At 48.3% G+C, this 563,412-nt stretch overlaps 4 protein-coding genes and 1 long non-coding RNA gene across 8 annotated transcripts; 2 read left to right on the plus strand and 3 right to left on the minus strand.

Annotated features, from left to right (window-relative positions):
- Positions 1-1,035: 1,035 nt before the first annotated feature.
- LOC142303742 (uncharacterized) lies at positions 1,036-74,097 on the minus strand. The gene is made up of 3 exons (XR_012753048.1): positions 73,622-74,097; positions 2,023-2,149; positions 1,036-1,575 (listed from the first exon to the last, which is right to left on the minus strand). It is a non-coding gene; the product is annotated as an uncharacterized LOC142303742 (long non-coding RNA).
- MIOX (myo-inositol oxygenase) lies at positions 57,384-130,147 on the plus strand. 2 transcript variants are annotated; one of them, XM_075342629.1, is made up of 10 exons: positions 57,384-57,482; positions 64,487-64,543; positions 73,780-73,860; positions 103,134-103,296; positions 107,703-107,770; positions 110,479-110,588; positions 110,811-110,878; positions 111,336-111,385; positions 113,850-113,962; positions 129,807-130,144. In XM_075342629.1, exons 1-10 carry the CDS (start codon positions 57,417-57,419, stop codon positions 129,913-129,915), a joined length of 885 nt encoding a protein of 294 aa, XP_075198744.1. In that variant the 5' UTR covers positions 57,384-57,416; the 3' UTR covers positions 129,916-130,144. The 2 variants fall into 2 exon arrangements, with proteins under 2 accessions (XP_075198744.1, XP_075198745.1); XM_075342630.1 differs by lacking the exons at positions 57,384-57,482; positions 64,487-64,543; positions 73,780-73,860 and adding exons at positions 74,285-74,409; positions 126,115-126,266 and having other exon boundaries at positions 129,807-130,147.
- A 26,460-nt stretch (positions 130,148-156,607) lies between these two features.
- LMF2 (lipase maturation factor 2) lies at positions 156,608-230,275 on the minus strand. The gene is made up of 14 exons (XM_075345424.1): positions 230,100-230,275; positions 225,878-226,131; positions 224,071-224,099; positions 212,108-212,304; positions 207,195-207,373; positions 202,873-202,996; positions 199,475-199,606; positions 198,093-198,198; positions 189,516-189,612; positions 180,687-180,869; positions 168,546-168,714; positions 161,097-161,208; positions 160,150-160,258; positions 156,608-158,520 (listed from the first exon to the last, which is right to left on the minus strand). The coding sequence occupies exons 1-14, from the start codon at positions 230,191-230,193 to the stop codon at positions 158,218-158,220; spliced, it is 2,088 nt and encodes a 695-aa protein (XP_075201539.1). The 5' UTR covers positions 230,194-230,275; the 3' UTR covers positions 156,608-158,217.
- Positions 230,276-232,714: 2,439 nt separating this feature from the next.
- On the plus strand, positions 232,715-461,479 carry NCAPH2 (non-SMC condensin II complex subunit H2). Its single transcript, XM_075345425.1, has 21 exons — positions 232,715-232,843; positions 233,074-233,196; positions 262,564-262,665; positions 269,914-269,969; positions 272,319-272,400; positions 283,781-283,852; positions 324,736-324,815; positions 325,063-325,217; positions 325,579-325,668; positions 327,236-327,324; positions 327,763-327,834; positions 390,383-390,452; positions 390,534-390,644; positions 438,423-438,476; positions 439,966-440,036; positions 442,997-443,099; positions 443,480-443,554; positions 450,327-450,382; positions 459,230-459,331; positions 460,054-460,203; positions 461,004-461,479. Exons 2-21 carry the CDS (start codon positions 233,089-233,091, stop codon positions 461,142-461,144), a joined length of 1,839 nt encoding a protein of 612 aa, XP_075201540.1. The 5' UTR covers positions 232,715-232,843; positions 233,074-233,088; the 3' UTR covers positions 461,145-461,479.
- A 54,835-nt stretch (positions 461,480-516,314) lies between these two features.
- Positions 516,315-520,414, minus strand: SCO2 (synthesis of cytochrome C oxidase 2). 3 transcript variants are annotated; one of them, XM_075342631.1, is made up of 2 exons: positions 520,246-520,414; positions 516,315-517,339 (listed from the first exon to the last, which is right to left on the minus strand). In XM_075342631.1, the coding sequence occupies exons 1-2, from the start codon at positions 520,359-520,361 to the stop codon at positions 516,538-516,540; spliced, it is 918 nt and encodes a 305-aa protein (XP_075198746.1). In that variant the 5' UTR covers positions 520,362-520,414; the 3' UTR covers positions 516,315-516,537. The 3 variants fall into 3 exon arrangements, with proteins under 3 accessions (XP_075198746.1, XP_075198747.1, XP_075198748.1); XM_075342632.1 differs by having other exon boundaries at positions 520,276-520,413; XM_075342633.1 differs by lacking the exon at positions 520,246-520,414 and adding an exon at positions 517,917-518,128.
- Positions 520,415-563,412: the final 42,998 nt, after the last annotated feature.

Genomic DNA, 563,412 nt, shown 5'->3' on the forward strand with positions numbered 1-563,412 from the left:
CCAATAACAGTGTCAGCAGCAGATCCCTCCAATAACAACGTTACATTTTTAAAAATATTTTCTTCCTCTAAAACTTAGGTGGGCCTTTTGGTCTGTTTTGTCTTATAGTCTAATAAATTTATTTACTTAAAAAATTGGTGAGGTGTTCAATACTTAATTCACCCACTGTAGGATACATTATTTGTCAGCACACTGCAAACAATGAATACATGAACTCTGCTATTGCTGTAAAGGATACAAATATAAGGCACTTAGCATTTTTGATCAGCCATCCAACCACGCAGAGGTGAATCTAGGCTTTCTGCCAACCCCCCTATGCGGGTTGAAAATGTGTCATGTGACCTTTCATTTATATGTGATTTGTACACTTACAGTCATGCCGACAAGCTGTCCTTCTAAATTTTCTCTATGTGCAGTGGAAAACTACTGCTGCTGCTTCATATAGAGAAGCAAGAAGAACAGCTAGATGTCATGTGGCCATAAGTATGAAAATTGCATATGAGTGGAGTGACCATGTGATGACTGCTGGAACCAGCATGCAGAGCTGAATCTTTACAGTGAGTCTATTAGACGCTGTTAGCATGGGCATGCTACTGTGCTTAATTTTAGAATTAAAGGGCTCTTCCAGGTTTGTGATAAAAGTCTGCAGCCACTCTAGATGACTTCAAACATTTGAATTCTCACAGCACTCGCACTGCACACTTTTCAGATTCTATTATACTTGCAGCAAAAGTGAACGGTCATGTAAGTAGAAGAATGCAATTTACATACTTCCGGCCAAATTCCGACTAGACATATCCAGCCTCACTCAATTCACTGCTATTGCTTGAGACCAGGCATGCCTAGTTGGCACATAAATGCATGTATATAAGTCATATAGGTGAGATTTTTATACCTCCCACTCTCACTGCCAGCACCAGAGAAACCTGACAGTGTGCAGTGCATGCGCTGTGAGAATTCAGAAGTTTGCAGTCTCATAGAGTGACTGCAGACATTCATCAAAAATGCAGAAACCCCTTTTAATGATCCTAATAGAAATAAAAATATAGTAACCCTTAACTTGTCAGACGGCACAATACTTTATTAACAAAGCCACGTATAACGTAATATTACAAGTTATGGATTGTTACATGTGTACAGGATCAGAACTAATAACAGCACAAGAATACACTACCATAAACACAGAATCACAACGCTCATTATAACAGAGATACATCACCAGAACCATCAGCAGTACATGTTACATATATTCTAATCAGGTCAGACCCATATACATTTGTATCCCATAAAGCCACAACTCTCAGTATGTTCTTAACAATGATAAGGAGAAACTGGGAGTTATCAGTTTTTATCCACGGCAGACCATACAGGAACCACTGTACTGATGAGACTTTGTCTGTATCACAAATAAACAGTTACATTCAGTAACCTTATAGATGACATTGTCTCTGATTGGAGTTTTCTCTTTCTTTTCTTCATCTTTTCCAGAGGCCATTATGACTTTTCACATTCATTGCTCAACTCTGCAGACTTCTACCTTCTCTGGTTTTCTGCAGCACATCCCAACACGGTGTCCTTAAAAATAGGAGCATGAATACAATGTTCTTAATGTTTATAAAAATATCTGCCATACATTGTGCCCCTTACCACACTCCCCCTCCTCGGCATATTATCTCCTCCTCGCTGTACCCTTACACTGTCCCTCCATGCTATTCCCTCTCTATACTAACCCCCACACACACACGCACACACACACACTATCCAGCTTCTGTTCTATGCTCCCTCATACCTTCTCCCCCCATGCTGTCTCCTCACACTATTTCCCTTAAAAGGTTCCTCACACATTTCCCCTCATACTGTCTCCTCTCACATTCCCCCACTCCACAAATTGCATCTGCAGCCATCCTTCCCTTGCTCGCTTTTCACCGTGTTCTCAAATTTCTCCCTTCCCACTCACTGCCCATACTGAACCTGCACTTATCCCTCCCTCGCTCTTCAACTTGTGTCCACTGGAGCACTTACCACCAACGCAATGTACACCTCTGTGGCGCCGCTGCTTTGACGTCATAGCACCAGGTGACCTGATTGTACTGCTGACGACACCCGGACCCAGAAGTGTTAGCAGTCAGGGCTTCAATTGTACTTCCATCTGAAAGACAACAATTAATCACTGAAAGATACAATTAATCACTGGGAGATGGTACGCTGCACCTTCACTGAGCTGGCTGTCAGCTTGACAGCCAGCTCAGAGATCAGCCAACTCCCACTACGGGGTGCGGCAAAATGCAGCCGTTGGGGAGACACCTCGGACTGCTGCATCAGGCAACCCGATGGCACCCCCCATGCCAGCTAGATTCCAGGGCAAATGCTCCTCCTGCCCCCCCTGGATGCACTACTGCAACCATGTCAAGGTGTACCTAAATATGGATGGTTCCCATCACTAATGTTCTATCTCTCCATGTGCCAAATCGGATCTCATCTAAATTAGTAAGTGAAAGTAAACCAGGTGTAGCTAAATACTAAAGGTGTGCGTGTCCTTTTTTTTGTAGTACATATTTGGGGGTGTGGCCCCCTCCAGGGCTCAGCACACTCATCTATACATCCTTGCTAGACAAGAGTAAAAATTGCGAGCTAAGCCTGCTTTTCTTTCACTTCCCCCTTTTCAGATGAAGCCTGGTTTAGCACATGGAGAGGTAGGACATTAAGCCATTGTTATGACTAAATTTCAATATTTTATTAAATCCATAGAAGTGTATACCACTGTGAAAGACATTAAGCACGAGTGAAGGGGAAACTTGAGATAGTATGGGGAAATAATATTACTTGTATTAAATAGCTTACATATGATATGCTTATATAAAATTAAAGTTAAACACTATATGTTAGTGACTGACTAGATATGTCATGGATTACTGCAATACGCCAAACAGAATTAATGATCACGCAGCTGTGATCCACTTAATGTTCCTACATGCAGTGGTCAGAAAATTAATTATTATGTCTGCACAAATGGGATAGTAGCCAAAGTACCTTAAATATGTATGTCTAACAAACAGGTCACTCATAAAGTACAATACAAGAATCTTAAATAAAACACACATAGGTGGACTCAATTTACTCATTAGGTGACTTCTGGAGGCAAGTAGTAACTCAGAATTGTATTAAGGGGTATCAGACGAAAGGGGGATGAATACAAAAGCATGCCACAACTTTCACATTTATATTTCTTAAGTATTTAGAAAACTTGCATACATTTAAGTATGTGTGTGTAATGTGAAAAAATGTGGAAATGTTTATGAGGTATACCGTAAATACTTTTTCAAGGCACAGTAGGTCTGAGTCTGATCAAAGAAAATACCAATGCTTATTTAGTATATTTTGCATTACTTTTCAGTTTTCCTGATAATACGTAATAAATCTTGTATAATTATCACATAATCTATTGTTCTTCTTTGGGATCAAAAGTTCTTCTCGATTATACCTAACGACAATATTATAGGCTTTTTTTAATCATTCTTTTGGAGCAGTTTCTCTACAATAGTCTTTCTGTTAATTCCAGGGTTTGTACTTTAATAGTCCCAAAAATGAAGCAGTTACAACATAGGCAGAGAAACCACCCTTCGGGATTGCTGTGGTGCTAATTACACTCTCATGTCTAGAATGCTAGTTGTTGCTGTTTATTTCCCTTTATAAGTCTGTCTGAATCTTATTATAAGAATCTCTTTAGACCATTATATCTAGGAAGGGAATAGAATCTTTGTGGAACAATAGTATTATCTTTAGATACAGGTAATTGTCGTTTAAGGTGCTCACAAATTCCCTAAATTCTTCTTCTGTATTGCCTCAGATGATCAGTATGTCATCAATGTAAGATTTCCACATCATGATTTTTCCAACAAATCTAGACATCTGTTCAGCGAACACTATTGCTTCCTTCCACCATGCCAACTAGATATGTGTTAAAATTGGCGTAACGTCCTCCCCCATCGCGGTACCATGATCTGCAGATAGAAGTGGTCATCAAATAGAAAATAATTGTATTTTAGTATGAATTTGATGAGTCAGTACAAATTCTTTATATGCTGGATTGTATTAATATACTTATTTCCTAATCTAGCCATCAATTGGCTTTCTCTGTCAGGTTTCTTCTACCTGAAGCAACTAGTTTCTCAGATGGGCTCTCCATAATTTTATGTCCCATCGGGAGCATGTAAAATGTGGCCACCCACAGATCCTTTACCAACAGGTACTTATTTTTTATTTATTGATCCCATCGCCCACACACGAGTAGAATGATTTCCTTATACTGCTCCAGAAATTGGTTAGTTGGGTTTATAACATTATTTATATTTTAGCCAATCAATTATATTGCCACTTTTATCCAATTGTTTAAAGACAAAATTGTCCCATTCGCTAATTTTCTTAATCTGCCTTTCATCCATATTAATACCCAATATCTTATTTTTGTCCAGTACAGTAAAAATATCCTGCGTTACCATTTCCAAAAATACTTTAACTGCTGGAAAGGTCTGGAATGATGACATTATATTAGACTTTGGTTCAATGGTTTTCTTTATCCATTGCAGTGATTTGGTATCATTTTATTCTGTCTAGCAATCTAAATTGATATAATTAGATTGTAGTCCTTCCATGATTTCTAATGTCATTTTTTCTTGGTTGGACAGTGTGGGCGATGCCCCTTTGATTTGTGGTGTCAAATTTTCTCGGCTTTGTTGAGCAAAAAAAAAAAAAATTATAGACAAGCTTACTGCCAAAAAGATGGTCTTTTTTTATACTGAATTTATTAAGATAGGTTGGGGGATAAAAGATAAGGTCTATTTATAAGTACTATCATTGAGCTTCAGTTATTGTATATGTAATAAATTAATTATCCTGAAAGAATCTAAATTGTAACTGTTTTTCAATAGTTTTGCATTCAGTATTGCCTTCTGTTTTGTTTTTTGGTTGAGTCTTTAAACCCCCACTTTCCCTGGTGCTGTAAAAAAAAGACAAGTGGTTGTCAGTAGTTGTCCGATATGTTCTCTAAAGGCCGCTTTACACGCTGCAACATCGCTCAAGCGATCTTGTTGGGGTCACGGAATTTGTGACGCACATCCGGTCGCTTTAGCGATGCCGTTGCATGTGACACCTTTGAGCGATTTTGCATCGTTGCAAAAACGTGCAAAATCGCTCATCGGTGACATGGGGGTCCATTCTCAAATATCGTTGCTGCAGCAGTAACGAAGTTGTTCCTCGTTCCTGTGGCAGCACACATCGGTAAGTGTGACACCGCAGGAACAAGGAACCTCTCCTTACCTGCCTCCCGCCCGCAATGCGGAAGGAAGAAGGTGGGCGGGATGTTCGTCCCGCTCATATCCTCCCCTCCGCTTCTATTGGGTGGCGGACGAACCGCCCCCTTAGAAAGGAGGCGTTTCGCCAATCACAGCGACGTTGCAGGGCAGGTAAGTAGTGTGACGGGTCTGGGCGATGTTGTGTGCCACGGGCAGCGATTTGCCCATGTCGCACAACCGATGGGGGCGGGTACCCATGCTAGCGATATCGGTCATGATATCGTAGCGTGTAAAGTGGCCTTTAGAATTCTATGTGAGGGTTGCACAGAGATACCTGTTGTTTCTGCTAAAATATCCGAGAACACCTATTTTTTATTCAGTGTTTTTATTATTATTATTATTATTATTATTATTATTATTATTAATATTATTATGACATTTCTTCAACTGTTGCAACTTATTTTTTCCTCAGACAGTTGTGCTCAAAAGTTTACATACCCCGGCAGATTTTTTGCTTTCTTGGCCTTTTTTCAGAGAATATGAATGATAACACAAAATCTTTTTTTCCAATCATGGTTAGTGGTTGGGTTAAGCCATTTATTGTCAAACTAATCTGTTTTCTCTTTTCAAATCATAATGACAACCAAAAACATCCAAATGACTCTGATCAAAAGCTCACATACCCTGGTGATTTTGGCCTGATAACATGCACAGACGTTGACACAAATGGGTTTGAATGGCTAATAAAGGTAACATCCTCAACTGTGACCTGTTTGTTGTAATCAGTATGTGTGCATAAAAGCTGAGTGACTTTCTGGGATCCAGATGGACTCTTGCATCTTTTATCCAGCCACTGACGTTTCTGGATTGTTAGTCATGGGGAAAGCAAAAGAATTGTCAATGGATCTACAGGAAAAGATAGTTGAACTGTATGAAACAATAAAGGGATACACAAATATATCCAATGAATTGAAATTGCCAGTCAGCAGTGTTCATACTGTGATTAACAAATGGAAAATCAGGGGCTCTGTAAAAACCAAACCACGATCAGGTAGACTAACAAAAATTTCAGCCACAACTGCCAGGAAAATTGTTCAGAATGCAAAGAAAAACACACAGACAACAGCTGAAATTCAGGACTCAATGAAAACAAGTGGTGTGGCTGTTTCAGATGCACAATAAGGAGGCACTTGAAAAAAAATGGGCTGCATGGTCGAGTTACCAGAAGAAAGCCATTACTGCGCAAATGCCACAAAGTATCTTGTCTACAATACACCAAACAGCATAGAGACACGCCTCCAAACTTCTGGAACAAAGGTAATTTGAAGTAATGAGACCAAAATCGAACTTTTTGTCCACAACCATAAATGTTACATTTGGAGAGGTGTCAACAAGGCCTATGATGAAAGGAACACCATTCCTACTGTAAAGCATGGAGGTGGATCGCTGATGATGTGGGGATGTCTCAGCTACAAAGGCACAGGAACTTGGTCAAAGTTAAAGGAAAGATGAATGCAGTACGTTATCAGCAAATATTTGAGGCAAATTTGCACTCATCAGCCCGGAAGCTGCGCATGGGATGTACTTGGACATTCCAATATGACAATAATCTAAAACACAAGGCCAAGTCAACCTGTCATTGGCTATAGCAGAACAATGTAAAGGTTCTAGAGTGGCCATCTCAGTCTCCTGACCTTAATATCATTGAGCCACTTTGGGGAGAACTCAAGCGTGCAGGTCATGAAAGAAAGTCCAGATAGTTACAGAAACTGGAGGTTTTTTGCCAAGAAGAATGGGCAGCTTTACCATCTGAGAAAATAAAGAGCCTCATCCACAACTACCATATAAGACTTCAAGCTGTCATTGATGTTAGCGGGGGCAATACACGGCATTAAGAACTGGGGTATGTGAACTTTTGATCAGGGTCATTTGGATGTTTTTTGTTGTCATTATGATTTAAAAAGAGAAAACACAGTAGTTTGACAATAAATGGCTTCACCCAACCACTAACCATGAGTGGAAAAAAAAGATTTTCTGTTCTCATTCATATTCTCTGAAAAAAAGGCCAAGAAAGCAAAAAATCTGTCGGGGTATGTAAACTTCGGAGCACAACTGTATTTGACCCCTGGAATAGTCTACTTTGCCTCTCAGATTTTTTCTCTTTTTTTGTTTTTACTTTAATTTTTACTTTGTCAATATGTTCTAAAATATTCTTCAAATCTGGTTCTCCCTCTAATTTCTCCATTTTTAGAGTAATTCGTAGTTCTTTCTCTAATTTCTGTATGATAAATGCTTCATAAGCTATTAAAATATTCATTAAATTACAACATTCTGAAAATGCAGTCTCCCATTTCTCCTTCAAATTGGGTTTGGTAAGATCATATGAAGGAAAGATGGAAATACGCAAGCCCCTGTAGATACGTCATTGTTCAAGATATTGCTCCAAGGTAGACTTAGTCCATATGGCCTGCATATGTTTTATTTCAGTATCCCTAAATTTCTTTGAGAGATCTCGCATTCCCCAGTCACCAAACAAGGTTCATTCACAAGTCTCAATAGAAAAAAGTTTCATGTCAGCTCACCGGTTATGTTATTACTTGAATAGTACAAATTGTGATCCATGCCCAGAAAGGTAGATGTCACCACCGATATAGTAAGGATAAAAAAAGTATTCCAGCAAAGAATCCACGTGGGGGAGTATATATAAAAAATAACTTTTATTACAATTTGATTAAAAGTTCCATATTCATAACTGGCAATGCATCTAGTGTAGTCCTATACAGATAACGCGTTTCGGCAGATACGCCTTCTTAATGCATATGGCAGTCCGCTGAAAGAAGACAGAGTTCACAAAGATGGCGGCGGAGATAGAACTATGTGCAGGCGTCAACTCTGATGCCATCTTAGTGAAGACTTTTATGTAATACTTCCAAATTTTAATTCCGGCGCCTTTGCACTAACGACTATGACGGTGACAAAGGGAAGAAGGCCAGTCAGACAGACGGGGGCAGGAATAGATAGCAAGACCCAACCCACATATTCCTGCCCCTCTTGCGCCTGTCAATCAAATAGCAGTGCATTGCTATAACTTTACTTGCACATATTTCTGAAATTAAACATCTAAATTCAGAATAAAAAGATATGCTTAGATTCAGCATCCCAGCACCAGTATAGCAGTTGGTTCTCTTTAACCCCTTCACTCCCCAGCCTGAAAACACCTTAAGACCAGGACATTTTTTGCATTTCTGGCTCGTGTTCCTTGGACAGGTTATAACTTTGGAAAGCTTTAACGGATCCCAGTGATTCTGACATTTGTTTTTTCATGGCATATTGTACTCCATGATAGTTGTAAATTTAGACTGATATTTCTTGCGTTTATTTGTGAAAAAATCAGACACACAATTTTTACAATTTTCAAACTTTGAAATTGTATGCCCATAAATCCAAAAGTTATGTCACAAAATAGTTACTAAATAACATTTCCCACATGTCTACGCTACATCAGCGCAATTTTGAAACATAATATTCTGTTGTTAGGAAGATAGAAGAATTCAAAGTTCATCAGCAATTTCTCATTTTCCCAACAAAATTCACAAAACCATTTTTTTAGGGACCACGTCACATTTCAAGTGTCTTTAAGAAGCTTAGGTGACAGAAAAAGCACAAAAGTGACACCATTTTGAAAACTGCACACCTCACACTGCTCGAAACCACATCCAAGAAGTTTATTAACTCTTTAGGTGCTTCACATGCACCAAAGCAATGTGGAAGGAAAAATGAAAATTTTACTTTTTTCCAAAAAATATTATTTTAGCCATAAAATTTAGCATGTTCACAAGGATAATAGGAGAAAATGCACTTTACAATTTTGTTGTTCAATTTCTCCTGAGTTCACAAATACCTTACATGTGTTGGAAAACAATTGTTTAGGCGCACAGCAGGGCTCAGAAGGTAAGGAGAGCCATTTGAATTTCTGAAAGCAAAATTAGCTGGAATCATTAGCAGACGCCATGTTGTGTTTGGAGACCCTTTGAGGTGCCTAAATAGTGGAGCTCCCCCACAAGTGATGCCATTTTGGAAACTAAACCCCTCAAGGAATTTATCTAGATGTTTGGTGAGCACTTTGAACCCCCGGGATCTTCAGAGAAGTTTATAACGTTGAGCCATGAGAATAAAAACAATACATTTTTACCACAAAATTGCTACTTCAACCAGGTAGCTTTTTTTTAACAAGGGCATCAGGATAAAATGCAGCATAAAATATATTGTGAAATTTCTCCTGAGTACACTGATACCTCTTATGTGGTGGAAATCAACTGTTTGGGCTCATGGTAGGGCTCGAAAGGGAATTTTTTAAATCAAAATTAGTTGGAATCATTAGCGGATGCCATGTCGCATTTGAAGACCCCTGAGGTGCCTAAACAGTGGAGCTCACCCACAAGTGACCCCATTTTGTAAACTAGACCTCTCATGGAAATACATTTTTAAACTCAGAAATGTTGTGTTAACTCCACAGATTTGTCAAGTTCACTAGGGTAACAGGAGATAATGAACCATACAATTTGTTGAGCAATTTCTCCTGAGTACACCAGAACCCCATATGTAGTTCGAAAACTAGTTTTGAGGCACAGAACAAAGTGAAAAAGGGAAGAAGTGCCATATTGGAGTGCAGATTTAGTTGGAATAGTTTGCGGGTACCATGTCACATTGACAGAGCCCCTGAGATGATATAACTGCAGAAGCCCCCTGCAAGTGACACCATTTTACAAACTGTTCCCCTCAATTAATTCATCTATGGGTGTAGTGGGCATATTGACACTACAGGTGTGTCACAAAATGTTATACTTTCAGGCGGTGAACAAAAAATAATTACATTTTTACAACTAGTGTTTTTTTAACCCCAGATTTCCAATTTGAACAATAGAAATAGGTAAAATAAAAACCCCATAATGTGTTACACAATTTCTACTGAACATGGCAATACCCCACATATGACTGTACAGTACTGTTTAAATGCACCAGAGGGTTTGGGAGGGAAGGAGCGCCATTTGACTTTTCGAGCACAGATTTTCATAGAACAGTTGGCGGACTCCATTTGCAGAACCCCTAAGTGCCAGACCAGAAGAAATTCCTCTCAAGTGACCAAATTACTCTCCTCTGGGAATTCATCTATGGGTGTAGTGACGATTTAGTCTCTGGAAAACACCCATGATGTCAAACGCAGTGAATGTTGCAGAATTAAAAATTTAAAATAAGTAATTATTGTATCCAGTACATTGTAGTGCCCATACATTGTGCCCAGCTCGTGTTCTGGAAAGCTGCACCCCGTACATTTAGGCGGGCTCTGCTCACTACAATAATGCCAAACATGTGGATGCTAAAGGTCCAGTCACACTAAGCAACTTACCAGCGATCCCAACAACGATAGGGATCGCTGGTAAGTTGCTAGGAGGTTGCTGGTGAGCTGTCACACTGCGACGCTCCAGCGATCCCACCAGCAACCTGACCTGGCAGGGATCGCTGGAGCGTGGCTACACGAGTTGCTGGTGAGCTCACCAGCAACCAGTGACCAGCCCCCAGTCTCCTAGTTACAGCACACATCAGGTTAATTAACCCGATGTGTGCTGCAGCTAAATGTGCAGAGAGCAGGGAGCAGCGCACAATGCTTAGCGCTGGCTCCTTGCTCTCCTAGTTACAGCACACATCGGGTTAATTACCTGATGTGTGCTGCAGCTAAATGTGCACAGAGCAGGAGCCGGCACTGACAGTGAGAGCGGCGGAGGCTGGTAACAAAGGTAAATATCGGGTAACCAAGGACAGGGCTTCTTGGTTACCCGATGTTTACATTGGTTACCAGCCTCCGCAGAAGCCGGCTCCTGCTCACTGCACATTAGTTGTTGCTGTCTCGCTGTCACACACAGCGATCTGTGCTTCACAGCGGGACAGCAACAACTAAAAAATGGCCCAGGACATTCAGCAACAACCAACGACCTCACAGCAGGGGCCAGGTTGTTGCTGGATGTCACACACAGCAACATCGCTAGCAACGTCACAAAAGTTGTTCGTTAGCAGCGATGTTGCTAGCGATGTTGCTTAGTGTGACGGGGCCTTAACTGTGGTTTAGGCTCATTGTGGGGCTCAGAAGAGGGGGGGGGGCATTTGGATTTGTGAGCACAGATTTTGCTGGATTTCTTTTTTGAGGTGGGGAGCCATAGCATTTTTCCAGAGCCTTTGTGCTACCAGTAATGAGGAAGCCCCCTATATTTCTGTTAATTAATGACGGATCTGAGTGGGGACTTACGTGTTTGTGGGTTCACTTGAATGCTCTTTGGTGGTGATTTTGGTCCAGAACATTTTGGATCAGTTCACATTTATCTTGTGCTCTATGCTCAGCGCTTACATCGGGGTTTCCATCTACATCTCCGAAATACGAGATTCAGGTGAAACCTGCGATGGATCCATTCACTAATGAGGTAGCAGAGTTACTCCAGACTCTGTTTGGCTTCTGTTCAGCGTTGCCCGTCTTTTCATAGCTGAACAAAACTGTTGACTTTTATGCACGCCTAAAATGAGGCATAAACAATGGACACCGCCGGACCACAGGCCAGACGTGAGGTCAAAGTGACTCTCTCACTACAGTGAATTTACCATTAGGAATTTTCTCTGAATCACGTTTTTCAGAGATTTAGGGTATGTGTCCACGATCCGAAGATGCTGTGTCCTGGACACAGAGTGTCTTACCCTGTGGAGACACAAGTGTTCTCCACAGGAGAACGCAATTGCCCGCACAGGGTTTGAGGCGCTCTGGACTTTCGATCTGTTTTTCCAGCTGAGCACACTCGCGTCTTCGCAGCATAAACTGACAGGATGAGAAGCTGCGCCGCATGTCAGTTTACGCTGCGGAGAAAGGAAGCACAACGGGCATGGGATTTCGATAAATCCATCCACTGTACTTCCACTGCACAACACAGCAGTGTGGATGCAGCAAAAACACACTGTGTCCAAAATGCTGCTGTTCCTGATTGTGGGCACGCACCCTTATCCCAGTGCAAGTGCTCAGTTTGAAGCACAGGCTAAATAGGAGCCACGCTGTACCGTGATCTTTTAGAGGCAAAATGACAATCAATAGTAATTGAAGAATTGGCTTAATTTATTTATTTTTTATTCTGTTCACTTTGCAGTATAAGTAATTAAGTGGCTTTATTCCTCGGATCAGTATGATTGCAGAGATATCAAGTTTATATCTTTTTTTAGGTTTGGCAACTATTACACTAAAAATGCTTTTTTACAAAATAAAGGTTTTTTGCATCACTGAATTTTGAAGGCTATAATTTTTTTATTTTTCTGCCGACAGAGTCATGTGAGGCCTTGTTTTTTGCAGGATGAATTGGAGTTTTTATTGGTACCATTTTGGGCTACATAATATTTTTTGATTGCTTTCTATTCCACTTTTGTGAGGCAGAATCATGAAGAAACAGAAATTGAGAAATAGGTTTTTGGGGGTATTTTTTGGGTTTTTTTTTAACGTTGTTTACCATGCTGTAAAAGTGACAAGACAGCTTTATTCTTCTGGTCACTAACAAAACAGAGATACCAAATTTATTTTTGCTTATACTTTGCCAATTTTACACCATAAAAACAATTTTATAAAAAAAGTTTTTGCATTGCATATTCTAAGAGCTATAACTTTTTTTTATTTTTCCTCTGATAGAGCTGGGTGGCAGCTTGTTTTTATTGACAAGATGACTTTTTCAGTAGTACCATTTTTATCTGTACATGACTTTTTGATCGTGTTTTAATCCACTTTTTTATCAGCTATGTGATGAAAACAGATAGGTTTTGCAACATTTTTATTTTTTTTTTTTTACTGTGTTCACTGAAGAGGTTAACCAGTGTGACAGTTTTGGAGATTGGGTTGTTATGGATGCGGCAATACCAAATAATTTTACTTTTTTAGTTTGAGGTTTATTTTTTACATACAATAACATATTTATTGGAATTTTTTTTGTTCTTTTTGATTTTTTAAAATATTTTTACTAATTTTTAATACTTTTTTTTAAACTTTTTTACTTAGTCCCTTTATTGGACACTTTCACTGATCTGATCACTGATATAATCCTTTGCAGTGCTCAATCACTGCAGAGGATTATAAGTGTCAGCGCTGCTCTCACAGCACTGACACTTCGCCTCATGCAGCATACATCCAGCATGGTCTGTGAGGCTCTCCGTAGCTGGAGGACCCAGGATTGTTATGGTGAGGATGCGGGGTTGCCATGGCAGTGATGGGGTCCCCGTAATTGCACTACAGGGACCCGATTGCCAGGGAGAGGTAAGACATTCCTCTCCCTGCCTCCTAAATGCTGCGATTTCACTGATTGCAGCATTTAGAGGGTTAATCTGCTGGGAGCGGCGTGGGAACCACTCCTGGCAGTGAGCTCCAGGTCCCAGCTGAAAGACCAGCCACTGACCCAGCAGCCATCGCGAGGGTACAGCGCAGGATCTCACGCAGTCGCTATGAAATAACTGTACGTCGTCGGTTGGGAACGCACCGATTTCCATGATGTACAATTATGTCAAGGGTTGTGAAGGGGTTAAAGAAGTTTTTCCTTCTCAAACATTTAGGGCCTGTGCGTATGTGACGCCCTGGTAAAACCAGGTAGTCACAGATAGGCCCCCGCATAACACCCTCCCCTCACTTAGGAAACACACAGCCGACCTGAAACACTAGTCACCCCCCCTTAGGGAAAGATAGACACACCAGTGGGCGGGACCAGGCAGTTGGACACGCCCACCCAGGGGTTTAGACAGCCCGGTGCGGGAAAACAAGCAGATGAAGTTTGTAGTTCAAGTTGAGAGGAGTGTCGGCTGGAGCTAGGTGGAGTGCCAAGGTAGGAGCCCTGGTGCCTTTGGATAGGTGGCAGACGGTGGTCTCCATCAGCAGGAGATGGGAAGACGGCTCGGCAGAACCAAGGTGGACCGGGACAGGGTTGTAGCCTGCCGGTACCAACACAGGGAACCGACCCGGAAACCGCAGCACAAAAAGGGCGTACTCGGACCCTGAACCCAGGACCGGAAACCAGCGGCTTGGTTAATTAACCAATTAAGGCCAGGATTATAGGTCTTGTCCCACCCAAAGTCCCTCATAGATGACAACAGCCCACCAACAGGGATAGGAGGCCACTGCCAAGGCCCATAGATCCCACGGGCCAGCGTCTGCGGACACGGCTCCTTAGGCCACATCCAGCTGGGAGCGGACTCCTGAGTTCCAGACCAGGCAGTCCACCATACACAAAGTCAGTGCAGAGGAAATGGACAGAGATCATCGGCCTGGGTGGGGACCTGAATGCAACCGGCCGCGGTGGCCGGCCACCAGCACCTTGGATTACCAAAGACTTGTGTGGTTCATTTACTGTGAGTAACCAAAACATTCCCCTGCTGTCGCCACACCCTGCACAAAGATACTGGGTCCCGGGGCAACCATCCCTACCCACGGAGGGGTTAACATCCAGCTGCCACTACATCTCCCCCGGGTGCCCCACAACAGCAGCGGTGGTGTCCCACCTCACCACACACCGTGGGTGGCGTCACAAACTTAATACGGCCTAGCCCGTACATCTAAATACCCTCTTTTATTCGGTGTGTCCGCGAGACCCCCGTGTCCTGAGATCCTCGAGCCACCCCCCTTAGGAGGTCCGAATCCGAGCAGCGGCGGCTGCTGGCATGGGGGCAGCACACGTATGGTACAGTTTGTGATGCATTTTTTGGTGCAGTTTGAGACCCAGATTGCATGTCTATCTTTATGCCAGTGTGACGCCCTGGGCAAGCCAGGGGTCACAGGTCACAACACCACCACACCCCACACCCCAGGTAGGCACATCACAGCTAAACTACAAATCCTTGTTGCCTTCCTCCAGAGGCTGATGATTCACACCAGGGGGTGGGCCAGGCGGTTGGCTCCGCCCACCAAGGAGGTCACAGCTCTGGAGGCGGGAAGAAACCAGGCAGATTAGCCCAGGCAGGGCTTGAGTTCAGTTCAAGATATAGCTCAGGGACGAGCTTGAGTAAACAGCTAAGTGAAAGTAGTGAAAGTAGAAGAAGTGGTAAAGGAGGAAAGCAAGTGAAGTGACAGTAAAGAAAGAAAGCCTGAAGGGTCCAGCTTTGTGGAGGGCCAGATCAGCAAGGTCAGCGACGGCGGTGACTGTCTGGAGGGGGACCGTTTGGAAGTTCCTGGAAGGACCCCATTGGCTGTGTGCCCGGTGGTCTGGAGCAGTGTTCCGAAGGACAGTCAGCACCAGCGCAGGGGCCTCTCGGACCCTGGCAAGGCTAGGAGTCGCCAAATTTGCCGAATCCGTCAGTGAAGGGGACGTAGATCCCCCAACAACCAAGTCCCGATTGAAGGCAACAGCCCAACCCGAATCGGAGAGACACCGCCACCGCCACGGCACCAGTTTCTCAGGGCCAGCGCCTGCGGGCAAAGTGTAGGGCTCCTCTGGCCCAGATTGAAGCCGGGGAGCGGGTAACCGGAGGGAATCCACCGCTACCACAAGTCAACCATAGGTGCAAGGAAGAGGGACATCACCGTCACCTACCGAGAGTGCAGGTGCAGCCGTCTGTGGGACCGTCCTACCAGCCGTTTGGTTTACCGTAAAACTGTGTCCACGTCTCAGGCTGAGTGAGTACCACAGTGCCGCAAGGCACAACGCTGCCCCCGCGTCCGTGCGCCCACCAGGCCCCGCACCTCACAAACCTTCACCGGGCCCCGGGATCACCAACCCCTGCCCACGGAGGGGCAACACAACACCTGGCTGCTCCGCATCACCATCCCCGGGATCCCCGTATTGAGCAGCGGTGGTGAAATCACCACAACCGTGGGTGGCGTCACGGACAATAATCATCCCCACACCCAACAACTCCCTTTCACTCACGGGCGAGGAGTGCCGCTCGAGAAACCCCCGGGATCCGGCCTACAGCTCGAGCCACCACTGAGCAGCGGCCGGACCCGAGCAGAAGGGGGTGAGCGTAGTGTGCCGACACCCTCCTCCCCGCCCGCGACAACTTGGCGTCACGAACAGGATCTTACCGCTCTGCCGTCTGGTAGAGGTGCGCCTGTTACCGCCGGAGGTATCCGGCAGGAAAATTTCAGAAGCCGCCATCTTTGGCGCGAAAAGTTCCCGCTCGAGCGTCTTCTCGAGCAGTAGAGGCGCGAAGGCCAAAACCCCGCCCCAAGAGAGGAGGGGCCGAAAAGAGCTAAGGGGGACGCGATGGCGGCTGGCTGCATGTAGCTGCAGCTATAGAAGCAGGGACGCCAGGACCCTGCAGCCATTTATTGGTTCCTGGAAGAGGCCGCTGCTAAAGATGCTGAGTCCGACCAACAACACCGTGGTCCCCGCGCCCGGCATGGCGGCGTGGGTGGAAGTCCGGACCGCCCAGCAAGCAGCCGTCTGCAGGTCCGCATGCAGCTCCTCCTGGAGGAGTGGGAGGCCGACATGGTGGAAGCGGTGGCTGCTATGCGGAGATGCGAGGTGGAGGAAGATTTGGAGGAACGGGTAAGAGACCCACGTCCCTGTATTCCCGAGGGATCGGCCGCTGCGGCTGAGGGGCCCGGCCTACACCCGTTCACCCTGCTGCCTCTCCCGCTACCCGCGTTAGCTGCTGCTGCCCCGCCACTAGGCCCACTACCACCACCATCGGTAGCGGTACCCTGCCAATCCGCCCCGGCGGACAGATCTGCAGCAGAAGATCGTGACCACCCTGATCCGCTTCAATGGAAGGAGCCGGAGGCTGAGGCCGTCAGCAAAGATGCACCGGAGGCACGGCGGGGATGCAGCTGCCAGGAGGCAGAGCAGGCCATGTCACAGCGGGGTCCCTTATTACTGAAGGTGCCGGTCGTAGCCGACATGGAGGGACTCTGGCTGGGCCCGTCCCCCGCACACGCTGAACCGGAGCAAACAGAAAGTGCTCCCGGCTGGGAGAGACGGCAACAGCAGCTGCGCAGGGAGATCGATGCCCGAGAGGGGTGTAGAGCGGATGTGCATGCCCGCATGAATATGGAGGAAGATGACCCGCAGCTAGCTACCATCGGGGTCCACGGCGGTGCACCATGTGAAGGTGGCACTAGAGCCCCGCGATTGAGGATGGACTGCTAAGCCGGCGGTCCTCCACCTAAAAGTTGTCCCCGTTGGGACCAGAAGTCAGTGTGGTTGTTTAAAAGTTGAAAATGAAAAATGATTGATCCAAGAAGAAGTTACCTGATTGTCTGTAGTGATTGGACCGGCCGGAGCCGGCACCGTTGTCCCCGAGGGGACCGTTTAAAAGTTGCATAAGGGACTCCTTATGGACAAGCCCGTGAACTTGCAGGGCACCACAAACGTTAAGTGGCTTGTAAATATGTTGTTTACCGTTACCATTTTCCGCAGTGCCGCCTCCGGAGAGGCAGGTTGGAGGGAGGGCCCTGAGCAGAGCAGGCTAGGGCCCAGCCACCAAAGGAACCGGTGGCCACCCTCTGGAGGGGAAGGACAGATCCCGCTCGGGTAACTTGTGCTGGACTGTGGGTCAAGGGGTGCTGCCTGGGCTTTAGGGGCAGCATCAGGGCCAGGTTGCTTGGGTGGGAGAGAGCGGAAACCGTAACCGTAAACCGTTTGCAACGTTAAAAGAAATGTGCCTCCCGTCTTGGGAAAAGTTATTAAAAATGTAAAAATGTTATCTTTATGTTATCTTTTTCAGAAAAAAATAAAACCGGTGTAGGACGGCAGCCCGCGGACGGTCTGCATTTTGCTAAGGGGGAATGTGACGCCCTGGGCAAGCCAGGGGTCACAGGTCACAACACCACCACACCCCACACCCCAGGTAGGCACATCACAGCTAAACTACAAATCCTTGTTGCCTTCCTCCAGAGGCTGATGATTCACACCAGGGGGTGGGCCAGGCGGTTGGCTCCGCCCACCAAGGAGGTCACAGCTCTGGAGGCGGGAAGAAACCAGGCAGATTAGCCCAGGCAGGGCTTGAGTTCAGTTCAAGATATAGCTCAGGGACGAGCTTGAGTAAACAGCTAAGTGAAAGTAGTGAAAGTAGAAGAAGTGGTAAAGGAGGAAAGCAAGTGAAGTGACAGTAAAGAAAGAAAGCCTGAAGGGTCCAGCTTTGTGGAGGGCCAGATCAGCAAGGTCAGCGACGGCGGTGACTGTCTGGAGGGGGACCGTTTGGAAGTTCCTCGAAGGACCCCGTTGGCTGTGTGCCCGGTGGTCTGGAGCAGTGTTCCGAAGGACAGTCAGCACCAGGGCAGGGGCCTCTCGGACCCTGGCAAGGCTAGGAGTCGCCAAATTTGCCGAATCCGTCAGTGAAGGGGACGTAGATCCCCCAACAACCAAGTCCCGATTGAAGGCAACAGCCCAACCCGAATCGGAGAGACACCGCCACCGCCACGGCACCAGTTTCTCAGGGCCAGCGCCTGTGGGCAAAGTGTAGGGCTCCTCCGGCCCAGATTGAAGCCGGGGAGCGGGTAACCGGAGGGAATCCACCGCTACCACAAGTCAACCATAGGTGCAAGGAAGAGGGACATCACCGTCACCTACCGGGAGTGCAGGTGCAGCCGTCTGTGGGACCGTCCTACCAGCCGTTTGGTTTACCGTAAAACTGTGTCCACGTCTCAGGCTGAGTGAGTACCACAGTGCCGCAAGGCACAACGCTGCCCCCGCGTCCCTGCGCCCACCAGGCCCCGCACCTCACAAACCTTCACCGGGCCCCGGGATCACCAACCCCTGCCCACGGAGGGGCAACACAACACCTGGCTGCTCCGCATCACCATCCCCGGGATCCCCGTATTGAGCAGCGGTGGTGAAATCACCACAACCGTGGGTGGCGTCACGGACAATAATCATCCCCACACCCAACAACTCCCTTTCACTCACGGGCGAGGAGTGCCGCTCGAGAAACCCCCGGGATCCGGCCTACAGCTCGAGCCACCACTGAGCAGCGGCCGCCGGACCCGAGCAGAAGGGGGTGAGCGTAGTGTGCCGACACCCTCCTCCCCGCCCGCGACACCAGCAAAGTCAATGATGATTCTGAAGTGCTGTGCGCACGTTGATTATTTTTACCTTGCAGTTTTGGGTGCAGAACAATCTGCAGCATGTTAATTCTTGGTGCGCTTTTTCCTGCATTTCTTTAGCCCTTCCAGCCATTGATTTTACAAACTGCATAACACAAAAATGCACCAAAAACACATGCATTCTTTTATGCGTTTTTCTGCCACAAGGTGCATTTTTTGGTGCTCAATATAGCGTTTCACATACAAACATGCTTTACTAGGACAATCTATCAGTTTGGTTTAATGATTGGATACATTGGCACAACACATATACAGGACATAGTAATATTTAACTAACAATCACTGTTAGAAATATTTTCAAAAAATCCTTTTCACAAATCTAGTGTCAGAACTAACTGAATATAATCCCAATTGTCTGTATGAAATATGCAAAAAAAGCATACTACGGATATAAACAATACTTACACATGGAAACAATATAAAATCACAAATTTGTATTTAGTATACACAAAAATATGTTAAAAAAGCAAGGAACCCAACCCAATGTGTGCGACAATAGTACAGGCCAAAAAAGGGGTTACAATAGCAATGATATCCATGTAGAAATCATAAATAGGTACATAGGCAGTAAACCACAATGCATAATAAGGTGCCAAGTGCAAAATAGAAAAACCATAAAATGCTAAGAATAGTGTCTAGTGACGTAACTCTTTAATATGTATGGAGTGCTACAATACACTTCTGCTAGTAAAAAGCAATACAAAGATAGGAAGTAAAAATAGATAGTAAAAATAACCCTAATATGCTTTAGTTATGGTAAACTAAATGTAAACTGCTGCTCATATTCTGTGAACAAACGTCAAAGGTAAAGTTCATTGTAAATATCTAATATACTTTAAAGCAAGAAGGCCTGCCCAGACACCATCACATGTTTCTCAATGCTGGCAGGAAACTAGCCAGGTCTTTCACCGGGAAGGAACAACCACGGGAAGGGCAGTCTCCAGTCAAGGAGACCACCTATGCCAAACATGGTATCCATCCACAGACAGCCGTTTCGGGGTATTTGCCCCTCATTAGTGTGGAGTAGGAATCTGGCTAGTGGGACACTGCCTAGTAAAAGACTATGTGAGCAAGGATGGTTGACCTTAGGGAGATCAACATCCACCACTGCGGAGACACCATCACGTGTTTCTCAACGCAGTGATTCTAGAGCAATGCCCCCTGGGAAATATTCAAAGCAAGAAGGCCTGCGGAGACACCATCACATGTTTCTCAACGCTGGCAGGAAACTAGCCAGGTCTTTCACCGGGAAGGAACAACCACGGGAAGGGCAGTCTCCAGTCAAGGAGACCACCTATGCCAAACATGGCATCCATCCACAGACAGCCGTTTCGGGGTATTTGCCCCTCATCAGTGTGGAGTAGGAATCTGGCTAGTGGGACACTGCCTAGTAAAAGACTATGTGAGCAAGGATGGTTGACCTTAGGGAGATCAACATCCACCACTGCGGAGACACCATCACGTGTTTCTCAACGCAGTGATTCTAGAGCAATGCCCCCTGGGAAATATTCAAAGCAAGAAGGCCTGCGGAGACACCATCACATGTTTCTCAACGCTGGCAGGAAACTAGCCAGGTCTTTCACCGGGAAGGAACAACCACGGGAAGGGCAGTCTCCAGTCAAGGAGACCACCTATGCCAAACATGGTATCCATCCACAGACAGCCGTTTCGGGGTATTTGCCCCTCATCAGTGTGGAGTAGGAATCTGGCTAGTGGGACACTGCCTAGTAAAAGACTATGTGAGCAAGGATGGTTGACCTTAGGGAGATCAACATCCACCACTGCGGAGACACCATCACGTGTTTCTCAACGCAGTGATTCTAGAGCAATGCCCCCTGGGAAATATTCAAAGCAAAAAGGCCTGCGGAGACACCATCACATGTTTCTCAACGCTGGCAGGAAACTAGCCAGGTCTTTCACCGGGAAGGAACAACCACGGGAAGGGCAGTCTCCAGTCAAGGAGACCACCTATGCCAAACATGGTATCCATCCACAGACAGCCGTTTCGGGGTATTTGCCCCTCATCAGTGTGGAGTAGGAATCTGGCTAGTGGGACACTGCCTAGTAAAAGACTATGTGAGCAAGGATGGTTGACCTTAGGGAGATCAACATCCACCACTGCGGAGACACCATCACGTGTTTCTCAACGCAGTGATTCTAGAGCAATGCCCCCTGGGAAATATTCAAAGCAAGAAGGCCTGCGGAGACACCATCACATGTTTCTCAACGCTGGCAGGAAACTAGCCAGGTCTTTCACCGGGAAGGAACAACCACGGGAAGGGCAGTCTCCAGTCAAGGAGACCACCTATGCCAAACATGGTATCCATCCACAGACAGCCGTTTCGGGGTATTTGCCCTTCATCAGTGTGGAGTAGAAATCTGGCTAGTGGGACACTGCCTAGTAAAAGACTATGTGAGCAAGGATGGTTGACCTTAGGGAGATCAACATCCACCACTGCGGAGACACCATCACGTGTTTCTCAACGCAGTGATTCTAGAGCAATGCCCCCTGGGAAATATTCAAAGCAAGAAGGACTGCGGAGACACCATCACATGTTTCTCAACGCTGGCAGGAAACTAGCCAGGTCTTTCAGTTTATACTTTAGTCATGATAAACTAAATGTAATCTGTTGCTCATATTCTGTGAACAAACGTCAGAGGTAAAGTTCAATGTAAATATATAATATAATTTAGTCATGGTAAACTAAATGTAAACTGCCATTCATATTCTGTGAGCAAAAATCACAATGGTAATGTTCAATGTAAATACCTGTATAGTAGCTAATCTGAGCCTATGCACATGTCCTGCCACCACCCGACGCGCGTTTCATCTCCTCCCTCAGGTAGCGTGTCAGAATTTGAATGGCATTTTACATTTAGTTTACCATGACAAAAGCATATTAGGGTTATTTTTACTTTCTATTTTTATTACCTATCTTTGTATTGCTTTTTACTAGCAAAGGTGTATTGTAGCACTCCATATATAGTAAAGAGTTGCGTCACTAGACACTATTCTTAGTAGTTTATGGTTTTTCTTTTTTGAACTTGGAACCTTATTATGCATTGTATTTTACTGCCTATGTACCTATTTATGATATTCTACATAGATATCACTGTTATTGTAACCCTTTCTTTTGGCCTGTGTTATTGTCCCACACATTGGGTTGGATTCCTTGCTTTTTTTAATATTTTGTTTATACTAAATAAAAAATTACTTATACAACTTTCACAGCTTATTGATTAACAGAAGCAACATGTAATTTCTCACAAACTTTAAAGCTTCCAATTCTAAAACAATTCTTCTTTATTACAAAAAGTGACATACAATACACAAACATTATATCATTAAAGAAAAGAACAAGTAGTTATACACTTACTGATATAGCCAAAACCACATATACACATCAAGGTACCCCTCTACAATTTCCCTAGTCCCTATTCAGACCTAGGCTTTATTGCACATAATTGTCTGTAATATAAGAAACCTAGAATTAATCAAAATACCTATCAGTCCATAGTCAGCAGTCACAGGTCCAGGTCTTAGCAATATAAGAAAACTGTCCCTGTGTATCAGATTTCAGTGAGGGTACCATAATTCTGATTATAAAGTACACCATATGTTAGGGTGGCAACTAGCACACCTATATCCCCACTCGACCCCTAACATATGGTGTACTTTATAATCAGAATTATGGTACCCTCACTGAAATCTGATACACAGGGACAGTTTTCTTATATTGCTAAGACCTGGACCTGTGACTGCTGACTATGGACTGATAGGTATTTTGATTAATTCTAGGTTTCTTATATTACAGACAATTATGTGCAATAAAGCCTAGGTCTGAATAGGGACTAGGGAAATTGTAGAGGGGTACGGTACCTTGATGAGTATATGTGGTTTTGGCTATATCAGTAAGGGGCACTTTGCACACTACGACATCGCAAGCCAATGCTGCGATGCTGTGCGCGATAGTCCCCGCCCCCGTTGCAGCTGCGATAGCATGGTGATAGCTGCCGTAGCGAACATTTTCGCTACAGCAGCTTCACATGCACTCACCTGCTCTGCGACGTCGCTCTGGCCGGCAAACCGCCTCCCTATTAAGGGGGCAGGTCGTGCGGCGTTATAGCGACGTCACACGGCAGGCGGCCAATAGAAGCGGAGGGGCGGAGATGAGCGGGACGTAAACATCTCGCCCACCTCCTTCCTTCGCATAGCCGGCATGAGCCGCAGGACGCAGGTAGAAGATGTTCCTCGCTCCTGCGGCTTCTCACACAGCGATGTGCTGCCACAGGAACGAGGAACAGCATTGTAACATCGGAAATGACCGACGCTACACCAATGATACGATTACAACACTTTTGCGCTCGTTCATAAAGGATTTACACACTATGATGTCGAGAGCAACGCCGGATGTGCGTCACTTTCGATTTGACCCCACCGACATCGCACCTGCGATGTCGTAGTGTGCAAAGTGCCCCTAAGTGTATAACTACTTGTTCTTTTCTTTAATGATATAGTGTTTGTGTATTGTATGTCACTTTTTGTAATAAAGAAGAATTGTTTTATAATTGGAAGCTTTAAAGTTTGTGAGTAAATAAAAAAAATGAAATTTTATATTGTTTCCATGTGCCAGTATTGTCTATATCCCTAGCATGCTTTTGGGATATTTAATACAAACAATTGAGATTGTGTTATAAATATTTGCAGAATGTGAACAGAGGATACTGACATTTTCAGTAACACTTACTTGTGAGACATAATAAATTGTCCTTGTATAACATCCTGCTGTTGGCTGCTAAATGTCATAGTTGGCCAGGCAGTAAATTTAATGTTTTGTGCGTCACCTTAATCTTTCTTACCTGTAAGTAGTCGAATAAATGCTGATGCTGGTGATTTTGGAAGGGTTAGGAAATAAACACAAGAGCACTCCAATAATAAGTACTGGAAAATGGCGTACCAAGTTGTGCTAAATGAACTTGAAAGTGTACAGTCCAGCAGCTGGGAGAAAAAGGAGCTGGGCACAACCAGTGAAAATGCAAAAATATAAAAGCTTTGCTTCTTTTTTTATTAGAAGTCTATTAAACGGATATAAAAAATAATCGTCATCGTTTACTGACTTACGCGTTTCTGGTGTACCCAGTGCAACGTAGTCATAGTTTAACACATTGAACCATGGGAATCTATCAGCTGTCAGGTGCAATATGCACCAAAGAACCTCGAACAGTTGTGGGTGCATATTGCTAATCCCTGCCTAACTGTCCCTGTATCTAGTAGCATAGATAAAGAGATATTTAGAAAAAGTATTTCTAAAGATCTTTTATCATATGCTAATAAGCGCAGGGACTAGTCGCAAGGGCATTCGTTCCCTTCACTAGTAGCCCCTATTAGCATGTAAGCACGCCCTATGGGCATGCGAACATGCTAATGAATGCGCAGCATCAGAGACATGGTCGATCTCATTGCTTTCTGCTGCCACCGCCCCCGACACATGATTTTGGCTCTGAGCGCATGATCAGAAGTCCCGAACTTCCAGTCATGCATACTATGAAACTAAGTGTACACATCCCGCCTTCAATCTGGTGTAGTGCGCATGACCGGAAGTCTGGGAACCTTGTGATCATGCGCACTGAGCCGACAACCAGCGATGGCAGCAGAGGTGAGCGCGACCATGTCTCTGATGCTGCATATCAGGGGTGTGCTAACATGCTAAGAGGACGGACTAGACTGGGGGTATAACACCCTTGGGACTAGTCCCCGTGCTCATTAGCATAAGATAAAAGATATTTAGAAATACTTTTTCTAAACATTCCTTTATCTATGCTAGTGTATACAGGGATCATTATATCATATAGGTATCATATAGGTATAACACTGCACACTCTTTACAAGCATAAGATTGCAAGGAGACAAGTCTTTTTCTTACAGGGATCATTAGGCAGGGATTAGCAATATGCAGCCAGAACTGCTCGTGGTTCTTGGTGCATATTGCACCTGACAGGTTCTCTTTAACTTCTTATGGTGGTGTCACACACAGCGACGACGACAACAACGTCGCTGCTAAGTCACCATTTTCTGTGACGTAGCAGCGGCGTCCCATCGCTGTCGCTGTGTGTGACATCCAGCAACGACCTGGCCCCTGCTGTGAGGTCGCTGGTCGTTGCTGAATGTCCTGCTTCATTTTTTGGACGTTGCTCTCCTGCTGTGAAGCACACATCGCTGTGTGTGACAGCGAGAGAGCGACGAACTGAAGCGAGCAGGGAGCCGGCGTCTGGCAGCCTGCGGTAAGCTGTAACCACGGTAAACATCAGGTAAACAAGAAGCCCTTTCCTTGGTTACCCGATATTTACCTTAGTTACTAGCGTCCGCCGCTCTCACGCTGCCAGTGCCGGCTCCCTGCTCCCTGCATACGTAGCTGGACTACACATCGGGTAATTAACCCAATGTGTACTCTGGCTAGGAGTGCAGGGAGCCAGCACTAAGCGGTGTGCTCTCACGCTGCCAGTGCCGGCTCCCTGCTCCCTGCACACGTAGCTGGAGTACACATCGGGTAATTAACCTGATGTGTACTCTGGTTAGGAGTGCAGGGAACAGGGAGCCGGCACTGGCAGCGTGAGAGCGGCGGATGCTAGTAACTAAGGTAAATATCGGGTAACCAAGAGAAGTGCTTTCCTTGCTTACCCGATATTTACCTTAGTTACGCTTCCAAGTGTCGCTGCTGGCTGGGGGCTGGTCACTGGTCGCTGGTGACATCTGCCTGTTTGACAGCTCACCAACGACCATGTAACGACGCAGCAGCGATCCTAATAAGGTCAGATCGCTGGTTGTGATCGCTGCTGCGTCGCTATGTGTGACACCACCTTTAGTGTCTGTTGTTGTGCCGAATCCACCTTCCTTCACAGAACAGCAAAAACATTATGATACATCAAATTAGAAAAATATTTCTGTTTAATGCCTCACTGTCTGACAACTACATACAATACTGCTATACATTATAATAAGAGCTGGTCGAACTCACAAAAAAACTGGGACCGGTAGGTCCCTGCTAAATTTTTTTAAAAAAACCCGGATCCAGTCCTGAATCTGGGACCCATATAGATCTATGGGAATCCGGAGATTAAAAATGTTGGTAGAAGGGAGAGGGGTGCACATAGTGTACTCATCAAAGTCATGCTTTCCCTTTCAGAGCTGACAATTAACCCTACTTGAATATTCACTGCTTTCCCCGCCAACCAGCGTGTGTAATTGGTTGCAGTTAGACACACCCCCACCCTGAGTGGCAGCGTAACAGCTTACTGCAACCAATCACAGGCGCAAGGAGCCACCGTGCCGCTCTGAGTTGCGAGTTAGGACAAGCCCCCCATGGGAGGGGTCAGCTGACAGGGAAAGTGACGGTTCATTCTAGAAAGAGTCTAGTAAGCGAACATGAGAGACGTACAGTTGGTCAGTCATGAAGGTCGCATGAAGTGGGTGGTTTGTGGCAATGGAGAAAAGTAGACAAAAGGCAAGATAGTGTCAGCCTCGAAAGTGGCTGGAGATACAGGGTGTGAACAGCATTGTAACTAGAGACTGATCCTCGAATGGTGTGGCCCCAGACGATATAAGCCATAAGACGGAACCATAGCAACCAGGTCCCTTAACCATCAAGATACCCGATAAATGTCAACTGGCACATGAACGTAGTCAACTGACCAAGCAGATTCCTGCTAGACGTCCAGATGTGTAAAGCTTTACTGCGATCATGTAGATGCAAATTGGTGCTGAAGTGTCTGCACCAGATTTCTGCACCAAATTTGCATCTCCTGGCAGAAAAACACACCAAAACAGAGTCAAAACTATTTTTGTGTGTTTTTTTGCCAAGAGATGCAGATTTGGTGCTGAAATTTATACACCAAAGTCCTGCACCAAATCTGCATCTCCAGGAGATGCCGTATTGGTGCAGGAATTTGGTGTATAAATTACAACACCAAATCTGCATCTCTTTACAAAAAAGGCAGTTTTCTGCCAGGAGATGCAGGTCTGATTGAACTCACCTGAGGTGAGGTGACTGAGTTCAATCAGTTCACCTGAGGTCAGTTTACCTGCAGTCACAGGTGGGATACTGTGGTGTTATGGACAAGATTATCATTATTATGAGTATATAGGAGTTACATGGAGATATCCATAAAGAACAAGATTTAAGATGTTGTTTGAACTGCAGAGGGGGGAGACAGGGACCTGAAACACACACTCCATTTTTGGTAATATATGCAGTTTTTTCTCCATTGTGTTCCCACTCATGAACCTTAGCAGAGGTTATTGCTGATAGTCCTGTGTAAACCTTTTCCCTTCACTTTTGCATGTTTTGTTTTTGCTGTATCTAGTATACAGTCTAGACCATATAGACTGCTCACTATTAGTCCTGGTGGACAGTGAATATTTTTCTGCCTATGGCAGTTGCTGCTTAGCCTGGTTTTGAGTTATTTTCACTTGTATGTTATCCTGCCTGGTGTCTTGCACAAGAGTTCCCTGATAGAGAGGGTGGAGGTTCGTGTGGTCCCAAGAGGACATTGATCTTCAGGAGTTGGTATATATTAGAGTTTTCGTTGACAGCACCCAGTAATCCTTTGTGTCTTAGTTTGCAGGGTCTGACAGGAGAGAGGGATACGCTGGATTAGATGAAAATTTAGTTAAAGGGTTTATTTCTCTATCCTCATCACCATCAGGTGCTTTCTTTTGTCAAAAAGAAAAATGGCTCCTTGAGACCCTGTGATAATTACTGTAAAGAATCGTTACCCTCTGCCATTGATCCCTGAGTTCCTGGACAGAGTTTGTCATGTAGAGATGTTAACGAAACTTGATCTTCGCAAGGCATAAAACTTGGTTCCTATTAGACTAGGTAAGAATGGAAGACCGCATTTGGATCATGTTATCAGGGCTGTATTTTGCCTTCGTGCTGCCCTAGGCACTTTAAGTGGTCGCGCCCCTTAGTGACAACGTAAAACTGAGTTTTCGCACACGACATCTGTTCAAGGCAGATCTACTCTGTAAAACACTTTAAAAAGTATCAATGAGAAACGAAGGGCACTAACGGCCCCTATGGGGATCACCACAGGCACATCAAAACATAGCATGAGTATAAAATATTCCCACCACACCGTCCCCACTTATATACTCTGACTGTCACACTGCCCCTAATAAACTACACACTGCCCTCCCTTATAAATTATATCCACCACACCTTCCTCAATTATGAAATATGATCTGCACATTGTCCTCACATCATGCTGCCCCCTCCTCAGTGTCCCATGCATGCTTCCCCCTCCTCACAATGTCCCATGCATGCTGCCCCCTCCTCAGAGTGTCCCATGCATGCTGCCCCCTCCTCACAATGTCCCATGCATGCTGCCCCCTCCTCACAGTTTCCCATGCATGCTGCCCCCTCCTCACAATGTCCCATGCATGCTGCCCCCTCCTCACAATGTCCCATGCATGCTGCCCCCTCCTCACAATGTCCCATGCATGCTGCCCCCTCCTCACAATGTCCCATGCATGCTGCCCCCTCCTCACAATGTCCCATGCATGCTGCCCCCTCCTCACAGTTTCCCATGCATGCTGCCCCCTCCTCACAATGTCCCATGCATGCTGCCCCCTCCTCACAATGTCCCATGCATGCTGCCCCCTCCTCACAATGTCCCATGCATGCTGCCCCCTCCTCACAATGTCCCATGCATGCTGCCCCCTCCTCACAATGTCCCATGCATGCTGCCCCCTCCTCACAATGTCCCATGCATGCTGCCCCCTCCTCACAGTGTCCCATGCATGCTGCCCCCTCCTCACAGTGTCCCATGCATGCTGCCCCCTCCTCACAGTGTCCCATGCATGCTGCCCCCTCCTCACAGTGTCCCATGCATGCTGCCCCCTCCTCACAGTGTCCCATGCATGCTGCCCCCTCCTCACAGTGTCCCATGCATGCTGCCCCCTCCTCACAGTGTCCCATGCATGCTGCCCCCTCCTCACAGTGTCCCATGCATGCTGCCCTCTCCTCACAGTGTCCCATGCATGCTGCCCCCTCCTCACAGTGTGCCATGCATGCTGCCCCCTCTTGACAGTGTCCCATGCATGCTGCCCCCTCCTGACAGTGTCCCATGCATGCTGCCCCCTCCTGACAGTGTCCCATGCATGCTGCCCCCTCCTGACAGTGTCCCATGCATGCTGCCCCCTCCTCACAATGTCCCATGCATGCTGCCCCCTCCTCACAATGTCCCATGCATGCTGCCCCCTCCTCACAATGTCCCATGCATGCTGCCCCCTCCTCACAATGTCCCATGCATGCTGCCCCCTCCTCACAGTGTCCCATGCATGCTGCCCCCTCCTCACAGTGTCCCATGCATGCTTCCCCCTCCTCACAGTGTCCCATGCATGCTGCCCCCTCCTCACAGTGTCCCATGCATGCTGCCCCCTCCTCACAGTGTCCCATGCATGCTGCCACCTCCTCACAGTGTCCTATGCATGCTGCCCTCTCCTCACAGTGTCCCATGCATGCTGCCCCCTCCTCACAGTGTCCCATGCATGCTGCCCCCTCCTCACAGTGTCCCATGCATGCTGCCCCCTCCTCAGTGTCCCATGCATGCTGCCCCCTCCTCACAGTGTCCCATGCATGCTGCCCCCTCCTCACAGTGTCCCATGCATGCTGCCCCCTCCTCACAGTGTCCCATGCATGCTGCCCCCTCCTCACAGTGTCCCATGCATGCTGCCCCCTCCTCACAGTGTCCCATGCATGCTGTCCCCTCCTCAGTGTCCCATGCATGCTGCCCCCTCCTGACAGTGTCCCATGCATGCTGCCCCCTCCTCACAATGTCCCATGCATGCTGCCCCCTCCTCACAATGTCCCATGCATGCTGCCCCCTCCTCACAGTGTCCCATGCATGCTGCCCCCTCCTCACAGTGTCCCATGCATGCTGCCCCCTCCTGACAGTGTCCCATGCATGCTGTCCCCTCCTCAGTGTCCCATGCATGCTGCCCCCTCCTGACAGTGTCCCATGCATGCTGCCCCCTCCTGACAGTGTCCCATGCATGCTGCCCCCTCCTCACAATGTCCCATGCATGCTGCCCCCTCCTCACAATGTCCCATGCATGCTGCCCCCTCCTCACAATGTCCCATGCATGCTGCCCCCTCCTCACAATGTCCCATGCATGCTGCCCCCTCCTCACAATGTCCCATGCATGCTGCCCCCTCCTCACAATGTCCCATGCATGCTGCCCCCTCCTCACAATGTCCCATGCATGCTGCCCCCTCCTCACAATGTCCCATGCATGCTGCCCCCTCCTCACAATGTCCCATGCATGCTGCCCCCTCCTCACAATGTCCCATGCATGCTGCCCCCTCCTCACAATGTCCCATGCATGCTGCCCCCTCCTCACAATGTCCCATGCATGCTGCCCCCTCCTCACAATGTCCCATGCATGCTGCCCCCTCCTCACAATGTCCCATGCATGCTGCCCCCTCCTCACAATGTCCCATGCATGCTGCCCCCTCCTCACAGTGTCCCATGCATGCTGCCCCCTCCTCACAGTGTCCCATGCATGCTGCCCCCTCCTCACAGTGTCCCATGCATGCTGCCCCCTCCTGACAGTGTCCCATGCATGCTGTCCCCTCCTCAGTGTCCCATGCATGCTGCCCCCTCCTGACAGTGTCCCATGCATGCTGCCCCCTCCTGACAGTGTCCCATGCATGGTGCCCCCTCCTGACAGTGTCCCATGCATGCTGCCCCCTCCTCACAATGTCCCATGCATGCTGCCTCCTCACAATGTCCCATGCATGCTGCCCCCTCCTCACAATGTCCCATGCATGCTGCCTCCTCACAATGTCCCATGCATGCTGCCCCCTCCTCACAATGTCCCATGCATGCTGCCCCTCTCCATGAGCTCCTAATGCTGCCTTCCTCTTTTCCATAATGACATCTCCATGCTGCCCCACTCATCATACTAAGACCACCACACTAGCGCTTATGCTGAGACACACCCCCCCCCCCACACACACACACTACCACACTCTTGGTATTGACTCCCCTACATTGTTCCACTCCATACTGAGCCCACACATGCTGCCCCTTCTCCATAATGAGCTCCCAATGCTGCCCCCCTCCTATTCTGAGTCCTTACACTCCCCCCCATCGATATTGTCATTGCTCTATCCCTCAACCCTTGTCCTCTGTCTCTAGCATTGGCCCCTCTCTTCCATTCCCCCAGCAGCAGCCTCTCTCCCCCCGCCTCCAGCAGCAGCCTCTCCCCCAGCATCAGCCTCTCTCCCCCCAGCATCAGCCTCTCTCCCCCCAGCCTCCCTCAGCATCAGCCTCCCTGCTCCCAACTTACCCCAGCATCAGCCTCTCTCCTCCCATCCTCCCCCAGCATGAGACTCCTCCAGCATCAGCCTCTCTCCTCCCAGCCTCCCCCCGCATGAGCCTCCTCCAGCATCAGCCTCTCTCCTCCCAGCCTCCCCCAGCATCAGCCTCCCTGCTCCCAGCTTCCCTCCAGCATCAGCCTCCCTCCTCCCAGCCTCCTCCAGCATCAGCCTCCCTCCTCCCAGCCTCCTCCAGCATCAGCCTCCCTCCTCCCAGCCTCCCCCTGCATCAGCCTCCCTCCTCCCAGCCTCCCCCAGCATCAGCCTCCCTCCTCCCAGCCTCCCCCAACATCAGCCTCCATCCTACCAGCCTCCCCCAGCATCAGCCTCCCTCCTCCCAGCCTCCCCCAACATCAGTCTCCCTCCTACCAGCCTCCCCCAGCATCAGCCTCCCTCCTCCCAGCCCCCCTCCTCCAAGTCTCCCCCAGCATCAGCCTCCCAGAGCATCAGCCTCCCTCCTCCCCCTCCCAGCCTCCCCCAGCATCAGCCTCTCTCCTCCCAGCCTCCCCCAGCATCAGCCTCCCTGCTCCCAGCTTCCCCGAGTATCAGCCTCCCTCCTCCCAGCTTCCCCCAGTATCAGCCTCCCTCCTCCCAGCCTCCCCCAGCATCAGCCTCCCTCCTCCCAGCCTCAGCCTCCCTGCTCCCAGCCTCCCTCCTCCCAGGCTCCCCCAGCATCAGCCTCCCCCCTCCCAGGCTCCCCCAGCATCAGCCTCCCTCCTCCCAGCCTCCCCCAGCATCAGCCTCCCTCAGCATCAGCCTCCCTCCTCCAAGCCTCACCCTCCCAGCTTCCCCCAGCTTCCCCCTCCCACCCCTCCCAGCATCAGCCTCTCTCTTCCCAGCCTCCCTCAGCATCAGCCTCCCCCAGCCTCAGCCTCCCTACTCCCAGCCTCCCCCAGCCTCCGCCTCCCTCCTCCCAGCCTCCCCCAGCATCAGCCTCCCTCAGCATCAGCCTCCCTCAGCATCAGCCTCCCCCAGCATCAGCCTCCCTCCTCCCAGCATCAGCCTCCCTCCTCCTAGCCTCCCCCAGCATCAGTCTCCCTCCTCCCAGCATCAGCATCCCTCCTCCCTCAGCCTCCCTCCTCCAAGTCTCCCTCAGCATCAGCTTCCCTCCTCCAAGCCTCCCCCTCCCCCTCCCAGCCTCAGCCTCCCTCAGCATCAGCCTCCCTCAGCATCAGCCTCCCCCAGCATCAGCCTCCCCCAGCATCAGCCTCCCTCAGCATCAGCCTCCCTCCTCCCAGCCTCCCCAGCATCAGCCTCCCTCCTCCCAGCATCAGCCTCCCTCCTCCTAGCCTCCCCCAGCATCAGCCTCCCTCCTCCCAGCATCAGCCTCCCTCCTCCCAGCATCAGCATCCCTCCTCCCTCAGCCTCCCTCCACCAAGTCTCCCTCAGCATCAGCTTCCCTCCTCCAAGCCTCATCCTCCCCCTCCCAGCCTCCCCCGGCATCAGCCTCCCTCAGGATCAGCCTCCCTCCTCCCAGGCTCCCCCAGCATCAGCCTCCTTCCTCCCAGCCTCCCCCAGCATCAGCCTCCTTCCTCCCAGCCTCCCCCAGCATCAGCCTCCTTCCTCCCAGCCTCCCCCAGCATCAGCCTCCTTCCTCCCAGCCTCCCCCAGCATCAGCCTCCTTCCTCCCAGCCTCCCCCAGCATCAGCCTCCTTCCTCCCAGCCTCCCCCAGCATCAGCCTCCCTCAGCATCAGCCTCCCTCCTCCAAGCCTCACCCTCCCAGCTTCCCCCAGCATCAGCCTCCCTCCTCCCAGCCTCCCTCAGCATCAGCCTCCCTCCTCCAAGCCTCACCTTCCCCCTCCCAGCCTCCCCCAGCATCAGCCTCTCTCCTCCCAGCCTCCCCCAGCATCAGCCTCCCCCAGCCTCCCTCCTCCCAGCCTCCCCCAGCCTCAGCCTCCCCCAGCATCAGCCTCTCTCTCCTCCCAGCCTCTCTCCCCCCAGCCTCCCCCCCCAGCCTCAGCCTCTCTCCCCCCAGCCTCACTCTCCCCCCAGCCTCAGCGTCTTTCCCCCCAGCCTCCCTCTCCCCCAGCCTCAGCCTCTCTCCCCCCAGCCTCAGACTCTCTTCACAGCCTCCCCCCAGCCTAAGCCTCTCTCTCTTCCCAGCCTCCGCCTCTTTCTCTTCCCAGCCTCAGCCTCTCTTCCCCTAGCCTCCCCTTGCATGATTATAGTGGACAAAAAGAGGCATCGCCACGATCATCAACTAACCTGTAAGGAGCCCATACATTCTAGGCTCTGCCTCTGCCTTACCTGCTCCTGTGCCCGCCGCCCTGCTCTGGTGATTATCCTCTTCTGCCGGCTGGCTCCAGCTTCAGACGCGTCCTCCTCCGCGGCGTGTGTCGTCTGCAGCATTGGACGCTGCAGCACGGGGCAGTCAGCTGATTGTCGCGCCCGCGCGCCTCTGACCCCGGAAGTTAAGACGATGGAACTTCCGGGGTTAATCAGCTCACTATGCCTGGCGCCTCTCCTCCCTCTCAACCCCCCCCCCCCCCCGAACACAGCCGAGTGTAACGGAGGGAGGGACGGGGGGCGGGGATTGTAAAAAAAAAAAAAAAAAAAAATTTATATATTTATTTATTTTTTTTTTTTTTTTTGCTACCAGAAAGTGCCGCCCCCGCAACGTGCCGCCCTAGGCACGGGACCACGGGTGCCTAGTGGCAAATACGGCCCTGCATGTTATGGACATTATGAATATTTAGTGATGTTGTATGTACTGTGCAATGCTCCTGCAACGTTTCAACATTTTGTGAATTACAATTTCACAGACTTGTTTGATCAATTTTGGGTCACTTATCTGGACAATATACTAATCTTTTCTAATTCTGCAGAAGAACATCAGCACCGTGTGAAAACTGTGTTGGAGCTTTTAAGAAACCACCATTTATCTCTATATGAAGCTGGAAGATCCACTTCTTTGGCTATATAATCTCTACTCAAGGATCTCAAATGGACTCTAGCAAGACACATGCTACTATTGACTGGCCAACCCAAAAGAATATGAAGAAAGTTCAACGATTTGTGGGCATTGCCAAATTTACAGACATTTCATTATTCATTTTTTCAAGTATAATTGCACCCATCACTCAATTAACAAAGAAAGGCATACCATTTGTTTGATCTCATCAAGCACAAGATATTTTTTCTTGCCTGAAGACGAAGTTCACTAAAGCTTGTATACTGATTCATCCCAATTCTGAACATGCCTTTATTTTAGAAGTCGATGCTTCAGATGGTGTAGTTGGGGCTGCTTTATCACAAAACATGGGAGTAAAAGATTTATATTACATCCTTGTGCTTATTTTTCCCAAAGTTTGACCATCTTTGAAAAGAACTATGATGTAGGAACAAGGAGCACCTACCTATCATTGCTGCTTTCAAGTCATACAGACATCATTTAGAAGGAACAACTCAACAAATTGTTGTTCTATCTGACTATCGTAACCTTGAATATGTCAGATCTGCCAAGTGTTTGTCCTGTAGCCAAGCAGATGGAGTCTTTTACATAATGAATTTAACTTTGGTATCTCTTACAGACCTGGTTCCCATAATGGTAAGGCTGATGCTCTACCTAAAGGCCCCGTTACACGCAACAACATCGCTAACGAGTTGTCATTGGCGTCACGGAATTCGTGACGCACATCCGGCCTCGTTAGCGACGTCGTTGCGTGTGACACGTATGAGCGACCGCTAACGATGCAAAATACTCACCGAATCGTTGATTGTTGACACGTCGTCCATTTCCCAAATGTCGTTCCTTGTTCTGGATGCAGGTTGTTTGTCGTTCTTGAGGCAGCACACATCGCTACATGTGAAACCCCAGGAATGACGAACAACACCGTACCTGCATACTCCGGCAACGAGGTGGGCGTGTGTTCCATGCGGCTGCTCTCCGCCCCTTCGCTTCTATTGGACGCCTGCTATGTGACGTCGCTGTGACGCCGTACGAATCGCCCCCTTAGAAAAGAGGCTGTTCGCCGGCCGGCGAACAGCCTCTTTTCTAAGGGGGTGGTCTAGGAAGGCAGCGATTTGCCCATGACGCACAAACGATGGGGGCTGATGCTTTCACGAGCGGCATTGCTAGCGATTTCGCTGCGTGTAAAGCCCCCTTTAGATGTTCTCCAAAGATTCTTCTTCAACTGTACCGCCAACAATTATTCTATCTAAGCCCAACTTCCTAGGGGTGAACCATCACAAAAACTTGCTTGAAAATATATGGGAAGCATAGGAGACAGACCCAATTCTTCTGCACCCACCAGATGAAATATTTCTTACCTTTCAAAATAAAATATGGACTCATAATCATCAAGAAAGTATTAGACTTAGGCGGGCTTTGCACACTACGACATCGCAGGTGCGATGTCGGTGGGGTCAAATTGAAAATGACGCACTTCCGGCATCGCATGCGACATCGTAGTGTGTAAAGGCTTGATGATACGATTAACGAGCGAAAAAGCGTTGTAATCGTATCATCGGTGCAGCGTCGGCGTAATCCATGATTACGCTGACGTGACAGTCCGATGTTGTTCCTCGCTCCTGCGGCAGCACACATCGCTGTGTGTGAAGCCGCAGGAGCGAGGAACATCTCCTACTGGCGTCACTGCGGCTTCCGTAGGATATGCGGAAGAAAGGAGATGGGCGGGATGTTTACATCCCACTCATCTCCGCCCCTCCGCTCCGATTGGCCGCCTGGCGTGTGACGTCGCTATGACGCCGCACGACCCGCCCCCTTAACAAGGAGACGGGTCGCCGGCCAGAGCGACGGTCACAGGACAGGTGAGTCCATGTGAAGCTGCCGTAGCGATAATGTTCGCTACGGCAGCTATCACAAGGAAATCGCTGCTGCGACGGGGGCGGGTACTATCGCGCTCGGCATCGCAGCATCGGCCTGCGATTTCGCAGCGTGCAAAGTACCTCTAAGGGGTACGTTACATGTTGCGACGTCGCTAGCATCAGCTAGCGAGGCCAAGCGCGATAGTACCCGCCCGCGTCACACATGCAATATGTGGTGATTGCTGCCGTAGCGAACATTATTGCTACGGCAGCTTCGCACGCACATACACGACGAACTATCCCTCCTTCAAGGGGGAGGTGCGTTTGGCGTCACAGCTACGTCAGCGCGACGTCACTAATTGGCCGGCCAATAGCGGAGGGGCAGAGATGAGCAGGACATAACATCCCGCCCACCTTCTCCCTTCCGCATTGCCGTCGGGACGCAGGTAAGGAGATGTTTGTCGCTCCTGCGGGTTTACACAGAGCGATGTGTGCTGCCGCAGGAACGACAAACAACATCGTACCTGCGGTCGACCTGACATTATGAAAATGAACGACGCTACACAGATCACCGATTTTCGACGCTTTTGCAATCATTTATCGGCGCATCTAGGATTTCCACATTGTGATGTCGTTACCGGAGCCGGATGTGCGTCACTAACGACGTCACACCGACGATATTACGGAAGCGATGTCGCAACGTGTAAAGCCCCCCTAAGGGTTTTAAAACTGATCTATGATTCAAAGTTATCAGGGGAGAAAAGAGAATTCAGGAAATACAAACATTTCTGTTGATGGACCAATTACCAAAAAACTGTTAAAGGCCTAAAACACACTTTCGCAAAAAAAACGTCCGTGTGACACGGTCCGTTTTTCGGGTCCGTGTTCCGTTTTTTTGGGGCGTTTTTCCAGTACGTATGGCATCCGTGTGATGGCGTATGCAAGCCGTGTGTACGTGTAAAATGTCCGTGTTTGTGTGTAAAATGCCCGTGTATGTGTATGTGGAATGTCCGTGTGGAATGTCCATTTGTGTGTTGCACAATGTCATTGATACATGTCAGCTGACAGCAGACAGAGTTGCGCGATGAGAATGAACTCGGGTGAACTTCACCCGACTTCATTGTCATGCCGCGGCTCTGTCTGTGTGCCACGTACTGATTAGCGGTCACCTGTGAAGGATTCACCAGTGACCGCTAATCCCCCGAGTGACTGAAGTGAGCAGCCCTCTCTCATACTTACCGCTCCCCGATCACCAGCGCGGCGAGGAACAGCTGTGCAGAGAATACGCGGCAACAATTATTTTGAATATGCCGGCCGCTCATTAATCAATCTCGTATTCCCTGCTTTCCCAACCCACAGACGCCTGTGATTGGTTGCAGTCAGACACGCCCCCCACGCTGAGTGACAGGTGTCTCACTGCACCCAATCACAGCAGCCGGTGGGCGTGTCTATACTGTGCAGTAAAATAAATAAATAAATAATTTAAAAAAACCGGCGTGCAGTCCCCCCAATTTTAATACCAGCCAGATAAAGCCATACGGCTGAAGGCTGGTATTCTCAGGATGGGGAGCCCCACATTATGGGGAGCCCCCCAGCCTAACAATATCAGTCAGCAGCCGCCCAGAATTGCCGCATACATTATATGCGACAGTTCTGGGACTGTACCCGGCTCTTCAAGATTTGCTGTGGTGCGTTGGCAAATCGGGGTAATAAGGAGTTTTTGGCAGCCCATAGCTGCCAATAAGTCCTAGATTAATCATGTCAGGCGTCTCCCCGAGATACCTTCCATGATTAATCTGTAAATTACAGTAAATAAACACACACACCCGAACAATCCTTTATTAGAAAAAAAAACACTAACAAATTGCCTTGTCCACCAATTTAACAAGCCCGAAAAAGCCCTCCATGTCCGGCATAATCCACGGACCTCCAGCGTCGATTACGCCGGACATGGAGGGCTTTTTGGGGCTTATTAAATTGGTGATGAGGGAATTTGTTTGTGTTTTTTATTTCTAATAAATGATTTTTTCATGTGTGTGTGTTTATTTACTGTAATTTACAGATTAATCATGGAAGGTATCTCGGGGAGACACCTGACATGATTAATCTAGGATTTAGTGGCAGCTATGGGCTGCCATTAACTCCTTATTACCCCAATTTGCCAACGCACCAGGGTAAATAGGGAAGAGCCGGGTACAGTCCCAGAACTGTCGCATCTAATGTATGCGGCAATTCTGGGCGGCTGCTGACTGATATTGTTAGGCTGGGGGGCTCCCCATGACGTGGAGCTCCCCATCCTGAGAATACCAGCCTTCAGCCGTGTGGCTTTATCTGGTTGGTATTAAAATTGGGGGGGACCGCACGCCATATTTTTTAATTATTTATTTATTTATTTCACTGCACAGTATAGACCCGCCCACCGGCTGCTGTGATTGGTTGTAGTGAGACACCTGTCACTCAGCGTGGAGGCGTGTCTCACTGCAACCAATCATAGGCGCCTGTGGGCGGGGAAAGCAGGGAATATGAGATTGTTTAATGAGCGGCCGGCTTTTTCAAAATAGTAAAAGCCGCCGCAGCAGTGTGAACGCCGTGCAGCGCCGCGCCGGGGATCGGGGATCGGTGAGTATGAGAGAGGGCTGCTAACTTCAGTCACTCAGGAGATTAGTGGTCACCGGTGAGTCCTTCACGGGTGACCGCTAATCAGGACGCGGCACAGACAGTGCCGCAGCATGACAATGAAGTCGGGTGAAGTTCACCCGAGTTCATTCTGATTGTGCGGCTCTGTCTGTGTCTGCTGTCATCTGCCATTCAGCTCTGCTACATGGCTGTCTGTGTCTGCTGTCAGCGGCCATGTAGCAGCGCTGAATGGCAGATGACATAGTAAAAAATACGCATTACACACGCATTACACACGCATTACACACGCTAGTAAAATCATTAATTTATTCAGAAAAAGCATCGCACTTGCGTTGCACTCGGACCTAACGTGAACTAAAATCAGCCGAGTTTTTTTCAACCCAGTCGGACCGATTTTACTCACATAGATGTGTTTCCACCCTTAATGAAACAAAAGTCACTTATTGAAGTCTATGCAAGAAAAAAAATCGGATGCCACAAAGACCATCCTAGTAGCATCCGCTTTTTACAGATACATTATAATTTTGTAGCATAGAACACTGTAAATGGTCCTGTAAATTATTGTTATTGAATAATAGCTGCTGAAAAAAAACCAAAACGGATTGCTTACAGACAGCACATGGATGACAAGTGAGCAAAAAAATCGTGAGCGTACCCTTAAATTAAAAAAAAATCCAGTCCCTGCTCTTCAGTCATTTAACTTTTTTCAGCTATGACAAAGGCAAATTAAATGTTATTTGGTATGTTTCAGTCTAAACTGGAAAATCTGCTTTGCTTAAGGTATGTGAACATATTGCATTTTTTGTTATTTTGTTTTCTGTACATTAAGAAAAATTTATGTGTTTGAACAAAAAAGCATGGGATATGCCACAGACAACCTTTTTAATGACTGTTGTGGATTAGTAAAATGCAGAAAGTGCATACATTTGGAACCTTTTTGACAATACACATTCTTTTTTTTCGAATGTATCTGAAATTTCTGATCAAACATGATGAGAATCTAGCTTAACTTGGTTATTCAATGTTCTAGAATAAACTGGCCTGCACAAACACAAAAAGGCACTCCCAAACCTCCCATTGTCAGAAGCATGTGCACTTTTAAATATTTTCTGACATGTCATTGATATATGTCATACAATGTTATCTGTAGAGGTCCTTAACCGAGATCCCACCAGTTGCTAGTACAAAGACTGTTTCCCCTTGCGTGCAGCCACATTGTTGTATATCTGTAAAGGCCCCTTTACACACTGAGACTTTCTAGCGATCCCACCAGCGATCCCAACCTGGCCGGGATCGCTACAAAGTCTCTGGTGAGTCGCTGGGGAGCTGTCAAACATACCTGGAAAATGACGCAACAGCGATACGGACCTGCAGAACGACCTAGCTAGTCATTGGGGACGCTGTAAAGCAGCTTTTTGAAAGGGAAGTCGCTGTAAAGGCCCCTTTACACACTGAGACTTTCTAGCGATCATGCTGCACAGCGGGAAACAAAGGACCAAAGAATGGTCCTGAGAGATGTGTAGTGATCAGCAACCTCACAGCAGGGGCAAGGTCGCTGATGTGTTTCACACACTGCAATGTCACTGGGGAGGTCGCTATTACGTCACAAAACCGGTGACGTTACAGCGATGTCGTTTGCGATGTTGCAGTGTGTAAAGGGGCCTTAAGGGTTCTTTTTCATAGTAACCAGCTGATAACACCATCTGACATATCCCCATCATATGTCAGAAGGTATTAGGCTGAATGTTTGTTCCATATATTTGAAAAAGATCTGTCACCCACATAGGCCTGCTCGCCTTTTAGCACAAAAGTATTGTGTTGAGTTCTCTTATTAGTGAATCAGAGAATAGACTTGGCACAGTTTATGAATCCAGTGTATTCATGAGGAAAGAACTCACTTTGCCTCCCCATGATAGTTGGGATAGACTTGAAAGCAATCTCATCAATACACTGGACTCATATACTATGTCCCTGATTCACCAAGACTCTAACATTCAAATAGCGCTCCTTCCCCTCCAAGCCTTGCCGTGCGCCCAAACAGTAGTTTTCCACCACATATGGGGTATCAGTGAACTAAGGACAAATTGCACAACAAATTGTATGGTACATTTCCTCATGTTACCCTTGTGAAGATTAAAAATATGACACTAAAGAAATATTTTTGTGGGAAAAAGTTACATTTTCATTTTTTCCTTCCAAATTACTTTAGTTCTTATGAAACACCTAAAAGGTTAATCAACTTATTGAAAGTGGTTTTAAATAGTTTTAGAGGTGCAGTTTTTAAAATGGTGCCACTTTTGTAAATTTTCTGTCACATAGACCACTCATAGTTACTTCAAATGTGATGTGGTCCTTCTAAAAATAGTTTTTGTAAATTTAGTTGGAAAAATGAGAAATTGCTGATAAACTTTTAACCCTTATAACTTCCTAATAAAAATATTATGTTTAAAAAATGGTGCTTATGTAAAATACACATGTAGCAAATGTTATTATTAAAAATTTTGTGACATAACTATCTGATTTAAGGGAGTTAAGCCTGCTTTACACGATGCAATTCGCATACAATATCGCATGCAATTTGTAACGCCCCCATCGTATGTGCGGCACGTTCAATTTGTTGAATGTGCTGCACAAACGATTAACCCCCGTCACATGTACTTACTCGTCCATACGACCTTGCTGTGGGTGGCGAACGTCCACTTCCTGGAGTGGGAGGGACGTTCGGTGTCACAGCGACGTCATGCGGCAGTCGGCCAATAGAAGCGGAGGGGCGGAGCTGAGCGGGACGTAAACATCCCGCCCACCTCCTTCCTTCCGTATTGTGGGCCGGGAGCCGCAGGACGCTGGTAAGATCTGTTCATCGTTCCCGGGGTGTCACACACTGCAATGTGTGCTACCCCGGGTACGATGAAAAACCTGACGTGCAATTCTAGAGACAGGTACGATGTGTATGCGATGAACGTTTTAACGTTCAATCGCACGTACCTGTCACACACTGCAATGTACCTTACGATGCCGGATGTGCGTCACTTACGACGTGACCCCGCCGACACATTGTAAGATACATTGCAGCGTCTAAAGCGGGCATAAAAAGGAAAACAAGCTCGGGGGGTGAAGGGGTTAAAGGCTAAACAATTATGCAACATACTCTGTCAATCTGCAGATATAAATGATCAAATTTACTAGATTATTATTGTCTACTGACAGCATAAATTAAAGTGCAGGTGCCTAGCTAGGTAGGGCTAGGGAGCATGACATGATTTGTGCACCAGATTCTCGGGGGCTGCCAATAACTTTAGATATACAGCTTGGGCAGCAATCTCATTCTTTGCTCAGGGGAGGGAAATGCAATACAGATGGGAACTATTAAGCTATGTGCCCACGCTGCAGAAAATTTGCGGAATTTGCCGCAATATTTTCGAGGAAATTCTGCGGATTTTTCCAAAATCCACAGTATAGCGAGTCCTCAGACATTTCTATGGCATTTTGGAACTGTTGTGCCCATGCTCCATTTTTTTCCGCAGCGGAAATAATTCGGATTTCCCTGCGGAAAAATCTGCAACATGTCAATTATTCCTGCGGATTTTTTCGCACGATCCCATACTTACCTGCCTTGATAGAAGACACCGGAGTCACTTCCTCCAGTGCAGAGGAGCGCAGTGGAGCCAGGAGCATGAAGCAGGAGGTGGGCGGGGCCTGCACAAGCTCCAGTCATGTGACAGCCAGAGCTAGTTCAGGCCCACCCACCTTCTCTTGCAATGTGCAGACAGACACAGCCAGAGAGTGAAGTGCTGCGTGACGGAGGTAAGTATGAACTCACCGATCACTGCAGCACTTGTTCTGCATTGATGATGCGGTGCCAAAGCCATGGTACTGTATCCTCAATGCAGAATGACCGCAGCATATCCGCAGGACATTCTGCAATACAACCGCAGCATTGAAACAGACAAAGTTGTGCTGCGGTTTTCTGGGAGCTCCTGCGGAATGTCCTGCGGATATATCCACAGGACAATTTCCCCGTGGGCACATAGCCTTACTGTGGACACAGGCACCATTAGAATCATATGGACTACGGGGCAAATTTTAGACTTGGGCCCCCTCAACCATCAGTTGCCCAGATATTTCTGTCCCAGTGGCCTTGATAACGTCTGTAAATGTATATGTTTGCTCCTCAAAAATACAAATATAATTTATGAATCTCACAGAAAACAAAGCCCTGCAATAATAACATTAGCATTCTGCTAATGAATAGAATAAATTATACTAATGCCAGACTTGTGACAGGTTCAATTAGGAAAATCTGACCACTTGTGTGGGGATGAACTATTCTTAATTATGCCAGACTTAAGGCCCAGTCACACACAACGACTTACCAGCGATCCCGAAAACGATGCGACCTGATAGGGATCGCAGGTAAGTCGCTGGGAGGTCGCAGGTGAGATGTCACACAGACAGATCTTACCAGCGATGCAGGAACAATACAGGTCTCAGTAGCGACCTGTATAACGATCTCAGCAGTCACTGTGACCCTGTCACACAGTGTCAAACACAGTGATGTGTCCTGCCCAGCAGGACATCGCCTTTGAAGAAAATGACCTGGACCATTCAGCAACGACTAGCGATTTCACAGCAGGGGCCTGATCGCTGGTAAGTGTCACACATAACGAGATCGCTAACGGGATTGCTACTGTGTCACCAAACGGTGACTCAGCTGCGATCTCGCTAGCGATCTCGTTATGTGTGACAGTACCTTTACTTTTTCAGACAAGGGACATGAGCTATTGTTTCATTTGTGATTGTTCCTGTGCTCTTTTGTATGCTAATTTGTGGAATGCCTGCTGATTATGGATTGCTTCAGCCCCCTGCGATGTACTAGTTTGCATTATTTGGAGAACAATTATGCACTCTAATTGAACTAGCAAACAATGAGGGAACAGCCATATTTAGCTTCCTCTTATCCTGTGGGACACAATACCTCAAAATGGGAGCTGAGGGATATAAAAAGGAGCCTGCTCCTATCACCAGGGACCAGGGTGATTTTACAGGACTTCAGTTTAGGGACTAGTGGATTACAAAACTGCTCCAATACCCAACACTGAGTCCACAAATTTGTTTGGAAAACCATGGTTGGGACTATCCAATCATCTGGCCACATACCTCACTGTACTCAGTCAGCTTCCTAAGCTTGCCACTATCTCCTCTCAGTGGGTGACTGCCAAAAGCGGGGTGCTGCTGGCTGGGGTAGTGGCCCTGGATACGCTGAAGTTGCAGAGATTCTAATACCTGGCGAGCCAGCGGAAAAGTGGGAATCTTGCTCCATCTTGTGTTCTTCCTGGGAATGTATGATATGCTGTTTTCTGTTGGGAACCCAATAAAGTCTTCCAGTAGTGTGGTAACCAGGTGTGTTGTCAGAGTAGTGTTCTGCCCATGGGGAAGAAGTACAGGAGTCTGTGTGGTCTTTCTAAAGACTGCCAGGCCAGCGACACGCCTGACTAAAGTGTTTCCACAAGAATTACTAATAACACAAATATACCATAGGCAATTAATTCCACCACACCATGAAAACATATTAGTTTCATATACATTAGTAACTGAATAATACCAGCATGCTGATCAATAATAAATGCCACTCTACTAAGACTAATATTACCACTAGAAATGAGCGATGTTCGAATCAAACCGTTCGCCAATTTCAAATTCGACTGGTTTTGGGCGGTGTTCGAGTCATTCGCCGAACTCGAACGATTTGCTTCATGTTCGACCGTTCGAGTTACCGTTCGATAACGTTTCGATCACCAAAAGCGTGGCTTTTCACAGTAAGGCTATGTGCGCATGTTGTGTATTTGCATGCGTACTGTATCCCCAGCACAATCCCTCTCTCTTTCCTACTCACCGATCAGCTGCACGGCTGTCACAAAGCTCCAGCGGCTTTTCCTCTTTTGAAAATGGCTGCCGCTTATTATTCAATCTGGTATTCCCTGCTTTCCCCACCCACCGGTGCCCAAGATTAGTTGCAGTTAGACACACCCCCATGCTGAGTGACAGCTGTCTTACTGCATGCAATCACAGCCGCTGGCGGGCGGGTCTATATCGTGCCGTAAAATAAATAAATAATTTTAAAAAAACCTGTGGTTCCCCCCAATTTTGATACCAGCCAAGATAAAGCCACATGGCTGGAGGCTGGTATTATCAGGATGGGGAGCGCCACGTTATGGGGAGCCCACCACCATAACAATATCAGCCAGCAGCCGCCCGGATGCGACAGTCCCGTCACTCTACCTGGCTCATGCCGAATTGCCCCTGTGCAGTGGCAATCGGGGTAATAAGGTTAGGTTAATCATAACAGGCGTCTTCTCGAGATACCTTCCATGATTAACCTGTAAGTGAAAATAAATAAACACACACAACGAAAAATCCTTTATTTGGAAAAAAAGACAAAAAAACCCCTCTTTTACCACTTTATTAATCCCCAAACAGACATCCAGGTCCGAAGTAATCCACATGACGCTTTCAGCTCTGCTACATGAAGCTGACAGGGAGCGCCGTAGAACACGAGCGCTCTGTGTCAGCTCCACGTAGCAACTGAAGTGAGCTGTGCTGTCACCGGAGATTTCACTCAGGTAGTGCCTGCGTGTCTCTCTCTCTCTCTTCTCTCTCCTCTCTCTCTTCTCTCTCTCTCTTCTCTCTCCTCTCTCTCTCTTCTCTCTATCTTCTCTCTCTCTTCTCTCTCTCTTCTCTCTCTCTCTCCTCTCTCTCTGCTCTCTCTCTTCTCTCTCTCTCATCTCTCCTCACTTCTCCCTCTCTCCTCTCAAAATTCAAATTCAAATATGCTTTATTGGCAGGACCAAAATACAATTAGTATTGCCAAATCAAGAGAAATACAGTAAGTGTGGGTGGGAGGGGATCAGGGTTATAGGGAGTTAGGGGCACAATTTGGGCTCTGAAAGTCCTTTTAGGGGCCTTATGTTCCCCTCAGCTTATGACAACTGGTGACATATTGGGTGGCGATCTCCACCGTTGATTCTTCTTCCCCCAGTAGGAAGCGGAGTTTCATCTCTTCGTCCATGGATGGAAAGTCCGGGGTATGAGTGGTAAGTATCTGGAAGTGGGAGGCTCTAACTGCTATTTGTTACAGTGCAGCAGGAAATGCACCTCATCCTCCAGAGCCCCCTGCTGGCAGTGCTGGCACAGTCTGTTCTCCCGCCCTGTTTCCACCTCTAGGCTGTGGGCACTCAGTCTGTACAGGCTCAGGGTCTGCCTGTCTTTGGGGTGGTGTAACCTTTCCAGATACAGGGCCAGAGTGTAGTCCCTCCGCAGTGACCGGTAGATGGTGAGTTTCTGGAAGTTCTCTAATTCATTCTTCCAATCCTCGATGTATTGCATCTTGCAGCTCTCTGAGATCTCTTTTATTTGGGCTTTTGTCAGGCTGTGTTGCTGACTTTGGCTGTACTGGTTGCCGGGGTTCCTGGCTTGCTCTGGACTCTGGCTCAGCAGGGCTTTATGATGGTAGGAGCTGGGGTTGGTGTTCTGTATGTGTGCCTGGTGTGATAGCGCCCTCTTGTGTATACTGAGACATAAAGGGAATCGGCCCAGCTCTGCCCGACAGGCTATGTTTGAGGTGCTGCGATGGACTTGGAGGAGACATTTACGGAACTCCATGTGGAAGACTTCGGTTGGGCTGGAATCCCACTTTGTGTGGTCTGGGTAGGTTGCTGGGCCCCCATACCTCGCTGCCATACAGCAGTATAGGGGTGATGACGCTGTCTCCTCTCTCTCTCTCTTCTCTCTCTCTTCTCTCTCTTCTCAAATTCAAATTCAAATTCAAATATGCTTTATTGGCAGGACCAAAATACAATTAGTGTTGCCAAAGCAAGAGAAATACAGTAAGTGTGGTGGGAGGGGATCAGGGTTATGGGGAGTTGGGGGGCACAATTTGGGCTCTGACAGTCCATTTAGGGGTCTTAGGTTCCCCTCAGCTTATGACATGTGGTGACATATTGGGCGGCGATCTCCACCATTGATTCCTCTTCCCCCAGTAGGAAGCGGAGTTTCATGTCCTCATCCATGGATGGAAAGCCCGGGCTATGGGTGGTAAATTTCTGGAAGTGGGAGCCCCTCACTGCTGAGTATTTGTCACAGTGCAGTAGGAAATGCGTCTCGTCCTCCAGAGCCCCCTGCTGGCAGTGCTGGCACAGTCTGTTCTCTCGCGGCTTGTATGTCTGTCGGTGCCGCCCTGTTTCCACCTCTAGGCTGTGGGCACTCAGTCTGTACAGGCTCAGGGTCTGCCTGTCTTTGGGGTGGCGTAGCCTTTCCAGATATGGGGCCAGAGTGTAGTCCCTCCGCAGTGACCGGTAGATGGTGAGTTTCTGGGAGTTCTCTAATTCACTCTTCCAGTCCTCTATGTATTGCATCTTGCAGCTCTCTGAGATCTCTTTTATTTGGGCTTTTGTCAGGGGGTGTTGCTGACTTTGGCTGGACTGGCTGCCGGGGTTCCTGGCTTGCTCTGGGCTCCGGCTCAGCAGGGCTTTATGATGGTAGGAGCTGGGGTTGCTGTTCTGTGTGTGTGCCTGGTGTGATAGCGCCCTCTTGTGTATAGTGAACCATAAGGGGAATCGGCCCAGCTCTGCCCTACAGGCTATGTTTGAGGTGCTGCGATGGACTTGGAGGAGATATTTACAGAACTCCATGTGGAAGACTTCGGTAGGGCTGGAATCCCACTTTGTGTGGTCTGGGTAGGTCACTGGGCCCCATACCTCGCTGCCATATAGCAGTATAGGGGTGATGACGCTGTCAAATATCTTGAGCCAGACTCTCACAGGTGGTTTGAGGTGGTACAGTTGTCTTCTGATGGCATAGAAGGTTCTGCATGCTTTTCCTTTCAGGGCTTCTGCTGCTTGCTTGAGGCTCCCGTTATTGCTTAGCTCCAGACCGAGGTAGGTGTAGCTGCTGGTGTTCTCCAGCGTGGAGCCATTTAATGTGAAGGAGGGAGTGTTTATTTTGTTCTGGTTCCTCTTCTGAAACACCATGACTTTGGTCTTCTTTTGGTTGATGGGAAGCGCCCATGTGGTGCTGAATGTTTCCAGTACTGCCAGGCTATCTTGGAGGCCTCTTTCAGTTGGGGAGAGTAGCAGGAGGTCATCTGTGTACAGCAGGAACTTCACCTCTCGGTCATGCAGACTGAGGCCTGGAGTGGGGGAGGACTCTAGAGCTGTTGCTAGTCCATTTATATAGATGTTGAATAGAGTTGGACTCAGGCTGCAGCCCTGTCTGACCCCACGGCCCTGTCGGAAGAAAGCCGTCCTCTTTCCGTTCACCTTCACGCTGCACCGGTTCTCAGTGTATGAGCTCTTGATTACGTCGTAGGTCCTGCCACCTATTCCGCTCTCCAGGAGTTTCAGGAACAGGCCTGGATGCCACACTGAGTCAAAGGCCTTTTTGAAGTCCACGAAACATGCAAATATTTTCCCCTGTTTTTTGTCGTGGACGTGGGTCTTGATGAGGCTTTGCAGGGTGTAAATGTGGTCCGTGGTGCGGTGGTTTGGCATGAACCCAGCTTGGCTTCTGCTGAGGACGTCACCCTGGGTGAGGAAGGCGATAATCCTTTTATTAATGATGCTGTTAAACAGTTTTCCCAGAATGCTGTTGACACAGATCCCTCTGTAGTTTGCTGGGTCATATCGGTCTCCATCCTTGTAGATGGGCGTTATGAGACCTTGATTCCAGCTTTGAGGGAAGTAGCCGGCACTCAGGACGTGGGTGAATAGTTTAGCCAGTGCTGCATGAATATCTGGGGAACTGTATTTGATCATCTCTGGCAGGATGCCGTCACTGCCCGCGGCCTTCTTAGATTTTAGCAGTTTGATTCTGTCTTTTATTTCCAGCACACTGATTGGTATGTCCAGAGGATTTTGAAAGTCCTTGATTGTCTCCTCCATGTCCCTCAGTTTAGTCATTATATGCTCTTGTTCTGGGGTTAGGTCGTCTTCTGGGATATTCTTGTAGAGGCCCTTGAAGTAGCTGTGCCAGATGTTGCCATTTTGAATGTGGAGGGTACTTTGCTTGGGACTTGTACCGATATGGCTCCATGTCTCCCAGAATGAGTTATCCTGGAGGGAGTCTTCGAGCTGCTGCAGTTTGTGGGAGATGTGCTTTTGTTTTTTCTCCTTGAGGGTTCGCTTGTATTGCCTCTGTAGGGTGTCATGGACCACTCTTAGCTCCTTGTTGTCCGGGTCTCTGTGTTTTTGATTTGAGGCTATCCTTAGGGAGTTGCGCAGTGTCTTGCATTCTTTATCAAACCATTTTTGGCCTTGTTTATTTGTAGGTCTCTTGGAGTTGGTCCTTCTGAGGCCTGCTAGCTCTGCCATGGTATATAGGATGTTATTAAAGTCGTTTACTGCCAGGTTGACCCCTTGCTGGTTTGATGTATAGGATTTTGTGTGAAAGTTTACAAGCAGCTCTTTAATCTCTGTTCTGTTGGTCGTGTTGGTGTATTCAATGGCTAACTGTTTGGACCACTTGAAGGATGGTGGCAAATTGTGGAGACCGCTCAAGTGGGGCTTTTGTGTGGGTGACTTGTCCGTGGATCTCAGGTACAGCAGTGTCTGGTTGTGGTCTGACATGTGGGTGTCGGGGGTGACTATGAAGGCATTCATGTTTGCTGGGTCCATGTCTGTTATGGCATAATCCACTACACTACTGCCCGTGTGGGAGTTTAGTGTAAATCTCCCTAATGAGTCCCCCCTGGTGCGCCCGTTCAGTATATGCAGCCCCAAGCTCCGGCACAGGTTCAGCAGTTTTCTGCCGCTTTTATTCACCACTCTGTCATAGCTGTTTCTTGTTGTCTGTACTGAGTCTCTGTAGAAGGGCTCATCTCCCAGGACGTATGTGTTTCCGTCAGGTGACAGGTAGTCCTTCTCTGTACCTGTCCTGGCGTTCAGGTCTCCACAGATGAGCACCTTACCTTTGGACTGGAATTGGGCAGCCTCCCTCTGAAGTTCCTCGTAGATGTCCGGCTTATAGTATGGGGATTCTGATGGAGGGATGTAGGCTGCGCAGAGGTAGATGTCCTGCTGAGAGGTGAGGATGGAGCTGCTTATCTGCATCCAGATATGGCTTTCTCCTCTTTTTATTGCCTTGATATGTTCTTGGATCTCCTCCTTGTACCATATTAGTATGCCCCCTGAGCAGCGGCCATGTTTGGTGTTCTTGTTTTTCTGGGCGGAGACAGAAAATTCCTTGTACCCCATGGGTGCGAGAGATTCCTCCTCTGCCCGGGCCCATGTCTCCAGGAGGATCTGGATGTCAATGTTCTTTAGCCTTTGTTTGAAGTCTGGGTCATTTGTCTTGGACCCAAAAGCTGAGGCATTCAATCCTTGAATGTTCCAGCTGCTGATAACTAAGGATGTCATATTTAGTTGATATACCTTATAATGAGGAAGGATAGATTTTCATAGGACATAACCGGATTTAGTGGTGGGTTTGGGTGGCATATTTTAGTAGTGTCCTAAGAGTTTGCTGCACAATGTGTTGAGCAATGTCCTTATTTCTGCCATGTTGCTGCCCTCTGTTGCTTTGTATTGCCATTTTGGGGCATGTGGTCTTGAGTATTTCTGCCATCTCTGTGGACTCTCTCCAGGGGTCTCTGTGGGCTGCCATCTGTTTGGTGGGTGTCTTGCTTGTGGTCTTGGAGGTCTGTTTAGAACCATGTCCTTTAGCTCTCTTGCTAGATGGCTGACTCCTTGTTTATTGAGGTGTTTGTCGTCATAGAGGTGATAGAGCGTTATTTCGGGGTGTCTTGCCAGCTGTATGTTTGGTGCTGAGGTAATACTGGCGGCCAGCTCTGAGTTGATTTGCTGGGTTATTTGTTGGTGTACATCTTTCCTTGGAAGCAGGGCAGACAGGATTATTTTGGTTCTGGGGAATTTTTGCTGGGCTGCTAGTGCGAGTTTTGATAGGTCCTTTGTGACTGTCTTTTGGTGGATATCGTTTGTGCCGGTGTGTAGTATGAGGTGTGTGGGCTCGGTGAAATATGGGTTACTGATCACCTCCTCTGCTTGTGGGATCGTTGAGCAGTGAATTTTTGTAACCCGAGCCGTCGGAAACAGTCTCTGAGTGTCCAGGTATTTCCCATTTGAGTCGATTATTAGGACTATATCAGGATCCAGTGTTTTATTTGGGCCATTTGGTTTCTGTGTGTTGGGTCTCTGAGTGTTGGTTGCCTTTGTTTGTTGTGATGATGCATTTTCATTGCTGGGGTTGATGGTAGGGGTTTCCTTCGTGTTGTTGGGTCCAGGGGTGTTGGACACCCTGATATGCTGTGCTTGTGGGGCTGTATTGATATTGCTGGAGTTATGTGTAGAGTCCGTCTGGCTGAGGTTGTCGCAGGTCTGTGATATATCTGGCACCAGGGTAGTTGGTGCAGGCATTTGTTTTGGGGGAGTGCTTATACTTCTCTCCTCTCTCTCTTCTCTCTCTTCTCTCTCTCTATCCTCTCTCCTCTCTCTCTTCTCTCTCTCTTCTCTTTCTCTCCTCTCTCTGTCCTCTCTCTCTTCTCTCTCTCTTCTCTCCTCTCTCTCTCCTCTCTCTCCTCTCTCCTCTCTCTTCTCTCTCTCCTCTCTCTCCTCTCTATTTCTTTCTCTCTCTTCTCTCCTCTCTTCTCTCTCTTCTCTCTCTCCTCTTTCTCTTCTCGCTCTCTTCTCTCTCTTCTCTCTCTCTTCTCTCTCTTCTCTCTCTTCTCACTCTCTCCTCTCTCTCCTCTCTCTCTTCTCTCTCTTCTCTCTCCTCTCGCCTCTCTTCTCTTTCTCCTCTCTCTCCTCTCTCTTCTCTTTCTCTTCTCTCCCTTTCTTTTCTCTCTCTTCTCTCTCCTCTCTCTCCTCTCTCTCTCTTCTCTCTCTCTTCTCTCTCTCCTCTCTCTCTCCTCTCTCTCCTCTCTCCTCTCTCTTCTCTCTCTCCTCTCTATTTCTTTCTCTCTCTTCTCTCTTCTCTCTCTTCTCTCTCTCCTCTTTCTCTTCTCGCTCTCTTCTCTCTCTTCTCTCTCTCCTCTTTCTCTTCTCGCTCTCTTCTCTCTCTTCTCGCTCTCCTCTCTCTCTTCTCTCTCTTCTCACTCTCTCCTCTCTCTCCTCTCTCTCTTCTCTCTCTTCTCTCTCCTCTCGCCTCTCTTCTCTTTCTCTCCTCTCTTCTCTCTCTCTTCTCTCCCTTTCTTTTCTCTCTCTTCTCTCTCCTCTCTCTCTCCTCTCTCTTCTCTCTCTCTCCTCCCTCTCTCTTCTCTCTCTTCTCTCTCTCTTCCCTCTCTCTTTTTTCTCTTTTTCTCTCTCTCCCTCTCCTCTCTCTTCTCTCATCTCTTCTCTCTCTTCTCTCTCCTCTCTCTCACTCATCTCACTCTCTCACTCATCTCTCTCTCTCTTTGTCTCATCTCTCTCTCATCTTTGTAGCTGAATAATCTACTTCTGGCTTCTATACTGCAATACAGAGGTCAAGATTACCAAATCTTCCTATGTGTTTCATTACAGGCAGTGGCTCAATGGGTAGAGCTGCTGCCTAAGGAGAATTAGTTCACGAGTTCGAGTCCCGGCCATCCCGGTAAAGAATTTAATTTATGTATAATTATTATTTATTTATAATTATAATTTAATTTAATTATGCACTGAGGGGAGGAGCCGGACATCAGCTGTGAGCCGCAGGACACACCTCTAAAATCGGAGCAAGTTCAGGGAATGAGGCTGCATTGCTCTCTCCTCTCTCTCCTCTCTCTCTCCTCTCTCTCCTCTCTCTCTTCTCTCTCTCTCTCAGACCTGGCAATGATCAGCTGATGCGGTCACCTGACGGCATCAGCTGACACTATAAGTTGAGCGGTGAGGCCGGCTTTTTACCGCTCGGCCTCACCGGCTTTTTACCGCTCTGTCTGTACAGAAGTGTGTAGTTTTTTTTTTTCTTTTTTTTTAACTGATGCATCAGCTGATTGTATAAAAGCCGTTTATACAATCAGCTGCTGTGTCATGTGATTCAGGTCCTTTAACCTGACACATCTTCTGATCGCTTTGCCTTCCAGCAAACCGATCAGATAATATTGGATCCGGATTGGACGGCGCGGGACCCTTGACCCAGGATTACTGCGGAGGGGGGTTCTTTATTTCAATAAAGATGGAGTCACTAATTGTGTTGTGTTTTATTTCTAAAACAAATATTTTTCTGTGTGTTGTGTTTTTTTTTATCTGTACTAGAAATTCATGGTGGCCATGTCTAATATTGACGTGACACCATGCAATTTGGGCTTAGGGCCAGTTGATAATATACAGCTAGCCCTAACCCCATTATTACCCAGCGAGCCACCTGTCACCAGGGCAGCTGGAACAGTTGGATACAGCGCCAGAAGATAGCGCTTCTATGAAAGCGCCATTTTCTGGGGCGGCTGCGGACTGCAATTTGCAGCAGGGGTGCCCAGAAAGCTTGGCACCCTGCACTGTGGATTTCAATCCCCAGCTGCCTAGTTGTACCTGACTGGACACAAAAATAGGGCGAAGCCCACGTCATTTTTTTTTTTAATTATTTCATGAAATTCGTGAAATAATTAAAAAAAAAAGGGTTTCCCTATATTTTTTGTTCCCAGCCGGGTACAAATAGGCAGCTGGGGGTTGGGGGCAGCCCGTAGCTGTCTGCTGTACCTGGCTAGCATACAAAAATATGGCGAAGCCCACGTAATTTTTGGGTGGGGCAAAAAACTCCTGCATACAGTCCTGGATAGAGTATGCTGAGCCTTGTAGTTCTGCAGCTGCTGTCTGCCTGTATGGAGAAGAGCAGACAGCAGCTGCAGAACTACAAGGCTCAGCATCCTCCATTCAGGACTGTATGCTGGAGGGAGAAACAGGGGGAGCAGAACTGCAAGGCTCAGCATGCTCCATTCACTAGTGTATGCAGGAGAGCAGACAGCAGCTGCAGAACTACAAGGCTCAGCATGCTGCAGGTAGGTACAGCAGGCAGGTACGGCTGCCCCCAACCCCCAGCTGCCTATTTGTACCCGGCTGGGAACTAAAAATATAGGGAAGCCGTTTTTTAATTATTTCATGAATTTCATGAAATAATTAAAAAAAAAACGACATAGGCTTCGCTCCATTTTTGTGTCCAGCCAGGTACAACTAGGCAGCTGGGGATTGGTATCCGCAGCACAGGTTGGCCCGAGCTTTCTGGGCCCCTCTGCTGTGAAATGCAGTCCGCAGCCCCCCCAGAAAATGGCGCTTTAATAGAAGCGCCATCATCTGACGCTGTATCCAACTCCTCCAGCAGCCCTGATGCCGGGTGGCTTGCTGGGTAATAAAGGGTTAATACTAGCTTTGTTTTACTAGCTAGTATTAAGCCAGAGATTCTTAATGTCAGGCAAGTTTGACCCAGCCATTTACAATCTCCAATAAAGGGTTAAAAAAAAGACACCACACAGAAAAAAAATACTTTAATAGAAATAAATACACAGACACACTTAGAGACTCCATGTTTATTACTCCCTGTCACCCCTCCACGATCCTGGTCTTCTTTCTCCTTCAATCCATGCAGCTCTGCTACATCAGACAGCGCTGCATGGGAGGAAGATGATGCTGCTCCCGTGCAGTCTAATCACTCAGTGAGTGAGCAGAGGCTGCGGGTTATAAGCGGTGATGTCACCGCTGCCACCAGTGCAATAGTAATCTGACAGGCGGGTTACTATAGAAACGGTGATCTCCGATCACCTGATTCCCGGTGCCGCTATTCACCGGCTGTGGCATCCAGTCCCTGCATGTGGGCTGACTCTGTAAAGAGCGCCGACATGCAGGAACGGTGAGCCAAGCATGTGCCCAAGCATCTCGCCGGTACACGGAGATGCTCAAACGAGCACCGCGAACCAGAGAGATGCACTGACAGGACCTAGCATGACATCTAGCCATGTGACCAGTCTGTAGCCAATGAGATAATAGACACGTGACTGGTCACATGCTATGACGACGTCACGGAAGGTCCTATCATCAGTGCTGGTTACCGGGAGGGCGCAGCAAGGATCGGAAGGAAAAGCGGCGGGAGACAGAGTCTGCAGGACGCATCGCAGGGACCTGTAAGTATAATGGCAATGTTTATTAACTGTATGTGTACATGTATAATGTGTTTGTACGTGTTTGTGTTTGCCTGCCATTGTTTTCAACGGGGTTCGAAGGTGTTTGTCGACCGTTCGTCGAACGTTCGTCGAACACACCCGCCGTTCGACGAACCGAACTCGAACACTAGGGGGCTGGCTCATCTCTAATTACCACAGGTAATCTGATGATGTTAAATGCCAATTTTAAACCACGCCTCTTTAGACATTTATGTGTATACAGTACAGATACATAATGCCCCTACACAGTCTTCTTCACACAATTAGTGCTAATGCCTCCATGCCCTTAAAATAATTAAAAACCAAAACCTTAAAGGGGTGTTACCAGGATAAAATTTTAACATAGAGGGGATAACTCTCTGTTCACTCCAACCGAATGAAGGGGAAGTACGCATAATTGACCTCCACTTCATTCATTGTCTATTAGACTGCTGGAAAAAGGAGAAAATAGTGATTGGATATTTATGCCAGTCTCAAAAGAATAAGGCATAACTTTAAATTCTGGTAATACTCTTTTAATTTCATCTTTCACTCCATCCTGCATTGTTGCAGTAATGCAATTACGCCAGTGTTGCACCCCTGAGGTTTCAGTCGCCACAGAGGTACTGAACCTCACCCAGAGGTGTGGTATTCCATCCTGGGTAAGGAGGAGAGAAAGAGGAGCAGTGGAGGAGCTAAGACCAGCGGCCTGGAGCAGGTACAGGGCACAGACAGAATGGGTCCTAGAGACCACGGGAGCTAACCTCTAGTGGCCTTGTTCCAAATATAATTTACTGGTGGAAGGACTTGGCTGCAACACAGGGACTGGCCCCTAGGCTAGGGGAGTATAACCTACGGGCTTCACTAGCAAAACCAGCAGCTGAGGTGTCTGCACGCATTGAAGCTACCACCTCACTCGAACTAACTGGAAGGTGACCCTCAAAGACCAAAGGGATAGAGCTTCAAGCCAACCCACGGGGTTCACGGGCACTGATACAGGGTTCAGTGAGCGAAGGTGCAACGCAGGAGGGAGAAGCAAGCACAGGAGTCAGCCAGGAAAGGGTACACTTTAGAAAGGTGCACCGGATTCAACCTCCGAACTACCCAGGATCAGCTGAAGCCCATCCCTGCACTCCAAAAGTGGTCCCTGGCGTGTGTGTAACTGGCTACAGTGAGTGAAAAACTTGAGACTGCACCCCTGTGTCGCTCCGTTATTTGCCTGCGCCCGCGATCATATACTGCTACTACCACCATCTGCCCTGGGGCCCAGCTCTACCTGTGTCGCCGGGGTCACGAAACCGGGCCACGCCAACATGGTGCCCCAGAGCCAGAACCACCGCTTGGTAACGAGTCACCCCACGGCCCCAGTGTGGGCGTGTCACCAGCATGCCAACTGCGAGGGGTCCTTTGCTCCTCCAGGCCTATACAGACATGTGGCTTTCACTACAATGCTTGCCTCATTACATCTACCTTTTCCATTTTCTTTCTTGCAATCTGTCCAGAAGATCAAACCAAAATGTTATAAAATTTGTTTTGGATTGCTAAAATTTAAGTATACTACATCCATCACCTGTGGCTCTCAGCTCCACTATTCATTTCATGTGGCTCTGAATCTTAAAACTGGAAAGTGGAAAATAATGCTGACAATTGGGGAGCACCCATCACCTTTAAGGCATGGTATGTCACTGTGATCGCCATGCCGCTCTCTGTAGAGACCTACATGTATGGCTTGAAATCTTTGCTAAGATTAATGTATATTTAGCATAGCAATACCCTCACCCTTCACCCTTTAAATTTTTCATATGGTAGATATGGAGATACTCCTGTGAATAAAAAAAATGAGCTAGATAGAAAAAACAGATATAGAGGATTTCTAATTATTTGGAGGGAAATTGTCAAATTGCAAATCCCAATATTTTTTCAGGAAATGTTATAAAATGATGACTCACGATATTGGCTCACTCTTAATGACCTGAAAGGGTTATACTACAGATCACTGATCCAGGCCGGCCTGGAAGACTCAGCAGAAACACCTCTTCCTCTGCCCTTCTCTCTAGTTAAAGGGTCACTTATTGCTTGGTCATTGCCACTCTTACATAATCATATAAATAAATTAGGGGAATTCTGTCATGTTCTTTCTCTCTGGATGCGTGTTTTCTCCAGGACTTCATTCCCCTTACAATTAACCCAAAGGATGAGGGTACTACAGCTGGTGAGTAAGGCTAAAAATTAGGACTATGCAATAGATTTGGTAATACATGTATAAAAATAAATAAAATAATATGCATGCATGGTCAAACATTGGGGTTATTTTACTGAAGCAATGGAGATAGTGGGGTAAAGTCGTTTTCTTTCACCACTGACTGTTGATTAGTTGTAGTCAATTCTGATCCTTTTTAGTTTTGACTATTTCTTTTTAAGAATGCTAGATATGTTTTCGACACTTTATTACTTTATCACTTTAATAATATTACTTTATTAGTGATGAGTGAGTTCTACCACGCTCAGATGCTTGGTACTCATAATGAGCAATTTGACGCTCGGACGGGCTCAACTTGTGTACCGAGTATAATGGAAGTAAATGGAGAACTTAAGCATTTTTCCAGAAGATTTTCGAGTTCCCCATTGACTGCCATTATACATGAGTCACACCCATCCAACCATCCTACTACTGGTTACAAGTACTGAGCACCCGAGCATGGTAGTGCTCGCTCATCACTACCTCTTATGCATTTAATGTTAATGCACAGGTGACATATATGTTGAAGGCTGTGACCTGCCCTGCAGGCTGCACTATTTTATCCAGTTGCCACAACAGAAACCCAACAGACCCTATTGAAATCAAAGGGGTCCGTTGAGGTCCACTTATGTCCAGAATGTATGCATTGCTAATAATGTAATTGGGATGTGTATAGAGCCTTGTATATTTATATGCCTGTGAATTTATTCTATGTGAAGACTACTGGAATTTAATACTGCTACATTTATTGGGAAAAAAATCCCAAAAATCCCAGCCACTCCACATACTTGATAACATATAAAATAGAAGAATTAATGGGAACATATCGGTTCTGAAATTCTGAATATGTATGAAGCATGTTATAAAGCAGGAGAAGATTGATACAAAGGTTCAAGGGAAATTATTTTGTATATATTGTATTTTTTCACTAAAATTCCTGCTCACTTTGGGCTTATCAGTAAAGTGTATGGTCCTATTCAGTAACTCACAGATATCTCTGTATAAGTGTGCATATACAGTTAGGTCCAGAAATATTTGGACAGTGACACAATTTTCGCGAGTTGGGCTCTGCATGCCACCACATTGGATTTGAAATGAAACCTCTACAACAGAATTCAAGTGCAGATTGTAACGTTTAATTTGAAGGTTTGAACAAAAATATCTGATAGAAATTGTAGGAATTGTACACATTTCTTTACAAACACTCCACATTTTAGGAGGTCAAAAGTAATTGGACAAATAAACCAAACCCAAACAAAATATTTTTATTTTCAATATTTTGTTGCGAATCCTTTGGAGGCAATCACTGCTTTAAGTCTGGAACCCATGGACATCACCAAACGCTGGGTTTCCTCCTTCTTAATGCTTTGCCAGGCCTTTACAGCCGCAGCCTTCAGGTCTTGCTTGTTTGTGGGTCTTTCCGTCTTAAGTCTGGATTTGAGCAAGTGAAATGCATGCTCAATTGGGTTAAGATCTGGTGATTGACTTGGCCATTGCAGAATGTTCCACTTTTTTGCACTCATGAACTCCTGGGTAGCTTTGGCTGTATGCTTGGGGTCATTGTCCATCTGTACTATGAAGCCCCGTCCGATCAACTTTGCGGCATTTGGCTGAATCTGGGCTGAAAGTATATCCCGGTACACTTCAGAATTCATCCGGCTACTCTTGTCTGCTGTTATGTCATCAATAAACACAAGTGACCCAGTGCCATTGAAAGCCATGCATGCCCATGCCATCACGTTACCTCCACCATGTTTTACAGAGGATGGGGTGTGCCTTGGATCATGTGCCATTCCCTTTCTTCTCCAAACTTTTTTGTTCCCATAATTCTGGTACAGGTTGATCTTTGTCTCATCTGTCCATAGAATACTTTTCCAGAACTGAGCTGGCTTCATGAGGTGTTTTTCAGCAAATTTAACTCTGGCCTGTCTATTTTTGGAATTGATGAATGGTTTGCATCTAGATGTGAACCCTTTGTATTTACTTTCATGGAGTCTTCTCTTTACTGTTGACTTAGAGACAGATACACCTACTTCACTGAGAGTGTTCTGGACTTCAGTTGATGTTCTTCTTCACCAAAGAAAGTATGCGGCGATCATCCACCACTGTTGTCATCAGTGGACGCCCAGGCCTTTTTGAGTTCCCAAGCTCACCAGTCAATTCCTTTTTTCTCAGAATGTACCTGACTGTTGATTTTGCTACTCCAAGCATGTCTGCTATCTCTCTGATGGATTTTTTCTTTTTTTTCAGCCTCAGGATGTTCTGCTTCACCTCAATTGAGAGTTCCTTAGACCGCATGTTGTCTGGTCACAGCAACAGCTTCCAAATGCAAAACCACACACCTGTAATCAACCCCAGACCTTTTAACTACTTCATTGATTACAGGTTAACGAGGGAGACGCCTTCAGAGTTAATTGCAGCCCTTAGAGTCCCTTGTCCAATTACTTTTGGTCCCTTGAAAAAGAGGAGGCTATGCATTACAGAGCTATGATTCCTAAACCCTTTCTCCGATTTGGATGTGAAAACTCTCATATTGCAGCTGGGAGTGTGCACTTTCAGCCCATATTATATATATAATTGTATTTCTGAACATGTTTTTGTAAACAGCTAAAATAACAAAACTTGTGTCACTGTCCAAATATTTCTGGCCCTGACTGTACCTGTCAATCACTGATCAGACCACCCTCTTGAGTATCCAGGAGGAACATGGATTACAATAAATTAATTTCCATACATACACCGTATGAAAGGTTCCCTTTACGGACAGGTTAGGGTTTCCAACTTTTCAGCTGTTATCAGAAGAACCTTGCATAATAGAACTGCTTTTATCAATTCTATGTGGACTGAAGAATAATTGTAAACAAACACAAAGTACATGTTTAAAAAAATATAAAAAACAATTTTTCCTTCACTATTTTACTGTTTGTTGCTTTGACTAATTAGTTTGAATTGTAATTTTTTTCGGTCGACGGACGGCTTGGTTTTAGCGAGACCAGCTAAAGTTTTAATTGCTGTCATTTGGGGTACATACGACTTTCTGATCTGCAATTTTTTTTTCTTCTTTATAGTGTTTAGCATATGAGATAAATATTACAATAACTTATTATTTCAAACTGTTTTGGACACCGAGATACCAAATCCATTCATTTTTTCAGATTTTTTTTCATGTTTCTGGAAAAGAGGTTATTTGAACTTTAATATTTTTGTTATACTTTTTAAAATATTTACTTTTATTTATTTTTTATTAGTCTCAATAGTGGACTTGAACCTGTGATCACTTGATCGCTTCTACAATACACTGCAATACTGTAGTGTTGCAGTGTACTAAAATTGCCTATAATCCATGAAGCTCACCCACAGATATACCGTTGGTGACTTCAGCAGGTGGCCAGCCACCATGAAACACCATCAGCGTCCTGATGATGGAAGGGAACTTACAGTATCCAATAACTTGTACTAAACAGCTGGAATCCACAGTAGTGTGATTAGCAGGATTTTGCCAAGGGATTATCTATAGATGAAGCTGGTATTATACGTCATCACAAATCTCAATAGCAGTGCAAATTTTAATAATATATTTTATCAAATACATAGACTCATGTCATGTAATAAACCTTTACACATTCTTTATATTATGTAATTAATCCTCATTAGTAGTGATGGGTGAACCCGAACTGTAGAGTGTCGTGTTTGTACCAGACATCTAGTATCCGTGCACGAAACCCCGAACACGGACTTCTCAGTAAGTGTTACTGTTCGGGTTTGGCCACCCGAAGAAAAATTCAGCTATGCGTAACACAGCTGTTTGCTTTACCTCTGTTGTGTACAAAAGAGAGTGGGAGGGGAATTAGTGAATATTCATGAGATTTAATGAGTGGACTTGGAAGCAGTGTGACAAACGAACATGAAAATTCGGTAAGTATAATAGTTCTCGTTTAATCCCCATATTGGTTCTTTTTGCAGACCCTAATCCTTACTAATACCATTTTATGGCACTTAAGATCTCTTAGGGGTGCTTCACACACAGCGAGCTCGCTGCCGAGATCGCTGCTGAGTCACGCTTTTTGTGACGCAGCAGTGACCTCATTAGCGATCTCGCTGTGTGTGACACTGAGCAGCGATCTGGCCCCTGCTGCGAGATCGCTGCTCGTTACACACAGCCCTGGTTCGTTTTCTTCAAAGCCGCTCTCCTGCTGTGACACACAGATCGCTGTGTGTGACAGCAAGAGAGCGACAAATGAAGCGAGCAGGGAGCAGGAGCCGGCGTCTGACAGCTGAGGTAAGCTTGTAACCAAGATAAACATCGGGTAACCAAGGTGGTTACCCGATATTTACCTTAGTTACCAGCCTCTGCAGCTCTCACGCTGCCTGTGCTGCCGGCTCCGGCTCTCTGCACATGTAGCTGCTGTACACATCGGGTTAATTAACCCGATGTGTACAGCAGCTAGGAGAGCAAGGAGCCAGCGCTAAGCAGTGTGCGCGGCTCCCTGCTCTCTGCACATGTAGCTGCATTACACATCGGGTTAATTAACCCGATGTGTACTGTAGCTATGGTAGGAGAGCAAGGAGCCAGCGCTCAGTGTGCGCGGCTCCCTGCACACACAGCTGTGCGCTGGTAACTAATGTAAACATCGGGTAACCATACCCGATGTTTACCTTAGTTACCAGTCTCCGCAGCTTCCAGACGGCAGCTCCGTGCAAGCGCAGCGTCGCTTGCACGTCGCTGCTGGCTGGGGGCTGTTCACTGGTCGCTGGTGAGATCTGCCTGTTTGACAGCTCACCAGCGACCATGTAGCGATGCAGCAGCGATCCTGACCAGGTCAGATCGCTGGTCGGATCGCTGCTGCATCGCTAAGTGTGAAGGTACCCTTAGACATATGGGTTTTGGCGTACTGGGTCAATTCCAGGGTCAAGTATAGTCTCGAGCCGGACTTTTTTCTTTTTTAAGTCTGCCTGAACCCACTGAATACGAACACCTAATCCTTAGCTTATTTTCTGTATTGTGATGATATTCTTATGGAATTTAAAAATATTTTAGCTGGTGAGCAACAAAGGAAAATGCTTCCTAAATCTAATCTAGAGAATATTATATTAGCACCCCAACCAACATTTCTCACTATGATTTCACAACAACATCTACAACATCATCTATAATTTATTTTATAGAAATAACTATAGTGGTGGAGAAAATCCCCCTATGTCATTCTGATAAATATGTGCCCATGTGAAGGCTACATGTCATATTACAAGTTGAAAAAGACAAAGATTTAATATGTAATGATGAGCGAATATACTCGGCACTATTCATTACTCGCACGAATATTACGGTATTTGCGATATCTGATACTCGTTGAGTATTTTGGTCTTCGCCGCGTGAGTTTTGAGACCCCTTCCAGCGTGTTTGGTGCCTGATTTCCAAACATTAAACATTCTGGGATTGCTAGCCAATCAAAATAATGCTGTAGCCATCTTTGGTACAGCAAAAAAAAAAAAACATGACTTCCGGTCATTAAAGCAGGAAAATTTACTTACAGAGTTTACCTGTCATACTACTTCCTGGTCCGCTAATTAACCCTTATGAACTTGCACTGTTCCCCCTTCCACCCTCTGTGCTAGCGTCTTTGATTGGTTGAAGTCCTACTTCCCCTGCCCACCATCTTTGCTGGTGCCTGTGATTTGTGGAGTGTAAAAATAAATAAATAATTGGAAAAAAAACCCCGTATATTTATACCCAACACAGATAAAGCTGAAGACTGCAGGCTGCAGCCCCGAGCTGTGCATGTTATCTTGGCTGTGTATTAAAATACAAAGGACCCCATGAGTTGTTTTACAAATTATTTAAATAAATAATTTTTTTAAAACTGGCATGCTGTCCCCCCAATTTTGATACCCAGCCAAGATAAAGCTGACAGCTGAAGTCTGGTATTTTCAGGCTGGGGAAGACCATGGTTATTGGGCCCTCCCCAGCCTAAAAATAGCAGCCAGCAACAGCCCCGAAACTGTCACATCCATTAAATGTGACAGTTCCTGCGCTTTGCATGTCTGATACCAATTGACCTGGAGCAGTAATATAAGGGGTTACTGACAGCTGATTTGTCAAAAAATCAGAGCTATCATCAAGCCCAAGGTTAGTAATGGGTAGGGTTCTATGAGCCGCCCCGCAGTGCCAACACTGTAAGTAAAAAAATAAGCACAAAAAACAGAAAAATGCTTATTTTTAAACAAAAAAACAACAACACATCCCCTTTCACCAATTTATTAACCCTAAAAAAACCCCTGCAGGTCCGACATAATCCACACAAGGTCCCACAATGATTCTGGCTCTACTACATCCAGAAGCTACAGTGATGTAAACCGTGAACACTCACTGTAGTGCCTGGGACACACTGAGGGAAGTGAGGGACCTAACTGAGAGAAGCGGTGACATCAATCAGATCACAGGAGTTCACAGCTGTCTTTCCACGGTACCAAGTGTGACCGCCAGGAAACCCACTGCCGGACACGGTGATGCAGCAATTGGACAATTCGGCTGTCAAGTCACTGGAGTTCCCACTCTGGGCTCCGCACTACCCTCAGTGAAAGTGGAACCCACTGCTGGATTGCTGTGCAGCCGTGTTCTGCAATCCGATAGTCCGGCAATCTGGCAGCAGTTTCCACTTTCACTGAGGGCAGCTGGGAGCCCCCAGTGTGACCTTCGATGATCTGCATGCCAAACTGCATGACTGCGGTCCATGGGAGCAGTCCGGAAGTCAGGTCACCAAAGTTCACACACTGCTCTCAGTGAAAATTCAACCCATTGACTTGTATTGGGTTCATAATTCAGGACGAATACACAAATATTAGAAATTATTTGGCTCGAATAATCTGAACCCAAATATTTCACTATTTGCCCATCTGTAATAATTAGCTAATATTTTGTTATAAATTCTGGCATAATTTTGTGCACAATATAACACAAGAAAATATTATTTCTATAGGATCCATCTTTGACTTACCGACCAGAGCCTGAAAACTATCAGTACAGGAATTACAAAGTGAGTACAAAACAACACAATAATATCTGCACATTTTAGATTTTCATGTTTTAGATTAACCTAGACATCACTGAACAGGTCCGATGCGTCTGTATTATTACATGCTAGTGTCAGTATTGAATATCTTGTGAAAAGCCTCATCCTGTGGATGGAGCATGAACATGGAATAATTGCTCTTTTGAACCAAGAGGCTGTAGATATTTAATGTGCGGGAGTATGGTGCCTTCCTTAAAAGTATTGAATTATGGCATCCAATAAAGCATGTCTCATTTGTTTTGTTCAACAATTTAAAAAAAAAAACAAAAAAAACAAAACAAAAAACAAACCTATAAAAAAATTGTTCCTATATAGAATAGAAATTATCCAGGACCCCAGATTTTAAAGGGAACCTGTCACCAGTTTTTTCACTATGAAACCAAAAGTGTCACCTTCTGCAGCTCCTGGGCTGCATTCTATGAAGGTGTACCTTGTGCCCTGACTCCCCTTGCAGACCCCGAATATAACTTTATAAAACCTGACCGTTAGGTATGCTAATGAACTGTGGGGCTCAGATGGGTGTGCTCATTTTCGTATCCTGTTCCTCCTTGTGGCCTTCTTCGCCATCCTCCTTTCTTGATTGACATGATGATGCCACCGTCATCATGCACGCTGGTTGGCCAAATCTCGCATCTCTGCAGTTATTCCGCTGGCTCGCGCAGGTGCAGTTTGCCCTCGTGCGTGCCGGGGACGCAGGGGACGTCATGCACATTTGTTAGGGCCAGGTGGACGGGCAGACCCAGGAGGTGGATCCACTGGGCTGAACACCTTAATGAAGGCAAGGGGTCCGGTAGCCGGAGCACTACGGGTAGCAGGACAGTCCATGCAAAAGAGTGGAATGGAGAAGTCCCTGGGACCACGGAGTCACTGATGGTAGTCCGGGTGACGGAGCTCAGGTTCGGAGGCCGAGATGTTGTCAGGCAGAGTCCGGAACCAATGGAGCGAGAGGACGGGTCACCACAGGGATCAGAGATGGTACGGACTGACGGGATGGCAGATAGTCAGCATTCGAGGTTCGGGAATCGGCAGGACCGGATGGCGAGGCAGGAGCGGCTCTAGGAGAGAGATAGGTAAGTATATCACAGAGACACAAGGAGACCTGACTCCTAGCTTAGGAAACACGAAGAACAGGCCCTGCCCACTTGGACATTAAACCCCTTTATACCCTGTACCTGTGTGTTCAATATCCTGTCTGTGGACGCTGGCCCTTTAAGAAAGGGTCAATGACCGCGCGCGCGCCCTAATGCGCATGCGCGAGGCCCGGGTGCCAGAAGCCAGGGCAGGGAGCGGCGAACAGGAGGCAGGGGAGCCGGGCTGGAGCGAAGCTGCCAGCGGACGCTGGGAGCGGGGACTGGGACGCCTGGGGATCATAGGTGAGGAGGCCTGGAGGCTGTGGAGCGGGGGACGCCGGACAGAGGAGCCGGGGAGTGAGCCAGGGAAGCCGGGGAGCGTGGCAGGGGAGCCGGGGAGCTGGACAGGGGACCCGGGGAGCGTGACAGTACCCCCTCCCCCACGCCCCCCTCCCCGCAACCGGGACAGGAAGGCACGAATCAGAGGAGTACCCACATTCTCCCGGGGTTCCCAGGACCTATCCTCAGGACCATACCCCGCCCAGTCCACCAAGAAGAACTGCCGGCCCCGTACGGTTTTCATGGCCACGATATCCCTTACCGCATAGATGTCATCATCAGCAATAGGAGGAGGAGCCGAACTGGCAGCAGCGGAGAAGGGACCAAGGACAACCGGCTTGAGCAGGGAGACGTGGAAGGAGTTGGGTATCCTCATCGTGGCCGGGAGCTGCAGCTTGTAGGAGACCTCATTTATTCTGCAGAGGACTTTAAACGGCCCGATGTAGCGAGGACCCAGCTTGTATGATGGTAGCTTCAATCGGACGTACTTGGAAGCAAGCCAGACGAGATCTCCTGGAGAGAAACACGGAGGATCCAAACGCCTCTTGTCTGCGTGTCTCTTCATCCGCAGGGAAGCACGTCCAAGGGACGCCTTGACAGAGTCCCAAATTGTTGCAAAGTCACGGGCTACAGCATCAGCAGCAGGGACATCCGAGGAAGAGGATACAGGCAATGGGACGGAAGGCTGAAGTCCGTAAACGACATGGAAGGGAGAGCTGGAGGAGGACTCACTGACGTGGTGGTTATGGGAGAATTCAGCCCAAGGAAGAAGCGTGGACCAGTCGTCATGATGGGCGTTGACGTAGTGACGTAAGAAGGAGGTCAAGATCTGATTGACTCGTTCCACTTGGCCATTCGACTGAGGATGGTAGGCTGAAGAAAAGTCCAGAGTCACTCCCAGATGTTTGCAGAGAGCCCTCCAGAAGCGGGAGGTGAACTGAGTTCCTCTGTCGGACACAATGTGTGATGGAAAGCCATGCAACCGGAAGATGTGCTGTATGTAGGCGTCAGCGTGTTCCTGGGCTGAGGGCAGTCCAGCCATAGGGACGAAATGAGCCATTTTGGAGAACCGATCCACCACGACCCATATGACTGTGTGTCCGGAGGACAGGGGCAAGTCCGTAATGAAGTCCATTGCAATGTGTTGCCACGGAACTGAGGGTATAGGCAGAGGCAGAAGACGGCCATATGGCAGATGTTTGGGCGTCTTGTTCCTGGCACAAGAGGAGCAGGCTGAGACAAAAGAAGCGACGTCCGTACGAAGGGATGGCCACCAGTAATGACGTACAATCGTACTCCATGTTCTTTTCTGACCAGCATGGCCGGCTGTTTTCGAGGCATGGCCCCAGTGCAACACTTTTTGCCTGTCAGTCTCAGAGACATAGGTCTTCCCGGGCGGTATCTGGGCCAGGGTGACAGGGGCCACCGGAATGATTTTACTAGGGCAGATGATGGGCTGGGATGTCTCCTCCTCCTGCTCCATGGGCATGAATGACCTGGACAAGGCATCTGCGCGTACATTCTTGTCTGCAGGTCGTAAATGGAGCTGGAAATCGAACCTTGCAAAGAACAAGGACCACCTGGCTTGCCGTGGATTCAGTCGCTGAGCGGACCGCAGGTATTCCAGGTTCTTGTGGTCCGTGTAAATGATCACGGGGTACACTGCTCCCTCCAGAAGGTAGCGCCATTCCTCCAGAGCCAGTTTGACTGCCAATAGCTCTCGGTCACCGATGGTGTAGTTGCATTCAGGCGCTGAGAAGCTCTTGGAGAAGAAACCGCAAGTCACCATCTTCCCGGAGGAGGACTTCTGCATGAGCACTGCTCCGGCTCCCGAGGAGGAGGCATCCACCTCCAAGGTGAACTGTCGGTTTAACTCCGGACGGTGGAGCACAGGGGAGGAAGCAAATGCCTGTTTCAGGGAGCCAAACGCGGCGTCGGCCGCAGGTGACCAGTCCTTTGGATTAGCCCCCTTCTTGGTCAAGGCGGAGAGAGGTGCAGTCAGAGCTGAGAAGTGAGGGATGAACTGACGATAATAGTTTGCGAATCCCAGAAAGCGTTGGATTGCCTTCAGTCCAGAAGGAGGGGGCCAGTTGAGAATGGAAGAGACCTTCTCCGGATCCATCTGCAGTCCGGTATCGGAGATTACGTAACCCAGGAAGGGAAGAGAAGACTGCTCGAAGACACACTTCTCGTACTTGGCGTACAGACGATTTTCCCTCTGTCCTTGTAGTACCAGCTGCACGTTCTCTCTGTCGGTCTGGAGGTCCGGAGAAAAGACCAGGATGTCATCAAGATACACCACCACACAGATGTAGAGAAGGTCCCGGAACACGTCGTTCACCAATTCCTGAAAGACTGCTGGTGCGTTACACAGGCCGAAGGGCATCACACAGTATTCATAGTGCCCATCGCGAGTATTGAACGCGGTCTTCCATTCGTCCCCAGAGCGGATGCGGACCAGGTTGTAGGCACCCCGAAGATCCAACTTGGTAAACACACGAGCTCCTCTAAGCCGATCAAACAATTCGGGGATGAGCGGCAGGAGGTATTTATTTTTCACGGTGATTTGGTTCAATCCCCGGTAGTCAATGCATGGGCGTAGGTCGCCCTCTTTCTTCTTAACGAAGAAGAAGCCTGCTCCAGCAGGAGAGGAGGATCTCCGAATGAATCCCCTTGCCAGGTTCTCTGTGATGTAGGTAGACATGGCCCTTGTTTCGGCAGGAGACAGCGGATATATCCGTCCTCGAGGTGGTGTAGTTCCCGGGAGCAGGTCGATGGCACAATCGTAAGGACGATGTGGCGGCAGTACCTCTGACTCCTTTTTATCAAAGACGTCCGCGAAGGACCAATAGGCCGAGGGCAGTCCCGGTAGGGACTCTGGAACCGGATGTCGTCGGATTGGTTGAATAGTCTTCAGACAGTTCTCGTGGCAAGAGGAGCCCCATCGGGTGATTTCACCAGTACCCCAGCTGACTGAGGGTTCGTGTGTCCGTAACCAGGGGAGTCCCAGCAGGATTTGATGGGACATGTGTGGGAGGACATAGAGAGCGATGTTCTCGGTGTGCAGGGCACCGATACGCAGTTCCACCGGCTTGGTGATCCACGAGATGGTGTCAGAGAGGGGTCTCCCATCCACAGAGGCAATCACTAGGGGTTTGTCGAGTGGAGTAACAGGCACCTGGTACTTGTCCACCGTGGCCTGCTGGATGAAATTGCCTGCTGCCCCGGAATCGAGGTACGCCTCGGCCGTGAACCGCGTCTCTCCCGTTGTCACTTGAACAGTCCACGTAACCAGGTCTGAGAGAGTCCCAGCACCTAGGGTGGCCTCTCCTACCAACCCTAGGCTTTGGAGTTTCCCGGCCTCTCTGGACAGGAGCGTAGAAGGTGTGTGCCCTCTCCGCAGTAGAAGCAGAGGCCCTTGGCGAGCCGTTCTGCTCGGCGTTGTTCAGACTGCCGCAAACGGTCGATCTGCATGGGCTCGTGGACGGAGACACCAGATGATGTTGACTGAAGTACGGCGGGCTTCTGCGGAGGAGAGGAATGCCGTATCGGACGTCTCTCACGGGACACCTCTTTGGATCGTTCCTGAAAACGAAGATCCACTCGAGTCGCTAGGGCAATCAGGGCATCCAGGGTGGACGGCACGTCACGACCAGCCAGCTCATCTTTGATACGACCCGAGAGGCCTTCCCAGAAGGCGGCGGTTAGAGCCTCATTGTTCCACCCGAGTTCCGAAGCCAAGGTACGAAAACGGATGGCATATTGACCCACCGTCAGAGTCCCCTGACGTAGCCGGAGGAGAGATGAGGCAGACGCGGAGGCGCGTCCGGGCTCGTCAAAGGTGCCACGAAATGCCTGCAGGAACTCCTGGATGTTGGTGGTCACCGGATCCTCCTTCTCCCACAAGGGGTTCATCCAGGCCAGCGCCTCACCCTCTAGATGGGACATCATGAACGCGACCTTGGCTTGGTCGGAGGCAAACAAGTGCGGCAGCTGCTTGAAATGGAGAGAGCATTGATTGATGAAACCCCTGCAGGTCTTGGGATCTCCGGCGTACCGGGGTGGTGAGGCCAAACGAAGTCTGGAAGCATCCGAGGAGGCTGCCACGGGAGCTGTGGCCGTGGATGGTACAGTGGAAGCTCGAGATGCCGAAGATGTGACCGACGCTTGCAGCGTGTTCAGGCGGGCGTCCACAGAAGACATGAAGTTCAGCATGCGGGTCTGGGTCTCACGCTGGCGTGTGAGTTCCTCCTGCAAGGCCGCTAGTGCTTGGGCGGGATCCATGGCCTGTTCTTACTGTTAGGGCCAGGTGGACGGGCAGACCCAGGAGGTGGATCCACTGGGCTGAACACCTTAATGAAGGCAAGGGGTCCGGTAGCCGGAGCACTACGGGTAGCAGGACAGTCCGTGCAAAAGAGTGGAATGGAGAAGTCCCTGGGACCACGGAGTCACTGATGGTAGTCCGGGTGACGGAGCTCAGGTTCGGAGGCCGAGATGTTGTCAGGCAGAGTCCGGAACCGATGGAGCAAGAGGACGGGTCACCACAGGGATCAGAGATGGTACGGACTGACGGGATGGCAGATAGTCAGCATTCGAGGTTCGGGAATCGGCAGGACCGGATGGCGAGGCAGGAGCGGCTCTAGGAGAGAGATAGGTAAGTATATCACAGAGACACAAGGAGACCTGACTCCTACCTTAGGAAACACGAAGAACAGGCCCCGCCCACTTGGACATTAAACCCCTTTATACCCTGTACCTGTGTGTTCAATATCCTGTCTGTGGACGCTGGCCCTTTAAGAAAGGGTCAATGACCGCGCGCGCGCCCTAATGCGCATGCGCGAGGCCCGGGTGCCAGAAGCCAGGGAAGGGAGCGGCGAACAGGAGGCAGGGGAGCCGGGCTGGAGCGAAGCTGCCAGCGGACGCTGGGAGTGGGGACCGGGATGCCTGGGGATCATAGGTGAGGAGGCTTGGAGGCTGTGGAGCGGGGGACGCCGGACAGAGGAGCCGGGGAGCGAGCCAGGGAAGCCGGGGAGCGTGGCAGGGGAGCCGGGGAGCTGGACAGGGGACCCGGGGAGCGTGACAACATTGACGACCATAATCCCTTTAAAACTGATAGGGAAGGCTTTTGTCAAATACTTTGTTAAGCCAACTATACCTCTGGGCAGCACTATTGCGATCCACTCATCCCCATGAAGTGACCCCCCCACCACCAGGCTCCGTGACCTGCTGAGATCCAGTGATGTCAGGTCAACTTCCAGTTGATCTGACATCACCAAGCTCAGCCACAGTCTCCGTGAGTGACTGGGCTGTGGGCGAAGTTTCACCGCTCGTCACAGCCCAAATTCACAGCCCTTCATTTGCATGCTCTCTCCTTTGCTGCTTAGCGCCACAAGCGGGAGTGAAACAAATATTTGCTATATTTGTTATATCCTTAACCTCTTCACGATCATTGACGTACTTATACATCATGGGAAGGAAGTAGTTCCTTACCAATGACATATAGGTACGTCATGGCGATCGCAAGGGCACAGATGCTGCAACTGCCACGATCGCCGCTGGGGACTTGACTTTCCCAACAGTTGAGCCCTGTGTCTCCCAGCCAAGGATGGTCCCTGCACCATTCTTGGCTGTTTAACCCCCTAAATGTCGCAATTGATATTGATTGCGGCACCTAGGAGATTGGGAGAGGGAGTGTGACGCCCTGGACTAGCCAGATAGTCACAGGTAGGCCCTTGCACAAACACCCTTCCCCTAATAAGGTGACAGCAGCCAACCTAAAACCCTTTTGCACCAGGGGGCGGAGCCAGGCGGTTGGCCATGCCCACTGAGGAGTTTGGATAGCCTGAGGTGGGAAAAACACAACAGTTTAGTTTTGGAGGTGAAGGAGAGCAGTAGCCAAGTGTCAACGTCTGTCAGGGGTCTGGGTCGTAGCCAAGATACCCTGTGACCAGGAGGCAGACAGTGGTTGCCGCCTGCAGGAGCCGGGAAGACGGCTGGTGGAACCATAAGGGACCGGGACAGAGTAGTGGCCCGCCGGTACTGAACCGGGGAACCAACTGGAAACCGGAGCACCAGGAGGGGTACTCAGACCCAGCACGAGGTCCAGAAGCCACTGGATCACGTCAAATTTACTGATTGAGGTCTGGACTTTAGGTCCTATCCCGTCCCAAGACCCAAAAGACGTCACAGCCCACCGAGGGGGATAGAAAGCCACCGCACAGGCAGAGAGATCCCACGGGCCAGCGCCTGCGGGCAAACGGGTTCCCCGACACACATAAAGCGGGGAGCGGACTACCGTTGGTGAAGCATAGGCAGTCAAGTTCTACAAAAAGAGGTGCAGGACAAAGGCGGGGACCATCAACCTGGTGGGGGACCAGACGCAGCCGGGTGCGGGCACCGACCACCATCCTTTTTTGTTTACCAGAGACTCCGGTGTATCTGTCAAAGTGAGTACAACAGTGCCCTCGGGCTGCGCACCGCACTAACACGCCCGCACCTCGCAACCACCGGGACCATCAACCCCTACCCACGGAGGAGTCAACACCAGGCTCCACCACACCATCCCCGGGAGCCTAGTTAACGGCAGTGGTGGTGTCCACACTCACCACAACCCGTGGGTGGCGTCACGAACTTACATCCCTGAACACCACGGCCTCGGATGTGAACCTCCCCACTGAAATCCCCTCACGTAGCGCCAGCCTCCCTTCAGAGCAACATGACCCCCGGGTCCGGAGGCGCTCGAACCACCCACCAAACAAGCCCAGATCCGAGCGGCTTGGCGGTACAGGAGCTTGCTCCTTCTCCTCTCCCATTAGTGCCCCGCGATGTAATCGCGAGGGCCCGATCATCGCCATGACGACCTCTGGGTCACCAGACTATGGAAAGCCTGAGTGATCATGCTACAGCATGGTCACTGAAGCTTTCCATAGTGCAACTCTGACAACTTCAATGTACTGCAATGATCGAGTTAATAAACTTCTTCGGTGTGATTTTGAGTACTTTGAGGGGTGCAGTTTTTAGAATAGGGTCACTTTTGGGTATTTTCTGTCACCTCGGGCCTCTCAAAGTCACTTCAAATGTGATGTGGTCCCTAAAAACATGGTTTGTAAATTTTGTTGTTAAAAGGAGACATTGCTGATAAACATTGAACTCTTCTAACTTCCTAACAAAAAAATGATGTTTAAAAATTGCGCTGATGTAAAGTAGACATGTGGGAAATGTTATTTATAAACCATTTTGTGTGGTGTAACTCTGGTTTAAAAGCACAAAAATTCAAATGCGCGATTTTTGGCAGTTTTCTATATTTTCACAAATAAAAACAAAAACCATTGTTCTAAATTTACCTCTATCATCAACTGCAATATGTCACGAAAAAACAATTTCAGAATCACCGGGATCAATTCCAGAGTTATAACTTAAAGCGACGCTAGTGAAAATTGAAAAAAAAATGGCCTGGTCATGAAGGGGAAAACAGGCTCCGGGGTGAAGAGGTTAACCACTTCTTTTACTCGTACATACGTTGCCATCTAGGGCCCTACATCTGAAGATTCAGTAAGGCTGTTGTGTAGTACGGTAATAAATTAAATCTTAATGTTACATCAACTGTATGACCAAAATACAGAATTGCACCTACCTTCTCATAGAAGTCAAGCATCTTGGTTAGGTATTACAATTAATGCTGAATATCAATCATTAGTTAAGATTAGAGACCTTGAGAAGTGCAGGGGAACTAATTGTAAATCTATGCTTGGGAGCAATGAGATAAAAGCTATTTCTCTCTTCTTGTTTTAGGATGGCCCTCTGGTGGACAGAGTGAAAATGACATATACTCTAATGCACACACACCAAACTGTGGACTTTGTGAAGAAAAAGGTGCGTTTCATAACATAAAAATATACAGGCATGATTATATTTATAAAGGAGGGGGCTGGCCCTGGGCTGCATGGGCACCGCATTCCTTTGCCAAGGAGACAGCATGAGTGGATGTGACTTTGGGTGGGGTGCACGCCACTTACTGGTTTCTTCAGGCTATCACCCTGCTAGCAGTCAGGGGCGTAACGACCGCGGTCGCAGAGGTCGCCACTGCGACCGGGCCCGCGGGGTTAAAGGGGCCCGGCAGCCGCTCTGCAGAGCCGGCTGCCGGGCCCCTATGTGTAGTGCCGCTGTGTAGTGGCCGACTGCGCGACTGTTAGGGGGCCGGCCTGTGAGTCAGGGGAGCCCGGTGTCAGCAGGGGGCATAGGGGCCCCTGACCTGGAGAGGCCACCAGGCGTTCCTGACCTGCAGCAGAGCAGGACTGCTCCTGCACGGCAGACGGAATCCATCCTGCAGGACCTGCGATGATGTCATGCCCATGTGACTGTGGGAGGAGACACAGGATTGCCGGGGAGAAAGCAGGAGACGATACTTTGGACACATGACTGGTAATGAGAAAAGAGGGGACATGAGGGGGAGGGGGGCTGCAGGGTGAGTGCAGACTGCGACAGAAGCATGTGAAGGGGTGCAGAGTGTTTGAGAGGGGTAATTTGGGGTACAGGCAGGGTGAGTTATGTGGGGCAGGGTGTGTGACATATGGGGGTGTAGTGTGTGTGTGAGTGATATGGAGGGATGCAGGCTGTATGGGGAGCAGGGTGTGTGACATATGGGGGCAGGGGCGTAACTACCGCGGTCGCAGGGGTCGGAAGGAGAAGAGAGGTATTGTACTTCTTTTTGTTATTTTGCTGGCTCCATGACACGTAGAGGCCCCGGGGGAAGCTGGCTGCATGACACATAGAGGCCCTTGGGGGGGGGGCGGCTGGCTGCGTGACACCTGGTGGGACTGGCTGCATGACACATGGAGGCCTGGGGGGCTGGTTGCATGACACATGGAGGCCTGGGGGGCTGGCTGCATGACACCTGGTGGGGCTGGCTGCATGACACATAGAGGCCTGGGGGTCTGGCTGCATGACACCTGGTGGGGCTGGCTGCATGACACATAGAGGCCCTGGGGGGTCTGGCTGCATGACACCTGGTGGGGCTGGCTGCATGACACATAGAGGCCCTGGGGGGGCTGGCTGCATGACACCTGGTGGGGCTGGCTGCATGACACATAGAGGCCCTGGGGGGGCTGGCTGCATGACACCTGGTGGGGCTGGCTGCATGACACATGGAGGCCTGGGGGGCTGGCTGCATGACACCTGGTGGGGCTGGCTGCATGACACATAGAGGCCTGTGGGGCTGGCTGCATGACACATGGAGGCCTGGGGGGCTGGCTGCATGACACATGGAGGCCTGGGGGGCTGGCTGCATGACACCTGGTGGGGCTGGCTGCATGACACATAGAGGCCTGTGGGGCTGGCTGCATGACACATGGAGGCCTGGGGGGCTGGCTGCATGACACATGGAGGCCTGGGGGGCTGGCTGCATGACACCTGGTGGGGCTGGCTGCATGACACCTGGTGGGGCTGGGGGGCTGGCAGCATGACACGTAGAGGCCCCGGGGCAAGCTGGCTGCATGACACATAGAGGCCCTGGGGGGGCTGGCTGCATGACACCTGGTGGGACTGGCTGCATGACACATAGAGGCCTGGGGGGCTGGCTGCATGACACCTGGTGGGGCTGGCTGCATGACACATAGAGGCCTGGGGGTCTGGCTGCATGACACCTGGTGGGGCTGGCTGCATGACACATAGAGGCCTGTGGGGCTGGCTGCATGACACATGGAGGCCTGGGGGGCTGGCTGCATGACACCTGGTGGGGCTGGCTGCATGACACATGGAGGCCTGGTGGGGCTGGCTGCATGACACATAGAGGCCCTGGGGGGGCTGGCTGCATGACACCTGGTGGGGCTGGCTGCATGACACATGGAGGCCTGGGGGGCTGGCTGCATGACACATGGAGGCCTGTGGGGCTGGCTGCATGACACCTGGTGGGGCTGGGGGGCTGGGCTAGCAGCATGACACGTAGAGGCCCCGGGGCAAGCTGGCTGCATGACACATGGAGGCCTGGGGGGCTGGCTGCATGACACATGGAGGCCTGTGGGGCTGGCTGCATGACACCTGGTGGGGCTGGGGGGCTGGGCTAGCAGCATGACACGTAGAGGCCCCGGGGCAAGCTGGCTGCATGACACGTGGAGGCCTGGGGGGCTGGCTGCATGATACATGGAGGCCTGGGGGTGCTGGCTGCATGATACATGGAGGTCTATGGGACTGCATAATAAACATGAAGGACACCTTATACATGGACTATAGGGGTGCATTATACATGGAGGAGTATGGGGCTGCATAATACAATATGATTCATGGGGCTGCATTATAATACATATAGGACTATGGGGGCTACATTATAATATATGGAGGACTATGGAGGCTAGTTTATACATGGTCTGTGGGGGTGCATTATAAAACAGGGAGGACTATGTTGTGCAGTATAAAATATGGAGAACTATGGAAAATGTATTATAATACATGGAGGACTATGGAAGTGCATTCTAATATATGAACGGTTATGTGGGACCCTTTATACTATATGGAAGGCTATGTGGGGGCCATTATAGTATTTGGAGAACTATGTACGAGGGGGGACAAAGATACAAGTATGGGATGGGAATGTTTTGTGCTGAGGTGTGAAGGCTCTTTCCCTCAGCACCCAGCTTTCCCATGCTCTGATATGGGAAAGCTGGGTGCTGAGGGAAAGATGTGTGACAGAGCATGGGAAAGCTGGGTGCTGAGGATAAGATGGATATCAGATCATGGGAAAGCAGAGTGCTGTGGGTAAAAGCCAAGTGTCAGCATCATTATCCCGTACCCTAAGTGTCGGTGTACATGGAGGGGGGCCCTGGTCCAAATTTTGCACCAGGGCCCATCAAACTCTAGTTACGCCACTGCTGGCAGTCATTATAGACAACAGTTAGGCCGGGGCAACACGGGAACTACTGCGATCCTTGCATGACACTCGGCTCACGCTGGCAGCACAGCAGGAGCCGAGTGACATGCAAGTGTCATTGCGACTGAGATTCGATCGTGCGATCGGACCACAGCTGCGGGGGGCGGGCCGGCACTGAGGAGGGGCGGGCCGGCGCTGAGAAGGGGAGGGCCGGCGCTGAGGAGGGGAGGGAGGGATTTATCTCCTCTCCTCCGTTGCTATTGCCATTCTCACCCTGCACTCGCAGTACACTGGTGTACTGCGAGTTCAGTGCAATTTTTTCCTCGCCCCATAGACTTGTATTGGTGCGAGGAAAACAAGGATCGCATTACACCCGCAGCATGCTACGACTGTTTTCTCGGTCCGATTAGGGCTGAGAAAATAATCGCTCATGGGTGCTGGCACATAGGCTAATTTTGGTCCGAGTGGAATGTGATGTTTTATCGCATTCCACTAGCTCCGATTTTCATGCCGTGTTCCTTAGGTTTTAGTAAGACACACAACACTGGAGTTCACTTAGCCAACCAGAATCATTCACTTTTATTCTTCACACTGTTATGACAGACATGACCCTATTTTTCTTTCTTTCTCGTAGTGTAGCGTACTGCTCCTTCATTTGTCCTTCACTATTTTGGACTCAAGTTCTGGGGTTTGTGCCTCCTTTCCCCCTATTCCTCGCACCTTTGTCTGATGCTGGGCCCCGTCGACTCTTCAGCCAGACGACTTTTTAAACCCGCCGGGGTGAGCCGTAGGTTTCAGATCTCTTGAGATTATCTCAGGGTTCCCTGACTGACCCTAGAACTGAGGCCACATCTTCTCTCACTTGAATCCTATTATCTTCTCGATCCTGCTTGAGCCTTCTCTCCTGTTCTCTTTCCCACATCTGTCACTCCACCCTTAACCCTATTCTTTCCTACTCTGCTGCTATTTCAACCCAACTGGTGGGTGGTGCCCACTGGTAACAGTCCCTGCTGCATCGGGAACCTCCACCTAGCTTGCAGCACTCACATATTAACATATACAATACAATTGGTATAACACATATAATACATAGCATAAAGAGTACAGGGGCAAGTCCATCTCCTACAGTTACATAGATGATGATTATTATTATTATTATTATTATTATTACTAGAAGGTGGCCCGATTCTAACGTATCGGGTAGTTTAGAATGTGTATGTAGGTTAGCAGATTGAATAATAATATAATCAGTAAGTCTTGAATAATGATGGTTCATTATTTGCTCGTTGGTCTCCTGCTGTGCAGCACGCATCGGTATGTTTGACAGTGGGAGACCAACGATCTGAATGGGCAGGGAGCCGGGGTAAGCTAGTAACCATGGTACACATCGGGTAACTATGCAAAGCGGTTTCTATAGTTACCCAATGTGTACCATGGTTACCAGCCTACGCCGGCTCCGGCACACGTGTGCCGGGAACCGGGGTAAGCTAGTGGTTTTACACATCCGGCTTTTCTCCACTTTGTCGGATCCGGCGCGCTGCCGTAGGCTGGTTTCAAACGTCCGTGTTTTAGGTACGTATGACATCCGTTTTTAACACGGATGTCACACGCACCCATGTTATTCTATGATGTGCCTCACACGTCCATGTTTGCATACGGACCGTGTTACTTTTCATGACCCCGCACACACACACGCAGGCATCTCCGGCAGCACGGATGTCACACGGATCACACACTGATGTGATCCGTCTGACATCAGTGTAAAACATACCGGAGAAAATATGGGTCTTTTTAATAAAAATATTTTCTATATTTACTTCTCTCCAGCGGTGCTGTCTCTGGCTCTGCTGCCTCCCGCTCCTTATTGCCGCTCATTATACTCACTGAATATTCAGTGCCCCGTGGAGCTGGAAGCAGGAACAGCGCTGGGGACTTCAGTGCTGGGGACTGCATCGCTGGGTGAGTATACAGCAGAGTGTGTGTGTGTGTGTGTGTGTGTGTGTACATGCATGTGCGCTATGTGTGTATGCACTCGGTGTACCCATGTGTGTCTGCTATGTGTGTATATGTGCTCAGTGTGTGTGTGTGTGTGTGTGTGTGTGTGTATACATGCATGTGCGCTATGTGTGTATGCACTCGGTGTATCCATGTGTGTCTGCTATGTGTGTATATGTGCTCAGTGTGTGTGTGTGTATACATGCATGTGCGCTATGTGTGTATGCGCTCGGTGTATCCATGTGTGTCTGCTATGTGTGCGTGTGTCTGTCTGCTATGTGTGTGTGCTCAGTGTGTGTGTGTGCGCGTGCTCAGTGTCTGTGTGCTCAGTGTGTATATGTGCTTAGCGTGTGTGTGTGTGTACATGCATGTGCGCTATGTGTGTATATGCACGGTATATCCATGTGTGTCTGCTATGTGTGTATATGTGCTCAGTGTGTGTGTGTGTGTATACATGCATGTGCGCTATGTGTGTATGCGTTTGGTGTATCCATGTGTGTCTGCTATGTGTGTGTGTGTGTGTCTGTCTGCTATGTGTGTGTGCTCAGTGTGTGTGTGTGTGTGTGTGTTTGCACATGCTCAGTGTCTATGTGCTCAGTATGTGTGTGTGTGTGTACATGCATGTGCGCTATGTGTGTATGCGCTCGGTGTATCCATGTCTGTCTGCTATGTGTGTGTGCTCAGTGTGTGTGTGTGTGTGTGTGTTTGCACATGCTCAGTGTCTATGTGCTCAGTATGTGTGTGTGTGTGTACATGCATGTGCGCTATGTGTGTATGCGCTCGGTGTATCCATGTGTGTCTGCTATGTGTGTGTGTCAGTCTGCTATGTGTGTGTGTGTGTGTGTGCTCAGTGTGTGTGTGCTCAGTGTGTGTGTGTGTGTGTGTGTACATGCATGTGCGCTATGTGTGTATACATGCATGTGCGTAATGTGTGTATGCGCTCGGTGTATCCATGTGTGTCTGCTATGTGTGTATATGTGCTCAGTGTGTGTGTGTGTGTGTGTGTGTGTGTGTGTTGATAGGCGGTCAGGAGCGGGAGGCAGCAGAGCCGGAGAAAGCAGGTAAATATGAAAAATATTTTTATTTCACAGACCCGTGTTTTCTCCGGTACCTGTCACACACATGCAAACACGGATGTCACACGTATGACCATAACCATGCGTGTGACTGGTATCTAATTAAACACGGACGTCTGAAAGCAGCCATACACTGTGTACAGTACAGTGGCCGCGCCGCAACTTCTTGGTCACATGCTCCGGTCACATGACAACACGTGATCGGAGCTTGTCGCGCAGCCACTGTAGTGTACACAGTGCACGGGTGCGCCGGATCCGACAAAGTGGAGAAAAGGTAAGTAACTATTCAAAGCGACAGTGCTGACGTGTGCCGGGAGCCGGGGTAAGCTAGCAACCATGTTACACATCGGGTAACTAAGGAAAGCGGTTTCTATAGTTATTCGATGTGTACTATGATTACCAGCCTATGCCGGCTCCGGCACACGTGTGCCGTGTGCCGGGGTAAGCTAGTGGTTTCACACATCCGGCTTTTCTCCACTTTGTCTTGCCGGTGTGGGCTTACGGGGGTGCAGCAGTCACCTTGGAGTCGGGGCTCCGTGTGGGTTCGGGGAATGCGTGCGAGGGGCGGGGCCAGGGTGAGCGTCCAATCCGTGCAGGGGGCGGAGCCGAGGCAAGGCGAGCGGCCAATGCGACGGTTGTCACTGTAAAGACATAATTTTAGAGCAAGACAGACAGACAGACAGAATAAGGCAATTATATATATATAGATTATTATTATTATTATTATTATTATGAATAATAATAATAATAATTATTATAGCGCCATTTATTCCATGCCGCTTTACATATGAAAGGGGTACACATAATAGGGACAAGTACAATAATTCTAAACAATACAAGGCACAGACAGGTACAGGAGGAAAGAGGACCCTGCCCGCGAGGGCTCACAGTCTACAAGGGATGGGTGAGGATAGGGATACAATACAGAGGATAAAATAGGTAGATGATGAATTTATCATGTCCTTTTTATACAAACACCACATGTATTTTGGAAGGGGTTAAACCTTTGAAGGTCAACCGGCTTTCTTGGTATCATCCAAAGAGTTGAATAGTAATTTATTAACTTGAAGTATATTAAAGTTAACAGATATATCAGTAATAGCTCAATAAAAGAATAATTAGCAATTAACCCCAATCAATAACACAACTATATAGCTTATTTTTTCAATGACAAAGAAATAAATGTTATTATTATAATTATTGATTAAATATTGTGATTATTCAATTAGCCCTTATGGAGGTGAGCATCGGACACAAAATATTTTGCTAATGATGTTTAGCAAATCTGCATTGCACTATGGCATTTTGGAACAATGGCACCTGTGAAGAGGTGGGATATACTTGGCATGTGAATAGTCAGTTAAATAGTCAGTTAAAAAAAAACAAAGATCTGAGTGACTTTGCATCTGCAAAAGAGCAGGACTTGTGGGGCTTCTTCACTAATCGCTATCATTGACAGACCTACGGACACCCAAGGCTCTTTGCTGCGCGCAGGTAGGTAAGGCTAGCCCATCTTGTCTAATGTAGCACAAATTGCTGAAAAAGTTATGCTATGAAAGAAAAGTGTCAGAACACACAATACATCACAGTTTGTTGCCTGTTGATGAGCATCATAACTGGACAATGAAGCAAAGGAGAAAGGTGGTGTGGTCCGATGAATCTCGATTTCTTTTTATATTTTGTGGCTGATTAGGTGCAAGTGCTTTACTTATCTGGGTAGAAGATAGTACCATGATGCACTATAGAAAGATTGGAAGCCATCGGAGGCTGTGTGATGCTCTGTGCAATGTTCTGATTGAGTCTTGGCCTTTATGTGGATGTTACTTTGACTACCTAATCATTGTCTATATAAGTACAGTTTGGAATGTTTAGTGCTGAAGTGCACATTTAGTGCTGGCTTTTTGTTTTTTCTTCATTGAATTGGTCGGTGGCTGACCCCCACCATGCTATGCACCCCAATTTGGGATGTATTCCAGCTGTCTAGATTTTGGCGGTTGGTGACTGTTCACATTAAGTCATCAGGCCTTGTCCACAGGCTATTTACTTCATGCAGCATTTGTTTGGACCTGTCCCGCCCACAGCCATGACTCAGTCATGGGTACGGGATTGAAATAGACCAGGTGAGTGCTGCTAAGAGCAGTTCTACTATTCATATGTGAGGCCGTATGGCACATTTTATAAAAATATTTTAGTGTAGGACTGCCTCAAATGAGATTTGCCGTGACGTGGCGAGGCAGCTCAAGAAATTGCAATTTTTTGCCAAAAATCTCAAACATTTTTTATAATAAGTACAGTTTGGAATGTTTAGTGCTGAAGTGCACATTTAGTGCTGGCTTTTTGTTTTTTCTTCATTGTCTAATATGTCTACCAAGTACATGACAACAGTTTTGCCTGACAGCAGTGGCTTACAGAGCAACCATATGCCTTGCCACCCTGCAAAAATTGTTCTACAATGGTTTCAAGTAAATGCCAAAAATGGCCACCAAACTTGCTCCACAGCTCAATCCATTTGAGAACTTGTAGGATGTGCTGGAAAAACAAGTGTGAACCACAATGGTCCACTTGACAATTTACAGCAAGTACTCCCAACAAAAATGTTATCCTCTAAACGTTTGTAAATATGTATGATATAAGGCAAGAGCAATAAAATACTTACCGATGGCCATCTTCTCCAGTTTCCGATAGCACTCTGGTCCTTTTCTGACTCACGTAACTTCAGTTCCAACTCGCCATTTCACAGTGCAGTTTAAGTGTGGACCGGAAGTCTCTTTTATAAATGGAGCCAGTTTCTGACATTCCATAGGATTACATTGTAAAAGCCACTTAGGTTCACACATAAGCCACAGTGTAAGTTGGAAAATTGGAATTGAAGTTATGTTAGTCAGAGATGACTGGAGCCGCACTGGAAACGCGGAGGCCTAAGCCACTCACAAGATGCGCTGAATACATTAATTGGAGTATGTCTATTAATAAGTATATTTCATTGTACAACCCCTGGCAAAAATTATGCAATCACCTGGCTCTGAGGATGTTCATTCAGTTGTTTACTAATGTTTAAAAAAAGCAGATCATAGACATGGCACAAAACTAAAGTCATTTCAAATGACAACTTTCTGGCTTTAAGAAATACTAAACAAAAACATGAAAACATAATGTGCTAGCCAGCAACAGTTACTTTTGAAGACTAGACAGGGGGAAACAACTATGGAATCACTCAATTTTGAGGAAATAATTTTGGAATAACCCTGTAAATTTTCATTCCCAAAACTAACATCTGCATCAAATAAGATCTGGTGCTTAGTCTGCATCTAAAAAGGAGTGATCACACTTTGGAGAGCTATTGCACCACTGGGCTGACATCAATCATGGCTCCAACACGAGAGATGTCAATTGAAACAAAGGAGAGTATTATCAAACTCTTAAAAGAAGGTAAATCATCACGCAATGTTGCAAAAGATGTTGGTTATTCAGTCAGCTGTGTCTAAAATCTGGACCAAATACAAACAACATGGAAAGGTTGTTAAAGGCAAACATACTGGTAGACCAAGGAAGACATCAAAGCGTCAAGACAGGAAACTTAAAGCAATATGTCTCCAAAACAGGAAATGCACAACAAAACAAATGAGGAACGAATGGGAGGAAACTGGAGTCAATGTCTGGGACCGAACTGTAAGCTGTAAACTGTAACGCCTAAAGGAAATGGGATTTACATACAGAAAAGCAAAACAATAAAAGGATGACTGCCTGAAGAGAACATGTAAATTTCCACAGTCATTGATGATATGGGGGCTGCATGTCAGGTAAAGGCACTGGGGAGATGGTTGCACTGAAATTTTGGACACTTTTCTTATCCCATCAATTGAAAGGATTTGTGGGGATGATGAAATAATTTATCAAGATGATAATGCATCCTGCCATAGAGCAAAAACTGTGAAAACATTCCTTGAAAGAAGGCACATAAGGTCAATGACATGGCCTGTAAGTCCAGATCTCAATCCAATTGAAAATCTTTGGTGAAGGTTGAAGAAAATAGTCCATGACAAGGCTCCAACCTACAAAGCTGATCTAGCAACAGCAATCAGAGGAAGTTGGAGCCAGATTGATGAAGAGTACGGTACAACAAAATACTAGTGATGTATTGGAGTGTTCTTTTGTTTGTTTTTCATGATTCCATAATGTTTCCCCCTGTTTGGCCTTGAAAAGTAACCGTTACTGGCTAGCACATTGTTTTCATGATTTTTTTTAATGTTTCTTAAAGCCAGAAAGTTGCCATTTAAAATGACTGTAGTTTTGTGCCATGTCTGTGATCTGCTTTTTTTAAACAAAAGTAAACAACTGAATGAACATCGTCAGAGCCAGGTGAGTCCATCATTTTTGCCAGGGGTTGTACTCCAGCTAGCCCTTCATTAAGACTGGCGCGTGCTACTACAGTCTTAAGGGGAATCGGTCAGGTCCGCTATGCCATCCAAGCCAGCAGCATTCACATATGTACTTAAAAATTCCCTTCCTAATCAGCCCTGTATAACATCATTCTCTAAATCCATGTGTAAAAAAAAAAGCATTTATTACCTCTGTTTTTCATATGCTAATTAGGGCCTTGACTAGTCTCAAGGGCGTTGTTTCCCCAGTCTAGTCAGCCTTCTTTCCATGTTATTATGCCCCTGTGGGCATGATGACATGATTTCCATGAGCCAACATCATAGCCAGCTCCTGTAAATTTGGCACAGGCACATCCACTCTGAAGATGAGACGCATACACCCAGCTTGAGAGACACACTGACACTGCTGAAATGAGCCACACGCATGTGCAAGATTTTCAGCAGCTGCAATAATGCTGGGTCATGGAAATCATGTAATTACTCCCACAGGGGCATGATAACATGGAGAAAATTCTGATTAGTCTGGGAAAATAATGCCCCTTCAATCATTTAAGACCCTAATTAGCATACAAAAAATTGAGGTAATAAATACATTTTTAGACATGGATTTTAGAGAATGAGGTTATACAGGACTGGTTAGGAAGAGAATTTTGATGAGCAAATGTGAATGCTGCTGGCTTGGGTGGCATAAGGGACCTAAAAGGTTCCCTTTAATGAATCAAGCCCAATGTATTTGTATTCTATCCTTGGTAGATATGCACGAGGGTTTGTTTTTTGGGGGGAAAAGTTGTATTTGTCAGTAGCAGCATTTTGGGCTAATATGAGTATGACGCCCTGGCAAAACCAGGTTGTCACAGGAGACTGTATCCATCCTACAGATGCAGGACTCTCTCCTCCTTGCCTACTAACATAACCCCACACACAGGTACAAACACCAGCCACAAAGCCTAGTCACCCCCCCAATACAATAGGGACACATCAGTGCGCGGGGCCAGGAAGATGGTGACGCCCAACTAGGGGTCCTGAGGTGTCAGGGGAGATAACACGTCAGTAGAGTGGAGGAATGAGAGCTGAGACACAGTCTAGTCTGGACAGAGGAAGTGAGAGGAGTGGAGTGGTAGTCGGCGGTTGTAGCTCCCGGACTACCGGACTACCTGAGCTGACTAGGTGGCAGATGGCAGAGCAGGGCCACAGGCGACGGAGATCCAGTCACAGGAGACCTTAAGGGTTGTAGCTCGCCAGTGCCGACAGCAGGAATCAGGTCCGGAGGCCGTGCACAGTCGGGGTGCCTGGACCCTAGGGCGAGGACAGCTTCAAGCCCCTTGTTAATTAGCCAGCAGTGGACAAGATTCCATGTCTTGTCCCACCAGGGAGCCCAGATAGAGCAAGACGGACGCCCAACACGGGGAATAGGGCGTCTGCAAGTGCCTGCAAAAATCCCAAGGGTCAGATCTCGCAGGCAACAGCTCCCACAGCAAAGACACCAGGAGCGGACTTTTCCCGTTTTATGCGGACTAGTCAACACACAAGACAAAACACTGAAGTGCAGGAGGAAGGGCCCCTGTCCTGTTAACCGGTGTGCGGGACCCGAGCACACCCCTCCGGAGGCTACCGGTATCCAGCACTTGGTTTACTACTTGGACTTTGTGTGGTTTATTCAACAACTGTGAGTACACCGGTGTCATCCGGTCCAGCCTGCAGATGGCGCCCCAGCACTGCACATCACCTACACCTGGGCCCCGGGACAACACCTCCCCTACCCATGGAGGGGATATCATCCTGCTGCCCCGGCGGTGTAACCAAACTATCACCACAACCCACAGGTAGCGTCACTGACAAACTCTCCCCTGTCAATACCCCCTTTATTAAGTTGTGGGCAACGGGCTGCTGCACGAGCCCTGGTCCGGCTGCCACTCGAGCCACATCCACGATCCCGGATCCGAGCGCCTCAGGTAGCTCCCCATTGGCCGTGGCCTGTGTCCCCACCCGTGACATGAGTTATCAGTAACTTTTATTAATATCTATTAGGGAGAAGTAGAAACAAAACTGAATTTCTGGTGGCTTTTGATGTTATACATTTTCCACTATTCCCGTCGTGCTGCACAACCTTTATTCTGTCGGTCAGAGCGATTATGCTGATACCAACTTTTTTTTATGTTTTATTACTTTTGTACAATAAATTCACTATGAAAAAAGAAAGTTGTTTGTTTTTCTGTTGCCATATCCTTAGAGATATACATTTTACAATATTTGTTAATTGAGCTGTGCGACAGCTTATTTTTTTTGCTCAACAAGATGTTTTCTGGTGACATTTACGGTCGCAAGTGACTATTTGATTACTTTTTATTCCACTTTATTGAAGGTGGAATGTTCAAAAGAAATTGCCATTTTAGATCCAGTATTAGGTTTAATCAACACATTATCTGGATTATGTCTGTGAATACTGTAATGACAATACAATAATGTTTTGTTATGTTTTACTATTTTACTTCTATCATAGACAATATATATATATATATATATAGTACAGACCAAAAGTTTGGACACACCTTCTCATTCAAAGAGTTTTCTTTATTTTCATGACTCTACAAATTGTGAATTCACATTGAAGGCATCAAAACTATGAATTAAAACATGTGGAATGAAATACTTAAAAAAGTGAAACAACTGAAAATATGTCTTATATTCTAGGTTCTTCAAAGTAGCCACCTTTTGCTTAGAATACTACTTTGCACACTCTTGCCATTCTCTTGATGAGCTTCAAGAGGTAGTCACCGGAAATGATTTTCCAACAGTCTTGAAGGAGTTCCCAGAGATGCTTAGCACTTGTTGGCCCTTTTGCCTTCACTCTGCGGTCCAGCTCACCCCAAACCATCTCGATTGGGTTCAGGTCTGGTGACTGTGGAGACCAGGACATCTGGCGTAGCACCCCATCAGTCTCCTTCTTAGTCAAATAGCCTTTACACAGCCTGGAGGTGTGTTTGGGGTCATTGTCCTGTTGAAAAATAAATGATGGTCCAACTAAACGCAAACCGGATGGAATAGCATGCCGCTGCAAGATGCTGTGGTAGGCATTCTGGTTCTGTATGCCTTCAATTTTGAATAAACTGGCTAACATGGTACCAAAATCTTTTTCTTTTAACTTCAATTTTTAATAAATCCCCAACAGTGTCACCAGCAAAGCACCCCCACACCATCACACCTCCTCTTCCATGCTTCAAAGTGGGAACCAGGCATGTAGAGTCCATCCGTTCACCTTTTCTACAAAGACACGGTGGTTGGATCCAAAGATCTCAAATTTGGACTCATCAGACCAAAGCACAGATTTCCACTGGTCTAATGTCCATTCCTTGTGTTCTTTAAGCGGGCTTTACACGCTCCGATTTTGCTACAGCGATCTCGTTGGGGTCAAGGAATTTGTGACGCACATCTGGCCGCTGTAGCGATCTCGTAGAGTGTGACTCCAAGGAGCGATATTGGATCGTTGCAAAAATGTCCAAAATCGCTCCTCGTTGACATGGGGGTCCGCTCCCAATTATCGATACTATCGCTTTGCCGTTGTTGTTCCTCGTTCCTGCGGCAGTGCACATCGCTGTGTGTGACCCCCGTATGAACGAGGAACATCTCTTTACCTGCCGCCGGCCACAATGCGGAAGGAAGGAGATGGGCAGGATGTTCATCCTGCTCATCTCCGCCCCTCTGCTTTCATTGGGCGGCCACTTAGTTACGTCGCTGTGATGCCGAACAGACCGCCCCCTTAGAAAGGAGGCGGTACGCCGGTCACATCGACGTCGCTATGCAGGTAAGTATGTGTGACGCGGGTGCGCGATTTTGTGCGTGACAAAAGATGGGAGCGGGTCGCATGCTAGCGATATCGGTACTGATATCGTAGCATGTAAAGCCACCCTTAACCCAAACAAGTCTCTTCTGCTTGTTGCCTGTCCTTAGCAGTGGTTTCCTAGCAGCTATTTTACCATGAAGGCCTGCTGCACAAAGTCTCCTCTTAATAGTTGTTCTAGAGATGAGAAGGTGTGTCCAAACATTTGGTCTGTACTGTGTATGTATATATATATATATATATATATATATATATACATATGAGAAGCCGGTGCCATTTTTGACTATATACGATTTTTTGATCACTTTTTATTTTAGTTTTTTTGTGAATCTGGATAAGCAAAAAAGATCAACTCTAGTATTGTTTTTCACAGTTTTTTCTTACTGCATTCACCGTACGAGATAGATAATAATATCGTTTTATAATACAGTTCAATATGTCAATACTGATATCCAAGTGATAGAATTTATATACATTTTTCTACATTTGCAGAGCTGTATGACAGTTTTCTTTTGTGTATTACATGCTGTAGCTGTATTAGTAGCATTTTGGGAGATGTACAACTTTTTGATCAAGTTTTATTTAAATATTTGTGAGTTGTGCTGAACAAGAACAGTATTTTTGGCATTTTTTCAAAACCTTTGGGCAGCATTTACTGTTCAGGATAAATAATTATATAGTGTTATAGTACTTCTTCTTCTTCTTCTTCTTCTTATTATTATTATTATTATGGATGTGACAATAGCAAATATGTGATATTTTTTAAGGTAGATTTATTTAACAACATTAAACCTTTTATTGGGAAAACAGATTTTTTTTTTAAATATTTAAAAAAAATGTTTTTACATTAGTTCTTTTGACAAATTGACGTCAGAATCTGAGGGGTTATAATGCCAGTGAATGTGAGAACACTGATTGCAGCAGCTACAGCAGGAGCTTAATGTGTATATCTGTCATAGAGCACAAACTCACATATGATCATAACAACTATATACGTCATGTAGCACCAAGCAAGGTCCCCTATAGTGAACTATCCTTATTTTGATGCAAATATCAGATCTGATAGACACACTAAAGGATTTGCAGATAATGTGTTGGTTCCAAATACCAATAAACTCCTTATAAATTGCATAACTGTAATAAAATGGTCTCCGTCACATATTTTAAATAGCCGCTTGTTCTGATCACGTGTCAGCACAGGTTGTAGTATGATGAAACACAGCTCCCAAGACCTGTGTCTCAAGTGACAGGGGAGCTGTATCATAAGCAAATCTATCAGTGAGCTGACAGAGAAGGAATGTGACATTAGAAGAAATAAATCTCATTGCCTACCTTGGATTATGTTTAAAGAAACCCAGGATTTTTCGAGGTTATTGGCTCAGTAAAGGGGAGTTCAAGGGCGCCGGCGTGTCACATCTACCCTTAACCCCATCACCTCTCCCCTCCCCCTCTCTCAATCCCCTCCCCCTAATCCTCCCCTATTCTCATAGTTCCCCCCCAAATCTTACACTCCTTCCCCCCCCCTTTTTTTTCTCTTCTCTCTCCTCTCTCTTTTATTCCCTAGTTCTCTTTCTCGTTCTCTCTCTTCCCTTCCTTTTCTCTTCTAGTTCTCTCCCCTGTTACACTAGAGCATCTTATTCCTCCCTTTTTCGCTTCATACACATTCTCTGTAATCCAATCCACTCTGGGACTTCATTATTCTGCACCTTGGGCGCAAAGCTCACTCCCTACTCTTACATATACCACTTTTAGGTCCGCACTCTTATCCTAATCAGGTGCAAGCCATATTGTTAACGAGGGGACTACGCTCAAGATCCTCCCCAGACCGAAAAATTGGAAAATAGCATGGTTACGGCTGTGCGTAAGACAGTAAATGGAGATAATTTTACATAAGTCAATTCATCTGAAGCGCATCCGAAATTGAAGGGATTCGGGAATAGAAGTATTTTGGAATTGGCCATATAGGGAGTAATGTTACTGTAGAGTAAATGATAAGACTTTGATTTGCATTATAGTCATTATATGTAATGGAGTATATATGATCGTTGGACACGGAGAGGGACCACACTTGAGAACTTTCTATCTAATCTTTTCTTATTCTTTACTACTGCCTTCTTACTTTCTTCTATAATGTTGTTTATGTTTATTTTGTGAAAATTTAATAAAAACAGATTAATCATAAATCTCCTTGCCTGACTGAGCACAAAGGACATTTTTATCCAGCCTCAGTCCTATATGCTTGGTCAGCCAAGGAAAAAATGTATTTCTTCTCGTGTCATATTCTTTTCAGGCAGCTCCGGTATGAATGCTTACAATACAGCTTCTCTGGCAAATAGAACATAGATCTCCGGAGCAGTGTTTCTTCAGTCTGTGCTAACACATGACTAGTCCGGGCTGTCATTTGAATTATGTGATGGGGGCTATTTTATTACATTTTTGAAGAACCCCATTGTTAGGATTTGTGGATTTGTCCCTTGATTTGTTTGATAGGACAAATGAGACCTAAACAACACAAGTTATTTTCATGCTATGGTCGATTAGTGTATGTTTATCTTACTTAACAGAAGGTATTTGAAAAAATATGCACTGGAAGCCAAAGTATAATTAGGGCCGGTTTTAGATAAATTGTGACCCTTGGGCAAAATTCATGCTAGAGACCCAGATCCTGAAATACTCCACCAACAACACTGTCAAAGTCCATTCTGTACAATAATACAAATATTATCATGTAAAAAAGAGGACACATAATTGGTATTACCACATCTGTGAAGACCAGAGCTAAATAACATGTACATTATATAACCCGCATGAAAACAACAGCAGAATTGTTGCTTTGTTCCTCCTTCTTCAGAAAAAATAGAATAAAAAGTGATCAAAAAGTCATAAGTACCCCAAGATATTACTAGTCAAAAGGTCAACTCATGCCACAAAAACCCCACTAATCTAGAATAAGCACTACAAAAGTAAACAAAAAAATTATTTTGTATTATCTACTGACAATATACCATAAATGTATTATATACATCACTCTGCTAGCACAGATAATTTTGTATTATTTTTATATATCTACATGAAATAAAAATGTAATTCATATATCACTTAGCTGGTGACGGAGATATTCTGCCCTCTTATCCCCAATCCTCCATTAAAGAAACATGGCAACCTCTGGCCTCTACATGGGTATAACTGTCATGCGCTCACTGTTAGTAGTCACCTGGTAGATTCATCATGGCTGCCACAAACATAATTAGTGCAAGCTACTCTGTTTCGAAAACAAAGGGGTTGCCCTGGCCTTCATCCTTTAACTAGTGATGGACAGACTCGCAGATTCCCGAGATCGGCGATTCAAACCGGGTTTAAAAAAGAAACCTGGTTCAGGCCCGGAATTGATCCTGGATATCTAGCTGAACGCCAGTCCTTATAAAAGTCTATGGAGACCAGAATACGGCTATTTAAAATGGTAGTAGAAGGGATAAGGCAATTGGAGCAAGCGCGTTCTACTTACCGAGTCTTCCGCATGGCTCTAACGCTACTTCCAGGCCAATCACTATCCTTCATGCATATGCACTGCTTTCCCTGCCCACTGGCAGTCCCCGTGTCTTTGAACGGTTGTAGTAAGTCGCGTCCCCACCCTGTGTGACAGCATGCCTGACTGCTTTCATTCAGAGGCGCTGTGTGTGCATCTCAATTGCTGTAAAAAAAAAAAAGGGAAAAACCTGACGTAGGGTCCCCCCATATTATGATACCCAGCACAGCTAAAGCATAAGGCTACAGTATGCAGATCCCAGCCAGGTGCTTATCTTGGTTATGTATCAAAATAAGAGGAACTGCATGCAGCTTTTTTAAAATTATTTAAATAAATTATTTTTAAAAACAGCTTGCGGTCCCCCCCAATTTTGATACCCAACCATGATAAAGCCGACAGCTGGGAGCTGGTATTCTCAGGCTGGGGAGACCCATGTTTATTGGGCCACCACAGCCTAAAAATAGCAGCTTGCAGCCACCCAGGATTGTGACAATCCCGGAACTTTACTCGGCTCATCCCGATTCCACTGGTGCAATGGCAATCAGTATAATAAGGGGTTAATAACAGCTCACATCTGCCACTAAGCCCTAGATTACTAATAGAAGGCATCAGTGGGACCCCCATTACTTATTTGTGAGTGAAAAGAAATTATCACAAACACCGAAAAAATCCTTTATCTGAAATAAAATAGAAAAAACACCCACTTTCACCCCTTTTGTTTTACTTCGGGTCTGCATGTTTTGGGTGTAAATAAAGGGGTGAAAGAGGGTGTGCTTTTGTATTTTAATTCAAATAAAGAATTTTTTCAATGTTTGTGTTTATTTCTTTTCACTTACAGATTAGTAATGGGGGGTCTCATAGAGTAAATTAGAGTCAGGAGTCCATTGAGAGTAAAATCACAGTGACAGGCAGCTGCCATCCATTAACTTCCCCAAAATAGAAGAAAAATCGGGCAATGGAGAGGAGCTGTCCCAAGTAAGATAATAAGATTTTTATGAACAAGCAATGCGTTTCAAGAGCGTTTTGCTCTCTTCATCAGGCAAATGTCAGAAATGAAAATGCTGCAAATATATTCATCCAGGCAGGAAAGATTTTTATCCATTGTCACAGGTGATAGTTTTTGAATCAAGAGTTTTTTTAAATTGTCAATGTTCTTGTATCATTTCATGCGCTTCAGCGTAGTTGCAGTTTACAATATGTAGGGTGCACCTCCCTCCCCATACATATCAAGATGAACAAGCACAGATATAATATCCAAAAGGGCATTCTAAACCACAGCCTTTCTAAGCATTTTTCAAAGGATCCGAAATATCAGAGCTCACTATAATTGAACAAATACTTGATAGCTGTGAAAATAGATTCCAGCGATTACGGTAGTTAACAGGAAATCCTTTTGGATTTTTAAATGAACAACCCTGCTACCCAATGGGATAAACAAATGCATATATCATACTTGCTAAGTGTGGACTATACAAATGATAGTTAATAACATACAATTTGTTTTAGATATATGAACAGAATCTTTTTGATTGCAATTATTGGGTTCTACAAACAACATTTTAAATAAATCAATATTTTATATTCTGCTAAGAGTGTAATTTTCATGTTTTTTGGGGCAAGGTTAGTTCAGCCTGCAATGGGTTAACCCTTATTGACAATGCCACATGTTTAAATCTGTTATATTAATTCTGTTCAGTTTGTTTTTTGTCATGTCTGATGAAGACAGCGGATCGCGATTGAAACGCGTTGCTTCTTAATAAAGTCTTATTATTCTACTTGGGGCAGCGCCTCTCCATTACCTGATTTTTCTTTTGTTTTGGTGGTCTCATCATCTCTTCTGGGGGACTGGCAATGTGTGCTGCAGTCTCTTTCCAACTATCACTAGTGTTGTGCCTCAAACCGCACAACCTACTCAGGTAAACCTGTCCATGATTCAATCCCCCTCCTTCACACCCGACTGTTTCACACAAATGAGCACCTCACCATTTTCTATTGTTACATCTATTCACTTCTCGAACAGACAGCAGAATCAGATCTTTAATTAGAGAGCACCTTTAAGCAGTCTGCGGCTGCCCTTTTTATGTAATCAAAATGGCAGCTCCAGATAATGTTATTGTTGAAAGTGCTCAAAAGTAATCCTAATACTCCCCAAAAGGGAAGACTTTCTAGTTAAAGTCAGACCCAAACTTCTGAGTTGTGGGATCCCCGCATGCAGATCAGGATCCGACAGCTCTCCATGGCCCCTCCCATAGTGAAAGAGTGAGATCTAGCTCTTTGCACTAACCCAATGATTCAGCATACTTTTCTCTATCAGCTCTAAACATGATGCCATTCATTAACAGCTTAGTAAAGTAAAAGGCAGCTCTGGGTTTGAGTAGAATATAGGTGATGACTAAGGGTGGCTTTACACGCTACGATATCGCTAAAGTGATCTCGTTGGGGTCATGGAATTTGTGACCCACATCAGGCTGCTTTAGCGATGTCGTGTGTGACACCTATGAGCGATTTTGAATCGTTGCAAAAACGTTCAAAATCGCTCATCGGTGACATCACCCCCTCATCCCAATTATCGTAGAAGGTTGAGTTTCATATGGCCAAACATAGTTCCAAAGAGATGACAAGTACACCCACGTAAATAACAATTATTTATTACAGATAATTCACATATAAATAGGGGTACTGTTATTAGAAAAAGCTGGATTCATAAAATACAAAACAGTGAAGGATTAAAGAACAAACAGAGAAACCCTTCCAGGGACCCAGACAGCATTAGTAAATATTCTATATAGGCAGACATACTGCACAACCCATGGGGTAAAGTCTCATTCATGAGGCCCACCAAAGGGTATAACACACAGAGAAGCCCATAGGTTGTGCATAATTTAGAGCAACTGCTTACCCATATTAAATGTCTATATAGTAGCCGTGTCCAAGGTCCGGTAAGGAGAGGGAGGGCGTTTCTGTTTTGTATTTTATGAATCCAGCTTTTTCTAATACCAGTACCCCTATTTATATGTGAATTATCTGTAATAAATAATTGTTATTTACGTGGGTGTACTTGTCATCTCTTTGGAACTATGTTTGGCCATATGAAACTCAACCTTCTACATTTCCTCATTGCTATTTTGAGTGGCCCTTTATTTTGCATTGAATATCCATCTGTTACCCTATCTATTTGCTCATCCCAATTATCGTTGCTGCTGCTTGTACAATGTAGTTCGTCGTTCCTGCGGCAGCACACATCGCTACGTGTGACACCGCAGGAATGAGGAACCTCACCTTACCTGCGGCCGCCCGCGATGAGGAAGGAAGGAGGTGGGCGGGATGTTCGTCCAGCTCATCTCCGCCCCTCCGCTTCTATTGGGTGGCCGCTTAGTGACGTCGCTGTGACGCCGAACGAACCGCTCCCTTAGAAAGGAGGCGGTTCGCTGGTCACAGCGACGTCGTTAGGCAGGTAAGTAGTGTGATGGGTCCGCGCGATTTTGTGCACCACGGGCAGCAATTTGCCTGTGTCGCACAAACGATGGGGGCGGGTACACTCGCTAGCGATATCGGTAACGATATCGCAGCATGTAAAGCGGGCCTTAGCCAAAGCTAAGAGCAGAGCCTAAAATCCTTGGAGTTTATCCATACTGCACAGCTGTGTACAGGCTGCACAGTGACACAGGATACTTGCATTTCTGTATTAGAGACCCATGTACACTTTATGTGCCATATGGTCCCTCCACCTTATTTTCCATTAGAAGTAAATTTTCTAGAGGCAAATACCTTTGTAATATGTCAAGATTTTTGTGGTTACTCTATGCCTCCATATGAAGCATGATAGAAGTACAGTTTGGGCCCATCCATAGTAACATAGTGCATAAGTTGCAAAGAATACTTTAATATAACGTCTTTTCTCGAAAATCAGCCGTACTCTGAAAATACCTTGCAGTAATTTTCAGCCTTTTCAGCCTAAGGCTTAAATATAAGCCCTACCCAGAAAATAAGCCGTAGTCGCAGTTCAATAATGAAGTGTCCATGCAGCTAAAAAAGTTAAAGAATACTGCAGGACACTTCATTATAGAAAGCAGACACCCCCAAAGGAGGACCAGCAGTGGAATGCATCAAGGACCTGGAACGCACACTCACAAACATCAGATCACATGCACAATCACATATAAGATCGCACAAACAGTCACACATCAGATCGCACACACACACTCACCACATCCGGTGATATGTATTAATTCCGGCTGGCATGGAACCTGGAATGCAGTGCAGTGGAGCGCGAGGACCTGCGCTGGAACGCATCGAGGACCTGCAGTGGAAGGTCCTCAATGCGTTCCACTGCAGGTCCTCATGCTCCACTGCACTGCGTCTCAGGTTCCCCTACCAGCCAGAAAAAATAGATATCACCGGATGTGGTGTGTGTGTGTGTGTGAGAGTGCCGGCCGGAAGCATGGCAGGACTGCATGGAGCATATCTGCTCGGAGTGCCATCTGAAGATCGAAGGAGGACCTGGGAGCAACACAGACATCTGGGGACTGGTAAGTATGATTCTCCTGGAAAGTTGGTTGTGGTTTTTGGGGCGTAAACTTACCCCCAACCCGTGTTTCCCCTTGAATATGCCCTACCCCGAAAATAAGCCATAGCACAGTATTCGACACCAAAAATAATATGACAGTGTCTTATTTTTGGGGAATCAAAGTATGTATTTCACTGCAGTCATTATGTGCTTTGAAGCCTCCATAGTATGCCTCACTTGTAAATATCTATCAACATAAGAATATAGAAGTGACATAATCTATCTCATACAGGAATGCATATACATGTAGTATGTATACATAATGTATACTAAGCAATCTGAATTTATTTAATCTCATATCATAGGCTCAAAGGTGCTGTATGATTGATAACCAATAGTTACATTATAAACAGTAACTGATAGCAATATTGATTGTGTGAAAATATTTTTTCATGAAAATAACAAATCGCTGATAGCAGTATTGATTGTATGACAATATTTTTTCATTTTCATGATGAGATGTGCACAATGTCCTTTCTCACATTGCCTAAATCATATCACATTATAGGTCAATGTTCACTGTTGAATACTGCAAATGTCTCTATACGTATTCTATCATGATACAAGGAGAAACCACACGACCAAAGTCCAATATGCAAAAGTGATGGTCTTTATTGACACAGGGGTAGGTGCGGGGCGGCACGAAACAAGTGAGGGCACGGGCCATCAATCACTGACAAAATCGTATAAACAAGTATCAAGAAGTATCAAAAGCTGACAAACTGGTATCATATCCATAGATAAATAACAATTACAAAACAGTAAAAATGTGTATATATGGACTCAGAGTGTCAGCGATTCCCCAGGCAAAAATGAGTCACTATGTGACAGGGGGCAGAGCCACAATCTTGTGTAAATGTGTCCTTGAATCACAGCTAAATTACATGCTGGAATATCAGCACAGTGCCATATACATAACAATAACAATTACTGTGCTGCATTGAAATTCAAAGGACCCTACTCCCAACCATTATGTGGGATAAATAACTAGTGGCACATGTTACCTGGAGGAATGTAGTGGTCAGCGAGAGGTCCAGTATCCTTCCCAACGGCCGTTTCGGCTATAGAGCTTTCGTCACGGGCCAGCGAGAGCACAGCGGCGGCGGCCTCCTCCCCGCCCGCGACATAACTTGGCATCACAAACAGGATCTTACCGTTCTGCCTTTTGACAGAAGTGCGCCTTGTGTCCCGCCGGTGGTGTCCGGCCGAAAAATTTCAGAAGCCGCCATCTTGGGCACGAAGATTTTCCCTCTTGAGCAGTGGAGGCGCGAAAGCCGAAGCTCCGCCCCTGAAGAGGAGGTGCTGAGAAAAGACCAAGGGGGGACGCGGATGGAGAGATGGCGGCGTCCTCGAATTGTAGCGCCGGAGCGCCCGCCACCGGAGCGTCTAAGCTCTGGGGGAACCGAGGTGGAGTAGCCTTTGAGGATTGCAGCCCGGGTGAGCTCCCCGCCGGGACCGCTGCTTGGCTGGAGCGGAAGCTGGGCCGGTTCTGCTTGAAGTTGAGGGCGCAGAGCTTGCAGCAGCTGCTGGATTGGAAGGCGGAGATGCGTAGAATGGTTGCCGTGGTGTGGGCCCGCGAGCAAGGGGCCGCTGCAGCCGTGACGCGTCACGATCAGGCCACCCAAGCTCCTGAACCAGCCTTGATTGCGTGGGAGCCGGGGGCCAGCACAGCAGCAGGAGGTCCAGAGAGAGTGCAGCTGATGGAAGAAGAGGTTCCGAGCACGCTGCTCCCACCACCGTTTCCAACGGCGATCAGTGGTTCCGGGCTGCACTGCTTATGGAAGGAGAACCCGATGTACCGTCCGGTCCCTGAGTGGGCCGACCCCCTGCGGAGGTAGCCGCCCCAAAGTCAGCGGTCCCTCCGTTGCACCGTTGTCCCCGTTGGGACCACCAGTACTGTTGTTAAGTAATTGAATGAAAGTAATCAACCGAGATGTTAACTTGATTGTCAACAGTGATTGAACCGGCCGTTGCCGGCAAGTTTGTCCCCGTAGGGACCCCTTGCACCGTGCGTAAGGAACTACTTACGGACACGCCCGAGAACTTGCAGGGCAACCACAAACTAGTGGAAATGTAAATATTTGGCATAAAATCCGTAGCCGCCTCCGGAGAGACAGATTGGAGTTAGGGCCCGCAGCAGAGTAGGCTGGGGCCCGGCCACCACCTGGACCGGTGGCCATCCTCCGAGGGTCAGGGGTTCCCCATGGATGTGGGTCCCCTGAAAAGACCGTAGGGTGCGAAACACCATGCCCGTACCCGCTCGGGCAGCCTGGAGATGGACTGGGGTCAAGGGGTGCTTCCCACTTCTTAGGGGCAGCATCAGGGCCAGGTTGTTTGGGCGGGAGAGAGCGGAAGCTGTATGTTTTAATAAAAGTGACTACCGTTAGTAACGTTAAAGTACCGTGCCTCCCGTTAAGAGAAGATACCTAAAAATGCTTTGTTTAAATGTTTTCTACCTTTTTCTACAGTTTTTACAAAAATAAAACCGGTGATGGACGGGCAGCCCGCAGACGGTCTGCATTTAACCAAGGGGGAATGTGGCACCCTGGACTAGCCAGGTCGTCACAGGTACTGACACAACACACCCCACACCCCGAGATAGGCACACCAGTCACACACAAATCCTTGTTGCCTCCCTCCAGGAGCTGATGTCCACACCAGGTGGGGTGGAGCCAGGCGGTTGGCCCCACCCACTGAGGAGTTCACAGTCCTGGAGGCGGGAAAGGAAGACAGTTGGAGTTAGGGAGAGTGAAAGAGAAGGAGTAAGAAGGAGTAGTAGAGGAGCAGACTGACCGTGTCCGGGTACGTGGCCCGGGCACCGAGAGCAAGGTTGGCAGACGGTGGTGGCCGTCTGCAGGAGAGGCTGATTGACGCGGAACCGCAGGACCGGCGACGGGCGGTGGCCCGCCGGTACCGAACCGGGGAGTGAAGAGAAGCCAGCACCAACCGGCAGGGCCTGCCGACCCCGACCAGGCTTGGAGTTGCCGTTAAACTGGTCAGATCCGTTAGCGACCAGAACCTCCGGGGTTTCCTAGCAGCAAAGACCAGACTAAAGGCAACCGTCCAAACCGAGAAAGGGAAATACAACTACCGCCACAGTTAGAATTCCCAGGGCCAGAGCCTGCGGGCAAAAGGGGCTCCTTCGGCCCATATCCAAGCAGGGGAGCGGGTTACCGGTGGGAAGCCATCGGGACCGAAGATACACAACAGGTGCAAGGAAAGGCAGCCACCACCAACCTTCCAGGGCAACCACAGCAGCCGGCTGCGGGACCCGTCCATCCAGCCGTTTGTTTTACCGGAGACTCTGTATCCATCATTGAGTCAGTACCACCGTGCCGTCTGGCACCGCGCTGCCCCCGCGACCCTGCACCTCGCCAACCCTGCCTCCCCTGTCACCTCACCGGGCCCCAGGACCACCAAATCCTCCTACCCACGGAGGGGAAAGAAACATCTCGGCTGCTCCCTGTCATCGCTCTCGGGATCCCCGTCCAGAGCAGCGGTGGTGCCCCAACCTCACCACAAACCGTGGGTGGCGTCACAGACCAACTCCCCAAACCCCAAAATCACCCCTATTACTGCACGGGCGAGGAGCGCCGCTCGAATCCCCGGATCCGGCCCACCATTCGAGCCACCGAGCATCAGCAGCAGCAGCGCCGGACCGGAGCGCCAGAGAAAGCGCAGCGGCGGCGGCCTCCTCCCCACCCGCGACATTAGTACCTCCACAGGGAAGTACTAACATGCTAATGGGGGTGACTGCCAACTGGCAAGGGAAGCAACGCCCAGGGGGCTGCTGCCCTCACTCATTAGCATACGGTAAAAGATCTTCAGAAATACTCTTTCTAAAAATCTATCTATGTTAGTGTATACAGGGACAGTTAGGCAGGGATTAGCAACATGCACCCAGAACTGCTTGTGGACCTGACAGGTTCCCTTTAAGGCTGTCAGGACTGCACTGAATAATGAGACAACCTTAGCGCTGACCACCATTACACTATGTTGTGCATGAAGGATGCCTTGTGAATGATTGGAGGTGTCTGGTGTGCACTGCACAAAGATTACTATGGTGGCCTACTGCAGTGAGTGATAATGGATGCCGTGTGCTAATGCAGCCTACGATGATGGATGTTGTTAACGTGTGCCGGGTGTATTTATGGCACTCTGGTAGCGTGATGAAGTAGCAGTTCCTTGTCCTTGCAATTGTAGAGTTGCCAGCCATCCAGAAACTCCTGCACAGTTTGTAAAAAATGGCACTTTGTAATAAAAAAAATTCATGTATACATGTAGGAAAATGGCATCAGAAGGAAGCAGACCAGTGCAGGTGTTTCCTGGGTGAGTTACGGGCATGAAAACAAGCCAGGGGCAGAAGTGGCCTAAATGACCAATGGGGAAAAGTTCCATGTTTTGGTTGAGCTCCCCGACGTATGCTGTTATCAATGACAATAAAGATCGGGCACTTCTCACAATAGTAATGTGTTTATTGTGGGATATTGTAGTTGGGTAAAGGAATGGGCATTGCAGCTTCACTCCTTAGGTAGTACAGAGTTGTACCTCGAGGGGATTGTAACAAATATATGAGCCTCTTGTGGAACCTCTTTATCCTCCAAATGTCACCGTCTGTTTGTAGTGGTTATACTCATATCAGATCCTAAATATGGAGCAAGAGCATACATGGGCAACTCTAATATTGAAACTACTCAATATATGATCACTGGGGGTCTCACAGCTAAGACCCCCACCACTGTGCTCCCTTGTTTTTATCAGCTCTATTTGGCTGCATGCATGCTCAACTACCATATTCAAATGCACATGGCTGTTGAAGAAAAACAAGGTAAACAGGACCCCTAATATAGTGAGTACTGGAATCCCATAGTAGGGACCCAAGTGATCATACTTTTATCCCCTATTCAAGGTCAAGTGAAAAGAGAAGTGTTCTTTAGAGGAGCTTTTCTATTACCCAAAGAAATATTGATATCTGTGGATCCACTAAACTATTGATGAGAATATTAATGGACTGATTTTATTTAAAAGACATATTTTATGTCGTTTACATTCATATGAGAACTGTGTTTTGCATTGAAATCCAAAAAGCTGTGCATGTTGTTGCTGGAATGCCACTCTACCACAATTCCTCAGCCCTATTATTACGATGTGACTGATGGATAGTGAGGGACAAGGGGACCCTACACTATCCCTTTCCCCTTTCCTCCGGATTACCCCTCATGGTGGAGATGACAGAGTCCATTGCCTCACTATACTATACTCCTGAGTAAAGCTAATCTGTTCTTCCCTCCGCTGAGGGAAGGAAGGGGCAGGAGTGTGATGGAAACACAGATGAGATAGACAGGGATAACAGAAACTCAGTCACACTGCACACTCTAAAGAATAAACAGTAAGAAACTAATTAGAAAAGCAAGTGAAGTAAGGAGCAACAAAAGGACAACAAGGGCTAGAACCATAACTGCACACAAGAAAAATATAATAATCACCAGTAAGCCTGGAAAAATCCATCTCTCCAGTCCAGTATAAACAAGCTATAGCTGGCACTAATGCAAGTCGCCAGCCTTCAAATATATGAGGATAGTGAAGATGACTGGCTCTCTCATAACAAGTGACTAAAGGAGATTTACAAGCAGACCAGCTGTGATTAACTCTTGCTAGCCTGCCTAGGAACTACAGGTCTATGAGTCGACACCCAAGTTACCCTGCGCTGATCACAGACATCGGAGAGGCAGGCAGAGTGCAATAATCTGAAGCTCCCAGATCAGCGATGCTTGCAAAATCCTCCTAGTGATGCCTATCCACTTTACAGCTAAACACTGCTGTCGTGCTTTATCCACAAGTCCACTTAGTTTGATCTGCTGAGTATATGTAATGTAATTACTGTGTATTGCACATGTCCACAGGCTTAAGCAAGGCGATGGTTGCACAATAGAATGAACCAGTTTAAAACTTTACTGTAAATACATTGACCACCAAATTGTGCTTAGTAGGTGAATATTTTCTTTGGCAACCACATTTTAAACAATTTAGACATAAGGAGTACAACCTTGTGGATAATGTTAAAAGAATGCAATAACAACCATTTTTTATTTTTTCATTAAGAAACAATTAAACTCTTATTAGCATAATGGAAAACCCCATTTTCATGGATACTAATAACTGACTTTTTAGACACAATATTTATTGAAAGGTTTACTTTTTGTAAATAGCATAGTCAGTCAACACAAGAGTCTAAAACTCATGAATGGTGTCTGTTTACAGCCTGCTGCAAAATGAACATTTTATCCAGCAGATAATCGTAATATAATAGTAGGTCAGGAATTATAATGACAGGTTGTTTTTTATAGGTCTAGGTTAGGAAGTCCTACACAGACAGCGCTAATGCATAAAGCAGAAAAGTAATGAATGAAATCAGCAAAGTATATGTCGGAACATTAGGAAGAAAAAAATTGCGTGGCATGTCAACTGTAGGTGAAGAGATTTTAAGCTCGACTCCATCAGAAATGGCACTGGTCTGTGGTCACTACATAGGAGGCGTAGCGCATGTTACCTGCATGTGGTCGCAGGCCTCTTTTTTTGATTTGCTTGCTTGGGGTGACATCACATATGCCTCACGCCATAAGGATGATGTCATTCCAGGCCAGCTAATCAAAAGAATGACGGGCATCGGCAAGTAGGAGGCTGTATTCCCGCTCTCAAGGAGCAATAGTTCTATGAGAACTAGAAAGCACCACATGAACAAAGATTTTCACTACCACCACTGCAGAAGAAATAGAGCATTATAGGGGAACACAATTCAGATGATGCATGTACTAATACTATATTATATTGAATAGTAGTGCTTAAAGACTTGTGATTTGTGTCCTGTATAATTTTAAAATCTTATATACATTTTCTAACCAGCATGCACTCTGGAGTTCTTGTACACATAAAAAGATGAGTGTGATGGAGGCTTTAAGTTTGCTGGATAATCTAGTGGATGAATCCGATCCGGATGTGGACTTCCCAAATTCCTTCCATGCTTATCAAACAGCAGAGGGTATCCGGAGGGCTCACCCAGACAAAGGTACATACAAGTGCTACAAAATACATCTCCTAAGAAACACTGTATTCAAAAAGATACCATGAAACTGGGTTGATTTGGTTATTCATTCATGTCCTGTATAGGGTGAAAACTTTTTGTGTAGCAGCTGTTTAACTATATTGTAAGGGGTAAGCCGAAACTTCAAAACTAACAATTATTTTCATCATAAATGTCTGTCTATTTAAATATTAATCTAATCTTTTCTAATATACATTAACTATAAAGTCACTATCATTCCCTCACTACACTATGTTTGAGGAGATTTTGTTTGAGAACCTCCAGTGCATGCTGGTATATTCAACGAAACGCCATCGGAGGGCAGAGGCTGCAGTCAGTGCTGCAGCCTCTGTCATCCCCTGAAATGAAGCGTCATTCAGAGGATGGGTTAGTACATGGGTTAAAAGGCATGTGTGAGTTGGCAATTCTGACATATGCTCAGTAAAGCTCCCTTGTCATTGTGTGATATTACTTTTGATGCACAGTGACAGTGCGCTTCCTCACCAGATAGGAGTTGATAAACAACGCATGCTCAGTAGAGCAGAGACTATTCCAACGTCTTGTTTTAGTATCCTAGTGTTCACTGGGGGATCTCAAATTAAATGTCATCAAACAGGAGGTAAACAAAAACAACAACAAAGCAGTTACAAAGTGTAGTGAGGGAAGAAAAGAGACTTTTTAATTAATGCACAGTACAGACCAAAAGTTTGGACACATCTTCTCATCTCTAGAACAACTGTTAAGAGGAGACTTTGTGCAGCAGGCCTTCATGGTAAAATAGCTGCTAGGAAACCACTGCTAAGGACAGGCAACAAGCAGAAGAGACTTGTTTGGGCTAAAGAACACAAGGAATGGACATTAGACCAGTAGAAATCTGTGCTTTGGTCTGATGAGTCCAAATTTGAGATCTTTGGATCCAACCACCGTGTCTTTGTAGAAAAGGTGAATGTATGGACTCTACATGGCTGGTTCCCACCGTGAAGCATGGAGGAGGAGGTATGATGGTGTGGGGGTGCTTTGTTGGTGACACTGTTGGGGATTTATTCAAAATTGAAGGCATACTGAACCAGCATGGCTGCCACAGCATCTTGCAGCGGCATGCTATTCCATCCGGTTTGCATTTAGTTGGACCATCATTTATTTTTCAACAGGTCAATGACCCCAAACACACCTCCAGGCTGTGTAAGGGATATTTGACTAAGGAGAGTGATGGGGTACTATGCCAGATTACCTGGTCTCCACAGTCACCAGACCTGAACCCAATCGAGATGGTTTGGGGTGAGCTGGACTGCAGAGTGAAGACAAAAGGGTCAACAAGTGCTAAGCATCTCTGGGAACTCCTTCAAGACTGTTGGAAAACCATTTCCGGTGACTACCTCTTGAAGCTCATCAAGAGAATGCCAAGAGTGTGCAAAGTAGTAATGAAAGCAAAAGGTGGCTACTTTGAAGAACTTAGAATATACGACATATTTTCAGTTGTTTTACACTTTTTTAAGTATTTAATTCCACATGTTTTAATTCATAGTTTTGATGCCTTCAATGTGAATCTACAATTTTTAGAGTCATGAAAATAAAGAAAACTCTTTGAATGAGGAGGTGGGTCCAAACTTTTGGTCTGTACTGTATATAAGAAAAGAGATTAGATTATTACATTAAATGTACAGACATTTAGGATTAAGCTAAATGTCATTTTCCCACTATCCTTTAAAACTACTCTTTTCTCATAAACATTTTTCTGAACAGTGATAGCATGTACATAAGTCTGTTATACGTGCACTTTTCTGACAATTTTGAACTGCTCCAATGCATCTAAAACTAAGAACCGACAATGTATAAAATGCCAATGCATAGCAATGTTATTCCTATTTGGGGTATAATACTAGTCATGTATACTGTACAAAAAGTGGAGACAGAGGCAGAGGCAGAGTAGAGTAAGGCATAACCCCAGAGTCAGACTACACACAGGATATTTATATTCAAAAACAAAAAAAAGTTTTTTTTCTAAAAAAAAATATTTTACATTGTCTTTGTGAATGTCTCTTCTAAACAAATGGGTATATAGTACTGTGCTTTAGACAGATGTGAAGAACATGCTGCAAATTAAGAACGCTTTCAAAAATAGAAATATTAATAGTTTATTTTTTATTAGTTAAGTTCAAAGTGAATGAACAAAAGAGAAATCTTAATCAAATCAATACTCCCTGTGACATTTTCCTTAAAAACATTATCAAAGCATCAATTCTTCTAAATACACTTACACACAATTATTAAAGGAATTCAACAAGGAGGTTCTTCCAAACACCTTGGAGAAATAACCACTTATCTTCTATTGCTGTGGGCTTTCACAAATCCTTTAGGGGTGCTTCACACACAGCGAGATCGCTGCTGAGATCGCTGCTGAGTCACGGTTTTTGTGACGCAGCAGTGACCTCATTAGCGATCTCGCTGTGTGTGACACTGAGCAGCGATCTGGCCCCTGCTGTGAGATCGCTGCTCGTTACACACAGCCCTGGTTCGTTTTTTTTATTGTTGCTCTCCCGCTGTGAAGCACACATCGCTGTGTGTGACAGCGAGAGAGTGACGAAATGAAGAGAGCAGGAGCCGGCATCTGGCAGCCTGTGGTAAGCTGTAACCAGGGTAAACATCGGGTAACCAAGGTGGTTACCCGATATTTACCTTCGTTACCACCCTCCGCCGCTCACGCTGCCAGTGCCGGCTCCCTGCTCTCTGCACATGTAGCGACGTTATGATCACTGCTGCGTCGCTGTGTTTGACAGCTAAGCAGCGATCATAACAGCGACTTACTAGGTCGCTGTTACGTCACAGAAAATGGTGACGTAACAGCGACGTCGTTATCGCTGTCGCTATGTGTGAACCCAGCCTTAAGGCCCCGTCACACTAAGCAACATCGCTAGCAACATCGCTGCTAACGAACAACTTTTGTGACGTAGCAGCGATGTTGCTAGTGATGTCGCTGTGTGTGACATCCAGCAACAACCTGGCCCCTGCTGTGAGGTCGTTGGTTGTTGCTGAATGTCCTGGGCCATTTTTTAGTTGTTGCTGTCCCGCTGTGAAGCACAGATCGCTGTGTGTGACAGCGAGAAAGCAACAACTAAATGTGCAGGCAGCAGGAGCCCGCTTCTGCGGAGGCTGGTAACCACAGTAAACATCGGGTAACCAAGAAGCCCTGTCCTTGGTTACCCGATATTTACCTTTGTTACCAGCCTCCACCGCTATCACTGTCAGTGCCGGCTCCTGCTCTGTGCACATGTAGCTGCAGGACACATCGGGTTAATTTAGTCTTCTGTAATTTCAGATATACTCAATCAATTGAGATAAGGGTTATTAGGGGGCCATATAATCACTTTCAGGACTTCTTGTTCTTCTTTACACTCAAGATCACTTAAGTGACATTGGCTGTATATTTGGAGTCATTGTCCTAAAGCAGAATACATTTGGAGCCAATCAGATGCCTCGCTAATTGTATTGCATATTTGCGTGTATTTTTCAGCACTGAGGACCAAATCACCAACTCCATTTGCTGAAATTTAGACAACGGAACTCCACCTTGCTTAATTGTTGCCTGCAGACACTCATTATTGTACCACTCCCCAGCCCTTTGGCAGACCAACTGCCTTTTTTTATAGCCAAATATTCCCAATTTTGACTCATCAGTCCAGAGCATTGTTCTGTACCATCTGTGTTTTTGTGAATAGCTGAGAAGGTTAGCCTAATTTCTATGAAGAAGATATGGCTTTTTGGCCTCAGTTTGTCCATGAATTTGCAGCACTAAGTTTCTAAGTTTTCTTGGCTAACCACTGCATCTACGGTCCTCAACATTCTACATTTCCTGGCACTTCTTCAGAGTTGAATGGAAAATCTTGAAACCCCAGTCTGCTTTGAAATCTTTGCTGAGGTTCGTTGCTAACACAGTATAGCTACCTTGTGTCTTGTTTTGCTAAATTTTGAAAGAAGAGCAAAGAGTTCTGTAAGTGTTTATATGGCACTCACAGACCTCTGATTGCATCTGTCAGGGATTACTTGAAAAACATTAAAAATTTGTGGTTGGTTCTCCAAGGTGTATGGAACCACCTCCTTGCCAAATTCTTTCAAAATCAGTGTGCAAGTATTCCAAGATGAGCTGATGCAGTTTTGAATGCAAAGGGTGGTGACACCAAATATTGATTTGATTTCTCTTTTGTTCATTTACTTTGATGAATACTGGTATTTTTTAATTTATTTTTTTAATTCTTACTTTGCAGCATTTTTTCCTCACCTGCCTAAACGTTTGCCCAGAACTGTAGTTTTTATCTCTTTACTAGTTGTAAAAATAGAGCCTATTCTTGTTATCTCCTATATGCAACATGGGATTGACATATTTTCTTCTTCAGACTGGTTCCAATTGGTTGGTTTGTTGCACGATATTGGGAAAATTCTGGCATTGGAGAATGAGCCTCAGGTATTCCATATAATCAGCAAAATGTCATCAATTATATATACTGAATATTACAGTAGTAGCTGTTTTGCATATAAAGCAATACTTAACTTTGGTTACTATTAATTAGTATTACAAAGAAACAAAAAACTGACCATAACTCCTAACAAAATACAGCAAGTATGAACAGACCTAATGTCACTGTAATATATTTGACTTTTCATTGGTTTCTTTGACCTTTCTTGGAATCCTTGGTTTGTTTAAGTTAATACTAATGTCATTTTAATAGTATTCAAAATTCTATATTTGGTCTAACTATTGGGTCACAGAAGAAGGCTTTTACATTTCCAATTGTGATATCCAAGCTTTTTAATTTTCCATATAAAAGAAAAAGGTCCAAATTCCAATCATGTCTGTAACTCCAGCTTCTGAAAAGCATTGGGCTTCTGAGGACAGGCATATGTCTCCTAGTTAGTACTTGTAGCCATGGCTTGCTGTGTTACCACAGATTTTGACTGTTTTGCCATCCTATGGACACCCATACAGTTGAGAGTGGCACAAATCTCAACAGACATCCACAAGCTACACATCAGAGTCTCACAAAAAAATAAAGGAGGAACCCTAATCCGTGCTCTGCTATCAATTATGCATCAGTACAGCATCACATAGACATCAAGAGCTAGTACTATCTCTGTCTGCTATGTGGATAATGGGACTTTCCAACCCACTATAGTCTTCTAATAGATAATAAGTATACAGTGTTCACATTCGGAGTTTGGGTGCTTTACGTATGAACACTACTCAAGTAAGCAATGCCGTGCTCAGGTACGCTCGGTGCTCAGCCCATTGCGCGCCACCTGCAGTGTTTGTACAGCTCACACTGGGGGTAACAGTAATGTGATCAAATGTAGTGTGCACAAAAAAAATGTAAAAACTCCATTTATGGCTGGTTGCATAAGGGCGGAGACCTGAACTGCCCAATTAATGACTTCCAGTGGGTTTTAGGTCAAGTCGGGCTCCCAAACCGAACATTATCTAAAGTGTGGCTGCACCCCCTGAACCAAACGTCCACGGGTTTGCTCATCTCTAATGTGTGCAAGCTGTGCATGTGTATGTGTATAGATACATGGATCAGACACTGGCTGCGTCGTGATTTCAGTCATATATGTTTAACAGTGAAACAATGCAGCATTTCAGAGGAAAACAGAGTTTAAAAGCCACCGGGACTGAGCTTCATGGGAGACTAGTCAGACAGGCAGGTCATAAGTGGCTTCTCCCTACCCGCTCACCCACTGCCCTAAAGTGAAAGGTCTCTCCCTACACAAACATGCAGGGAAAGACTTGCCACTACAGGGCAGCAAGCAGCGAGAAGCCATTGAAGAGCAGCTTGCCAGACTAGTCGCTCATGTGCCTCTGTCCTTGGCGTATTTTAAATAGTTTTTCTCTGAAATACCGCATTTCATACTTAAACATAAATTAGTGAAATCATGCTGTACGTGGATCAAGCAGCATGTATCAATTGTCAAGTTTTCTTTAAACAAAAATCACTGGACTCGTACTTCAATAAAATTTCTATGTATAGCTTACGTTTTGGAACATGGTGTTGTCTTTAAGGCCATGCCCTTTTTGCAAAGCCACTACTAACCCTTGACACAGTGCACAAAGTGTCCAAAACATATAATAAATGCAGCGTGAGCTCAGTGATGGGGACTCATGGGTGCTGTAAGGCACCAAGTCACCCACCCTGCTTGTGCTCTGTCGTGGAGGTGGTTAGTGCATGGAACCACACCTTGAAGCCTGGAGACCCATTCAGAGGCTCACCATGACATGGTAGTGAACTTCATACAGTTTGATCAGAATGTTAAACTAGAATCTCATGTTCAGTTTTGTAAATTATTGTCTTGTGCCATTAGATCAAAGTTTGATTTTTGGATGTTTGGTCCATGTCTCTTTTTTTCTACAGTTCTAACATAATTAGGGAAATACATGTAGGGAAATACATGTAAGGCCTCTTTCAAACGTCCCTGAAAAACACGCACATTTTTCAAGGACGTGTCAGAGGTGCGTTTTGCCCTCGGTGTGCTGTGTGCATGGCCTATGTGTGTTCTCCGTGTGTTATCCGTGATAACACACGGAGAACGGGAACTTTCTGCTCACCTGTCCCTGGCATCGCTGTCCGTGTTGCTGATCTTCGGTCTCCGGTCCTGCAGACTCCCCGCTACTGCTGCTTCTGGCCGCAGCGAAGTGAATATTCAATGAGCATAATGAGCGGCGGTCGGCAGCAAGTGACAGCAGCGGCAGAGACTGCAGTGCCGGAGAAGGTGAGTAATGTTTTTTTTTTTTTTCTTTCAGACACATGTCTTTTCTCCGGTGCGTGTCACGCGGAACACATCCGTGTGGTCCGTGTGTGTTATGTGTGACACGTTTGCGTTCCGTGTGACACTCATGATGCCGGAGAAAAACGGACATGTCGGCGTGAGAAACACACGGACACATGTAAGTACGGTATGGACACACGTTCCGTTCGAAAATACTTACGTGTGTCCAAAATATTAGTAATACATAGGGCCACGTGTGTACGTGTCTCCAGTACGTGAGAAAACTGCCAAACACGTATCGGAGGCTTGTACGTGTGACAGAGGCCTAAGACAGTTTTTGGAGCAAACTCAGCTAAAACGTTTGTGCATTTACCTTGGTAAATCTCCCTCAGAAACTGATCCTTTTCTTTCCAGTGGGCTGTTGTTGGCGACACCTTTCCAGTTGGTTGTAAATTCCAGAAATCCATTGTATTCAGTGATACAACATTTGAAAAGAATATTGATGCAAAGCACCCAGTATATAGGTGAGTAAATGTGGCTTTATTATTTGCATTTTATAGACAGAATTTAGCATCTCTCTACGCCATTTTTCCAGTATCCACATACATTTTGGCACCATGGATATTTGAGCAAATTATTAATTTAAAAGCAGTGGCTAGACATGCTGAATTTGTACAATGTAGTAAGTAATTCAGAATTATATTGGAAACAACACAAAATATATTAGAATATTTTTTTCTGTTCAGCACTGAATCCGGCATCTACGCACCTAATTGTGGTCTAGAAAACGTACTCATGTCTTGGGGTCATGATGGTAACGTAACCCTACATTCCGGTCACTTTTTCTGTTTCTAAAGGCATCATTTAATTGTAAAGCTAGAATGTTTTGTATTGCCTAGTGTCTAGAATGAATTATACAGAGAGATAAAAATAGGATAATTTAGGAAAATGTAGCAAGTAATATTATTAGTCTAAAATAAGGTGTAAAATACGGTAGTTTTTAATAGCCCAACTTTACGCACAAGTTCAAAATATGCACAGGTCTTCTGCATGAGTCTTTGAAGAATTTTGTCAAAGGAAGTTTGTCAAATATTTTTGGATGGTGTAGTATCAGAATTTCCACTCAGTCTACCTGTATTATAAATACTAGTGCAGACTAGTCCTAATTATTGGTGCATTTTTTCCGTTACAATTTATGATGACTATAAGCAAATGGTTCTAGTAGTTCTTATATTCATTTTAGTTTGTTTTTATTTTTAACTTTCCTGCAGAATACCTATACCAAGTGCTGAAGTTTAACGAGTGTTCAATACCAGATGAGGTAAGTCCACCTACCATCAACTACTGATCAGCCTTTGTAGGGTAAGAAACTTCGTATAATGGGTGCTTAAGGTATATCAGTTCTATCTTCAAAATCCTTCGCAGGTCAGTGTTAAAGCCATTGATGATTGCAACGGATATATCAATGCTCAACAGTTTTTCACAGGAGGTAGGAACTTTGGAAATGGTGTAGCACAGCCAACTTTACAGTATCCGTAACATCCATTCACCTCTATGGAAGTTGCAGCATAGGGCAGTCTGCTCAACTGTCTCCTTAGTTCCCACGTCCTTTGGCCAGCCCTCAGACACTGATATTGTCATCTTAGAAAGGAACAGCTAAACAACCCTAAACTGTTAAAAATTTTAAGTCCAAAATAATTTTCTGACTAAATGGGTTATAAATAAAAAAACAAAACAAAACAATATCAGAGTTACTTTTTTTTGTTTTTTTGCAATTTCCACAAACTTTGAATTGTTTTTCCACTTTCCAGTACATCACATGATAAAATGGATGGGGTCATTCAAAAGTACAATTTGTCCTTCAAAAAAACAGGCCTTCACATTGCTATATTTATTGAAGAATAAAAAAAAATATGAAAGTGCAAAAACAAAAAAAATTACCCAGTCTTTAAAGGTTTAAAGATGGCTTTTGGCCAATGTGGCACCTTTTTTAATTACAAACAGGAGAGGGGAATAGAACAGAGCTGTATGTCATTACAAACTCCTCATGCAGCTCTTCTCTCACAGCACTGTCGGCTCTTCTCTACTCCACCACTTGGCACACTAACTGCTGTAAAATTGGAGTTGCAAGAACTGTTTGTAGTCGTAGAGAGGAAAGGTGGTATGAATGCCTAGCTGCTGTAAGAGAGAAAACGTCTGTACATCAATATGATTTATTTCTATGCGTTTCGGAGAGATATCCCTCTCTTTCAGCGGCCTCTTCTTCCATCTGGGGCCTCAGCAGCCATCACATACCAGCGCACTACAGTTAGTTGTGACTCACAAAACTAAATAAAGTGAGCTTTCCAAGTGGGTTGCCCTCCTGGTGCCATCTGATAAAACCTTATTGTTTCCACTTTTTGTCTTCCAGATTTTCCCTACCAAGAACTGTTTGTAATGATACACAGCTCTGCTCTATTTCCCTCCTCTGGAATCACAGTAGATGCTGATAGTGAGATCAGTACAAAAAAAGCAGGGTTGTGTATTATTACATGTTTCTCAAAGAGAAAACCAGGTCTGATATTTTCTGGTGGGTGGGTCCTTTTTTTCCCTCTGCATGACGACTCTTGATTATCATTGGTCAAAATCATTGAGAGAAAAAGTGAACGCCACCAAAGGCGAATCTCTGCTTGTGCCTCCTTTGTCTTAGGCTGGGTTCACACATAGCGACAGCGACAACGACGCCGCTGTTACGTCACCATTTTCTGTGACGTAGCAGCGACCTTGTAAGTCGCTGTTATGATCGCTGCTTAGCTGTCAAACACAGCAGAAGCAGCAGCGATCATAAGGTCGCTACATGTGCAGAGAGCAGGGAGCCGCGCACACTGCTTAGCGCTGGCTTCCTGCTCTCCTAGCTACAGTACACATCGGGTTAATTAACACGATGTGTACTGCAGCTACATGTGCAGAGAGCAGCACACACTGCTTAGCGCTGGCTCCCTGCTCTCCTAGCTACAGTACACATCGGGTTAATTACCTGACGTGTACTGCAGCTACATGTGCAGAGAGCAGGATCCGGCACTGGCAGCGTGAGAGCGGCGGAGGCTGGTAACGAAGGTAAATATCGGGTAACCACCTTGGTTACCCGATGTTTACCCTGGTTACAGCTTACCGCAGCTGCCAGATGCCGGCTCCTGCTCCCTGCTCGCTTCATTTCATCGCTCTCTCGCTGTCACACACAGCGATCTGTGCGTCACAGTGGGAGAGCAACAATAAAAAAAACGAACCAGGGCTGTGTGTAACGAGCAGCGATCTCGCAGCAGGGGCCAGATCGCTGCTCAGTGTCACACACAGCGAGATCGCTAATGAGGTCACTGCTGCGTCACAAAAACCGTGACGTAGTAGCGATTTCGGAAGTGATCTCGCTATGTGTGAAGCACCCCTTAGAGAAAATTGGAATCTAATCCCCTTTTCAAAGGAGATGATAAATTAAACATACAACTGTTTTATTCTGCTTTGCAATTACTTTTCCATGGTGTAGTCAGTTTAACTGGTGAAAGTTAAACTTTAAGTATAATCAATGTCCAGCCACACAAGCTCACTGACAGCTGCAGGTTATACTGATCAGTGTGAGATCTCAGCAGTAGCAGGGACACAGAGGAGCTGTCAATTAATCTATGTGTGTGGACAGCACGTTAAAGTTTTTCAGTGGAAAAATGATTGACTGTTTAGGCTGGAATAGTCCTTTTATTTATAATGATCTGATCTGAAAATAATTATTTATAAAAACTATGCCTTTATTTTAGGGTATGTACATGATCAGATTCCATTCATTTTACCCGTGGCACACGGGAGGCGATTATAGACACCTTTGCAATGAGAAGGACCTTAGGATGCTTCCCTGGGTGCAAGAATTCAAGTAAGCACAATATTTGGGGTGTGATCTGGAAGCAATTAGCTTAAAAATATAAGTATATATACAGTATAACTAACAAATCTCGGCACTCTGAAAGAGAAATTTGCAGGTGATTTTAATATGTGACAATCCGAAATTGACAATATATATGATGTTTCGGTCTTTTGACCTTCATCAGATGTCTGTATCTAAATTATAATAAATAAAAACAAAAAGGAAATATATCAAAATCATTAATGTATACATATGACAGATACAATGCAAATTAAGGATTAAACGTGACAAACAACAGAACAATAATATGTCTACTATAATGACCGAGTGGGTGAGTGAGGAGGTGAAGAGGCGAACGAGGAAAGTCGAAAAAAGATATAGTGATGAACGACATCTATAAAAGAGTATAGGTATGGTCATAATGGAGTATTCAAGGATGATGAGCCTAAAACATGGATCACATGTGGAGCATGAAAAGAAATACAGGTAAAATAAAACAATAAATAAAAAACTAATTTGGAAGTTTGCATACAAAAAAAAAAGACTGACGCAAAGCAACCTAAACAGTGTGTAACGGTAGAGGTTGAGAAAAGAACAGAAGACCACAAGAAAGAAGAAAGGGAATGGATTGAGATTAAAAGAATAAATGGAGTCGAGAGATTAGGTAAATCTAAAGAAATGAGTGTGGAAGCCATTTTGTGATTAAGTGGACTCGATGGGGCAGAACGCAGATGAACTGACTGACCTGAGGATTATAAGCTTATATACATGTGCTCATTGAGAGCTAGTGGACGTGTCACTGTATGAAAAGAGAGATGTGACTAAGATATAACAAACTGGAAATAGCATGTGTAGGACAGTGCAACGTGTTGATTGAAGGCTTACTGGATTGTGGAGACTTTGATAAGGGGGTCTGCAGTGAGGAAATGTGGCCATATCACTGTGGTAAGGCAGACAGAAGACCCACTTGTGTAGCCCCTTTAATCCTGTTTTGGCGTTATGTATAAGCTCACATGGGTGTGACCTCATGAGGAAGAGTTTATGGGTAAGTGGAGCAGTGGGGATTGGTTACGGTAGTGCCGCGTTTTGAAATTTGTAATCCTTAATTTGCATTATATCTATCATATGTATACATTAATGCTTTTGATGTATTTACCTTTTTGTTTTTCTTACAATTTACATGCACACATGTATCTCATGAAGGTCAAACGTCACATATATTGTCAATTTCGGATTGTCACACTGATTAAAATCCCCTATAAATTTCTGTTTCTGAGAGTCAAGTTTCATTACTAATATGAATACAGATTGAAACCCTACTTGGGCACCACAGCTCACACACTGGAGTGCCGTGTATGACTTTCCTACTAAGTATATACAGTATAGTTATGGTCAACAGCTTTCGCACTGCTGAATACAAGGTATACCATGTAAAATATGTTTTGAATATAGTATTTAGTGAGTCTGTATGTATATGTATATATATATTGTTAGGGCCAGGTGGACGGGCAGACCCAGGAGGTGGATCCACTGGGCTGAACACCTCACCGAGGGCAAGGTGCCCGGTAGCCGGAGCACTACAGGTAGCAGGACAGTCCATTCAGAGGAGTGTAGAAGTCCCTGGGACCACGGAGTCACTGAAGGTAGTCCGGGTGCCGGAGCTCAGGTTCGGAGGCCGAGATGACGTCAGGCAGAGTCCGGAACCGACGGAGCGAGAAGACGGGTCACCACAGGGATCGGAGATGGTATGAACTTGACGGGATGGCAGACTGTCACCATTCGGGGTTCGGGTATCGTCAGAACCGGTTGGCGAGGCAGGAGCGGCTCTAAGAGAGAGATAGGTAAGTATCCCACAAGACACAGGGAGACCTGACTCCTAGCTTAGCAAAACACGAAGAACAGGCCCCGCCCACTTGGAAAAGATCCCCCTATATACCCTGTACCTGATTCTACAATATCCTGTTTGGAGGACACTGGCCCTTTAAGAGAGGGTCAATGACCGCGCACGCGCCCTAATGCGCATGCGCGAGGCCCGGGTGCCAGAAGCCAGAGCAGGGAGCGGTGAACAGGAGGCAGGAGAGCCGGGCTGAAGCAGAGCTGCCGACGGGCGCCGGGAGCGGGGACCGGGCCGCCTGGGGACCGCAGGTGATGGGGCATGGAGGCTGTGGAGCGGGGGACGCCTGGCAGAGGAGCCGGGGAGCGAGGCAGGGGAGCCGGGGAGCGTGGCAGGGGAGCCGGGGAGCGTGGCAGGGGAGCCGGAGAGCGTGACAGGGGACCCGGGGAGCGTGACAGGGGACCCGGGGAGCGTGACAGTACCCCCTCCCCCACGCCCCCCTCCCCGCAACCGGGACAGGAAGGCACGTATCAGGGGAGTACCCACATTCTCCCGGGGTTCCCAGGACCTATCCTCAGTCCAGAGTCACTCCCAGATGTTTGCAGAGAGCCCTCCAGAAGCGGGAGGTGAACTGAGTTCCTCTGTCGGGCACAATGTGTGATGGAAAGCCATGCAAGCGGAAGATGTGCTGTATGTAGGCATCAGTGAGTTCCTGGGCAGAGGGCAGTCCAGCCATAGGGACAAAATGAGCCATTTTGGAGAACCGATCCACCACGACCCATATGACTGTGTGTCCGGAGGACAAGGGCAAGTCTGTAATAAAGTCCATAGCAATGTGTTGCCACGGAACGGAGGGTATAGGCAGAGGCAGAAGACGACCATATGGCAGGTGTTTGGGCGTCTTGTTCCTGGCACAAGAGGAGCAGGCTGAGACAAAAGCAGCGACGTCCGTGCGAAGGGATGGCCACCAATAGTGACGTACAATTGTACTCCATGTTTTCTTCTGACCAGCATGGCCGGCTATTTTCGAGGCATGGCCCCAGTGCAACACTTTTTGCCTGTCAGTCTCAGAGATATAGGTCTTCCCGGGCGGTATCTGGGCCAGGGTGACAGGGGCCACCGGAATGATTTTACTTGGGCAGATGATGGGCTGGGATGTCTCCTCCTCCTGTTCTATGGGCATGAATGACCTGGACAAGGCATCTGCTCGCACATTCTTGTCCGCGTGTCGAAAATGGAGCTGAAAATCGAACCTGGCAAAGAACAAGGACCACCTGGCTTGCCGTGGGTTCAGTCGCTGAGCGGACCGCAGGTATTCCAGGTTCTTGTGGTCCGTGTAAATGATCACGGGGTACACTGCTCCCTCCAGAAGGTAGCGCCATTCCTCCAGAGCCAGTTTGACTGCCAATAGCTCTCGGTCACCGATGGTGTAGTTGCGTTCAGGCGCTGAGAAGCTCTTGGAGTAGAAACCGCAAGTAACCATCTTCCCGGAGGAGGACTTCTGCATGAGCACTGCTCCGGCTCCCGAGGAGGAGGCATCCACCTCCAAGGTGAACTGTCGGTTTAACTCAGGACGGTGGAGCACAGGGGAAGAAGCAAATTCCTGTTTCAGGGAGCCAAACGCGGCGTCGGCCGCAGGTGACCAGTCCTTTGGATTAGCCCCCTTCTTGGTCAAGGCGGAGAGAGGTGCAGTCAGAGCAGAGAAGTGAGGGATGAACTGACGGTAATAGTTTGCGAATCCCAGAAAGCGTTGGATTGCCTTCAGTCCGGAAGGAGGGGGCCAGTTGAGAATGGAAGAAACCTTCTCCGGGTCCATCTGCAGACCGGTATCGGAGATTACGTAACCCAGGAAGGGAAGAGAAGACTGCTCGAAGACACACTTCTCGTACTTGGCGTACAGACGATTCTCTCTCAGTCTTTGTAGTACCAGCTGCACGTTCTCTCTGTGGGTCTGGAGGTCCGGAGAGAAGACCAGGATATCATCAAGATACACCACCACACAGACGTAGAGAAGGTCCCGGAACACGTCGTTCACCAATTCCTGAAAGACTGCTGGTGCGTTACACAGGCCGAAGGGCATCACACAGTATTCATAGTGCCCATCGCGAGTATTGAATGCGGTCTTCCATTCGTCCTCAGAGCGGATGCGGACCAGGTTGTAGGCACGCCGAAGATCCAACTTGGTAAACACACGAGCTCCTCTAAGCCGATCAAACAATTCGGGGATGAGCGGCAGGGGGTATTTATTTTTCACGGTGATTTGGTTCAATCCCCGGTAGTCAATGCATGGGCGTAGGTCGCCCTCTTTCTTCTTAACGAAGAAGAAGCCTGCTCCCGCAGGAGAGGAGGATCTCTGAATGAATCCCCTTGCCAGGTTCTCCGTGATGTAGGCAGACATGGCCCTTGTTTCAGCAGGAGACAGCGGATATATCCGTCCTCGAGGTGGTGTAGTTCCCGGGAGTAGGTCGATGGCACAGCCATAAGGATGATGTGGCGGAAGTACCTCTGACTCCTTTTTATCAAAGACGTCTGCGAAGGACCAATAGGCCGAGGGCAGTCCCGGTAGGGACTCCGTGACCCGGAGGTCGTCGGATGGGCTGTATAGTCTTCAGACAGTTCTCGTGGCAAGAGGAGCCCCATCGGGTGATTTCACCAGTACCCCAGCTGACTGACGGTTCGTGTGTCCGTAACCAGGGGAGTCCCAGCAGGATTTGATGAGACATGTGTGGGAGGACGTAGAGAGCGATGTTCTCGGTGTGCAGGGCACCGATACGCAGTTCCACCGGCTTGGTGATCCACGAGATGGTGTCAGAGAGGGGTCTCCCATCTACAGAGGCAATCACGAGAGGTTTGTCGAGTGGAGTAACAGGCACCTGGTACTTGTCCACCGTGGCCTGCTGGATGAAATTGCCTGCTGCCCCGGAATCGAGGTACGCCTCGGCCGTGAACCGCGTCTCTCCCGTTGTCACTTGAACAGTCCACGTAACTGGGTCTGAGAGAGTCCCAGCACCTAGGGTGGCCTCTCCTACCAACCCTAGGCTTTGGAGTTTCCCAGCCTCTCTGGACAGGAGCGTAGAAGGTGTGTGCCCTCTCCGCAGTAGAAGCAGAGGCCCTTGGCGAGCCGTTCTGCTAGGCGTTGTTCGGACTGCCGCAAACGGTCAATCTGCATGGGCTCGTGGACAGAGACACCAGACGACGCTGACTGAAGTACGGCGGGCTTCTGCAGAGGAGAGGAATGCCGTATCGGACGTCTCTCACGGGACACCTCTTTGGATCGTTCCTGGAATCTGAGGTCCACGCGGGTGGCTAGTGCGATCAGGGCATCCAGGGTGGAAGGAACATCGCGGCCTGCCAGCTCGTCCTTAATACGGCTGGAGAGTCCTTCCCAGAAGGCGGCGGTGAGGGCTTCATTGTTCCACCCCAATTCTGAGGCCAAAGTGCGGAAGCGGATGGCTTCCCATGACGTAGCCTGAGGAGTGATGAGGCGGATGCGGCGGCACGTCCGGGTACGTCAAAGGTGTTTCTAAATGCCTGCAGGAAGTCCTGGATGTTAGTGGTCACAGGGTCCTCCTTCTCCCACAAGGGGTTCATCCAGGCCAGTGCCTCACCCTCTAGATGGGACATCACAAACGCCACCTTGGCTTGGTCGGAGGCAAACAAGTGCGGAAGCAGCTTGAAATGGAGGGAGCACTGGTTTAGGAATCCTCTGCAGGTCTTGGGATCTCCGGCATATCGGGGTGGAGAGGCCAGGCGGAGTTTAGAAGCTTCCGAGGTAGCCGCCACGGGAACCGTGGCCGTGGACTGTGCAGTAGTAACCTGAGATGCCAGGGACGTGGCAGATGCTTGCAGCGTGTGCAGGCGGGTATCCACCGAGGACATGAAGGCCAGCATGCAGGACTGGGTCTCGCGCTGTCGTACGAGTTCCTGCTGCAGGGTGCCCAGCTGGGCCGCTAGTGCGGGATCCATGGCCTGTTCTTACTGTTAGGGCCAGGTAGACGGGCAGACCCAGGAGGTGGATCCACTGGGCTGAACACCTCACCGAGGGCAAGGTGCCCGGTAGCCGGAGCACTACAGGTAGCAGGACAGTCCGTTCAGAGGAGTGTAGAAGTCCCTGGGACCACGGAGTCACTGAAGGTAGTCCGGGTGACGGAGCTCAGGTTCGGAGGCCGAGATGACGTCAGGCAGAGTCCGGAACCGACGGAGCGAGAAGACGGGTCACCACAGGGATCGGAGATGGTATGAACTTGACGGGATGGCAGACCGTCACCGTTCGGGGTTCGGGTATCGTCAGAACCGGTTGGTGAGGCAGGAGCGGCTCTAGGAGAGAGATAGGTAAGTATCCCACAAGACACAGGGAGACCTGACTCCTAGCTTAGCAAAACACGAAGAACAGGCCCCGCCCACTTGGAAAAGATCCCCCTATATACCCTGTACCTGATTCTACAATATCCTGTTTGGAGGACACTGGCCCTTTAAGAGAGGGTCAATGACCGCGCGCGCGCCCTAATGCGCATGCGCGAGACCCGGGTGCCAGAAGCCAGATCAGGGAGCGGTGAACAGGAGGCAGGAGAGCCGGGCTGAAGCAGAGCTGCCGACGGGCGCCGGGAGCGGGGACCGGGCCGCCTGGGGACCGCAGGTGATGGGGCATGGAGGCTGTGGAGCGGGGGACGCCTGGCAGAGGAGCCGGGGAGCGAGGCAGGGGAGCCGGGGAGCGTGGCAGGGGAGCCGGGGAGCGTGGCAGGGGAGCCGGAGAGCGTGACAGGGGACCCGGGAGCGTGACAGGGGACCCGGGGAGCGTGACATATATATATATATATATATATATATATATATATATATATATATTTTCAGACCCCTTTACATTTTTCACTCTTTGTTTTGATATTCAGACCCTTTGCTCAGACATTCATATTTAAGTCACATGCTGTCCATTTCATTGGGATCCTCCTTGAGATGGTTCTACTCCTTCTTTGGAGTACAGCTTTGTTTGATAGGACTTGGTTTGGAAAGGCACAAACCTGTCTATATAAGACCTCACAGCTCACAGTGCATGTCAGACCAAATGAGAATCATGAGGTCAAAGGAACTGCCCAAGGGGCTCAGAGACAGAATTGTGGCAAGGCACAGCTCTAGCCAATGTTACTTAAGAATTTCTGCAGTACTCAAGGTTCCTAAGAGCAGAGTGACCTCCATAATCCTTAAATGGAAGAAGTTTGGGACCACCAGAATTCTTCCTAGACCTAGCTGTCCACCCAAAATTAACAATCGTGGGAGAAGAACCTTGGTGAGAGAGGTAAAGAAGAACCCAAAGATCACCGTGGCTGAGCTGCAGAGATGCAATAGGGAGATGGAAGAAAGTTACACAAAGTAAACTATCACTGCAGCTCTCCAGCAGTCAGGCCTTTATGGCAGAGTGGCCCAACAGAAGCCTCTTCTCAGTGCAAGACATATGAAAGCCAGTATTGAGTTTTTAAAAAAAACACATGAAGGACTCTCAGACTATGAGAAAAAAGATTCTCTGGTCTGATGAGATGAAGATAGAACTTTTTGGTGATAATTCTAAGTGGTATGTGTGGAAAAAAACAGGTACTGCTCATCACCTGCCCAATACAATCCCAACAGTGAAACATGGTGGTGGCAGCATCATGCTATGGGGGTGTTTTTCAGCTGCAGGGACAGGATGACTGGTTGAAATTGAAGGAAAGATGAATGCGGCCAAGTGCAGAGATATCAAGGAAGAAAACCTCTTCTAGAGTGCTCTGGACCTTAGACTTGGCCGAAGGTTCTCCTTCCAACAAGACAATGACCCTAAGAACACAGCTAAAATTACAAAGGAGTGGCTTCAAAATAACTCTGAGACCATTCTTGACTGGCCCAGCCAGCGCCCTGACCTAAACCCAATTGAGCATCTCTGGAGAGACCTGAAAATGGCTGTCCACCAACGTTCACCATTCAATCTGATGGAACTGGAGTAAACCTGCAAGGAAGAATGGCAGGGAATCCCCAAATCCAGGTTTGAAAAACTTGTTGCATCATTCCCGAGAAGACTCATGGCTGTACTAGCTCAAAAGGGTGTTTCTATTCAATACTGAACAAAGGGTCTGAACCATCTCAAGGAGGATCACAAGGAAATGAACATGTGACTTAAATATGAGTGTCTGAGCAAAGGGTCTGAATACTTATGACCATGTGATATTTCAGTTTTTCTTGTTTAATAAATTTGCAAAAATTTCTACATTCCTGGGTTTTTCTTTTCTGTCAAGATTGGGTGCAGAGTGTACATTAATGAGAAAAAGAATGAAATTGTTTAGATTTACCAAACGCTGCAATGAAACAAAGAGTGAAAAATTTAAAGGGGTTTGAATACTTTCCGTACCCACTGTATATATGCATATATGTGTGTATATATATATATATATACAGTTAGGTCCAGAAATATTTGAACAGTGACACAATTTTCGCGTGTTGGGCTCTGCATGCCACCACATTGGATTTGAAATGAAATCTCGACAACAGAATTCAAGTGCAGATTGTAACGTTTAATTTGAAGGTTTGAACAAAAGTATCTGATAGAAATTGTAGGAATTGTACACATTTCTTTACAAACACTCCACATTTTAGGAGGTTAAAAGTAATTGGACAAATAAACCAAACCCAAACAAAATATTTTTATTTTCAATATTTTGTTGCGAATCCTTTGGAGGCAATCACTGCCTTAAGTCTGGAACCCATGGACATCACCAAACGCTGGGTTTCCTCCTTCTTAATGCTTTGCCAGGCCTTTACAGCCGCAGCCTTCAGGTCTTGCTTGTTTGTGGGTCTTTCCGTCTTAAGTCTGGATTTGAGCAAGTGAAATGCATGTTCAATTGGGTTAAGATCTGGTGATTGACTTGGCCATTGCAGAATGTTCCACTTTTTTGCACTCATGAACTCCTGGGTAGCTTTGGCTGTATGCTTGGGGTCATTGTCCATCTGTACTATGAAGCGCCGTCCGATCAACTTTGCGGCATTTGGCTGAATCTGGGCTGAAAGTATATCCCGGTACACTTCAGAATTCATCCGGCTACTCTTGTCTGCTGTTATGTCATCAATAAACACAAGTGACCCAGTGCCATTGAAAGCCATGCATGCCCATGCCATCACGTTGCCTCCACCATGTTTTACAGAGGATGTGGTGTGCCTTGGATCATGTGCTGTTCCCTTTCTTCTCCAAACTTTTTTCTTCCCATCATTCTGGTACAGGTTGATCTTTGTCTCATCTGTCCATAGAATACTTTTCCAGAACTGAGCTGGCTTCATGAGGTGTTTTTCAGCAAATTTAACTCTGGCCTGTCTATTTTTGGAATTGATGAATAGTTTGCATCTAGATTTGAACCCTTTGTATTTACTTTCATGGAGTCTTCTCTTTACTGTTGACTTAGAGACAGATACACCTACTTCACTGAGAGTGTTCTGGACTTCAGTTGATGTTGTGAACGGGTTCTTCTTCACCAAAGAAAGTATGCGGCGATCATCCACCACTGTTGTCATCCGTGGACGCCCAGGCCTTTTTGAGTTCCCAAGCTCACCAGTCAATTCCTTTTTTCTCAGAATGTACCCGACTGTTGATTTTGCTACTCCAAGCATGTCTGCTATCTCTCTGATGGATTTTTTCTTTTTTTTCAGCCTCAGGATGTTTTGCTTCACCTCAATTGAGAGTTCCTTAGACCGCATGTTGTCTGGTCACAGCAACAGCTTCCAAATGCAAAATCACACACCTGTAATCAACCCCAGACCTTTTAACTACTTCATTGATTACAGGTTAACGAGGGAGACGCCTTCAGAGTTAATTGCAGCCCTTAGAGTCCATTGTCCAATTACTTTTGGTCCCTTGAAAAAGAGGAGGCTATGCATTACAGAGCTATGATTCCTAAACCTTTTCTCCGATTTGGATGTGAAAACTCTCATATTGCAGCTGGGAGTGTGCACTTTCAGCCCATATTATATATATAATTGTATTTCTGAACATGTTTTTGTAAACAGCTAAAATAACAAAACTTGTGTCAATGTCCAAATATTTCTGGACCTAACTGTATATATATATATATGATAGTTGTTGGCGTCCTTGAAATTATTCCAGAAAATGATGTAATTGTTCCAGAAAATTATTGAAATGATTGAAATTACAAATTTTGTTAAATACATGTTTATATCCTTTGTGTGTTTTCGAGCAACGCAAAAAAAAAAAAAGAGTAGAAAAAGGCAAATTGGACTTAATTTCACACAAAAATGGGCAGGACAACACTGTTGGCATATTAATATTTGGTTACATACCCTTTGGCATAAATTACTTCAATCAATCAATCAATCAATCAATCAATCACTCCTTATACCCATCAACAAGCTTCTTACACCACTAAACTGGAATTTTGGTCCAGTCATCTTTTGTAAACTGCTCCTGGTCTCTCATATTTGAAGAATGCCTTCTCCCAAGAGCAATTTTAATATCTCTCCAAAGGTGTTCAGTGGATTTAGATCCAGACTCATTACTGGCCACTTTAGAACTTTCCAGTGCTTTGTTTCCATCAATTTCTGAGTGCTTCTTGAAGTATGTTTAGGGTCATTGTCCTGCTGGAAGACCCATGACCTAGGACACAGACCCAGCTTTCTGACACTGGGCACTACATTGCAACCCAAAAGACACTTTCCCAGAAGGATTTTGGCTTACTCATGTACATTGTGACAAACTGCAGTCTAGCTTTTCTATGTTTCTGTGTCAGCTGTAACTCCTGTGATAGCATTCAAATGTCGACGAATAGTTTGTGCTGATACTGATACACCCTGAGCCTGCAGGGCAGCTTGAATTTCTTTGAAACTTAAAATCCATCATCCAGACTATCCTGCGTTGCAACGTTTCATCAATTTTTCTCTGAAATACACATACAAGGAGATTAGCTATCTACAGTGCTATGGATTGTAAACTTCTTGAATATGTTCTGCACCGTAGACAAAGGAACATCAAGATCTCCAGAGATTGTTGATATTTTTCAACAATTTTGGTTCACAAGGCCTTAGATAGTTCTTTTCTCCTCTTTCTGTTCTCCATGCTTAGTGTGGCACACACAGACACTACAAATGAGTAGTTTGGGTTCACTGGTTTCGGCCACTCTTTAGTTAAAAGTTTGGTTTGAGACCCAGACTTTCACCCAAACCCATATACAGTAAGTCAATGGGGACAAAAACGTCTGTGCTGTAAAATGGCTGCAAAATGGTCATAGGAAGAGCTAGGGGGCTGCAAAAGGAAGCAGAATGGAATACGAGCAGGAAAATTGTCTTGAAAACATATGGATAGGGAGTAATTAAAAAAATTACATGGGTACCCTCTATTTTTAGTAACCAGCGCAGGTAAAGCAGACAGCTCTTGGCTGGAACTGCCTATCTGCTTTGCCCTGTTTGGTTATCAAGAATAGAGGGGATCCCACAATATTTTTATTTTTAAATTATTTAAATAACTAATTTTAAAAAACAGCATGAGGTCCCACCTATTTTTGATAACCAGCCAAGATAAAGCAGATATTTGGGGGCTGGTATCAGGCTGGGGAGGCCCATGGTTATTTGGCTCTCCCAGCCTAAAAATAGCAGCCCGCAGCCACCCAAGAAGTGGCGCAGCTCTTGCCGATTACCGTTTGTGTTTGCATTCAGGGTTGATGTCAGCTGTGAATTGACAGCTGGCATCAAGTCCATAGGTTAGTAATAGGGACACATCTATCAGACATCTCTCTCTCTCTCCCTCAGCATAAATGAGTATGCCTCACCAGATTTGTCAGAAAAACGTTAGTTTCCTTTCAGGATCGACATTTTCTATTCGAAACTATAATATAAAATACTTCCACAAATGTGAAAAATAAAATTTGAGATTTGTTACTTTTCACTCCCAAAAAAGTACCGTATTTTTCGCTTTATAAGACGCACTTTTGTTCCCCCAAATTTTGGGGGAAAGTAGGGGGTGCGTCTTATAATCCGAATATACGGGGGGGGGTGTATATATATATATATACACACACTACAGGGTCCAGGGGAGGTGCGGGCAGCTCTGGAGCTCTGCTGGGGGACTTGTGAAAGCTGGGAGCAGCAGACTTTAATCTCCTGCACCCGCTCATATAATATGCACAGCTGCTGTCCACCACCATGGTGCTGAAAGTGCACCGCGGCGATAGGCTGGGGCAGCAGTGTATATTATATCTGCCTGCCCCTTCTTTGATTGCACATGCCCCCTCCCCCGTGTTAGCTATGTCCCCTATGCTGCTGCAAACAGTAAAATAATAAACTTTTTACTCACCTCCTCCAGCGTGTCTGCCAGGCCTCCCTCCTGCTGCTGTGATAAGGCACAAGAGATTTCACTCTGCCGTGCCGATCACATGACCGGCCGAGAACCAGGAAATGCAGGAGGCTGGAGATCAACCCCGAGGAGGGGACACAGACAGGACAATGCTGGAGAAGGTAAGGAAAGTTTATTTTCCTAAAAGCAGCAGCATGGGGCGATATATAACACAGGGAGCTGTGTGCCAGCAATAGTGGGCCATGTGCCGCTACATGGGGCCGTGTGCCGCCACATGGGGCCATGTGCCAGCAATAGTGGGCCGTGTGCCGCCACATGGGGCCATGTGCCAGCAATAGTGGGCTGTGTGCAGCCACATGGGGCCGGGTGCCGCCACATGGGGCCGGGTGCCGCCACATGGGGCCGGGTGCCGCCACATGGGGCTATGTGCCAGCAATAGTGGGCTGTGTGCAGCCACATGGGGCCGTGTGCCGCCACATGGGGCCATGTGCCAGCAATAGTGGGCCGTGTGCAGCCACATGGGGCCGTGTGCAGCCACATGGGGCCGTGTGCAGCCACATGGGGCCATGTGCCAGCAATAGTGGGCCGTGTGCAGCCACATGAGGCCATGTGCCAGCAATAGTGGGCCATGTGCCGCCACATGGGGCCGTGTGCCGCCACATGGGGCCGTATGCCGCCACATGGGGCCATGTGCCAGCAATAGTGTGCCGTGTGCAGCCACATGGGGCCGTGTGCAGCCACATGGGGCCGTGTGCAGCCACATGGGGCCGTGTGCAGCCACATGGGGCCGTGTGCAGCCACATGGGGCCGTGTGCCGCCACATGGGGCCGTGTGCCGCCACAGTGGGCCGTGTGCCGCCACAGTGGGCCGTGTGCCGCCACAGTGGGCCGTGTGCCGCCACAGTGGGCCGTGTGCCAGCCACAGTGGGCCGTGTGCCAGCCACAGTGGGCCGTGTGCCAGCCACAGTGGGCCGTGTGCCAGCCACAGTGGGCTGTGTGCCAGCCATAGAGGATGTGTGCCAGGCATAGGGGACATGTGGCATCACTGGGCCATATCCAGATTCAGAGGGCTAATTTTAGGATGGGGGGGGCTATGAGGGACATATACCCTATATGATTTGTCAGACGGACACTGGCATTATAAGACGGACCCCATTTATTAAAAAATTCTCTATTCCTTCACCAAATTTGGGGGTGCGTCTTATAATCAGGTGCGTCTTATAAAGCGAAAAATAATTTTCCTAACAAATTCAGTCAAGACCATGTTTGAAAGAATGTAGACCCCAATGAAAGTTTTGGAAGTAAAGACAACGTTTAGACTACAAAATGCTAATTACCAAAAAAAAAATGCAACCACACGTAAGTAAAATTATTTATTAACCAGGTTTTTGGCAGACAGTACTATAAAGGAGCTTTACTTAACGCTTACCCATCGTTTTAATTTTTTATTCCTTAAATCAATACTACACATCAAAATAAGCAACTTTGTAATATATCTTATCAGACTTATTATCAAAATTCTCAATTCTGAGGTAAAATCTGTATTCAGTGAACAATTTCCCATGACTGAGATAGGAGATGGCAGATGTTACTGATGAGATTCTATGTAGATAGAGGGGTGAGGAAGGGGTGGAGCTCTGCCTCTAGCTTCTCCCTCTTCCTCACCCTCTCGTTGTTATAGAATCTCACCAGTAACAACCACAATCTCCTATCTCAGTAATGGGAAAGACTTCACTGAATACAGATTTTACCTTAAAACTGAGAATTTTGATAATGACTGATCAATTCTGGGAGAGAAAAAAGGAAATTTGTCTGATAAAATATATTACAAAGTTACTTACTTTTATTTGTACTATTGAATTATGAAATAAAAATTAAATTAACGGTTACACTTTAACAAAGGAAATCCCTTCCTATTTAAAGGCAACCTGTCACCAAATTTGGGCCTTCTAACCTAAAACTAGGACCTTAAGCAGCGCCTATGCTGCATACCATGAAGGTGCACGTTATCCCTTGACCCACGCTGTAGTCTCCATAAATACCTTTATAAAATAAATTATCCGGTCCAGTCCGATGGGCATCCTAATCTGCGTCTCCTGTTCCTCCTTTCGCCTTGGACACATCCATGTAGGGGGGCAAAATCTCCATATTCCCAGCTCGCACAGGCGCACTTCGCTCTGCGCTTTAGCAGGCAGAGCTGAAAACAGAGATTCCTGCGTGAACCAGCAAGTTCTCTGCCTAGGCGTGAGATTTTTCCCGATGATGTAAATGAAGCAAGTGACGTCATCCACACCGCCGGGCAAAATCTCACGCCTGCACAGAGAACTCGCCGGTTCACGCAGATATCTATGTTTTCAGCTCTGCTCGCAAAAGGACAGAGCAAAGTACGTCTGCGCAAGATGGGAAAATGTTTGCACAAGCAAAAGAGTTTTTGCCAGCCTACATGGATGGCGTCTGAGGCGTGATCCACATCAATCAGCACAGAAGCAGGAACAAAAGGAGGGACAGGATGCACAGATTAGGATGCCCATTGGACCATATCGGATAATTTACATACCGGGCGGGAGATTTTATAAAGGTATTTTTGGGGACTACCGGGGGGGTCAAGGGGTAACGTGCACCTTCATGGAATGCAGCACAGATGCTGCTTAGGGTGCTAGCTTTTGTTTAGAAGGCCAAAATCTGGTGACAGGTTCCCTTTAATGCTGTCACCAATGGCACCAAATCGAACAAAATATCCCAAGGACCGAGAAAGAGAAAATAATTTCGTTACACAAAAAAGGTGAAGGCTACAAGAAGATCAGCAAAGCTTTACTTATTAGTAAGAATACTGTAAGTGATACAAAATTGTAACAGATATAACCGCAGCCATCTCACAGATACGTCCAAGGCGACAACGAAACCTAATACTTAAACAGGAGCTTCTTCTGATGAGAGGGTTGAAGAAAATTGACTGCGTTACTGCAGTTAGATAACGAGGAAAAAAGCCAAACTTGCATGAGAATTGCCTGTGCCATAATACAGAGTACACTGCAGAGGAATGCCATGCATGGGTGTCACTACGAAGGAAGCCTCTCATAAAGGTTTCTGCATGTACAATAAATGCTATTAAATTTTCTAACAATATAAAGTTGCTACATTTACACTGAATTCTGAAGATATTGACCTTTTTTAATTATAAAGAATCAGGATTGCCAATAATATTGACCACAGCTAGATTTATTTGAAATAATAATAATACTAATAATATTATAAGTGAAGAAGAACTAAGATATACACCTAAGGAGAGGAGGAGAATACATCCACCGAAAGGTCACTAAATACAAAATAATAAAAATTGATTTCAGCATGAGCTGTAAGTAGAAAATCTCCATGCCGTGAGCTCCATCTAGCGGCCACTGCAGCTAAATTTTACATTGAATGGTTTTGTGATCACAAACAGTAGATTTGAAGCCCAGTATGAGATTAGCGCATGCATATACAAGATTAATATATACATATTTTCTTTATTGGTTACTGCCTGCGTCTCACTAATGTTGCCTTATGGACATTTTTAAAGAGAGAACATCAGTGGTATTGCTCGGGTACACGCCAAGCACACAGAATATCACATACATAGCATAAACCAGCCTAAAGATTTTAATATCAAATTTGTCTTCCATTGTTTCTAAGTATATTTCTTTTCTCCATATTCTTCCATAGTAAGTTTGATCTCTACACCAAAACTGAAGATTTGCCTGACGTGGAGAATCTCCGACCATATTACCAGGGTCTAATAGACAAGTATTGTCCTAGGGTGTTATGTTGGTGACTTTATGCTTCCCTATGCATTTCTTAATCCTGTAATTCTTGTACCACTTTGTTGTTTGTGTTTTTTTGCTATTTTTGTCAGATATTATATTTGTGTGTATGGAAAATGTATCTAAAGTAAAGTGTTTGATGCAGCATTTTCATGTGTAGTAGAGAACATGTTTTACAAAACCATCTTTTCATTTAGAAATAAAGCTTATACCACTGCACTAACCTAGTAATGGAGTGAAAAAAACTTGTGCAATATTTGTATACATATATGAAGATACAGTATTGTAATTCATTTCTGTTGTTTCTCCAATGGATCTAAAGTTAAAAATGAAGGAATTTTGCAAAGTGGTAATTAACAGAAATTGTACCACTTTGTGATCTGGTACCAATCATGTGTACCAGAAGTGTGACATGATTCTGCTCCAATTAAAAGGCTTATGGAACAACTGGTAAAGGGAGACAACCCCTTTAAATATATTTTTTTACAAAAGCCACCTATATTGAAAAATGTAACAAGGTTGTTGCATTGAATGATTTTAGTGTTAAAACACACTCAGGCCCCAATTCACAATTGTATTTGTGCCCATTTTTTGTGTTTTGTGCCATGTTTTTCCTTTCACTCTAAATTCATTTTATGTGCTCTTTATTGTCCTGTTTGTTTGTTTTCTGCTTTGTGGTAAAAGTCTAGGAATTCCAGACATTTTAGCCTGGATTATCAATTGTGACTTTTTAAAAAGTAGCGTAATTTCTGTCCAGTGCTATCCTTGTATATTTTTGAGTACGCCAGCATTTTGGCATAACTTTTGCAACTTTTTGCACCAAGAAGCGACTTTCAGTTAGAAAATTCACAAAAACAGTTCTAGACAAGTAAAAAGCCCATTTTTTTTACTTGGTTCCAAATTCATGAACCACATGCGCTACTGTTATGAATTTGGCACTAAAAAACAGTAACTAATACCTCAAATCAATATCATAACTCCACTCACTGGTTCAAACCAATGATCAGGATTGTTGGTCGGATTCCCTCTTGTTTGGACCACAGCCTGTTTTGTGTTGTTCCAACTACTGAACGATTTCTTGTTTTTCTTTCTAATGCCCTATTTCACTTCTATTCTGCTGTGTGCTCTTTTTCGTTTGGTTTGCCCAATCACATTTTGGGAGGTTCTATTTATACTTATTCTACACACATCTCAATTCTAGTTATATTTCTGAATGTATAGTTGTCTGGAATCCTAGTTCCTCCATTAGGCTGGAAACACATCTATACAAGTAAAATCGGTCCGACTGGGCTAAAAAAAACTCGGCTGATTTTAGTTCACGTTAGGTCCGAGTGCAACGCAAGTGCGATGCTTTTTCTAAATAAATTAATGATTTTACTAGCGTGTGTAATGCGTGTGTAATGCGTATTTTTTACTATGTCATCTGCCATTCAGCTCTGCTACATGGCCGCTGACAGCAGACACAGACAGCCATGTAGCAGAGCTGAATGGCAGATGACAGCAGACACCGACAGAGCCGCACGATCAGAATGAACTTGGGTTAACTTCACCCGACTTCATTGTCATGCCGCGGCTCTGTCTGTGCCACGTCCTGATTAGCGGTCACCCGTGAAGGACTCACCGGTGACCGCTAATCCCCTGAGTGACTGAAGTTAGCAGCCCTCTCTCATACTCACCGATCCCCGGCACGGCGCTCCACGGCATTCACACTGCTCCGGCGGCTTTTACTATTTTGAAAAAGCCGGCCGCTCATTAAACAATCTCGTATTCCCTTCTTTCCCCGCCCACAGGTGCCTATGATTGGTTGCAGTGAGACACGCCCCCACGCTGAGTGACAGGTGTCTCACTGCACCCAATCACAGCAGCCGGTGGGCGTGTCTATACTGTGCAATGAAATAAATAATTAAATAATTAAAAAAACGGCGTGCGGTCCCCCCCCCCAATTTTAAAACCAGCCAGATAAAGCCATATGGCTGAAGGCTGGTATTCTCAGGATGGGGAGCGCCACGTTATGGTGAGCCCCCCAGCCTAACAATATCAGTCAGCAGCCGCCCAGAATTGTCGCATACATTAGATGCGACAGTTCTGGGACTGTACCCGGCTCTTCCCTATTTGCCCTGGTGCGTTGGCAAATCGGGGTAATAAGGAGTTAATGGCAGCCCATAGCTGCCACTAAATCCTAGATTAATCATGTCAGGCATCTCCACGAGATACCTTCCATGATTAATCTGTAAGTTACAGTAAATAAACACACACACCTGAAAAAAATCCTTTATTAGAAATAAAAAACACTAACAAATTCCCTGGTTCACCAATTTAATAAGCCCCAAAAAGCCCTCCATGTCCGGCGTAATCCAGGATGGTCCAGCGTCGCTTCCAGCTCTGCTGCATGAAGGTGACCGGAGCTGCAGAAGACACCGCCGCTCCTGTCAGCTCCATGCAGCAACTGAAGACAGCCGCGCGATCAGCTGAGCTGTAACTGAGGTTACACGCTGTCACTGGATACAGCGGTGGCCGTGGGTAACCTCAGTGACAGCTCAGCTGATCGCGCTACTAACCTCAGTTGCTGCGTGGAGCTGACAGGAGCGGCGGTGTCTGCTGCAGCTCCGGTCACCTTCATGCAGCAGAGCTGGAAGCGACGCTGGACCATCCTGGATTACGCCGGACATGGAGGGCTTTTTAGGGCTTATTAAATTGGTGAACCAGGGAATTTGTTAGTGTTTTTTATTTCTAATAAAGGTGATGCACCTCCGGCTGCATTAGCGATGCCGTTGCGTGTGACACCTATGAGCGATTTTGCATCATCGCAAAAACGTGCAAAATCGCTCATCGGTGACATGGGGGTCCATTCTCAAAAATCGTTACTGCAGCAGTAACGACGTTGTTCCTCGTTCCTGCAGCAGCACACATCGCTCCGTGTGACACTGCAGGAACGAGGAACCTCTCTTTACCTGCCTCCCGGCCGCTATGCGGAAGGAAGGAGGTGGGCGGGATGTTACGTCCCGCTCATCTCCGCCCCTCTGCTTCTATTGGGCGGCGGTTCAGTGACGCACCTGTGACGTCGCTGTGACGCTGAACGAATCGCCCCCGTCGCCGGGCAGGTAAGTAGTGTGACGGGTCTGGGCGATGTTGTGCGGCATGGGCAGCGATTTGCCGGTGTCGCACAACAGATGGGGGCGGGTGACGCTAGCGATATCGGTACCAATATCGCAGCGTGTAAAGCGGCCTTTAGTCTTAAAAACAATATTGATGGGAACCTGTCACGTCTAGAAGCACTATTTATTATGGGGAGATAAGGTATGCACACCAGTGACTATGTAAGGGGAATACATGAAATAGCAGAAACTGCTGTGTGAATACTGACTTGAAAAATCCAATAGCTATATGCAAGAGTGAAAATGTGAAAAATGGAATCTGCATTACTGCCATGAACATATGAATCAGGAGAAATTTAGCTACTGAATTGATCAATGAAATAGAGCCCCAACACTACGCCAAAGTATTTCTCTACGTTGGGGTCCCTAGCTTGTGTGTGTCCTCTCATGCAGTTAAAAAACTTACCGTGTGTGGGAAGCTGAGACCCAGGCTATTTATGCGTATGATATGGATTGGCAATAGGTGTGGTTGGGGAGGGTTCACAAACGAAAAACAACTAACAAATAAGGAATAACGTTTGGAACACCATTCTAAGTCTGAACTGGGTGCAAAAACCTAAAAAAAACTGTGACGTCGTTGTGACGCTGAACGAACCGCCTCCTTAGAAAGGAGGCGGTTTGCCGGTCACAGCGACGTCGCCGAGCAGGTAAGTAGTGTGACGGGTCTGGGCGATGTTGTGCGGCACGGGCAGCGATTTGCCGGTGTCGCACAACAGATGGGGGCGGGTGACGCTAGTGATATCGGTACCAATATCGCAGCGTGTAAAGCGGCCTTTAGTCTTAAAAACAATATTGATGGGAACCTGTCACGTCTAGAAGCACTATTTAACTGCAATAAGAATAATAATCTGCAGGTAAATTGCCTTTATATTGTGCCTCGAGGCTTACTGGAGCAGTGGCTACAGGGAGAAAATTAAATTATATTTTCACTGCAGCCAATCGCTTCTAATCATCGGGGAGGTGCAGGGAGCTGTTTACAGTTACCTCTCACTCCTTGTCAATCACTCCTTTGCACTTTCATTGATAGTCTGCTTGTGCACACACAGCAGACTGTCAATCAAAGTGCTGTGGTGAGATTACAGCATGCTCTCTATGTAGTGAGGGGCGATTGTAAGCTCCTTGCACTGCAAGTGAGCGGCTTCAGGAAGAAAATAACTTTCTTTTTTCCCTGTAGCTGTTGTTCCATAAGGCCTGTAAGACAGGTATAAAGGTCGATTTACCTGCAAATAACCACTATATCGACAGGTAAATAGTATTTTTTGGAGGTGACTAGTTTCTTTTAAAGTTAATATTATACCAAAATTAATGCTATAATTAATAACATTAATTGTGTTTATAAATAATAACATTTAACAAAAAATCCCATTCTGTTCTAAATATCAGGCCCAGCCTAGCTGATAAGACATGCTCATGAGTATGTATGAAGGTAGTTTTCATCCAGCAAGATAAACAGAGTGGTGTTTGAGTTTACATTTCCTACACAAACTGGAAAAGATTAGTTTAGTTACATTGTAAGTGAACTTTTCATTCTTCAATTTAACTCTAACAAGGCATATCATCACTAAATGGAGCAAGTTTATTTTTTCAGGATAGATTCATTCAATGTAGTGCTTGATGCACCTGCTTTGGGCTGCGTTCATACCAGTGTTATGAATTGTGAATTTTTTTGTTTTGTATTAGAGAAAAATAGTGTTTATACCAGGGCCTCATCTGTCACGTGATGGACATCAAACACCAGATGACATGATCTATTCCCGGAATTTTTATTTTTTACTTTTTTATGCGTATTCATTGATTTTTCTTGAATGTTGTACCTTGCAAGATCATTCTAACAATTTAACACAATGGTGTGAACCGCATTTAAGTTTGCCAAAGCAGCTTTGATAAACCTACAGTTAGGTCCAGAAATATTTGGACAGTGACACAAGTTTTGTTATTTTAGCTGTTTACAAAAACATGTTCAGAAATACAATTATATATATATAATATGGGCTGAAAGTGCACACTCCCAGCTGCAATATTAGAGTTTTCACATCCAAATCGGAGAAAGGGTTTAGGAATCATAGCTCTGTAATGCATAGCCTCCTCTTTTTCGTTTAATATTTCTTTATTGTTTTCAAGAAAAATTATATAACAAAGCATGAATATAGATAATTTTGTAGTGCCCGGTTTTACAGAATATGGAAAAGTTGCAGTTTGGTCTGGGCATTTAAATCTTATACAGCATATACTACAGTGAACTTTATCGTAGGTCTTACAAGAAAAATTCTTCATAACATCCTTAATGACATCTTATCCCAAGTATATATCAATCATTTATCTTTTGTTCTATTTAATATGTAGATGCCAATATCATTCTGTATAATCTTGCCATATATTTCAACAAGTAAACCTATGTACACTAATTAGATAAGCAAGAGAAGGAAAAGAGGGGAAAGAAAGAAAAGCAAGGGATGAAAGGAGAAGAAGAGGGAGAAAGAGAAGAGAAAGAAGGAAAACACGAGAAAGAGAGAAGGGGAGATTCTGTAGGGTTCTGTGACGTCGCACCACACCACCCTCCCATCAGGAGGGCCACTTTGCCCCGCCAAACATCAGTGTGGCAGCGTGCCCGTGTGTAACCAGGATTGGAATTGTTGTGTTTCTCTGAATTGAAGCCACGGATACCAGGTGGAAAAGCATAGTGAGTCTCTCCCTTCATCAAATGCTCTTATCTCTTCCAAACGTCTCAGGGCATCCATAGCCCCCACCCAGTCTGCTCTTCTCAATGTATAGGTGGACCTCCAATGTTTCGGTATGATCTGTCTCATTGAGATCATGAAGTATGAGAGCAGACCTCTCTTCGCCTTAGAGATTGCCCCCCCGTACATTGAGAAGAGTGCCACTTCCGGCGAGGGTGTCACTCCCACTTGATGTAAATGATTATAGAGAGCAAAGACATCTTCCCATAATCCCTGGATCCCTGGACAAGACCACCAAACATGCAGCATTGTGCCCACCGAGGTCTGACACCTCCAGCAAGTGTCTGAGACCTCTGGAAACATTGTGTGGAGCCTGGCGGGTGTCCTGTACCACCGTGCGAGGATTTTATAGTTGAGTTCCTGCATTCTACATGAGATGGTGGATTTGTGTGTTAGGTTAAATGACTTATACCACTGTTCTTTGGAAAAAGTCTTTCTCAGCCTCCTCTTTTTCAAGGGACCAAAAGTAATTGGACAAGGGACTCTAAGGGCTGCAATTAACTCTGAAGGCGTCTCCCTCGTTAACCTGTAATCAATGAAGTAGTTAAAAGGTCTGGGGTTGATTACAGGTGTGTGGCTTTGCATTTGGAAGCTGATGCTGTGACCAGACAACATGCGGTCTAAGGAACTCTCAATTGAGGTGAAGCAGAACATCCTGAGACTGAAAAAAAAAAAAAAATCCATCAGAGAGATAGCAGACATGCTTGGAGTAGCAAAATCAACAGTCGGGTACATTCTGAGAAAAAAGGAATTGACTGGTGAGCTTGGGAACTCAAAAAGGCCTGGGCGTCCACGGATGACAACAGTGGTGGATGATCGCCGCATACTTTCTTTGGTGAAGAAGAACCCGTTCACAACATCAACTGAAGTCCAAAACACTCTCAGTGAAGTAGGTGTATCTGTCTCTAAGTCAACAGTAAAGAGAAGACTCCATGAAAGTAAATACAAAGGGTTCACATCTAGATGCAAACCATTCATCAATTCCAAAAATAGACAGGCCAGAGTTAAATTTGCTGAAAAACACCTCATGAAGCCAGCTCAGTTCTGGAAAAGTATTCTATGGACAGATGAGACCAAGATCAACCTGTACCAGAATGATGGGAAGAAAAAAGTTTGGAGAAGAAAGGGAATGGCACATGATCCAAGGCACACCACATCCTCTGTAAAACATGGTGGAGGCAACGTGATGGCATGGGCATGCATGGCTTTCAATAGCACTGGGTCACTTGTGTTTATTGATGACATAACAGCAGACAAGAGTAGCCGGATGAATTCTGAAGTGTACCGGGATATACTTTCAGCCCAGATTCAGCCAAATGCCGCAAAGTTGATCGGACGGCGCTTCATAGTACAGATGGACAATGACCCCAAGCATACAGCCAAAGCTACCCAGGAGTTCATGAGTGCAAAAAAGTGGAACATTCTGCAATGGCCAAGTCAATCACCAGATCTTAACCCAATTGAGCATGCATTTCACTTGCTCAAATCCAGACTTAAGACAGAAAGACCCACAAACAAGCAAGACCTGAAGGCTGTGGCTGTAAAGGCTTGGCAAAGCATTAAGAAGGAGGAAACCCAGCGTTTGGTGATGTCCATGGGTTCCAGACTTAAGGCAGTGATTGCCTCCAAAGGATTCGCAACAAAATATTGAAAATAAAAAATTTTTTTTTGGGTTTGGTTTATTTGTCCAATTACTTTTGACCTCCTAAAATGTGGAGTGTTTGTAAAGAAATGTGTACAATTCCTACAATTTCTATCAGATATTTTTATTCAAACCTTCAAATTAAACGTTACAATCTGCACTTGAATTCTGTGGTAGAGGTTTCATTTCAAATCCAATGTGGTGGCATGCAGAGCCAAACTCGCGAAAATTGTGTCACTGTCCAAATATTTCTGGACCTAACTGTATTTCTAACTTCATCATGCCAGGCTATGATTTTAATCATATAAAATGTAATCTGTATTTTTTTGCAACCATAGACAGGTCTTAAATTTGTTTGTTGTTTTCTGTGCTGAGGGCCAGACTGTCCATCGGGTAATGTAATTTTGCTAATGGACATAAACGGATTTTTGTGTACTCACCGTAAAATCATTTTCTCTTAGCCATCATTGGGGGACACAGAACCATGGGTGTTATGCTGCCTATCCATAGGAGGACACTAAGTAGATGCAAAAGCATAGCTCCTCCTCTGCAGTATACACCCCATGGCCGGGCCAGGCAACCTCAGTTTTAGTACACAAGCAGTAGGAGAAAAAGCCAGTAAAAACTTATCTCAACAGAGGAACATGAGAAAAGAAGAGTCATAACCAATTAAGGTACTGAGAGATCCAAGGCCCAACAGGGCAACAGGGTGGGTGCTGTGTCCCTTAATGATGGCTAAGAGAAAACGATTTTACGTTGAGTACACAAAAATCCGTTTTTCTCTGACGCCTCATTGGGGGACACAGGACCATGGGACGTCCTAAAGCAGTCCATGGGTGGGAAAAATAAAAACAAGACAACGCAACCCAAGGACTAGGAACCAGTCCCAGACAGCCTGGAGCACCTAATGAGAGAAGGTGCTCTACTGCCGTTTGCAGAATTGTCCTACCCAGATTTGCCTCAGCTGAAACCTGGGTATGGACTCTGTAATGCTTTGAAAATGTATGTAGGCTAGACCAGATCGCAGCCTTACACACCTGTTCCACTGAAGCCTGATGCCGAATGGCCCACGAAGCGCCAACTGCTCGCGTGGAATGAGCCTGCAGCCCACTAGGAATAGGCTTGAGTTGCAAGCGGTAGACTTCCTGGATCGCAGAGCGAATCCAGCGAGCCAGAGTCGCCTTTGAAGCTGCCTGTCCCTTCTTAGGCCCCTCAGGAATGACGAACAAAGAGTCAGTTTTCCTAAAGGGGGGCTGTCCTGGATATGTAATATCTGAGAGCTCTGACGAGGTCTAACGAATGCAGAGACCATTCCACCCTATGAACTGGGTGTGGACAAAAAGAAAGCAGAACAATGTCCTCGTTCAAATGAAACGGGGTAGGAACCTTTGGAAGAAAAATCCGGAAGGGGGCGCAGAACCACCTTGTCCTGGTGAAAGATCAGAAAAGGCTTGCGGCAAGAAAGTGCTGCTAGCTCCGAAACCCATCTGATGGACGTAATTGCCACCAGGAACGTTACCTTCCAGGACAGAAGAGCAAGGGAGGATTCCTTAAGAGGTTCAAAGGGGGACCTCTGGAGACCGTCCAGAACGAGATTGAGGTCCCATGGGTCCAGCGGCCGTTTGTATGGGGGAACTAGATGGGAAACGCCCTGGAGGAAGGTTTTGACCTGCGGTTTTTGAGCCAGGCGGCATTGGTAGAAGATTGAGACCGCTGAGACCTGCCCTTTACGGGAACTGAGAGCCAACCTGCACAAAAATCGAGAATTCTGGGGATGGGCAGAGGCAGAGGCTGGACGTTAGTTTCCCTGCACCATGAAAGGAAGACTTTCCACGTACGGTGGTAAATGCAGGATGAAGCAGGCTTTCGGGCGCTGATCATGGTGGAGATAACCGCGGGGGAGAATCCTGCTCTTCTTAATACCCAGGTCTCAATGGCCATGCCGTCAGCTTCAGGGCTCTGGAGTTCTGATGGGAAATGGGCCCTTGGGTCAGCAAGTCTGGGATGTCTGGAAGGTGCCACGGTACGTCTACGAGCATTTGTACTAATTCAGCGTACCAGGCGTGCCTGGGCCAGTCCGGTGCTATCAGTATCACCGGGACTCCCTCTGCCTTGGTTTTCCTGATTACCCGCGGCAGCAGATGTAGAGGTGGAAATATGTAAGGCAGGCGAAAGTGGTGCTAGGAGCAGACTAGAGCATCCGCGCCGATGGACTACGGATCGCGTGACCTGGCTATGAACGCGGGTACCTTTGCGTTCAACCTTGAGGCCATTAGATCCACGTCTGGTGTACCCCAGCAAGTGTAGATGTGTAGGAACACTTCTGGGTGGAGAGACCACTCTCCGGCGGCCAGGCCTTGGCGACTTAGAAGTCTGCTGCCCAGTCCTCTACTCCCGGTATGTGTACCGCTGATATCACTGACCCTGTCGATTCGGCCCATCTGAGGATCCTGTGGGCCTCGAGATAAGCTGCCTTGCTGCAGGTGTCCCCCTGCCGATTGATGTAGGCTACAGCTGTCGCATTGTCCGATTGGACTCGAATCTGATGACCCGCTAGCAGAGGGCAGAATGCTCTGAGTGCGAGGAAGATCTCGCAGCTTTCCAGGATGTTTATGGGTAGGGAAGACTCCTGGGAAGTCCAACGTCCTTGAGCAGTGTGGTGCCGGTACACTGCTCCCCAGGCTAGGAGGCTGGCGTCCGTGGTCAGGACCAGCCAGTTCACTGGGAGAAAAGATCTCCCCTTCGATAGGGATGAGGACCGAAGCCATCAGCGGAGTGCGTACCTGACTGAAGGCGTCAGGTGAAGATGTCTTTCCGGGGAGAAGGGGCTCTTGTCCCAGGCCGCTAGAAGGGCTAGCTGCAGTGGGCGGAGTTGCAGTTGAGCAAAGGGTACTGCTTCCATAGCCGCCACCATCCTGCCGAGCACCTTCATGCTGAATCGAATGGAGCGAGACAGAGGACATAGAAGGCAGCGTACCGCTCGTTGAAGAGCGATCGCCTTGTCCAGGGGCAGATAGATCAAGCCCCAACGGGTGTCCAGGGACATGCCCAGGAAGGTGATGGATCGTGATAGGATCGGGGATGATTTGTCTAGATTTACTAGCCACCCTAAGCGGGATAGGGTGTCCACAGTGATCTGTACGCTGGTTGATCAGTCGCGGAAGGAGGGGGCCTTGATGAGGAGGTCGTCCAAGTAAGGGAGAACGACTACTCCCCTGGCGTGAAGGACGCTCATGGCGGCCGCCATGACTATGGTGAAGACCCTTGGTGCGGTGGCAAGGCCGAAGGGTAGAGCTACGAATTGAAAGTGAGAGTCCTGAAGTGCGAAGCGGAGGAACTTTTGGTGATCTGGGGTGATGGGTATGTGCAGGTACGCGTCCTTGATGTCTATGGAGGCGAGGAATTCCCCTTCAACCATGGATGCAATAATGGACCTTAGGGACTCCATTCTGAATCTCCGTACGTGCACATGTTTGTTCAGGTGTTTGAGGTCCAGGATGGGTCGAACTGACCCATCCTCTTTGGGGACCACAAAGAGGTTGGAATACAAACTGCTGAACTTCTCATCGTCCGGGACAGATATTATCACTCCTGCTGGAGCGAGTGGATTGCTGAGAAAAAAGCTTTGCGCCGTTTTCGAGTTTTTGGGGGGTTTGAGAGAAAGAACTGACTCGGGGGTCGGGTCCGAAATTCTATGTGGTAACCGGAAGACACAAGGTCTCGCACCCATTTGTCATCTGAGGCGGCAGCCCAGATGTGTTGAAAGAGCCGCAGTCGACCTCCTACAATGAGTGCGTCTTCCGGGGGGCCGAAGGAGTCATGAGGGGGGAAAACATTGTGGACGAGTCTCCCTAGTCCTGGACTGTTTCGGTCTAGGCTGCCATGACGAAGTGGGTTTCGGGGAGAGCTGAGAAGGTCGGTCCCTGCGTAGTGCGTGGCTGGTGGCGGGGACAGCACGGGATGTCGACCAACCAAATGAGTTCCGAAAGGAGTGGAACGAGGACTGTGGACGTCTGGTGAAGGTCGTCCTGGACTTCAGCTGGGGGAGGGAGGTACTCTTTCCTCCCGTGGCGTCAGAAATTAGCTTGTCCAGACGTTCACCAATCGGTCTGGAGAAAAGGGAAGGCCCGTGATAGACTTCTTGGAGGCAGAGTCCGCTCGCCATTGTCGGAGCCAGAGAGCTCTACGGATGGCTATGGTATTTGAGGCGGCAAACGCTGCGCAGGTAGCAGCGTCCATGGAGGCCTGCATGAGGTACTCCGCCGCAGCGGCAATTTGAGCTGTTACCTCTGTGAAGGTATAGTGAACTGGGATTCCTCAAGCGAAGTGTTAAGGGATTCTGCCCAGACCGAGATCGCCTTTGCGACCCACACAGCGGCAAAGGAGGGCGAGAGGGAGGAACCTGCAGCCTCAAAAAGCAGAGCGGGCGAGGTGCTCCACCTGTCTGTTTGTCGGGTCCTTGATGGAAGAACCATCGGGTAAAAGACAGGAGCGTCTTTGTGGTAAGGCGGGAGACCGGGGGGTCGACCGAGGGCGGATCGGCCCAGCCCTTAGGGGCAGGTGAGGCAAAAGGGTACCGGGACTCCAAGAGTTTTCGGTTACCGAAGCGCCTGTCAGGCTTCTCCCTTTGCTTTGTGAGGATTTTCTGAAACTCTGGGTGATCAGCGAAAACCTTTTGGGGTTTCCTTGCCATCTTAAAGGAGACCACATGGTCAGTGGTAGTGGATGGGGGATCCTCCACATGCAGAGTTTGGTTGATTGCTGCTATAAGGGAGTTTATTGCAGTTTGATCATCTGGGGGTGATGAAACCAAGGAATCCTCTTGGTACAAACAGCATTCTCCCTCCTCCAGTTCTTCAGAAGCTGTGGAGCGTGTGGGAGAGCCTTTCCTGTGTGCTCCCGAGGGAGAGCCCTGGGGGCCATGAGAGAGTGCTGGAGACACCCGGCCGTGTGCTCTTTTCCTGATCCCTGTGACCGGTGAAGCATGTGCCCGTATTACCTCAGAAGGATCCTCCATAGGGGTATCCTCAGGCTGCGGTCCGTCCAGGGGCCCAGAAGGGTGTGAAGGACGCCATTGCATAGCCAGAACCAGGTTCTGTGAGTTTTTCCATGGATTGGGACAGAAACTGTGCCCATTCCGGTGGCTCTGGGCTGACGGTTGCGGCGGTGGTGGTGCGGGGGTCTTGGGGGTCTATAGCGGCACAGGACTCACAGAGAGAAGACGTATGTTTACGTGGTAGCTCAGCGTGGCAGGCAGTGCAGGCTGAGTAATAGACTATGTGAGCCTTAGTGCTCTTAGTGCCCTTAGAATTCTGCAATCCTAATAGGAGTATGCCAGGAGGGGGAGGAATGGTCAGCAGAGCTACAAGTGAAGCAAGTACCTCACCAGAATCAGCCAATGGCCCTGCGTCCTCAGGAAGGAGTAAGTTCTGTGGAGATCTTCACACGCTTTCCTGGAGGGGGCTTATCGCAACCCGCGAGGGGCGGGGCTTAGCGCTAAAATAGTGCCAAGAAGTCAGTGTGCCCCCCTGCTGTTGGTATCAAAAAACAGCGGGAAGGGAGCTTCTGTGAGTTTTTCTCCCCCTCCCTCCAGTCAGCGCACAGCTTGTCACCGTGGATTATATCTGCCGGCTTTACTGCAATCAGAGCATGCAGCTAGAGCAAATAAACAAAGCAAATAAACAGAGTGAGTTCCTGAGCTCTGGGTCCTCCCCCCACCTCCAGTAAATTATCTGTGCAGGAATTTCTGCAAACAGCGAGGGACTTCCCCCCCTCCTCCAGCCAGCAAGCAAGAGAAAAATTAACACTGTATGTTCAGGATCCCTGGGACTCTCCTCCTTGCAATCAGCAAGGGACTTTCTCATAATAAAATACTGTGAATTCAGTAGTCCTGGGAGCCTTCCCCGTGTTTTCTCCCTTTGTCTGGGAAACCAGTCAGGGGGGACCTCACCTTAACACTGCTTCAGTCCAGGCAGTGGAAATAGCAGAGTCAGCTTGCTGTGACAGCTTTTCTCCCTGTGTCCGGCCACACAGGTGCAATGTTCATCTCAGAGCCTGCAAAGAGGGGCTGAGGAATTGTGCCTCTGCCCTGGGCTCTGGAAAATCGGTGTCTGTGGGACCCGTCATCCAGTAAAAGGCAGCCCAGGATCCAGCGTCGCAGGAGTGTGTACGTGGAGGCAGCACTCCGCGTTCCCACCAGTTTATGGTATTGGGAGATCAGTCCCAAAAGGAAACCATCGCCTCAAAAAATAACAAAACCTTGAAAGATGTGCCTCCTACAGACACTAAGCTAAAACTGAGGTTGCCTGGCCCGGCCAGGGGGTGTATACTGCAGAGGAGGAGCTATGCTTTTGCATCTACTTAGTGTCCTCCTATGGATAGGCAGCATAACACCCATGGTCCTGTGTCCCCAAATGAGGCGTCAAAGAAAACACTTTATTGGGTGCAATGGTGGGGTTTCATACTGTGGAATAGAATGCGAATCATTAAATCATGAAGTAGAAAGGATTACAATGCTACCACATCACAGGTAATGAAAATACAATTATCAGACCATTTGGTACTATCCAAAGATGAAATCCAATGTTTAGCATTGTTAATAAAACCCGGTAGAATAAATAGAAAAAGGTGCAGGTATAAATCATTCCAGTAGCTTGGTCTCTCATCCATACTGCCAATACCAATTGATCGAAATGGGGGTGAGAAAAGCTCCTTGAGGATATTTGGTAAAGAGTGAAATATAAGTACAATAGGATGTCTAATAAATAAGTCCCCAGATATTCTCATATCAATGGCTCCTAAAGCTATGCCCCGATACTAGTCTTCTCATTTTATCTTGAAAAATGGTGGTCTTGATTTAGTTTCATATAGATGTTAGTATTGTCCAGCATAAGTGTGTTCTGCTTTTCATATAGTCCTGCGTTTAATAGAACGGCTTCCCCCTTGTCTGCCCTCCTAATAATGATATCAGAGTTCTGTTTAAGGTCTTTTAAGGGCTGATCTTTCACATTTGTTTAAATTGGATTTAACAAATTGTTGACTTGTGGTTTGTTTTAATTTGATAAGATCTTCTTCAATGACCTCTTGAAAGAAATCCAAAAAGCCTGGACGTGAACTTACTGGGTAGTAATAAAGTTTGTTACATATGAAATGTTGATGGAGATCCGTGTCAAACTCTGTTGATTCACTTGTTAGTAGCCTCAAACCAAGAAGAGATTGTTGCTCAGTGAAGGGGCTATTTTCTCTTCTTGACAGTGAGCTTTCAAGTCCGTAGCAGATTCTGGTTCAGAATTCTCTGAGGAAACTACAACTAAGAGTTAAGTTACGGACAAATCGGTTGAACATTAGTAATGCCTTATAGATGTCAAATTCATTAGTGGGGGAAAATGTAAGACCTCTAGCTAGAACAAGACAGAACATTGACCTGTGTTTTAGAGATTATGTAGCTAGATAAATTAATAACACATTTTCCTCGTCTTCCGTTACCTTAGTATCTTCTGTTGCCTATCTTTTTATGCTTACTACTTCCATTTTTTTCTACGCTTCCGTTTTTTTGGCAAGGTGAAAGAGTCGTCTTCATGATGCATGTAGAAAGTCACATTATGTGGATGATTGCCTTGTGAAACATTATACTTTCATTTGTCATAAGAGGAATGTGAGAAATTATATCGGATATCACTTCATCAGAATTATCGAAGGACATGTTAGTGTCAAAGCAGCTTACTTTTTTCCGGCTACATGAAAAAGTACATCACGGTCTCCTTTCCTAAGCATTGAATTTGATGTGGCATGAGATTTCCAGTGCGGATTGTGCCAGGTATAAACTTTGTTGCATATATAGTCATTCCAGTCTGTCAAATTTACTTTTTTAATCGGAATAATTTGTTCCTCTAATTTGGTTATGTTAACTTTGATGGATTTAGACCTATACTCATATTGCTTAGAAGTAGTGTATGTTTGCAAGGAAATTTTGACTTGTATATCTTGCTTGATGGGAAGCAGTAATTTTTGCTCTGGCTTAAAAATAAGCATCATAAGTTAAAATGAGAATTTGTCTAGTATATCATACTATAATTTCTTAAAATCTTCTGAATATATAAATGTAGCTTTTTTCTTTATGCAAAGTCCTCTCGGAATCATTTGCTTGCTTATATAGGAGATCAGTGTGGTAAGAACCCACTATGTTTACATATACCTCCAAAAGACTTGTGTTATGTATAAAACTGGTGTACATAAATATACTATACATCATTCCTCAAAAGGATACACAAATAATATACCTTGCTAAAAGAAACATAGTATAGTTATATATCAATAAAACCATATCTGCAATGAGGAAACCATGAACACATATAAAGTGTGTCCACCCCTATCCTGTCCACCGCCATGAACTTGAGAACGGCGGCAGCTATAGGCATAAAAGTGGTGTCTAGTTTTAGTAAAGTAGCCATGCGCTACGCAACTAAACCACCTATAGCGCCATCTGGTGGAAAACAACGGAGTTAGCATTTTTATCTCGAAAACGGAACGAGATAGAGAAAAATAAGTGAATTACAAACTTGTAGGGCATCATCAACTCAATACGAATCAACACCTTGCATGCAGAAATGCTATGATTAGAATGTGTAAAACTCACAAGGCTGCGGACGTGAAGCGATACCTCATGGAGACCTTCCTACAAGTCATTGGGTATGGTGGCTGCGTGGAGTGGCCTCCACGCTCACCTGACCTGACCCATTGGACTTCTTTCTGTGAGGTCACATCAAACAGCAGGTGTATGCGACCCTTCCACCAACATTGCAGGACCTATGACGAAGTATCACAGATGCTTGTGCAAACGTGTCACCTACCATATTGCACAATGTGCAGCAAGATACAGTATGCTGTCAAGATGTGCATTGCAGCTGACGGTGGCCACTTTGAGCATCAAAATTAAATGAGCGCCATATGCATGACCAGCATTCAATGTTTTGGGAGGTCATAGGTTTCATATCATAGCATTTCTGTATGCAAGGTGTCGATTCGTATTGAATTGATGATGCCCTACAACTTTGCAGTTCACTTTTTTTCTCTCTCTTGTTCCATTTTCGAGATAAAAATGCTAACTCCGTTGTTCTGCACTAAGTGGTGCTATAGGTGGTTTAATTGCGTAGCGCATGGCTACTTTACTATACCTAGACACCACTTCTATGCCTATAGCTGCCGCCGTTTTCAAGTTAATGGTGGTGGACAGACTGTATATATGTATATAATCAATTCAAAGAACAAGTTTAGTAGTTAAATGTTATTACACCAACAATAAAAGAAATTAAAGAACTTTTGCTGCTGTCTATAAAGTTCTCATCTACAGATCCTTAACTGATAATGTATATATTACCTCAATAGTGAAAAACCATAGACTCCGATGCGTTCCAAAAGTCTTATAACTTCAGAGGGCAACCTCTGTTATGATATACTGCTTTCTGATATGTAATTGTGTTTACTGACTCATCTCAAGACTTTAATGTTGGAGAATTCCCCATCCATTTACAGGGTAAAGGTGCAGAAGTCCTTCTCACTCACTGCAGTAAATATTGGAGGTGTGGGAGGATGGAGTAAAGCATTATAATGCATGTTGAATTTCAGCATACCTGATCCTTGGTCTCAAAGAAGAGTTGGTGTCTGGCAGCTGTTTACACCATTTGTGAAACAATGGGGCTCCACAAAAAGCTGCAGGTTAACATGAACTTTCAGTGACAGGTACTGAACATGTATGGGTACCTGAAATCACACTTTCTGGAACACTTATGAATAATTCTTTTTGGCAAAATTTGGGCACAGTCAGACGACCATGTCACACGGACAACGATCGTATTGCAATGCTCGGCGGTTCTCCTGACCCTAGTGTGACAACATGTATTTCTATGCAACTGTCGCTCTCGGGTCAGGAGAGTCGCCAGCCAGTCCGTGCATTGCAATGCGATCGTCATCCATATTATACAGCCATCTGACTGTGCCCTTATTCGGGTCTTTTAACATTGATCAATGTGCTAACTGGTGTTGGCTGGAGCTTTTTGAATACACCAATTAATTACAAAGGATCGTAAAGGAATAGAATAGAAATGCAAATGCAAATACAGATTTATTACAGAATTCAAATCATCGTGAAATTGTGCATAAGATCCGATAAGACGATCTTCCTGAACAAAGAATGACTACACAATACAAAAGCAGATTTATTTTTCAACAACCTGGACATTGATTTACAGAGCTTGTTCCACATAAGGATCTAAATATCTAAACAATAAGATTCTACTTATAAATTTTCTTGCACACTCGGAATTTAGATCTTGAACATTTTACTATTTAAAGCAAATATGTCAGCTGAACTTTCTGCTCAATTTACTACTTGCCAAAACAGGATAAAAAATAACTAAGTTTGGCTAATAGGATCACTTAGAGAGCCTGTCATCACCCCAAACTAATGGCATGTATGTAAACGTGCTTTCATGATGATTAAATCCTTACCTGTATTGTAGAAAACCACTTTCCAGTTTTTAAAAAAATCCACTGTTTAACTTTTGTGTTAAAAATGCTGTCCCACAAATTAAGCACATCTTCAGATAGATTTTAAAATAATATTTTCCACAATTGGATGTGTAAAAAAAAAAAATGTTCCTATGCTGAGAATCTTATATACTGTATGTGTCCTGCTATGTACTGTGTAATGGCCGTGTCTGACTGTACAGGAGCATGGTGTACTCAAGGACAGATTTTTCTGCGGCAGCGCCTGATATAGTGATCTTAATAATAGCTTCTTGGATTTCAAGTTATGATTTTGGTGTATTTATGAGGAAAATGCTTCTATTTCCCAATGCAACCATTCAGATCGGTGACTGACAAGACTGTGTAATGCAGGCACAGCAGCCTGACACTATAGCAATGGGTGGGAAAGGAAAAATGAAGGGAATTTTGTTTACTTACCGTAAATTCCTTTTCTTCTAGCTCCTATTGGGAGACCCAGACAATTGGGTGTATAGCTTCTGCCTCCGGAGGCCACACAAAGTATTACACTTTAAAAAGTGTAACCCCTCCCCTCTGCCTATACACCCCCCCGTGCATCACGGGCTCCTCAGTTTTGGTGCAAAAGCAGGAAGGAGGATACTTATAAATTGGTCTAAGGTAAATTCAATCCGAAGGATGTTCGGAGAACTGAAAACCATGAACCAAAAGAACAATTCAACATGAACAACATGTGTACAGAAAAGAACAACAGCCCGAAGGGAACAGGGGCGGGTGCTGGGTCTCCCAATAGGAGCTAGAAGAAAAGGAATTTACGGTAAGTAAACAAAATTCCCTTCTTTGTCGCTCCATTGGGAGACCCAGACAATTGGGACGTCCAAAAGCAGTCCCTGGGTGGGTAAAAGAATACCCTGAGAAAAAGAGCCAACAACGGCCCTCCTCTTACAGGTGGGCAACCGCCGCCTGAAGGACTCGCCTACCTAGACTGGCATCCGCCGAAGCATAGGTATGCACCTGATAGTGTTTCGTGAAAGTGTGCAGACTAGACCAGGTAGCTGCCTGACACACCTGCTGAGCCGTCGCCCGGTGCCGCAATGCCCAGGACGCACCCACGGCTCTGGTAGAATGGGATTTCAGCCCTGAAGGAATCGGAAGCCCAGAAGAACGGTAGGCTTCAAAAATCGGTTCCTTGATCCACCGAGCCAAGGTTGACTTGGAAGCCTGCGACCCCTTACGCTGGCCAGCGACAAGGACAAAGAGCGCATCAGAACGGCGCAGTGGCGTCGTGCGAGACACGTAGATCCGGAGTGCTCTCACTAGATCTAACAAATGCAAATCCTTTTCACATTGGTGAATTGGATGAGGGCAAAATGAAGGTAAGGAAATATCCTGATTGAGATGAAAAGGGGACACCACTTTGGGGAGAAAGTCCGGGACCGGACGCAGAACCACCTTATCCTGGTGAAATACCAGGAAGGGGGCTTTGCATGACAGCGCTGCAAGCTCTGACACTCTTCGGAGTGATGTGACTGCCACTAGAAATGCCACCTTCTGCGAAAGACGTGATAGAGAAACATCCTTCAGCGGCTCGAAAGGTGGTTTCTGAAGAGCCCGTAGAACCCTGTTGAGATCCCAGGGTTCCAGTGGACGCTTGTAAGGTGGAACTATGTGACAAGCTCCCTGCAGGAACGTGCGGACCTGCGGAAGCCTGGCTAGACGCTTTTGAAAAAACACGGAAAGCGCAGAGACTTGTCCCTTGAGAGAGCCGAGAGACAAACCCTTGTCCATTCCAGATTGAAGGAAGGAAAGAAACGTGGGTAAGGCAAACGGCCAGGGGGTAAACCCCTTATCAGAGCACCAGGCTAAGAAGATCCTCCAAGCCCTGTGATAGATCTTGGCTGACGTTGGTTTCCTGGCCTGTCTCATAGTGGCAATGACCTCTTGAGATAACCCTGAGGACGCTAGGAGCCAGGACTCAATGGCCACACAGTCAGGTTGAGGGCCGCAGAATTCAGATGGAAAAATGGCCCTTGAGACAGCAAGTCTGGTCGGTCTGGGAGCGCCCACGGTTGACCCACCGTGAGGTGCCACAAGTCCGGGTACCACGACCTCCTCGGCCAGTCTGGAGCGACGAGGATGGCGCGGCGGCAGTCGGACCTGATCTTGCGCAACACTCTGGGCAGCATTGCCAGAGGAGGGAATACATAAGGCAGTCGAAACTGCGACCAATCCTGAACTAAGGCGTCCGCCGCCAGAGCTCTGTGATCCTGAGACCGTGCCATGAATGCCGGGACTTTGTTGTTGTGCCGAGACGCCATTAGATCGATGTCCGGCGTTCCCCAGCGGCAACAGATCTCTTGAAACACGTCCGGGTGAAGAGACCATTCCCCTGCGTCCATGCCCTGGCGACTGAGAAAGTCTGCTTCCCAGTTTTCTACGCCTGGGATGTGAACCGCGGAGATGGTGGAGGCTGTGGCCTCCGCCCACAGCAGAATTCGCCGAACTTCTTGGAAGGCTTGACGACTGCGAGTGCCGCCCTGGTGGTTGATGTACGCGACCGCCGTGGCGTTGTCCGACTGTATGCAGATCTGCCTGCCCTCCAGCCACCGATGGAACGCTTTTAGGGCTAGATACACTGCCCTTATCTCCAGAACATTGATCTGAAGGGAGGACTCTGTCGGAGACCAGGTTCCCTGAGCCTTGTGGTGGAGAAAAACCGCTCCCCACCCTGACAGACTCGCGTCCGTCGTGACCACAGCCCAGGATGGGGGCAGGAAAGATTTTCCCTTCGACAGGGAAGTGGGAAGAAGCCACCACTGAAGAGAGGTCTTGGCTGCCAGAGAAAGAGAGACGTTCCTGTCTAAGGATGTCGACCTCTTGTCCCATTTGCTGAGAATGTCCCATTGGAGTGGACGCAGATGAAACTGCGCAAAGGGAACTGCCTCCATTGCTGCCACCATCTTCCCCAGGAAGTGCATGAGGCGCCTGAAGGGGTGTGACTGGGCCCGAAGGAGAGATTGCACCCCTGTTTGCAGCGAACGCTGTTTGTCCAGCGGTAGCTTGACTATCGCTGAGAGAGTATGAAACTCCATCCCGAGGTAAGTCAGTGATTGGGTCGGAGTCAATTTTGACTTTGGGAAATTGATGATCCACCCGAACCTCTGGAGCGTCTCCAGAGCCACGGTCAGACTGTGTTGACATGCCACCCGGGAGGGTGCCTTGACTAGGAGATCGTCTAAGTAAGGGATCACTGAGTGGCCCTGAGAATGTAGGACCGCCACCACGGATGCCATGACCTTGGTGAAGACCCGTGGGGCTGTCGCCAGGCCGAAAGGCAGTGCCACAAACTGAAGGTGTTCGTCCCCAATGGCGAAACGCAGGAAGCGTTGATGCTCTGGAGCGATCGGCACGTGGAGATAGGCATCCCTGATGTCGATTGATGCAAGGAAGTCTCCTTGGGACATCGAAGCGATGACAGAGCGGAGGGATTCCATGCGAAACCGCCTGATTCTCACATGTCTGTTGAGCAATTTGAGGTCCAAAACGGGACGGAATGAACCGTCCTTTTTTGGTACCACGAACAGGTTCGAGTAAAAGCCTCGACCACGTTCCTGAAGGGGAACGGGGATCACAACTCCTTCTGTCTTCAGAGTGTCCACCGCCTGAAAAAGTGCAACGGTTCGCTCGGGGGGCGGAGATGTTCTGAAAAAACGAGTCGGAGGACGAGAGCTGAACTCTATCCTGTAACCGTGAGACAGAATGTCTCTCACCCATCGGTCTTGGACATGTGGCCACCAGGCGTTGCAAAAGCGGGAGAGCCTGCCACCGACCGAGGATGCGGTTTGGGGAGGCCGAAAGTCATGAGGAGGCCGCCTTGGAGACTGTGCCTCCGGCGGTCTTTGGAGGACGTGACTTAGACCGCCATGCAGAAGAGTTTCTCTGGCTCTTCTGTGGCCTGTTGGACGATGAGGATTGGAACCTGGCTGAGGGCCGAAAGGACCGAAACCTCGCTTGAATTTTTCGTTGCTGAGGTCTCTTTGGTTTGGGCTGGGGTAAGGACGAGTCCTTTCCCTTGGATTGCTTAATAATTTCATCCAATTGTTCGCCAAACAATCGGTCGCCAGAAAAGGGCAAACTGGTCAAGAACTTCTTGGAAGCAGAGTCTGCCTTCCATTCGCGTAGCCACATGGCCCTGCGGACTGCCACCGAATTGGCGGATGCTACCGCTGTACGGCTAGCCGAGTCCAGGACAGCATTCATGGCGTAGGATGAAAATACCGACGCCTGAGACGTTAAAGATGCTACTTGCGGAGCAGAGGTACGGGTGACCGCATTAATCTCAGACAGACAAGCTGAGATAGCCTGGAGTGCCCACACTGCTGCAAAGGCTGGGGCGAAGGACGCGCCTATGGCTTCATAGATGGATTTCATTAGGAGCTCTATCTGCCTGTCCGTGGCATCCTTGAGCGTTGAACCGTCAGCCACTGCTACTACGGATCTAGCCGCCAGTCTAGAGACTGGAGGATCCACCTTGGGACATTGAGCCCAACCCTTAACTACGTCAGAGGGGAAGGGGTAACGTGTGTCATTAAGGCGTTTAGTAAAGCGCTTGTCCGGGAAAGCCCTGTGCTTCTGGACAGCATCTTTGAAGTTCGAGTGATCGAAGAAAAAACTCCGAGTACGTTTGGGAAACCTAAATTGGTGTTTCTCCTGCTGTGCTGCCGACTCCTCTATAGGTAGAGCTGGGGGAGAAAGATCTAGCACCTGGTTGATGGACGCTATAAGGTCATTTACTATGGCGTCCCCTTCAGGTGTATCAAGATTGAGAGCAACGTCAGGGTCAGAGTCCTGGGCTGCGACCTCCGCCTCATCCTCTAGAGAGTCCTCAAGCTGAGACCCCGAACAGCGTGATGAAGTCGGGGTAGATTCTAAGCGAGCCCGCTTAGCCGGTCTGGGACTGCGGTCCGTGCCGGAGTCCTCCACGTAATAACTAGAGGCCACCCCAGGAGCACGCTTCGTCGCAGACCGAGAGGGGCCTGGGGGCGATCCCGCAGTGCCCGGGGACTGTGTAAGGGCCGGTCTGGGCTGCAAAGCTTCTAGTATCTTAGCAGACCATTTGTCCATAGACTGAGCCATGGATTGTGAAAGTGACTCAGAGAGTTTCTCAGCAAAAGCTGCAAACTCTGTCCCTGCCGCCTGGACAGGGGAAGCCGGCGGTTCTACCTGGGCCGAGGGTCCCACCAGTGCCCCAGGCTCCGGCTGAGCGAGTGCCACATGGCCCGAGCATTGCTCACAGTGAGGGTAGGTGGAACCTGCAGGTAGCATAGCCGCACAAGAGGTACAGGTTGCAAAATAACCCTGTGTCTTGGCACCCTTGCTCCTTGTGAACGACATGCTGTAGTCTCACAGGAGAGTGATCACTGAGGGATATATAGCCACAAGCTAACAGTACAGCCGAACCGAGAAAATGTATACAATATAATATATATATATATATATACAGTTCAGCACTCTAGGGGGCCCAGCACCGGTGGGAAGAAGCCACCTGGCTTATTGACCGCTCAAGCAGTGTGTGGCCACCAGATTCCCTGCCTCGGGTCTCCCAGAGGTGCTGCCAGAAGTCCTCCACCGGCAGAATGTGCTTAAAACATGGCCGTCGGCGTTCACAGGGGAGGAGGGAGCCGTGGGCGTAACCACAAAAGTGCGGGAATCTGGCCCCAGAGTGAATAGTGAGGGGGGCGGAGGACAGCCAAGTGTGCTCCAGCCCTCACTGTCGGCGTCAGACCGACCGTCCCGCCCTTCCCCCTGACTGGCAGGCCCGGGGGCGGGAGTTTAAGGCACTAGGCCGCAAAAGCCGGGGACTAAAGTTAAAAACCGCGGCCGGCAAGCAGGCGCGGTAGTCCCGGTCTCATACCAACACCGCAGTCGCTGCAGCGTCTGAGGCCAAGGTGCTCCATGCACCGTCCCCAAGGGGACACAGAGTACCTGTAGATGCAGGGCCCTGTCCCTGATGATACTCAGTCTCCTGTCCGACAGAATCCCACAGGGGCTGCGGAGGGAGCCCGGTCCCAGTGCCTGGATGACCGGATAGGATCCCACTTCTCCCAGAGCCCCTAAGGGATGGGGAAGGAAAACGGCATGTGGCTCCGGCCTGTGTACCCGCAATGGGTACCTCAACCTTAACAACACCGCCGACTTAGTGGGGTGAGAAGGGAGCATGCCGGGAGCCCTGTTAGGGCCCTTTTTTCTTCCATCCGATATAATCAGCAGCTGCTGCTGACTAAAAATGGGAGCATGAGTGCATGTGTGCCTCCAACACAAAGCAAAAAACTGAGGAGCCCGTGATGCACGGGGGGGGTGTATAGGCAGAGGGGAGGGGTTACACTTTTTAAAGTGTAATACTTTGTGTGGCCTCCGGAGGCAGAAACTATACACCCAATTGTCTGGGTCTCCCAATGGAGCGACAAAGAAATTGACAGTGCTACGCGTTTCGGCTACATATTGTAGCCTTTGTCAAGTCAACTTGTCAAAGGCTACAATATGTAGCCGAAACTCATAGCACTGTCATTTTTTCTACTTGCTGGAAGTTTTTTGTATGAAGATTTTGTACATGCTTCACTTTTTAATGAACAGCAATAAACAAGTTGGAAATTTATCCTGAGTGGTGGCTGATACACTCCGTAGTGCCGGAATTTCCTTTCCTTCCTATGATTGCTACAGGTGACAGTACCTGCCTTTCCGAGCAGCAGGAGGACTCAGCATGTATTCAAAAGGGGTGAGCTGAACTTTGATTGTTCTTTTATAGCAATGGGTGGGGACAGATATACCACTGGTGCAACTCGTGCAGCGTCACAGGGGCCCAAAAGGTGAGGGCTCACTACCACCTCCAAAGCAGCTTCTGTCAGGCACATAAAAGCTGATGATTGGACTGCAGGATCCATATAATGTTCTAGCACGTGCCTTCTTTTGTGTGTCCTCCCCTGGAAGGGGTGAATGCTCCTACATGCCAAATGACACTTTTGTGTCGTTTTGGACTGGTAGCTGTATTATGCCAACTTTATATTTTACATTCTCTTCTAAAGTGAATCTGTCAGCTGAAGCTAATCTGTCATCAGGTTTTTGCTACTTCATTTGAAAGCAGCATAATGTGGGAATAGAGACCCTAATTCTAACAGTCTATCACTTTGTTTACTGGGAGATGTAGTTGTGACACAGAGTTCTTAGATGTAGCAAAGCTCAGAAAGCTAACCCTGCCCAAATGACAGCTTTATGCGTACATTGTCTATTCACAGTGAGCTGCTTATCAGAGGGGGCATGGTCAGACAAAGTCTCCTTGTCATAAAACATTCATTGTGTGGAAACAACAACACAGCCTAATAAGTGAGACATCCCTGAATGCAGTGTTTTCAAGGGAACCAGTCAGGTGCAATATGCAACCAGAAACACGAGCAGTTGTGGGTGCATACTTCTAATCCCTGCCTAACCGTCCCTGTATACATTAGCATAAAGGGATCATTAGAAAAAATATTTCTAAAGATCTTTTCTCTTATGCTAATGAGCACGGGGACTAGTGCCAAGGGCGTTATATCCCCGACTAGTCCACCCTCTTAGCATGCTAGTATGCCCACAGGGGTGTACTAACATGCTATTTAATTCAGCATCACCAGTGGTGACGCGCGTACCTGTGTTCGCGCTTCTGAACGCCGGGCACTTCCGGTCAAGCTGGGTATTCAGAAATCTTTAGAAATACTTTTTCTAAAGATCTCTTTATCCATGCTACTAGATACAGGGACGGTTAGGCAGAGATTAGCAATATGCACCCAGAACTGCTCGTGGTTCTGGGTGCATATTACACCTGACCGGTTCCCTTTAACCCCTACATCATGCTATCCTCAATTACATAACAAAATTCTGCTGACAGATTCCCTTTAAGTAGTACAGAATATAATCGTAATTGCTAGTAAAAACTGCAGACTCCATTGAAAATTTGCCATCTTTACAAAGTAATTTTAGGAAAAACAAAAAAAAAATACACTCATTTCAAAACAAGATTTTAATAAGAAATTACAGTAAAGTCATGATTGTTGGGCAAGTAAGGGTTTCATAGATGGTTACTACCTCCTTTAAAGGACCTAATGATAAAAAAACCTGTGAAACATCTCTTAGAAGTATCTAAAGTACAATTTTTATTTCACTGATGATGATGAAGATGGATGAGCGGATCTCTTCGTGCGACTTCGGCCCATGGTCCAGGTCAGTAGTCTCTGGCCATGGCCAGGAGTTGCGCAAATTTACTCACTGGCACACCACACAGAGGACGTCTGCCAATCTGAATAATAATAAGCCGAGCTTGAGATCCCTGAGGGTAAGGAATTTAGCGGCGCTCCTGCCATGGCCAGAGTTGGATCTGCCTGTTGACTAGGACTACTGTTGTATGCAGCGATCCCTTCATCTCTAATTTTTATCTAACCTGAATGGGAACCAGTCACCAGTACAGATATGAAGACTACAGCACCTTACAGATATTTCATCTGCATAAATCGTGGAAGCACACACTATTTCCCAGAGTCACCCGAGAGTCACCAAATAGGCCCACGCTTAATAGCTATTATGGTTTGCTTGTTCTTTTTAACCTCTTATCTAGTAACAAACAATTCTGTGTCAACCGTTTTCTTTAAACACAAAATGATTTATAAAAGAGACAAAAGCACAAAGTATCCATATATGTGAACAGTAGCATGGCACACCTATATAAAGTAAGACAGAATTTACTGTTTAGATTTTACCCGCAAACTTGTGACAAAGCCATATGTAACAAAGGCACTTAAGGTTGACAGATTCACACTTGTAATCATTAAGGCACTTAAAAAAAAAAGGAGCATGGCTACTTGAAAGACAAGCTTATACATACAGTAAAGATGTCCTGACAATATGATGAGCATGCAGATTTAATGGGGAAAGGGGGGGGGGGGGTCTTTGGTTTTTGTTTTTTTTCCTTAAGCTTGTGTGTACTTGGGGCTAGAAATAATTTTTGTAACTCGGTTTCATTAAAGTGTTGCACGTATTGGCTTTTACAGGTTATTTTTTTCCCTGTACATTCAACTTCAATATGGTCATAAAGCAGCGGAGAAGAGCTTAGAAAAAGACAGATAAAACCGTTACAAAATCTTCATCAGGCCATAATAGCAGGCTGACGTGACGTATTCTCAGTTAAAGGGAACCTGTCACCGGATGTTTATAATAGTCACCTAACGGTCAGTTCGGAGCAGACTTGTCAGATCCGCGCCTCCTTTCGGCCATCTTGGTCCTCCTTCTGAAGCTAGTGTGGATGACGCGGTGTCACGGCAGATCAAAGTGCGCCTGCACAGGACCTCAATGTCGGCTTGTGTGTATGACGTAGAACGCGTCATCCACACTAGTTTCAGAAGAAAGAGGATAAATATGGCCGAAAGAGGAGGCGCGGACGCGGAGAACAGAGATGCCCATCCAACCAGTCTGCTCCACACCGACCGTTAGATGAGTATTATCAACATCCGGTGACAGGTTCCCTATAACTACTTCTGCAGCCAGCAATAGACTGATATTTTTTTATGAAACTCAATTTCAAAAATGATTTTTAAACCAAAATACATGAATTTAAGAAAAAAATATATATAAAAAGGCGGACAAGCCCCTTGTAATTGTATTTTTGGAAATATTCTGCATATGCACTTTCCAATAAATTGGAGAGTTTCTGGCCGACGTTTAATGTCGAAGCGTCAAATTTTCACATATTTAGCCTGAATTGCAGTAAACGAAACATGATCTTTGCATTCACCACAACTGCGAGAATTTTTGAAGCATAATTAATATCTGATGCAAAAGGGGCAGACAATAGATGTAACAAGCATCACTATATTTAGAATTCTGCATCAATTTTGGTCATGCTAATTCAAGACCACCATATAATTCTTGGGATGATGGAGGAGGGGGGAGGAAGAGAAGTAAATACTAGCTTATGCAAATTGTTGAAATGCTAAACATCTAATAAAATCGGGTTTAAAAACCGAAGAGAGGTGGCGCATTCTAAATTCATAAAGCAGTGGTCATGGATCCACCATCTCTCTGAGGAAGACTAACTGTAATTACCATCAATTGCTGCAATGATTACCACGGAGAATGTTGAATAGAATGAAGTTCCACCAGTGTAATGAAGTAGTGGCATGTTCTCAGCCACATACTCTGTTTACGGACGGTTGTGCCAGGTGGAATGACAGTCTCAGGCCCCTTATGCAGTCATTAACTCTTCTCACGTCTCTTGTTATTGTGACCAGATTCCCGCCCAGAGCCCCCAGACTCTCCTTGTCTACTGGACTCTTTCTGCTTCTTCTTGTCACTCGGCGGTTTTGTGTGACTCCGCTGCTTTGGGACTCCAGGCCGAGTACCTCTGCCAAATAAAGCTTGCAAAGAAAAGATGACAGCTAATGTAATAAGAATGGAATACAGTAGTAATGGTGCAGGATATGGCCGTAAAATGTCTCGTATAAACCTGAGGGTTGATGGAAGGGGAGCATCCACCGACCGTCGAGGAGTAGGCTTATCCTGAAGAAGTGAAGGGGAAAAAATATAAAATAAATATAGATAAAAAGATACATCAAAAGATATGACATTAGATTATGTGATCAGAAGTTGTCCGCTAAAAATGTATTGATGGCCTCTCCTTAGGATAGGTTATTAGTCGAACACCTAGCACTTCCACAGATCAGCTGTTAGAAGCACCGGCAGAGGTAACTGAATTAAAAATAAAAAAAGGATAAATAATGAAGACGCTGATTAACGAAGTTAGGCAGAACAGAACACCTAAGGAGCGGTCATCAGTATATACTGACCAGAAAACCCCTTTAAAATTTGTGTATTTAATCACTTGGTAATACGTCATCACTAAATATGTCCCTACAATACTAATGGACCATAAAGAAGTAAACTTTCCAAGGCAAAAACAAATACTGCTGAGTCAGAGTGGCCACCGGAACCTTGACACTGGCAAACAAACATGAGCATAATCCTAGCACAATGGAATCTAGTTTCAGGTCTGGTTGCTGCACTTGGTGTTATTATGTATAAATAAAAACTGAATATTTTTACTGAATCCATCTATATTTTATACTCTGTATAGACATACACACTGACCAAGCTGAGGAAAAAGATTACGCATCTGGCTTCTGTTGGGTAAATGACGGCTCATGGGTGCTTGTTGCATAAATCCCTAAGCTTTCTCATCGCAAGTCCAACATAACTTAAAAGGAACCAACCAGCAGGTTTCTGCTCTATAAACTAGAGGCAGTGCCATAATAACGCTAAGGTGCTGATTAAAATGATAGCTTTAGATAAGAAAACCGAGGCTTTATTGCAGAGCAATCTATGTGCAAACTTTCCAAAATGACTTAATTTGTGCACAGGCATGAGTACCGGGAGAGACTTTGTGGGTCGGGTCCTCTTTTATCATTCCTCCTCTTGCCTTGCCTCCTTTTCTTTATTTAAATTTGCAGATTCTGGAGCCATTTTATTGTAGACAATGTCCCAATAGCAATGCGCAGTCAACAGTGGCAATGGTGACGGCGTGAAATTTAAATAAAGAAAAGGAGGCAGTAAGACGGAATGATAACCGAGGACTCGAACCAGAAAGTACTGCCTTGATATTCAAGTCTGTGCACAAATTACATAATTTTGGAAAGTTTGGACAAAGATTGCTCTGCAATAAAGCCTCAGATTTCTCAACTAATGGTATCATTGTAATCAGCATCTTAGCGCCATTATGGCAAAGCCTTTAGTTTATAGTGCAAAAACCTGCTGGTTGGTTCCCTTTAAGTGTGTATGTACCCTACTCCTCACTATTTAGGTAAGGAAGTCTAAATTTAATGTAATAATATCAGCATATCCACCCCCAGTTATCAATATTATCTCCTTAAAAAAAAAAAAAAAAGACAACTCTAGATTGTAATTAACATTTTCCTATGATGCAAGGTCCACTGAGCCTTCAAGTAGGTCTAACCTAAATACAGTAAAACATGTTTTAGGTGACAACTAAATAGTGCATTGAACAGTGTTCTTCTCAAAGCAGATGGCTATTATGCTTAACAGAAGGTGGAACTGCAATAGTGTCCCAGGCAATATGGTTTGTATGTGGGGTGGTCTTCTCCAAGAGAGAGGCTTCACTGTATAATTACTAACCTTTAAGCCATATTGGTTTAGAAGAGATTCTAGAGTGTGGTCTCCTAGGAATACCACTGGATAAAATTCTTCTACGTGACGTCGACGCCACCAGTTACTAGGAGAGTGCCTGGAAAAAGAAAAGAATAAGACGTTACCAATTGGGTATAATCTGAGTAAAAACTTGCAGACTTCAGTAACTGTAGAAAGTGAAGGCTTGACAAAACAAATCCAGCAAAAGAACATATAAGGAGGCACTCTCAAAATCTTCGGAGTTGCACTTGAATATCTGAGGTGACCAAAATTTTAAGATAACCCTGAAGCTTAGGTATTTAAAGAGAACCTGTCAGCACAATTGTGTAATGTAAGTTATTAAAGACATGGTATTAGTGGCGCTGTTATACTGATTAAATTGACAGCTTTGGTGAAAAATTCTGCTTTGTGGTTCTTCTTTAATCAACTTTTGATGTTTTCTTTCTGCCAATTAGATTTTGGGGCACAGGGGCGGGACTGTGCACTGGATCTTCTCCTCCCTGTCTGTGATTCCTCACCTTGTCTGCCTGCCTCCTCTGTTTGAATTCTCAGCAGTGACATGTTATTCACAGTCCAGGGGCAGGTGAAGGGGCTGGGGAATCAGACAGAGAGGAGAAGACCTAGTTCACAGTCCAGCCCCTGTGCACTGAAATCTAATTATTCGAAAACTTCATATGCTGATCAAAGAAGAACAACCAAGCGGATTTCTTCACCAAATGCATCAATTTAATCTGCATTACAGCGCCATTACAACCATGGCCTTATTTTACAAAATCGTGCTCACAGGTTCTTTTTAAACAAAGGGATATAATTTTGACACAGTTATAGTAAAGAGGCAAAATATGATACAATTTGGAAACAAGTAGGGTTTCTACTGATGCCTTATTTTAAAAAGTAATAAAGTAATGAACTGCTATTCTACAAATAATACTCACCCTGTCTGATCAACCTCTGTGTACCAGTACTTGTATAATTGGGCTCGTATATAAAGAGGAGGATTAGAGTTGAAAGGATATAGGGACTCATCATTCTGCACCAGCCGTATCACTGATAAAATAAAACATACTGTGTTAGGCTCAGATCACACAATGGTTTTTTTGGTTAAAGGGAACCAATCATCAGGATTTTCGTATATAAGATAAAGCCAGTGCTATACTGGCACTATCAGGCTGCTTATCTACATACCTGTAGTGGTCAGCTCGGATGTTTAGGCTTTCAACTCCAAGAAAGTAAAGTTTATAAAATCATCAGCTTCTTGAGTGACAATTGCAACGCAGCAGATAATCTCTGGGTGGGTATTCATATGGATTCCTGCACCCCTGCCCGTTGTTCCACCCTCTCTGTTCTCTATGCTAATGTTACTATTCATCTTTTTCGTCCCTAAGATGGCGTTGGAGTTGGCCGCATAGCGCTTATCTCCGGCGCCATCTTTGTGAAGACCCTGTTATTCTAGTCTTGCGGCTCAGAGGGCGGCGCATGCGCCCTCGCTTCTTCAACTCTCTCGGGAGCGCGCACGGTCACAACAGGAGTGGAGAACAGCTAATAGTAGCGATCAGCTGCAGACGAGGACACTCTGGGTATGTATCTGCATCCGGCAACTTTTTTTGTTTTAAATTAAGGGTAAGGGTGAAGGGGGGGGGAAGCAGGCGCATTATACTTACCAGTCTCACATATGGTCACAGCACCCCCACCCTGAGTGACAGCGTGTATGACTGCTTGTAATCGCACACGCTGTCTGTGTATGAATATTGTTTTTTTTAAAAAAAAAAAAAAAATGGCATAGGTTCTACCCAGCGCAGATAAAGCATACAGCTACAGGCTGTGCATCACAATAAGAAGGACCACATGCAGCTTTTTTTTTTTTTTTAAAAAAAAAAAACAAAAACAAAAAACAAAAACAAAAAACAAACAAAAACCGTGCGGTCTCCCCCAATTTTGATACCCAGCCATGATAAACGCGACAGTTAGGGGCTGGTGTTCTCAGGCTGGGGAGACCAATGTTTTTTGGGCACCCTCACCTAAAAATAAGAGCCTGCAGCCGCACAGGATTGTTGCATTCATTAAATGCATCAATCCCGGAACTTTACCAGGCTCATTCTGATTGCCCTGGTAATCAGGGTAATAAGGAGTTACTGACATCTCACAGCTGCCACTAAGTCCTTGATTAGTAATGAAAGGGGTTTATGAGACCCACACTCCAGTATTAATCTGTAAGTCAATAGAAATAAAACAGAAAAAAATCCAGCACCGGACGCGATGGCAACGGACTGATATCATCCTCTGACGCTGTGCATTCATTAGCATGTTAGCACGCCCACAGAGGCGTACTAATATGCTAATGAAGCCGACTAGCCAGGGGAACTAACACACAGGGGACTTCTCCCCTCACTCATTAGCATACGATAAAAGAACTTTAGAAATACTTTTTCTAGAGGTCTCCATCTATGCTAGTGTATACAGGGATGGTTAGGCAGGGATTATCAATACGCATCCAGAACTGCTCGTAGTTCTGGGTGCATATTGCACAAGACAGGTTCTCTTTTTTCTTTGTTTTATAAACTGTTTATTGACAAGTTCTCTTTAACCCCCCAAACGCCTAGTTCCGATGTAATCCACACAATCTTCCACGACAATCCTGGCTGTGCTATCTTACTGAAGTCACAACGCGCACAGAAGTTGACCACACAGTGTGTGCTTCAGCAGAGAATGACTGAGCCACAGCGATGAGCAGTGAGCTCACTGAGTTTATTTGCGGTCACAGCAGGAGGTTCCCACGATCCTCCACCTGTGACCACAGGTAATCTGACCTCACGTGACCTCATTAAACTCAGTGACCTCAAATCAGGTGAGGTCATTGAGTTCACAGACCTGCATCTCCTCCGCACTTTTTTGCCAAGAGATGCAGATTTGGTGCTGAAATTAATACACTACATTTCTGAACCAAATATGCATCTTGTAGCAAAAAAAAAACAACAAAAAACCCGAATCCAAACAAGGTGCGGTTTTGATGCAATAGTGATGAGATTATTAGCCAGTAGATGCAGATTTTGTGCAGGAGTATGGTGTAAAAATTTCAACTACAAATCTGCATCTCTTGGCCAAATGTACACAAAAATGGTTTTGACGCCGTTTCAGTGTGATTTTCTGCCAGGAGATGCAAATTTGCTGCTGAAATGTATGCACCAGATTTCAGCACCAAATGTGCACCTCCTGGCAGAAAATCACACCAAAACAGCATCAAAACTATTTTTGTGCTAGACAAAACGCATGCGGTTTTGATGCAATTTTTTTGCCACGAGATGCAGATTTGGTGCAGGAATATGGTGTAGACGTTTCAGCACCAAATCTGCATCTCTTTGCTAAAAAAATACCCACAGTTTTCTGCCACAAGATGCAGGTCTGTGAACGCTGTGACCACACTTTTAGTGAGGGCACTGAGTTAAAGGAGGTCACCTGAGGTCTGATTACCTGCAGTCACAGGTAGAGTACCATGGGAACCTCCTGCTGTGACCCCAAATTAACTGAGTGACATCACCGCTTATCGCTGTGGCTCAGTCATTCTTTGCCTGAAGCCACAGCGTGCGGACATGTTCTTCAGTAATGTAGCAGAGCTAAAATCATCTTGGGACCTTGTGTGGATTATGTCGGAACTGGGTGTTTTCGTGATTAATAAATTGGAGAAAGAGGTTTTTTTTTTTAATTTTATTTCAGACAGATTTTTTCTGTGTCTTATTTTCACTTATAAATGAGTAATATGGGAGGGGTCATAGACACCTCACATTACTAATCTAAGGCTAAGTAGCAGCAGTGAGCTGTCATTAACCCCTTATTACCCAGACTGCCACTGAACCAGAGCAATCGAGATGAGCTGAGTAAAGTTCCGGTATTGTTGCACCAAATGGATGTGACAATTCTGGGCAGCCACAGGCTGCTATTTATAAGCTTGAGTGGCCCAATAACCATAAGTCTCCCCAGCTTGAGAATACCAGCCCCCAGCTGTCATCTCCATCATGGTCTGGTATCAAAACTGGGGCTGGATGGGGAGACTGAACGCCATTTTTAACTCCTTAAGTGATTAAAAAAAAATCTGCATGCGGTCCCTCTTATTTTGATACACAACCAAGGTAAGCTCACGGCTGGGGGCTGCAGCCTGTAGCCGTATGCTTTATCTGTGCTGGGTATCACAATATGGGGGGACCGTATGCCAATTTTTTTCATTTATTTTTACACCAACATACATACACACACAGCGTGTGCATTTGCAAGCATTCAGACACTATGTTAATCAGGGTGGGAGCGCTGTATGACTGTAACTAATCAAAGATGTCGGGACTGCCTGTGGGTGGGGGAGGCAGTGCATATGCATGAAAAAGAGAATTTTGTTTGCTTACCGTAAATTCTTTTTCTTATAGTTCCGACATGGGAGACCCAAACCATGGGTGTATAGCTTCTGCCTCCGGAGGACACACAAAGTACTACACTCAAACGTGTAGCTCCTCCCTCCGGGCTATATACACCCCCTGGATGACAATCTAACCAGTTCAGTGCAAAAGCTGAAGGAGGACATTCACCCATAAGTAGAGATAGAGTAAAACTCGGAAAAACCGGAACTCTGTCTACTAACAACAGCCGGTGAAAACACACGGAACAAAAAACTGCCAACAGGCAACAGGGAGGGTGCTGGGTCTCCCATGTCGGAACTATAAGAAAAAGAATTTACGGTAAGCAAACAAAATTCTCTTTTTCTTCATCGTTCCTTATGGGAGACCCAAACCATGGGACGTTCCAAAGCAGTCCCTGGGTGGGAAATAAACCAAACTGAGAAGTAGACAAAACCTAACTTCACGAATGGGCGACAGCCGCCTGAAGAATGCGTCTGCCCAAGCTCGCATCTGCCGAAGCATGAGCATGCACTTGGTAGTGCTTCGAAAAAGTGTGCAGACTGGACCAAGTGGCAGCCTGACAAACCTGCTGAGCCGTAGCCTGGTGCCTGAAAGCCCAGGAGGCACCGACAGCTCTGGTCGAGTGCGCCTTAATCCCTGGCGGAGGGGGCACCTGAGAACACTGGTAGGCATCGGTGATAGCCGACCTAATCCAACGAGCTAGGGTCGGTTTAGAAGCAGCGAGACCCTTGCGCTGACCAGTGGTTAGCACAAAAAGTGAGGTGCACCGCCTAAAAACGGCGGTGCGTGACGCATAGATTCGGAGCGCCCGCACCAAATCTAAGGAATGCAACGCCTTCTCAAAGCGATGCACAGGGGCCGGACAAAGAGAAGGTAATGAAATGTCCTGGTTAAGGTGGAAAGAAGACACCACCTTAGGGAGAAAGTCCGGAGTCGGACGAAGAACCACCTTGTCTTGGTGAAACACCAAAAAGGGGGACTCCGAAGAGAACGCAGCCAAATCAGAAACTCTCCTGAGAGAAGTTATGGCTACTAGAAAAAACAACTTTCTGTGAAAGTCTAAACAAAGGAACCTCCCTGAGAGGCTCAAAGGGGGGTTTCTGTAAGGCCGTGAGGACCAGATTAAGGTCCCAGGGATCCAAGGGCCGCCGGTAAGGAGGAATGATGTGAGATGCGCCCTGCATGAAGGTGCGCACCTGAGCCAGTCGGGCGATACGCCGCTGGAACAATACCGACAGAGCCGACACCTGTCCCTTGAGGGAATTGAGGGACAGTCCTAGCTGTAGACCGGACTGTAGAAAAGACAGGATGGTCGGCAAGGAGAATGGCCAAGGAGCATGGTCGGAAGAGCGACACCAGGACAGGAAAATCCTCCAAGTCCTGTGGTAAATCTTGGCCGAAGAAGACTTCCGAGCCTGAGTCATAGTGGAGATGACCTCAGAGGGAATGCCTGAAGCCGTCAGGATCCAGGACTCAAGAGCCACGCCGTCAATCTGAGAGCCGCAGAATTCTGGCGGAAAAACAGACCTTGAGAGAGAAGGTCTGGGCGGTCCGGGAGATACCACGGCACCTCTACGGACAGACAGAGCAGGTCTGGGTACCAAGCGCGCCTGGGCCAGTCCGGAGCAATGATTATGACCCGACGGCCCTCTATTCTGATCTTGCGCAGAACCCTGGGCAAGAGAGCTAGAGGGGGAAACACATAGGCCAGACGGAACTGGGACCAATTCTGAACCAGCGCGTCCGCTGCGAAGGCTTGAGGATCGTGGGAGCGAGCCACGTAAACCAGAACCTTGTTGTTGTGTCGGGAGCCATTAGATGCACTTCCGGAGTGCCCCACTTGCGGCAGATAGATCTGAACACTGCCGGATGCAGGGCCCACTCGCCGCTGTCCACGGTTTGATGGCTGAGATAATCGGCCTCCCAGTTTTCTACGCCTGGGATGTGGACTGCTGATATGGTGGACTTGGAGTCCTCCGTCCACTGGAGGATTCGTAGAACCTCCAACATCGCCAGACGGCTGCGAGTCCCGCCCTGGTGATTGATGTAGGCAACCGCTGTCGCGTTGTCCGACTGAACTCGAATGTGCCTGCTCGCCAACAGGTGGTGAAAGGCTAGGAGAGCTAGAAACACAGCTCTGATCTCCAGCACATTGATCGAGAGGGCTGATTCGGACGGAGTCCAAGTGCCCTGTGCTTGGTGATGGAGAAATACTGCTCCCCAACTGGAGAGGCTGGCATCCGTGGTGAGGATCACCCAGGACGGAGTCAGGAAGGAGCGTCCCTGTGACAGAGAGAGGGGCCGAAGCCACCACTGAAGGGAGCTCCTGGTCTGTGGCGACAGAGCCACCAGCCTGTGCAAGGAAGAGATCCGCTTGTCCCAACAGCGGAGAATGTCCAGCTGCAGGGGACGCAGATGGAACTGGGCAAAGGGAACCGCTTCCATTGACGCCACCATCTGACCCAGCACCTGTATGAGGTGCCTGATGGAATGACGGCGGTGCCTCAGCAGAGAGCGCACCGCCAGACGAAGGGACTGCTGTTTGACTAAGGGCAACTTGACAAGTGCCGGCAGAGTCTCGAATTGCATCCCTAGGTACATAAGTACCTGGGTCGGGGTCAGAGTGGACTTGGGCAGGTTGACAAGCCACCCGAACTGAACGAGCGTGGCGAGAGTGAGCGAGACACTCCGCTGGCAGTCTGCACTGGATGAGGCCTTGACTAGAAGGTCGTCCAGGTAAGGAATCACTGCCAACCCCTGGAGGTGCAGAAGCGCAACCACTGCTGCCATGACCCTCCTGAACACAAAGCATTGAACTGGTTAGATTGTCATCCAGGGGGTGTATATAGCCCGGAGGGAGGAGCTACACGTTTGAGTGTAGTACTTTGTGTGTCCTCCGGAGGCAGAAGCTATACACCCATGGTTTGGGTCTCCCAAAAGGAACGATGAAGAAAGATAATGTGTGACCCCGGAAGAAGCGTTACAGCCGCAAGGGAGACTGATAGGTATAATGCTCCTGCTCTTATCCTTCTACCACTATTTTAAAGTACCAGATTTTAGTACCCATAGAGTTATATGGGGACTGGAGTACATGCAGATATCTGGGATCAATTCTGGGCTGGAACCGGGGTTTATTTTTTTCACTCGATTGGACCTGCCGATTATGGGTACCTATGGGTCCGCCCATCACTAGTTATCACACATCTTTAACACATTCAGTGTATAAATTGTCCAATTTTTTATTCTATATAGGAATACTCCAAGAACTGCTGTGTCCCTAGTGTAAGGAACAGCAGGCAGACACCTGTATGCGTGACCTGCAATCTCTGGCACAGTTTTATTAAAGACACTGCAGTGAAGACTATGAGCGGCAGAGGCATGTGCGCAGATGTTAAAAAAAAATCTGCGCAAGTGCCAATGCTTCTCATAGTCTTCACCACAGGGTCTTAAATAAAATGGCGTCAGCGATCGTGGTTAGCCCATGCCATTTTAATGAAGACAGAATTAACGTGTCAATGGGTACGCGCTGCCACAATTGCTGCTGTAATGGTGGCGCGATATTCAAATAAAGAAAAGGAGGACACATCATAGAGGAAGCTGGAGGAGGACTTTACACCGAGGCCCGCCCACATTACATTCGTCAAAGTGCAGTGCATTTCTGCAACTTTGATTAACGATACTTCTGCAACCAAGCAGCCAATCTTTCTACAACACGTATGCCTGGAATCAGCATCCTAGTGCAAGTATGGCACTGTCTTTAGTGAATATGCAAAATCCTGGTGGCTGGTCCTCTTTAAACCTCATACCAGAATTATTTTGTATAAGTTACTCTGGAATCTATAGTTCTAAACCTAACCCAGAAAAAAAACCAAAAACCAACAAAAAAAACAAAACCAAAAAAACATTAGGTGTTACTAATTACTCTGATACCAAATCTTACTTGATGTCAACAAATGTAACACATCTTTCTCTATATCTTACCATCTTTGTTTCCCTGGAGAAGACGATAAACAAAGCTGGTAAACCATGGGCTTTGCGTGTGATGGCCGAGGGCAGCAAACCACATCTGCCAGTCTAGCCGAGGTTGATGAGGTGTGATTATTGGAGGAGGCGCACTAACATTCCCAGGCTTGTACATAAACTGGATTTCCTAATGACAAAAATAGAAAACTACATCTGAAAAAAAAAAACAACAAGCAGAATCAAAGCAGCATTGTACATGCAAATAAGTTAGGTGCTAAATTCTAAATATTCTGTCAGCATTTGTTACAGCTCCTCTACTACAGCAATGACAAAAATAATGGTTAGGGTAAGAAAAAAGGTACAAAAAGAAGGGAATTTTGTTTACTTACCGTAAATTCCTTTTCTTCTAGCTCCTATTGGGAGACCCAGACAATTGGGTGTATAGCTTCTGCCTCCGGAGGCCACACAAAGTATTACACTTTAAAAAGTGTAACCCCTCCCCTCTGCCTATACACCCTCCCGTGCATCACGGGCTCCTCAGTTTTGGTGCAAAAGCAGGAAGGAGGAAACTTCTAAATTGGTCTAAGGTAAATTCAATCCGAAGGATGTTCGGAGAACTGAAAACCATGAACCAAAGGAACAATTCAACATGAACAACATGTGTACACAAAAGAACAAACAGCCCGAAGGAAACAGGGGCGGGTGCTGGGTCTCCCAATAGGAGCTAGAAGAAAAGGAATTTACGGTAAGTAAACAAAATTCCCTTCTTCTTTGTCGCTCCATTGGGAGACCCAGACAATTGGGACGTCCAAAAGCAGTCCCTGGGTGGGTAAAAGAATACCTCAATAACAGAGAGCCGAAAAACGACCCCTTCCTACAGGTGGGCAACCGCCGCCTGAAGGACTCGCCTACCTAGACTGGCATCTGCCGAAGCATAGGTATGCACCTGACCGTGTTTTGTGAAGGTGTGCAGACTAGACCAGGTAGCTGCCTGACACACCTGCTGAGCCGTAGCCCGGTGTCGCAATGCCCAGGACGCACCCACGGCTCTGGTAGAATGGGCTTTCAGCCCCGAAGGAAGAGGAAGCCCCGAAGAACGGTAGGCTTCAAGAATCGGTTCCTTGATCCACCGAGCCAAAGTTGACTTGGAAGCCTGCGAACCCTTACGCTGGCCAGCGACCAGGACAAAGAGCGCATCTGAACGGCGCAGGGGCGCCGTGCGAGACACGTAGAGCCGGAGTGCTCTCACTAGATCTAATGAATGCAAATCCTTTTCACACTGGTGAACTGGATGAGGGCAAAATAACGGTAAGGAGATATCCTGATTGAGATGAAAAGGAGATACCACCTTAGGGAGAAACTCCGGGATAGGACGCAGAACCACCTTATCCTGGTGAAAAACCAGGAAAGGGGATTTGCATGACAGCGCTGCAAGCTCCGACACTCTTCGGAGTGAGGTAATTGCCACAAGAAAAGCCACCTTCTGCGAAAGACGTGATAAAGAAACATCCCTCAGCGGCTCGAAAGGTGGTTTTTGAAGAGCCATTAACACCCTGTTAAGGTCCAAGGGTTCCAGCGGACGCTTGTAGGGTGGAACTATGTGGCAAACTCCCTGCAGGAACGTGCGGACCTGCGGAAGCCTTGCCAGGCGCTTTTGAAAAAATACTGAGAGCGCCGATACTTGTCCCTTGAGAGAGCCGAGTGACAAACCCTTGTCCATTCCGGATTGAAGGAATGAAAGAAAAATGGGTAAGGCAAAAGGCCAGGGAGTAAAACCCTTATCAGAGCACCAGGACAAGAAGATCCGCCACGACCTGTAATAGATCTTGGCGGACGTTGGTTTCCTGGCCTGTCTCATAGTGGCAATGACATCCTGCGATAAACCCGACGACGCTAGGAGCCAGGACTCAATGGCCACACAGTCAGGTTGAGGGCCGCAGAATTCAGATGGAAAAACGGGCCCTGTGACAGCAGGTCTGTGCGGTCTGGAAGCGCCCACGGCTGACCCACCGTGAGATGCCACAGATCCGGGTACCACGACCGCCTCGGCCAATCTGGAGCGACGAGAATGGCGCGACGACAGTCGGATCTGATCTTGCGTAACACTCTGGGCAACATCGCCAGAGGAGGAAACACATAAGGGAGTCGAAACTGCGACCAATCCTGAACTAACGCGTCCGCCGCCAAAGCTCTGTGATCTTGAGACCGTGCCATAAAGGCCGGGAACTTGTTGTTGTGCCGTGACGCCATGAGATCGACGTCCGGCGTTCCCCAGCGGCGACAGATCTCTCGAAACACGTCTGGGTGAAGAGACCATTCCCCCGCATCCATGCCCTGACGACTGAGAAAGTCTGCTTCCCAGTTTTCTACGCCCGGGATGTGAACTGCGGAGATGGTGGAGGCTGTGGCCTCCGCCCACAGCAGAATGCGCCGGACTTCCTGGAAGGCTTGACGGCTGCGCGTGCCGCCCTGGTGGTTGATGTACGCGACCGCCGTGGCGTTGTCCGACTGTATGCGGATCTGCCTGCCCTCCAGCCACCGATGGAACGCCTTTAGGGCTAGATACACTGCCCTTATCTCCAGAACATTTATCTGAAGGGAAGACTATCGGAGTCCAGGTTCCCTGAGCCCTGTGGTGGAGAAAAACCGCTCCCCACCCTGACAGGCTCGCGTCCGTCGTGACCACAGCCCAGGATGGGGGCAGGAAGGATTTTCCCTGCGATAGAGAAGTGGGAAGAAGCCACCACTGAAGAGAGGTTTTGGCTGCAAGGGAAAGAGAGACGTTCCCGTCGAGGGACGTCGACCTCCTGTCCCATTTGCGGAGAATGTCCCATTGGAGTGGGCGCAGATGAAACTGCGCGAAGGGCACTGCCTCCATTGCTGCCACCATCTTCCCCAGGAAGTGCATGAGGCGCCTCAAGGGGTGTGACTGGCCCCGAAGAAGAGATTGCACCCCTGTCTGCAGCGAAAGCTGTTTGTCCAGCGGTAGCTTGACTACCGCTGAGTGAGTATGAAACTCCATCCCGAGGTAAGTCAGTGATTGGGTCGGTGTCAACTTGGACTTTGGGAAGTTGATGATCCACCCGAACCACTGGAGAGTCTCCAGAGCGACGGTCAGGCTGTGTTGACACGCCACCCGGGAGGGTGCCCTGACTAGGAGATCGTCTAAGTAAGGGATCACCGAGTGGCCCTGAGAGTGTAGGACCGCCACAACGGATGCCATGACCTTGGTGAAGACCCGTGGGGCTGTCGCCAGGCCGAAAGGCAGTGCCACGAACTGAAGGTGTTCGTCCCCGATGGCGAAACGCAGGAAGCGTTGATGCTCGGGTGCGATCGGCACATGGAGATAAGCATCCTTGATGTCGATTGATGCTAGGAAGTCTCCTTGTGACATCGAAGCGATGACCGAGTGGAGAGATTCCATCCGAAACCTTCTGGTGCTCACATGCCTGTTGAGCAGTTTGAGGTCCAGTTGCTGAGGTCTCTTCGGTTTGGACTGGGGTAAGGACGAGTCCTTTCCCTTGGATTCCTGAATAATTTCATCCAATCGTTCGCCAAACAATCGGTCGCCAGAAAACGGCAAACCGGTTAAGAACTTCTTGGAAGCAGAGTCTGCCTTCCATTCGCGTAGCCACATGGCCCTGCGGACTGCCACCGAATTAGCGGATGCTACCGCTGTACGGCTAGCAGAGTCCAGGACGGCGTTCATGGCGTAGGACGAAAAAGCCGACACCTGAGAAGTCAAAGACGCAACTTGCGGAGCAGAGGTACGTGTGACCGCATTAATCTCAGACAGACAAGCTGAGATAGCTTGGAGTGCCCACACGGCTGCAAAGGCCGGGGCAAAAGACGCGCCTGTGGCTTCATAGATGGATTTCACCAGGAGCTCTATCTCCCTGTCAGTGGCATCCTTGAGCGATGAGCCATCTGCAACTGATACTACAGATCTAGCCGCCAGTCTAGAGACTGGAGGATCCACCTTGGGACATTGAGCCCAACCCTTAACTACGTCAGAGGGGAAGGGGTAACGTGTGTCATTAAGGCGCTTAGTAAAGCGCTTGTCCGGAAATGCTCTGTGCTTCTGGACAGCATCTCTGAAGTTAGAGTGATCGAAAAACGCACTCCGTGTACGTTTGGGAAACCTAAACTGGTGTTTCTCCTGCTGCGAAGCCGACTCCTCTATAGGTGGAGGTGGGGGAGAAAGATCTAGCACCTGGTTGATGGACGCTATAAGGTCATTTACTATGGCGTCCCCTTCAGGTGTATCAAGATTGAGAGCAACGTCAGGGTCAGAGCCCTGAGCTGCGACGTCCGCCTCATCCTCCAGAGAGTCCTCAAGCTGAGACCCCGAGCAGCGTGAGGAAGTCGGGGAAGATTCCCAGCGAGCCCGCTTAGCCGGTCTGGGACTGTGGTCCGTGCCGGAGTCCTCCACGTGAGACCTAGGGGCCACCCCGGGAGCACGCTGCGGCGCAGACCGAGAGGGGCCTGGAGGCGATGATTCAACAGTGCCCGGGGCCTGTGTAAGGACCGGTCTGGACTGCAAGGCTTCTAGTAGCTTGGCAGACCATTTGTCCATAGACTGAGCCATGGATTGTGAAAGCGACTCAGAGAGTTTCTCAGCAAAAACTGCAAACTCTGTCCCTGCCGCCTGGACAGGGGAAGCAGGAGGGTCTGCCTGAGCCGAGGGGCCCACTAGTGCCCGAGGCTCCGGCTGAGCAAGTGCAACAGGGGTCGAGCATTGCTCACAGTGAGGGTAGGTGGAACCTGCAGGTAACATAGCCACACAAGAGGTACAGGTTGCAAAGAAGGGAATTTTGTTTACTTACCGTAAATTCCTTTTCTTCTAGCTCCAATTGGGAGACCCAGACAATTGGGTGTATAGCTTCTGCCTCCGGAGGCCACACAAAGTATTACACTTTAAAAAGTGTAAACCCCTCCCCTCTGCCTATACACCCCCCCGTGCATCACGGGCTCCTCAGTTTTGGTGCAAAAGCAGGAAGGAGGAAACTTATAAATTGGTCTAAGGTAAATTCAATCCGAAGGATGTTCGGAGAACTGAAACCATGAACCAAAAGAACAATTCAACATGAACAACATGTGTACACAAAGAACAACAGCCCGAAGGGAACAGGGGCGGGTGCTGGGTCTCCCAATTGGAGCTAGAAGAAAAGGAATTTACGGTAAGTAAACAAAATTCCCTTCTTCTTTGTCGCTCCATTGGGAGACCCAGACAATTGGGACGTCCAAAAGCAGTCCCTGGGTGGGTAAAAGAATACCTCGTTAAAAGAGCCGTAAAACGGCCCCATTCCTACAGGTGGGCAACCGCCGCCTGAAGGACTCGCCTACCTAGGCTGGCATCTGCCGAAGCGTAGGTATGCACCTGATAGTGTTTCGTGAAAGTGTGCAGACTCGACCAGGTAGCCGCCTGACACACCTGCTGAGCCGTAGCCTGGTGCCGCAAAGCCCAGGACGCACCCACGGCTCTGGTAGAATGGGCTTTCAGCCCTGAAGGAACCTGAAGCCCAGAAGAGCGATAGGCTTCAAGAATTGGTTCCTTGATCCATCGGGCCAAGGTTGACTTGGAAGCCTGCGACCATTTACGCTGGCCAGCGACAAGGAGAAAGAGCGCATCCGAGCGGCGCCGTGCGGGAAATGTAGAGCCGGAGTGCTCTCACTAGATCTAACAAGTGCAAATCCTTTTCGCATTGGTGAACTGGATGAGGGCAAAAAGAAGGTAAGGAGATATCCTGATTGAGATGAAAAGGGGATACCACCTTAGGGAAAAACTCCGGAACCGGACGCAGAACCACCTTGTCCTGGTGAAACACCAGGAAGGGGGCTTTGCATGACAGAGCAGCTAGCTCAGACACTCTCCGAAGTGATGTGACTGCCACTAGGAAGACCACCTTCTGCGAAAGGCGTGAAAGAGAAATATCTCTCATTGGCTCGAAAGGTGGTTTCTGAAGAGCCGTTAGCACCCTGTTCAGATCCCAGGGTTCTAGCGGACGCTTGTAAGGAGGGACTATGTGGCAAACCCCCTGCAGGAACGTGCGTACCTGCGGAAGCCTGGCTAGACGCTTTTGAAAAAACACAGAGAGCGCCGAGACTTGTCCCTTAAGAGAGCCGAGCGACAAACCCTTTTCCATTCCGGATTGAAGGAAGGACAGAAAAGTGGGTAAGGCAAATGGCCAGGGAGTAAAACCCTGATCAGAGCACCAGGATAAGAAGATCCTCCACGTCCTGTGGTAGATCTTGGCGGACGTTGGTTTCCTGGCCTGTCTCATAGTGGCAATGACCTCTTGAGATAACCCTGAAGACGCTAGGATCCAGGACTCAATGGCCACACAGTCAGGTTGAGGGCCGCAGAATTCAGATGGAAAAATGGCCCTTGAGACAGCAAGTCTGGTCGGTCTGGTAGTGCCCACGGTTGACCCACCGTGAGATGCCACAGATCCGGGTACCACGACCTCCTCGGCCAGTCTGGGGCGATGAGGATGGCGCGGCGGCAGTCGGACCTGATCTTGCGTAACACTCTGGGCAGCAGTGCCAGAGGAGGAAATACATAAGGCAGTCGAAACTGCGACCAATCCTGAACTAAGGCGTCTGCCGCCAGAGCTCTGTGATCTTGAGACCGTGCCATGAATGCCGGGACCTTGTTGTTGTGCCGGGACGCCATTAGGTCGACGTCCGGCGTTCCCCAGCGGCAACAGATCTCTTGAAACACGTCCGGGTGAAGAGACCATTCCCCTGCGTCCATGCCCTGGCGACTGAGAAAGTCTGCTTCCCAGTTTTCTACGCCCGGGATGTGAACTGCGGAGATGGTGGAGGCTGTGGCTTCCACCCACAGCAGAATCCGCCGAACTTCTTGGAAGGCTTGACGACTGCGTGTGCCGCCTTGGTGGTTGATGTATGCCACCGCCGTGGCGTTGTCCGACTGAATTCGGATCTGCCTGCCTTCCAGCCACGTCTGGAACGCCTTTAGGGCTAGATACACTGCCCTTATCTCCAGAACATTGATCTGAAGGGAGGACTCTGGCTGAGTCCAGGTACCCTGAGCCCTGTGGTGGAGGAAGACCGCTCCCCACCCTGACAGACTCGCGTCCGTCGTGACCACAGCCCAGGATGGGGGCAGGAATGATTTCCCCTTCGACAAGGAAGTGGGAAGAAGCCACCACTGAAGGGATGCCTTGGTCGCCCGAGAAAGGGAGACGTTCCTGTCGAGGGACGTCGACTTCCTGTCCCACTTGCGGAGAATGTCCCATTGGAGTGGACGCAGATGAAACTGCGCAAATGGAACTGCCTCCATTGCTGCCACCATCTTCCCTAGGAAGTGCATGAGGCGCCTCAAGGGGTGCGACTGGTCTCGAAGGAGAGATTGCACCCCTGTCCGTAGTGAACGCTGTTTGTCCAGCGGAGGCTTCACTATCGCTGAGAGAGTATGAAACTCCATCCCGAGATATGTCAGCGATTGAGTCGGTGTCAATGTTGACTTTGGGAAATTGATGATCCAACCGAATCTCTGGAGAGTTTCCAGAGCAATGTTCAGGCTGTGTTGGCATGCCATTCGAGAGGGGGCCTTGACAAGAAGATCATCTAAGTAAGGGATCACCGAGTGTCCCTGAGAGTGTAGGACTGCTACCACTGTTGCCATGACCTTGGTGAATACCCGTGGGGCTGTCGCCAGGCCGAAAGGCAGTGCCACGAACTGAAGATGTTCGTCCCCAATGGCGAAACGCAGGAAGCGCTGATGCTCTGGTGCAATCGGCACGTGGAGATAAGCATCCCTGATGTCGATTGATGCTAGGAAGTCTCCTTGGGACATCGAGGCGATGACGGAGCGGAGGGATTCCCTGATTCGCCTGGTTTTCACGTGTCTGTTGAGCAGTTTGAGGTCCAGAACGGGACGGAAAGATCCGTCCTTTTTTGGTACCACAAACAAGTTGGAGTAAAAACCGTGACCCCGTTGCTGAAGGGGAACAGGGATCACCACTCCTTCTGCCTTCAGAGTGCTCACCGCCTGAAGAAGAGCATCGGCTCGCTCGGGGGGCGGAGATGTTCTGAAGAAACGAGTCGGAGGACGAGAGCTGAACTCTATCCTGTAACCGTGAGACAGAATGTCTCTCACCCATCGGTCTTGGACATGTGGCAACCAGGCGTCGCAAAAGCGGGAGAGCCTGCCACCGACCGAGGATGCGGTTTGGGGATGCCGAAAGTCATGAGGAGGCCGCTTTGGGAGCGGTTCCTCCGGCGGTCTTTTTAGGACGTGACTTAGACCGCCATGAATCAGAGTTCCTCTGACCTTTCTGTGGCCTGTTGGACGAGGAGAATTGAGACCTGGCTGAGGGCCGAAAGGACCGAAACCTCGATTGTACCTTCCGTTGTTGAGGTATGTTTGGTTTGGACTGGGGTAAGGACGAGTCCTTTCCCTTGGATTGTTTAATGATTTCATCCAATCGCTCGCCAAACAGGCGGTCGCCAGAAAATGGCAAACCGGTTAAGAACTTTTTGGAAGCAGAGTCTGCCTTCCATTCACGTAGCCACATGGCCCTGCGGACTGCCACTGAATTGGCGGATGCTACCGCCGTACGGCTCGCAGAGTCCAGGACAGCATTCATGGCGTAGGACGCAAACGCCGACGCCTGAGAGGTTAAGGACACAACCTGCGGAGTAGAGGCACGTGTGACTGCATTAATCTCAGACTGACAAGCTGAGATAGCTTGGAGTGCCCAGACGGCTGCGAATGCCGGAGCAAAGGACGCGCCTATAGCTTCATAGATGGATTTCATCAGGAGCTCTATCTGCCTGTCAGTGGCATCCTTGAGAGATGCACCATCTTCCACTGCAACTATGGATCTAGCCGCCAGTCTAGAGACTGGAGGATCCACCTTGGGACACTGAGCCCAACCCTTGACTACGTCAGGGGGGGAAGGGGTAACGTGTGTCATTAAGGCGCTTAGTAAAGCGCTTATCCGGAAAAGCTCGGTGTTTCTCGACTGTATCCCTGAAGTCGGAGTGATCAAGAAACGCACTCAGTGTACGTTTGGGAAACCTAAAGCGGAATTTCTCCTGCTGGGAAACTGGCTCCTCAATCGGAAGAGCTGGAGGAGAAAGTTCTAACACCTGATTGATGGACGCTATAAGGTCATTTACTATGGCGTCCCCCTCAGGTGTATCAAGGTTGAGAGCCGTGTCAGGATCAGAGTCCTGATCTGCCACATCCGCTTCATCCTCTAGAGAGTCCTCATGCTGAGACCCTGAACAGTGAGATGAAGTCGAGGGAAGCTCCCAGCGAGCCCGCTTAGCCGGTCTGGGACTGCGGTCCGTGTCGGAGTCCTCATCGTGGGACCTATGAGTCGCCCCAGGAGCAGTTTGCTGCTCCAACCGAGGGGGGCCTGGGGGCAATGATTGAACAGTGCCCGGGGCCTGTGTTACCGGTCTGGACTGCAAAGCTTCTAGTATCTTAGCAGACCATCTATCCATAGACTCAGAAAGTTTGTCAGCAAATACTGCAAACTCTGTCCCTGTTACCTGGACAGTAGCAGCAGGTGGTTCCAACTGGGCCGAGGGTCCCACCAGTGGCTGAGGCTCCTGCTGAGTGAGTGTCACCGGGGCCGAGCATTGCACACAATGAGGGTAGGTGGAACCTGCAGGTAGCATAGCCGCACATGAGGTACAGGTTGCAAAGTAAGCCTGTGCCTTGGCACCCTTGCTTTTTGCGGACGACATGCTATTGTCTCCTCAGAGCAATCAGTGAGGGTATATAGCCAAGAGCAATAGTGCGGCCGTACAGAGTAAATGTATACAATATAAGCATATAAATATACACTTCGGCACCCAGGGGGGCCAGCACCTTAACAGGTGCGGCTTACCGACCGCCTTAAGCGGTTGTGTGACCACCAGATTCCCTGCCTGGGTCTCCCAGAGCTGTTGGAGCTCGTCTCTGAAGTTCTCCAGCGTCAGAAATGCTGATAGGAATGGCTGCCAGCGTTCTGAGAGGAGGAGGGAGCCGTGGGCGTGCCTCAGAAAGTGCGGGAATCTGGTGCCCCACGGTGCTCAGTGAGGGGGGAGGTAGATACTAAGTATGCTCCAGCCCTCAGCGCTGACGTCCAGTGCAGCGTCCCGCCCTTACCCCTGACTGACAGGCTTGGGGGGCGGGAGTATGCGGTACTAGGCCGCAAAAGCCGGGGACTAAAGTTATCAGCGCGGCCGGCAAACAAGCGCGGTCAGCGCGGTAGTCCCGGCGCACCAACACACCCAGCAGCTGCTGCAGCGTCCATTACACAGGCGCTCTATGCGCCGTCCCCAAGGGGACACAGAGTACCTCAGAGTAGCAGGGCCCTGTCCCTGATGATACCCGGCTCCTGTCCAGCAGATTCCCCCAGGGGCTGCGGAGGGAGCACGGTCCCAGTGCCTGGTGACCGGTTAGGATCCCACTTCACCCAGAGCCCCTAAGGGATGGGGAAGGAAAACAGCATGTGGGCTCCAGCCTCTGTACCCGCAATGGGTACCTCAACCTTAACAGCACCGCCGACCAGAGTGGGGTGAGAAGGGAGCATGCCGGGGGCCCTGTTAGGGGCCCTCTTTTCTTCCATCCGATAAAGTCAGCAGCTGCTGCTAAATTGTGGAGCTTGCGCCTCCTTCGCACAAAGCATAAAAACTGAGGAGCCCGTGATGCACGGGGGGGTGTATAGGCAGAGGGGAGGGGTTTACACTTTTTAAAGTGTAATACTTTGTGTGGCCTCCGGAGGCAGAAGCTATACACCCAATTGTCTGGGTCTCCCAATGGAGTGACAAAGAAAAAACCCTTTGCCTTAGCGCCCTTGCTCCTTGTGGACGACATGCTGTTGTCTCCTAGGAGAGTGATCACTGAGGGTATATAGCCAAAAGCAAAACAACCTGGCCGAACAGAGAAAATATATGCTATATATATATATATATATATATATATATATATATATATATATATATATATATATATATATATATATATATATATATATATATATATATATATATATATATATATATATATATATATATATATATATATATATATATATATATATATATATATATATATATATATATATATATATATATATATATATATATATATATATATATATATACACTCCGGCACCCTAGGGGGACCAGCACCGGGTGACCGGTGTGGCTTACCGACCGCCCAAAGCGGTGTGTGTCCACCAGATTCCCTGCCTTAGGTCTCCCAGAGCTGCAGAGCTCGTTCCTGAAATCCTCCACCGGCAGAATGTGTGTAAAAATGGCTGCCGGAGCTCTCAGGGGAGGAGGGAGCCATGGGCGGCGACTAGTAAAGTGCGGGAATCTGGTGCCCCACAGTGATCAGTGAGGGGGGGCAGGAAACCCAAAGTATGCTCCAGCCCTCACTGCCGACGTCAGGTCGACCGTCCCGCCCTTACCCCTGACTGGCAGGCCCGGGGGCGGGAGTTATGGTACTAGGCCGCAATGAAGCCGGGGACTAAATTTAATACCGCGGCCGACAAACAGGCGCGGTCGTCGCGGAAGTCCCGGTCGTCACAAAACCAGCAGCTGCTGCAGCGTCTGTGAAACAAGCGCTCCATGCACCGTCCCCATGGGGACACAGAGTACCTTTAGATGCAGGGCCCTGTCCCTGAGGATACAAAGTCTCCTGTCCGGCAGATTCCCACAGGGGCTGCGGAGGGAGCCCGGTCCCAGTGAATGGATGACCGGTTAGGATCCCACTTCTCCCAGAGCCTCTAAGGGATGGTGAAAAAAAACGGCATGTGGCTCCAGCCTCTGTACCCGCAATGGGTACCTCAACCTTAACAGCACCGCCGACTTAGTGGGGTGAGAAGGGAGCATGCCGGGGGCCCTCTTTTCTTCCAACCGATAAAATCAGCAGCTGCTGCTGACTAAAATGGGAGCATGAGTGGATGTGTGCCTCCTTCCACACAAAGCATAAAACTGAGGAGCCCGTGATGCACAGGAGGGTGTATAGGCAGAGGGGAGGGGTTACACTTTTTAAAGTGTAATACTTTGTGTGGCCTCCGGAGGCAGAAGCTATACACCCAATTGTCTGGGTCTCCCAATGGAGCGACAAAGAAATAAAGAAAATAAAAATGAAAAAACACCACCACTTTCCCCATAAAAAATATTTACCGTCCACGTCTGTTTATCGTAACTTCCTTCGACCACCACCTCTGGGCGGCCTCCCACACCGGTCATGCGTCTGAACAAACCATAGGAATTGACCAGCTGGTATTCATCCACCGCTTTAAAAATCCGATGCACAGATGGCCAAAGATGACCATTCGATTCAACTTCAATGTATGTATAAGGTACCTACACACACAAAAAGAAAATCATCAATTAATAAAAAGAAAGGTAAAAAAAAAGAACTAAATAATAAAATGTAACATGAAAGCAAAGAACACTATACAAAACAACTGCCCATAAGTTGCTATTTGGTGTCAGGTTTAAAACACTTAAGAAAAATTGAAAAATGGTCAGAGCCAAAATTAACAGGATCCGCTGGATCTTGCCTCCCAAGATTTGTAAACTCGCAGAGGCAGAATTATTTTTCACATGCAATTTTGAAGTGTTTTACTATCAGTTATGACAAAACTACAAAGGATATATCAAAAAGCCTGACCTGCGCATCCAACAGATGCGAACAGGTGCTAGCTGAAAACACAATAAAACTACAAAACAAACAGCTGCACTCTAAAATGATAATGAATAAGGGAACTCTGGTATTGCATTACTTCTATAGGAATATTAGACACAAATAGATATTTAGCTTCTGTATTGGCCAATGTATGTGAGCTCAGTAACCAGCGACAATATAATCTAATATAACGGGACCCTAACTTAAATGCCACTATCTGAGTTAAAAACCTACATGTCTCGACAGCTAGGATCCAGCTATAAAGGGGAATGAACACAGCCTGGTTACAGGGCAGAGTGCTCAATCAGAAAGAAATGCACTACAAATATATCAAAAAGACTGACCCCGCCACGCAGGTTTAAACCCCAGATAGAGGCATTAGAGTTAGGGTCCCGGTATATTGAGATATACCTTGTCATGGTTACCGGGCTCACATTCATTGGCTAATACATAAGCTAAATATCTCTTTTTTCTAATATTTCTATAGCAGTAATGCGATATCAGAGTTCCCTTATTCATTGTTAGTATTTTAAAGTGCAGCTGTATGTGTTTTGTAGTTACATCTACAAAGGATATATAAACTTTTAAAAGTCTTAGGCCCCAATTCATCAAAATGTTTACACCAGAATTTGTGTAAAAATCTCTGAAAAAAAGAGAATTTTGTTTACTTACCGTAAATTCTTTTTCTTATAGTTCCGTATTGGGAGACCCAGACAATGGGTGTATAGCTTCTGCCTCCGGAGGACACACAAAGTACTACACTCAAAAGTGTAGCTCCTCCCTCTGAGCTTATACACCCCCTGGAGAACCAGATCTAGCCAGTTTAGTGCAAAAGCTGAAGGAGAATAGCCACCCACAAGTAAAAACAGAGCAAGAACCGGAACAACCGGAGACTCTGTCCACGACAACAGCCGGTGATAACACGCGGAACAAGAAATTGCCAACAGGCAACAGGGAGGGTGCTGAGTCTCCCAATACGGAACTATAAGAAAAAGAATTTACGGTAAGTAAACAAAATTCTCTTTTTCTTTATCGTTCCTATGGGAGACCCAGACAATGGGACGTCTCAAAGCAGTCCATGGGTGGGAATAAACAGAAAAACTAAGAAGTAGGCGGAGCCTAACTTCACAAATGGGCGACAGCCGCCTGAAGGATGCGTCTGCCCAAGCTCGCATCTGCCGAAGCATGAGCATGCACTTGGTAGTGCTTTGAAAAGGTATGCAAGCTAGTCCAAGTGGCAGCCTGACACACTTGCTGAGCCGTAGCCTGGTGCCTGAAAGCCGAAGAGGCACCGACAGCTCTTGTCGAGTGTGCCTTGATCCCCGGCGGGGGAGGCACCTGAGAACACTGGTAGGCATCCGAAATGGTCGACCTAATCCAACGGGCTAAGGTCGGCTTAGAAGCAGAGAGGCCCTTACGCCGACCTGTGGTTAGCACAAAAAGAGAGGTGCACCGCCTAAGAGCAGCGGAGTGAGACACATAGATCCGGAGAGCACGCACCAGATCCAGAGTATGCAACGCTTTTTCAAAGCGATGAACAGGAGCCGGACAAAAGGAAGGTAGGGTAATGTCCTGGTTAAGGTGGAAAGGAGAGACCACCTTTGGAAGAAAGTCCGGAGTCGGACGGAGAACCACCTTGTCTTGATGAAAAACCAAACAAGGTGACTCCAAAGAGAGCGCAGCCAAATCAGAGACTCTCCTGAGGGAAGTTATGGCCACTAGAAAGACCACTTTCTGTGAAAGACGAAACAAAGAAACCTCCCTAAGAGGCTCAAAGGGGGGTTTCTGCAAAACCGTGAGAACCAAATTGAGGTCCCAGGGATCCAAGGGCCGCCGGTAAGGCGGAATGATGTGAGACGCGCCCTGCAAGAAGGTGCGGACCTGAGCCAGCCGGGCGATAAGCCGCTGGAACAGCACTGAAAGAGCAGAGACTTGTCCCTTGAGAGAGTTGAGGGACAGTCCCAGCTGCAGACCGGACTGTAGAAAGGACAGAAGGGTCGGCAATGAAAAAGGCCAAGGAGGATGGCCGGAAGAGCGACACCAGGAGAGGAAAATTTTCCAAGTCCTGTGATAGATCTTGGCAAAGGAAGACTTACGGGCCCGAGTCATAGTGGAGATTACCTCAGGGGGGATACCAGAAGCCGTCAGGATCCAGGACTCAAGAGCCACGCCGTCAATCTGAGAGCCGCAGAATTCTGGCGGAAAAACGGACCTTGTGAGAGAAGGTCTGGACGGTACGGAAGATGCCACGGCACCTCTACGGACAGATGGAGCAGGTCTGGGTACCAAGCTCGCCTGGGCCAGTCTGGAGCAATGAGGATGACTCGACGGCCCTCCATTCTGATCTTGCGCAGAACTCTGGGCAAGAGAGCTAGAGGGGAAAACACGTAGGACAGAGGAAACTGGGACCAGTCTTGAACCAGAGCGTCCGCGGCGAAGGCCTGAGGATCGTGGGAGCGAGCCACGTAAACCGGAACCTTGTTGTTGTGACGGGATGCCATTAGGTCCACGTCCGGAGTGCCCCACTTGCGGCAGATTGACTGAAACACTGCCGGATGCAGGGACCACTCGCCACTGTCCACGGTTTGACGGCTGAGATAATCTGCCTCCCAGTTTTCCACGCCTGGGATGTGGACTGCGGATATGGTGGACTTGGAGTCCTCCGTCCATTGAAGGATGCGTTGTACCTCCAACATTGCCAGGCGGCTGCGTGTCCCGCCTTGGTGATTGATGTAGGCAACCGCTGTCGCGTTGTCTGACTGGACTCGGATGTGCTTGCCCGCCAATAGGTGGTGAAAAGCTAGGAGAGCCAGAAGCACGGCTCTGGTTTCCAGCACATTGATCGAGAGGGCTGACTCGGACGGAGTGGTGGAGACATACCGCTCCCCAGCCGGATAGACTGGCATCCGTGGTGAGGATCACCCAGGACGGGGACAGGAAGGAGCGTCCCTGAGACAGAGAGAGGGGCCGAAGCCACCACTGAAGAGAGCTCCTGGTCTGTGGCGACAGAGCCATTAACCTGTGCAAGGAGGAAGGCCGCTTGTCCCAACAGCGGAGAATGTCCAGCTGCAGTGGGCGCAGATGGAACTGGGCAAAGGGAACAGCCTCCATTGACGCCACCATCTGACCCAGCACCTGCATCAGGAGCCTGATGGAATAACGGCGGGGCCTCAGCAGAGAGCGCACCGCCAGTTGGAGGGACTGCTGTTTGATTAAGGGCAACTTCACAAGTGCCGGCAAAGTCTCGAACTGCATCCCTAGGTACGTGAACCTCTGGGTCGGAGTCAGAGTGGATTTGGGCAGATTGACAAGCCACCCGAATTGGGCTAGAGTGGCGAGAGTGAGCGAGACACTCCGCTAACAGTCTGCGCTGAATGAAGCCTTGACTAGAAGGTCATCCAGGTAAGGAATCACTGCCAACCCCTGGAGGTGCAGAACCGCAACCACAGCTGCCATGACCTTGGTGAATACCCGAGGGGCCGTGGCTAACCCGAAGGGGAGAGCCACGAATTGGAAATGTTCCTCTCCGATCGCAAAACGTAGCCAACGCTGGTGTGGAACTGCAATTGGCACATGCAGATAGGCATCTCTGATATCGATGGATGCCAGGAAATCCCCCTGGGTCATTGAGGCAATGACTGACCGCAGAGACTCCATGCGAAAATGCCACACCTGAACATGCTTGTTGAGAAGCTTGAGATCCAGGATGGGCCGGAAGGAACCGTCCTTTTTGGGGACTAGGAAGAGATTTGAGTAGAAACCTCTGAACCGTTCCCGGGCGGGAACCGGTACAATTACTCCGTTGGCCTGCAAGGATGCCACGGCCTGAGAGAAGGCGGCGGCCTTGGAGCAGGGGGGAGTTGACAGAAAAAATCTGTTTGGCGGGCTGGAAGAGAATTCTATCCTGTAGCCGTTGGAGATGATATCCCGCACCCACTGATCGGAGACGTGTTGAAACCACACGTCGCCAAAGTGGGAGAGCCTGCCACCGACTAAGGACGTTGCTGGCGCGGACAGATAGTCAAGAGGAGGCTGCCTTAGTGGCAGCAGCTCCTGCGGTCTTCTGTGGACGCGCTTTTGTGCGCCAGTTGGATTTTTGGTCCTTGGCTGAGTTAGTGGACGAGGCCGAGGACTTAGAGGACGACCAGTTGGAGGAACGAAAGAAACGAAACCTCAACTGATTCCTACCCTGGACAGGTTTCCTGGTTTTGGTTTGTGGCATGGAAGTACTCTTCCCGCCAGTAGCTTCCTTAATAATTTCATCCAGCTGTTCACCGAACAGCCAGGACCCAGCAAAAGGGAGCCCAGCAAGGTACTTCTTTGAAGAAGCATCTGCCTTCCACTCTCGAAGCCACAAGATCCTGCGGATAGCGAGGGAATTAGCCGAAGCCACCGCAGTGCGGTGAGAAGCCTCCAACATGGCAGACATGGCATAGGATGAAAAAGCTGAAGCTTGGGAAGTTAAGGTCACCATTTCGGGCATAAATTCCCTGGCGAGGAAATGCATCCCCTCCAGAGAAGCAGAGATGGCTTTGAGAGCCCACACTGCTGCACAAGTCGGGGAGAACGAGGCCCCTGCCGCCTCATATACAGATTTGGCCAGAAGGTCAACCTGGCGGTCAGTGGAATCCTTAAGAGAGGTGCCATCAGCCACTGATACAACGGTCCGGGCTGAGAGTCTAGACACCGGGGGGTCCACCTTTGTTGAATGAGCCCACTCCTTGACCACCTCAGGTGGAAAGGGAAAACGGTCATCAGAACCACGCTTTGGGAAGCGTTTGTCAGGACAGGCCCTAGGCTTGGTCACAGCGGCCTGAAAACTGGAGTGGTTAAAGAACACACTCTTTGTCCTCTTAGGCGAGGTAAACTGGTGCTTTTCTGCCAGAGAGGGTTGTTCCTCTGATACTGGCGGATTGAGATCCAGTACAGAATTAATGGACGCAATCAAATCACTAACATCTGAGTCACTTTCGGACAGATCAATGGGGCACATGGAGTTAGCCTCCAAGACCCCTGTAAAGGCATCCTCCTCGTCCTGCGAGTTAGCTTCTGAAACAGAGCCGCGGGACGAGGAAGGAGAGGAAGCCCTGCGTCTCCTCTTAGAAGGACGGGGTCTGAGACCAGATGATGAATCCTCTTTGAGCTCCGGTCCTGAGAGAGCCCTAGCAGCAGAGGCACCGTGTGAAGGGGGCTGATGCATGTTCAGCAAAGTCCTGGACAGAAGTCCCATGGAGTCGGCAAAAGACTGGGAGATAAACCTAGAAAAGGATTCTACCCAAGCCGGGGGTCCAGCCACAGGAGCCAGAGCAGCCTGAGAGACCACTGGGGGTGCGATTCCAGGCTGAGGCATCGTCAGGTTAGAGCAGGCATCACAATGTGGATAGGTGCTCGGTTCAGGCAGTAGGAGCTTACATGCAGCGCATACTGAATACAGCTTTGGAGCCTTGCTCCTCTTGTGAGACATGCTGCTGGAGTGGGGGCTCTGCCAGAATGACCCCCAGACAGTATATACAGAGGTCCACAACCAGAGGTTGTGGCTTACCAGACCGCTGGAGCGGTGTTGTGTGCCCTCCAGATCCCGAAGCCTGGACCCCCAAGCACCTCAGCAGGGATGCTGCAGACCGGTGCTGATCGCAGGGTAAACGCTGAGAAAATGGCCGCCGGAGCGAAGAGAGGGGGCGGGACTTACTCTGGGAGCGGGATCTGGAGGGCCATAGAGACTTACAGGGGAGGAGACATGTACTCAGTGAGGAGTGTCCCTCCCCTGTGCAGAACGGCTGCTGGGCGGAGCCGCGCTGTCCCTCTGCATGAATGACATGCGAGGGCAGTGAAACCGAAACTAGGCCTCCGGCGAAGCCGGGGCCTAAATTTGAGCGGTGCGGCCGGCGCGCAGGCACCATCGGCGCGGTTCTCAGGCGACAGCCAGAGAACCCACCGGAAATGTCATAAAACACAATCAGCACACTCTCCCACAACAATAAAGTATAGGGACCCCCAATATATAAACATCTCAGGTACTTAGCTTGCTGAGACGCAGGGTTCCAAGTCCCTGGGGATGAGTGCTCCGGTCCAGCAGGATCCTGAAGGGCTGCGGATGGAGACCGGTCTCCTGCCAAGCATGGAGAACCGTGCTGGCTCCCACTTCAAGCCAGAGCCCAGGAGGGATGGTGAAGGAGCACGGCATGTAAGGCTCCAGCCTTGGAATCAACCTTAACAGCACCGCCGACACAGTGGGGTGAGAAGGGACATGCCGGGGGTCCAGACTTGGACCCGCTTTTCTTCAAACTCTTTCCAAAAATCAAAAATCAGATGAGAATGCATGTGTGGATGTATGCCTCCTGAACACAAAGCGATAAACTGGCTAGATCTGGTTCTCCAGGGGGTGTATAAGCTCAGAGGGAGGAGCTACACTTTTGAGTGTAGTACTTTGTGTGTCCTCCGGAGGCAGAAGCTATACACCCATTGTCTGGGTCTCCCATAGGAACGATAAAGAAAAATGCAAAACTGAGGCGCAACAGAGGCTGCGCTGATATTTTGTGACTCTTATCAGCCTCATGTCATTTTTCTCTATCCATTTTAACAGAGTTGGGGTGGGGCAGGACTAGTCTAATCCATGACAAGCTGTGGCATTACTTACATCACAAATCTTTCTCCAGTCCCCAACTGGGGTAAGATTAGTGGTGGAGTGCATACGGAGGCACATGACAATTTTTAAACACCACAATGGATTCCTTTAGAGGCATGCACCTTTTAATGGATCAGGAGTTTCTGACTCCAGCACACCTCTGCATCAATACCGGAGGGAAAAACACCAACCTTGATGAGTTGGGGCCTGAAATTGTTTATTTAAAGAAAAATAACCCATTGGAAACAATGCTTATACCTAGTGGCCACAGATAACGGTTTTTATGAGAGATGAGCAAATCTTTTGAAACGTGAATTCATCAGCTTCACAGCATTTCTCTAGAACATTGAGAACATTTGATTTTTCAAGGCAATTTTGCCCTGAAAAGTAGTGTTCTCCTAGCACTGTATCCTACTCATTTCAAGCTCACAAAACACAAAATGGTTGCTGCATTCCCTGCTTTGGCTTTTACACGTGGATTGGTGGACATAGACAGAAGAAGGCCTCTTGTGCAAAAACAAAATATGGGCTCCATGTAGCTCAAACGTTTTTCACAATGCACAATTACACCTGCTTTGGAGGCTGAAATGGTACACCCTTGCCTCTTGGGCCCCTGTGCACCAATGATATGTCCGCCCATGCGTATGATGTGAAAGCTGCAAGGCATTATGGGGAAGCCTTCTCTGGCGTTGGCAATCTTCTTTAATGTGTAAAATAATAGTGGCCATTTTAGGCAATTTGCGCAAACTTGTCAGGTCCTAATTCCTAAAAACATTATTTTGCATCAAATCGATTCGTTTCTCTCTATTTTTTTAATGCTTTAAAGGGTTTATGGGAAGAGAGAGACTGGAGACATTACATAAAGCATAGAGAATGTGCATTGCAAGGAGGTTTTTAAACAACTTCACATTTAAAATTTTTCCCTTATAACCTGCAGCCACCAACAGTGAGCCCTTATATACAATATTCTGAAATGCTGTCTATAAGAGCCCAGGCAGCGCTGTATATAACATAAAAATCACCTTTATAATACTCACTTAGGGGGCCGTCTGGTCCGATGGGTGCCGCTGTTCTCGGTCCAGCGCCTCCTCTCTTCTTGCAATCGCAGTCCTGCTGCCCAGCCCCGTGTGCATGACACTTCCTGCGTCATTCACACAGAGGCCTCCATCGCTCTCCTGCACATGTGCACTTTGATCTGCCGGCTGAGAGCAGATCAAAGCACTGGAATGCGCAGGTGCAAGAACACCCGCCCATGTGCACTATAGTACTTTCATCTGCCCTCAGCCAGGCAGAACAAACTGCGCATGTGCAGGAGTGCAATGGAGACCTCTCTGTGAATGACGCGTCATGCACACCGTGCTTGGCAGGAGGACGGAGATCACACAAGATGGAGAAGGCGCCAGACCGAGACAAGCGACACCCATCGGACCACCACCTAGGTGACTATTATAAAGGTGTTTAAACCTGGTGACAGGTTCACTTTAACATTGGGAGCTTTCTACTGAGGCTTGTGGCCAATTTCAGACATGGTTTCTAATTTTTATGTTATTTGCATGGAACCAGTGCAAAGGAAAGACTTACAATATTATATATATATATATATATATATATATATATATATATATTATATTATATATATATATATATATATATTATATATTTGCAAGAAATAGGTATGATTGAGGATAAAACTCACCAGGCTGACTGCAAACATTCCTACTGCGGCAAACGAGAAAACAACCCACTGTATAGTAGCCAGAAGCTTCCAGAACAATCCGCGCACAGATGCGCTTCTGAGGAGACAGTAATATATTTCATTTATACCATCTCAGGTAATGCATTTATTTCCTGATGCCTCCTATTTGGCTCCTAGTAGATGGACAGTAGTACACTGCCTTTTGGGGTTCACACTAGCAAACTAGCAGTTTTCTGAAGCTTCAAGGATGAAAACAGAGGTTTCCTCAAAAGCGTTCGTTCAAGAAGCAGGCAGAATAGTAATACCAGCAAAATAATACCAAATATTGGACAAAAATCTACATCATTGTGCCTGCCAACCAGAACTACCCAATGAGGTCTGTCCGCTACTCCCCCAATAACACATTTTGTTATACACATTTAGAATATGTATAAAGGAAATGAAATAACAAAAAAAAAAAACAAAATTGGACATAATTTTACACAAAACCCTAAAAAGGGCTGGACAAAATTGTTGTCACCCTCAACTTAATATTTGTTTGCACACCCTTTCGAATAAATAACTGCAATCAACCACTGCCAATAACCATCAACTGGATTTTGAACCACTCTTTTTTTGCAAACAGCTCCAGGTCTCTCATATTTGAAGGTGCCTTCTCCTAACAGCAATTTGAAGATCTCTCCACAGGTCTTCAATGGGATTTAGATTTTGATTTGCTGTCACTTCAGGACTCTCCAGTGCTTTGTTTCCATCCATTTTGGGGGCTTCTTAACACTAGAAGTCCCAGAGAGGGGTCATTTAACATTTCTACCATTGAAACCCTATGGAGCTCGAAATTCCTGGGACTTCTAGTGTTAAAGTATGATTGGTGTCATTGTCTTGCTGGAAACCCATGACCTAGGACACAAACCCAGCTTTCTGATACTGAGCACTACTACATTGTGACCCAAAATCCTTTCGTAATCTTCAGATTTCATGGTGCTTTGCACACAGTCAAGGCATCCAGTGCCAGAGGCAGCAAAACAACCCCAAAACATCTTTGAACCTCGACCATATTTGACTGTCGATACGGTGTTCTTTTCCTTGTAGGTATAATTCAAATTTCAGTAAACAGTAGAATAATGTGCTTTACTAAAAAGCTCTATCTTGGTCTCCTCTATCCACAAGACGCATTCCCAGAAGGATTTTGGCTTACTCATGTACATTTTGGCAAACTTCAGTTCAGCTTTTTTATGTCTCTGTGTCAGCAGTGGGGTACTCCTTAGTCTCCTTCCATAGTGTTTCATTTATTAGCAAATGTTGACAGATAGTTTGCGCTGACACTGATGCACCATGAGACAGCAGGACAGCTTGAATTCCTTTGGGGCTACTTATCCACCATCTGGACTTTCCTACATTGCAAATAAGCAACAATTTTTCTTTGCCGTCCACGTTCAAGAATATTAGCTACAGTGCCATGGGTTGTAAACTTTTTGATTATGTTACACACTGTAGACAAAGGAACATCAAGATCTCTGGAGATGGAGTTGCAACCTTGAGTTTGTTGATAGTTTTAAACAATTTTGGATCTTAAGGCCTCATACAGTTCTCGTCTCTTTGTATTTAAAGAAGGGAATTTTGTTACTTACCGTAAATTCCTTTTCTTCTAGCTCTTATTGGGAGACCCAGACGATTGGGTGTATAGCACTGCCTCCGGAGGCCACACAAAGCAATTACACTAAAAAGTGTAAGGCCCCTCCCCTTCTGGCTATACACCCCCAGTGGGATCACTGGCTCACCAGTTTTAGTGCAAAAGCAAGAAGGAGGAAAGCCAATAACTGGTTTAAACAAATCCTCTCCGAGTAACCTCGGAGAACTGAAAACCGTTCAACATGAACAACATGTGTACCCGCAAACAAACCAAAAATCCCGAAGGACAACAGGGCGGGTGCTGGGTCTCCCAATAAGAGCTAGAAGAAAAGGAATTTACGGTAAGTAACAAAATTCCCTTCTTCAGCGCTCTATTGGGAGACCCAGACGATTGGGACGTCCAAAAGCTGTCCCTGGGTGGGTAAAGAAATACCTCATGTTAGAGCTGCAAGACAGCCCTCCCCTATGGGGAGGTAACTGCCGCCTGCAGGACTCTTCTACCTAGGCTGGCGTCCGCCGAAGCATAGGTATGCACCTGATAATGTTTGGTGAAAGTGTGCAAACTCGACCAGGTAGCTGCCTGGCACACCTGTTGAGCCGTAGCCTGGTGTCGTAATGCCCAGGATGCACCCACGGCTCTGGTAGAATGGGCCTTCAGCCCTGATGGAACCGGAAGCCCAGCAGAACGGTAGGCTTCAAGAATTGGTTCTTTGATCCATCGAGCCAGGGTGGCCTTAGAAGCCTGCGACCCTTTGCGCTGACCAGCGACAAGGACAAAGAGTGCATCCGAACGGCGCAAGGGCGCCGTGCGGGAGATGTAGATTCTGAGTGCTCTCACCAGATCTAACAAATGTAAATCTTTCTCATACCGATGAACTGCATGAGGACAAAACGAAGGCAAAGAGATATCCTGATTAAGATGAAAAGAGGATACCACCTTCGGGAGAAACTCCTGAATGGGGCGCAGCACAACCTTGTCCTGGTGGAAGACCAGGAAGGGAGCCTTGGATGATAGTGCTGCCAGCTCAGACACTCTCCGAAGAGATGTGATCGCTACCAGAAAAGCCACTTTCTGTGATAGTCTAGAAAGTGAAACCTCCCTCAGAGGCTCGAAGGGCGGCTTCTGGAGGGCAACTAGTACCCTGTTCAGATCCCATGGATCTAACGGCCGCTTGTACGGGGGTACGATATGGCAAACCCCCTGTAGGAACGTGCGCACCTTAGGAAGGCGTGCCAAACGCCTCTGAAAAAAGACGGATAGCGCCGAGACCTGACCTTTAAGGGAGCTGAGCGACAAACCTTTTTCTAACCCAGATTGCAGGAAAGAAAGAAAGGTAGGCAATGCAAATGGCCAGGGAGACACTCCCTGAGCAGAGGACCAGGATAAGAATATCCTCCACGTTCTGTGGTAGATCTTAGCGGACGTGGGCTTCCTAGCCTGTCTCATGGTGGCAACGACCCCTTGGGACAATCCTGAAGACGCTAGGATCCAGGACTCAATGGCCACACAGTCAGGTTCAGGGCCGCAGAATTCCGATGGAAAAACGGCCCTTGGGACAGTAAGTCTGGTCGGTCTGGGAGTGCCCACGGTTGGCCGACCGTGAGCTGCCACAGATCCGGATACCACGCCCTCCTCGGCCAGTCTGGGGCGACAAGTATGACGCGGCTGCAATCGGATCTGATCTTGCGTAGCACTCTGGGCAAGAGTGCCAGAGGTGGAAACACATAAGGGAGCCGGAACTGCGACCAATCTTGCACTAGGGCGTCTGCCGCCAGTGCTCTTTGATCGCGAGACCGTGCCATGAAGGTTGGGACCTTGTTGTTGTGCCGTGACGCCATTAGGTCGACGTCCGGCACCCCCCAGCGGCGACAGATTTCCTGAAACACGTCTGGGTGAAGGGACCATTCCCCTGCGTCCATGCCCTGGCGACTGAGGAAGTCTGCTTCCCAGTTTTCTACGCCGGGGATGTGAACTGCGGATATGGTGGAGGCTGTGGCTTCCACCCACATCAGAATCCGCCGGACTTCCTGGAAGGCTTGCCGACTGCGTGTCCCTCCTTGGTGGTTGATGTATGCCACCGCTGTGGAGTTGTCCGACTGAATTCGGATCTGCCTTCCTTCCAGCCACTGCTGGAAGGCTAGTAGGGCAAGATACACTGCTCTGATTTCCAGAACATTGATCTGAAGGGTGGACTCCTGCTGAGTCCACGTACCCTGAGCCCTGTGGTGGAGAAACACTGCTCCCCACCCTGACAGACTCGCGTCTGTCGTGACCACTGCCCAGGATGGGGGCAGGAATGATCTTCCCTGTGATAATGAGGTGGGAAGAAGCCACCACTGCAGGGAGTCTTTGGCCGTCTGGGAAAGGGAGACTTTCCTGTCCAGGGATGTTGACTTCCCGTCCCATTGGCGGAGAATGTCCCATTGAAGTGGACGCAGATGAAACTGCGCAAACGGAACCGCCTCTATTGCCGCCACCATCTTCCCGAGGAAGTGCATGAGGCGTCTTAAGGAGTGCGACTGACTTTGAAGGAGAGCCTGCACCCCAGTCTGCAGAGACCGCTGCTTGGCCAGCGGAAGCTTCACTATCGCTGAGAGAGTATGAAACTCCATGCCAAGATACGTTAGTGATTGGGTCGGTGACAGATTTGACTTTGGGAAGTTGATGATCCACCCGAACGCCTGGAGAGTCTCCAGTGCAACATTCAGGCTGAGTTGGCATGCCTCTTGAGAGGGTGCCTTGACCAGTAGATCGTCCAAGTAAGGGATCACAGAGTGTCCGTGAGAGTGCAAGACTGCTACCACTGCCGCCATGACCTTGGTGAACACCCGAGGGGCTGTCGCCAGACCAAATGGCAGAGCTACGAACTGAAGATGGTCGTCTCCTATCACGAAGCGTAGAAAGCGTTGGTGCTCTGTAGCAATCGGCACGTGGAGATAAGCATCTTTGATGTCTATTGATGCTATGAAATCTCCTTGAGACATCGAGGCAATGACTGAGCGGAGGGATTCCATCCGGAACCGCCTGGCGTTCACATGCTTGTTGAGCAGTTTTAGGTCCAGAACAGGACGGAAGGAGCCGTCCTTTTTTGGAACCACAAAGAGATTGGAGTAAAATCCTCGCCCCCGTTCCTGAGGGGGGACAGGGATCACGACTCCTTCTGCTCTTAGAGAGTCCACCGCCTGCAGCAGGGCATCTGCTCGGTTGGGGTGTGGGGAGGTTCTGAAGAACCGAAGTGGAGGTCGAGAACTGAACTCGATTCTGTACCCGCGAGACAAAATGTCTGTTACCCACCGGTCCTTGACCTGTGACAGCCAAATGTCGCAAAAGCGGGAGAGCCTGCCACCGACCGAGGATGCGGAGGGAGGAGGCCGAAAGTCATGAGGTAGCCGCTTTGGAAGCGGTTCCTCCATTTGCTTTCCTGGGGCGTGAGTGAGCCCGCCAGGAATCTGAGCTCCCTTGTTCTTTCTGAGTCCTTTTGGACGAGGAGAATTGGGCCTTGCCCGAGCCTCGAAAGGACCGAAACCTCGACTGCCACCTTTTCTGTTGAGGTTTACTTGCTCTGGGTTGTGGTAAGGAAGAGTCCTTACCCTTGGACTGTTTTATGATTTCAGCCAATGGCTCACCAAACAGTCTGTCTCTAGATAATGGCAAGCTGGTTAAGCATTTTTTGGAACCAGCATCTGCTTTCCAGTCCTTTAACCACAAGGCTCTGCGCAAAACCACAGAATTGGCGGACGCCATAGCGGTACGGCTCGTAGATTCTAAGACAGCATTGATAGCATAGGTCGCAAACGCAGACATTTGCGAAGTTAGGGACGCCACCTGCGGCACTGCTGGATGTATGAAAGCATCCACCTGTGCTAAACCAGCTGAAATAGCTTGGAGTGCCCACACGGCCGCGAATGCTGGAGCAAACGACGCGCCGATAGCTTCATAGACAGATTTCAACCAAAGGTCCATCTGTCTGTCGTTGGCATCCTTAAGTGAAGCGCCATCCTCTACTGCGACTATGGATCTAGCCGCAAGCTTGGAAATTGGGGGATCCACCTTTGGACACTGGGTCCAGCGTTTGGCCACCTCAGAGGGAAAAGGATAACGGGTATCCTTAGAACGTTTAGAGAAACGCTTGTCTGGATGAGAGTCGTGTTTCTGGATCGATTCTCTGAAGTCAGAGTGGTCCAAAAAAGCACTTAATTTACGCTTGGGATACAGGAAATGGAACTTCTCCTGCTGTGCAGCTGCCTCCTCTGCAGAAGGGGCTGGGGGAGAAATATCCAACAGTCTATTAATTGCCGATATAAGGTCATTAACCATGGCGTCACCATCAGGGGCATCCAGATTGAAAGGAGCCTCAGGATTAGAATCCTGATCACCGTCCTCAGTCTCATCACAGAGAGACTCTTCTCGCTGAGACCCTGAGCAGTGTGATGACGTGGAGGGTCTTTCCCAGCGAGCTCGCTTAGGCTGCCTGGGACTGTCATCTGAGTCAGAGACTTCAGCCTGTGATGCTCGAGACCCCCTTGAAGTACGGATTAGTTCCAACTGAGGGGGACCGGAGAGCAGAGACACAGCAGTGTCCATGGTCTGAGTAACTGGCCTGGCCTGCAAGGTCTCCAGGATTTTTGACATAGTCACAGACATTTTATCAGCAAAAACTGCAAAGTCTGTCCCCGTCACCGGGGCAGGGTTCACAGGCGTCTCTGCCTGGGCTACCACCACATTAGGCTCTGGCTGACGAAGTGCCACTGGGACTGAACATTGCATACAATGTGAGTCTTTGGAGCCTGCCGGTAGATCAGCCCCACATGCAGTACAAACAGTGTACACAGCCTGTGCCTTGGCACCCTTGCGTTTTGCGGATGACATGTTGCTGCCTCCTCAGAGCAGTACAGGGTGTCCAGCCAAGAAGCGACCTTACAGTGCAACTATATATATATATGGTACTAAGAAAAAAGTACACTAATATAACACTGAGGCACTAGTGGGGCCAGCACTAAAGTGCAGCTTACCGCCCGCTTAGGAGCGGGTGTGTGGTCGCCGAATTCCCTTTAGTCTGGGTCTCCCAGAGCCTGCTGCCTCTCCCCAGCCAGACCGCATGTGTAATGGCTGCCGGCGTCCTTGTGGAGAGGGGGGGCGGGCCCTGGGCGTATACAGACGAAGAGCGGGAAGCCTGCTTCCCACTGTGCCTAGTGAGAGGGCTGGAGCATGTAAATAAGCTCCAGCCCTCGGCGCTGCCAATTGAGCAGCGTCTCTCCCCTACCCTGATTGACAGGGTGGGGGCGGGAACGAAGCGGCGCTAGGCCGCAGAAGCCGGGGGCTAAAGTTAGAAGCGCCGCCGCCGTAAAAGCGCGGTCGGCGCAAAGTCCCCGGCGCACCACAAGTCGCAGCTGCGCCGCCGCTCCAGTAGCGGTCGGCGCAGTAGTTCCCAACATATAACGTCACTCAGCAAAGCTGCAGTGACCTAACCCCAGCGCACAGCGCTACTGTCCCCGGCGCACTATAACGCTCAGCAAGCCTTGAGAGTGTCCGTGCCTGCCGGGGACACAGAGTACCTGAAAGTTGCAGGGCCTTGTCCCTGAACGGCACTCCCGCTCCAAATCCAGCAGGTTCTCTGGGTCTGTGGATGGAGCCCGGCCTCAGGGCTTGGAGGCCGGTAAGATCCCACTTCCACAGAGCCCTCCAGGGGATGTGGAAGGAAAACAGCATGTGGGCTCCAGCCTCCGTACCAGCAATAGGTACCTCAACCTTACAAGCACCACCACGGGTGAGAAGGGAGCATGCTGGGGGCCCCATATGGGCCCTCTTTTCTTCCATCCGATATAGCCAGCAGCTACTGCTGACTACAAACAGTGGAGCTATGCGTGGATGTCTGACCTCCTTCGCACAAAGCAGAAAACTGGTGAGCCAGTGATCCCACTGGGGGTGTATAGCCAGAAGGGGAGGGGCCTTACACTTTTTAGTGTAATTGCTTTGTGTGGCCTCCGGAGGCAGTGCTATACACCCAATCGTCTGGGTCTCCCAATAGAGCGCTGAAGAAAATACTTAGTGTGGCACAGACACAAAATGCAAAGATTGAGCCAACTTGTCCACTTTTTATCTGGTTTCAGGTGTGATTTTCATATTGCCCACATCTGTTACTCACCACAGGTGAGTTTGAACGAGCATCACATGCTTGAAACAAAGTGGTTTACCCACAATTTTGTCCAGCCCTATTTTTTTGTGCTGTTCCAATACACACAAAGTATATAAATGGGTATAACAAAACATGTGTAATTGCAATAATTTTCTCTGAGAAAGACTTCATTCTGGGACAATTTCAAGGTTGTTAACGCTTTTGAGCATAACTGTATATGCCTCCCGTTATGCCACTCATAAAAAAGCAACAAAAAAACCCAAACAAACAAACAAAAAAAAAAAAAAAACCACGATTCTGCTCACTTTCCATTTCCTCCCCAGGTGAGCGGCGTCCTCTTGTGATGCCGGTAACTGACTTCGGCATGTAAGCAACAGGCAGCACAGGCATCACTGCCATGCACCCCCAGTCCCACCCAGACCTCAGCTTTCGGGTAATCCAAAGCAAATATGCACTGCTCCCCATGCCTGGGATAATGGGCATGGGAAACTGTGACTTATTTTTTTTTAATAGTGGACACACGTGAACACCCCAGTTGCTCCAGTAAGCCGGCAGCTGGGGCAATCAGTGTGTCCGCAATTAAAGAAAATAAATAATCACTGGTCCCCTTGCCCATAATCCCACCCACCACTCAGCACCAGCTAATAGGCGTGGGGAGCAGTGAATATTCATTTTCTTTAATAGCAGACACACACGTTTCCCCCAACCACTGGATTCCTGCAGCGATGACCCTGCTCCCACCTCCTACGACCTGCTACACTGCTCTGGAATCTGTCGGAACAGATCCAGACAGAACATACACCATGCTTACCTGTACATGCCTTTGAGGATCTCCCAGCCAAGAGATGCAGCTGCTAGCCAAATAGAGGGAAAAGTGAGCGTGCGGAGCCACTGCAGGAAATCATGGTATGTAAATGCTGCAGAAAAAGGAAATCATAGTTTCATAATCATAACGCACAAAATATACAGTTTTATATTTTTTTGTATAGTAGTTATATTGATATTGTCAAGGTTTTTAGTAGAACTAAAAATTACTTTATAGCATACCACAACATACATTCGCTATAAATTTCAGCCAGTATTGGTAATATTGGTAAGCAGTGTCTTTGAAGGAGGGATTAACAAAGACATAACACTTCCGAGAGGGCCTTAATCCCATAAAGGGGTATTCCCATCTCCAAAATCCTATCCCAATATGTAGTAGGTGTAAAAATAAAAACAACAACAATAACAACAATAATAATAATAGCAAACACATCCTGTCCTGTGTCAACCACATAGCCAGACAAAATCTCATGCTTACGCAGGGAGATTGTGGTTGGCGCAGGCACACTTTGCCCTGCTGCAGACAGACCCTGAAACCTAACTGCCCATGCTTTGGCAGCAGTGGAGAGCAAAGTGTGCCTGCGCAAAATACGATCTCCCTGCGCAGGCGTGACATTATGTTCGGCTATGTGGATGAAGCAGGACGCGTCATACACAGTGTTGACAATGGGAAGACAGCGATTACTAGCAAAGAGGAAGGACAGGAGCAGCTGCAATGATGCCCATTGGACCGGACCGGTCACATCTGCCAACAGCGCGGGAGCTATTCAAAAGTTTTTTTGGAGATATTTAGGGGGGTGTAAGGACAAAATATACCACTGTTTAGAATGAAGCATAGGTTGGTAAGGAAGGTGGTAGGATTAGATAATTCGCTTAAAAAAAACCCAAAACAAAACAAAAAAAACAAAAACAAAAAACCTAGTGGAAGGTTTCCTTTATGTAGCATAATTTTACATGAATTTAATGGATGAGTATAGCTACACCCCCATCCCCTGACGTAGGTGGCTGAGAGGCATATAAAGGTCAAAAATATTACTACTTTAGTCCTTTTTCCGATTGAATATTACCACTCATTAAGCTGTTTTACACTAGAAGAATTATTGTATCAGGCCCTTAAGATTTTCATTTTAAAGCTACATATGTTCATCAGGATAAATATTTAGGTACGCCCTCCTACCAGCCTTTCATAGTACACATCTAAGGGCTACACTTATTAGAATTCTTGAATTACCAGAAATGAAACCAGAGAATACTGGGAAGTTTTAAATCAAATCACTGCAAAAAAATGTATTTTCGGTTCACGACCATTTAAGCGTCTTATAACACAATATACACCCAGTCCTGGAAAGCACTGAGAAAAGCACTTACCAGTTTTAGATTCCACATGATACTTTTCCCAGTTGATTTGTAGATCAAAGTATTTTACAGTCCAGAAACCAAGCAATCCAAAGACCAGGAGATCAAAAAGCACAGCAATAGACTGCAGAGAGAACTTGCGGCCTGTAAGCAAAATACATATCCAAAATACAAATTATTTAAAGCAAAAAAACAAACAACAAACATCTAAAACCATACTTAAAAACATTTCTTCTGTGCTCTATACCTAGCACTGTGTAATCATGCACCAGGTTAGACTAGATGATCAGGGCAGCATCATTACATCTCACTTACTGAGAAACCTGCTCAAAGCTGTGGTGGGGGCGTGTCCTGCTTTCTCCAGTGTATTGCTGCTTGCTGATAATTGGTCAGCATCATAGTGGGAGAAGAAGTGCATGCCCACAGTAAAAAGTGACAACACCCATTTGGACTTTAGAAACGTTTACTCATTAGGTGTCAAATTGATTACTAATATTTCTGCAATGGAGCGGGAAATATATAAAAATTTAAATAAAATATTCCACTCTGCAACCACTATTACATCGTGTGTCCAGTTCAACATGAAAAATTTGGTGACAAATCCCATTACTCAAGCAATTCAGTTCCAATAAATTAAAAATTATAGAGGATTTATCACCAACATTTTTATTAATGAGGATATGTCAAAAATTTTAGCATATCAGAACTGGCCACATCATGGGGTAGTTGCTGCAAAGCTGAATAAAACAGCTCTTATTTTTTTTTTTCCCTCTTCTCCATTCCAGAGATATTGGCTTGTAAAGTTTAGATTCTAAATTTGAACTATAATGAGGGTGGTTAGCAGAGATTCTTCTCTGGGGGCGCTAACTTTCTCCCTTCTATGATGTTGACCAATCATAAGCAGGAGTCTTGCAGGAGCTAAAAGATATGCCCAAATGACAGGTCAGAAGTAGAGATGAGCTGTTGCCACCCCCAGTGCGAGCCATTCAAACACTGCAAATGGCTCGTACTGGGCTGAGCACCGAGCGCACCCATGCACAGCGATGCTCGCTCGAGTGGTCAGCATACATAAAGCACCCGAACCTTGTGTTTGGTACGAGCACCGAACCTCAGGTTCACTCATCTCTAGCCAGAAGGTTTTTTGTGTAATATGGTAAAGCATGTAATGACACTGTTTTGCTCTTTTCCCGAGTTCACACAGATCTCAATGTCAGCATTTACTCCAATAAAAAAACAGGAGACTGATTTATAATGACAAACATCTCTCTGCATCTGGGTATTAATGTCCTGCTACAGCTCTCATCTCACGGCACTGTCAGCTCTCCTCCCCTCCACTCCATTCTGTCAGTGCTGTGAAATAAGAGCTGCATTAAGTCACTTGCTCGCTCTGGAATTGTACCAGCTATCAGAGCACTATTATCCGATGCCTGGAACAGATGCAGACGAGTGTTTGTGATGACATCCAGTTTTAATCTTGTCCCCCTCCGCTGTTTGACTCACAAAGGAAGCCCAACCTCATTAATTCAATGTACAGCATCCATTATTATTATATATTAAAAACCACATTCAAGAAGACCTTACTTTGCAGTTTATATAGTAATCAATAGCAGCTTTGCAGCAGACACATCCTGCTGGCTATGGATGACAAGGAATTTGTGGACGATTGGAGCTTTATAATGAGTCCTAGGAGTGTGCAGCACGAAGCTCAGGAATAACAAGGACTTTACTACTTTACTTACATTGAAAATTTAAATCAAGTAATGCAATATATATATATAAATTTATAACTGGAAATATACTTGACTATTATGAACATTTTTCATTAAGATCTATCATGACACTGCCACGTCATTGGCTCACGTCTGTAGTTTAAAAAAAAGCATCTGTCAGTACATTTTTAAAGTGCACCAACCACCAGGATTTTCCTATATAACCTAAAGCCAGTGCTATACTGGCACTATCAGGCTGATTCTATACATACCTTTAGTTTACAGCTAGGGTGTATAGGTTTTGAAACACAAGCAAGTTAAGTTTGTAAAATGAGATTTTTGAATGGCAGCAGCTGCCGATCAGCTGATAGCTGGGTGGATATTCATAGTAATTTCCACCCCCCTGCTTATCCATCATCCCCCTGTTATTTTTGCTAATTCTATTATAGAACCGCTTTAATAGATGGCTAGAAGGACCTATGCTGATGTCATACCCATGTGACCAGAAGGGGTGGGGCCTCAGCCAACATAGGTGATACGAGGAAGCAACATTTTTCTTCTTATACTTATCTTCTGGTGGCTTAATCCTTTTTCAGCACTACTCTAAAGCTGGGTTTACACACTGCAACATCTCAAACGACATCGCTGTAACGTCACCGGTTTTGTGACGCAATAGCGATGTTGTTTGCGATGTTGCAGTGTGTGAAACCTATCAGCGACCCGGCCCCTGCTGTGAAGTTGTAATCGTTACAAATCGTTCAGGACCATTCCTAGGTCCCTTGTTTCCCGCTGTGCAGCATGAAGTTTCAGTGTGTGAAGACTTTGCAGCGACTTTGTTAGCAACTTCCCTTTCAAAAGGCTGTTTATCAACGTCCCCAACAACCAGCTAGGTCGCTCTGCAGGTCCGGATCGCTGTTGCATTGTTGGCCAGGTTTGCCTGTTTGAACGCTCACCAGAGACTTAGCAGAAACATAGGGAGGTCGCTATTGCGTCACCAAACCGGTGACGTTACAGCGATGTCCTTTGCGATGTTGCAGTGTGTAAACCCAGCTTAATCCCTTGCGCCATCTTGTACCCATAATTGCTGACTGTCCGGAAGCCAGATGTGACAACACAAGTGCTCAATACAACGCTATGGTAGCCAGAAGGAGGCCAGAACAAGACTCCATGAAACACTCAAGCTGCCGGCATATCACAAATCGTCGGAGAGCAACGAGAGGGACGCTGGAAAAAAGATGAAGATGCCAGAGGGCAAGTATAAGACAGTGGGCAGGGTGCTTACATTTAAAGCACCCCTCCACCGGGAAAACCTTAAAAAAATATAATAAATCACTGGAGTGGTGCTTTAACAAAGCCCAATAATTTAAGCAAAACGTAAGCGTTATTGTCCATTTCCAAGTAAATTTCAGACTTGGGAAATCAGTAATATTGGTGCATTATAGCACAATTGATTCAGTTAGTTGGTCAAAAATGGGACTAATCTTATAACAGGTTATGAATATCAAACAAACATATTCAAATCAATGCTAATTATTTGTAAATCAGAATTTCCAACATCTTTATCGATATTGACTCAACACATTCTGTAAAACGAGGATAAATATCTGATCAGGCGAATACTGCAACGTATGTATGCAGGAGCGAGAAGGAATAGGACATGACGCTAGCGCAATCACACATTAGGACAAGCTCTGTGCTGACCTTTTTTGCCTTTTGGGCCAGATCTCACATGCTGGTCATCTAGCAGGGAAAAGCAAAGAACCAGGGTCAGCAGGTTGAAGAAGTTGTAATTCCCAGTAAGTATGATCAAAACCTGCAGCAGAACCTAAAAAATGAAGAAGAACCTACAGTTAATTTACACATACATTAACCATTAAAAGAAAACGTATCTTGGCTAATCAATAAGCAAATAAACCAAGAAAGTATTCAGCTTGGCTTTTTGTATGGCCCATCCTTTAGATTACAGAAAGAATGGTCTGCGGCTGTACATGGGAATGGAGCTAAGCACATTTAGGGTGACAGGTTTTGTATCTAAGTCGATCATATTGGATCCCCACAAACCTTGCATTAATTATTTAACTATAGGCTTTCAATTGAAAATCCGGGAAAGACCTTTTTAATATGGACATTGCTTGTGGCTTATACCCCAGGTATGTACAGAATCGGGGCATGGACTTTCCGTTTTGCAGACCTGCTATGATCTGCCACACACCCAGATTTTCAATCACCTATGCTTCAAAACATACTATTAGGGCACACGATCATGAAACTTGTCTATCTTTACTATGATGGAGCTGGTGCTTAACCCCTTCATCCCTCGCCTCGTTTTCACCTTCCTGCCGAGGTCAAATTTTCCAATTCTGACCAGTGTCACTTTATGCGGTAATAACTTTGGAACGCTTCATTGGATTTCGGGGATTGAGACTGTCCTTTCGTGACATATTGCACATTATGATAGTGGTAAATTTAGGACGATATTTTTTGGTGTTTGCCAAAATTTCAGAAATTTGGTGAAAATTGTGTCACACAAAATAATTGATCAACATTTACCACGTCACATTAGCATCCTCTTTTAAACAATTTTTTTTCGGTTAAGAAGTTAGAAGCTAAACGTTTATCAGCAATTTCTCCTTTTTCTACCCAAATTTACTAAAAAAAATATGTTTTAAAAGAGCATCATCACATTTGAAGTGACTGAGGGATTTGCGACAGAAAATATGCAAAAGTGACACCATTTTAAAAACGGCACCCCTCAAACTGCTCAAAAAACATTCAATAAGCTTAACTCTTTAGGTGCTTCACAGGAATTGAAGCAATATGGAAAGGAAAAAAAAACAAACAAATTTTACTGTTTCCCCACAAAAATAATACTTTAGCCCCAAATTTTGCATTTTTCCAAGGTTAACAGGAGAAAATGGACAGTACAATTTGTTATGCATTTTCTCCTGAGTATAGAGATACTCCATATTTGGTGGAAAACTACTGTTTGAGCACACTGCTGAGTTCTAAAGTGAAGGAGAGATGTTTTGGAGCGCAGACTTTGATAAAATTGTTTGTAAGTGACATGTAGCTCATGATGTGCCTAAACATTGGAAAATCACCACAAGTGACCCCATTTTGGAAACTATAGCCCTCAAGGAATTTATCTACCACCAGTTTCTTCAGAGATTTTTAAACATGTTGAGCAGTGAAAATAAAAAAAAACAAATTACATCTTCACCACAAAAAAAAAAAAAAAAAAAAGTTGCTTTAGCCCCAAATGTTTTCTTTATACAAGGGTAACAGAAGAAAATAGACCCCGAAATCTGTTAAGAAATTACCTCATACTACACTGATACCATATGTGGTGGAAAACTACTATTTGGGTACACTGGCAAGGTCCAAAAGGAAGGAGTGACGTTTTGTAGCGCAGACTTTGATTAAATTGTTTGCAGGCACCATATCACATTTGCAGAGCCCTTGAGCTGCCAAAACAGTATAAACTCCCCTCAAGTGACCCTATATTGGAATTGATCTAGGGTTTTCCTGGTATGTGATTTATAATGCGGTGGCATATATAAGTTGTGTAGACAACATCATGTTGGCATATGTAAGTTTTGTAGAATACATCAGGTTGACATATGAGTTGTGTAATGTACATGAGGTTAGCATATGTGAGTTATATAGAATACATCATGGTGGCATTTGTAAGTTGTGTAGAGTACATCAGGTTGACATATGAGTTGTGTAGTGTACATGAGGTTAGCATATGTGAGTTGTATAGAATACATCAGGGTGGTATTTGTGAGTTGTGTAGTGTACATGAGGTTAGCATATGTGAGTTGTATAGAATACATCAGGGTGGCATTTGTAAGTTGTGTAGAGTACATGAAGTTGGCATATTTGAGTTGTGTAGAGTACATTGTCGTGTAATAAATTTGAGTAAATCAAAAATAAATTTAGTGATCTATAGAAAAGTGGTAGACTTTGGAACAGTCTTTTGGGCAGGCCAGGTGTCCTTTCCTTATATTCCTTCTGTAACACACTTTGTACTTTTTTTGTGACCTTACGCTCTTTACAATTTGAGGTACACCACCTGGGAAATGTTGCACTGGTACGATATGGGCACCCTCAGTTCCAGAAGTACTGGAGCCCACTCCTCCCTGAATTCCAACTAGTGCCATGATCACTACCCCCTGAACAGAACAACGGAAGGAATGTGCTGGTCTGGAGTATATTTGTGGTAGCACATAAGGGTTGTATAGTGCTCCCTGTACAAGGTGCACAACCAGCTTTTTTACCACACCTTAGCTTTCCACATGGCACCGTAGGGCTGGAGGACTTGTTTAGAGAGATCAACTACTCTCATGTTCTTACTGTACCCTAGGGCACAGTCCAGTTTGGAGAACTGTGTAGTGGTGCCTCGTACAGCGTTGGTGGGGGTGCTGCCGTTACCAAGTATTGTGGTCAAGAAAAGGAAATCCCTCTCATCCTTAAGCCACATTGGGCTCTGCTCCCACCCTCTGAGCAGCTTCCCAATTAGCGACCTAGGGAGGGGGGGTCTCTGTTTTTTTGCGCATAGTATCTGGCAGAGAGGGACTTGAAGCGTGGGACGCTGATGTAGAAGTTATCTACGTAGAGGTGATAACCCTGATCCAGCAGTGGGAGATAAAATTCCCAGACAGACAATATTACCATAACTCCAAGGAAAAGGGGGTCATTCAGCGGGTTAAATCCAGGTACTCTGAGGCACTCTCGCACAGTTTGTTCAATTTTATTCTTTCCCTTGCCCTCTTACTAGGCAGGTATTGTTGCAGGTGGTGCACAATGGAAAAACTGCCAAAAATCAAGCAAATCAAATACTGATCAGCGCTTGGCAGGAAAAGGGGAGTTGGGGAAGGAGAGATGGATCGGATTGAATTAGAAAAAAAAGCGTGAGACAGGAACGTCATCTTTTCTTCAATTCTTTGATAACATTTTTTCACAATATATTTACAATGTATATTGCAGCTATTACCACTGCACATATCTATGTGAGTGTCACTAACAATACATATAGTTTTGACCCTTGACACCACCGATGGGCAGCACTATATGTATTTACTTTTCAAACACCACACATTAAGGATTTTTGTTATCACACGATTGCTATATATACACTATACCTGTGAATACTTGAGTCTAATTTTTTATGATCTTCATTTTTTCATAGCAAAATAATTTAACAGCTATAGTATGTGTAATTACTATGCAGTGATACCTGTTCCTGACTTTTTAATATTTATACATGTGATGCCCCTGTTCTAGTTACTCTGCCAGTCGGCATTCATTTTTAATCACTAATAAAATTTGTAATTTTTTGACCAAATCGGTTTCTCTTAGAATTTTTTGTTCTAATAATTCGGTGCCTTGTTACTATCTCCGTAGGTCGGCTACATCCATGTGATCCACAGACTATTTGAATTTATATATCTGTTATTTCACATTATAAAATTTATAGTGTTGTGCATGGTCGTTATTTCTCTGATCAATTTCCTGATCTAAAATTAGGCGGAGCAGAGAGGTCATTGAGAGATTAGACTGCCCTTCTGCTTAATGATGACGTCCATTCACACCACTTCGTGCTAGGACTGCTGACGCCGCTATCTCCTAACCTCAGCCTAAGATTGGTGCTGATAGAGCGATCATAACTGGACAACTATGTTTCAGGCAAGTTTATTTATTCAACCATTGAAATCACTGTGATTGGCTGTTCACTTCTGAGTGCTGCACGAGTACCCGCGCACCCCGATGCTCAATGGAGTAACAGGCATGCTGGCTCATCACTATTTAACAAACACACCATGGACATTGCCCAGATAGGATCTAATGGATTGAGGAGCCATCACTCATTTACAGCTAATTTGACAAAAGTGACTATCATGCGTGTGCACTGCAGCTTCACTCAAGATCTATGGGAGCGATGACGATAGACTAGCACAGCAATAATGGATACAGATTGTGGACACAGTCACAGCATTACATACCTAAAATACTAACAATACCTGAGTGTAAAATGAGAAGAGACGAAGCCGTCGTGAGGGCAGGAAGAAAAGCCATGGCACCCCAATTTCTATCACATAGGTAGCAACCACCGACAGCTTCTGCAACCATACAGGAAGCTGATGGGCATACCAGGCAGCCGGGGTGGGGATACATTGCGTCTCGTAGTGATAGGTCAGAGCTGGAAAAGAAGAAACTGTCAATTCTCTTACTGAACCCCCTCACCCCCAAAGTAACAACAAGTTCACCACATTCACACAGGCAAATTGTCACATTGTATAACTAAGGGGCTAAGCCAATTAATGTGTCTTTCCATTCAGGTAGCGTTAATATACAATAATACGCTTCCTTTCTTTCTACAGTGTCCTTGATCAGTCTGGGTAAGGCAGAGGTTAAGCCAGACAAGCTTTCTTTTATGCTCGGTCTTGTGACAGGGAAAGCAGATTTCATTAATTCTATCAAATTCATTGCATGAGAGGAATACATAACACACACAGGAGAAGTTAGCGTTGTATGCTGACAAACAAAGCCAGAAGGGGCCAAATCTGTTTAAAGGGAACCTGACACGTGAAAAGAATTCTATTAATCTGCAGATAGGGGGTTAGGTAGATGGGCAGCACGGTGGCTCAGTGGTTAGCACTGCAGTCTTGTAGCGCTGGGGTCCTGGGTTCAAATCCCACCAAGGACACCACCTGCAAGGAGTTTGTATGTTCTCCCCGTGTTTACATGGGTTTCCTCCCAAACTCCAAAAACATACTCATAGGGAACCTAGATTGTGAGCCCCAATGGGGACAGTGATGCCAATGTATGTAAAGTGCTGTGGAATTAACAGCGCTATATAAATGAATAAATAATAATAATAATAATTATATTATTATTATTATTATTATTAAAATGCAGGTTAATGGAGTTCTGAATCTGCCCAGGGCTTGAACCCCGCTGCCAGGAGGACGTGAACTTTATTTCCCCTGGCGGCTTTCAGTCATCAGGGCGGTGCAGAAGACTGTCGTTGTGCAGGGCGCGGTTACAGACATCGCACTCCATACACAAAGCAGATACTGAACCAGTACCGCCGCAACCCTAATGACTGAAAGCCGAATAAAGGGATAAAGTTAATTTCCTCCTGGCGGCGGGGTTCAAAGTTCGAGCGCTGGGCAGGTCTGGAACATTATTAACCTGCAGACTAGCCCCATATCTGCAGGTATATAGCATCTTTTATCAAGTGACAGGTTCCCTTTAATGTCATCTTGGCTACATAGGTAAAGTAATTTGGTACTAAACATGAGGGAAAATATATATATTATATATACATCCATGTGTATAATATACTGTATATATCACTTGATACAATGTAAAGTAGTCAGTGTACAGCTTGTATAAGTATAAATTTGGTGTGCCCTCTAAATAACTCACACAGCCATTAAGGTCTAATCCAATGGCACCAAAAGTGAGTACACCCCTAAGTGAAAATGGTCACATTGTGACTAAAATGTCAATGGTTTTGTGTGCCACCATTATTTTCAACCACTGCCTTAACTCTGTTAGGCACAAAGCTCACTAGAGCCACTGGAATCCTCTTCCATCCTCCATGACGACCTCACGGGGCTGGTGGATGTTAGAGACCTTGCGCTCCTCCACCTTCTGTTTGAGGATGCCCCACAGATGCTCAATAGGTCTGGAGACTTGTTTGGCCAGTCCAGCACCTTTACCCTCAGTTTCTTTAGCAAGTCATCTTGGAGGTGTGTTTGGGGTCGTTATGTTGGAATTCTGCCCTGCGGCCCAGTTCTTCAGTATGTCACAGTACATGATAGCATTCATGGTTCCCTCAATGATCTATAGCTCCCCACAGTCGGCAGCAATAATGCAGCCCCAAAGCATGACACTCCCACCACCATGCTTTACTGTAAGCAGAACATTTGTCTTTGTACTCCTCATCTTGTTGCCACCACACACGCTTGACACCATCTAAACCAAATAATTTATCTTGGTCTCATCAGACCACAGGACAGGGTTACAGTAATCCATGCACTTACTCTGCTTGTCTTCAGAAAACTGTTTGTGGGCTTTCCTGTACATCATATTTAGAAGAGGCTTCCTTCTGGGATGAAAGCCATGCAGACAAATGTCATGCAGCATGTGGCATATGGTCTGAGCACTAACAGGCTGTCCCTCCACCCCTTTAACCTCTGCAGCAATGCTGGTAAAACTCATACGTCTATTTTGAAAAAAAAAAAAGACAACCTCTGGATAGGACGCTGAGCAATTTTTTCTGATGCGCAAAAATGACTAGGTTTTCAAATAAAGAGTGTTTTAGGAAACACCAGTGATTTGGACAACTTTTTTTTCCATTTTCCACATCTTTTCGGGCATCTCCTAAAAGGATTAGTAAGACATTTATTTTGTTGATCTTTCCTTCAAGGGAATCTGTCACCAAGTTTTTGCTATCCCACCTGAGAGCAGCATAACATAGGAGCAGAGACCCTGATTCTAGCAATGTGTCACTTACTGGGTTGTGTGCTGCAGTTTTGAGTAATAAATAAATAAATAAATAAATCACTTATCTGCTTCAGATCCAGCAATTCTTTGGTGAGCTCTGTACAACCCTGCCCACACAACAGATATGGTTGACTACCCAGAAGCAAGTTTACTAGTCCTATAGCGATATTTTCCTGTTAATAAAACAGTGAATTTAATCACAACTACACTAGGCGGAGCAGTAAGTGACATTGTTGGAATTGGGGTCTTTGTCTCTAATTTATGCTGCTTTTGAATGAGGTAGCAAAAACCTGGCGATAAATTCCCTTTAAAAAGGAATCTGTCGCCAGTTTTTGCCACCTAATCTGAGAGCAGAAAAATGTAGGGGCAGAGATCCTGATTCCAGTGGTGTGTCACTTACTGGGCTGCTTAGTGTAGTTTTGATAAAATGACTGCTTAATCAGCAGGAGATTATCATTACAGGACTACTTGGCGTGCTGCCAGGTAGTCCAGCATATTCATGAGCTCTGTTTAACTGCTAGATCTGCAGCACAGAAAACATTGATTTTATCATAAGTGACACATCGCTGGAATCAGGGGGTATTTCCCTACTTTAATAAGGTGGCAAAAATCTGGTGACAGATTTTCTTTAAACATTTTTGGGGCTTTTTTTTTTTTTTTTTTAGAATTTATTGAACTATTAGAGGGCATTTTTTTGAAGTCTATTAAGCAAAAAGTAATTTTGAGTATTTTCATTATTTAGAGACAAATGATCATAAAACGCTCCATGAGGCCCAGGTGTCTTCCAGGAAAGTAACTTTTTGGCATTCCCATTTATTATAAAGCGTCAAGTGTCTTTCAAGTTGAAAAAGCCTGAAGAATGGTCAGAAAACATTTAACCAGTTGTCGTTTTTAGAAGCCTAAAGCTGTTAAAATATGCTCAAAAACCTAAACATAAAAACAGCTAGTCATTTTACATAGAAATGAACAGAAAGACATAGTAGAGCAGTTTCGGAGCGCTTCTCACGTGGTTCTTGGAACAGACCCTCCAAACCCACCTGAGAAAAGTTCCAAAAATGTAACAGCATTAAATAGTTTATTGATTTATACTAATGGTTTGATGTGATATTAAATATAAACATCAGTAAGATCCCCAGTCACTAAATACAAGTTTTCAGTCTCCAGAATCACTTGTTAAATATTTTCTGCTCTATAAGGATTTTTTTTGTTGGTTTTATACTGTAACGTAAACAGTGGAACCTTGGTTAACGAGGACAATCCGTTCTGGGAGTGTGCTTGTTAACCAAGTTACTCGTTCAGCAAAGCAAGATTTCCCATAGGAAATCATTGCAATGCAGACAATTCGTTCCACAACTTGTTAAATGTCCCATCCTGGTCCCCTATTGTGCCATTCCACACACACACACATATTATGCCCACCTTACCTTCCGTTCCATCGCCGGCCAGCTGGAACTTGCTGTTCGCCCGTACAGGATGTGTATCGGGTAACCATCACGACGAGGGAGGAACTTCCGCTGCCAAAGCGCTGACGTCAAAGGCAGGAGCCGTTTGCTGCTTGGCCAGCGCGCTGCCTTTCAGTAGCGGCTGACGGGAAGTTCCTGCCTCGTCGCTATGGATGCCGATACACAGCCAATACCGGCTAACTACAAGACCCAGGAGGCCGGCGATGGAACGGAAGGTACACATATTATGCTCCCCTTACCTTCCGTTCCATCGCCGGCATCCTGGATCTTGCAGGTCGCCGCGAGGATTCCTCCCTCGTTGTAATGTACTGGCGAACTACAAGAACCATGAGGCCGGCGATGGAATGGAAGGTAAGGTGAGCATAATACTGTATGTGTCTGCGTGCGTGTGTCTGTGATTATGCGTGCTTGTGTGGACTGCAAGAACGGGTCAGAGCGCGGTGGATGTACGGAACCGGAAGTGTGTGCGGTGAGTATTTTGCTTGTACAGTAAAGCTTGCTTGTAAGCGGAGTTACAAATTTACAGCAAGCTTTGCTTGTTAAGGGAAATTCTCGCTAACTGGGTTACTCGTTAAGCGAGGTTCCACTGTACTTGCATCTGCCCTAAACGCATCTAAGTAACTAAATTACATGGTGATAAATATTTATGAGGGGCTCTGCCCCAGTTACACCCTTTAAGAACACAGAATTTAGCAAATGGTTGATGTTACCTCGCATACTCGGAGGCCGGAGAGCTCACTGTAGCTCTGCACACTGTAAACATTTTATATCAAAATGTGAAAATTACAGAAAAGTGGCCCAAAGACAATAAAAAAGGAAATCAAGTAAAAGAAATGTCTGATTAAAGCACAAATATATGTGACAGTCCAAGATCCAGAAATCCAGACCGCTCACATTATTAGGTCTTGATGTAGATTTAAAAAAAAAAAAACAAAACAACCCTCTAATTTTCTCACCTGTAAGCCCCCACCATGTTGGACAACGACTTGTTAGCTTTACAACTCCAGATGCAAACATAAGCCTAAATAGAAGCCATCGAGTGAGCCAGAACGTGATGCCATCGTGGGCACTCCAGACGTTCATCTTGGAGCGGAAAGCGCGCATTGGAGCTACCAGCACTGCCAGGAATCCTGTCTCAAGTAAAAGGCTGTCCCTGAAAAAAAAATACATATAGATAAAGCCATTGTAGAAGAAAATGGGAAAAACTGGTCTGACATCCTATGGTGACATCTGGATAAAGGACTAAAAAAAAAAAAAAATACTGATATTTTATTGCAGGTTGTACTGTTATGTTAGCAGGATCCTGGGCGTAGGTGGTTCTCGACTGAAGAAGAGAATTTAATTTTTAACACTTAAAGAGGTTGTCCACTACTTTTACATTGTTTGATTACTGTACATCTGCCTTCCATTCAAATCAATAGGAGGCGGATGTGCAGTACCTGGCCGCCAGCGTCATCAGAAGATGGAGCAGCTCTGGAACTGAGCATTTTTGGCTGCCTGCTGCCACTGAGAACAGTTGCTCGGTGAGGGTGCCGGACCCCAGCTGCCGATCAGATACTGATGACAGATGCGAATAGGCCATCAAATGTTAAAGGTATGGTCTCGCGGTTTTTTATTTTTGTATTAATTTTTTTAATTAATAATAATAATTTACACTCAGTAGGATTATCATTGGTCAAGGAGATTTAACACCATTAAATCCACAGTTAATAATTTTTTTAATATAATTGATTATGAAATCAAGTATTTTTAATACAAAATTAAATTCACTGTTTATTTAGTTTTTATTTAATTCTAGTTTTACTGAAGCACTGGGGGCTGCCATCTTGGATTTGGTGTTTGTAACAACAGTTACTCACTTCCTTTTTGGCAGCCCCCTGGGCATAGAAGACCGTTGTCGGGCTCCGACCCTATACTGTAACATAGAGAAGGCGTCTGCTGTGAAATGGAAGAAGGCATCTGCTGTGAAATGGGCGCGCCCTCTGGGCTGTCCAGATCACAGCGGAGGGAGGAGATCAGCGCAATCTTTGTGCAGCTCACAGCGTATGCTGTGTGCTGCACTTTCCCGGTCAGGATGTATGGGGTGACTACCAACGCTGGGCACCGGTGATTGCACCGTAACTGATCCTGGCGTGCTGCTCCCCACTCTGTTGTTCACCCTCCCGCACTCTGCCGCGGACCCCCGCGCGTGCTCACCTTGGGCCTCCGCTGCTCGTACTGTGATGGCTGATAGGACAGGCTGCCGAGGACGCAGGTCTGAGGTGAGTGCATGCGGCATTGGGATACAGTCAGCGAGGCATTCGGAAAGTCAGTAGGCACTGTGGGGACATTGGGATACTGTGTGGCGCGGGATACAGTGGAGCACTATGCAGCTGGCCATAGTGACATTTTAGACATATTAGGATCACTTTGCAGCCACCAACAACAAACAAAATGTATCAGCACTGTGATCCTAAACTTCATTCTCTCTCATTCTTTTGGAAACACCCAGAACAGGAGGGGGAGGTGACATCACACACAGAAAAGCAGATTCTGTCCACTTTTACTGCAGTTGTAATGTGAGCTAGTTCTACATTAGCTCTACAGCAGGACTTCAGCAGCTGCTCCCCCTAGTGTTTAACAGTGGAATAGATCAAACTTTACATTTTTTTTTATATTTTTCTCAATTAAAAACAACATTTTATTTAAACAAAACATTAAAAACACATTATATTTTTTCAGTTATTGAAAAAAAAATTTTTTTTGACGACACCTTTCCTTTAAAGTAGTGGACAACCTCTTTAAACTTTATTGGCACAGGCTTCAAAACATGAGCACATGGACATTGGACTCTCTTAAAATGGGGGGATTTACAAGAAGATTAACTATTAAATATTCATTATATGAGCCCCCTTATTAACACACTGTCCAGTCACACACCTGAAATTTCCTTACAGGACTGGGGGAGATGTAAAAAGATAATTTGAAGAATTGAGAGGTGTTCACATTGTGGGGTTTGGCCAAGTCTGAATGTGTTCTCCTACTCTCAAGGAAACAAATTATCTATAGACTAAAAACGTTTAGTTAGTTTCTGTTATTTCTCTCTAATTTTATAAATTCTTTACATGTAAACTTATTTTTTTATAGTATTTTCTTGTAAACGCTTCATTTTTTATATTACAGGTTTTCAGATTTATTATTCCCATTTGATTTTTTCAGTCACTTTTCTTTTTTGTGTTATGGTATTTATTGACATTTGTTCTGCCAAAGTCTTCAATATGAAGTAAGCAGGTCATGAATTTTGCAGAAAGATCTGCACGTTTTGCAGAAATATTGTACCATCTGCACCAGAATAACTGGAGTACATCCCTACAGATGAGGAGTGCAGGGCATTTATGCTACATTTTGCAACTTACGTTTTTGTGGACCAGCCAAAAACATCTGAAAACCCCACCCACAAAAAAACAAAAAAAAACAAAAAACCACAAAACATGGAAATATATATCTCTATATACACACAAATTATATATATATAGATATATATAGATATATATAGATATATATAGATATATATAGATATATCTAGATCTAGATAGATAGATAGATAGATATATATATATATATATATGAGTTATGTGCAAATGAAACCATACGAAAAATGACAAAAAATTAAAGAGCAAATGCAATAATAAACCAGGCTCTTAAACTTTAATACATTTGGTCTTTGTTGCTCTAAAGAACCCAAATCATCACAGGTTTTACACCCAAAAAAACGGCATAAAAAGCTTAGAATAGTTGCAAACATTTTTGTGCAACTGGGACTTGCAGAAAAAAGGTGCTATTGAGTTTTTACACTATTTTCGCTCAAATGGTCAGAGCTGGGACGGAACATGGGTGCAACACCAAATCTTATCCCATTCACGACGAGCTGAAGCGTTTTAATGCCAGAAATCTTATTCCAGTCACTGACTGGAATAAGATTTGCTGCACGGCACACGGAGGTGCATGTCACTTGTCAGACACTCCTGACATCAAGACTGTGATAAAAATTGCCAATCTTGCTGAATCAGGACTGTTAGGCCGGGGCCACATGGGGATTACTGCGATCCCCTCGCATGACAGTCGGCTCACGTTGGCAGTACAGCAGAGCCAAGTGTCATGCAAGTGTTCCTGCGACTGAGGTCCGACCGTGCGAGCGGACCTCAGCTGCGGGGGGGCGGGCCGGAACTGAGGAGGGGCGGGCCAGTGCTGAGGAGGGGATGGAGGGATTTATCTCCCTCTCTCCTCCGTTGCCGGCTATTGCCATTCTCGCCCTGCACTTGCGGTACACCGGTGTACTGCGAGTGCAGTGCAATTTTTCTCTCGCCCCATACACTTGAATGGGTGCGAGAGAAAGAGTTACGCATTACAGTGGCAGCATGCTGCGATTGTTTTCTCGGTCCGATTAGGGCTGAGAAAATAATTGCTCATGTGTGCTGACACACAGGCTAGAATTGGTCCGAGTGGAATGCTATTTTTTATCACACTCCACTCGCACCGATTCTCATGCCGTGTGGCTGAGGCCTAACTATTCTTAGCATGTTTGGTTAGACTGTGTGTATTATAATAATAGGGACTCATCACCCCATTTGCTTGGTGAGTGGTGGCAGCGTGTTGTGTGTCAGGTATATGGACAGTGTAGCTGTGCGCTTTATGCACAAACTGCAGCGTGAGTGCAAGATTTTTATTCTTACTGAGTCTATATTATCATTAATGAACCCATTTTTTAATGGGTGGTGTATGCAAACATTATGTACAGTGCCTACAAGTAGTATTCAACCCCCTGCAGATTTAGCAGGTTTACACATTCGGAATTAACTTGGCATTGTGACATTTGGACTGTAGATCAGCCTGGAAGTGTGAAATGCACTGCAGCAAAGAAGGGAATTTTGTTTACTTACCGTAAATTCCTTTTCTTCTAGCTCCAATTGGGAGACCCAGACAGTGGGTGTATAGCTACTGCCCTCTGGAGGCCGCACAAAGAACTACACTTAAAAGTGTAAGGCCCCTCCCCTTCTGGCTATACACCCTCCCGTAGGAGTACAGATTCCTCAGTTTTAGTACCAAAGCAAGAAGGAGGAAAGCCAATAACAGTTTCAAAAACAAATTCAATCCGATAACACGATCGGAGAACTTAAGAAACAACATGAACAACATGTGCACCCGAAAAACGAAACCCTAAGAACAAATAGGGCGGGTGCTGGGTCTCCCAATTGGAGCTAGAAGAAAAGGAATTTACGGTAAGTAAACAAAATTCCCTTCTTCTTTTTCGCTCCTAATTGGGAGACCCAGACAGTGGGACGTCCAAAAGCAGTCCCTGGGTGGGTAAAAAGATACCACATGAACGGGCTGTCAGACAGCCTCTTCCTACAGGTGGGCCACCGCCGCCTGAAGGACCTGTCTACCTAGGCTGGCATCTGCCGAAGCGTAGGTATGCACTTGATAGTGTTTGGTAAACGTGTGCAGACTCGACCAGGTAGCCGCTTGGCACACTTGCTGAGCCGTAGCCTGATGCCGCAATGCCCAGGACGCACCCACGGCTCTGGTAGAATGGGCCTTCAGTCCAGATGGAATCGGAAGCCCAGCAGAACGGTATGTGTGAAGAATTGGTTCCTTGATCCACCGCGCCAGGGTGGATTTGGAAGCTTGCGATCCCTTATGCTGACCAGCGACTAGGACAAAGAGCGCATCAGAACGGCGTAGAGCCGCCGTGCGAGAAATGTAAATCCTGAGTGCTCTCACCAGGTCCAACAGATGTAAACCCTTTTCAAATTGGTGAACTGGATGCGGACACAAAGATGGTAAAGTGATATCCTGATTGAGATGAAAGGAAGAAACCACCTTGGGAGAAAACTCTGGAATTGGACGCAGTACTACCTTGTCTTGGTGAAACACCAGGAAGGGAGATTTGCAAGATAACGCCGCTAGCTCGGACACTCTTCGAAGAGACGTGACCGCCACAAGAAAAACTACCTTTTGTGAAAGCCGAGAAAGGGGAACCTCTTTCAAAGGCTCGAAAGGCGGCTTCTGGAGAGCAATGAGAACCTTGTTCAGATCCCAGGGTTCCAATGGCCGTCTGTAAGGAGGAACGATATGACAAACTCCTTGGAGAAACGTGCGTACTTTAGAAAGCTGTGCCAAGCGCTTCTGAAAGAATACGGATAGCGCGGAGACTTGACCCTTAAGAGAGCTAAGCGACAAACCTTTTTCCAACCCAGACTGCAGGAAGGAAAGAAAAATTGGCAATGCAAATGGCCAGGGAGAAAACCCTTGAGCCAAGCACCACGCTAAGAATATCTTCCACGTTCTGTGATAGATCTTAGCTGAGGATGGTTTTCTAGCCTGTCTCATTGTGGCAACAACTTCATGAGATAAACCTGAGGCCGCTAGGATCCAGGACTCAATGGCCACACAGTCAGGTTCAGGGCCGCAGAATTCAGATGGAAAAACGGCCCTTGAGACAGCAAATCTGGACGGTCTGGTAGTGTCCACGGTTGGCCTACCGTGAGATGCCACAGATCCGGGTACCACGACCTTCTTGGCCAATCTGAAGCGACGAGTATGGCTCGATGGCAGTCGGACCTGATTTTCCGGAGAACTCTGGGTAACAATGCTAGAGGTGGGAACACATAGGGGAGTCGGAATTGCGACCAATCCTGAACCAAGGCGTCTGCCGCCAGTGCTCGGTGATCGTGAGACCGTGCCATGAAAACTGGGACCTTGTTGTTGTGCCGTGACGCCATCAGATCGACGTCCGGCGTCCCCCAGCGGCAACAGATCTGCTGAAACACGTCCGGGTGAAGGGACCATTCTCCTGCGTCCATGCCCTGGCGACTGAGAAAGTCTGCTTCCCAGTTTTCCACGCCTGGGATGTGAACTGCGGATATGGTGGACGCTCTGCTTTCCACCCACGTCAAAATCCGTTGGACTTCTTGAAAAGCTTGGCGACTGCGTGTTCCCCCTTGGTGGTTGATGTACGCCACCGCCGTGGAATTGTCCGACTGAATCCGAATCTGCTTGCCTTCCAGCCATTGTTGGAAGGCTCGCAGGGCAAGATAGATTGCTCTGATTTCCAGAACATTGATCTGCAGGGTGGACTCTTCCAGAGTCCACATCCCCTGAGCCCTGTGGTGGAGATACACCGCTCCCCACCCTGATAGGCTCGCATCCGTCGTGACCACTGCCCAGGACGGGGGAAACGACTTTCCCTGTGACAATGAGGTGGGGAGAAGCCACCAACGCAGAGAGTCCTTGGCAGTCTGAGAGAGGGAGACAGTCCTGTCGAGGGACGTCGATTTCCCGTCCCATTGGCGTAGAATGTCCCATTGTAGAGGGCGCAGATGAAACTGCGCGAACGGGACTGCCTCCATTGCTGCTACCATCTTTCCTAGGAAATGCATGAGGCGCCTCAGTGAGTGCGACTGGCTCTGAAGGAGAGATTGCACTCCAGTCCGTAGCGAGCACTGCTTGTCCAGTGGAAGCTTCACTATCGCTGAGAGAGTATGAAACTCCATGCCAAGATAAGTCAGAGATTGGGTCGGGGTTAGATGAGACTTTGGAAAGTTGATAATCCACCCGAAACTCTGGAGAGTGTCTAGTGCCACCTTCAGACTGTGTTGGCATGCCTCTTGAGAGGGTGCCTTTATAAGCAGGTCGTCTAGATACGGGATGACCGAGTGACCCTGCGAGTGCAGAACAGCTACTACTGCTGCCATGACCTTGGTGAAGACCCGGGGGGCTGTTGCCAGACCGAAAGGTAACGCTACGAACTGCAGGTGTTCGTCGTGTATGACGAAGCGTAGGAAACGCTGATGCTCTGGTGCGATCGGCACGTGGAGATACGCATCTTTGATATCTATTGATGCTAGAAAATCTCCTTGAGACATTGAGGCTATGACGGAGCGTAGGGATTCCATCCGGAACCTCCTGACTTTTACGTGTCTGTTGAGCAACTTTAGATCCAGGACGGGCCGATACGATCCGTCCTTTTTTGGGACCACAAACAGATTGGAGTAAAAACCGTGACCTTGTTCCTGAAGAGGGACGGAGGTCACCACTCCTTCCGCCTTTAGAGCGGCCACCGCCTGCAACAGAGCATCGGCTCGGTCTGGTGGTGGAGAAGTTCTGAAGAAACGAGTTGGCGGACGAGAACTGAACTCTATCCTGTACCCGTGAGACAGAATATCCCTCACCCAACGGTCTTTGACGTGTGACAGCCAGATGTCGCCAAAGTGGGAAAGCCTCCCACCGACCGCGGGTGTGGAATCGGAGACCGCAAGTCAGGAGGACGCCGTCTTGGCAACGGTTCCTCCGGCTGTCCTTTTTGGGCGTGACTGAGACCTCCAAGAATCTGAGCGTCTCTGGTCTTTTTGAGTCTTTTTTGACGAGGCGAATTGGGACCTGCCCGGTCCTCGAAAGGACCGATAACCAGACTGACCCTTCCTCTGTTGGGGTCTGTTTTGTCTGTGTTGCGGTAAGGATGAGTCCTTACCCTTGGAGTGTTTGATGATTTCATCCAAACGCTCTCCAAACAATCGGTCACGAGAAAAAGGCAAATTGGTTAAGCACTTCTTGGAATGAGAATCTGCTTTCCAATGTCTCAACCACAGGGCCCTACGCAAAACAACGGAGTTGGCTGACGCCACTGCCGTGCGGCTTGTAGCGTCAAGAACAGCATTAATCGCGTACGACGCGAATGCCGCCATTTGCGAGGTCAATGGTGCTACCTGCGGGGCAAATGCACGTGTGACGGAGTCAACTCGCGCAAGCCCGGCTGAGATAGCTTGGAGTGCCCATACGGCTGCAAAAGAAGGCGCTAATGACGCTCCAATCGCTTCATAGATGGATTTCAGCCAGAGCTCCATCTGCCTGTCAGTGGCATCTTTAAGTGCCGCTCCATCTTCAACTGCAACCAAGGATCTAGCTGCAAGCCTGGAAATTGGAGGATCCACTTTTGGACACTGGGTCCAACCCTTGACCACCTCAGGGGGAAAAGGATAGCGTGTATCTTTAAGCCGTTTAGGAAAACGCCTTTCAGGATAAGCGTGGGGTTTCTGGATTGCGTCTCTAAAGTCAGCGTGGTCCAGAAAAGTGCTTAAAGTACGCTTAGGGTATCTGAAATGGATTCTCTCGTGCTGCGAAGCTGACTCCTCCACAAGAGGAGCTGGTGGGGAAATATTTAACATCTTATTGATGTTAAATATAAGATCATTAACTATGGCGTCACCATCTGGTGTATCTAGATTGAGAGCGGTCCCAGGATCAGAATCCTGATCAGTTACGTCCGCCTCATCACCCATAGATTCATCTCGCTGGGATCCTGACCATTGAGATGAATGTGAAGGCCCGTCATAGCGAGCCCGCTTAGGCTGCCCGGGGCCATCGTCCGAGTCAGAGTCTTCACCCTGAGGTGTATATGCCCGTCCCGGAGCTTGGAGCTGAGGGGGACCAGGGGGCAATGATTGCACAGTGTCCGTGGCCTGAAGTACAGGCCTAGCTCGCAATGTGTCAAGAATTTGTGACATAGTGAGAGACATTCTGTCAGCAAAAGCTGCAAACTCAGTTCCTGTCACCTGGACAGCATTCACAGGTGGTACACCCTGGGTCACGTCCAGCAGAGGTCCCGACTGTGCAAGCGCCGCAGGGGCCGAGCACTGCACACAATGGGGGTCCGTGGAGCCTGCCGGTAGAAAAGTCCCACATGCGGTGCAGGAAGCATATAATGTCTGTGCCTTGGCACCCTTGCGTTTTACGGACGACATGCTGCTGGCTCTCTGCAATGTGAGAGAGTCTATAGCCAAAGGGCGACCAGCGCTATGCAATACAAAGTATTTGTAGAAACAAAATACTAAGAATACTACTGGCACAAGAGGGGGTGAGCCCTGGGGGCTGCTTACCGCCCGCTGAATAGCGGGTAAGAGGCGCAGAATTCCTTGTCTGGGTCTCCCCGGCTCCCCTCTGCAGCTCAGCGTGTCAGCAGGAATGGCTGCCGGCGTCTGTGGAGAGGGGCGGTCCGTGGGAGTTCCCAAACAAAAGTGCGGGAAACAGTGTCCCCTCTGTGCCGATTGTGAGGGCTGGAGTATGTAAAAACGACTCCAGCCCTCAGCGCTGATGCACTGGCCAGCGTCCCGCCCCTCTCCTGACTGGCAGGTCTGGGGGCGGGAACGAACGGAAGCAGGCCGCAAAAGCCGGGGACTCGAGTTATCAGCGCGGCCGCCGTAAAAGCGCGGGCCGCGCTGAAGTCCCCGGCGCACCACAAGTGCCAGCTGCGCCGCAGTCCCAGCGGCCGGCATGACCGATTCCTAGACGTGGCCAGCGTCCCGCCCCTCTCCTGACTGGCAGGTCCGGGGGCGGGAACGAACGGAAGCAGGCCGCAAAAGCCGGGGACTCGAGTTATCAGCGCGGCCGCCGTAAAAGCGCGGGCCGCGCTGAAGTCCCCGGCGCACCACAAGTGCCAGCCGCGCCGCAGTCCCAGCGGCCGGCGCGACCGATTCCTAGAAGTGTGCCTGCTTCAGCGAAGCTGAATGAGGCCATGGCACAAGCGCCGTAGCGCTGATGTCCCCCGGCGCACTACAACACCCAGCATGCTGCGGTGTGAGCGCCAAATGCACGGGGACACAGAGTACCTTGAGGAAGCAGGGCCATGTCCCTGATGTACTCCGCTCCATCCAGCATCTTCTCCAGGGGCTGTAGATGGAGCACGGTCTCAGTGCCTGGAGACCAGTAAATCCCACTTCACCCAGAGCCCTGTAAAAAGGGATGGGGAAGGAATCAGCATGTGGGCTCCTGCCGCCGTACCCGCAATGGGTACCTCAACCTTACAAACACCTCCGACATACAGTGGGGTGAGAAGGGAGCATGCTGGGAGCCCTGTATGGGCCCTCTTTTCTTCCATCCGACATAGTCAGCAGCTGCTGCTGACTAAAAACAATGGAGCTATGCGTGCGTGTCTGACCTCCTTGCGCACAAAGCTAAAACTGAGGAATCTGTACTCCTACGGGAGGGTGTATAGCCAGAAGGGGAGGGGCCTTACACTTTTAAGTGTAGTTCTTTGTGCGGCCTCCAGAGGGCAGTAGCTATACACCCACTGTCTGGGTCTCCCAATTAGGAGCGAAAAAGAAAAAGAATGTTATTTCTTTTTATATTTTTTTTTTAAATTGTGAAAAGTTTATTCAGAGGGTCATTTATTATTCAACCCCTCAAACCACAAGAATTCTATTTGGCTCCCCTAAAGTATTAAGAAGTATTTCAGGCACAAAGAACAATGAGCTTCACATGTTTGGATTAATTATCTCTTTTTCCAGCCTTTTCTGACGAATTGAGACCCTCCCCAAACTTGTGAACAGCACTCATACTTGGTCAACATGGGAAAGACAAAGGAGCATTCCAAGGCCATCAGAGACAAGATCGTGGAGGGTCACAAGGCTGGCAAGGGGTACAAAACCCTTTCCAAGGAGTTGGCCCTACCTGTCTCCACTGTTGGGAGCATCATCCGGAAGTGGAAGGCTTATGGAACTACTGTTAGCCTTCCATGGCCTGGACAGCCTTTGAAAGTTTCCATCCGTGCCGAGGCCAGGCTTGTCCGAAGAGTCAAGGCTAACCCAAGGACAACAAGGAAGGAGCTCCGGGAAGATCTCATGGCAGTGGGGACATTGGTTTCAGTCAATACCATAAGTAACGTACTCCACCGCAATGGTCTCCGTTCCAGACGAGCCCGTAAGGTACCTTTACTTTCAAAGCGTCATGTCAAAGCTCGTCTACAGTTTGCTCATGATCACTTGGAGGACTCTGAGACAGACTTCAAGGTTCTCTCGTCTGATGAGACCAAGATCGAGATCTTTCGTGCCAACCACACACGTGACGTTTGGAGACTGGACGGCACTGCATACGACCCCAAGAATGCCATCCCTACAGTCAAGCATGGTGGTGGCAGCATCATGCTGTGGGGCTGTTTCTCAGCCAAGGGGCCTGGCCATCTGGTCCGCATCCATGGGAAGATGGATAGCACGGCCTACCTGGAGATTTTGGCCAAGAACCTCCGCTGCTCCATCAAGGATCTTAATATGGGTCGTCATTTCATCTTCCAACAAGACAACGACCCAAAGCACACAGCCAAGAAAACCAAGGCCTGGTTCAAGAGGGAAAAAATCAAGGTGTTGCAGTGGCCTAGTCAGTCTCCTGACCTTAACCCAATTGAAAACTTGTGGAAGGAGCTCAAGATTAAAGTCCACATGAGACACCCAAAGAACCTAGATAACTTGGAGAAGATCTGCATGGAGGAGTGGGCCAAGATAACTCCAGAGACCTGTGCCGGCCTGATCAGGTCTTATAAAAGACGATTATTAGCTGTAATTGCAAACAAGGGTTATTCCACAAAATATTAAACCTAGGGGTTGAATAATAATTGACGCACACTTTTATGTTGAAAATTTATTAAAATTTAACTGAGCAACATAACTTGTTGGTTTGTAAGATTTATGCATCTGTTAATAAATCCTGCTCTTGTTTGAAGTTTGCAGGCTCTAACTTATTTGCATCTTATCAAACCTGCTAAATCTGCAGGGGGTTGAATACTACTTGTAGGCACTGTATATGACATTATAACATGGAAAGCTCTACCACAAGAGGTAGTGATGGCAGATACTTTAACAGCTTTTAATAAATGTCTGGATGATTTCCTCAGTACACAAAACATTGTTGGTTATAAATGACTTGGTGACAAAATGTAGAACTGGTGGAGGAAGGGTGAACTAGATGGACCTAGGTCTTTTTTCAATCTATGTAAATTTGGACTGTGTGTTTTGCATAAGTATCACATATAAGATATGACAGAACCCATTTCCAATGGATACTGGAATAAGTTACATGTAGATTATGTATCCAACTGAACAGGAATACTTACCATTGGAAATAAAGGAACACCTGTCCAACCTGCAGAAACAAAAGTAATCAATATTAATGAGCAAGCCATATTTGTTACAACATATCACAAAAGCTATGACAACAATGCTTCTATACGTGAAGAAATATGATACAGGACAGTTCTACAGATCTGCCATTTACACCAATGCTCCCTTAAAGTCACATATCATTGGTGCAACCTATGCAACTGCACAGGGGCCCGGGGTGTTAGGGGGCCTATTTCTGTGCATTTTTGATGAGCTCTTGAAATGTAAAGGGCCCTTATATTATTTTTGCACAGGAGCCCCTTTTGTCTGTGTTCACCATGGGTCACAGCAGTGTACCCCCATCCAACAAAGTAATGACAGGAGGTCTGTGCACCCCGTGCATGGTGACCTCATATCTCCTCCCGCTAGCCATAACAGAATTTCCGGCCATTTCTCCATTACTGATCACCTCGACCTCTCCCATCACAGCAGCGTCTCTCTACACCCTCTCGCCAGTCCCAGCAGCCACAGCAATAGTGCCCCCCACTCCCTTACTGGTCACAGCAGGGTCTCTCTACAACCTCTCGCCAGTCCCAGCAGCCACAGCAATAGTGCCCCCCACTGCCTTACTGGTCACAGCAGGGTCTCTCTACAACCTCTCGCCAGTCCCAGCAGCCACAGCAATAGTGCCCCCCACTCCCTTACTGGTCACAGCAGGGTCTCTCTACAACCTCTCGCCAGTCCCAGCAGCCACAGCAATAGTGCCCCCCACTCCCTTACTGGTCACAGCAGCGTCTCTCTACACCCTCTCGCCAGTCCCAGCAGCCACAGCAATAGTGCCCCCCACTCCCTTACTGGTCACAGCAGCGTCTCTCTACACCCTCTCGCCAGTCCCAGCAGCCACAGCAATAGTGCCCCCCACTCCCTTACTGGTCACAGCAGCGTCTCTCTACACCCTCTCGCCAGTCCCAGCAGCCACAGCAATAGTGCCCCCCACTCCCTTACTGGTCACAGCAGCGTCTCTCTACACCCTCTCGCCAGTCCCAGCAGCCACAGCAATAGTGCCCCCCACTCCCTTACTGGTCACAGCAGCGTCTCTCTACACCCTCTCGCCAGTCCCAGCAGCCACAGCAATAGTGCCCCCCACTCCCTTACTGGTCACAGCAGCGTCTCTCTACACCCTCTCGCCAGTCCCAGCAGCCACAGCAATAGTGCCCCCCACTCCCTTACTGGTCACAGCAGCGTCTCTCTACACCCTCTCGCCAGTCCCAGCAGCCACAGCAATAGTGCCCCCCACTCCCTTACTGGTCACAGCAGCGTCTCTCTACACCCTCTCGCCAGTCCCAGCAGCCACAGCAATAGTGCCCCCCACTCCCTTACTGGTCACAGCAGCGTCTCTCTACACCCTCTCGCCAGTCCCAGCAGCCACAGCAATAGTGCCCCCCACTCCCTTACTGGTCACAGCAGCGTCTCTCTACACCCTCTCGCCAGTCCCAGCAGCCACAGCAATAGTGCCCCCCACTCCCTTACTGGTCACAGCAGCGTCTCTCTACACCCTCTCGCCAGTCCCAGCAGCCACAGCAATAGTGCCCCCCACTCCCTTACTGGTCACAGCAGCGTCTCTCTACACCCTCTCGCCAGTCCCAGCAGCCACAGCAATAGTGCCCCCCACTCCCTTACTGGTCACAGCAGTGTCACCCACCTTGTCCCTCAGAGTTTCATTTCTAAAATAAAACATGCACGGTTTATTGGACATTTCCATTCATGTTCTCCTCAGAAGAACCACTCCTTGAGTTTCTGAGACAAGCAGGTCACACTTACCTGATAGAGAGATAAGTAGAGGATCCAGAGCAGGAAAAAAATCAAGCTGTCACGAAAGCAGTTAAAAAGCAAAGCGCCCATAGAAAGGAGCGCCCCAAGTATACAGATTAATTCAATGCCCTGCTCTGTGTCCAGTCCTAGCTGAGGGCCCAACCACAGCAATGTGGGGGAGTCCTTCAACTGCTCCCACAATTCTTTTCCAGTGAATCGGAGCATCTTCCCGGCTGGTAAGATTCCTTCACGTCCATAAAGCCCTAAAGGAAAAACAATTAAGACACATGAGATGTTTCCTTCCTACTGGGGTCTGCTAGATTCTCACTAAATACGGTGTACTAGCCAGAATAACATGGTGGGGTAATCAGAAAAAGGTTTCCAGGGGCTAGCTTTCTAAGGCCTCATTCAGACATCAGTCACTTGTTCCAGTCGCAAAAAAAACCCATGGTCCAAGTGTCATCAGTGTTTTATCACCAGGCTTTCATCAGCGATTTTCACTTAAGAAATGAATGACAAAACTTCTCCTATTCATTATACTCTTAGTGTTTTTCATGGATCCATAGAGTTGCAGGGGTCAATTTCATCCATGATGCGGATTAAAAAAAATTATTTTGGTTTGCAGACTCATGGTCTGTAAAAAAAATAATTAAATAAAAAAAAAAATAGAGACAAGTTATCAGCTTCATAGATTATAAGGGCTGTGTGTGCCATTCGTGAAAACCACGCATAGAACAAGTACCTGAAAAATAGACGTCTGATGAAGCCTGAAGGTGGCCACACACAGGTACCACTCATGACTCCTTCATACACATTCAAGATGGAAAGCCAAAAAAGTCACTGTGGTGGAAGCTGATTTTCCAGAAACCAACAGGCTTGAGCATCTAAATACATATTACCGGACCCCTTCTTACCAAAGGCCATCTTGAATGATCTTGGCAATCCTACTGATACTGGTAGGTGGAGCTGACTTTAAAATGTAAGGTAGCCTTCTCTCCCTCCCTGGTTCCAGTGCAGAGTCTCCGCCATTGCTCCCAATGTCTGTCATTGTCTACAGAGTGGACGTCACTGCAGCCAATCAGTGAGCACGGCGGCTTGTGCCATCTACACCGGCAGAACTGTTGATCGGTTGCAATGTGGTCGATGTGATGTCAGAGCTGTATATAATAACAGAAACAGGGAGCAGGGGCCAAAAAGCATGTAAAGAACATTTTATTTTTTAGGTTTTTTTTTTAAACAAACTGTAGCCAGGGGTTTTCTGATATGGAAAACCCCTTTAAGGCCTGATGTACAAGCATTAGAACTCTGTATACCTCCACATTAAAAGAGAATGTGTCAGCAGGTTTTTGATACCTCATCTCAGAGCAGCATAATGTAGGCAAGAAGATTCTGAATCCAAGGATGTATCACACAGATTACGGTTTTCAGCCATTTTTAAACAATCAAAGAATTTAGATTCAGGAACACAGCAGGCTCTCTATAGAGATTGTGCATGGACTGTGAGGTGTCAATCACAGCAGGGGGCGTGTGGGACTGCCATGCAGGTGAGTTTCTAGTCCTGTAATGTTAATCACAGGGTACTAAACCCTTTGGTTTACGTAAACAATTTCACACTGATAAAAAACAAAAAGCAATGGTCCTTCTCTTAACTTTTATAGCATGTTGTCCTCAGCTTACAAAGCAAAAACCGCAAGCAGTTCTGGGTGCATATTGCTAATTTCTGACTAATCGTCCCTGTATACACTAGCATAGATAAAGAGATCTTTAGAAAAAGTATTTCTAAGCATCCTTTATGATATGCTAATAAGCGCAAGGACTAGTGGATTTCAACTCAGTGCGCACTACTTCAGTTTGAAGACGAGACGCGTACACCCGGCTTCATAGTGCGCATGACCGAAACTCCTGGGTCATGCACACTGAGTTGCAATCCAGCGTCTGGCAGTGGAGAGGTGAGTGAGATCATCCTCCGACGTTGGGTATTCATTAGCATGTTAGCACAGCCCACAGGGACGTACTAACATGCTAATGGGGGCGACTGGCCAGGGGAACTAACTCCCAGGGGACTAGTCCCTGCGCTCATTAGCATATGATAAAAGATCTTTAGAAATACTTTTTCTAAAGATCTCTTTATCTATGCTACTAGATACAGGGACAGTTAGGCAGGGATTAGCAATAAGCACCCAGAACTGCTCGTGGTTCTGGGTGCATATTGGATCTGATAGGTTCCCTTTAAAAGGGAACCTGTCACCAGATTTGGTGACTATAAGCTGCGGCCACCACCAGTAGGCTCTTATATACAGTATTCTAACATGCTGTATATAAGAGCCCAGGCCGCGGGGAAGAATGTAAAAATCCCTTTATAATACTCACCTAAGGGGCGGTGTAGACTGGTTGGATGGGTGTCTTTATTCTACGTTACTGGGGCCTCATCTTTAGGCCATCTTTGTCCTCCTTCTGAAACCGGGGTGCACGACGCCTCCTACGTCATACACACGAGCAGACATTGAGGTCTCGTGCAGGTGCACTACAATGCTTTGATCTGCCCTGCTCAGGGTAGATCAAAGTGCACCTGCGCAGGACCCCAGTGTCAGTGAGTGTGTAGGACATAGGACACGTCATGCACGCCGGCTTCAGAAGAAGGAGGACAAAGATGGCCGAAAGAGGAGGCACCGATACCGGAGACCCCCATCTGACCAGTCTGCACCGCCCCTTAGGTGAGTATTATAAAGTGATTTTTGTTCTACACAGCGGTCAGGGCTCTTATATACAGTATTCTGGAATGCTGTATATAAGAGCCCGCTGGTGGTGGCCGCAGCTTATAGGCCCCAAATCTGGTGACAGGTTTCCTTTAAGGCATGTCACAATTTATTTCTCATGGATTCTCACTGGAAACTCTACAGCACGAGCATGTCCTGCTGGTCAGACCTCAGATCATGGTAAATCCTCAGTGCTGAGAATCATATAAAGTCTGGGAATTACATTAGCAATATGGATGTTTAACTATGGACTATGAAAACGACAATGAGAACTAATTATTTAGTTTGAAGCACACAATGACAACCACAAATTATATGTAACAGTGTGATGCCTCGGCTGACCAGGCCACCTACCCATAAAAATGGAAGGGCTTGTTAAGGCTATACAAGACGATGAAAAAGTAAGTGACCCAGCTGAGACCCTGCCCTGTGTAATGGGCATTAGTGATGAGCGAGCACTACCATGCTTGGGTCTCGTAATGAGCAGTTGGATTCTTGGATGAGTGCAACTCGAGTACCCGAATATAATGGAAGTCAATGGGGCATTTTCTGGAGGATTTCCCCCAAGAGTTCCCCATTGGCTTCCATTATACTCGGAACTTGAGTCGCACCCAGCCAAGTATTAACTGCTGGCTACGAGTACTGAGCATGGTAGTGCCCGCTCATCACTAATGCCCGTCAGTCTGGCACCTATCTGCAGAGTCACACACTACTCTCCGGACTATACAAGAGTCGGTTCAGTAGTGTAAGAACATGGCACAAAATCCACATCACCAAGTCCGCATATGGGATTACCAATGCAAAAATCGGGGAATATTTGCTGCAGATTTACAATCTCACATTGGATTATAATCCACAAATTAAATTCTGAGTCCGAAACTTACATTTGTAAAAATAAAAAGCCATATTTAGCATAGACGTGTCCCAGATTCTATTGTAACCCATAGGAGCACATGGTGCATATTTCCACAGTTGGTTTTTCCACTAGGAAAGTTGCACATGAACATCCACCCTAATACTGGGCCCAGTGCCCAATGTCATGGATTTCATCACATCGCGCCATATTATTGGAATCCCGACCCCAGTGCTGACTCAGTAATAAGGCCTGGTACTGGGCGGCCTCAATGTCACATATCATGGCCCTTCTGGCACAGGTAATGGGCGGCCGGTGCCAACCACAACTTCTAACCTGGAGGAAGCATAATTTTCAATTGTAGGAATATTAATCGCTGACATTTACATAAATAATGATCACGCGCTGTATAATATTACTGATGATCGCTGTACTATCAATGACTGGGAGAAAATACTGAGGATTTAATACACAAGTGTCAATCACAAGCTGCATAGAGGATACACACGTGCAGCAGTGCCTAGGGATACACGTCTGGCCATAGGAGTACATCAGATCTCACCCTCCGGCCAAAGAAAGAGCCTGCACCAGACTATTGGCGCTGATCACACACATGCGTTACCTGGTACTTGCGTATACAGCGAGAGGAATGCACACAGGTAAATTCCGCTCAGCCCCCATAGAAACGTATTCCGGACATGCCGTTGTTCCCCCATGTCGGCGGTAAAACCGGATAACTGCAGCTGTCTGGGATGAGTCACAACGTGGACGGTCTGCAGATGCGCAGTAAGACCTGACAATCGCCCTATCTAACGCGCATGCGTGTCTCACAAAAACACGTTCAAAAAGCTGCTGCGACTTGATAGGCGAGTTCAGAGAGAATTTGGGGATTGTCGTGATTTCGTCTAGTGCGCAGGCGCGAGTCTTCTACTGAGGAGTGTAGGCACTAGTGATTGTAGCTGGCACAAGGCTCGTGTTCTTCCTGCAGGGACATGAGTCTGGGGTTTCCAGGAAGAGACATTATTGTTTAAAGGGTTTGTCCACTACTCAGACAATGCCTACTCAATGCCAGTGTCCCCCCCTCAAAAAAAAAAAAAAAAAAAAACAGCTTATACTTAAGAGGCATAATGAATATCTATGGTGCTGGAATCCGTCGTCCTGCGTCTGGTGACGGATTCCAGTGCAGGATTTCGGGACATTCTACTGAGCGTGCCCAGCATGTCTAGCAGAACGTTCTACTGAGCGTGCCCAGCATGTCTAGCGGAACGTTCTACTGAGCGTGCCCAGCATGTCTAGCGGAACCTTCTACTGAGCGTGCCCAGCATGTCTAGCGGAACCTTCTACTGAGCGTGCCCAGCATGTCTAGCGGAACCTTCTACTGAGCGTGCCCAGCATGTCTAGCGGAACCTTCTACTGAGCGTGCCCAGCATGTCTAGCGGAACCTTCTACTGAGCGTGCCCAGCATGTCTAGCGGAACCTTCTACTGAGCGTGCCCAGCATGTCTAGCGGAACCTTCTACTGAGCGTGCCCAGCATGTCTAGCGGAACCTTCTACTGAGCGTGCCCAGCATGTCTAGCGGAACCTTCTACTGAGCGTGCCCAGCATGTCTAGCGGAACCTTCTACTGAGCGTGCCCAGCATGTCTAGCGGAACCTTCTACTGAGCGTGCCCAGCATGTCTAGCGGAACCTTCTACTGAGCGTGCCCAGCATGTCTAGCGGAACCTTCTACTGAGCGTGCCCAGCATGTCTAGCGGAAGCTTCTACTGAGCGTGCCCAGCATGTCTAGCGGAAGCTTCTACTGAGCGTGCCCAGCATGTCTAGCGGAAGCTTCTACTGAGCGTGCCCAGCATGTCTAGCGGAACCTTCTACTGAGCGTGCCCAGCATGTCTAGCGGAACCTTCTACTGAGCGTGCCCAGCATGTCTAGCGGAACCTTCTACTGAGCGTGCCCAGCATGTCTAGCGGAACCTTCTACTGAGCGTGCCCAGCATGTCTAGCGGAACCTTCTACTGAGCGTGCCCAGCATGTCTAGCAGAACCTTCTACTGAGCGTGCCCAGCATGTCTAGCTGAACCTTCTACTGAGCGTGCCCAGCATGTCTAGCGGAACCTTCTACTGAGCGTGCCCAGCATGTCTAGCGGAACCTTCTACTGAGCGTGCCCAGCATGTCTAGCGGAACGTTCTAAATCGTGTAAAATCTCTCTCTCTCTCTTTTCCCGGCTATAGAAAACAAAAAAAAAAAAATCACAAAAGGAAAACGTTATTTCACAGGAATCCGTTGCCTTTATTATCACACTATGTACAACGCATCAGTAACATCCGTCACACAACGCATTGTGACTGATGCCAAACAACGCAAGCGTGAAAGTAGCCTAACAGAACTATCTGCGACAAAGCTGCAGTGTGAATACAGGCCTTGGGTTCCTTCATTTATTTTCTTTCAGGTTTTTTTTTTTTTAAAAAAGGTTGAAAAATAACACCACGTAATTATAGAATTCGAGCTTTTTATATATTTTTTTTTACATTTTTCTGTGGCTTTTTTTCTAACGTTTTGGGCATGTTTTTTCTGCTGTTTGGAGACCTGCCTTTGGCAGTGGTCCACCTCCTGAGACCTCCAGCACCACTGAGCGATCCCCAGGTAGCCGCATTTAGTGAGATGGTTGCTCACGAGTCGTTCTGCATTATAACAATACAGCGGCCACGGATGCAGACTCTTATTACGACAATAGGATTTATGGAGCCTGTTCTGAGACTTTACTGCGATATGGAATATCTAGTCCCACTTTGCAAAGCCTGTGTCACGTGAGCGTGACGTAGAACAATCTCCTGTATCTACACCCACAGCGATTTGGCAGCCACCTTTGTACTCCCAAAACTCCTGGCCTGATTGGCGTAATGCCCGTGTCACGTGAGCATGACGTACACAATCTTCTGTATCTACACCCATAGCGATTTGCAGACACCATTGTACTCCTAATACTCCTGTCCTGATTGGCGTAATGCCCGTGTCACGTGAGCATGACGTACTCAATCTTCTGTATCTACACCCATAGCGATTTGCAGACACCATTGTACTCCTAATACTCCTGTCCTGATTGGTGCAATGCCCGTGTCACGTGTGCATGACGTAAGCGCCAGCTACTGTACCTACACCCAAAGTTATCTAGACGCCATCTTTCTGCTCCAAGTACGGCTAGCCTGATAGGTGGAATTCGAAGCGTTCGGAAGTGCGTGTCTGTACTGGGCTAGGCGCGAAAAACAAAAATGGCGTGCTGAAGCCGAAAGTGGCGTAAAGAGGGACGGTTTACGTGTCGGTAGAGAGCCGCTTCCACTGTCCGTTGTTTTTGTACACAAAGGCGGCCGTGCTGGTGAGTTTGGATCGCAACGGCTAATGATCAGCGGAGCGTATACAGTGGCGTATACTGTGGGGCTGAAATAAGGGGGCACTTCCCAACATGGCATGCTGGCAGTTGTAGTGCCACATGCCAGAGACCCACAGACTGCATATCTGATAGGCACTTGCTTGCTCCATTTCTCTCATGACTGCATCACATGTATAGGAGCAGTAATGTGAATCTCTGTACTGGACTCTTTCTAGGGGCGATTCTAGAAGATGGAGGACGTGGAGTCCAAGTACATCCACCTGCTGCAGCCGATCAGGGACCTGACCAAGAACTGGGAGGTGGATGTGGCCGCTCAGCTGGGCGAGTACTTGGAAGAGGTAAAGCACAGTCATCCTGACCTCCTCTTAGGGTATATGAAGCCCATACATAGGGTCCAGCTGCGACCCTCCCCCCTATAAAATGACTGCCTATGTGTCTGATCCGTGTGTTACATGACCAGGCCACATTACAATGTGATATACAATATATGGAGCACATACTGTATCATCCTCTGCTGGGATCAATAGCGATTACCTGGCCACTGATTGGCTGGTAGGGTGAGTGATCGATGGCATGTCACCAGATGATCGAGGGTTAACACAGTTCTATATTTTATGTCTATACCTTTTTGCAGATCCCTTGAAGGGGTAGACCAATATTTTATATGTCCCTTTCATGTACACTAGCTGCCATAGAGAAGCAGGTCACTGAATACCTTGCTGTGCCAAATCCTGCTGTAATCTGTGCTGGTGACATGTTCTCTGGCTGGGAATCTGCTTCCTGTGATGTCAGGTCAGAGTCTCCCTCACTTCCTGGCTCTGGACACTGCATGGGTGGGCGGGGCTTGCTGCATAGGTGGGCGGAGTTGCAGTCAGTTTTTGTGCATTTGCTGCTGCCCCTTGTATCTGTGTGTACACAGCAGGGTGTATATACATGTACACACAATACTGTATATCCTAAGTTATGTATATACACCCTGAGGTATATACACCTTTTATATGATGAATCTGTTCAGATCTCGCCTCATACATTAATCCATCCATCCATGTCAGTGAAGGGGAGTAGCTGATAATCTTTGATAGGGTTGAGGAGATGACAGTCTTCATTGATAGGGTTGTTCCTTTATGCATTTCTTCTGTTCCCTGTATCACTGACTTGAACAGTGCCGGCTGTGTGTGACTCTGGGGGAGGAGATGACAGGGTTTAGGCGGAGTTAGGGGTCTGTCCTCACTGGTGGCTTGCACAAGGAATGATGGGAAATATATTAAGAAGGGAGCAGAGGATTCTGAAGAGGAAGTGATCGCTATGACAACAGAGCTGGTACTAGGGCACAGGAAGCAAAGCAAATACCCATAAAACAACATGAAACTTGGCAGAAAAGGTTCAGGAGGTTATTTAGGAGCATTATCCTTAAACTTTAGTTGCCTGGGGTCCTTTGGACAGTCTCTTTAACCTCTTTGGGACATACGTCATGAATGTCGGTGCGTTCCCGACCATGACATACTCAAGACATCATGGTGATTGCAGAGATACAGGGGCTGTATCGCCACGATTGCCGCTGATGTTACAGCAGGTACCCAGCTTTCACTGGCCGGAGCGATTCTGCGCTTGCTCCTGGCAATTTAACTCCCTAAATGCTACGATCAGCAGTCATCACAGTAGGGAGAGGATTGCGCTCTTCTCCTATGCAGTCAGGTCCCTGTAATGCGATCACAGAGATTTGATTGCCACCATGGTAACCCGGTATCATAGTCATGACGATGCCTGGGTTACCCGGCTACGGAAAGCTTTGCACACCATGCTAGGTGTGCAAGGCAAAGTATCGGTGCTGTAAATTTATCACTGACAGATCTAATCCACTGCAGTGATCAAGCATTGCAGTGGATTATATGAATGATCTCAGTGACAAAAAGTAATGTCACGTAAATGGACTAAAAAAAAAAAGAAGTAAAAATATTAAAAAAATTAAAATCTGAAAATAAAAAGCAGAAAAAATTCCAATAAGTATGCAAATTTATGTAGAAAAAACCCCCCAAAAATCTACACATTTGACATCGTCGTGCCTGTATCAACCCAATCTATAAAACTGTCACACTAGTTAACCCCTTCAGTGAACACTGTAAAGAAAAAAAAAAGTGTACCAAAAACTGTCTTTTTATCGTACAGCTGACAAAAAAAAGTGTAATAAAACGCGATAAAAAAATCATATATAAAAATAGTACAGCTGAAAATTTAATCTTTTCCCCCCAAAAAGCAAGTCTCAATACAGTTTTGTCAGCGGAAAAATTAAAAAGCTATAGCTCTCGGAATGCAGCAATGCAAAAACAGGTTTTTTCTATAAAATAGTTTTTATGGAGTAAAAGCGGCAAAACAAAAAATACGTATATAAATGTGGTACCACTGTAATCGTACTGACTTGAAGAATAAAACTGTCTTACAACTTTGACGACACGCTGAACGATATAAAAAAACAACAACAAAACAATCTCAGAATCACAGAGATCAGTTATAGCGTTCCGGAGTTATAACCTGTAAAAGTGACACTGGTTAGAATTGGAAAAAATGGCCCGGTCATTAAGGCGAAAACAGGTTTGGTGGTAAAGGGGTTAAAGATGTCGGCTATAGCCCTTCAGGCCTTGGTCATGTGATGGTTTGTTCATGCACATGGGTTCTATATGAGGAAAAATGATGTGGTTATGTCCCAGTCACTTTTATTAAATGGGCTAATGTTATGGAGGTTACATGGTCTTATTAAAATTGTGTGTCTAGCCAGAGGCCTGGCAATCTAGGTGAGCAGGACAGGGAAAAGCCACAAGGGACCTGCCTCCTAGGCTGGACTCACACGAGCGTATGGCATCGGATGTGATATGCTAATGACCCCCGGCTCAGGCTCTGCTGCGAGCGTGAGCCGAGTGTCATGTGACTGTGACCAGATCCTGCAATCAGGTCACAGCTGTGAAGCGGAGGACGGGCACTGCGGAGGAGAGGGAGGGCTTAATCTTCCCATCTCCTCCATTGTCAGCCTGTGCATATATCGCACTGCACTAGGATAACATCCGAGTGCAGTCCGATGTTTCTCTCGCACCCATAGATTTGAATGGGTGTGAGTGATACGGCTCTGGCAGAAAATCACAGCATGTTGCGACTTTTCTCGCATCCAGAATCTGGATGGGAGAAAATCTGACCAACTGCTCTCCCTCATTGACTGACATAGGTCCAAGTGCAATGCGAGATTTTCTCACATTGCACTCGGCCGATTTCAACGCTCGTGTGAGCGTACCCTTAAGGCTATGTATGCATGAGGAGTAGTTGCTGACTTTTTGATGTTGTAGGTTTTCTTCAGCTTTTTTGTACCTATTAACTAAATGTAGATTATTTGTGTTTTTGGTTCCATTTTTTGTTTGTTTTTTTAAATATTCGTTTATGTCACGTTTTTTGTTTTTTCCTGCAGTGCTTTTTGTTTCCTTTTTAGTATGTCGTGTTCCAAAATAAAACTACTTTGTTTTGGAAACTTTCGGCTTCTTACCCTTGATAGAACTTTATCGATAGTCATGTGCGGAATATACGCAAATTTTATCTGTGGATTTTCCTCCACTAATTGAAGTCTATAAAAATCCACAAAAACCACATATCGCCCACAGGAGAAATTGACGTGTTGCAGATCTAAAAAACGTTCCATAGGTTAGCTTATGCTGTGCTTAAAAGTAAGATTTCTATAATTCCCCTTCACTTTGCTGACACTGATAGGCTATGTCAACACACTGCATTTTTTTGGTAACCACAAAAATGCACCTTGTGGCCATGCATTTTTAGTGCGTTTTTGATCATCAATGGGTGAAAAATGCAAAAAGAATTGACGTGCTGCATCTTTGTGGTTGCCACAAAAATGCAGCCAAAAAAAAAAAGCAAAGTGTGCACAGCAAATCTGAAATCTGTTAAGAAAAAGCAAAGCAGTATAAGAGGACTTCATAAGGAGTAATAGGCAACAACTTCAATAGACATATACAAACAAAAGGAGACAGAAGTCTTTACATTTGCCTACATAACCATATATCCCATGGTCCAGAAATCGCCAAAACATACGCACTAAATGCATATACAGTGGTACCTTGCTTAACGAGAACAATCCGTTCTGGGACTGTGCTTGTTAATCAAGGTACTCGTTCAGCAGAGCAAGATTTCCCATTGGAAATCATTGCAATGCTGACGATCCGTTCCACAACTTCTAAAATGTCCCATCCTGGTCCCCTGTTGTGCCATTCCACACACGTACAGACTCACACAAACTCACACAAACACACATGCACACACGCACTATATGCTCACCTTACCTTCCGTTCCATCGCCGGTCTGCTGGGACTTGCTGTTCTCTGGTACGGGGCCGGGCTGTGTAATGCGTTACCATAACGACGAGGCAGGAAGTTCCCGGCCAGAGCGTTGACGTCAAAGGCAGAGCCGCTTGCCTCTGATTGGCCAGCGCTCTGCCTTTCATTAGCGATGACAGGAAGTTCCTCCCTCGTCGCTATGGATGCAGATACACAGCGTGGACTGGAGCGGAGCGGCGCACTATAGCACCCAGGAGGCCGGCGATGAAACGAAAGGTAAACATATTATGTTATATTATATGCTCACCTTACCTTCCGTTCCATCACATGCCTTCTGGGTCTTGTAGTTCGCCGCGAGGACGTCGCGATGTACCCGGGAAGAACCATGAGACCGGCGGTGGAACGGAAGGTAAGGTGAGCATAATACTGTATGTGTGTGCGTGCGTGTGTGTTTATGCGTACATGTGTGTGTTTGTGTGGACTGCAAGTGCGGGTCAGAACAAGGTGGATGGATGGAACCGGAAGTGTGTGCGGTGAGAATTTCGCTCGTACAGCAAAGCTTTCTCGTAAAGCGGGTTACAAATTTACAGAAAGCTTTGCTTGTTAAGCGAAATTCTCGTTAAGAGGGTTACTCGTCATGCGAGGTACCACTGTACAAAAATATATTTTAAGAAGTCCCCTGAGGAAGTCATCACACGAAACACGTGTTGGGACTTGTCCCCAATTGTGTCCGCATGTGACCTCATCTACCTTGGTAAGCTCCCTGCTGGGTTTTTGTGCTGTGGTGATATCTATGCATTTATTGTTCTACTAGGTGATCCTCTGACCTTTGTCTAGTATATCGCCTTTTGTGGATTTAAGCTGTCTACTTAACTTGTAATCACCTAGCACCTACCATAACAGGGAGCCGGTATATACCCTTATTTGCAATTGTGTGCATGAGGCCCCACATGGGGAATCTATTCACCCTCCTTTGTGTGTTTAACACCTGCTTTTACATGTTACTATTGTCTATATCCCATGATTTTATGTGTCCGACCCAATAAAATATATTTTTGTATATTCATTTAGTGCGTATGTTTTGGTGATTTCTGGACCATGGGATATATGGTTATGTAGGCAAATTTAAAGACTTCTGTCTCCTTTTGTTTGTATAAATTTGAAATCTCATAGACTTTGCTTGGGAAGGAAAAGCGTGCAGGTGACTAAAAGGCAACCAAAAACTGCAGTGTGCGCATGGGGTCTCACTCTTTGTAAAAATGCACCCAATACTCATCGTGGGAACTTGGCTAAAAGCATGATCTCTCTGAAGCACTGCAGCATTTCAGAAAGCAATATATCAAATTTTCTTTGTCGCTCCATTGGGAGACCCAGACAATTGGGTGTATAGCTTCTGCCTCCGGAGGCCACACAAAGTATTACACTTTAAAAAGTGTAACCCCTCCCCTCTGCCTATACACCCTCCCGTGGATCACGGGCTCCTCAGTTTTATGCTTTGTGTGGAAGGAGGCACACATCCACTCATGCATTCTCAACTTAGTTATGTCGGTTGGAAGAAAAGAAGGCCCCCACGGGGCCCCCGGCATGTTCCCTTCTCACCCCACTACGTCGGCGGTGTTGTTAAGGTTGAAGTACCCATTGCGGGTACAGAGGCTGGAGCCACATGCCGTCTCCTTCACCATCCCTTAAGCGGCTCTAGGAGAAGTGGGATCCTAAGCGGTCATCCATTTACTGGGACCGTGCTCCATCCGCAGCCCCTGTGGGAACCTGCCGGACCGGAGCCTCTTCAACCTCAGGGACCGGGCCCTGCAACTCAAAGGTACTCTGTGTCCCCATAGGGGACTGTGCAGGGAGCGCACCTTCTTCCCGGAAGCCGCGGCGGCTGCTGAATTCAGGAGGCCGGTGGACTTCCGCGCCGACTGTGCCTGCTTGTCAGGTGCGGTCTCAAATTTAGTCCCTGGGTTCATCGCGGCCCAGTCGCAAAAATCCCGCCCCCGGGCCTGCCTGTCAGGGGTAAGGGCGGGATTACCGACCTAACGTCAGATGTGAGGGCTGGAGCATCCTGCATGTTTCCTCCCCCCTCACTGATCACTGTGGGGACCCCAGATTCCCGCACTTTGCCGGCGCTGCCCACGGCTCCACTCCTCCCCTGAGAGCTCCGGCAGCCATTTTTTGGCATTCTGCCGGTGGAGGATTCTCAGTGAACAGCTCTGCAGCTCCGGGGGATCCAAGGCAGGGAATCTGGAGGACACACTCCGCTCGTTAGCGGTCGATAAGCCACACCGGTCACCCGGTGCTGGTCCACCTAGGGTGTCGGATTAGATATGTATATATCTATATCTATCTGTTCGGTGGGCTGTATACCCTTTTCCCATATACCCTCAGTGATCACTCTCCTAGGAGACAACAGCATGTCGTCCACAAGGAGCAAAGCTGCTAAGGCACAGGGTTTTTTTGCGACCTGTACCTCTTGTGGGGCTATGTTACCTGCGGGTTCCACCTACCCTCACTGTGAGCAATGCTCGACCCCTGTTTCGCTTGCTCAGCCGGAGCCTCGGACACTGGTGGGCCCCTCGGCTCATGTAGACCCCCCTGCTCCCCCTGACCAGGCTGCAGGGACAGAGTTCGCCTCTTTTGCTGAGAAACTCTCTGAGTCACTTTCTCAATCCATTGCACAGTCTATGGACAAATGGTCTTCTAAGCTGCTAGAGGCTTTGCAGTCCAGACCGGACCTTTCACAGGCCCTGGCCCCTGTTGGCTCGTCGCCTCCAGGCCCCTCTCGGTCCGTGCCACAGCGCGCTCATAGGTTGGCCCCTCGGTCTCAGGCGGAAGACTCCTGCCCGGACCGTAGTCCTAGACCGGCTAAGCGGCCTCGCTGGGACTCTTCCCCGACTTCCTCTCGCTGCTCGGGATCCCAGCTTGAGGACTCTCTGGAGGACGAGGCGGACGTCGCAGCTCAGGGCTCTGACCCTGACGTCGCCCTTAACCTTGATACACCTGAGGGGGACGCCTTAGTAAATGGTCTTATCTCGTCCATCAACCAGGTGTTAGATCTCTCTCCCCCGCCTCCTCCTGTAGAGGAGTCGGCGTCTCAGCAGGAGAAACACCAGTTTCGGTTCCCCAAACGTACACGCAATACGTTTTTTGATCACTCTAACTTCAGGGACGCTGTCCAGAAGCCCAGAGCGGTCCTGGACAAGCGCTTTACTAAGCGCCTCACTGACACGCGTTACCCCTTCCATTCTGAAGTCGTTAAGGGCTGGGCTCACTCACCCAAGGTGGATCCGCCAGTCTCTAAATTGGCTGCTAGGTCCGTTGTGTCTGTTGCCGATGCCTCATCCCTGAAGGATGCCACTGACAGACAGAGCTCTTGGTGAAGTCTATTTATGAGGCCACGGGCGCATCTTTTGCCCCGGCCTTTGCGGCCGTGTGGGCTCTCCAAGCAATCTTGGCATGTCTGTCTGAGATTAATCCTTTCACGCGGAATTCTGCTCCGCATGTTTCTTCCTTGACCTCTCAGGCATCAGCATTTTCGTCCTACGCCATGAACGCCGTCCTGGACTCCGCTAGCCGTACGGCCGTGGCATCCGCTAACTCCGTGGCTGTCCGCAGGGCCATGTGGCTGCGCGAATGGAAAGCAGACTCTGCTTCCAAAAGGTTCTTAACCGGTTTGCCTTTTTCTGGCGAACGTTTATTTGGCGAACGGCTGGATGAGATTATTAAGGAATCCTCGGGAAAGGACTCCTCCTTACCACAGTCCAAACCTAAGAGACCTCAGCAGAGAAAGATCCAATCGAGATTTCGGTCCTTTCGTCCCTCCGCCAAGTCCCAATCCTCTTCGTCCAACAGGCCGGAGAAAGGCCAGAGGAACTCCTATGCGTGGCGGTCCAAGTCTTGCCCACAAAAGGCCGCAGGAGGCACTGCCTCCAAGACGGCTTCCTCATGACTCTCGGCCTCCCCTGACCGCATCCTCGGTCGGTGGCAGGCTCTCCCGTTTTGGCGACGCCTGGTGGCCACATGTTCAAGACCGATGGGTGAGAGACATTCTGTCTCATGGTTACAGGATAGAGTTCAGCTCTCGTCCTGCGGCTCGCTTCTTCAGAACCTCTCCGCCCCCCGCTCAGGCCGACGCACTTTTTCAGGCAGTAGCCGCTCTAAAGATGGAAGGAGTTGTGATCCCCGTTCCCCTTCAGGAACGTGGTCGCGGATTTTACTCCAACTTGTTCGTGGTGCCAAAAAAGGACGGGTCATTCTGTCCCGTTCTGGACCTCAAGCTACTCAACAGACATGTGAGAACCAGACGGTTCCGGATGGAATCTCTCCGCTCGGTCATCGCCTCAATGTCACAAGGAGACTTCCTAGCATCGATCGACATCAAGGATGCTTATCTCAATGTACCGATCGCACCCGAGCATCAACGTTTCCTGCGTTTCGCCATCGGGGACGAACACCTCCAGTTCGTGGCATTGCCTTTCGGCTTGGCGACAGCACCACGGGTTTTCACCAAAGTCATGGCATCCGTTGTGGCGGTCCTGCATTCTCAGGGCAACTCGGTGATTCCCTACTTGGACGATCTCCTAGTCAGGGCCCCGTCTCGGGTGGCGTGTCAACAAAGTCTATCTGTCGCTCTGGCGACTCTCCAGCGGTTCGGGTGGATCATCAACTTCCCGAAATCCAAGTTGACACCGACCCAATCACTGACGTACCTTGGGATGGAGTTTCATACCCAGCAAGCGTTAGTCAAGCTTCCGAGCGACAAACAGCTTTCTCTGCAGGCAGGGGTGCAATCCCTTCTTCGGAGTCAGTCACACCCCTTAAGGCGCCTCATGCACTTCCTGGGGAAGATGGTGGCAGCTATAGAGGCAGTCTCGTTCGCGCAATTCCATCTTCGGCCACTCCAATGGGACATTCTCCCCAAATGGGACAGGAGTTCGGCTTCCCTCGACAGGAACGTCTCCCTTTCCCTTGCAACCAAGACGTCACTTCAGTGGTGGCTCCTTCCCAACTCTCTGTCGCAGGGAAAATCCTTCCTACCCCCAACCTGGGCTGTGGTCACCACGGACGCAAGCCTGTCAGGGTGGGGAGCGGTTTTTCTCCACCACAGGGCTCAGGGAACCTGGACTCCGATAGAGTCATCCCTTCAGATCAATATTCTGGAGATAAGGGCAGTGTATCTAGCCCTATTGGCTTTTCATCGGTGGCTGGAGGGCAGGCAGATCCGTATCCAGTCGGACAACGCCACTGCCGTCGCATACATCAACTACCAAGGCGGCTCTCGCAGTCGTCAAGCCTTCCAGGAAGTCCGACGGATTCTGCAGTGGGTGGAAGCCACAGCTTCCACCATCTCCGCAGTTCACATCCCGGGCGTAGAAAACTGGGAAGCAGATTTTCTCAGTCGTCAGGGCATGGACGCGGGGGAATGGTCTCTGCACCCAGACGTGTTTCGAGAGATCTGTCGCCGCTGGGGAACGCCGGACGTCGATCTCATGGCGTCACAGCACAACAACAAAGTCCCGGCATTCATGGCACGGTGTCAGGATCACAGAGCTCTGGCGGCGGACGCGTTAGTTCAGGATTGGTCGCAGTTTCGACTGCCTTATGTGTTTCCTCCTCTGGCGATGCTGCCCAGAGTGTTACGCAAGATCAGGTCCGACTGCCGTCGCGCCATTCTCGTCGCTCCAGACTGGCCGAGGCGGTCGTGGTACCCGGATCTGTGGCATCTCACGGTGGGTCAACCGTGGGCGCTTCCAGACCGCCCAGACTTGCTGTCACAAGGCCCGTTTTTCCATCTGAATTCTGTGGCCCTCAACCTGACTGTGTGGCCATTGAGTCCTGGCTCCTAGCGTCTTCAGGGTTATCTCAGGATGTCATTGCCACCATGAGACAGGCCAGGAAGCCTAGGTCCGCCAAGATCTATCATAGGTCTTGGCAAATCTTCCTATCCTGGTGCGCTAATAACGGTTTTACTCCATGGCCGTTTGCCTTACCCACTTTTCTTTCATTCCTTCAATCCGGAATGGACAAGGGTTTGTCACTTGGCTCTCTCAAGGGCCAAGTATCGGCGCTCTCCGTGTTTTTTCAAAAGCGCCTAGCCAGGCTTCCGCAGGTCCGCACGTTCCTGCAGGGAGTTTGCCACATAGTCCCACCTTACAAGCGTCCGCTGGAACCCTGGGATCTTAACAGGGTGCTAACGGCTCTTCAGAAACCACCTTTCGAGCCGCTGCGGGATGTCTCTCTATCACGTCTTTCGCAGAAGGTGGCCTTCCTAGTGGCAGTCACATCACTTCGGAGAGTGTCTGAGCTAGCAGCGCTGTCATGCAAAGCCCCCCTTCCTGGTGTTTCACCAGGATAAGGTGGTTCTGCGTCCGGTCCCGGAATTTCTCCCTAAGGTGGTATCCCCTTTTCATCTCAATCAGGATATCTCCTTGCCTTCATTTTGCCCTAATCCAATTCACCAGTGTGAAAAGGATTTGCACTCTTTGGATCTTGTGAGAGCGCTCCGGCTCTACGTGTCTCGCACGGCGCCCCTGCGTCGTTCAGATGCTCTCTTTGTCCTTGTCGCTGGCCAGCGTAAGGCTATGTGCGCACGTTGCGTACTAGCCCTGCAGATATTTCTGCAGCGATCTGAAGAGCACATGTGCGCTTTAGATCGCTGCAGAAATGTCCGTAGTGAGCGCCGATTCCATGCGCTCTGCCTGCAGCTCCTGCCATAGACAGAGCAGGAGCTGCCGGCAAAGCGCAGGAAAGAAGTGACATGTCACTTCTTTTTGCGCAGCGCTTCGGCAGTAGCCGAAGCGCTGCGCTCTGAGACGCCACGTGCGCACGGCCCCTGCACAATCTCCATAGACTGTGCAAGGGACGCAGGACGCATGCAGTTACGCTGCGCTGCAAAGCGCAGCGTAACTGCATGAATTTACGCAACGTGCGCACATAGCCTAAGGGCTCGCAGGCTTCCAAGTCAACCTTGGCTCGGTGGATCAAGGAACCGATTCTCGAAGCCTACCGTTCTTCTGTCCTTCCGCTTCCTTCAGGGCTGAAAGCCCATTCTACCAGAGCCGTGGGTGCGTCCTGGGCATTGCGGCACCGGGCTACGGCTCAGCAGGTGTGTCAGGCAGCTACGTGGTCTAGTCTGCACACTTTCACGAAACACTATCCAGTGCATACCTATGCTTCGGCAGACGCCAGTCTAGGTAGGCGAGTCCTTCAGGCGGCGGTTGCCCACCTGTAAGAGGGGGCCGTTTTTTCGGCTCTTTTTATTGAGGTATTCTTTTACCCACCCAGGGACTGCTCTTGGACGTCCCAATTGTCTGGGTCTCCCAATGGAGCGACAAAGAAGAAGGGAATTTTGTTTACTTACCGTAAATTCCTTTTCTTCTAGCTCCTATTGGGAGACCCAGCACCCGCCCCTGTACCCTTCGGGCTGTTTGTTCTTTTGTGTACACATGTTCTTCATGTTGAATTGTTCTTTTGGTTCATGGTTTGCAGTTCTCCGAACATCCTTCGGATTGCATTTACCCTAGACCAATTTATAAGTTTTCTCCTTCCTGCTTTTGCACCAAAACTGAGGAGCCCGTGATCCACGGGAGGGTGTATAGGCAGAGGGGAGGGGTTACACTTTTTAAAGTGTAATACTTTGTGTGGCCTCCGGAGGCAGAAGCTATACACCCAATTGTCTGGGTCTCCCAATAGGAGCTAGAAGAAAAGGAATTTACGGTAAGTAAACAAAATTCCCTTCTTTCTGACTATGAGGCCTAGGACACACGGCGAGAAAAATGGTGCGAGTGGAATGCGATAAAAAATCGCATAACACTCGGGCCGATATTACTCTATGCACCAGCTCCCATGATCAATTATTTTTTCAGCCCTAATCGGACCGAGAAAACAATCTCAGCATTCTGTGGATGGCATGTGATCTTGTTCCACTCGCACCCATTCAAGTCTATGGGGCGAGAGAAACATCGCACTGCACTCGCATTACAGCGGTGTAACGCGAGAGTAGTGCGCTTTTCGCATCCGCTGATAAAAGAGGAGATGGGGAGATAAATCCCTCCCTCTCCTCCGTAGCGCTGCCCCCCCCCCCCCTTCAGATGTGGTCCTAATATATTTCTACCAGTTTAGAATAAATCATTATTCCCCTCTTCTACTCTAGGTTACCAAGTAATGAATACAACAGTAGTTCACCAATACTACCCCTCCACATCTTTATATATCACCAGAGTATTTTTAATAACTATTTTTCCTATTTTCTGTTATCCAATCCTGGTACACAGCAATTATGCAGCCGGTCTCTGCATGCTGACGATGAATCGGCTGACAGCTCTCTGTATGGTGGATCTACACAAAAAAAATCCTATTACCACTAGCCGGAAATCCATGGCAAATTGGATAATTTATTTCACATTACTTTCCTAGTGTTACATTATAATAACCAAAAAATGAGTAATTTTATGCTGAACCAGAGCTCGCTGCAGTCAGAATAAGTCCTGTGTATTGTATGCCCACTTCCGTCACTACAGACGGACAGAGCAATCCTCAAAGCTTCAGAAGCTGAGATGGTATATGTTGTACTAAAGCACCACTCCACTCAGTCCCTCTGTCCCCTGCCTGTAGTCTTATACTCACCATCTAGCATGTTCATTGTTATTCACACAGTTCCCATCGGTCTTCCGCAGTTCCATTGTTTCATGGACCGTGCTGGAAGTCACTCTTCAATGCAAGTCTATGAGAGCCTCCTTCTGTCTCTCATAGATTTGAATTGAGAGCTTGTGACCTAATTTCTAACTTCTGGGCTTCACAGGACGGGAGGTATTATGCATAAAGATGAAGACGGCAGAGGGTAAGTACAAGAGCAGGGAACTTAGATATAACCTCTTCATGACTCTGGACAAACTGGTACGTCCTGGCGATCATGCGGGTACAAGAGCTGTGCCCATTTGATCGCAGCCTGGATCTTGTCTTATATGACAACTGAGCCCCGGTTGTTACAGCCAGTGACAATCCCTGCTCCATGCCTGGCTGTTTAACTCCCTAAATGCTGCAATCTATATCGATTGCAGCATTTGGGTAGAGGAAGTGCGCTCCCTCTCCCAACTGATCAGTTCCCCCGTGACGTCATCGTGAGGGACTGATTGTTGCTATGGTGACCCAAGGTCGTAATGATGACCTCCAGGTCACCCAGCTACGGAAGCTTCTGAGATCTTGCCAGGAGAATGATGGAGGCTTGTGTCAGTGCAGCGATGACAGATATCCTGTATCAGTGATCAGGGCAGTAAAAAGTAATGTCCCATATAGGGACTAAGTAAAAAGAAAAAAGTAAAAAAAAAATGACTAAAAATGTATTTTTTTTTTAAAAAAATCAGATAATTAAGGAAGACATACCAATAAATGTTTCTTCATCGTTCCTTATGGGAGACCCAGACCATGGGTGTATAGCTACTGCCTCCGGAGGACACACAAAGTACTACACTTCAAACGTGTAGCTCCTCCCTCCGGGCTATATACACCCCCTGGATGACAATCTAACCAGTTCAATGCTTTGAGGGGAGGACACTCCTTCACACACACACACATGCATTCTCTGATTTTTCATTTTTAAGAATTTTGATTTCAAAGATATGGAAGAAAAGCGGGTCCAGTCTGGACTCCCGGCATGTCCCTTCTCACCCCACTGTGTCGGCGGTGCTGTTAAGGTTGACTTTACAAGGCTGGAGCCTTCACATGCCGTGCTCCTTCGCCATCCCATGGGCTCTTGCTTGAAGTGGGAGCCATCACGGTTCTTTCTGCCTTGCAGAAGACCGGTCTCCATCCGCAGCCCTGTCTGGTTCCTGTCGGACGGAGCGTTTAACAGCCCCTCTCCCAGGGACTTGGCCCTGCGCCTCAAAGCTAAGTATTGAGACGCTTTTCAGGGGTCCCGGGTACATTTATTGTGGGGAGAGTGTGTTTTGTTACTTTGTTGTGATTTCCGGCCGGTTCTCTGGGTTTTTCCTGAGAACCGCGCCGACGGTGCCTGCTCGTCGGCCGCATGTAAAAATCTAGGCCCCGGCTTCAGTTGCGGCCTAGTTTCGTTTTCAGCTTCCCCTGCATGATTCACGCAGGGGAAAAGTGTGGCGCCGCCCACCGGCCGTTCAGCAGAGGGGAGGACACTCCTCTCTGAGGAGATGTTTCCCTCCCCTGTATCTCTCCTTGGCCCTCCGTTTTCCCGCTCCTGGGCTAATCCCCGCCCCCCCTCCTCACTCCAGCGCCATATTATCAGCGTCTTCACACTGATCGGCGCTGGCTGCTGCAGCTCTGCATCCTGGAAGGCAGACGCTTCACTGGGGGTCCGAGCTGTGGAATCCGGAGGGCACACACAGGGGTCATTCGGTCTGGTAAGCCACAACCTCTGGTTGTGGGCTTTTATTATACACTCTCAGGGGTCATTCTACAGGAGTGTATTATTATTATTACTGCAGAGCCTCCACCTCAGCAGCATGTCTGTCACTAGGAGCAAGAAGACTGCTAAGCTGTACGCTATATGCACTGCATGTCAGCTCATTCTGCCAGAACCGAGCACATACCCTCATTGTGAGGCCTGCTCTAACATGGTGGTGCCTCAGCCTGGAGCCTTCTCAGGGGTCCCTCAGGCTGCTCCGGCACCGGTGGCTGGCTGAACCCCCGGCTTGGGTAGCATCGTTTTCTAAGGCTATCTCACAGTCCTTTGCCGACTCCATGGGACAGCTGTCCCGGACTCTGCTGACCATGCATCAGCCCCCTTCTCAGGGTGTCTCTGCTGCTCCGAGCTCTGCAGAGCTCTCAGAGCAGGTGTTAGGACCCCGTCCTCCTAAACGGAGACGCAGGGACCCTTCTCCTTCCTCGTCCCACGGCTCTGATTCACAAGCTGAGGTGCAAGGCGAGGAGGATACCTTTACTGTGGGCTCAGACGCTACCTCTATGTACCCCATTGATTTATCTGAGGGTGATGCGGATGTTAGTGACTTGATTGCATCCATTAACTCCGTACTGAACCTCAATCCGCCAGTGTCAGAGGAGCAAGCCTCTCTGGTAGAAATACACCAGTTTACCTCTCCTAAGAGAGCTAGGAGTACGTTTTTTAACCACTCCAGTTTCCAGACCACTGTTTCCAAGCCCAGGGCCTGTCCTGACAAACGCTTTCCAAAGCGTAGTTCTGATGACCGTTTTCCCTTTCCACCAGAGGTGGTTAAGGAGTGGGCTCAGTCCCCAAAGGTGGACCCTCCGGTGTCTAGAATCTCAGCCCGGACAGTCATATCTGTGGCCGATGGCACCTCTCTTAAAGATCCCACTGACCGCCAGGTTGACCTTCTGGCCAAATCTGTATATGAGGCGGCAGGAGCCTCGTTCTCCCCGTCTTTTGCAGCAGTGTGGGCTCTTAAGGCAGTCTCTGCCTCTCTGGCGGAAATACATTCTCTCGCTAGGGACTCTATGCCCGAGATGGTTGCCTTGACCTCCCAGGCTTCGGCTTTTTCATCCTACGCCATGTCTGCCATTCTGGAGGCCTCTCACCGCACGGCGGTGGCTTCCGCTAATTCTCTCGCGATCCGCAGGATCTTGTGGCTGCGAGAGTGGAAAGCAGACGCTTCTTCTAAGAAGTTCCTTGCTGGGCTCCCCTTTGCTGGGTCCCGGCTGTTCGGTGAACAACTGGATGAAATTATTAAGGAAGCTACTGGCGGGAAGAGTACTTCCCTGCCACAAACTAAAACCAGAAGACCTGTCCAGGGCAGGAACCAGTCGAGGTTTCGTTCCTTTCGTTCCTCTAACTGGTCATCCTCTAAGCCCTCAGCTTCGTCCACTACCTCAGCCAAGGATCGTAAACCCAACTGGCACGCGAAACCGCGTCCTCAGAAGAACGGAGGAGCCACTGCCACTAAGGCAGCCTCCTCTTGACTATCTGGCGGCGCCAGCAACGTCCTTGGTCGGTGGCAGGCTCTCCCGCTTTGGCGACGTGTGGTTTCAACACGTCTCCGATCAGTGGGTGCGGGATATCATCTCCCACGGCTACAGGATAGAATTTTCTTCCAGCCCGCCAAACAGATTTTTTCTGTCCACTCCCCCCTGCTCCAAGGCCGCCGCCTTCTCTCAGGCCGTGGCATCCTTGCAGGCCAACGGAGTAATTGTTCCGGTTCCCGCCCGGGAACGGTTCAGAGGTTTCTACTCAAACCTCTTCCTAGTCCCCAAGAAAGACGGTTCCTTCCGGCCCATCCTGGACCTCAAGCTTCTCAACAAGCATGTTCAGGTGCGGCGCTTTCGCATGGAATCTCTGAGATCGGTCATTGCTTCAATGACCCAAGGAGATTTTCTAGCATCCATCGACATCAGAGATGCTTATCTGCATGTGCCTATTGCGGTTTCACACCAGCGTTGGCTACGCTTTGCAATCAGAGAGGAACATTTCCAATTCGTGGCTCTCCCCTTCGGGTTAGCCACAGCCCCTCGGGTATTCACCAAGGTCATGGCAGCAGTGGTTGCGGTCCTGCATCTCCAGGGGTTGGCAGTAATCCCCTACCTGGACGACCTTCTAGTGAAGGCCTCATCCAGTGCAGACTGCCAGCGGAGTGTTTCGCTCACTCTCGCCACGCTTGTTCAATTCGGGTGGCTTGTCAATCTGCCCAAGTCCACTCTGACCCCGACCCAGGATCTTACGTACCTAGGGATGCAATTCGAGACTCTGCCGGCACTTGTGAAGCTGCCTTTAGTCAAACAGCAGTCCCTTCATCTGGCGGTGCGCTCTCTGTTGAAGCCCCGCCATCATTCCATCAGGCACCTCATGCAGGTGCTGGGTCAGATGGTGGCGTCAATGGAAGCGGTTCCCTTTGCCCAGTTCCATCTGCGTCCTCTGCAGCTGGACATTCTCCGCTGTTGGGACAAGCGGACCTCTTCCTTGCACAGGCTAGTGGCTCTGTCGCCGCAGACCAGGAGCTCTCTTCAGTGGTGGCTTCGGCCCCTCTCTCTGTCACAGGGACGCTCCTTCCTGACTCCGTCCTGAGTGATTCTCACCACGGATGCCAGTCTTTCCGGCTGGGGGGCAGTATTTCTCCACCACCGAGCACAGGGCACTTGGACTCCGTCCGAATCAGCCCTCTCGATCAATGTGCTGGAAATCAGAGCTGTTCTTCTAGCTCTCGTGGCCTTTCACCACCTGTTGGCGGGCAAGCACATTCGAGTCCAGTCAGACAACGCGACAGCGGTTGCCTACATCAATCACCAGGGCGGGACTCGCAGCCGCCTGGCAATGTTGGAAGTTCAACGAATCCTTCAGTGGACGGAGGACTCCAAGTCCACCATATCCGCGGTCCACATCCCAGGCGTAGAAAACTGGGAGGCCGATTATCTCAGCCGTCAAACCGTGGACAGCGGCGAGTGGGCCCTTCATCCGGCAGTGTTCAGGTCAATCTGCTGCAAGTGGGGCACTCCGGAAGTGGATCTAATGGCATCCCGGCACAACAACAAGGTTCCGGTTTACGTGGCTCGCTCCCACGATCCTCAGGCCTTCGCAGCGGACGCGCTGGTTCAAGATTGGTCCCAGTTCCGTCTGGCCTATGTGTTTCCCCCTCTAGCTCTCTTGCCCAGGGTTCTGCGCAAGATCAGAATGGAGGGCCGTCGGGTCATAATCATTGCTCCGGACTGGCCCAGGCGAGCTTGGTACCCAGATCTGCTCCGTCTGTCCGTAGAAATGCCGTGGCATCTCCCGGACCGCCCAGACCTTCTCTCTCAAGGTCCGTTCTTCCGCCAGAATTCTGCGGCTCTCAGATTGACAGCGTGGCTCTTGAGTCCTGGATCCTGACGGCTTCAGGCATTCCTTCTGAGGTCATCTCCACTATGACTCAGGCTCGGAAGTCTTCCTCGGCCAAGATTTACCACAGGGCTTGGAAGATTTTCCTGTCCTGGTGTCGCTCTTCCGGCCATGCTCCTTGGCCGTTCTCCTTGCCGACCATCCTGTCCTTTCTACAGTCCGGTCTGCAGCTAGGACTGTCCCTCAATTCCCTCAAGGGACAGGTGTCGGCTCTGTCGGTATTATTCCAGCGGCGTATCGCCCGACTGGCTCAGGTGCGCACCTTCATGCAGGGCGCATCTCACATCATTCCTCCTTACCGGCGGCCTTTGGATCCTTGGGATCTTAATCTGGTCCTCACGGCTTTACAGAAACCCCCCTTTGAGCCTCTTAGGGAGGTTCCCTTGTTTAGACTTTCACAGAAAGTGGTCTTTCTGGTGGCCATAACTTCTCTCAGGAGAGTCTCTGATTTGGCTGCGCTCTCTTCGGAGTCACCTTTTATGGTTTTTCACCAAGACAAGGTGGTTCTCCGTCCGACTCCGGACTTTCTTCCTAAGGTGGTATCTCCTTTCCACCTTAACCAGGACATTTCATTGCCTTCCCTTTGTCCGGCCCCTGTGCATCGCTTTGAGAAGGCGTTGCATACCTTGGATTTGGTGCGGGCGCTCCGAATCTATGTGTCACGCACCGCCGCTTTTAGGCGGTGCACCTCACTTTTTGTACTAACCACGGGTCAGCGCAAGGGTCTCTCGGCTTCTAAGCCGACCCTAGCTCGTTGGATTAGGTCGGCCATCTCCGATTCCTACCAGCATTCTCAGGTGCTCCCACCGCCAGGGATTAAGGCGCACTCGACCAGAGCTGTCGGTGCCTCCTGGGCTTTCAGGCACCAGGCTACGGCTCAGCAGGTTTGTCAGGCTGCCACTTGGTCTAGTCTGCACACCTTTTCGAAGCACTACCAAGTGCATGCTCATGCTTCGGCAGATGCGAGCTTGGGCAGACGCATCCTTCAGGCAGCTGTCGCCCACTTGTGAAGATAGGTTTTGCCTACTTCTCAGTTTTGGTTATTTCCCACCCATGGACTGCTTTGAGACGTCCCATGGTCTGGGTCTCCCATAAGGAACGATGAAGAAAAAGAGAATTTTGTTTACTTACCGTAAATTCTTTTTCTTCGGCGCTCCATTGGGAGACCCAGACGATTGGGTGTATAGCACTGCCTCCGGAGGCCACACAAAGCAATTACACTAAAAAGTGTAAGGCCCCTCCCCTTCTGGCTATACACCCCCAGTGGGATCACTGGCTCACCAGTTTTCTGCTTTGTGCGAAGGAGGTCAGACATCCACGCATAGCTCCACTGTTTAGTCAGCAGTAGCTGCTGACTATATCGGATGGAAGAAAAGAGGGCCCATATGGGGCCCCCAGCATGCTCCCTTCTTACCCCACTTGTGGTTTGTAAGGTTGAGGTACCCATTGCGGGTACGGAGGCTGGAGCCCACATGCTGTTTTCCTTCCCCATCCCCCTGGGGGGCTCTGAGGAAGTGGGATCTTACCGGCCACCAAGCCCTGAGGCCGGGCTCCATCCACAGACCCATAGAACCTGCTGGATGTGGAGCGGGAGTGCCGTTCAGGGACAAGGCCCTGCAACTTTCAGGTACTCTGTGTCCCCGTATGGCAGGCCACGCACACCCCAGGCTTGCTGGGTGTGCTAGTGCGCCGGGGACTGTAGCGCTGTGCGCTGGGCTTATAGTCCCCGCAGATTACTGGGGGACTTTATGTGTGTGGATCGCCGCGCCGACCGCCCCTGGAGCGGCGGCGCAGCTGCGACTTGTAGTGCGCCGGGGACGCGCCGACCGCGCTTTTACGGCGGCGGCGCTTCTAACTTTAGTCCCCAATTTTTCTGCGGCCTAGCTCCGCTTCGTTAACGCCCCCCACCCTGTCAATCAGGGTAGGGGAGAGACGTTGTTCAATCGGCAGCGCCGAGGGCTGGAGCACGATTTACATGCTCCAGCCCTCTCACTGAGCACAGTAGGACACAGGCTTCGCGCTTTTTCTCTGTGCACGCCCTAGGCCCGCCCCCAGGCTTGCAGCTCCCCAGGACGCCGGCAGCCATTATACACATGCAGTCTGGCTGGAGAACGAACGCAGGCTCTGAGGGACCCAGGCTAGGGGTTTCTGGCGACCACACACCCGCGCTAAGCGGGCGGTAAGCAGCACATACGTGCGGCCCCACTAGTGCCACAGTGTTATATTTGTGTACTGCACTGTAAGGTCGCTTCTTGGCTGTACACCCTATATTGCTTTGAGGAGACAACAGCATGTCATCCGCAAAACGCAAGGGTGCCAAGGCACGGGCTGTATACACTGCTTGTACAGCATGTGGGGCTAATCTACCAGCAGGCTCCAACGACTCTCATTGTGTGCAATGTTCAGTCCCAGTGGCACTTCGTCAGCCAGAGCCTATTGTGGTGGTAGCCCAGGCAGAGACGCCTGTGAACCCTACCCCGGTGACGGGGACAGAATTTGCAGTCTTTGCTGATAAAATGTCTGTGACTATGACAAAAATCCTGGAGACCTTGCAGTCCAGGCCAGTTGCTCAGACCATGGACACCGCTGTGTCTATGTTCCCCGGCCCCCCTCAGCTGGAATTAATCCGTAATTCAAGGGGGTCCCAGGCATCACAGGCTGAGGGCTCTGACTCCGATGACAGTCCCAGTCCGCCTAAGCGAGCTCGCTGGGAGAGACCCTCCACGTCATCACGCGGATCAGGGTCTCAGCGAGAAGGGTCTCTATATGATGGCTCAGAGGTGGGTGATCAGGAGTCTTGTCCTGACGCCGCACTCAATTTGGATACGCCAGATGGTGACGCCATGGTAAATGACCTTATAGCGGCCATCAATAGGCTGTTGGATATTTCTCCCCCAGCCCCTTCTGCAGAGGAGGCAGCTGCACAGCAGGAAAAATTCCATTTCCTGTATCCCAAGCGTAAATTGAGTACTTTTCTGGACCACTCTGACTTCAGAGAATCCATCCAGAAACACAATACTTATCCGGACAAGCGTTTTTCTAAACGCCTTAAGGATACACGTTATCCTTTTCCCCCTGACGTGGTCAAACGCTGGACCCAGTGTCCAAAAGTGGACCCTCCAATATCCAGGCTTGCAGCTAGATCCATAGTTGCAGTGGAGGATGGGGCTTCACTTAAAGATGCCAATGACAGACAGATGGACCTTTGGTTGAAATCTGTCTATGAAGCTATCGGCGCGTCGTTTGCTCCAGCATTCGCGGCCGTGTGGGCGCTCCAAGCTATTTCAGCTGGTCTGGCACAGGTGGACTCTCTCATACGTCCAGCAGTGCCGCAAGTGGCGTCCCTAACTACGCAAATGTCTGCGTTTGCGACCTACGCTATCAATGCGGTACTGGACTCTACGAGCCGTACCTCAATGGCATCCGCCAACTCTGTAGTTTTGCGCAGAGCCTTGTGGTTAAAGGAATGGAAAGCAGATTCTGCTTCTAAAAAATGTTTAACCAGCTTGCCATTATCTGGAGACAGACTGTTTGGTGAGCAATTGGCGGAAATCATTAATCAGTCCAAAGGTAAGGACTCCTCCTTACCCCAGCCCAGATCAAGCAAACCTCCACAGAGGAAGTGGCAGTCAAAGTTTCGGTCCTTTCGAGGCTCGGGCAAGCCCCAATTCTCCTCGTCCAAAGGGACTCAGAAAGAGCAAAGGAGCTCTGATTCCTGGCGGGCTCACTCACGCCCCAAGAAAGCAACCGGAGGTACCGCTTCCAAGGCGGCTGCCTCATGACTTTCGGCCGCCTCCCTCCGCATCCTCGGTCGGTGGCAGGCTCTCCCGCTTTTGCGACATTTGGCTGCCACAGGTCAAAGACCGGTGGGTAACAGACATTTTGTCTCACGGGTACAGGATAGAGTTCAGTTCTCGTCCTCCGCCTCGGTTCTTCAGAACTTCCCCACATCCCGACCGAGCAGATGCCCTTCTGCAGGCGGTGAATTCTCTAAGAGCAGAAGGAGTGGTGGTCCCTGTTCCTCTTCAGGAACGAGGTCAAGGTTTTTACTCCAATCTCTTTGTGGTGCCAAAAAAGGACGGCTCATTCCGTCCTGTTCTGGACCTAAAACTGCTCAACAAGCATGTGAACGCCAGGCGGTTCCGGATGGAATCCCTCCGCTCAGTCATTGCCTCAATGTCTCAAGGAGATTTCCTAGCATCAATAGACATCAAGGATGCTTATCTCCACGTGCCGATTGCTACAGAGCACCAACGCTTTCTCCGCTTCGTGATAGGAGACGACCATCTTCAGTTCGTAGCTCTGCCATTTGGTCTGGCGACAGCCCCACGGGTGTTCACCAAGATCATGGCGGCAGTGGTAGCAGTCTTGCACTCTCAGGGACACTCTGTGATCCCTTACTTGGACGATCTACTGGTCAAGGCACCCTCTCAAGAGGCATGCCAACTCAGCTTGACTGTTGCACTGGAGACTCTCCAGACGTTCGGGTGGATCATCAACTTCTCAAAGTCAAATCTGTCACCGACCCAATCACTAACGTATCTTGGCATGGACTTTCATACTCTCTCAGCGATAGTGAAGCTTCCGCTGGACAAGCAGCGGTCTCTACAGACTGGGGTGCAGGCTCTCCTTCAAAGTCAGTCGCACTCCTTAAGACGCCTCATGCACTTCCTCGGGAAGATGGTGGCGGCAATGGAGGCGGTTCCGTTTGCGCAGTTTCATCTGCGCCCACTTCAATGGGACATTCTCCGCCAATGGGACGGGAAGTCAAAATCCCTGGACAGGAAAGTCTCCCTTTCCCAGACGGCCAAAGACTCTCTGCAGTGGTGGCTTCTTCCCACCTCATTATCACAGGGAAGATCCTTCCTACCACCGTCTTGGGCGGTGGTCACGACAGACGCGAGTCTGTCAGGGTGGGGAGCAGTTTTTCTCCACCACAGGGCTCAGGGTACGTGGACTCAGCAGGAGTCCACCCTTCAGATCAATGTTCTGGAAATCAGAGCAGTGTATCTTGCCCTACTAGCCTTCCAGCAGTGGCTGGAAGGGAGGCAGATCCGAATTCAGTCGGACAACTCCACAGCGGTGGCATACATCAACCACCAAGGGGGGACACGCAGTTGGCAAGCCTTCCAGGAAGTCCGGCGGATTCTGATGTGGGTGGAAGCCACGGCCTCCACCATATCCGCAGTTCACATCCCCGGCGTAGAAAACTGGGAAGCAGACTTCCTCAGTCGCCAGGGCATGGACGCAGGGGAATGGTCCCTTCACCCAGACGTGTTTCAGGAAATCTGTCGCCGATGGGGAAGGCCGGACGTCGACCTCATGGCGTCCCGGCACAACAACAAGGTCCCAACCTTCATGGCACGGTCTCGCGATCAAAGAGCGCTGGCGGCAGACGCCCTAGTGCAAGATTGGTCGCAGTTCCGGCTCCCTTATGTGTTTCCACCTCTGGCACTCTTGCCCAGAGTGCTACGCAAGATCAGATCCGATTGCAGCCGCGTCATACTCGTCACCCCAGACTGGCCGAGGAGGGCGTGGTATCCGGATCTGTGGCAGCTCACGGTCGGCCAACCGTGGGCACTACCAGACCGACCAGACTTACTGTCCCAAGGGCCGTTTTTCCATCGGAATTCTGCGGCCCTGAACCTGACTGTGTGGCCATTGAGTCCTGGATCCTAGCGTCTTCAGGATTATCCCAAGGGGTCGTTGCCACCATGAGACAGGCTAGGAAGCCCACGTCCGCTAAGATCTACCACAGAACGTGGAGGATATTCTTATCCTGGTGCTCTGCTCAGGGAGTGTCTCCCTGGCCATTTGCATTGCCTACCTTTCTTTCTTTCCTGCAATCTGGGTTAGAAAAAGGTTTGTCGCTCGGCTCCCTTAAAGGTCAGGTCTCGGCGCTATCCGTCTTTTTTCAGAGGCGTTTGGCACGCCTTCCTAAGGTGCGCACGTTCCTACAGGGGGTTTGCCATATCGTACCCCCGTACAAGCGGCCGTTAGATCCATGGGATCTGAACAGGGTACTAGTTGCCCTCCAGAAGCCGCCCTTCGAGCCTCTGAGGGAGGTTTCACTTTCTAGACTATCACAGAAAGTGGCTTTTCTGGTAGCGATCACATCTCTTCGGAGAGTGTCTGAGCTGGCAGCGCTATCATCCAAGGCTCCCTTCCTGGTCTTCCACCAGGACAAGGTAGTGCTGCGCCCCATTCAGGAGTTTCTCCCGAAGGTGGTATCCTCTTTTCATCTTAATCAGGATATCTCTTTGCCTTCGTTTTGTCCTCATGCAGTTCATCGGTATGAGAAGGATTTACATTTGTTAGATCTGGTGAGAGCACTCAGAATCTACATTTCCCGCACGGCGCCCTTGCGCCGTTCGGATGCACTCTTTGTCCTTGTCGCTGGTAAGCTCAAAGGGTCGCAGGCTTCTAAGGCCACCCTGGCTCGATGGATCAAAGAACCAATTCTTGAAGCCTACCGTTCTGCTGGGCTTCCGGTTCCATCAGGGCTGAAGGCCCATTCTACCAGAGCCGTGGGTGCGTCCTGGGCATTGCGACACCAGGCTACGGCTCAACAGGTGTGCCAGGCAGCTACCTGGTCGAGTCTGCACACTTTCACCAAACATTATCAGGTGCATACCTATGCTTCGGCGGACGCCAGCCTAGGTAGAAGAGTCCTGCAGGCGGCAGTTGCCTCCCTATAGGGGAGGGCTGTCTTGCAGCTCTAACATGAGGTATTTTTTACCCACCCAGGGACAGCTTTTGGACGTCCCAATCGTCTGGGTCTCCCAATGGAGCGCCGAAGAAGAAGGGAATTTTGTTACCGTAAATTCCTTTTCTTCTAGCTCCTATTGGGAGACCCAGCACCCGCCCTGTTGTCCTTCGGGATTTTTGGTTGTTTTTCGGGTACACATGTTGTTCATGTTGAACGGTTTTCAGTTCTCCGACGTTACTTCGGAGTGAATTTGTTTAAACCAGTTATTGGCTTTCCTCCTTCTTGCTTTTGCACTAAAACTGGTGAGCCAGTGATCCCACTGGGGGTGTATAGCCAGAAGGGGAGGGGCCTTACACTTTTTAGTGTAATTGCTTTGTGTGGCCTCCGGAGGCAGTGCTATACACCCAATCGTCTGGGTCTCCCAATAGGAGCTAGAAGAAAAGGAATTTACGGTAAGTAACAAAATTCCCTTCTTCTTATAGTTCCGACATGGGAGACCCAGCACCCTCCCTGTTGGCAGTTCTTGTTCCGTGTGTTTCACCGGCTGTTGTTGTAGACAGAGGTTCCGGTTTTTCCGAGTTTTACTCTATCTCTACTTATGGGTGGATGTCCTCCTTCAGCTTTTGCACTGAACTGGTTAGATTGTCATCCAGGGGGTGTATATAGCCCGGAGGGAGGAGCTACACGTTTGAAGTGTAGTACTTTGTGTGTCCTCCGGAGGCAGTAGCTATACACCCATGGTCTGGGTCTCCCATGTCGGAACTATAAGAAAAAGAATTTACGGTAAGTAAACAAAATTCTCTTTTTTTAATTATGTAAAACCAAAAAAGTACACATTTGGTATCGCTGCATCCTGAACAACCCATCCTATAAAACGGTCACACTAGTTAACCCATTCAATGAACACCGTGAAAAAAAGTACCAAAAACTGTTTTTCATCATACACATTATAATAAAATGGAATAAAACACGAACAAAAAGGCATATGTAAATAAAAATGGTATAGCTGAAAACGTCATCTTGTCCTGCAAAAAACAAGCCACCATACAGCTCCGTCAGCAGAAAAATATACATGCTTTAGCTCTCAGAATACAGCAATGCGAAAATAGTTTTTAGAGTAAAAAAATTTTAAATTGTTTTGCTGTTTCCTCTTGATTCTGCCTGACAAAAAGTGGAATAGAAAGCAATCAAGAAATATTATATGGCTCAAAATGGTACCAATAAAAACTCCCAACTCATCACACAAAAAAACAAGCCCTCATGTGACTCTTGTCAGCAGAAAAAAAAAATACAGCCTTCAAAATAAAAAAATCTTTATTTTGTGATAAAAAGCAGATTTTTTGCGTGATAGCAAACCTAAAAACCCCCATAACATATAAATCTGGTATCGCTTTAATAAAGCTGCCCTATCACTTATACCGTAAGGTGAACGACGTAACAAATAGTAATAAAACCAATTCTTCAACTGCTGTTGATTTGTTCATTCTGTCTCCCAAAGATCACAGTAAAGGCCACATCGCACTAAGCAACATCGCTAGCAACATCGCTGCTAAGGAACAACTTTTGTGACGTAGCAGCGATGTTGCTAGCGATGTTGCTGTGTGTGACATTCAGCAACAACCTGGCCCCTGCTGTGAGGTCGCTGGTTGTTGCTGAATGTCCTGGACCATTTTTTAGTTGTTGCTGTCCCGTTGTGAAGCACACATCGCTGTGTGTGACAGCGACAGAGCAACAACTAAATGTGCAGGCAGCAGGAGCCGGCTTCTGCGGACGCTGGTAACCACGGTAAACATCGGGTAACCAAGAAGCCCTTACCTTGGTTACCCGATATTTACCTTCGTTACCAGCGTCCGCCGCTCTCAGCTGTCAGTGCCGGCTCCCTGCTCCCTGCACACGTAGCTGGAGTATACATCTGGTAATTAACCCAATGTGTACTGTGGCTAGGAGTGCAGGGAACAGGGAGCCGGCACTGGCAGTGTGAGAGCGACGGACGCTGGTAACGAAGGTAAATATCGGGTAACCAAGGTAAGGGCTTCTTAGTTACCCGATGTTTACCGTGGTGACCAGCGTCCACAGAAGCCGGCTCCTGCTGCCTGCACACGTAGCAGAGTACACATCGGGTAATTAACCCGATGTGTACTCTGGCTAGGAGTGCAGGGAGCCAGCGCTAAGCGGTGTGCGCTGGTAACCAAGGTAAATATCTGGTTGGTTACCCGAAATTTACCTTAGTTACCAAGCGCAGCATCGCTTCCACGCGGCGCTGCTGGCTGGGGGCTGGTCACTGGTTGCTGGTGAGATCTGCCTGTGTGACAGCTCACCAGCAACCCGTGTAGCAACGCTCCAGCGATCCCTGCCAGGTCAGGGTGCTGGTGGGATCAATGGAGCGTCGCTTAGTGTGACATCTCACCAGCGACCTCCTAGCAACTTACCAGCGATCCCTATCAGGTTGTATCGTTGTTGGGATTGCTGGTAAGTTGTTTAGTGTGACTGGGCCTTAAGGGGGCTTTACACGCTACGATATCGTTAATGTTTTGTCGTCGGGGTCAAGTTTTTAGTGACGCACATCCGGCGTCATTAACGATATCGCAGCGTGTGACACTGGCCAGCGACCTTAAGGACCTCAAAAATGGTGAAAATCATTCACCATGGAGAGGTCGTCCCAAACTCAAAAATCGGTAAGGGTTGTTTATCCAGGTGGTTCATCGCTCATGTGGCAGCACACATCGCTATGTGTGACACCGCAGGAGCGAGGAACATCTCCATCCCGCCCACCTAGGAAGGAGGTGGGCGGGATGTTACGTCCTGCTCATCTCCGCCCCTCCGCTTTGATTGGCCGGCCACTTAGTGACGTTGCGGTGACGTCGCTGTGATGCCGAACGTCCCTCCCCCTTGAAGGAGGGATTGTTCGGCAGTCACAGCGACGACGCCGACCAGGTAAGTATGTGTGACGCTACCGTAGCGATAATGTTCGCTACGGCAGCGATCACAAACAATCGCATGCGCGACGAGGGCGGGTACTTACACGCTCGCTATCGCTACAAATTGCTAGCGATATCGCTACCGTGTAAAGCCCCCTTTAAGGCTCAGCTCACATTTATCCTGCGCTCCATGCTGAGCGCTTAAACCGGAGAAGACTTGGAAATATCTGAAAAACGTGATTCAGACAAAATTCCCAATGGAAAATTCACTGAGGCAGAGGGAGTCACTTTGATCTCCCATCTGGCCTGTGGTCCTGCGGTATCCGTCATTTTACACATCTTTTTAGACATTCACGAAAGTGAAATAAGAACAGTTTTGTTCACCTTTGAAAAGACAGACGCTGCTGAACAGAGTTCTGAGTTACCCTGCTGTCTCATTATAGTGAATGGATCAATAGGGGGGGTTTCACCTGAATCACATATTTTGGAGATGTAGATGGAAACCCCAATATAAGTGCATAGTATAAAGCACAAGATAAATGTGTGTCACCAAGCAGCATTCAACTCAACCCACAAAAACACAAAAAGTCCCCACTCAGGTTCATCATCTGTTAATGGAAATATAGGGTGCTTCCACGTTACTGGTAGCACAAAGGCTCTGGACATGCTCTGTGGCTCCCCCAAAAAAGAAATCCAGCAAAATCTACACTTCCAAATCCAAATGCCCCCCTCCCTTCTGACCCCCATAATGTGCCTAAGGCTATGTGCCCACTTGTGCGCTCTGCACCGCACAGAAAAGGTCCGCTTCAGAGTGCAGCTGAACAGCTGCGTTCTGAAGCGCATGGTGCCGGCAGAGAACGTGCGCTCTGCATGCTGCCTCTCCCTATAGACAGCATGCAAACCGCACGAAAGAAGTGACATGTCACTTTAGAACGCACCGATTCGGGCAGCAGCCGAATCGCTGCGTTCTAATATGCCACGTGTGCACGGCTCCTGCACAATCTCCATAGACGCAGGACGCATGCAGTTACGCTGCGGTGCAGAACGCAGCGTAACTGCATGCAATACGCACACGTGCGCACATCCCCTAAACCACAGTTAACATCCACACATTTGGTATTGTTGTAGTGAGGAAGACCGCTTAATTTACAGGGTGCAGGTGTGCAGAAGCATGAGTTGGGCACAATATACGGGCACTACAATGTACTGGGCACGACAAGGACTTATTTGCAATTTTTATTTCTGCTGCATTCACTCTGTTTGACACCATGGGTATTTTCCGGAGACTAAATTGTCACTACACCCATAGATGAACTCCCATAGGGCTGTAATTTCCAAAATGTGGTCACTTGAAGGGGTTTCTGCTTTTCTGGCACTTTGGGGCTCTGCAAATTATTCTAGAAAAATCTGTGCTCCAAAAATCAAATAGCACTCCTTTCCTCCCGAGCCCTGTGGTGCGGCCATACACTACTGTACAGTCATGTGGGATATTCCCACGTTCAGGAGAAATTGTGTAACTTTATTATGGGGCCTTTTTACCTATTCCCCTTGTGTAAATTGGAAATCTGGGGTTAAAACAACATTTTAGTGGTAAAAATGTAATTATTTTTTCTTCATTACCCAATAGTATAACATTTTGTGGCACATCTGTGGTATAATATGCTCACTGTCAATTCTGTGAAGCACCTGGAGGTTCAAGATGCTCACCAGACATATAGATACACTCCTTGAGTGATTTATTTTCCAAAATGAGGTCACTTGTAGGGAGACCTCCCCTGTTCAGGCATATCAGGGGGAAAAAGTACAATTTTTTTCCTTGTGCATTGCATTATTTCCTCCTGAAGCCCCCTAAAGAATTAATAAACTTCTTGAATGTGGGTTTGAGGGTTGCAATTTTTCGAATGGATTTAAGTTGAAGGCTTAAAATATATATTTTTTTTCTATAGTTGGATCAGATCTGTATATCTTTCGATGGAGGTAAAACCACCATGAACTTTGCAGAAGCTGCTCTCCTCATTCAAGGATCAGCATGTATTTACAGTAAAAAAGTAAGTTGTCTTTTTTTTTTTGTGTATTCTGTACTATAATGGATAATCCAACAAATAAAAATGTTATCACTAGCTGAAAATGACAAAGGATCTATAGTCGCCTCTTCTTATAGTTGGCAATGCAGTGCCAATGCTCCTTTGCGTCCTCCCCAAGTGTTTGTATGTGACCATTGCTGACAGTTTAGGCCAGTTTCACACATCTGGATTTTCGGCGATTTTTCGGATTCGGCGCACGCCAGTACAGTGTATACAGTTCAATGGCAGCGCTGCAACTTCCGAGTCACATGCTCCGGTCACATGACAGCATGTGATCGGCGCTTGTCGCGCTGCCATTGTACTGTATACACTGTACTGGTATGCGCCGAATCCGGCAAACCGGCGAAAAGCCGGATGTGTGAAACCAGCCTAATGCTGTACTATTGTCATAATGGATCCCAGTGACAGTTGTACGGCAAAGGGCACATGCTGGCCAGTTGTAAACAAGGCTGGGAGTCCAATGAGAGCATTGTCGCTGCATCACAAAGGCATAAAAGAGGTGAGTAAGAATGTGTACATCTCCCAAGCTATAATGTAAAGTTGTGTTCTCTCTGGTGTCATGACTCTGTACTGTTGCTTTTTGTCTAGTTGGATAGCATAGTCTTGCTGTGCTTTTCTGCTAGGTTTGAAGGGGTTGTTCAGGCTTGTGGTTACAGTCTGCAGGCAGTCTGTGACTGCAGACTTGTTAATCCTCACAGTGCGCACAGTCAAGATTCATCAGGGCTGGGAATGGGCAGTGATGTGACCTCAAGCATACGATTTGCCTACTTTTGGCCACATTACAACTAGACGTGTCCAGCCTTGTTTGATTCACTTGTATTGCAAGAGACAGCACATGTCTAGTCTGCAAATTGCATACCTGCGGTCACATGCCCTCCTGGCGCTAGTACTGGAGAATCCTGACTGTATGCACAGTGAGGCTTCAATTCACAAATCTGCAGTCCCAGAGTGCCTGCAGACTGTAATCCCAAATCTGGAGCACCACCTCTAGAACACCCCCCCCCCCCCCCCCCCAAAAAAAAAAAAAAGAACAGATGACTTGAGACGTTGCTTCCATACATACAGCCTTTAAGCACTGTACCATATACAGCTGCTTTGGAATTATAGTTCCCCAGAATCACCGCTCCGCTCTTTTTATGATGTCAAAAATTTAAATTGCATTTTAAGCCACCTAAAATTTGCAGTTCACTAATCTGAAGAAGTAAGAGCTGCCCAATATGTCCAAGAGGCTGCAGTGAATGCGCGCTCTCCAAATGCTTTCTATATAAAGCATGGACTAATTATAATATACGGTATTATAAGTATTTCTAAGGGGCAGCACCTTTTTTATTGTATATGCAGACATTGTCTTTTTCAGTTGAACTCTATCTGGAACGTACTTGAAAAGTACTTAAAAAAAACGCCCAACAGAATGCACATATGCATAACCATGCAGAAATGGTGTCCTGTGTACACGCGCAGTCTGAGCGGCTGATAAGCATTAAATAGCATTATAATGGGGAAGTTACACTTTGTAATGACGTGATAACTACACTTTTTTTTTTTTTCCCCCATTTATTTATTTAAAGGTGCACTCAGAATTACTTTTTATCCATCACAATAATACTCTTTCTTTGTCGCTCCATTGGGAGACCCAGACAATTGGGTGTATAGGCTATGCCTCCGGAGGCCGCACAAAGTATTACACTAAAAGTGTAAAGCCCCTCCCCTTCTGCCTATACACCCCCCGTGCTCCCACGGGCTCCTCAGTTTTTTGCTTTGTGCGAAAGAGGCAGACATGCACGCATAGCTCCACTGCTTAGTCAGCAGCAGCTGCTGACTATGTCGGATGGAAGAAAAGAGGGCCCATAACAGGGCCCCCAGCATGCTCCCTTCTCACCCCACTCTTGTCGGCGGTGTTGTTAAGGTTGAGGTATCCATTGCGGGTACGGAGGCTGGAGCCCACATGCTGTTTTCCTTCCCCATCCCCCTTAGGGCTCTGGGTGAAGTGGGATCCTATCGGTCTCCAGGCACATGAGACCGTGCTCCATCCACAGCTCCTGAGGACTCTGCTGGATAGGAGCCGAGTATCGTTCAGGGACATGGCCCTGCTACTTTGAGGTACTCTGTGTCCCCGTGGGGACCGCGCACAGCAACACTCCAGCATTGCTGGGTGTGCTAGTGCACCGGGGACCGCGGCGCTGACTGCGTTTGTGCCATTACACACTGCAGCGTCGCTGAGTGTGTTAGTGTATGGGGACTGCCGCGCTGACCGCCGCTGCCATTGTTATCACTGCGGCGCGGCTGGGACTGTTAGTGCGCCGGGGACTTCCACGCCGACCGCGCTTATACGGCGGCCGCGCTTATAACTCGAGTCCCCGGCTTTTGCGGCCTAGTCTCTTTTTCTTCCCGCCCCCAGCCCTGCCAGTCAGGTGAAGGGCGGGACGCTGTACAGGACGGCAGCACTGAGGGCTGGAGCATGCTTTGCATACTCCACCCCCCTCACTGTGCACAGTGGGGCACCAGTTCCCGCACTTTCTGGGTCACGCCCACGGCTCCCTCCTCTCCTCAGGACGCCGGCAGCCATTCCTGTCAGCTCCCCTGACGCTGCAGAGGGGAGACAAGCTCTGGGGGACCCAGGCAGGGATGCTGGTGGCCACACAACCGCTTTAAGCGGGCGGTAATCAGCACCTGAGGTGCTGGCCCCACTTGTGCAGAAGTATAATTATAGATTATATGTTTATAGGCTATACTTTACACTGTATGGTGCACGGTGGATTTCTGGCTATATACCCTATTGTGTTGCTCAGAGGAGACAACAGCATGGCACCCACAAGAGGCAGGGGTGCCAAAACACAGGCTTACTATGCTGCCTGCGCCGCATGTACGACCTCGCTACCGGCAGGTTCCACTGACCCTCATTGTGTGCACTGCTCGGCCCCTGTGGCACTTGCTCAGCCAGAGCCTCTGCTAAGGGGGGCCCAAGGGGAACCACCAGCTAACACTGTCCAGATGACAGGGACGGAGTTTGCAGTTTTTACTGACAGACTTTCTGAAACTATAGCTAAGATTCTAGAAGCTTTGCAGTCCAGACCGGTATCTCAGACCATGGGCACTGTGGAATCATTGCCCCCTAGTTCCCCTCAGTTGGAACAACAATGTTCCCCCGGGGTGTCTCATAGATCCCAGGGTGAGGTCTCTGACACGGACCGCAGCCCCAGACCGCCTAAGCGAGCTCGCTGGGGAATCCCCTCGACCTCATCACATTGTTCAGGGTCTCAGAAGGAGGACTCTCTGTATGATGAAGCGGAGGTAGCTGATCAGGATTCGGATCCTGAGGCCGCTCTCAACCTTGATACTTCTGATGGTGACGCCATAGTGAATGATCTTATCGCGTCCATACATCAAATGTTGGATATTTCTCCCTCGGCTCCTCCAGTGGAGGAGTCAGCCTCTCAGCAGGAGAAATCCCGTTTCAGGTTCCCCAAGCGTACAACGAGTATGTTTCTGGATCACTCCGACTTCAGAGAGACAGTCCAGAAATAGCGAGTTTGTCCAGATAAGCGTTTTTTCCAAGCGCCTTAAGGATACACGTTATCCCTTCCCCCCGGACGTGGTCAAGGGCGGGACTCAGTGTCCCAAGGTGGATCCTCCAATCTCCAGACTGGCGGCTAGATCCATAGTTGCTGTTGAAGATGGGGCTTCACTCAAGGATGCCACTGACAGACAGATGGAGCTCTGGTTGAAATCCATCTATGAAGCTATCGGCGCGTCTTTTGCTCCAGCATTCGCAGCCGTATGGGCACTCCAAGCTATTGCAGCAGGTCAAGCGCAAATTGACGCACTCACACGTACGTCTGCGCCGCAAGTGGCGTCCATAACTTCTCAAACGTCGGCATTTGCGTCCTACGCTATTAATGCTGTCCTGGACTCTGCGAGCCTACGGCGGTTGCAGCTGACAATTCGGTGGCAATACGCAGAGCCTTGTGGCTACGGGAATGGAAGGCAGATTCGGCTTCCAAAAAGTGCTTAACCGGTTTGCCATTTTCTGGCGACCGTTTGTTTGGTGAGAGGCTGGATGAAATCATCAAACAATCCATGGGAAAGGAAACATCCTTACCCCAGGCCAAACCAAAATTACCCCAACAGAGGAGGGGACAGTCGAGGTTTCGGTCCTTTCGGGGTGCGGGCAGGTCCCAATTCTCCTCGTACAAAAGGCCTCAGAAGGATCAGAGGAACTCCGATCCATGGCGGTCTAAGTCAGAGACATTCTGTCTCACGGTTACAGGATAGAGTTCGGCTCTCGTCCTCCGACTCGATTTTTCAGAACATCTCCGCCTCCCGAGCGAGCCGATGCTCTTCTGCAGGAGCTGGGCACTCTGAAGACAGAAGGAGTGGTGGTCCCTGTTCCTCTTCAGCAACAGGGTCACGGTTTTTACTCCAACCTGTTTGTGGTTCCAAAGGAGGACGGGTCTTTCCGTCCTGTCCTGGACCTAAAACTGCTCAACAAACACGTAAAGACCAGGCGGTTCCGGATGGAATCCCTCCGCTCCGTCATCGCCTCAATGTCCCAAGGAGATTTTCTTGCATCGATCGATATCAAAGATGCTTATCTCCACGTACCGATTGCTCCAGAGCATCAGCGCTTCCTGCGCTTCGCCATAGGAGACGAACACCTGCAGTTCGTGGCACTGCCGTTCGGCCTGGCGACAGCCCCACGGGTTTTCACCAAGGCCATGGCTGCAGTAGTTGCGGTCCTCCACTCTCAGGGTCACTCGGTGATCCCTTACTTAGACGATCTGCTGGCCAAGGCTCTCTCTCAAGAGGCATGCCAGCACAGCCTCACCGCGACTCTGGAGACTCTCCAGAGTTTCGGGTGGATCATCAATTTTCCAAAGTCAAATCTGACACCGGCCCAATCGCTGGCATATCTTGGCATGGAGTTTCATACCCTCTCAGCGATAGTGAAGCTTCCGCTGAACAAGCAGCGCTCACTGCAGACGGGGGTGCAATCTCTCCTTCAAGGTCAATCACACCCCTTGAGGCGCCTCATGCACTTCCTGGGGAAGATGGTGGCAGCAATGGAGGCGTCCTCTTCAATGGGACATCCTACGCAAATGGGACAGGAAGCCGACGTCCCTCGACAGGAACGTCTCCCTCTCTCAGGCAACCAAAGCTTCCCTTCGGTGGTGGCTTCATCCCACTTCATTATCGAAGAGGAAATCCTTCCTACCCCCATCCTGGGCGGTGGTCACGACGGACGCGAGTCTGTCAGGGTGGGGAGCAGTTTTTCTCCACCACAGGGCTCAGGGTACGTGGACTCGGCAAGAGTCCTCACTTCAGATCAATGTTCTGGAGATCAGGGCAGTGTATCTAGCCCTAAAAGCGTTCCAGCAGTGGCTGGAAGGCAAGCAGATCCGAATTCATTCGGACAACTCCACAGCGGTGGCTTACATCAACCACCAATGATGAACACGCAGTCGGCAAGCCTTCCAGGAGGTCCGGCGGATTTTGATGTAGGTGGAAGCCACGGCCTCCACCATCTCCGCAGTTCACATCCCGGGCGTGGAAAACTGGGAAGCAGATTTTCTCAGTCGCCAGGGCATGGACGCAGGGGAATGGTCCCTTCACCCGGACGTGTTTCAGGAGATCTGTTGCCGCTGGGGGATGCCGGACGTCGACCTAATGGCGTCACGGCACAACAACAAGGTCACGGCATTCATGGCACGTTCTCAAGATCACAGAGCTCTGGCGGCAGACGCCTTAGTTCAGGATTGGTCGCAGTTTCAACTCCCTTATGTGTTTCCTCCGCTGGCACTGTTGCCCAGAGTGTTACGCAAGATCAGGACCGACTGCCGCCGCGCCATCCTCGTCGCTCCAGACTGGCCGAGGAGGTCGTGGTACCCGGATCGGTGGCATCTCACGGTCGGCCAACCGTGGGCACTACCAGACCGACCAGACTTGCTGTCTCAAAGGCCGTTTTTCCATCTGAATTCTGCGCCCCCCAACCTGACTGTGTGGCCATTGAGTCCTGGATCTTAGCGTCTTCAGGATTATCTCAAGAGGTCATTGCCACTATGAGACAGGCTAGGAAGTAGCAGTCACTTCACTTCGGAGAGTGTCTGAGCTGGCAGCATTGTCATGCAAAGCTCCTTTCCTGGTGTTTCACCAGGACAAGGTGGTTCTGCGTCCGGTTCCGGAATTTTTACCTAAGGTGGTATCCCCTTTTCATCTCAATCAGGATATCTCCTTACCCTCTTTTTGCCCTCATCCAATTCACCAATGTGAAAAGGATTTGCACTTGTTAGATCTGGTGAGAGCACTCAGACTCTACATTTCTCGTACGGCGCCCCTGCGCCGCTCGGATGCACTCTTTGTCCTTGTCGCCGGCCAGCGTAAAGAGTCACAGGCTTCCAAATCAACCCTGGCTCGGAGGATCAAGGAACCAATTCTCGAAGCTTACCGTTCTGCTAGGCTTCCGGTTCCCTCAGGGCTGAAGGCCCATTCTACCAGAGCCGTGGGTGCGTCCTGGGCTTTGAGGCACCAGGCTACGGCTCAACAGGTGTGTCAGGCGGCTACCTGGTCGAGCCTGCACACTTTCACGAAACACTATCAGGTGCATACCTATGCTTCGGCGGATGCCAGCCTAGGTAGGCGAGTCCTTCAGGCGGCGGTTGCCCACCTGTAGGACGGAGCCGTTACGGCTCTATTATGAGGTATTATTTACCCACCCAGGGACTGCTTTTGGACGTCCCAATTGTCTGGGTCTCCCAATGGAGCGACAAAGAAGAAGGGAACTTTGTTTACTTACCGTAAATTCCTTTTCTTCTAGCTCCAATTGGGAGACCCAGCACCCGCCCCTGTTTTTTTGTGTACACATGTTGTTCATGTTGAATGGTTTCAGTTCTCCGATATTCCTTCGGATTGAATTTACTTTAAACCAGTTTATAATTTTTTTCCTCCTTCTTGCTTTTGCACCAAAACTGAGGAGCCCGTGGGAGCACGGGGGGTGTATAGGCAGAAGGGGAGGGGCTTTACACTTTTGAGTGTAATACTTTGTGCGGCCTCCGGAGGCATAGCCTATACACCCAATTGTCTGGGTCTCCCAATTGGAGCTAGAAGAAAAGGAATTTACGGTAAGTAAACAAAATTCCCTTCTTTTCATCTAGTAAACCGGACTGCGCTCTAATACTAATCTATACTGTCTCATTTGCTTTTATTTCCTGTATACAGGTGGAGTATCTGTACACTTTGGTTTATCAAGCCTTGGATTATATATCCAATAAAAAGTATGTATCTATGTTTTCACATTACACTTACTGTATAGTATTTGAAGCCAGACCGGTGTTTAAAGGGAATGTCCACTACTCTTGACAGCCCTTTGTAAATCAGTATGTTTTCCCCTAGTAAAAGAAGACCTATAATAGCATCTGGTGCCGGTGCCGTTCCTCGATTCGGCACTGGCTCTTCCAGGGATTGTGTGACATTGTTATGTGAACCCTGTGACCAATCACAGCGGGCGATTCACTGTCCCCTTCTTCAGACAAATAAGACATCCAGAGGAAGTGAGAAGGCAGCCACAGCTCTGATTTTCTGTGGAAGTCTAATTTGAAGGAGGGGACAGTGAAGCGCCCACTAATTGTTACAGCACGTGATCCCTCCAGCCAATCTAATACGATTACCAGGAGAGCCAGTATTGTAACCAGTGCAACTGTGTCAGTACCAAAGATGTGTATAGGTATGAGGGTCAGCACACACGGCAAGTAATACGGAGTGAGTGGAATGCGATAAAAAAATCACGTTCCACCCGGACCCATGTTACTCTATAGGGCCTCCTCCCATGCGCTATTTTTTTTTCTCAGCCCTAATCGGACTGAGAAAACAATTGCAGCATGCTGTGGATGCAATGCGATCCTGTTTAACTCGCAGCCATTCTAGTCTATGGGGCGAGAGAAGCATCGCATAAAACTCGCATTACATCGGTGTAACGCAAGTGTAGTGCGATTCTCGCATCAGCCGGCAACGGAGGAGATGGGGAGATAAATCCCTCCCTCCCCTCCGCAGCTGTGGTCTGATTGCACGATCTGACCACAGTCACATGACACTAGGCTCCTGTTGTATGGCGAGCGTGAGCTGAGTGTCATGCAAGGACTTGCACTAATCCCTGTCTGGCCTCAGCCTTATTATTTTACTTGGGAAAAAACGTGATTGAGAAATAGTTGAGTAGCGGACAACCCCATTAATTTAGTTTAACCAATGAAATGGAACTAGAATATATTGGTCTAACTGTCTACTTCCATTCTTTGCTACTTCCATAAAGCTCACACACCGGTACTAACAATGCAAGAATGATGTATGTACCACCAATGAAGCCTGCCTACTCAAACACATTTTTAAAAATGGAAGATACGAGAATGACTTTATTTAAAACAAAAAACAAAAACCCACTATATTTTTCTACATACATATCCAACAAAAAAGCCGCATGGCCTCGCCTTAATGTCTCAGTACCTTTTATACTGAAGAAGGGCAAGAGTAGGCCCCCAGAATGACCAGGAGACCGCACACTCCAAATACAATTAGAAACAAAAACAAAGGGGAGCTTTTAGGTGCAATGAAAATTATTTTATTGTATTTAAATGTAACGAAATCGTAAAAGCACATAAGGAAAGCAATAGATGGGGATCAAACACAAGGATCCCGTGAACCACAGGGTTATTACCAATAGAAAATTGACTAAAAAATCAGTCTAAAATGCCTGTGCTAGATGTAAAAATATATAGAATATGATACATGCAATTAGGGTACACACATGGGTAAGGATATCACCAGGGCCAAAAGACATACGCATATAGTAGAAAGAGATATGCAGGCAATAAGGTCAGAGTAAAGTGCAATTATGCATAAAGTGCAATCAAATAAGGTGACCAGTCCCGGTACCGCATAAAAGGTTTGGGCCAAAGGGATGAAGCTTACCCACGCACAGAGGTGGTTCATGGGAGCCAGGGCCAACTGACAGGATCTCCGACAGCCTAGACCACTGGCTGGACCCGGCTCCTCCGGCCATAGGGGACCTTAGGGAGAGAGCAAACGCTATACTTTGGTTGCAGAGGGGGGTGTACCTTTAAAAGAAACACGCTGAAAAAATTCTATAAGATTTGGGGGCCATGGTTGGATACTCCGGGTCTTCCCTCACCGGCACTGTTTCAAGATAGTATGGGGGACCAGGTCCTTCTCCTTATCACTGGTTAATTACTGGACTAGGGTGTTCCTCTATATTTATGACACACATATGGTGGTTGGGGAAGACGTGGAGTATTTAGGTTGTGGGGAGTACACCAAAAGGAATCATCTCCCTCTGACATGTATTGATGATGGGTGTGAGCTGCAGGTGCACTGTGTATTTTACTGTAGAATTTCAATGTTGTTTGGATGACTGAAGACGGTCTTATCCCTTTTCCCAAATTGTTCTTGCAGGGGAAGGGACTGTTATATATGCTGTGTTTTTCGTTGATTAATAAAAATGAACCTGATTTAAAAGAAAAAAAAGGAAACCTTTTACTGGATATACGTATATATGGCACACCACCCTATTTTTAGGTTTTTATTTTTACATATAACTGTCATGTTTTATTTAGGAAGGATAAGCAGCCAGCCTCTGTTGGAGAAGATGGAGTGGACAAAGATGCTAACTTTTCAAACCAAAATGATGAGGAAGAGGTAAGAGTTGTACGTGGAGAAATATTGAATTACTATGTTTACAGGTAGCATAGTGCGCTCCTGATAAAGAGGATCTATCACAGGTCAAGCTCTTTAGTAGCCTTTTCCTTCATTAAGACGTGACTTCATATCCTGGAAAAGGGTCAGAATGTGTGGAACTGAGAACTGAGCTCCCTCCACATGTGAGTTGATGCTGGTTATAGTGCATAACTGGCATCTGACTTCTAATGGAGCGCTGGCCATGGCTGTTAACTATTTAGACACCACTGCAATTTGGTAGAATTGCAATTTTTTTTTTTTTTTTCAACCATTTCATCCAACCCATTTTTCAGTATATTATATGGCAAGATGAATGGTGTTATGCAAAACTACAGCTTTTCCCACAAAAAAAATAAGTGGTATATGTCTGTCAATGAAAAAATAAGCTGTTGTTCTTCATTGCCATGCTGTGCTGGTGTACTCTCTGCACTGTATAGAAACAAACTGGTTCATTTCTCTCAGGTGCCTAAGGCTGCTTTCACACTACGGTTTTTTTTTAACATGCGTCCTGAACGTTTTTTTAACGCAAAAACTGATCCAGTGCAAATGCGTTTTCATTTCAATGCATTTGCAATGGACTCGCATCTACATGCGTTCATCTGCGTTTGCGTGCGTTATAGTGAGGATCCAGCGAGTTGCAGTTTTTTAACATTTTTCAAGCTGCGTCCAAATACTGCAAATTGCTGGATCCTGACTATACTGCATGTGAACGCTGGCATGCTGATAGACAGGATCCTGCTTGCTCTACTGAGCATGCCCAGAAACCAGCCTCGCGTGATCAGTCCCTCTCTTTCCCTTCCTCTCCGTCTCCCTCTCCCCCTCTCCCCCCTCTACCCTCTCCCCCTCTACCCTCTCCCCCTCTACCCTCTCCCCCTTTCCCCCTCTCCCCCTCTGCCCCTCTGTCCCTCTCCCTCTCTGTCCCTCTGTCCCTCTCCCCCTCTGTCCCTCTGTCCCTCTCCCCCTCTGTCCCTCTGTCCCTCTCCCCCTCTGTCCCTCTGTCCCTCTCCCCCTCTGTCCCTCTGTCCCTCTGTCCCTCTCCCCCTATCCCCCTCTTCCCCTTTCCCTCTCTCCCCCTCTCCCTCTCCCCCTCTCCCCCTCTCCCTCTCCTCTCTCCCCTGCCTGAGAGCTGCGGACACTCGTAACCAAGATAAATATCGGGTAACCAAGCAAAGCGCTTCTTTTAGTTACCCGATATTTACGTTGGTTACGTGTGCAGGGAGCAGGCAGCCCGGCTCCTAGCACCTGCGGATGCTCGTAACCAACGTAAACATCGGGTATCCAAGCAAGTTAACCGATGTTTACCTTGGTTACGAGCCTTCGAAGTCGGCTCCCAGTCTATCACATTCAGTTCCCCTCACTCCCGATCACATGACTCCAATGCCCGCCCATAAACTTAGTGACAGGATCCTGCAAAATAACACTTGCGTTTGCATGCGTTTTTTTTGCTGTAAAAGCAGGATCCGCTTTTACAGCAAAAAAACGTTCATGACGCATGTTAAAAAAACGTAGTGTGAAAGCAGCCTTACTGAGACAGATCACACAGATATACATGAGGCGTTTTGGAAGGCTAAGTGTAGTTAAAGGGAATCTGCTAGGTCATTTTTGGTGATGCAAGTAAATAATGCCTGAAGAAGGGCCAGCTGCTTTTTTGTGTACATGTAGTTTTTATTGTTGTACTCTCCCACTTTTGTGAAGCTAGCTGCAGCTCTAAATAGTTTACTTGTTGTTTATTTCTTGCCCCCTAATCCTACATATGCTAAGATAGTATGTCTAGGTTTCCAAAATCTCGCAAATTACTACAGAGAGCACAGCGAATGCTCTGTGATTTCTTCTTTTTTACTGGGATGCCCATACTATGTCCTGGCACAAGTTCTGTATACCATGCCCACAATTTATAGATGCATTTGAGGACTTCGCTCATTGGGCCTTACCTTCCATCCATCCTTTTGCAGCCTCCAGTGTTAGTAAGAGCTGTATGTCCTGCCTTAAATGTCAGCACCAGAGTTTTTTTTTTTTTGTTTTCCTTAAGGAGAATCATCTTGACCTCTCTCTTGACTGCTGTGTATCTCTGAATTTTTTATGATTTGGCCATCACAGCTGGCGGCCTGCACTACAGTTATTTCTGTGGCTGTTTGGTGCCCCACTTGGCTTAGATCCCAGTTTGCTGAAGAAGGCCCTTACTGGACTCCCCTTCACAGGGGAAAGACTTTTTGGAAAGTACCTAGAGGAGAGATAATCAAGGATGCTCCCGGTAGATACAAGAGTTCTCTGCTGCTTCAGAACCGTGAAATCTTTCAGCCCTGTAGCCAGACGTTTCGCTCTACTCACAGAGGCAGCAAAGTCCTTTCAACTCTCCAACTCCAGGCAGGCCTTGTTCAAGCCTAAGCCTTCCTGTCATGCCTGTCCCAGAGCAACAAAACTCTCCACTTCTAGATCTTCCACTGCGTAAAGTTTCACCTTGGGTGGGTGAATGTCTTTCCTTCATCGAGATGATATGGATGACTCCTGAATGATGCATAGGTCAGGGAGGTGGTATCTGGTTTGCAAGATTGAATTTGTGTTCGTGCTCCCAAACAGGTTTTTTCCTTACTCCTTTCCAAAGGTCTGATCTCGCACACTCACCTTCTTCCAAGCCATCCATAACCTTCAGCTACAAGGAGTCATTGTTCCCATTCCAGAAGCGGAACATTTTCCGATGATACTAGTACCAACCTGTGGACAGTTCCCAAAAAGGGAGCTCTGGTCAGACCTATTCTGGACTTGAAGAGACTCAAGAGATTACTTTCTTTTTCGCTCCTAATTGGGAGACCCAGACAGTGGGTGTATAGCTACTGCCCTCTGGAGGCCGCACAAAGAACTACACTTAAAAGTGTAAGGCCCCTCCCCTTCTGGCTATACACCCTCCCGTAGGAGTACAGATTCCTCAGTTTTAGCTTTGTGCGCAAGGAGGTCAGACACGCACGCATAGCTCCATTGTTTTTAGTCAGCAGCAGCTGCTGACTATGTCGGATGGAAGAAAAGAGGACACATATAGTGTCCCCAGCATGCTCCCTTCTCACCCCACTGTATGTCGGAGGTGTTTGTAAGGTTGAGGTACCCATTGCGGGTACGGCGGCAGGAGCCCACATGCTGATTCCTTCCCCATCCCTTTTTACAGGGCTCTGGGTGAAGTGGGATTTACTGGTCTCCAGGCACTGAGACCGGGCTCCATCTACAGCCCCTGGAGAAGATGCTGGATGGAGCGGAGTACATCAGGGACATGGCCCTGCTTCCTCAAGGTACTCTGTGTCCCCGTGCATTTGGCGCTCACACCGCAGCATGCTGGGTGTTGTAGTGCGCCGGGGGACATCTGCGCTACGGCGCTTGTGCCATGGCCTCATTCAGCTTAGCTGAAGCAGGCACACTTCCAGGAATCGGTCGCGCCGGCCGCTGGGACTGCGGCGCGGCTGGCACTTGTGGTGCGCCGGGGACTTCAGCGCGGCCCGCGCTTTTACGGCGGCCGCGCTGATAACTCGAGTCCCCGGCTTTTGCGGCCTGCTTCCGTTCGTTCCCGCCCCCGGACCTGCCAGTCAGGAGAGGGGCGGGACGCTGGCCACGTTTAGGAATAGGTCATGCCGGCCGCTGGGACTGCGGCGCGGCTGGCACTTGTGGTGCGCCGGGGACTTCAGCGCGGCCCGCGCTTTTACGGCGGCCGCGCTGATAACTCGAGTCCCCGGCTTTTGCGGCCTGCTTCCGTCCGTTCCCGCCCCCAGACCTGCCAGTCAGGAGAGGGGCGGGACGCTGGCCAGTGCATCAGCGTTGAGGGCTGGAGTCGTTTTTACATACTCCAGCCCTCCCAATCGGCACAGAGGGGACACTGTTTCCCGCACTTTTGTTTGGGAACTCCCACGGACCGCCCCTCTCCACAGACGCCGGCAGCCATTCCTGCTGACACGCTGAGCTGCAGAGGGGAGCCGGGGAGACCCAGACAAGGAATCTGCAGCCTCTTACCCGCTATTCAGCGGGCGGTAAGCAGCCCTCAGGGCTCACCCCCTCTTGTGCCAGTACTATTCTTAGTATTTTGTTGCTACAAATACTTTGTATTGCATAGCGCTGGTCGCCCTTTGGCTATAGACTCTCTCACATTGCAGAGAGCCAGCAGCATGTCGTCCGTAAAACGCAAGGGTGCCAAGGCACAGACATTATATGCTTCCTGCACCGCATGTGGGACTTTTCTACCGGCAGGCTCCACGGACCCCCATTGTGTGCAGTGCTCGGCCCCTGCGGCGCTTGCACAGTCGGGACCTCTGCTGGACGTGACCCAGGGTGTACCACCTGTGAATGCTGTCCAGGTGACAGGAACTGAGTTTGCAGCTTTTGCTGACAGAATGTCTCTCACTATGTCACAAATTCTTGACACATTGCGAGCTAGGCCTGTACTTCAGGCCACGGACACTGTGCAATCATTGCCCCCTGGTCCCCCTCAGCTCCAAGCTCCGGGACGGGCATATACACCTCAGGGTGAAGACTCTGACTCGGACGATGGCCCCGGGCAGCCTAAGCGGGCTCGCTATGACGGGCCTTCACATTCATCTCAATGGTCAGGATCCCAGCGAGATGAATCTATGGGTGATGAGGCGGACGTAACTGATCAGGATTCTGATCCTGGGACCGCTCTCAATCTAGATACACCAGATGGTGACGCCATAGTTAATGATCTTATATTTAACATCAATAAGATGTTAAATATTTCCCCACCAGCTCCTCTTGTGGAGGAGTCAGCTTCGCAGCACGAGAGAATCCATTTCAGATACCCTAAGCGTACTTTAAGCACTTTTCTGGACCACGCTGACTTTAGAGACGCAATCCAGAAACCCCACGCTTATCCTGAAAGGCGTTTTCCTAAACGGCTTAAAGATACACGCTATCCTTTTCCCCCTGAGGTGGTCAAGGGTTGGACCCAGTGTCCAAAAGTGGATCCTCCAATTTCCAGGCTTGCAGCTAGATCCTTGGTTGCAGTTGAAGATGGAGCGGCACTTAAAGATGCCACTGACAGGCAGATGGAGCTCTGGCTGAAATCCATCTATGAAGCGATTGGAGCGTCATTGGCGCCTTCTTTTGCAGCCGTATGGGCACTCCAAGCTATCTCAGCCGGGCTTGCGCGAGTTGACTCCGTCACACGTGCATTTGCCCCGCAGGTAGCGCCATTGACCTCGCAAATGGCGGCATTCGCGTCGTACGCGATTAATGCTGTTCTTGACGCTACAAGCCGCACGGCAGTGGCGTCAGCCAACTCCGTTGTTTTGCGTAGGGCCCTGTGGTTGAGACATTGGAAAGCAGATTCTCATTCCAAGAAGTGCTTAACCAATTTGCCTTTTTCTCGTGACCGATTGTTTGGAGAGCGTTTGGATGAAATCATCAAACACTCCAAGGGTAAGGACTCATCCTTACCGCAACACAGACAAAACAGACCCCAACAGAGGAAGGGTCAGTCTGGTTCTCGGTCCTTTCGAGGACCGGGCAGGTCCCAATTCACCTCGTCAAAAAAGACTCAAAAGGACCAGAGACGCTCAGATTCTTGGAGGTCTCAGTCACGCCCAAAAAGAGCAGCCGGAGGAACCGTTGCCAAGACGGCGTCCTCCTGACTTGAGGTCTCCGATTCCCGCACCCGCGGTCGGTGGGAGGCTTTCCCACTTTGGCGACATCTGGCTGTCACACGTCAAAGACCGTTGGGTGAGGGATATTCTGTCTCACGGGTACAGGATAGAGTTCAGTTCTCGTCCGCCAACTCGTTTCTTCAGAACTTCTCCCCCACCAGACCGAGCCGATGCTCTGTTGCAGGCGGTGGCCGCTCTAAAAGCGGAAGGAGTGGTGACCTCCGTCCCTCTTCAGGAACAAGGTCACGGTTTTTACTCCAATCTGTTTGTGGTCCCAAAAAAGGACGGATCGTATCGGCCCGTCCTGGATCTAAAGTTGCTCAACAGACACGTAAAAATCAGGAGGTTCCGGATGGAATCCCTACGCTCCGTCATAGCCTCAATGTCTCAAGGAGATTTTCTAGCATCAATAGATATCAAAGATGCGTATCTCCACGTGCCGATCGCACCAGAGCATCAGCGTTTCCTACGCTTCGTCATACACGACGAACACCTGCAGTTCGTAGCGTTACCTTTCGGTCTGGCAACAGCCCCCCGGGTCTTCACCAAGGTCATGGCAGCAGTAGTAGCTGTTCTGCACTCGCAGGGTCACTCGGTCATTCCGTATCTAGACGACCTGCTTATAAAGGCACCCTCTCAAGAGGCATGCCAACACAGTCTGAAGGTGGCACTAGACACTCTCCAGAGTTTCGGGTGGATTATCAACTTTCCAAAGTCTCATCTAACCCCGACCCAATCTCTGACTTATCTTGGCATGGAGTTTCATACTCTCTCAGCGATAGTGAAGCTTCCACTGGACAAGCAGTGCTCGCTACGGACTGGAGTGCAATCTCTCCTTCAGAGCCAGTCGCACTCACTGAGGCGCCTCATGCATTTCCTAGGAAAGATGGTAGCAGCAATGGAGGCAGTCCCGTTCGCGCAGTTTCATCTGCGCCCTCTACAATGGGACATTCTACGCCAATGGGACGGGAAATCGACGTCCCTCGACAGGACTGTCTCCCTCTCTCAGACTGCCAAGGACTCTCTGCGTTGGTGGCTTCTCCCCACCTCATTGTCACAGGGAAAGTCATTCCTTCCCCCGTCCTGGGCAGTGGTCACGACGGATGCGAGCCTATCAGGGTGGGGAGCGGTGTATCTCCACCACAGGGCTCAGGGGATGTGGACTCTGGAAGAGTCCACCCTGCAGATCAATGTTCTGGAAATCAGAGCAATCTATCTTGCCCTGCGAGCCTTCCAACAATGGCTGGAAGGCAAGCAGATTCGGATTCAGTCGGACAACTCCACGGCGGTGGCGTACATCAACCACCAAGGGGGAACACGCAGTCGCCAAGCTTTTCAAGAAGTCCATCGGATTTTGACGTGGGTGGAAAGCAGAGCGTCCACCATATCCGCAGTTCACATCCCAGGCGTGGAAAACTGGGAAGCAGACTTTCTCAGTCGCCAGGGCATGGACGCAGGAGAATGGTCCCTTCACCCGGACGTGTTTCAGCAGATCTGTTGCCGCTGGGGGACGCCGGACGTCGATCTGATGGCGTCACGACACAACAACAAGGTCCCAGTTTTCATGGCACGGTCTCACGATCACCGAGCACTGGCGGCAGACGCCTTGGTTCAGGATTGGTCGCAATTCCGACTCCCCTATGTGTTCCCACCTCTAGCATTGTTACCCAGAGTGCTCCGGAAAATCAGGTCCGACTGCCATCGAGCCATACTCGTCGCTCCAGATTGGCCAAGAAGGTCGTGGTACCCGGATCTGTGGCATCTCACGGTAGGCCAACCGTGGACACTACCAAACCGTCCAGATTTGCTGTCTCAAGGGCCGTTTTTCCATCTGAATTCTGCGGCCCTGAACCTGACTGTGTGGCCATTGAGTCCTGGATCCTAGCGGCCTCAGGTTTATCTCATGAAGTTGTTGCCACAATGAGACAGGCTAGAAAACCATCCTCAGCTAAGATCTATCACAGAACGTGGAAGATATTCTTAGCGTGGTGCGTGGCTCAAGGGGTTTCTCCCTGGCCATTTGCATTGCCAACTTTTCTTTCCTTCCTGCAGTCTGGGTTGGAAAAAGGTTTGTCGCTTAGCTCTCTTAAGGGTCAAGTCTCCGCGCTATCCGTATTCTTTCAGAAGCGCTTGGCACAGCTTTCTAAAGTACGCACGTTTCTCCAAGGAGTTTGTCATATCGTTCCTCCTTACAGACGGCCATTGGAACCCTGGGATCTGAACAAGGTTCTCATTGCTCTCCAGAAGCCGCCTTTCGAGCCTTTGAAAGAGGTTCCCCTTTCTCGGCTTTCACAAAAGGTAGTTTTTCTTGTGGCGGTCACGTCTCTTCGAAGAGTGTCCGAGCTAGCGGCGTTATCTTGCAAATCTCCCTTCCTGGTGTTTCACCAAGACAAGGTAGTACTGCGTCCAATTCCAGAGTTTTCTCCCAAGGTGGTTTCTTCCTTTCATCTCAATCAGGATATCACTTTACCATCTTTGTGTCCGCATCCAGTTCACCAATTTGAAAAGGGTTTACATCTGTTGGACCTGGTGAGAGCACTCAGGATTTACATTTCTCGCACGGCGGCTCTACGCCGTTCTGATGCGCTCTTTGTCCTAGTCGCTGGTCAGCATAAGGGATCGCAAGCTTCCAAATCCACCCTGGCGCGGTGGATCAAGGAACCAATTCTTCACACATACCGTTCTGCTGGGCTTCCGATTCCATCTGGACTGAAGGCCCATTCTACCAGAGCCGTGGGTGCGTCCTGGGCATTGCGGCATCAGGCTACGGCTCAGCAAGTGTGCCAGGCGGCTACCTGGTCGAGTCTGCACACGTTTACCAAACACTATCAAGTGCATACCTACGCTTCGGCAGATGCCAGCCTAGGTAGACAGGTCCTTCAGGCGGCGGTGGCCCACCTGTAGGAAGAGGCTGTCTGACAGCCCGTTCATGTGGTATCTTTTTACCCACCCAGGGACTGCTTTTGGACGTCCCACTGTCTGGGTCTCCCAATTAGGAGCGAAAAAGAAGAAGGGAATTTTGTTTACTTACCGTAAATTCCTTTTCTTCTAGCTCCAATTGGGAGACCCAGCACCCGCCCTATTTGTTCTTAGGGTTTCGTTTTTCGGGTGCACATGTTGTTCATGTGGTTTCTTAAGTTCTCCGATCATGTTATCGGATTGAATTTGTTTTTGAAACTGTTATTGGCTTTCCTCCTTCTTGCTTTGGTACTAAAACTGAGGAATCTGTACTCCTACGGGAGGGTGTATAGCCAGAAGGGGAGGGGCCTTACACTTTTAAGTGTAGTTCTTTGTGCGGCCTCCAGAGGGCAGTAGCTATACACCCACTGTCTGGGTCTCCCAATTGGAGCTAGAAGAAAAGGAATTTACGGTAAGTAAACAAAATTCCCTTCTTTCCATTAGTATTTCTCTTCGTTTTGCTGTTCTCTTCTTTCTTTCACATTCCACTTCAAACTATCGACAGTCTCGAGGGTCTTCAGCAAGATGCTGGCTTCCCAGATGACGCTTGTCAGTGCCAGATGATGGGCATGGCAATCGTCCCATAGCTGAACAATCTTTTAATGAAGGCACTGTACAGACAAGAAAATCTGTCTAGTCTTCAAATCACCTTGAATTCCTTGGAGCTCTTTGGTTGGATCATTAACACACTGAAGTAAGTCTTGATGCCATCCTAGCACCTGGATTTCCTGGACAAAACCTTTAACACCCGGGAGGGTCGTTTTTTTTTTCTTCCAGTAGAGAAAGTCACCTTTTCTTCGAGCCGGAATGTCTCATTTGCAGATGGAAATTTCGTGCTCCTTTAATTTTTGAATGAGGGTTCTATACAAGAATGTCTCTTTTTGAGGAGGTACCCTTTGCCCAGTTTCACACCTGCTCGCTAGAGTATTCCATCCAATCACTCTGGAACAAGTCATTAGAATCCTCAAATCGTTGCACCCATCTTCCCTGAAGCAGTAATTGTGGATGGGTGACCATCGGTGAATGGCGTCTGCTGGGAGGCACATTACTCTAGAGTGCATGGTATGTCCATGGCCCTTTGTCCCCCGACGTGCTCAAAGAGAAAAGGGTTTTACACGAAGTACAAAAATTATTATTTCTAAGTGGTGGCAAGAGTTTTTTAAAAAAAAAAATAAAAGCAGCAGGCTACATCCATTTACTCGCAACAAGCTACGTCGTTAACATTAAGGAGAAAGAACTGGCACTGCACCGAGGTTGGGAAATAGTGCTCACAAAGTCACTTTGTACTGTCTCATCTGGTTGGCAGGATCCCCTCTGATTTATCCTGTGTCTGACTCCTCTTTACTTTCCTCTCAGATCGTGGCTTGTTGTATAGATTAAAGATGGTCTTGAGGCTTCTAATATCAGTTCATTATCCCAGGCTACTTCCCATTTCACTTCTCTCAGAGTACATTCTCTCACTCCCTGGACACCTCAGGAATCTGTGTTTTGCTAGAATTCATTCAGGTGTCATTGCTCCTTTCTTACTCCACTGTACGGTGGCTTTCCTGGTAGTGATCAACTCCATTGGGCAAGTCTCAGAGTTGGTGGGTTTTCCTGTCGCTCTCTGTTCCTTGTTCTTCATTTTGACAAGGTGATTTTGTGTCCTGTAGCCTCTTTTTCCCTATGGTTGTCTGTTCTTGCCACCTCAGTAATGAGATTGTACTTTCTTTGCTCTGCTGTCATCCAGTTGAGAGGTGAAACAAGTTGGATGTGGTCAGAGCTGTGTGGCTGTGCCTGTCCTTGTCTGCTCTTTTCGGACACTTGGATGCTTTGACATCTTTGGAAGGTCTTTACATAGTTCAGGCAACTTTTTAGACTGCATTCTGTCACTATAGAAGCTTATAGGACAAAAGTAAGAGTGTCCCCAGTCAGGGTCCTAGATCATTCTACTTTGAGCCTCCTGGCCTGTATGCCTTCAGTCTGCATTGGAGCACTACCATTGCAGGTGTGGGAACATTCAGAAGGCCCTGAGGCTGCTATGTCAACTCATTGGCACCCCATGTTCTTATCATGAGGAGTTTCGGGGACAATGAGAGCATGGAATGATGCTCCTCCAGGTTTGCATTATTTATAGTTGCATTTGAAGGGTTAACAGCAGCATCCTGAGCTTGGCGTAATCTACTGTTAGAAGCCGATAATAGCTGTGCACCATATCCACCATCTGGGAATGAGGCTGCTTTAAAGATGGGGACCTAATAAGACGTAATAAAAAAAAAAAATCTTTATTTTTATATAGCGCTAACATATTCCGCAGCGCTTTACATACATCCCAAACACTGTCCCCATTGGGGCTCACAATCTAAATTCCCTATCTGTATGTTTTTGAAGTGTGGGAGGAAACCGGAGTACCCGGAGGAAACCCACGCAAACACGGGGAGAACATACAAACTCCATGCAGATAGTGTCCATGGTGGATTCGAACCCAGGACCCCAGCGCTGCAAGACTGCAGTGCTAACCACTGAGCCACCGTGCCGCCTATGTAATAGTACATCCTCTGTCTGTAAGGCATTGGACATGTTTTCACTTTTCACCAGTGCCATTAAGCGATGTGATAATGCATGTATAGTAAAGTGTTATTCATAAGCGTATTGTAAATCACAGATCATAGTCATACATTTTAATGGTTGGTTTAAATCGGATAAGCTTTACAACAACATGGTTTGTCTTCTAAATCCCATAATGGTTATTTTCCTTCTGTTTGTAGTTTCTCAGTCTAGACGATATGTGTGACCCCAAGAAAGCCAACGTGGATATGAAAAAAGACCAAAATCCAAATGTAAGTAACCACATGAACTACCTATTCTGTAACCATATAAATGTAACTGTTCTTGGTATCGCCACTTTCACAAAAAACAATTCTAGTGCATGACTCTGCAGTGTAATCTTCTTTCTAAATTGCTCTACTAGAAGTTTTTGATGGTATCCCGCAACACTGACCATTCGAGGTATATGCTGTGGGCTACATTAAAATATGCAGTGTCGCTCTTCTCTACTTCACTGTCTTCATTGTGCGAGTCAGCGTTTTCAAAATCCTATGATGCTCGTATTCTCACTGCAGATGGGAGCCTGGCAGAAGCAGAACGACATTGCGTTGGATTTATAGCAAACCACTGGGGCATAAGGGTGCTTTACACGCTGCGATATCGCTAGCGATTGCTAGCGATGTTGTGAGCGGTAGCACCCGCCCCCGTCGTTTGTGCGACATTTGGTGATCGCTGCCTTAGCGAACAATATCGCTACGGCAGCGTCACACGCACATACCTGTTCAGCGACGTCGCTGTGACCGCCGAACAATCCCTCCTTCAAGGGGGAGGTGTGTTCGGCGTCACAGCGGCGTCACTAAGTGGCCGCCCAATAGCAGAGGAGGGGCGGAGATGAGCGGCCGGAACATGCCACCCACCTCCTTCCTTCCTCATTGCCGGTGGACACAGGTAAGAATATGTGCAATGAGATGACACACAGTTAGGGTCACAGAGCTAGGGACCCCAATATAGAGATATACCTTGACGAGGTCTTGGGGCTCAGTTACATTGATCAATGCGATTGCTAAATATCTCCTTTTTCCTAATATTCATGGCAAGTATGCAATTCATTATTCACATGTTCAAATTAGCAAGTAGCATTTTTCATTGTATATTCCAATATTTTTCCATATGCTTGAGGCATTATACCATTATCTATGTTTGATGTGCAGCCTTATCCTTGTATAGTATGTATTTTTTGGCTTGCACTCATAATATATATATTAGTGCTCACTTCAGTTATCCTATTCATTTAATTAAAGAAAACTGACTGCCAAAAGTTTTGCATATTTATTGATCACAAGATAGTGAGTAATTCATTCTTTACAATGCCATAACTTAGCATTTTGTAGCATAACCTCTTGCTTTAACCCCTCCACGACTGGCCGATTTTGCGCTTTCCGTTTTTTTTCGCCATTCTTCTTTTGAGACATGTAACTTTTTTATTTTTCAGTCAATATGGTCATGTGAGGGCTCATTTTTTTTTGCAGACCGAGCTGTACTTTTAAATGAAACCATAGGTTTTAACATATAGTGTACTGGAAAACCGCAAATAAATTCCAAATGCGGAAAAATTGCAAACAAAGTGCAATAGCACTATTGTTTTTGAGATATTTTATTCACTGTGTTCCAAGTATGGTAAAGCTGATGTGTGGGTGTGATGTCGGAGCGAGTTCGTAGACACCAAACATGTATAAGTTTACTTTTATCTAAAGGGTTAAAAAAAACCCAGAAGTTTGTCCGAAAAAAGTGGCACACGCTTTACGCCATATTCAGTGACCCGTAGCAGTCTCATTTTTCAGGATCTGTGGCTCAGTGATGGCTTATTTTTTGCGTCTCGAGCTGACGTTTTTAATGATACCATTTGTGCGTAGATGCTACGTTTTGATCGCCTGTTACTGCATTTAGCGCAAAATTTGTGGCCACCAAAAAACATTATTTTGGCGTTTGGATTTTTTTTGCCACTACAAAGTTTACTGATCAGATTAATTGATTTTATATTTTGATTGATCGGGCATTTCTGAACGCGGCGATACCAAATATGTGTATATTTTTTTAACCCTTTAATTTTCAATAGGGCGATAGAGGGGGGATTTGAACTTTTAGTAGTTTTTTATTTTTTTAAAACTTTTTTCTTTTCTTTATACTTTTTTTTATTTTACTAGTCCCCCTAGGGACCTATATGGATCAGCAATCTGATCGCTCTGTCCTATCTGGTGATCACAGCTACAGAGCTGTGAATAGCAGATATGCTCATTTCAAATCTCACCCGGCTCTCGGCTGGGTGAAACTGAAAGTTAATCATGGGAGCTACAGGAGTCATCACATGACCCTGTGCTACCATGACAACCACTGGAAGTCACATGATCGCGTCACGTGATTTCCGGTATCAGCCGGTGAGTAAATATTTACTGCCAATGCCATTATAATGGCGCTGTCATATATTGACATTGAGATATCGATTCGGCTCGTGCCTGGCAGGCACACATCTCAGCTGTAAAAATCAGCTGAGATGTGCGCCGATCGCGGCAAGCTGTGGGCAGTAACACTATGACCGCTAGGACGTAATATTACTTCCCGTGGTCATTAAGGGGTTAATTACTGCACCACACCAATGGACCCTTGAAGCCACTAGTGTAGTCAAGCAATCTTGAGGAATCTTGCTCCATTTCATATGCAAATCTACAAAGAATTCATCTTTATTACTCTGGGTATGGGCCCCAACTTGTCACCCCAACTCATCCCAGAGGTGCTGTATAGGGTCTAATCATGTGATTGGCTTGGCCATTGCAACAGGCGAACATTTTTCTTTGCTAACCAGGTTTTGACTCAATTGGATGTGTGCTTAGGATCATTTGTGAGTTGATACACACGGCACTTCTGGGGTGGTGCACAAGAAAAGTCCAAAACTGTCTCAAGTAGATGTAGAAAGTTGGCACTTGGGATCAATGTGAATAGTGTTTTTTATTGTGAAGAACTTGTAGGATCAGCACAAACACAGATATTTGCATTGCCACATAGACAATGGTGGACACAGACGTTTGCATTGCCACATAGACAGTGGTGGACACTTGTGATACCCAGCTACGCCGCTCACCACATTACTATATGTTCTGAGGACCCTCTGTGCGCACACTGGTGAAGGTCTTTTGACCAAAATGTCTGTGTTTGTGCTGGTGCTACAAGTTCTTCACAATAAAAAGCACTGCTCACATTGATCTTGAGTGCTAAGTTTCTACATCTGCAAAGAACTGGAAGGTCCGAGTTGAGTTTCCTAAAAAACACAGCCAAATGCTTTAGAGAGATTGGTCTAAGGCAGGGGTGGGCAATTAATTTTCCCATGGGGCCGCATGAGAAATTGGGATGGTTTTAGAGGGCCAGACTAATATAATTAGCTCAGTTCTACCCAATACTGTAGATAGCGTATATATACTATCCCTTCATAAACAAACAGTAAGTTAAATAATACAAAGATTCAATGAAAATGGGGGGGGGGCATGCACATTACTGGGATCAGTGGGGGGGCATACATATTACTGGGGTCAGTGGGGGGGGCATACGCATTACTGGGATCAGTGCGGGGCATACACATTATTGGGATCAGTGCGGGGCATACACATTACTGGGATCAGTGGGGGACATTCACATTACTGGGGTCAGTGGGGGGCATACACATTACTGGGGTCAGTGTGGGACATACATATTACTTTTGGTCAGTAGGGGGCATACACATTACTGGGGTCAGTAGGGGGCATACACATTACTGGGGCCTGTGAAGCATACATACTCGCCCTGGTGGCCTGTGGAGCATACATACTGGCCTTGGTGGCCTGTGGAGCATGCATACTGGCCACCAGCATACATACTGGCCCTGGTGGCCAGTGAAGCATACATACTGACAGTGGTGGCCAGTGAAGCATACATACTGGACCTAGTGGCCAGTGGAGCATACATACTGACGGTGGCTAGTGGGGCATGCATACTGACAGTGATGGCTAGTGGGGCATGCATACTGACAGTTGTGGCCAGTGGGGCATGCATACTAACAGTTGTGGCCAGTGGGGCATGCATATGGGACACTGGTGGCCAGTGGGGCATGCATACGGACAGTGGTGGCCAGTGGGGCATGCATACGGACAGTGGTGGCCAGTGGGGCATGCATACTGACAGTGGTGGCCAGTGGGGCATGCATACTAACAGTGGTGGCCAGTGGGGCATGCATACTGACAGTGGTGGCCAGTGGGGCATGCATACGGACAGTGGTGGCCAGTGGGTATGCATACGGACAGTGGTGGCCAGTGGGTCATGCATACGGACAGTGGTGGCCAGTGGGGCATTCATACTGGCCCTGGGGACGCTGAGGGCTCCTCTGGCTGCCTTCTCTGAGTCCCCTGTGTGTGTCTTCTTCTATTGCAGGCACAGAGGGACCTGAGAAGACACAAGTGCTGCTCCTCCCTCCTGCAGGAACTCTGTACTCTCCCTTCTGCTACTGGCTCACATTACCTACGTTTGTAGAACAACGTTTTTGAAGTGGCCGCTGTGGAGATGAGTCGGTCACGTTAGGATCCCTGGGTAGAAGGAGCAGGCAAAGGGGGTGTGGCCAGCATCGACAGAGCAGGAGGGAAGGACAAGGGAGGCATCCGAAGAGTGTGTGTCCAGCATTGAGGGGGCATGTACGACAGCAAAAGGGGGTGTGGCTAGCAGCATAGATGCCATAGAAGGCATCCAGAGACTGTGACCAGCATTCAGAGGAGGCATGGCTGGCAGCAAGAGGGGGCGTGACCGACAGAGTGGGGGCGTGGCAGTTGCTTATCACTGCACTGCAGGTTACATAGCTCCCGGCAGTGAGAGCGGGGCTGAGGCATACAATCGTAGTTCAGGCCATGCCTCCAACTCTCAGCAGGACGGGCGGGACGGTCAGCGGGCCGCCCCTAAAATGTAAGGTACCAAACGCCTACAGTGAAAGGTGGCAATGTCATAGTTTTGGGATTCTTTTCTGCATTTGCCATTGGCCCTCTGCATTGAGGGAAATATGAATGCTATCATGTACAAGCATATACTGGATAATGTAATGCTGCCACATGGAAAAAACAATCTTGGCAGAGGCAAGACAGTGATTCTAAGCAGAGATGAAAGGCTTCTGGACTGTAACTTGTGCATTCAAGCCTACTGCTTAGCTGTCGCACCACAGTTAGGTGACTCACTCTGACCCCATATTCTTCGTTCATTTCGTACGAAATTGCCCCTTTGAAATTAAAGGGTTAAAAAATATACACATATTTGGTATTGCCGCGTTCAGAAACGCCTGATCTATCAAACTGTAAAATCAATTAATCTGATCAGTAAACAACGTAGTGGCAAAAAGATTCCAAATGCCAAAATTTTTTTGGTCGCCGCAAAAATTGTACCATTAGAAACGTCAGCTCGCGATGCCAATAATAAGCCATCACTGAGCCATAGATCCCGAAAAATGAGAACGCTACGGGTTTCGGAAAATGGCGCAAAACGTGCGCCACTTTTATTGGACAAACTTGTATCTAAGGGGTTAAAAAAAAATTCACAAGTAAACCTATACATGTTTGGTGTCTCCAAACTCGCACCGACCTCAGGCATCACAATGACCAGGGCTGTGGAGTCGTTAAGCCAAACCTGCGACTCCGACTCCTCAATTTCCCTTGCACCGACTCCGACTCCCACACATATTGCTTATATTTAAGTGAAAAAACATCAGACATTTAATCATTTTTATGATACAATTATCAAAATATTTAGAACATAAAATATATTTATTGGAATACAACTTTAGAACACAAACTGTAATAAATTGTAAATATGTAATACACTATGTAAAATATATATATATATATATATATATATATATATATATATATATACAGTATATATATATATATTGTATGTGTATGTACGAGTGCGTGTATGTATGTGTATATATATATATGTATGTATGTGTGTATGTGTGTGTGTATATATATATATATATATATATATATATATATATATATATATATAATATAAATTACACCGTATTTTTCACTTTATAAAACGCACCCCAAATTTTGACATAAAAAAAGGTAAAAAAAGAAAAATGGGGTTCGTCTAATACTCCAGTGTTCTCTTACTGGGGAGGGGCAGCAGTGGTGGTGAAGCGGGGTCACAGGAGGCAGAGTTTGTGCTGGCAGGTGCGGAGGGTGAGTGTCAGCGGGGTCCGTGGTGGCAGGTGCAGTGGTGGCAGGTGCAGTGGCGTCCGTGGTGGCAGGCGCGGTGGCGGCAGCGGCGGGTGAGTCGTGCAGCAGGCCGGTGCAGTGAGTGTCCCAGTGTCTGCGGTCCTGGTTCAAATGATGGCGCCTGGAGCGGCGCATGCGCAGATGGAGCTCTCATCCAAGGGCTCAATCTGCGCACGCGCTGACTCCCGGAGCGGTGCGTGCGCTGATGGACCTCTCATCCAAGAGCTCCATCTGTGCCCGCTCCCGGCGCCATCATTTGAAACTGGGACCAAGGACAAACTGGGTAACCTGCTGCACAGCAGCCCGCCCCGCACACACAGAGTGGCAGCCACCAGGCTGTCCGACCACCCTGCGTGCAAGTGGCCGGGTACCTGTGCTTGCGTGCGTGCCGGTGGCAGCCAGGTGCCTGTGTGAGGGCGGCAGCTGGGTGCCTGTCGGTGCCGGCTACCGCCCGCACGCAGGCACAGGCACCCGACTGCCACACGCACGCAAGCACAGGTATATGGCCGCCCGATCGCCGCACAGACAGGACCCCCAGGTAAAGCTATATTTGGATTTTAAGACGCACCCCCCCATCTTCTCTTTCTTCGGCGCTCCATTGGGAGACCCAGACGATTGGGTGTATAGTACTGCCTCCGGAGGCCACACAAAGCACTACACTAAAAAGTGTAAGGCCCCTCCCCTTCTGGCTATACACCCCCAGTGGGATCACTGGCTCACCAGTTTTCTGCTTTGTGCGAAGGAGGTCAGACATCCACGCATAGCTCCACTGTTTTTAGTCAGCAGCAGCTGCTGACTATGTCGGATGGAAGAAAAGAGGGCCCATACTAGGGCCCCCAGCATGCTCCCTTCTCACCCCACTTTTGTCGGGTGTTTGTTAAGGTTGAGGTACCCATTGCGGGTACGGAGGCTGGAGCGCACATGCTGTTTTCCTTCCCCATCCCCCCTCAGGGCTCTGGGCGAAGTGGGATCTTACAGGTCTCCAGGCACTGAGACCGGGCTCCATCCACAGACCCAGAGAACCTGCTGGATATGGAGCTGAGTATCGTCAGGGACAGGCCCTGCTACATTAAGGTACTCTGTGTCCCCGGGCAAGCGCGCACACACACACCAGCATTGCTGGGAGTGTTAGTGCGCCGGGGGCAACAGCGCGGAGCGCTCGTGCTATTATTCACTACAGCTTTGCTGAGTGACTTTATCTATTGGGAACTGCCGCGCCGGCCGCTGCTGGGTGTTTTTTACATTGTGGCGCGGCTGGGACTTGTGGTGCGCCGGGGACTTCCGCGCTGGCCGTGCAAGGACTCTCTGTATGATGAGGCAGACGTAGCTGATCAGGGCTTTGGTCCTGACATCGCTCTCAATCCGGATACACCGGATGGTGACGCCATAGTGAATGATCTTATAGCGTCCATCAATGGAATGTTGGATATTGCTCCCTCAGCTCCCCCAGGGGAGGAGTCAGCTTTACAGCAGGAGAAATCCTTTTTCAGTATCTCATGCGTATATTGAGTACTTTTCTGGCCACGCTGACTTCAGAGAAGCAGTTCAGAAACACCACGCTTACCAGATAAGCGTTTTCTCCAAACGTATTAAGGATACACGTTATCCCTTCCCCCTGACGTGGTAAAGCGCTGGACCCAGGGTCCAAAGGTGGATCCCCCAATCTCCAGGCTTGCGGCTAGATCCATAGTTGCAGTGGAGATGGGACGTCACTTAAAGATGCCATTGACAGACAGATGGACCTCTGGTTGAAATCTGTCTGTGAAGCTAGCAGCGTGTCGGTTGCTCCGGCATTCGCAGCCGTATGGGCACTCTAAGCTTTTTCAGCTGGTCTTGCGCAGCTGGTCTTGAGCACATGTACATAACCTCGCAATGTCTGCATTGCGACTTACCCTAGTAATGCTGTCCTGGGGGGACAGTCGAGGTTTCGGTCCTTCCCAGGCTCGGGCAGGTCCCAATTGTCCTCGTCCAAAAGGGCTCAAAATGCTCAGAGGGGCTCAAATTCCGGCCGGGCTCAATCACGCCCAAGGAAGGCTGCAGGAGGAACCGCTACCAAGGCGGTATCCTCATGACTTCAGCTCTCTCTCTCCGCATCCGCGGTTGGTGGCAGACTCTCCCGCTTGGTGACATTTAGCTGCCGCAGGTCACAGACCGGTGGGTGAGAGACATTGTGTCTCACGTGTACAGGACATCCCCCCCCCCCCACCGAGCCGAGGCTCTTCTGCAGGCAGAAGGAGTGGTAATCCCTGTTCCTCTTCAGGAACAAGACACGGTTTTTTCCTCCAATCTGATTGGGGTGCCAAAAAAGGGTGGCTCTTTTCGTTCCGTTCTGGAACTAAAACTGCTCACCAAGCACGTGAAGGCCAGGCGGTTCCGGATGTAACCCTCCGCTCCGTCATTGCCTCAATGTCTCAAAGAGATTTCCTAGCATCAATAGATATCAGGATGCTTATCTGCACGTGCCGATTGCTCCAGAGCACTAGCGTTTGCTACGTTTCGTTATTGAAGACGAGCATCTTCAGTGCGTAGCCCTGCCCTTCGGTCTGGCGACAGCCCTACGGGTTTTCACCAAGTTCAGGGCAGCAGTGGGAGCAGTCCGGCACTCTCAGGGTCACTCTGTGATCCTTACTGGGACGATCCACTTGTCAAGGCACCCTCTCAAGAGGCATGCCAACACAGCCTGAACGGGGCGCTGGAGACTCTCCAGAGTTTCGGGTGGTTCATCAACTTTTCAAGGTTACATCGGGCACCGACCCAATCGCTGACATATCTGGGCATGGAGTTTCACACTCCCTCAGCGATAGTGAAGCTTCCGCTGGACAAGCAGCGTTCACTACAGACGGGGGTGCAGTCTCTCCTTCAAGGCCAGTCACACCCCTTAAGACGCCTCATGCAGAGGCAGTCACTTTCGCGCAGTTTCATCTGCGTCCACTTCAATGGGACATGCTTTGCCAATGGGTTGGGGAGTCGACGTCCCTAGACAGGAACGTTTCCCTTCTCAGACGGTCAAGGACTCTCTTCACAGGAGTCCATCCTTCGGATCAATGTTCTGGAAATCTGGGCAGTGTATCTTGCCCTGCAAGCCTTCCAGCAGTGGCTGGAAGGAAAACGGATCCGAATTCAGTCGGACAATTCCACAGCGGTGGCAGACATCGCCCACCAAGGCGGAACACGCATCGCCAAGCCTACCAGGCAATCCGGCGGATTCTGACGTGGGTGGGGGACAGAGCATCCACCATATCCGCAGTTCACATCCCGGGCGTAGGAAATTGGGAAGCAGACTTCCTCAGTCGCCTGGGCATGGACGCAGGGGAATGGCCTCTGCATCCAGAATGGTGTCAGGAAATCTGTAGCAGCTGGGGGATGCCGGACGTCGACCTAATGGCGTCTCGGCACAACAACAAGGTCCCGATTTTCATGGCGCGGTCTCACGAGCAAAGAGCTCTGGCGGCGGGCGCCCTAGTTCATGATTGGTCGCAGTTCCAGCTACCCTATGTGTTTCCATCTCTGGCACTGTTGCCCAGAGTGCTACACAAGCTCAGCTCCGCTTGCCACCGCGCCATCCTCGTCGTCCCAGACTGGCCGAGGAGGTCGTGGTTCCCGGATCTGTGGCATCTCACGGTCGGCCAACCGTGGGCACTCTCAGACCGGCCAGACTTACTGTCCCAAGGGCCGTTTTTTCCACTGAATTCTACGGCCCTGATCCTGACTGTATGGCCATCGAGTCCGAGATCCTGGCGTCTTCAGGATTATCTCAAGACGTCATTGCCACCATGAGACGGGCTAGGAAGCCGACGTCTGCCAAGATCTACCACAAGACGTGGAAGATATTCTTATCTTGGTGCTCTGCTTCGGGAGTGTCTCCCTGGCCATTTGCATTGTCTCCTTTTTCCTCCCTTCCTGCATCTGGATTGGGAAAAGGTTTGTCGCTCGGCTCCCTTAAAGGACAAGTCGCAGCGCTGTCGGTATTCTTTCAGAAGCGCCTAGTATGACTTCCTCAGGTACGCACGTTCCTGCAGGGGGGTTATCACATTGTCCCTCCGTACAGGAGGCCGTTAGACCCATGGGATCTGCACAGGGTATTAATTGCTCTCCAGGAGCCGCCCTTCGAGCCTCTGAGGGATGTTTTTCACTTTCTCGACTTTCACAGAAAGTGGCCTTTCTGGTAGCGGTCACGTCTCTTCGGAGAGTGTCCGAACTAGCAGCGCGGTCATCCAAAGCTCCCTTCCTGGTGTTCACCAAGATAAGGTAGTGCTGCGTCCGATCCCAGAGTTTCTCCCTAAGGTGGTATCCCCTTTTTATCACAATCAGGATATCTCCTTACCTTCCTTTTATCCATTTCATCGATATGTAATGGCTTGCATTGTTGGATCTGGTGTAGAGCACCCAGAATCTACATTCCCGCACGGCGCCCCTGCGCCGCTCGGATGCACTCTTTGTCCTTGTCACTGGTCAGCGCAAGGGATCGCAGGCTGAAAAATCCACCCTGGCTCGATGGATCAAGGAACCAATTCTGGAAGCCTACCGTTCTGCGGGGCTTCCGGTTCCATCAGGGCTGAAGGCCCATTCTACCAGAGCCGTGGGTGCGTCCTGGGCATTACGACACCAGGCTACGGCTCAACAGGTGTGCCAGGTAGCTACCTGGTCGAGTCTGCACACTTTCACAAACATTATCAGGTGCATACCTATGCTTCGGCGGATGCCAGCCTAGGTAGAAGAGTCCTGCAGGCGGCAGTTGCCTCCCCGTAGGGGAGGGCTGTCTTTGCAGCTCTAACATGAGGTATTTCTTTACCCACCCAGGGACAGCTTTTGGACGTCCCAATCGTCTGGGTCTCCCAATGGAGCGCCGAAGAAGAAGGGAATTTTGTTACTTACCGTAAATTCCTTTTCTTCTAGCTCCTATTGGGAGACCCAGCACCCGCCCTGTTGTCCTTCGGGATTTTTGGTTGTTTTTCGGGTACACATGTTGTTCATGTTGAATGGTTTTCAGTTCTCCGATGTTACTTCGGAGTGAATTTGTTTAAACCAGTTATTGGCTTTCCTCCTTCTTGCTTTTGCACTAAAACTGGTGAGCCAGTGATCCCACTGGGGGTGTATAGCCAGAAGGGGAGGGGCCTTACACTTTTTAGTGTAGTGCTTTGTGTGGCCTCCGGAGGCAGTACTATACACCCAATCGTCTGGGTCTCCCAATAGGAGCTAGAAGAAAAGGAATTTACGGTAAGTAACAAAATTCCCTTCTTTTGGGAGGAAAAGTGCGTCTTATAATCCGAAAAATATGGTGTGTGTGTATGTGTGTATATATATATATATATATATATATATATATATATATATATATATATATATATATATATATATATATATATATATATATATATATATATATATATATATATATATATATAATGTGTGTGTATATATATAATATATATATGTATATATATATATATATGTATATATATATATATATAATTATTATATTTACACATAACACTGTGTAATAAACTATGTAAGTGGCAAAAAACGTTTTCAACAAAAACATACTAAATAATATTTGTGCAGTCTATGAATTTGTTGTAAGAAATAGAATTGCCTCCATAAGATTCTCCTTCATAGTTGACCTCAAATCTGACCTAATAATTTTAAGGCTAGAGAACAACGTCTCTAACTTGGGTTGGAGGCAAAGCCATAACCACATGGGCAATATCTCTAACAATTTCCGGGTATAAAGGGATTGCCTCATGCACAGTCAGTTTTGATGAACGGTTGAATTTTTCTATTTCTTTGAGAGCAAGTAAATAATTTTGCTGAAATATGGTCAATTTGCTGCTATAGGAGACGGAGTGAAATCTTTTTCCTTGCGGCAACGCTTTGCCTGCTCCATGTCATCCAAATACTTTTTCAAAATTAAACTCCTCATCTGATGAGGATGAAGATATGGTAGCAGTAGCACTGGCAGGACCTCAGTCCTCTTGCGCCTGTCAGTCCTGTAGGCCACTCATCCTAACTGCTACCTCAATCAGAGCTTCTTTTCCTTTAGTAAACTGTTGATCATCAAGCAGTATACGATGACTTTGGTTCACATAAACAGCTGCCAGAAGAATTTTATTTTCCAATAGCTGTGTCTCTCTCCGTTTCATTGAAGCAGAAATGCCATCTCCGATTAAACCTCCTCTTTGGGACAGGCAAAATAGCAAGTTCTTCTACTCCCTTATGAAAATGCCAGGACTTAAATCCTCAGCTTGTAATTTTTTAGTCACGGTAAATGGGTGATAAAGCAATTCCTTCAATTCAGCCGCCTGTGTCCATTGACCTTTATTTAGGGTTACCTGAGGGTTCGCCATATCTATAAGATTTGTTTTAGGTTACCGTCACACTTTAGCGACGCAGCAGCGATCCCACCAGCGATCTGACCTTGTCAGGATTGCTGCTGCGTCGCTACATGGTCGCTGGTGAGCTGTCAAACAGGCAGATCTCACAAGTGACCAGCCCCCAACCAGCAGCGACGTGCAAGCAACGGTATGGTTACCCGATGTTTACCTTAGTTACCAGCGCACACCGCTTAGCTTAGCGTGTGCAGGGAGCAGGAGCCGGCACTGGCAGCGTGAGAGCTGCGGAGGCTGCTAACGAAGGTAACTATCGGGTAACCACCTTAGTTACCCGATGTTTACCTTGGTTACAGCTTACCGCAGGCTGTCAGACGCCGGCTTCTGCTCCCTGCACATTCAGGATTGTTGCTCTCTCGCTGTCACACACAGCAATGTGTGCTTATCAGCGGGAGAGCAACAATAAAAAAACGAACCAGGGCTGTGTGTAACGAGCAGCGACCTCACAGCAGGGGCCAGATCGCTGCTCAGTGTCACACACAGCGAGATCGCTAATGAGGTCACTGCTGCGTCACAAAAAACGTGACTCAGCAGCGATCTCAGTAGCGATCTCGCTGTGTGTGAAGTACCCCTTAGTTCAAGCAATCGCTCAATCATTAAATAAATGCTGTCCCACACAGTGGCTTGATCGACAATTGCCCCTTTCCCAACACGTCTCTTCAAGATGGAATCAATTTTAGGGGTTCTGACGGCAATAACCAATTTCCTCACTTTTCCATTCAGATTTCCAGCATGTCCCTCTTGCAGACTATCTTATTACCAGCTGCAGCGTGTGCACAACAGAGCGCATGTGATGAATATGCAAGTGTTTTTGAAGCAGCTTCAACAAGATCATCTAATTCTAAAGTATCATTTTGCTGTTCTTCTGTTGTAATATCTGTTTGTTCCTCAGTTACATGAACAGCACTGTGGCCTTCCATCTCAAACATACTGAATCCTAAATTTTCTTCTAGCTGTTGTTCATTACTCTCATTCATCAGTTTAATTGTACTTATCATGTTTGAAGCATTGTCCGTTACAATAGCAAGAACCTGTTCTTTTTTGAGTTCGTAATCTTGCAGAACTTTTTCCACTAAGGCCTGGAGAAACTGGAGGCCTCAAAAACATATCCTCACAGAGAATGAGCAGTTTGTGGCGTTTTTATAATCTGCTTTTGCTATTGAAAACATTATCTATGAGCTCAAAAACCTTTCAGGTGATGCGTTTTCTTAAAAAGCTCATCTGCTTTTGCAGCTGAAAAAGAATCCTCAAAAAACGCGGCAAAACGCTGTGTGTGAATGTAGCCTTAGATCAGGAATAGAACAGACATAGGAAATTTCATAACTTTCCCAAATTCATATGAAAAAATATTCAGCACATTCTGCATTGAACTACTGCACCAATTTATTGAATATTTTAGGAGTTGGTCCATTTTATACCGACTCTGACTCCACCAAAATGAGCTCCGACTCCACGACTCCAACTCCACAGCCCTGACAATGACACATCAGTTTTACCATATAGTGAACACGGTGAATAAAATATCCCAAAAACTATTGTGCAATCACACTTTTTTCTTTATCGTTCCTTTGGGAGACCCAGACCTTGGGTGTTTAGCTTCTGCCTCCGGAGGACACACAAAGTACTACACCTAAAAGTGTAGCTCCTCCCTCTGAGCTTATACACCCCCTGGTGAGCCAGTCACAGCCAGTTTATCGCTTTGTGTTCAGGAAGCATACATCCACACATGCATTCTCATATGATTTTTCTTTTGGATAAAGTTTGAAGAAGTGCGGGTCCACGTCTGGACTCCCGGCATATCCCTTCTCACCCCACTGTGTCGGTGGTGTTGTAAGGTTGATTTCCAAGGCTGGAGCCTTACATGCCGTGCTCCTTCACCATCTCTCCTGGGCTCTGGATTGAAGTGGGAGCCAGCGCGGTCTCCATGCCTGGCAGGAGACCGGTCTCCGTCCACAGCCCCTTGAGGACTCTGCTGGACCGGAGCACTCATCCCCAGGGACCTGGCCCTGCGTCTCAGCAGCTAAGTACCTGAGACGTTCATATGTTGGGGGTCTATGTCCTTTATTGTATGGGGAGAGTGTGTTTGCTGTATTTGTTTTGGCATTTCCGGCGGGTCCTCTGGCTTTAGCCCGAGAACCGCGCCGATGGTGCCTGCGCGTCGGCCTCGCTGCTCAAATTTAGGCCCCACTCATGCAGAGGGACAGGCACGGCTCCTCCCGGCGGCCGTCCTGCACAGGGGAGGGACACTACCCACTGCTTGTGCGTGACTCCTCCCCTGCAGGTCTCTATGGCCCTCCAGATCCCGCTTTCCTACAGGGACGCCCCCGTCCCGCCCCCTCTCTTCGCTCCGGCGGCCATTTTCTTGGACAGGGTTCACTCTGCGCTGGGCCGTCCTGCACTCTGCATCCCTGCTGAGGTGCTGTGCATTGGGAGTCCGGGCTTCGGGATCTGGAGGGCACACAACACCGCTTCCAGCGGACTGGTAAGCCACAGCCGGTCTCTGGTTGTGGACCTCGGAATACACTCCCTGGGGTTCATTCTCTTTGGTAGAAGCTGTTTTCCCCACTCCCTGGGGTTCATTCTCTTTGGTAGAAGCTGTTTTCCCCACTCCAGCAGCATGTCTCACACGAGGAGCAAGGCTCCAAAGCTTTATACTGCATGCGCTGCATGTAAGCTCCTGCTGCCTGAACCGAGCACCTATCCACATTGTGATGTCTGCTCTAACTTGGAGGTGCCACAGCCTGGAGTCTCACCCCCAGTGGTCTCTCAGGCTGCTTCTGCACCTGTGGCTGAACCCCCGGCCTGGGTAGAGTCCTTTTCTAGATCTATCTCCCGGTCATTTGCTGAGTCCATGGGACTTCTGTCCAGGACTTTGATGAATATGCATCAGCCCCCTTCACAGAGTGCCTCTAATGCTCTTGCTAAGGGTCCTTTAGGATCCCTATCCTCTGACCTCCGTCCACTGGAGCTCACAGAGGATTCATCATCAGGGCACAGACCACGTCCTCCTAAGAGGCTCCGCAGGGTTTCCACTCCCTCCTCATCCCGCGGCTCTGATTCAAGAGCTGACTCGCAGGATGAGGAGGATGCCTTTACAGAAGGGTCGGAGGCTAACTCCATGTGCCCCATTGATTTTTACGAGGGTGACTCAGAACTTAGTGACTTGATTGCTTCCATTAATTCTGTACTGGATCTCAATCCGCCAGTATCAGAGGAGCAACCCTCTCTGGCAGAAAAACACCAGTTTACCTCGCCTAAGAGAGTAAAGAGTGTGTTCTTTAACCACTCCAGTTTTCAAACCGCTGTGACCAAACCCAGGGCCTGTCCTGACAAACGCTTCAAAAGCATGGTTCTGATAACCGTTTCCCCTTTCCACCTGAGGTGGTCAAGGAGTGGTCTCACTCCCCAAAGGTAGACCCTCCGGTGTTTAGGCTCTCAGCCCGGACCGTTGTGTCGGTGGCTGATGGCACTTCCCTTAGGGATGCCACTGACCGTCAGATTGACCTTCTGGCCAAATCCGTGTATGAAGCGGCGTGGGGCGCGTTTTCCCCAACTTTTGCAGCAGTGTGGGCCCTCAAAGCCATCTCTGCTTCTCTAGAGGAGATGCATTCCCTCACCAGAGAATCTATGCCCGAGATGGTTGCCTTAACTTCTCAAGCTTCAGCTTTTTCTTCTTATGTCATGTCTGCCATGCTAGAGGCTTCTCACCGCACTGTGGTGGCTTCGGCTAATTCCCTCGTTATCCGCAGGATCTTGTGGCTCCGAGAGTGGAAGGCAGATGCTTCTTCAAAGAAGTACCTTGCTGGGCTCCCTTTTGCTGGTTCCCGGCTGTTCGGTGAACAGCTGGATGAAATTATTAAAGAAGCTACTGGCGGGAAGAGTACTTCCATGCCACAAACCAAGACCAGGAAACCTGCCCAGGGTAGGATTCAGTCGAGGTTTCGCTCCTTTCGTTCCTCCAACTGGTCATCTTCTAAGCCCTCTGCCTCGTCCGCTAAGGACTAGAAATCCAACTGGCGCTCAAAAGCGCGTCCACAGAAGACCGCAGGAGGTCCTGCCACTAAGGCAGCCTCCTCGTGACTCTCTGCCCGCTCCATCAACGTCCTTAGTCGGTGGCAGGCTCTCCCACTTTGGCGACGCTTGGTTTCAACAAGTTTCCGATCAGTGGGTGAGAGATATCATCTCTCACGGCTACAGGATAGAATTCTCTTCCAGCCCGCCAAACAGATTTTTTCTCTCAACTCCCCCCCCTCTCAACTCCCCCCTGCTCCAAGGCCGCCGCCTTCTCACAGGCCACTTGCAGGCCTACGGAGTAATTGTACCAGTTCCCGCCCGGGAACGGTTCAGAGGTTTTTACTCAAACCTCTTCCTAGTTCCCAAAGAGGACGGTACCTTCCGACCCATCCTGGATCTCAAGCTTCTCAACAAGCATGTTCGGGTGCAGCACTTTCGCATGGTGTCTCTGTGATCAGTCATTGCCTCAATGACCTAAGGGGATTTCCTGGCGTCCATCGACATCAGAGATGCCTATCTACATGTGCCAATTGCAGTTTCACACCAGCGTTGACTACGCTTTGCAATAGGAGAAGATCATTTCCAATTCGTGGCTCTCCCCTTCGGGTTAGCCACGGCCCCTCGGGTATTCACCAAGGTCATGGCAGCAGTGATTGCGGTTCTGCACCTCCAGGGGTTGGCAGTGCTCCCTTACCTGGACGACCTTCTAGTCAAGGCTCCATCCAGCGCAGACTGTCAGCGGAGTGTCTCGCTCACTCTCGCCACTCTAGCCCAATTCGGGTGGCTTGTCAATCTTCCCAAATCCACTCTGACTCCGACCCAGAGTCTCACGTACCTAGGGATGCAGTTCGAGACTTTGCCGGCACTTGTGAAGTTGCCCTTAAACAAACAGCTGTCACTCCAGTTGGCGGTGCGCTCTCTCCTGAGGCCCCGCCGTTATACCCTCAGGCGTCTGATGCAGGTGCTGGGTCAAATAGTGGCGTCCATGGAGGCTGTTCCCTTTGCCCAGTTCCATCTGCGCCCCCTGCAGCTGGACATTCTCCGCTGTTGGGACAAGCGGCCTTCCTCCTTACACAAGTTAGTGGCTCTGTCGCCACGGACCAAGAGCTCTTTTCAGTGGTGGCTTCGGCCCCTCTCCCTGTCCCAAGGGCGCTCCTTCCTGGCCCCGTCCTGGGTGATTCTCACCACGGATGCCAGTCTATCCGGCTGGGGAGCGGTATGTCTCCACCACAGAGCACAGGGCACTTGGACTCCGTCCGAGTCAGCCCTTTCAATCAATGTGCTGGAAACCAGAGCCGTGCTTCTAGTTCTCCTAGCATTTCACCACCTGCTGGCGGGCAGGCACATTCGAGTCCAGTCAGACAACGCGACAGCGGTTGCCTAAATCAACCATCAAGGCGGGACTCGCAGCCGCCTGGCAATGATGGAGGTACAACGCATTCTTCAATGGGCGGAGGACTCCAGGTCCACCATATCCGCAGTCCACATCCCAGGCGTGGACAACTGGGAGGCAAATTATCTCAGCCGTCAAAGCGTGGACGGTGGCGAGTGGTCCCTGCACCCGGCAGTATTTCAGTCGATCTGCCGCAAATGGGGCACTCCGGACGTGGACCTAATGGCATCCCGTCACAACAACAAAGTTCCTGTTTACGTGGCTCGCTCCCACGATCCTCAGGCCTTCGCCGCGGACGCTCTGGTTCAGGACTCGTCCCAGTTTCGTCTGTCCTACGTGTTTCCCCCTCTAGCTCTCTTGCCCAGAGTCCTGCGCAAGATCAGAATGGAGGGTCGTCGAGTCATCCTCATTGCACCGGACTGGCCCAGGCGAGCTTGGTATCCGGACCTGCTCCAACTGTCCGTAGAGATGCCGTGGCATCTCCCGGACCGTCCAGACCTACTCTCGCAAGGTCCGTTTTTCCGTCCGAATACTGCGGCACTCAAATTGACGGCGTGGCTCTTGAGTCCTGGATTTTGACGGCTTCTGGTATTCCCCCTGAAGTCATCTCCACTATGACTCGGGCCCGCAAGTCTTCCTCCGCTAAGATCTATCACAGGACTTGGAAAATTTTCCTGTCCTGGTGTCGCTCTACCGGCCATCCTCCTTGGCCATTTTCCTTGCCGACTCTTCTGTCTTTTCTACAGTCCGGTCTGCAGCTAGGACTGTCCCTCAACTCTCTCAAGGGACAAGTTTCGGCTCTGTCAGTTCTGTTCCAGCGGCGTCTCGCTTGGCTGGCTCAGGTCCGCACCTTCATACAGGGCGCATCTCACATCATTCCGCCTTACCGGCGGCCCTTGGACCCCTGGGACCTTAACTTGGTTCTCACGGTCTTGCAGAAACCCCCCTTTGAGCCTCTTAGGGAGGTTTCTTTGTATCGTCTTTCACAGAAAGTGGCCTTTCTGGTTGCCATAACTTCTCTCAGGAGAGTCTCTGATTTGGCTGCGCTCTCCTCGGAGTCACCTTTTTTAGTCTTTCATCAAGACAAGGTGGTTCTCCGTCCGACTCCGGACTTTCTTCCTAAGGTGGTCTCTCCCTTCCACCTTAACCAGGACATTACCTTACCTTCCTTCTGTCCGGCCCCTGTTCATCGCTTTGAAAAATCTCTACATACTCTGGATCTGGTGCGTGCTCTCCGGATCTATGTGTCTCGCACCGCTGCGCTTAGGCGGTGAACCTCTCTTTTTTGTGCTAACCACAGGTCGGCGCAAGGGCCTCTCTGCTTCTAAGCCGACCTTAGCCCGTTGGATTAGGTCGACCATCTCGGACGCCTACCAGAGTACGCAGGCGCCTCCCCCTTGGGGATCAAAGCACACTCGACCAGAGCTGTCGGTGCCTCTTGGGCTTTTAGGCACCAGGCTACGGCTCAACAAGTCTGTCAGGCTGCCACTTGGGCTAGCCTGCATACCTTCTCGAAGCACTACCAAGTGCATGCTCACGCTTCGGCAGATGCGAGCTTGGGCAGACGCATCCTTCAGGCGGCGGTCGCCCATTTGTGAAGTTAGGTTCTGCCTACTTCTTTTTTTTCTGTTTATTTCCCACCCAGGGACTGCTTTGGAACGTCCCAAGGTCTGGGTCTCCCAAAGGAACGATAAAGAAAAAGAGAATTTTGTTTACTTACCGTAAATTCTTTTTCTTATAGTTCCGTCTTGGGAGACCCAGCACCCTCCCTGTTGCCTGTTGGCAATTTCCTTGTTCTGCGTGTTTTCACCGGCTGTTGTCGTGGACAGAGTCTCCGGTTGTTCCGGCTCTTGCTCTGTTCTACTTGTGGGTGGCTATTCTCCTTCAGCTTTTGCATTAAACTGGCTGTGACTGGCTCACCAGGGGGTGTATAAGCTCAGAGGGAGGAGCTACACTTTTAGGTGTAGTACTTTGTGTGTCCTCCGGAGGCAGAAGCTAAACACCCAAGGTCTGGGTCTCCCAAGACGGAACTATAAGAAAAAGAATTTACGGTAAGTAAACAAAATTCTCTTTTTTTGCAGTTTTTCCACACTTGGAATTTTTTTGCTGTTTTCCAGTGCACTATATGGTAAAACTTATGGTTTCATTTAAAAGTACAACTCGTCCCGCAAAAAACAAGCCCTCACATGGCAAGATTGACAGAAAAATAAAAAAAGTTACGGCTCTCGGAAGAAGGGGAGCAAAAAAACCCACGCAAAAACTGAAAACGCCCCGGGGCTGAAGGGGTTAAATTAAAAAATGCTAAACTTTTGGTCGCTACTGTATATCAACCTAAAGGTATAACCATACCAGGTAGTGGCAAAGAAAATCCCCACTTAACTCATAAACAGGCCTGTATTTGCCACTAGGCACCGCAGTTCCACTGACTGGGGCCGAGAGCTGCAAGGGTGACACCAAAAGAGGGAGGAAAAATATATTTATTTTTCTACTTTCCCTCAGTTAGACAGTCTAAGGCTATGTGCCCACGTTGCGTTCTGTCGCTGCAGAAATTTCTGCAGCGATTTGAACAGCACACGTGCGCTTCAAATCGCTGCAGAAACAGTCCGTAATGAAAAGCCGATTTCATGCGCTCTGAATGCAGCCTCTCCCATAGACAGAGCGGGGGCTGCATCCAAAGCGCACAAAAGAAGTGACATGTTGCTTTTTAGAATGCAGCGCTTCGGCAGTAGCCGAAGCGCTGCGTTCTAATATGCAACGTGGGCATGGATTAGGCACAATCTTCATAGATTGTGCTGGGGACGCAGGACGCATGCAGTTACGCTGCAGTGCAGAACACAGCGTAAGGCTATGTGCACACGCTGCGTTTTTTTGACACTGCGTTTTTGTGCGTTTTTGGCCGCTAAAAACGCACAAAAACGCACCTGCGTCGAAAAAACGCGGCAAAAAACGCACGCGTTTTGCCGCGATTTGGTGCGTTTTTTTGCTGCGTTTTGCTGCGTTTTTGCTCACTGCGTCCTTATGCGTTTTTTATCAGTGAACAAAAAAAAAAGGTCTGATGTCATTTCCTTCTTCAATGTGTTCTTCATTCTCCACTAGTGTATGCAGAAGAGCAGACAGCTGCAGAACTACAAGGCTCAGCATCCTCGATCCAATAGTGTATGCAGGACAGCAGACAGCAGCTGTCGAACTACAAGGCTCAGCATCCTCCATCCAATAGTGTATGCAGGAGAGCAGACAGCAGCTGTCGAACTACAAGGCTCAGCATCCTCCTTCCAGGACTGTATGCAGGATTTCTTTGCCCCCCAAAAAAAAAAAATGACGTGGGCTTCGCCATATTTTTGTATGCTAGCCGGGTACAGCAGGCAGGTACGGGCTGCCCCCAACCCCCAGCTGCCTATTTGTACCCGGCTGGGAACCAAAAATATAGGGAAGCCCTTTTTTTTTAAATTATTTCATGAATTTCATGAAATAATTTTAAAAAAAAAATGACGTGAGCTTCGCCCCATTTTTGAGTCCAGCCGGGTACAACTAGGCAGCTGGGGATTGGAATCCACAGTGCAGGGTGCCCATGCTTTCTGGGCACCCCCGCTGTGAATTGCAGTCCCGCAGCCACCCCAGAAAATGGCGCTTTCATAGAAGCGCCATCTTCTGGCGCTGTATCCAACTCTTCCGGCTGCCCTGATGCCGGGTGGCTAGCCAGGTAATAATGGAGTTAGGGCTAGCTGTATATTATCAGCTAGCCCTAAGCCCGAAATTCATGGTGTCACGCCAATATTAGACATGGCCACCATGAATTTCTAGTAAAGATAAAAAAAAAACACAACACAGAAAAATATTTTTATTAGAAATAAAACACAACACAATTAGTGACGCCATCTTTATTGAAATAAACCCCCCTCCGCAGTAATCCTGGGTCAGGGTCCCGCGCCGTCCAATCAGGATCCAATATCATCTGATCGGTTTGCTGGAAAGCATACCGATCAGATGATCTGTCAGGTTCAAGGATGTGAATCCCATCACACATCAGCTGATTGTATAAAAGCCGATTATACAATCAGCAGATGCATCAGTAGAAAAAAAAAAAAAATAATACTCACTTATGTGCTGAATTACCGGCAGCTCCCGGAGCGATGGGGCGGGAGTCTGATCCTGTCCGATCGCTGCAGCAGCTGTCGGTAATCAGGGATGAAGTCTCCTGACGCATCCGCTGATACCGGCCGGGCGCCCGCGTCAGCCCGAGACTCGATCAGCTGATGCGTCAGGTGACTGCATCAGGTGATCCATCGCCAGGTCCTGCAAGCAAGGTCCTGCCCCGGGGAGACTGCACACAGCCGGAGCGGGAGCGGGAGCGGTGAGAGGAGATGGGAGCGGGCATGGCACCGCGAGGCTGCAGACAGGTGAGTATAACTTTTTTTTTTTTTTATTCTACTGTTAACTTTTGTTTTCGCAGCCGCTTCCACCTCCTGCCTGTACATGGCGCCGCACGGCAGCATACATGCACAGGACGGGAGATGGACGCGGCGGTGACGGTACCGGGAGGATTCATGCTTCTGTCTATACTGACAGAAGGAATCCTCTTCCTGTACACGTCACTTTACTACCCACCTCCTGCGCTTATAGCTGCGTTTTTGGTCTTAGAAACGCACCAAAACGCAGCTATTTGCGTTTCTCATTGCGTCTTTCAACATCCCATTGAACTCAATGGATGAAAAGCGCAGTGAAAAACGCGGGAATAATTGACATGCTGCGTTTTTGTGGTCACCACAAAAACGCAGCTGAAAAAAAACGCTGTGTGGGGACAGCAAAAATGAAAACTCATAGACTTTGCTGGGGAAGCAAAGTCATGCAGTTTTGAGGCCAAAAACGCACCCGAAAAACGCGCAAAAACGCCGAGAAAAACGCACCGTGTGCACATAGCCTTACTGCATAAAAATACACTATGTGGGCACAGAACCTAAGAAATCGGTTGTCTTTTCAGAGGGGGGAGAGTGGCATTAAAAGCTGCTGAGGTGACTGTAGCTTGATTCTATTATCTCATCACAATGCAGACATCACAGCAGGGGGCTCTGCATAGGAAGACACAACACCAGAACCAGGAGGAGGTCAAAGAACTAAAGATTTGGTGGGCTGGGGGGGGGGAGAGGCTAATGCTATACACTGAGAGTTAGGGGGTGGGAAAGGGAGGCTTATGCTATTGACTGGGGATTAAGGGGTGTGAGGGAGAGGCTTATGCTATAGACTGGGGATTAGGGGGTGGGAGGCTAATGCTATAGACTAGGGATTAGGGGAGGCTAATGCTATAGACTAGGGATTAGGGGAGGCTAATGCTATAAACTGGAGATTTGGGAGTGAAAGAGGGAGGCAAGTGTGTGTGTGTAGTTTTTTTTTTTTTTTGTTTTTATTTTAACTGTGCACTTACCTGGTTAGTAATGAGGGGTCTGATAGACACCTACACATTACTAACCCCTGGGCTTGTGTAACACTCACTGGTGCGGACCCACTTAACCACAGGGGGTACCCGGACTTAACCCAACTTGAGAATTATAGGGAGATAAGGTATGCACACCAGTGACTATGTAAGGGGAATACATGAAATAGCAGAAACTGCTGTGTGAATACTGACTTGAAAAATCCAATAGCTATATGCAAGAGTGAAAATGTGAAAAATGGAATCTGCATTACTGCCATGAACATATGAATCAAGAGAAATTTAGCTACTGAATTGATCAATGCAATAGAGCCCCAACACTACGCCAAAGTATTTCTCTACGTTGGGGTCCCTAGCTTGTATGTGTCCTCTCATGCAGTTAAAAAACTTACCGTGTATGGGAAGCTGAGACCCAGGCTATTTATGCGTATGATATGGATTGGCAATAGGTGTGGTTGGGAGGGTTCACAAACGAAAAATTACTAACAAATAGGAATAACGTTTGGAACACCATGCTAAGTCCGAACTGGGTGCAAAAACCTAAAAAAACATCACTATGGGGAGATAAGGTATGCACACCAGTGACTATGTAAGGGGAATACATGAAATAGCCGAAACTGCTGTGTGAATACTGACTTGAAAAATCCAGTAGCTATATGCAAGAGTGAAAATGTGAAAAATGGAATCTGCATTACTGCCATGAACATATGAATCAAGAGAAATTTAGCTACTGAATTGATCAATGCAATAGAGCCCCAACACTACGCCAAAGTATTTCTCTACGTTGGGGTCCCTAGCTTGTATGTGTCCTCTCATGCAGTTAAAAAACTTACCGTGTATGGGAAGCTGAGACCCAGGCTATTTATGCGTATGATATGGATTGGCAATAGGTGTGGTTGGGGAGGGTTCACAAACTAACCCGATAGGGCTGAGTAGACAGGAACTGGAAGAGGTACTCTGGTTCTGGAAAACAGACAGGTACTGGGCCCAGGATAGTTGGTACAGGAAGTCACAGACAGGATCGTAGGCACTGGCATGATCAACAGGTAGTGGCACAGGACATCAGATACTGGCAGGCACAGGCATGGTCATCAGGTACTGGCACAGATCATCAGGCACAGAACATCACATATTGGCAGACACTGGCACGGTCTTCAAGTAGTGGCAGAGGACATCAGATACTGGCAGGATGGCAGGCATTGGCACGGTTGTGAGGTACTGGCACAAAACATCAGATACATGCAGGTATACAGACAAGGCTGGCAACACCAGACTCTAGGTACACCAGTTCCTGGACACGCAGGATACGCCGGATGCAGGATACACCGGACTTCAGGCAGGGCACTGGGACAAGTGTAGAATTCAGGCTGATACTATATAATATATAAATCATATTGATAGAATATCAGAGATACTTGATTATACTTTCTTTAAAACATTTAATTTAATATGTAAATTAGTTGGGTGGTTCAATCACTGAAGTTGTGGCCTCTGGCTATATATGTGTTTTTTGTATAACTAGTCAGATGTATTGACAAAGGGTAAAGGCCTAGCTGAAAACGCGTTCTTTTTGTTTGTATTGTGCTTCTATGGATTGAATCCTAAAGATTACTGAAAGTTTTGGAGTTCCGGTCTTATGTTCATATATTATTTGGGTGTGCCATCCCTTGACCGAGCACCTGCAATTTTGAGTGCCGCCTGGATATCACTTCTCATTACGGACCTGTTGCTTAGGGAGCTCAGCAAGAGCCAAGGACTGAAACACGTGGGCAGCCGCGGAGGAGAACCAAGGTCTCCACAACACGTGGGCGGCATTCGGGGCAACAGAAGACTACGTGATTTGTGGGCAGCCATGCAAGTGAGCAGAGGACCACTTAGCACGAGGATGGGCATGTCGACAAGCTGGTGGCCAAAGAGATAATGGCATCGGTGACCCTGCTGGGCAGGGAGAGAGGAGAACGCAAGGGCATAGGCAAGCACCAAAAAGTCAGCGAATACAGGCCCCGTCATTACAGCTTGATGCCAGCTTTCTATTCACAGCTGACATTAACCCCAAAAGTATTACCCCTCTTGCCACCTCACCAGGACAATCGGGAAGAGCCGGATAAAGCATCAGAATTGTCGCATATAATGGATGCGCCACTTCTAGGATGGCTGTGGGCTGTTATTTTTAGGCTGTGAAGGGCCATATAACCGTGGGCCTTCACAGTCTGATAAGACCAGCCCTCAACTGTCTGCTTTACCTTCGCTGATTTATTAAAAAAAAACAAACAAAAAAAACAAATAGGGCTGACCCGTGCCATTTTTATTCAATTATGTAAATACATTTTTAAAAAAAAGTGTGGGATCCCATATATATATATATATATATATATATATATATATATATATATATATATATATATATATATATATATATATATATATATATATATATATATATATATAATATGTGTGTATATATATATGTGTGTATATATATATATATGTGTATATATATATATATATATATATATATATATATATATATATATATATATATATAATTTTTTTTTTTTTTTTTTATTACGAGCCAAGGTTAAGCAGACAGCTGAGGATTGCAGCCCGCAGTTGTCTGCTTTGTGACAGTTATCAAAACATAGGGGGAACCCTATGTGTTTTTTGTTTGTTTTTTTTTTTCCTTTTCATTACCAGTCCACATTTGTTTGCAGTACAATTGCCTTACAAAATTACATTTTGCTTCCTTTTAAAGACCCCTAGCGCTTACTACGACCATTTTACAGCATAGAAGTTCAGGTCTGCATTAACTTATATGGGGACCGGGTTCAAGTTTGGATCCTAAACCAAACTTTTAACTTCAGTCTGGACGAACCCAAACTTCCACGGGTCCACTCATCCCTACAATACATAGATAATATGGGAAAGTCCTAAATAATATATGTGGGAAGTAAGTCACTGGTTATTTTATTACCCCGCACGAAAACATTCTTGAGTCATTAAAGATCCCTGCTAAGATAGCCTAAAAAAAACAGTCAGGAGAGATAATCTTTATTTGTTCCTTTCTACTAATGTAAAGTGTAACCTATAAACACTTTTATGACCGCTCCTGCCAGTATTTTGCTGCTTTATGTGATGTCACGTCGACAGAGGCATGACTTTGTTGACGGGCAGCACAGCTGACGACATGTTGCCGCCATGCTGGGCATGTACAGTACGTCAGAGTCCCTGCCCCCCTTCCCCGCACCTTCCCACACATTCCGTAGTGCAGTGGTCTCAAAGACGCTGCCCGTAGACTGCATGTGGCCCCTAATGCTTCTTGCGGCGTGCAGGTCCGCAGCCCCCTTGATGATCGCTACCTGTCCTGGGGGCCGGGCCCGTGCAGTCAGCACTTTATGTCAGATGACAGATTACCGGGGGCTGCGCAGATGCAAGCTCTCTCTATGATCAGCCGCCGGCCAATCAGAGGCCAGCAGCGGATCATAGGCGTAAGCTGTATAGAGAGCTCGTCCCTGCACAGTGCCCGGAAATCTGTCATCTGATATAAAGCTCTGTCAGCAGTGGCCCCTGCATTCGGCAGCGTTCATCAAGGGGGCTGCGGGCTGCAAGAAGCAAACAGGACACCGAGGGAATAGAGGACGGGTTAGAAGAATTTGGTGTGTGTGTGTGTGTGTGTGTGTGTGTGTGTGTAAAATGGTACAAGATGGAGCATTTCTACAAGAAGAGGACCAGGAAAGGGGACATTACTATAGGATGGGTACAATACTACAGGATGGGCACATTACTACATTATATGTGCCCATATTGTCCTCTGTAGTAATGTGCCCATATTGTCCTCTGCTAGGGGTCAGTGCTGGGCAGACTACTGACAGCCAATGAGTGTGCAGAGGGCGGGCGGGGCTGGACAGTGAGGCTGGGCGGTGCAAGCTCTAACTGTGAAGTTTGGCAACCAAGGACAGGAAAAAGTCAAGTTTGCTTGAGCTCCAGGTAAATAAATTGGTAATTCAAGAGGAACAAAAGTCAGAAAAAAAAAATGTAGGGATGTTTTATATGACGATACAGCATAGATTAGCTTAAAAAATGTTGAAGTTTTTGTTGGACAACTTCTTTAGGCTTTAGTATATTAATGAGATCATGCCCAATGTGTCAGACAATTTATTAGCCACTATTGGATTTTTAGCAATCTCTCAGTTATGCAACTTTGCTTCCATGTTACATACTGTACATGTCGCAGCTTCAAATATCAGTAAAGTTTGTGGATGCATTAGTGCATTTTAATTTCAAACGCCTTAAACCCCTGAGCATCTGTTAGCTAACTAAAGCACCTCAGACCAAGTCATCTCCGTTCCCAAAACCCTTATGATTTATGTAAATGGATCAGCCAAGGTGAACCCTAGAAAGCAGTGAATTGTGAACAACCTGATATTTTTTGTAAATCTGACACCCTCATAATTTATGCATTAAGTGGGAGGAATTTTATTAGCTTCCAAAGCCCCAAATAAGTAAGCTGATCGTAAAAATGCTATAAAATCTGACTACTAGAGTCTTTCTGTCCTTCAGTATCCCACCCTTTTATTGTCGTCTTTTTCTGCCTAATTATAGCTTTTTGGGTTCAGAACAGCCAGTCCTCGAGCATCCTTGGATTCTTGCAGATACTCCTTTTATTCGTGCCTGTCCTCTACTCAAACTAAGATATCTGAACCACTGTTTGACCTTGTAGAAAAAACTATGTGAGATCCATATTGGGGCATTATACAAGTACTATAGTAACAGAGACATCCATACCATTTTAAGAAAATTTAACTCGCCCTATAACTGCTAATATATATATTTTTTTCATGCCTCCGGCTTCATCGTACACTTAGCTAGAAGCGTCAGCTTCAAACTGATCTATTCTTCCAACTAGGTATCTACATGCATTTAAAGGGCATAATTACTGATGAGCACTACCATGCTTGTGTGCTTGGTCCTCGTAACGAGCAGTTGGACACTTGGACGGGCTCGACTCAAGTATGAAGTAAAATGGAAATCTGGAAACTCAAGCATTTTCCAGATCTTCTGGTAAAATGCTCGAGTTTCCCATTGACTTCCATTATGCTTGGTACTCAAGCCAAGCCCATTTGAGCTTTCGACCTACTCCTTTTACGTACCAAGCATGATAGTTCTTGCTTATCACTAGACATAATACATTTTTAAAGGGGGTCTGACACAGATTCATTGTATACTATCGACAAAGCAGATATTTTGCATGATGTGGACTTTTCCTTGCTTACAGATGTATTGGACAACAGTCTTAAATAAAATGCATTTATTGAAGGACGTGATAGTGTGTAGGGACCCTAATAATATGCATTCTAGGATATTTGGAAAAATATCAAGGAACAATGATTCTCAGGCTTTGCCACACATTGTTTATCAAGTAACCCATCCACACCGTCAGAGAGACTGACCATTCCAATATGAGAAAATCTGGGATGCAGGGTTGAATTTTCCGGGGTAAGCAACTTTTGTGCTATCAAAGGACATGATATTTCTGCAGTGATCGTACAACCATTCAATTGTACATGAGCTATTTGTTATGTGGGGACACATGAAAATATCTGTGGGCCTTTAGATACAGGACTGTGGAGTTGGTAAGCCAAACTTCTGACTCCAACTCCCTCATACATGACTCATGTTTAAGTGAAAAATTTACTGTAGTAAAATGGTAAAATTAGACGTTTAATCATCATCATTATTATGATCCATTAATCAAGCTATTTAGAGAGAACATAAAATATATTTATTGGCGTACAACTTTAGAACACAAAAAACTTAAATTGTAAATATGCAATACACTATGCAGTAAGGGAAAAGTAAAACAACAGATTTCAACAAAAACGCACTGAATAATATTTGTGCCATCTATGAATTTGTTCTGAGAAATACTATCGCCTCCATCAGATCCTCCTTCATAGATGACATTAAATCTGACCTAAATATTTTAAGGCTAGAGAACAAGCCCTCTACACTAACTTGGGTTGGTGACAAAGCCGTGACCACATGGGCAACATCTCTAACAATCTCAGGGTATCAAGGAATTGCCTCCTGCACAGTCAGTTTTGATGAATGGTTGAACTCTTCTACTTCTATAACAGCAAGTGAAAAATTTTGCTGAAATATAGTCAATCTGTTTGCTATAGGAGCAGTAGGCCAGGATGACCGAATTCCTCTTGCTCTTGGCCGTCCTGTAACCAACTGCTCATCCTAACCGCTACGTATCGTAGCATCTTTCCTTTAGTACTCTGTTGATTATCCAGCGATATACGATGACTTGGGTCCACATAAACAGCTGCCAGAAGAATTTTATTTTCTAGTAGTAGTGTCTGTCTCAGTTTCCTTGAAGCAACAATGCCATCTGCGATTAAACCTCCTCTTTGGAACAGGCAAAACAGCAAGTTCTTACACTCCTTTATGAAAATGCCGGGTGTTAAATAACCAGCTTGTCATTTTTTTTACTCACTGTAAATGGGTGATGAAGCAATTCCTTCAATTCAACCACCTGTGTCTATTGACCTTCATTTAGTGTTACCTGAGGGTTGGCCATGCCTAAAAGAAAGGGTTTCAGCTCAAGCACTCGCTCAATCATTAAATAAGTGCTGCCCCACCGAGTAGCTTGGTCTGCAATTGCCCCTTTTTCAGCATGTCTCTTCAAGATGGAATCAATTTTAAGGGTTCTGGAAGCAACAACCAATTTCCTCACATTGTCAATCAAGAGTTCCAGCATGTCCCTCTTGCAGACTATCTCTTATTACCAGCTCAACACAGCGCATGTGTAAATAGGAGAGAGATGTGAAGCAGCTACAACGAGATCTTCAAATTCTAAAGTATCATTTTGCTGTTCTTCTGTAGTAATATCTGCTTGTACCTCATTTACAGTAACAGGACCATGGCTCCATCTCAAGCTTATTGAAGTTTTCTTCTAGCTCCTGTTCACCTTCATTATTCTCATTCATCACTTTACTTATGTTTGAAGCATTGTCAGTTACAGTAACAAGAACTTATTCTAGCAGTTCTGAGAGTGCATTTGTTCCTTCCTTCCCAGTGTGTTTTACCCTTATATGTAGAGGAGGAACTTCACTACTTTTCATGTATATAAAGAGCAGCACAGATTCATCTCAATTAAAAGCCTAGATCCTTCTATCAGGAATAGAACAGCCATTTATTGGACATTTCATAACTTTCCCAAATTCCTATGAAAAAATATTCAGCACATTCTGCATTGAACTAATGAACCCAATTTATTTTATATTTTAGGAGTCTATCCACTTTAATTTCAACTCCACTAAACTGGACAGAGACTCCACAGCCCTGTTTTAGGTGCATTAATACATTAGAACATTGAAATGACTGATATAACTACTGTAATATTGAGTATCTGGTTGATGAGGAAGACTTATGCTGTATTGCTTGAAATAGAATTGCTTACGTATAAAGGAAAACAGTCATCCTAGTCATGTGTATTTTTAGAATTAATTTGTATAGAGAATTGTGCACCGTGTGCTGGGGGGAGGAGGTGAGAGTTATATGCTGGGTTTTTGTTATTTTTATTTTTAGAAAATGTCAATAAATATTATTATGGTTTAAAAAACGGACATCACCAGTTTGCCAATGAAATGCGTTAAGATAGAGGTTTCCATAAGAGGTACACGCAGACACTGGGAGTGGGGGGGGGATTATACTGTACATATTGCTATTGTTGTTATCTTGCTGTTATATATGAAAAGTCAATAAAAACAGTTTAAAAAAAAATAAAAATAGAGATTTCAAGAGGTGCACCCACCCGACATAATTACCAACTTAGACCAATTGATTGTAAGTCCTGAGTCCCTGACAAATTGCTCTACAACAGACTTTGCTGTACTTAATGAGGCAGTGTTGAAATAGTAGCATATTGTACACATACAAGCCTGTCTTTCTCTGACGCCTCATTGGGGGACACAGGACTATGGGTGTTATGCTGCTTATCCATAGGAGGACACTAAGTAGATGCAAAAGACATTAGCTCCTCCTCTGCAGTATACACCCCCTGGCCGGGCCAGGCAACCCCAGTTTTAGCTTAGTGTCTGTAGGAGGCATATCCTTTCAAGGTTTTTTGTTATTTTTTGAGGGCGACGGTTTCCCCTTGGGACCGATCTCCCAATACCATCAACCGGCGGGAACGCGGAGTGTCGCCTCCCTGTACCCCCTCATGCGACGCTGGATCCTGGGCTGCATCTTACTGGATGATGGGTCCCACAGACACCGATTTTCCAGAGGCCCAGGGCGGAGGCACACTTCCTCAGCTCCTTTTGCAGGCACTGAGTTGATACATTGCACCTGTGTGGCCGGACACAACAGGCTAACTCTGCTATTTCCACTGCCTGGACTGAGGCAGTGTTAAGGTGAGATCCTCCCTGACTGGTTTCCCAGGCAAAGGGAATAAGACGGCTCCCAGGGCTAATGAGCTCACAGGCTTTATTCCCACCATAGCTGCTTGCTAGCTGGAGGGAGGGGGAGTCCCTTGATGATTGCAGGGAATCCTGCAGAGACAATCTACCGGTGGCGGGGGAGGGCTCCCAGGACTAATGAGCTCACAGGCTTTATTCCCACCATAGCTGCCTGCTGGCTGAAGGGAGGGGAGTCCCTCGCTGATTACAGGAGCCCCGCAGAGACAATCTACCAGTCATGGGGGAGGGCTCCCAGGACTCATGAACTCACAGTCTTTATTCCCACTAGCTGTGTGCTGGCTGGAGGGAGGGGGCGTTCCCTTCCCGCCGTTTTTTCACTACTTGCAACTGACTTCTTCTCGGCGCCTTTTTTAGCCCTAAGCCCCGCCCCCCTCCGGCCGCAATAAGCCAACCCCCCCGGAAAGTGCACGAAGATCTCCACTCCACACAGAGCGGGCTTACTCCTTCCTGAGGACGCAAGGCTATTGGCTGATTCTGGTGAGGTACACCAAAGCAAATACGAACCTTGCTTCTCACTGCTTCACTGTAGCTCTGCAGATCATTGCTCCCCCTCCTGGCATACTCCTACCAGGAACATGCAAAATTCCAAGGGTACTAAGAGTGCTAAGGCTCACATAGTCTATTATTCAGCCTGCACTACCTGCCACGCTGAGCTACCACGTAAACACACCTCTTCTTTCTGTGAGTCCTGTGCCCCTGTAGCCCCCCCAAGACCCCACCACCGCTGCAACCGTCAGCCCAGAGCCTAGAGCTCCCAGCCCACCGGAATGGGCACAGTTTCTGTCCCAATCCATGGAAAAACTGTCCCAGAACCTGGTGCTGGCTATGCAATGTTGTCCTCCGCACCCTTCTGGGCCCCCGGACGGAACGCAGCCTATTGTCACCCCTATGTAGGGTCCTTCTGAGGAAATCCGGGCTCATGCTTCACCGGTTGCAGGGATCAGAAAAAGGGCACACGGCCAGGTGTCTCCAGCACTCTCTCATGGCCCCCAGGGCTCTCCCTCGGGAACACACAGGGCAGACTCTCCCACACGTTCCATGGCTTCTGAAGAGCTGGAGGAGGGAGAATGCTGTTTGTACAAGGATGATTCCTTGGTCTCAACCTCCCCAGATGATCAAACTGCAATAGACTCCCTTATAGCAGCAATCAACCAAACTCTGCATGTGAAGGATCCCCCATCCACTACCACTGACCATGCAGTCTCCTTTAAGAGGGCAAGGAAACCCCAAAAGGTTTTCGCTGATAACCCAGAGTTTCAAGATATCCTCACAAAGCAAAGGGAGAAACCTGACAGGCGCTTCGGTAACCGAACACTCATGGAGTCCCGGTACCCCTTTGCCTCACCTGCCCATAAGGGCTGGGCCGATCCGCCCTCGGTCGACCCCCCCCGGTCTCCCGCCTTGCCACAAAGACGCTCCTGTCTTTACCCGATGGCTCCTCCATCAAGGACCCGACAGACAGACAGGTGGAGCACCTTGCCCGCTCTGCCTTTGAGGCTGCGGGTTCTTCGCTCTCGCCCTCCTTTGCCTCGGTGTGGGTCGCAAAGGCGATCTCTGTCGGGGCAGAATCCCTTAACACTTCGCTTGAGGAATCCCAATTTCCTCATACCTTCACAGAGGTAACAGCTCAAATTGCCGCTGCGGCGAAGTACCTCATGCAGGCCTCCATTGACGCTGCTACCTGCGCAGCCTTTGCCGCCTCAAATACCATAGCCATCCGCAGCGCTCTCTGGCTCCGACAATGGCGAGCGGACTCTGCCTCCAAGAAGTCTCTCACGGGCCTCCCCTATTTTCCAGACAGATTGTTTGGCGAACGTCTGGACAAGCTCATTTCGGACGCCACGGGAGGAAAGAGTACCTCCCTTCCCCAGCTGAAGCCCAGAACGACCTTCACCAGACGTCCACAGTCCTCGTTCCGCTCCTTTCGGAACTCATTTGGTTGGTCGACATCCCGCTCTGCCTCCGCCGCTAGCCGCGGACTACGCAGAAACCGACCTTCTCAGCTCTCCCCGAAACCCACTTCGTCATGGCAGCCTAGACCAAAACAGTCCAAGACTAGGGAGGCTCGTCCACGACGTTCCCCCCCCCCCTAATGACTCCTTCGGCGCCCCGGAAGACACACTCATTGTAGGGGGTCGACTGCGGCTCTTCCAACACATCTGGGCTGCCGCATCAGACGACAAATGGGTGCGAGACCTTGTGCCTTCCGGTTACCACATAGAATTTCGGACCCGACCCCCGAGTCGGTTCTTTCTCTCAAACCCCGCAAAGACTCAAAAACGACGCGAGGCCTTTTTCTCAGCAATCCACTCGCTCCAAATGGCAGGAGTGATAATACCTGTCCCGGACGACGAGAAGTTCAGGGGTTTTCATTCGAACCTTTTTGTGGTCCCCAAAAAGGATGGGTCAGTTCGACCCATCCTGGACCTCAAACACCTGAACAAACATGTGCACGTACGGACATTCAGAATGGAGTCCCTAAGGTCCATTATTGCATCCATGGTCAAAGGGGAATTCCTTGTCTCCATAGATATCAAGGACGCGTACCTGCAAATACCCATCGCCCCAGCTCACCAAAGGTTCCTCCGCTTCGCGGTTCAGGACTCTCATTTTCAATTCGTAGCCCTACCCTTCGGCCTTGCCACCGCACAAATGGTCTTCACCAAAGTCATGGCGGCCGCCATGAGTGTCCTTCACACCAGGGGAGTAGTCGTTCTCCCTTACTTGGACGACCTCCTCATCAAGGCCCCCTCCTTCCGCAACTGCTCAACCAGTGTGCAGATTACCGCGGACACCCTATCCCGCTTAGGGTGGCTACTGAATCTAGACAAATCATCCCCTGTCCTATCACAATCCATCACTTTCCTGGGCATGTCCCTGGACACCCGTCGGGGCTTGATATCTCTCCCTCAGGACAAGGCGATCGCTCTACGACAAGCGGTACGCTGCCTTCTACGTCCTTCGTCTCGCTCCATTCGATTCAGCATGTGGGTGCTAGGCAGGATGGTGGCGGCTATGGAGGCAGTGCCCTTTGCTCAGCTGCACCTCTGTCCACTGCAGTTGGCACTTCTAGCTGCCTGGGACAAGAGCCCCTTCTCCCTGGGCAAACTTCTTCACCTGACGCCTGCAGTCAGGTATGCACTCCGCTGGTGGCTTCGGCCCTCATCCCTATCGAAGGGGAGATCTTTTCTCCTAGTGAACTGGCTGGTCCTGATCACGGACGCCAGCCTCCTAGGCTGGAGAGCAGTGTACCGGCGCCACACTGCTCAAGGACGTTGGACGCCCCAGGAGTCTTCCCTACCCATAAACATCCTGGAAATCCGCGCGATCTTCCTCGTGCTCAGGGCGTTCTGCCCTCTGCTAGCGGGTCGTCAGATTCGAGTCCAATCGGACAATGCGACAGCTGTAACCTATATCAATCAGCAGGAGGGCACCCGCAGCAAAGCGGCTTATCTCGAGGCCCACAGGATCCTCAGCTGGGCCGAATCCATGGGGTCAGTGATATCAGTGGTACACATACCGGGAGTAGGGAACTGGGCAGCGGACTTTCTAAGTCACCAAGGCCTGGCCGCAGGAGAGTGGTCTCTCCACCCAGAAGTGTTCCTCCACATCTGCAATCGCTGGGGTACACCAGACGTGGATCTAATGGCCTCAAGGTTGAACGCAAAGGTACCCGCGTTCATAGCCAGGTCACGCGACCCGCAGTCCATCGGCGCGGATGCTCTAGTCTGCTCCTGGCACCACCTCCGCCTGCCTTACATATTTCCACCTCTACCCCTGCTGCCGCGGGTAATCAGGAAGATCAAGGCAGAGGGAGTCCCGGTGATACTGATAGCACCGGACTGGCCCAGGCGCGCCTGGTACGCCGAATTAGTACAAATGCTCACAAACGTACCGTGGCGCCTTCCAGACATCCCAGACTTGCTGACCCAAGGGCCCATTTCCCATCAGAAATCCAGAGCCCTGAAGCTGACGGCATTTCCATTGAGACCTGAGTATTAACAAGAGCGGGATTCTCCCCCGCGGTTATCTCCGCCATGATCAGCGCCCGAAAGCCTGCTTCATCCCGCATTTACCACCATACGTGGAAAATTTTCCTTTCATGGTGCAGTGAAACTAACGTCCAGCCTATGCCTCTGGCCATCCCCAGAATTCTCGACTTTCTGCAGTCTGGCTTGTAAGCGGGGTTGGCCCTCAGCTCCCTTAAAGGGCAGGTCTCAGCCCTCTCAATCTTCTACCAATGCCGCCTGGCTCAAAAAACGCAAGTCAAGACCTTCCTGCAGGGCGTTTCCCATCTAGTTCCCCCGTACAAACGGCCGCTGGACCCATGGGACCTCAATCTCGTTCTGGACGGTCTCCAGAGGTCCCCCTTTGAACCTCTCAAGGAATCCTCCCTTGCTCTTCTGTCCTGGAAGGTAACATTCCTGGTGGCAATTACGTCCATCAGTCGGGTTTCAAGCGGCAGCGCTCTCTTGCCGCGAACCTTTTCTGATCTTTCACCAGGACAAGGTGGTTCTGCGCCCCCTTCCGGAATTTCTTCCAAAGGTTCCTACCCCGTTTCATTTGAACGAGGACATTGTTCTGCCTTCTTTTTGTCCGCACCCAGTTCATAGGGTGGAAAGGTCTCTGCATTTGTTAGACCTCGTCAGAGCTCTCAGATATTACATATCCAGGACAGCCCCCTTTAGGAAAACGGACTCTTTGTTCGTCATTCCTGAGGGGCCTAAGAAGGGACAGGCAGCTTCAAAGGTAAGTCTGGCTCGCTGTATTCGCTCTGCGATCTAGGAAGTCTACCGCTTGCAACTCAAGCCCATTCCTAGTGGGCTGCGGGCTCATTCCACGCGAGCAGTTGGCGCTTTGTGGGCCATTCAGCATCAGGCTTCAGTGGAACAGGTGTGTAAGGCTGCGACCTGGTCTAGCCTACATACTTTTTCAAAGCATTACAGAGTCCATACCCAGGTTTCAGCTGAGGCAAATCTGGGTAGGAAAATTCTGCAAACGGCAGTAGAGCACCTCTCTCAGTAGGCGCTCCAAACTGTCTGGGACTGGTTCCTCGTCCTTGGGTTGTGTTGTCTTTCTTTTATTTTTCCCACCCATGGACTGCTTTAGGACGCCCCATGGTCTTGAGTCCCCCAATGAGGCGTCAGAGAAAAACGAATTTTTGTGTACTCACCGTAAAATTGTTTTCTCTTAGCACATGTAGCTGCAGTACACATCGGGTTAATTAACCCGATGTGTACTGTAGCTAGGAGAGCAGGAAGCCAGCGCTAAGCAGTGTGCGCGGCTCCCTGCTCTCTGCACATGTAGCGACGTTATGATCGCTGCTGCTTCTTCTGTGTTTGACAGCTAAGCAGCCATCATAACAGCGACTTACAAGGTCGCTGCTACGTCACAGAAAATGGTGACGTAACAGCGACGTCGCTATGTGTGTACCCAGTATTACTCTAATTCTGGCTTGCAACCTATCATATAGTATTTAAAGGGGTTGCCCACTACTTTTACATTGATGACCTATCCTAAGGATAGGCAATCAATGTCTAATTGGCCGGGGTCCGACACACCCGCCGATCAACTGTTCTCTGTCCCAGCAGCAGGAAATGCTCAGTTACGGCGCTGCTCCGTCTTCTGATAAACCCAAAAAGACAGAAAACCAGCAAAAAAGCCCAGAGTATCAGAACTATAATCAAGATATTTTTTTATTAATTCAAACACACAAAATCAGATATTTGAAATGAAAATACACAAAAAAACAACACACCCAAATGTTGGAGCACAGAAAGTGCATTTGTGCATACAGGTTATACTAGCAAGTAACCGCTACAATATATATGTGCTAAGAAAATAGAATACAGATAGCATATAGACAATTCAATAAATTGTCGAAGGCGTCCCTCTCCCTGAAACGCGCGTTTAGGAAACACGCTGTTGGAACCCAGGCTGATTAAATACAGTAAGTTCCTTGTCACTTTTAGCCTACTTTTTACACTGTGTGAGGGCAATAGGTATATAAGCAAACACACAACTCCCCATTTTCCACATGCCATGCAGGATGTGCACAGGTCACACACTCTCCTGGATAGGTGTTTAGGCACAAACAATATTTTTAGTTTTATATACACTGTAATTACAAATGCTAATACAATTGACAGTATTTCTCACCAACCAGTGATATCAATTTATTTGAATTGTCTATCTACTATCTGTATGTTATTTTCTTAGCACATATATATTGTAGCTATTACTTACTAGTATAAACTGTATGCTCATATGCACTTCCTGTGGTCTGACATTTGGGCATATTGTTTTTATTTTTGTGTGTTTTCATTTCAAATATCTGAGTTTGCATGTTTGAATTAAAGGGAAGGTGTCGTAAAAAAATGAATAACTGAAAAAATATAAAGTTTTAATGTTACTTTTAAATGATATTTGTTTTTAATTGAGAAATATATATATATATATATATATATATATATATACATACATATATATATATATATATATATATATATATATATATATATATATATATATATATATATATATATATATATATATATATATATATATATATATATATATATATAAAACATTAAAACTGATATTTTCCACTCTTAAGCACTAGGCGGAGCAGCTGCTGAAATCCTGCTGTGGAGCTACTGTAGAACTAGCTCACATTACAACTGCAGTAAAGTGGGCAGAGTCTGCTCTCCTGTGTGTGATGTCACACCTCCCCCTCCCAATCTGGGTGTTTACAAAAGGATAAGAGAGAATGAAGTTTAGGATCACAGTGCAGAGCCATTTTGTTGGTGGCTGCAAAGTGATCCTAATGTCTAAAGTGTTACTAAGGCCAGCTGCATAGTGCTCCACTTTATCTTGCGCCCCACTGACTGTATCCCAATGCCCCACGGACTGTATCCCAATGCCCCACGGACTGTATCCCAATGCCCCACTGACTGTATCCCAATGCCCCAGCCACATGCACTCACCTCAGACCTGTGCCCCCGGCAGCATGTCCTGTCAACAATCACAGTACATAGCAGAGAGCAGTGGAGGCCCGAGGTGAGCACACGCGGGGTGGGGGTGAGCGGAAGGGTTGTGTGACCGGCGGAGAGGGGGGTTAGCGGCAGAGTGGGGGGGGTGAGCAGTAGAGTGGGGAGCGGCACGCCAGGATGAGTTACGGTGCAATCACCGCTGCCCGGCACCGGTACTCACCCCATCCATCCCGGCGGGTGACGGGGAAAGGGGAGCACACAGCATACACTGTCAGCTCCACCAAGATGGTGCTGATCTCCTCCCTGTGCTGTGATCTGGACAGCCCAGCAGACGCTGTTTCTATGCATTATAGGGTCGCAGTCCAACAACGGTCTTCTATGCACAGAGGGCTGCCATAAATGAGGTAACTATTGTTACTCACAGCAAATGCAAGATAGCAGCCCCCAGTACTTCAGTAAAACTAAATTAAATAAAAATTGAATAAACAGTGAATTTAATTTTGTATTAAAAATACTTGATTTCATAATCACTATTATTAATAGAAAAATAAAAAAATGCGACACCTTCCCTTTCATAAAAAATCTTTATCATAGTTCTGATACTCTGAGCTTTTCTTGTCGGTTTTCTGTCTTTTTTGGGTTTGTATGTTTTCCCGATTTGTCCAGTTTTGACCATACTATCCCTATTATAGCCACACATAATTGTTATGGCAATATAGGTGGTTCTTTTGTCTATTAATGTGCGTTTCAGTCTTCTGATAGACTCCACGGCCGGGTACTGCACATCCGCCTCATATTCTAATAAATAGGAGGCAGATGTGCAGCACCCTTCCTTGGCCGCTATCAGAAGACTGAGCAACGCTGGAACTGAGCATTTCCAGCCACCTGCTGTCGTTGCCGGGACCGAGAACAGCTGAACGGCAGGGTGAAGGGTGTCAGACATTGGCTGAGCAGACAGTGATGACCTATCCTAAGGATAGGCCATCAATGTAAATGCAGTGGACAACCCCTTTAAACACAAGACATAAATTTCTACCCAGTCCTATCTTTCTCAAGATAATAAAGAAAAGGCTGCATTGAGAGAGCATAGCACACAATGACATGTTACCAGCTGGTACCTGCAGATTCAGATATAACCTTCTAAGATACTTGTCTACTTGGTTTGTATAAGCCGTCTGACCTGGATGTACCTCTGCAACTCTGTACAACAACTCCAGAGCTTGTAGCCAAAGCTTTTGAAAGGATTTAATATCAGCAGACACAAAAGAAAGGCCTAAAGGGGGCTTTACACGCTACGATATCATTAATGTTTTATCGTCGGGGTCACGTCGTTAGTGATGCACATCCGGCGTCATTAACGGTATCGCAGCGTGTAACACTTACCAGCAACCTTAAACGTCCTCCAAAGTGGTGAAAATCGTTCACCATGGAGAGGTCGTCCTAAAGCCAAAAATTGTTAATGGTTGTTTAAAGATGTTGTTCCTCGTTCCTGGGGCAGCACACATCGCTGTGTGTGACACCGCAGGAGCGAGGAACCTCACCTTACCTGCGTCCCGCCCGCAATGAGGAAAGAAGGAGGTGGGCGGGATGTTCGTCCCGCTAATCTCCGCCCCTCCGCTTTGATTGGCCGACCGCTTACTGACGTCGCTGTGACGCCGAACGCACCTCCCCCTTGAGGGAGGGATTGTTCCGCAGTCACAGCGAAGACGCCAACCAGGTAAGTGCGTGTGACGCTGCCATAGCGATAATTTTCGCTGCGGCAGCGATCACACGATATCGCATGCACGACGGGGGCGGGTGCTTTTGCATACAATATCACTAGCAATTGCTAGAAATATCGTAGCGTGTAAAGCCCGCTTAAGCGTCAGGAACCATGAGGTCTTTTCCAACTTCGGGCAATGCAACCATTACTGCCTCTCTCATCGATGCTGGCAGCCCCTGGCTATCTGTTACATTTTGAATCACCTTCAGCAGTTGTATTACTTCATCTGCCAGCTTATAAAGTTCTACCGGGATACAGTCTAGGCCCAGGGATGAGACTGACATTGCTTAGTTTAGAGTAGCCCGCAGCACAGACATCAGGTGCTCGATGCAGTATAATCGTTTTTCTAAGTCATAGTCCTGCAATATAATAGTTTTCTTGTGAACGGAGAGGGTTGCTTTAAACAATCTACATTTGATACTTTATTTTAGCTGGTGAACATTGTTCCCCTTACACCAATGGCGCTTGTCCCTCCTGAGGAATTGGAAAAGAAAAACAACCCTCTATGCAGGTGAGTGATTCACTTATTACTTGGGATCGAAAGTGGTAGGTGTGCCAATGCATGAATCACTTTTTTTTTTTTTTTTTTTTTTTTGCTAGTTGGCATGACGTTAAAAAAAGTAAAAAAAAAATAACACCTTAAAAGAAAACTGCTTAACAGAGCAACTGTAGTTCTAGGTAGGATGTAAAATAAAAATACAAAGCAGAAAATTGTCTTGAATGTCTATTATTAATTTGATTGAATTTATATATTTCAGCCGGAAAGGAGAAATCTTAGCCAGCAGGAAGGATTTCCGTATGAACACCTGCACCCCTCATGCATGCGGCGCCTTTATGTTAGAACTAGCTATACTGTCACCTACACAGTTTGAACAAAATATTCAGCGAGTTGAGGATGCCAGCTATCAGCCAGGTACAAAAGCACCCATACTATATCTTACTTGTCTTCCCAAAGCGCTCTTTTGTGAATACCATGTTTCCCCAAAAATAAGCCCTACCCTGAAAATAAGCCTTTGCGCATTTATCGGGGCAAGAAATAATATGACCGTGTCTTATTTTCGGGGAAGCACGGTACCATGGACATTATAAATTACTATGTGAAAGCTGAATCTAGAGTTTAGATGTTTTATACTTATATGTCCTTCTTTATATGTTTTGCTGAGTGCTCTTTGCCATCCAGTCTTTTATGTTAGAGCTATGCAGAAACAAATGCTGCATTCTACATTTTATAAACACTTGAAGATTTATGAAAACTATGAGCATTTATCTTACAGGTATACAAAACAAAGAAAGTGATAATAATGAAAATATGGAAGCGGAGTGTATTGCACCTGTTCCTGTGCTAAACTTCTCTGATGAAAATGGTAAGTCAGTTTAACTATGCTGCATAGAAATAGAATTAAGTGCTACACATTTCTAGACATTCTCAAGTATACTTTTAATACAAGCCTTGAACATGTGTAGAACCTTAATGTGCTTAGTCTAGAAGCTTCAAATGCTAAAGTGTTGTCCATTTCTGGAGAAACTATCAGTTGGCTAGGTCTGTTTGGAGCTCCATGCACTTTTCAGCATCACAGATTGGTGCAGAAACTATCTGCCATTAAAAATCTGAGCTGCAAATAAATAAGACTAATGGAAACTGCAATATCGCTCTTGTACCCTAAGGACATTGGGACCAATTCATCAATCACATCCAGCTATGCTAATATGGGCATGCGTGGGACAGCGTAACTTCCTCCAGTAATGCAAACCGGTCAGAGACTAGTGTACATTTCTGTTATCTGCACATGCTGGAAAGCAGACACTCCTGATTCATGAAGCAGTGATTGCCTCTTAATGAGTCAGGTCAGTGTATTCCAGTGAGAGCTTCATTTAGAACCGGAGTGCGGTAGTTCAGTATTAAAGAATCACCCCCATTGAGATTTCCTTGGTCAAAGTGCAGTCCTTTATGCACAAGAGCATCACATGAATCTAAAATATGTTCTCCTGAATTTAGCATAGCATAGTAAAAGAAATGTGTGAATTGTTAAAAGATCATATTATGTAGTCACTATGTAATCAAGCTTTTTGAGATCAAGGTATTGGTGCTTACACAATATACAAATTTGGATTAAAAAAAAATGGATCTATAAATCTACACTATTCCAATTCTGATAACAAAGCTGACCTGTAACGAGATGCTAGCCATGGTTTGGGCAGCATAAATTGGAGCCTGACTGGCTCTGAAGCCAAAGAAAAGCCGTTTGAAAACTGTTTGAGAAGCCGACCGGAGACTATAGTGAGAGGGTAGACTAGTCCAACGGCCCTCAGGCATCTCCTGACCTGCACCACACATCGGAGAACCCTGTCAATCAACTTGACCGTTGCAGGGAGAAGCCCGGCTGGTGGTCGCACTGGACTTATCAGGTGTCTCCATGTAGTCTCTAGCTGTCTCTTCAAGATATATTTTCTCTGACATGCTGGAGTGTGTCAGAGTAAAACCTACACGACTACAATCACACATCCCGGCTCTTAATCATACTTCCCGTACTTCAGGCAGCAGAAATCTAGTGACAAGTTCCCTTTTTGCTAGTCGCTAAATTTGTCAGACCCCCCTTCTGCTTTTTACACTGTAGAGTTGGTGACATTTACATCTTGTCGCCAGAATGTAAAATGTGCTAATAAAAAAAACTTATGAATCTTTTTGCAATCTATGATGGGTATAGGTAAGAAATATACAGTTTCACAAACTGAAATGCAATTCTGTACGAGGACATTTGTGCTTCTATTTGTTCAGTGACTGGATTTGCTATTCTAATTACAAGTTAGTGTACAAATTTTGTTCTTTTTTTATTTTTTAATTACAGCCATTTAGTTAGTAAGTATATATGTTCTTAGAAATCATATTGAAGGCAACTACACATTTGGTCATGCTATTTTTTATGTTTATAGTAAATGATGATGGATTTATCCCACTGGATGATCACCATGAAGTAGAAAATGGGGAAATGGATGCTATTGAACACATTGAGCGACAGCAGGTAAGGGTACACCACTGTCTGTGTGATATGTTTGAGCAAAAATTTATAATTGTCCACAACAAAGAAGACCATCATCGGTAACTGTCTACTAGCAATTCAGTACCAAAATTTCATTACACAGCTAATCAATTGGTTTTGGGGGAAAAAATACTATTTACTTTGTGGATTTTATTTCTGTTATAATTTTTCTTTCCCACACGTCTTTTTTTTTTTTCCCCCTAAAAAAAAATGTTATTTCTGTAATTTTTATGTTTACGTTTTTGAGCCAAAACTAGAAGTGGATCCTGTAAGACGAAGCTCTTCCTTTTTATATTTTCTATTCGTTTTTAACCAACTGCTGCATTTGGCTAAAAAAAAAAACCTGTAATGGCGTGTTATTAAAAAACCTCCATTATAAAAATGCTTCAAAATGTAACACAATTGCACATATTTGTATAGATGCAGACAGAAGAACGAGGATATATACTGCGGCAAAGAGCAGAAAAGGAAATTCCAGTTTCAGATGACAAGGTATTTGCATTCTCATCAACTACGTTATACAGTAAAAAAAAAAAGTAGACGGTACTAATACATGTCTAATTGAGAACATACAGTGCCTTGAAAAAGTATTCATACCCTGTGCAATTTTCCCACATTTTTTCACATTACACCCACAAACTTAAATGTATTTTATTGATATTTTATGTGATATATCAACACTAAGTAGAAAGTATTTGTAAAGTGTAAAGGAAATGATTCATGGTTTTCTAAATATTTTAAAAATCTGAACATTGTGATGTCCATTTATATTCAGCCCCCTGTAGTCTGATACTTGGTAGGACCGCCTTTTTGCTGCAATTACTGCTGCAAGTCTTTTGGTGGTATTTCTCTTCTAGCTTTGCTGAAATTTTTGACCATTCTTCCTTGCAAAATAGTTGTAGCTCATTAAGATTAGATAGAGAGCGTCTGTGAAAAGCAATTTTCCCCTTGCCACAGATTCTCAATGGGATTTTGGTCTGAACTTTGACTGGGACATTCACACACATGAATATGATATGATCTAAACCATTACATTGTATCTTTGGCTGTATGTTTAGTGTTGTTGTCCTGCTGGAAGGTGAACCTACACCTTAGTTTCAATTTTTTTTTGCAGCCTATAACAGCTTTTCTTTCATGATTGCCCTGTATGTACTGTAGCTCCATCCATCTTCCCATCAACTCTGACCAGCTTCCCTGTCCCTGCTAAAGAAAAGCATCCCAACAGCATGATGTTCCTGCAACTATTTTTGAAGAACTGAATGGTGTTTTCTGGGTGATATGTAGTATTAGTTTTCTGCCACAAATAGCATTTTGCATTTAGCCCTAAAAGTTCTACTTTGATCTCATCTGACCGAAGCCCCTTCTTCCACATGCAGACTAAGGACCAAGCTAGTGTGTGGAAGAAGGTGCTTTGGTCAGATGAGATCAAAGTAGAACATTTATGGAAAAATGCTATGTGTGGAAGAAAACTAACTTTGCACATCACACTGAAAACACAATTCTCCCATCTAATATGGCGGTGGCAGCATCATGCTGTGGGAAGCTTTTCTTCAGCAGGGACAGGAAAGCTGGGCAGAGTTGATGGAAAGATGGATGGTGCTAAATACAGGGCACTCCTGAAGGTAAAGCTATAAGAATCTGCAAAAGACTTGAGACTAAGGGCGGCTTTGCACGTTGCGATATTGCACGTGCGATGTCGATGGGGTCAAATCGAAAGTGACGCACATCCGGCGTCGCAGTCGATATCGCAACGTGTAAAACCTTTTTGATACGATGAACGAGCGCAAAAGCGTCGTTATCGTATCATCGCTGCAGCCTCCGACATTTCCATAATGCCGATGGTGCGACAGGTACGATGTTGTTCCTCGCTCCTGCGGCAGCACACATCGCTGTGTGTGAAGCCGCAGGAGCGAGGAACATCACCTTACCTGCCTCCCGGCTGCAATGAGAAGGACGGAGGTGGGCGGGATGTTTACATCCTGCTCATCTCCGCCCCTCCGCTTCAATTGGCCGTCTGCCGTGTGACGCCGCACGAACCCCCCCTAAGGAAAGAGGCGGGTCGCCGGCCAGAGGGACGTCGCACGGCAGGTATGTGCATGTGAAGCTGCCGTAGCGATAATAATCGCTACGGCAGCTTTTACTAGATATCGCACGTGCGACGGGGGCGGGACTATCGCTGCAGCATCGATAACACATTGTTACTGATGTCGCAACGTGCAAAGCCCGCCTAAGGGGTAAGTTCACCTTCCAGAAGGATACTGGATATACTGCTAGATCTACAATAGAATGGTTTAGATCAAAGCATATCCATGGGTGTGAATGGCCCAGTCAAAGGAATCATGCATGTGAAATATATAATTGAAAGGAAAGGACAAATTTGTAAGGAAGTTTTGAATGCATGCAATGTTTGCCTAAAAATAATAATTCATTTTTGCAGTTGGGTTTCATTGAAAATGTTGACATTTTGCTTCTACAGCCTATAAGTATCACTCTACTGTACATATCAGACTAGAGAACTCTAAATAAAATTTTGTCTAAATTGAGTCAAAACAACATCAAATTTGATCCCGTAGGCAAAGGTTTTAAAACAGACACAAACTTTGGTTTTCACAAATTTTGCTGCTTCCGTTTTTATAGTGGCAATTTCTTTGTCGCTCTATTGGGAGACCCAGACAATTGGGTGTATAGCTACTGCCTCCGGAGGCCACACAAAGTATTACACTTAAAAGTGTAAGGCCCCTCCCCTTCTGCCTATACACCCCCCGTGGGATCACGGGCTCCTCAGTTTTCATGCTTTGTGCGAAGGAGGCTGACATCCACGCATAGCTCCACTGTTTAGTCAGCAGCAGCTGCTGACTTTGTCGGATGGAAGAAAAGAGGGCCCATACTAGGGCCCCCAGCATGCTCCCTTCTCACCCCACTTTTGTCGGCGGTGTTTGTTAAGGTTGAGGTACCCATTGCGGGTACGGAGGCTGGAGCCCACATGCTGCTTTCCTTCCCCATCCCCTTAGGGCTCTGGGTGAAGTGGGATCCTATCGGTCTCCAGGCACAGGAGACCGTGCTCCGTCCACAGCCCCTGGGAATCTGCTGGACATGGAGCTGAGTATCGTCAGGGACAGGGCCCTGCTACATTAAGGTACTCTGTGTCCCCGTACAAATCGCGCACACACACACCAGCATTGCTGGGTGTGTTAGTGCGCCGGGGGCAGCAGCGCGGCGCGCTTGTGCTATTACTCACTGCAGCTTTGCTGAGTGAGTTTATGTATTACGAACTGCCGCGTCGGCCGCTGCTGGCGGTTTTTACACTGCGGCACGGCTGGGACTTGTGGTGCGCCGGGGACTTCCGCGCTGGCCGTGCTTATACGACGGCCGCGCTTATAAATCGAGTCCCCGGCTTTTGCGGCCTAGTTTCGTTTCGTTCCCGCCCCCAGGCCTGCCAGTCAGGGGAAGGGCGGGACGCTGTTCAGAACGTCAGCGCCGAGGGCTGGAGTCTGCTTAGCATACTCCAACCCCCCTCACTGGGCACAGTGGGACGCCAGTTTCCCGCACTTTGTCTGGGGCACGCCCACGGCCCGCCCCTCTTCACAGGACGCCGGCAGCCATTCCTGTTTGCAGTCTGAGTGGAGAAGGGAGACAAGCTCTGGGAGACCCAGACACGGGATTCCGGCGACCACACACCCGCTTTTGAGCGGGCGGTAAGCGGCACCTCGGGTGCTGACCCCACTAGTGCCGAAGTGTTCATTTGTACTTTATGCTTGTATGCTATACATTGCACTGTACGGTCGCTATTCTTGGCTATATACCCTCCTAGATTGCTAGACAGCAGCATGTCGTCCGCAAAAAGCAAGGGGGCCAAGGCACAGGCTTTCTATGCTACTTGTACCGCATGTGAGGCTGTTCTACCGGCAGGTTCCACTGATCCCCATTGTGTGCAATGTTCGGCCCCTGTAGCACTTGCTCAGCCGGGGTCTCTGCTAGAGGTGGCCCAAGGAGAACCACCTGTGAACACTGTCCAGGTGACAGGGACGGAGTTTGCAGTTTTTGCTGATAGATTGTCGGTGACTATGACTAAAATCCTTGAGACTTTGCAGTCCAGACCGGTAACTCAGACCATGGGCACTGTTGATTCAATGCTCCCTGGCCCCCCTCATTTGGAACAAATCCGTGCTCCGGGGGGGTCCCATGCATCCCAGGGTGAAGGCTCTGACACGGACGACAGTCCCAGACGGCCTAAGCGAGCTCGCTATGAGCGGCCCTCGACTTCATCACACTGGTCAGGGTCCCAGCAGGAGGACTCTCTGTATGATGAGGCCGAGGTAGCGGATCAGGATTCTGATCCTGAGACCGCTCTCAATCTGGATACACCTGATGGGGACGCAATAGTGAATGATCTCATAGCGTCCATCAATAAAATGTTGGATATTTCTCCCCCAGCTCCTCCAGTGGAGGAGTCAGCTTCACAGCAGGAGAAATTCCATTTCAGGTATCCCAAGCGTAAATTGAGTACTTTTCTGGACCACTCTGACTTTAGAGAGGCAGTCCAGAAACACCACGCTTATCCAGATAAGCGTTTCTCCAAACGTCTTAAGGATACACGTTATCCCTTTCCCCCTGACGTGGTCAAGAGCTGGACCCAGTGTCCAAAGGTGGATCCCCCAATCTCCAGGCTTGCGGCTAGATCCATAGTTGCAGTGGAAGACGGGGCTTCACTTAAAGATGCCACTGACAGACAGATGGAGCTCTGGTTGAAATCCATCTATGAAGCTATCGGCGCGTCGTTTGCTCCAGCATTCGCAGCTGTATGGGCACTCCAAGCTATTTCAGCTGGTCTTGCGCAGATTGACACTGTCACACGTACTTCTGTTCCGCAAGTAGCGTCCTTAACCTCTCAAATGTCTGCATTTGCGTCTTACGCTATTAATGCTGTCCTGGACTCTACGAGCCGTACGGCAGTGGCGTCCGCCAACTCTGTGGTTTTACGCAGAGCCTTGTGGTTAAGGGAATGGAAGGCAGATTCTGCTTCCAAGAAGTGCTTAACCAGTTTGCCATTTTCTGGTGACAGACTGTTTGGTGAGAGATTGGATGAAATCATTAAACAGTCCAAGGGTAAGGATTCATCCTTACCTCAGCCCAGACCAAATAAACCCCAACAGAGGAGGGGACAGTCGAGGTTTCGGTCCTTTCGAGGCTCGGGCAGGTCCCAATTCTCCTCGTCCAAAAGGACTCAAAAGGATCAGAGGAGCTCAGATTCTTGGCGGGCTCAGTCACGCCCAAAGAAAGCAGCCGGAGGAACCGCTACCAAGGCGGCTTCCTCATGACTTTCGGCCTCCTCTCTCCGCATCCTCGGTCGGTGGCAGGCTCTCCCGCTTTGGCGACATTTGGCTGCCACAGGTCAAAGACCGTTGGGTGAGAGACATTCTGTCTCACGGGTACAGGATAGAGTTCAGTTCTCGTCCTCCAACTCGATTCTTCAGAACTTCTCCGCCTCCCGACCGAGCCGATGCTCTTCTGCAGGCGGTGTGCTCTTTAAAGGCAGAAGGAGTGGTGATCCCTGTTCCTCTTCAGGAGCAAGGTCACGGTTTTTACTCCAATTTGTTTGTGGTGCCAAAAAAGGACGGGTCTTTCCGTCCTGTTCTGGACCTAAAACTGCTCAACAAGCATGTGAAAACCAGGCGGTTCCGGATGGAATCCCTCCGCTCCGTCATCGCCTCAATGTCTCAAGGAGATTTCCTAGCATCAATAGACATCAAAGATGCTTATCTCCACGTGCCGATTGCTCCAGAGCACCAGCGTTTTCTACGCTTCGTTATAGGAGACGAACACCTTCAGTTCGTAGCCCTGCCTTTCGGTCTGGCGACAGCCCCACGGGTCTTCACCAAGGTCATGGCAGCAGTAGTAGCAGTCCTGCACTCTCAGGGACACTCTGTGATCCCTTACTTGGACGATCTACTTGTCAAGGCACCCTCTCAAGAGGCATGCCAACACAGCCTGAACGTTGCGCTGGAGACTCTCCAGAGTTTCGGGTGGATCATCAACTTTTCAAAGTCAAATCTGACCCCGACCCAATCGATAACATACCTTGGCATGGAGTTTCATACTCTCTCAGCGATAGTGATGCTTCCGCTGGACAAACAGCGTTCACTACAGACAGGGGTGCAATCTCTCCTTCAAGGCCAGTCGCACCCCTTGAGACGCCTCATGCACTTCTTGGGGAAGATGGTAGCAGCAATGGAGGCAGTCCCTTTCGCGCAGTTTCATCTGCGTCCACTACAATGGGACATTCTCCGCCAATGGGACGGGAAGTCGACGTCCCTAGACAGGAACGTCTCCCTTTCTCAGGCGGCCAAGGATTCTCTTCAGTGGTGGCTTCTTCCCACCTCATTGTCAATAGGAAAGTCTTTCCTACCCCCATCCTGGGCGGTGGTCACAACGGACGCGAGTCTATCAGGGTGGGGAGCAGTTTTTCTCCACCACAGGGCTCAAGGTACGTGGACTCAGCAAGAGTCCACCCTTTAGATCAATGTTCTGGAAATCAGAGCAGTGTATCTTGCCCTACAAGCCTTCCAGCAGTGGCTGGAAGGCAAGCAGATCCGAATTCAGTCGGACAACTCCACAGCGGTGGCATACATCAACCACCAAGGAGGGACACGCAGTCGGCAAGCCTTCCAGGAAGTCCGGCGGATTCTGACGTGGGTGGAAGACACGGCATCCACCATATCCGCAGTTCACATCCCGGGCGTAGAAAACTGGGAAGCAGACTTCCTCAGTCGCCAGGGTATGGACGCAGGGGAATGGTCCCTTCACCCGGACGTGTTTCAGGAAATTTGTCGCCGCTGGGGGATGCCAGACGTCGACCTAATGGCGTCCCGGCACAACAACAAGGTCCCGGCCTTCATGGCACGGTCTCACGATCTCAGAGCTCTGGCGGCGGACGCCTTAGTTCAAGATTGGTCGCAGTTCCGGCTGCCTTATGTGTTCCCACCCCTGGCGCTGTTGCCCAGAGTGCTACGCAAGATCAGGTCCGACTGCCGCCGCGCCATCCTCGTCGCTCCAGACTGGCCAAGGAGGTCGTGGTACCCGGATCTGTGGCATCTCACGGTAGGACAACCGTGGGCACTACCAGACCGGCCAGACTTGCTGTCTCAAGGGCCGTTTTTCCATCAGAATTCTGCGGCCCTGAGCCTGACTGTGTGGCCATTGAGTCCTGGATCCTAGCGTCTTCAGGATTATCTCAAGAGGTCATTGCCACCATGAGACAGGCTAGGAAACTAACCTCTGCCAAGATCTACCACAGGACGTGGAAGATATTCTTAGCTTGGTGCTCTGCTCAGGAAGTTTCTCCCTGGCCATTTGCATTACCTACTTTTCTTTCCTTCCTGCAATCCGGGTTGGAAAAAGGTCTGTCGCTCGGCTCCCTTAAGGGACAAGTCTCTGCGCTATCTGTATTTTTTCAGAAGCACCTAGCACGACTTCCTCAGGTACGCACGTTCCTGCAAGGGGTTTGTCATATCGTCCCTCCTTACAAGCGGCCGTTAGAGCCCTGGGATCTGAACAGGGTTCTCATTGCTCTCCAGAAGCCGCCTTTCGAGCCTATGAGGGATGTTTCCCTGTCTCGCCTTTCACAGAAAGTGGCCTTCCTAGTAGCGGTCACGTCTCTTCGGAGAGTATCCGAGCTAGCAGCGCTGTCATGCAAATCTCCCTTCCTGGTGTTTCACCAGGACAAGGTGGTTCTGCGCCCGATTCCGGAGTTTCTCCCTAAGGTGGTATCCCCCTTTCATCTCAATCAGGATATCTCCTTACCTTCTTTGTGTCCTCATCCAGTTCATCAATGTGAAAAGGATTTGCATTTGTTGGATCTGGTGAGAGCACTCAGAATCTACATTTCCCGCACGGCACCTCTGCGCCGCTCGGATGCACTCTTTGTCCTTGTCGCCGGTCAGCGTAAAGGGTCGCAAGCTTCCAAATCCACCCTGGCTCGGTGGATCAAGGAACCAATTCTTGAAGCCTACCGTTCTGCGGGGCTTCCGGTTCCCTCAGGGCTGAAGGCCCATTCTACCAGAGCCGTGGGTGCGTCCTGGGCATTACGGCACCAGGCTACGGCTCAGCAGGTGTGCCAGGCAGCTACCTGGTCGAGTCTGCACACTTTTACCAAGCATTATCAGGTGCATACCTATGCTTCGGCGGACGCCAGCCTAGGTAGACAAGTCCTTCAGGCGGCGATTGCCCACCTGTAGAAAAGGGCCGTTTTTACGGCCCTATCACGAGGTATTATTTTACCCACCCAGGGATTGCTTTTGGACATCCCAATTGTCTGGGTCTCCCAATAGAGCGACAAAGAAGAAGGGAATTTTGTTTACTTACCGTAAATTCCTTTTCTTCTAGCTCTAATTGGGAGACCCAGCACCCGCCCCTGTTTTTTTGTATACACATGTTGTTCATGTTGAATGGTTTCAGTTCTCCGATATTCCTTCGGATTGAATTTGCTTAAACCAGTTTATTGGCTTTCCTCCTTCTTGCTTTTGCACTAAAACTGAGGAGCCCGTGATCCCACGGGGGGTGTATAGGCAGAAGGGGAGGGGCCTTACACTTTTAAGTGTAATACTTTGTGTGGCCTCCGGAGGCAGTAGCTATACACCCAATTGTCTGGGTCTCCCAATTAGAGCTAGAAGAAAAGGAATTTACGGTAAGTAAACAAAATTCCCTTCTTTCATTAACTCTAGATTATCAAGAGTGATGAGATGAATTGCAAAGTCATTCCCTGCCATGAAACTTAATTCCAAATCAAATTTTCCACTGATATTCAGCCCTGTCACGAAATGACCTGCTTACATCAATTCAGTGATCATGTCTATTGATCGAATTATATTAGCAGACATTGTTGTCTTCTGTTAACTGTGGTTTCTTCCAAGGAAACACGTGCAGGCATTACTCTGCATCAAAAGGGCTTTACAAGCAAAAACATTGCGCATGTAAGAATTACTCTAAATTAACCATTTTTGAGGTCATTAGGAACTTCAAAGAGAGATTCAATTGCTGTGAAAACAGCGTCAGACCACCCTAAAAAAATGTTATCAAGTGACAGGACTGTCTCCTAAAGAGGATTTTAGCTATGGAATTGGTTCATCACCAGCAAGGAGCTTGCTCACAAATGGCAGCAGGCAGTTGTCTCTGCATACAAAGTGAGGCAAAGGCTTTTGGAGGCTGGTCTAGTGGGAAGAAGGGCAACAAAGAAGCCACTTGTCTCCAAGAAAACATCAATAAGAGACTGACATTCTGCAGGACTTACCCTGCAGAGGATCGTGATAGTTATTTTCTTTTCAGACAAAGGCCCCTTTGTAACCTCTAAACGAATGTTTGGGAAGAAAAGGTGAGCAGTACTATGCGTCATGCCAACAGTAATGTATCTTGAGACTATTCATGTATGGAGTTGCTTTTCATCCAAGGTAGTTTGTTCACTCAAAATTAGCCCAAGAACACTACCATCAATATAAATTGGTACCTAAATATTCTCCAAGAGCAACTTCCTCAAATGATCCAGGAACAGATTGGGGACGAACAATGCTTTTTCCAGCATAATTGCGCACCATGTCACAAGTTAAAAGTGATATCTACTGTAAGTAACTCAGTGAGCAAAACATTTGTGTCTATGGCCAGGAAATTCCCCAGCTCTCAATCACATTGATTGCGGGTGGGCAAAAAAAAACCGCAGAAATTGTGAGACGTGCCAAGTTCTTATTAGACAAGTATGGGTTGCCATCAGTCAGGATTTGGCCCAGAAACTAATATCCGGCTGCCAGGGCAAATTACTGAAGTGTAGAAAAAAAGGGACAACACTGTAAATATTGAGTAAACTTGTATTTATCTACAAACTTTTGAAAGAATTCTAAAAGTATGTGCACACATTTAGTATTTGCAATAGAACAATCTTCTGCAAATATTGGAGTGTTGGCAGTAAAACTGCTATGTAAAATTGGGCGTGGCTTGGCTGGGTATGTGAGTGGTCGCCCGGCAGAGGAGCTCCAGGAATGCTGACCTGCCTGCTTTTCCACTGGGTACTCATGGCATCAATTCTTGTCTCTACGAGGTGCCTAAGATACTCCTGTACACATCAGCGATGAGAGAATGGCGAGAGAGGCGTCCAGGAGTCATTGGGAAACTGCGGCAGGAGCAGGCTAAGAAATCCAAGATGGCTCCGACGCAGGCAGGTACCAGGTCGGGAAGGCCAGATGCAGCTAGCGTGGTGATGAAACTGGCCTGTTTCGCAAGAACACCGCTCCGACATGTCACAGGTGCAAAGTGAGAGTGGTGCATTCCAGTCATCTGAGTCGGTGGGGGGACATGATACTGCCTGCCCTGATGACACTCATCCCTTGCAGCCTCAATCGGAAACAATTTTCCCTGGAACAAAGTCAGATGAGTTGATGGATGAGCCCACATTGAAGGATATGTTTGTGGCTCTAATACAGTGCAGTTCAGTTCTATTTTCCCTTACTGTACAAATAACTCAGTGAAAAAATTATCTTTCATAAATGAGGGAAAGTCTGCTAATAATGACTGAGTATACTGCAGCTGCAGAAGGGAGATGACTTGAAGGATAAGCTACCCCAGCTAACCTGTGACCTGCTGAGGGAGGATCAGCAGATTACAACCCTACTGTCTAAAACAGACGACTTGGAGAACAGACGTAGGTGAAACAATGTATGGATGGTCGGCATCCAAGAATTTTTTTTTTCTTTTTCTCTACCCACTCTTACCCCAACATACTACTTCATCAGTGTCTCCAAATGGATAGCACAATTTCAAAATGTCATTCGTTATCTTTGTAATTTGCAGATCTCTTACTTGTGCATTATCCTGGAAAGCACCTAGTGGTGGTCCTGGGAGAGACCTTCTTTTTTTTGAACATCCTAAAGAGACATGCTTCAAAAAGGGCTGCTGTTATGGAGCATATCCGAGTACACTCACCTGCAGTACTAGGTTTGCAAGAAACATATCTAGATAAAGATAACATTTCAATAATTAACCGGTCATGGATTAGTCATAGCTTCTACTCAACCCATACCAGTTACTCTTGAGTCAGTATTAGTACATGGATCTATTCCCTTCAAAGCCATGTTTTCCAGGATTGATAGACATGGCAGATTTGTGGGCATTGATTGCAAAATCTTCTCTAGGGAATTACTGCTGATTGCTATCTATGTCCCCCCTCCATGTAACAATAGTGTGGTGAAGATGATGGCATCGCTCATAGACAAGAAACCGGGAACCACTGTATTAATAAAGGAAGATTTTAATAACATTACCCATATTGGGATGATCAGCTCATGTTACGGAGGCTACTCCAATATCTAAATTTGGCATGCTATTGCTGAAATTGTCATTATCAGGCGCATTAACTATCCCAAGGTTAGACATTCTCTTGTTATATGAAATCTCATGAAACATTATCCTGTATTGCGTTGGCCCTTGGTATGGAATATGTCCTGCCTCTTGTGGAGATAGTCAGTTACTTGCCCAGAGTCCTGTCAGATCACTCTCCCGTACTGGTGTCCTTTTCCCTCCATGCATTTACTTCAATCATATCCTAGGTTCTGGACATTCAACCCTTTTTCGCTTCAAATAGATGACAAACTAGTCACCTCTACCCTACAATATTATTATTATTTTTCTTTTTCGCTCTATTGGGAGACCCAGACAATTGGGTGTATAGGCTATGCCTCCGGAGGCCGCACAAAGTACTACACTTAAAAGTGTTAGGCCCCTCCCCTTCTGCCAATACACCCCCCGTGCTCCCACGGGCTGCTCAGTTTTTTGCTTTGTGCGAAGGAGGTCAGACACGCACAGCACAGCTCCACAGATTAGTCAGCAGCAGCTGCTGACTAGGTCGGATGGAAGAAAAGTGGGCCCATATAGGGCCCCCAGCATGCTCCCTTCTCACCCCACTTTTGTCGGCGGTGTTGTTAAGGTTGAGGTATCCATTGCGGGTACGGCGGCTGGAGCCCACATGCTGTTTTTCCTTCCCCATCCCCCTTAGGGCTCTGGGTGAAGTGGGATCTTATCGGTCTCCAGGCACTGAGACCGGGCTTCATCCACAACTCATGTGGAGCCTGATGGATAGGAGCCGATACCGTTCAGGGACATGGCCCTGCATCTTAAAGGTACTCTGTATCCCTATGGGGACCGCGCACGGCATCACCTCAGCTTTGCTGGGTGTGCTAGTGCACCGGGGACCGCGGCGCTGACCGGGTCTATATGTGCCATTACACACTCAGCGTCGCTGAGTGTGTTTATATGTAAGGGCTACTGCACTGACCGCCGTTGCCACGGGACACTGCGGCGCGGCTGGGACTTGTAGTTCGCCGGGGACTTTCACGCGACCGCGCTTTTACGGCGGCCGCGTTTATTACTACAGTCCCCGGCTTCATTGCGGCCTAGTTTCCCTTTTTTTCTCCCGCCCTCAGCCCTGACAGGCAGGGGAAGGGCGGGACGCTGCACGGAGCGAGCAGCAATGAGGGCTGGAGTATGATTTACATGCTCCACTCCCCTCACTGTACACAGTATGAGCGCCCGTTTCGCGCTCTTTCTAGGCCACGCCCACAGCTTCCTCAGCTCGTCAGGACGCCGCAGCCATTCCTGTCAGCTCCACCGACGCTGCAGAGAGGGACATATTCATGGGAGACCCAGACACGGTCTCTGGTGGCCTCACAACCGCTTAGGCGGCTGGTAAACAGCACATGTGGTGCTAGCCCCATGGTGCTGTATTGTATGGGTACATTATTTGTGTACTGTATATAATTTACACTGTATGAGCACAGTTCTTTCTGGCTATATACCCTATTGTGTTACTCAGGGAAAACTATAGCATGGCGCCCATAAAAGGCAGGGGTGCCAAAACACAGGCTTATTATGTTGCCTGCGCCGCATGTAAGACCCAGCTACAGGCAGGTTCCACTGACCCTCATTGTGTACAGTGTTCGACCCCTGTGACACTTCCTCAGCCGGATCCTCTGCTAAGAGGGGCCCAGGGGGAGCCACCTGTTGACACTGTCCAGGTGACGGGGACTGAGTTTGCAGCCTTTAAGGATCAACTCTCTGAGACTATGGCTAAGATACTAGAAGCCTTGCAGTCCAGACCGGTATCTCAGCAAAGGGACTCTGTTGAATCATTGTTCCCTGACCCCCCTCAGTTGGACCAACAATGTCCTCACGGGGTATCTCATACATCCCAGACGGAGGGTTCGGACTTAGAACCTAGCCCCAGATCGTCTAAGCGAGCCCGCTTAGAATTTCCCTCGACATTATATTGTTTAGGGTCTCAGCGGGGGGATTCTCTGGTTGATGATGCGGAAACAGCTGATCAGGATTCTGATCCTGGGAGCGCTCTCAATCTTAATTCTCCAGACGGGGACGCCATAGTGAATGATCTTATTGCATCCATTCATCAGTTGCTGGATATTCTTCCCTCAGCCCCTCCGGCGGAGGAGTCTGATTCTCAGCAGGAGAAATTTCGCTTCAGGTTCCCCAAGCGTACACAGAGTATGTTTCTAGACCACTCTGATTTCAGAGAGGCAATCCAGAATCACCATGCTTGTCCGGATAAGCGTTTCTCTAAGCGCCTTAAGGATACACGTTATCCTTTTCCCCCGGAAGTGGTTAAAGGTTGGATTCAATGTCCCAAAGTGGATCCTCCAATCTCCAGACTGGCGGCTAGATCCATAGTTGCAGTGGAAGATGGGGCCTCGCTTAAAGATGCCACTGACAGGCAGATGGAGCTCTGGATGAAATCCATCTATGAAGCTATCGGAGCTTCTTTTGCCCCAGCATTCGCAGCCGTATGGGCGCTACAAGCTATATCAGCAGGTCAAGCGAAAATTGAAGCGGCCGCGCCACAAGTGGCTTCCATTACCTCCCAGACCTCGGCAATTGCGTCTTACGCTATGAATGCTGTCCTGGACTCTGTGAGCCGTACGGCAGTTGCGACTGCCAATTCGGTAGTAGTCCGCAGGGCCTTGTGGCTACGGGAGTGGAAGGCAGATTCCGCTTCCAAAAAAGCGTTTAACCGGTTTGCCAATTTCTGGCGACAGGCTCTTCGGCGAGCGCCTGGATGAAATCATCAAACAATCCAAGGGAAAGGATACATCCTTACCCCAGCCCAAGCAGATCCTCTCCCAACAGAGGAGAGGGCAGTCGAGGTTTCGGTCCTTTCGGGGCGCGGGCAGGTCCCAATTCTCCTCGTCCAAGAGGTCTCAGAAAGAACAAAGGAACTCTGATGCATGGCGGTCTAAGTCACGTCCTAAAAAGGCGATTGGGAGCACCGCTAACAAGCGGCTGCCTCATGACTTCTACCTCCTCTAGTAGCATCCTCGGTCGGTGGCAGGCTCTCCCGCTTTTGCGACACCTGGCTGCCACAAATAAAAGACCGCTGGGTGAGAGACATTCTGTCTCACGGTTACAAGATAGAGTTCATCTGTCGTCCCCCGACTCGATTCTTCAGGTCTTCTCCGCCTCCCGAGAGAGCCGAGGCTCTTCTGCAGGCGCTGGGCACTCTGAAGGCAGAAGGAGTGGTGGTCCCTGTTACTCTTCATCAACAGGGCCACGGTTTTTACTCCAACTTGTTTGTGGTCCCAAAGAAGGACGGGTCTTTCCGTCCTGTCCTAGACCTGAAACTTCTCAACAAACACGTAAAGACCAGGCGGTTCCGGATGGAATCCCTTCGCTCCGTCATCGCCTCAATGTCCCAAGGAGATTTCCTTGCATCGATCGATATCAAAGATGCTTATCTCCACGTTCCGATTGCCCCAGAGCACCAGCGCTTCTTGCGCTTCGCCATAGGAAACGAACACCTGCAGTTCGTGGCACTGCCATTCGGCCTGGCAACAGCCCCACGGGTTTTCACCAAGGTTATGGCTACTGTAGTAGCGGTCCTCCATTCTCAGGGTCACTCGGTGATCCCGTACTTGGACGATCTGTTGATCAAGGCACCCTCTCTAGAGGCATGCCAACACAGCCTCGACGCTACCCTGGAGATTCTCCAGAGTTTCGGGTGGATCATCAATTTTCCAAAGTCAAATCTGACACCGGTCCAATCGCTCACATACCTGGGCATGGAGTTTCATACCCTCTCAGCGATAGTGAAGCTTCCGCTGATCAAGCAGCGGTCACTACAGACAGGGGTACAATCTCTCCTTCAAGGCCAGTCACACCCCTTGAGGCGCCTCATGCACTTCCTGGGGAAGATGGTGGCAGCAATGGAAGCAGTCCCTTTCGCGCAGTTTCACCTGCGTCCTCTTCAATGGGACATCCTACGCAAATGGGACAGGAAGCCGACGTCCCTCGACAGGACCGTCTCCCTCTCTCAGGCGACCAAAGCTTCCCTTCGGTGGTGGCTTCTTCCCACTTCATTGTCGAAGGGGAAATCCTTCCTACCCCCATCCTGGGAAGTAGTCACGACGGACGCAAGTCTGTCAGGGTGGGGAGCGGTTTTTTCTCCACCACAGGACTCCGGGGTACGTGGACCCGGCAAGAGTCCTCGCTTCAGATCAATGTTCTGGAAATTCGGGCAGTGTATCTTGCCCTGAAAGCGTTCCAGCAGTGGCTGGAAGGCAAGCAGATCCGAATTCAGTCGGACAATTCTACAGCGGTGGCATACATCAACCACCAAGGCGGCACACGCAGTCGACAAGCCTTCCAGGAAGTCCGGCGGATTTTGATGTGGGTGGAAGCCACGGCCTCCACCATATCCGCAGTTCACATCCCAGGCGTGGAAAACTGGGAAGCAGATTATCTCAGTCGCCAGGGCATGGACGCAGGGGAATGGTCCCTTCACCCGGACGTGTTTCAGGAGATCTGTTGCCGCTGGGGGGTGCCGGACGTCGACCTCATGGCGTCCCGGCACAACAACAAGGTACCAACGTTCATGGCACGGTCTCAAGATCCCAGAGCTCTGGCGGCAGACGCCTTAGTTCAGGATTGGTCGCAGTTTCAGCTCCCTTATGTGTTTCCTCCGCTGGCACTGTTGCCCAGAGTGTTAAGCAAGATCAGGGCCGACTGCCGCCGCGCCATCCTCGTCGCTCCAGACTGGCCGAGGAGGTCGTGGTACCCGGATCTGTGGCATCTCACGGTCGGCCAACCGTGGGCACTACCAGACCGACCAGACTTGCTGTCTCAAGGGCCGTTTTTCCATCTGAATTCTGCGACCCTCAACCTGACTGTGTGGCCATTGAGTCCTGGATCCTAGCGTCTTCAGGGTTATCTCAAGAAGTCATTGCCACTATGAGACAGGCTAGGAAACCAACGTCCGCCAAGATTTATCACAGGACGTGGAAAATTTTCCTGTCGTGGTGCTCTGCTCAGGGTTTTTCTCCCTGGCCATTTGCATTACCTACTTTCTTCGGCGCTCCATTGGGAGACCCAGACGATTGGGTGTATAGCACTGCCTCCGGAGGCCACACAAAGCAATTACACTAAAAAGTGTAAGGCCCCTCCCCTTCTGACTATACACCCCCAGTGGGATCACTGGCTCACCAGTTTTCTGCTTTGTGCGAAGGAGGTCAGACATCCACGCATAGCTCCACTGTTTAGTCAGCAGTAGCTGCTGACTATGTCGGATGGAAGAAAAGAGGGCCCATACTAGGGCCCCCAGCATGCTCCCTTCTCACCCCACTTGCGGTTTGTAAGGTTGAGGTACCTATTGCTGGTACGGAGGCTGGAGCCCACATGCTGTTTTCCTTCCCCATCCCCCTGAGGGGCTCTGAGGAAGTTGGATCTTTCCGGCCACCAAGCCCTGAGGCCGGGCTCCATCCACAGACCCATAGAACCTGCTGGATGTGGAGCGGGAGTGCCGTTCAGGGACAAGGCCCTGCAACTTTCAGGTACTCTGTGTCCCCGTATGGCAGGCCACGCACACTCCAGGTTTGCTGGGTGTGCTAGTGCGCCGGGGACTGTAGCGCTGTGCGCTGGGCTTATAGTCCCTGCAGATTACTGGGGGACTTTACGTGTGGGGACCGCCGCGCCGACCGCCCCTGGAGCGGCGGCGCAGCTGCGACTTGTAGTGCGCCGGGGACGCGCCGACCGCGCTTTTACGGCGGCGGCGCCTCTAACTTTAGTCCCCGGCTTTTGCGGCCTAGCGCCGCTTCGTTCCCGCCTCCACCCTGTCACTCAGGGAAAGGGAGAGACGCTGTTCTATAGCAGCGCCGAGGGCTGGAGCCTTATTTGCATTTTCCAGCCCCCTTCACTAGACACAGTGGGCGCCGGGTTCCCGCTCTTGTCTCGGGCACGCCCTCGGCCCGCCCCTCTCCTCTGGACGCCGGCAGCCATTCCGGCACGCAGAGCGGGAAAACGGAGACAAGCGCTGAGCTAGCACAGGATTCCGGCGCCACACACCCGCTTTTGTGCGGGCGGTAAGCGGCAACTAAAGTGCTGACCCACTAATGCCGAAGTGTCCTGTTGTACTTTTTGTACGGTCGCTATTCAGGATGCAGACCTAGAAACAGCAGCAAAAGATCAGGGGTGCTAAAGCACAGACTCTATATGCTGCTTGTCTTGCATGTGCTGCAGTGTCATGTGTCCTTTATGCTTGTATGCTTTACATTGCACTGTAAGGGCTATTCTTGGCTGTCTACCCGCCTAGATGGCTAGACAGCGGCAGCAAACAGCAATGGTGCTAAGGCACAAGCTTTCAATGCTGCTTGGATTGCATGTACTGCAGAGTTTATTTTCATGCTTGTACATTCACTGCATGTCGCTATTCTTGGCTAATGCTCCTTGATGACTAGACAACAGCAGCAGAAAAGCAAGGGTGCTAAGGCACAAGCTTTCAATGCTGCTTGGATTGCATGTGCTGCAGTGGTTATTTTCATGCTTGTATGCTATACATTCACTGTATGTCGCTTTTCTTGGCTAATGCTCCTGAATAACTAGACAACGGCAGCAGAAAAGCAAAGGTGCCAAGGCACAGGCTTTCTATGCTCCTTGTACTGCATGTGCTGAAGTGTTTATTGTACTTCATGCTTGTATGCTATACATTGCACTGTACGGTCGCTATTCTTGGCTAATGCTCCTAGATGGCTAGACAGCAACAAAAAAAAAAAAAAAAAAAAAGCATGGGTGCCAAGGCACAGGCTTTCTATGCTGCTTGTACTGCATGCGATACTGTTCCAGGACCCCCAGTGTGTGCAATTACTCAACGGGGTCTCTGCTACAGGTGGCCAAAAGAACCACCTGTGATCCCTGTCCAGGGACAGGGACGGAGTTGCAGTTTTCCGCTGATATATTGTCTGTGACTATGACTAACATCTTACAGACTTTGCAGTCCAGACAGACCTTGGGCAATGTTGATTCAATGCCCCTGGCCACCCTGATTTCGAAACAAATCATGGCTCCAGGAGGGTCCCATGCATCCCAGAGTGCATGCTCTGACACGGACGACAGTCCCAGACGGCCTAAGCGAGCTCCCTAAGAACGGCCCTCGACTTCATCACAGTACTCTCTGTATGATGATGCAGACGTAGCTGTTCAGGACTCTGATCCTGAGACCGCTCTCAATCCGGATACACCGGATGGTGACGCTATAGTGAATAATCTTATAGCGTCCATCAATGGAAGGTTGGGTATTTCTCCCTCAACTCCTCCAGTGGAGGGGTCAGCTTCACAGCAGAAGAAATCCCTATTTCGGTATCTCAAGCGTATATTGAGTACTTTTCGGGTCACTCTGACTCCAGAGAAGCAGTCAGGAACACCACGCCTATCCCGATAAGCGTTTCTTCAACCGTATTGAGGATACGCGTTGTCTCTTCCCCCCTGACGTGCTCGAGCGCTCCAAGGGTGGATCCCCCAATCTCCAGGCTTGCGGCTAGATCTATAGTTGCAGTGGAAGATGGGACTTCACTTAAAGATGCCATTGACAGACAGATAGCCCTCTGGTTGCAATCTGTCTATGAAGCTATCGGCGGGTCGGTTGCCCCGGCATTCGCAGCCATAGAGGCACTCCAAGCTATTTCAGCTAGTATTGCGCAGAGGGACGCGGTCACATGTACATCTTGGCCGCAGTAGCGTCCTTCACCTCGCAATGTCGGCATTGCGACTCAAGCTGTTTATGCTGTCCTGGACTCTACGAGCCGTACGTCAGTGGCGTCCGCCAACTCAGTGTTGTTACGCTCCTAGTGTTAAGGGATTGGAGCAGATGCTGCTTCCACAAAAGTGCTTAACCAGATTGCCTTTATCTGGTGACAGACTGTTTCGTGAGCGGTTGGATTAAATCATTCAACTGTCCAAGGGTACGGATTCTTCCTTACCCCAGCTATCAAACAAGACCCATCAGGAGAAGGGACAGTCGAGGTTTCGGTCCTTCCCAGGCTCGGGCACGTCCCAATTGCCCTCGTCCAACAAGACTCAAAAGGCTCAGAGGGGCGCAGGTTCCTGGCGGGCTCAATCACGCCCGGAGAAGGCAGCCGGAGGAACCGCTACCAAGGCGGTTTCCTCATGACTTTCAGCCCTCTCTCTCCGCGTCCGCGGTCGGTGGCAGACTCCCCCGCTTTAGCGACATTTAACTGCCACAGGTCAATGGCCGGTGGGTGAGAGACAGTTTGTCGCAAAAACTTCCTCACCGGCCGAGCCGAGGCTCTTCTGCAGGCAGTAGGAGTCGTAATCCCGGTTCCTCCTCAGGAACAAGAGACACTTTTTACTCCGATCTGGTCGGGGTGACAAAATAGGACGACTCCTTCCGTTCCGTTCTGGACCTTAAACTGCTCAACAAGCACGTGAAAACCAGGCGGTTCCGGATGGAATCCCTCCGCTCCGTCATTGCCTCAATGTCTCAAGGAGATTTCCTAGCATCAATAGACATCAGGATGCTTATCTCCACGTGCCGATTGCTCCAGAGCACCGGCGTTTGCTACGATTCGTTATTGAAGACGAGCATCTTCGGCTCGTAGCCCTACCCTTCGGTCTGGCGACAGCCCCACGGGTTTTCACCAAGTTCATGGCAGCAGTGGGACCACTCCCGCACTCTCAGGGTCACCCTGTGATCCCTTACTTAGACCATCTACTTGTCAAGGCACTCTTTTAAGAGGCATGCCAACACAGCCTGAACATGGCGCTGGAGACTTCCCAGAGTTTCGGGTGGGTCCTCAACTTTTCAAAGTTAAACCCAATCGCTGGCATATCTTAGCTTGGGGTTTCACACTCTCTCAGCGATGGTGAAGCTTCCACTGGACAAACAGCGGTCACTACAGACGGGGGTGCAGTCTCTCCTTCAAGGAGACACCTCATCCAGAGGCAGTCCCTTTCACGCAGTTTCATCTGCGTCCACTTCATTAGAACATTCTTCGCTAATGGGAGGGGAAGTCGATGTCCCTACACAGGAACGTCCCCCTTTCTCAGACGATCAAGGACTCTCTTCAGAGGAGTCCACTCTTCAGATCAATTGTCTGGAGCTCTGGGCAGTGTATATTGCCCTGCAAGACTTCCTGCAGTGGCTGGAAGGCAAACAGATCCGAATTCAGTCGGACAATCCACAGCGGTGGCATACATCAACCACCAAGGCGGACTACGCAGTCGGCGAGCCTCCCAGGAAGTCCGCCGGATTCTGCTAGGGGTGGAAGACAGAGCATACACCATATCCGCAGTTCACATCCCGGGCGTAGAAAACTGGGAAGCAGACTTCCTCATTCACCAGGGCGTGGACGCAGGAAAATGGTCTCTGCACCCGGACGGGTTTCACGAATCGGCACAACAGCAAGGTCCCGGTTTTCATGACGATCAAAGAGCTCTGGCGACAGGCATCTCACGGTCGGTCAACCGTGGGCACTACCAGACCGGCCAGACTTACTGTCCCAAGGGCCGTTTTTCCATCTGAATTCTACGGCCCTGAACCTACTGTGTGGCCATTGCGTCCTAGATCCTAGTGTCCTCAGGATTATCCCAAGGGGTCGTTGCCACCATGAGACAGGCTATGAAGCCCACGTCTACTAAGATCTACCACGGAAGTGGAAGATTTTCTTTTCCTGGTGCTCTGTACAAGGAGTGTCCCCCTGGCCATTGGCATTGCCTACTTTTCTTTCCTTCCTGCAATCTGGGTTGGAAAAGGGCTTGTCGCTCGGCTCCCTTAAAGGGCAAGTCTCGGCGCTATTGGTGTTTTTTCAGAAGCGTCTAGCACGACGTCCGCAGGTACGCACGTTCCTGCAGGGGGTTTGTCATATCATCCCCCCGTACGAGCGGCCGTTAGATCCATGGGATCTGAACAGGGTACTAGTTGCTCTCCAGAAGCCGCCTTTCGAGTCTCTGACGGATGTTTCACTCTCTCGACTATCACAGAAAGTGGCCTTTCTGGTAGCGATCACGTCTCTTCGGAGAGTGTCTGAGCTAGCAGCGCTGTCATCCAAGGCTCCCTTCCTGGTGGTCCACCAGGACAAGGTAGTGCTGCGCCCCATTCAGGAGTTTCTCCCTAAGGTAGTATCCTCGTTTCATATTAATCAGGATATCTCCTTACCTTCCTTTTGTCCTCATCCGGTTCACCGGTATGAAAAGGATTTACATTTGTTAGATCTGGTGAGAGCACTCAGAATCTACATTTCCCGCACGGCGCCCCTGCGCCGCTCTGATGCACTCTTTGTCCTTGTCGCTGGTAAGCGCAAGGGGTCGCAGGCTTCTAAGGCCACCCTGGCTCGATGGATCAAAGAACCAATTCTTGAGGCCTACCGTTCTGCTGGGCTTCCGGTTCCATCAGGGCTGAAAGCCCATTCTACCAGAGCCGTGGGTGCGTCCTGGGCATTGCGTCACCAGGCTACGGCTCAACAGGTGTGCCAGGCAGCTACCTGGTCGAGTCTGCACACTTTCACCAAACATTATCAGGTGCATACCTATGCTTCGGCGGACGCCAGCCTAGGTAGAAGAGTCCTGCAGGCGGCAGTTGCCTCCCCGTAGGGGAGGGCTGTCTTTGCAGCTCTAACATGAGGTATTTCTTTACCCACCCAGGGACAGCTTTTGGACGTCCCAATCGTCTGGGTCTCCCAATGGAGCGCCGAAGAAGAAGGGAATTTTGTTACTTACCGTAAATTCCTTTTCTTCTAGCTCCTATTGGGAGACCCAGCACCCGCCCTGTTGTCCTTCGGGATTTTTGGTTGTTTTTCGGGTACACATGTTGTTCATGTTGAATGGTTTTCAGTTCTCCGAGGTTACTTCGGAGTGAATTTGTTTAAACCAGTTATTGGCTTTCCTCCTTCTTGCTTTTGCACTAAAACTGGTGAGCCAGTGATCCCACTGGGGGTGTATAGCCAGAAGGGGAGGGGCCTTACACTTTTTAGTGTAATTGCTTTGTGTGGCCTCCGGAGGCAGTGCTATACACCCAATCGTCTGGGTCTCCCAATAGGAGCTAGAAGAAAAGGAATTTACGGTAAGTAACAAAATTCCCTTCTTTCTGTCCTTCCTTCAATCTGGACGGGAAAAGGGTTTGTCGCTCGGTTCCCTTAAGGGACAAGTTTCAGCGCTCTCTGTGTTTTTCCAGAAGCGCCTAGCTAGACTTCCACAGGTACGCACGTTCCTGCAGGGTGTTTGTCACATCGTTCCACCTTACAAGCGGCCGTTAGAACCCTGGGATCTAAACAGGGTGCTGATGGTTCTTCAGAAACCACCATTCGAGCCAATGAGAGATATTTCTCTCACGCCTTTCGCAGAAAGTGGTTTTTCTAGTAGCAGTCACTTCACTTCGGAGAGTGTCTGAGCTAGCAGCTTTGTCGTGCAAAGCCCCTTTTCTGGTTTTTCACCAGGACAAGGTGGTTCTACGTCCGGTTCCGGAGTTTCTCCCTAAGGTGGTATCCCCCTTTCATCTCAATCAGGATATTTCCTTACCCTCTATTTATCCTCATCCAGTTCACCAAGGTGAAAAGGATTGGCACTTGTTAGATTGGGTGAGAGCACTCAGACTCTACATTTCTCGTACGGCGCCCCTGCGCCGCTCGGATGCACTCTTTGTCCTTGACGCTGGCCAGCGTAAAGGGTCACAGGCTTCCAAATCAACCCTGGCTCGGTGGATCAAGGAGCCAATTATCGAAGCTTACCGTTCGGCTGGGCTTCCGGTTCCCTCAGGGCTGAAGGCCCATTCTACTAGAGCCGTGGGAGCGTCCTGGGCTTTGAGGCACCAGGCTGCGGCTCAACAGGTGTGTCAGGCGGCTACCTGGTCGAGCCTGCACACTTTCACGAAGCACTATCAGGTGCATACCTATGCTGCGGCGGATGCCAGCCTAGGTGGACGAGTCCTTCAGGCGGCGGTTGCCCACCTGTAGGAAAGGGCCGTTTTACGGCTCTCTTACGAGGTATTATTTTACCCACCCAGGGACTGCTTTTGGACGTCCCAATTGTCTGGGTCTCCCAATAGAGCGAAAAAGAAGAAGGGAATTTTGTTTACTTACCGTAAATTCCTTTTCTTCTAGCTCTAATTGGGAGACCCAGCACCCGCCCCTGTTTTTTTGTGTACACATGTTGTTCATGTTGAATGGTTTCAGTTCTCCGAGTTTCCTTCGGATTGAAGTTAAACCAGTTTATAATTATTTTTTCCTCCTTCTTGCTTTTGCACCAAAACTGAGCAGCCCGTGGGAGCACGGGGGGTGTATTGGCAGAAGGGGAGGGGCCTAACACTTTTAAGTGTAGTACTTTGTGCGGCCTCCGGAGGCATAGCCTATACACCCAATTGTCTGGGTCTCCCAATTAGAGCTAGAAGAAAAGGAATTTACGGTAAGTAAACAAAATTCCCTTCTTTTTCTTTGTCGCGCCATTGGGAGACCCAGACAATTGGGTGTATAGCTTCTGCCTCCGGAGGCCACACAAAGTATTACACTTTAAAAAGTGTAACCCCTCCCCTCTGCCTATACACCCTCCCGTGGATCACGGGCTCCTCAGTTTTATGCTTTGTGTGGAAGGAGGCACACATCCACTCATGCATTCTCATATTAGTTATGTCGGTTGGAAGAAAAGAGGGCTCCCACGGGGCCCCCGGCATGTTCTCTTCTCACCCCACTACGTCGGCGGTGTTGTTAAGGTTGAGGTACCCATTGCGGGTACAAAGGCTGGAGCCTCATGCCGTCTCCTTCACCATCCCTTAGCGGCTCTGGGAGAAGTGAGATCCTGAGCGGTCATCCATTCACTGGGACCGTGCTCCCTCCGCAGCCCCTGTGGGAATCTGCCAGACCGGAGTCTATTCAACCTCAGGGACCGGGCCCTGCTTCTCAAAGGTACTCTGTGTCCCCATTGGGGACTGTGCAGGAGCGCACCTTCTTCCCGGACGCTGCGGCAGCTGCTGAATTGAGAAGGCCGGCGGACTTCCGCGCCGACCGTGCCTGCTTGTCGGGCGCGGTCTCAAATTTAGTCCCCGGCTTCATCGCGACCTAGTCGCAAAAATCCCGCCCCCGGGCCTGCCTGTCAGGGGTAAGGGCGGGACTGCCGACCTGACGTCGGATGTGAGGGCTGGAGCATCCTGCATGTTTCCTCCCCCCTCACTGATCACTGTGGGGACCCCAGATTCCCGCACTTCCCTGGCGCCGCCCACGGCTCCACTCCTCCCCTGAGAGCTCCGGCAGCCATTTTTTGGCATTCTGCCGGTGGAGGATTCTCAGTGAAGAGCTCTGCAGCTCCGGGGGCCCTAAGGCAGGGAATCTGGAGGACACACACACTCCGCTTGTTAGCGGTCGGTAAGCCACACCGGTCACCCGGTGCTGGTCCCCCTAGGGTGCCGGAATAGATACGTATTTATATATATATTCTGTTCGATCGGGCTGTATACCCTTTATTGCCCATATACCCTCAGTGATCATTCTCCTAGGAGACAACAGCATGTCGTCCACAAGGAGCAAAGCTGTTAAGGCACAGGGTTTTTTTGCGGCCTGTACCTCTTGTGGGGCTATGTTACCTGCGGGTTCCACCTACCCTCACTGTGAGCAATGCTCGACCCCTGTTTCGCTTGCTCAGCCGGAGCCTCGGTCACTAGTGGGCCCCTCGGCTCATGTAGACCCCCCTGCTCCCCCTGTCCAGGCGGCAGGGACAGAGTTTGCCGTTTTTTCTGAGAAACTCTCTAAGTCACTTTCACAATCCATGGCTCAGTCTATGGACAAATGGTCTGTCAAGCTGCTAGAAGCTTTGCAGTCCAGACCGGTCCTTACACAGGCCCCGGCCCCTGTTGGATCGTCGCCTCCAGGCCCCTCTCGGTGCGCGCCGCAGCGCGCTCCCAGGTTGGGCCCTAGGTCTCACGTGGAGGACTTCTGCCCGGACCACAGTCCCAGACAGGCTAAGCAGGCTCGCTGGGAATCTTCCCCGACTTCTTCACGCTGCTCGGGTTCCCAGCTTGAGGACTCTCTGGAGGACGAGGCGGACGTCGCAGCTCAGGGCTCTGACCCTGACGTCGTCCTTAACCTTGATACACCTGAAGGGGACGCCTTAGTGAATGATCTTATCTCGTCCATCAACCAGGTGTTGGATCTCTCTCCCCCGCCTCCTCCTGTAGAGGAGTCGGCGTCTCAGCAGGAGAAACACCAGTTTAGGTTCCCCAAACGTACACGTAGTGCGTTTTTCGATCACTCTAACTTCAGAGACGCTGTCCAGAAGCCCAGAGCGGTTCCGGACAAGCGCTTTACTAAGCGCCTCACTGACACGCGTTACCCCTTCCCCTCTGAAGTCGTTAAGGGTTGGGCTCAATGTCCCAAGGTGGATCCTCCAGTCTCTAGACTGGCGGCTAGATCCGTGGTATCAGTTGCAGATGGCTCATCGCTAAAGGATGCCACTGACAGGCAGATAGAGCTCCTCGTGAAGTCCATCTTTGAGGCCACAGGCGCGTCTTTTGCCCCGGCCTTTGCAGCCGTGTGGGCACTCCAAGCTATTTCAGCTTGTTTGGCTGAGATTAATGCTGTCACACGCAATTCTGCTCCGCAAGTTGCGTCTCTGACTTCTCAAGCGTCAGCTTTTTCTTCCTACGCCATGAACGCAGTCCTAGACTCTGCTAGCCGTACAGCTGTGGCATCCGCTAACTCTGTGGCAGTCCGCAGGGCCATGTGGCTGCGCGAATGGAAGGCAGACTCGGCCTCCAAGAGGTTCTTAACCGGTTTGCCGTTTTCTGGCGACCGCTTGTTTGGCGAACGATTGGATGAGATTATTAAGTAATCCAAGGGAAAGGACTCCTCCTTACCCCAGTCCAAACCTAAGAGACCTCAACAACGGAAAATACAATCAAGGTTTCGGTCCTTTCGTCCCTCCGCCAAACCCCAATCCTCCTCGTCCAGCAGGCCGGAGAAAGGCCAGAGGAACTCCTATGCGTGGCAGTCCAAGTCACGCCCCCAAAAGGCCACAGGAGGCACTGCCTCCAAGGCGGCCTCCTCCTGACTCTCGGCATCCCCTAGCCGCATCCTCGGTCGGTGGCAGGCTCTCCCGCTTTGGAAACGCCTGGTGGCCACATGTTCAAGACCGATGGGTGAGAGACATTCTGTCTCACGGTTACAGGATAGAGTTCAGCTCTCGTCCTGCGGCTCGTTTCTTCAGAACCTCCCCGCTCAGGCCGATGCACTTTTTCAGGCAGTGGACGCTCTGAAGACAGAAGAAGTTGTGATCCCCGTTCCCCTTCAGGAACGTGGTCGCGGCTTTTACTCCAACTTGTTCGTGGTGCCAAAAAAGGACGGATCATTCCGTCCTGTCCTAGACCTGAAACTTCTCAACAAACACGTAAAGACCAGGCGGTTCCGGATGGAATCCCTTCGCTCGGTCATCGCCTCGATGTCACAAGGAGACTTCCTAGCATCGATCGACATCAAGGATGCTTATCTCCACGTGCCGATCGCACCCGAACATCAACGCTTCTTGCGTTTCGCCATCGGGGACGAACACCTTCAGTTCGTGGCATTGCCTTTCGGCTTGGCGACAGCCCCAAGGGTTTTCACCAAAGTCATGGCATCCGTTGTGGCGGTCCTACACTCTCAGGGCCACTCGGTGATTCCCTACTTAGACGATCTCCTAGTCAGGGCCCCTTCTCGGGTGGCGTGTCAACACAGCCTTACCGTCGCTCTGGCGACTCTCCAGCAGTTCGGGTGGATCATCAACTTCCCGAAATCCAAGTTGACACCGACCCAATCACTGACTTACCTCGGGATGGAGTTTCACAGTCAGCGGTAATCAAGCTACCGCGGGACAAACAGCTATCTCTGCAGGCAGGGGTGCAATCACTTCTTCGGGGTCAGTCACACCCCTTAAGGCGCCTCATGCACTTCCTGGGGAAGATGGTGGCAGCAATGGAGGCAGTGCCGTTCGCGCAATTCCATCTGCGGCCACTCCAATGGGACATTCTCCGCAAATGGGACAGGAGGTCGGCTTCCCTCGACAGGAACGTCTCTCTTTCCCTTGCAACCAAGACGTCACTTCAGTGGTGGCTCCTTCCCAATTCTCTGTCGCAGGGAAAATCCTTCCTACCCCCAACCTGGGCTGTGGTCACCACGGACGCGAGCCTGTCAGGGTGGGGAGCGGTTTTTCTCCACCACAGGGCTCAGGTAACCTGGACTCCGATAGAGTCTTCCCTTCAGATCAATGTTCTGGAGATAAGGGCAGTGTATCTAGCCCTATTGGCTTTCCATCAGTGGCTGGAGGGCAGGCAGATCCGTATCCAGTCAGACAACGCCACTGCCGTCGCATACATCAACCACCAAGGCGGCACTCGCAGTCGTCAAGCCTTCCAGGAAGTCCGGCGGATTCTGCAGTGGGTGGAAGCCACAGCTTCCACCATCTCCGCAGTTCACATCCCGGCGTAGAAAACTGGGAAGCAGATTTTCTCAGTCGTCAGGGCATGGATGCGGGGGAATGGTCTCTGCACCCAGAAAGGTTTCGAGAGATCTGTCGCCGCTGGGGAACGCCGGACGTCGATCTCATGGCGTCACGGCACAACAACAAAGTCCCGGCATTCATGGCACGGTCTCAGGATCACAGAGCTCTGGCGGCGGACGCGTTAGTTCAGGATTGGTCGCAGTTTCGACTGCCTTATGTGTTTCCTCCTCTGGCGATGCTGCCCAGAGTGTTACGCAAGATCAGGTCCGACTGCCGTCGCGCCATTCTCGTCGCTCCAGACTGGCCGAGGCGGTCGTGGTACCCGGATCTGTGGCATCTCACGGTGGGTCAACCGTGGGCGCTTCCAGACCGCCCAGACTTGCTGTCTCAATGCCCGTTTTTCCATCTGAATTCCGTGGCCCTCAACCTGACTGTGTGGCCATTGAGTCCTGGCTCCTAGCGTCTTCAGGGTTATCTCAGGATGTCATTGCCACCATGAGACAGGCCAGGAAGCCAACGTCCGCCAAGATCTATTACAGGTCTTGGCAAATCTTCTTATCCTGGTGCTCTGATAACTGTTTTCTTCCATGGCCGTTTGCCTTACCCACTTTTCTTTCATTCCTTCAATCCGGAATGGACAAGGGTTTGTCACACGGCTCTCTCAAGGGCCAAGTATCGGCGCTCTCCGTATTTTTTCAAAAGCGCCTAGCCTGGCTTCCGCAGGTCCGCACGTTCCTACAGGGAGTTTGCCACATAGTCCCACCTTACAAGCGTCCGCTGGAACCCTGGGATCTTAACAGGGTACTAACGGCTCTTCAGAAACCACCTTTCGAGCCACTGCGGGATGTCTCTTTATCACGCCTTTCGCAGAAGGTGGCCTTTCTAGTGGCAGTTACATCACTCCGGAGAGTGTCTGAGCTGGCAGCGCTGTCATGCAAAGCCCCCTTCCTGGTGTTTCACCAGGATAAGGTGGTTCTGCGTCCGGTCCCGGATTTTCTCCCTAAGGTGGTATCTCCTTTTCATCTCAATCAGGATATCTCCTTGCCTTCATTTTGCCCCAATCCAATTCACCAATGTGAAAAGGATTTGCACTCTTTGGATCTGGTGAGAGCACTCCGACTCTACGTGTCTCGCACGGCGCCCCTGCGTCGTTCAGATGCGCTCTTTGTCCTTGTCGCTGGCCAGCGTAAGGGTTCGCAGGCTTCCAAGTCAACCTTGGCTCGGTGGATCAAGGAACCGATTCTCGAAGCCTACCGTTTTTCTGGGCTTCCGCTTCCTTCAGGGCTGAAAGCCCATTCTACCAGAGCCGTGGGTGCGTCCTGGGCATTGCGGCACTGGGCTACGGCTCAGCAGGTGTGTCAGGCAGCTACGTGGTCTAGTCTGCACACTTTCACGAAGCACTATCAAGTGCATACCTATGCTTCGGCAGACGCCAGTCTAGGTAGGCGAGTCCTTCAGGCGGCAGTGGCCCACCTGTAAGAGGGGGCCGTTTCGGCTCTTTTTATTGAGGTATTCTTTTACCCACCCAGGGACTGCTTTTGGACGTCCCAATTGTCTGGGTCTCCCAATGGAGCGACAAAGAAGAAGGGAATTTTGTTTACTTACCGTAAATTCCTTTTCTTCTAGCTCCTATTGGGAGACCCAGCACCCGCCCCTGTTCCCTTCGGGCTGGTTGTTCTTTTGTGTACACATGTTGTTCATGTTGAATTGTTCTTTTGGTTCATGGTTTTCAGTTCTCCGAACATCCTTCGGATTGAATTTACCCTAGACCAATTTATAAGTTTTCTCCTTCCTGCTTTTGCACCAAAACTGAGGAGCCTGTGATCCACGGGAGGGTGTATAGGCAGAGGGGAGGGGTTACACTTTTTAAAGTGTAATACTTTGTGTGGCCTCTGGAGGCAGAAGCTATACACCCAATTGTCTGGGTCTCCCAATAGGAGCTAGAAGAAAAGGAATTTACAGTAAGTAAACAAAATTCCCTTCTTTTTAAATCTTGTTTCACCTACTAGAGGGGCATATTGATACAGTCAATTAGTAGAGCTGAAACTAAGTCAAAACAGTTTGGGGAGTTTCTTCAAGATAGTTAGGTCAACGGAAGAGCAGTTTGTACTAACTGGTATACAAGAGAGGGGGACATGTTGACCTGGAAAGAGGCGCAGAAATATACAACTCCCATTTCTCTGACGCCTCATTGGGGGACACAGGACCATGGGTGTTATGCTGCCTATCCATAGGAGGACACTAAGTAGATGCAAAGACATTAGCTCCTCCTCTGCAGTATACACCCCCTGGCCGGGCCAGGCAACCTCAGTTTTAGCTTAGTGTCTGTAGGAGGCACATCCTTTTAAGGTTTTGTTATTTTTTGAGGGCGACGGTTTCCCCTAGGGACCGATCTCCCAATACCATCAACGGACGGGAACGCGGAGTGTCACCTCCACGTACCCCCTCCTGCGGCGCTGGATCCTGGGCTGCCTTTTACTGGACGACGGGTCCCACAGACACCTATTTTCCAGAGCTCAGGGCAGAGGCACAATTCCTCAGCTCCTCTTTGCAGGCTCTGAGTTGATACATTGCACCTGTGTGGCCAGACACAGCAAGCTGACTCTGCTATTCCACTGCCTGGACTGAGGCAGTGTTAAGGTGAGATCCCCCTGACTGGTTTCCCAGACAAAGGGAGAAAGACTGTGCAGGGAAGGCTCCCAGGACTGCTGAATTTACAGTCTTTATTCCCACCATAGCTGTGTGCTGGCTGGAGGAGGGGAAAGTCCCTTGCTGATTGCAGGGAACCCTGCAGAGATAATCTACCGGTGGCGAGCTGTGTGCTGACTGGAGGGAGGGGGAGAAAAACTGTCACAGAAGCTCCCTTCCCACCGTTTTTTACTACCGACAGCAGGGGGGCACACTGATATCTTCTTGGTGCTCTTTTAGCGATAAGCCCCGCCCCCCATGAAAGCGCGCAAAGTTCTCCACAGAACGGGCTTACTCCTTCCTGAGGATGCAGGGCCATTGGCTGATTCTGGTGAGGTACACCGAAGCAAATACAATCCTTGCTTCCCACTGCTTCACTTGTAGCTCTTCATATCATTGCTCCCTCTCCTGGCATACTCCTATTAGGAACATACAGAATTCTAAGGGTACTAAGAGTGCTAAGGCTCACATAGTCTATTATTCAGCCTGCACTGCCTGCCACGCTGAGCTAGCACGTAAACACACCTCTTCTCTCTGTGAGTCCTGTGCCCCTATAGCCCCCCAAGACCCCCCACCACCACCAACGCCGCAACCGTCAGCCCAGAGCCTAGGGCTCCCAGACCACCGGAATGGGCACAGTTTCTGTCCCAATCCATGGAAAAACTGTCACAGAACCTGGTGCTGGCTATGCAATGTCGTCCTCCACACCCTTCTGGGCCCCTGGACGGAACGCAGCACGAGGATACCCCTATGGAGGGGCCTTCGGAGGTAATCCGGGCCCATGCTTCACCGGTTGCAGGGATCAGAAAAAGAGCACACGGCCGGGTGTCTCCAGCACTCTCTCATGGCTCATGGCTCTCCCTTGGGAGCACACAGGGCAGGCTCTCCCACATGTTCCACGGCTTCTGAAGAGCCGGAGGAGGGAGAATGCTGTTTGTACCAGGATGATTCCTTGGTTTCACCCTCCCCAGATGATCAAACTGCAATAGACTCCCTTATAGCAGCAATTAACCAAACTCTGCATGTGGAGGATCCCCCATCCACTACCACTGACCATGCGGTCGCCTTCAAGAGGGCAAGGAAACCCCAAAAGGTTTTCGCTGATCACCGAGTTTCAGGATATCGTCACAAAGCAAAGGGAAAAGCCTGACAGGCGCTTCGGTAACCGTAAACTCATGGAGTCCCGGTACATTTTTGCCTCACCTGCCCCTAAGGGCTGGGCCGATCCGCCCTCGGTCGACCCCCCCCCCGGTCTCCCGCCTTGCCACAAAGACGCTCCTGTCTTTACCCGATGGTTCCTCCATCAAGGACCTGACAGACAGACAGGTGGAGCACCTCGCCCGCTCTGCCTTTGAGGCTGCGGGTTCCTCCCTCTCGCCCTCCTTTGCCTCTGTGTGGGTCGCAAAGGCGATCTCGGTCTGGGCAGAATCCCTTAACACTTTGCTTGAGGAATCCCAGTTCCCTCATACCTTCACAGAGGTAACAGCTCAAATTGCCACTGCGGCGGAGTACCTCATGCAGGCCTCCATTGACGCTGCTACCTGCGCAGCATTTGCCCCCTCAAATACCATAGCCATCCGCAGCGCTCTCTGGCTCCGACAATGGCGAGCGGACTCTGCCTCCAAGAAGTCTCTCACGGGCCTCCCCTATTTTCCAGACAGATTGTTTGGCGAACGTCTGGACAAGCTCATTTCGGACGCCACGGGAGGAAAGAGTACCTCCCTTCCCCAGCTGAAGCCCAGGACGACCTTCACCAGACGTCCACAGTCCTCGTTCCGCTCCTTTCGGAACTCATTTGGTTGGTCGACATCCCGCTCTGCCTCCGCCGCTAGCTGCGGACTACGCAGAGACCGACCTTCTCAGCTCTCCCCGAAACCCACTTCGTCATGGCAGCCTAGACCAAAACAGTCCAGGACTAGGGAGGCTCGTCCACGACGTTTCCCCCCCCCTCATGACTCCTTCGGCGCCCCGGAAGACACACTCATTGTAGGGGGTCGACTGCGGCTCTTCCAACACATCTGGGCTGCCGCCTCAGACGACAAATGGGTGCGAGACCTTGTGTCTTCCGGTTACCACATAGAATTTCGGACCCGACCCCGAGTCGGTTCTTTCTCTCAAACCCCGCAAAGACTCAAAAACGACGCGATGCTTTTTTCTCAGCAATCCACTCGCTCCAAACAGCAGGAGTGATAATACCTGTCCCGGACGACGAGAAGTTCAGGGGTTTTTATTCCAACCTCTTTGTGGTCCCCAAAAAGGATGGGTCAGTTCGACCCATCCTGGACCTCAAACACCTGAACAAACATGTGCACGTACGGACATTCAGAATGGAGTCCCTAAGGTCCATTATTGCATCCATTGCCTCCATAGATATCAAGGACGCGTACCTGCACATACCCATCGCCCCACATCACCAAAAGATCCTCCGCTTCGCAGTTCAGGATTCCCATTTTCAATTCGTAGCCCTACCCTTCGGCCTTGCCACCGCACTAAGGCTCTTCACCAAAGTCATGGCGGCCGCCTTGAGCGTCCTTCACGCCAGGGGAGTAGTTGTTCTCCCTTACTTGGATGACCTCCTCATCAAGGCCCCCTCCTTCCGCGACTGCTCAACCAGGGTACAGATCACCGTGGACTCCCTATCCCGCTTAGAGTGGCTACTGAATCTAGACAAATCATCCCCGGTCCCATCACAATCCATCACCTTCCTGAGCATGTCCCTAGACACCCGTTGGGGCTTGATCTATCTCCCTCAGGACAAGGCGATCGCTCTTCGACAAGCGGTACGCTGCCTTCTACGTCCTCCGTCTCGCTCCATTCGATTCAGCATGAAGGTGCTCGGCAGGATGGTGGCGGCTATGGAGGCAGTACCCTTTGCTCAAGTGCACCTCCGCCCATTGCAGCTAGCCCTTCTAGCTGCCTGGGACAAGAGCCCCTTCTCCCTGGACAAACATCTTCACCTGACGCCTTCAGTCAGGTATGCACTCCGCTGGTGGCTTCGGTCCTCATTCCTATCGAAGGGGAGATCTTTTCTCCCAGTGAACTGGCTGGTCCTGACCACAGACGCCAGCCTCCTAGGCTGGAGAGCAGTGTACCGGCACCACACTGCTCAACGACGTTGGATGCCCCAGGAGTCTTCCCTACCCATAAACATCCTGCTAATCCGCGCGATCTTCCTCGCGCTCAGGGCGTTCTGCCCTCTGCTAGCGGGTCGTCAGATTCGAGTTCAATCGGACAATGCGACAGCTGTAGCCTATATCAATCGGCAGTGGGGCACCCGCAGCAAAGCGGCTTATCTCGAGGCCCACAAGATCCTCAGCTGGGCCGAATTGACTGGGTCAGTGATATCAGCGGTACACATACCGGGAGTAGAGAACTGGGCAGCAGACTTTCTAAGTCGCCAAGGCCTGCCCACCGGAGAGTGGTCTCTCCACCCAGAACTGTTCCTACACATCTGCACTCGCTGGGGTACACCAGACGTGGATCTAATGGCCTCAAGGTTGAACGCAAAGGTACCCGCGTTCATAGCCAGGTCACGCGACCCGCAGTCCTTCGGCGCGGATGCTCTAGTCTGCTGCTGGCACCACTTCCGCCTGCCTTACATATTTCCACCTCTACCCCTGCTGCCGCGGGTAGTCAGGAAGATCAAGGCAGAGGGAGTCCCGGTGATACTGATAGCACCGGACTGGCCCAGGCACGCCTGGTACACCGAATCAGTACAAATACTCGCAGACGTACCGTGGCGCCTTCCAGACATCCCAGACTTGCTGACCCAAGGGCCCATTTCCCATCAGAACTCCAGAGCCCTGAAGCTGACGGCATTTCCATTGAGACCTGGGTATGAACAAGAGCGGGATTCTCCCCCGCGGTTATCTCCACCATGATCAGCGCTCGAAAGCCTGCGTCATCCCGCATTTACCACTGTACGTGGAAAATCTTCCTTTCATGGTGCAGTGAAACTAACGTCCAGCCTATGCCTCTGGCCATCCCCAGAATTCTCGACTTTCTGCAGTCTGGCTTGCAAGCGGGGTTGGCTCTCAGTTCCCTTAAAGGGCAGGTCTCAGCGCTCTCAATCTTCTACCAATGCCGCCTGGCTCAAAAACCGCAAGTCAAGACCTTCCTCCAGGGCGTTTCCCATCTAGTTCCCCCGTACAAATGGCCGCTGGACCCATGGGACCTCAGTCTCGTTCTGGATGGTCTCCAGAGGTCCCCCTTTGAACCCCTCAAGGAATCCTCCCTTGCTCTTCTGTCCTGGAAGGTAACATTCCTGGTGGCAATTACGTCCATCAGACGAGTTTCGGAGCTGGCAGCACTCTCTTGCCGCGAGCCTTTTCTGATCTTTCACCAGGACAAGGTGGTTCTGCGCCCCCTTCCGGATTTTCTTCCAAAGGTTCCTACCCCGTTTCATTTGAACGAGGACATTGTTCTGCCTTCCTTTTGTCCACACCCAGTTCATAGGGTGGAAAGGTCTCTGCATTCGTTAGACCTCGTCAGAGCTCTCAGATATTACATATCCAGGACAGCCCCCTTTAGGAAAACGGACTCTTTGTTCGTCATTCCTGAGGGGCCTAAGAAGGGACAGGCAGCTTCAAAGGCAACTCTGGCTCGCTGGATTCGCTCTGCGATCCAGGAAGTCTACCGCTTGCAACTCAAGCCCATTCCTAGTGGGCTGCGGGCTCATTCCACGCGAGCAGTTGGCGCTTCGTGGGCCATTCGGCATCAGGCTTCAGTGGAACAGGTGCGACCTGGTCTAGCCTACATACTTTTTCAAAGCATTACAGAGTCCATACCCAGGTTTCAGCTGAGGCAAATCTGGGTAGGAAAATTCTGCAAATGGCAGTAGAGCACCTCTCTCAGTAGGCGCTCCAGGCTGTCTGGGACTGGTTCCTCATCCTTGGGTTGTGTTGTCTTTCTTTTATTTTTCCTACCCATGGACTGCTTTAGGACGTCCCATGGTCCTGTGTTCCCCAATGAGGCGTCAGAGAAAGACGGATTTTTGTGTACTCCCCGTAAAATCGTTTTCTCTTAGCCATCATTGGGGGACACAGCACCCACCCTGTTGGGCCTTGGTTCTCTCAGTACCTTATTTGGTTATGACTCTTTTTTTCTCATGTTCCTCCGTTGAGATAAGTTCTTACTATTTTTTTTTTCTCCTACTGCTTGTGTACTAAAACTGAGGTTGCCTTGCCCGGCCAGGGGGTGTATACTGCAGAGGAGGAGCTAATGTCTTTTGCATCTACTTAGTGTCCTCCTATGGATAGGCAGCATAACACCCATGGTCCTGTGTCCCCCAATGATGGCTAAGAGAAAACGATTTAACGGTGAGTACACAAAAATCCGTTTTTTATTGAAAAAGCCAAAAATAAACGTATGTTTTCTCAGCAAAAATTCTTTGCAGAGGGTGAAAAAGATGGATCAGTTTTGACAAAGGACTATTATTCTGAAACACGTAGCTGTTTGGGCTACTGCTCATAGTGATATTGTAATTTTTACCCTCTGGAAAATGGAATTGTTAATATTTGGATTTTGGACTTGAGCCTGAGTTGGGTTTTTTTGCAAGAAAGCCTTTTGATTTTATTCTCAACCTTGAAGCTGGAATCTTTTTCTTTTTGAGTGTCTAGGACAGGGGTGGGCAATTAATTTTCCCATGGGGCCGCATGAGACATTGGGATGGTTTTAGAGGGCCGGACTAATATAATTAACTCAGTTCTACCCAATATACTACATCACTACACCCCCTCCATATACTACACCTGTAATAAACTACACCCCCCCTATACTACACCTGTAATATACTACAACCCCTATATACTACACCTGTAATATACTACATCACTACACCCCCTCCATATACTACACCTGTAATAAACTACACCACTACACCCCCCTATACTACACCTGTAATATACTACAACCCCCATATACTACACCTGTAATATACTACATCACTACACCCCTATATACACCTGTAATATACATCACTACACCCCCATATACTACACCTGTAATATACTACATCACTACACCCCCATATACTACACCTGTAATATACTACATCACTACACCCCTATATACACCTGTAATATACTACATCACTACACCCCTATATACACCTGTAATATACTACATCACTACACCCCTATATACACCTGTAATTTACTACATCACTACACCCCTATATACACCTGTAATATACTACATCACTACACCCCTATATACACCTGTAATATACTACATCACTACACCCCTATATACACCTGTAATATACTACATCACTACACCCCTATATACACTTGTAATATACTACATCACTACACCCCTATATTCACCTGTAATATACTACATCACTACACTCCCATATAATAAACCTGTAATATACTACATCACTACACCCCTATATACACCTGTAATATACTACATCACTACACCCTTATATGCACCTGTAATATACTACATCACTACACCCCCATATACACCTGTAATATACTACATCACTACACTCCCATATAATAAACCTGTAATATACTACATCACTACACCCCTATATACACCTGTAATATACTACATCACTACACCCTTATATGCACCTGTAATATACTACATCACTACACCCCCATATACACCTGTAATATACTACATCACTACACCCCCATATACACCTGTAATATACTAAATCACTACACCCCTATATACACCTGTAATATACTACATCACTTCACCCCTATATACACCTGTAATATACTACATCACTACACCCCTATAAACACCTGTAATATACTACATCACTACACCCCTATATACACTTGTAATATACTACATCACTACACCCCTATATACATCTGTAATATACTACATCACTACACCCTTATATGCACCTGTAATATACTACATCACTACACCCCCATATACACCTGTAATATACTACATCACCACACCCCCCATATAATACACCTGTAATATACTACATCACTATACCCCTATATACACCAGTAATATACTACATCACTACACCCTTATATGCACCTGTAATATACTACATCACTACACCCTTATATACACCTGTAATATACTACATCACTACACCCCCATATACACCTGTAATATACTACATCACCACACCCCCCATATAATACACCTGTAATATACTACATCACTACACCCCTATATACACCAGTAATATACTACATCACTACACCCTTATATACACCTGTAATATACTACATCACTACACCCCCATATACACCTGTAATATACTACATCACCACACCCCCCATATAATACACCTGTAATATACTACATCACTACACCCCTATATACACCTGTAATATACTACATCACTACACCCCTATATACACCTGTAATATACTACATCACTACACCCCTATATACACCTGTAATTTACTACATCACTACACCCCTATATACACCTGTAATATACTACATCACTACACCCCTATATACACCTGTAATATACTACATCACTACACCCCTATATACACCTGTAATATACTACATCACTACACCCCTATATACACTTGTAATATACTACATCACTACACCCCTATATTCACCTGTAATATACTACATCACTACACTCCCATATAATAAACCTGTAATATACTACATCACTACACCCCTATATACACCTGTAATATACTACATCACTACACCCTTATATGCACCTGTAATATACTACATCACTACACCCCCATATACACCTGTAATATACTACATCACTACACTCCCATATAATAAACCTGTAATATACTACATCACTACACCCCTATATACACCTGTAATATACTACATCACTACACCCTTATATGCACCTGTAATATACTACATCACTACACCCCCATATACACCTGTAATATACTACATCACTACACCCCCATATACACCTGTAATATACTAAATCACTACACCCCTATATACACCTGTAATATACTACATCACTTCACCCCTATATACACCTGTAATATACTACATCACTACACCCCTATAAACACCTGTAATATACTACATCACTACACCCCTATATACACTTGTAATATACTACATCACTACACCCCTATATACATCTGTAATATACTACATCACTACACCCTTATATGCACCTGTAATATACTACATCACTACACCCCCATATACACCTGTAATATACTACATCACCACACCCCCCATATAATACACCTGTAATATACTACATCACTATACCCCTATATACACCAGTAATATACTACATCACTACACCCTTATATGCACCTGTAATATACTACATCACTACACCCTTATATACACCTGTAATATACTACATCACTACACCCCCATATACACCTGTAATATACTACATCACCACACCCCCCATATAATACACCTGTAATATACTACATCACTACACCCCTATATACACCAGTAATATACTACATCACTACACCCTTATATACACCTGTAATATACTACATCACTACACCCCCATATACACCTGTAATATACTACATCACCACACCCCCCATATAATACACCTGTAATATACTACATCACTACACCCTTATATGCACCTGTAATATACTACATCACTACACCCTTATATACACCTGTAATATACTACATCACTACACCCCCATATACACCTGTAATATACTACATCACCACACCCCCCATATAATACACCTGTAATATACTACATCACTTCACCCCTATATACACCTGTAATATACTACATCACTTCACCCCTATATACACCTGTAATATACTACATCACTACACCCCTATATACACCTGTAATATACTACATCACTACACCCCTATATACACTTGTAATATACTACATCACTACACCCCTATATACATCTGTAATATACTACATCACTACACCCTTATATACACCTGTAATATACTACATCACTACACCCTTATATGCACCTGTAATATACTACATCACTACACCCTTATATACACCTGTAATATACTACATCACTACACCCCCATATACACCTGTAATATACTACATCACTACACCCCTATATACACCTGTAATATACTACATCACTACACCCCTATATACACCTGTAATATACTACTTCACTACACCCCTATATACACCTGTAATATACTACATCACTACACCCCCCATATAATACACCTGTAATATACTACATCACTACACCCCTATATACACCTGTACTATACTACATCACTACACCCCCTATATAATACACCTGTAATATACTACATCACTACACCCCTATATACACCTGTAATATACTACATCACTACACCCTTATATACACCTGTAATATACTACATCACTACACCCCCATATACACCTGTAATATACTACAACCCCCATATACTACACCTGTAATAAAGCTACATCACTACACCCATGTACTACATCACTATATACTACACCATTATATACACAACACCATATACACCTGTAAAACCACTACACCCCCAGTATTAGTCACCAGTCCCCCCCCCTCCCCCATTGTCCCCTCCTCAGCTTATTAGTCACTACTTACCTCTCCCTTCTTATCGTCCCCGTCCTCAGGCATCTCCGTACAGGCCCCCTGCTGAGCTGCTCCTTCTCATGTACAGGCCCTGGCTGCGCTGATGCTGTTCTGCGAGGGGCCCCCGCCGCTGCTTCTCTCCCGGAAGTCCAATGCTGTTCCGCTTCTTCTCCTGCCCGGCGTGAACTTTTGAAATGACACCCTCGCGCCGCACTGACAACATCAGAGCGCGCGCGCGTGTGTCACAGAGAAAGTGCCGGCAGGGAACAGAGGAGCGATTCCTGCGTTTCGCTGCCTGCACTGACTGTGCGGAGCTGCAGGATCGCTTCCTGCCCGACACGCAGCAGCCCGGCTCCACTGCAGCGGCTAAAGACGGGCGGGCCGGTCACAGACAGTAGGCAGGCTGGATGTGGCCCGCGGGCCGCCCCTTGCCCAGGTCTGGTCTAGGAACAGGGAATAGCCCAAATGCAGGTGAGCTGGCTTATTTCATTTTTTGAAAAAGCTGGACACCTATTGTCCTTGATTGTGAGGGCACGGTTGGTCTTCCTTTGTGGGGCCCTTTGGAAATAGGGTAATATAGTCAATCACCCTGGTCAGCTATTAAATACACTACAGTTCAAAAGCTTGGGGTCACTCAGACAATTTTATCTTTCCATGAAAAATCATACTTTTATTTATCAAATGAGTTGCATAATGAATAGAAAATATACCATATTTTTAGAGGAGGAAAATAGGAAAATAAAATTTTAACTAAAAAATGTGGTCATGACACACTGTTATGGGGCGAGGATCTGCTGCTGACACTGCTATGGGGGTAATGTCCCCAAATTCTCTACTAAGGTACCCCATTCTGGTAGCGATCCTCCTGCCTTGTATATGATCCTGCTCATATACCCCCATCCTGCTCATATACCCCCATCCATCCTGCTCATCCTGCTCATATACCCCCATCCATCCTGCTCATATACCCCCATCCTGCTATATACCCCCCCTCCTGCTCATATACACCATCCTGCTCATATACCCTATCCTGCTCATATACCTCCATCCTGCTCATAATATACCCCCATCCTGGTATATGGCCTGTATCCTATGGCACAGAAAAAAAATAAACGTTTATACTCATCATTCCTTACTCCCTGCAGCACCGATCAGCTTCCTCTCTGTCTCAGCTGCAGCGCCACTGTGTGGAGCCGTCCCCCTGCAGCATCGCGATGTCTTCCTGTCTGTGCCGGTCCGCTGAGCTGTGTGGACACTAGCGGCGCGCACAGCGATGAAGTCATCGCTATGCTCACTGCTCTCTACACAGATCAGCTGACCGGCACAGACAGGAACGAAAGACATCGCGATGCTGCAGGGGGAGGCTCCACACACTGTGACGGGTGAGTTATCTGATTCACTGCACCCCGCGCTGATAATGATGCACGGGGAGCAGTGAATACAGCCGCACATGATCACTGCAGGCTGTAGTTGCCAGGGGTGATCATGCGGGCCGGCTGTTAATTAAATTATACGCGCGCACCCGCCCACCTGTTAGCGCCGGCTTCACCGCTGAGAGATGGGCGGGAGGATGGGCGTGCATATGTAAGGAGCAGGCCCACGTGGTCACGGCGGGCTGCTACAGCCTGCTCGTGCCCCCGATGACCCGCTCCACCGCAGCACCCTCATTCCCCGCAGCCACATTCAGACCATAAGACACACACCCCACTTTCCCCCAACATTTGGGTGAAAAAAAAGTGCGTTTTATGGTCCGAAAAATACGGTAGTCCAGACATTGACTAGGTTAGAAATAATGATTTTTTTTCTTGAAATAATAATTTTCTCCTTCACACTTTGCAAAGAATGCTCCTTTGCAGCAATTACAGTTTTGCAGACCTTTGGTATTCTAGCTGTTAATTTGCTGAGGTAATCTAGAGATCTTTCACCCCATGCTTCCAGAAGACCCTCCCACAAGTTAGATTGGCTTGATGGGCACTTTTTCCGTACCATACGGTCAAGCTGCTCCCATAACAACTCAATAGGGTTGAGATCTGGTGACTGGGCTGGCCACTCCATTACAGATAGAATTCCAGCTGCCTGCTTCTTCCCTAAATAGTTCATGCATAATTTGGAGGTGTGCTGTGGGTCATTGTCCTGTTGTAGGACGAAATTAGCTCCAATCAAGCGCTTTCCACAGGGTATGGCATGGCGTTGCAAAATGGAGTGATAGCCTTCCTTACTCAAAATCCCTTGTACAAATCTCCCACTTTACCAGCACCAAAGCAACCCCAGACCATCACATTACCTCCACCATGCTTGACAGATGGCGTTGGGCACTCTTCCAGTATCTTTTCAGTTGTTCTGCGTATGACAAATGTTCTTCTTTGTGATGCAAATACCTCAAACTTTGATTCGTCTGTCCATAACACTTTTTTCCAATTTTCCTCTATCCAATGTCTGTGTTCTTTTGCCCATATTAATGTTTTCCTTTTATTAGCCAATCTCAGATTTGGCTTTTTCTTTGCCACTCTGCCCTGAAGGCCAGCATCCCGAAGTCGCCTCTTCACTGTAGACGTTGACACTGGCGTTTTGCGGGTACTATTTAATTAAGCTGCCAGTTGAGGACCTGTGAGGCGTCGATTTCTCAAACTAGAGACTCTAATGTACTTGTCTTGTTGCTCAGTTGTGCAGCGGGGCCTCCCACTTCTTTCTACTCTGGTTAGAGCCTGTTTGTGCTCTTCTCTGAAGGAAGTAGTACACACCGTTGTAGGAACTCTTCAGTTACTTGGCAATTTCTCACATGGAATATCCTTAATTCCTAAGTACAAGAATAGACTGTCGAGTTTCACATGAAAGTTCTCTTTTTCTGGCCATTTTGAGAGTTTAATGGAATCAACAATGCTCCAGATGCTGAACGGAAAATCAGTGTTTATAGCTTCTCTAATCGGCAAAACTATTTTCAGCTGTGCTTGCATACTTGCACAAGGGTTTTCAAGGGACTTCTAAGCATTCAAAGCACATTTTTTTTTTTCATTGAAGCTAACATTAAATTAAGGAAATATCTAAGTGACCCAAAACTTTTGAACTGTAGTGTATTTTTTACAAATGTTATCAAAATCTTTACAAGTCTAAAATTTTCTTTACCGGATATCAGATACTGACTTATTTGTATGAGAGAGCGTTTACCCAGGCTATCAGGCACTAACTGGAAATATAGTTAGATGGTCCACTACAATTGGAAGAATTGCAGTTGGTGGTAGTCTCTATGGCCAACAATAAGTCACCAGGCTCAGATGGCCTTCCCGCAGAGATATATCTAAAACATATGGAGATATTTTATTGCCCAAATTGCTGCGCACTTTTCTTACAAAACAATATTGTTACTGCCCACAGACATTAAGACGACAGCGAAATCTCAGGCTCAACAAACTCATATCTTCTGTAGTACAGACTGATCAATCAGGGTTTATGTATGCGGCTAGCCGAGACCAACCCATTGGTCTATGTTAGTGTCCCATACCAATCATAGTGAGAGCATCATCAAAATTATCACCTGAATGAGATGAAGGAACCACCACACTCCACCAACTAAGCTGAAAGAAGCAAGAATAGGGTGAATTTGATTATGCAACAATAATATACTTTATTAGAGATTTGCAAACATTAAATATGCAATGAAAACAGTATAAATGCATGGAAGGTGATACCAACAAATGCCTTTACTCCCAATACACTTGTGGGTTTTCTTCTTAACTTGGTGTAGTAATGAACATAAAAATGGATAGAAATCTAGCCACAAATAGTTACACTCCTCCATAAAGAAGCAGATATATGGCCAGTGGACTTGCTTGCTATATTTGATGTACCCTACCTTTCATTTGCGGCTGGATTCTACCCCATTTATATCTTCATTACTCCCCAATACACTTATATGGTTTTCTCTCGACTTGGTGTGGTATAGGCATTTGTTTGTATCGCTTTTCATGCATTTATACAATATGTATTGCATTTTTAAAGTTTATGCAGAAGGTTTTGGAAATATACTTCACTCTGCTGGTACAGTAGGACACTGTTTGTTAGCAGAATAAAAACCACATGTGAACATACCCTGATTGTAGTTCAGTATTTTACAAAAACCTTTGACGAAAATGGGATAGCAGATACGTTATTATAATTTACTATTGAAGAAACACGTAGGGATAATTCTCCAAAGTACTAATTACAGTCTGTTTCAGCTAATCCCTGGGTTAATTTTCTCTTGTATGTTAGTTTAGTAATTATTAATAATGGCTTATTAATGATTGTGATAAAGTTTATAAAATATGATCAATATGTACTAATTGGTTTAGTTATTATTATTTACCAGATAGCAATTAAACTATATGGGGCTGATTTAATGATTTCTTTTTCGCTCTATTGGGAGACCCAGACAATTGGGTGTATAGGCTATGCCTCCGGAGGCCGCACAAAGTACTACACTTAAAAGTGTTAGGCCCCTCCCCTTCTGCCAATACACCCCCCGTGCTCCCACGGGCTGCTCAGTTTTTGCTTTGTGCGAAGGAGGTCAGACACGCACAGCACAGCTCCACAGATTAGTCAGCAGCAGCTGCTGACTAGGTCGGATGGAAGAAAAGTGGGCCCATATAGGGCCCCCAGCATGCTCCCTTCTCACCCCACTTTTGTCGACGGTGTTGTTAAGGTTGAGGTATCCATTGCGGGCACGGCGGCTGGAGCCCACATGCTGTTTTTCCTTCCCCATCCCCCTTAGGGCTCTGGGTGAAGTGGGATCTTATCGGTTTCCAGGCACTGAGACCGGGCTTCATCCACAACTCCTGTGGAGCCTGATGGATAGGAGCCGATACCGTTCAGGGACATGGCCCTGCATCTTAAAGGTACTCTGTATCCCTATGGGGACCGCGCACGGCATCACCTCAGCTTTGCTGGGTGTGCTAGTGCACCGGGGACCGCGGCGCTGACCGGGTCTATATGTGCCATTACACACTCAGCGTCGCTGAGTGTGTTTATATGTAAGGGCTACCGCACTGACCGCCGTTGCCACGGGACACTGCGGCGCGGCTGGGACTTGTAGTTCGCCGGGGACTTTCACGCGACCGCGCTTTTACGGCGGCCGCGTTTATTACTACAGTCCCCGGCTTCATTGCGGCCTAGTTTCCCTTTTTTTCTCCCGCCCTCAGCCCTGACAGGCAGGGGAAGGGCGGGACGCTGCACGGAGCGAGCAGCAATGAGGGCTGGAGTATGATTTACATGCTCCACTCCCCTCACTGTACACAGTATGAGCGCCCGTTTCGCGCTCTTTCTAGGCCACGCCCACAGCTTCCTCAGCTCGTCAGGACGCCGCAGCCATTCCTGTCAGCTCCACCGACGCTGCAGAGAGGGACATATTCATGGGAGACCCAGACACGGTCTCTGGTGGCCTCACAACCGCTTAGGCGGCTGGTAAACAGCACATGTGGTGCTAGCTCCATGGTGCTGTATTGTATGGGTACATTATTTGTGTACTGTATATAATTTACACTGTATGAGCACAGTTCTTTCTGGCTATATACCCTATTGTGTTACTCAGGGAAAACTATAGCATGGCGCCCATAAAAGGCAGGGGTGCCAAAACACAGGCTTATTATGTTGCCTGCGCCGCATGTAAGACCCAGCTACAGGCAGGTTCCACTGACCCTCATTGTGTACAGTGTTCGACCCCTGTGACACTTCCTCAGCCGGATCCTCTGCTAAGAGGGGCCCAGGGGGAGCCACCTGTTGACACTGTCCAGGTGACGGGGACTGAGTTTGCAGCCTTTAAGGATCAACTCTCTGAGACTATGGCTAAGATACTAGAAGCCTTGCAGTCCAGACCGGTATCTCAGCAAAGGGACTCTGTTGAATCATTGTTCCCTGACCCCCCTCAGTTGGACCAACAATGTCCTCACGGGGTATCTCATACATCCCAGACGGAGGGTTCGGACTTAGAACCTAGCCCCAGATCGTCTAAGCGAGCCCGCTTAGAATTTCCCTCGACATCATATTGTTTAGGGTCTCAGCGGGGGGATTCTCTGGTTGATGATGCGGAAACAGCTGATCAGGATTCTGATCCTGGGAGCGCTCTCAATCTTAATTCTCCAGACGGGGACGCCATAGTGAATGATCTTATTGCATCCATTCATCAGTTGCTGGATATTCTTCCCTCAGCCCCTCCGGCGGAGGAGTCTGATTCTCAGCAGGAGAAATTTCGCTTCAGGTTCCCCAAGCGTACACAGAGTATGTTTCTAGACCACTCTGATTTCAGAGAGGCAATCCAGAATCACCATGCTTGTCCGGATAAGCGTTTATCTAAGCGCCTTAAGGATACACGTTATCCTTTTCCCCCGGAAGTGGTTAAAGGTTGGATTCAATGTCCCAAAGTGGATCCTCCAATCTCCAGACTGGCGGCTAGATCCATACTTGCAGTGGAAGATGGGGCCTCGCTCAAAGATGCCACTGACAGGCGGATGGAGCTCTGGATGAAATCCATCTATGAAGCTATCGGAGCTTCTTTTGCCCCAGCATTCGCAGCCGTATGGGCGCTACAAGCTATATCAGCAGGTCAAGCGAAAATTGAAGCGGCCGCGCCACAAGTGGCTTCCATTACCTCCCAGACCTCGGCAATTGCGTCTTACGCTATGAATGCTGTCCTGGACTCTGTGAGCCGTACGGCAGTTGCGACCGCCAATTCGGTAGTAGTCCGCAGGGCCTTGTGGCTACGGGAGTGGAAGGCAGATTCCGCTTCCAAAAAAGCGTTTAACCGGTTTGCCAATTTCTGGCGACAGGCTCTTTGGCGAGCGCCTGGATGAAATCATCAAACAATCCAAGGGAAAGGATACATCCTTACCCCAGCCCAAGCAGAACCTCTCCCAACAGAGGAGAGGGCAGTCGAGGTTCGGTCCTTTCGGGGCGCGGGCAGGTCCCAATTCTCCTCGTCCAAAAGGTCTCAGAAAGAACAAAGGAACTCCGATGCATGGCGGTCTAAGTCACGTCCTAAAAAGGCCATTGGGAGCACCGCTAACAAAGCGGCTGCCTCATGACTTCTACCTCCTCTAGTAGCATCCTCGGTCGGTGGCAGGCTCTCCCGCTTTTGCGACACCTGGCTGCCACAAATAAAAGACCGCTGGGTGAGAGACATTCTGTCTCACGGTTACAAGATAGAGTTCATCTGTCGTCCCCCGACTCGATTCTTCAGGTCTTCTCCGCCTCCCGAGAGAGCCGAGGCTCTTCTGCAGGCGCTGGGCACTCTGAAGGCAGAAGGAGTGGTGGTCCCTGTTCCTCTTCATCAACAGGGCCACGGTTTTTACTCCAACTTGTTTGTGGTCCCAAAGAAGGACGGGTCTTTCCGTCCTGTCCTAGACCTGAAACTTCTCAACAAACACGTAAAGACCAGGCGGTTCCGGATGGAATCCCTTCGCTCCGTCATCGCCTCAATGTCCCAAGGAGATTTCCTTGCATCGATCGATATCAAAGATGCTTATCTCCACGTTCCGATTGCCCCAGAGCACCAGCGCTTCTTGCGCTTCGCCATAGGAAACGAACACCTGCAGTTCGTGGCACTGCCATTCGGCCTGGCAACAGCCCCACGGGTTTTCACCAAGGTTATGGCTACTGTAGTAGCGGTCCTCCATTCTCAGGGTCACTCGGTGATCCCGTACTTGGACGATCTGTTGATCAAGGCACCCTCTCAAGAGGCATGCCAACACAGCCTCGACGCTACCCTGGAGACTCTCCAGAGTTTCGGGTGGATCATCAATTTTCCAAAGTCAAATCTGACACCGGCCCAATCGCTCACATACCTTGGCATGGAGTTTCATACCCTCTCAGCGATAGTGAAGCTTCCGCTGATCAAGCAGCGGTCACTACAGACAGGGGTACAATCTCTCCTTCAAGGCCAGTCACACCCCTTGAGGCGCCTCATGCACTTCCTGGGGAAGATGGTGGCAGCAATGGAAGCAGTCCCTTTCGCGCAGTTTCACCTGCGTCCCCTTCAATGGGACATCCTACGCAAATGGGACAGGAAGCCGACGTCCCTCGACAGGACCGTCTCCCTCTCTCAGGCGACCAAAGCTTCCCTTCGGTGGTGGCTTCTTCCCACTTCATTGTCGAAGGGGAAATCCTTCCTACCCCCATCCTGGGAAGTAGTCACGACGGACGCAAGTCTGTCAGGGTGGGGAGCGGTTTTTTCTCCACCACAGGACTCAGGGTACGTGGACCCGGCATGAGTCCTCGCTTCAGATCAATGTTCTGGAAATTCGGGCAGTGTATCTTGCCCTGAAAGCGTTCCAGCAGTGGCTGGAAGGCAAGCAGATCCGAATTCAGTCGGACAATTCTACAGCGGTGGCATACATCAACCACCAAGGCGGCACACGCAGTCGACAAGCCTTCCAGGAAGTCCGGCGGATTTTGATGTGGGTGGAAGCCACGGCCTCCACCATATCCGCAGTTCACATCCCAGGCGTGGAAAACTGGGAAGCAGATTATCTCAGTCGCCAGGGCATGGACGCAGGGGAATGGTCCCTTCACCCGGACGTGTTTCAGGAGATCTGTTGCCGCTGGGGGGTGCCGGACGTCGACCTCATGGCGTCCCGGCACAACAACAAGGTACCAACGTTCATGGCACGGTCTCAAGATCCCAGAGCTCTGGCGGCAGACGCCTTAGTTCAGGATTGGTCGCAGTTTCAGCTCCCCTATGTGTTTCCTCCGCTGGCACTGTTGCCCAGAGTGTTACGCAAGATCAGGGCCGACTGCCGCCGCGCCATCCTCGTCGCTCCAGACTGGCCGAGGAGGTCGTGGTACCCGGTTCTGTGGCATCTCACGGTCGGCCAACCGTGGGCACTACCAGACCGACCAGACTTGCTGTCTCAAGGGCCGTTTTTCCATCTGAATTCTGCGGCCCTCAACCTGACTGTGTGGCCATTGAGTCCTGGATCCTAGCGTCTTCAGGGTTATCTCAAGAAGTCATTGCCACTATGAGACAGGCTAGGAAACCAACGTCCGCCAAGATTTATCACAGGACGTGGAAAATTTTCCTGTCGTGGTGCTCTGCTCAGGGTTTTTCTCCCTGGCCATTTGCATTACCTACTTTTCTGTCCTTCCTTCAATCTGGACGGGAAAAGGGTTTGTCGCTCGGTTCCCTTAAGGGACAAGTTTCAGCGCTCTCTGTGTTTTCCCAGAAGCGCCTAGCTAGACTTCCACAGGTACGCACGTTCCTGCAGGGTGTTTGTCACATCGTTCCGCCTTACAAGCGGCCGTTAGAACCCTGGGATCTAAACAGGGTGCTGATGGTTCTTCAGAAACCACCATTCGAGCCAATGAGAGATATTTCTCTCTCACGCCTTTCGCAGAAAGTGGTTTTTCTAGTAGCAGTCACTTCACTTCGGAGAGTGTCTGAGCTAGCAGCGTTGTCGTGCAAAGCCCCTTTTCTGGTTTATTCACCAGGACAAGGTGGTTCTACGTCCGGTTCCGGAGTTTCTCCCTAACGTGGTACCCCCCTTTCATCTCAATCAGGATATTTCCTTACCCTCTATTTATCCTCATCCAGTTCACCAATGTGAAAAGGATTTGCACTTGTTAGATCTGGTGAGAGCACTCAGACTCTACATTCTCGTACGGCGCCCCTGCGCCGCTCGGATGCACTCTTTGTCCTTGTCGCTGGCCAGCGTAAAGGGTCACAGGCTTCCAAATCAACCCTGGCTCGGTGGATCAAGGAGCCAATTATCGAAGCTTACCGTTCGGCTGGGCTTCCGGTTTCCTCAGGGCTGAAGGCCCATTCTACCAGAGCCGTGGGAGCGTCCTGGGCTTTGAGGCACCGGGCTGCGGCTCAACAGGTGTGTCAGGCGGCTACCTGGTCGAGCCTGCACACTTTCACGAAGCACTATCAGGTGCATACCTATGCTGCGGCGGATGCCAGCCTAGGTGGACGAGTCCTTCAGGCGGCGGTTGCCCACCTGTAGGAAAGGGCCGTTTTACGGCTCTCTTACGAGGTATTATTTTACCCACCCAGGGACTGCTTTTGGACGTCCCAATTGTCTGGGTCTCCCAATAGAGCGAAAAAGAAGGGAATTTTGTTTACTTACCGTAAATTCCTTTTCTTCTAGCTCTAATTGGGAGACCCAGCACCCGCCCCTGTTTTTTTGTGTACACATGTTGTTCATGTTGAATGGTTTCAGTTCTCCGAGTTTCCTTCGGATTGAAGTTAAACCAGTTTATAATTATTTTTTCCTCCTTCTTGCTTTTGCACCAAAACTGAGCAGCCCGTGGGAGCACGGGGGGTGTATTGGCAGAAGGGGAGGGGCCTAACACTTTTAAGTGTAGTACTTTGTGCGGCCTCCGGAGGCATAGCCTATACACCCAATTGTCTGGGTCTCCCAATTAGAGCTAGAAGAAAAGGAATTTACGGTAAGTAAACAAAATTCCCTTCTTCACAAATTCTTTGCCCTGGAGGATGTTTTATACTTGTGATTTTAGTTCTATGTAATTGTTTTAAGGAAATAAACAGTTACGTTTTGATAGTATTACGCCAATTGAAATAGATCATGAAAAAACATGAGACAATCTTTTTTTTTTTTCTTCATCGTTCCTTATGGGAGACCCAGACCATGGGTGTATAGCTACTGCCTCCGGAGGACACACAAAGTACTACACTAAAAGTGTAGCTCCTCCCTCCGAGCATATACACTCCCCGGGTGACAAATCCAACCAGTTCAATGCTTTGTGTTCAGGAGGTCACACACACACATGCATCCTCTGATTTTTGATTTTTGATTTCAAAGATTTGGAAGAAAAGCGGGTCCAATCTGGACTCCAGGCATGTCCCTTCTCACCCCACTGTGTCGGCGGTGCTGTTAAGGTTGATTTCAGGGCTGGAGCCCTCTTCATGCCGCGCTCCTTCACCATCCCTCGGGCTCTGGCTTGAAGTGGGAGCCATCACGGTTCTCACTGCTTTGCAGGAGACCGGTCTCCATCCGCAGCCCTGTTCAGGATCCTGACGGACGGAGCGATCACCCCCCAGGGACCTGGCACCTGCGTCTCACAAGCTAAGTACTGAGACGTTATTACCACAGACAGTGGTCTTTCCAGGGGTCCCTTGTACCTTATTTATTGGGGAGAGTGTGTTTTATAACTGTGTTAACATTTCCGGCCGGTTCTCCAGTTTTCTCTGGAGAACCGCGCCGATGGTGCCTGCACGCTGGCCGCATGTTTAAATCTAGGCCCCGGCTTCGCCTGAGGCCTACTTTCGGTTTCACTCCCCCTGCATGTCAGTCATGCAGAGGGACAGTGTGGCTCCGCCCAGCGGCTGTTCAGCACAGGGAAGGGACACTCCTCACTGAGGAAAGATTCCCTCCCCCGTATGCCTCATTTGCCCTCCGTCCTGCTCTCACAGTAGGCCCCGCCACCTCTCCTCGTGGAGACGCAGGCTGCAGACGCCATTTTCTCAGCGTTCTCAATGTCTGCATAACACATTGTGACAAAGGGGGGCCTGGGCTGGGGGATCTGGAGGGCACAGAGATGTCTCTATGTAAACGGTCTGGCAAGTCACAACCTCCGGTTGTGCAGCTGCTTATATACTCTGTTTATATACTCTGCTGAGGGTCATCCTGGACAGAGCCCCCACTTCTGCAGCATGTCTCATATCAGAGCAGTGCTGCAAGGCTGTTCTTATTATGCACTGCTGTAGGCTCGTACTGCCTGTACCGAGCACATAACCACATTGTGATGCCTGCTGTAACATAGTGGTGCCTCAGCCTGGAGGCTCATCCCCAGTGGTCCCTCCGGCTGCTCCGGCTCCGGTGGCTGAACCCCCGGCTTGGGTAGAATCCCTCTCTCCAGGGGACAGCTGTCCCGGACACTGCTGAGCATGCATCAGCCCCCTCCTCAGGGCGCTTCTGCTGCTACGGCTCGCTCAGCAAAGCTCACAGAGGATTCTTCATCTGGTCTCAGACCCCGTCCTCCTAAAATGGAGACGCAGGGTCCCCCTTCCCTCCTCGCCCCGCGGCTCTGGTTCACGAGCTGACTCGCAGGACAAGGAGGATGTCTTTACTGGGGGCTCGGACGCTTCTCCATGACCCCATTGATCTGTCCGGAAGTGACGCAGATGCTAATGATTTGATTGCGTCCATTATATTTGTACTGGACCTCAATCCGCCTGTATCAGGGGAGCACCCCTCTCCGGCAGAAAAGCATCAGTATACCTTGCCTAAGAGAACAAGGAGTGTGTTCCTTATCCACTCCAGCTTCAGGTCACTGTGACCAAGCCCAGAGCCTGTCCTGACAGACGCTTTCCAAAGCGTGGTTCTGATGACTGTTTCCCCCTTCCACCAGTGGTGGTCAAGGAGTGGGCTCATTCACCAAGGGTGGACCCTCCGGTGTCTAGACTTCAGCCCGGACAGTTGTATCAGTGGCTGACGGCACCTCTCCGCCATCCCACTGTCCGCCAGGTTGTCCTTCTGGCCAAATCTATATATGAGGCGGCAGGGGCCTCGTTATCCCCATCTTTTGCAGCAGTGCGGGCTCTCAAAGCCATCTCTGCTTCTCGGGAGGAGATGCATTCCCTCACCAGGGACTTTATGCCCGAAATGGTTGCCTTAACTTCCAGGCTTCAGTCTTTTCATCCTATGCCATGTCTGCCATGCTGGAGACTGTCACCGCACTGCGGTGGCCTCGGCTACTTCCCTCGCTATCCGCAGGTTCCTGTGGCTTCGAGAGTGGAAGGCAGATGCTTCTTAAGAAGTTCCTTGCTGGACTCCCTTTTGCCGGGACCAGTCTATTTGGTGAACAACTGGATGAAATTATTCAGGAAGTTTTTGGCAGGAAGAGTACTTCCATGCCACAACCCAGGAAACCTGTCCAGGGCAGGAACCAGTCGAGGTTTCGTTCCTTTCGTTCCTCTAACTGGTCGTCCTCTAAGCCCTCGGCCTCGTCCACTAACTCAGCCAAGGTCCGTCAGGCGGGGCACTCCGGAAGTGGATCTAATGGCAACCCGGCACAACAACGAGGTCCCGGTTTACGTGGCTCGCTCCCACGATCCTCAGGCCTTGGCAGCGGACGCGCTGGTTCCAGATTGGTCCCAGTTCCTTCTGGCCTCCGTGTTTCCCCCTCTAGCTCTCTTGCCCAGAGTCCTGCACAAGATCAGAATGGAGGGCCGTCGGGTCTTACTCATCGCCCCAGACTTGCCCAGGTGAGCTTGGTTCCCAGACCTGCTCCGTCTGTCCGTAGAGGTGCTGTGGCATCTCCCGGACCGGCCAGACCTTCTCTCACAAGGTCCGTTTTCTGCCAGAATTCTGCGGCTCTCAGATTGACGGCGTGGCTCTTGAGCCCTGAATCCTTACGGCTTCAGGCATTCCTTCCGAGGTCATCTTCACTATGACTCAGGCTCGGAAGTCTTCCTCGGCCAGGATTTACCACAGGACTTGGAGAATTTTCCTGTCCTGGTGTCGTTCTTCCGGCCATGCTCCTTGGCCGTTTTTCCTTGCCGACCATCCTGTCCTTCTACAGTCCGGCCTGCAGCTAGGACTGCCCCTCAATTCCCTCAAGGGACAGGTTTCGGCTCTGTCAGCGTTGTTCCAGCGGCGTATCGCCCGGCTGGCCCAGATGCGCACCTTCATGCAGGGCGCATCTCACATCATTCCGCCTTACCGGCGGTCTCTGGATCCCTGAGACCTTAATCGGGTCCTCATGGCCTTACAGAAACCCTCCCTTTGAGCCTCTTAGGGAGGTTTCGTTGTTTCGTCTTTCACAGAAAGTGGTCTTTCTGGTGGCCATAATTTCTCTCAGGAGAGTCTCTGATTTGACTGTGCTCTCTTCGGAGTCACCCTCTTTTGTTTTTTTTCACCAAGACAAGGTGGTTCTCCGTCCGACTCCGGGCCTTCTCCCTAAGGTGGTGTCTCCTTTCCACCTTTATCCAGGACATTTCATTGTCCTCCCTTTGTTCGGCCCCTGTGCATCGCTTTGAGAAAGCGTTGCATGTTTTAGATTTGGTGCGGACGCTCCGGATCTGTGTCACCGCTGTTTTTTTTCAGGCGGTGCACCTCTCTTTTTGTGCTGACCACAGGTCAGCGCAAGGGTCTCTTGGCCTCTAAACCGACCCTAGCTCGTTGGATTAGGTCGGTCATATCCAATGCCTACCAATGTTCTCAGGTGCCTCCCCCGCCGGGGATTAAGGCGCACTCGACCAGAGCTGTCGGTGCCTCTTGGGCTACGGCTCAGCAGGTCTGTCAGGCTGCCACTTGGTCTAGTCTGCACACCTTTTCGAAGCACTACCAAGTGCATGCTCATGCTTCGGCAGATGCGAGCTTGGGCAGACGCATCCTTCGGACGGCTGTCGCCCATTTGTGAAGTTAGGTTTGCCTACTTCTCGGTTTCTGTTTATTTCCCACCCATAGACTGCTTTGAGACGTCCCATGGTCTGGGTCTCCCATAAGGAACGATGAAGAAAAAGAGAATTTTGTTTACTTACCGTAAATTCTTTTTCTTATAGTTCCGACATGGGAGACCCAGCACCCTCCCTGTTGCCTGTTGGCAGCTTTCTTGTTCCGTGTGTTTTCACCGGCTGTTGTTGTAGACAGAGGTTCCGGTTATTCCGGGTTTTACTCTATCTCTACTTATGGGTGGATGTCCTCCTTCAGCTTTGGCACTAAACTGGTTGGATTTGTTATCCGGGGAGTGTATATGCTCGGAGGGAGGAGCTACACTTTTAGTGTAGTACTTTGCGTGTCCTCCGGAGGCAGTAGCTATACACCCATGGTCTGGGTCTCCCATGTCGGAACTATAAGAAAAAGAATTTACGGTAAGTAAACAAAATTCTCTTTTTTTCCCTGCCAAGGGTCATGTGGATATTTCTATCCTCATTTGCAGAACAAAATTATCAACTTAAAAAATGATCCTGCTATATTTTAGTTAAACAAATAATAATGAATTCTCCCATAATATGATGACTGGAGCTGATTGTCGTTGGTGAGGCATGTCTTCTTGGGTGATATTGATGATGTTGCTACTCATCACTGCTTTTCCAGGTTTGCATCAGACTGGAGAGCAGCCAACTCTCTGCGATTTTGTAAAGAACTGACCTCTGCAGTAAGTTGTACTGAACACATGGATATTACACTGCATGTCTCCTCACAGTGGGAAATTCATCACTGCTCACGTTATAATTATAGAACCCAGGCAGTGAGCGGAAAGTATACATCACATAGGAGACACTGAGACTGCGGTAAATAAATCACACAGGATGCACCAATACTGTTCTTTATCCATCACATAGGCGATACTGGAACTGGTGTATATACATCACATGGGAGACACTGGGACTGGTTTATATGCATCACATGGGAGACACTAGGACTGTTGTACATACATCACATGGGAGACACTGGGACCGGTGTATGTACATCAGATGGGAGACACCGAACAGTGTATATACTGTACATCAGATGGGAGACACTGGGACTGGTGTATATACATCACATGGGAGACACTTGGACTGGTGTATATACATCACATGGGAGACAGTGGGACCGGTGTATGTACATCAGATGAGAGACACTGAACAGTGTATATACTGTACATCAGATGGGAGACACTTGGACTGGTGTATATACATCACATGGGAGACACTTGGACTGGTGTATATACATCACATGGGAGACACTTGGACTGGTGTATATACATTACATGGGAGACACTTGGACTGGTGTATATACATTACATGGGAGACACTTGGACTGGTGTATATACATCACATGGAAGACACTTGGACTGGTGTATATACTTCACATGGGAGACAGTGGGACCGGTGTATGTACATCAGATGGGAGACACTTGAACTGGTGTATATACATCACATGGGAGACACTGGGACTGGTTTATATGCATCACATGGGAGACACTAGGACTGTTGTACATACATCACATGGGAGACACTGGGACCGGTGTATGTACATCTGATGGGAGACACTGAACAGTGTATATACTGTATACCAGATGGGAGTCACTGGGACTGGTGTATATACATCACATGGGAGACATTGAGGCTGGTGTAATATACATCACATGGGAGACACTGGGACTGGTGTACATACAGCACATGGGAGACACCTTGGACTGGTGTATATACATCACATGGGAGACACTTGGACTGGTGTATATACATCACATGGGAGACAGTGGGACCGGTGTATGTACATCACATGGGAGACAGTGGGACCGGTGTATGTACATCAGATGGGAGACACTGAACAGTGTATATACTGTACATCAGATGGGAGACATTGGGACTGGTGTATATACATCACATGGGAGACATTGAGGCTGGTGTAATATACATCACATGGAAGACACTGGGAATGGTGTACATACAGCACATGGGAGACACTTGGACTGGTGTATATACATCACATGGGAGACAGTGGGACCGGTGTATGTACATCAGATGGGAGACACTGAACAGTGTATATACTGTACATCAGATGGGAGACACTGGGACTGGTGTATATACATCACATGGGAGACACTTGGACTGGTGTATATACATCACATGGGAGACACTTGGACTGGTGTATATACATCACATGGGAGACACTTGGACTGATGTATATACATCACATGGGAGACACTTGGCCTGGTGTATATACATCACATGGGAGACACTTGGACTGGTGTAGATACATTACATGGGAGACAGTGGGACCGGTGTATGTACATCAGATGGGAGACACTTGAACTGGTGTATATACATCACATGGGAGACACTGGGACTGGTGTACATACAGCACATGGGAGACACTAGGACTGTTGTACATACATCACATGGGAGACACTGGGACTGGTGTATATACATCACATGGGAGACACTTGGACTGGTGTATATACATCACATGGGAGACACTTGGACTGGTGTATATACATCACATGGGAGACAGTGGGACCGGTGTATGTACATCAGAAGGGAGACAGTGGGACCGGTGTATGTACATCAGATGGGAGACACTGAACAGTGTATATACTGTACATCAGATGGGAGACATTGGGACTGGTGTATATACATCACATGGGAGACATTGAGGCTGGTGTAATATACATCACATGGGAGACACTGGGAATGGTGTACATACAGCACATGGGAGACACTTGGACTGGTGTATATACATCACATGGGAGACAGTGGGACCGGTGTATGTACATCAGATGGGAGACACTGAACAGTGTATATACTGTACATCAGATGGGAGACACTGGGACTGGTGTATATACATCACATGGGAGACACTTGGACTGGTGTATATACACCACATGGGAGACACTTGGACTGGTGTATATACATCACATGGGAGACACTTGGACTGGTGTATATACATAACATGGGAGACAGTGGGACCGGTGTATGTACATCAGATGGGAGACACTGAACAGTGTATATACTGTACATCACATGGGAGACACTTGGACTGGTGTATATACACCACATGGGAGACACTTGGACTGGTGTATATACACCACATGGGAGACACTTGGACTGGTGTATATACATCACATGGGAGACAGTGGGACCGGTGTATGTACATCAGAAGGGAGACACTGAACAGTGTATATACTGTACATCAGATGGGAGACACTGGGACTGGTGTATATACATGACATGGGAGACACTTGGACTGGTGTATATACACCACATGGGAGACACTTGGAATGGTGTATATACATCACATGGGAGACACTTGGACTGGTGTATATACATCACATGGGAGACAGTGGGACCGGTGTATGTACATCAGAAGGGAGACAGTGGGACCGGTGTATGTACATCAGATGGGAGACACTGAACAGTGTATATACTGTACATCAGATGGGAGACATTGGGACTGGTGTATATACATCAGATGGGAGACATTGGGACTGGTGTATATACATCACATGGGAGACATTTGGACTGGTGTATATACATCACATGGGAGACACTTGGACTGGTGTATATACATCACATGGGAGACACTTGGACTGGTGTATATACATCACATGGGAGACACTTGGACTGGTGTATATACATCACATGGGAGACATTGAGGCTGGTGTAATATACATCACATGGGAGACACTGGGACTGGTGTACATACAGCACATTGGAGACACTTGGACTGGTGTATATACATCACATGGGAGACACTTGGACTGGTGTATATACATCACATGGGAGACACTTGGACTGGTGTATATACATCACATGGGAAACACTTGGACTGGTGTATATACATCACATGGGAGACAGTGGGACCGGTGTATGTACATCAGAAGGGAGACACTGAACAGTGTATATACTGTACATCAGATGGGAGACACTGGGACTGGTGTATATACATCACATGGGAGACACTTGGACTGGTGTATATACATCACATGGGAGACACTTGGACTGGTGTATATACATCACATGGGAGACAGTGGGACTGGTGTATGTACATCAGATGGGAGACACTGAACAGTGTATATACTGTACATCAGATGGGAGACACTGGGAGTGGTGTATATATGTCACATGGGAGACAGTTTGACCGGTGTATGTACATCAGATGGGAGACACTGAACAGTGTATATACTGTACATCAGATGGGAGACACTGGGACTGGTGTATATACATCACATGGGAGACAGTGGGACCGGTGTATGTACATCAGAAGGGAGACACTGAACAGTGTATATACTGTACATCAGATGGGAGACACTGGGACTGGTGTATATACATCACATGGGAGACACTTGGACTGGTGTATATACATCACATGGGAGACACTTGGACTGGTGTATATACATCACATGGGAGACACTTGGACTGGTGTATATACATCACATGGGAGACAGTGGGACCGGTGTATGTACATCAGATGGGAGACACTGAACAGTGTATATACTGTACATCAGATGGGAGACATTGGGACAGGTGTATATACATCACATGGGAGACACTTGGACTGGTGTATATACATCACATGGGAGACACTTGGACTGGTGTATATACACCACATTGGAGACACTTGGACTGGTGTATATACATCACATGGGAGACACTTGGACTGGTGTATATACATCACATGGGAGACACTTGGACTGGTGTATATACATCACATGGGAAACACTTGGACTGGTGTATATACATCACATGGGAGACAGTGGGACCGGTGTATGTACATCAGATGGGAGACACTGAACAGTGTATATACTGTACATCAGATGGGAGACACTGGGACTGGTGTATATACATCACATGGGAGACATTGAGGCTGGTGTAATATACATCACATGGGAGACACTGGGACTGGTGTACATACAGCACATGGGAGTCACTTGGACTGGTGTATATACATCACATGGGAAACACTTGGACTGGTGTATATACATCACATAGGAGACAGTGGGACCGGTGTATGTACATCAGATGGGAGACACTGAACAGTGTATATACTGTACATCATATGGGAGACACTGGGACTGGTGTATATACATCACATGGGAGACACTTGGACTGGTGTATATACATCACATGGGAGACACTTGGACTGGTGTATATACATCACATGGGAGACAGTGGGACCGGTGTATGTACATCAGATGGGAGACACTGAACAGTGTATATACTGTACATCAGATGGGAGACATTGGGACAGGTGTATATACACCACATGGGAGACACTTGGACTGGTGTATATACATCACATGGGAGACACTTGGACTGGTGTATATACATCACATGGGAGACAGTGGGACCGGTGTATGTACATCAGAAGGGAGACACTGGGACTGGTGTATATACATCACATGGGAGACACTTGGACTGGTGTATATACATCACATGGGAGACACTTGGACTGGTGTATATACATCACATGGGAGACACTTGGACTGGTGTATATACACCACATGGGAGACACTTGGACTGGTGTATATACATCACATGGGAGACACTTGGACTGGTGTATATACATCACATGGGAGACAGTGGGACCGGTGTATGTACATCAGAAGGGAGACACTGAACAGTGTATATACTGTACATCAGATGGGAGACACTGGGACTGGTGTATATACATGACATGGGAGACACTTGGACTGGTGTATATACACCACATGGGAGACACTTGGAATGGTGTATATACATCACATGGGAGACAGTGGGACCGGTGTATGTACATCAGAAGGGAGACAGTGGGACCGGTGTATGTACATCAGATGGGAGACACTGAACAGTGTATATACTGTACATCAGATGGGAGACATTGGGACTGGTGTATATACATCAGATGGGAGACATTGGGACTGGTGTATATACATCACATGGGAGACATTTGGACTGGTGTATATACATCACATGGGAGACACTTGGACTGGTGTATATACATCACATGGGAGACACTTGGACTGGTGTATATACATCACATGGGAGACACTTGGACTGGTGTATATACATCACATGGGAGACATTGAGGCTGGTGTAATATACATCACATGGGAGACACTGGGACTGGTGTACATACAGCACATTGGAGACACTTGGACTGGTGTATATACATCACATGGGAGACACTTGGACTGGTGTATATACATCACATGGGAGACACTTGGACTGGTGTATATACATCACATGGGAAACACTTGGACTGGTGTATATACATCACATGGGAGACAGGGGGACCGGTGTATGTACATCAGAAGGGAGACACTGAACAGTGTATATACTGTACATCAGATGGGAGACACTGGGACTGGTGTATATACATCACATGGGAGACACTTGGACTGGTGTATATACATCACATGGGAGACACTTGGACTGGTGTATATACATCACATGGGAGACAGTGGGACTGGTGTATGTACTTCAGATGGGAGACACTGAACAGTGTATATACTGTACATCAGATGGGAGACACTGGGAGTGGTGTATATATGTCACATGGGAGACAGTTTGACCGGTGTATGTACATCAGATGGGAGACACTGAACAGTGTATATACTGTACATCAGATGGGAGACACTGGGACTGGTGTATATACATCACATGGGAGACAGTGGGACCGGTGTATGTACATCAGAAGGGAGACACTGAACAGTGTATATACTGTACATCAGATGGGAGACACTGGGACTGGTGTATATACATCACATGGGAGACACTTGGACTGGTGTATATACATCACATGGGAGACACTTGGACTGGTGTATATACATCACATGGGAGACACTTGGACTGGTGTATATACATCACATGGGAGACAGTGGGACCGGTGTATGTACATCAGATGGGAGACACTGAACAGTGTATATACTGTACATCAGATGGGAGACATTGGGACAGGTGTATATACATCACATGGGAGACACTTGGACTGGTGTATATACATCACATGGGAGACACTTGGACTGGTGTATATACACCACATTGGAGACACTTGGACAGGTGTATATACATCACATGGGAGACACTTGGACTGGTGTATATACATCACATGGGAGACACTTGGACTGGTGTATATACATCACATGGGAAACACTTGGACTGGTGTATATACATCACATGGGAGACAGTGGGACCGGTGTATGTACATCAGATGGGAGACACTGAACAGTGTATATACTGTACATCAGATGGGAGACACTGGGACTGGTGTATATACATCACATGGGAGACATTGAGGCTGGTGTAATATACATCACATGGGAGACACTGGGACTGGTGTACATACAGCACATGGGAGTCACTTGGACTGGTGTATATACATCACATGGGAAACACTTGGACTGGTGTATATACATCACATAGGAGACAGTGGGACCGGTGTATGTACATCAGATGGGAGACACTGAACAGTGTATATACTGTACATCATATGGGAGACACTGGGACTGGTGTATATACATCACATGGGAGACACTTGGACTGGTGTATATACATCACATGGGAGACACTTGGACTGGTGTATATACATCACATGGGAGACAGTGGGACCGGTGTATGTACATCAGATGGGAGACACTGAACAGTGTATATACTGTACATCAGATGGGAGACATTGGGACAGGTGTATATACACCACATGGGAGACACTTGGACTGGTGTATATACATCACATGGGAGACACTTGGACTGGTGTATATACATCACATGGGAGACAGTGGGACCGGTGTATGTACATCAGAAGGGAGACACTGGGACTGGTGTATATACATCACATGGGAGACACTTGGACTGGTGTATATACATCACATGGGAGACACTTGGACTGGTGTATATACATCACATGGGAGACACTTGGACTGGTGTATATACACCACATGGGAGACACTTGGACTGGTGTATATACATCACATGGGAGACACTTGGACTGGTGTATATACATCACATGGGAGACACTTGAACTGGTGTATATACGCCACATGGGAGACACTTGGACAGGTGTATATACACCACATGGGAGACACTTGAACAGGTGTATATACACCACATGGGAGACACTTGGACTGGTGTATATACATCACATGGGAGACACTTGGACTGGTGTATATACATCACATGGGAGACAGTGGGACCGGTGTATGTACATCAGAAGGGAGACACTGGGACTAGTGTGTGTGTGTGTGTATGTATGTATGTATGTATGTATGTATGTGTATATATATATATGTATATATATATATATATATATATATATATATATATATATAGTGGACCCAAAGTGGACCCAAGTGGACCCAAGCACTGCAGTCCCCAGAGTAAGTCACGTTGTGCACTGTAAATGACCACAGGTCAGAAGTTTCCCTAGCCGTGGACTAAAATATTGAAATACTCTAAAGCAGTAAGCTTTGTGAAAAACAAAATTTGGGCCACATCTGTAGTGTTTAGTCATAGTTTTCCTATAGAAGCTGCTCTAGAATGTGACCTTGGCCACTGTCATTGTCTTCCTTGTTTAGTTTACAGATGTACTGTAAAAGTGAGTAAACTTGTCTTGATGTTCTGTGTATCATACATTAATCACTCGCTTTCTTATTTTTTTTAGGATAAACTTGTGGAGCTGTGGCGCTCTTTAGACCCTTTTGAGTCTTCTGAGGATAAACCTTTTAAAAAAGGTAAACCCCTCTTTATCTTGTTCCTCTGCTTGCTATGTGGTGTGTTGAGATTTAAATTTGAACTCTTATCTTTGCTTTTAGGCAAGCACTACAGAATTCCTCCAGGTCTAACAGATAATCTATCCAGTAACAAGAGAAAAAGGAAATTACCCCGCAAGCTAAGAGACTTCATGGAGTGGTTCACCACATCTTGTGAGTATAAAGCTGGGTTCACACTAAGCGACAACGACGTCGCTGTTACGTCACCATTTTCTGTGACGTAGCAGCGACCTTGTAAGTCGCTGTTATGATCGCTTCTTAGCTGTCAAACACAGCAGTCGAAGCAGCGATCATAACGACCGTGCTGCAACATATGCAGAGAGCAGGGAGCCGCGCACACTGAGTGCTGGCTCCCTGCTCTCCTAGCTACAGTACACATCAGGTTAATTACACGATGTGTACTGCAGCTACATGTGCAGAGAGCAGGGAGCCGCGCACACTGCTTAGCGCTGGCTCCCTGCTCTCCTAGCTACAGTACACATCGGGTTAATTACACGATGTGTACTGCAGCTACATGTGCAGAGAGCAGGGAGCCGCGCACACTGCTTAGCGCTGGCTCCCTGCTCTCCTAGCTACAGTACACATCGGGTTAATTACACGATGTGTACTGCAGCTACATGTGCAGAGAGCAGGGAGCCGCGCACACTGCTTAGCGCTGGCTCCCTGCTCTCCTAGCTACAGCACACATCGGGTTACTTACACGATGTGTACTGCAGCTACATGTGCAGGGAGCCGCGCACACTGCTTAGCGCTGGCTCCCTACTCTCCTAGCTACAGCACACATCGGGTTAATTACACGATGTGTACTGCAGCTACATGTGCAGAGAGCAGGAGCCGGCACTGGCAGCGTGAGAGCGGCGGAGGCTGTTAACGAAGGTAAATATCGGGTAACCACCTTGGTTACCCGATGTTTACCTTGGTTACAGCTTACCGCAGCTGCCAGATGTCGGCTCCTGCTCCCTGCTCGCTTCATTTCGTCACTCTCTCGCTGTCACACACAGCGATCTGTGCGTCACAGCGGGAGAGCGACGACCAAAAAATGAAGCTGGACATTCAGCAACGAGCGGCGACCTCACAGCAGGGGCCAGCTCGTTGCTGGATGTCACACACAGCGACAGCGACGGGACGTCGCTGCAACGTCACAGAAAATGGTGACGTAGCAGCGACGTCGTTGTCGCTGTGTGTGACACCACCTTAATTCTACATACTGTCTAAAATATTACAGTTTGAGATGTCTAACGTTATCTTACAATTTGCATGAACGTAAGAAGACTACAAACCTAGCAAAGAATAGCACAACACCAGGTAAAATAGATGCTCAAATAATGATGATCAGAAAAATCTTTGCTACATGGAATTAAAAGAACATAATAAAATATTTACAATTGGATTACATAATAGAAAAAGTCACCAGATGGAAAATATCAAATAAGGCGCTGACATGAATGAGTAGCAAGAAAACATTGGAGGGCAGTGGTTTATCAAAAATGCATAGTACTGATAATGTCCGGATACATTAATTTTATATGGTTAAAATACCAAAGTGCACAGTGCTAATAGAAAATAAATAGGTAAACATTACTGAGAACGCAGATTTACAATACATCATAATGAAAATAAATGCTGAAAAGATGCACCAACGTAGGATAAACCTCACAATATATCTAAAAGTAAAGATGCAGTAGAAATATTAGTAGATAAATAATGGATAAATCTATCAACCTGATGGTAAGTACATTTTTCCTTTTACTAATGACTGCACTCGAGAGAGAGAGGATCCGCCCCACTCAAGGACAGGAAACCCACAAAATAAAAAGGTGTAGAGTCTCTAATGTATCAGTGCTGCCCTCTGCTTGGAGAGGGAAGCTACACCAGGTGCTACCAGGGGGGAGATAAGTCCATCTGACTAAGTTAACCTGTATGGAGGTAGTAAAATAGAGTGACGGTAAAAGTCAACACATTTCCTCTTCCAACGGAGGTTCTGTGCATGGCAACGTTGATTAACCTCATGCATGTTGCATCGTCCTTTGAGTTTTCATTTCTCTTCTTTTTTTTTCGGATCAGGATGGTTGATATATTTAATATAATAATATTTATCCACTTATATAGCGCAATTAATTCCACCGCGCTTTACATACAATGGCAACACTGTCCCCATTGGGGCTCACAATCTAAATTCCCTATCTCTATGTTTTTGGAGTGTGGGAGGAAACCGGAGTACCCGGAGGAAACCCACGCAAACACGGGAAGAACATACAAACTCCTTTGATGTGGCCACCTTTTAGAGTAGACCACTCAGAAAAGCCAAACCCTCCTCCAAATCTAGGAGTCTATGACTCGTGAAGATTGTTAAAGGGAACCTGTCAGGTGCAATATGCACCCAGAGCCAGGAGCAGTTCTGGGTGCATATTGCTAATCCCTACCTAACAGTCCTTGTATACCCTAGCATAAATAAACAGATCTTTAGAAAGCGTATTTCCAAAGATTCTTTTATATGCTAATGAGGCCAGGGACTAGTTGCAAGGGCGTTAATTCCCTTGGCTAGTTGGATCACATAGCATGTTAGCACGCCCCTGTAGGCGTACCAACATGCTAATGAATGCGCAGTGATGCCGCATATACTTCATGCTTAATGTTGGCTTGCGGAGGATGGATGCGCACTGCGCAAGATCCAAAGTTCCCAGTGAACTGAGTGACGCCACTTCGGCTAGCCGGGTGTCTCTTGTCAGTGTTTCCCAGAGCCTGGAGAGAGCAGACATGTTTTTGGTCTCTCCAGGTTCAGATGTAGCAGAGCCAGGACTGTCATGGGATTATGGCAGAACTTCAAGGGTCTTTTGGGGGACAATAAAGAGAGGAAGAGGGTGCTGTATTTTATTTCAAATAAAGTTTTTTTTTTCTCTTTGTTGTTTTCTTTTTACTTTTAGGATTAGTGAAGGGTAGGGTCTCATAGACCCATCACTAATTCTGGGCTTGATGACAGTTGTGCACTGTCATTAACCCCTATTACCCCGATTGCCACCGCACCAGGGTAAAGCGCCGATCTTGTTGCATCTAATAGATGAAACAATTCCGAGCCAGGTAAAGCGCCAATCTTGTCTTATTTTAATGGATGCAACAATTCCGGGGCGGCCATAGGCTGCTATTTTTAGCTTGGGGCAAGGGGGCTCCTAATAATCATGGGACTCCTCAGGCAGAAAATACAAGCCGCCATGTGTTGGGCTTCAGCATGGCTGGATATCAAAATTGGGAGAGACGACACGCATTTTTCTTTTTAATTATTTAAATTTAAAAAAAAAAAAGGAAAAAGCCACATGGGGTCCCTGTTATTTTGATACACAGCCAAGATTTTCACATGGCTGGGGACTGCAGCCTGTACCTTTTTATACCATGATACTGACCACAGACAGTTGCACTACTTTCCCTGCCCACCGGCCTTCCAGGCACCTGTGAGGGTTGCAGTCAGCTGACACTCAGGGTGGGAGCATGTCTGACTGCAACCAATCACAGGCGCTGGTGGACAGGGAAAGCCATGCATATGGATGAGTAGTAATTAAGAGGCCCAGGAAGTGAATGCGAGGCCTGGGAGCATCGGACCGCCATACCGCAGCCTCGGTAAGTACAGTGCGCACTCCTATCCCCATTATCCCCCTATCCCTTCTACCACCATTTTTATTCTCTGGATTCTCGTCCCTATAGACTTATATAGGGACCGGAATCCGTCCGAAACGGATTTTAGAAACTAGATCGCCGGGATCAGCCTGTCCCTGTTATCTGCGAGTCCGCTCATCACTTGTCATGAGAGAAAGGAAAAGATAATTGCCGTATTTTTCCCTTTATAAGACACACCCCCAAATTTGTTGAAGGAATAGAGAATTTTTTTTTAATAAATGGGTCCGTCTTATAATGCCAGTGTCCGTCTAACAAATAGAGTATATGTCCCTCATAGCCCCCCCCATCCTAAAATTAGCCCCCTTAATCTGGATATGGCCACCTTATATTGAATATAGCCCCCTTGTGCTGGCACACGTCCCCTGTGATGCAACATGTCCCCTATTGCTGGCACACGTCCTCTATGGCTGGCACACGGCCCCCTGTGTCTGGCAGACACGGCCCCCTGTGGCTGGCAGACACGGCCCCCTGTGGCTGGCACACATCACCCTGTGTTAGATATCGCCTCCATGCTGCTGCTTTTAGTAAAATAAACTTTTCTTTGGCGCTCCATTGGGAGACCCAGACAATTGGGTGTATAGCTATGCCTCCGGAGGCCACACAAAGTATTACACTAAAAGTGTAAAGCCCCTCCCCTTCAGCCTATACACCCCCCGTGCTGCCACGGGCTCCTCAGTTTTTATGCTTTGTGCGAAGGAGGCAGACATCCACGCATAGCTCCACAGCTTAGTCAGCAGCAGCTGCTGACTATGTCGGATGGAAGAAAAGAGGGCCCATAACAGGGCCCCCAGCATGCTCCCTTCTCACCCCACTCTTGTCGGCGGTGTTGTTAAGGTTGAGGTATCCATTGCGGGTACGGAGGCTGGAGCCCACATGCTGTTTTCCTTCCCCATCCCCCTTAGGGCTCTGGGTGAAGTGGGATCCTATCGGTCTCCAGGCACATGAGACCGTGCTCCATCCACAGCTCCTGAGGACTCTGCTGGATAGGAGCCGAGTATCGTTCAGGGACATGGCCCTGCTACTTTGAGGTACTCTGTGTCCCCGTGGGGACCGCGCACAGCAACACTCCAGCATTGCTGGGTGTGCTAGTGCACCGGGGACCGCGGCGCTGACTGCGTTTGTGCCTTTACACACTGCAGCGTCGCTGAGTGTGTTAGTGTATGGGGACTGCCGCGCTGACCGCCGCTGCCATTGTTATCACTGCGGCGCGGCTGGGACTGTTAGTGCGCCGGGGACTTCCGCGCCGACCGCGCTTATACGGCGGCCGCGCTTATAACTTTAGTCCCCGGCTTTTGCGGCCTAGTCTCATTCTTTTCCCGCCCCCAGGCCTGCCAGTCAGGGGAAGGGCGGGACGCTGTAAAGGACGTCAGCAACTGAGGCTGAAGCATGCTTTGCATACTCCACCTCCCTCACTGTGCACAGTGGAGCACCAGATTCCCGCACTTTCTAGGGCACGCCCACGGCCCCCTCCTCTCCTCAGGACGCCGGCAGCCATTCCTGTCAGCTTTGCTAACGCTGGAGAAGGGAGACAAGCTCAGGGAGACCCAGGCAGGAATTCTGGTGACCACACAACCGCATTGCGCGGGCGGTAAGCAGCACCTAGGTGCTGGCCCCACTGGTGCAGAAGTGTACTTATAGATTATATGATTATAGGCTATACTTTACACTGTATGGTGCACGGTTGTTTTTGGCTATATACCCTCCTGTATTGCTCAGAGGAGACAACAGCATGTCGTCCACAAATAGCAAGGGTGCCAAAGCACAGACTTACTATGCTGCCTGTGCAGCATGTACGGCTATACTGCCGGCAGGTTCCACTGACCCTCATTGTGTGCAATGCTCGGCCCCTGTGGCACTTACTCAGCCGGAGCCTCTGCTAAGGGTGGCCCAGGGAGAACCACCTGTTAACACTGTCCAGGTGACAGGGACGGAGTTTGCAGTTTTTACTGAAAGACTTTCTGAGACTATGGCTAAGATATTAGAAGCCTTGCAGTCCAGGCCGGCATCTCAAGCCATGGGCACTGTGGAATCATTGCCCCCTGGTTCCCCTCAGTTGGAACAACAATGTTCTCCCGGGGTGTCTCATAGATCCCAGGGTGAGGTCTCTGACATGGAACGCAGTCCCAGACCGACTAAGCGAGCTCGCTATGAAATCCCCTCGACATCATCACATTGTTCAGGGTCTCAGCGAGAGGACTCTCTATATGATGAAGCGGAGCTAGCTGATCAGGATTCTGATCCTGAAGCCGCTCTCAACCTTGATACTCCTGATGGGGACGCCATAGTGAATGATCTTATTGCGTCCATCAATCAAATGTTGGATATTTCTCCCTCAGCTCCTCCAGTGGAGGAGTCAGCTTCTCAGCAGGAGAAATTCCGTTTCAGGTTTCCTAAGCGTATAATGAGTATGTTTTCTGGACCACTCTGACTTCAGAGAGGCAGTCCAGAAACACCGAGCTTGTCCAGATAAGCGTTTTTCCAAGCGCCTTAAGGATACACGTTACCCCTTCCCCCCTGACGTGGTCAAGGGCTGGACTCAGTGTCCCAAGGTGGATCCTCCAATCTCCAGACTGGCGGCTAGATCCATAGTTGCAGTGGAAGATGGAGCTTCACTCAAGGATGCCACTGACAGACAGATGGAGCTCTGGTTGAAATCCATCTATGAAGCTATCGGCGCGTCTTTTGCTCCAGCATTCGCAGCCGTATGGGCACTCCAAGCTATCTCAGCTGGTCAGGCGCAAATTGACGCACTCACACGTACGTCTGCGCCGCAGGTGGCGTCCATAACCTCTCAAACGTCGGCATTTGCGTCCTACGCTATTAATGCTGTCCTGGACTCTGCGAGCCGTACGGCGGTTGCAGCCGACAATTCGGTGGCAATACGCAGGGCCTTGTGGCTACGGGAATGGAAGGCAGATTCGGCTTCCAAAAAGTGCTTAACTGGTTTGCCATTTTCTGGCGACCGCTTGTTTGGTGAGAGATTGGATGAAATCATCAAACAATCCAAGGGAAAGGAAACATCCTTACCCCAGGCCAAACCAAAAACACCCCAACAGAGGAGGGGACAGTCGAGGTTTCGGTCCTTTCGGGGGGCGGGCAGGTCCCAATTCTCCTCGTCCAAAAGGCCTCAGAAGGATCAGAGGAACTCCGACGCATGGCAGTCCAAATCACGCCCTAAAAAGACCGCCGGAGGTGCCGCTACTAAGGCGGCTTCCTCATGACTTACGGCCTCCTCACACCGCATCCTCGGTCGGTGGCAGGCTCTCCCGCTTTTGCGACACCTGGCTGCCACAAGTAAAAGACCGTTGGGTGAGAGACATTTTGTCTCACGGTTACAGGATAGAGTTCAGCTCTCGTCCTCCGACTCGATTCTTCAGAACATCTCCGCCTCCCGAGCGAGCCGAGGCTCTTCTGCAGGCGGTGGGCATTCTGAAGGCAGGAGGAGTGGTGGTCCCGGTTCCTCTTCAGCAACAGGGTCACGGTTTCTACTCCAACCTGTTTGTGGTTCCAAAGAAGGACGGGTCTTTCCGTCCTGTTTTGGATCTAATACTGCTCAACAAACACGTAATGACCAGGCGGTTCCGGATGGAATCCCTCCGCTCCGTCATCGCCTCAATGTCCCAAGGAGATTTCCTAGCATCGATCGATATCAAAGATGCTTATCTCCACGTACCGATTGCTCCAGAGCATCAGCGCTTCCTGCGCTTCGCCATAGGAGACGAACACCTTCAGTTCGCGGCACTGCCGTTCGGCCTGGCGACAGCCCCAAGGGTTTTCACCAAGGTCATGGCTACAGTAGTTGCGGTCCTCCACTCTCAGGGTCACTCGGTGATACCTTACTTAGACGATCTGCTGGTCAAGGCGCCCTCTCAAGAGGCATGCCAACACAGCCTCAACGTTACTCTGGAGACTCTCCAGAGTTTCGGGTGGATCATCAATTTTCCAAAGTCAAATCTGACACCGGTCCAATCGCTGACATATCTTGGCATGGAGTTTCATACTCTTCCAGCGATAGTGAAGCTTCCGCTGGACAAACAGCGTTCACTACAGACAGGGGTGCAATCTCTCCTTCAAGGTCGGTCACACCCCTTGAGGCGCCTCATGCACTTCCTGGGGAAGATGGTGGCAGCAATGGAGGCAGTTCCTTTCGCGCAGTTTCACCTGCGTCCTCTTCAATGGGACATCCTACGCAAATGGGACAGGATGCCGACGTCCCTAGACAGGAACGTCTCCCTCTCTCAGGCAACCAAAGCTTCCCTTCGGTGGTGGCTTCTTCCCACCTCATTATCGAAGGGGAAATCCTTCCTACCCCCATCCTGGGCGGTGGTCACGACGGACGCGAGTCTGTCAGGGTGGGGAGCAGTTTTTCTCCACCACAGGGCTCAGGGTACGTGGACTCAGCAAGAGTCCTCACTTCAGATCAATGTTCTGGAGATCAGGGCAGTGTATCTTGCCCTAAAAGCGTTCCAGCAGTGGCTGGAAGGCAAGCAGATCCGAATTCAGTCGGACAACTCCACAGCGGTGGCTTACATCAACCACCAAGGTGGAACACGAAGTCGGCAAGCCTTCCAAGAAGTCCGGCGGATTTTGATGTGGGTGGAAGCCACGGCCTCCACCATCTCCGCAGTTCACATCCCGGGCGTAGAAAACTGGGAAGCAGACTTTCTCAGTCGCCAGGGCATGGACGCAGGGGAATGGTCCCTTCACCCGGACGTGTTTCAGGAGATCTGTTGCCGCTGGGGGATGCCGGACGTCGACCTAATGGCGTCACGGCACAACAACAAGGTCCCAACATTCATGGCTCGATCTCAAGATCACAGAGCTCTGGCGGCAGACGCCTTAGTTCAGGATTGGTCGCAGTTTCAGCTTCCTTATGTGTTTCCCCCTCTGGCACTGTTGCCCAGAGTGTTACGCAAGATCAGGGCCGACTGCCGCCGCGCCATCCTCGTCGCTGCAGACTGGCCGAGGAGGTCGTGGTACCCGGATCTGTGGCATCTCACGGTCGGCCAACCGTGGGCACTGCCAGACCGACCAGACTTGCTGTCTCAAGGGCCGTTTTTCCATCTGAATTCTGCGGCCCTCAACCTGACTGTGTGGCCATTGAGTCCTGGATCTTAGCGTCTTCAGGATTATCTCAAGAGGTCATTGCCACCATGAGACAGGCTAGGAAACCAACGTCCGCCAAGATCTACCACAGGACGTGGAAAATATTCCTGTCATGGTGCTCTGCTCAGGGTTTCTCTCCCTGGCCATTTGCCTTGCCCACTTTTCTGTCCTTTCTTCAATCCGGATTGGAAAAGGGTTTGTCGCTAGGCTCCCTTAAGGGACAAGTCTCTGCGCTCTCTGTGTTTTTTCAGAAGCGCCTGGCCAGACTCCCCCAGGTACGCACGTTCCTGCAAGGGGTTTGTCACATCGTCCCCCCTTACAAGCGTCCGTTAGAACCCTGGGATCTGAACAGGGTGCTGATGGTTCTTCAGAAACCACCGTTCGAGCCAATGAGGGATATTTCGCTCGCACGCCTTTCGCAGAAAGTGGTTTTTCTAGTAGCAGTCACTTCACTTCGGAGAGTGTCTGAGCTAGCAGCGTTGTCATGCAAAGCTCCTTTCCTGGTGTTTCACCAGGACAAGGTGGTTCTGCGTCCGGTTCCGGAATTCCTCCCTAAGGTGGTATCCCCCTTTCATCTCAATCAGGATATCTCCTTACCTTCTTTTTGCCCTCATCCAGTTCACCAGTGTGAAAAGGATTTGCACTTGTTAGATCTGGTGAGAGCACTCAGAGTCTACATTTCTCGTACGGCGCCCCTGCGCCGCTCGGATGCACTCTTTGTCCTTGTCGCTGGCCAGCGTAAAGGGACACAAGCTTCCAAATCAACCCTGGCTCGGTGGATCAAGGAACCAATTCTCGAAGCTTATCGTTCCTCGGGGCTTCCGGTTCCCTCAGGGCTGAAGGCCCATTCTACCAGGGCCGTGGGAGCGTCCTGGGCCTTGCGACACCAGGCTACGGCTCAGCAGGTGTGTCAGGCAGCTACCTGGTCGAGCCTGCACACTTTCACGAAACACTATCAGGTGCATACCTATGCTTCGGCAGATGCCAGCCTAGGTAGGCAAGTCCTTCAGGCGGCGGTTGCCCACCTTTAGGACGGAGCCGTTACGGCTCTATTATGAGGTATTATTTACCCACCCAGGGACTGCTTTTGGACGTCCCAATTGTCTGGGTCTCCCAATGGAGCGCCAAAGAAGAAGGGAATTTTGTTTACTTACCGTAAATTCCTTTTCTTCTAGCTCCAATTGGGAGACCCAGCACCCGCCCCTGTTTTTGTGTACACATGTTGTTCACGTTGAATGGTTTCAGTTCTCCGATATTCCTTCGGATTGAATTTACTTTAAACCAGTTTATAATTTTTTCCTCCTTCTTGCTTTTGCACCAAAACTGAGGAGCCCGTGGCAGCACGGGGGGTGTATAGGCTGAAGGGGAGGGGCTTTACACTTTTAGTGTAATACTTTGTGTGGCCTCCGGAGGCATAGCTATACACCCAATTGTCTGGGTCTCCCAATTGGAGCTAGAAGAAAAGGAATTTACGGTAAGTAAACAAAATTCCCTTCTTTCCTTACCTTCTCCAGCACTGTGCTCCCTCGTGTCCCCCTCCTTGGGGTTGAGCTCCGGCCTCCTGCCTGCATTTCCTGGTTCACGGTCCCGGTCATGTGATCGGCACAGCAGAGTGAAATCTCTGCGTGCATGATCACAGCACCAGGAGGGAGACCGGGGAGACACGCTGGAGGGAGTAAGTTAAGAGATTTTTTTTTATTTTACTATGGGCAGCAGTATGGGGGCCATATCTAACACAGGGGTGCATGTGCGATCAAAGGGAGCACAGGCAGATATAATATGCGCAGCTCCCCCAGCCCATCGCCGCGGTGCGGTTTCAGCACCACGGTGATGGACAGCGGCTATGCATATTATATGAGCGGGAGCAGGAGATCAAAGGCTCCCACCCGCAGCTTCACCAGCCTCCACCAGCCCCCCCCCCCCCCCAGCAGCCCCCAGCACCGCTCCAGAGCGTCCCTCACGTCCCCTGGACCCTGCAGTATATAATCCGTATATTCGGTTTATAAGACGCACCCCCTACTTTCCCCCAAAATTTGGGGGAACAAAAGTGTGTCTTATAAAGCGAAAAATACGGTACTTACAAATTGTGTCTTCCACAACTCATGACAGCACCCTTTTGGTTCTCTCTCATAATCTCTGGTGGGTTGCTCCACAGTATTTATTTGAGTTTCTGGGTGTTGCAAAAAAAAAAAAAAATAAAAACCTCCTTGGTTATTTTTGACATTTTTTAGTGGTAACATGTAAACTACCGAAGGGTGTCCTCTGATGCTCTGAAAACCACTGATGTGTTGGAGATGTTCCACTTTTTTCCCTTCTAAAGGCTTGCTGTCCTCTGGGAGCAGATTCTCTCAGGAGCTGTCTTGGGCTCTGCAGAATCTAACTACAGTAAGTCAGTAAGTAATTATCATTCTTAGTTGGGGGGAGTAACCTCTTGTTTTGGTTTATTTAATATCTTAACTATGCACCTTCTGTTGTATATGTTTACTTTTGGTAACTCGTTTGTTTTACCTCACATTGAAATGTTAAAAAAGAAAAAGAAGAGGCGAACAACGTCCAATTACATCAAGAAATAATTTATTTAAGTGATATTTTATATGTCTGAAATAAATTTCAAACAGAGCAATGAATGGATACACATAATATAGAAAAGATAGCGGTGAACAATGAATATATCCAGCTGGATATTGCACGTAACTACTGGCACAAGATAAAGGTACATAATTTACATAGAAAAGAAGGCCAAAGGCAAAATTACATCCTCAATCTATAGAAATAATGGCCACAGTAGTATCACAGTCTCAAGAACATCATATATAGCTCACCTCCAGTATACCAGTGATGGCAAAAAAAGGGGGGGGGTCACATAGGTGCATAGGAGGTTCCCGTAGCCACAAAAATGGGATATATATATCTCTCAATTTTATGTAATCAAATAGGTTAATAAACTTAATGAACAGCTATCCCTCTTAGGGGTGCTTCACACACAGCGAGCTCGCTGCCGAGATCGCTGCTGAGTCACGCTTTTTGTGACGCAGCAGTGACCTCATTAGCGATCTCGCTGTGTGTGACACTGAGCAGCGATCTGGCCCCTGCTGCGAGATCGCTGCTCGTTACACACAGCCCTGGTTCGTTTTCTTCAAAGCCGCTCTCCTGCTGTGACACACAGATCGCTGTGTGTGACAGCAAGAGAGCGACAAATGAAGCGAGCAGGGAGCAGGAGCCGGCATCTGACAGCTGAGGTAAGCTGTATCCAAGATAAACATCGGGTAACCAAGGTGGTTACCCGATATTTACCTTAGTTACCAGCCTCTGCAGCTCTCACGCTGCCTGTGCTGCCGGCTCCGGCTCTCTGCACATGTAGCTGCTGTACACATCGGGTTAATTAACCCGATGTGTACAGCAGCTAGGAGAGCAAGGAGCCAGCGCTCAGTGTGCGCGGCTCCCTGCTCTCTGCACATGTAGCTGCTGTACACATCGGGTTAATTAACCCGATGTGTACAGCAGCTAGGAGAGCAAGGAGCCAGCGCTTAGTGTGCGCGGCTCCCTGCTCCCTGCTCACACTGGTAACTAATGTAAACATCGGGTAACCATACCCGATGTTTACCTTAGTTACCAGTCTCCGCAGCTTCCAGACGGCGGCTCCGTGCAAGCGCAACGTCGCTTGCATGTCGCTGCTGGCTGGGGGCTGGTCACTGGTCGCTGGTGAGATCTGCCTGTTTGACAGCTCACCAGCGACCATGTAGCGATGCAGCAGCGATCCTGACCAGGTCAGATCGCTGGTCGGATCGCTGCTGCATCGCTAAGTGTGAAGGTACCCTTAGTGCACTAGCTGGTTATAAAAGGACAATCTCCCAAAAGCTAATAAATGGAAATCTACAGGAAATTCAATATACCACTGCAGTTAAGTTGCATTGATAGATAATCCCCAACTGAAAACAATTAGCATGCCATAAATCGCTAAACTAGGATCACCACAATATATAAAGGGGTATCACAATCAATACATAAAATAATAGCCACAGTGGCATTGCAATTTCAAAAACCTCATATATGACTCTCCTTCAACGTACAAGTGATGACATAAAGTCACATAGGTACAAGGAAAATCCCATAGCCACCAATATGGGGTATATATATATATATATATATATATATATATATATATATATGTATATATATATATATATATCTCAATTAATATAATCAAATAAATAAATCAGACATGATAGACAACTACCCCACTTGGTGTACTAGCCAATTATAGAAGGACAGTAACCCAAAAATTGATCAATGCCACAGTAGCTAAATTGTATTGATAGGTAGTCCCCAACTATAAACAATTTGCATGCCAAAGAAAGCTAAATTGGATCACCACAATGTACTAAGGGACTTAGGGTACCTTCACACTTAGCGATGCAGCAGCGATCCGACCAGCGATCTGACCTGGTCAGGATCGCTGCTGCATCGCTACATGGTCGCTGGTGAGCTGTCAAACAGGCAGATCTCACCAGCGACCAGTGAACAGCCCCCAGCCAGCAGCGACGTGTAAGCGACGCTGCGCTTGCACGGAGCCGCCGTCTGGAAGCTGCGGAGACTGGTAACTAAGGTAAACATCGGGTATGGTTACCCGATGTTTACATTAGTTACCAGAGGGAGCAGGGAGCCGCGCACACTGAGCGCTGGCTCCTTGCTCTCCTAGCTACAGTACACATCGGGTTAATTAACCCGATGTGTAATGCAGCTACATGTGCAGAGAGCAGGGAGCCGCGCACACTGAGCGCTGGCTCCTTGCTCTCCTAGCTGCTGTACACATCGGGTTAATTAACCCGATGTGTACAGCAGCTACATGTGCAGAGAGCCGGAGCCGGCAGCACAGGCAGCGTGAGAGCTGCAGAGGCTGGTAACTAAGGTAAATATCGGGTAACCACCTTGGTTACCCGATGTTTATCTTGGATACAGCTTACCTCAGCTGTCAGACGCCGGCTCCTGCTCCCTGCTCGCTTCATTTGTCGCTCTCTTGCTGTCACACACAGCGATCTGTGTGTCACAGCAGGAGAGCGGCTTTGAAGAAAACGAACCAGGGCTGTGTGTAACGAGCAGCGATCTCGCAGCAGGGGCCAGATCGCTGCTCATTGTCACACACAGCGAGATCGCTAATGAGGTCACTGCTGCGTCACAAAAAGCGTGACTCAGCAGCGATCTCGGCAGCGAGCTCGCTGTGTGTGAAGCACCCCTTAATAAACTGAAGAAAGTTAGATCACTCAATCCCATAAATACTATTGTTATATAAACTCAGGCAAGAGTGATCACCATATCAGATAGCCAGCTGAATAAACACATGTAAATAGACAAGCCACAGCAGTCAAAAATACAGCAAAGATAAACAGATGGTAATCACCATACCTGATAGTTAGCTGGGTGAACATGTGCAATCAAACAGCAATAAGCTGCCCAACATATAACTATAACAACAATAACTAAGTCCCATTGATACTAGTGTTATATTACAACACCTAAGTGGTAAGCGCCATACCTGGTAGATAAAATAAGAGACATGTGCAAATAACCAGCAGGAAGCGGCGCACATTGAAATGTTGTAATTTAGGGACTTTATCAATGGAGAGACATAGCATCAGGTTGATAGATTTATCCATTCATTATCTACTAATATTTCTACTGCCCCTTTATTTACAGTGTTTTGCAAAGGTATTCACCCCTTTGGAATTTTTCGGATTTTGCTACCTCACTAACTGAAATTTCAGATTTGGTTTTGTTTGTTTTTTTTCTTTGAACATATTCATTTTATTGTGAAGCAAACAACAAAAAGGACAAACTAACTAAAAGCTTTAGTGTGCATAACTATTCACACCCCCTAAAGTTTGTAGAGCCTCTGCAAGTCGCTTTGGATAAGTCTCTATGAGCTCTCCACGACTTGCCATTGGATCTGCTCCAGCTCCTTCAAGTTAGATGGTTTCCTCTGGTGAACTGGAATCTTCAAGTCTAACCACAGATTCTGAATTGCATTAAGGTCTGGGTTTTTTGACTTGGCCACTCCAATAAATTGACATGTTTCTCTTTAAACCACTCCAGTGTTGCTTTAGCTGTCTGCTTTAGGTAATTGTTTAATTTGGAAGGTGAACCTCTGTCCCAGTCTCAAATCACTGACAGACTGAAACAGGTTTTGCTCAATAATATCCCTGTGTTTCCCATCACCCATCTTCCTCTCAACTTTTCCCTATTCCTGCTACAGAAAAACATCCCCACAACATTTTTCTGCCATCACCTTGTTTCACTGTGGGGATGGTGCTCTTGTGGTGATGAGCTGTGTTGGTTTGGTGCTAGACCTAGCGTTTACCTTGGAGGACAAAAAATATAATTTTGGTCTTCTCTGACCACAGCACCTTCCTCCATAAATTTGGGGAGTCTCCCACATGTCTTTTGGAAAACTGAAAATGGGCTTTCCAATTTTGGCTGAAAGTAAAGGCTTTTTTTCTGCCCACTCTTCTATAAAAGCCAGCACTATGGAGTGTAAGGCTTTTTGTGGTCATATGGAGAGATACTCCAGTTTCTCCTTGGGAACTCTGCGGCTCCTTCAGGATTACCTTTTGTTCTCTGTGCTGACTCTCTGATTAATACCCTCCTTGTATGGGCTGAGAGTTTTGGTGGGCAACTCTCTCTTGGCAGGTTTGTTGTGGTACCATGGGTATATATTATCTTCTTTCCATTTTATGATGATGGATTTGATGGAGCTAGGAGGAATCATCAGAGATTGACATTTTTATTTTAGAACCCAACCTTGACTTGTACTTCACAACAACTTTGTCTCTGACTTATTTGGGATCTCCTTGGTTTTCATAGTGTTGTTTGGTTAGTGGTACCTCTTGCTTAACCTCATAACGACGGCCGTACGACTTTAGATGTCGGAAAAACAGGGTACTTATTCTGTTCCGACGCTTTTAGACGTCAGGCCGAAAAAGGGCTGTAGCGCCCCCCAGCGACGGAAAATCTCCGGAATTTCAGCTACCGGGGGTAGCTGAGACCCTGGAGATCATGATTCGGGACGGTTTTTCCGGTCCCCAGTCACGTGATCACTGGTATACACCGTACAACGATGATCACGTTACAGTAAATGATAGCGGCGGTAAACAATGATTTATCTCCCACCTGGAATGGTGAAACATGCCAGACGGGAGATAAATCTCCCCCCTGGTCCCCTCCGGTCCCCCGGTGTCGCCGATGTGCCCCCCCAACCCCCTCCCAAACATTCAAGATGGCGGCGCGCACACTAACACGCCGCCCACATTCACCCTTCTGCTCTGATTTCTGTCGCATGTGCCATGACACATGCGACAGAAAACTCCTCCCCGAGTCCAGCTAAGTACCCCCCGGTGTTCCCCCGCTGTTTTTTTACCTTTTTGCAGCGCTGATCCCCCCGCATCCCTCCTCCTTCACAGCAGACGCTGGTCGCATGCGCAGAGCGCGGCTGTCAGCTCAGCTCGGCTTCCTGTGTTCAGTGTAAGCTGTGGAGCTGCGCTGGCTGCATGCACTCTGCTGCTGTGACCCGGGGAGTATGGGTGCACATTCTTTGCACCCACGCTCCTCACATGGAGGGTCTGCACTCCTAGTAAATGGGGGACACGTTTCCTGAGCGTGCCCCCCATATTCTAGAAGGTCCAGAGTCGTCGTGGGACTTCCAAAATGGATTACTGCGGACCGGATTTTTTTTTCTTTACAAAAAATTGGTGAAAGAGGGCATATTTTGGGAAGTGTTTTTTTCAAATAAATATTTTTTTTTTTTCTTGTCATCTATTTTTTATATTACTGACAGTTGGTGATGTCGGGTATCTGATAGACGCCATGACATCACCAACTGCTGGGCTTGAGGTCAGGTGACATTACACATCTGGTATCAACCCCATTTATTACCCTGTTTGCCACCGCACCAGGGCACTGGATGAGCCGGGGGCGAAGCACCAGGATTGGCGCATCTAATGGATGCGCCACTTCTGGGGCGGCTGCGGCCTGCTATTTTTAGGCTGGGAAGGTACAATAACTATGGATCTTCCCACCCTGAGAATACCAGGCCACAGCTGTCAGCTTCACCTTGGCTGGTGAACCAATTTGGGGGGGGGCCGCATATTTTTTTTTTTTTTTTTAATTATTTATTTATAAATAATTATAAAAAAGAGCCTGGGGCCCTCCAAATTGGATCCCCAGCCAAGGTGAAGCTGCCAGCTGTGGTTTGCAATCTGCAGCCATCTGCTTTACCCTAGCTGGCTATCAAAAATGGAAGGACCCTACGTCGTTTTTTGTTTTGTTTTTTTTTTTTTTATTATTTTTTTTTTTGCTAAATACAAGGCTAGGCACCCTTTAGTGCCACATGAAAGTCACTAATGGGTGCCAACTTAGAATATGTAGGGGGTGGGACATTATATATGCGTTTGACATCTGTCTGTCTATCTATCCATCCATCCTTCCTAGCTTTTTAGGCTGTGTGCCCGCAATTAAGGATTCAAGCATTTTGGACGCTGTGTTATCGCTGCGTCCATAGCGCTGCGTTCTACAGTAGAAGCGCAGTGGAAGGATTTTTAGAAATCTCCTGTCCACTGTGCTTATTTTTTCCACAATATAAACTGACATCTGGCGCTGCAGCATGTCAATTTATGCTGCAGAGACGAGTGTTCTCTGCGGAGTGAATAGAGCTAAAGATAGCAGCAGCATGAACCTAGATCGTGGTCATGGGCAGCTGGGTTCTCCCGTGGACAACACACATCTCTGCAAACTCAGTGTCGCCGGATCGTGGGCACATAGCCTAAAAGTGAGAAATTTGCTGCTACAGCAACATTTTTGTAATGCCCCTGGGGGTTCAAAATGATCACTATACCCCTGAATAAAATACTTGAGGGGTCTAGTTTCCAAATTGGGGTCACTTGTGGGGGGTTTCTACTGTATATGTACCCCAGGGGCCCTGGACGTGTGACATGGTGCCCGCAATTTTTCAGCTTTTCCAAAATTCAAATGGTGCTCCTTCCATCCCAAACCCTACCGCTTGTCCAAACAGCGGTTTTTGGCCACACGTGAGGTATCCCTGTTCTCATAAGAAATTGGATAACAAACTTTGGGGTCCATTTTTTGGTGTTTCCTCTTGAAAAAGTGAGAAATTTGGTGCTAAAGCAACATTTTTGTGAAAAAAATAAAAATTTTCAATATGATGACCTAAGGTTATCAAAATCTGTGAAGTAACTGTGGCTTCAAACTGCTCACTATACCAATGGATAAAATACTTGAGAGGTCTAGTTTCCAGAATGGGGTCTCTTGTGTGGGAGCTCCACTGTTTAGGCACTGCAGGTGTTCTCCAAATGCGACATGGTGTTCACTAATGATTCCAGCCAATTTTGCAGTCAAATAGCACTCCTTCCCTTCCGAGCCCCATCGTGCACCTAAACAGTTGCTTTCCACCACATATGAGGTATCGGCAAACTCAGGAGAAATTGCTCAATACATTTTAGGGTGCATTTTGTTCCTGCTACCCTTGTGGAAAAAAAAGCTACTTGGTTGAAGTAACAATTTCTTCAGCGCTCTATTGGGAGACCCAGACGATTGGGGTATAGCTACTGCCCTCTGGAGGCCACACAAAGCACTACATTAAAAGTGCAAGGCCCCTCCCCCTCTGGCTATACCCCCCCCGTGGTATCACGGGTTCTCCAGTTTTAGCTTTGTGTGCGAAGGAGGTCAGACATTCCATGCATAGCTCCACAGATTTTAGTCAGCAGTAGCTGCTGACTATTTCGGATGGAAGAAAAGAGGACACATATAGTGTCCCCAGCATGCTCCCTTCTCACCCCTGGATGGTGTTGTAAGGTTGAGGTACCTATTGCTGGTACAGGGCTGGAGCCTGACATGCTGTTTTCCTTCCACATCCCCTGGTAGGGCTCTGTGGAAGTGGGATCCTGCCGGCCTCTCAGCTCTGACGCCGGGCTCCATCCACAGACCCATTAGAACCTGATGGAGACGGAGCAGGAGTACGATCAGGGACAGGCCCTGCATCATACAGGTACTCTGTGTCCCCGGCAGGCACAGACACACTCCGGGCTGGCTGGGTGTTGTAGTGCGCCGGGGACCGCAACGTTGGAGCTAGTGTCCCTACAGATTACTGGGGGATTGTTTGTGTATGGGAACGCAGCGCCGACCCCCTCTGGACCGGGCGGCGCTGCTGTGACTTGTGGTGCGCCGGGGATCCGCCGTCCGCGCTTTTACGGCGGCGGCGGTTATAAATTGAGTCCCCGGCTTTTTGGGCCTAGGACGCCGGCAGCTCCGATTCGTTCCCGCCCCCACCCTGTCATTCAGGGTAGGGGAGAGACGCTGTTCGCTAGCAGCGACGAGGGCTGGAGCCTGATTTACATGCTCCAGCCCTCACACTAGGCACAGAGGGAAGCAGGCTTCCCGCTCTTAGCCAGGAACGCCCAGGGCCCGCCCCCCTTCTCTCTCAGGACGCCGGCAGCCATTACATGCAGTCTGGCTGGAGGAAGGACGCAAGGCTCTGGGAGACCTGGACTAGGGGCTATCTGGCGACCACACACCCGCTTTTTAAGCGGGCGGTAAGCGATTTTTCTGTGCTGGTCCCTCTAGTGCCTCACGGTGTATTGGTGTACTGTGTAGGATATAGAGATATTGTATTTCTTGCACTGTAAGGTCGCTTCTGGCTGCATCTCCCAGATCACTCTGTGGAAGCAACAACATGCCATCCTCAAAACGCAAGGCTGCCAAGGCTAGGGCTGTGTATACTGCGTGTGCTGCATGTGGGGCTAATCTACCAGCAGGCTCCGATGACCCCCATTGTGTGCAATGCTCCGACCCGGTGCTGCTTCGCCAGCCGGAGTCAGGAGGGAGAGTGACCCAGGCTGAAACGCCTGTAAGTCCTGCCCCGGTGACAGGGACAGACTTTGCAGTTTTTGCTGATAATATGTCTGTCTCTATGGCAAAAATACTTGAAACCTTGCAATCTATGCATGGGGCTCAGTCTTTGGGCACGGCGAGGCCTCTGTCCTCAGGTCCCCCTCACTTGGAATTAATCCAGCCCACAGGGGAGTCCCCGGCTTCACAGGCCGAGGATTATGAGTCAGATGATAGCCCCAGCCACCCTAAGCGAGCTCGCTGGGAAAGACCCTCGACGTCATCACACTGCTCAGGGTCTCAGCGCAATCAGTCTCCCTGTGATGTGTCTGATGAGAGTGATCAGGAATCCATTCCTGGAACCCCTCTCAACCTGGATACCCCTGATGGGGATGCCATGGTAAACGACCTTATCTCAGCCATCAATAGGCTGTTGGATATTTCTCCCCCAGCCCCTTCAGCAGAAGAGGCGGCTGCGGAGCAGGAGAAGTTTCGTTTCCTTTATCCCAAGCGTAAATTGAGTGCTTTGTTGGATCACGCTGACTTCAGAGAATCAATCCAGAAGCACGACGCTCACCCAGAAAGGCGTTTCTCTAAACGATCTAAAGATACGCGTTTCCCTTTCCCCCCTGAGGTGGTCAAGCGCTGGACACAGTGTCCAAAGGTAGACCCCCCGATTTCCAAACTCGCAGCTAGGTCCATAGTTGCAGTGGAGGATGGCGCTTCACTTAAAGATGCCAATGACAGACAGATGGACCTTTGGTTAAAATCTGTCTATGAAGCTATCGGCGCGTCGTTTGCTCCGGCATTCGCAGCCGTATGGGCACTCCAGGCTATTTCAGCTGGCTTAGCAAAAGTGGATGCTATCATACATCCAGCAGTGCCGCAAGTGGCGCACCTTACCACGCAGATGTCGGCGTTTGCGTCTTACGCTATCAATGCGGTCCTAGAATCTACCAGTCGCACCTCAATGGCGTCCGCCAATTCGGTAGTTTTGCGCAGAGCCTTGTGGTTAAAGGACTGGAAAGCAGATGCTGGTTCCAAAAAAAAAAAATGTTTAACCAGTTTGCCTTTATCTAGAGATAGACTGTTTGGCGAGCCATTGGCTGATATCATTAAGCAGTCTAAGGGTAAAGACTCCTCTTTACCACAACCCAGAACAACCAAACCTCAGCAGAAAAAGTGGCAGCAGAGTTTTCAGTCCTTTCGAGGTTCGGGCAAGACACCATTTACCTCGTACAAAGGGACTCAGAGGACGCAAAGAAACTCAGATTCGTGGCGGGCTCACACGCGCCCCAAGAAAGCAAATGGAGGTACCGCTTCCAAAGCGGCTACCTCATGACTTCCAGCCCCCTCCCTCCTCATCGCCGGTCGGGGGCAGGCTCTCCCGCTTTTCCGGCATTTGGATGTCACAGGTCAAAGACCGGTGGGTGACGGACACTTTGTCTCGCGGGTACAGAATCGAGTTCAATTCTCGTCCTCCAGCTCGGTTCTTCAGAACCTCCCCACATCCAGACCGAGCAGATGCTCTGCTGCAGGCGGTGGGCTCCCTAAGAGCGGAAGGAGTGGTGATCCCAGTCCCTCCTCAGGAACAAGGGCAAGGGTTTTACTCCAATCTCTTTGTGGTTCCAAAAAAGGACGGCTCGTTCCGTCCTGTTCTAGACCTAAAACGGCTCAACAAACATGTGCACGCCAGGAAGTTCCGGATGGAAACCCTGCGTTCTGTCATTGCCTCAATGTCCAGAGGAGACTTCCTTGCCTCAATAGACATCAAAGATGCTTATCTCCACGTGCCAATTGCTACAGAACATCAACGTTTTCTACGTTTTGTGATAGGAGACGACCATTTTCAGTTCCTAGCTCTGCCATTTGGTCTGGCAACAGCCCCACGGGTCTTCACCAAGGTCATGGCGGCGGTGGTAGCAGTCTTGCACTCTCAGGGACACTCGGTGATCCCTTACCTAGACGATTTATTGGTCAAAGCTCCCTCTCAAGAGGCATGTCAGCACAGCCTGAATGCTACGCTGGAGACCCTACAGTCTTTCGGATGGATCATCAACTTTCCAAAGTCGATCCTATCACCGACTCAATCACTAACGTATCTTGGCATGGAGTTTCATACTCTAGCAGCGATAGTGAAGCTTCCGCTGAACAAGCAGCGGTCACTACAGACAGGGGTGCAATCTCTTCTGCAGGGCCAGTTGCATCCCTTGCGGCGCCTCATGCATTTCCTAGGGAAGATGGTGGCAGCCATGGAAGCAGTTCCCTTTGCGCAGTTTCATCTGCGCCCACTTCAATGGGACATTCTCCGCCAATGGGACGGGAAGTCAACGTCCCTGGACAGGAAAGTCTCGCTTTCCCAGACGGCCAAGGACTCCCTACAATGGTGGCTCCTTCCCACCTCATTGTCTCAGGGAAGATCCTTCCTGCCCCCATCCTGGGCAGTAGTCACGACAGATGCGAGTCTGTCAGGGTGGGGAGCAGTATTTCTCCACCACAGGGCTCAGGGGACGTGGACACCGCAGGAGTCCACCCTTCAGATCAATGTTCTGGAGATCAGAGCAGTGTATCTTGCTCTACTGGCCTTCCAACAGTGGCTGGAAGGAAAGCAGATCCGAATCCAATCGGACAACTCCACAGCGGTGGCATACATCAACCACCAAGGAGGGACGCGCAGTCGGCAAGCCTTCCAAGAAGTCCGGCGCATTCTAATGTGGGTGGAGGACAGAGCATCCACCATATCCGCGGTTCACATCCCAGGCGTAGAAAACTGGGAAGCAGACTTCCTCAGTCGCCAGGGCATGGACGCAGGGGAATGGTCCCTTCACCCGGACGTGTTTCAGGAAATCTGTCGCCGCTGGGGAGTGCCGGACGTCGACCTAATGGCATCCCGGCACAACAACAAGGTCCCGGCATTCATGGCGAGGTCGCGCGATCAAAGAGCTCTGGCGGCAGACGCCTTGGTTCAAGATTGGTCGCAGTTTCAGCTCCCATACGTGTTTCCGCCTCTGGCGCTCTTGCCCAGAGTGCTACGCAAGATCAGATCCGAGTGCAGCCGCATCATACTCGTCGCTCCAGACTGGCCGAGGAGGTCGTGGTGTCCGGATCTGTGGCATCTCACGATCGGTCGACCGTGGTCACTGCCAGACCGACCAGACTTACTGTCCCAAGGGCCGTTTTTCCATCAGAATTCTGCGGCCCTGAACCTGACTGTGTGGCCATTGAGTCCTGGATCCTAGCATCTGCAGGATTATCTCAAGGAGTCGTTGCCACAATGAGACAAGCTAGAAAGTCGAATTCGGCTAAGATCTACCACAGAACGTGGAAGATTTTCTTATCCTGGTGCTCTGCTCAGGGAGTGTCTCCCTGGCCATTTGCATTGCCCAAGTTTCTTTCCTTCCTGCAATCGGGGTTAGAAAAGGGCTTGTCGCTCAGCTCCCTTAAAGGGCAAGTTTCGGCACTATCCGTGTTTTTTCAGAAGCGTCTAGCACGTCTTTCTAAGGTGCGCACGTTCCTGCAGGGGGTCTGTCATATTGTGCCCCCGTACAAGCGGCCGTTAGATCCATGGGATCTGAACAGGGTACTAGTTGCTCTCCAGAAGCCGCCCTTCGAGCCTCTGAAGGAAGTTTCCTTTTCTCGGCTGTCACAGAAAGTGGCGTTTCTTGTTGCGATCACATCGCTTCGGCGAGTGTCTGAGCTGGCAGCTCTGTCATCCAAGGCTCCCTTCCTGGTGTTCCACCCAGGGCTGTGGAGTCGGTAAGCCAAACCTTCGACTCCGACTCCGACTCCTCAAATTCTCTTGCACCGACTCCGACTCCGGCTCCGACTCCGACTCCGGCTCCGACTCCGGCTCCTACATATATTGCTTATAGTTAGGTGAAAAATTTATTGTAGTACATGAATATGTGTATGTGAACATCAGACATTTAATAATTTTTATGATACAATAATCAAGATATTTGGATAGAACATAAAATATATTTATTGGAATACAACTTTAGAACACAAAAAACTGTAATAAATTGTAAATATGTAATACACTATGTAATATACAGTAGATTACATATATATCTTGTGTGTGTGTGTATATACACTGTATATATATATATATTATATATATTACATATTTTACAATTTATTAGTTTTTTTTGTGTTCTAAAGTTTTATTCCAATAAATATTTTATGTTCTATCCAAATATCTTGATTATTGTATCATAAAAACAATTAAATGTCTGATGTTCACATTGTACTACAATAAATTTTTCACTTAAATATAAGCATTATACTAAATGTTGTTATTTAGTAAAATATTCAGCACATTCTGCATTGCACTCTTGTCCCCAATTTATTATATATTTTAGGAGTCGGAGTCGGTGCATTTTATACCGACTCCGACTCCGACTCCACCAAAATGAGCTCCGACTCCGACTCCGACTCCACGACTCCGACTCCGACTCCACAGCCCTGGTTCCACCAGGACAAGGTAGTGCTGCGCCCTATTCCGGAGTTTCTCCCTAAAGTCGTATCCTCTTTTCATCTTAATCAGGATATATCCTTGCCTTCGTTTTGTCCTCATCCGGTTCACCGGTATGAAAAGGACTTACGTTTGCTAGATCTGGTGAGAGCACTCAGAATCTACATTTCCCGCACGGCGCCCATGCGCCGTGCCGATGCACTTTTTGTCCTTGTCGCTGGTCCGCGCAAGGGGTTGCAGGCTTCTAAAGCCACCCTGGCTCGATGGATCAAAGAACCAATTCTAGAGGCCTACCGTTCTGCGGGGCTTCCGGTTCCTTCAGGGCTAAAAGCCCACTCAACCAGAGCCGTGGGTGCGTCCTGGGCATTACGTCACCAGGCTTCGGCTCAACAGGTGTGCCAGGCAGCTACCTGGTCCAGTCTGCACACTTTCACCAAGCATTATCAGGTGCATACCTATGCTTCGGCGGATGCCAGCTTAGGTAGAAGAGTCCTGCAGGCGGCAGTGACACCCCCGTAGGGGAGGGCTGTTTTGCAGCTCTAACATGAGGTATTTCTTTACCCACCCAGGGACAGCTTTTGGACGTCCCAATCGTCTGGGTCTCCCAATAGAGCGCTGAAGAAGAAGGGAATTTTGTTACTTACCGTAAATTCCTTTTCTTCTAGCTCTTATTGGGAGACCCAGCACCCGCCCTGTTGTCCTTCGGGATGTTTTTTTGTTGTTTGCGGGTACACATGTTGTTCATGTTGAACGGTTTTTCAGTTCTCCGATGTTATTCGGAGTTAATTTGTTTAAACCAGTTATTGGCTTCCTCCTTCTTGCTTTGGCACTAAAACTGGAGAACCCGTGATACCACGGGGGGGGTATAGCCAGAGGGGGAGGGGCCTTGCACTTTTAATGTAGTGCTTTGTGTGGCCTCCAGAGGGCAGTAGCTATACCCCAATCGTCTGGGTCTCCCAATAAGAGCTAGAAGAAAAGGAATTTACGGTAAGTAACAAAATTCCCTTCTTTGTGGTAAAAAATTTATTTTTTTATTTTCATGGCTCAACATTATAAAATTCTGTGAAACCCCCGGGGTTCAAAGTTTTCAACAAACATCTAGATAAATTCCTTGAGGGGTCTAGTTTCCAAAATGGGGTCCGTTATGGAGTCTTCTGCTGTTTAGGTACCTTAGGGGCCCTGCAAATGGAACATGATACCTGCAATCTATTTCAGCCAAATTTGCTTTCCAAAATTCAAATATTGCTCCTTCTGTTCCGAGCCCTCCCATTTGTCCAAACAGAGGTTTCTGACCACATGTGGGGTATCAGCGCGCTCAGGTGAAACTGGGAAACAAATTTTGGGTTCCGTTTTGTTGTTACTTCTAAAAGTGAATAAATTGGCGCGAGAGCAACATTTTTTTAGGTAAAATATATATATTTCTTTTCATTCTACATTGCTTTAGTTCCTGTGAAGTACCTGAAGGGTTAATAAACTTCTTGGATGTGGTTTTGAGCAGTGTGAGGGGTGCAGTTTTTAGAATGGTGTCACTTTTGGGTATTTTCCGTCATCTTGTCCCCCAAAGTCACTTCAAATGTGATGTGGTCCCTAAAACAAAAGATTTTGTAAATTTTGTTGAAAAAATGAGAAATTGCTGATGAACTTTGAATCCTTATAACTTCCTAACCCCAAAAAATTTCGTTTCAAAAATTGCACTGATGTAAAGTAGACATGTGGGAAATGTCCTTTTATTAGCTATTTTATGTGACATAACTGTCTGGTTTAACTGTATAAAAATTCAAAAGTTGAAAATTGCATAATTTTCAAAATTTTCGCCAAATTTCCATTTTTTTTCACAAAGAAGCGCAAAAAATATTCTCCAAAATTTAGTACTGACATGAAGTCCAATATGTTACGAAAAAACAATCTGAGAAACACCGGGATCCATTGAAGCGTTCCAGAGTTATAACCTCATAAAGTGACACTGGTCAGAATTGCAAAATTTGGTCTGGTCATTAAGGTGAAAATTAGCTCCGTCACTAAAGCTATGTCCGCACGTTGCTTTTTACCTGCTTTTTTGCTGCTTTTTCAACTGCAGCGTTTAATGCCAAAATGGTTGTGTTCTGCTTTTCAAGCAAAGTCTATGGGAATTTGGGTTTCTTGTCCGCACTATGCAGTTCAAACTGCAGCCTTTTTGTTGCAGAACTTTGGTCAAAAACTCAGCTTTGCAGTGCAAAACCCAAATGGCAAAAACAATTGACATGAAGGTAATTGCTTGTTCTAGAATTTTTTTAGGGGCTTCATAGGAAAAGGGGTGAAGACACATATGCACATGGCGCTTTTTATAAACCATTGCCCTCTGTTTTTTCGCTACTCTATCATGTCAGCAATTCATGTGTATTTTCAATCTGGTGATGGTGACTTTTTCTCCTATTGTGATCCTATTTTTATTTAAGTATTTTATTATGTTGTTTTGAATACATTTAATCATTTTTATTATTGTAATTGGCATTATTTTTGCATTTATATTAGCATTTCGTTTAAACTTGTCAATTAATTTGACTCTTAAGCAGGTGTTGTATACCTAGTATTAGACATAATTACACAGGTGTGCAACAGTAAAATTGTTTGAAAAGTAGGAGGTGAATTTTACATACTTTCGATCTCTGAACTCTGTGGAAAAAAAGAGAATTTTGTTTACTTACCGTAAATTCTTTTTCTTATAGTTCCGACATGGGAGACCCAGACCATGGGTGTATAGCTTCTGCCTCCGGAGGACACACAAAGTACTACACTAAAAAGTGTAGCTCCTCCCTCCTAGCATATACACCCCCTGGATAACCAAATATAGCCAGTTTAGTGCAAAAGCTGAAGTAGGACTTCCACCCACAAGTAGAGATAGAGCAAAACCCGGAACAACCGGAACCTCTGTCTACAACAACAGCCGGTGAAAACACACGGAACAAGAAAACTGCCAACAGGCAATAGGGAGGGTGCTGGGTCTCCCATGTCGGAACTATAAGAAAAAGAATTTACGGTAAGTAAACAAAATTCTCTTTTTCTTCATCGTTCCTTATGGGAGACCCAGACCATGGGACGTCTCAAAGCAGTCCATGGGTGGGAATAAACAGAAAACTGAGAAGTAGTCGAAACCTAACTTCACAAATGGGCGACAGCCGCCTGAAGGATGCGTCTGCCCAAGCTCGCATCTGCCGAAGCATGAGCATGCACTTAGTAGTGCTTCGAAAAGGTATGCAGACTGGACCAAGTGGCAGCCTGACAGACCTGCTGAGCCGTAGCCTGGTGCCTGAAAGCCCAAGAGGCACCGACAGCTCTGGTCGAGTGTGCCTTGATCCCCGGCGGGGGAGGCACTTGAGTACACTGGTAGGCATCGGAAATGGCCGACCTAATCCAACGAGCTAGGGTCGGCTTAGAAGCCGAGAGGCCCTTACGCCGACCAGTGGTCAGCACAAAAAGAGAGGTGCACCGCCTAAGAGCAGCGGTGCGAGACACATAGATCCGGAGCGCCCGCACCAGATCCAGAGTATGCAACGCTTTTTCAAAGCGATGAGCAGGAGCCGGACAAAAGGAAGGCAGGGAAATATCCTGGTTAAGGTGGAAAGGAGAGACCACCTTAGGAAGAAATTCCGGAGTCGGACGGAGAACCACCTTGTCTTGATGAAAGACTAAAAAAGGTGACTCCGAAGAGAGCGCAGCCAAATCAGAGACTCTCCTGAGGGAAGTTATGGCCACTAGAAAGACCACTTTCTGTGAAAGACGAGACAAAGAAACCTCCCTAAGTGGCTCAAAAGGGGGTTTCTGCAAGGCCGTGAGGACCAGATTAAGGTCCCAGGGATCCAAAGGCCGCCGGTAAGGCGGAATGATGTGAGATGCACCCTGCATGAAGGTGCGCACCTGAGCCAGCCGGGCGATACGCCTCTGGAACAACACTGACAGAGCCGAGACCTGTCCCTTGAGGGATAGTCCTAGCTGCAGACCAGACTGCAGAAAGGACAGGATGGTCGGCAAGGAAAAAGGCCAAGGAGCATGGCCGGAAGAACGACACCAGGACAGGAAAATTCTCCAGGTCCTGTGATATATCTTGGCCGAGGAAGACTTCCGAGCCCGAGTCATAGTGGAGATGACTTCGGGAGGAATGCCGGAAGCCGTCAGGATCCAGGACTCAAGAGCCACGCCGTCAATCTGAGAGCCGCAGAATTCTGGCGGAAAAACGGACCTTGTGAGAGAAGGTCTGGGCGGTCCGGGAGATGCCATGGCACCTCTACGGACAGACGGAGCAGGTCTATGTACCAAGCTTGCCTGGGCCAGTCCGATGCAATGAGTATGACCCGACAGCCCTCCATTCTGATCTTGCGCAGGACTCTGGGCAAGAGAGCTAGAGGGGGAAACACGTAAGACAGACGGAACTGGGACCAATCCTGAACCAGCGCGTCCGCTGCAAAGGCCTGAGGATCGTGGGAGCGAGCCACGTAAACCGGGACCTTGTTGTTGTGCCGGGATGCCATTAGATCCACTTCCGGAGTGCCCCACTTGCGGCAGACCGACCGGAACACTGCCGGATGCAGAGCCCACTCGCCGCTGTCCACGGTTTGACGGCTGAGATAATCTGCCTCCCAGTTTTCTACGCCTGGGATGTGAACTGCGGATATGGTGGACTTGGAGTCCTCCGTCCACTGAAGGATGCGTTGAACCTCCAACATTGCCAGGCGGCTGCGAGTCCCGCCCTGGTGATTGATGTAGGCAACTGCTGTCGCGTTGTCTGACTGGACTCGAATGTGCTTGCCCGCCAACAGGTGGTGAAAGGCTACGAGAGCTAGGAGCACAGCTCTGATTTCCAGCACATTGATCGAGAGGGCTGATTCGGACGGAGTCCAAGTGCCCTGTGCTCGGTGGTGGAGAAATACTGCTCCCCAGCCGGATAGACTGGCATCCGTGGTGAGGATCACCCAGGACGGGGTCAGGAAGGAGCGTCCCTGAGACAGAGAGAGGGGCCGAAGCCACCACTGAAGAGAGCTCCTGGTCTGTGGCGACAGAGCCACCAACCTGTGCAATGAAGAAGTCCGCTTGTCCCAACAGCGGAGAATGTCCAGCTGCATAGGACGCAGATGGAACTGGGCAAAGTGAACCGCTTCCATTGACGCCACCATCTGACCCAGCACCTGCATGAGGTGCCTGATGGAATGACGGCGGGGCCTCAACAGAGAGCGCACCGCCAGATGGAGGGACTGCTGTTTGACTAAGGGCAGTTTGACAAGTGCCGGCAGAGTCTCGAATTGCATCCCTAGGTACGTGAGTTTTTGGGTCGGGGTCAGAGTGGACTTGGGCAGATTGACAAGCCACCCGAATTGAACAAGAGTGGCGAGAGTGAGCGAGACACTCCGCTGACAGTCTGCACTGGATGAAGCCTTGACAAGAAGGTCGTCCAGGTAAGGAATCACTGCCAACCCCTGGAGGTGCAGAACCGCAACCACTGCTGCCATGACCTTGGTAAATACTCGAGGGGCCGTGGCTAACCCGAAGGGGAGAGCCACGAATTGGAAATGTTCCTCTCCGATTGCAAAACGTAGCCAACGCTGGTGTGAAACTGCAATTGGCACATGCAGATAGGCATCTCTGATGTCGATGGATGCCTGGAAATCTCCTTGGGTCATTGAGGCAATGACTGATCGCAGAGACTCCATGCGAAAATGCCGCACCTGAACATGCTTGTTGAGAAGCTTGAGATCCAGGATGGGCCGGAAGGAACCGTCTTTTTTGGGGACCAGGAAGAGATTTGAGTAAAAACCTCTGAACCGTTCCCTGGCGGGAACCGGTACAATTACTCCGTTGGCCTGCAAGGATGCCACGGCCTGAGAGAAGGCGCCGGCCTTGGAGCAGGGGGGAGTTGACAGAAAAAATCTGTTTGGCGGGCTGGAAGAGAACTCTATCCTGTAGCCGTGGGAGACGATATCCCGCACCCACTGATCGGAGACGTGTTGAAACCACACGTCGCCAAAGTGGGAGAGCCTGCCACCGACCAAGGACGTAGCTGGCTCGGCCAGATAGTCAAGAGGAGGCTGCCTTGGTGGCAGCAGCTCCTGCGGACTTTTGTGGACGCGGCTTCTTGCGCCAGGTGGGCTTCTGGTCCTTGGCTGAGTTAGTGGACGAGGCCGAGGGCTTAGAGGACGACCAGTTAGAGGAACGAAAGGAACGAAACCTCGACTGGTTCCTACCCTGGACAGGTTTCCTGGTTTTAGTCTGTGGCAAGGAAGTACTCTTCCCGCCAGTAGCCTCCTTAATTATTTCATCCAGTTGTTCACCGAACAGCCTGGACCCAGCAAATGGGAGCCCAGCAAGGTACTTCTTTGAAGAAGCATCTGCCTTCCACTCTCGAAGCCACAAGATCCTGCGGATAGCGAGGGAATTAGCGGAGGCCACCGCAGTGCGGTGAGAGGCCTCCAGCATGGCAGACATGGCGTAGGCTGAAAAGGCTGAAGCCTGGGAAGTTAAGGCAACCAATTCAGGCATAGAGTCCCTAGTGAGGGAATGCATCTCCTCTAGGGAAGCAGAGATGGCTTTGATAGCCCACACTGCTGCAAAGGATGGGGAGAACGAGGCCCCTGCCGCCTCATAGACAGACTTGGCCAGGAGGTTAACCTGGCGGTCAGTGGGATCCTTAAGTGAGGTGCCATCAGCCACAGATACAACTGTCCGGGCTGAGAGTCTAGACACCGGAGGGTCTACCTTTGGTGAGTGAGCCCACTCCTTGACCACCTCTGGTGGAAAAGGAAAACGGTCATCAGAACCACGCTTTGGGAAGCGTTTGTCAGGACAGGCTCTGGGCTTGGACACAGTGGCTTGAAAACAGGAGTGGTTAAAGAACACACTCCTTGTTCTCTTAGGTAAGGTAAACTGGTGCTTTTCTGCCAGAGAGGGTTGCTCCTCTGATACTGGCGGATTGAGGTCCAGTACAGAATTAATGGACGCAATCAAATCACTAACATCTGCATCACCCTCGGTCAGATCAATGGGGCACATGGAGGTAGCGTCCGAGCCCCCAGTAAAGATATCCTCCTCGTTCTGCGAGTCGGCTCGTGAATCGGAGCCGCGGGACGAGGAAAGAGAGGGGACCCTGCGTCTCCTTTTAGGAGGACGGGGTCTGGGAGCAGATGAAGAATCCTCTGTGAGCTCTGCAGAGCGAGCCGAAGCAGCAGAGGCGCCCTGAAAAGGGGGCTGATGCATGCTCAGCAGAGTCCGGGACAGCTGTCCCATGGAGTCGGCAAAGGACTGGGAGATAGACTTAGAAAACAATTCTACCCAAGCCGGGGGTTCAGCCACCGGGGCCGGAGCAGCCGAAGGGACCACTAGGGAGACTCCAGGCTGAGGCACCACCATGTTAGAGCAGGCATCACAATGAGGATATGTGCTCGGTTCAGGCAGTACGAGCTTACATGCAGTGCATATTGAGTACAGCCTTGCAGCCTTGCTCCTAGTGTGAGACATGCTGCTGAGGTGGAGGCTCTGCAGTAAAGAATACACTCCTTCAGAATGCCCAGAGAGTGTATAAGAAGTTCCACAACCAGAGGTTGTGGCTTACCAGACCGTTTTGTGTGCCCTCCGGATCCCACAGCTCGGACCCCCAGACAGGTTGCAGAGATGCAGCAGCCAGCGCCGATCAGTGTGAGAACGCTGATAAAATGGTGCCGGAGTGAGGAGGGGGGGCGGGGCCTAGTCCAAGAGCGGGAACCGGAGGGCCAGGGAGATATACAGGGGAGGGAAACATCTCCTCAGTGAGGAGTGTCCTCCCTTGTGCTGAACGGCCGGTGGGTGGCGCTGCACTGTCCCTCTGCATGACTGACATGCAGGGGCAGTGAAAACGAAAGTAGGCCGAAGCCGGGGCCTAAATTTTACAATGCGGCCGGCGTGCAGGCCCCCTTGGCGCGGTTCTCAGGTGAAAACCAGAGAACCGGCCGGAAACGTCACCAAAGTTACCTGACACACTCTCCCCCACAATAAAGATACAAAGGACCCCCTGACAATAACGTCTCAAATACTTAGCTTGTGAGACGCAGGGCCAGGTCCCTGAGGGATGAGTGCTCCGTCCGGCAGGGTCCTGAAAGGGCTGCGGATGGAGACCGGTCTCCTGCAAAGCAGTGAGAACCGTGCTGGCTCCCACTTCAAGCCCGAGCCCGAGGGATGGTGAAGGAGCGCGGCATGTAAGGCTCCAGCCTTGAAATCAACCTTAACAACACCGCCGACACAGTGGGGTGAGAAGGGACATGCCGGGGGTCCAGCCTGGACCCGCTTTTCTTCAAACTCTTTAAAATCAAAAATCAGATGAGAATGCATGTGTGCCTCCTGAACACAAAGCATTGAACTGGCTATATTTGGTTATCCAGGGGGTGTATATGCTAGGAGGGAGGAGCTACACTTTTTAGTGTAGTACTTTGTGTGTCCTCCGGAGGCAGAAGCTATACACCCATGGTCTGGGTCTCCCATAAGGAACGATGAAGAAAAACCTGTACGTGATGAAATTAATTTATTCGATATTTTTATTAACACTGGCTCCATAGGCTTTTTCTTGCTCCATACTTTGACACTTTTGTGTGACTGTAGCTGATGGAAAAATTTAACATTGAGCAGTGGAGACTATTGATTCATCCAAAAAAAAGTCTGAAAGCTGTGCTGTTGCACAATGGCAGTGCTTCAGTGCCTGTAGGGCATTCTGTGCACTTAAAGGAAAGCTAAGAATTTAGACTTTATTCACAAGAAACTTAAAGAGAACCAATCACCAGGATTTTCGTATATAAGCTAAAGCCAGGGCTATACTGGCAACTATCAGGCTGATTCTATACATACCTTTAGTGGTCAGTTTGAATGTTTAGGTTTTGAAATCCAAAAAAGTAAAGTTTATAAAATTAGCTGCTTGTTGAGTGACAGTTGCACTGGAGCAGATAATATATTCATAGTTATCCCCTCCCTCTGTTATAATTAGCATAAGTATTATACAAATGATTCACTTTTTCTGTTGAATGACCTGTGTCAGGTCATACCCATGTGACCAGAAGGGGCGGGGGATCAGCCAACAAAGCTGGATAGCAGGTCATATGGGTATGACCTCACACAGGTCCTTCAACATGCAAAGTGAGTCGTTTGTATAATACTTATACTAATTCTAACAGGGGGAGGGGATAGCTATGAATATCTTATCTGATCCTCAGATGTTGTCACTCAACAATCAGCTAATTTTAAAAACTTTAGGTTTTGAAATCCAAAAAAGTAGTTTTTAAAAATTAGCTGCTGGTTGTTGTTTTTTTTGTTTTTTTTTAATTTTTCTAAATTTTACAGAGGCAGATTAAATCGGAGGCATAATGATGTCCGCAATAGTTTGCCATTTTTTCATCTCTGTTCAAAACGGAGTCTGAATACGGCACTATACTTTAACCCCTTCACGACCGCGGGCAGTAAAATTACGTCCTATTTTAACGTGACTTAACGACCAGGGACGTAATTTTACTGCCTAAACTTCATTTGATTGCCGTGGCCATAGCAACGGCTTTCAAATGATGTCCCCTGCTGTTTCTTACAGCAGGGGACCTTTGCTTGACCCCAGGGGGGGTGGCATCGCCACCCCCCATAGGCGATCGATGTGATTGGCTGTTCAAATCGGAACCGCCAATCACATTGATCACGCTGTTTTCGGCAAAAAAAAATGCCAAAAATAGTGTGATCTTGTAAAATCCAGCTAGGACCGGGGCTACAGCAGCTCCGATCATTGGCTGGAAGCAAGCAGACACCGTGGCCCCCCCCTGCAGCACTGATTGGAGCGATCGTGCTATGACGCGCAATCGCTCCAATCAGTGTGCAGTGGGGCGGTCTGATCTGCCGGTGGCCGCCCTCCCCAGGCCTGTGCTGGTCTGGGGACCCTCCCCCAACATGTCTGCAGCGTGCAGCACTGGCTGGTACTAGTGGTACCACGCCACCGCTGCTGCTGCCGCTGCTGTCACGTCGCAGGAGCGGTGAGTATTGTGCTCACCTTGCAGCCCCTGCGCGCTTCCGTAATGGCCCCTGCTCGTGCCCCCTGCGATCTGCCCCCCCCCGACATCCCGATCTGCCCCCCCGACATCCCGATCTGCCCCCCGCCATCTCTATTCTGCAGCTCCTCCGGTATCCCTCCTCCCCTGCTCTCTTGCAGCCCCTGCGCGCTCTTGTGATTTGCTCCTGCGCGCTCCCGTAATGGCCCCTGCCCGTGCCCCCTGCGATCTGCCCCCCGCCATCCCGATCTGCCCCCCCGACATCCCGATCTGCCCCCCCACATCCCGATCTGCCCCCCCACATCCCGATCTGCCCTCCGACATCCCGATCTGCCCCCCCCCCCCCGACATCCCGATCTGCCCCCAGACATCCCGATCTGCCCCCAGACATCCCGATCTGCCCCCAGACATCCCGGTCTGCCCCCAGACATCCCGGTCTGCCCCCAGACATCCCGGTCTGCCCCCAGACATCCCGGTCTGCCCCCAGACATCCCGGTCTGCCCCCAGACATCCCGGTCTGCCCCCAGACATCCCGGTCTGCCCCCAGACATCCCGGTCTGCCCCCAGACATCCCGGTCTGCCCCCAGACATCCCGGTCTGCCCCCAGACATCCCGGTCTGCCCCCAGTCATCCCAATCTGCCGGCCTCCCCCGTGATCTCTATTCTGCAGCTCCTCCGGTATCTCCCCCTCTGCTCTCCCCCTCACCCTCTGCTCTCCCCCTCACCCTCTGCTGTCCCCCCTCTGCTGTCCCCGCCCCCTCTGCTGTCCCCGTCCCCCTCTGCTGTCCCCGTCCCCCTCTGCTGTCCCCCCGACGTCCTCTTACCTGTCTTCACCGGCCGATCACATCTGCCTCCATCGCTGGGTCCTTCTACCTGGGTCTTCTGCTGAGCTGTCCAACTTCCTGCCTGCTGGCTGCTGCTGTAAAGCTGTTCCTCCTGCTAAACCTCTGGGCACTGTGAGTATAACTTTTTTTTTTTTTTTTCTTTTTTTTTTCCTCTATCCCCTTTCTATTTTTACACCTCATGCGTCCGTGCGTCCCGCCGAGCGCTGATCAGGGATGCAGATAACGTATCTGCATCCGTGGTCAGTTTTCGGCGGGACTTTTTTTCCCGTATTCCCGACGCTTTTTGTATCGCATCTGTCCGTGCGTCCCGCCGAGCGCTGATCAGGGATGCACATAACGGATCGGCATCCCTGCTCAATTTTTGGCGTGACAAAAAGCATCGGGGATACGGAAAAAAAAGTCACGCCAAAAATTGAGCAGGGATGCCGATCCGTTATGTGCATCCCTGATCAGCGCTCGGAAGGACGCACGGACTGATGCAATACAAAAAGCGTCGGGGATACGGAAAAAAAAGTATCGCATCTGTCCGTGCGTACCGCTGAGCGCGGATCAACATTCCTGCTCAATTTTTGGCGTGGCTTTTTTTTTTTTTTTTCCGTATCCCCAGCGCTTTTTGTATCTCATCCGACCGTGCCTCCTGCAGCGGCCGATCAGTGCACCGCGTCTGTGCGTTTGAAAAGTCAAATGGCGTTCCTTGTCTTCTGAGCCCCGCCATGCGCCCAAACAATTGATTTCCACCACATGTGAGGTATCTGCGTACTCGGGAAAAATTGCACAATACGTTTTATGGTGCATTTTTTCCTGATACCGTTGTAAAAAGAGAAAAAAAAAACTACCTTGTTGCTGCAAAAATTTAAAAAAAAAAATTTAAAAAAAAATAAATAATTTTCACGGTTCAACGTTATCAACTTTCAGTGGAACCCCTGGGGGTACAAGGGGCTCACTAAACATCTAGATAAATTCCTTGAGGGGTCTAGTTCCAAAATGGGGTAATTTGTGGGGGAGCTCCACTGTTTAGGCACCATGAGGGGGGGTCTAAAAGCGTGACTTGGCGTCCGCTAATGATTCCAATCAATTTTGCTGTCAAATGGTGCCCTTCTCTTCTGAGCCCCGCCATGCGCCCAACAATTACTTTCCACCACATGTGAGGTATCTGCGTACTCAGGAGAAAATGGACAATACGTTTTATGGTGCATTTTTTCCTGATACCCTTGTGAAAAAAAAAGCTACCTAGTTGAAGCAACAGTTTTGTGGTAAAAAAAATGTCTTTCTTCGGCGCTCCATTGGGAGACCCAGACGATTGGGTGTATAGCACTGCCTCCGGAGGCCACACAAAGCAATTACACTAAAAAGTGTAAGGCCCCTCCCCTTCTGGCTATACACCCCCAGTGGGATCACTGGCTCACCAGTTTTCAAGCTTTGTGCGAAGGAGGCACACATCCATGCATAGCTCCACTGTTTAGTCAGCAGTAGCTGCTGACTATGTCGGATGGAAGAAAAGAGGGCCCATACTAGGGCCCCCAGCATGCTCCCTTCTCACCCCACTTGCGGTTTGTAAGGTTGAGGTACCTATTGCTGGTACGGAGGCTGGAGCCCACATGCTGTTTTCCTTCCCCATCACCCTGAGGGGCTCTGAGGAAGTGGGATCTTTCCGGCCACCAAGCCCTGAGGCCGGGCTCCATCCACAGACCCATAGAACCTGCTGGATGTAGAGCGGGAGTGCCGTTCAGGGACAAGGCCCTGCAACTTTCAGGTACTCTGTGTCCCCGTATGGCAGGCCACGCACACTCCAGGCTTGCTGGGTGTGCTAGTGCGCCGGGGACTGTAGCGCCGTGCGCTGGGCTTATAGTCCCTGCAGATTACTGGGGGACTTTACGTGTGGGGATCGCCGCGCCGACCGCCCCTGGAGCGGCGGCGCAGCTGCGACTTGTAGTACGCCGGGGACGCGCCGACCGCGCTTTTACGGCGGCGGCGCCTCTAACTTTAGTCCCCGGCTTTTGCGGCCTAGCGCCGCTTCGTTCCCGCCCCCACCCTGTCACTCAGGGAAAGGGAGAGACGCTGTTCTATAGCAGCGCCGAGGGCTGGAGCCTTATTTGCATTCTCCAGCCCCCTTCACTAGACACAGTGGGCGCCGGGTTCCCGCTCTTGTCTCGGGCACGCCCTCGGCCCGCCCCTCTCCTCTGGACGCCGGCAGCCATTCCGGCACGCAGAGCGGGAAAACGGAGACAAGCGCTGAGCTACAGCACAGGATTCCGGCGCCACACACCCGCTTTTGTGCGGGCGGTAAGCGGCAACTAAAGTGCTGACCCACTAATGCCGAAGTGTCCTGTTGTACTTTTTCTACGGTCGCTATTCAGGATGCAGACCTAGAAACAGCAGCAAAAGATCAGGGGTGCTAAAGCACAGGCTCTATATGCTGCTTGTCTTGCATGTGCTGCAGTGTCATGTGTCCTTTATGCTTGTATGCTTTACATTGCACTGTAAGGGCTATTCTTGGCTGTCTACCCGCCTAGATGGCTAGACAGCGGCAGCAAACAGCAATGGTGCTAAGGCACAAGCTTTCAATGCTGCTTAGATTGCATGTACTGCAGAGTTTATTTTCATGCTTGTACATTCACTGCATGTCGCTATTCTTGGCTAATGCTCCTTGATGACTAGACAACAGCAGCAGAAAAGCAAGGGTGCTAAGGCACAAGCTTTCAATGCTGCTTGGATTGCATGTGCTGCAGTGGTTATTTTCATACTTGTATGCTATACCTTCACTGTATGTCGCTTTTCTTGGCTAATGCTCCTGAATAACTAGACAACGGCAGCAGAAAAGCAAAGGTGCCAAGGCACAGGCTTTCTATGCTCCTTGTACTGCATGTGCTGAAGTGTTTATTGTACTTCATGCTTGTATGCTATACATTGCGCTGTACGGTCGCTATTCTTGGCTAATGCTCCTAGATGGCTAGACAGCAACAAAAAAAAAAAAAAGCATGGGTGCCAAGGCACAGGCTTTCTATGCTGCTTGTACTGCATGCGATACTGTTCCAGGACCCCCAGTGTGTGCAATTACTCAACGGGGTCTCTGCTACAGGTGGCCAAAAGAACCACCTGTGATCCCTGTCCAGGGACAGGGACGGAGTTGCAGTTTTCCGCTGATATATTGTCTGTGACTATGACTAACATCTTACAGACTTTGCAGTCCAGACAGACCTTGGGCAATGTTGATTCAATGCCCCTGGCCACCCTGATTTCGAAACAAATCATGGCTCCAGGAGGGTCCCATGCATCCCAGAGTGCATGCTCTGACACGGACGACAGTCCCAGACGGCCTAAGCGAGCTCCCTAAGAACGGCCCTCGACTTCATCACAGTACTCTCTGTATGATGATGCAGACGTAGCTGTTCAGGACTCTGATCCTGAGACCGCTCTCAATCCGGATACACCGGATGGTGACGCTATAGTGAATAATCTTATAGCGTCCATCAATGGAAGGTTGGGTATTTCTCCCTCAACTCCTCCAGTGGAGGGGTCAGCTTCACAGCAGAAGAAATCCCTATTTCGGTATCTCAAGCGTATATTGAGTACTTTTCGGGTCACTCTGACTCCAGAGAAGCAGTCAGGAACACCACGCCTATCCCGATAAGCGTTTCTTCAACCGTATTGAGGATACGCGTTGTCTCTTCCCCCCTGACGTGCTCGAGCGCTCCAAGGGTGGATCCCCCAATCTCCAGGCTTGCGGCTAGATCTATAGTTGCAGTGGAAGATGGGACTTCACTTAAAGATGCCATTGACAGACAGATAGCCCTCTGGTTGCAATCTGTCTATGAAGCTATCGGCGGGTCGGTTGCCCCGGCATTCGCAGCCATAGAGGCACTCCAAGCTATTTCAGCTAGTATTGCGCAGAGGGACGCGGTCACATGTACATCTTGGCCGCAGTAGCGTCCTTCACCTCGCAATGTCTGCATTGCGACTCAAGCTGTTTATGCTGTCCTGGACTCTACGAGCCGTACGTCAGTGGCGTCCGCCAACTCAGTGTTGTTACGCTCCTAGTGTTAAGGGATTGGAGCAGATGCTGCTTCCACAAAAGTGCTTAACCAGATTGCCTTTATCTGGTGACAGACTGTTTCGTGAGCGGTTGGATTAAATCATTCAACTGTCCAAGGGTACGGATTCTTCCTTACCCCAGCTATCAAACAAGACCCATCAGGAGAAGGGACAGTCGAGGTTTCGGTCCTTCCCAGGCTCGGGCACGTCCCAATTGCCCTCGTCCAACAAGACTCAAAAGGCTCAGAGGGGCGCAGGTTCCTGGCGGGCTCAATCACGCCCGGAGAAGGCAGCCGGAGGAACCGCTACCAAGGCGGTTTCCTCATGACTTTCAGCCCTCTCTCTCCGCGTCCGCGGTCGGTGGCAGACTCCCCCGCTTTAGCGACATTTAACTGCCACAGGTCAATGGCCGGTGGGTGAGAGACAGTTTGTCGCAAAAACTTCCTCACCGGCCGAGCCGAGGCTCTTCTGCAGGCAGTAGGAGTCGTAATCCCGGTTCCTCCTCAGGAACAAGAGACACTTTTTACTCCGATCTGGTCGGGGTGACAAAATAGGACGACTCCTTCCGTTCCGTTCTGGACCTTAAACTGCTCAACAAGCACGTGAAAACCAGGCGGTTCCGGATGGAATCCCTCCGCTCCGTCATTGCCTCAATGTCTCAAGGAGATTTCCTAGCATCAATAGACATCAGGATGCTTATCTCCACGTGCCGATTGCTCCAGAGCACCGGCGTTTGCTACGATTCGTTATTGAAGACGAGCATCTTCGGCTCGTAGCCCTACCCTTCGGTCTGGCGACAGCCCCACGGGTTTTCACCAAGTTCATGGCAGCAGTGGGACCACTCCCGCACTCTCAGGGTCACCCTGTGATCCCTTACTTAGACCATCTACTTGTCAAGGCACTCTTTTAAGAGGCATGCCAACACAGCCTGAACATGGCGCTGGAGACTTCCCAGAGTTTCGGGTGGGTCCTCAACTTTTCAAAGTTAAACCCAATCGCTGGCATATCTTAGCTTGGGGTTTCACACTCTCTCAGCGATGGTGAAGCTTCCACTGGACAAACAGCGGTCACTACAGACGGGGGTGCAGTCTCTCCTTCAAGGAGACACCTCATCCAGAGGCAGTCCCTTTCACGCAGTTTCATCTGCGTCCACTTCATTAGAACATTCTTCGCTAATGGGAGGGGAAGTCGATGTCCCTACACAGGAACGTCCCCCTTTCTCAGACGATCAAGGACTCTCTTCAGAGGAGTCCACTCTTCAGATCAATTGTCTGGAGCTCTGGGCAGTGTATATTGCCCTGCAAGACTTCCTGCAGTGGCTGGAAGGCAAACAGATCCGAATTCAGTCGGACAATCCACAGCGGTGGCATACATCAACCACCAAGGCGGACTACGCAGTCGGCGAGCCTCCCAGGAAGTCCGCCGGATTCTGCTAGGGGTGGAAGACAGAGCATACACCATATCCGCAGTTCACATCCCGGGCGTAGAAAACTGGGAAGCAGACTTCCTCATTCACCAGGGCGTGGACGCAGGAAAATGGTCTCTGCACCCGGACGGGTTTCACGAATCGGCACAACAGCAAGGTCCCGGTTTTCATGACGATCAAAGAGCTCTGGCGACAGGCATCTCACGGTCGGTCAACCGTGGGCACTACCAGACCGGCCAGACTTACTGTCCCAAGGGCCGTTTTTCCATCTGAATTCTACGGCCCTGAACCTACTGTGTGGCCATTGCGTCCTAGATCCTAGTGTCCTCAGGATTATCCCAAGGGGTCGTTGCCACCATGAGACAGGCTATGAAGCCCACGTCTACTAAGATCTACCACGGAAGTGGAAGATTTTCTTTTCCTGGTGCTCTGTACAAGGAGTGTCCCCCTGGCCATTGGCATTGCCTACTTTTCTTTCCTTCCTGCAATCTGGGTTGGAAAAGGGCTTGTCGCTCGGCTCCCTTAAAGGGCAAGTCTCGGCGCTATTGGTGTTTTTTCAGAAGCGTCTAGCACGACGTCCGCAGGTACGCACGTTCCTGCAGGGGGTTTGTCATATCGTCCCCCCGTACGAGCGGCCGTTAGATCCATGGGATCTGAACAGGGTACTAGTTGCTCTCCAGAAGCCGCCTTTCGAGTCTCTGACGGATGTTTCACTCTCTCGACTATCACAGAAAGTGGCCTTTCTGGTAGCGATCACGTCTCTTCGGAGAGTGTCTGAGCTAGCAGCGCTGTCATCCAAGGCTCCCTTCCTGGTGGTCCACCAGGACAAGGTAGTGCTGCGCCCCATTCAGGAGTTTCTCCCTAAGGTAGTATCCTCGTTTCATATTAATCAGGATATCTCCTTACCTTCCTTTTGTCCTCATCCGGTTCACCGGTATGAAAAGGATTTACATTTGTTAGATCTGGTGAGAGCACTCAGAATCTACATTTCCCGCACGGCGCCCCTGCGCCGCTCTGATGCACTCTTTGTCCTTGTCGCTGGTAAGCGCAAGGGGTCGCAGGCTTCTAAGGCCACCCTGGCTCGATGGATCAAAGAACCAATTCTTGAGGCCTACCGTTCTGCTGGGCTTCCGGTTCCATCAGGGCTGAAAGCCCATTCTACCAGAGCCGTGGGTGCGTCCTGGGCATTGCGTCACCAGGCTACGGCTCAACAGGTGTGCCAGGCAGCTACCTGGTCGAGTCTGCACACTTTCACCAAACATTATCAGGTGCATACCTATGCTTCGGCGGACGCCAGCCTAGGTAGAAGAGTCCTGCAGGCGGCAGTTGCCTCCCCGTAGGGGAGGGCTGTCTTTGCAGCTCTAACATGAGGTATTTCTTTACCCACCCAGGGACAGCTTTTGGACGTCCCAATCGTCTGGGTCTCCCAATGGAGTGCCGAAGAAGAAGGGAATTTTGTTACTTACCGTAAATTCCTTTTCTTCTAGCTCCTATTGGGAGACCCAGCACCCGCCCTGTTGTCCTTCGGGATTTTTGGTTGTTTTTCGGGTACACATGTTGTTCATGTTGAATGGTTTTCAGTTCTCCGAGGTTACTTCGGAGTGAATTTGTTTAAACCAGTTATTGGCTTTCCTCCTTCTTGCTTTTGCACTAAAACTGGTGAGCCAGTGATCCCACTGGGGGTGTATAGCCAGAAGGGGAGGGGCCTTACACTTTTTAGTGTAATTGCTTTGTGTGGCCTCCGGAGGCAGTGCTATACACCCAATCGTCTGGGTCTCCCAATAGGAGCTAGAAGAAAAGGAATTTACGGTAAGTAACAAAATTCCCTTCTTTCTTTTCACGGCTCAACGTTATAAACTTCTGTGAAGCCCCCAGGTGTTCAAAGTGCTCATCAAACATCTAGAAAAAATATTTGAGGGCTCTAGTTTCCAAAATGGGGTCACTTGTGGGTGAGCTCCATTGTTTAGGCACCTCAGGGGGTCTTCAAACCCGTCATGGCGTCCGCTAATGAGTGCAGCTAATTTTGCGTTCAAAAATTCAAATGGCGCTCCTTGCCTTCCGAGCACTGCCGTGTGTCCAAACATTTGATTTCCACCACATATGAGGTATCTGCGTACTCAGGAGAAAATGGACAATACATTTAATGTTGCATTTTTTCCCGATACCCTTGTGAAAAAAAAGCTACCTAGTTGAAGCAACAGTTTTGTGGTAAAAAAAATTTTTTTTCTTTTCACGGCTCAACGTTATAAACTTCTGTGAAGCCCCCAGGTGTTCAAAGTGCTCATCAAACATCTAGAAAAAATATTTGAGGGCTCTAGTTTCCAAAATGGGGTCACTTGTGGGGGAGCTCCATTGTTTAGGCACCTCAGGGGGTCTTCAAACCCGACATGGCGTCCGCTAATGAGTGCAGCTAATTTTGTGTTCAAAAATTCAAATGGCGCTCCTTGCCTTTCGACCTCTGCCGTGCACCCAAACAATTGATTTTTACCCCATATGGGGTATCAGCGTACTCAGGATTAAATGCACAATAAATTGTAGGGTGCACTTTCTCTTTTCTCCCTTGTAAAAATTAAAATTTTATGGCTAAAGTAACATTTTTGTGTTAAAAAGTAAAATTTTCATTTTTTCCTTCCACATTGCTTTGGTTCCTGTGACGCACCTAAAGGGTTAATAAACTTCTTGGATGTGGTTTTGAGCAGTGTGAGGGGTGCAGTTTTTAGAATGGGGTCACTTTTGGGTATTTTCTGTCACCTCGGCCTCTCAAAGTCACTTCAAATGTGATGTGGTCCCTAAAAAAATATTTTGTAAATTTTGTTGGAAAAATTAGAAATTGCTGATGAACTTTGACCCCTTCTAACTTCCTAACGAAAAAAAAATTTCTTTCGAAAATTGCGCTGATGTAAAGTAGACATGTGGGAAATTTTATTTAGTAACTATTTTGTGTGACATATCTCTCCAGATTTATGGGCATAAATTTTCAAAGTTTGAAAATTGCGAAATTTTCCAAATTTTCGCACAATTTCCTAAATTTTCACAAATAAACGCAAAAAGTATCGGCCTAAATTTACCACTGACATGAAGTACAATATGTCACGAAAAAACAATGTCAGAATCGCCAGGATCCGTTGAAGTGTTCCTGAGTTATAACCTGTCAAAGTGACACTGGTCAGAATTGCAAAAAATGGCCCGGTCATTAGGGTGTTTTAGTGGCCGGGGGTGAAGGGGTTAAACTATACATCTGTAAAAGTTTCCTGCGTCTTGCAAGGATATAAAAATTATCTTGAAAATGAGGATAAATTTAACCACAACACATTAAAAGATTGGTAGTTTTTTGTATTTGTTTAGTGATTAAAATTTAATTTTGGATGATGTGTATTTGAGTATCCCTTGTTTAAAGAAAAACTTTAAATTGCTTAAAAAATTGAGTTAAATGATTTATAAAAATCCCTGAGCTCCCCTGATTCTGCTATTGTTTTCCCTATTTGTACTGCGTCCCACCATTGCAAAGATATGATATTCACATTTGTTTTTGCTGGAGCGCAGTATGTGAAATCTCTGTTTGTAGTTGAACTGGGTGTTTCTTCAGAGTCTTCTTTGGCAGCGTATTCTTCAATCCCTACCTTCCATACATTGCAGATTGCATCTCCATAGTGTCTGAGATTGGTAGATTAGCTTCCGAGCTGTGATTGACAACATATAGGAGGAAGTGGTGAAGGCGCACACCTCCAGAGAACAGTCTGAAGAAACACTCAGATTTAACAAGCAGAGATTTGCTCTTCAGAAGAAACAAATGTGAGTATGTCTGCAATAGATTGACAAAGTGCACAACAGAAAACCGCAGAATCTGGAGCACAGAGATTTTTATCACGGTATTTAACTCTATTTTCTTTATCGCTTCATTGGGGGACAGTATACCGTGGGGTGTATACTTGCTGCCACTATGCAAAAAAAGGTTAGCTCCTCCCCAGCAGTATACACCCACCAACTGGCATTCAGAACTTCAGTTTATGCTTAGTGTCCGTATGAGGCGGACACTCGGAGTTGCTATCAGCCCCTCAGGTTTGTATTGTTGGATGTTATTAATCTTTTCCCTTTGTCTTTCAGACACAGCTCGTTGAGCAACATGGTGTAATGGTTCACCCTGTTTCCCACCTAGACCGGTTGCACAGTGTAGGGTCCGTCCGCCACTTACTGTTGTCCTTCGTGTCTGTCTGGCAGGACCCCCAGCCCCTCCAACACATCAAGAGTGTTCGAGGCACATCTGCATAAACGAGGACCTGTCTGACAGACTTGTTGAGTCTCTAGCTAAGTCGGACTTTGAGGCTGCTGGATCCACCCTCTGCCCAGCCTTTGCCTCCACCTGGGTCTCGAAGGCGATCTCCTCCTGGGCGATGACCCTTCGACAGGGCATTCTTTCTGGCGCTCCTCCCTCTGAGCTAGCAGACCTGGCAGATCAAATAGCTTACATGGGAAGTACCTTTTCTCAGCTTCTCTCAATGTGGTCCCAAAGAAGGAGGGAACTGTCTGTCCCATCCTGGATCTGAAACTTTTGAACAGGCGCATCCGTCTCCGTCATTTCCGCCTGCAGTCACTCCACTTGATCATAGCCTCCATGGAACCCAGGGAGTACCTACACATTCCCATTTTTGTCTCTCATCAGAGATTCCTACGCTTCGCAAGCCACCATTTCCAGTTCACCGCATTACCTTTCGGTCTTTCCACAGCGCCCAGAGTGTTCACAAAGGTTTGGGCCACTGTAATGGTTATTCTTTGGACACTGGGTATACTGGTCTTCCCTTATCTGGACGACATTCTAATCAAGGCCTCCTTCCCCACAGAGTGTCGCGAGAGCCTTCAGATCACCTTGGACACTCTTCAGCGCCTCAGCTGGATAATCAAAAGGGTGAAATAGTCTCTGGTCCCTGCACAGTGCATCTACTTTCTGGGGATGATGTTCAACACACACACTCAAGGGTCATTTTGCCAGAAGACAGACACTCTGCGCTCCTCAAGGGGATTCGAACCCTTCAGCGTCCTGCCCCTTGCTCTCTCCGATTCGCCATGAGAGTCTTGGGCAAGATGGTGGCTGCAATGGAAGCAGTCCCTTTTGCTCAGTTCCACACTCTCCCCCTTCAGGGCTTCCTCCTATCGACTTGGGAAAGGTCCACTCACTCGCTGGACTGCCTTTTAGCGCTTCCCCCCAGGATCAAGAGATCCCTAGAGTGGTGGAGGCGTTCCCCCTCCATTCTTTTAGGTAGGTCTTTCCTTCCATTACACTGGGTTATTGTGATGGCAGATGCCAGCCTTCTCAGTTGTGGAGCGACATTCAGGGACCTCACGGGACAGGGTCGGTGAGATTTTCAGGAATTGACTCTACCAATAAACATCCTGGAACTCAGAGCCATCCGCTTAGCCCTCCTGCATTGGCAAGCCTTTCTTCTCGACTGGCCTGTCCGCATGCAGTCCGACAATGCGGTGGCAGTCACCTACAATTACCATCAGGGAGGAACCCGAAGCCAAGCCGTGATGAAAGAGGTGTCTCAGATTCTAGCCTGGGCCGAGCTTCATGTACCAGCCATCTCAGTGGTCCACGTTCCGGGAGTGGCCACCGATTTTGTCAGCTGAGAGGGTCTCTACACCCCGCAGTTTTCAATCAGATCTGCTTCAAGTGGGGGGTTCCAGACGTAGACCTCTTGGCTTCCAGATGGTACCACAAGCTACCAATGTTCGTTTCCAGGTATTGAGACCCTCTAGCAGTCGGACAGATGTTCTGGTGATCCCTTGGTTGCAGTTCTCTCTTTCGTACCTGTTTCCCCCAATTCTGCTCCTTCCAACACTCATCAAGAAGATAAAATCGGATCAAGTACACATCATACATATAGCTCCAAATTGGCCCAGATGTCCACCTTCTCACAGATGTCCCATGGAGACTCCCAGACCTCCTCTCTCAGGATCCTGTCTTCCATCAGAATTCTCAAGTCGCCCATTTAACGGTATTGGCCGTTGAGCCCACCGTCCTGAGATTTTCTGGCCCGTCGGATCAGATCATACAGACAATGATTAAGGCACGGAAGCCTTTGTAATCTCACATCTTTTTTCGTACGTGAAAGGCGCAAGTCTACTGAGACTCCTTCTATGACCTTATACCTGCCCGTCATCTTGCCCTTTTTGCAATCGGGCCTTTATTTTGGTCTGGCTCTCAGTTCTTTAAAGGGCCAGGTTTCGGCCCTCTCCGTATTATTCCAGAAGCGTCTTGCTTCTAGATTTCAGGTTAAGACCTTTCTCCAGGTGGTCGCCATTCTGTACCTCCTTGCTGTCCGCCAGTGGAGCCCTGGGAACTTAACCTTGTCCTGACCGTTCTTCAGGGGTCCCCCTTTGAGTCTCTCTGAGCTTTCTCTGTCCTTCCTCTCCTGGAAGGTTGTCTTCCTTGTAGCCATTACTTCCATTAGAAGAGTGTCCAAGCTCGCAGCTCTTTCCTGCCGCTCCCCTTTTCTGGTTTTTCACCAGAAAAAGTAGTGCTATGGCCAGTTCTTTCTTTTCTTCCCAAGGTGGTTTCTTTCTTTAATCTCAATGAGGACATCGTTCTTCCCTCGTTATGTCAGTCTCCCTCACATTCCTGAGAGGTTACTTCACCACTTGGATCTGGTCAGAGCTCTCTGTCTTTATGTTGCCAGAACAGCAGCCTTCAGATGCTTAGATTCTTTGTTTGTACTTCCTTCTGGCCATCACAGGGGCCTTCCTGCCTCCAAATCCACCCTTGCTTGGTAGATCCGATCCGCCATTCTGGAGGCTTATTGGGTGAAGGACAGGAGTCGTCCACTCAGTGTTACGGCTCACTTCACTAGGGTGGTGGGAGCTTCTTGGGCAGTTCATCACCAGGCCCTGGTTTCACAGCTATGCAAAGCAGCTACTTGGTCTTCCATTCATACCTTTACAAGGTTCACGTCTATGCGTCTTCAGATGCGAACCTTGGTAGGTGGGTCCTGCAGGCGGCAGAAGACCGAGGTGAGACTTACGAGTGCCTTAGTGCCCGCCCGTGGGGCTGCTTTAGGACGCCCCATGGTATCCTGTGTCCCCCAATGAAGCAATAAAGAAAAGATGATTTTGGGTACTCACCGTAAAATCTCTTTCTTGGAGACTTCATTGGGGGAAACAGCACCCCACCCTTGTTCTTCTTGTTTGAACATTTTCATTGTACTGTTAACATGCTCTGCTTTCTGTTTCATTTGACAGATTTTCCTACTACTTTCTCACTAACTGATGTTCTGAATGCCAGTTGGTGGGTGTACACTGCAGAGGAGGAGCTAACCTTTTTTTTTCACATAGTGCCAGGCTCTTAGTGGCAGCAAGCATACACCCCATGGTGTCCTGTGTCCCCCAATGAAGGCTCCAAGAAAGAGATACACAAAATCTTCTTTTCTTTAGGATGTATCAGGTCCTCTTTTAACGTATCCCTTTTTTTTATATTTATAGCCTTGAATGGGGCACAGGCATTACATTATAAACGGAAAGGTCCAACATTTACAGGTATGTTTCTGTTTGCTCTTTTTTCCCAGCTGTGTTCAGAATAGTGTAGAATAATGCATCTCCTGCCATAGCAACTAGCCAGTGCAACTCTTATTTTCATATATATAGTGGGAAATTTTCTCCTATCTTCAATACCCCCTGATTGAGATTCTAAGGAGTCAGGGACCCAAGAGGTTAATATCCTTTCAATATACCCAGTAACTAAGCTAAAGATGCTCCTCATAGCTAATGTTAGTTGAGGCCAAATGAAGGAGGCCTTGACCTCCCTGCAATGTTTCACCAGCAATTGCTGAGAAGTTAATCCAAAGGTATGTAGTCCATCAATTCTACCTGACATCTAGCAGCTTATATAAAATGGGTAGATCTATCATTGAAGATTGCTATTTGTGTGGGGAAGAGGCACAGATTTTATATACCTGATGTGATATTGCCCTACTATTGCAGAATTGGGTCATGGCTATTCTCATCAAGATCACACAATCCCCTGTACCACTCTACCTTAGGCCTGTTTCACATGTCAGTGAAAAACAGACGTTTTTCACTGACGTGTTAAAAACGCTTATGTCCCTCTCTGTGCCGTGATTCACAGCACACATGGGTTGTCCATGTGCAATTCGTGATACGTTATCCGTGATTGCACATGGGGATAAATTCACCTGTCCCCGCTCTTGCTGTTCGTGGTGCTGAACTGTCCTGGATGCTGCATCCAGCCGCTGTGTCTCTCACCTCTACAGCTACTTCCGGGTTGGCTGTGCCAGGCATACATGAATATGCATGCCAGAATGAGCTGGCCAGGAAGAAGCAGAGTGCAGCTGCCGAACACAGCAGCGCTGGAGAAGAGGAGTTGAAAATGCTTTTTATTGTCAATGTACGGTTTTTTTCTGGTGCGTGTTTCACGGATCACACCATAGTGTGGTCCGTGTGACATCAGTGATGCCAGAAAAAAACGGACATGTCTCCGTGTGTCAATCTCGGACACACGTGTATGCCGCACAGAAACATGGTCAGTGAAAAATCACTGATGTGTGCGCAGACTGATTGATTATAATGGGTCTGTGTATGTCAGTGATTCTGGTACATATAAAAACTGTCACATATGTACCAGAATCACTGACGTGTGAAACAGGCCTTAAAGTGTGTGTATTAGGAATCCTTGATGAGGAGGCCTGGCCTCACTACCGCTACACTCATCTCAGGGAAACATTGTTTTTAGCTTGTAAGACATGGAAGACATGGTTAACCCTGCCAGACAGTATTAATGAGAAATGCTGTTTGATCTATTGTTCTGATATAATCTTGATATGATATTGATAATCTTCAAGAAAATTAGTTAAAAAATTGATCCTGGTATCTTTGAAATGTAACAATTTGGGCTTTTTATTAAGATAGTAAGCGCAAAGCTCAGGGCCTGGATTTGAGGTCATGATGGTTATTACACATATTTGGCACTGAAATGCTTTAATGTTGTGTAACTCCTGTAATTTTGCAGACATGGAAGTGTTGTATTGGGAGCATGCCAAAGTACGTCTTGCTGCACAGAGGAAATTCCAGAAAAGAATGGTAATGGCATAGTATAGATAAGTCATATTTCAGTATTTATACATTACTGTGCAAACATTTTAGGTAGGTGTTGAGAAAATGCTGCAAAGTAGAAAACTTTTAGCACTTCTATTTTTGAAAGCATTATTGTCAATGAACAAAATGCAAAATTAATGACTAAAAGAGAAATCTAAATTAAATCAATATTTCGTGTGGCCACCCTTTGCCTTCAAATATTCATCAATTCTTCTTGGTCCTATTGCACACAGTTTTTGAAAGAATTCAGCTGGTAGGTTGTTCCAAACATCTTGCGGAGCTAACCACAGATGTTCTGTGGATTTTGTCTCTATATGCAATCCCAGACAGACCCGATTTTGAGGTCAGGCCTAGGTGGGGGCATAATCACTTATTGATTTAACTGACATTCTTTTTAAGCTCTTCAGCAAAAAGATCAAGCCTCTAGCGATCTACATAGGCATGCAGGTTTTAGAAAATAAAATGATACTTTGATATCTGCAACCTGATGTCTGTTTCCAGAGAAATCCACATTATTATAAATGAGCTGTTCAAATCTAAAGACCAGCCACACAACTCCCTGAGAGTCTGCATCCAGAACTTATTACAAGTAGGGGGCAATACCAGTGTGAGACATGTAATGTCTGATCTTCTGTTATCCTGATTTAACTGCAGAGCTATGTTGACTACAAGTAACATGACAACACAAGGCCTACCCATTAAGTTAAAGACACCACACTTGAATAAAGTAAATGGCATTAAATGGCCGTGACATTTATTAAGGGTTACATAATAAGTAAATTAATCAATATAATCAATAAATAAAACCAATATTTTTATTAAAATTCTTCTATAACCATATTCCATAAAAAAACAGTCCGCCAGTAAAACTGGCGACTTTACGCAATATTTTAAAAAGAGAAGTCCATAACAAACCAGTCCACCAGTAAAACTGGCGACTTTCCCTCTAACAAACGTCACGACGAGAGCAGTTCTTGAAGCAGTCTTTCTCCAGGGGGGAGTTTGGGTGTTCTTCTTGATTTTTAAATCTTCTGACAGCCAGCTGATGGAGAGCTGCTACTTTTATACTTAAATTTCCCGCACTTTCTGCCAGCTGATCCAATCACCTGGCAGAAAAACGGGCGCGCAAAAACCAGACTAAACCAGTCAGCACCAGAACACCTCAGAACCACTGACTGGAATTTTGTTAACCCTTTCTACACCTGAGGAAAATGACAACCAAATTCACAACCAAATAGTGAGGCCTGTGTTATCATGCGGTCGCTACGGCATACAAGATACCGTGCTCTGAACAAAGTACAGCAAAGCTGAGATTTGTCTCATTAGAGACAAATTCTGGAATCGTATCTCTCTTTGACAGTGCTGTTAGCGTTGCTGCAGGGCTGTGCCAGATTTCATATAAGGCCGCCTTCACATTGCCTTGTGACCTCCACTCAGTGGTCCCGTCAGAGCTTCCGTCCGAACCGCCCCCCACAAAACGGGTTTCAGATGCATGCGCCGACGGGGCCATTGACTATAATGGTGCAGAGAGAGTCACTGTGTGATCTGCCTTGCACCATTTTCAGGTACATACGCTTTCTGCTGGTGGACATTCAGAAGCAGTCTACTACGTCTGGGTGTCCGCCTGCAAAAATCGTATACACCTGAAAATGGTGCAAGACAGAGCACAAAGTGACTCCGTATGCATCATTATAGTTGATGGCCCGGTCAACACATGCGTCCAAAACCCGTTTTGCAGGGGGTTCGGACAGAAGCTCCGACGGGACCACTGAATAGGGGTCACAATGCAGTGTGAAAGCAGCCTAAGGTTTGTATGACTCTTTTTGTTTTCGATTTAGTTTTTGTTTATGGGTATTGTTAACCTCACCTTTTGTAGCAGAGTTTCCTGTTCCTCGCCAAGTGTTAAGCCTCCCAGACAGCTGTTTCTGTTCCAGTTAATGACTGTTTTAACCTACATATGAAAATGATGATCGTTATCACCTGTTTGGTATAATTGGTTTCTCATCAATCCTATTATAATCTTACAAAATCCTGGATTGTCTACAAGTGTACTTAGAATTGATGCTGGTTTTGAATGGTTTAGATTTCTCTGTTTATGTACTTTAAAAAATGTATTCATTTCTAAAAATAGCGGGCAGCTGTCTTCAAGGCTGGCTTCCTCTCTGTGCGGGCAGGCGGCCTAATTCTTCCTCTCTGTGCGGGCAGGCGGCCTTCTTCCTCTCTATGCGGGCAGGCGGCCTTCTTCCTCTCTGTGCGGGCAGGCGGCTGTCTTCCTCTCTGTGCGGGCAGGCGGCCGTCTTCCTCTCTGTGCGGGCAGGCAGCCGTCTTCTTCTCTGTGCAGGAAGGCGGCCGTCTTCCTCTCTGTGCGGGCAGGTGGCCGGCTGCCTCTCTGAGTGGGCAGACGGGTTGCAGTCTCTGTATGGAGCAGGCCGCTGCGGCGGGTATCCCACATGCTCTGGGTTCAAATGATGGCGCCCGGAGTCAGCGCATGCGCAGATGAAGCTCAGCTGAAAGCTCCATCTGCGCACGCGCTGCTCCGAGCGCCATTTCTTTGAAGCCAGGAACGTTGATAGAGCATCTGGGACACCTGACACACAGCCACCGCAGCTTCCGCTGCCAGGACAGACCCCACCCCTGCTAGGACAGACCCCACCGCTGCCAGGACAGATCACACCAGCACTAACTTCTGTGACTCCACTCCACCACCGCTGCCGACCCCTCCGATAAAGACAACACCGGAGTATAAGATGGACCCCATTTTTTATTTATTTATTTTTTTTATAACATTTATTTCTAAATATGGGGTGCATGTTATAATCCGGTGCGTCTTATAAAACGAAAAATATGGTACTTTTGATTTTCTCATTGCAGTAAGTGTTTATCATGGTTTAATTCATACGTAATATCCTGGTAACTTTTTTTTTTTTTTTTAATTTTTATTAAAGGGGCCCCAGTTTGAAACTTTGAAAGAAGTACTTGCAGAAGATGACCCCGTAAATCATGTAGATGAAGTTCGTGATGAAGACTATCTGGATCATGAAGATGATGGTGCGTGCAAAATCAATTCCAAATTTCTCCTTTTGTAGTACTCGTGTAGACCTCCCTGTCGTTGATCGAGGATGTTGTTTGGGACTGTGGATCATTTCTTTGTCTGCAAAGTGAAAAGAAAATTCTAACCATTTCATGATTGAGATGTTAAATCACAAGTCCTGGGTGTGTTAGATTCTTAAATCTGTGATATTCTTTTCTTTAGTCCATATGTGTGGGCAGAGTGCAGCAGATATTCTGTATCCCTATGTATACAAGATATTTTAAAAAAAAAATTTGATATGAAAATCTGAAATGCTTATTGTATTATCCAAAGCATACTTCTCAAACTTGCATGAACCAAAATGACGTTCTCTTCCTATTATACTTTATTTTTAAAGCGCTCTCAGACCATGAAGATTTGGGTATGAACATTCCAGCTAGTCTGCGTGAAGAGGCACCCTGTGCGGAACTTGGTAATGAATACTTCATTTACTCCTGTTAGCTATCATTAGTAATATGTATTATTCTATAGAATACTTAAAGGGGCTTGCCTAGATACTTTATACCCTTCTGATTAACAAGTTTACATGCAGTTGTGGTTACCGCTAACAAGAAGACAGCAGTATAATGTATAAATTATATCCAAAAACTAATTCAAGTAAATCCAAACACTGCAGATATTGCAACTCTGCTCCATTCACATCAGAGGTGGAAGGAAGATGTGGCTATCTCCGTGCTGCTGACAATGTCCTAAGGCAGTGGTGGGGAACCTTTTTTCTGCCAGGGACCATTTGAAAATTTCTACCAACCTTCGGGGGCTGTATTGGTTGCAGTCAGACACTGCCACACAGGCTGGGGGCACGTCTGACTGCAACCAATCACAGACGCCAGGACGGCCGGTGGGCAGGGAAAGCAGTGCATATGTTTGGGCAATAATGAGCGGCCCAGAGAGGCTGCAGGAACAGCATACAGCTGTGCGGGAGCAGTTTACAGCTGCGCTGGAGCCTCGGTAAGTATGAAGCACTCACTTCATTCTTATTTCTTTGTCGCTCCATTGGGAGACCCAGACAATTGGGGTGTATAGCTTCTGCCTCCGGAGGCCACACAAAGTATTACACTTTAAAAAGTGTAACCCCTCCCCTCTGCCTATACACCCTCCCGTGCATCACGGGCTCCTCAGTTTTATGCTTTGTGTGGAAGGAGGCACACATCCACTCATGCATTCTCATATTAGTTATATCGGTTGAAAGAAAAGAGGGCCCTCACGGGGCCCCCGGCATGTTCCCTTCTCACCCCACTACGTCGGCGGTGCTGTTAAGGTTGAGGTACCCATTGCGGGTACAAAGGCCGGAGCCTCATGCCGTTTTCCTTCACCATCCCTTAGCGGCTCTGGGAGAAGTGGGATCCTGAGCGGTCATCCAGTCACTGGGACCGTGATCCCTCCGCAGCCCCTGTGGGAATCTGTCGGACAGGAGTCTATTTATCCTCAGGGACCGGGCCCTGCATCACTAAGGTACTCTGTGTCCCCATGGGGGCTGTGCATGGAGCGCCTTCATCCCGGACGCTGCAGCAGCTGCTTATTTGTGAAGGCCGGCGGACTTCCGCGCCGACCGCGCCTGCTTGTCGGCCGCGGTCTTAAATTTAGTCCCCGGCTTCAATTGCGGCCTAGTAGCAAAACTCCCGCCCCCGGGCCTGTCTGTCAGGGGTAAGGGCGGGACTGCCGACCTGACGTCGGATGTGAGGGCCGGAGCATCCTGTATGTTTCCTCCCCCCCTCACTGATCACTGTGGGGACTCCAGATTCCCGCACTTTTCTAGCGCCGCCCACGGCCCCACTCCTCCCCAGAGATCTCTGGCAGCCATTTTTTTGGCATTCTGCCGGTGGAGGATTTCCAGGAAAGAGCTCTGCAACGCTGGGAGACCTAAGGCAGGGAATCTGGAGGACACACGCTCCGCTTTTTAGCGGTCGGTAAGCCACACCGGTCACCCGGTGCTGGTCCCCTTAGGGTGCCGGAATAGATACTATATATTTATATATTTCTGTTCGGTCGGGCTGTATGCCCTTTCCCATATACCCTCAGTGATCACTCTCCTAGGAGACAACAGCATGTCGTCCACAAGGAGCAAGGGTGCCAAGGCACAGGGTTATTTTGCGACCTGTACCTCTTGTGCGGCTATGTTACCTGCGGGTTCCACCTACCCTCACTGTGAGCACTGCTCAACCCCTGTTTTGCTTGCTCAGCCGGAGCCTCGGTCACTAGTGGGCCCCTCGGCTCAGGTAGACCCCCCTGCTCCCCCTGTCCTGGCGTCAGGGACAGAATTTGCCGTTTTTGCTGAAAAACTCTCTGAGTCACTCTCACAATCCATGGCTCAGTCTATGGACAAATGGTCTGCCAAGCTGCTTGAAGCTTTGCAGTCCAGACCGGTCCTTACACAGGCCCCGGGCCCTGTTGGATCATCGCCTCCAGGCCCCTCTCTGTCCGCGCCGCAGCGCGTTCCCAGGGGGGGCCCTAGGTCTCACGTGGAGGACTCCTGCCCGGACCACAGTCCCAGACCGGCTAAGCGGGCCCGCTGGGAATCTTCCCCGACTTCTTCACGCTGCTCGGGTTCCCAGCTTGAGGACTCTCTGGAGGACGAGGCGGACGTCGCAGCTCAGGGCTCTGACCCTGATGTTGCTCTCAATCTTGATACACCTGAAGGGGACGCCATAGTAAATGACCTTATCTCGTCCATCAACCAGGTGTTAGATATATCTCCCCCGCCTCCTACTGTAGAGGAGTCGGCGTCTCAGCAGGAGAAACACCAGTTTCGGTTCCCTAAACGTACACGGAGTGCGTTTTTCGATCACTCTAACTTCAGAGATGCTGTCCAGAAGCCCAGAGCGGTTCCGGACAAGCGCTTTACTAAGCGCCTTACTGACACACGTTACCCCTTCCCCTCTGACGTAGTTAAGGGTTGGGCTCAATGTCCCAAGGTGGATCCTCCAGTCTCTAGATTGGCGGCTAGATCTGTGGTATCGGTTGCAGATGGCTCATCGCTAAAGGATGCCACTGACAGGCAGATAGAGCTCCTGGTGAAATCCATCTATGAAGCCACGGGCGCGTCTTTTGCCCCGCCTTTTGCAGCCGTGTGGGCACTCCAAGCTATCTCAGCTTGTCTGGCTGAGATTAATGCGGTCACACGTAATTCTGCTCCGCAGGTTTCGTCTTTGACTTCTCAGGCATCAGCTTTTTCTTCCTACGCCATGAACGCAGTTCTAGACTCTGCTAGCCGTACAGCGGTGGCATCCGCTAATTCTGTGGCAGTCCGCAGGGCCATGTGGCTGCGCGAATGGAAGGCAGACTCGGCTTCCAAGAGGTTCTTAACCGGTTTACCGTTTTCTGGCGATCGATTGTTTGGCGAACGATTGGATGAGATTATTAAGGAATCCAAGGGAAAGGACTCCTCCTTACCCCAGTCCAAACCGAAGAGACCTCAGCAACGGAAAATACAATCGAGGTTTCGGTCCTTTCGTCCCTCCGCCAAGCCCCAATCCTCTTCGTCCAGCAGGCCGGAGAAAGGCCAGAGGAACTCCTATGCGTGGCGGGCTAAGCCACGCCCCCAAAAACCCGCCGGAGGCAATGCCTCCAAGGCGGCCTCTTCATGACTCTCGGCATCCCCGAACCGCATCCTCGGTCGGTGGCAGGCTCTCCCGCTTTTGCGACGCCTGGTGGCCACATGTTCAAGACCGATGGGTGAGAGACATTCTGTCTCAAGGTTACAGGATAGAGTTCAGCTCTCGTCCCCCGACTCGTTTCTTCAGAACCTCTTCGCCCCCCGAGCGGGCCGATGCACTTTTTCAGGCGGTGGACGCTCTGAAGACAGAAGGAGTTGTGATCCCTGTTCCCCCCAGGAACATGGTCGCGGCTTTTACTCCAACTTGTTTGTGGTGCCAAAGAAGGACGGCTCGTTCCGTCCCGTTCTGGACCTCAAACTACTCAACAGACATGTGAGCACCAGACGGTTTCGGATGAAATCTCTCCGCTCGGTCATCGCATCGATGTCACAAGGAGACTTCCTAGCATCGATCGACATCAAGGATGCTTATCTCCATGTGCCGATCGCACCCGAACATCAACGCTTTTTGCGTTTCGCCATCGGGGACGAACACCTTCAGTTCGTGGCATTGCCTTTCGGCCTGGCGACAGCCCCACGGGTGTTCACCAAGGTCATGGCATCTGTTGTGGCGGTCCTACACTCTCAGGGCCACTCGGTGATTCCCTACTTAGACGATCTTCTGGTCAGGGCACCCTCTCAGATGGCGTGTCAAAACAGCCTTTCCGTCGCTCTGGCGACTCTCCAGCAGTTCGGGTGGATCATCAACTTCCCAAAATCCAAGTTGACACCGACCCAATCACTGACGTACCTTGGGATGGAGTTTCATACTCAGTCAGCGGTAGTCATGCTACCGCTGGACAAACAGCTTTCGCTGCAGGCAGGGGTGAAATCTCTTCTTCGGGGTCAGTCACACCCCTTGAGGCGCCTCATGCACTTCCTGGGGAAGATGGTGGCAGCGATGGAGGCAGTGCCCTTCGCGCAATTCCATCTGCGGCCACTCCAGTGGGACATTCTCCGCAAATGGGACAGGAGGTCGACTTCCCTCGACAGGAACGTCTCTCTTTCCCTTGCAACCAAGACGTCACTTCAGTGGTGGCTCCTTCCCAACTCTCTGTCGCAGGGAAAATCCTTCCTACCCCCAACCTGGGCTGTGGTCACCACGGACGCGAGCCTGTCGGGGGGGGGGGGGGCGGTTTTTCTCCACCACAGGGCTCAGGGAACCTGGACTCCGATAGTCTTCCCTTCAGATCAATATTCTGGAGATAAGGGCAGTGTATCTAGCCCTATTGGCTTTCCATCGGTGGCTGGAGGGCAGGCAGATCCGTATCCAGTCGGACAACGCCACTGCCGTCGCATACATCAACCACCAAGGCGGTTACTCGCATTTCTAGTGGCAGTTACATCGCTCCGTAGAGTGTCGGAGCTGGCAGCGCTGTCATGCAAAGCCCCCTTCCTGGTTTTTCACCAGGATAAGGTGGTTCTGCGTCCTGTTCCGGAATTTCTCCCTAAGGTGGTATCTCCTTTTCATCTCAATCAGGATATCTCCTTACCTTCATTTTGCCCTAATCCAATTCACCAATGTGAAAAGGATTTGCACTCATTAGATCTGGTGAGAGCACTCCGGCTCTACGTGTCTCGCACGGCGCCCCTGCGCCGTTCAGATGCGCTCTTTGTCCTTGTCGCTGGCCAGCGTAAGGGTTCGCAGGCTTCCAAGTCAACCTTGGCTCGGTGGATCAAGGAACCGATTCTTGAAGCCTACCGTTCTTCTGGGCTTCCGCTTCCTTTGGGGCTGAAAGCCCATTCTACCAGAGCCGTGGGTGCGTCCTGGGCATTGCGGCACCGGGCTACGGCTCAGCAGGTGTGTCAGGCAGCTACGTGGTCTAGTCTGCACACTTTCACGAAACACTATCAGGTGCATACCTATGCTTCGGCAGACGCCAGTCTAGGTAGGCGAGTCCTTCAGGCGGCGGTTGCCCACCTGTAAGAGGGGGTCGTTTTCGGCTCTTTTTATCGAGGTATTCTTTTACCCACCCAGGGACTGCTTTTGGACGTCTTAATTGTCTGGGTCTCCCAATGGAGCGACAAAGAAGAAGGGAATTTTGTTTACTTACCGTAAATTCCTTTTCTTCTAGCTCCTATTGGAAGACCCAGCACCCGCCCCTGTTCCCTTCGGGCTGTTTGTTCTTTTGTGTACACATGTTGTTCATGTTGAATTGTTCTTTTGGTTCATGGTTTTCAGTTCTCCGAACATCCTTCGGATTGAATTTACCTTAGACCAATTTATAAGTTTCCTCCTTCCTGCTTTTGCACAAAAACTGAGGAGCCCGTGATGCACGGGAGGGTGTATAGGCAGAGGGGAGGGGTTACACTTTTTAAAGTGTAATGCTTTGTGTGGCCTCCGGAGGCAGAAGCTATACACCCCAATTGTCTGGGTCTCCCAATAGGAGCTAGAAGAAAAGGAATTTACGGTAAGTAAACAAAATTCCCTTCTTTCTAGATTTTTCTTTTTTTTAATTTTTTTTTATTTTTTTCATTTCTCACATCTTTCATAATATCACATATAACATTACGGGACCCGGGCACCTGTGAAACTGTGCGGATTCGGACTTTTACAGTCCGGGTCCGCCCATCACTAGGCTCCAGCAGTCTCTAAGAGCCATATCTCTGCTCCCTTGGCTACAAGATTGACATTTTAGAACATCACTGCAGAGTAGAAATAGGACTAACAGGACATTGTCAATGGGCAGTCCTGAAGCAGAAAAAGCAAGCAAGAGCTTGATAAAGCATACTTTTTTTTTTCCCTACAAAATCAGAAAGGAAAAAATACTCTTAAAATTGCAGTCATATGGGTGTACAGGAGAGCGCTAAGATTTTTATTTTCCTCTGTGTGTATTAACTTATATTCTGTTGGAATTTTGAAGCATTGTATGGTATACACACTAAAAAATAGGGACACTAAGGGGTACTTTGCACGCTGCGACATCGCTAGCTGATGATAGCGATGCCGAGCGCGATAGTACCCGCCCCCGTTGCACATGCGATATCTTGTGATAGCTGCCGTAGCAAACATTATCGCTACGGCAGCTTCACACGCACTTACCTGCCCTGCGACGGCAGGCGGCCAATAGAAGTGGAGGGGCGGAGGTAAGCGGGACGTAAACATCCCGCCCACCTCCTTTCTTCCGCATAGCCGGTGGAGGCAGGTAAGGAGATGTTCCTCGCTCCTGCGGCTTCACACATAGCGATGTGTGCTGCACAGGAACGAGGAACAACATCGTATCTCTTATTGGTGCGACATTATGAAAATGTCCGACACTACACAGATCACCGATTTATAACGCTTTTGCGATAGTTTATTGGCTCATCTAGGCTTTACGTGTTGCGACGTCATTACCGGCGACGGATGTGCGTCACTTTTGATTTGACCCCGACGATATCGCAGTAGCGATGTCGCAAAGTACCCCTTAGATGAAAGTTGGGGACAACATCCAATGCAATAATTTTATTCTTTTTTTTTTTTTTTTTCCATGGATTTTGTCTCTTGATTCCCTTAGTCACTTATCATATACGTAATTATGTGTTTGTTTGATTTTAAGACTTGCCTATTATTGCTGATAGGCTGTAAATGACACTACGTTCTCTTTTGCAGATCCTATGGACCTCCATGAACCATTGACCTATGAAGACCTTGTGAGAAGAAATGTGGTAAGTGCAATACTTATTTCACTTCTGTTCAGGGATGCATGATCTATTATAATTTCTCTGAAGGCCAGTGGCTTTCTTCCAGTAGTAATTTCTTGATATTTGAAAAGTTAGTAAGAATGATATGGTGTTTAAAATAGTCTATTTTACAGATGTGGGTCCACTTATATCAAAGCAGATTCTTATAACCCACAACCCAAGTATTAGGTAAAATGTAGGCTTTATAGCTCCATTTCCTAAAGGGGTTATCTAGTCTTCTAATATTAAGGCTTAACCATCTATTTTTAAAGGGAACCTGTCAGGTCCAATATGCACCCAGAACCACAAGCAGTTCTGGGTATATATTGCTAATCCCTGTCTAACTGTTCCTGTATACACTAGCATAGATAAAGAGATCTTTAAAAAAAAAGTATTTCTAAAGCTCTTTTATCTTCTGCTAATGAGCGGAGGGACTAGTCCCAAGGATGTTATATCCCCCGACTAGCCGCCCTCTTAGCATGTTAGTATGCCCACAGGGGTGTACGAACATGCTATTCAATGTCATCAGTGGTGACATGTGTACCTGTGTTCACTTTGACCGCTGATCTGAATACTGGGCACTTCCGGTCTTGCACAGGAGGAAGCCGGTTGTACGCGCCCCGGCTTTAGAGAGGTCTACTGCGCATGACTGGAAGTGCAAGACATTCAGAAGCGCAGTCACAGGGAACACAGGTACGCACGGCACCGCTCGTGACGCTGCATTGAATAGCATGTTAGTACACCCCTGTGGGCGTGCTAACATGCTAAGAGAGAGGGCTAGTCTGGGGATATAACGCCCTTAGGACTAGTCCCCACGCTCATTAGCATATGATATAAGCTCTTTATAAATACTTTTTCTAAAGATCCCTTTATCTTTACTAGTGTATACAGGGACGGTTAGGCAAGGAGTATCAATATGCACCCAGAGCTGCTTGTGGTTTGGGGGCATATTGCACCTGACAGGTTCCCTTTAAGCTGCGGGGTTCCACTGACCTTCACCCCCTCCGATCAGCTGTTTGAAGAGGCTGTCATTGCCTATTGCAACTTGCAGGCTGCTTCATACTCGTCTGCATGGTGCTTTGTTTAGCTGCAGTGGCTGCATTGGAGTGAATGGGACAACACTACAATACATCTTATCACGCTGTGAATAGTATAGAACACCAACTACAAACCAGCCTGTCAGCTCATGTTAACATTTATAAAGGGCACAGCGCTCATATGAGCACCACAGCCATTTCAAACAGATGATTGCATGGGATTTTGCTTGTAAAGCTTCCAGTGATCTGATATAGATAGGCTATCTAGTGATGAGCCAAGTTTTAACCCCATCACCACCCAGCAATTTTCTGTTTTTCATTTTTGTTTTTTCCTCCCCTTCTTCCAAGAGCCAAAGCTTTTTTACTTTTCCATCAATATAACCGTATGAGGGCTTGTTTTTTGCAGGATGAGTTGTATTTTTGAATGACTCCAATCATTCTGCCATATGTTATGCAGGGAAAATAATTCCAAGCGCGGTGACATTACAAAAAAAATGTAATTCAACGATTATTTATTTATTTACCATGTTCACTATATAGTAAACCCCATTATCGCCATTTTTCAAGACCCGTAGCATTCTTTTTTTTTTTAAGAATCTGGGGCTCAGTCATGGCTTATTTTCTTTGTCGCTCCATTGGGAGACCCAGACAATTGGGTGTATAGCTTCTGCCTCCGGAGGCCACACAAAGTATTACACTTTAAAAAGTGTAACCCCTCCCCTCTGCTATACACCCTCCCGTGCATCACGGGCTCCTCAGTTTTTATGCTTTGTGCGAAGGAGGCACACATGCACGCATAGCTCCACAATTTAGTCAGCAGCAGCTGCTGACTATATCGGATGGAAGAAAAGTGGGCCCATATAGGGCCCCCGGCATGCTCCCTTCTCACCCCACTCTGGTCGGCGGTGCTGTTAAGGTTGAGGTACCCATTGCGGGTACATAGGCAGGAGCCAACATGCTGTTTTCCTTCCCCATCCCTGCAGGGCTCTGGGTGAGGTGGGATCCATAATCGGTCTCCAGACACTGGGACCGTGCTCCCTCCGCAGCCCCTGGGGAATCTGCTGGACAGGAGCTGGGTATCGTCAGGGACATGGCCCTGCTACTGTGAGGTACTCTGTGTCCCCTTGGTGACGGCGCATGGAGCGCTTGTGTCATACACGCTGCAGCACTGCTGGGCGTGTTAGTGCGCCGGGACTACCGCGCTGACCGCGCTTGTTTGCCGGCCGCGCTTATAACTCTAGTCCCCGGCTTCTGCGGCCTAGTACCGCATATTCCCACCCCCGGGCCTGCCAGTCAGGGGAAGGGAGGGACGCTGCACTGGAAGATTCCCACACTTTCTAGGGCAAGGTGCTCTGTGTCCCCGTTGGGACGGCGCATAAAGCACCTTGGGCCCAGACGCTGCAGCGACTGCGGCGTGCGTATGGGTCCGGGACTACCGCGCCGACCGTGCACTGCCGGCCGGCCGCGATTTTAACTTTAGTCCCCGGCTTTTGCGGCCTAGTATGGGATTCTCCCGCCCCCAGGCCTGCCAGTCAGGGAAAAGGGCGGGACGGTCGGTATGACGCCGACAGTGAGGGCTGGAGTACACTGAGCTGTCCTCCGCCCCCCTCACTACCCACGCTGGGGCACCAGATTCCCGCACTTTTTGTGACTACGCCCACGCCTCCCTCCTCCTCAGAGAACGCCGTCAGCCATGTTTTCAGCAACTTCTGGCTGCAGCTGAGGGAGACCCGGGGCTGAGAATCTGGTGGCCACAAGCCACATCCGCAGCCCCTGGGGGAATCTGCCGGACAGGAGACGGAGTATCGTCAGGGACATGGCCCTGCATCTACAGGTACTCTGTGTCCCCGTTGGGACGGTGCATGAAGCACCTTGGCCTCAGACGCAGCTGCGACTGCGGTGTGGATTTTTTGTCCGGGACTACCGCGCCGACCGTGCCTGTTTGCCAGCCGCGGTTTTTACTTTAGTTCCCGGCTTTTGCGGCCTAGTGTGTTAAACTCCCGCCCCTGAGCCTGCCAGTCAGGGAGAAGGGCGGGATGGTCGGTATGTTGCCGACAGTGAGGGCTGGAGCACACCTCGCTGTCCTCCGCCCCCCCTCACTGATCACTATAGGCCACCAGATTCCCGCAGACAGAGCCCTGCATCATAACGTACTCTGTGTCCCCTGAGGGACAGTGCATGCAGCATCTGTGTTACAAACGCCGCAGCGGTTGCTGACTGGTTTGTGAGACTGGGACTACCGCGCCGACCGCGCCATGTCTGCCGGCCGCGTTTTAAATTTAGTCCCTGGCTCTTACGGCCTAGTGCCATATACTCCCGTTCTCGGGCCTGCCAGTCAGGGGTAACGACGGGACGGCCGACTGGACGTCGGCAGGGAGGGCTGGAGCATACGTTGGTATCCTCCTTCCCCCTCACTGAGCACTGGGGGGCACCAGTTTTTCAGGTGCTGTCCCCCCCTTGGTGTCGCAGTGTATATATATATATATGTTTATTTATATGGTATATGATCTCACTGTTCGGCAGCATTATTTGTTTTTGGCTGTATACCCTCACTGATTACTCTGCGGACGACATGCTGTTGTCTGCTCTTAAAGAGTAAGGGTGCCAAAGCACTGGCTTATTTTACAACCGGTACCTCTTGTGCGGCTATATTACGGGCACTGCACAGATGACAGCGACAGAGTTTGCATGATGAAATCAGCAAATCGCTGAATAGCTTTCACATCACAGGACTCAGTCTATGGACAGGGGGTCTGCTAAGATACTGGAAGCCTTGCAGTCCAGACCGATACCACAGGGCCAGGGAGCTGTGAGTTCATCGCTCCCGGGTCCCTCTGAGTCGGTACAACATCCTGGGGTAACACCCAGTTCCCACGGTGAGAACTCCGTCACGGACCGCGGCCTATGATAGGCTAAGCGGGCCCGCTGGGAACCTTCCCCGACTTCATCAGGAGTGCGTGTTTCGATCACTCTAACTCCAGAGGGGCCGTCCAGTAGCACAGAACTTGACGGACAAGCGCTTACTAAGCGCCTTATTGACACGCGTTACCCTTTTCCCCCCTGACGTGCTTAACGGTTGGGCTCAGTGTCACAGGGTGGATCCTCCAGTCTCTAGGCTGGCGGCTAGATCCGTAGTATTAGGGGCAGATGTCCATCTCTCACGAATGCCACTGACAGGCAAATAACGCTTATGATGAAATCCATCTATGAAGCCATAGTCGCATCTTTTGCTCCAGCCTTCGCAGCCGTGAGGGCACTTCAAGCTATCTCAGCTTCTCCGGCTGAGATTATTGCGGTTGCACATAACTCTGCCACGCAGGTTGTGTCCTTCACTTCTCAGGCGTAGGTTTTTTCGTTCTACGCCATGAACGCCGTTCCTGGACTCTGCGAGCCGTACAGCGGTAGCAATTCAGTGGCAGTCTGCAGGGCCATGTGGCTACGTGAATGGAAGGCAGGCTCTGCTTCCAAGAAGTTCTTAACCGGTTTGCCATTTTATGGCGACCGTTTGTTTGGCGAGCAATTGGATGAAGTTACTAGACAGTCTCGTCCTTGCCGCAGTCCAAGACCGATGGGTGAGAGACATTCTGTCTCACGGTTACAGGATACAGCTCTGCTCTCGCCCTCCGACTCGTTTCTTCAGAACATCTCCGCCCCCCGAGTGAGCCGAACACTCTGAAGCCTCGATGTCACAAGGAGACTTCCTACCATCAATTGACATCAAGGATGCTTATCTCCATGTGCCGATCGCACCCGAGCTTCAACGCTTTCTGCGTTTCGCCATCAGGGATGAACACCTTCAGTTCGTGGCACTGCCATTCGGCCTGGCGACAGCCCCACGGGTCTTCACCAAGGTCATGGCAGCAGTGGTGGCGGTCCTACAGGGCCGCTCGGTGATCACTTACCTACACGATCCTCTAGTCAAGACACCCTCCTGGGTGGCATGTCAACACAACCTGACCATTGCTCTGGAGACTCTCCAGGGGTTCGGGTAGATCATCAAAATTCCAGGGTCAAAGCTGACACCGACTCAATCACTGACTTATCTCGGGATGGAGTTTTATACTCTCTCAGCGATAGTGAAGCTTCCGCTGCATAGTCAGCGTTCACTACAGACAGGGGTGCAATCTCTCCTTCAGGCCCAGTCACCCCTTGAGGCGCCTCATGCACTGTCCCAGGAAGATGGTGACAGCAAGGGAGGCAGTTCCCTTGCGCAGTTTCGTCTGCGTCCGATTCTTTCGGACACCGCAAATGGGACAGGAGGTCGACGTCCCTAGACAAGAACGTCTCTCTTTCCCTTGCAGCAAAACCTCTCTTCAGTGGTGTCTTCTTTCCACTTCCGGGGCGAAGGAAAAATCCTTCCGGCCCCCAGCCGGGGCTGGGGTCACGACGGACGCGAGTCTGTCAGGGTGGGGAGCGGTCTTCCTCCACCACTCGGCTCAGGGAACCTGGACTCCGACAGAGTCCTCCCCTCGGTTAAATGTTCTGGGGATAAGGGCAGTGGATTTAGCCCTAAAGGTGTTCCAGCGGTAGCTGGACGGCAGGCAGATCCGAATTCAGTCGGACAACGCCAAGGCAGTTGCGTACATCAACCACCAGGGCGGCACACGCAGTCGTCAAGCCTTCCGAGCAGTTCGGCAGATGCGGCTGTGGGCGGAAGCCACAGCCTCCAACTTCTCCGCAGTTCACATCCCGGGCGTAGAAAACTGGGAAGCAGATTTTTCTCAGTCGCCAGGGCATGGACACAGGGGAATGGTCTTCACCTGCACGTGTTTCTAGAGATCTGTTGCCGTTGGGGAACGCCGGACGTCGATCTAATGGCGTCTCAGCACTCATTCATGGCTCGGTCCAAGGATCACAGAGCTCTGGCGGCAGACGCGCTAGTTCACGACTGGTCGCAGTTTCGACTGCCTTATGTATTTCCTCCTCTGGCACTACTGCCCAGAGGGTTACGCAAGATCAGGTCAGCCTTCCTCGTTGCTCCAGACTGGCCGAGGTGATCGTGGTACCCGGATCTGTGGCACCTCACGGTGGGTCAACCGTGGGCACTCCCTGACCGACCTGACTTGCTGCCTCAAGGGCCATATTTCCTTCGGAATTCTACGGCTCTAATCCTCACTGTGTGGTGGCTCCTAGCGTCATCAGGGATATCTCCAGATGTCATTGCCACCATGAGACAGGCCAGGAAACCAACGTCCGCCAAGATCTCTCACAGGACTTGGAGGATCTTCTTATCCTGGTGCTCTGATCAGGGTTTTACTCCCTGGCCGTTTGCCTTGCCCACTTTCTTTCGCAAAGGGTGGCCTTCCTAGTGGCAGTCACATCACTCAGAAGAGTATCTCAGCTGGCAGAGCTGTCATGCAAAGCCACCTTCCTGGTGTTTCACCAGGATAGGGTGGTTCTACGTCCGGTCCCGGCCTTTCTCCCTAAGGTATCCCCGTTTCGTCTTACCCTCTTTGGGTCCGCATCCAGTTCACCAATGTGAAAAGGATTTGCATTTATTAGATCTGGTGAGAGCACTCCGGCTCTACATTTCTCGCACGGCGCCCCTGCGCCGGTCTGATTCGCTCTTGTCCTTATCGCGGACCAGAGTAAGGGATTTCAGGTTTTCAAGTCAACCTTGGCTCGGTGAATCAAGGAACCGATTCTTGAAGCATACCGTTCTTTTGGGCTTCCGATTCCTGCAGGGCTGAAGGCCCATTCTACCAGAGCCGTCGGTGTCCTGAGCATTGCGACACCAGACTACGGCTCGGCAGGTGTGTCAGGCGGCTACCTGGTCGAGTCTGCACACTTTCACGAAACACTATCAGGTGCAGGCCGATGATTCGGCAGATGCCAGCCTAGGTAGGCGAGTCCTTCAGGCGGCAGTTGCCCACCTGTAAGAGGGGGCCGTTTTTCGGCTCTTTTATCGAGGTATTCTTTTACCCACCCAGGGATTGCTTTTGGACATCCCAATTGTCTGGGTCTCCCAATGGAGCGACAAAGAAGAAGGGAATTTTGTTTACTTACCGTAAATTCCTTTTCTTCTAGCTCCTATTGGGAGACCCAGCACCCGCCCCTGTTCCCTTCGGGCTGTTGTTCTTTTGTGTACACATGTTGTTCATGTTGAATTGTTCTTTTGGTCCATGGTTTCAGTTCTCCGAACATCCTTCGGATTGAATTTACCTTAGGCCAATTTATAAGTTTCCTCCTTCCTGCTTTTGCACCAAAACTGAGGAGCCCGTGATGCACGGGAGGGTGTATAGCAGAGGGGAGGGGTTACACTTTTTAAAGTGTAATACTTTGTGTGGCCTCCGGAGGCAGAAGCTATACACCCAATTGTCTGGGTCTCCCAATAGGAGCTAGAAGAAAAGGAATTTACGGTAAGTAAACAAAATTCCCTTCTTTTGCACCCTGAGCTGACATTTTTAATTATACAATTTTTGGGTAGATGCTGTTTTGACCACCTTATTGTATTTTAATACAATGTTACAGTGACCAAAAAAACATTCTGGTGTTTAGATTGTTTTTTTTTCTCGTTATACCCTTTACCAATCAGATTAATTTATTTTATATTTAGATAGATTAGGCATTTCTGAACTCTGTGATACCAAATGTGTATATTTTTATTTTCATTGGTGCAAAAGGGGGGTGATTTGAACTTTGTGGAGGGTTTATTATTTATTATTATTATTATTATTATTATTTGCTATTTTTTAAAACTTTTTTTTTATTTATATATACGGTTTTTATTGTTTTTACTAGACCCCTTAGGGGATATGAAGCCCTTAGGGGATATGAAGCTGACACAATCCGATTGCTTCTGCTGTACAGATCAGTGCTTCAGCACAGCTCTGTACAGCAGAAATTCTGATCTCCTCTGAATGCCGGCGCTCAGGCGGCGTTCACAGTAACTACTTTATGGCAGTGATTGGGGTCATCAGTTGACCCACCCTGTGATCATGATAACCCATGATCACTTCAAGGGTCCACCAGTGGTGGTGGGGAATAGTGTGCTTCCTGCGGCATGCTTTAAATCCCCCTGTCAGAGATTGACAGTGGGATTTGATTAACAGGCGCAGGTGAATCTCCAATCCACTTGTGCCTGTTAGCTGCACATGTCGGCTGATCCTGCATAATGCTATGTGCGTTCAGTGCGTTTTGGACGTGTCAATTCTTTCCTGCGGTTTCCCCCCATGCAATGCATTGGAAAAACGTAGAAAACCGCAGAGATCAAAAACGCAGCCCAAAAACGCGATAAAAACGCATGCGTTTTTACCGATACGTTTTTTTGCGTGTTTTTGCTCCGGGTGCGTTTTTATGCGTTTAGCAACCAAAAACGCAGGGTCAAAAAAATGCTGTGTGCGCACATAGCCTTAAACGGACAGACATGGCACGATGGCTTAGTGGTTAGCACTGCAGTCTTGCAGCGCTGGGGTCCTGGGTTCAAATCTCACCCAGGACACCATCTGCAAGGAGTTTGTATGTTCTCCCCGTGTTTGCATGGGTTTCCTCCGGGTACTCCGGTTTCCTCCCACACTAAAAAGACATACAGATAGTGAATTTAGATTGTCAGCCCCAATGGGGACAGTGTTCCTGATGTATGTAAAGCGCTGCGGAATATGTTAGCGCTATATAAAAATAAAGATTTATTTATTTTATGTAATAGGGGTAGGTCATAGGTCATGAAGGAATTAAAAGGCTAGATAATACTATGAGCCCAATTTTATTTTTCATAACGATTTGTGTTTTGGGGGATCATGCTATCTAATCGTTACTTAGAAACAAAGTAACTTATATTTTTATTCTGTAATTTTAGGATTTATTTATTGCAAATTCCCATAAGTATGCACAGGAAACGGTACTCTCCTTGCGTGTGCGAGAGTGGGAGGATAAAATGGGACCACAACTTCAAGAACAGGTATTATCTGAAGGATAAGGTCTTTACAACATACTGCTACCAACTTCAGCATTGAATATTAGATTTGTCTGTAACACAGCTTGTGGTCTATGTTGAGCGCACCCCTTTCTATTTCCATTACATTATTTAATCATATAGAAATCACAGGTGAGGCCCTCCACACTGACCATTCTTTATTGGCCAGTGTGAAGAGCAGTTTTTCCTATGGAAGACCTGTCAATGAAAATCGGGCCTTTTACGTAATCAATTAAAGAGGTATCCTTCTTAAAATTTCTTTAACCTATTGGCTCACCTGATGTGAAAAATGGCAACATCAGTGTTACCACTCTTTCCTTGCTCCAGTACCATCTCTCCAGTGCTGCGCTTGGTGTTTACAACCTGCGGTGGTGAAGTCCTTACTGCAATGCAGATGGTCGCTACAGCCAGTCACTAGGCTCAGCATTGATGCCGCTGTAGTCAGGAATTCACCGCAGCAGCAAAGGAGAGCTGGGGAAGGGGGGTAAGCAGATTTTACTACTTTTACATAGTGTGAGCCAATGGAGTGAAAAAATTGGAAGAAAAAAAAAATGCCTATCCTTGCAATAAAAACTGATCACCTACAGGTTCCAGATTTTTACTCATGTAACCGAAAAGCAATTTAAAAATGTTGTGACTTATAAAGTTCGGTTTCAGTGACTGGTATGGTATTCGACTAAAAGACCTTTTCATGTATTGGTTTTTAGGAAGAAAGAGGAACTTTCGATATTCATGATTATGGGGACCGTCTTGTATCACAGTTCAGTAAGGTGGGAGAGTGGAGATCCTTTGCAAGTTTAATGGCACACAGGGAAGCCCATGAAGTTTGCAGATACATGCTGGCATCATTACAACTGGTAAGTGAGCAGAGCTGATCTTCCTGTTTGGCAATGCTGTGGTAATCATATGTGGGTGGACTTGCATAGATCTGCAGGCTGAACTTCTGCGCAATCTTAAAGGGGTTGTCCATTACAAGGACAACCCTTCTGATTCCACCAGTCTGATTCCTGTGCCGACGCCATTCTAGTCATGTCTGTACTCCTGTTCCCAGGCTCATGTGAGGTTGTGATGTCACACGATCCCCGCCTTCAGTCACTGCCGGCTTCTGTCTCCCTGCCTTTTGACGCAGAAGCAATCAACAGGAAGTGAGCGTCAGCTGCAGTGTTCACTTCCTGTTGATTAACTAATTTGTCTGAAGTTGGCGAGACAGAAGCCAGCGTTGATTGGACGCGGGGCTCACGTAGCGTCACGTGAACTCCAAGAACGCGAGTACTGACACTGTTAGGTCGGCTCCGGCACGGGAGGCGAGTATAAGCTTTTTTCATTTTACCTGGGGGAAACATAGAATCTGGAGGGGGTGTCCTAATAGTCGACAACCCCTTTAATTTATGTAGTAATTAATTTGGTAGTTACATGCATTAGTAAAGAGGTAGCACAAACAAGGACTACAGAACTTTAGTTAAACTTGTCAGACATATACGACTACTTTTTCCCCCCTTGACTGGTATCTATGACCTGTAATATGTTGACTGATGGGAAAGCTTTGGAGAATCAAATCTCGTATTGACTGCTGAGCTTTGTTTTTGCATAAATCATGTGGGCACCACTTAGTTGCAAGCACTGGGGTATGGACTGATTATATTTTTTTTTTAATTAGGCAAACGATTACACAGTCGAGGTGTCCCAAAAGCCAGGGCTTCAAGAAGGACTGGATACAATGTCTCTACGTCTTCTCAGTCAAGAGAAGGCACACGAGAGGTTTAAGACGTACACTGCTCCATCTGTTTCCGAGCAGTGACAGTAAAGAAGAAACTGTTTATTGCTCATTACATCATTTTACTAGTTTGTCATAAGTAATCTTGTTTTTTACAAAAGCCACCTGTTTTCTATATAGTGATGCTTAATTTAGCATGTCGCAGGGCTGGCCCCCCATAAAGAAAAGAAATTAGAACGTTGCCGAGTGATGAACGTATATTAATGGATTGTCCATCCCTTGCCATTCTGTGATGGAGGTTCGTTTTGGCATTTAGTGCTTTATGCATTTAATCAGACATGCAAATGTTTTTATTACATTTATATTGTGTACATACTTTTTTTTTTCTTTTAAACCAATATTTTGTACAGTCTACTGTTCCTGTTTTTAAATTTTTGTATGTATAAAATCTATATATCCACTTTTGTTTTTGTTTTTTATATCTCGACATGGTAACTTTGAGCATAACTTCACATGGATCACTTTTAAAAATCGTATTGATTAAAAACGTAAACTAATCTAAAAGGCTAAATTCTAATAAGTGAGTCTTACCGGTGCCGGTGGTCATACCGGCAATTGTTTGCTATTGCAAAAATATATATATATATATAAAAGACTACATAATATCTAACATGGGCCAACAATAAATTTACAAAAGCTGGTGATAATTAATTGTACAACTGCAATTACATAAAAAGTTGGGACATTGTGTAAAATGTAATGAAAACAAGAATGCAATGATTTGGAAATCTTATAAAAATATAGAACACAGATCAGAAGCTAAAAGTTAGAGATGTATCCATTTTATTTGGAAAAACTTAATTCCTTTAGAAATTGATGGTAACAACACATCTCAAACAAGATGAGGCCGGGCCATGTCTACCATTGTGTAGCATCACCTCTTCTTTGTTTAATGTCTTGGAAGTGAGGAGCCAAGTGCTGGAGATTTGGGAGAGGGATGTTGTTGCAGTCTTGTGTGATGTATGAGTTTCGCTGATCAACAGTCCTGGGTCATCTTTGCTAAATTTTTCATTTTATAATATGCCAAGTGTGTCTATTGGTGAAAGGCCTGGACTGCAGGCGGACAGTTGATGACCCAAACTCTTCTGTGAAGCTATGCTGCTGTGATGGATGTAGTATGTTTTTTTTAGCATTGTCGTGATGTAAATACAAGAACTTCACTGAAATAGGCATTGTCTGGATGGGAGCATACAGTATGTTGTCCCAAAACCTCTACATAATGCTCAGCACTGATAGTACCTCTCTAAGATGTTTAAGCTGCCCATGCCCATAGGCCAGTGGTCCCCAACCTTTCTGAACTTGAGAGCCACATTCAGCTTTAAGAGTTAGCAGTTCTGGGTGCTTATTTCTAATCCTTGCCTAGCAGTTCCAGAATCTAGTAGCATAGATAAAGAGATCTTTAGAAAAAGTATTACTAAAGATCCTTCAATATATGCTATAGAGGCCAGCGACTAGTCGCAAGGACGTTACTTCCCTTGGCTAGTCTGCCCCCTTAGCATGTAAGCACGCCCCTGTGGGCATACTAACATGCAAATGAATGCGCAGCATCAGAGGCATGCTCGCGTTCACCTCTTCTGCCACTGTGAGTGACACTGGATTTCGGTTTAGTGTGCATGATCCCTGGATGTCCAGTCATGCGTATTATGAAGCCATGTGTACGCATCCCAGCTTCAAATTGATGTAGTGCGCATACTGGAAGTGCCGGAGATTTCTGCTTATGCGCACTGACCCTATGCCCACTATTTTGAGGCGGTGCAGCGGACACAGGTACGCGCGTCACTGCCAATGATGACGCTGGGCAGTGGGCATTGAATAGCATGTTAGCACACCCCTGTGGGCGTGCTAACATACTAAGAGGGAGGAATGAGCACAGGAAATAACACCCTTGCAACTAGTCCCTGCGCTCATTAGCATATCATAAAGGCTCTTTAGAAATACTTTCTTTGTCGCTCTATTGGGAGACCCAGACAATTGGGTGTATAGGCTATGCCTCCGGAGGCCGCACAAAGTATTACACTCAAAAGTGTTAAGCCCCTCCCCTTCTGCCTATACACCCCCCGTGCTCCCACGGGCTCCTCAGTTTTTTGCTTTGTGCGAAGGAGGTCAGACACGCACAGCACAGCTCCACAGATTAGTCAGCAGCAGCTGCTGACTATGTCGGTTGGAAGAAAAGTGGGCCCATATAGGGCCCCCAGCATGCTCCCTTCTCACCCCACTCTTGTCGGGTGTTGTTAAGGTTGAGGTATCCATTGCGGGTACGGAGGCTGGAGCCCACATGCTGCTTTCCTTCCCCATCCCCCTCAGGGCTCTGGGTGAAGTGGGATCCTATCGGTCTCCAGGCACTGAGACCGTGCTTCATCCACAACTCCTATGGAGCCTGCTGGAAGGAGCCGGGTACCGTTCAGGGACATGGCCCTGCTACGTGAAGGTACTCTGTATCCCTGTGGGGAGCGCGCACGGCAACACCTCAGCTTTGCTGGGTGTGCTAGTACACCGGGGGACCGGTTTAAACTGTGCCATTACACACTCAGCGTCGCTGAGTGTGTTTATATGTAGGGACTACCGCGCTAACCGCCGCTGCCATGGGAAACTGCGGCGCGGCTGGGACTTGTAGTTCGCCGGGGACTTCGGCGTTAGCCGCGCTTTTACGGCTGCCACGCTTATACTCGAGTCCCCGGCTTGGCTTGCGGCCTAGTTTCCCTTTCTCCCGCCCTCAGCCCTGACAGGCAGGGGAAGGGCGGGACGCTGCACGGAAGAGCAGCACTGAGGGCTGGAGTATGATTTCCATACTCCACTCCCCTCACTGTGCACAGTGTGAGCACCTCGGCTACGCCCACGGCTCCCTCCTCTCGTCAGGACGCCGCAGCCATTTCCTGTCAGCTCCTACGACGCTGCAGAGAGGGACAAACCCTGAGAGACCCAGACACGGTCTCTGGTGGCCTCATAACCGCTTTAGGCGGATGGTAAGCAGCACCTGTGGTGCTAGCCTCATGGTGCTGTAGTGTACTGATACATTATTTGTTTTTAGTATATATTTTACACTTTATGAGCACAGTTCATTCTGGCTGTATACCCTAGTGTGTTACTCAGGGAAAACAATAGCATGGCGCCCACAAAAGGCAGGGGTGCCAAAAACACAGGCTTATTATGCTGCCTGCGTCGCTTGTACGACCCAGCTGCCGGCAAGTTCCATTGACCCTCATTGTGTGCAATGTTCGGCCCCTGTGACACTTTTTCAGCCAGGGCCTCTGCTAAGAGGGGCCCAGGGGGAGCCACCTGTTGACACTGTCCTAGTGACGGGGACGGAGTTTGCAAAACTCTCTGAGACTATGGCTAAGATACTAGAAGCCTTGCAGTCCAGGCCGGTATCTCAGCAAAGGGACTCTGTTGAATCATTGTTCCCTGGCCCCCCTCAGTTGGACCACCAAGGGGTATCTCATACATCCCAGGCTGAGGGTTCTGACTTAGACCCCAGCCCCAGACCGACTAAGCGGGCTCGCTTAGAATTTCCCACGACATCATATTGTTCAGGGTCTCAGCGAGGGGAATCTCTGGTTGATACTGTGGAGACAGCTGATCAGGATTCTGATCCTGAGGGCGCTCTCAATCTTAATACTCCAGACGGGGACGCCATACTGAACGTTCTTATTGCGTCCATCGATCAAATGCTGGATATTTCTCCCTCAGCTCCTCCGGCGGAGGAGTCAGCTTCTCTTACACCGAGTATGTTTCTAGACCACTCTGATTTCAGAGAGGCAGTCCAGAATCATCATGCTTGTCCAGATAAGCGTTTTTTCTAAGCGCCTTAAGGATACACGTTATCCTTTTCCCCCTGACGTGGTTAAAGGTTGGACTCAGTGTCCCAAAGTGGATCCTCCAATCTCCAGACTGGCGGCTAGATCCATACTTGCAGTGGACGAGGGGGCCTCGTTCAAGGATGCCACTGACAGGCAGATGGAGCTCTGGTTGAAATCCATCTATGAAGCTATCGGAGCTTCTTTTGCCCCAGCATTCGCAGCTGTATGGGCGCTACAAGCTATTTCAGCAGGTCAAGCAAAAATTGAAGCAGCCACATGCACGGCCGCGCCACAAGTGGCATCCATTACCACCCAGACCTCGGCAATTGCGTCTTACGCTATTATTGCTGTCCTGGACTCTGCGAGCCGTACGGCGGTCGCGGCCGCCAATTCGGTGGTACTCCGCAGGGCCTTGTGGCTACGGGAATGGAAGGCAGATTCTGCTTCCAAAAAGCGCTTAACCAGTTTGCCAATTTCTGGCGACAGGCTGTTTGGCGAGCGTCTGGATGAAATCATCAACATCCTTACCCCAGTCCAAACAGGACATACCCCAACGGAGGAGAGGGCAGTCGAGGTCTCGGTCCTTTCAGGGCGTGGGCAGGTCCCAATTCTCCTCGTCCAAAAGGTCTCAGAAAGAACAAAGGAACTCTGATGCATGGCGGTCTAAGTCACGTCCTTAATAGGCCACCGGAGGCGCCGCTAACAAAGCGGCTTCCTCATGACTTTCGACCTCCTCTAGTAGCATCCTCGGTCGGTGGCAGGCTTTCCCGCTTTTGCGACACCTGGCTGCCACAAATAAAAGACCGCTGGGTGAGAGACATTCTGTCTCACGGTTACAAGATAGAGTTCACCTCTCGTCCCCTGACTCGATTCTTCAGGTCATCCCCGCCTCCCTAGCGAGCCGAGGCTCTTCTGCAGGCGCTGCGCACTCTGAAGGCAGAAGGAGTGGTGATCCCGGTTCCTCTTCAGCACCTGAGCCACGGTTTTTACTCCAACTTGTTTGTGGTCCCAAAAGAGGACGGGTCTTTCCGCCCGGTCCTGGACCTGAAACTGCTCAACAAACATGTAAAAACCAGACGGTTCAGGATGGAATCCCCCCGCTCCGTCATCACCTCAATGTCCCAAAGAGATTTCCTTGCATCGATCGATATCAAAGATGCTTATCTCCACGTACCGATTGCTCCAGAGGTTATGGCTACTGTAGTAGCGGTCCTCCACTCTCAGGATCACTCGGTGATTCCGTACTTGGATACTGATCAAGGCACCCTCTCAAGAGGCATGCCAACACAGCCTCGACGCTACCCTGGAGTCTCTCCAGGGTGTCGGGTGGATCATCAATTTTAAAAAGTCAAATCTGGCACCGGCCCAATCGCTGACATATCTTGGCATGGAGTTTCATACCCTCTCAGCGATAGTGAAGCTTCCGCTGATCAAGCAGTAGTCACTACAGAAAGGGGTACAATCTCTCCTTCAAGGCCAGTCACACCCCTTGAGGCGCCTCATGCACTTCCTGGGGAAGATGGTGGCAGCAACGGAGGCAGTCCCTTTCGCGCAGTTTCACCTGCGTCCCCTTCAATGGGACATCCTACGCAAATGGGACAGGAAGCCGACGTCCCTCGACAGGACCGTCTCCCTCTCTCAGGCGACCAAAGCTTCCCTTCGGTGGTGGCTTCTTCCCGCTTCATTATCGAAGGGGATATCCTTCCTACCCCCATCCTGGGAAGTGGTCACGACAGACGCGAGTCTGTCAGGGTGGGGAGCGGTTTTTCTCCACCACAGGGCTCAGGGTACGTGGACCCAGCAAGAGTCCTCGCTTCAGATCAACGTTCTGGACATACGGGCAGTGTATCTTGCCCAGAAAGCGTTCCAGCAGTGGCTGGAGGGCAAGCAGATCCGAATTCAGTCGGACAATTCCACAGCGGTGGCATACTTCAACCACCAAGGCGACACACGCAGCCGGCAAGCCTTCCAGGAAGTCCGGCGGATTTTGATGTGGGTGGAAGCCACGGCATCCACCATATCCGCAGTTCACATCCCAGGCGTGGAAAACTGGGAAGCAGATTATTTCAGTTGCCAGGGCATGGACGCAGGGGAATGGTCCCTTCACCCGGACGTGTTTCAGGAGATCTGTTGCTGCTGGGGGGTGCCGGACGTCGACCTCATGGCGTCCCGGCACAACAACAAGGTACCAATGTTCATGGCACGGTCTCAAGATCCCAGAGCTCTGGCGGCAGACGCCTTAGTTCAGGATTGGTCGCAGTTTCAGCTCCCTTATGTGTTTCCTCCGCTGGCACTGTTGCCCAGTATGTTACGCAAGATCAGGACCGACTGCCGCCGCGCCATCCTCGTCGCTCCAGACTGGCCAAGGTGGTCGTGGTACCCGGATCTGTGGCATCTCACGGTCGGCCGACCGTGGACACTACCAGACCAAACAGACTTGCTATCTCGAGGGCCGTTTTTTCCATCTGAATTCTGCGGCCCTCAACCTGACTGTGTGGCCATTGAGTCCTGGACCCTAGCGTCTTCAGGATTATCTCAAGACGTCATTGCCACTATGAGACAGGCTAGGAAACCAACGTCCGCCAAGATCTACCACAGGACGTGGAAAATTTTCCTGTCGTGGTGCACTGCTCAGGGTTTTTTCTCCCTGGCCTTTTGCCTTGCCCACTTTTCTGTCCTTCTTTCAATCTGGACTGGAAAAGAGTTTGTCGCTCGGCTCCCTTAAGGGACAAGTCTCAGCGCTCTCTGTGTTTTTCCAGAAGCGCCTAGCCAGGCTTCCACAGGTACGCACGTTCCTGCAGGGGGTTTGTCACATCGTTCCACCTTACAAGCGGCCGTTAGAACCCTGGGATCTAAACGGGGTTCTGATGGTTCTTCAGAAACCACCATTCAAGCCAATGAGAGATATTTCCCTCTCACAACTTTCGCAGAAAGTGTTTTTTTCTAGTAGCAGTCACTTCTCTTCGGCGAGTGTCTGAGCTAGCAGCATTGTCGTGCAAAGCCCCTTTCCTGGTGTTTCACCAGGACAAGGTGGTTCTACGTCCGGTTCCGGATTTTCTCCCTAAGGGGGGATCCTCCTTTCATCTCAATCAGGATATCTCCTTACCTTCTTTTTATCCTCATCCAGTTCACCAATGTGAAAAGGATTTGCACTTGTTAGATTTGGTGAGAGCACTCAGACTCTATTTTTCTCGTACGGCGCCCCTGCACCGCTCGGATGCACTCTTTGTCCTTGTCGCTGGCCAGCGTAAAGGGTCACAGGTTTCCAAATCAACCCTGGCTCGGTGGATCAAGGAGCCAATTATCGAAGCTTACCGTTCGGCTGGGCTTCCGGTTCCATCAGGGCTGAGGGCCCATTCTACCAGAGCCGTGGGCGCGTCCTGGGCTTTGAGGCACCAGGCTGCGGCTCAGCAGGTGTGTCAGGCGGCTACCTGGTCGAGCCTGCACACTTTCACGAAACACTATCAGGTGCATACCTATGCTTCGGCGGATGCCAGCCTAGGTAGACGAGTCCTTCAGGCGGCGGTTGCCCACCTGTAGGAAAGGGCCGTTTTACGGCTCTCTTACGAGGTATTATTTTACCCACCCAGGGACTGCTTTTGGACGTCCCAATTGTCTGGGTCTCCCAATAGAGCGACAAAGAAGAAGGGAATTTTGTTTACTTACCGTAAATTCCTTTTCTTCTAGCTCTAATTGGGAGACCCAGCACCCGCCCCTGTTTTTTTGTGTACACATGTTGTTCATGTTGAATGGTTTCAGTTCTCTGATATTCCTTCGGATTGAAGTTACTTTAAACCAGTTTATAATTCTTTTTCCTCCTTCTTGCTTTTGCACCAAAACTGAGGAGCCCGTGGGAGCACGGGGGGTGTATAGGCAGAAGGGGAGGGGCTTAACACTTTTAAGTGTAATACTTTGTGCGGCCTCCGGAGGCATAGCCTATACACCCAATTGTCTGGGTCTCCCAATTAGAGCTAAAAGAAAAGGAATTTACGGTAAGTAAACAAAATTCCCTTCTTTTCTAAAGATCTCTTTATCTATGCTACTAAATACAGGTCCAATTAGGCAGTGATTAGAAATATGCACCCAGAACTGCTTGTGGTTCTGGGTGCATACTGCACCTGACAGGTTCCCTTTAATTCAGATCTGCTCTTCTGTATGGGGCTACTCAAAATAAGTCACCATCTGGAGACCTGCTCTTCATAGCTGTGTGACAGACCTGGTTCAAATGCACCTAGCTGGCAGACTGCTGCAAGACACACATCATGGGTCCACAAGCCACATGTGGCTCCCGAGCTACAGGTTGAGGACCCCTGCTAAAGGCACTAATGCAACCCCGTACTGTCAGAGATGGAGGCTTTAAGCATGTACTGAGAACAAGCTGGATGATCCCTTTCCTCTTGAGTCCGTAGGAGATGGCGTCTGTGATCTCCATCAAGAATTTAAAATATTTATTCATTTGACGAGATAACCGTTTTCCCATTTTGCCTCAGACCGTTTTAAATGAGCTTTGGCCACAGAAGATGGCAGCATTTCTGGATTGTGTTGATCTATAGAAACTACTTTGCGTGATATAGCTTTAAAGGGAATCTGTCAGCAGATTTAAGCATTCTGAAATATTTAGATGGGCATACAGAGCATAGAATGATGAAAAGTGCTACCTTTTTATGTTTCATCTGATGCATTGTTGCAGAGAAATCAACTGTTATCTTTCTATGTAAATTACTCGTCCTGAATTACGACCAGGACAGCTTTCTGTTCTCCTTCGACCGTCCATTAGGAATGAGGATGAGAATGTGTTTCTGATCAAAAAGACCTCCAGGGAGGGAGGATTCACTGCAGAAGTCTGAGCAAAAGGAACGTGGAACCTGTGCCCATAGATAGGCAGAACACTGGAGAAGCAAGGAGAGAAAATATTGCACATACAGATTTCTTTATCGCTCCTAATTGGGAGACCCAGACAAGTGGGTGTATAGCTACTGCCTCCGGAGGCCACACAAAGCAGTACACTTAAAAGTGTAAGGCCCCTCCCCTTCTGCCTATACACCCCCCGTGGGATCACGGGCTCCTCAGTTTTCATGCTTTGTGCGAAGGAGGTCAGACATCCACGCATAGCTCCACTGTTTAGTCAGCAGCAACTGCTGACTATGTCGGATGGAAGAAAAGAGGGCCCATACTAGGGCCCCCAGCATGCTCCCTTCTCACCCCACTTTTGTCGGCGGTGTTTGTTAAGGTTGAGGTACCCATTGCGGGTACGGAGGCTGGAGCCCACATGCTGCTTCCTTCCCCATCCCCCTTAGGGCTCTGGGTGAAGTGGGATTTTACCGGTCTCCAGGCACTGAGACCGTGCTCCATCCACAGCCCCTGGGGATTCTGCTGGATATGGAGCTGAGTATCGTCAGGGACATGGCCCTGCTACGTCAAGGTACTCTGTGTCCCCGTACAGACCGCGCGCAGACACACTGCAGCATTGCTGGGTGTGTTAGTGCGCCGGGGACAACAGCGCTGCGCGCTTGTGCCACTACTCACTACAGCTCTGCTGAGTGAGTTAATGTATTGGGAACTGCCGCGCCGGCCGCTGCTGTCAGTTTACACTGCGGCGCGGCTGGGACTTGTGGTGCGCCGGGGACTTCCGCGCTGGCCGTGCATATATGACGGCCGCGCTTATTACTCGAGTCCCCGGCTTTTGCGGCCTAGTTTCGCTTCGTTCCCGCCCCCAGGCCTGCCAGTCAGGGGAAGGGCGGGACGCTGTACAGAACATCAGCGCAGGGGGCTGGAGTCTATTTTACATACTCCAGCCCTCACACTGGACACAGTGGGACGCCAGTTTCCCGCACTTTGTCTGAGGCACGCCCACGGTCCGCCCCTCTTCACAGAACGCCGGCAGCCATTCCTGTGTGCAGTCTGAGCTGGAGAGGGGAGACAAGTTCTGGGAGACCCAGACACGGGATTCTGGCGACCACACACCCGCGTTTCCGCGGGCGGTAAGCGGCACCGCTGGTGCTGACCCCACTAGTGCCGAAGTGTACTTTTGTATTTTTATGCTTGCATGCTATACATTGCACTGTACGGTCGCTGGTGATTCTTGGCTATATACCCTCCTAGATTACTCAGAGGAGACAACAGCATGTCATCCGCAAAAAGCAAGGGTGCCAAGGCACAGGCTTTCTATGCTGCTTGTACCGCATGTGAGGCTACTCTACCTGCAGGTTCCACTGACCCCCATTGTGTGCAGTGCTCGGCCCCTGTGGCACTTGCTCGGCCGGGGCCTCTGCTAGAGGTGACCCAGGGAGAACCACCTGTGAATACTGTCCAGGTGACGGGGACGGAGTTTGCAGTTTTTGCGGATAGATTGTCTGTGACTATGACTAAAATTCTAGAAACTTTGCAGTCTAGACCAGTAACTCAGACCATGGGCACTGTTGAATCATTGCTCCCTGGTCCCCCTCAGTTGGAACAGCTCCGGGCTCCGGGGGTGTCCCATGCATCCCAGGGTGAAGGCTCTGACACGGACGACAGTCCCAGACAGCCTAAGCGAGCTCGCTATGAGCGGCCCTCGACTTCATCACACTGGTCAGGGTCCCAGCAGGAGGACTCTCTGTATGATGAGGCGGAGGTAGCTGATCAGGATTCTGATCCTGAGACCGCTCTCAATCTGGATACTCCTGATGGTGACGCCATAGTGAATGATCTTATAGCGTCCATCAATAGAATGTTGGATATTTCTCCCCCAGCTCCTCCAGTGGAGGAGTCAGCTTCACAGCAGGAGAAATTCCATTTCAGGTATCCCAAGCGTAAATTAAGTACCTTTCTGGACCACTCTGACTTTAGAGAGTCAGTCCAGAAACACCACGCTTATCCAGATAAGAGTTTCTCCAAACGGCTTAAGGATACACGTTATCCCTTTCCCCCTGACGTGGTCAAGGGCTGGACCCAGTGTCCCAAGGTGGATCCTCCAATCTCCAGGCTTGCGGCTAGATCCATAGTTGCAGTGGAAGATGGGGCTGCACTTAAAGATGCCACTGACAGACAGATGGAGCTCTGGTTGAAATCCATCTATGAAGCTATCGGCGCGTCGTTTGCTCCAGCATTCGCAGCCGTATGGGCACTCCAAGCTATTTCAGCTGGTCTTACACAGATTGACACGGTCACACGTACATCTGTTCCGCAGGTGGCATCCTTAACCTCTCAAATGTCTGCATTTGCGTCTTACGCGATTAATGCTGTCCTGGACTCTACGGGCCGTACGGCAGTGGCGTCCGCCAACTCCGTGGTTTTACGCAGAGCCTTGTGGTTAAGGGAATGGAAGGCAGATTCTGCTTCCAAAAAGTGCTTAACCAGTTTGCCATTTTCTGGTGACCGACTGTTTGGTGAGCGTTTGGATGAAATCATTAAACAGTCCAAGGGTAAGGATTCATCCTTACCTCAGCCCAGACAAAACAAACCCCAACAGAGGAGGGGACAGTCGGGGTTTCGGTCCTTTCGAGGCTCGGGCAGGTCCCGATTCTCCTCGTCCAAAAGGACTCAAAAGGATCAGAGGGACTTCCGGCTCCTGCGCTGATCATGTAGGACACAGGACGCCTGAGCTCTGTCATTCCCTGCAGCTCTGACATATATACCGGACAACCCACCAGCCTCCCCCGCTCCATACCACCGGTGAGTGAAGTTGCTGAATGCAGGGATGTTCATGGGGAGCCGTGGAGATAATCACTTGAAACAGTGCGGTGAACTTCGCTCTCCCCCTCCCTCTCAAGATCTGGCAGCGTGATAAAGATGGCGCCGGAGCCTGCCCTGCACTAACATCAGATCTGTACACAGAGAGCAGGACGCAGCTTACCTTGCACTCACTCCCCCAGCACTAAACAGTTAACCGGCAGCAGAATAATAAATCTCCTGGAGTCCTGATAAGATATCAGCTGCAAACAACGCTACTGACAAGTTCTGCAAAGAGCAGAGTTAAAACGCCGGGAATCCCTGGGCCCTTCCCCCATCTTGTCCAGACCTGTGCTTAACAAGCAGGTGCTGAATCTCTAGGCATACAGAATCAGTGCAAAGCTCTGGAGAAAGTGAAAGAAGCTGAAGGAGGGAAGTTTAAACATACATCCCTGCAAAGTTTCAGGACAGTGAGAATTCATATAACTCTGGCAGGGGGGAGAAAGGGGTGAAAGTAAGAATAAACAAAAGGGGGAGCAGAATCAAGATTTGTCTGACAACCCACACTAAATCAGTGTCAAAACTTGCGTCCCTTCATTCACTATTTGATGGAAAGATACCTGCTGCGTAGCAGCTCCAAAACACAAAATCCTCATACATCCAGCGTACAGTGTGAAAAAAAGATTGTGACTGCCCATACAGAATTAAGTGTCCCTCGGTCACCTGAGAATACTCATCAGATGGAGATGGAGGATTCCACGGGGACCCCGGATGTATTCAAAACAGTGGAGGGTATGGATTATAAGCGTCTGGCTGATGAAGTCGCCAATCGTTTGCTACCTGACATCTCCGCTACAATTAAAGCATCAATAGCAAAAGCTCTCAGTGCCATACAGAACCAACTTGATGAGACGGTGGAACAGGTTGCGGCTATGGAAACCAAAATGTCGACGTTAGAGGAGGACTTCAGCTCTGACCACACTACAGTCATGCGTCTGGCCAAGGAGAATCTGATCCTGAGGGACCGTGTGGACGATCTGGAGAACCGCTCCAGAAGAAGCAATTTGCGCATTGTCGGCCTGCCTGAAACATACCCGGTTGGTGAGCTACGTACATTGTGTGAATCCACTATTCCTACAACCCTGGGAGTAGCAGGAAGGAGAAAAGTGGAAAGGGTGCACCGCATTGGTCCGCCAAGGAGAGGTGATGAGAGTGAAAATAACAGACGCCCAAGACAAGTCATAATGAAATACTTGGACTTCTCCGATAAACAGGAAATATTACAGGCATACAAGAAATTGAAACATCCCTTGGAGGTGAAAGGCTCGCGCATCTTGCTCTTCGAGGATTTTTCTGCGGAGGTCACACGGCAGCGGAGGGCATTCTCATACATATGCTCTGCCTTATTTAAGAGAAATATACGCTTCCAGTTAAAGTACCCGGCAACGTTGATTATCAGACATCAGGATGGATCCTACAATTCTTTCTCAAGTCCAAAGGAGGCAGAGGCCTTTATTGAGCGGATCAACAGTCCTCGTGACCTCAGGAATTCTCCAGGACAAGGGCGCAACGACTCACCGAACCAGAGAGTGACCAAAGGGAGCTCTGTGAAGCTCGCTACAGCTTCCCCGAAGGACCGGAGACAACAAAACAAGGAACTTAAGGGAACCTGAGACAAATAGACAAATGTCGGATGTATGAAGTTCAAGGTGGGACACCTGTTTTTGATTTAGGCTGGAGAAGCCGCAGTGGAAAAAGTTCAAGAAATCTGAGGCGGAGGAAAGGAAAGAGAACCTTTTTTTTTTTTTTTTTTTTTTTTTTTTTTTTTTCTTCCTTCTCTCTTTCTTTGTAGGTGGGACACTCCTTTATATTGGTGAAATGCTATACAAGTATAAGGTTGACTGAGCTTGGAAGATGATCAGAAAAAAGTGAAGTCTGAGTATTATGGTATAGTTGGGGGGGGGAGGGGAGGGAGATGTTTGAAATGTTTGGGGATTTTGGATTCAAGTGAAGTAGCAGAGATTTTACACAGAGTTATTATTATTACTACTACTCTCGTTATTGTAAGTGAGCACTATGTTCAATTGTCTAATTGGTTGAATTTTTTTTTGGCAAAGGAGGGCAGCAAAAACATGGTAAACGAAAGGCAGGATTTCCATTTATTACATGCACTTTATGAGAATAGTCACCTGGAATGTTAAGGGGTTACGTTCCCCCCAAAAAAGAATTAAGATATTACGCCACCTTAATCGCCTCAAACCGGACATTGCGCTCCTTCAGGAAACTCATCTGGAAGGTTCAGACATGCAGAGGATGGGGAAATTGTGGGTTGGAGGAGTCTATGGGTCATCTTCAGTTAAAAGGAAAGCAGGGGTTATTACATTAGTAAGTAGGAGATTACAACATCAAGTCCTGGAAACATATGCGGACACGGAAGGTAGGGTTCAGATGGTCTCAGTGGAGATACCTGGAGGAATTTATAAAATCTTTAATATTTATGCCCCGAACGAAAACAACAAATCATTCTTTCAACGACTTGAGGCCAAAATTTTAGAACATGCCCATTTTAATCTAATAATTGGGGGGGATTTCAACTCGGTGGTATCTGTGCTAGAGGACAGGAAAAATGCTAAAGGCCCCCCAAATGTACCGCGCGGCCATGATAAAGTTATGCGTCCTCTGTTAAATGCCACGGCCTTATGGGATGCGTGGAGACTACTGCACCCTCAGGATAGGGAATTTACGCACTATTCACATGCTAATAGCTCCTGGTCTCGCATTGACTACTTCCTTATTTCAGGGAACCTGGTACGTGCGCTCCACTCAGCTACTATCCAGGATTTGGTGATTTCTGACCATGCCCCGGTGGTGCTAGACCTAGCAAACATCTATCCCAGAGGAACGGACTATCTGTGGCGATATCCTTCCTTCCTTAAAGATAACGAAGATTTTTCCTTGAAATTAAAGGGATGGTGGACGGAATTTATGGTACATAATGATCAACATAAAGACACACCTATGTTATTATGGGATACGGCGAAGGCAGTATTACGGGGCAGAACGATAGCACATGTTTCCTATTTGAAGAAAAAGGCTCATCTTAAATTTACTGAAACCTCCCATAAATTGAGGGAAGCATATACTTCTTTTCAAAAGCATCCTGATAGGGACCATAGAGATAGATGGGTAATAGCCCAAAGAGCTTTTAATGAGTGGGCGGAAAAACGGGAACAAATGGCTAGGTCAATGCAAGAAGCTACATTACATCGCTTTGGAAATAAAGCAGGGAAAATACTGGCCAACTTAGCGAAAAATAGGACTATAACTCATGGACCCATGCAAATAAAAAATCAAAAGGGGGAGATACACAAAAACCCTAAGACAATAATTGAGACTTTAGGCACGTATTATAGAAACCTTTATTCGTCGGAAAAGGGAGACAAATTTCCTGATAATAATCTTTTATCTAAAGTGACACTACCTCGACTCACAGAAGAGCATCGCACTTTTCTGAATGCTAAAATTACGGGGGAAGAAGTATTGGGGACAATCAACTCCATGCATAATTATAAAGCCCCTGGCCCTGACGGATTTACGGGAGAATTCTATAAAACAGTAAAGGAAGAGATCTTACCTACATTACTAGAACTGTATAATAGCATACTAGACGGTAATGCGTCTTTCCAAAATAATAACCGGGCATATATAAAATTGATCCCTAAACAGGGGAAGGACCCGAAGGATCCGGGTTCGTATAGGCCCATATCACTTATCAACCTAGATATGAAGATAATGTCAAAGATTATGGCGAATCGTCTAGCTATAATTCTTCCCCAACTGATTTCCCCAGCACAGGCCGGTTTCATTCAGAAAAGATCAGGGACACTAAATATTAGAAAAGTTCTTCTTGTCCTGGATAGGGTTAACCTTCGGCCTCTGAAAGGAGAATCTCCCGCTTTGCTTACAATAGATGCCGAGAAAGCCTTTGACAATATTGAGTGGTCATGGCTTTATAGAGTTCTAGATGAAATGCGTTTTTCGGGGTCATTTTATACCTACATTAGAGAAATTTACACAAATCCGAAGGCTCAAGTTTACATTCCAGGATATCTGTCAGCCCCTTTTCCGTTACTGAAAGGAACCAGACAGGGTTGCCCCCTTTCCCCATTACTTTTTAATCTGGCTCTGGAACCATTGGTACGATTGTTATCTACACATAGCACCTTCCAGGGTATTTCTGTAAATAATAGACAAATTCAGTCAGCTTTTTTTGCAGATGACATTTTGCTTTTCCTTTCGAATCCAGCTCAGCAGGTCCCCGAGATTTTACAAATTTTGCGAGAGTTTGGAGCGTATTCAGGCTTCAAGATTAATGCGTCAAAGTGCGAGCTCCTATACCTGGGAGGGACAAATGTTCAAACACGGGAGCAGAACCCTTTTGAAGGAATTACAGTGGCTAAGTCATATATCACATACCTGGGAGTTAAAATAGGTAAGGTTCCGGCAACCCTTTATAGTCTAAACTATCCACCCCTTCTGAGCCAAATAGAGCAAGATCTTAAAAGATGGCACGACCTTCCATTGAACATAATTGGTAGAGTCCACCTAATTAAGATGATGTCGATATCAAAATTAATGTATCATCTTCAAACACTTCCCCTGCTTCTCAAGCATAAAGATATTGTCCAGCTAAATAGAGCTTTTTCACACTTCATTTGGAGGGGGAAACGCCCTCGTATAGGGCTTAAGAAGTTGATGGCATCTAAGGTTCATGGAGGTCTGAGTTTGCCGAACATTCGGGGTTACAATATAGCCTGTTTGACTAGATATATACTGGATTGGATTAAAGGCTCTAGGCATTATTCAGCGTTGGAGCTTGAGAGAGACTATGCACAACCTTGGGATCTGGTGGCATTGCTTCATACTAGGCAGGCTAATCTCCCAGTGAAAATCAAGCACTCTTCCTTATTTAAAGACACGATTGCAGCGTGGAAGGCGTTGAGGAAAAACTACAAACTTCCCCATAAAATATCCAAATACTTGCCTATATGGGGGAATCCAGAGTTTGTGCAGGGGACAAGCAATAAGCTGTTTGAAGAGTGGAAGGTGAGGGGTATAAGGACTGTTGCTCATCTCTTGCACACCTCAGAACCTAGATGGTTGAGTAGAGATGAAATTATAGCGCAGTATGGCCTGGGGCCTAACCAAGTAATCCAATATGACCAAGTGAGATATAGTATTATGACTCAGTTGCATGATGTGACCCAGGAGGTAGTATTTAACTCTTTTGATTGTCTGGTAAAGAACTCAATAACTTCATCATCTATCTCTTTTCTTTATGGAGCCATGCGTGATCTATTAATAGGACAGCACCCGGAAGGTTTATTTAAATCTTGGGAGAAACAATTTGAGGACCCGTCTATGGGGGTAAAAATTAGGGGAGGGTGGAATGCTCTTCGTAAATCAATTTTAAATGAGAATTGGCGAGAAACCCAATTTAGAATTATGCACAAGGCAATTTATGGTTTTAATCTCCCTCCATCAGCAACAAAGCCATACAGGATTACGTATTGCCCTAAGTGTAAGAGTAGTGGAACTGATCTCCTTCACGGGTTGTGGTCCTGCCCCCATTTGAGTCCATTATGGTCACAGATCAAAAGTTGTATACAAAAGGTGTGGGGTCTTGAAGTTCGGCTCTCACCTGGGTTCGCTATTTTTCACCATTGGGAGGAGGGGAACGATACCAAAGGGAAGATGACTAACCCACCCAGACTTATACATGTGATACTTCTGGCAGCCAAGAGAGCGATACTAAAAAATTGGTTGGAGTCTAGGGTCCCCGCGATTGAAGAGATCTTGGGTCAGCTCATGCATCTTCTTGAAATAGAAGGATTGGATGCAGAAAGGAGGGCGGATAGAATACGACAGCACTTTAACAAATGGAAGAAATTCATACTGGCCTATTGTACTCGGGAGGAGATAGTCAGGATTATGTCACCTTTCAAAGACACAGTCTGGTATCATACTGAAAAATTGAAGGATACATTGGATGGCTTGGAGGTGGGGGAGGAAAGGCCGAAAGCTGACTAAAAGGAGAGGGGGAAATAACCGATTTGAGTGGGACTTCTTTATTATATGTCATTACCATGTTCACAAGGGTTCAATGGGGGGAATGATAAGAATGATGGGTTAAGGGGTCGCTGCTTTCCTTTGCTTTATCTTGCCATGTTACGGTTATTGATTTTAAAAATTGGTATGGAATTTGGGATGATCAAATATGACAATGTAATGTTGAATTTACAATGCTGAATTCGCTTATGCCAGTGTTATGTTATTGAAAAATTTGAATAAAAATATAGTTAAAAAAAAAAAAAAAAAAAAAGGATCAGAGGAGCTCAGATTCTTGGCGGGCTCAGTCACGCCCAAAAAAGACAGCCGGAAGACCCGCTACCAAGGCGGCTTCCTCATGACTTTCGGCCTCCTCTCTCCGCATCCTCGGTCGGTGGCAGGCTCTCCCGCTTTGGCGACATTTGGCTGCCACAGGTCAAAGACCGTTGGGTGAGAGACATTCTGTCTCACGGGTACAGGATAGAGTTCAGTTCTCGTCCTCCAACTCGATTCTTCAGAACTTCTCCACCTCCCGACCGAGCCGATGCTCTTCTGCAAGTGGTGTGCACTCTAAAGGCAGAAGGAGTGGTGACCCCTGTTCCTCTTCAGGAGCAAGGTCACGGTTTTTACTCCAATTTGTTTGTGGTGCCAAAAAAGGACGGGTCTTTCCGTCCCGTTCTGGATCTAAAACTGCTCAACAAGCACGTGAAAACCAGGTGGTTCCGGATGGAATCCCTCCGCTCAGTCATCGCCTCAATGTCTCAAGGAGATTTCCTAGCATCAATAGACATCAAGGATGCTTATCTCCACGTGCCGATTGCTCCAGAGCATCAGCGTTTTCTACGCTTCGTTATAGGAGACGAACACCTTCAGTTCGTAGCTCTGCCTTTCGGGCTGGCGACAGCCCCACGGGTCTTCACCAAGGTCATGGCAGCAGTAGTAGCAGTCCTGCACTCTCAAGGTCACTCTGTGATCCCGTATTTGGACGATCTACTGATCAAGGCACCCTCTCAAGAGGCATGCCAACACAGCCTGAACGTTGCGCTGGAGACTCTCCAGAGTTTCGGGTGGATCATCAACTTTTCAAAGTCAAATCTGACCCCGACCCAATCGCTAACATATCTTGGCATGGAGTTTCATACTCTCTCAGCGATAGTGAAGCTTCCGCTGGACAAACAGCGTTCACTACAGACAGGGGTGCAATCTCTCCTTCAAGGCCAGCCACACCCCTTGAGACGCCTCATGCACTTCCTAGGGAAGATGGTAGCAACAATGGAGGCAGTCCCTTTCGCGCAGTTTCATCTGCGTCCACTACAATGGGACATTCTCCGCCAATGGGACGGGAAGTCGACGTCCCTCGACAGGAACGTCTCTCTTTCTCAGGCGGCCAAGGAATCTCTTCGGTGGTGGCTTCTTCCCACCTCATTGTCAAAAGGAAGGTCCTTTCTACCCCCATCCTGGGCGGTGGTTACGACAGACGCGAGTCTTTCAGGGTGGGGAGCAGTTTTTCTCCACCACAGGGCTCAAGGTACGTGGACTCTGCAAGAGTCCTCACTTCAGATCAATGTTCTGGAAATCAGAGCAGTGTATCTTGCCCTACAAGCCTTCCAGCAGTGGCTGGAAGGCAAGCAAATCCGAATTCAGTCGGACAACTCCACAGCGGTGGCATACATCAACCACCAAGGAGGAACACGCAGTCGGCAAGCCTTCCAGGAAGTCCGGCGGATTCTGACGTGGGTGGAAGACATGACATCCACCATATCCGCAGTTCACATCCCAGGCGTGGAAAACTGGGAAGCAGACTTCCTCAGTCGCCAGGGTATGGACGCAGGGGAATGGTCTCTTCACCCGGACGTGTTTCAGGAGATCTGTCACCGCTGGGGGATGCCGGACGTCGACCTAATGGCGTCCCGGCACAACAACAAGGTCCCGGTTTTCATGGCACGCTCTCACGATCACCGAGCTCTGGCGGCGGACGCCTTAGTTCAAGATTGGTCGCAGTTCCGGCTACCTTATGTGTTCCCACCTCTGGCACTGTTGCCCAGAGTGCTGCGCAAGATCAGGTCCGACTGCCGCCGCGCCATCCTCGTCGCTCCAGACTGGCCGAGGAGGTCGTGGTACCCGGATCTCTGGCACCTCACGGTAGGCCAACCGTGGGCGCTTCCAGACCGACCAGACTTGTTGTCCCAAGGGCCGTTTTTCCATCAGAATTATGCGGCCCTGAACCTGACTGTGTGGCCATTGAGTCCTGGATCCTAGCGTCTTCAGGATTATCTCAAGAGGTCATTGCCACCATGAGACAGGCTAGAAAACCATCTTCCGCCAAGATCTACCACAGGACGTGGAAGATTTTCTTATCTTGGTGCTCTGCTCAGGGAGTCTCTCCCTGGCCATTTGCATTGCCTACTCTTCTTTCCTTCCTGCAATCCGGTTTGGAAAAAGGTTTGTCGCTAGGCTCTCTTAAAGGACAAGTCTCAGCGCTGTCTGTATTTTTTCAGAAACGCCTAGCACGACTTCCTCAGGTACGCACGTTCCTGCAAGGGGTTTGTCATATCGTCCCTCCTTACAAGCGGCCGTTAGAGCCCTGGGATCTGAACAAGGTTCTAATTGCTCTCCAGAAGCCGCCTTTCGAGCCTATGAGGGATGTTTCCCTTTCTCGCGTGTCACAGAAAGTGGTTTTTCTAGTAGCGGTCACGTCTCTTCGGAGAGTGTCCGAGCTAGCAGCGCTGTCATGCAAATCTCCCTTCCTGGTGTTCCACCAGGATAAGGTGGTTCTGCGCCCAATTCCGGAGTTTCTCCCTAAGGTGGTATCCCCCTTTCATCTCAATCAGGATATCGTCTTACCTTCTTTGTGTCCTCATCCAGTTCATCAATGTGAAAAGGATTTGCATTTGTTGGATCTGGTGAGAGCACTCAGAATCTACATTTCCCGCACGGCGCCTCTGCGCCGCTCGGATGCACTCTTTGTCCTTGTCGCTGGTCAGCGTAAAGGGTCGCAAGCTTCCAAATCCACCCTGGCTCGGTGGATCAAGGAACCAATTCTTGAAGCCTACCGTTCTGCTGGGATTCCGGTTCCCTCAGGGCTGAAGGCCCATTCTACCAGAGCCGTGGGTGCGTCCTGGGCATTACGGCACCAGGCTACGGCTCAGCAGGTGTGCCAGGCGGCTACCTGGTCGAGTCTGCACACTTTTACCAAGCATTATCAGGTGCATACCTACGCTTCGGCGGACGCCAGCCTAGGTAGACAAGTCCTTCAGGCGGCGGTTGCCCACCTGTAGGAAAGGGCTGTTTTTTACGGCCCTATCACGAGGTGTTATTTTACCCACCCAGGGACTGCTTTTGGACGTCCCACTTGTCTGGGTCTCCCAATTAGGAGCGATAAAGAAGAAGGGAATTTTGTTTACTTACCGTAAATTCCTTTTCTTCTAGCTCCAATTGGGAGACCCAGCACCCGCCCTGTTTTCTTAGGGATTTTTGTTTTTTCGGGTACACATGTTGTTCATGTTGAATGGTTTCAGTTCTCCGATGTTTCTTCGGATCGAATTTGTTTTAAACCAGTTATTGGCTTTCCTCCTTCTTGCTTTTGCACTAAAACTGAGGAGCCCGTGATCCCACGGGGGGTGTATAGGCAGAAGGGGAGGGGCCTTACACTTTTAAGTGTACTGCTTTGTGTGGCCTCCGGAGGCAGTAGCTATACACCCACTTGTCTGGGTCTCCCAATTGGAGCTAGAAGAAAAGGAATTTACGGTAAGTAAACAAAATTCCCTTCTTCCTCAACTGCAGCCGATGTCAGAAACATTGAGAAAGAATCGTGGGAGGCACGAGATATAAAAAATAACTGTGGAGGCAGACTTATCTACCGACCAATGTCCCATGTCCTGTCCATAGTTTGAAATAAGTCTTTTACTTAACAAGATAAAGGAGAATTTCCCTGCAAAAACGCATCAGATGAAAGATCTAAAGGTAGCCCTTTATTATCCACTAGAAGGTGGCCCGATTCTACGCATCGGGTATTCTAGAATTTACGTATTGTGTAGTTAATGTATGATTTTTGTTATATATATATATATATATATATATATATATAGATGTTGTTGTGTGTAGTTACCAAGTGTTTGTGTAGGGCGCTGTACATGTTCTGGGTGTTGTCTGGGTGTGGCGGGGGGTGAGAGCGGTGGTGTTTGTGTGTTGCGTTGTGTGTTGCGTTGTTTGTGGAGCGCTGTGTGTCTGTAGCGTTGTGTGTGTGTGTTGCGCGGTTTGTGTGGGTGTGGGGTGTGTGTGTGTGTGTGTTTTGGGGGGAGGTATATTTTGTGCAATGTGTGTGTTGTGCGGTATGTGCGTATATTTGTGTGTGCTGCGGTGTTTGTGTGTTGGGTGTTGTGTGTGTGCGGCGTTGTATGTGTGTGTGTGGGTGTCTGTGTAGGGCGGTGTTTGTGGTTCCCAGTGTGTGTGTGGTGTGTTGTGCAGTGCGTGTGTGGCGGTGTGTGTGTGTTTTGGGGGGAGGTGTGCACCCCCCATCGTGCTCCATCCCCCATGCTGCGCACCCCCCATCGTGCTCCATCCCCTATGCTGCGCACCCCCCATCGTGCTCCATCCCCCATGCTGTGCACCCCCCATCGTGCTCCACAGTCACACATCAGACAGTATACACGCACACATCTGATCGTATACACTCACACCCCACTTCTGCCTGTGCCCTCCGGTGGGCGGTCCCAGCAGCTGTGCTGCACGCAGTGCTCCTCTGCCTTCTGCCGACACGCACACATCCGATCGCATACACGCACACATCCGATCGCATACACGCACACATCCGATCGCATACACGCACACACCCGATCGCATACACGCACACACCCGATCGCATACACGCACACACCCGATCGCAAACATGCACACACACATTGACGATATCGCACATACGTGCTTACACTCACAACATCCGGAGATACCACATGCTTCCGGCCATGTGATCCTCCAGCAGGTCCTGGAAGGTCACTGCACGCACAGTATCGCCGCCGAGAAGCAAGCGATATCACTGGATGTTGTGAGTGTGTGGATGCGATCTGATGTGTGTGTGAGAGTGAGTGTGATCTGATGTGTGTGTGTCTCTTTTCTTATGTGTGTGCGTGTGTGTGTGTTCCGCCGCTGCAGGACCTTGATGCGCTCACCTGGGAGCCAGTGTACGCTGGTAACCATGCTACACAATATTACCCGATGTGTACCATGGTTACCAGCGTACCTCGCCCCCCGCACGCACGGGAGCCCACACCAGCGTACGCCGGTAACCCCAGCAATGCGAGGGTATGTGTCGGCTGGGTTGCCGGCGTATGCTGGTGTGGGCTCCCGGGGGTACAGCACTCACCTGGGAGTCGGGGCTCCATGTCGGTTCGGGAAATGCGTGCGGGGCCAGAGCGAGCGTGCAATGCAGAGGCGAGGCGAGCGGCCAATGAGACGCTTGTCGCGGTAACGACAGAATTTTGGAGCAAGACAGACAGACAGACAGACAGAATAAGGCAATTATATATATAGATTCTATGACCTGTACAACCATATAAATGATTCAGAATTGTTACATCTGCTGACAGTCTCTTTAACTTGCATCACGGAGATTGGCTGATGACTGGTTCATGCAGCCTTTTGTCTATCCTCATTTCTTTGAGATAGCTGGATTGTTGTTGTAAATAAGCACTTATACCTTTCCCCCCCACCTCATTGTAGACTGTAAGCTCTTACAAGCAGGGTCCCTAATTATTGTATCTTCTATAACTGTTGCTTGTATGTGAACCTCTGAATTGTAAAGCGCTGCGGAATATGTTGGCGCTATAGAAATAAAAATTATTATTATTATTTTATTATATGGAATTTCATGATGATCTGCTCACAATAATTTCTGGAAGTAATGTGAACCCATGCAGGGATTTGCATGACCGATTCATGTGTGTTCTTAATGCAGTGCCACCTAAAGGCCCTTATGACAGCACCGTACGTGAGAGAGTGTATCCACCCCCAGGAACAGGAAACCTTTCTGAAAGATAAAAAGGGCAGAACCTCTCCCAAACCCCAGTGTGGTTTCCTGTTCCTGGAAGAGGATACCTGTTAGGCTAGTTTCACACTACGTCTTTTTAACATCCGCTGAAAACGTTTTTTTAGCGGAAGTACGGATCCTGCTTTTACAGCAAATAACGTATGCAAACGCATATCTTATTTTGCAGGATCCTGCACTGGATATTTAGGGGCGGGCATTGGAGTCATGTGATCGGGAGTGAGGGGAACTAGACTGGGAGGAGGCTTCTGACAGCTGCAGACGCTGGTAACCAAGGTAAACATCGGCCTTGGATACCCGATATTTATCTTGGTTACGAGTGTCTGCAGCTGCTAGGAGCAGGGCTGCCTGCACGCGTAACCAACGTAAACATCGGGTAACTAAGAGAAGTGGTTACGCGATATTTACCTTGGTTACGAGTGTCCGCAGCTCTCAGGTGGGAGAGAGAGGAAGGGGGAAAGACAGAGATAGAGAGAGAGGGGGTGAGGGAGGGAGTAGAGAGATAGACAGATCACTGGAGACTGGTTCTGGGCATGCTCAGTACTTTCTGGGCATGCTCAGTACAAAAGCAGGATCCTGTTACAACGCAACTGAACGCATTCTGCTAGGCAGGATCCAGCACTCATTGAAATGCATTGCAGCTCGCGGCGCAATGTGAAGGATCCTGTGAGATGCGTTATTTTAACAAGGCAAAAAAACGCTACATGTTGCGTTTTTGAAACATGTTAAAATAACGCAAAAGGACGGATCCTGCGTCTAACGGACGCAAACGCATGCAAACGCAGGTGGACGCGAGTCCATTGAAAATGCATTGAAGTGAAAACGGATTTGCACAGGATCCGTACTTCCGTTAAAAAAACGTTTTCAACGGATGTTAAAAAGACGTAGTGTGAAACCAGCCTTACCTGGAGTTCTCCCAATGATCTTGGGTCAGGAGGTCTCAAGGATCCTGGTGTCACGAGTCGAGCTGGTTGCATGCGCGGCTCCTTCTCCTACTCGGCGTCCCACGACCCCGGGGTAACCGTCTGGCAGTGGAATCACAGGTTGCCTGCAGGGTAGGAGTCCCGGCTGAGGCTCGTTCCTCCGGGTGGGTGGCTGGAGCAGTGACACCGCGGTCGCTTCCAGAGATCGGAAGGCTGAGCCGCAGGCACTGTCATGTGCCGAAGGTCGCACACAGCCGTGTGCGCAGGCACGAGCCCACCTGGTAGCTTCCTCTTACCACTTCCTGTGTACCATCACATCATGGGGCGGATGTGATGGTACACGCCCTGGATGGCGGCGGAGCCTGTTGGATTCAAACCAGAGGTGGGAAACATGGTTCCTAGTGTTCCTGTGGCACTTTGGTGAAGTGGCCTCCAAGATGGAAGCTCGCACATCACCCAGCGTTGCTGCAGAAGACCCCAAACCTGCTCCTACTGCGGTAGCTGACCAGGCTCAGTTGGGGTAAGTGCGATCTCCACAACATGTACCGACCCTCCCCTCCCCCACTCTTTCTTTGTGTTCCAAATAACTGCAGGCCAAGAAAGCGTAAGCAAAAACCAAACAGGGTATGTGTGTTATGCAAGAAGTCCCTACCACAATCACATGAAAAGAAGCTCTGCCAACCCTGTATTGAAAAGACGGTGGCGGAGGAATCTCCGAGCATGTTGCAGGAAATTAGGTCCTTAATCAAGGATGAGGTTACAAATACAGTGAAGAGGGAGATGAGTCTTTTAGGAGCCCACACCGTATCCACCAGTAAAGCGCAGTCTCAATCTGAGAATAGCTCTCAGGAAGGCAGGGAGGAGCCGGGAGAATTGGGGTCCACATCTGAGCCTTCATCATCTGATGAGGAATATGATCAACCATGCTTTCGGGCAGAGGATACAAGCAAATTCCTTAAACTCATAAGAGCTACTATGGTGGTGGAATTGCCAAAAAGGCAGCGATCAGTCCAGGACTCCATGTTTAGGAATCTAAAGGAGCATAAACATAGTATTCCTGGTCCATAAAAATCTGCTTAGCTTAATTGACAAGGAATGGAAAAAAACGATCAGGAAGGTGTCAGTCCCCCATGTTCTTAAACGGAAATACCCTTTTCCTGAGGAGTTATGCCAGTCTTAGGAGAAAGCGCCCAAAATAGACGCTGTGATCGCCAAGATTTCACAAACTGTAGCTCTATCATTTGAGGATTTAGGTACCGTTAAAGATTCTCTAGACAAAGTCAATGCTTTCCTTAAAGGAACCTGGGAAGCTGCAGCGGGATCATTCAAACCTAACATTGCTGCCACCTGTACCGCAAGGTCCCTTGTGAAATGGCTCCAGGAGTTGGAAGTCCAGATTAGGGACAAATGCTCTAGGGAACAGTTATTGGAGGCCCTGCCCACTATTCAGAAGGCAGCAAATATCCTTGCCGATGCTTCGGTGGATGGGGTCAGGTTAGCCGCCCGTGCCTGTGCACTCTCTAACTCCAGTAGGCGGGCATTATGGCTAAAAACTTGGAACGCAGATTTCCAATCAAAGATGAAATTATGTGGGGTGCCATGCCAAGGAGAGTATCTTGTTTGGAACAGCCTTAGATGAGATTCTGGAAAAGGCAGCGGATAAAAAGAAAACATTCCCCGCCACCTCGGGGTTCAGGGTCAGAGGTTCCTTTTGTACTTCAAAAGGGAAAGGGGATTGAAAGAGCCAAAAAGATAACAGGGGGCGCCCTTGGGCACAAGATAATGGGCACAAGATAAGGCCCAGACAAAAGTGTTTCTGTTCAACAAGCCCACCCATAAAGGAACCCCTAAGCGGCACTGATGCCAGGTCTGGGTTGGGGGGAATGTTAAGTCACTTTTTTTTCCCCAGTGGGAGGCTCTTCTGGCCTTGCCTGGGTTCTAAATCCGGTCTCCCTGGATCTCAAGCTGACATTTTCTTCCTTCCCTCCACAGCGGGTAATATATTCCCGATTAGCCAGAAAAACCTGGGGGCATGAGAACGGGAAGTCTTCTCCTTACTGGAAAAAAAAGGTGTTAGGGTGCCGGAGTCAGAGCAAAGAACAGGTTATTACAGCAACCTATTCTTAATAGAAAAAAAAAACCCGATGGGTCCTTTTGGACCATCTTCAATTTATGATCTCTGAACCGCTATTTGGTAGTACCGTGTTTTTCCAAAAATAAGACCTCCCCCAAAAATAAGCCCTAGCAGGGATTTTCAGCATTTTCGGAGAAAGGCTTAAATATAAGCCCTCCCCCGAAAATAAGCCCTAGCCACGGATCAATAATGAAGTGTCCGTGCAGCTAAAAAAAGATACAGATACTGCAGGACACTTCATTATACACAGCGGCACCCGGCAATTACACTCACCTGACACTGAGCGGCAGGACCTGCAGTGATCACACACCCGCACACATCAGCTCTCACACACACACACCAGATCTCACACACACACATCGGATTGCACACACAATCAGATCGCACACACAAACATCGGATCGCATACACACTCACCTCATCCAGCGACACCGATCTCTTCTCGCCGCAGAATCCTGAGAGGCAGGACCTGCGGCCGGACACGTGACTTGCTCTCATGCCCTGCGGCCGTAAGTGCTGGATGTGATGTGTGTGTGTGATCTGCTGTGTATCTGCGATCGGCTGTGTGTGTCTGCGTTCGGCTGTGTGTATCTGTGATCGGCTGTGTGTATCTGTGATCGGCTGTGTGTGCCTGTGATCGGATGTGTGTATCTGTGATCGGCTGTGTGTGCCTGCGATCGGATGTGTGTATCTGTGATCGGCTGTGTGTGCCTGCGATCGGATGTGTGTATCTGTCATCGGCTGTGTGTGCCTGCGATCGGATGTGTGTATCTGTGATCGGCTGTGTGTGCCTGCGATCGGATGTGTGTATCTGTGATTGGCTGTGTGTGCCTGCGATCGGATGTGTGTATCTGTGATCGGCTGTGTGTGTCTGCGATCGGATGTGTGTATCTGTGATTGGCTGTGTGTGCCTGCGATCGGCTGTGTGTATCTGTGATCGGCTGTGTGTGTCTGCGATCGGATGTGTGTATCTGTGATCGGCTGTGTGTGCCTGCGATCGGATGTGTGTATCTGTGATCGGCTGTGTGTGCCTGCGATCGGATGTGTGTATCTGTGATCGGCTGTGTGTGCCTGCGATCGGATGTGTGTATCTGTGATCGGCTGTGTGTGCCTGCGATCGGATGTGTGTATCTGTGATTGGCTGTGTGTGCCTGCGATCGGATGTGTGTATCTGTGATCGGCTGTGTGTGTCTGCGATCGGATGTGTGTATCTGTGATTGGCTGTGTGTGCCTGCGATCGGCTGTGTGTATCTGTGATCGGCTGTGTGTGTCTGCGATCGGATGTGTGTATCTGTGATCGGCTGTGTGTGCCTGCGATCGGATGTGTGTATCTGTGATCGGCTGTGTGTGTCTGCGATCGGATGTGTGTATCTGTGATTGGCTGTGTGTGCCTGCGATTGGCTGTGTGTGCCTGCGATCGGCTGTGTGTATCTGTGATCGGCTGTGTGTGTCTGCGATCGGATGTGTGTATCTGTGATCGGATGTGTGTGCCTGCGATCGGATGTGTGTATCTGTGATTGGCTGTGTGTGCCTGCGATCGGATGTGTGTATCTGTGATTGGCTGTGTGTGCCTGCGATCGGCTGTGTGTATCTGTGATCGGATGTGTGTATCTGTGATCGGCTGTGTGTGCCTGCGATCGGATGTGTGTATCTGTGATCGGCTGTGTGTGCCTGCGATCGGATGTGTGTGATCTGCTGTGTATATCTGCGATCTGCTGTGTGTGTATGATCTGCTGTGTGTGTGTGTATGATCTGCTGTGTGTGTGTGTGTGTGATCTGCTGTGTGTGTGTGTGTGTGATCTGCTGTGTTTGTGTGTGTGATCTGCTGTGTGTGTCAGCTAGCAGCAGGGTAGGACGGCGTGCAGCACCGACCAGAGATCACGGGAGGACCTGGGAGCCACGCAGAAATCCTGGTCTGGTGAGTATGAGTCTCCTGCGAAGTGGGGGGTCTGCTTTTTGGGGGGGTAAACTTACCCCCAACCATGTTTCTCTAAGAATAAGACCTCCTCCAAAAATAAGCCCTAGTGCTTTTTTGGGGGGCAAAAAAAATATAAGACAGTGTCTTATTTTTGGAAACACACGGTAGAGAAGTTCAAGATGGAGACCCTGAAGTCTGCAGTTGGGCTACTATTCCCCCTCTGCTACATGGTGGTAATAGACCTGACAGATGTGTACTACCATGTCCCGATCCACAAAGAACACCAAAGATATCTAAGGCTGGCATTAAACCTAAAAGGAGAACAGACTCACCTACAGTACCAGTGCCTCCCATTCGGCATTTCGGCAGCCTCAAGGGTTTTTCTTAAAAAAATTGTGGCGGATGTAGCATCCTATTTAAGAAAAAAGGATATTCTAATAGTCCCTTACCTAGACGACTTTAATCATGGGATTGTCAGAAAGGGATTGTTCTGTGGCCGTCAACCAAGTCTCCTCAGTCCTATCCGACCTCGGATGGCTAATAAACGAGGCAAAATCAAAACGGCACCCCACCCAAGTCCAGATATTTTTGAGCATCACTCTGGACTCTGTGCGTCAGTATTGTTTCCTCCCGACGGAAAGAGTAATAAAAATAAAACAAAAAGGTCCTATCGGCTCAAAAGTGGTCGAACATGTCTCTAAGGCTGGCAATGTCTTTGTTAGGTTCCCTAACATCCACAATTCTGGTGGTCCCATGGGCTCAGTTTCACACCAGAATCCTTCAGGACCAGATCTTGGCTGTTCAAACAGCGGGTCTGGATCTGGAACACAAGTTCCTTCTCTCGGACCAGGTCTTTATATCGTTGGATTGGTGGCGGGACGAGCGGAACCTGAGGAACGGAGTTCTCTGGACCAACGAAGATCCAGTAGTCATCACCACAGACGCAAGCCCATTGGGTTGGGAAGCCGATCTGAAAGATCAAACCTTCAGGGAGAGTGGGACCTATCCCTCAGGGACGGCTCCTTGAACTTGAAGGAGCTGACAGCAGTGACGAAAGCAATACAGGTAGTTCTGGAAGACATTTCAGGAGAAAATGTACTGATCCTGTCAAACAACAGCACGGTCGTGGCCTACCTGAATCATCAAGGCAGCACCAGGTCGAGATCCCTGATGATGGAAGCAGAGAAGATTTTCAGGACAGCAGAGGGAGAATCTTAGATCACTCAAGGCACGTCATCTCAAGGGTTCAGATAACATCGTAGCAGGCTACCTGAGCCGTCACAGATTGAGGCAAACAGAATGGACTTTGAACCAGGGCATGTTTCATCAGATCTGCCTACTCTGGGGTACACCGGAAATAGATTTGTTTGCAAATCAAAGAAATCCACAGACAGATTCTTTTCCCTAGATACGCAAGGAGGACCGGAGGGAATAGATGCAATTCTGCAGAAATGGGACTTGCAATTGGCATACGCCTTTCCACTAATTCCGATAGTGTTGAGGAAAATTTGGAAGGAGAAGGCCAGAGTCATCATGATTGCCCCCTTCTGGCCCAGATGGGCCTAGTTTACATGGCTGAGAGTACTGTCTCTATCGGACCCCTGGATTCTGCCAAACACACATAATCTTCTCTCTCAGGGGCCAATCCTTCATCCTCAATTGGAAAGGTTACACCTAACGGCCCGGAACTTGAAAGGAGCCTTCTGATGGCCAGGGGGTTCTCGCCAAACTTAGTGTCCACGTTTCTCTGTAGCAGGAAACAAGTAACCTCTACAAAGTATGCTGCAGTGTGGGAGAAATTCCTTGAATTCTCAGGACGTAGACAATTGGGGCAGCCGGAACAGACCCCTCTGTCGGAAGTGTTGGAATTTCTGCAAAAGGGCCTGTCTACCAGTACATTAAAATTGCAAGTGTCTGCTTTAGGAGCACTCTTTGACAAAAAAAAAATGCTGACCATCCTTGGGTGCAAAGGTTCATCAGAGCCTCATTTCCATCTAGGCCACTGGCGGGTCCTAAGCTAGCCCCCTAGGATCTTAATTTAGTATTGAATGCCCTCACAAGACCCCCATTTGAACCCTTCACTTTGGCCTCCATCAAATCCCTCACACTTAAGGTAACTTTATTGGTAGCATTAACATCAACCCAGGCGTATTTGTGAATTGCATTCCATTTCCATTTCTCCCCTCCATTTACCACTATTGTGGATGACCGGAAAATATTTAAGCCAGACCCAGACTTCATGCCCAATTACAATTCCAGATTTCATAGGGGGCAAGAGATTGTTTTGCCTTCCTTCTGTGAAAATCCTAGCTCACGAGGGGAGCAAGTCTTCCATTCATTAGACGTCAGGAGAAGCGTCCTCCGGTATTTGGAAGTCACTAAGCCCTGGCGGAAATCCTCCGCCATGTTTAATCTCTTTGGCAGTCCAAATAAAGGGAGAGCAGCCACCAGGTCCACTAATGCTAGATGGGTAAGGGAGGAATAAAAATCCTCCAGAAATTAAGCAAAAACTCAGACTAATGGCACAAGATGTAAACTGCCCAAGGCCAAAAAGACTAATGCACTGCCAGGATGCAGCAAGACCTCCATTAAATGGAGACATCACAGGTGCAAAGGAAGATGGTAAAATTGCACACTTGTGGCTTGTATAGGTCACTGTTCACACATGCAGGTTCACCGTATCTGGTATGCAGACTATTAGTTATGCATCATCACAATAGATGCAAGCGGGCTGCGCCAGTACTAAATATGTGCTCCATGCAGGGACAGTAAGTATAATATGCAAGGCCTAACATAAAGAGGCCTGGCTGCATCCTGTATAAACTATTCTGTGCAAAAGAATAAATAAATATGAGGTATGGGTAAGGGAGGCCATTAATCTGGCATATTCAGAATCAGGACAGCCCCCTCCTCAGGTGATTAGGGCACATTCTACTAGAGCTATATCTACCTCCTAGGAAGAGAGTGCAAATACCTCAGTGGAGTAGATCTGTTAGGCTGCTGTATGGTCATCACCCTCCACCTTTTTTAGGCACTACCATTTGGATTTGGGGCTTTCGAATCTGTCCTTTGGGAGAAAGGTTCTCTCTGCCGTGGTCGCACCCTAGCATGCTTCTATTTCATTCTCTCACGTACAATGCTGTCATGGGATAGGAAAAGATGATAATTACTTACCGGTAATTGGATTTTCTAGAGCCATGACAGCACCGTGCTAGTTCCCTCCCTACTTTCAGAAGTATGTTATTAGAAAAAAAAAGACACCTGTTTCTATTATAGACCTCACGGTGTATGAGCTATGTACAACACAACGGGGCTTCTCTTGTTGGATGATGGATGTGTCTATTAATGAGGCGGTTACCTCTACAATTCAATAAACACACTGGGGTTTGGGGGAGGTGCCGCCCCTTTTATCTTTCAGAAAGATTTTCTGTTCCTGGGGGTGGATACACTCTCTTACGTACGGTGCTGTCATGGCTCTGGAAAATCCAATTACCGGTAAGTAATTATCTTTCTGGCAGTAATGGTGAACCCATGCAGGTATTTGCATGACCAATTCATGTGTGTTTTTAATGCAGTGCCACCTAAAGGCTCTTAGGCCACGAGATCATGTCTGACTTTTTTGATACAGTATATACTGTCGATTGTGGCTTATCCATTGTCTTTGCTATTCTACATTGAGGAAATATATTCAGATGTAGTTATTCACAGATTGGAGAACCTCTGACCATCTTTGCTTTTGAGATACTTTGCCTCTGTAAAAGGCTCTTTTTAAGGTTGAATACGTTTTTAATTAGTAATTGTAAAAGGTATTTGTTAATCCTATAAAAATGTGGAAAAAATTACATTATGATATATATCAAATAGAAAACCAAGGACAGAACACCGTCCAACAAAGGGGATCAGGGGTAGGGAAGAAGAACATATAACACAAAATAGGAAAACACTTTGGGGAATACAGCAGGAGAAGGAAAGTACCAGTTTAAGTACAAAAAGACAAATCATTACTAGATTTAACATGGATTGTGTGAGGTAAATCCAGAGATGATGAATTATGATCCAGTCACTCCAGTGACAGGACGTCCCCCCTTCCTTCTTCACACATCACCCGAATCCTTTGATGACAGAGTCAAGAGAAAAGTGTCACATCTCAGTCACACAGCAGAGGCAGTCTCCTGTGATATGGAGATTAGATGAGCTGTGAACAATGGACACAGGATGACCCCCCTGCCGTGACCCTGTAACAGGAGTTTGTATCTCATTACCAGGCTTGGGAAGCCACCAGACAGAAAGACTCCGGTAAAATATGGTTAATATCTCACAAACCGTACGTTCGATAAATATGGCAACCATAAAAATGGTGTCTCCGCATGCGGACAATGCTGGCACACCTTTTTTATGGGAGTGGGACCTTGGGAAGTACCCCAGGCGTGATATCGGCCAGTGGGGAACTAGCAGACAAGCCATGAGTCCTCTCGTTCTGCAGCTAAATTCATAACTCACAATGAGAGCATTGGCGTCCGCCTACGACGTTCCCAGGCAAAGTTATGGCCAATATCCCCTTTTTGGATATTATCCTGACTCCAGCCATGGGTGGAGCAGTGCTCCCTCTGAGGTCACTAAGGTAGGAGGGGACAGGGATTAAGCCAGGATTGATAACTACAGTTCGGACATTTTAGCTTGTTCTTTGCTCGGGGGCCTGGTCGGGAAAGACCTGTGAGGGAGTTCCGGAAACCTGGTCTAACAGCGCCCCCCTGTGGCCAGACGCACAAGGTAACTGCTTGAATTGTATGCCTGCTTGTAATCCATATCTTACTTTTAGCTGTACTCTGACATAACTGTATATTCTGTACATCCCTTATTGTATATATTGTATCCAAACAAGAAGCCTCATGGTTAAACCTTATGGTCTCTAGAGGGTCATACTGGTAAAGGGTATAAGTTAACCCACCAGCAAGTCCCAGAGACTGCACACTCCAAGAAACAATTGAAGGAACAATAGAAACGGAGTATTTATGTGCAATTATATTAATTTTAATAGAAATCGTTACAAGTACATGTAAAAAACATTCAAGAAGCATAGACCTGGGAAAAATACATCAGATCCCCATGAATCACCTAACATATCAAAAATGAACATAATCAGGAAAGAGATTCTGGTATGCAAGTGATATGGCAGCTAAATGCGGCTATATATAGTGTGGCCTAGTCCACAAAGGATAGGGAGGCTATACAAAAAATGTATAATAGAGTATATCAGAATAGCCACCCATTATTAGTATATAGATCTTACACCTACCCAAAGGGTACTAGATAAAAGACATGGTCACATATGGAAATATATACAAAGAAGTGAAGTATAATAGAAAAAGTCAGCTCCATAGGGACCAAGGTGAATAGGGTCGGCACAAAGGCTTACCAATATATAGGTGGTTCAAGGGGACCAGGCAGAGGGGACCTCCGACGGCCGTTTTGCAGTCCTAAGACTGCTTCTTCCGGGAGGAAAGGTATAGTGTCTGTCTAGCAGACCGGCTCCTATATGTCTGAACACCCGATCACGCGATTCCTCACGTGACCGGAAGCCTGAAGGAGGCGGGGACGTCGGCGCACGCTGCACCGCATCTGACAGGGCAGGCAGAGCGCGTGCGCGATCCACGCTACAGGGAGCGCGGCATCCCCGTTCCCCCGGCAACGGGAGGGACGTACAGAGTGCCAGCGCTCCAGCACGCCACACCGTGACCATAGCAAATGCAGATCGCAGGTGACGGCCAGAGGCTGCACACCCCCGCCCCCCCGGTGACGGACAAAAGGAGCAGGCAGATAAGTAAAGAAAGGGGTAAAGTGATAGTAGTGCAAACATCCAGAATGGGGAAAGCACGTGGGTCACACGTCACTAAGCACATAGCATCCGGCTCAGGAGGGGGACGCGTCACCAGCCAAACGAGCCAGGTTGTACTTAAAGTGGAAAGGGACCCACGTAATAGACCCACAATTCAGTAAATCTGGATATATTAATTTACATGATCTGACACCTTACTCCTTAGATGGTCAGAAAGGTGTAAGGAAAGAGGATAGTTTATATATGTGTCAGAAATGGATAAATGGGGCCAAAGAGGAGGAGGACTGGACACATAAGGAATGGAATATATGAAAAAAATCATCATCATTTGCTACCACATAAGTGACAGAACTAAAGTGCAAACATAATGCATATCCAGTATATATATAATTATTTGATATGTAAAGGACCTAAAACATTTTATTATACAAGGCATGAGAAAATATCACATCAAATATCCATATCCATTCTTGCAGTCCTTCTTGCTCAGATGGCCTCAATCCAAAGGACAGACACTGGGATCAATCGATAGGGATGACAGAATTAAGATCACTTAACAAAAGAAAAAAGGAAAAAATATAAGTTTCAAAATAATAAACTAAAAATTATATTAAAAACCACATCAAGGGAAAAGATTAACATAATACATCTTCACATCAGAGTCAATCAGTAGCAATAAAGGTCAGACAAGATGGACTCATAAAAAGGGTGCAAAACTAATAGATTCATTTAAACCAGCAGGGGACAGCGTGCCAAGAACAGAGATCTCCAAACGCTGGGTTTCCTCCTTCTTAATGCTTTGCCAGGCCTTTACAGCCGCAGCCTTCAGGTCTTGCTTGTTTGTGGGTCTTTCCGTCTTAAGTCTGGATTTGAGCAAGTGAAATGCATGCTCAATTGGGTTAAGATCTGGTGATTGACTTGGCCATTGCAGAATGTTCCACTTTTTTGCACTCATGAACTCCTGGGTAGCTTTGGCTGTATGTTTGGGGTCATTGTCCATCTGTACTATGAAGCGCCGTCCGATCAACTTTGCGGCATTTGGCTGAATCTGGGCTGAAAGTATATCCCGGTACACTTCAGAATTCATCCGGCTACTCTTGTCTGCTGTTATGTCATCAATAAACACAAGTGACCCAGTGCCATTGAAAGCCATGCATGCCCATGCCATCACGTTGCCTCCACCATGTTTTACAGAGGATGTGGTGTGCCTTGCATCATGTGCCGTTCCATTTCTTCTCCAAACTTTTTTCTTCCCATCATTCTGGTACAGGTTGATCTTTGTCTCATCTGTCCATAGAATACTTTTCCAGAACTGAGCTGGCTTCATGAGGTGTTTTTCAGCAAATTTAACTCTGGCCTGTCTATTTTTGGAATTGATGAATGGTTTGCATCTAGATGTGAACCCTTTGTATTTACTTTCATGGAGTCTTCTCTTTACTGTTGACTTAGGGACAGATACACCTACTTCACTGAGAGTGTTCTGGACTTCAGTTGATGTTGTGAACGGGTTCTTCTTCACCAAAGAAAGTATGCGGCGATCATCCACCACTGTTGTCATCCGTGGACGCCCAGGCCTTTTTGAGTTCCCAAGCTCACCAGTCAATTCCTTTTTTCTCAGAATGTACCCGACTGTTGATTTTGCTACTCCAAGCATGTCTGCTATCTCTCTGATGGATTTTTTCTTTTTTTTCAGCCTCAGGATGTTCTGCTTCACCTCAATTGAGAGTTCCTTAGACCGCATGTTGTCTGGTCACAGCAACAGCTTCCAAATGTAAAACCAGACACCTGTAATCAACCCCAGACCTTTTAACTACTTCATTGATTACAGGTTAACGAGGGAGATGCCTTCAGAGTTAATTGCAGCCCTTAGAGTCCCTTGTCCAATTACTTTTGGTCCCTTGAAAAAGAGGAGGCTATGCATTACAGAGCTATGATTCCTAAACCCTTTCTCCGATTTGGATGTGAAAACTCTCATATTGCAGCTGGGAGTGTGCACTTTCAGCCCATATTATATATATAATTGTATTTCTGAACATGTTTTTGTAAACAGCTAAAATAACAAAACTTGTGTCACTGTCCAAATATTTCTGGACCTAACTGTATATAAACTATCCTCTTTCCTTGCTATGTGCTTAGTGACGTGTGACCCACGTGCTTTCCCCATTCTGGATGTTTGCACTACTATCACTTTACCCCTTTCTTTACTTATCTGCCTGCTCCTTTTGTCCGTCACCGGGGGGGCGGGGGTGTGCAGCCTCTGGCCGTCACCTGCGATCTGCATTTGCTATGGTCACGGTATGGCGTGCTGGAGCACTGGCACTCTGTACGTCCCTCCCGTTGCCGGGGGAACGGGGACGCCGCGCTCACTGTAGCGTGGATCGCGCACGCGCTCTGCCTGCCCTGTCAGATGCGGTGCAGTGTGCGCGGACGTCCTCGCCTCCTTCCGGCTTCCGGTCACGTGAGGAATCGCGTGATCGGGTGTTCAGACATATAGGAGCCGGTCTGCTAGACAGACACTATACCTTTCCTCCCGGAAGAAGCGGTCTTAGGACTGCAAAACGGCCGTCGGAGATCCCCTCTGCCTGGTCCCCTTGAACCACCTATATATTGGTAAGCCTTTGTGCCGGCCCTATTCACCTTGGTTCCTATGGAGCTGACTTTTTCTATTATACTTCACTTCTTTGTATATATTTCCATATGTGACCATGTCTTTATCTAGTACCCTTTGGGTAGGTGTAAGATCTATATACTAATAATGGGTGGCTATTCTGATAAACTCTATTATACATTTTTTGTATAGCCTCCCTATCCTTTGTGGACTAGGCCACACTATATATAGCCGCATTTAGCTGCCATATCACCTGCATACCGGAATCTCTTTCCTGATTATGTTCATTTTTGATATGTTAGGTGATTCATGGGGATCTGATGTATTTTTCCCAGGTCTATGCTTCTTGAATGTTTTTTACATGTACTTGTAACGATTTCTATTAAAATTAATATAATTGCACATAAATACTCCGTTTCTATTGTTCCTTCAATTGTATATATTGTAGTTCTAGTGTGGCTTAGGCCGTTTAAATTATATAATTAATCTTAGGCTGTTCTGTTATCTCGATCTTGAATCCCACGTCTGTGTGTTCGGCTAATAGTTACCGTGAATCGGTTGGTGGCAGCGAGTTTGTGCCAAGGATCATTGTGGGGCAGCCAGTGAGATTCGGGGAGGTTTTTATATATTCCGTCCGCAGAGGTCGGGGCAATATATACCCTACTCTCACCGGGAACCCTTCAATAATCGGCATAAGTAGAATAGCGGCCTCCTTGCTTTTTGTCGGGCAATTCCATAATTGGCCTGACTACAAGAGGGGCGCTAGAGAGCGCGTCACGTGCTCTGTCGGTCGGGAGGTATATAGGAGGGGTGTGACTCCCGCTTGTGACCCCCCGATCATTACATTGGTGGCCAGCACGGGGGATTTCTGAGTGACCCCCCCCCCGGCTGTTCATGACATATTGGTGGCAAGCGGTGGGATCGAGATAATAGTGTGTGTGAGTGTGAGACCCATACTCCCAGACACTAAAGACTGCCAGCAGCAGCTGTGGCTGCTGGGGTCTTCAGACCAGACCAACACTAGAGTGTCAGAGTGCAGATACTGTAAGGTGTGTGGGCGCATCAGGTGGCAGTTCTGTGTCAGTGACCAAAGTCTGCAAGAATGGCTGATGGCACCAGGAGCAGAGCTATACAACTGGCCAATGCTAAGGCAGGAGCCGAAGAGAGGGAGGACGGTGCTGTGGACAGCAATGAGGAGGTTGTCCAGGAGCCCGACGCCAGAGAGCCACTCTGCAGAGGACAGTGCACAAGCTGGCAATTATGGACAAGATGAGGAGGAGCCCAGCCAGATGCCAGCCCTCCGCTCTGCAATGGACAGTGAATCTCCAGGCTCTGCAGCGTGCCACAGATCACCACTTGCCAATCCACCGGGCCTGGCAGGCTCAGATAGCCTTCTACAAATGGCTATGGCCCTACTCCAGGCTGGAGACCGGGAGGGCTACAAGGACCTCATGGCAGAGCATAGGGCAGAACGTGAGGCTGCGGAGCGACAGGCAGAGCGTGACCACCAGCTGCAGCTAGCTCAGCTCCAGCCCTCATCATCCACCCGTGACAATCGAGATACCAAGCTTCCAAAGGTCCGCATTGAGGACTTCCCAGTGCTGGAGAAGGATGGAGACTTGGACTCTTTTCTGACTGCCTTTGAACGGACTTGCCGGCAGCACCATCTGGACAAGGACCAGTGGGTCAAATACCTGACCCCCCGTTTAAGGGGTAAGGCCCGGAAATCCTTGGGGACTTGCCAGCTGAGGCAGATCAGGGCTATGACACCATCAAGCGGGCCCTGATCCAAAAGTACAACCTTACTCCGGAGTCCTACCGCAAGAAGTTCCGGAGCCTACAGAAGGGACCAAAGGATTCCTGGTCTGACCACCGGTGGGCACTTGCCCGAGCTGCCGACCACTGGACCCAAGGCCTGCAGCTTACCACCAGACTGGAGATCCTGGACTTGTTCATCACGGAGCAACTCTTGTGGAACTGCCCTGAGGATCTCCGCCAGTTCATCCGAGACCAGAAGCCAAAGGGGTCCACGGCTACAGCTGCCCTGGAAGATGACTACACCAATAATTGGGCCCCTGAGGCCAGGAGAGCGGCCGCCAGCAGCACCTGGAGAGGGGGTAAGATGAATGCTGCGACTGCCCCACCTGCCCCTAGACTGCAGGGGGTGTCCCCCTCAACTCCCCTCTCCAGGCCCGTGGCAGAACCAAGGCGCTGCCACCAGTGCAACCAACCTGGACACTTCAAGGCCATGTGCCCTCAGCGTCCCAAGTCCCCGTCCCCGTCCCCGTCCCAAGGGCCGCCCAAGGTGTATTGTATGTGTGGGGGTGGTGGTAGGTCCCTGGACAACTTCCAACCTGTCACAGTCGGCCGATCTGTGACCATGGAACTGCGAGACTGCGCCGCTGAGGTGACTGGTACGGCCTGAGATGGTGTCCCCCCAAGACTTGGTACCTGGAAAAACCCTCGCTGTCTCCGGGATTGGAGGCATTGACCCGGCGCCGGCCTTTATTTGGACTGGGGCGCAGGACGAGGGGTGAGGAAGGTGGGGGTAACTGATCGGATCCCCACAAACGTGTACCTTGGGACAGATTTGGGGCAGATAACCTCCCAGTTTGGGCCCCCCCCCCAAGGGCTGAACCTTCAGCCAGTGCTGACATACCTCCTGACAATGTTAATGTGTTATCTATGAATGATGTAAGGGAGGAGGGCATGAACTCTGATTTTTCTGCTTGCACAGACATCATAGACACACACACAGCTGCAGCTGTGACAGGGGAGGGGGTTGGAGAGGGGTGTGACAATGCCTCTACTAGTGATCAGCCAGTGAGCTGTGATCTGTTGCCCTCTGCAAGGATAAGCAGAGAGCAGGGTGCTGCAGGGGGAGAACCAGTGTGTGGGGTGGGGTCTACCAGAGCAAATGTGGGGTCCCCAGAGATTTCACAGCGGGGTTCTGTTGCTGCAGGGGGGGAACTGGCAGGTGAGATTGGGGCCGGTCCAGGAGCGGAAGTGCTCCCAGGTAAGATCTCGGTGCAGGGTTCCCCCACAACCGGGGTGTCAGGAAGCCAGGTAGGTCTGCCTGAACCAGCGACTTGGTCAGGAACGGAGGAGGAGCAGGCCCGACCCACGGTCGCAGCGGCTGTGGCCGCTGTCACCCGCAGTGGGAGTGCTGGAAGCCAAGGGGCCTTCCAGAGGTCCGATAGTTCTTCCCCTTCTGACCAAGTGGCAGCCGAGTCAGGCGGAGGCCAGGACACAGGTCCCGGGGTACTGACCGAAGATGTCACAGTCTCGTCGATCGTGGCCACATCTAGTCAGGGGTTTCAGGCAGCGTTAGAAGCTGACGACAGCCTGAAAGCTCTTAAGGAGCAGGCGGCACAGCCTCCCTCGGCCCCGGAGCGAGTGGTCTGGGACCAAGGACGGCTGTAGCCCAGGGACCAACAGTTGGTGGTACCCTATCCGTTCCGGACGGAGTTGTTTCGGATCGCACATGAGATTCCGATGGCCGGACACCTAGGGATCGCTAAGACCAAGGCCAGGTTAAACCAGCATTTCTACTGGCCAAAAATGGGGGCCGATGTGGTTGCCTACTGCCGTTCGTGTGACATCTGTCAGAGAGTGGGGAAGGCGGGGCCACGCCCCAAAGCCCCACTGGTATCTCTGCCCATCATCGATGAGCCTTTCAGGAGGGTGGCTGTGGATCTGGTCGGCCCGCTGGCCATCCCCAGCAGCTCCGGGAAACGTTTCATACTGACGGTAGTGGACTATGCCACCCGGTACCCTGAAGCAGTGGCCTTGTCGTCCATTTGGGCTGACAAGGTGGCCACCGCATTGCTGGAGATTTTCTCCCGAGTGGGTTTTCCCCAGGAAATGCTCACTGACCGGGGGACCCAATTCATGTCACAGCTGATGGAGGCCCTCTGTAAGCAAGTCCAGGTGCAACATCTGGTGGCCAGCCGTACCATCCACAGACTAATGGCCTGTGCGAGCGGTTCAGTGGCACCTTAAAGCAGATGCTTAAGATGTTTGTCGACTCCCACGGGCGTGACTGGGAGCGGTATCTCCCACACCTGTTATTTGCTTATCGGGAGGTTCCACAGGCCTCAATGGGATTCTCACCATTTGAGCTCATGTACGGGCGACGTGTGCGGGGCCCCCTGGCTCTGGTAAAAAAAGGCTTGGGAAGGGGATTTGGCCACCCCTGGAGTGTCGGTTATCGAGTATGTCATGCGCTTCCGGGACAAAATGCAGGCCTTGACGCAGCTGGTACACGACAATATGGCTCAAGCCCAGGCCGATCAGAAGCGTTGGTACGACCAGAACGCTTGTGAGAGGATCTATCAAGTGGGTCAAAAGGTATGGGTACTGGTCTCCGTACCACAGGACAAGCTTCAGACAGCCTGGGAAGGCCCATACCTCGTGTACCAGCAGCTCAACCCTGTAACGTACCTGGTCACCCTGGACCCTGCCCGTGGAAGGCGGAAGCCCTTCCATGTGAACATGATGAAGGCACATCATGAGCGGGAGGCGTGTGCGCTCCCCGTGTGCAACCTGCCCGAGGAGGGAGAAGCGGAAACCCTCTTGGATATGCTAGCCCAGGTTAGGGCAGGTGGATCCATTGAGGATGTGGAGGTTGGCCACCAGCTCTTGGAGGGCCAACGGTCCCAGATGTGGGCCACCCTACACCCCTTCCGGGGGTTGTTTACCAATCAGCCCAGAAGGACTGACTTGGCCGTCCATCACGTGGACACTGGGGATCATTCCCCGATCCGGCGTTCAGCATATCGGGTCTCCCTGGAGGTGCAGCAACACATGACCCCTTCAGTGGATATAGTAAAAAAAAAAAAAGTAGCAAAATTTGTCTTTTCATCATACAGGTGACAAAAGAGTGAAATAAAATTCGATCAAAAAGGCAAATGTACATAAAATTGGTGTAGCAAAATATAAGCTGACAAACAGCTCCATCAGCGAAAAAAATAAGAAAAGCTATATGCAGAATGCAGGAATGCTAAAACAATTTTTTTTTCTATAAAATTGTTTTTATGCTGTAAAAGAAGCAAAACATAAAAAAAAACCCCACTATAAATTTGATATTGCTGAAATTGTACTGACCTGAAGAATAAAGCGGTCTTATCACTTTTACAACACGGTGAACGGCGTAAAATAAAAAAAATTAAAAAAAACCTGAATTGCTGTTTCTTCTTGATTTTGCTTTACAAAACGCGGAATGGAAAGCGATCAAAAGACATTGTGACTCAAAATGGTACTAATAAAAATTCAAACTCATCCCACAAAAAAACAAGCCCTCACATAACTGTCGTCAGCAAAATAAAAATACTAAAGCCTTCAAAATACGGTAATGCAATAAATTTGTAAAAAAAAGCATTTTTTCGTGTGATTGTAGGCAAACCTAAAATAACCTAATATAAATATGGTATCGTTGTAATTCTACTGACCTGAGGAATAAAGCCACCTTATCACTTTTACCACAAGGTAAATGACACTTAAAAAAATAGCAATAAAGGCAATTCTTCAATTGCTGTTGATTTGTTCATTATGCATTACGACACTGCTCACATCCTGCGTTCTAATCTCAGCGCTTACTCTGGAGATTACGTGTAAATCTCTGAAAAAACATGATTCAGACAAAATTCCCAATGGGAAAGTCACTGTAATGAGGCAGAGAGTCACTTTGAACTCCCTTCTGGCCTGTGGTTCGGCAGTGTTCACCTTTTCACATGTCTTTTTAAGCCGCATAAAAGTGCGGTCAACAAAACTTTTGTGAACCCTTGAAAATAAAAACACTGCTGAACAGCGGCCAAACGGAGACCATAGTAACTGCTGCCTCATTATAATGAATGGATCCGTCAAGGGTTTCAGCTGAGTCACTTATTTCAGAGATGGAGATGGAAACTCAAATGTAAATGCTCAGCATAGAGCACAGGATAAATGTGAACTGATCCAAAATATTCTGTACCCCAAATTGACACCAGGAGCATTCAAGTTAACCCATTTAAACAAGACACAAGTTCCCCTCAGGACCATCATCTGTTAGCAGAAATATAGGGCTTCCATGTTACTGGTAGCACAAAGGCTCTGGACAAGTACTATGATTCCCCCCAAAAGAAATCCAGCAAAATCTGCTCTCCGAAATCTAAGTGCCCTCCTCCCTTCTGAGTACTACAGTGTACTGGGCACGACAAGGCATATTTGTAATTTTTATTTCTGCAATATTCACTGAGTTTGACTACATGGGTGTTTTCCAGAGACTAAATCATCACCATACCTGTAGATAAAATCCCAGAGGCGTGTAATTTCCAAAATATGGTCACTTGAGGGGATTTCTGCTTTTCTGGCACTTAGGGGTTCTGCAAACGGAGTCTGCAAATTATTGTAGGAAAGACTGTACTCCAAAAGTCAAAAGACGTTCCTTCCCTCAGTATTCCCACGGGTATTGCCATGTTCAGGAGAAATTGTGTCACATTATGGGACCTTTTTTTCACCTATTCCCCTTGTGAAAATGGAATTCTAGGACTAAAACAACATTTTAGGTAATATGTCATTATTTTTCCTTCACTGCCCAATAGTATAAAACTCTGTGACACCCTGTAGTTTCAATATGCTCACTGCACCCCTGGAGTATTTCATTGAGGGGTTCAGTTTGTATAATGGGGTCATTTGTGGGGGATTTCTGCTGTTCTGACAACTCAGGGGCTTTGCCAATTTGACATAGCAACTGCAAACCATTCTAGCAATATCTGACTCCTTCCCTTCTTCACTTTGTACTGTGACTCAAAAGTCATTTTCGACCACATACGGGGTATCGGTGTACTCAGTAGAAATTGTGCAACAAATTGTTGCGTGCATTTTCTCCTGTTACCCTTGTGAAAATGAACAATTTGGGGTTAATGCAACATTTTTTTGGTAAAAAATGTATCTAAATTCCTTGAGCGATGTAGTTTCCAATATCGGGTCACTTGTGGGGGGTTTACACTGTTTAGGCACATGGCATCTGCTATCTCCAACCAATTTTACGCTCTAAAATTCATATGGCGCTCCTTCCCTTCCGAGCCCTGCGGTGCACCCAAACAGTAGTTTTCCACCATAAATGGGGTAACAGGCTATTCAGGAGAAATTGCACAACAAATTGTACAGTGCATGTTAACCTTTTATCCTTGCGAAAATTCAAAATTTGGGACCAAATTACCATTTTTGTGAAAAAAAGTTAAACTTTCATTTTTTCCTTACACATACCTTGTTAGGTGCTTCACAAGAAAGAAAAAAAAAAAAGCAGAAACTACATGAATATACAAACAAGAGAATTGTTTTCATAGCTTTTTAAGACCTAATTCAGATGTTGCATTTGTTCTTTCACACATACAGCACATACCCATTATAATCTATGGTGCTCCTCACATCTGTGGTTTTACACAGGCTGTGTATCCGAGTGAAACTCATGAAGACAGCTGTTTTTTTTTTCCTAGCACCACGCACGGTTGACAAGGGTCAAGGCAAGTTTATGGGTCTGTCAAAAATGCGTACATCAAATTGATGGCATTAGTGTACTGTACGAAAGGAGCTTTGTAATTTATTTATTGATCCATCCACGAAAAACATTAATGATAAAAACGGACACACAAATGACACACTGATGCTAAACACTCAATGACACCACCTTCATCTCAAAGATGTTTATAAGGGTGTGCAAGTCCACACTGCGCTTGTATCTTTTCCCAGTATACAGTGTGTCCTGTCCAACGCCATTAACATGAGAACGGCGGCAGCTATAGGCATAGAAGTGGTGTCTAGGTATAGTAAAGTAGCCATGTACTACGCAATGAAACCACCTATAGCGCCACATGATGGAAAACAACGGAGTTAGCATTTTTATCTCGAAAACAGAACGGGATAGAGAGAAAAAGTGAATTACAAAGTTGTAGGGCATCATCAATTCAATACGACTCGACATGTTGCATACAGAAATGCTATGAGTAGAACGTGTAAAACTCACAAGGCTGCGGATGTGAAGCGATACCTCATGGAGACCTTCCTAAAAGTCATTGGGTATGGTGGCTGCATGGAGTGGCCTCCACGCTCTCCTGACCTGACCCATTGGACTTCTTTCTGTGAGGTCACATCAAACAGCAGGTGTATGTGACCCCTCCACCTACATTGCAGGACCTACGACGACGTATCACAACTGCTTGTGCAAACGTGTCACCTACCATATTGCACAACGTTCAGCAAGATACAGTATGCTGTCCAGAGTCCAGATATGCATTGCAGCTGACGATGGCCACTTTGAGCATCAAAGTTAAATGAGCGCCATATGCGTGACCAGCATTCAATGTTTTTGGGGGGGGGTCATGGGTTTCATATCATAGCATTTCTGTATGCAAGGTGTCGATTCGTATTGAATTGATGATGCCCTACAATTTTTTAATTGACTTTTTTTTCTCTATATCGTTCCGTTTTCGAGATAAAAATGCTAACTCCATTGTTTTCCACCAGGTGGCGCAATAGGTGGTTTCATTGCGTAGCGCATGGCTACTTTACTATACCTAGACATCACTTCTATTCCTATAGCTGCCGCCGTTCTCAAGTTAATGGCAGTGGACAGGATATGGGTGGACACACTATATACTTAAAGGGAAGGTGTCGTTAAAAAAAAAAAAAAAAATCAATAACTGAAAAAATATAAAGTATTCATGTTTTAATGATTTGTTTAGAAATAGAAACAAATAGAATTTGTTTTTAATTGAGCAAAATATTAAAAAAAATTAAAAGTTTGATATTTTCCACTTTTAAACACTAGGGAGAGCAGCTGCTGAAATCCTACAGCAATCCTACTGTAGAACTAGCTCACATTACAGCTGCAGTAAAAGGGGGGGAATCTGCTCTCCTGTGTGTGATGTCACATCTCCTGTGACACCCTGGCCTATCAGGTCGTCACAGGGTATTGTGCAATCTGCCCTTCTGCACAGTATCCACTCCTCCTTGGTTACGGGTCCTGGTCCTTTGGTGCTGCTAACAGCTTAGCCAATCCAAATCCTAGGAACACTTTATACTGTGCCGACCAGACACACCATTGAGGGACCTGAAGGGAATAGGGCCGCCCATATGGGGGGTTGGTAAGGGGAAGGTGAGAAAGTGACAGTGGAGCAAAGAAGAGGAGAGAGTGAGGTGGACTCTGTGAGGGAGAGGTCACCGGCCTGGAGCAGGGCTCCTGTAGTTACTAAGTGGCAGACGTTGGTCTGGGCCTGGTAGGAGCTGGAACCCCGGTCGCAGGGGATTGTGTCAAGGGGCACGGACTGCCGAGGAGGGCGGCCGGCGGCCTTGAGCTATCACCGGGCAGGGGCCAGGACACGACGGGGTACGTGGACCCAAGGCCGGAAAGTAGCTTCACTTGTTCCGGTAATTTACCCGATGGGGGTGAAGACTTCAAGATTCATCCCCAACCCGCTCCAAAATCGGGGTACTAGCGCACCGATGGGATAGGACTTTCCCAATACAGTCCAAAGATATCCTACGCGTGAACCCTGAGAGCAAGCTCACTCCGTTAGCCATACGGGTGAGCGGGACCCGAAGAGTTTTATACCCGAGGTCCAAATAGAGACAAAGTTGCCAAGGAAAGGGCCACAGGCTAACAGCAACACCAAGGGCACGGACCCAAGCGTGCTCCGTACAAGCTGCAGTAGTGCTCAGAATTCTGGTTTACCAGCTGTCGGTGTTGTTATTCCTGGACTGAGTACACTGATCATCCCTGTTTCTATCCCCAACGGCACCCCAAGCACCAACCATCCAACGGGCCCCGGGACACAAACCCCCTACCCACGGAGGCGTTAAACATCCGGCTGCTGCACCATCGTCACCGGGTTCCCCAACAGCAGCGGTGGTCCCTTACATTACAACGCACCGTGGGTGGCGTCACGAACTTTCTAACTCCCTTATACATACCCCCCCTTCTCTTTTAATCCGAGTGTCCGCACGGACCCCCGGATCCGGAGACCCCCTCAAGTCACCGCGGCTCGGCCGCTGACGTGGGGGCGGTACACTCCCCCTTCCAATCTCGGTGTTTCCAAAAGGATAAGGGAAGATGAAATGTAAGGACACAGTGCAGAGCCATTTTGTGGGTGACCACAGTGATCCTAATGTTTACAGTATCACCAAAGACAGCTGGCATAGTGCTTCAATGTATACTGCGCTCCCCGCTGTATACCGCAGAGCGTCGCTCCTCCTGACATACACAGGGATATATAGCCTGCAGAGCGTCGCTCCTCCTGACACACAGGGCGATAGCCTGCAGAGTGTCGCTCCTCCTGACACCTACACAGGGATAGTCTGCAAAGCGTAGCATCTCCTGACAAATACACAGGGATATATAGTCTGCAGAGCATCGCTCCTCCTGACACATAGGCCAGGGTATATATCCTGCAGAGCATCGCTCCTCCTGATACATACACTGAGATATATAGCCTGCAGAGCGTCACTCCTCCTGACATACACAGGGAGATATACTCTATACCGCGCTGCCACACTGAGCTGCTAGGGGAAGAGGCCGGAGGTGAGCACACACAAGTGGGGGAGCGGCGGCATCGGGGAATTGGTGGTGGCGGGGGCGGAGCAGTGAGGCCTGGGGAGCGGATTGGATGGGGACACCATACCGGTACTCACTCACGGTATACCGCGCTGCCCCACTGAGCTGCTAGGAGCAGAGGCCGGTGAGCACACACAAGCATGGGGGTTGGTGTTAGTGGGGGCTGGGGAGCGGCATCGGCAGCGGGGGAGGAGTAGCATACCGGTACTCACCCACGGTGTACTGCGCTGCCTTACTGAGCTGCTAGGAGCAGAGGCCGGTGAGCACACACAAGTGGGGGGTTGGTGGTAGCGGGGGCGGTGGGGGCTTGGGAGCGGCATCGGCAGCAGGGGAGGAGTAGCATACTGGTACTCACCCATCCCGTGCAGGTGACAGGGGGAAAGTGCAGCTCTTCCGCCGCTCCACGCTGCTCCTGCTGTCGTTATTCGGCACTGTTCTCTCGCTTTTTCCTCCAGCAATGTAGGATCTGTTATGATGGAAGAAGTATGTACTAGTACTGCTTGCGCTTTCAGATCCTGGCTGTAGGAGAAAAATGCAGCCCAGCCCAAAGCATCGCCTCTGAAAAAATGGTGGCTGAACAGACCCACGGCTGTGAATTTGGCAGCCCACATAGGTTTGACCATTTCACCGCGGCGACAGTTGTAATAGAACTAATGGGTCCGACCACTGTCGCCTATGTCCATGAGGTGCTGTATTTCGAGACTGAACTGTCATGCTAGAACTTGGAATGTAAAATGGCAGCCCCCATTGCCAGCTTTCCAGGATTATAAAAACTGAAAGACATCTTTATTTAAAGCAAGATAACATTATAACAGCATATTATCTTACAAGTAATCATTGTTTGGATTATATAAAACCGTGACACCTTACCTTTAAATATCGTTATAACCCCCTTTGTGTATAATATAAACGTTTTTAGTAGTGGAAAAGGGGTCAGATTGGGTAAGCAAACTAAAATGCGCTGTGTTTTGACACCTTTCTAAGATAGCCAGTAGTGGTTGTATGGAATAGCCCCAGATGGGCTAGCCTGCACTACTTAAAGAGAACCAGAAGGTGGTTGTAATGTAAAATAAAGATGTGGTTGTAATGCTGCTGTAACATACAGATTAAATTGATACATTTGGTGAAGAAATCAAATTTGTTGTTTTTCTTTAAGCATCACTCCAGTCTTGCTTTATTTTACAACTGGAGTGATGCTTTAAATCTTAATTCCCTGACCCTACTCTTACAGCATATCACAAGAGTGAGTACACCCCTCACATTAAATATTTTATATTTTTCGATGGATAACACTGAAGATATGACATTTTGATACAATGTAGTCAGTGTACAGCTTGTATAACAGTGTAAATTTGGTGTGCCTTTTAAGTAATGCAAAACACAGCCATTACTGTCAAAACAGTCGTCAACAAAAGTGAGTACACCCCTAAGTGAAAATGGCCAAATTGTGCCCAATTACTCATTTTTCCTCCCCGGTGTCCTGGGACTCCTTAGTGTTACAAGGTCTCAGGTGTGAATAGGGAGCAGCTGTGTTACATTTGGTGTTATCACTCCCATACTCTGTCATACTGGTCACTAGATGTTCAAAATTGCACCTAATGGTAAAGAATTCTCTGATGATCTAAAAAGAATTGTTGCTCTACATCAAGATGGTTTAGGCTCTAAGAAGATTGCCAACACCCTGAAATTGAGCTGCAGCATATTGGCTAAGGCTATACAGCAGTTTAACAAGACAGGCTCAAATCGAAACAGGCCTCGTCATGGTCGACTAAAGAAGTTGAGTGCACGTGCTCAGCGTCATATCCACAGGTTGTCTTTTCAAAATAGACGTGTGAGTGTGTGTGGGGGGGGGTATCAGCCTGTAAGTGTTCAGACCATACGCCATACACTGCATCAAATTGGTCTGCATGGCTGTTGTCCCAGAGGGAAACCTGTTCTAAAGATGAAGCACAAAAAAGACTGCAGTTTTCTGAAAAAAATAGCAGACTAAGTACATGGATTACTGGAACTATGTCATGTGGTATGATGAGACCAAGATAAACCTATTTGATTCAGATGGTGTCATCCAGGTCAGGAGTACAAAGACAAGTATGTCTTGCTTACAGTCATGCATGGTGGTGAGAGTGTCATGGTTTGGCATTGCATGAGTGCTGCCAGTTGTGGTGAGCTACAGTCCATTGAGAGAACCAAAAATGCCAATATTTACTGTGCTACACTGAAGCAAAGCATGATCCCCTCCCTTCGAAAACTGTGCAGCAGGGCAGTATTCCAACATGATAACGACCTCAAATACACCACCAAGACCATCACTGTCTTGCTAAAGAAACTGAGGGTAAAGGTGCTGGACTGACACGTCTACAGATGTAAACCCTATTGAGTGTTTGCGCAAGGTCTCTTAACATCCACCAACTCCGTGATGTCATTATGGAGGATGGAAGAGGATTCCAGTGGCCCCTGTGAAGCTCTAGTCCATTCATGCCCAAGAAAGTTAAGGCAGTGTTTAAAAATAATGGTGGCCACACAATATATTGAAACTTTGGGCACAAATTGTCCTTTTTCACTTAGGGGCGTACTCACTTTTGTTGCCAGCAGTTTAGACATTAATGGCTGTGTGTTGACCTATTTAGAAGGCACCCAAAGTTACAGTTAGAGGGAAATAAAACATGCACTCCTATGACATACAGATGCTAGGTGAGGGAAAAAATGCTTTATACTTGCCTGACCCTCACCAACTTTTCTAGCTGAGAATCTCAGCAATTTTATACACGCAGATGTGATTGCACCCTTATACAAGCTGTATACTGACTACTTTACATTGTAAAAAATGTGAGGGGTGAACTCACTTTTGTGATATACTGTATACTCACCCTCCAGCGTCTTCATCTTCCGCCACTCTTGTTGGCGGCTCCAGTGTTTCTTGCAGTGAACCAGATGTGACTCTTCAGTGTAAGTCTATTAGAGCCTCATTCTGGCTCTCTTAGACTTGAATTGAGCGGATGTGACAAAACGTCTCACTTTTGGTAAGTCAGAAGTTGCGGTCACAAGATGGTGCCTCGGAAGACCGGCATGGGGCCAGTAGAAGGTGAAGACTCCAGAGGGTGAGTATATTACTAGGGGTTGGTACCTTAGATTAAAGGCACCACTGAAGTGCTGGGGGAAAAAAAATCCACTGGAGTGGTGTTTTAATCATCGTTTGATGTTTTCTACTAATTAGATTTCTGTGCAGAGGGGCCAACTATACACTGGGTTTTCTCCACCCTGTCTGTGATTCCCCAGCCCCTTTGCCTGCCTTTCATCTGAATGACAGGTTACTGCTTGTCATGTTGGTGAGTGTTGATCCACTGCACCACGGGCTTGACTTAGCCTGGAGGGGCATAGCTAAGTGACTACCTCGTTTTCACTAGAGCTTCTGATGGGGAGGATAGGCTGGGCTACAGGAAGTCACCAGGTATCATTCTAGGGTAGTCTCCGAATTTGTGGGAGCTGAGCAAAGGGCCAGAGATGCAGGAGCGGAAAGCAAGAGGGCGAGACAGAGGCATAGTGAGAAGGTCCAAGGTCAGGGCAGGCAGCACAGGATTGAAATACAAAGCAATGGTCTGGAGCAGAGAGATCAGACAAGGCAAGTAGACAAGGCCTCTATGGCCTCCACAAGGGAGTGTACAGGTGCGCAGGGTAAGCAGGGAAGAGCAGGCAGTAACTGGAGAGTGCTGGGCAGGAGCCGACAGAGGAAGCTGCAGTGCACGGACAGCACGGTCGGACAGAGGAATCCACCGCAGAGTGTGAACCTGCACCTTCCCATCACCACCAGGAGTGGCTAACCCTCCACCTGCTTTCACAAAGTGAAACTCACAGTACCATCTGTTATCTACTCCGGATATTTGGTTGGCTACCAAGCGTACTACAATGCCATTCTTGGTCATTTGAAATTATTCTGAAAAATTATGTTTCGTCTAAAAGATTTCTGTTAAAGAGGTGGTTTACTAGTTAGTATTCATAGACACATCGGTTTCTCTCAAATACCTTGTGTTGCCAATAGTGACTGTGAGTGGCGAAATTGTGCTCTTCTCAGCCCCTTCAAGTGACCACCCCGAGCTCCCTGACCTCTGATGTCCGGTGATGTCACGTCAACTTCCTGTTGACCTGACATCACCACAGCCGGCCACAGTCTTCCTGAGTGACTGGGATGTGGGCGCAGTGTCACCGCTCGTCAAAGCCCAACATCGCTCCTCCTTGTAGCAAAGGAGAGCGCACACAAGATGCTGGGCTGTGATGAGCGGTGAAACTGCGCCTACTGCCCAGTCATCCAGGAAGACTGGGGCCGGCCGCAGTGATGTATGAGAGGAGAGCTACAGCTGCAAGCGTGTCTGAAGATCTTTTGGAAAAATGTTTAAGTTTCCCATTGACTTCCATTATACTCGGTACAGCAGGAGTCGATACTGTCCGAGCATCCACCTGCTCGTTACGAGTACCAAGCATGGTAGTGCTTGTTCATCACTATATAAACAAACAAAATTAGACAGGCACCACCTATAATAATAATACCAATAAAGTATCCGTGCAGTGCACCAAAAATCATGAGAGCAAGGAAAAAAAGAGAAGTACACAAACAAGCACTGGAACTCTAATAAATAAGATGTGCTACTTCTGTAAACCCAAAGTGATACATATTTTATTAAAACACAGTGCAAGTATAAAACCATTAAACACAATTCCCCTTTACAATAAATAGGGGATCCTCTCCCTCAATCCCTATACCATATCACAAGGGAGCTGACTAGATGCAAGATCCATACAGGGTAATCAGGACAAAATTGCACAGTGTATGAGAAACAGCAGATAACCAGAGATCTTTACCATAATGATGGTTATTTCTTTGGTCATTTGACTTAACCATCTTTATGGTAAATATCTCTGGTTATCTGCTGTGTTTCTCATACACTGTGCAATTTTGTACTGATCAAGTCGGCTCCCTTGTGATATTGAATAGGAATTGTGGTAAAGGATCCCCTATTTATTGTAAAGGGAATTGTGTTTTAATGGTTTTATACTTGCACTGTGTTATATCACTTTGGATATACAGGAGTAGAACATCTTATTTATTAGAGTTCAGTGCTTGTATGTAACTTCTTTTTTTCCTTGTTCTTGTTCATCACTAGTCATAAGTCACATTACATTGCCCCCATAGTCTATTAAAGTCCTGTGCAACTCAAATACAACCCATCTGTGTCTTAAAGGGGTTGTCCGACATAACAAAAATTTTTGAGTTTAAGCTAATCTGCGCTGTATTGTCATATTAATCACCCCTACATTGTTATTTTTTGTTTTCTAACTTTTGTTCCTCTTGAATTCACCCTTTATTCTCTGTAGCTTCTTGTTTACATTCAGCTCCAGCAAACATGACCACTTCCTGTGCAAAACCTCCCAGTCACAGCTGCACCGCCCGGCCTCAGTGTCCAGCCCCTCCCCAGTGTCCAGCCCTGCCCTCTGCCCGCCCCCTGCACACACATTCCCTGTCAGTATATTCTGCCCCAGCACCTGACCTGTTATCACTACAGGGCAGGACACTACACTGCATGACACTACACGGCAGGACACTACAGGGAAGCACACTACAGGGCAGCACATTACAGCACACTACAGGGCAGGACACTACAGGGCAGGACACTACAGGGCAGGACACTACAGGGCAGGACACTACAGGACAGGACACTACAGGACAGGACACTACAGGGCAGGACACTACAGGGCAGGACACTACAGGGCAGCACATTACAGCACACTACAGGGCAGGACACTACAGGGCAGCACACTACACAGCAGGGCACTACAGGGCAGCACACTACAGGGCAGCACACTACAGGGCACAACAGGGCAGCACACTACAGGGCAGGACACTACAGGGCAGGACACTACAGGGCAGGACACTACAGGGCAGGACACTACACGGCAGGACACTACACGGCAGGACACTACAGGGCAGGACACTACAGGGCAGGACACTACAGGGCAGGACACTACAGGGCAGCACACTACACTACAGGGCAGCACACTACACAGCAGGGCAGCACACTACACAGCAGGGCACTACAGGGCAGGACACTACAGGACACTACAGGGCAGCACACTACAGGGCAGCACATTACAGCACACTACAGGGCAGGACACTACAGGGCAGCACACTACACAGCAGGGCACTACACTACAGGACACTACAGGGCAGCACATTACAGGACACTACAGGGCAGGACACTACAGGGCAGCACACTACAGGACAGGACACTACAGGCAGCACACTACAGGGCAGGACACTACAGGGCAGGACACTACAGGGCAGGACACTACAGGGCAGGACACTACACTACAGGGCAGGACACTACACAGCAGGGCACTACAGGGCAGCACACTACACAGCAGGGCACTACAGGGCAGCACACTACACTACAGCATTGCAAATAACAGCCCCACATCAGGCTCTGCACCCCACACCACATCAGGCTCTGCACCCCACACCACATCAGGCTCTGCACCCCACACCACATCAGGCTCTGCACCGCATACACACACATCGGGATGTGCACCGCACACACACACATCCATCAGGCTGTGCACCGCACCGCACACACACCCGGCTGTGCAACACACACACATCGGGCTGTGCACCGCATACACATATACACACACACACACACACACACACACACCCCATAGGGAGTACATACTCACCCCATAAGGAGTACATACTCACCCTTCCTCGGTCCCCGACGCTCCTGCACGTTCGCGCGCTGTCTGTGCTCTGGCTATATCAGCACAGTAGTGACGTCACCGCTGTGCTGAAGAGAGCACAGACAGCCGGGCAGTGATGAGAAGCAGCGCAACGCTCCCTCTCATCAGCGCTTTCAAATATACCGGCATCGGTGATCTGTGATGCCGGTATATTTGAATGTGTGATCCTCAGCAGGGGGCCAGGTGCTGGCGCTGACACCACGGCAGCCGTCGCCAGGACCCTCCCCCAGGTCACGGACCCAACAGCAGTGCAGGGGGAGGTTGTGGGCAGAGTACGGGGTGCGGGGGAATGTGTGGGAGGGTGCAGGGAAGGGGGCGGTGACTCCTCGCACTGTACAACCCAGCAGGGAGGCGACATGCTGTTTCCACATTTGCATGTCAACATGGTCCTGCCCATGTTGACATGAAATGACCGGAAGCAGCAAAATCGCGGCAGGAGTGGTCACATGACCGCTCTGAGCAGGGGGAGAGGGGCTGACAGCAGGGCAGGTAAGCGGTCACTATCTACTTACCTGCCCCAATGTAGCCCAATAGGGAAATAATAAAAAAAAGCAAATTAAGCCGGATAACCCCTTTAACAGTTTTTTTTTTTATGGGTGGGGGGGTTGCAGCTAAATTTGAGAACTGAAAGTGTTACTATACATTATACTATACTAAAAGGTATCACAACGACAACATTTTAATTTTGTTTCTCTCACTGAGAGCAATCAATCATTATACATTATACTGTCATGTTTTTCTTCACAGTGACATATGGTTGTGTCCCTGAGCCCTCACATGTACAGAAATCATGAGCCGACAGCGTCAATAATGTCATTTATTGCCACCTTTCAGCCACAAGCATAGAATGATTAATGACATTACGCCCCCAAGGTACAAAAAAGTGCAGTTAATTTAACCTGTAAAACAAAAATAGCAATATTGAATGTAAAAAAGGTAAACATAAGCCAAAAAATTCCCCACATTTTTTTGACCATTGTGAATTAGAGAAATGGTTCAGATCAGAGACAGGTCTTGTGATTACGGTCAGCTGAATATGGACTTGTAAGTCTTCATATGTCTTTTTACACTTTCCGCTATTTCCTGATCATTTTTACTCCGGTTATAGTAATCTGTGAACAGTCCGTCAGGATTGAGCAAATATATGAGAATGGTGTGATCAATAATGTAGTCGTTATCCTCATCACGGGGCCCGGCACTGTAGTACACACGATAGGCTTGGGCTACGGCTTTGATCTGCTCGTCGTTGCCGGTCAGCCCCTTGAGACGCGGATGGAATTCACTAACATACTTTGCTAGTGCTGCGACGTTATCACGCTCAGGGTCCACTGAAACGAAGATAGGCAGCACTGGGGGCAGAGTGCGGTCCTTGTCCAGCAGAGACACCGCAGAACTCAGCTTTTCCAGTTCATCTGGACAGATATCAGGACAATGGGTAAAGCCAAAGTACATTAACACCCAATTACCTCTGAGGTCTTTTTTACAGCAAGGCTCGCCTTTATGATCGATAAGACTGAAGTCTCCCTGACCGACGGCTATGGTACGAAGCTGTTGAATGCGATCCAGCTTCTTCTTCTCCTGTTTTTCCCACCGCAGATATTGCCAGATTCCCACTGCGCCACCGCCAATAATGCAGCTAACCAGCAGCCTTGTTCGTAATGATATCGGGGCCTTTGAGGAGCCCGGCGGTTGGGATTTCTGTAATGTAGGAGATGTGAATATTCCTTTTTTGTGGATCAGACATTTTATTCTGTTTGTGTAGTCTTTTGGTGTTGCGCTGGTTGGGTGTTTGAGAAGAGGAAATATGCGCTGTATATGTCGCAGCATCCTAAAGAGAAGACAATGGTGTTATCATATAAAACATCTAGCTGACGAGGTAAAGGATTATCTAGGTTCTAAAACTGATGGCATAAGGATATTACATTGGATGAGGGCTGACGTCGCACCTTGCAGGTCAGCTGATTCTAGGGGCCACAGAGTCTCCTGTAAACATGGTATCCAATTCATTGGTATTACCTGGCTCTTCACAATGCTGCGGCAAGTGATTGAATAATTTCTTCCATATCGAGAGGCCTGTCAATCACCCACAGCCGCAATGGGAGAAGCCAGCTGAGGGCAGGATCGGACTAGTGTTATCTCTCCCTACAGGCCTCAGCCAGATCTTCTAAGCTATATTTTCTCTGAACACCAGAGCATTTCAGAGTCAAACATACCTGGCTGCAACCGGCCAGGCTCTGGTTCATGCTGCCAGTAGTTTGGGCAGCATGAATCAGCTGACAGGTTCCCTTTAACACCTACGCTTTTGTGTAATTTCTTTATTAAGGGGAATCTGTCACCAGGTTTTTCTGTGTAATCTGAAAGAAGCATAATACAGAGGCCGACATCCTACTGCCAGTCATACTTACTAGTCTGTGTTGCTGTTTCAATACAATCAGTGTTTGAGCAGTAAAATTATCAACCCAGGACTAGTTGTCTGGTATCTTCTAGTCAACCTCTTGGTATAATCCCACCAACACCAGTGATGCAGGGTTCTGTCAAAGCATAATGTACAAAGAAAGCTGCCAATCCGCAGAGTGCATGGAGTTATACAGAGCTCAGTATTCAGAGAACTGCTAATCTGCAGCAAAAAAAAAACAAACAGTGATTGTATCAAAATGACAGCAAGTGACAGCTGGAATCAGGATCTCTGCCCACACAATCATGCTGCTCTCAGTTTACATGGCAGAAACCTGGTTACAGCTTCCCTTTGAAGGGTCTTTTTCAGCACAAAATGACTGTTCAAACCAAGTACAGGTGCATCATTGCGGGGCCAATCATTTACATGCAACTTCCCACCTGCTTGTTTTCCATATATCTGCATTTATGAAGCCAGAACTGTCAATAAAAAGGGGGGGGGCAGTGATAGAGGGAAACAAGCAGGTGGGAAGATGCATGTGTGGCCACTCCATAATGCACCGAGCACCTGTACTTCGTTTGAACAGTCATTCCATAATGAGAGTCCCCTTAATTCTGACAACTTCATACTTAAGAAAATTGTCAGAGAACCAAGGTAGATCTATCATCAAGTATGTCCCTGGGTGATGAGTGGTTTTCTGACAATTTTCCTAATCTGAAAGTTGTAAAAAAATTAAAGGGGTGGTCTAAAACTAATATTTTTAATCTGTGATATCAGTTTCAGGGGCATGTGTTGGTTGTCAATTCTGATGCATGCCCAGGACGAGCTCGGCTGTCACTGTGCGATATTGTTCCCAATGCACAGTAACAGTGCACTCCCTCACTGGTTCTGATGAGAATTGACAAGCCGGCAACAGAGCGGACTGTCAATGGGCATTGTAAGTAGAAAATGCGTTCAGCAGAATCCAACTCCGCCCCTGAAATAGACGTCATTATCGGGTGCGGTGCTGGTCTCTGCTCACCACGTTCTCATTTTACAATACGCAAAGTGCACTCTCTTACCAACTCATCAGAATCGGTGAGGGAGCGCACTGTCACTGTGCATTGAAAAAGAATACTATGTAATGACAAGGGAGCTCGTACTGAGCATATGTCAGAATTGATAACCGATGCATGCCCCGTAGAGATGGGACTAGCCCAACCTCTGAAATGGGCGTTACTGATGACTCTTAGTTTCAGGGTGAGGACAGAGACTCTGGCATAGTGATTGGCAGTCCAGCTCTTTTTGGTGATTTGGTTCCCATGGCTCTGTTCACCAAAAAGAGTCGGCTCTTTCATGGCTCCCTATTAAATATGTGTTCACCACAGGTGAATACATATTTAAGCCTGTGTTAATGCCTCCAAAAAACATACTGATAGGGAATTTAGATTGTGAGCCCCAATGGGGACAGTGTTGACAATGTATGTAAAGCGCTGTGGAATTAATAGCGCTATATGATTATTATTATTATTATTATTATTATTATTATTAATGCCGCTGAAACCCCGCCCACCCACATTTTACACCCAGAGAGAGCCAGTAAGAGAATTTAGTGGCTCTCACTGGGATCCAGCTCCTCTCAGTCACAGCAGCGAGCCGGATCTTTGTGTCAGATCATTCCCAACCAACACATCACTACTCTAGCAGGGAGCACACTCTGATGATTTCTCGTTTGAGTATCCGAATATACACTGGGGGTCATCAAAATGGAAGTAGGGTTTTTTATTAAATAAAAAAAAAGCACATAGGGAATTTTTAATTACTGTATTAGAAATGAGATGAGATTATTACAATAAATAGCCATTTAGAATTAAACTCAATGTTAGTTTCTGACCACCCTTAAAGGAATGAATTGCACTGTTTCATATTATGATGACTTATGGTGTTTTCTTAGATTAGTATAATGGTGAATCTGCCTCTATGGTTTGGCATACATACATGCATACACACACACACACACACACACACACACACACACACACACATACATACATACATACACACACACATACATACATACACACTACACATTATATATATATATATATATATATATATATATATATATATATATACAGAAAAGGGACTTTGTTCAAGAGCACTATATTGGCCCTTTGCAGCCCAAGAGCTCATTATGAAGCACAATTCTACTTGCTCTGGAGGTAGAAAGGTCCCCCTGAGACATACAGGCATTATGTGTCTGGCAATCCCCCCGTCTCCAGCATGCTGCTGCATATTTCTCCATGTGCCCCAGTTCTGGAGAGTAATACCCAGCTCAGTACAAGTTGCTCACTGATTACCCGGTAGAGCAGCTCCCGTGATGTACACACCTCGTGCTGCCTCGGTTGAGCCTAGACTGTATGGGCTCCTTCCAGGTTAGTGGGCGTGACCGGAAGGAGCCCATACATTCTAGCATCTCCGGTGCTTGCCTCCAGAGTTTAGAAGGGCACAGAGCAGATCAGGAAGCTGAAGGACCTGTGGTGATGTCATGACCATGTGAACAGTCATGTGATGGTGAGGAGGCGGGCTTTGTGCTGAGCTGTAGTGGCAGGAGCCTTACACTAGGTGTCAGTGCAGAGCAGTGGGTGACATTACACCGCTCTCCTTTTCACTCCAATGTTTGCAGTGCTGCTACTCTCTGTTTCCATTGAATGGTTGATCTGTGCCCTGTACCTTACACCTATCTTTATAACTGCTGCTCTTTTTACCTTTTTTTTATTATAATAGAATGCATCAATATAAAATGATGTTTATTGTTCAGAAAGGATCATGGATGTAGAATAAATCTGTCCATTGTATGATGCATGTAAGGGGCACTTTGCACACTGCGACATCGCAGGCCGATGCTGCGATGCCGAGTGCGATAGTCCCCGCCTCCGTCGCAGCAGCGATATGTGGTGATTGCTTGCGTAGCGAAAATTATCGCTACGGCAGCTTCACACACACACTCACCTGCCGTGCGACGTCCCTGTGGCCGGCGACCCGCCTCCTTGTTAAGGGGGCGGGTCGTGCGGCGTCACTGCGACGTCACACGGCAGGCGGCCAATCGGAGCGGAGGGGCGGAGATGAGCAGGATGTAAACATCCTGCCCACCTCCTTCCTTCCGCATATCCTACGGAAGCCGCAGTGAGGCCGGTAGGAGATGTTCCTCGCTCCTGCGGCTTCACACACAGCGATGTGTGCTGCCGCAGGAGCGAGGAACAACATCGGACCGTCGCGTCAACGTAATTATGAATTACGCCGACGCTGCAGCGATGATACGATTACGACGCTTTTGCGCTCGTTAATCGTATCATCTAGGCTTTACACACTGCGATGTCGCATGCGATGCCGGATGTGCGTCACTTTCAATTTGACCCCACCGACATCGCACCTGCGATGTCGCAGTGTGCAAAGTGCCCCTTAGGCTAGGTTCACATTTCCGTTGTTTTGCATCAGTCACATGCGTTGCTTGACGCATGTGACTGATACGTTGTACAACGGATGACAAGGAACAGAAATCATTGTCAGACTCCGTTGTGTGCGGGGGCGGTGCGCGAGGGGGGCGGAGCCATGGCACTGAGGACGTCAGTGCCGCGGGGACTGCAGGGCTGGGGACGAGTGTGTGTGTGAGTGTGTGTGTGTGTGTGTACACATGCGGAGTGCGGGAGGGGTCGGAGCCGAGTGGGGAAGTGTCGGACTCCCTGCACACGTATCCAGGGAATATCAAGTAACTAAAAGCAAAGCACTTTTTGCTTGGTTACCCGATATTTATCTTGGATACCAGCGTGCACCGTTTAGCGCTGGCTCCCTGCACACGTAACCAGTGTAAATATCGGGTAACTAACCAAAGCGCATTGCTTGGTTACCCAATGTGTATCCTGGTTAGGGGGCAGGGAGCCAGAGAGAGCATGTGCAGCAAAATCCTACGGATTGCGCTGCTCAAAAAACGTTACAGGCTGCGTTGCTCCCGCCCGTTTTTTAACTGACCGCGACGCAGTGGATGCAACGCAGCATCATCAGTCGCAATCCGTCACTAATAGAAGTCTATGGGGAAAAACTGGATTCCTGCAAAATATTTTGCAGGATACCGTAATTCCTCAAGGCGACGGATTGTGACTGATGCAAAACAACGATAGTGTGAACCTAGCCTAAAGCTGGAGTCACACTTGCGATTAACTCGCACGAGTGCAATGCGAGAAAATCTCGCATTGCACTCGATCCAATGTTAATCAATGATGCAGCTCCCATCTGCTATTTTTTACTCACTCCAAATCAGACTGAGAAAAAAATCGCAGCATGCTGCGTTTTGGTGAGTTTCTCGCACGAGTCTCTTCAATGCAAGTCTATGGGTGCATGAAAAAAAAACGGATGTCACAAGTGTCGCGGGCGGGGAGGAGGGTGTCAGCACACTACGCTCACCCCCACTGCTCGGGTCCGGCTGCTGCTGCTCAGTGGTGGCTCGAGCGGTGGGCCGGATCCCGGGGGTTTCTCGAGCGGCACTCCTCGCCCGTGAGTGAAAGGGGTTGGTTGGGTGTGGGGATTGTTTATAGTCCGTGACGCCACCCACGGTTGTGGTGATTTCACCACCGCTGCTCAATACGGGGATCCCGGGGACGGTGATGCGGAGCAGCCAGGTGTTGTGTTGCCCCTCCGTGGGTAGGGGTTGGTGATCCCGGGGCCCGGTGACGGTTTGGGAGGTGCAGGGCCTGGTGGGCGCAGGGACGCGGGGGCAGCGCTGTGCCTTGCGGCACTGTGGTACTCACTCAGCCTGAGACGTTGACACAGTTTGTACGGTAAACCAAACGGCTGGTAAGACGGTCCCACGGACGGCTGCAATTGCTCTCCCAGTAGGTGACGGTGATGTCCCTCTTCCTTGCACCTTTGTGTACTTGTTGGTTGCGATGGGTCCCCACCGGTAACCCGCTCCCCGGCTTCAAGCTGGGCCGGAGGAGCTCTACTCTTTGCCCGCAGGCGCTGGCCTTCAGAAACTGGTGCCCTGGCGGTGGCGGTGTCTCTGTTGTACAGGTTGGGCTGTTGCCTTCACTCGGGACTTGGTTGTTGGGGGATCTACGTCCCCTTCACTGACGGATTCGGCAAATTTGGCGACTCCTAGCCTTGCCGGGGTCCGAGAGGCCCCTGCCCTGGTGCTGACTGTCCTTCGGAACACTGCTCCAGACCACCGGGCACACAGCCTACGGGGTCTTTCCAGGAACTTCCAAACGGTCCCCCTCCAGACAGTCACCGCCGTTGCTGACCTTGCTGACCTGTCCTGCACTTAGCTGGACTCTTCAGGCTTTTCTCTCTCTGTCACCACTCTTGCTTTCCTCCTTTACTACTTTTCTCCTTCACCTTCACTTAGTTGTTTACTCCTTTCTAGCCCTCAGCTAGACTTCACTCTTGCCCCCTCCGGGCTAATCTGCCTGGTACTTCCTGCCTCCAGAGCTGTGATCTCCTTGGTGGGCGGAGCCAACCGCCTGGCCCACCCCCTGGTGTGAATCATCAGCCTCTGGAGGAAGGCAACAAGGATTTTTGGTTCAGCTTAGATGTGCCTACCTGGGATGTAGGGTGTGGTGGTGTGTGACCTGTGTCCCCTGGCTTGCCCAGGGCGACACATTCCCCCTTAGCAAAATGCAGACCGTCCGCGGGCTGCCGTCCTACACCGGTTTTATTTTTCTGCAAAAAGGGATAACAAGGTAAATAACACATAAATACATTTTCAATAACTCTTCCCAAAACGGGAGGCACATTTCCTTTAACGTTGCATAACGGTTTACGGTTACGGTTTCCGCTCTCTCCCACCCAAGCAACCTGGCCCTGATGCTGCCCCTAAAGCCCAGGCAGCACCCCTTGACCCACAGTCCAGCACACGGTACCCGAGCGGGATCTGTCCTTCCCTCCAGAGGGTAGCCACCGGTTCCTTTGGTGGCTGGGCCCCAGCCTGCTCTGCTGAGGGCCCTCCCTCCAACCTGCCTCTCCGGAGGCGGCATTGCGGAAAACGGTAACTGCAAATAACATATTTACAAGCCACTTAACGTTTGTGGTTGCCCTGCAAGTTCACGGGCTTGTCCATGGATAGTCCTCCATGCAAAAACTTTTTAACGGTCCCCACGGGGACAACGGTGCCGGCTCCGGCCGGTTCAATCACAAGCAAATCAGGTGAACCTCGGATCATTTCACTTCTTAGCATTCGTCAAACTTTTAAACTTTTCAACAAACAAACAGGTGGTCCCAACGGGGACGGTGCTGCGGGCATCCCTTGCCCTACTCCGGTTCCTCTGCTAAGGCGGACCCATCCTCTGCCACCAGTACATCAAACATGCACTGACATGCCTGATGTGACAGGGGTACCCGGTACCCATTTCCACCGGTACGCGGGGTATGGTAAACCACGGGGTCCCCCACATAGCGGGAACGCTCACTTGCTCCTTCAGCTGCAACAGTGGACTCGGAGCTGGGGCAGGAGTCATCCTCTCTTATTCCTGCGTCAGGCGGGTTGCCGCCAGCTGCCGCAGCCTCCCGGCCTCCAGCATCCAACACTTCAGCCCCTTCTGCGGTAGCATGGAGCAGCAGAGTAGGCGAGCTTATACTGAGGCGCCCCATAAGTGACGGCAAGGGCGATGCATAGGCCGAAACTAGGCCGGGCCCCTCAGCCGCAGCGGCCGGTCCAGATAGGACATAGGGACGTGGGTCACCAGTCGGTTCTGCTACATCTATTCCCCTTTCGCACATCGGGGCAGTTGTAATCAGCTCCTCCACCTCGTTGGTCCACTGCTCCAGCATCCGGAAGATCTGATCCTGCTGACGTTGGTGGAATTGTATCACCCGGGCCTTCATCCAAGCCACGGTCCCGGGCTCAGGGTCTGGCACAGTCTCTACTGGGACTTCTGGCACCACGCTATTAAGGGGCCGCGGTTCTAGCGGTTCCCCTTGGTGCATTTCAGGGCCGTCCTGGACGTCTGCAGCCGGCTGGTCCGCCGGAGCGGCCGGGCAGGGTATCGCTACCGGTTGGGCAGGTAGCGGGCCTAATGGCGGGGCGGCAGCAACTATCGCGGGTAGCGGGGAGAGAGGCAGGGTGAGCGGAAGCCGGCCGGGCCCCTCAGCTCCAATGGCCGATCCCTCAGGAATACAGGGGCGTGGGTCGCTTACCCGCTCCTCCAAATCCTCTTCTGCCTCGCGTCTCCACATAGCAGCCACCACATCCGCCATGTCGGTCTCCCACTCCTCCAGGAGGAGTTGCATATGGGCCTGTAGACGATTACTCAGCGGGACGGTCCGGTCCCTCAACCATGTCGCCGTGCCGGGCGCGGGGGCTTCCTCGTTGGGAGTTGGGTTGTACATCTTGGCAATCGTGCCTTCCAGGAACCCAGTACTGCTGCAGAGTCCTGGCGTCCCTGCTTTTATAGCCGCAGCTACATGCGTCCAGCCGCCATCGCGTCCCCCCTTAGCTCTTTCCGGCCCCTCCTCTCTCGGGGCGGGTTTTTGGCCTTCGCGCCTTTACTGCTCGAGAAGACGCTCGAGCGGGAACTTTTCGCGCCAAAGATGGCGGCTTCTGAAATTTTTCTGCCGGATACCTCCGGCGGTAACAAGGCACACCTCTACCAGACGGCAGAGCGGTAAGATCCTGTTCGTGACGCCAAGTTGTCGCGGGCGGGGAGGAGGGTGTCAGCACACTACGCTCACCCCCACTGCTCGGGTCCGGCTGCTGCTGCTCAGTGGTGTCTCGAGCGGTGGGCCGGATCCCGGGGGTTTCTCGAGCGGCACTCCTCGCCCGTGAGTGAAAGGGGTTGGTTGGGTGTGGGGATTGTTTATAGTCCGTGACGCCACCCACGGTTGTGGTGATTTCACCACCGCTGCTCAATACGGGGATCCCGGGGACGGTGATGCGGAGCAGCCAGGTGTTGTGTTGCTCCTCCGTGGGTAGGGGTTGGTGATCCCGGGGCCCGGTGACGGTTTGGGAGGTGCAGGGCCTGGTGGGCGCAGGGACGCGGGGGCAGCGCTGTGCCTTGCGGCACTGTGGTACTCACTCAGCCTGAGACGTTGACACAGTTTGTACGGTAAACCAAACGGCTGGTAAGACGATCCCACGGACGGCTGCAATTGCTCTCCCAGTAGGTGACGGTGATGTCCCTCTTCCTTGCACCTTTGTGTACTTGTTGGTTGCGATGGGTCCCCACCGGTAACCCGCTCCCCGCCTTCAAGCTGGGCCGGAGGAGCTCTACTCTTTGCCCGCAGGCGCTGGCCCTCAGAAACTGGTGCCCTGGCGGTGGCGGTGTCTCTGTTGTACAGGTTGGGCTGTTGCCTTCACTCGGGACTTGGTTGTTGGGGGATCTACGTCCCCTTCACTGACGGATTCGGCAAATTTGGCGACTCCTAGCCTTGCCGGGGTCCGAGAGGCCCCTGCCCTGGTGCTGACTGTCCTTCGGAACACTGCTCCAGACCACCGGGCACACAGCCTACGGGGTCTTTCCAGGAACTTCCAAACGGTCCCCCTCCAGACAGTCACCGCCGTTGCTGACCTTGCTGACCTGTCCTGCACTTAGCTGGACTCTTCAGGCTTTTCTCTCTCTGTCACCACTCTTGCTTTCCTCCTTTACTACTTTTCTCCTTCACCTTCACTTAGTTGTTTACTCCTTTCTAGCCCTCAGCTAGACTTCACTCTTGCCCCCTCCGGGCTAATCTGCCTGGTACTTCCTGCCTCCAGAGCTGTGATCTCCTTGGTGGGCGGAGCCAACCGCCTGGCCCACCCCCTGGTGTGAATCATCAGCCTCTGGAGGAAGGCAACAAGGATTTTTGGTTCAGCTTAGATGTGCCTACCTGGGATGTAGGGTGTGGTGGTGTGTGACCTGTGTCCCCTGGCTTGCCCAGGGTGACACACAAGGACGGCACATACACCATCCGTGACATCCGTTTTTCTCAATACATTTCACGCATGTAGCAGAGAACACTGTAAATGCTCCTGTACATAACAGTACATGAACAGCAGCTGCTGAGGGTAAAAACTGATGAAATGTGAGAAGAAATCGTGCTACTTTCTAGCATGAGAATCGGACCGATTTTACACTCGCAAGTGTGATCCCAGCCTAAGGGCTCTTTTCCACTTGCGATTTTCACTGATGAATGCCATCCAATAAAACATCGGATTGCACTCGCACCAGTGTTAATCAGGCAGTGTTCTTCTGTTATTTTTTCCTCAGCTCTAATCGTGCTGAGGGTCAAATTGCAGCATGCTGCATATGGCTGCATAGATCGCACCAGACTTGCTAATGCAAGTCTATGGGTGCGAGAAAAATATTGCATGGTGTTACACACATGTACCGCCCCGTGGCCTCGGCTGCGGCCGCCGAGCCGCTCGGATCCGTGCTCATGTACTGCGGGTGGTGGCTCGAGCCTCTCACGGACTCGGGGGTCACGTCGCTCTGAAAGGAGTAGTGGCGGTGCACGCAGGGGTTTGGGTGATTGTTTGGTGGAATTGGTAAAGTTCGTGACGTCACCCACAGGTTGTGGTGATTGTATGGTGGACACCACTGCTGTCGTTGACTAGGCCTCCCGGGGACGGTGTTATGCAGCTCGGTGTTAACCCCTCCGTGGGCAGGGGGCGATGGTCCCAGGGGCCCACCGAAAGTTGAGGACCGGGGTGCAGGGCGCAGGGTCGCGGTGCAGCGTGGTGCGGTGCCTGACGGCACTGGTGTACTCACTCTGACACAAGATAACGGAGTCTCTGGTAAACCAAGCGGTAGAATGGACGGGGCCCACAGCCGGCTGCAGTGTTCTCCCTGGACGGGTTGGTGGCGGCTGTCGTCCCCTTGCACCGATGTTATGTTGTGAATGACTGCTGTGCCTGGACACTGGTAGTCCGCTCCCCGGCGTGTAAGTGTCGTAGGAGCCCGTTTGCCCGCAGGCGCTGGCCCTTTGGATCTCTTGCCTTTGGCGGTGGCACTTATCCGGGATGGTTGGGCTGTTGCCGTCAATCAGGACTTGGGTGGGAATGAACCCCCGAGGTCCAGACCGCAATCAGTAAATTTGACTATCAGGGCAGCTTCTAGCCTAGTCGGGGTCTGAGTACCCTGCTTGGTGCTTGACTCCAATCGGCTCCCCGGTTCGGTACCGGCGAGCCACCACCCGACCCCGGCCCTACGGTTCCACCGACCGTACACCAACTCCTGCAGACGGCCACCACCGTCTGCCGACCTTGCTGGAGGTGCCTGGGCTCCGACCCAGACACCTAAACAGTCCGTGGCAAGCCTGGTCCCAGGTCTGCCCTTGACCTTCCCTCCTCACTCCTGAGCTCCACTCCACTCACTGACTGACTGACTGTCCAACTGACTGTTTGTTCTTTCCCGCCTCCAGGCCTGTGAACTCCTCGGTGGGCAGAGTCAACCGCCTGGCTCTGCCCCACCTGGTGTGGACATCAGACCCTGGAGGGTGGCAACAAGGATTTTAGTATGACTGTTGTCACCTGTCCGGGGTAGGGGTGTGTGTGGTGTTGTCTGTGACTACCTGGCTAGTCCAGGGCGTCACATTCCTCCTTGGTTTAATGCAGACCGTCCGCGGGCTGCCGGTCCATCACCGATTTTATTTTCTGAAAAGATATAAACAGAAAAACAAACAAACGGTATGCATATTCAAGTCATCCCTTACGGGAGACACATTACTTTTAACGTTGCAACTAATAAAAACATCAAGGGAACGGGTCCATGTCCTTCCGCTTTCCCACCCAAGCAACCTAGCCTTGATGCTGCTCCTAAGAAGTGGGCAGCACCCCTTTTCCCCAGTCCAGGAACGGGCCCAGGCTACCCAAGCGGGAACGGGTACGGTACTTCGCACCCGGCAGTCATTCAGAGGCCCCACGTCCAAGGGGACCCCTGACCCGGAGGATGGTCACCGGTTCTGATGGTGACCGGATCCCAGCTAGAGCTCTGCTGCGGGTCCTTCCTCCAACCAGCCTCTCCGGAGACTGGCAGTAGCGGGAAGGGCAATTGGGCATTATTTACAAACCCAAAAGTTATTGGGTGGCCTGCAAGTTCTCAGCCTTGTTCATGATTGCTCATGCAGTAATTAGGGGGTGTGAAACGGAGACAACATTAGTCCCAACAGGGACGGGCACTTCAGTAGCCGGGTCCACTACCATAAAACAAACTGTAGGTCCCAACGGGGACTTGCTGTAGGGTCCCAATGGGGACTGTCCCTTTGGAAACGGGAATCCGCTGCCTTATTTCAGGTCACCTTCCTCGTACTCCTCCTCCAGCTCTACATCAGGGCTGTACGGTGGGGGAGGGGACTGGGAGCGCCCCGGCTCGCCTCTTTTCCCGGGCCGCTATTTCCTGGCCCAGCCGGCTAGGCTGCCGGTGCTGGCTACGACCGGCACCATCTGCGTTGGGGAGCCCCGCTGTGTCGTGGCCTGCTGTGCTGCCTCACAGCCGGGCGGGTTTCCGGGCAACATCCGCCTTATTTGGGGCCGGGCAGACTGCCGGGACCTGAGCCGCTTGGGGCGCGGTCACTTCCGGGACCGGTGGTTCAATTTCAGCAACGGGCACCTTCCACGGGAGCGGTATCGGTGAAGGCCGCAGGAGCGGCCGTCCGTGGGCTGCGTCTACAGGCGGGCCCTCAGGAGTTGATGAGGCGGATTTCGCCACTGGTGTTGGGGGCAGCGGACTAAACGGGGAAGCACCGACAACCGGCACGGGCGATGGAGAAGGCAGCAAGGGAAGCAGGGGCAGACCGGGTCCCTCAGCCGTGCCGGCCGATCCCTCGGGAATACAGGAGCGTGGGTCGCTCTCCCGCTCCTCCAAACATGCCTCCATCTCACGTGCCCGCATGGCCGACGCTATCTCTCCCATCTCGGCCGTCCATCGCTCCATGAGGTACCTCACCTGAGCTTGCAGACGGCAGCACATTAGGGTCGTCCGGGCTTCCACCCATGCCGCTGATCCAGGCGCGGGCTCAGGAAATTCGGGCTCTCCTGACAGGGCGGATATGTTGCATGCTCAGGTTCCAGGAACAAGACAGGTGCAGAGTCCTGGCGTCCCTGCTCTTTATCCCCGTGGTCACATGAGGCCAGGTCTTCGCCCGCCCCCCCCCCTTGGTCTTTCTGCAGCACTTCTATCTTTGGGGGCGGGGCTTCACTTTCGCGCCTTCACTGCTCGGGGAAGACGACTCGAGCAGGAAACTTTCGCGCCAAAGATGGCGGATCTTCAGATTTTTCAGCGGGACGCCGCTGACGGGGACTACAAGGCGCACTTCCACAGGTAAGTGGACTGGCTCAATCCTGTTCGTGACGCCAAGCGAGTCGATGTGTACCGTCCCGCGGCCTCGGCTGCGGCCGCCAAGCCGCTCGGATCTGTGCTCGTGTACTGCGGGTGGTGGCTCGAGCCTCTCACGGACCCGGGGGTCACGTCGCTCTAAAAGGAGTAGCGGCGGTGCACGCAGGGGTTTGGGTGATTGTTTGGTGGAATTGGTAAAGTTCGTGACGCCACCCACGGGTTGTGGTGATTGTATGGTGGACACCACCACTGCCGCTGACTAGGACTCCCGGGGACGGTGTTATGCAGCTCGGTGTTAACCCCTCCGTGGGCAGGGGGCAATGGTCCCGGGGGCCCACGGGAAGGTGAGGACCGGGGTGCAGGGCGCAGGGTCGCGGTGCAGCGTGGTGCGGTGCCTGACGGCACTGGTGTACTCACTCTGACACAAGATAACGGAGTCTCTGGTAAACCAAACGGTAAAATGGATGGGGCCCACAGCCGGCTGTGGTGTTCTCCCTGGACGGGTTGGTGGCGGCTGTCGTTCCCCTTGCACCGATGTTATGTTGTGAATGACTCCTGGACACTGGTAGTCCGCTCCCCGGCGTGTAAGTGTCGTAGAAGCCCGTTTGCCCGCAGGCGCTGGCCCTTTGGATCTCTTGCCTTTGGCGGTGGCACTTATCCGGGATGGTTGGGCTGTTGCCGTCAATCGGGACTTGGGTGGGAATGAACCCCTGAGGTCCAGACCGCAATCAGTAAATTTGACTATCAGGGCGGCTTCTAGCCTAGTCGGGGTCTGAGTACCCTGCCTGGTGCTTGGCTCCAATCGGCTCCCCGGTTCGGTACCGGCGGGCCACCACCCGACCCCGGTCCTACGTTTCCACCGACCGTACACCAACTCCTGCAGACGGCCACCACCATCTGCCGACCTTGCTGGAGGTGCCTGGGCTCCGACCCAGACACCTAAACAGTCCGTGGCCCAGGTCTGCCCTTGACCTTCCCTCCTCACTCCTGAGCTCCACTCCACTCACTGACTGACTGACTGTCCGACTGACTATTTGTACTTTCCTGCCTCCAGGCCTGTGAACTCCTCAGTGGGCGGAGTCAACCGCCTGGCTCCGCCCCACCTGGTGTGGACATCAGACCCTGGAGGGTGGCAACAAGGATTTTAGTGTGACTGTTGTCACCTGTCCGGAGAAGGGGTGTGTGTGGTGTTGTGTCTGTGACTACCTGGCTAGTCCAGGGCATCACATATACATGTCATACGGATATCATACGGAGGCTAGGTGAGAAAAACGTGCACACTTGCATGGCACTTGCATGTCATACGGATGCTAGGCGAGAAAAAAAGTGCACTCACATGACATACAGAAGACCATACGCATGACACTCGTCCCACTTTTCGGGACAAGTATCAGATTGATTATTTGTACACAAGTAGTGTGACGCCCTGACAAAATCAGGGTGTCACAGAAGACTACACCCCTCTTCCAGGTGCAGGATTCCCTCCTCCTTGACCCTCCATCACAACCCCACATCCAGGTACACAACATCAGCCAGCAAAGCCTAGTCACCCACCATGACAATAGGAACACACCAGTGAGCGGGGCCAAGCGGATGGTGATGCCCACCTAGGGGTTCTGAGGTGTGATTGGAGGGGCGAGTTCAGTTAGCCAGACGGAGAGAAAGTGACAGGAATGAAGAGGGGAGTGCGAAGTGACAGGGTAGTCAGGGGTTGGAGCTCCTGGACTACCGGACTACTAACAAACTGACTAGGTGGCAGTCGGCAGACAGGGCCACAGGTGATGGAGATCCGGTCGCGGGAGACCTTAAATGGACCGGGGCAGGGTTGTAGCCCACCGGTATCAACAGCGGGAATCCGGTCCGGAGGCCGTGCACGACAGGGTACCTGGACCCTAGAGGAAGGACAGCTTCACACACCTTACTAATTGACCAGCCGGGGACAAGATTTCAGGTCTTGTCCCACAAGAGGCCCAGATAGAGCGAGATGGAAGCCCAACGAGGGGGATAGGGCTCCGCAATTGCCTGCTAAGATCCCACGGGTCAGTTCTCGTGGGCCACAGCTCCCAACACACAGTATCACCGGGAGTGGACTTTCCGGTTTCACGCGGAGTAGTTAACAAAAAGGAGACAAACACTAAGTGCAGGAGGAAGGGACCCCTGTCTGCTGTACCAGGGTGTGGGACCCGAACACACCCGTCGGAGGTCACCGGTCACTGGCAATTTGGTTTACTATCTGGACTCTGTGTGAATTTATTCAGGAACTGTGAGTACACCAATACCACCCGGTCCAAACCTGCAGATTACGCTCCACAACACCATCCCACCTGTATTGGGGCCCCGGGACAACACCTCCCCTACCCGTGGAGGGGATACCATCCAGCTGCCCCACTCCATCGGTCCCGGGCATCACCTCCAGCGGCAGCGGCGGTGTCACCAACAATCACCGCACACCATGGTTGGCGTCACTGACAAACCTCCCCTGTATATAAAAACCCCTCTTTTCACTTGCGAGCGACAGACGGGTGCTCAGGCCCGGGTCTGGCTACCCCTCAAGCCATCGCCACGACCCCGGATCCGAGTGTCTTGAGCAGCCCCCCTGCCGTGGTCTGTTCCCTGCCCGCAACAGTAGAATCGTAATCTAAGGCTTGGGTCACACTTGCTTATTGCTTCTGAGGCGAGAGCAACGGGTGTGATATGCTAATGACCCCCGGCTCAGGCTCTGCTGTGAGCGTGAGCCGAGTGTCACGCGACTGTTATCTGATCTTGTGATCGGGTCACAGCTGCGGAAGAGGGGGCGTGCTCTGCGGAGGAAAGGGAGGGGTTATATCTCCCCATCTCCTCCATTTTGAGCCTGTGAGTATATCAGACTGCACTGGGATAACATCCAAGTGCAGTCTGATGTTTCACTCGCACCCATAGACTTGTATCGATGTGAGTGACACGGCTCTCACAGTCAATTGCAGCATGCTGTGAACTTTTCCTCAGTCCGTTTAGAGCTGAGAAAAAACTTGCAGATCTGAGCTGCAGCATTGTCCTCAATGGGGCCGAAAGCAATGTGAGATTCTCTCTCATTGCGCTCATGCAAGTCATACGCAAGTGTGACTCTGGCCTTAAGGCCTGCGCCACACATCCGTGCCTCCGGCACGTGTTTGTCATTTTTTACACGTACCGGCGGCACGGAGACACTTTAACCAATGCTACCCTATTGTAGCAGGCACACACACGTAAAACCACACGGAACGTGTGTCCGTGTGCGTTTGTACGTGTGTGCGATTTTCAAAGCGCTGACATGTCCGGTTTTTCGCCGGCAGCACGGGTGTTACACGGCCCGCACCCGTACTACACGGGTGTAGTGTGGATGCGGTCCCGTGTGACACGCGCCGGAGAAAACACACATGTCAGTGGAAAAAAAAAAAAACATTAACTCACCTTCTCCAGCCCTCCTGTCTCTGCCGCTGCTGCCTCTTGCTGCCGACCGCCGCTCATTATTCTCATTGAATATTCACTTCACAGCCTGGCAGCAGCAGCAGCGGGGAGACGGGAGGGCTGGAGCCGAAGATCAGCACCACGGACAGCAGCGCGGACAGCAGGAAGGACCAGGTGAGTATAATAATTACTGATTCTACGTGTGCTATCGCGGATAGCACACGTAGAACACACGTGTCACGCACGTACCAGAGACACGTACTTACCTGCACACAACACGCAGGGAAAATACGTGTCTCTCGGCACGTGCGTGAAATTCACGTGAGTGTGGCAGAGGCCTAAAGCTGAGTGCACACTGCATTCCCTGCACACTAATGGAGAAGTTTGCATGCGTTCATGTACCATACCCATGGGGCTTCATCCACCTTGGGCCCAGGGTCTCTGCTACGTTCCCACAAAGAGTTTTTGATGCTGTGTATTTTTATCTTATTTCAGTTCCAGCAGAGTGGATGGGATTTATAGAAATCTGCCCTCTGTGCTTCTTTTCCATTCAGCGTAAATGGACCTGCAGTTAATGTTTAAAATCCACAACATGTCAGTTTCTCTTCCACGTACGCTGAGTTTTCTGTGGAGATTTTCCACATAGAATTGCATTAAGGCCCCGTTACACGCTACGTTATATCGGGCGATATGTCGTCGGGGTCACGGATTCCGTGACGCACATCCGGCATCGTTTGACATATCATAGCGTGTGACAGCTACGAGCGACTGTTAACGAGCAAAAATACTCACCTTATCGTTGCTCGGTGACACGTCGTTCATTTTCAAAATATCGGTCACATTCCTGGATGCAGGTTGTTCAGCGTACCTGGGGCAGCACACATCACTCCGTGTGACACCTTGGGAACGACTAACACAGCTTACCTGCGTCCCGCTGGCAATGCGGAAGTAAGGAGGTGGGCGGGATGTTACGTCCCGCTCATCTCCTCCCCTCCGCTTCTATTGGGCAGCCGCTGTGTGACGTCACTGTGACGCCGAACGTCCCTCCCCCTTCAGGAAGAGGATGTTCGCCGCCCACAGCGAGGTCATTCGAGAGGTAAGTACACAGGGGTTACCGACTTTGTGCGACACGGGAAACAAATTGCCCGTTTACTATACCACAAAGCCAAGGGAGCACTAGCCAAGTGTAGAAGACACTTTTACGAATTCGGCAATAAGAGTGGTAGGGCACTGGCTCGTGCCCTGCAGACTCAGAGAGCGAGGGGATATGTCCCTAAAGTGCATACTTCTGGAGGGAGGTGGGCCACACTGCCGAAGGACATCGCATCCGCCTTCAAAGATTTCTATTCCTCGCTTTATTCGATAGACGGGGGACGTTCCAAGAGGGCCGGGGCGGAGCTGCGGCAACGCATAAGGAAATATATCTTGGATTCCGGCTTGAAACACTTTAAACCCGACGAAGCGGCGGCACTGGAGAGGCCCATCTCCGAGGATGAGTACTGGTCCGCAATCAAAAACTCCCCCACAGGCAAGGCCCCGGGCCCAGATGGTTTCCCCTTGCAATACTATAAAAAATTGGGCGCTCTACTGCTTCCCCCATTCCTCTCAGCCTTTAATAATATCCCATCCTGCGCGGCGGCCTCACTGCCGAGGGATTCCTTAGCCGCTAACATAGTAGTCATCCCTAAAGAGGGCAAAGACCCTTCCTCCTGCTCTAGTTACAGGCCGATATCCCTCCTCAAAATGGATTTGAAGCTCTTTACTAGAATCATATCGGATAGACTGTCCCCGCTGATTGGGGAAATTGTTCACACGGACCAGGCAGGGTTTGTAAGGGGACGAGAAGCAAGAGACAACACTACTAAGGCTATGTGCGCACTTACCAGATTTTGCCGCGGATTTTTTGCGGTTTTGCTGCATGTTTCGCTGCAGAAAATGTTTAACATCTCTGCAGTGAATCACCAGCAAAACCTATGGGCAAAAAAAATCCTGTGCGCACTAGGCGGAATTTGACAGCTGCATGTTTTGCTGCGGGATTCCCGCAGCAAAAACAATTGCATGTCAATTCTTTTCTGCACGTCGCTGCGGGATTTCACTACATTGACTCCAATGTTAATCGTGAAATCCCGCAGGGAATAACGCAGGCAGCAAATTCTGTGTGGTTCACTGCGTTTTCCTGCGTTATTCCCTGCGGTATTTCGCGGTTTACCTCCGGTAATGTACATCGCTTGCCTGCGGTTTTGCAGGGAAGTGATGTCATTACAGGAAGAGGAAGCGGAGCAGAGAGTAAACAAACACACAGATCACACACACACAGACATCACAGACATAGAACACATAGACACAGACACATAGAACACACATAGAAAGCAAACGGAAATATAGAAAACAAAACACATGGGCTCCGCTGTATATTTACCGTCCAGCCGAGGTAAGCACACAGCGGCGGCCCGGTATTCTCAGGCTGGGGAGGGAGAGGGGCAGGGTTAATGTCCCCCGCCTCACTCCACCTCCCGCAGCTGAGAATATCAGCCGCAGCTGCCCCGGGACTGTCACATGCATTATGCGGCAGTACCGGAGTGTCCCCGGCTCTTCCTGCCGCCATGTAGCAGTGGCAGTCAGGGTAATACAAGGAGTTAATGGTGGCGGATCACCGCCATTAACTCCAGGCTTGATCATGGCAGCGTCTATGAGACAGCTGACATGATCAACCCGTAAGTAAAGTGAATAAAACACACACCGAAAAATCCTTTATTTTAAATAAAACAAACAAGCCTCGTTCACCATTTTATTAACCCCTCCCGAAACAAAGCTCCGGCGTAATCCACAGCTCCGGCGTCCTGCGCTGCTTACATCCAGCCGCGACTGACACACAGCGCTGAATTACGTCTGCTGTCTCGCAATTACCGAATGCAATAAAGCACATCCCAACCCGCACGCGGCAAAACCGCGGCAATACTGCGAACAATACCGCGGTAAGACCGCAGCAAACCGCATGCGGTTTTCTGGTGTGGTTTGCCACGGTTTTTTACCGCGGGTGCGGTAATCTTTGAATACCTGCGGAATTTTCTTGAGAAAATTCCATTTTCCAGTGCGCACATAGCCTTAGGTGGTAAACTTAAGACCCTGTCTTTCGGGGCTGGGCCCAGGGGGGTAGATTTAGAGCTTGTCACCTGGGAGGAGGGGGGGACTAGTTACCTCTTGAGGATATCTGTAGTCTCCTGACCCCGAACCCTATGGGGAGATGGAGGGCGATGCAACTGAGGCATTTCCTGGGCTCCCTCCCCTGCTTCACTCAGTATGCAGGGCCCCCCACGAGGTTTGAAAAACTGTGTCTAGAGGGGGGCGTCCTTCGGCATTCACTCTCCCTAGTATACAACATGCTATCGGACCCAGGAGACTTGCCCCTTCCGGCCTACCTGAAGCAGTGGGAGAGGGATCTGGGGATTGACCTGACTGTCACGCAAAGAGATAAAATTCTACTGTTAGCACATAAAACATCGATCAGCTCCAGATTGCTGGAGGCCAACTATAAAAACTGCTGGCAAGGTGGTACAGAGTCCCGACTAGGCTGCATAGGATATTCCCCTCGGTGGACCCCACATGTTGGCGATGCGGATTAGAGGAGGGCGACTATGTACATGTTTTCTGGTCATGTCCCTCTCTGCAGAGGTTTTGGTCAGAGGTGAAGCAGGTAATCAGACAGGTGACCGGGACGAAAGAGACACTGGGTCCGGAGTAGTTTTTACTACAATTATCGGAACTCCCGATCTCTAAATATAAGCGCTCCTTGCTGAGATTCCAGGTCATGGCCGCCAGGTTCTGCATTATTCTTGGCTGGAAGTCTACTGCCCCCCCCCACGACGGCTCAGTGGGTATCAAGGGTTAACGACTTAATGCACATGGAGGATTTGACATCCTCTCTTAATGACCGTCACGAGGACTTTTACAGGACATGGTTTCCATGGATGGAGTTCACTTCCTCAACAGACCACATAAGACTGCTCTCTGATCCACAGGAGTGCCCTGGTGGGAGGGCGGTGTGATGCCCCGTGAGTCCACCCCCCTCTCCCTACCCCCCTTTTTTTTTTTCTCTCTTCTTCTCTTCCTCTCCCTCTCTTTCTCCTTCTCCCCCCCTCTTCTCACCTTTCTCCCCGCTCCCCCTCTTACTTTTCTCCTGTTTCTGTTATTCAACTTATGATATACTCTTTTAGGACTTCTTTTTCTCTCTTTCTGCTATATGTTCTTCTTTCTTTGTATAGAGTTGGTTCTCAAAAAGGTTCAAATCAGACCAGACTCGTTTGGCCGGCAGACGGGATGCATAAGAGTGCTGGAGGTCAGGATACATGTCAACGTTATGTCCCTGATAATCTTCATGTCGCTCCTTGTGGAGCAGAAAGTTTTCAATGTTACGAGTTGGTATTTAAAATAAAGAATTTAAAAAAAAACAAATTGCCCGTGACGCACAAACGATGGGGGTGGATGCGATCGGACGATAAATCGACGCGTGTAACAGGGCCTTTAGACACAGAAATTCCGCAGATAAAAAACGCACATGTGTCATTAGTGCATTACCACTTTAGAAACGCATTAACAACCCATGTATTCCGTACATGACTGAATCAATAAAGTTTTGTCAAATCCAAATACCAGAGTGCATCAAAAACAAAGCAGCTTTATGTAAAACATGACACACCAACAAGAGACAAAAACACAATAAAAATGCATGTTAAAAAAATGGAAAAAAAAAACAATGGAAAAACGCAAGTAACCTTATTTACATAATAGGTGAAGAAATGGTGCGAAAATTCTGCAACATCAAAAACTCACGAAAAGCTCATCATGGGAACGTAGCCTTACTTTCCTAACTGTATAGTGAAGTAAAGCACTCAGTCCTTTCCTATACCAAGGAGCTGCCATTCAGAGGGGTAGATGGTCACAAAAGAAAAGTGAAAGACATCTGAGTTGACCCCCAACCCAGGTAATGCATTTGTAGACTATTGTGGCTCAGCCAAATAATATTGGCACCACAGCAGACTACAATGCTAATACAGAATAAAAGTAAGTATGCAAGCATCAAAGCTAACATTACCACTATACAGTGACCACATATTATCTAAACAAGAGGACAGAGAGTTTTTATAGTGCAAAAGGTACACAAATTTTATTAGAAGCAGCAGGTTAGCATCCATTAAAAACAAATAAAATAACAGGACCAAGCTCCATAGTGTACATCACTTCAGGGTTAACACACATGAATTATTAGTGACAGTGCAGAAAGACAAGTGCACATATTGCATATATCCTGTCTCGGACTATGCCCATAGAAAATGTAACCCTTCCGGATGACATCTGCAGCGCAGATTGTGTTAATGTTGGTAAGAGCATATCTACCAGTGGTGGTAACGTGGCACAGTGACGGCTTGGTCCCAGCAGCAAAACCTCATGAAGCGGACGTACGTTTCGAATTTCTTTAGGTGTTCATTCTTCATCAGGGCAGAGGTATTCTGACCATCTCCCCCCGCTCACCGGGTTTAAATAACAGCGCCAAAGCTCAGGCTTATCCGGAAGCTCCGGAATGGCGCACGTGCTGACTGCCCGAGCAAGTACCACGAGACCGCGGCCGTCACGTCATGATAGCGCATGCACTGCAGCGGGTACGCGTCACCATGGCTCCCACGCAGGCGCGAGACGTCAATCCTCAATCATATTAAAATGTTATCTTTATTCAAATTATTAAAATAAGTTTTTTATCACACCTAGTGCTAGTGATCACGAAAGGGGACAGTATGAGGGAACTAAATATACGGGATCCCTATAGTGCCCTATGGGATCTTACTCCTGCCTGACAACGGACGGTATGACACCGTAACTTTATGGGCGCCCCTGTTCCGCGTCGGCTATCCCTCACTGTACCCTATGATTGACAGTGAATTAAAAAAAAATTATACTAAAGATTGTCACATGTGTCTTTAGAGCATAGAATTTACGCAAGCAGATCACATGTACGTGATCAAAATTCAATTATGTGCAGAAATAATAATGCTCACAGACCACAAGCACACACAACAAGGCAAAGGGGAATTACATGCTACATCCCATTATTGCAGGCAGCTGAAAATACATATTTCAGGATACATGGTATGTAATCTACATTACTATAATGGAAAAACAGTCATTAATATAATGGAAGAATAGTTAATTCCATTAAATGGTAAGCCTCCCCTGTTTCTATGTAAATTTCAATGGCAATCATAAATCAATTCACATATACAAGATTGAATTGCAGGATTAAACACAAACATTAAATAGGAAAGCAACGAACTTACATTGCTTATTCCTATTGAAGAGATTATTGCCTAACTTGATGTATCATGGCAATCAATACAATATGAATCAGACCAAAAACGAGCAATGTAAGGGGGTAAAATTACCCAGGGAAGATGATAAAATATATTACTTCCCTTTTAGATGATTGCTCTGCCTCGCCTCGACGCGTTTCCCCTTCTCAAAGTTCCAAGGTTCATCAGGAGGCTGGAAAAATATTGCATTCTCTGGAGGAGTAATCCATGACTTTGTGCCATGTATTTTAATAATTTGAATAAAGATAACATTTTAATAGGATTGAGGATTCCTAGCGCAGATAAACCAAACAGCTGAAGGCCCCAACTGTGTGCATTATCTTGGCTGTTTATCAAAAGAAAAGGGACCCTCATGCAGCGCTTTTTTTTTGGGGGGGGCGTGCGCCCCACCAATTTTGATACACAGCCAAGATAAAGCGGACAGCTGGGGGTTGGTATTCTGAGGCAGGGGAGGCCCATGGTTATTTGGCTCTCCCTAGCCTAAAAATAGCAACCCGCAGCCACCCTGGAATTGTTGCATCCATTAGATGTGAAAAATCCGGCACTTTACCCAGCTCATCTTGATTGCCATAGTGCAGTGGCAGGACACTGGAGTTCACACTTGGGGCTCCCCGCTGCCCTTAATGAAATTTGAACCTTCTACCCTTAGTAAAAGTGGAACCCGCTGCCAGATTGCCGGACTGTCACATTGTGGGACACGGCCTCACGGTAAGCTGGAAGTAGGTTCCACTTTCACCGAGAGTAGCCGATTGAATTTTCACTGAGGGCAGCGGGGAGCCCTGAGTGTGTACTCCAGTGACCTGACTGCCAAATTGCTGGACTGCTGTGCCGCCATGTCCCAAATTTATATTTTTACAAATAAACACAAAAAAATGACCTAAATTTACCACTAAAGCTGGAGTCACATTTGTGTCAGAGCAGCACTGAAAAATATAATGTATTGCAATGCTAGTGCATTACAATACAATATATCAGTGACCAGGGCAATAAAAGTTAGTGTCTAATATAGGGACTAAGTAAAAATGTTTAAAAAAAATTGTAAAAATATTTATATTTATATATATATATATATATATATAGTATATATTAAATATATTTATACATTTTTTATGTAACAGCCCGATCTATAAAATTGTAACACTTACTTCCGCTTTCAGTGAACACCGTAAAAAAAAAAAATAAAAAAATACAAAAAAAAGTAGCAAAAACTGTCTTTCCAGCATACAGCTCAGAAAGAAGTGGAATAGAATGTGATCAAAAAGTAACATGTAAATAAAAGTGGTATCCCTGAAAACGTCATCTTGTCCACCAAAAAACAAGCCACCATACAGCTTCATCAGTGAAAAAATTAAAAATTAAAATGCTATAGCTCTGAATGCAAAAACTATTTTTTTTTCTCTAAAATTGTTTTTATGGTGTAAAAGCAGCAAAACATAAAAAACAATATAAATGTAGTATCATTGTCATCGTTCTGACTTGAACAATAAAGCTGTCATCATGTGTCAATGAATGGCGTTAAAAAAAAAAAATTGGAATAGAATGCAATGAGAAAATATTATGTGGCCCAAAATGGTACCAATAAAAACTCCAACTCATCCCGCAAAAAACAAGCCCGGAACTGTGTGACAAGAAGATACTGGAGTGATGTAATATCTACACTGATGCGGATAATTGGAGCTCCAGTTTACTGCACTCCTGAGATACCGTATGTAGTTTACGAATTGTGGAGGAGGAAGAATGGCCACATTAAGATAAAATCTTTTTGCGTGAAACTACATTTATTACTAGGAAAGTGATAGCACTACGATGGATTGGGGGAAGACAGATACTTGTTAATGGAAGAAATTGGTAAATTATGTTATTCCATATGAGAATATAGTGTATGGGAACAGGGGTTGTACCCAGAAATTCCGCAGAATCTGGGAAAAATGGTGTGATTCTCCTTTAACACATTTATCGCCCAATGCTGTGACCTCGTCAATTGCTCGCTATACGCCCTAATGTGCTCCAGGCTTCTATAGTTATGGAAAGGACTTTATGACATACATAAGCAAAGAGCGGACATCAATACTGCATTAAAATGCATGATCTTCATGACGGATGCCTTCATCTTGTCAGAGATTGTAAGGCCTTATAAATAATATATCCTATTGTTCTAGAATTATCATTATTGTAAATGTAGCAAATGCTTCTTACAGTTGAGTGGATAGCTCATTGTTTTTACAAATCCGAATTTGGTATTTGCTTTTGCATGTATGTAATTTTTATCCTACAGAATTCTTCCATAAAAAAGAGTTTAAAAACCCAGTAGTTTCCACCACATTTGGGTTATTGGTGTCACAATGTGACAGCAGGATAGCGAAGGAAAGGGGGCTCCTATTCTGTCCCTCATGCTAGGGGACCCTAGGCTATCCCTAACCTCAGGGTTACCCCTAATGGTGGAGATGACTGAGTCCCCTGCCTGGCTATTCTCCTGACCAGATCTAATGTTACCACCTCCCCCAGGGAAGGAAGGCTCAGGAGTGTGATGGTAACACAGATTAAGGCCCCCTTCACACATCTGTAAAAATCACGCACGTGTTTCACGGACGTGTCAAAGGTGCGCTTTCCCCTCCGTGTGCCGTGTTTATGGCACTACGTGTGTTCTCCGTGTGTTATCCGTGATAACACACGGCGAACGAGAACTTTAAACTCACCTGTCCCTGGCGTCGCTGTCCGTGGTGCTGATCTGCGGTCTCCAGCCCTGCCGACTCCCCGCTGCTGCCGGCCGCAGTGAAGTGAATATTAAATGAGCATAATGAGAGGCAGTCGGCAGCAAGTGACAGCAGCGGCAGAGACAGGAGGGCAGGAGAAGGTGAGTAATGATTTGTTATTTTTTTCTCTGACACGGGTGTTTCTCCGGCGCGTGTCACACGGGACCACATCCACACTACATCCGTGTAGTACGTGTGTGGGCCGTGTGACACCCGTGCTGCCGGAGAAAAATGGACATGCTTCCGTGTGGAGCACACGGGCTGACGTGTGCTCCTCACGAAGGCACGGGCCAATGGCTAAACACGTGCGTGCACATAAACCTATTGATTTTAATGGGTTTACGTGTGCCCGTGTCTCCGGTACATGCGGGCACGAACCTAGCACGTACCGGAGACACGTGCGTGTGAAGGGGGCCTAAGACAGCCAGGGGAAAACCAAAACTCAGACACAGTGCAAAAATACAGAAACAAACAGTAAGAGAAAAAGAAGAAACGCAAGAGCAGGAAGGTAGCAACAAAAAGACAAGTTTAACACCATAACCGCTCACAGAAATAATACACAACCACCAATATATCTGGATCACAGCACCTCACCAGACCAGTATAGGTAAACTATAGCTGGCATTAATGAAATAGTCCAGCCAGCATATATAGGAGGGGAGCAAAGATGACTGGCTTCCTCACAGCATGTGATCAAAGAAGCTAACAAGAAGCCCAGGAGAGATTGACTCTTGCTAGCCTGCTTAAGGCCTCTCTCACACATACGTGAAAATCACGCAGTGCAGCGAGACACGTATTTTCCATGTGTGTTGCGTTTGGTAAGTACGTGTCTCGGGTACGTGCGGGCCACGTATGTTCTGTGTGCTATCCGCGATAACACACGGAGAACCGTTGATTTGAATACTCACGTGGTCCTTGCTGCTGTCCAGGGAACTGAACTTCGGCTCCAGCCCCGCCCACTCCCCGCTGATGCTGCTCCGGGAGAGCGGAGGGGCGGAGATTAGCGCCCTCGACATCACGACCACCTCTCCTTAACACGCTCATAATGAGCGGCGGTCGGCAGCAACTGTTTGTAGCGGAAGATTCTGCAGGGCTTATGGAGAGGAGTATGTTTTTTGTTTTTTTTTTTTTAAAATAATGAGACGTCTTTCTCCGGCGCATGTCACATGGGACCGCATCCACACTACATCCGTATGGTACGGGTACGGGCCATGTGACACCCGTGATGCCGGAGAAAAACGGACATGTCGGCGTGAGAAACACACGGACACACGTAAGTACGGAACGGACACACGTTCCGTTCCAAAATACTTACGTGTGTCCAAACCATTAGGAATACATAGGTCCACGTGTGCCCGGTACGTGAGAGAACTGCCAAACACGTACCGGAGGCACGGACGTGTGAAAGAGGCCTAAGCCTGTGGGTCAACGCCTGCATCTCCCTACGCTGATCACAGACCTTAGAGAAGTTAGCGGGCAGAGTGTAGTTTCCACAGATCCTGTGTACTTTTCACAGATCCTCACGCCGCCATGACAGTTGGCGATGACTGCAAATTTTCCTTATGACAATTGGCGTACTCAGCAGAAATTGTACAACAAATTTTGCAGTGTATTTTCTCCTATTACCCTTCTGAAAATGAAAGATTTGGTGTTAAAGCAACATTTTTTCATGTATTTGTTCATTTTCATTGCTGAACATCATAAAATTCTGTGAAGCCTCTGGGGGTTCAAGGTGCTAACCAAACATCTAGATAAATTCTTTGAGTGGTCTTGTTTCCAAATGGGGTCACTTGTGGTGGGTTTCCACTGTTTAAGCAAATCAGGGTCTCTCCAAACGTGACATGGCGCCTGTTATCTATTCCAGACAATTTTTCACTCTAAAATTCAAATGATGCTCCCACCACACATGGGATATCGGTATACTCAGGAGAAATTGCCTTCCTCTTGTTACCTTTGTGTAAATGTAAAATTCGTGGCTAAAGTAAAATTTTCATTTTTTCCTTCTACATTGCTTTAGCTCCTGTGAAGTAGCTAAAGGGTTAATAAAGTTCCTGGATGTGATTCTGAGCAGACTGAGGGGAGCAGGTTTTAGAATGGTGTCACTTTTGGGTATTTTCTGTTGCCTAGGCTCTCAAAGTCACTTCAAATATGAAGTGGTCCCCAAAAAAATGGTTTTGTAAATTTTGTTGGAAAAGTCAGAGATTGGTGATAAACTTTTCACACTTCTAACTTCCTATAAAAAAAAATGTTCTGATGTAAAGTAGACATGTATGAAATATTATTTATTTACAATTTTGTGTGACATACCTCTCTGTGCAAAAATAGCTAGATAGATAGATAGATAGATACAGTGGGGGGGAGTAGTTAGTCAGCCACCAGTTGTGCAAGTTCTCCCACTTAAAAAGATGAGAGCGGCCTGTAATTGACATCATAGGTAGACCACAACTATGAGAGACAAAATGAGAAAACAAATCCAGAAAATCACCTTGTCTGATTTGTCAAGATTTTTTTTGGCAAATTATGATGGAAAATTAGTATTTGGTCAATACTAAAAGTTCATCTCAATATTTTGTTATATATCCGTTCTTGGCAATGACAGAGGTCAAACGTTTTCTGTAAGTCTTCACACGTTTGTGGTATGTTGGCCCATTCCTCCATGCAGATCTCCTCTAGAGCAGTGATGTTTTGGGCCAGTTGCTGAGCAACACGGACTTTCAACTTACGCCAAAGGTTTTCAATGGGGTTGAGATCCTTCATAGGACCTTCATATGCTTCTTACGAAGCCACTCCGTTTCCCTGGTGGTGTGCTTAGGATCATTATTATGCTGAAAGACCTAGCCACATTTCATCTTCAATGCCCTTGCTGATGGAAGGAGGTTTGCACTCAAAATCTCCCGATACATGGCCCCATTCATTCTTTCATGTACACGTATCAGTCGTCCTGGTCCCTTTGCAGAGAAACAGCCCCAAAGCATGCTGTTGCCACCCCCAAGCTTCACAGTAGGTATGGTGTTCTTTGGATGCGACTCAGCATTCTGTCTCCTCCAAACACGACGAGTTGTGTTTCAACCAAACAGTTCTACTTTGGTTTCATCAGACCATATGAAATTCTCCCAATACTCTTCTGGATAATCCAAATGCTCTCTAGCAAACTTCAGACAGGCCCAGACGTGTACTGGCTTAAGCAGCGGAAAACGTCTGGCACTGCAGGATCTGAGTCCCTGGCAGCGTAGTGTGTTACTGATGGTGGTCCCAGCTCTATGCAGGTCATGCACTAGGTCCTCACGTGTGGTTCTGGGATTTTTTGCTCACCGTTCTTGTGATCATTGTGACCCCATGGGGTGACATCTTGCATTGAGCCCCAGATCGAAGGATATTATCAGTGGTCTTGTATGTCTTCCATTTTCTTATTATTACTCCCACAGTTGATTTCATCACACCAAGTTGCTTGCCTATTGCAGATTCAGTCTTCCCAGCCTTGTGCAAGGCCACAATTTTGTTTCTGGTATCCTTCGACAGTTCTTTGGTCTTGACCATAGTGGAGTTTGGAGTGTGACTGTTTGAGGTTGTGGACAGGTGTCTTTTATACTCATAACAAGTTCAAACAGGTGCCATTACTACAAGTAATGAGTGAAGTACAGAGGAGCCTCTTAAAGAAGAAGTTACAGGTCTGTGAGAGCCAGAAGTCTTGCATGTTTTTAGATGACTAAATACTTATTTTCCACCATTATTTGCAAAAAAAATCTTGCCAAATTAGACAAGGTGATTTTCTGGATTTGTTTTCTCATTTTGTCTCTTGTAGTTGTGGTCTACCTATGATGTCAATTACAGGCCTCTCATCTTGTTAAGTGGGAGAACTTACACAATTGGTGGCTGACTAAATACTTTATATCCCCCACTGTACATACATATATAGCTTGTACAGCTATTTAGCCAAATATATAAATAATTGTAGGAAAACGTTATGTGGGGTCTTTTCTATTTTTGTGAACCTGCAGCATTTGCAGGCTGCAACCCCCAGCTGTCTGCTGTACCTTGACTGGTTATGAAAAGTGGGTGGGACCCTATGTCGCATTTTTAAATTATTTAACCAGTCAAGATACAGCAAACAGCTGGGGGTTGCAGCCTGCAGCTGCTGCGTTACCTGTGCTGGTTATCAAAAATAGGGGGTACCCCACATAAATTTTTTCCTTTAATTTTTTATTTGGCTATACAGCTGTACAAACTAGGTATCTATCTATCTACCGTATCTATCTATCTATCTATCTATCTATCTATCTATCTATCTGTCTATCTATCTATCTTTCTATCTATCTATCTATCTATCTATCTATCTATCTATCTATCTATCTATCTATCTATCATTTATTTATCTAGCATTTATCTATCATTGTACAGCTTTTACACATAAAAACATTAATTTCTGTTTTTTTCCGGTATGTATCACACAGTTGTAACACGAATGCTATCCATGTGCTGTCTTTATTGTATCTGTGCTGCCAGACAAAATGGACATGTCTCCGTGTGGTTCACACTGCTAAGTATGGTATGTGGTTCACACGAACATGCAGGAGGTTCTCAGGGACACATGATCCAAGTGAAAATACAGAGGTGAGAAGATTCCCATTGATTTTAATTAGTATGCATGTGAACGTGTCTCCAGTATGTGTGAAGGAGGTCTTAAGGGCATAAAAATTCAGAGTTTAAAAATTGTAAAATATTGGCGAAATTTCTGATATTATATTTCTTACAAATAATTGCAACAAAATATTGTCCTAAATTTACCACTAACATGAAGTACGATTTATCACAAAAAATAATCTCAGAATCAATGGGATATGTTGAAGCGTTTCAAAGTTATTACCTCATAAAGTTACACTGGTCAGAATTTAAAAAAATTGGCTTGGTCATGAAGGTGAAAATGGGCTGGGAGATGAAGGGGTTAAAAAGATTAAACATATCAATTTATTTGATTATAGCAAAATGCTACATATATTGCAAGTATACAAGAGGAGTAAAATAGTAGAGTATCATAAATTATATCAGACAGTGAGTAGTATAGTAAAATCAGAATGCATAGAATTTCCCATAAGATGACCACTAGTATGTGGTTTTTCCAGATGAACAGATCAGTTGACTTCGAAATACATAGATAATAAACCGCAATAATTTATCTCGTCTTCTGGATTATTTTGAATTTCCATAAACAGTGCAGAGAGTCCACTTACTCCTTTCTGGTATATTATTGGTTCCCTAACCAGGGGTGCTGCACCAGCTGATATTTCCCACTTATTCTTTGTTGTGTTGTAGCCGCCCCTAATATGCTTCACTATTTCTTGTCATCACAGCTACTGGACGCACACTGGTGGCTTGATATAGACTTAAGAAATATGGCGACTGCAGTTTATAGTGCCCTCTGTGGCTCAAATAAAGGTCAATGGATCTCCAACAATGCCACTGCTTCCGAGTAATCTGCTTGACATTCTTCTGTTTGGGGTGCCTTGGGCAGGAGGCAAATAAGCGGTCTTAAGTTGCTTGTTCTATTGTGTTTGTTGGATGGACCGTGTGAGCAGGTATGTGTGTATAGCTGCATGAATGGATTATTAGTGACAACAGAATATTTTACATTTTTGTTGTATTACAAATACACATTATTCATGGTTTGTTATCAATTCCTGCTTACTTATTTCATGTCATGTCATGTCATAATATATTACTGTACATGATTCTTGTGCGACGTCCATGAAGTTAATTACTATGGTGCACAGTAGTGCATTATTATCTCTCATATCTTGTATTGTTTAAAAATATTTAAGATAGACCTTATTTTAAAAAAAAAAAAAGATAGAAAGAATCCTCGAAAATGTATTGCGGCACAGTGAGCCACTGTCTCCCTGCATCACAATAGCTACATATGCCGCCGGTTAATCATAGGCTGTCAGCTGATGTCGGCATGCCACACTGTGACTCCGTTTACATTATTGCTATCAAAGACCACGTCAGCACATACGCCTGAAACCTGATTTGCAAGGGTTTGGATGTACACCCCGACAAAGCCACATGACACTGCCTAATATACAACATACATACACATTTTGCAGAAAAAGGGGACAACTCAAAAGTTTACATTGAAATGTTAAAACAACTTGTATACTACTAGACAAATCCTATTAAATTGAACAAGAGAACTGTCTAAAATCTAAAAAAATAAATAAATAAATAAAAAAAATAATCTGGAGTTACACAATTCAATCAGTCCTCTATATGCTGCGATATAAATAGTCACATGGCAGCTGCAGTCAATCAGCAGACGCTCATATATTTCGGCCTACGCTAGTCTGTCCAAGAGGAAGTACAATGTTTATTCTGGTCATGTGATATTATTTATGTCACATAAAGGGTGGGTAATACTGGGCTGACAGTGGAAGTATGGTGCCAGTCTAGGAGACAAGTATACAGTGTGTCCACCCACATCCTGTCCACCGCCATTAACTTGAGAACGGCGGCAGCTATAGGCATAGAAGTAGTGTCTAAGTATAGTAAAGTAGCCATGCCCTATGCAATGAAACCACCTATTGAGCCACCTGGTGGAAAACAACAGAGTTAGCATTTTTATCTCGAAAACGAAACGAGATAGAGAAGAAAAGTGAATTAAAAAAATTGTAGGGAATTATCAGTTCAATACGAATCAACACCTTGCATACAGATGTGCTATGATATGAAACTCATGACCCCCCCCCCAAAATATTGAATACTGGTCACGCATATGGCGCTCATTTAACTTTGATGGTCAAAGTGGCCACCGTCAGCTGCAATGCACATCTGGACTCTGGACAGCATACTATATCTTGCTACACGTTGTGCAATATGGTAGGTGACACGTTTGCACAAGCATCTGTGATACGTTGTCGTAGGTCCTGCAATGTTGGTGGAGGGGTTGCATACACCTGCTGTTTGATGTGACCTCACAGAAAGAAGTCCAATGGGGTCAGGTCAGGTGAGCGTGGAGGCAACTCCACGCAGCCACCATACCCAATGACTTGTAGGAAGGTCTCCATGAGGTATCGCTTCACATCCGCAGCCTTGTGAGTTTTAAACGTTCTAATCATAGAATTTCTGTATGCAAGGTGTTGATTCGTATTGAATTGATGCCCTACAACTTTGTAATTCACTTTTTTGCTCTATCTCGTTCTGTTTTCGAGATAAAAATGCTAACTCTGTTGTTTTCCACCAGGTGGCGCAATAGGTGGTTTCATTGCATAGAGCATGGTGTCAGGTTCGGTGCAAGGAGGGGGATCCACGGGACCGCGTACCGGACTCCACCAAGGAGACCATCAGGAATGAACCCCTATACAGGGGCTGTCTGGCAATCACCCCAGAAGGCCTAGATATGCAGCAGCCGGGACACGGGAGCGTTGCGGGTTAGCGTACGAGGATGTCCACACAGGATATGGAGGCTGGTCGCAGGGTAGACGTGGACTGAGAAGAACCGGGTACAGGTGCCGACTGGAGTTGGCAAATGGAGTCCGGGGTTAGCGAAGATGCAGTCAGGAGATACCGGGCGGAGTCTAGGATGGGTGACGGGTACAGGCTGGAGGAAGATGATGGGATCCACAACAGTCTGGCACCGGGAATTCTCCTGGAAAGCCGGAGGACCGGACATACACGGGCAGCAGTTAAGGATCTGCGGGCAGAGACAGGGTTAATCCTGGGCATAAGACACAGAGGGACCTGAACACTAGCACAAGAGACACGGCTACTGGTACATGTTGAACAGGCACCGCCCATAGGGAAAAGGAAGACTTATATACCCTGTACCTGTTATCAGCCATTTCCTGTTTCAGAGACGCTGGCCCTTTAAGAGAAGGGGAGAGAGCGCGCCCGCGCCCTAGTGCGCATGTGCGAGATCCAGGAGCCGGAGAAGCGTGCAGGACGCAGGAGAGATGAGACAGAGTCCTGGGCTGCAGTGAGACGCCGGGACCGCCGAGCGGGGGGCACGGAGGAGGCCGTGGGAGGAGAGTGGGAGCGGCTGCCGTAGTCGGGGTGCACGGGAACTGGGCCGGTGAGAGGGGAGTGGTGCCGGGATAAGCGGCGCCGGGATAAGCGGTGCGGTGACGAGCGGCGCCACGGCCGTGGAGGCGTGACACATGGCTACCTTACTATACCTAGACACCACTTCTATGCCTATAGCTGCCGCCGTTCTCAAGTTAATGGCGATGGACAGGATATGTGTGCACACACTGTTTATTTTTGAAGCACTATGGAGAAAATTAAGTGTTTACCTAGTAGTGCACAAACCTTTTAAACATGATTTTAAAGAGAACCTGTCAGCACGATTTAAAAAATAAAAAAAAAAACATGGCCATATTGCGGCTGATAAACTGATATGCAGATTAAATTAATATTTTTTTGTTAAGAAATCTGCTTTGTGGTGCTTCTTTAATCATCATTTGACGTTTTCTGGGAATGACATTTTGGTGCGCAGGAGCTGAACTGTACACTGGATCTTCTCTACTTTCCCCGGCCATTTTGCCTTCCTCCGGAGTTTGAATAACATGTCACTACTCTTTCAGTTATATACCTCCTGTGTGAAATTTTAATTTTGCACTGGCGCTGTCATTGCCACAGGTGGTGCGCAGATTAATTTACTGGCTGATCTTGAATAAAATGGGCTGGCACATGCCAAATTTACCAATACATGGTTAATATACCAATGCACTACAGAATGCAGTCAGGCCCAGTGATACATGATGGAAGTAGCACAGGTACACAATACTGATGAAAAACCACTCACACACCTATCACCCATAAGATGGGTTGGTTGCTAGTGTGATGATGGAATATGGGGGGTTGTGTATAATTTTGTGTAGGTTGTATATTTGGTGCACTGTCCATTCTGTGTACATTGTCCTGTTAAGTTAGGTTAATCACCCCCTGCTGGGCTTTTCCCTTAAGTCTGGGGGAGGGGGGCCTGGGATCCACCAAACACTCTGCTTACCTAGGAGATTATTCAGTCTGTCTGAGAACTTCAGAGAAGAAGAAGAACAGAGAAACAGGAAGATTCATCCTCTGTTGGAGAAGTTGAGGCTCCCCAGAAAGACCTGGACATTTATCGCTTACTGGACTATATCTGTGTTCCTAGACTACTTTACCCTCTGTGTGGTGGATTATTTTTATGGACCGTCTGATTTTGCTTGGAATAAAGGATCTTTGGATTGTTCATCCATCTCTCTCTCTGTTGATTGTGTGATATGGGAGAAGGATCCCGTGACACTTAGTATTATAATTGCACAAGGATATGGCTTGTATATGGTGCCAGCCACATAGTTATATGTAGTACACTGTGATAGAATACAAGCCATTTTGTATTCTATAAAAACCATCTTGTCGTATAACTGAATGATGTCATAGGTTTCAGATAACAGTGATGGGTTGGGAAGATTCATATTTCTACATACACCCCCACGGCTATTATTGGTGGCATGGTAATTTCTTTGTCTGAGGTACTATATAAACTCATCACATGATGTAATAAACCAGAAACTCTCAGTATACCATGCTAGATTGTGCTGCATTGTTTTCTCCAAGTGTTTGTGTGACGCCCCTGGACTATCAGGTCGTCACACGGTACTGCAGAAACTGCCCTTCCGTGCAGTATTCCGCCTCCCTCATGCTTCTGGGTCCCTAATTAAGTGGTGTTGCCTCCATCAGTGAATCAAATTCCTAGAAACACCCTGTCCACACCCACCTGACACATCAGTGGACGGCTTGAGAGGAATAGAGTCGACCACCTGGGGTCTTCAGGGAGGGGAGGTGAGGAAGTGTAGTCAGTTGAGTTGAGTTGAGTCAAGAAGAGTCAGTGAATGGGTGAAGGAGGAAGTAGGGAGTGGGACTCCCGGAGGAACTGCCTAGGTTGCAGGCGGTGGTCTGGGCCTAGAGGAGTTGGACCCCCGGTTGCAGGGGATCGTGGAAAGGTGCTCAGACTCGTCAAGGAGGACGGCCAGCAGCCTGGCCCTATCACCGGTCCGGGACCGAAGGCACAACGGGGTACACTGACCCTAGGTCGGGGAGTAGCTTCAGGCAACCCGACAATTCACCTGAGGAGAACGGAGCCTTCACGATCAGTTCTCACCCGCTCCAGAATCGGGGCATTAGCGCAACGAAAGGGATAGGACTTTCTAACTAAAAACGGTCCAGAAAATCCCAAGTGTGAGCCCTGAGAGCAAGCTCCCTTACTTAGCCATAGTAGGGAGCGGGGCGCGGCTAGTTCCAAGCTACCGGGCCATCAAGTTGAAGTCTAAACTAAGTGCCAGGAGGCAGGTCACGGACCACCAAGCAGCACCACTTGGGGACGGGACCCGGACAAGCTCCCCTCAGCAGCAGCGGTACCCAGAGACTTGGTTTATCTGGTTGTCAGTGTCTGCTTATGAACTGAGTGAGTACGAGAGTGACCCCTTCATCCCCACGGCACTTCCCTCCTTTCGCAGAATCCCGGGGCATCCCCTACCCGTGGAGGGTTCCAACACCTTCCTGCCCCATTCCATCATCCCCGTGTACTCCCAACAGCAGCGGTGGTACTCCTAATTACCACACACCACGGGTGGCGTCACGAACTATAACTCCTTTGTAAATACCCCCTTTTCATTCGAGTGGCCGCACGACCCCCATCCGGAGACCCTCGAGCCAAAGTGAACCCGGATCTGAACAGCTCGGCTGCTTCCACGGGGGCGGTACACTTGTAAAATAAATCTTTTTAATTTGGAGTTCCAAGTGCATAGAAGCAGAGTATTTCGCTCACAACACCATGCCATTAAAAGTGACAGCGTTTCTTAAGGCCGCTTTACACGCTGCGATATCGTGACCGATATCGCTAGCGTGCGTACGCGCCCCCATCGGTTGTGCGACGCGGGGAAATCGCTCCCCGTGGCGCACAACATCGCGCAGACCCGCCACACTACTTACCTGCCTAGAGATGTCTCTGTGACCGGCGAACCGCCTCCTTTCTAAGGGGGCAGTTCGTTCAGCGTCACAGCGACGTCACAGCAGCGTCACTGAACCACCACCCAATAGAAGCGGAGGGGCTGAGATGAGCGGGACGTAACATCTCGCCCACCCTCTTCCTTCCGCATTGCCGGTGGGCGCAGGTAAGGAGGTGTTCCTCGCTCCTGCGGTGTCACACGTAGCGATGTGTGCTGCCGCAGGAACGAGGAACTACATCGCTAGCTGCAGCAGCGATAATCGAGAATAGGGGGGTATGTCACCGATGAGCGATTTTGAACGTTTTTGCGACGATTCAAAATCGCTCATAGGTATCACACACAACGACATCGCTAAAGCGGCCGGATGTGCGTCACAAATTCCGTGACCCCAACGAGATCGCTTGAGCGATGTCACAGCGTGTAAAGCGGCCTTTAGCCTGGAGGGAGGAATATTTATGTCGAGGTACAGATCACTGATAAGATTCACAAACCTCATTAAAATTGTTGTTCAACCTTAGGCGGGATTTGCACGTTGCGACATCGCAAGCCGACGATAGTCCCCGCCCCCGTCGCAGGTACGATATCCTTGTGATAGCTGCCATAGCAAACATTATCGCTACGGCAGCTTCACATGGACTCACCTGTCCTGGGACGTCGCTCTGGCTGGCGACCCACCTCCTTATTAAGGGGGCGTGTCGTGCGGCGTCACAGCGACGTCACACGGCAGGCGGCTAATAGGAGCGGAGGGGCGGAGATGAGCGGGATGTAAACATCCCGCCCACCTCCTTCCTTCCGCATATCCTACAGAAGCTGCGGTGACGCCGGTAGGAGATGTTCCTCGCTCCTGCGGCTTCACACACAGCGATGTGTGCTGCCGCAGGAACGAGGAACAACATCGGACCGTCGCGTCAGCGTAATTATGGATTACGCCGACGCTGCACCGATGATACGATAACGACGCTTTTGCGCTCGTTAATCGTATCATCTAGGCTTTACACACTAAGATGTCGCCTGCGATGCTGGATGTGCGTCACTTTCAATTTGACCCCACCGACATCGCAGCTGAGATGTCGTAGTGTGCAAAGCCCACCTTAGGCTACAAGTCTGCAGTTGCTCAATGTGACTGTAGACTTGCAAATTCTCACATTATGTGCACTGCGCGCTGTGAGGATTGTTGCGTGCAGGCATCAGGAGCTGGTGGTCACAAGTATGTGATTTGCATGCTTCCAGACACATTCTGACTAGACTATATCCGGCCTCATTCAATACACTTGTATACGCATCTAGTTGGCACGTGATATGCAACACATATATGCAAATCACATACTTGGGATGCAACTGTTTGCTTTTTTGTTTTTTTTTTAAATGATCGGTGTGGATCCCAATACTTAGATGGACCACTACCTATTTCCTGGCAATTAAAAGGACACACATATTTAAAAAAAATGTTAGCAAGGGTTACTTACTTAAAAAAAAACAAAAACAAAAAAAAACCTTGCAGATTCAACTTTTCAAGACCACACAATTTATGTGTGCACGGTTGATTTAATAAATACTGCTATGTAGCAGGGTTAAAAGGAACCTTATGATTGGGGCCACTTGTTACAAAGGTGGAATTATGATGGCATGCCCTTTTCTATAGAACAGAATACGGTGTAATCAGGTCCTTACTCAGGGATGCTAGAGGGATACAGATGCACACACGTCAGGTCAAGTAATTCACTCTCCAGAGAAGTGAGCTTGATGGTTACAAAATCTTATATGATGCAACATGGGTAGATCATTGACATGACACAGGTAAGGCTGGTTTCACACTACGTCTTTTTAACATCCGTTGAAAACGTTTTTTTAACGGAAGTACGGATCCTGTGCAAATCCGTTTTCATGTCAATGCATTTTCAATGGACTCGCGTCCACCTGCGTTTGCGTGCGTTAGACGCAGGATCCGTCCTTTTGCGATATTTTAACATGTTTCAAAAACGCAACATGTAGCGTTTTTGAGCTCCGTCCAAGTACTTCAAATTGCAGGATCCTGACTATAACGCACGCAAACGCAGGTGAACGCTGCATGCTGATAGACAGGATCCTGCTTTTGGACTGAGCATGCCCAGAACCAGTCAGTCAGTCTCTCTCTCTCTCTCTCTCTCTCTCTCTCTCCCTCTCCCTCTCCCTCTCCCTCTCCCTCTCTCTCTCTCTCTCCCTCTCCCTCTCCCTCTCCCTCTCCCTCTCCCTCTCCCTCTCCCTCTCTCTCTCTCTCTCTCTCTCTCTCTCTCCCTCTCTCCCTCTCTCCCTCTCTCCCTCTCTCCCTCTCTCCCTCTCTCCCTCTCTCCCTCTCTCCCTCTCTCTCTCTCTCTCTCTCTCTCTCTCTCCCTCTCTCTCTCTCCCACCGTGCAGGCAGCCCGGCTCCTAGCAGCTGACTCGTAACCAAGATAAATATCGGGTATCCAAGGCCGATGTTTACCTTGGTTACCAGCGTCTGCAGCTGTCAGAATCCTCCTCCCAGTCTAGTTCCCCTCACTCCCGATCACATGACTCCAGTGCCCGCCCCTAAACATCCAGTGCAGGATCCTGCAAAATAACATATGCGTTTGCATACTATTTGCTGTAAAAGCAGGATCCGTACTTCCGTTAAAAAAACGTTTTCAACGGATGTTAAAAAGACGTAGTGTGAAACCAGCCTAACTCTAGTGGAAACTTGCTGACATTTGTGAATGTCTGCTTGCACTCTCCATCAGCACCTCCTTCACTGTGCAACAGTACACACACTCAGTGTGCTGGTCACTATACCTCTCACTGTCACCTATCAGTATCTTAAAGTAAATTGTTTGAACACTCTTCACAAGCAAGAATAAGACTCTAAGCTCCTTCAGAGGTGGCATACCTTGCCCCTCCAATGGCGGTATGACAAACATCACTGGATACAGCTCAGACTGGAACTTTTTATTTGTTCCATTACAGCTCTTAGGCTGGGGCCACACGGGGACTACTGCGATCCCCTTGCATGACACTCAGCACGCAGTACAGCAGAGCCGAGTGTCATGCGTGTGTCCTTGCAACTGAGGTCCGTTCGTGCGAGCAGACCTCAGCTGCGGGGGGCGGGCTGGCACTCAGGAGGGGAGGGATTTATCTCCCTCTCTCCTGCGTAGCCGGCTATTGCCATTCTCGCACTGCACTAGCGATACACCGGTGTACCGCGAGTGCAGTGCGATTTTTCTCTCGCCCCATTCACTTGAATGGGTGCGAGAGAAAAAGTCTCTCTCAGCTTACAATTGCAGCATGCTGCGATTTGTTTTCTCAGTCCGATTAGGGCTGAGAAAATAATCGCTCATGTGTGCTCACACACAGGCTAGAATTGGTCCGAGTGGAATGCGATGTTTCATAGCACTCCACTCGCACTGTTTTTCTCACCGTGTGGCTTAGGCCTAACTAAACCACTAAGGTGCACCTTAATAGTGTGTGCTTACTTAATAGTTTTTTTATTTTCCCAGGCTTACACACATACATTTTGGCAAACTGCAGTCTAGCCTTTTTATGTCTCTATGTCAGCAGTGAGGTACTCCTCGGTCTCCTGCCATAGCGTTTCACACATTCACATGTCGATGGATAGTTCACACTGATGCACCCTGAGCCTGCAGGATAGCTTAGATGTCTTTGGAATTTGATTGGGGCTCCTTATCCACCATCCACAAAATCCTGCGTTGCAACCTTTCATCAATTTTTCTCTGCCATCCACGTCCAGGAAGATTAGCTACAGTGCCAAGGGTTGTACACTTCTTGATTATGTTGCATTTAGTGGACAAAGTAACATCAAAATCTCCAGAGATGAAATTGTAACCTTGAGGATTGTTGATATATTTTTCAATAATTTTGACTTTCAAGTCTTCAGACAGTTCTTTTCTCCTCTTTCTGTTCTCCATGCTTAGTGTGGCACACACAGACACACAATACAAAGATTGAGTCAACTTCTCCCCTTTTTTTTTTTAATCTGGTTTCAGGTTTGATTTTAATATTGCACACACCTGTTACTTGCCACAGTTGAGTTTGAACGATTATGCCTGGCTCATTTTTGGGGTTTTGTGTGAAATTATATCCAGTTTGCCTTTTTTGTATTGTTCCAATACACAAAAAGGAAACAAACTGTAATTACAATAATTTTCTGGTTAAAATGCTTAATTTTCTCAAACAATTTCAAGGGTGCAAATACTTTCAGACATGACTGTACTTGTCTGTATGTACAGTATGTGCTCTTTGTATGCATGTGTGGGCGTGCATGTGCTCGGTGTATGCATCTAGGTTGCGAACTGTCCAGAAATTTCAGGAGAGTCCATAAAATAGGGCACTTTTTTCCCTGTCCATAACAAAAACTTGAAGCATCTGTGATTTCTTTTTTTGAGGCTGAAGAAATTTACATAGATAATTTGATTATAATTGTCATCATGTACAGTTTTCAGTGAATGCAGCTGATGTATTCCTATCAGATTATAGGATGTAAACATGTATCACTTAGGGCTCATTCAGACTACCATTCCGTCTGTCCTGTTCAGTTACTATTTTTTTGCGAACCTACTGACAAAGCCATCTTTTTAATGTCTTTTGTGTAGGATCGAATGGCACATGGAAGCACTTCCGTGTGCATCAGGTCCTACAAAAAAACACATTGGATACGGTAATGTCTGTTCCATTATTATGGAACATGTCCTATTCTGTGCTGTAATAACCGACCGTGACTCAATATAAGTCAATGGGTCTGAAAAATCTCTGGAAACCGCACGGAAGCACTTCCGTGTGACTTCTGTCAAGTGCTCCTGCACCAGCCCCGCAGCTGCTCGCACTGCAGTGTATCAGAATCTGCCCACACAGCAGTGCGGGCAGCAGCGGGGATGATGAGCACCAACATTAGGAGGTTAGCAAAGTTCATTGCCTTCGGTGATGAAGTCCTGCACTCCTGACGTTAGTTCTCGTCACTGACTTCTATGCCCACCACGTTCTCACATCAAGTCTAGCGAGCGGCCCCGAGACTGTGACTAGCGGCGACGTCACAGGTCGCTCGCGATACTTCGCTTGTGAACACGATGAACAATGGAAGTCAGTGATGAACGCTGACATCAGGAGTGCAGCGGAGTTCATCACCCATGTAATCTACTGTATATAGCTAACCTCATGAAGTCAGCGCTCGTCATCCCCTGTGGTGAACCTGGGCTGACCTAATGATGTTAGGTCAGGTCACTGCACTGCTCTCCCAGCCAATGTGGAACATTCTTCACTTACTGGGACAGTGAGTCTGGATCATCTTGGGGCCCCCTTACTGGATTACGGTGGACTCAGATTTGTTTTTTCTTTCCAATAAATTAGTGAAAGATAGAATGTGTTGGGGAGTGTTTTTTTCTAATAAAAATGTGTTTGTTTGTCGTCTATTTTTTTTTTATTACTGACTGGGTTAGTGATCTCGGATATCTGATAGACGCTGTGACATCACTAGCCCCAGGACTTGATGCCAGGTGACATTACACAGCTGGTATCAACCCCATATATTACCCCATTTGCCACCGCACCAGGGCATTCAGGATGAGCCGCGAAAAGTTCTGAGACTGTCGCATCTAATGGATGCGGCAATTCCGGCAGGCTGCTGGCTGATATTTTTAGGCTGGGGGGCTCCAAATAACGTGGGTCTCCTAAGCCTGAGAATACCAGCCAGCAGCTGTGAGGCTTTTTCTTTACTGGTATCAAAATTAAGGGGGACCGCGCACCATTTTTTTTAAAAATAATTTATTGTACTGTACGATATAGACCCATCCACCGGTGGCTGTGATTGGTTGCAGTCAGACAGCTGTCACTCAGCATGGGGGCGTGTCTGACTGCAACCAATCACAGACGCCAGTGAGCAGGGTAGCAGTAAATATAAAATGATTATAATGAGCGGCCAGCTCGGGAAGAAGAAAGAGTTGCTGCGGGAACAGTGTGACAGCCGTGCCGGTGATCGGTGAGTATGTAGCGCTTGTGTGGCGCCCCAGGACCTGGTCGCCACAACAGCATTGCCCCTCCAAAGGGTTAATGCTGAGCCTGGATGTAATTGGGAGGTCTATTGGCCAGTAAGTTTAACATCCAATCGCAGTTCTCCCTCAGACCAGCAGGGGGAGCTCTGAACCTGGAGTTCCAGGGAGCATTCCTTAAGTCTGGCCTGAGGGAGGAGTTAGTGTTCAGTCTGTAGAGAGAAGTGATAGCAAGCAGACGCAGAGTAGTGCTGTCCCTGTGGAACTGGGGCCTAGAGCTGGAGCAGCTTGGCCCAGTGAGGCAGGAGGAGCAGAGAGGCAAAGGAGAGACTCGGACATCGGAGTCTGTGGCCACCAGGGCCTAAAATACTCCCTGGTAGCCGAATCCGAAGGGCAGGAGAGCTGCAAGCACCCTGGCCCATAAACCGCCCGAAGGTACAGCTGCATCATCAGGGCCCGGTGTGGACTCCAGCAGAGAAGCACCAGAGAGGGCCTGCGCAGCCTACCACAGAGGGAAAGGAACGTACCACCCGGTCCCCAGCAGCAAGAGGACCATTGCTAAATCCAGAGAGCAGGGTCCTATCACAGCAAGGGAAAAGAACAGGAGTAGGCCTCATACTCATCTGGCCAAAACGACAGCTCAGGTTACTTCTAGGCCGGCCGGAGTCCTCTACCACCTGTAATGGTCTCCCAGGACTAACTGTTTGTGGAGTAAAAGAGGAGAAGGTAAAGAGACTGTTGTTTGTGCCTGTTTCTTTCATGCCTGTCAGCCCTGTGCCGTGTTATCCACGCAACACCATAGACTCTCACGAGCACCACCAGTGTCCCCGGGGCACCGCTCCACCTGTGGGGAGCAGTACCACCCTTGCTGCCATATCATCACCCCGGAGGCCTCACACAGCAGCGGCGGCTTAATAGCCGCAAACCACAGGTGGCGTCACGAAATAAAAACTTTAATTGCTCCCAAGTCACCAGCCATATTTAACTGACACCCACCAGGGCCACGGAGTCGGGCCCCGCCACCACTGACGACCCCCGGACTAGTCCGGCCCGGCACTGGGTGTCCCACAGCCCTGGGGTGGGCGAGTCAACTTTGGCGTCACGAACAGGATTTCGTGCCCGGTCCTACCGGGTACTGTGCGCCTGCAGAAACTGTGCCTAAAAGACTGTGTTGCTGTTTGAAAACTGTCGCCGCCATTAGCCTCGCTGAGCGCAGGAAGAAGGGGGGCGTGCCCGAACAAGAGCGCGAAGGGAGCGCGCCATCAGAGCAGAGCGCCGTTAACCCCGCACTACCCGGAAGAAATTTTGAAAAGTGAACGGAGCCTGGTGAGGTTCACTAAGGGGGAGGAAGATGTCCGACACAGAGGGAGAGCAGGTGGCTGTGGTAGCTCAAGACGCAGCAGCACCGGCCGATGTAATCCCAGTCGCCGTCGCCCCAGCCAACGCTGTAGTGCCGGTAATGCCGATCACAATGCCGTACATCCCGGGAGCAGAATGGCTGCCGCAGTACTCCGGGGAGTCACATACCCTGAGCGACTTCAGAGAAAGGCTGCACAGCTTGTTCATAGTGTATCTGCTGACTGAGAGCCAGAAGGTGGGCATATTAATGGGGCAGCTAGCTGGCGCGGCCCAGCGTGAAGTGACGTCCTGGCCTGATACAGATAAAGGGACAGCAACCCAGATACTGGCCAAGTTAAAGAGTACTTTTGACACCCGCACCGCAGCAGAAATAAAGATGAGATTCTTTGGGTGCAAACAACGGGCCACAGACAGCATACGGGACTATGCCTTAAACTTGCAGGAGGCCCTGAGAGCAATTAAACAGGTGGACCCAGAGAGTGTACGTGAAGAAGACAAACTCCTAACTGAGCAGTTCATAGAGGGGCTCCTGTCAGATGCCCACAGGACCCAGCTGCGTATCATGGTCCTGCAGAACCCTGCTCTGGACTTTGCAAAGTTTAAGGACCAGGCCATCCGGGTACTGAGAGAATCTACACCGAATGACCCAGTACCCCTCCGGCCTCTTGCTATCACGTACCCCAGGGTGGTGCCTGCAACACGAGCCGCTGCAGGGGCTGAGGCGCAGTCTCTGGATAAGGATCCCACTGCAGAGCTCAGACAGCAGGTCCAGGAGCTGACCAAGACTGTAGCTGCCCTTGCCAAGACCGTGCAGTCTCTACAAGTGACCCCATCGCCTGCAAGAATCGAGTTGGCCTCCAGCCCAGATGACTTCCCATGGATGCGACAGAGGAGGATTCCGCCGACCCGAGGAAAAGATACAGACCGGTATGATTCAACGGGACAACCGATCTGCCGCCGCTGCAGTCAGGCGGGCCATATTGCAAGACACTGTCCTTTAAATGGGCCGAATCTGGGGCCATGAGCCAACCCCCAGGTGTAAGGAAGCCCGGCTCAACCCCCAGCCGCAGCAAGTATGTGGGAGGACGCCCGGTCCTTCCTATTGTGCTGGATGGGATCCCTTTGAATGCCCTCCTGGATACGGGGTCCCAGGTAACAACCATCCTTATAAACTGTACAAAAGATATTGGGCTGATTCAGACATTGACCATGGCCCAGATGATGATTTAACAATTGTGGCCAGTAATGGTCAGCCCTTGCCTCAAATTGGGTATAAGGAAGTAACCATTAAAGTGGGGCGGGTAGAATTGCCATGTCAGGGGATGATAATTGTAGATATTGATCGCAAAGAATCTACCCCACTGCTAACCATTGGTACAAATGTGATGGAAAATTGTCTTGCCGAAGTGATAATTTTGTTGCAGCAGGCGTCTGAAACTGCCAGCTCCGGGCAGCAGCGTGCCCTACAGAGGGAAATCCGAGCCCTGATGAGGAGGCAGCAGGTAGAGCTGGCCGGAGGAGAAATTGGCAGTGTGAGGGTAAGTGACCCCCTCCCCATTGCAATACCCCCAAGAAGTGAAATGTTGATATGGTGTCGGGCAGCAATAGGCCTCAAGGGTCAAGATTACCAGGCCTTGGTAGAACCGGTGTATTCAGACAGCAGGCCTGGAGTCCTGATAGCCAGAGGGGTAGCAGACGTCCGCAAGGGAAGAGTGCCCGTCCGTGTCCTGAATTGTGGGGAGGAGGAAGCCAAATTGCCCCGGTACGCCACTGTAGCAAAACTGTACACTGTCAGTAACAATACCATCAAAGCAGTGGAACCCTTGATCCCGTCCGACCAGGCGGAAGACAATGGCTCCAAGGGACAGCTGGAAGACTGGTGCCAAAAATTACATGTGGGCACCGACTCCACCCCCTCACACCAAAAGCATGGGGTTTACCGGGTGGTACAGGAATACGAGCGGGTCTTCAGCAAACACCCCCTAGATTTTGGGCAGGTAAAAGGGGTTAAACATCAAATCCCCACGGGTGACCATCATCCCATTAAAGAGAGATACCGCCCTGTACCCCCAGCACAGTATCAGCGTGCCAAAGAAATGTTACGAGAAATGAAGGAGGCTGGGGTTATCAGAGATAGTTGTAGCCCCTGGGCAGCTCCACTAGTGCTCGTAAAGAAAAAAGATGGTACAATGAGAATGTGCGTAGATTACAGACAAATTAACCACATTACACATAAAGATGCTTATCCACTACCCAGAATAGAGGAGTCACTAACAGCTTTAAAATCAGCTAACTATTTCTCCACCTTGGATCTCACCAGTGGGTATTGGCAGGTTCCCGTGGCAGAGGCGGACAA

Source organism: Anomaloglossus baeobatrachus, chromosome 4, assembly GCF_048569485.1.
Source record: "Anomaloglossus baeobatrachus isolate aAnoBae1 chromosome 4, aAnoBae1.hap1, whole genome shotgun sequence".
Taxonomy (NCBI): domain Eukaryota; kingdom Metazoa; phylum Chordata; class Amphibia; order Anura; family Aromobatidae; genus Anomaloglossus; species Anomaloglossus baeobatrachus.

Bases quoted from the DNA above. Each gene is read 5' to 3' on its own strand.
- MIOX (XM_075342629.1), top strand. From the start codon at position 57,417: ATGCGTGTTTTCTCCAGGACTTCATTCCCCTTACAATTAACCCAAAGG. The intron at 73,861-103,133 runs GTGCGTTTCATA...TTTTCTAACCAG, and splicing joins TGGACTTTGTGAAGAAAAAG to CATGCACTCTGGAGTTCTTG. The intron at 113,963-129,806 runs GTAAGCACAATA...ATTCTTCCATAG, and splicing joins CCCTGGGTGCAAGAATTCAA to TAAGTTTGATCTCTACACCA.
- LMF2 (XM_075345424.1), bottom strand. From the start codon at position 230,193: ATGGGGGAACAACGGCATGTCCGGAATACGTTTCTATGGGGGCTGAGC. The intron at 202,997-207,194 runs GTATTGTTAGTA...TTCATTTTTTAG, and splicing joins TCTTCTCATTTTACACTCAG to GTTCTGCTGCAGGTTTTGAT. The intron at 158,521-160,149 runs GTTAGTAATTAT...TCACTTCTTCAG, and splicing joins TAAACCAATATGGCTTAAAG to GATAAGCCTACTCCTCGACG.
- NCAPH2 (XM_075345425.1), top strand. From the start codon at position 233,089: ATGGAGGACGTGGAGTCCAAGTACATCCACCTGCTGCAGCCGATCAGG. The intron at 262,666-269,913 runs GTAAGTTGTCTT...TCCTGTATACAG, and splicing joins CATGTATTTACAGTAAAAAA to GTGGAGTATCTGTACACTTT. The intron at 283,853-324,735 runs GTAAGTAACCAC...ACTTTATTTTAG, and splicing joins AAAAAGACCAAAATCCAAAT to CTGGTGAACATTGTTCCCCT.
- SCO2 (XM_075342631.1), bottom strand. From the start codon at position 520,361: ATGCTAGAATGTATGGGCTCCTTCCGGTCACGCCCACTAACCTGGAAG. The intron at 517,340-520,245 runs GTAATCAGTGAG...TCTTCTCTTTAG, and splicing joins CACGGGAGCTGCTCTACCGG to GATGCTGCGACATATACAGC.